Source organism: Camelina sativa, chromosome 11 (genome assembly GCF_030686135.1).
Source record: "Camelina sativa cultivar CO46 ecotype springtype chromosome 11, ASM3068613v1".
NCBI classification, from domain to species: domain Eukaryota; kingdom Viridiplantae; phylum Streptophyta; class Magnoliopsida; order Brassicales; family Brassicaceae; genus Camelina; species Camelina sativa.
Genome location: NC_141890.1, coordinates 45,517,002 through 46,062,340, shown reverse-complemented (window position 1 = coordinate 46,062,340; position 545,339 = coordinate 45,517,002). Strand labels below are relative to the sequence as shown.

The window sequence follows — 545,339 nt, the reverse complement described above, 5'->3', positions numbered from 1 at the left end:
CAGGGTTTAGGCCCATTTTCATGGGTTATTTTGATGGCCCGTCTAATAACACAAGCTATGTTGACATCCAAAAACGGAACATCGTATGATAGATAAGAAAAAGAGCACATTAGGGAGATGAGTAATGTGGTTAAGGCCTGGTATGACGTTCCTAAAACATTCGATAGTGGATTGGACATGACTCAAAAACAGTAATCATCAAGCCCATATGGTGTCACATAATCAAAACTCGAGTGGAGTCCAAAGCAGTCATACTCATACATCGTCCGTATGACCGTATAGTATGTTTTGTTATTGGTCACAAAATTCAATCCTGAAGCAATAATTTTATAGAATTTGTCGTCTAGGAGAGACTTTAAATTTACAAACCCTTGAAAAAGACGAGAATGTATACACTATCTAGGCTTACTAGCCATGTGTTCATTTATTATGTCCTCGAACAGTGTCCATTATTTTGATTTCTACTTGTCGACATTATGAGTTCGTACTTTGTCAATCAGTCCAAATCGCAAACAAAATATACGGACACCAACAACTCAATGAGAGAGTAAATTTTATATCTTATGAGTTTCTGATGAGATATAAAAAGCAAAACATAATGTAAATAAGAACTTCAACAAAATAATGTATTTTGTTTTCAGATAGACCTTGCTGCCATTCACATAATTCGACCCTCCCTCTTTACTCTCATGCTTCAAGCGTTTTCCTAGAGTATGGAGATATTGCAGTTCCAGATTTTCATGTCCAACAACAGTAATTAATAGTATCTTTCCATCACAAAATTGACAAAAGGTTCAGCTTTTCGCCATCTAAGGTTTCACAAAGAAAAAAAATACAGTCCATCATACAAAATGGCGAACTAAATTTTCTACCATATGAGGTTTTCTGAAAGTTGGGTGTAGTTATAAAATAATACGACGCGAAGGTTGAAAGCAATATATACCTTGCCATTTAAGCTAAAAATGTCATATGATATCACTCTTTTGGGAAAGATTCCACAAAGATTATCATGTAATATAATACAATCGAAATTTTGACAACATCATTTGAAATGTATCTTAGTACTATACTCTGAATGAAAAGAATGATTTACGTTTTCGTAAACCAAAAAAAAAAAAAACTATATATATATCTAACAAAGAAATTAAACTTCTGGTTGGTTGTAAAACCTTGGGCCACAGATTATGTTGGCTTGTTAATACTTACAGACTTTTTATGACGAATGCGTCCATAGTATTTTGAGCCATCGATCTTCATGTTTGTATCCCCGAGATTTACGTGCATAGATGCTGATCTAATGGTCATGGTTCATTCGCTTCAAACTCAGGTTACCATCTTCAGCTTTTTAATTTTCTATCTCTCGAGATATCATATGTTTTTTTTTTTGTTTTTTTTTTATATTAAAGACTCTAGAGATATCAAATGTTTCATTTGAACGTTACAAGAAAGAAAAAAAGAACCAACGATTGGGGCGATGAAACCAAAGTAAAAGGTAACACAGAACATTGTCGTCTTCTAGACTTGTTGAGTTGTAGTATCACACTAGAGTCTTTAACGTACGTAATCGTGTTATTACATTTACGAACAAGAGGGTCACGAGACCCATCCTTAGTTATTGACTTTTTTGTTTGCTCTTAAATGTACAATTTTAGCTTACGGTCGATAATTTCCCTTTTGATTTGTACTCAGTATTAAAGGCTTAAAACCTTGAAGCATCTTAATTTGCATCAACACGCACGTGTGATTTATGATCAAATGCAACGATAGTGTATTAATTTTGACACCCATATAAACAAGTCCTGAAACTCATTACATTTCAAGACTCAATTTATATAAAACGAACAGAATTTTTCCGTAACTGTTATATTATATCCCTAAAGTATACATTCAATTAAATCACAAATCACTCAAAAGAAAAAAGATGATTTGGGTAACAAGAATAAACGCATATTCCAGCTAAGTATACTCGAATTATTTAATGTTTTGCTTTGAAAGTAATTGACCAAATCTGACAAATAATTAAGTCAGCAAATACATCATATTTTATATAGTAAAATATACAATACAAGGCTAACCAAAAAAGTTAGTAAAATAATAAAACGGGCAAAAAGCAAAGCCGTTTTTTTCCTCTTTTCCTCTATAAAAGTCTCGTTCATGCACCCCCCAACTATAATCCCATCTTTGCGACTTCAGAAAACAAAAAAACAAAAAAAAAAATCTTCAAATCTTCTCTTCAATATAAGTCTCCTAAGAAGTTTCTCAGAAACAGTGAGCAAAAAAAGAGTTCTCCCGAACAAAGTAAACCCATTACCGAAAACAAAGCAAATTTTTACAAAAACTAAAACTTTCTCCAGAAAATAAAAAGAGAGAGAGAAGAATCAGATCTGAGAGGGATAATCAAAAACAATGTGTCTGGTGTGTTTATGTGACGAGGAAGAGATAGAGTTAGGGCGGCAACAAGCACCTGGATCGTGTCCGTATTGTGGAGGTAAGGTGCAAATGCTTGATGTCGAAAGAAAATGGATGTTCTGTTTCGTTCCTCTTTGTTTCAAGATCAAGAGAAAGTACTTGTGTTCTTCTTGCGATCGTCGTCTCGTTTTGTATCATTAAATTAATTATTAATATTTTTATTTAATATCCCTATCTTGATAATTAAAGTAAATGAATTAGCGTTGTAATTAAGAAAAATAATTTTAGTCGGTGGTTCTTGGCACGGTTAGTATATATCTATGTCGTGTAAACCGACATTGATCCTTTAGAAGTTCAGTAGAACTCTCTTGATCCAAACTTGATGTACTTTTTCTTTTGGCTTCGAGTGTCTTCTTAAGTCGGTCCAAGTTGAATATCTAATGGATATTATATGTAATGGTGTTTTTAAATATGTAATGATGAAATCTCAAGTTTGGTGTTATTGTTGTCGCAATTTCTTCTTTTACATCATTACGATCAAATATTCGAACCAGTAATGTTTATATACTCTCTACGATCGATCTTGCGACTAATTTTTGATTGTCTGTCGTCTGATTTGAAATACTACTTCCTACATGAAAGCAGATAATAATAATTTTGCATGCAAGTACGGGTGTCAATCGGCCTGATCTTCAGTTCTATAGCGATTCTGGACCGGTCCAGTTGGATTTTGTCGCGTGGAAAATATAACAAATATGACGACATGGAGAAATAGAGGCTTAATTCGGGGTTCAAGCTATATTAGATATTGGACCCCGAGTTGGTTTTGAATGGTGGCTATATTAGTTACGTAAACGACATTACAGTCACACATTCAAATGATTAATGCACATTAATAGCATCAACACACTTTTGATATGCATATCAATTTTAACGTTGATAGGTTTCATTAAACGTTATTCCTAAGTTTGAGGATAATTAAGATTATGGGGGAGTCAAAACATGATTTTTCATTCCAAAAAAAAACATGATTGTGTACTTGCATACAGCATATATATATCGTACGAAGTAGTGTCGCATGGCATCACTAGTTGATCTAATAATTGATCGTTACGATTGCGAATCTGTTAATTAAATATGAAAAATAGTTTTAAGGAAAAAGTATGAGATTCAGATTATGAGGTTTTAAGTAGTATTCGCTCGTGACTTATTTATGAGACGCAGATAGAAAAAGATCACAACTGATTCGGTCACATGCACTATGACATCAGTGGTCAGTGATTTATGTTGTTTTTTAGGCAGAAACCGAAACTGAATTGTCTGAGCATTTCAAAAGCAAATAAATACAGGGAAAGGGAAAGAACATCTCTTATTTTTGGGGGTTATAAACAGCTCTTATCTATATATATCTACTGAACAAATATATAACATAAACAGCTCTTATATCTCTATACTATAGCTTGTATCAATTCTTTTATTTCTTTTAATATATATAACCCGAGATCACGAACTAAAACAACACTTCTTATCATTCTATTGTTGCGAAGCTATTTCTTACAGTTACAGAGTAACAGTGTTATTCGTGGGTGAACTGTAAGTGTAATTTAAGAAATAATTCCTTACATGAACTCAAATAGTATAAGATTTCTATAAAAACAAGTTACAATATTGTATCAGATTGATTTTTTTTAGATTTAAAATAATTGAACAATTTATCTTATTTTCCTAGTAAATGATCTAATAGACTAATACGTACATTATCTTTATGAGAAATGTCCTTAACGAATTACATTTTTAAGCGCATATGATAAGATAAGGTTGAAAGAATTTGTATACAGTAGAACCTCTATAAATTAATACTTTTTAAATTAATATTCACTATAAATTAATAAATTCTTTCAAGTTGGTTTGTGTAGAAAATAACACATTTCGATAAAATAATAAGATAATAATTTTTTGGGAAATCCTATGTAAAAATATAGTCTCATCAATATCATAAATTAATAATCATATAAACTGAGATATATATATCTAAAAAAATCTAGTGAAATATAATTCTATTGTTGTTTGCCTATTCTTGAATTTGAATTCTTGTTGGAGTTCATCCCTAATTTTTTCATTGTTTTATTTTCAAATTGCATCCATAAATTGTGAAGAGTCATAGATGCGATAATTGTTTCTTTAGTAATTGGTTTTAAAGGTACCGCAATATCTTTTTCGACTTCATAATTACCATGAAGTATAGTAGTAACAATTTTTTATAAACTCTAAACTTTTAATATTTCTCATTTTTACCTAGATAATCTATTAAAAATTTGACATTTATCCTATTGCGATAACCAAGATTATAAATTAAGAAAATTCTTTAAAAATGTGAATGATAACAAAAGTATTTTATTTGGTAATAGGAAATTTTATAAATTAATATTTTTATTAATTTATCGATAAATTAAAATCTATATAAATTAATAAAATTTCATGGTCCCGACTTTATTAATTTATAGAGGTTTTACTACTGTACATACGTAAGGGTGGGCCAAAGTCTTATTTATTTCCGAAGCGTGTACATTTATATTATTACTTTGTAGCTGCAACAAGAAAATTCAATATCTTAACTTTAGAAAATCAAGTGGCAAAGGAGAGAAAACAAAACTTGTTTTCGACAAGGAATGAACAAACAAGGGCTTGTCACCGGTGTCACATTATTAATGTAACCATCACTGTAACTTCGCGAGTATCGTGTCTGTCTTCGACGAAGAAGAACATGGACATGAACACTAACGTAACTCTCAGTTTTAACAAATTTCACTATCAAAATGTTAAACTTAATGATGAAAAATTATGTACAATATTTATCTGTTTGATTACTATAATAGTACTTACTACTTTTCTTTTCTCCAAACAAAATTATAGTATTCTTCTTCTTTATTTTTTTGAAAAGATAAAGAGAATTATCTAAAATGCTATTACATACATGTATTTTTTGGCCAACAAAGTGTCAAGTTTCAGTTTCTCTGAAAGTATGCTATTTTTTCTATACGCAATGTAAAATGTATAGAAATTTCCATATGTAGTGTTTGAGAAATTTACAAAGAATCTCTGAGGAAAAAGGTGCTCAGATACTTGTCTATTTTTAAAGTGCATACACTTTAAGAAAGAGAGATCTTAGATGTATTGATTAGAGAGACAAAATTATCACTAATAATCTCCCAAGATTTTGTTTTATGCGATTTGCCCATTGGGCTCTTTTACCTTTTGTTATGACCCATTGGGCTCTTTTACCTTTTGTTATGACCCATTGGGCATCAAGTCTAGTAATGATTAAACAAACCGGGTATAGAATCCGGGTCGGGTTTAATTTTGGCACGCTCCCGGAAAAAAAACAAAACCCTAATAATTCCGAACAATTTGTCGAGAGCACAAAATCAAAGTCCAAAACCCTAGCAGCAGCAGCAAAGCCTCCTCTCAACCCATCTCTCTTAGCTTTCTTGCCTCGCCTAAGTATTGATCTCTAGACTAAATATGGGTAGCGAGAGCAAGACCTCGAATTTGGAATCGGACCAGAAGGCTCTTCTTCTTCGTTCGGTTGCTCAGTTCTTAGAGCGATCTGGGCTTTCCAAATGCTTCAAGAAATTGCTTTCGGAAGCTGAAATCGAGGTTTGTACATTCGATTTTCACTTGGGCTACATACAATTTTTCAAATTTTTAAAGAGAAAAGACACTGTTGATTGCAACACTGTAGATACTATGGACTTGATCCTTTTTGTGATATAGCATAGGGGTCTTAGTTGAATTTGCTCTCTTTATGTTACTGTTGCAGAAGAAGGAGTTAAACACTACTAGTTTACCTGATCTAGAGGAAATTTTCAGCGAGTTTTTGAACAAGAAGAAGTAAGTTGTTTCGCTTACTTCATATGTAACATTATGTTCTTGCTGAGTTTTAGTTACATTGCATCATTAGTCATTTTGAGCCTTATCAATTTGGCTTTTATTGTCTTGTGTGTTGCAGAGATCAAGAAGCTGCTGTGAATGGGATTACCGAGGAGAATGCAGTTGAAGGTGTAGAGGATGTAAAGAAGGAGAAAAAGAAGAAGAAGAAGAAGGAAACAAAGGTGGAGGTGGCTGAGGAGGAGAAGGTTAAAGAGACTGTTGCTGAGGTCGAAGAGGGGTTGAAAGAGAAAAAGAAGAAGAAAAAGAAGTCGAAATCTGTGGAGGCTGATGATGATGATGATAAGGAGAAAGTTTCTAAGAAACGGAAAAGATCAGAGCCTGAGGAGACTAAAGAAGAGACTGAGGATGATGATGAAGAATCAAAACGTAGGAAGAAGGAAGAGAAAGTAGTGGAAGAGGACAAGGGTGTTCAAGAAACACCTGTTAAGCAGACTGACATTCAGGAAAACGGGAATGCTGAGAAAAGCGAAGCGAAATCAACAAATCAGAAGTCAGGAAAAGGGCTTTCTAACTCAAAAGAGGTGACCGTGTTTGCACCCAATTTTTTTATTTGGGATTAGAGATCGTGTACTGATGTGTGTTTTGAACTTTTTTACAGCCGAAGAAACCATTTCAGAGAGTGAACGTTGACGAAGTTGTGTTCACTGACGAGAGGCTGAAAGACAACTCGTATAGTGAGAAGGTTCCATATAATCTCCATCGCTCTTTGTATAGCAATCTTTGTTTTATCTATGCCTTTATTGAAGTTTGGTGCTCTGTCTTGTAGTCTCTTTATGGTTATAAAGCTCAAGAGATTCTAGGGCAAGTGAGAGGAAGGTAATGCTCCCCACCCTTTGAACTTATTATTTATCTAGACTTACGCTTTGACAACGAGGGTCTTCGAATGTTTGATTCGGTTATTAGATTTGTTTTGGTTGGGTTAGTTCGGATGAAAATTCATAACCTAAATAAAAAAAACCTAATAGTTTTATCAGCCTTTGTACCTATTCTATATCTAAATATATATAGGAGAAAAATAAAGAAACCGATATAGGTTCATGTCTTGATCTCTTAAGGTTTCGGGTTTTATTTTTTGGTTTAGGGATTTCCGACATGAGAAGACGAAGAAGAAACGAGGAAGCTACAGAGGAGGGGAGATCGATCTTCAGTCACATTCGATTAAGTATCACTACTCAGACGACGAGGTAGCGGAAGAGAAGAATGATTGATAAGCAACAACACTGCTTCTCTTTTTATTTTATCTTATACCCTTTCTTGTCTTTTGCTTTGATCATTTCAATACCCTAAAAAAGGGCTCAAATTTTGTGTCTGTTAATGCTCTCATTTGATACTCATAAGAACATGATTCAGCTTCAGTTTCTTCGTTCACTTAATTGACTTCAAAATTATTGTCTTATTTACTCTTTAGTGTGAGCAAGGAATCGAGTTACTTTCAAAATCAAAACCGGACGGTCATGTTGAACAAGGAATCGTTCTAGACTTCTAGTTGTTGAGTCCGGTTTACTTTTAAATCAAGATTATTTAACACCATGATTTCTAGGTAAACCGTTGAGATTAATCAATATCCGGTCAACTTTTCAAAATCTATTGGTTTGGTTAAAGTCCAAAGTCTCCAAGAGTTGATGGGACTTTTTGTTAATGATAAAATTTATTTTAAGCCGACATAAACAGATATTTGTTGTACTTGGCAAATAGTATACTTTAGGCCGACATATACAGAGTTTTTTTAATTTATTTATGTTGTTGTCTATTTGCTTTTCTAACCAATCTGTACTCTTAATATTTTGTTCAATTCGTCTCCTCGTATTTTGCTATGCACATGTAATTTTGCTAATGACTTGATTTGTGAGTTGTGTGCTTTATTCTATTCTTTCTGATCAAATTTAGTTGAGAGAGCATTGAGATAAGTAAGAACTTAAAGAGACGTATCCTTTATTATGTTGTCTCTTGCGTTTTGATTACGCAAAGTTGTTGTTTTTGCCTTTATAATATAAATAACCTCACTAATTAATCACTGAAAATTTGTTATTCGATTCGTTTTATAATAACCATCGCTATAGAAAATATTATTTTTGTGTCGGTCGGTTCTTTAACCTAACTTAATGCTTATAAGAGAATTTTCGTTCGATGTTGTAATGAACAGAGAAAGCATCCAATGCTTGAAGTTGTGTTTTTCTTTGCTTTTGACAAAATTTAGTTGTTGCAGTTAGTTGTTGATAAGGATATTTACCTCAAATTCCAGTTATTCTTAAAAATTTATATTCTCTTGCAATATTTTCATTAAATGTCATTAGTAGAGATCTAATTAGATTCTCGGACAAATCATTACGTTCTTAGACTTATAACTTATGGTTATAAATATAGTTACAGTTATATTTAAGATTAGCAAAATTTCATCCCCAAATCCCAATGACCCCTAGTTCTAAAATATCGTTTTATTGTTTAGTCGAACTGTAAGGCTTGCAAGAATAAAAAAAATAAAGAATGAACAAAATAAAATAAAATGATCATTTTCTGTTGGAATTTCATCATGTCATTTCGTATTCAAATGGACCTACCTATTTGTTTATTTGATCACGATCAGAAATAAGTAGGTAAGAAAGAATCAGATATTTTCTAAACACACAGATAACAAATGTTTGAAAATATTGTCGACAAGAAAAAAGTTTTTTTTTTAAATATGTTCGGGTTGTGAACTATATTATATATCCTGGTTGATATGTTTTGTTGTATCACATCCTACCAATAATCTCTTCTAGATTACGAAATTAACCCCGCTTTTGTTGTGTTTCAAATTTTTTTAACCAAAGTAGTATGAATGACAACGACGTGATTAAGATTAGACACACGATGAAGAAATGGTGGGAAATAGAAAAACTATCAGGAATAGAGAAACAATAGATGGTGTAGATATCGTATTTTAATTTAAGATACGAATTAACAACTAATAAAACATGATATTTGAGTTTAGACGACTAACTAATTCTTTGATTTGAACAAATCACGCGAATATGTCTTATAACACTAATGCGCTCTGTAAAAATACTTTTATAAAGTTTGTTCATAATAAGAGATATCCTTGTAAGAAGCTTCGTGTAAGAGGGAATATTGATTCTCCTATTGGCCGACGTGAATATAAACCTTTAGTTACTTTATTTCTTTATGACCAATAAGAAAAGATTATGTCGTTGACACGAGGAAAGAAACAAAAGAGAGAAGTAAACAAAATTCATGACATAATAAAGACATTTTATCTTAAGACTATATATCTTTGATCTTTCCTTACTATTATTCTCCTCTTGTGAGTTGTGAACATTAATTATTTCGGATAGATATGGTGTAAACAAAATTCATGACATAATAAAGACATCTAACTTAACTATTCTTGTTAGCATTCTCCTCCTATGAAATAATTACTGTAGTTTGCCCCCAGAAAAAGAAATATTTTTTATAGAATTGGAAACGTTTTTTCTTTTGTTTATTTTAATCTTTATTTTTTTTATCAACAGATTACAAATGCAAAGTCATGGTTAAAAACATTCATGAAAGTTATAAAAAAAATCTAAGCAACATAAAAAATGCATATATAGCCAGTCTCCTTTGCTCTTAGACTTTTCTGTAGGTAAAATGTAAACTGCACTGCATCAGGTGATATACATTTTTCCAATGGTTTAGTGGAGTCAGTGTACTTATGTAGTCGTAGGTTTTCAGATGGGTTATGGATGGCTTAATGATTCAACGAAAAGCAGTCATCTTTGAAGATAACTAGTTCATAACCGAAACTCCAAATTAGATTGCATGAATATTCAATAATCAACGTCCCACATTCACCTCTTTCTATGTAGAACGGTTTGGTGATATTGGTAGACCATAATGAGCATATGTGATGATCCATCTTCCTATGTAGAACGGTTTGGTGATATTGCTTAATGAGCATAAGACTCATTCAGTATCAACCTATGTTCATATGTTGATAATAAATAAACGAGGTGTCAAAGTTGCACTTTAGCGAAACGGCGGATACGAAATGGTCATTGCATCTTTACTTGGTTGATAATTATATCGGTTACATATATGTGCAAATAAATGTATATAACGACTAAAATTGATTTAAATGATGAATTTTGCGTACGTTATACTCAAAATTAAGTATTAATTAATCTACATTTACAACTGTACTTCAAGAGTGAAATGATTGTTAGATGATATTTGATATTTTTACAATCTACTCCCTCTCTTCTACAAAGATTGATGTTATATGATTTCTTTTTGTTCCACAAAAATTGATGTTTTATCATCTTCAAAAAGTTATCACTAAGAAAATTTAACAGTCATTGGTTTATAAATATATAATACTTTTTAGTTAGAAAACAATATTGTATTAATCATTATTTCTTAATTTATGTGAAATCCATCAAATACACGCTAATACCTTTGAGTACCTTTTTGTGCTTGTTTCGACCACTAGAGTGTAGGAGAGAGGCTAATTTAATTAATGATGGACTAGTAATGTCATTTTCAGTAAATTCTTTTCATTTATGTCCCATTCGTTCCATATTTTCAAACACTAATAAAGAAGGAAACAATCAAAAATGGAATGATTATTTTCTTTACATAGTAGAATATGAAAATTCAAATTACAAACAGAGATTTAAACAAAGTGATTAACAAGGTAAAACAGTCCGGAAACAAAAAAAAAAAGTTGTAATTTCAGTCGGTTGATCAACTGACACGTAAACAGTGGTTTCTCTACGTGACAGACACGTCATTAATAAGAACAAAAGAGCTTCACACGTCAGAAAGTATTTAAAAATATTGAAATTATTTACAAAAAAACCTTGCTGTTTGTAGACGTGGCAGCATTACAGTCCCCGACCTTTTTAAAAAAATTTCTTTCCCTGGGCTGTCTAATTCGCTGTTTTGGTTACTTTGCTTACATCTGGAGTATGAAAACAATAATTATGGTCTAGTTCATTTAATACTAATATAATTTACAAACCTATTCTACATAAAATATTCCATCGCAAATCTAATCTACACTTTACAGGTGTTCCTACTTATTAGTGGGTGTTCCTCTAAGGCTAATTTTCTAAAAGGGACGGACCCCTTGAGATCTTTTTCTTCCCATATGTATACAGGTACAATCTCTCAATATCAAAGTAATATTTTTGTTTGTGGGTAACTTATATTCTTAAGTGGATCGTTTTATTCGTTTGGCATCCGTGGAATGAACATAATATGTTGTTGAGTACTTGGATCGCTTCTCATTAACGTCTGCGAAACAAACATTTATTCATCATCACCCCACCCAGACGTAACTTCGTTTTACATACCGTGTTTCCGCGTTAAAAAAAAAAAAAAAAAACACAATTTACCTTTTTCCCCCGATTGAGCAATTTTAATGGTGACTACTGAACTAAGAAGAGTTACGATATTACTTGAATTCTTTGTAATGTTTGTTTAGTATATAGTATATACTGAAGGCGTCGGTGCATTAAGACCGAGAGTTTGTACTTTTTATGAAAGTTGGTTTTCTACTAAGGAGACGAAAATATACTAATCTAATTGTATGCATAATGAATAGGTCAGTAACATAGTTTTCTTTTGTTAAATATAAACAATGCTCAGATTTGAGTAGTCCAAAGTTCAAATCATCCTCTCTCTATATAAAACTCACACCCTATGGATTCGAATTCTGAAAAAGCAGTTATATATCGAAATTTCAAGGATTAAGGCAACCAGAATATGCAAAATTTACACGTTTTGTTTGACTATTTGTTAATAAATGCAAATTTCCAAAATAATTATACAAGAAGAGACCATACAAGTACTCTGCCAAATAACATACTTCCACAGTTTCAATTTTAAAATAAGTTTAATATTCAATTGATTTTTCTTTTACTTAAATTATTAGATGATAAGACACATATTCATAGAATTTAAGATATTTAAAGTTTAGTTATAAAATTTAAATAACACATGTTTAAAACTGGTAACAAAATGATTCGAAAGTTTTTTCGTGTTAACCTTATCTTTTTTTTCTTTACTTTGATTTTTCCTTTTCATAAGATAGAATCCTTTTAGTTAAAGTAATAATCCTTTGATTTTTTTTTACTTAAATTATTAGATGATAATACACATATCTATAAAATTTAAGATAAAAAACTTAAATAACACATGTTTTTAAACTTGTAACAAAATTATTCGAAGGAAAGATTTTTTTTTTCTTGTTAACCTTATATATTGTTTTCTTTACTTTGATTTTTTTCCTTTTCATTAGATAGATTCCTTTTAGTTAAAGTATTAATCCAGATTTTTTTTTTTTTTTAACAAAAAGAAAAAGAAAAAAAGGAAATTAATGTCACCAGCATTAATTTAACGCGTGCCACGTAGCGAAAGTAGCGAAGAAGAGAATTGAAAATTACCCATAACGGCCCAATGACATTCTAATTTAGTTTATAAATGTTTTAGGATTTTGTTTACTACTCACTCCTCTCATATAACCCTAGATCTATATATATGCTCTTTTACTGTTCTATCCCAAAGTTTAGAGACCCCTTTCTCCAACTTTTTTTTGTTCTCCCGGCGGTAAACTTACTTACATTCCCCGGCGCACTTACACCGGAGGTTTCTCTCTCCAGGTAGACCTCGTTTTTTTTTTTCGTTCTCGATGTTCGCTTCTCAACCGACTACGAAACGAGTTTCGGATTTCGATAGCTTAATATATTTTAATTATTTTTTTTAATTTGTTTATTTTTTTTTTTTAATTAAGATTTTGCAGTGTTGGTCGCTTTGTCTCCTTTTGTTCTTCGTCTTCGTCTTCCTTTTTTTAGTCTTACTTGTTTGGAATTTTTGTTGACTAGTAGTACTGAAAGTAACCGTTTCGTAGAGCGACTCGTGTTCTTCGATTTTTTGTTTTCATGATATTGTTGTGAAATCAAGGCTAAGGAATTTTGAAGAAATCTGAGAAAACCTTCCTCTGATTTTGTTTTTTCCCTCAAGTAAACTAGGTTGGATTTGTTCGCTCTTACTGTATTTATTTATTTTTATTTTTTTCTGGGGAAAATAAAGCTTCGCTGTACCAGAGAGAAGATACTTTGTTTGGAAGAGATATTTATCTTTTTCCTCTTTTTTTTTGGTTCCTTCCTGAGAAATTGCTTTTTTTCCTGCTTGATATTTCACGTGGTTGTCGAAAGCTGAAGCAACCTTTAAACAGAAACCTTACTTATCTTTTTTTTTTTTTTTGGGTTTGTTCTCTCGCAGTGGGTTTCGAGATTTAGGGATTTGAGTGGTCTCGCCTGCTACGATGACGAGTCTGTTAAAGTCGTCTCCGGGACGACGCCGTGGAAGCGATTTGGAATCTGGTAAGAGTGAACACCATGACTCTGATAGCGATACGTTCTACATCCCTGGGAAGAATGCTTCAATCGAGCGGCTCCAACAGTGGAGAGTAAGACCTAGTTCTTTTTTTTTTTTTTTTTTTTCTCTCTGCGTCTTTACTTGGTTTACTGGTGATTTTGCAGATGTTTGCTTTTATGAAGCAATTGTTTTACGGGCTAATACTTGCTTAATCTGCAAATCAGTGAATTTCGTTGATGTTGTTGTATGTTATTTCGGAATTGGATTGTGCTTTTATGTTTGGGTTAACAATGTGTGGTGTTTTTTTTTTTTTTTTTTTTGTTGCAGAAAGCTGCGCTGGTTCTCAATGCCTCCAGGAGATTCCGATACACCTTGGACTTGAAGAAGGAGCAAGAAACGATGGAGATGAGAAAGAAGATCAGAAGTCATGCTCATGCTCTTTTGGTAATTTTATTTGGCAGTTGGTAAGTCATGTCTTTGTCATGATATGTTGCATTTTACTAACTAGCTTTTTCTATTTCTCTTTCAGGCTGCAAATCGTTTCATGGATATGGGGCGTGAGCAAGGTAATTTTGGCAAACTTGTGTGTACTTTGGTGTTGTGCATAATCTGGTTCTGAATTTGGTGAAGCGATTCTTTATGTATGAACTTGTTTGATGTGGTCTGTTTTTTTTGTTCTCAGGAGGTGAAAAACCAACAGCGTCTGCCACTCCTGCTGGGGATTTTGGAATTACTCCTGAACAGCTTGTCATAATGTCAAAGGATCACAACAATGGTTCGCTGCAGCAATATGGAGGGGTAAGTTTTCAGTCATGATACGTGCTTGTGTCTGGTTATATTTATTGTTAGTCTCTAGTTAACTTAATGGTATGCATGTTATTGTTGCATCAGCCTCAAGGATTGTCAAGTTTGCTCAAGACTAATCCAGAGAAAGGTATCAGTGGAGATGATGATGACTTGCTAAAGCGCAAGACCGTTTATGGTTCAAATACCTATCCTCGCAAGAAAGGGAAAGGGTTTCTGGTATGACGATGCATATTTGATTTTTGTTAATCTGTTGCTTGAAATTAGTTTTTTCCCTGCCCACTCTCTCATAAGGCTGTTGGTTTTTTGTTTTTCATCACAGAGGTTTCTTTGGGATGCTTCCCATGATCTCACCTTGATCATTTTGATGGTTGCTGCGGTAGCGTCTTTAGCACTTGGGATAAAAACAGAGGTATGCAATGAAATCAATTAGTTCGATCTGGCTCTTCCCACTTTCACAAGTGTAATATCAACTGCAGTTTAACCTGTAACAAACATGGACAGGGTATCAAAGAAGGGTGGTATGATGGAGGAAGCATTGCATTTGCAGTGATTCTTGTGATTGTTGTCACAGGTAATTTAACCTTTTTAATATGAGAATTTTGATAATGACTCTTAGTGTTATTCTGATGCTTTCTTCTCCTCTGCAGCTGTCAGTGACTACAAACAGTCTCTCCAGTTTCAAAACTTGAATGATGAAAAGAGAAACATACATCTGGAGGTATAGATTTGCACCAATGTAGTCTTTCTCTTTCCTCAATACTCTTTTTCTTGTTGTTTACTTAGTTACAATACACTCTCTGTTGATTGCTTACAGGTGGTAAGAGGTGGAAGACGAGTGGAAATTTCGATCTATGACATTGTGGTGGGTGATGTCATACCTCTCAACATTGGAAATCAGGTTGGTCTATCCTCTCCTTTTCATTTTGTTTTTTTTTTCCGTATTACTATGTGTCTAATCGAAATTAAACATAAACATTGTCTTTAGGTTCCTGCGGATGGAGTGCTGATATCTGGCCACTCTCTTGCTCTTGATGAGTCTAGCATGACTGGAGAGAGCAAAATCGTGTGTTTCTTGATTCTTATTATATTGACATTGTTGCCTTTCTCGTCTCGCTTTGGTATAACTTCTAACTGATGACTTTCGTTTTCTGTCTAGGTTAACAAAGACGCTATTAAGGACCCATTCCTAATGTCTGGCTGTAAAGTGGCAGATGGAAATGGTGCTATGCTGGTAGGGTTCCTCACTAATTTCTCTTGTTCCATTGTAGAACTGATGTCTCAGGAGATAGCTGTTATATGTATGCTCTTTTCTTATTGCAAGGTTACTGGTGTTGGAGTCAACACTGAATGGGGATTGCTGATGGCCAGTATTTCTGAAGACAATGGTGAAGAAACTCCCTTGCAGGTTGATTTTTTAGATCATTGCTAACTGAATCTTTCAATTGTAAAATTAAGCTAATCTTTGTCTTGCTTGAACCAGTTGGATTTTTTAGATCATTGCTAGCTGAATCTTTTAATTTTAAAAATAAGCTAATCTTTGACTTGCTTGAACCAGGTGCGCTTAAATGGGGTTGCAACGTTTATTGGTTCCATTGGCTTAGCAGTTGCTGCGGCTGTGCTAGTGATTCTTCTGACTCGGTATGGATGTTTATTGGTTTTTTGGAACTCATCCATATCATCATCAATTTGTGAGAACAACCCTAGCTGACATTATGCACCGATATCTCTGTACGTTGTTTGTCTTTTTAACAGGTATTTCACCGGTCACACTAAAGATGTAGGTGGAGGTCCTCAATTTATTAAAGGCAAGACAAAAATTGGTCATGTAGTTGATGATGTGGTCAAAGTTATTACCGTAGCGGTATGATTCCTAGTTAACCATCTTAGTAGTTAAAATCTTCAATTTTCTCTAGAAATGCTAATATTCGGTTGTTTCTGCAGGTTACAATTGTCGTAGTGGCAGTTCCTGAGGGTCTTCCATTGGCTGTTACTCTAACGTATGTATTTCCTATCTTGGTTAGACCTGACCCTTTCACTACTTTCGTGTGGTAGTTTCATAGTGAAGAGCTTACTTCTCTTTGCTGATAATATTTTGCTTTTCTTCTATTTTGTTTTGTTTCAGCCTTGCCTATTCGATGAGGAAAATGATGGCAGATAAGGCTTTGGTATGATGATTGATTTACATCCTCTTTCAATCTTTCTTCTGTGATGGGAGGGATCGATATTTGATTCTTTTATCTTTTCTACTATATAGCATGACAAAAATTTGATTTGCAGGTGCGAAGGCTATCTGCTTGTGAGACAATGGGTTCTGCTACCACTATTTGCAGCGATAAAACTGGAACACTAACTTTGAATCAGGTGTGTTTTGTGTTTATAAATAAATCTGTTTTCACTCCATGTTTAGAGTAAGACTCAAGTTAACAGTTTAACCACGATGTTACTAAACGTTTATATTTGGTTTTAAAGATGACAGTGGTTGAGTCTTATGCGGGGGGCAAGAAAACAGATACTGCACAATTGCCACCAACTATCACTTCGTTAGTCGTTGAAGGAATATCCCAAAACACAACTGGTAGTATCTTTGTCCCAGAGGTAAGTTTCAAGCTTTTATATCTTGAACGAAAATTAGATTTTCTAGGTAATTCTTTAACATTGCTCATGGGATTTTTTTGGCTGACAGGGCGGTGGTGAGTTAGAGTTGTCTGGTTCACCAACAGAAAAGGCCATTCTTGGCTGGGGAATCAAGGTTTGATTTTTAAGTTTTTATCGTTTAAGTTCCTACACACTTTTACACCTATGAGTGGAAGAGTGATTTCTATGTTTTCTCTCTTTCAGCTGGGAATGAATTTCGAGACAACTAGGTCACAGTCTTCTATCCTTCATGCTTTTCCGTTTAACTCAGAGAAGAAACGTGGTGGTGTTGCTGTCAAAACGGTAACTGTCTGCTTCTAAAGTATAGATACTATGCGTTTATGGGAGATTAAATCAGTTTTCTTGATACATTATAGTCAAAAATAATATCTATGCAGTTCTCTATTAGCACAATTCAGTTTTTCTTTCTTTATTTCAACATTTTATTTTTTCAATATTACTTTTCAGGCTGATGGTGAAGTTCATGTTCACTGGAAAGGAGCTTCTGAAATTGTCCTGGCATCATGCAGAAGCTACATCGATGAGGATGGTAATGTGGCCCCAATGACTGAAGAAAAGGTTTGTGAAAATTCTAATTTAATAACTCTTTGAAAGCGGGTGTACCTGTAATTTACCCCTAGGGCCTAATCCAATTTATTTGTTGTTCCCAGGCATTGTATTTCAGGAATGGAATTGAAGAGATGGCTGGAAGAACCTTACGATGTGTTGCACTGGCCTTTAGAACCTTTGAGGCTGAAAAGGTCCCAACAGGCGAAGAGCTCTCAAAGTGGGTACTCCCAGAGGATGACCTTATTTTACTAGCTATAGTAGGCATAAAGGTAAGGACCAATTTGTTTTTTTTTGCTTTATCCAATGTTTAGTCAAATATACAATTTGTGGTTTTTGTTGCTCCCGTCCTTTGAGATCACTTTTACCATTTCACATTGCATATTACTCTATTTATAGACACATTTGTTTTAGATCAGTGCATGTCATGTCCTGCAATATTCTTGGTAGATTTTCTTATCCAAATGTTTGAAATGCGCAGGATCCATGTAGACCAGGAGTCAAAGATTCAGTTCAGCTGTGTCAAAATGCTGGTGTCAAGGTACTTCTTTTGTTCGATTATATTATATTAAAAAATAAAGCCAGAAAGGCCAATGACGAAAATTATTGGTTAGCTTGTGAATAACACTTCATGATATACTGTATGTTGATTTCAGGTCCGTATGGTGACTGGTGACAATATCCAAACTGCCAGGGCTATTGCTTTAGAGTGTGGAATATTAACTTCAGATGCAGATGCCTCCGAGCCTACTCTCATTGAAGGAAAATCATTCCGTGCGATGACTGATGCAGAAAGGGACAAGATTAGTTCCAAAATCTCGGTACTGTTCACAACACTGCTTTTTCACCCAATACTCTCCCTGAACATCAGATACATCAGTTACTGTAATATGATATAGTAGCAACAGCCTAAACCGAAATTGACTTGGTTACTTCACATGTCTAGGTTATGGGCCGATCATCGCCCAATGACAAACTTTTGCTGGTACAATCTCTGAGAAGACAAGGACATGTTGTTGCTGTCACCGGAGATGGGACCAATGATGCCCCTGCATTACACGAGGTATAGAAAAAACAAAAGTTTCGCTTCCCCAAGTATTTAATCAGACAGCCGAACATTTTCTAATTGGTGTGGAACTTTTTGAGTGGATTTGCAGGCAGATATTGGTCTTGCTATGGGAATAGCAGGAACAGAAGTGGCTAAGGAGAGTTCGGACATCATCATCCTGGATGACAACTTTGCTTCAGTTGTCAAGGTATGCTCAAAATCACCTTTTTCCTCATTATAGATTCCTTCCTGGTCACAAGGTCTGCAAAGCACATAATCTACTTCATTACCCAAATTATTCCAGATATTGGGCATAATATCGAATGTGTTTCTTGCAATTAAATCTGATTATGCGGTATTCCAACCTTAAACTTGGGTGGGCTTTTACTATGTAGGTTGTTCGCTGGGGAAGATCAGTGTATGCCAACATTCAGAAATTCATCCAGTTTCAGCTCACAGTCAACGTTGCTGCTCTCATAATTAATGTCGTAGCTGCTATTTCAAGTGGTGACGTTCCACTTACCGCTGTGCAGGTTTGAGTTTCTGTTGCATTTAGCTCTTTTCTACTCTCTTTCTATGTATATCTAGTTTTGTTCTTACATTTGGCGTTTTCTTTATTATACAGCTTCTCTGGGTTAACCTCATAATGGACACTCTTGGAGCATTGGCTTTGGCTACTGAACCACCCACTGATCACCTCATGGGGAGGCCTCCAGTTGGCAGAAAGTACTGTTTTTGCTGCTTTTAGTTTCACATTCAAACTTGGTAAGACATTTGTTTTTTTTAGATATAGACTTATCGGTGTGCTTTGACTTCTTTATGCAGAGAACCTCTTATTACCAACATCATGTGGAGAAACTTGCTGATTCAGGTAAAATTTCAGTGAATTAACTTTCTGATTATTTGAAAGCACCCCCTAGTATGTATATTAACAGAAAGCTGCAATTTTAATCGTTCAGGCTATCTATCAAGTGAGTGTATTGTTAACACTCAATTTCCGAGGCATAAGCATACTTGGCCTGGAACATGAAGTGCCTGCACACGCCACCAGAGTGAAGAACACAATTATCTTCAACGCCTTTGTTCTCTGCCAAGTGAGTTGATTAAATCAGAGTCTTGTTTACCGTTTATAAAACCAGAATGTCAACCGTTTATGTTAAATCAAAACTATTTTGTTAACAGGCTTTCAATGAGTTTAATGCTCGTAAACCAGACGAGAAGAACATCTTCAAAGGTGTGATCAAGAATCGTCTCTTCATGGGTATAATAGTCATAACTCTCGTCCTCCAGGTAAATAATAATTCTGTCCAGCTTAAAAACATTGTAAATTACATTCCATAAACGCATTTTGTTCATTCCATAAAAACTGCCATGTTTTTTTTTGTCAGGTTATCATTGTTGAGTTCCTCGGTAAATTCGCTTCGACAACGAAACTTAACTGGAAACAATGGCTGATATGCGCTGCGATTGGTGTTATCAGGTCACTTTTATTATATATTCTTTACATATATATATATATGCCTGCTGGATACATATACAAGCAATGCTTGTCGAAAACATTACTAACGTGGTAGTTGAACCTTTGTTATTTTTGACCAGTTGGCCTCTTGCTTTGGTCGGGAAATTCATTCCGGTGCCTGCAGCTCCTTTAAGCAACAAGCTCTCAGCACTAAAATGCTGGGGCAAGAAGAAAAAGTCTAGTGGAGAAGGTAATATTAACTTACACAGCTTGTGATTATTAACTGAAAGTAAACATCATCAGAAAAGGCCGGTTTGGTTTAAAAGTAGGAGTAGGGACCGAAGTATTAATAAGTGTTGCTTTTGTGCCAGGTTCACTCTGATATGGAGGGCGGTCCTTCTATCTCTCTCTCTCAGATACTCGTGAGTTTGTCTTGCTACTCTTAGGACTAACAGAAAAAAAGGCGTTTGGTTTGGTATGGAATTTATTGATGATATTTTACGGAAGGCCCCAAAGTACAGTTTTCGGGTTTTGTTTGGTCGGGCAAATTCGGAATTCTGGTTTTTCTTTTTGGTTCTTTATTTTTGTAATATGATGATGATTGGATTACCACCTTTGGAATCACTACTGCTACTAGTAAAGTTTTTTTAACCAAGGAATCAAAGTCGGAAAGAATGGAAATCTTTATTTCTGTACCCCCTAGTTTTGTTCAAAAGAGCAAAGAACAAAAAATCTAACAATAAGCACACCTCAGAAGAAAGCAGTAAACTTAAAATATTTGTGTTAAAATCTTGTTTATCCATCATATGATATAATGTGCAATTGTTCCAAACCAACTTCAACAGGGCATATATATATACGCAGATTCTTAAAAAGTTACGATTGAAACGCAGTGGAGTGCGGAAATTCAAGTGTTACAGACCAATTTAAAACACACACCTTTTGAAAACCTGATGCAATGGTGTGGTTAATTAAATATAGTCGGTCCCATAGAGGGTGAAGAAGTGTAAACAAAAAAACGTAAAATAGGAGAAGTCCCACGTCTCAGAGAGATGTCGCCACGTCATAGACTGATTATCGGATACGGAAATCACTCAGTGAAAAAGCCAAAAGCTAAAAGTCCCACTCGGTCTTTGTCTTTCTGTCGACTAATTTTATTTTATTCTTATTTTGTTCCTCCGTCGACTATAAAAATAATTAATTTTTAGCTTTATCCATCCATATAAGAAAAAAAAAAAGAAACACGGAGAAAATAAATAAATACGCGTGAAAGAAAGAAAGAAAGAAAGAAAGAAGAAGAGGAGACTGTTGTACTGAGAGCGAGGAGTACAAGAAAAAGAGTGTTGTTGTTTGCCTAGAAAAAGAGTTTATTTATGGTGTCAGAGAGCCACAGAAGAAGACATTGTTGCCTCTGTTCGTTTTAAATGGTCGGTGAAGAACCGTGATTTGCTCAAATCAGGGATATTATTACTCTCTCTCTCTAATCCCCTTCAATCTCCATCTTCCCGTTATCTCCGCCACGTGTTTCTCTCTTTTTTTTGTCTCCTTCAATTCTTCACAAATCTTCTTCTCGCCTAATCTCACAAACGAACAATACTCAACCTACAATCTCTAACTCACACACCCTTCTTCGATTTTCCCCCTTTTTTTTTTTTTTTTTTTTCCTTTTCTGCTATGTGGGTCATTGTTGCTTCTCTTACTCTTGGCTTATGAGTTTTTTCGAATCTGGAAAGCTTTGATAGAAGAAACCAATGTTACTGACACCTAAGATGTTTAGTTCTTGGCTTCGTAAAGATGTTAAGAAGATTCTCAAACGCAAAGACAGTGATGCTGGTGAAAAAGGTTTGGTTCCAAAATGCTTAAAACTTTACACTTCAATTCAATTCCATGACCTTTTGATTTTCGATTACTCTGTCCTTTTGCAAAGATCTGATTTTGATTTTGATTTCATAGTTTAGGGTTCGTTGAAAGACTTGATTTTTGAATTTTGTTTTGGTAACAATGGGGTTTCTGATTCAGGAAAAGCATTGGAGGACTTACGAGCTTCGTTATTTAACAGATTCCGTTCACCGGAAACTCCAAAGAGACAGCAACAACAACAACATCGTATCTGTGGCCCTACTGTTGCTCTCTCTTTCAATTTCATTGTTGCTATTAGCATTATCTTCATCAACAAATGGGTACTTACTTTTTTTGTTAACTAAACCAATCAATCTTCATTTTGTGTTAACTTCTACTTCAAAAAGTAATCAGCTTTTTTTTTTTTTTTTCAGGTGCTTAAAAACATAGGCTTTGAGTTTCCAGTGTTCCTCACATTCATTCACTATATTGTAGCTTATCTTTTAATGGCTCTTCTCAAATCTTTTTCCCTCCTCCCTGCTTCACCTCCTTCCACGAAATCATCATCTCTTCCGCTCTATACTCTTGGCATTGTAATGTCACTCTCTACAGGACTTGCTAATGTTAGCCTTAAGTATAACAGGTTCTTGAATATATCTCTCTTTATCTCCTTTGGTTTTCTTGTATTGCGCAGTCTCTCAAATCGTTACTTACCTCAGTTTTCTTCATTGTTTATGTTCCTAGTGTTGGATTCTACCAGATGGCGAAAATCGCTGTTACGCCTTCTATTGTCTTTGCTGAGTTCTTATGGTATGGAAAGAGAGTTTCTTTCATGAAGGTAAATGAGTCTTTCTTTGTCTCATACAAGTTAGTTCCAAATTAAAATCTGCACTTGTTTGGTACACAATTGGATTTGCAGTGATGCCATTAGGATTTAGGAATAGAGTTTGTAGAATTACTAAAAGGGATTAACTTTGGCATAGTGAGTAACCTTGCGGCTGATGATGTTTTTTTTTCAGGTGGTTTCACTTACAGTTGTATCTGTGGGAGTTGCGGTTGCAACTGTAACAGATTTACAGTTTAGTCTGTTTGGTGCTTGTGTGGCATTCGCATGGATCATACCGAGCGCAACTAACAAAATATTGTGGTCGAATATGCAACAACGAGAAAACTGGACTGCTTTAGCGTATGTGATTCAGATTCATCAGTTTTTAGTATCCCAACTCATTCATTCTTGCTGTATCGACATCTCTCAATACCATCTCTTTTTCTTATCCAGGTTGATGTGGAAAACAACACCAATCACTCTGTTGTTTTTAGTGTCTATGATTCCGTTCTTGGATCCACCAGGCGCTCTATCGTTCAACTGGAGCTTAGCCAACACATCCGCCATTCTTATTTCCGCTCTTCTTGGATTCTTTCTTCAATGGTCAGGAGCCTTAGCTCTCGGGTGAGTAAACATTTCCTATATTATAAGTGTGGTCAGTACATACAAGTTTCTTTTTTTTTGTTTGTTTAGTAATTGGTTACTTAAGTGTCTAGACTATGTCCATTTTTTTGCAGAGCAACTTCTGCAATTACGCATGTGGTTCTGGGACAATTCAAGACCTGTGTCCTCCTCCTTGGAAACTACTACATTTTCGGGTCAAATAGTGGTTATATTAGCGTTTGCGGTGCGTTTGTGGCGATTATGGGGACTTCGTTATATACTTACCTTAACACAAGAGGTCAATCTCTTAAAGCTTCGTCTTCTTCTTCTTCCTCTTCTTCGGCTCCTTTAGACAAGAAGTCAAGATTCAGTGATCTTAAGAATGATGACAAGAATCTTGAACCTTACGGCTCCGAAGCTGTCTAGTCTTAGTCTAACTTTGTAGTATAGTTTTGATTTCCACATTACATAGTTTTGATTCTAATTTTTAAACTTTTTTTTTTTTTTTGTGTTGATTCTTGTTTCATTTTTTTTTTCTAATTTCATCCCAGAAAAAAATAAACAACTTTTTGTATTGGCAACAAGTCTTTCAATTTTTTTTTTTGGTTTTCATTTGTATATATGTGCTGAATATATTTTGAAATTAAAGTGAAACTGTTTTGAAAACATTTTTTTGTTCTATAAACCAAAGTTCCATGAGTATTATAAAAGTCTTTTTGATCTGCCGTTTGATTAAAGAGATTGCATCTAGCGTTTCTATACGAGATACATAGTTCAGGTCATAAAAACATGAATTAAGTTGGATTAGTGTAATCAAGTTAATAGGAAATCAATAATCATCATTAGCATATATTGCATATAGATTATAGAGGTAGAGCTATTGTGGTCTTGTAGTAGTGTGTTCAAGGATAAAAAAGAACAAAGTTTAGAATAAAATTGGGCTTAGAAGAAAAAAAAAAATGTCATGAAATGATTATGGGCTTATGGGCCGACCAAGCAAATGGGTCGGGTTTTGCTGATAATTAAGTTTGTTTTGCTTTCTCCGGATTCGTGGGGTTACGTAATTAGTATTATTAACTATTAAGTAATAAATGTAATTATCTTTGAGTGATTTGGATTAGTGAAGAAATTAAGCATATACATAAAATGGATGAATGGTCGACACTACAGAGTTAAAAATTTCACTTGTACGATCGTTTTCCCCGAGATCCAAAACTCTGTAAATCTCAAATCCACCCCTCCGATTCGCCACCGCATCTCCTCCTTCATCTCCCCCGTCATCTCCGGTTTGTCAATTTCTCTTTCTTTCCTTCTTCTTCCGTTCGCATTATAATTTTTTTTTGAATTTCCGGTTTGTGATCCGAATCTCTGGTGATCGATCCATTCGAATATGTTGTGATGATGATTGTTTGATTACGATTCGCCGATCGGATCTTCAGATCTATTTTGTTTATTTCAGCACCATTGTTTGAATGAAATCGTGAGATGAAATGCATACGATTTTCGGAACTCAATTCTATGGGTTCCTTTGTCTCTTAGATCTGTGCTTCATTTGGTACTTTTGAACTGAGATTAATCCTTTGCTTGACCAAAAAAAAAACAGGAAGAAGAAAAAAAAAATAGAAGGATGGAGAAATCATGTACGCTGCTAATTCACTATGACAAAGCAACTCCTGCAGTAGCCAACGAGATCAAAGAAGCTCTCGAAGGAAACGGCGTAGAAGCCAAAATCGATGCATTGAAGAACGCCATCATGCTTTTGCTTAATGGTGAAACTTTGCCTCAGCTTTTCATCACTATCATCAGATACGTTTTGACCTCTCAGGACCACACCATCCAGAAGCTACTTATTCTTTACCTTGAGACTATTGAGAAAACCGATTCTAGAGGCAAAGTCTTACCTGAGATGATATTGGTATGTCAGGCTCTCATGAACAACCTTGAGCATCCCAACGAGTATATCCGTGGAGTCACCTTGCGGTTGCTTAGCCGGTTGAGAGAGACTGAAGTTGTGGAGCCTTTGATTCCGTCACTTTTGCAAAATCTTGAGCATCGCCATCCCTTTGTCCGTAGGAACGCTATTCTCGCTGTTATGTCCATATATAAGCTCCCACATGGTGATCAGCTCTTGGTAGATGCACCTGAGACCATTGAGAAGCTTCTCTCAACCGAACAGGATCCCTCTGCCAAAAGAAACGCGTTTCTTATGCTCTTCAATTGCGATCAAGACCGGGCGGTTAACTATCTTCTGACTAATGTTGATAAGGTTTCTGAGTGGAATGAATTGCTTCAGATGGTGGTTTTGGAATTAATCAAGAAGGTTTGTAGGACCAAGCCATCTGAGAAGGGGAAGTACATTAAGATTATTATAGCTTTGCTAAATGCACCCTCGTCTGCAGTTACTTATGAATGTGCCGGGACACTTGTTTCTCTGTCATCTGCTCCCACGGCTATCAGAGCAGCTGCCAACACTTACTGTCAGCTTCTTCTTTCTCAGAGTGACAACAATGTGAAGCTTATTGTGCTCGACAGGTTGAATGAGCTCAAAGCCTCCCATAGGGAGATCATGGTTGAGATGATCATGGATGTGCTAAGAGCACTCTCTAGCCCGAGTCTTGACATTCGCAAGAAGACACTTGATATTGTCCTTGAATTGATTACTCATCGGAATGTCAACGAGGTTGTGCAAACGTTGAAGAAAGAAGTTGTGAAGACACAAAGCGGAGAGCTTGAGAAGAATGATGATTATAGACAGATGCTCGTCCAAGCCATTCACGCTTGTGCTGTCAAGTTCCCTGAAGTAGCAAGCGCGGTGGTACATCTTTTGATGGATTTCTTGGGTGACACCAATGTGGCTTCAGCTCTTGATGTGGCTGTCTTTGTCAGAGAGATCATTGAATCAAACCCCAAATTGAGGGTTTCAATCATAACCCGCTTGTTGGACACCTTCTATCAGATTCGAGCTGCGAAGGTTTTCCCATTTGCGCTTTGGATTGTTGGGGAATATTGCCTATCACTCTCTGAAGTTGAGAGTGGCATAGCAACCATCAAGCAATGCCTCGGTGAGATGCCATTTTACTCTGCTTCCGAAGAAGCAGAGTCAACTGATTCCTCAAACAAGACTCCGCAGAACACCGCTGCGATTGTTTCCTCTAGAAGACCTGCCATTCTTTCTGATGGAACTTATGCTACCCAAAGTGCTGCTTCTGAAACCGTATTCTCTCCATCTACAGTTGCTCAGGGATCATTGGCTTCTGGGAATTTGAGATCTCTTATATTAAGTGGTGATTTTTTCCTTGGAGCAGTGGTAGCTTGCACATTGACTAAACTTGTTCTCAGATTGGAGGAAGTGCAGTCATCCAAAACTGAGATTAACAAGGCGAAAACACAAACTTTACTCATCATGGTGTCTATGTTGCAACTAGGGCAATCTCATGTTGTTCCGCATTCAATTGATCCCGACTCTTATGAAAGGATTGTGCTCTGCATAAAATTAATTTGCCACACAAGTGACGAGATGAAGAAGATATGGTTGGAATACTGTCGCCAGAGTTTTGTCAAAATGCTCTCCGAGAAACAGCTACGAGAACTTGAGGAAGTTAAAGCTAAGGCCCAAATATCTAACGCTCAACCTGATGATCTCATTGATTTCTTCCATCTGAAGAGTAGAAAGGTATTTAAATCCCAAAATTGTTATCTTTTCATATATACACCGTGTTAGTATTATCTTATTGTTGGTCTGACTCTGGATGTACTTTTGAAAATTCTCTCTCAGGGTATGAGTCTACTTGAGTTAGAAGACCAAGTACAAGACGACCTAAAACGTGCAACCGGTGAATTCACCAAGGACGAAAATGATGCAAACAAGCTTAACCGCATTCTTCAACTCACAGGATTCAGCGATTCAGTCTATGCAGAAGCATATGTGACAGTCCATCACTATGACATAGTCCTTGATGTCACTGTTATTAACCGTACCAAAGAAACCCTCCAGAATCTGTGTTTGGAATTGGCCACCATGGGAGATCTAAAGCTTGTCGAACGTCCTCAGAATTACACACTTGCACCTGAGTCACAGAAGAAGATAAAAGCCAACATCAAGGTTTCCTCTACTGAAACTGGGGTCATATTCGGGAACATTGTCTACGAAACTTCAAATGTCACGGAACGAAACGTTGTGGTCCTTAATGACATACACATTGATATCATGGATTATATCTCTCCTGCTGTGTGTTCAGATTCTGCATTCAGATCCATGTGGGCAGAATTCGAATGGGAAAATAAGGTATAAGCAAACCGCAATTTTCCTTCTTACTTGAAGCTATGTTTTGATAAATCGAACTGAATCTGGTGTTTTGTTTCCAGGTGGCTGTAAATACCATGATTCAAGACGAGAAAGAGTTTCTTGATCACATTATCAAATCAACAAACATGAAGTGCCTCACTCCAACGTAAGTTCCGCTTCTACTTGGTCTCCGTTATTATTAAGCTTGCGGTTTTCTCACTTGGTTATTCCTTTGTTTATTGCAGATCTGTGTTAGAAGGCGACTGCGGGTTCCTCTCAGCTAACTTATACGCCAAGAGTGTGTTTGGCGAAGATGCTTTGGTGAATGTGAGTATCGAGAAACAAAGCGATGAAAAGCTTAGCGGTTACATAAGGATTCGAAGCAAGACACAAGGGATTGCTCTTAGTCTTGGAGATAAGATTACTCTAAAGCAAAAAGGGAAAAGTAGCTAAATACCATTAATCCCTCTCTTTTAAGTTCAGGTACTCTTTCACATTCATTAATCTTGAAGCTGCCAAATAGTGAAACTGCTTATGTTAGTTTCAGACTCAGTGTCTTGTTCTCAGACAAATGTGTTTATCCAAATCTTTCAGGTTCAGAGCAACAACAATACTTGCGAATTCGAGTTTTCTCTTTTGTTTGTTTGTTTTATGAGCAGCAATTTTATGACAGGAAATTTCGATTATTATAATGAGGAAGAATAAGGTGTATGGACGGATAATGTTTTTAAAATTTGGGATTTGTGTCTTTTCATATTTAGTAAAAGTTTGATCAATTTTGATGCACTAAGGATCAAATAGCATGTTAGTAGATACTGATCATATATATAGCTAATATCTGCTTCAGTAAGCGCAACCTATAGCTGTTGCGTTTTATAAAATTTGGCTCCAATTTTTGTGAACGATCCAAAGCATCAAAATCGAAATTTTATTTATGTAAGTTTGTGATTAACAAAATCTGATAAATTTTAGAAAACTGGACAATTCTAAATTAGAGCTAGACTAATATCCATAGTAGTATACACAAGTTACAGTACTTATAATTTGCCCAGGAAACAATATGCGTCCAAATGAAATAGTTCCTTCACTGTTTCACAATGTGGTGACTATAAAAGTGCTTGTGATCATATCAACGTCAAACAGTATGAACATTAATTTGTGTTATACAAGTTAAGATTCACGAATCCAAAAATATATATATATATATATATATATATATATATATATATATAGCTTTTAAAGACACTAAAATAATAAGTTGCCTAGAGAGACAAGAGCTGTCACTGAGCAAATGTTGTCTCCTACTCAATGCACAAAAACTTCTGTAAACTTCAAAAAACATTATAAATATGTTATTCTCTTACGCATTTAAACAAATAATAGATATTTTTACGTGTGAAAGATATATATAAGATCTATTGTCAGATAAGTCAGAAAGTCATGACAAACTATATAATAGTATAGCGAGAAGAATTGTTATTGAATTTCATGTGTTGTTGTTCGTTCAATGTACGTTCCGACCAGAGAGCGAGTTCCAACGTCTATCTCATCGTTTTGATACCCCACGTGATCGTTTTCACGTTATACAGTCAACTCCTCCAGAGGCAAGCCCATATTTTTTACGCTGTTGTTAGATCAGAGATACATAATCAATTTGTCGAACACTTATCAGCATTTATCTTCCTAGTTCCTTACTCAATCAATCGTCTAGATCAGGTGCTTCCGATTTGAAAGAATGGATAACATGAGCTGTTATGTATTCCGGAGGTTTATGCATCCAAACACACCAATTTTTCTCTGTATCAATCCAACAACCATCCGTGTAATATCTTATTGGTGACACAATTATGTTGTTGGATATACTTTTAGTAGTCACCTCTCTCATACACACATTATATCAGTTTTCACGTATATATCGCCGCATCTAAATTTTATAAATATGTTGTTTTTAATGTTCTATATAGGTGAAATAAAATATATAAAGATTTCCTTGTTCTTTACTCAATCAAAATGCGACTACCTTCAAGGCTTCAAGTGAATATTACGTTCATTTTTTTGGTAAAAGACAACTTCACAATCACAGACATACAAAAATAAAACAAATAAATGAATTTAAAGGTCAAATTTGGAAGGATTAGTGCACTTGATCCAAAACAAAATAAAATTTTTGTCTAGAGATTTAGAAAAGCACAAGATCGAATCTAAACACACTTTGCGCGATCTAGTAATATGATTGAAATATTAGTGTTATTTAATAACATGTTTCACGACCATCTATAAATAGAAAAACAAAAAAAATCAATTAAAATTTTGTATAATTGTACGCGCACATCCCAAAAATTTAATAAATGTAAACGAAACTTACAGAGAGTATCACGTACATGCATGTGCATATAAATTATACAAAGTTATCTAAAATTTCGACTATCATCATATGCTATAATTTAATTAATGCAAACATTGCTTGTCCATCCACCTAAGCCTGACCTGGAATTAGTCTTTTCTTGTTCTTGTGTTTTTTTCTTTTTTGAAAAGAAAAAAAGAAACCTCACCTTTGGTCGTATCGCCTTTGATTTGCTAATACGTTTTTGACTATAACTTAAAGCCCCAAAAGAACGTAGTAGAGTACAGTTACAGGCAAGGCAACTAGCATTCCGAATATAACCCTGCCAAATAAAACAAGCATAAAGTTTAAAATTCAAAATATCAATTTTTTTTGCTTCTAATTCTAAATATGAAAATATATATTTAGAAGTCGTGCAACTTTCAAAAAGAGAAAAACATAAAAATAATAACTTACGCAGTGCTGAGGATATCAGGATGGACGTTATATTCCTTGGCGAAAACAAAAGGAACGATTCCTTGAGGAAGAGCAGCCTTCAATAATACAAAATTTTCTTATCAATAATTGTGTATGTATAATATGTTCTTTAAGAAACGTTCAACATCACTAGTACTAAAGCATCAATTGTAAGTTAAACTGAAATATAATAAGACTAAAAAGTAATTTACCTGAACGATGGCGATATGGAGGAGATCGCCTCGAATACCAATTGCGATTGAGGTGGCTGCGATCACGGCCGGTCCGGTCAAGAACCTTACTGCCATCGCAAACACGGCTACTGATTTTCCGCACGCAATAATCTTTGGTTGCAATGCCATAAATAGACCTATATATATATCACCAATTAAAAAACATAATATAATTAGCAAAAAAAAAAAAAATCAGAGTCTTGGAACTAAAATGTATATTGTAATTTATATGAAGAGGAACTATACCAAGACTAAACATAGCCATTCCAAGACCTGCATCAGATAATATCGAAATCGACCCACTCATTATAGTTGGCATCTTTATATTCCACCTGTCCCATAAAATATGATCAAACATTAAGCAATTGACCAAGAAACATTTTGCTACTTTTATATATGTTATGTGATGTATAATTGTAAACTATTCACTTACTTGTAGGAGACAAGAGACCAAGCAAGGCCAAAGAGACTAGAGTAAGTGTTAGGGTTTCGAATAAGCTTTCTCCAGACCATTATGAGTATAAGTCTTGTCATCACGCTGGCCGGCGGCATCTGCTGTTTCCTCGGACCAGGACCACCGTCTTCAACGTCACTGCCTTTTTTGCCCATGTAAGGTGACGACGTTACCCCTGACTTCCCTTCGTTATTACCGTCTTGGTCCATCTCCACATGCCCTTTTCTTCCCGGTGTCATGTTCTCTATCAGATTCTGCATCGCTGTCACCATCAAATACAATAAATTTTAATATAATAAACTTAATTGACTATATATGATCGTTCCTCGAAAAAAATATTCACCGATTGACTTTAGTATTTTATATTTTTACAAAAAGTACAAAAATATTTTTAGTATGAATTAAAAATTGAAGATTAGTGAACCTTTGGAAGCGAGGTTGTCCTGAGGAGGAGGAGGAAGAGGAGCTTTAGGGTCGGTAGATAAATCGGTGGAGGCACCTCTGGTCATAGCGTTCCTCGCGTTGGCTTCCGACACTGGAGAAGCACTCGAACTCCACACGAACATGTTCATCTCTTTGTTTTGTCCTCCTCCAGTACCAACTCCGCCTCCACCGCTTCCTCCGCCACCACTTTCCTTTTTCTTCACTCCAGCTGCTCCGCTCGTTGACCCCGTGAACATCGGGTTCGGTGGTGGGTACGACGGAACTGACCATAATTACAAAATATTTTTTAAAAAAATTACAATTATAGTGCAACCAAACAATAATGAAATAGTCACAAGTTTATTTTTCTCCTAGCTATAGTAACATAGATATATAAAAGCAAAATAAATAAATAAATGTCATACCACTATTATTGTTGTATAACTCGCCACTCATACTTCTCCCTCCTCTTCCTCCTTTCTTTGCCGTCTTCATAACTTCTTCATCAAAATTTGACGTTCTTGGCGTCACTCCTTTAGAAGACTGAAGTGAGTAAACATCTCCACCGGGACCAGCTCCAGCACCACCGTAGCTATTGGTGTAACCGTGACGAGGGCTCGGAGCTTTGCTTGCGTTAAACATTGCGTAGAAATCTGTCTGGTTAAAGCTCGAAGCTCTAGGCGTCGGCTCTCGTGATGACTGGACAGAGTAAATCTCCACGCCTGTGAGATTTGAAGCTCTCGGCGTTATCATGGAGGAGTTAAGACCTCCGCCGTGAGATTTGTTGAACGATGAGATCATTGATGAGGCGGCGCTTGATCTTCGGACCACCACGTGGAGCTTTCCGTCGTCACCTATCTCCGCATCGGTCTGATTAAAGAGAAAAATCATATTTTCAGGAGATGAAGTAATTTAAACCGGATATAACTAACCGGTATTATAAAAAAGGTCTGTTTCATAGTTATAAGTTCTGCATGATATTTACAAAAACTTGTGACTAAGCTATAAAATTAATATGAAACGGATCGAATATTCAAACCTGGAGGGGTTCACGGCCATTAAGAGAGATAACATCAGAATCAACTCTGAAGGAAGTAATTGAACCGGCCGTTTCCGGGAACTGCTCGGAGATGAGAAGCTTAGCGCCACGGAACTCAAACAAGAAGAGCATTAGAGTATACCATATGATGCTCTGAAGCACCACGATTTGCACCATTAAGTTGCCGGAGAAGTCCCCGTACATAGCACGAAGCAATGGGATTCCCATAACCAACGTGTTCGGTAGTGTTGATAGTGAGAAGAGCGTTATCATCCATTCTAGGCTTCCCCTGCGGCTGAACGCCTGAATTCATATCACAATATACTCATCAGTGATTCAGTATATCTACAAACAGGAGAATATGTGCATGTGTAAGTTTGTTTAGAGAAATATAACTAGCTTTATAACTCTAAGGCTTAGCTAGTTATGTGAGGTTTGAATTATAGACTTAGGCGGGTAGATTCGAACCACGTACTCTCAATTTACAATAATAAGCTCTTCAGACTGTTGGACCACACTATAAATTGATTACTTATGTTTCTGATAAATCATTAATTTTAGATCTAAAGACTAGATATTAAGAATAAGTGTCATCAAAACCTGGTAGCAATTCAGGAAAACTATAAACTAAACATAAAGAACATCAAAAGAGATAAACCATACAAAACTATTCACAAAATAAGTTGACCACACCAAAAACGGTTTAGTTCAAAATATTAGAGAAATTTAATTTTGTGATCCTAAATTCGAATTTGGATACAAGACTTATTTCAAGTACTCGAATACTAGTTTTGCTATTTGATAAATAAAAGATCTAGCTACCCGTGTTAAATCATAAATTACCTAGTAGTATTATACAACACAATTTCTATAACCAAATAATACATCTAGTAAAAAGATGTTTAACACACAAAAATGAAAACAGACTATGTGCTGATAAGTTCCCTTAACTATATATGTAAGATATGATGCATTGAGAGGTTACTATAAGAGACGGGCCTGCCAAAGAAAGAGTGCGGCGAGGATAACGACTTTCTGAAGAGAATCGGCGGCGAGGAAGTGGTAGTTCATGGCATAAGGATCATTGGAGGAGATGAAATGGAAAGAGAGGAGAGGAACCGCAAAAACCGCAACGAACCGGTTTATACCGGAGCACTGGTCCGGAGTGAATATGCCCCACCACCGTACCGAACCGTAGGCTAGTATCATAGCTACGTACAGCGGCACCATGGCCGCTAGTACGTCGTACATATCTTTGCCGGTGATCATTTTGATTTATTTTCCGACAAAAGAGAAGAAAATATTATAGATGGAGAGAGAGAAAGAAAAGTGTTCGTGGTATAACGTATTTATGGAGGAGGAAGTGAAGTGAAGTTCATTTAGACGATATTAATTAATGTTGTTTGTGTTAAAATAATGGGATTCGTGTTCAAACATTGAATTATAGCTAAATGGATTGTTTGACATTTGATTACTAGTATTAAAGAAGATATAAGCCACAACGTATTTTCGATATTTTTTGAATGGACAACAAACCGTAGTAATATGAACTGGATTATAAAATGATTATGACAAATACAAGTGTTACATGATACTTAACATTTTTTTGTTATGACAAATACAAGTGTTACATGATACTTAACATTTTTTTGTTAATATAGATATATGTTGCAAAATGTAAATATTCCACGAGATCATATATAAACAGAACTGCATCAAAAACATTATATAGATTACTCAAATCATATAATATGACATAGTATTTTTTCTACTCTATATACTTTTTTAAAAAATTGTTAAAGAGTAGTATATATTTTGTACCTCAAATGTAATCTCTGTTATTTTTCTTTTAAAACAAGAAAGAAGCCCTTCTTGATTGATTATGGAGAAAGAAAATGAAACAGAGAATCTTGTCTTGGGATGAGGAAGTTTGGTTTACCTTCTGTCCCGAGGTCTTATATATTATTTGATGTGAACTTAAATGCTTCGGAAGATTAGTAATATTTACACACAAATGTTAGATTCAAAATATCTATAGAGTTTAGAGATAATTGGATGGATCCACTTATACGTGTAAACACCACTTTTCAATATTTTCCACACACAAGTTTCTTATAAATATATGGTAAATTTTAGATAGATTTTATTATAATAGAAGAAAGCAAAAACGATTTTTGTGTAAGCTACTGAGACGGCGAAGGTTGATGGAAATGCACATGGTTTTGAGAGCATCTTGTTACATTTTCTGAGCGATCTGCGGTTCCTGTAAAGATCTGATTTTTAATCAGGAAACAAACAATTTGTAATTATTCATTAATTTATTTACAACTTTACCACTCTAACTAATAGTATAACGTGATTTTATTTCATTTGATCTCTTATTAATGATTTCTTATTAGTTACAGTCAAAAGAGGAAAGACATTGGCAATTGGACCGGATGAATAAATAACTAGCCTCCCTTCCATATTTTAGCTGTCGTATGTTCATATTGCGCCTGGGTCTACGTATTCATCACGCCGCATGATTGGGCCCGATGGACCTAGAACAAAGTACCGAATCACATGCATACAATCATAGAAGTTTGCAAATTGCACGTAAGCTTATTATTTAAGGCCAATGTCCTCTGTTTCTTGACTCTGCTTTTTATTTTCAGGACATCTAGTATTTATTTCCCTTTTACTTTTCTTACGAGAAACATGTCAATAAGTTGTTCAGGATATTTCGTGTTTGACAAAACCAATTCTGTCAGATGTGATTATAGATTTGGTTGTTCACCGCATTGTTCACTGGCTTATCACAAGGAAGATAAAGGAAATAACAATTTACTTCATAAGCAGCTTGAGAAATCAGAGAAACAATAACAGAATCATTCATGTATATAACTTGTTCTCGTTTGGTAATATAGCTCTTGTAACACAACTTTTTCCTTTTTACTAATACACTTCACATTTTATCCCAACAAAAGAAAAACAATTTCTCCATGTTAGTTGTCTAAGATTTAGCAATTCGATCATTTCGATTTTCCAATTTGTTTCATCTTGTCATAACTTAAAAGAAACAAAAAAAAAACACAAAAAGTGAGACATACTTGATAAATTGTGAAGTTTGTCATTAAACTCAAGCTTCAAACATGTACTTGAAAACCTTCCCATGTACTCAATCTCATTTATTTTATCTTTTTAAACTTTACTTTGACACATTTTGCCCATTCATGAAAGTATAGAAACATATCCATTAATTTGGTGATTGCATCAAAGATGATTATTCACTTACTACAACGTTTTCGTTGAAAAAAATAGGGCCTATATCTAATACCGTGATAAAATAAAATAACTTAAACGTAGCTCGACGAATCATATCCACGATTAAAAAAAAAAAAACTGAAGATCATTTCTTAAGAGCTAGCATAATAGCTAACGCAGGGAGAATCCCCTAACTCAAAATGGAATAACTAAATTATTTTTAAAATGACTACAAAATGTAAAAATTGTAAAACCAATTTGAAAGAGCATTTACACATTATGTAAATGAAGAAAAGGGAAAAATCACAAGAGGTAGGCTCAACAAAATACAGAGCCCCCACAACTATATTTCTTCGTACCAATGGCCCATACATACATCAATACGTTATGCGTACCAACAATAATATCAACACCAAAGTTATTAACTAACTTTTCTTTTCATACAGACACTCCAAAGTCCAAACTGAAAAATCCAACACACCAAACCAAACCAAACCAAAGCCCCTCAACCGGTTAAACCCAAAAACTAACCAGCCAATTCGAACCAATTACCACTAATAACTATACCGACCCGTAACCAGCCAAACGGAGTCCTTATGTTGTGTCTGCACATTGCTTAAAATCACGACGAATTCGCCAACCAATATAAAAACATCTCGACCATTTGTTTACCAAACTCCCCTTGTAGATGTTGAAGTGTGAGAACTTATGATCTGAATAATGAAAATATTGATTTCTTTACATTCTCTTTTGATTGATAGAAAATCTGTTTACAAGTTTGTTCTAAACAATTTTCTAACCTCTCAAAACTCTCTTAAAGAAACTTCTTGCTCTCTCTAAGTTTTTAGCTCTTTTTTCTTAAAAACTAAAACTTAATAACTAGGTTAACTTTCTCTTGTTTGTGCTCAAACTCAACCTTGCTTTAGCATCCCTATTTATAGATCTAGGTATTAGCTATTTAATTAGCAAACTACCTAATCTAATCCTAATAGGAATTGTACAATTTCCTTTTTCTTTATGTTTTAGGAAATTTCCCACTTTCTTCATGTTTACATTCCAATTGTAAACATGAAGCTCTTCAATCTTCTAGAAGCTTCTCGTGCCTTCTGATTTTGTATGAGTTTTGATAATAGCCGTCATAGATCACTCGATACTCTGTTTTCGTATTAAAGTCATGTCCTTCTGGAGTAGTTCAAACACTTGTACAAATGCCGCTTCTTCAGATGTTTCTTGTAAGAGCATGGGCATTGGTGTCCCTCAGATTTTGGTCCCTCAAATATAATAAGATTATTTTCAGAGTTTTTTTAAGTTTGGTACGCGCATTGGTGTCTCTCACAGTTGGTCCCATGAATAAAATAATAATATTTTTAATTTTATAAATTAATTATTTAAATAAATATGTAAAAAGATATTAAAGTTTTAATTAAAATAAAACATATAACATTAACATTAAAAACATAAGAAATTACAAAGTTAAAAAAAACTTGAAAAAAAAATAAAACATACAATTAAAACATTAAAAATTAAAAACATAAAACATACAAACATCAAAAATAAAAACAAACATTTTATTCAATTCATAGAATTTTTTTAATTAATCTTCATTATATGGAAGATGTCCAAAGTTAGTCCAAATATGCTCAATCAAATCTTCTTTTAACCGTTCATGGACTTTTTTATCCCGAATTTTTGTAAGACAAGTAATCGTAGTGCTCATATTTGAACCCAAACTGGCGGCACCGATGGTATATGTTTGATCCACATCTTCTCCGTGTTGAAATTCAGAAACAATGTTTCGGTAACTGTATGTTCCTCGTTCATCCTCGACAATCATATTATTGAGTATTATGCATGCTCTCATAACATTTGCTACTTTGTATTTATCCCATAAACGAGATGGATTTTTAACAACGACGAATCTAGCTTGCAAGACTACAAATGCATGCTTAACATCTTTCCGCACAGCTTCTTGTTTTCTAGAAAAGAGAGAATTTTTCATACCTTGTGGAAGCCGGATAGATTGTATAAAAGTGGCCCATTTGGGATAAATACCATCGGTGAGATAGTACGCCAAATTGTACTCCCTTCCGTTGACAAAGTAGTTGACCTCCGGAGCTTTACCGTTAAGAATGTCATCAAAAACATTTGATCGATCTAGAATATTAAGATCGTTCATAGTACCTGGAGCTCCAAAAAAAGCATGCCATATCCAGAGGTCGTACGAAGCTACCGTCTTCAACACGATTGTAGGTTTTCCGGTTGATCGTGAATACATCCCTTTCCAAGCTGTTGGACAATTCTTCCACCCCCAATGCATACAGTCAATGCTCCCAACCATCCCGAGAAATCCACGTTTTTCATTTTCATAGAGTAGTCTTTCTAGGTCGTCCGGTCTGGGACATCTTAGGTATTCATCGCCAAACAACGGGATTATTCCGGCGGTAAACTCGTGCAAACATTTCCGAGTTGTTGAACCACCAATTCGTACATACTCGTCAACTGAGTCGGACGCAGTACCATATGCCAATTGGCGAATTGCTGCAGTACATTTTTGTATAGGTGATAGACTAGCCCGTCCGGTTGCATCATGGGATTGATCGAAATACTCGACTTCGGTAGAGAGACGTTGCACAATACGCATGAACAATGGCTTGTGCATGCGAAACCGTCGCCGGAATAAATAGTCCGGGTATGTTGGAGTATCACTGAAATAATCATTCCAAAGATTATTGTGGCCTTCTTCTCGGTTTCTTGGGATAAAAATCCGTTTCTTTGGTTCTATTGGTTCTTGCATGATATTAGAATTTTCGGGAAAATTATCAAAATAAGCATCAAAATCATCATCCATACCATCTCTTTGGTAGTGATAATGGTATGATGAAGATGCCATTTAAAAAAAAAAAGAGAAGTGTAGATCTTGTTTTGTTATTAAGTAAAAAAAAAAGAGAAGTGGAGATCTTGACGTTTGGTTGGTTTTGTGTTACAAAAGAAATATATATATAGCAAATGTTACAAGCTTTGTGTTACTCAATACGTGACTACCACAGCAACGATCCGTGACAAAAGCAATGCACCAGATCCGTGACAAAAGCTTGTGACTATATAGTAACGATTCGTGACAAAAGCTTGTGACTGTATAGTAACGATCTGTGACTACAAGTGTTGATATTTTCGGAAACAACAAGCTTACAAACAGATTCCCATAATCATACAAAGGCCTTAGAAAAAACATGATACAAGGATACCATACCTAGTATTGCTACCACAAAAGCAATTACCAAAACCATCAATTCAAAACCATTTCTAAACCTATTTCTGGTCTTCCCTAGCTCAAACACTTCCTTCTCTAACCGGACTATTTTCTGCGCTGTCTCATAGTTACTCGAGAATGTAAGGTTATCTACCTTCTGAGACAGCACTTCACATTGTCTGCCCATCTCTCTCATCTCCTCCATGACAGGTTCATCCCACCACTTGTGAATATGCATCTCTCCATCATCAACATTTCCACATGTGAAGAACCTGCATTAACATATATAATTAGCAAATCACTTCATAATCAGTTAAAACATAGCAACTCACTTAATAATCTGTTTATGTATTCCCACATACCGTCTGTTGTAACTTGAAGATAAGAGGGGCTGACCACCACAGTAGCATACCTTCGGGAATCCGAACTCAACCTCAGGTTGAGGAGGGTATTGAGTCGCCTGAGCATTCATGAAGCTACTCTCAGCCTTATACATCCGAATCAAAGCATCTATTTCCCTGTCCTCAGTGTCGTCAGAGTATCTATCATATTGATCTGAGGAATCAGGCTGAGAGTAGCTGTAGTCTTGGCCCATCTGATTTATTTGAAACATATAGACACAAAGAACAGATTGACACAATCAGAAACACAAGGACAATTTAACATCGTTCGATAATAGATTAATCATACAAATTTGCATCTTAAGCCGAGTTGATGAAACAAGAACAAACATAATTGAATACATAAAAAACTAAAACAGAAATTCGAACTTAGATACTACGAAAATCATACAAAGTTACAACAATCTCAGAAATACTGAGCCACTATCTTATCCTTGATAACTTGATCAGCTTCACTAAGTGGCTCTGGTTTGGCAAGAAGTGTGTCTAGTATGCCAAGCTTTTGTAGCTTCTCCTTTTCAGCCATATCCACCTTCTTTACTTCCCACATGCTCTTGTACTCAGCAAGAGCCTTCCCATGAGCATTGTTCCTCTTGGCCTTTGCAGCCTTGATACCTTGAGGCCTTTCCTCAAAGTCTTGCTCAATGTGGGTTGACTCGGATTGTGAAGCTGCCTCGGATTGTGAAGCTGCAGCAACTGGTTTCCTCTTTGTTCTGACTGAAGTTGAAGGGTTGTTAACAGCGTTAATGTTCATCCATTTCTGCTCAAACCTTAACAAACACCAGCAATGCTCCATTGTAAACTTCGTCTTATATTCAGAGAAGTAGATGTCGTGAGCCACCTTCAGCACATCGTTCTTAGAGTGTCCACTACTGTTTAGTCTCTCTGCAGCTGCATAAGCCCCGCAGAACTTGTTAGTGAACTCATTGATCCTAAACCACCTCTGCTTACAGTTTATGTTCTTCCCCTCTTCACCATTGGCTATAGCATGAGGAGTCTATGCATAGTATTTGTTAACCCTTTGCCAAAAGCTTCCTCCCTTTTGTTGATTTGCAATAATCGGGTCCTTTGAAATGTTCAGCCACGCACTAATAAGAATTTCATCATCAGCCGGATTCCATTTCTTCCTATCCTTCCTGACAGGTGTCTCTTGAGAAAGAGGTACATCCTGGGATTCTTGAGAGCTCCAAGGAGGTACTTCATAAGCACCATTGTCGCCAGGTGATGGAAAACTCTCATAAGGAGAGTTTTCTTGGTTAAGTGACTCTCCTTGACTGTTGAGAAGCTCTAAATAACTAGAAGACTAACTGAATGGATTGTAAGAACTCATAGGAAGAAGATTTTTAGATGATGAGGAATCGGAAATGTTGTTGGTTTACCAAAGAAGAGGGGTAGAAGATGATGGAGAAAGATTGAAGGCTGGTTTGGTGTTTAAAAGGTGAAAAGGTATCAAGTAATAAGTTACCATTCATAATGACCTATCCTTCAACTACCTAAGTCTAATCACAATTTATGACAACTTACACAACTACAAAGCATTCTAGTATCCCATTAAATTTATAGAGGAGATGGTTTAAGACAAACATCTTATCAATAGACTTGAACTCTGTTTTTTTGAAGACTAGAGTTTTTTGAAGAGTTTTAGATTTTTTTAACTAACTTATAAAATATTTCCGGTTTTATATAAGTTAGATCACCATTAATCTTTGAGTTTTAACAGAGATCATCACCACTAATCAATTAATGAGACCACTACAAAGACCAACTATACAACAACCAAAGCATTTACAAAACTGAGCCCACCAAACAACAACCAATGGACATTTCTGATGTTAATGGAATCAAGTATTTACCTCTGACTCGATGATTGTTGCTACTTCTTCTGTGATTTTCCGTTATGTGTTGCTTTCTTCAGGTGACGCTGAGGAAACTCATAAACAACAAACAATTGCAAGGTTATACTCAGTTTAACATAAAAGAATCCACAAAATCCAAACAAACTGACAACAATCTTAGAGACAAAGCCAGAAACTCAGACACTCAACTAGCTAAACCCATAAACATAATCCAAAAACCTAATTCGAACAAAAACTGAGACACTCAACTATCGAAACCCAAAACATAATCCAAAACCTTAAATCGAAACAAAAATCAGAGACAAAATATACCTAAACCCAGAGAGTTCCCTAGCTCAAACAAAACTCAGAGACAAACCAATCGAATCCCAGAAACAATATCGAAAACCCTAAATCGAGAATACATCAAAAATACTAAATCATCTAAAATTGCAAACGAATTTGGAACACAAACCTCCTTTCAATTGGAACCGGCGAATAATCTTCTAGATGATACAGCAGATCGGTTCGTCTGAGGAAATTAACGGATGAAATCGCCGGCCAAACGAATCGCCGTCAAAAGAGATAGAGTCAAGAGAGAGAGTCAGAGAGAAAACACAAATAAACTGGAAGCTTCGACTTTTGGGTTCCCCCTACCCAAACAACACAAACAATGTAGACGTTGCCACGTGTAACGAAGGACGGAGCAAATTACGTCCCGTTTGGAGGAACGTTTCTTTGAAAATTGTTTTATTTTTATTTAAATTTAAAATTTTAATACTAAAGGATAGACCAAACATATGCTAATGCTCTTACATCCCGTTTGCAGGAACGTTTTTTTGAAAATTATTTTATTTCTATTTAAATTTAAAATTTTAATACTGAAAAACAGACCAAACATGCGCTAATGCACTTGCTCTAATCCTACTTGTGCATGTGCTGGAGCCTTTCAGGTCATGAGATGACGAAAACTACGCCGTATTCGTAATGGGCCTTACACAAAGCCCAGTTACTTTTTTCTATTTACGGAATTAATCTTATCAAGCCTCCACTCGTCTCTAAGCCTGGCGATGAAATTGTCGGCTTTCGTATTCACGTCCGGGCTTGGACAGAACCCCGGCAGCACACCATCACCGCCGCTCACGGCGGGCGTTATTTCAGCTCCGCCGTCAGAATGAGTGAGTTCTAGACCCCAACCAATGTCGAACACTTCCCGTTCAGGGGAGCTACATCTAGAGCTCTGATTACTCCGTATCTTCGCGAAATCACCACTCACCACGAATTTCAACGGCGGAACTCTAAACGGAGGCGGTGGTGGAGGCGGAGGCGTAATTTGGATCAACGGAGATCCTTGTCCGTTGTTCTCTTCGTTAAAACTCGTCGGTTTCGTCGAACGCGGAGGTCTTCCGGATTTGGATCTCCGTGGTGGCGGCGGTGTCTGAGGATCAAATTGGACCTTTCTCGGCGGTGGAGGTGGAGGCGGCGCCGGAACGGAGTGAATCTTTTTGTTGCTTTTAACTCCTTTCTTGAACAATCCGTAGAATACAGACTGCGACGATCGCGGCGGAGGCGGAGGAGGTGGTGGAGGAGGAGGCGGAGACGGCGGCGGAATTAACGATTGGTATTGCGGCGGCTCTTCCATAACATCCACCACAACCACTGGAGAAGATTCGATTCTCTCCTTTCTCTTAGATTTCTGAAGCTTCTTCTTCTTCTTCCCTTGATTATACAGAGAAGCAAAAACCATTTTAATCTCTTTAGCCGCATTGCTCTTTCTCCGCTGAAGAGTCCCCTGTTTCCTCGGCGGCGTAGCGGTTACAAGAGGAGGCGGTGACGGCGGAGGTTGAAACGCTCGTTTGAACTTAGTCTCACTGCGTTTCGCGTTTTCTTGTACATCTCTGTTTCTAACAGAACGATGAGTCCTTCTCGGTTTCTGCAAAACTTCAACCGGTGATTGTCGAGTAAGTGGAGGCGGCGGAGGTGGTGGTGGTGCCGGTGGTTTTTGCGGCGGAGACGATGGTTTTACAACGAATTTATCAATATGAATCTCTTTAGGTTCTTCTTCTTCTTCTTCTTCTTCTTCAATCTCGATTTTAGAACGATTCGGAAACGGTTCGTAAAAACTCGAATCGTTTACTGATCGGTACTTATCAATTTCAAAATCGTCGTAAAACCGGAACCGGCGATCGCCAGTCTCTCTGAAAACGCCTTGTCTCAGATCAGGATACGAAGTACTACTACGCCTCAACGGTACAGTTCCGGTAACCGGTAAACCAGGCGTAATAAAACTCCGGTTACTCACACTCTCATATATCTTAAGCCTATCAGCATCATACACGTCATCAAACCAATGCTCTGATGAAACCGTCGGCGTGGAAGAGATCTTACTAACCTCACCGTCACCGACGGACATTTCACCACTGATCAGAACAGGTCCTCGTCCTTCTGATTGTGACGAAGACGACGACGAAGCTAATCCGTCGTCGTTTCGTCTAGCGAGCACGCCGCATAAAATGGCGAAAACTACTAAAACGACGTTGATCGAATCCCATCCTCGTTTCACGGAAGCTGGCTGAAGAATCTGAGATGTGATGGAGAGAAACGTAGGGACGACGAAGGTTGCAAAGACTAGAAATATAGCCGCTGATGTAACTCCGATCATCGCTGGAACTAATATAGTTGGGATCGGTGATCGTCGACGAGTGTATCCGGTGGCTTCAAACTGCGGCCAGATCAGCGGCGGTTGATCGTCCATTTTTAAAAGTATTGAGAGAAGAGAGAGAGACTTGTGGATTTGATTACAGTAACCATTTAATGGAGTAAACGAGTTTATATAGTGGGATAGAGATTAACAATAATATTAATTTTTGTAAGTACGTTATTTTTTAAAAAAGAGGGTAATTAAAACAATGATTAAGATTTATAATCATACGGACACGGAAAAGGAATTGTTGTCATGGTATTGAACCATGTCGCGCCGAAGATTTTAATTTTAAAATTATTATTTAGACTCAAATTCAAATCATTGAGTTGGAAAATTCGTGGAATTGCTTCACTTTTAGGTTCATAAACTTATTACAGAAGTTTTAATAATATTTAATATCAGACATATGTAAAAAAGGCAATATTTGAAAATGACATGGAAAAAAACAAAAAAGATTGATATGTTATTTTCTCGTAGCCGTCCAACTATATATATTTTTGCAGTGTTATTGTTTGCATATGTTGTATAGAAATAGAACTAATTAATCGGATTTGTTTCAATGATTTTATTAAAAAGCAATTAGTCAAAATGTAGTTTTATTTTGTCTTAATGATTGATAAATTAAAGAATTGTTGAGGATGTTGCCACTAAGGCCCGTCTTGGATAACCCTTGTTTACAAGCAACGTCGGAGCCGTCGACCAAAAGATATAGTTAGTAATAGTATATGTATTTTATTTTTTTTGCTTACCAAACGTTATATTAATCATGCAAAGTAATTTAATGCATATAATCGAACATATGTTGACATATCAAAATACTATATTGTTTTCCCAATGAAACATTTCAACACACGATTTCTCTATTATATATACCACGAGATTTTTACTAGCTACGTAAGAAAATAACTTCATGCTTCAACTTTTGATTACACAGAAAATAATATTAATACCTTGTTTAGGATTAGTCAACAAATAAATATTAAAAAAAAACTTATTGTTGTGAATTTTTTTTTAGAATAACACGGCAACATTCAAAATTAATAATGAGTTTCTTAAGGGACTAAAAGGTTTATGTTTTCTACAAAATAGATCTCTTGGATTTGTACTTGATTCTCGGAAACTAATTCAAAGATTGTGGTACAAAAGTTGCAAATTATTACATTAACTCATGTTTATAAAAACAATTATTGTTACACAAATATCTTATTTTTATGTTTTCCTAAAAAATGTCACGGCACACATCTCTTACCACGGTGACATGAAGACACAATCACACGATCTCAAAGTTGTTTCGATGCTTAAGGCTTAACATTCAAATCTGAAAGAAGAAAAAAAAAACAGAAAAAATTATTGAAAAGTTAGTTAAAAGTGGACATTAATAATTATCTGGGACTATTTAACCATAATTGCAATTGCAAATCCACTAGCTACAGTAATTAAAGTGGAACAATTAGCTCTAGATATAAATTTGGTCGAACTTACGAAATACGCAACACAACACTTTTATTTTTATTTCTGTCACTAAATGCATGATGGGTTAACACTTACTTCGTATGTAAATAAATTTTCTTACATTTTGTAGTAATTAACTCGAGCTATACTTCTGCATCTTTGTTTATTATCTCGCTAAAACACTCTCACGACTACATCATATATTTATCATTGGTCATCGCTATTCGCTACACAAAACATGTTGTCATCGCTCCATGTACTACTACCATGTATACACGCAAAATACGTTATTAACACTTCCATGTAAACACGAATCCTGTATATTACTATTTTAAAAGGAATGTACGATCATATATGCATGTACTTAAAAAGTCCACGTATAGTATTAAATTTTTGTTACATATTCCCTCTATTTCCACGAAGATTGATGTTTTGGGATATTTTTTTATCTCATAAAGATTGATGTTTTGTAAACTTCAAAAAGTAATCATTGAAAATATTTAAAATTTTGAATTGTTATTGGTTTAAAATTAAATAATATATGTTTAATCAAAGAAAAAATATATTTAAATTTAGTAATTATTACTTTTTTAAAATGTATAAAAACTTCAAAACATCCATCTTTGGGTGGGACAGAAGGAGTATAAATTTGGAAAATGACTTTAGAGGGATGCTCATGCTCTGTTTGACAGAAATAATTGGAGCGTGGTGATCATCATTGTAAAGTGTTTACTTACCCTTTTCTCGCTACACCCCAACACAAACCTCCGCACCTTTTGTCGACCTGTCTCTCCTTAAACAATTTTTTTTCTTTCTTTTTACAATTATTCGTTTATTAAAAGAAACAAAAGAAAAGTAAATTTCTATTTACACAACAAATTTACCCTATTTTGCAATATATATGATTATGCTTTTTCCACATGAATCATTTCTAAAGAAGTCAAAGAAATATGATGAATCTTTATTCGTAAAGATTGATTTAGACTTGTAGTCAGTTTGTCAGGACGAGGACTTGAATGTGGTATTGTGCATTCACTTTTTTAGTCGTCGGTGTTTATGCGTATGGGAAACGCTCCGCAGATCTTATCAGTGGTTGTTCCTAAAGTTAACACAACAAAACCATGGCTAAAAAAATTCGCAGTTTAGATAATATACATAAAATTATAATATTTATGCTCAAACTCGGTGTATTAGTTTTCATAAAAGCAATGGTCTCGAAAATTTACGGGTTCGTTTAAAAAAAACAAAAAATTGTGTTTTAAACTTTAAATACATTATTTATAGTTTCTATTGTTTTGGTTGGGTAGAGGAGTGGTTATCATGCTTCTACCTTTATAATAGCGATAGATCAAACGATATTGAAATCAAATGTCGATGGGTAATAGCATTACAGAGCTTGTGTGCTTCAGATACTTTCTTCATTACTTGCCACAATATTGCCACATTCGATAAGTGGAAGGAGCAAAAAAAAGTTGAACAAAAAATATCACTTAATAAAAAAGGTGAAGAAAAAGAAAAGGGGACCAGCATCCAATACCAACCCTTTAAACTCATATTTAATTTATCATAAACCCTTTTAACATTTTTGTAGTTTAGTACACTATCAATATATCAAATTTAAAGTGTTAGTTAAAAACACTTTTCAGCCTAATAATACTTGTAAGCGAATTAATGAATTATATGAATAAACTAAACCCTGTTTTTTGGGTTGTGTAACGTTCCACCTTATCATTAATGTGTTGTACACTCGGCCACCACCATTTCCTAATTTATTTTATTTTTTGGAAACAGACAACTAAAATGCTTAATAAAAGCTGGAATCATACGTTTTGATAACCAGAAAGGGATCAAAACTTGTAAGTATAACTTATACGTAATTGTATTTCCTGTAAATTATTCACGTAACATTTTGACGTTAAGACAACAATCCCAAAAGTGAGAAAAATAAGAATACAAAATATGATGGTAACAAGTTAACAACGCATTTTATGTTCGAAATATATAAAATTTGGTAGTCCTAAAATTATGACCATCGCCACCAGCTTTCTGTCTGTGAAAAAGAAATATTATTAATATTTTGAAATTTTGGCTCTTATCTTTCGTATTCAGTGTCCCACTATTAAACCTAAAGACCAAAGAAAGAAAAGTAAGCATCAACTAAAATCATATACAGTATAAAACTATATATTAACCAAAGAAAAAGAGGATAGTGATTTACGTATAAAGAAAATATAATAAGAGCATATCGATTTCGGGAGAATCACACCAGGTTATAATATCTCATTAAACTAATTAAGAATCAGAATGATTTACGTGGGTAAAAAAGTTAGTGAAAGGAAAAGTGATTAGCAAAAAGTATTTTGTCCAGCCAAAAATTTGCTGAGGCCATCGAATCAAAATAGTTTCCATGTATCAAAATTTATTTATTGAGATCACACATGTGACAAATCCACCAAACGTTAGTCTTTTTGTGACTCAAAACGTATAAAAATGTATCTACATCAAAAGTGAATGTGATCAGCTTTAACCAATAGAATAGTAGTATCTAACTAATAATAGCATGTAACATAAACTTAGCTAGTAGCCTAGTACCATGCGTTTTTTACAAACCCTTGCTTAAAGAAACCACCCACACGAGATTTAAACTCAATTTCCGCATGACCAAAAATGATTAGACCGAAGAGTCAGAATTTCTGGTTTTTTTGTTGTTGATGGTTTGTTGCTAAGTAGAGTTTTAAAAGAATTGTTTTATATATAATAGAACAAACAAAGAATGATGACTGAAATAATTGGGCACAACAGATGGACATGAATCTGGAGTTTAGGTAGAGAGATACCTGTATATTGGTCTGGAAACGAGCCACAATAGCTTAGGAAAATATAATAATTTATCAAGATTACATTTAAAAATAAGTAAGAGAGAAAGAGACAGGCTGGGAAAAGAGAGACGCTAGATGAATCGGAAGTATCGTCTAAGTTTCTTCAAACAGCTATCGTCCAGATTACACAACACAGCCTGTCTCCCGCACGTGCTTATTTATATTACCACATCCAATCGTATTACACATGTCTGTCTTTATTAGTATAGATTAATTTTTACATACTAGAGCTAATCAAAGCTCTTAATGATTCGATTATTACTTGGAAGAGATCCACAAATTTGTCGTGGCATTAACCTATTGGAAGCCTTTTAGCTATTTGAGCATAATCGAATCCCTCGAATCAATCATATACTTCTCTTTGCTGATAAAGTGATAAGTACAAAATATATACGCACCCCCCGCCGTACGTACCTATCACCACTAGGAAACAAACATCACCCGCTTTACATACCGAGAGAAGCACTTCATTGAAGTTCTGATATGCGTACTAAACGGCTTGAAGTTTTAATGTGCGTACTAAAAACGACGGCCAACCAGAAACGAAAAAGGTTCGTCGTTTATATCCACAAAAATCATTAGAGAACGGCCAAGGATATGAAAGTGAAATTAAGGACAATAATAATCCAATTTCGCTGACTTTATTGTACAGTTGAGAATAATAACCACAGCCAAAATAATGTAGCGACAATACAACCATTAACCATATGTTGTTGTTGTTTTCTTTCTGTTCTTTGTTCGTATACAAACTCTCTATGTTGTGAGCAAAAAAATTATACACAACTTGATAAAAATGTGTAAGTAAAATCATTGGTTTATGTGAATGTACATGAGTTCGGTGACTATACCTTGATGAACACTGAAACTTATAGGTATGAATGAAAGCTACATAGTCTTGTAGTATATCTTAAGGATAGTAAAACCACCGGACAGCAAAAATCACGACTAACACAAGAGAGAATCCCATCGCCTACACCAGTTTAACATCCATATTCAGAGTCACTTCAACTTATCTAAGTTAGACTATAGACAAAATCATATATATAATTACTTACAGTGATTGCGGAAGCAGCAAGACCGGCTCTTTCTCTAGGATCTTTACGATAATAGTTCCCGAAATAAAGATATGCAGCATAGTACCACAAAGGTGGGAACATAAATCCTAGGAGAAAGCTGTTTAAGGTAAATGAAGACTCAAATCAGGATTGGCCTTAAGTCCGATAACATGGAATTAACAGGAGAAGCAAAGTACTCACGAGAACCATCCGATTCCACAACCAAAACATGGAAGAGGTTTGTCATATGCTCCTGTTTCCATATCATCTACATCTTTTACAAGTGAATATCTTCTTCTCCCACGAGCAATAGCATCTGCCGAAACAGAGACGATGTCTTTTGCTTAGATCATAACTTAGACGAATGTGTTGACAATGACATGAATTCTTTCGTCTTTCACATTTTAAACATGAAATAGCAGGCCACTTGTACACATGACAAGACTAGGCTCCTAGGCGGTAATGGATTGTAGTACTAACCTTTAAGTGCGGAATAATATCGAGCGGCTTGTTTCATGAGTTTGGTATGCCTATCAGCGATGAATTTTACTAGCTCGGCTCTACCATTTCCAGATACAAATTTAGTATCTGCAATGAAACAGATACAACGTATAATTGCACACATACGGATGAAAAGTTAGCAGTAGATTCCAACACTTGCAAATTCAGTGAAGACAACATCATAAAAATGAAAATGGACGAAGGAGAAAAAACGTGGTCTCGTGATCTAATAATCTAAATCTCGTGGTCCAAAATCACAAAACTGAAATGCCCCCAAGACTATCAAAAACATACCATTCGCAGCCGTATTACTAATCTGTTCCTAGACACAGACATAAACTTAACCTCAAAGCTAATAGTTGAATAGAGAGTTAAGAGAGCTATTTAGAAGAAAAAAAAAAGCAAGAAGATAATTACTTTCGTCCATGGCTATATAAGCTCTTGCTTATGAGCTTTTGGACCCAGATCTTCAAATTTTCCTGTATTCATAATGAAAACCCAAAACTCAGTTTAACAAAAAGATTGAAAATTTAAGCTCAGTTTCTACCAAAAATGCTAGCTTTAGAGTAATCAAACCAATTCGTCGATCTAACGTTCATTTAAAAAATAAGCTCTTAAATTTTTTTTAACAACAAACGATCGAGATTTAGCTCACCGGAGAGAAGACAGTCTTGTGAATCCGAGACGAATCTGAAAATTGAGCGAATCTGAAACTGATAAGTCAGACGAGTAAAATCGTGTGTGGTCTCTTCCTCTTCGTGTCTTATTCAACTTCGTCGGCGCTTTAAATGCGTATGAAAAGCTGAGGAAGAAAAAAAAGTAATTAACACTCTTTAACTAACCCCTTATTTTGTTTTCTTCTTTTTTTTATATTAATTCACTAACCCCTTATTTTATGTGTACTAAGCAATTTTTGACAAATTATTGAATTAAGAACAAATCTTACTTTTGACATTTGAAAAAAAAAAAACAATGATGTGAAACATTACATTACTTGTTCGTTTATTTGTTGATGTGATGAAAAAAAGATGAAACTATTTTGGCCTTTTGGGATAAAAATTGCCTTACACACCACTTTATTACAACTAAAGCTTGGGGTGTAAGTTTGTATTATTTTGTCTCCATCACTTATTAGTAGTTATTACAATCTAAAGAATTCACACGTTTTCTTCTTCTTCTTCTTCTTCTTCTTCTTCTTCTTCTTCTTCTTCTTCTTCTTCTTCTTCTTCTTCTTCTTCTTCTTCTTCTTCTTCTTCTTCTTCTTCTTCTTATTATTATTATTATGTTTCATTTCAAATTATTGTGAATTTTCCCATAATATGATTGGTTGGTTAGTGTTGTTACTGTTCCTTTGGTTTATAAATAAAGAAAGCAGTCGTGACTAATATGAGTTTTGGTAACGTCTACCTCCTACTGCAGCATCTTAACATCTGTGACTTTCTTACCAACCACACACAAATTTAATTTGGAGAAAAAGAGAAGTAATAAACGTCAAACAATAACACTAGATCTTTAACATAGACGAGTGTAGTGTTATTAGTTATTACTTATTACAATTAACCCCAGGATTAAAAAAGGGGATTTTTGTTTGGAAGCTACATCATGTACATTATATATCAAGTTAGCTTTAAAAAAAAAAAAGATTAAATAATGGTGGGAAGAGATAACAAAGTAAATAATAAAAATTAAGCAGGAAATTAATATTACAAAAACAATTAATAATATTATTATTACCTGTTCCATTCTTATTTACCCCACCATCAAAACTTCTTTTTTTTTTTTCTTTTTTCTTTTAAACCTTCTTTCTCAATTCATGGATTTGCTCTTGAACTTCCTTACTCCCTTCAAATCAACCACTACCACACTTATATTGTCTTTGCTCCCTTTTTGCAAAGCCATCTTCGACAAATACTCAGCTGCGGACATTGCCGCCGGATCTTTCCCTTCTCCTCTTTTCTCAGCCGGAAGCAAAGCATCTCCGGCCATAGCATTCTTCTTATGCCATAGCAAAATCCTTTTCCTAGCCAAATCACACACTTCTTCGTTTGTCATTACATCCCAAAGACCATCACTTGCTAAGATGAGACAATCATCTTCTTTGACTCGTCGTACTAAAGTCACTTCCGGATCCGGTATCACTGATGGTTTTAGGTATCTATCACCTGTTATGCAACGATTTTAGACAATGTAAGTGAACTATCAAAAGAACCAATACTTTTGGGACAAAGTAAAAATATTTTTACCTATAGATCTTGACATTGCTAGCACACCAAAAACACGAGCCCCATTCCACCGTATTACTTTCCCTCCGGCTGCTTCAATCCTAGCCGCTTCATCATCTCTATCCGGCTACACATAAATAGCTATAAGAACGTTGACCAATCCATGCATATAGAGTTCCTAAAGAACTATATAATTGAAATCCCTGCATATTACTACTAATCGTTTAGAGTCATTCATAAAAGCTACCTAAAACAGATTAACACACATTTATACTTACTTTGTGATCAGTGGACAACGCTAGTGGAGTCTTGCCGCGGCACAGAACCGCTCTTGAATCGCCGCAATTCGCTACAAAGATATGAGTCGGGAAGACAACGGCTACCACCGAAGTCGATCCCACCGTTTCAGGTGCGTGTGCCACAGGTTCAATCTCCGAGTCAACTCTCATAAAAGAGTTGAACAAAGCCTTCTTCCACTTCTCTTGCCACGTGTCACCATCACAAAACTCCGGTTTCTCCTTCACTATCTCCTCCGTTAAAGCTAGATGCATCCTCTCACGGCAATAATTCGCTACCTACACACACACACATATACAAAACCACATCTTAAAAAAAACCAAACTTTTGCAGTTTCCGATCAAAAGTATTCGATTAAGTTACCTGAGAACCACCATGGCCATCGTAAACACCGAAGAAATGAGCACTCGTGTGAGGGTTAAATCCATTAGTAACTCGACCATCAAGAAACGAACTAGACGAAACTTGAAGGAACCTAGGAATCGTGGAGACAGAATCTTCCATCTCTGGTCGTCTTCCACAAATTGAAGTCACTCCATATAAAGGCACACTCTTGAACTCAAACAGACTTCTACTCTCTGTTCTACTGAGTACTTTCTTCTCACCCGTCGATCTCGGATCAAACTCATCTGAACCGTTCATCTCATCTCCGGCGGAGATATCAACGGTGACGTCTGGTACAACAGATGATGATGACGACGACGTTGATGATGCTAATGAATCTTGTCTTGTATTGATCTCAAAGGATGAACCTTTCATAGCTCCGTCGTCGGAAATCAAAGACCCGGAACCGGAACAGGAATTTTCCGGTAAAGAAACCCTAGATTCGCCGCTGCAGTAGCCTCTAATTCCGGCGTGTGGCTCAGGGAATGTTCTGAATGGAACAGCTACAGCAGGAGAAGCTTCGTCCATTAATGGAATAAAAAAAAACTCAATTTCTTGATCTCTCTCTCTTACAAAGGGAAGACCCAAACTCAATGAAAGGTGCCAAAACTTTTCTTTGTTACTTGTGTTCAAAGCCGACAGGTGTTTGATTGTTAAAACGGTTCGGTGGAAGGAAAAAAAAAAACGAGAAAAGTCGAAAGATTTGAACATAAGAAATTTAAGAGAGTGTTGTTGTTGTTAACTTTATTAGAGAAGATGAAGACAAGAAACTCATGACTCATAAGAGGTAAAGTGAGACAAACCTTAGCTAGCACATGAAACAGATAGAGATTTGCCAAATTAAAAGAACCCTCTAACCCCAAAACAATTACGATAAAAAGCTTAAAAATTTTCCCGGGAAAAATCACCAGAAAGAAATGAAAAAATCAATCAGAGAGTTTCCTGGATTCTGGGTAATTCGTTTGAGCCATTTAGAGATTCTGATCTCTCTTTCTCTCTCTCCCCCACAACTTCAACTCTTTTCACAAACAAAAAGAAAAGAAAAACAAGTTTAAAAGAAAATATCCGTTTTTTAAATCTGCCACATATGATATGAGAAAGGTCTTTATTTATTATTTATTTACACAACACAGCACAAAAGAGAGAAATGTTTTCATGAACTTGCTAAATACTATATGGAAACAAATGAGTAAAATTTATTTTATTACTTGAGTTTTGTTTTGACTTCTTTGTTTCATTGATTTTATTTTGTTTTTTTAATACACAGTTTCTTGGGTGTTCTATAAATAATTTACTCCAGAATCTTTCATCTCCTTCATTATTGCAAAGGGGGAAACAAATAAAATCATGCCTCCATTATTGCGTATCTATATCGAAGTTATACGTATTCATATTACAAAATATCCTGCATTTTTAAAATAAAAGTTTAAGCTTACCCCAACGATTAATTTACTACTTTTTCTTATATAGAAACGAATTTCTTTAAATTTTAATTTCATAATGCCACATGTGACATGTCAAGAGAAGCTTATGGGGTAATGAAAAAAAATGAGTACATAAGTTAAATTTCCATAATTTTGTAGGTAATGATAGAAATTCCTCAACTATTTCTAAGACTTTCGAATTAAAAAGAAAAAGAGTTACATTATTCAATACGATAACCAAAAACAAGTTTTGTTCATCACAAAAGAAACAATCGAAGTAATTATCGATGATTTTTTTTGTTTTTTTACTGATTTGTACATAATAGAATGGTTTATTGAGTTTAATTAACTACTTTACATAACATCAAAAATAATCTTTTCATAGTTATATGATACTTGTAAATTCTACTTTGGTAAAACAGAACAAAGTAAAATAAAAATTACATTTATGGATAGAGATTAAAGAAAAAATAATAATAATGACATTCGGGTGGATGGGATACCAAAAACAGAAAGGAGGAGACGAGAGAAGAGAAGTGGTGTTGTGTTGTCAACAGATGATTCTATCGTTCTTCTTTTTATTTTTCCCCAAACAATTTTTTTTTTTTTTTGGTTTTGAAATAGTAACAATCAAGTAGGTCCCACTCTTGTCGGAAAACAGACCGGATGATCACCACGTAGACAGAGAAAAAATGTCATTATTTTGGTAAACCAAAAAAAAAGAGAGAGAGGAGGATGACGTGTACGGTGAGAGATCTGTTAGTTGGGGTGGCGGGAGAAAAGAAAAAGAAAGAGAAGAGGTTCACTGCACTGACATCGACACGTCTCTCTTTAACTTCCGTAAATATCTTTTGTGTTTCTCTTTGGTTTTTTTTGTAGTTCTGTAATATTTTTAGAAAACAATTAACTATGGCTTTGTCTCCACGTGTTCGGTACTCATTGGACCATGTAATGATATGTAAATGGAAAAAAGTATAGTAGCGTATGTAGCTTTTGAATGGGCAACAAACAAAATACCTACCAAATTCATCATATACGTATCAAGTACACTGCACGGCTGAACCAATCATATAAATATATAAATCGTAGATTTGAAATTTGTATATTCTTTTATTTTCTTAAATGAACATAATTTAATGGATATGAATCATGTGATCTTTATGATTTAATTTATCTTTTTTTTTTCGGGAGATATTATATATATACGTAGAGTAGTAGACAGACTCATGCAAATATTTTTTTTAAAAGAAGTTTAATTTAATAGTATTTATTTTTAAGGCTTACTAGCAGCTGTCAGATAAAGTAAGATATCTTTTGATACATAAAAAAAAGTTTGTATTTTGTAATATGTGTCACAAATTTTGAGATGATCCAGTTGCTACACGGATCTGTTGTTGCAAAGTATAGAGAGTATATACTGTACAGTGGCGGTCACATAACCACATATAAACAATATTTCTTAGTTCTTAAAACATAAAACTAAAACATCTAAACTCATTTTAAAAAGAAAGTGGAGTAGTAACTAGTAACTATAGTTAAACAATATATGTCATTCGATAAAGCTAATTATTAAAAAGGAGCAACCAATTGGATTGGGCCTGGCCCATTGATTCTCTAATGATTGAGATTTTTTGTTTTAATTTATTTTTAGTGTGTTACCTTTGCTCTGTGGCTCAGATTTTTTGTGCTCCTTGAACCTTTGTGGCAGAGAGAAAAAAAACAAACAAAAAAGCCTCTTTACTCGTGTGTTGAGAGCCTTAAAAATCAGACATCAAAGCTTTTTCTCTTCCATGGCGTCTATTGTCAGACCTTCAGTTTCACTTAATCTAAGACCAAAGGTAAAGCTCCTCTACTCACTCACTCATAAATTAGGTTATTCGATTCGATTCTGTTACTTAAGGGTTCTTCTTTACCTTTTGGAGCATCTCGAGCTTTTTTTTTTTTTTTGTTGTTGTTGTTTTCTTTAGTTATCAAGAAACTGACAAGTGAGTTTAGAAATTAGGGTATCATTTTAATAACGAACTCATTATTATTTCTTTGGACTGATGATGGATTTTGTTTTTGGTGTTTGGAAAGGTTACTTGCACGAATCTCTCCACGAAAGAGAGGTTTGAGTTTCAGAAGAAAAGTCTGAGGAAACAAAAGCTCAATCTTAGCTTGAAGCCTAAAGCACAAGGATCATCAGTTGAAGGGATTAGCATTGTACAAGAGAAAGAGCTTAACAACAAAACCGGTGATTAACACGATCCCGCCTTTTTGTTTTTTCAGATTAAAGACACAACTGATAATATAAGACTTTAATTTTTAAATTGCTGATTCTAGATTATGGAGTTGTTGGGGTACACCATGTTGGTCTGCTCTGCGAGAACCTAGAACGGTCACTCGAGTTTTACCAAAACATATTAGGCCTTGAGATAAACGAGGCAAGGCCACACGATAAGCTTCCATATAGAGGAGCTTGGTTATGGGTAGGTTCAGAGATGATTCATCTTATGGAGCTTCCAAATCCAGATCCATTGACTGGTAGACCCGAGCACGGAGGACGGGATCGACACGCTTGTCTCGCAATCCGTAATGTTTCTAATCTGAAAGATGTTTTGGACAAAGCTGGTATATACATTTTTTTGATTCTTTCTTCTTGTTTTTTTTTTTCTACTTAAAAGGATGTTTCTTTTTTTGCTATAAAGAAGTTTTGTTTTTAAACTTTGCAGGGATAGTGTATACAATGAGTAAGTCAGGGAGACCAGCGATATTTACTCGTGATCCAGATGCAAACGCTCTTGAGTTTACTCAAATTTGATTTTTCAGTGAGTATTTTGTATATGATAAATACCTCAAAACATTACTTGATTATATAAGTTGTAGATACTCTTCTTCATGTTCTTATAGTCTTACCACCAAACTGTGTGTGGATCAGTTCCATTTAAGCCTGCACATTCTGAATGGAATTGAGAAAAGCAAACCAAATCGTTGTTGACTTATTGTTATTTCATACCACAATAAACATTAGAGAAAGAAAAAAACTACAGAGTTGATACACCCGATTCAAACAAATTCAGGGTATTATAATTTAGTATATATACAAAATTAGACTCTACTATATTTGGTGTGATCAAAAGGAGCCAAGAGTAGTGGAGAGGTCTAAGCGTGAACGAGATCGCCACTCTTGTATAGCCGATTTGAGGGTGTGGTTTGGTGTGAGATCGGAATTTTTGAGCCTATGCTTAGTCACGGGAGACACATTCTGATGTTTTTGAATCCATGCCTTTATCGCTTTTCCTTCATACGTGAATCCATCTGCTGCTATCTGTGGATCTTCCATTATTTCCTGCAATCAACCAAATCAGATATTGTTAAAAGCTGAACCATCAAAAATTGTTGTCCTTGCTATGGTTGTTTTCTGGTTTACCTTAAGAATTGGACAGTAATAGTGAGTTGGTGGTCGTACATTAGCCTGCTCTGTCTTGAGTTTACTATTTGCGGATTCCAGAATCTGTTTCAGAGCGGGCAAGACTTGTGTGTCAAGATCTGGTCTGTCTCTGCATTTGAGCTGCGAACACCTGATTGCAATACGAGCTAGTTCTTTGGCTTCAGCTATGGGCCAATCTCTTACTGATTTATCTAACATATCTTCAAAACAGCCTCTTTTTACTGCGTCTTCAACGCAGAAAAGAAGACCGTTGGGATGTCGAGCAGTTAAAAGCTGGAGAATTATGATTCCAAATGCGTAAAGATCTGATTTTGGTCTGATAGTGCCGGTTCTTTGGTATTCTGGGTCCATGTAGTAGAGTGTACCCGCAATAATCGAGTTTCTGTAAACCGTGACACTCTCCGGTGCTTCTTCTGACATGAGTTTTGCGAGTCCAACGTCGCCGATTTTGCTAACGAAGTTTCTGTCTAAGAGTATATTACCTGGCTTGAGGTCACGGTGCACGATGGGCTCGGGTTTTGAGTTGTGGAGGAAAGCTAGGCCACAAGCAGTTTCATAGATGATTCTGAACCTGATGAACCATGAGAGAGATGGTTTCCCTTTTTTTGGAGTGATGTGACAGTCCAAGCTCCCATTCTCCATGTACTCATAGACAAGGCAGCCATTTTCAGGACAAGCACCGAGGAGAAGAACGACGTGGGGATGTCGAAGCTGGCTTAAGACTGAGATCTGCAGGTAAAATTGGACAGTTGATTTCAGATATCAGAGAGATAAAAGACTGTATTAGATCATTAGATTAGCTTAGTGATGTTTACCTCTTTTAAGAATTCTTCTTTCTTTTCGACTGAATCGGGTTTGAGAACTTTAAGAGCTACTGGGGTATGATCGAGACTGCATTTGTATACTTTTCCGTATCCTCCTTCGCCGATTATTTTACGGGAAGAGAAGTTATCTGTAGCTGTAGCTATTTCTTCTTTTGTGTACCTTCTGTACCGCCCATCTCTCAAGAAGAGTTGCTCAATGACTTTTTGTTTCTCTATGGACTGTTTCAGGGCATCTAGCTCGGCTAATTGTCTCTCGCAGAACTCTTTGGCTAGCATTGATTTTGCTTCCTCGACTTCTCTTACCGCTTTTAGATGCTTTTCTTTCTCTTCAGCTGCTGCTTTCCTCCGCATTTCTTCTTTTTCTAGAGCAGTGATGACCTTTTCCGTTTCTTTAACACACTCAGAGGAAAGAGACTGGACCTGAGATCACAACGTGGGATTGAGTTTACGAACCCCTCAGAACATTTTATGGAAAAGATTCTGAGAAACAAATGTTTGAAACTAGAACACTGACCTGCGTTTGTTTATGAACTAGCTCTTCACAAGCTTGTTTGTACATGGAAAGAGTGGTTTGTACTTCTTTCCGTAGCTGCTCGACCTCAGCTTTAACATCTGACTGCAAAAACAGGTCTTGATATCAAAATCGTGTGCATTTTGTGTAACAGAGAACCAAACGCAACAGAGAGTGTAAAAATGGTTATATATTAAAATGGCTCACTTTTGGTGTTTTAATGTGAGGTCTAGGATCCAACTGTTTTTTACTAGTAGAAACAGTGCTATGTCTACGGATAGAACGAGCGTGTTCGTCATTGACAAAACCGACATCAGTTGAAGATTGTGCATCAGAAAACACTCGAGAGACTGGATGACTGTGAGGTAAAGAGGCAGGCCTTCCAATTCGCTTCCTGCCTGAGGATGATATGGAAGAAGCAGACAAGCCTGTCTTATCCGAGCGTGTGCGACTAAAAGATTCTGTATAAGCTTCAGCTCCTTCAGGTATACGGAAACTAGTTGATGAATCTGTTGAAAGGTTTTACAGAGAAACAACAACCACAGGGGAATCAATAAAACTGAAAATTTACACTTATGGAAGTGAGAAACTGATTGAGACAAACCTGCGGTAAACTGATTGGTTGATTTGGTTAAGATTCTATCTTTACAAACAACATAGATCTCACATGCCTCTGGAGCTTCTCCTAGTACAGTTAATGGTAATTCTTGTCCTTTTTTCCTACCAAAACCAATCCTCTTAAACGTTTCAGCAAAGTTCTCATGACATATACAAAATCTCAATTTAGAAACAATGAATAAAATACCTGGTGAGGAAATTTGAAGAGCAAGAGCCAATGACTAAACACTCAACCTCAGTACCTGACATATACTTCAAAAGTGCCTTTGCAGTATCATTATGTTCCAGCAACAACGTCTCAACCTAACACAATTTTTTTACCAGTAAAAGTTTTTCATAAGAGCTCCAAATTAAGTTCCAAAAAAAAGAAAAAAAAAAAAAAACTCACTTTGTTGGATTTGCAGATCTTCTTAAACGGCGAAAAAACTTGTTCATACTCATTTCTCAAATCTCGTTTATACATAGACACAACACTTTCTTCTAATTCCTCCACAGGAATCTTCGATCCAGCTTCAACCAAACAACCAACAAATTCAAAATTCCGTACAAAATCATGAAACTGAATTCTCAAGAGTAAAAATTACGAAACCTGGGATTTGACTACTACTTACAAGGAGATGGAATAGTTGTGACGGTAGGGATAACATGAACAAGAACCAATCGATCGATTTTAGGAAGGAAGTTTTCGATGGTCCAACGAAGAGCACGACGGCTAGCTGTTCCTCCTACGGCGTCACCTACAGATCCTTTAACAGCTACGGATACTGAAGAATAAGACGGAGCTCCTCCGATTGATTCGAAGAACTTGTTCGTCATCACCACCATGAGAAAGAAGAAGAAGACGACGACCCCCGCGTTTAAGTTTGTTGACTTAGAAATTAAAAAAAAAAAAAAAGGGTGTTGCTTTGTATTTATTGAACTCATGCTTTATTAGAAAAGTCTTTTAGAGGTTGACATTAGCAATGATGTAATACTAAAAATTTTGAATTAAAAAATGTGCAATTAGCGAAATTTAAAAATTATATTATTGACTAGTAACTGTTTTATAATGAGGGTGAAGAAGAACTTTCATTGGATTGATTCGTTTAACTAAAGAGAAATAATATATGGCTTGTTCTAAGATTCTGTATGTGATGCAAATGCAACGAACATATACACTTTGTTCATACATAATAGAGAAATGATTAAAGACGGCACAGTACTCCCACTTGCAGTATCCAATCAATCCCAATATTCTCAGTTTCCGGACAGAATCAAAATGTATATAGATGATAGATTAATAATGAGAGTATTTGCACTTAATTACACGAAATTTATCATATTAAGCTAAACGGCATCAGTCAAAAATTTCTGCCAAATAATATGGGTTGAAACATGCCTTTGAATATTACACTTGTAGTTTAAGCATTGTAGATGATTAACGATTGAGAGGGAACGACGTCCTGTTTCCCCTTCAGAACTATCATATCGTATCAGATTCATCCAGATCTTTGACCTCGTTCTATATCTCCCATAAACTTAATTACTCCATCAATTTCTACCCAAATCCATAGTTCTAGTGCTATCTCTCTTTCGGAATATCATATATCATCTATTGTCCCATAAATCTCGGTTTATACGGTTTAGTGTTGGTTTTACTATTTGATTAACCAACTAATGAACTTATGTAACCAGATTAAACCGAAATTCAACCCAATTACAAAACTAAACCTAGAAAACTTTAATATAAAAAATTCCTAAATCAATTTATCTTCTTCTTCTCGTTTTTTTTCTTTCATTTTAGAGAAGTGGATTTAAAACCTGCAAACAATCATAAAAGAACAAATAATCAATTACATAAGCTTAGTCAATTACACATAAGCTTAGTTTCACGTGTTATCTTCTTTGTTTTGTTTTGTTTTCAAATCGATCACGAAATCAATGAAACAGAGAAAGTGAAATCTACTTTCCGGAGACGGTTGCATCAAACATGAAGGAGGAGGAGGAGGAGCAGCCGACGTATGGTTTCACCACCGACGACGTCCTCCGCTGCTGCTGCTGTTTCCCATATGAAATGATGAGTCTTAGTGTTAAACCCAGATCAAAAAGACTAGATTTTTAAGTGACTCAAATGATCAATTCTCAGATTTTTTTTTATTTCCAGATGTATCGAGAGATCCAAGGGGTTGTTGTTGTTCTTGAGTGAATAATTTAGGGAGGTGAAAGTGGGTAATGAGATGATGATGATGATGATGGGGTCGGGGTTGGCCAAGCTCCACTCATGAACATAAATCTATGTGATTGTCTTTGATCCGTTTGTAGAGAGATAATGCACTCGATCCAGAAGAAAAAAAATCCAGAAATCGTTTATGTGTTTTCAGATTCAAGAGCTCCTTCATGGAGAATACAATGCATTTTACTCTCTCAAACAATTTTGTTGTTCTTCGCTCAAAATGGTTCAAAATTTGTTCTTGTGGTTTAGCCATTTAGGGTTTTTACAAAATGAATTTGGGAATTTTCGATTTGGAAATGAAGAACATGATGGGTCGGGTTATAAATTGGTTTCATACCGGTTTTCTGTAGGTTTATACCGGGTTTAGCTTTAAAACCGTCTAACCCCAGATTGATGGGGAAATATCAATAGAGCTATGAATTCGGGTAGAAATCGATGAAGCACTTAAATTTGTGGGAGATATAGAAAGAGGTCAAAGATCGGGGTGAATCTGGTATGATATGATAGTTCCGAGGGGAAAATAGGACGTCGTTCTGATTGAGAGAATACATATGTTTGAAAAATCTAAACTCTTAATGAGAAAAAAATGAGTTTTTTCATAAACAATGATCAAGACTCACATTTCACAAAATGTCTTTCTCTCTATCTCAATTCTCAGTCGCTTACCACAAAACATAGACTGATTTTGTTCTTTTCCATTTCCATTTCGATCACTCCTTAGATTCTTCTATACACGATTCTTTCCAACGTCCTAGTAATCCACATACCATTCTTCGATCGATTATTCAGATAAGATAAACCACATATATATATATACACACACACAACAAACCTACGAGTTGATAAGAGAATAGAATCATAGTCTGAGATAGGTACGAATCATGGTTGCTCCAGTTGGATCAGAGATGAGATGATTGATGAGACCTTTTCTCAATTTGTTTGGTGCAATGACGAACATGTACAAAGCAAACAGAACGAGATCTCCTGATGTTAATGTTGATCCTAAAAACCCTCGCCACATCCTGATGTCAGTGAAAAAGGAGAATCAATTCTCTTGCTTCCCAAACATTCTTTTTAGTAAATGGATCAAGAATCAGTGTCTTAAAAAATGGGATGATTTACCATTTTGGAAGGCGGAAGAAAGTTTCGAAGAAGCTTCTAATGCCTTCAATATCGAACTGAACTATGAGCGCAAGGCCAAAGAGAAAGAATGCTCTTTGTCGTTTCCTCTCTGGTGGCCATAAAGTATCCCAAGCTGCCCAAAAACGCACAAGTTAAAATTTGAAAAGGTTTTGTCATTGTCTGAGAGTAACAGTGAACTTTGTGGTGTATATGGAGCTCACCTTGTCTTGAAATATTACCGTTCATGTTTTTGGTTAAGGAAGTAGTAGACTCTTGTTTAAGTATCTCCGCGATGACTGATGCGTAATTAGGAGCTTCGGACAAAGATCTCACAACTGAATAGCCTGTTTCATTGAGAAACAAAAATTAAGTAAGAGATGGTGCAGATTCAAAATGTTTATAACCGCCAACTCGAGTCAAGGCTTGCACTAACTACCTGTTGCGGGATGTACCATGCTAGCAGCAGCACCAAAGGCGAGATTCTTCTGTTCGGTGTCTGGCAAGGAACCACCAACAGGGATATAGGACCATTCCTGTAGTTTTTATACTAAACGAATTAATAAAGCAAACCCAATGGTTTGTATGGTGTTCAACAAGTAAAGTACTATTTCATATGTATAGATTCACCTCTTCGTAAGTTTTTAGAACTCGAATTCCAAGGGTATCTAATCGTAACATGAGCTTCTTTTTTAACAAATCAAAGGGCATAACATCTTTCGAGGCCAAGCATGTCTCCTGCAAGGAGTTCCAGTTGGATAAGCAACAGAATTTTCGCAATAGCTACTAAAATAGAAGGAGAGAAACAACAACCTCAAAGAATACTCTTGTCTTTGTCATAGGCATGGCGTACAGAAACGTTGGGTAGTCAGCTTCTAAGCTCCGAACTTTCTCGTTTGTATAATCTCTGTAATCCATGAAAACCATTTGCTCTGGATCATATGGACTGTTTTCCACCTGAATATATCATATAGAAAGAACAGTCTCAATATTTACTTCATAATGTTATTGCTGTGGGAAAATCATAGCATATTAAAAACTTTACCTCAACTTCCACGCCGTATGCAGTTTGGACACACACTCTAGGTCCCCCAACTTCGTATTGCAAGAGCTTTCCCGAAGCTGCTCCAGAAGCAACAGTGGCAAGCCTGCATTTGCTACAAGTCAGAACCTTCACTTTGCTCCAAAACGTTTCATTTAAAACAGGAATAGTACCATCTCTGGTTCCAATCTTTTACCTGCATGGAATGACGGCATTGCCTTCACAGGCAACAAGTCTAAGACCATTAGAAGCTTCTGTTATGCTGTCAACTTTGGAGCTAAGGTACGAGACACCTGACTCCACACACCTAGGAGAAATTAATTAACACATTATGGATTTAAACAGTTCGAAGTCAGGAGATGCAGGACAACTAAGAGAAACCAAAGGTGCATTCTTTACCTCCTCAAGAGCTCCTCGTGGAGTAAACGACGACTAACTCTTCCATAAGCACGGCCAATGGTAATAGGATTGTCATCGTCCAGATACACAAGAGTATCTCTCCAAACATGCTCAATACATTTTTGCAACCCAAGATCTTAAAAACAGTAAGAAAAACGTTCACCAAGTTAACAACACCATGGAGAAAGTGACTAAAAATGATGGAAGAAGAACAATATCAGGTAGAAACTCTGTACCATTGAATTCATCTTCCCAAACACCGTAATTGTTAGTGAAAGGAAGATCTGGACCAATGAGTCCAACTTTAAGTCCTAGCTTAGCTGATTCCGCAGCCAAGGCTAAACCAGCAGGACCACAACCAATAACCACTAGGTCCAAAGCACCATCACCAACTGATATAGGAGGTAACTGTATACCCAAAATCCAGAGTTAGAATTCAAATCAAACCCTAAAATCAAAGCAAAATCAAAGGAAACGTTCGTTTTCTTCATAAACAAGGCAAAGGCAATCGGACCTTATCAACAAGCTTGGACTGTTGGTCATCCATGTCTTTGTTCTGCTGCATTTGAACGAACAAGATCTCAGAACCACCAGCTTTCACGAAATCTTCCTCGTCTGCGAAATCCTCTCTCACCGCCACGCAACTCTCACTCCCGGAGCTGCTTCCGCCGCCGCCAGCTCTGAGACTACTACAACACAAACCGAAACGAATATTCCTAAAGCTGTAACTCTTATTAACCACCGGGGATTTCCTTGGAGAAGTACTCCACGACGGAAACGTTGAAACCGCCATTGCTGCGAAATTCCTAACCCCAACACACTCCATTTTTTTTTTCCTCCTCCCCGAAAATAAAAATAAATAAATTGATATTAAAAAAAAAAAAATCTTCAGGACGAAGATGAGAATCTCTTCACGCCATTGTTATAGTACCCCCAGTGAGGTGTATGTGTATTGCAGAAAGAGGAATCTAATTATTTCCTTTTGTAATATTTGGAAAAAAATCTCAACCAAAATTTTCTCACAATGACTTGGAAGAGCCTCCAGCGCTCCAGGACGAGAGGCCGATAACAAAGGATAGAACCGGGGCTAGGATGGGACTCTTTTCGCCACGTGTTCTTCTCTCATTGGTGGACATCTGCCTAAAACGTCCTCCTTTATTTTTAATACACGTATTAGTCATTTGATTGGTTCCTGCAATTTTAAAGGTACTGTACTTAATCCAAAGGACGATTCAACATGTTTGACACACCGACGTCGTTTAGTGGAAGCACACAATAATCGACTTTTAACATACTACTACTGTAGCTGGGATATGGATTACACAACATTAAGTAACAAGTAGCATATTTGCAGAAAATTCAAAAATTGCATTCCCAAAAGAATTCAAAACTCAGTTTCTGTAACAGTTCAAATGGAAGAAGACAGCACAAAAAAAAAAAACAAAAACCCAAACTTCAAGTTGGTTGATACCAAACTAATACCCATCAGAGAGCAAAGTTATTGTGCTTACAAGAGCACAAGCCCAAGTTCTGATGGCTTCAACGCACTTTTCAAACGGTAGTTATAGAGATAATAATGGAGCTGTCCATCTCCTGGACCAAACTTGAGCTCTTTCAAGAAGCTCTCGTTGTGCATCACATCCAAAGCGTTGAACACATCGAAACCCTTTTGCTTTGAGACGATTAGCGCATCATTCATCAGCTGAAGAAACGAGGTCTGTGTGGCGACGTTGTAGTAAGAATAAGCAGCTTTCAATGTTGTGTAGTTTGGGTTACCGAGGATGGTCGAAGGTAGAGTGTAGAAGCTGCAGAAGTCAGTGACATCGTGGGTTTCAGGGCTTTCTACTAGGTAACTGTCCACCACATCTTCTCTCGGGAGTAGCCAATGCTCGACATCGTTCTCATCAAAATCAGTCGCAACGCCAAACTGGCTAAGGTAGGTCCTAAGCAATCGTGTAACAGCAGGGACATCGCGTGGTTCCATTTTCCTGAATCCAGGAGTGACTGGTGTGTCTGGCAACTTGTAGAGTTTTATGGTTCTGCTCATTGTCATTCTCGGTCCAAGCCTTGAAAACCCAACATCGATTAGCTTCTTCGGGTTCAATGACCTGTGCCAGTATTGACAGGTGGTGATCGGTGTAGGAAGTATAACTCCTGCAGTATAAGCCGCTTGCCAAATGTTCTCCAAATGAACCCTTCTAGTCACCTCCTTGATCATGACAGGAGCGAGTCTCTTAGACCTGAGCTTCTTGTGAACGCACAAGAAATTGATCTCTGCCATTTTCACAACCTCATCACGCACCCTGATTCTTGCTGGGATACCGCTGATGAAAGCAACGAGTTTCTTCGAAGTCTTGGCACGGACTCCAATATGCCAGCTCTGGTAATAACCAGGTGGACGCAGTGCCCACCTTAGAAACTCCTTGGAGTAATTGAACCTGAACATATTCTCATCATCCTCAACATAGTTGTTCTTGAGAAGGTTGTACACCTCTGAGCACATATCATCAGAGTTCATATCGCATGTGGTCCATTCGTAAACAGAAGGAAGGTTGTACGGCTCTTGCTTAACTTCAGATAACGGAGTTGCAGGCTCAATAGGGCCTTCAGGCAAACTCGTATCCCCAATATCCTTAAACTGCCCAACAGGTTGAGTCTCCCAGAACTTATGCGTCTTTGACTCTGACATTGAATCCTGGAACCTCCTAACTATGGTTTCCAGTGAAGTATCATCCTTAGCCAATGGGTTAGCTTCAACAATTTGATCTGCTTTCTCTTCTACAGAACCAGGTGGTGAATTGTTTTCTGCCATTTCCTACAATTACAAAACTTAACAAGCTAAGTTCAAGAACACTAACGAGTGAAAACAACTACAAACCAAGCATCCTCAAATCAACATTGGGTAAATCGCGAAACACAATCTTTCCGAGATCGAACTCAATACACATAACCACAGGCTAAATCTAGCAAATTTTTCATGTTCTTAGGTTACTCGAGAACTTAAGGGGAGAAATATCCAGTGAATATACTAAGGAACGATCAGATCTTACGAAAATCAAAATCAAAAAGATAAAGCTCAAGATTTAAAGACTCACCGATTTCGCCCCGAACTGAAGACTCCGCAAATTCACAACGATTAGAGAGATCTTTGAAGATAGAACTATCAGATCTCTCGAACGAATTTATCGATTTTCGAGTTTCCAGATTCGAAACCAACGAGATTAGGGTTCTTATGAACAAGCAAACTCTTCTGAGAGGAGAAAGAGTAAGGAAAAGAACAAAGAGCGTGATGTGTGAAGTAATGGCCGGATAGAATCTCATACTTTTATGTATATTGCATTTTGCCCCTCTATATTCCTTTTTATTTTACTTTAACCTCTTTCTTTTCACTGAGTGCAGGATTTTCCTTTTACTTCAAAATCAATTAGGTACTATCCGCAAAAATTTATAATAATTTATTTTTTTATTATATTATTTATAATAGTTTTTAATTAAAAATTTGTTGCTTATATTATAAGTTTTGTATATTAAAAAATTTTATTGAAAACTTGTCAATAAAACATTCGCATGTAATGAATAAAATTATTTAAACCTTTGTGAAATCTTTACTATAACTGTGAAGTAAAGTAAAAAGATATAACTAACATGTAAAAAAAATCTTATCTATTAATTTTTTTAAAGTACAAATTAGTTTTGATTTTAACTTTTTTTTTCTACAATTTATTTTATTTGATGTTTCCCCTATTTTCGTTTTTTTAATAAAAAATATTTATTTAATTAATTATTTAATCTTAATTAAGTTTTTCTAATAGCATTTGAATGTAATTTTTTATATATTTTAAGAATAGTTTTATATTTGTACTCCCAAGTAAGATAATTATATATTGGTAATTAATATATACGATGTTCCAATTCCAAGACACTGAATTTAACTTCTCTTCGTAGTAAAAAAAAAACAAACAGAACAAACCAAACGATTAATGAACTTTAGAAGAAAAAAAAAATCTCGTTTCTCCAATATAATAGAGTCGTAAGCTTTATATATATTATATAAAGAGCTCTGAAGAAAATACAACAACTTTGCTAAGCGGTGGATGGATTCAGATTCAGTGGTGGTGAAACCTTTCGTCAGAGACTTGGAGGGTCTCAATGCCTTTGATGGCAGAATCGTAATGTTTTCTGGTTGAAGCAGATCTCTTTCCTTCCGACTTTGTTATCGCCGGAGAGTTTCTTAATCCGGCCCCGGTACGGCATCTCTGTAGTTCCTCCGACGACGGTACTCTTCTCGATGATCCTGCTGATTGTGCAAACAACGACGAGCTTGGCATCTGTATTGTAAAATAAAACACATCAAATTCTTGAATATTTATTTATGTATAAACTTCATAATGTACCAGTCACACAATAAGGAAGGAATATAAATATATATACGTAGTTTGAGTTTTTTGTGGATCTATTAACTTTGTTTTTGGTTCTCTCTTTTTTTTTTTTTTAAATTCATTTTCCCGTTTCAATGTCGAGACTTGCTCATGCAGAAGTGGAAACTAGTTATGATAGTGTGGAAACTAGTTAAGATAGTTTCTGCATGGAGTATATTGTACACGCAGCTTGAATATACCAAAAAAACTTTTTATTTTTTGTTAAACTAAAATCCCCATTTTCAAGATTCTCAAATTCAACAAGATTTTATTCCTCATGGAGATTGTTAACTTCAGAACCTCTTTCACATTCCAAACGTAATTGATTTCTACCAAAGCTAATGGAAAAGTCTAGAAATTCTTTTGATTTGGTTTTTTACACTTTTAAAATCTAGAGATAAAGAGCTTTTAGATTTGCTAAAACAGTGTTTGTTGTGTAGAGATTTAAAAAAAAAAAAAACAAGAAAACAGAGCAGTATTTCATACCATTGGGCCTCTTGATGAGAAGTTGCCAGAGTTTTCAAGAGCTCCTGACATTCTCCTTCGTGATGAATCCATTGGTGGTCTCCCTACTTCTTCCTCGCCTTCAAACAAACATACAAGTTCTAAGTTTTTGATAAAACATTCGATTGGTTCAAAAGCTCATAATAAGTTTTTTACAATTCTCACCTCCGTATCTATCCATGCTGGTTAGTCCAGGAGGCAAACCCGCACTAGTTCCAACCCCAGGATTTACTAAGCCACGTGATGGAGGAGCTGTTAGTTGTGACTGTTGATATTTCAATATGGTCCAGTCAAATACATAATCGAATTGAAACCCTGACAAACGAGAGAAAGTTAGAAAGCGAAGAGCTGGCGCAAAACATGGGGATTTGAGGGAAAGAAGAAAAAAGTTTCAAAACCTTCGCGGATGAAGAGATCCCTGAATATTCTTTTGAGATAACCGTAATCTGGCTTATCATCAAATCGAAGGGAACGGCAGTAGTGGAAGTAAGATGCGAATTCGGATGGGTAACCACGGCACAAGGACTGGATGAAGATGAGGAAATTGTTAAGGTAAAACGAGTTAAAAGTTTGAAATAAAGTATCAACTGTTGTGATTGAAAGTTCGAAACTTTACCTCAATTGATGTAGAGACTTTCTTTTCACTGATTCTCTCATATTTTTGTTTCTTGGTTCCAGCTTTAAGTCCTTGCCAAGGAAGACTAAAACAAAAACCACCAAATATTACAACAAGGTATGAGGAGAAGAACAAAGTGAAACGAACAGGTAGGTAAGTAGGTAGTTCTACTCACCTTCCTTTTAGGAAATACATGAGAATGTAACCAAGAGATTCTAGGTCATCCCTTCGGCTTTGCTCTAGATGAAAAAACATTACATTAATACAAGGACAGTGTTTGGAGCATTAAAAGCCGGAAAAAAAAACTAAAACAGGTTTTTGTCAAACTTACCAATTCCCAAGTGAGTGTTCATACTAGCATATCTTGCAGTTCCAGTGAGATTCTTATTTTCTCTACAAAACAAGAAATGACAGGTATATTATAAACAGGATAAGGAAGTGTAGACTGGTAACAATTGATTCGATTGTCTTACCTGTAAGCAATGTGCTGATGGGTAGTATTATCCCGGTATTTCTTAGCAAGACCAAAGTCGATAATGTATACCTTCAGAAACGTAAAAAAGGAGTCATTCCCAAGTTTATTACTTCAAAAGTAAAATGAGAACAAAATCGAAGATAAGGGTGAAGGAAACCTGGTTTGCGCGCCTTCCTAAACCCATAAGAAAATTGTCTGGCTTAAGATCTCGGTGTAGGAAAGATTTCGAGTGGAAAAACTCAACACGGTTTATCTGTATGTGAAAAGGAAGGAAACATAGTTGTCAATCAGTAAAACTAATCTAAGGACGAGAAAGAGTCAGATATAAAGACAAGAGTGATTTTTACCATTTGATCTGCGAGCATGAGTACTGACTTCAAAGAAAGTTTCCGGCTACAGAAATTGAACAAGTCTTCAAGACTAGGCCCAAGTAAATCCATCACCAGAACATTGTAGTCACCTTCAACACCAAACCACTTCACATTTGGAACACCAGCTGCCATAATCAAAAGGTTCAAAAGAGATTCAGGACATGTTTATTAAAAGAGAAAAATAGAATGACAGAACAAAGAACCATAAGACTATTTTATCAGAGATGAATATTTACTTCCTCCTTGTAGAATTCTGTATAACTTTGATTCATAGAGCAGCTGTGGATGTTTCGTCTTCACATTTTCCTGCCAAAAAAAAAAAAAAAAAAAAAAAAGAACTCTCAGTATCAATAACAAACCAACCTGGCAATAAAAAAACATACTCAATTGATATTACATTATCCATAAATTTGACAGAGGCTTAGAGGAATAAGAATTGACTTTTGTTATCCTATATATGTTGATCTAACTCAAGTAGCTCATTAAATGTTTTAAAGCTCTAACCAATCTCCAAACCTAACTCCAGAAGTTAATCCATCATTCCTTATTATAGCAAACAAACTACATTGTCTCCATACGCAATAAAAACATCTTCAGATGATGCTTTCAACACACAAACAAAAGAAAAAAAAGAACAAAGTTTTGAAGCAACAAGAACTCACGAGCTTGATTGCAACTTCTTCATTCGTTTGGATATGAGTACCTAGAGAAAGGACATCCCAAGGAAAAAGTTAGCAATCCCAAAACAAACATTGTTAAAAAAAACAGTAAAAACGAATCCAATTGAAGAAAAAGACGAACCAAGATAGATCTCTCCAAACGAACCGCTTCCAATCTTCCGGCCGAGACGGTATTTGTTTCCCACACGAGACTCCATCGACATTCACCAAATTCAGATATCCAAAACCCTAAACTATAATAATCTCTCTCAACCTTCAACGCCGACTCTAAAGGAGAAAACTTTTTAATTCTCTTTCCAAAAAAAAAGAAAAAACAAATTTGTACCCTTTAAAACGAACCCTTTAATCCACCGGAATCAGCAGCTCCAACTCAGAAAAAACAAATTAAGAAAAGATCCAAATTCTGTAGAATTAGGGCTGAAACAGGGAAGAGGAACAGGTACTCATCATCATCTTCATATTCTTTCTTCCCACTTCTTCTTCTTCTTCTTCACGATCTGGAACAACAAAGATTTCGTAATGGAATAATGTTGACTCTCTTCTTTCTTTGTCTCTCTCTCTCTCTTGACGCGAATTGAAAAAAACGAGGATAAAAAGGGAAGCTTTGATGGAGGAGGAGGAGGAGGAAGAGAATGAAGGTGTTTTGTTTGTTTGTTTTCTCAAAGTTTGAGTCTTTTCCTTTTCTTTTCTTCTCTCCTCTCTTCTTTCCTTACAGGTAATTATTATTATTAATGATTCCTCGCTGCTTTGCACGGTTCCTAATTTCCCGGTTTAACTAAACCGTAAAACCAGTTAACAATTCTCCATTATTAATCACCACTTATTCAAATTAACTTTATGAAAAACCAAATTTTTATTACTTTAGTTAAAGGATTAATTAGTGCCTTTTTTGGTTTGATCCATAACGGTTGATTGATTTTCCGGTTTAGTTCGGTATTTGAACGTTATTAACACGCGTAGAGTTAAAAACTGGAGTAATAATTAAAAAATGAATGTAAAAAAATAATGGTAAATTTGGATTGGCTAAGAGTAAGAAATGGGTCACCAAGCGTGAGAGCTACGCGTGCCGTTGGTGAGCGGTAAAGATCGTTTCTCACGTGACTTCTAAATGCTACTTTAAAATGTAAATCGCACGTGACGTATTTTGACTTTTTACTCTCTGGTCTACTAAATTCTTCTAATCATACATTGTACGAGGAGAGGAGAAAGATTTTCAAATATCTGGTAACTGTGGTCGGTCCAAATAAATACTAACTGTTTTCCACGTCGTTTATTATTTGGGAATTTGGTATTATTCTATTACAATTGTTTGGAGAAAAATAATGATGTGAAAGTACAAATGTTACAAAGTAAATAACAAAGGTTACAAACCTCAGAAAAAAGGAAAGAAAAATACATGTAAAATTAAATTATGTGAATTATAAATGAGTACAGGTTGTACTCTAATTAAAGAATCACCCAACATTAGGGCAATGCAAAAAAAAAAGGAAATAATTGGAAAAATTGATTAATTTAGAAAAGAAAATTAATTTCTTGGACTTGGAATACCCATGCAAGATAGTCTAGGAGAGACACGAATCTTTGGACTGGGCCTAGGCGAAGGTATTGGGCCAAATAATCCCGTTATTCCTTTGACTACACGTGGAGAAAGGTTGACTTGTTCAAGCGCTCGCGTCTGCAGATCTATTGGATAGTCCCGCACACACCCGATCCTAGGACCGTTTCCAGTACTCCACTTACACGAAAAACGTTTCTTTTCATCTGAACCGTCCGATTTCGTCACCACCACTTTCGACGGCTTTGTGCTTCCGTCATTTGTGACCAAATGATTATCGTCGTCAATCGCATTCATCTATAACAAAATTAATTAAGAAAAATAAATAAAACCATTTTATAACGAAATTTAATTATTTTACGTAGTTAGAGATTTTAATTAGTTTAAATCACCTTGACATTTGTGAGATCCACGTTGTTTTCTCTCAAGAAACCGATGAATTCTCTAAAATTCTCTTCCGTCGGGAGATAATGACCACTGTACGGCCACACGGCTTTTACAACTCCACCTTGTGAAATAATTCTACCGGCGGCGGTAATGGCTGCGCCGGAGAGAAAACTTGAATGTTGAAACCGACCTTTATGTTTCTGACCAACGTATAGTCTTCTTGTCGTGCTCAACACGAAGATCCATTTAGTTCCTTCGATGGTCTCCACGAGGTTTTTGGTCTGTCTGTTGACTAGTTTCCCATTTTCCAACACCACTTCGTACGCTTGTCTCTCTTTCTGATTAACCAAACCAAAATTAAAATCAGTTGTTGTCCTTCAATAACCGGAATTAACTAACCAAATAACAAAGTATATACGTACCGGACCAAGGTAAGTGATGCATTGGCGCTGAAGAAGGGTTCTCGGACATTTGATGAGATTTACTTCCTTGCCATCTCCAATGTCTAACCTTTAGTATCATTCAAAAGGTTTGGCTACCAAATCAGCTTCGGTTACTAAAGAATAAAATTAGAAATAAATATTGACTAAAGTTTGTGTTATAAATTTACCAGAAGAAGAAAGGCTGAGTACTCTCGCTTGCTGACCAAACATCATAGTACAAGTGTAGATTGTGCCCGTACCTATGTCGTGGATCAATCTGTATCGAAATAAATAAATATTATTATTCACCAAAGTATAATATGTCAATATCAAAGTCTCTAAAAGAAATAAAAGCCGAAACTTACGGCTTCTAACCAATGTCGCAATGCTAATTTTTGTGCTTTGTCATCTTTCAACAATCCTTTCCCCACCTATGAACAAAAAAAAACAAAATAATTAATGATAATGTATGACATTAATTAATAAACTAGTACCTTAATTAATTTTAAATTACCTTTGCTGCTTTAGTTCCAGCTCTTGCCCACCTAGATACAGCCGACTCCGGTTTCTCATTGGTTTTGTTCGGTTCTGACGCTGCCAATTCCAATTCTTTCCACCTAATCAAAAATTCAAAACACACACATAAGTATAATTTCATATCAACATGGGTTAAATGTGTCGAATTAAAAAGTTACGGGGTTGTTTCATAAACTAAAAACTCAACGCACCATAACTCTTCAACAACCACTGCACAGTCAGCAAGGTTTCTACGCGTTCGATAACTCTTGTAAACCTTTTGTAACGTAACGGCGGCGGCGTCTAGCTCCGTCAAAGGTCTAGGAGACCAAAACGGCGTCGGTGCTGGTAAACTCAACGCCGTTAAATTCCCCATTTTGCCTCTGTTCCTTCGTTTCGGAGACGATCCTCTTTCGTCATCATCGTCTTCTCCTCCCACTTGGACTAGGCTCGTGAACGAGAGACTCCTCTCAAGAATCATGTTATCTGGTTTAGGACCTCTCAAGTTTATACCTCTTCTTGTTTTGACCCCGCAGTTATCTTCTTTGTTGTAATTGTTACCCTGGTTAACCAAATCTTTGAACGATAAGGTCTTCTCAAAATACATGTTATTACGGATTCTTGGTGTTTCACACTCTTGTGACTCTTTCTTGAAACTGTTGTCTCTTTGTAAGTATCCCAACGACAAAGCCATTGAAGCTAACCTGTAAAAAAAAAAAAAAAGTAAAGATTCAGACAAGAGTTGGAGAAAATGAAAATTGTTTTAGGATTGTAATCCAAAGATTGAGGAAGATACTTACACTGTTTACAATCTGAAGAAGTTTCGTCGAATGTTTTTTTTTTAAAACAGAGACACTACACCTCTGTTTCTGGTTATGTCTCTTCTTTGCCCATCTGTCGTCTATATTTATATCAATGGATATATAATGTATGATGTAATTATTAGCGTTTTATTTTATTTTGGTGAGAACAAAAATTGAGATTGGACCTTAGGATACGCACGGAAGATTTTTCTTCGAGTCTTGATTCAAAGGTTTTACGTTTTCCTCGGACTTAAAAAAATCCATTAAAAAAATCAAACCACACGAGCTCTTGATTTTCATATTTCATATTTCAGTGTTTTAGATTTATTTGTTAATGGTTTGTATACATACTAGCTTGTAGGGCAACTTTGAATACGTTCTCGTAGACTCGTAGTGATGATGGCACTGTTAGGAGTTGCATATACGTAAATACTCACTTTACTAACATATATGTGAATGTGAATGTGGCCGTGTTTGATATACATACGCACGGCGTTACGCACGGAACGTGTGGGGACGTCTTTGAATGCGTCGTCGGATTTTTTTTTGTTTTTTGTTTTTTGTTATACAATTCCCAACTTTTATGGATTTCAATATTTTTTACGGTCAACGGATTTGTTCTGTTGTCTACTTATTAGGATTAAATATTCTTTGGGTTGTGTGCTTTTTTCTGTTGAAACAAACCAATCTCTCAAATCTATATAAGAACAACACAATAATAGGTAATGTTACAAATGAAAAGTACATAAATTGTGAATCAAATCATTATGTTGAATCATTCAGATACTAGCTGTTTCTATTTGAAGTTTATACTTTTAAAAATTTAACCGATTATGCATATAAGATTTTTATTTCAATTATGTCGTGTTGAAAATTTAAATATACTCTTATGGTTTGAGACATGAAGTTTTTATGACTATTAATATAATATACTAGTATACTATAGGAGGTAATCAGGTACTAAAAATAATAAAGAATGTTATTAAATTTGTGATGGCAGCACCAAAGTATTATATTGATATCATGTCCTATACCAATAATTCGCCTTTGGGTTGGGACTAATATAAGAAAAAGATGGTGAAACCTTTAAATTATAACTAAACATTGTAACTTTTTTTTTCGTCAATTAAACATTGTAACTAGCAAACGAAAACTCGTAAAAGAAATTACGGCTTGGTTAGAGGGTTTTTACACAAGTCAAATCAAATCTATTACATTCGAGTTAGGTGGAGTGTGGGTCACTATAAACTTTAAATAACACTAATGTTTATGATTATGATAGTGTAAAGGCCAAATAAGATTACGAAAAATTGTGATTAATTTGATTTACGGTGGTCCAAACATCTTTATATATAACCATTCATTACTACGTTTATAAAATAAATGTTAGTAGTATGATTTATGACAGTCAAAGAAAGCAACCATATAAGTATGTATCTGATAAAGACACATTAAAGAGCACCAAAACTGGTTCGGAATCGTGATATGTAAATGCAGAGTCAACTAATTGCGGTCAAGTCCTTTTACTTTTGGGTTTTCCCAAAATAGTTTCTTCTTCTTCTTCTTCTAGTTTTCTACTAGATCGTACAGCAGCGTACGCATTAGTTTAAAGTTGTTGGTCTATTATTTATCTCACTTTGGTCGCCTTTTATACGATACAAAATAACACAACTGTGTAGTATATTGTAACTATTACGCATACAACAATCATCCTTGTTTTCTTTGATAGGTGTCATATGACGTTGAAGTGCACCTGCAACCCTAAATATTTAATTGTTATTGGCAGTTCTAAAAAATGCTTTTGAGAGAAGAATATCGAAAAAAGTTAGACCAAGAAAATGATCCTGAATAAACAAAATTTAATCCTTAGGTTGTAGAGCGCTATTCAATAATTCATTTCAAAGACAATAACGATTAGTAAAACTATGGTTATGCTAAGTTTTTCTTATAACCAAGAAGTTTGTATATATGAATTAATTTATAACTATTGGTTTTAGTCCTTCAAGATCCACATCGAAATTTTGATAATATTTGTCAAAGCTTTCTTAAGAGTAAAAGGGAGGGAAAACGTGATTTCGAACTGTAAAAAAGTGGTACTTTTTTCTTTTAACAATCGCAATACTCATTAAACAATGTTACAATATATATATTAGAGACTAATTAAGAGAGTTATAGAAAATTGAATGATCATATTAAAATATATTTGATTTCATTATGGGCAAGACTCTTACTCGAGGCGTAAGAAATGGGTTTGAGTATATATATATATAGTAGATTTTATGCCAACCCTATTTACCAAGTAAAAACACCATCCCCCAAATAATGGATTATATAACTTTTACAACATTGGTCAACAAGTAAGACCACAATTACGTGTATTTCGACTTGAATATTCTTGTTTACTTTTCTTTTTTTCTGTCGTTTATATGTTAAAGTTCTCGCAGTGAAATATAACTGCATAATGCGTCATCATGAAGTCTAAGATATTATAAATATGGAAAATACTATAGTTAGCCACATATTGGATATCGATTTCATATTTGTATGAGCTATTCACTAATATTCATTCTTCTCTTTTGTCGACGAGCTGGTCACATTCCTTAATGTCGATTTCATATTACGAGTAAATATTATATAAAAGGATATCATTCTTCCCTTTTGTCTTGGCTTGACCTAAGACCAATAGGTCAAAGTTTGAAATGGATGTCTAAAATTGCACCGATAAGTCAGATACACGACATGGACTTTACACCTTTAGAGCAAGAGACGTAGAGGTGTAAACTAAATTACATGAGCTAATTAAATGCATGGTCAAGAAACATTTTATTTTACATTTTTTTTTTCACTTCAAATTTTATATACAGTTTTCATTTAGAAATTAGAATTACTTTCTAAAATATAGTTTTCGTATTAAAGAAAAATGGAAGTGAAGTGCGCAAATAACTAATCTCTAGCTTACACTACCTCGCTAGACAAACATTTTTTAATTCACGAAACAAGTTACAAATACATTTTCTTTTTAATGTATAACCTTTTTCTTTTTAATGTATAACCTACAGATTAAAATTTTCAATCACAATTGCTACTTTCAAACAAGTTACATATCATAATAGCTATATATATATATATATATATATATATATATATATATATATATATATATATATATATATATATATATATTTCGCTAGGACATGCATGTCAGATGATTCAATCAAAATAGCTAATTACAGTCTACCTCTGAGAACTAATTAGAATTTTTGTTCTATAGTTCTTAAACAGTTATTTTAAATATATAAGAAATGTCACTCCAAATATTAATCGTTGATAAATTTTAGGAAAATTGACTCTCAAACTCATGTAGTAAAAAAACAAAAAAAACGACAACTACTACATATGAAACGTTATTTTTCCGCGTGAATGAATTATTGAGACGACCAAAAAAATTGGAAGAGAAAAAAATAAAAATTGGACGTGGATATTTGCTTGAAAAGACCCATGATAAAATAGTCACGTGACAGTCTAAACTAAGAAAAGACATAAGATATGATAGGATTAGTGACTTTAATTAATTAGCATGCATAAAACATATAAAGTGGGATCCAATATTATTTTGAGAAATTCTTAACAATCTCTTGTGGGTGTCACATAAGAGACTAAGAGTATATGACACATGCCTCCCTTTCTAAATAATTATTTACTTTATTATACTAAATCAACTCCAAAATAATCTAAAAATCTAATTAAATAGTTTATATGTCATTATTATTTTGTTTTAGAAATCATAAAATAAAATTTTATATCTTATAATTTCCATTATGCATGACTTTAAGTTATAGATTAATATTTTTAATTAATATTAGTTAAAAATATAATAATTATTACAATCATATCTTACAACATATGATTTATACTATGATAATTTATATAAAAAACTATATAAATTAATATTGTAGATTTTATAAACAAATATGACTAATTGATAAAATTGTATATATTGAAAATATAATAAGATATGAAATCTTGTAATTTAAAATAAGTAAAATTAAATTACTACACAAATTAAACAACACAAAATGTAATTATTATATTGATGAGTCTCTCAACAATGAAGATATACAATCATAAAAAAAAACTTATATAAGCAAAATTCTTTAAAAATAACAAGATTATATTAATAAGAGATTACACGTGGTCTTTACATATGTTTTCGAATTGTGCCCTATATGTTATCTTGTGCCTTTTTTAAATCATGCACTTTCTTTTCCCAAATTCGACTTCTGAGATTGTGTATATAAACCTTACAAATGCCTAGATTATATTTCATTGATTTCTCTCATTCTCTCATTCTCTGATTCTCTAATCATTCTCTAAGCAAAAGAAGATGACTGGTGTCAACATAGTTTCTGGTAAAAATTCTTCTTGGAGGTTTTTGTTTTCACTTTGGAATTTTCAAATACAATCAATGTTGTTTTTTTAGTTTATTTGTTTCTAACTTTTGTTTCTTGGTACAAGTCTCAATTTTGTTTCACATGGTTTAACATTGACAGAAGATGGAAAGAAAAAACCGAACACAAAGAGAAAGACGATGGAAAAACTCAAATCTGTATTTGATAAGAAGAAACCTAATCATCATGAAGAAGACTCAAGTCAAACTTCGCCAAATATAACCAAAGCTTTAAACGAGGTTCCCCACTTGTTTAACTGTATTCGCTCTTACTTTTCATGTGAATTTTGTTAAGAACTTTAGCTATATGCTCAATCAAGTAGTGGACATTATAATCCCCAATCAAATGATTCTCCATGAATTTATTTTTACTAGTATCATAGTTTTATGATCAAGTTGATTGTGAGTGGATTTGATCTTAAATTGATTTTGTTATTTCTCCGTATTTATAATCTTCAGGACCTATCATATGAGCTGTTCAAAATCCAGCAGAAGTTGGATCAGAGAAATTTTATCCTTGTAAGTGTGTAGTTTCTGGTCTTTCCTTGTACTCTCTGTTCTAAGTTTTATTCTGTATAATTGCTGATAGATTGACCAAATATAATATGCGTAATTATGTTGTCCTAAAATAATATACTATTATGTCAATGAGCTTTGCTTCTTCTGAAAAATCCTCAAAACAGAAGTTTGTCTTGCGCATATAATGGATATTTTCATGACCCTAAAACTGAACTTTTGTTCTGTATTTACAGCAAAAACAAGATGATATTCGTCAAGGCCAAGAAGAGAAGATGAAAAACCTAATGGAGGAGAGCAAAGATTTGAACAGCACGACATTTCTTTTGCATGTAACATTCTACCACTATATATATATTATAGCAAACATAAATTCCCAGTGTTTATAAATTGATATTCTTATTTTCTCTATCTTAGTCTCTGAGCATAGTTGGTTAGCATGGTAGAAAAGGTAGGACATGAATGAGCTTGAACGTGTTGTCGATATATAAAAGAACTTTTGCATGTTAATGGTTATGTTGGGGGTATTTAAATAGAGGAGGAGGAATATGGACTTAGAAAATGTTTCATTTACTCTTAAATACCTTATCTGAAGAAATTGCATGCCGCAGTAGTATACCTAATGTTTCAATTATTTATTGGTATTTAGTATTTACTGATCTTCATGTGGAGGAACATATTTACTAGTTTTATCATCTGCAATCGCTTGATATTTTTTAAACCAATCATATTGATATAGGTAAACCAAGTTTACTGATGTCATAAGAAACTGATTTGGTGTTTCTTTGTGTGGACAAATGCTTGACAAGGAAACAAAGGGAACAGATTCATGGTGTACACCAATTTGAATACATGTTTATGCTTTGAGATATCAAGTTTATATTGTTATTAATATAATGCTAATTTATAATATAAGATATATTAAGATTAAAAATAATAAAAAATGATTCAAAAGGGTTTCCATTTTTATTATATTTATGACGTTAACACCAAAGTATTTCCCCACTGTTGTTTACAAGCAAGTAAAGTAAAGAAAACATTATATCATCTGAAAAATAATGATGTGAAAGTACAAATGTTACAAGTAAATAAAAAAGGTTACGAACCTCAAAAAAAAAATACATGTAAAATTAAATTATATGAATTATAAATGAGTGAGTACAAGTTGTACTCTAATTAAAGAATCACCCAACATTATGGCAATGCAAAAAAAGAGAGGAAATATTTGAAAAATTGATTAAATTAGGAAAGGAAAAAAAATGGGAAATTAGTTTCTCGGACTTGGAAGACCCATGCAAGAGAGTGTAGGAGAGACACGAATCTTTGGACTGGGCTTTGGCGATGGTATTGGGCCAAATAATCCCTTCGTTCCTTTGACCACACTTGGACAAAGGTTGACTTGTTCAAGCGCTCACGTCTGCAGATCTATTGGGTAATCCCGTACACACCCGATCCTAAGACCTTTTCCAGTACTCCACTTACACGAAAAGCGTTTCTTTTCATCTTAACCGTCCGATTTCGACACCACCACTTTCAACGGCTTTGTGCTTCCATCATTTGTGACCAAATGATTAGCATCGTCAATCGCATTCATCTTTTTTTTTTTAACATCTGCATTCTTTATTAATTTGAAACCGATAATACAAATATATCGATGTGAAGTTCTCCATACCATACAACCAAAATATAAATATAACAAAATATGCGAAAGAGTAAAAAAAATATGTTGTTTTTTGCCGTAGATAAGCCTTACACGCTAACAGATGATTTAATCTGTTATTTTCCTTCATCGTCTTCGTCGTCTGATCTTCTTGTTGGGATATCTTTCTTTTTGTGTAACACCAAAACTTTTTATGAAAATAAAAGAGTTGCGATCCATCAGTTACATCGCTAACCACACATATATGTCCATCTTCCGCGTCAGGCGATGGTGTTAATTTGGTTGTAAATAGCACCAATGATAAATTCATAATCTTGATTCCTTTGTTGATATTCTTCGGTGGCAGTAAATGAATGGTTCTTGTAGTTGACTTCGAACTCCACGACCGCCAAATCGTACTTGAAAGTATGTTCTACAATACATCATGATAAATCACCAACGGACACACCAAGCACATGAGATGGAATAAATTTTCTTGGATTTGAGCAATCCGATGAATCCATCTTTACGAGATGAAAAAACTCAACCACAACAACCAGATTCCATCATAGATTAACTGCAATCGCATTCATCTATAACAAAATTATTTAAAAGAAAATAATTAAAACATTTTATAACGAACTTTAACTATTTACGTAGTTAAAATTTTTAACTAGCTTAATCACCTTGACATTAGTGAGATCCACATTTTTTAATCCCAAGAAACAGATAAATTCTCTAAAATTATATTCCGTCGGGAGATAATGACCACTGTTGGTCACACGGCTTTTATAACTCTGACTTGTCAAACAATTCTACCGGCGGCAGTAATGGCGGCGCCAGAGAGAAAAATCGAGTGTTGAAATCGACCTTTTTGTTTTTGACTGTAAAGATTGAATGAATATTGTGTGTTATTAACATCTGCCTTGCGGCGTTTATATACAGACTCGATGAACCCTAAATGTGGAGTGCCCACGAAGTAAATACACAAGTCGAAACAAAAAGGGAAACCATCGAATATTCCTCAATGGCTGCAAGTGCACAGCTAATCGGTAGTAGTATTTAAGGATCGATCCCACAGAGAGAGAGTTGTTGTTCAACGGAATCCAACGGAAGTAAGTAAGGCTAGGACTCAATAAAAAAGAGGTTTTGAGTGTCACGGTTGTAGCAAGCAAATAAACGTAAATAAAATGCAAATAAAAATAAAAGTTCTCAAGCTAACTTAAAGTTCTCAAGCTAACTTTAAGTTAGCGTTGGGCATCAAGGGGAATCGCAGGGGTTCAATGATCTATCTATCTAGAAAAATTTAGGGTTAGTTTGTTTATCTAAAACTCGGACTACGAAACACTAATGAACCGCTAACTTAAAGTTCTCAAGCTAACTGTCAAAGATCTCTACACTCCGTTACTCAACTGTCGCAGGCAACAACGCATAGATCAAAGCATTTAAAACAGGTTCGATTCTAATCCATGGAATTCCATAGGTAAGGGGTATGTGCTTCCTATGTCTCCCCACACATCTAAGCTAGGTCAAGCACACATGCAAGCTTTTGGGAAAGCACACACACTTTAGATCATAGTTAGTTCATGAGGCTAACTTAAAACATTAAGCAAAGACTTAGAATTAAAGCATAGAATAAACAGGAATTTAAATCTAACAAACCCTAAAAATTGCCACCTAAACTAGGATCATCTCTCCTCTTTGATTATCCCTTTAAACTCAACTAGAAAACTACTCTAGCATGTTTAAGGAAATCATCAAAGCAAGGTTCAAATAATTCATAAACATAAAAGAATAAATAGAGAAAAGGGATTTAGATATTACTTCAATGATTGTCAAACAAAGTTGTAGGATCTTCTTCCCTTAGAAACAAAGAACAAAAGAAATAGAACAGAAAGAGTTGGTGGATCTTCAAAGCTTCAAAAGATGGAACGAGAGAGGGCTCTGTTCGTGGCTTCTTCTCTGGTCGTCGACTCCTAGGGGCTGCTTTGAGGCACTTTCAAGGCACACCCTAAACCCTAGGGCTTAGAAGAGTATTTATAGGGTTTTGTCTAGGTTTAGGGTTTTGTAAAGGTAAAAACGTCTTTTATTCTTAAGTGCTTGGCAAGGGGCGGCGTAGGAAGCTTCTAGAACGTGGTGAAGGCTTGGACTGGGCCGCCGTGGTGGTCGCTGGTCAGGCCTTCAATAAAAATCCCATTGACTTGATGGTTCTCCTTACGTCGGTTTGTAACACGTCTCGGTAAATCGGGCATAACTTTCTGATGAGTGAATGGATTGACTTGATTCCACTTCTAGGAGAAAGATGACTCTTTTAGATTTCCATAGACACCAAGTACGTCGAAATATGAGTTATGGAAGTTCTTCAAACGTTTCCCGTACTATAAAGCTCTGAAACTTTCCTAAAACGTATTTTCCTTGTCTTTTGGTCCTTTTTGCTATAAAACCTGTAACACCTTCTTAAAACCTAAAATACTTGATAATAGACAATAAAGCCTTGAAATCATACTAAACTCTTCTCAAATGCATAATAAAACTATAACTAAAATGGGTAAAATAATGATGTTATCAACTCCCGCAGACTTAGACTTTGCTTGTCCTCAAGCAAATAATCAGAATAAATCATGAAAAAGAGGTTTTGAAAATACTCTTATTTTTGGGGATATTGTCTTTGCACTCTTCTTCGCCTTGACATTAGGAACTTCCATTTGTAATCCACCATGAGAATCTTCAACGCTCCTTTATCCCACAATTTTTTTTTTTTTTTTTTTTAAGCAAAGGTGTAAGCGAATACCGGGGTCATCGGTAATTTACCTACCCCTCGCTTCCAAGCTTTGTGTGATCATTTGACTCAAGAGTAGAATAATGAGGTCACAGGTAATTTACCTACCACTCTAAATTGATCAAAATCATCTCATCTTTTATTCTCTTTTTTTTTTTTGTTTTTTTTTTAGTATTGAAGGGAAGAGAGAGGGGAACATACTCTTGAAGAAGTGAAATGTCTTGTGTGTCTTGAATGTAGAGATCTAGTCCAATATATACCAATTCTCAGGGCTTGAAAATTAAATCCGGTTTAGGTCCTATAAAAGTTAGAGACAACGTTAGATCATCTAAATATCCATCGAATAGGGACTTTGGGGATTGTTGAGTCGGCTCACAGTCTTTCCAAACTTTGGTTATGTTGTCAAGCATAATCAAGAGTCATAAGAGTGTTAATCCAAATCAAATAAACCGTTAGAATAAGATCATAATCCCCTACTAGTTTTGACTCAATAAAAAAAAATGTGACTCGATAAAAACTTCAAAATTATTGATGTAAAAAGTGGAAAAAGGTCTCAAGTCAACAAAATAGAAAGTAGCATTAGTATAGGATGGAACATCCTTCCCCCCAGACTTAAATCACACCGTCCTCGGTGGGAAAAAAGAAAGAGATGAGGATTAAAAATCATAAAGAAAAGTGTAGGGTTTAAGAACAATGTCACCTTGATGAAATGATGTTGTGTCGACTCTTAGACATTTTATGGTTGCCCAAAAATTTGTTTTAGGGTCGGCTGTGGAATGAAAATGTGGTGACTAACCGTTTGTACTTCCTTTGGTTGCTTGACATCGAGTATGAACTAGGCTAAGTCCAATCGAATTATGTTTGATAGATCTCTAAATGCATTCTCCTTGAAACAAAAACCTAAAACCATCAATAATAATAAGAAAATAAAAATAACAAAAACATACCTAAATAAAATAATGGTGATGGTAGGTGGTAGGATGGTGGTGGTTCAGATTTGTCTCGCGGTACACGGATGAACGGTCGCGGACAGCAGCAGCTGGTACGGTGGGCATGGTACATGTTACGCAGGACATGGTACATGGGACGTCGTTCATGGTGCAGGGTACGGAGTACATAGTACATGGTACATGGTACATGGTACGCGGACGCGGTACGTAAGACATGGTACATAAGAAATGGCATTGGCTACGGTTGGTATGGCTGGTGGGGATTCTCGGCATCGATCACATGAGGATTGTAATTGATCTGTCGCCTTCGGCTTGCTTTGGTCACGGTGAACATGGCCGGTCAGTAGGTGGTACTTGCCACTAGGCATGGTATGTTGCCAAGCTATGGTTCTTCTTCTTCCTTCTTTTTTTTTTGGCTTTTCTGTTTTCTATTTTTTTTGTGTTCTTTTTTTTTTATAAACCTGAATCTAAAATGCAAAAATATCAATAGTAAAAGAAAATAAATCCTAAAAATAAAAACTTACTAGACATGGGTTGCCTCCCAAGAAGCGCTCTTATTTAACGTCGTTGGCTCGACGTTAGTTGCTTTCTCAAGCAGGGTGAGGAGAGTCGGTTGTCCTTAGACAAGCTCTCTTGGATCTTCCTCCAATGTAGGCATCAGGTGGCTCTCTTGCATAATCTTCTTCTCTACACCGTCGAGTAGGTGGGTTGAATGGTTTAGCCTCATAGAAAATGTCTCTATTGATGTTGGTGAGAGTCATTCTTCGGTTAGGCCAGTCCATGACGGCTCCGGCTGTGGCTAGGAATGCTCCTCCAAGGATAAGTGGTGTAAACCTTCCTTTCTCAGTATTGATAACTTGAAAATCAGTTGGAACATTGCCGATTCCAACTCTCACATGAATGTCTCGGACCATTCCTTCGGGTATTGTGAATGAGGAGTTGGCGAGTCCTATGCGTATGTCCGAGGGTTGTAAGTGTCTCAAGCTAATCTTCCTTGCAGCATCGGTTGACATGATGTTGATACATGAACCGGAATCACATAATGCATCTTCAAATTTAACTCCATTGATAGAACAAGTGATAAGGAATCGGTCAGGGCTCTCCACTTTTTGCAGTGTGTTGAACGGCCGTGGGTAGTGTAAGGCTTGATCATATAGATTCTTCATCTCTTTCCTTGACTCACAACTCTCAATAAAGAACCGGTCAATATGATAAATAGAACAAGCTTTTTCAAAAGTGGTACCTTGGGGAAGTCTTCCTACAGCTCGATTGAAATCGCCTAGATCTCTTAGACTTATCATGCGTGGGTACCAACGGTTTTTCAAGAGGGTGAGACAACGTGGTTCATATTGGAACTGTGTTCCCTTGAATGGCTCATCTTCTTCTTCATAAATCTCCCCTTCTTCAAGTTCTTGCAAAGGTTGGACTCATTTGAAGGTTGTAATGGTGTTACAAACGACTTGGGGCGTTGATTCTTCTTCTCCTTGACCTTCTAGGGGTGGTAAGGCTTCAAGATTTGTTACAGCAAAACAATCCTTGGTAAGGATCGAAACTTCTTCTTCTCTAGAAATCTCTTGCAAAACGAGTGTAGGGTTCTTGGTCTCCATCGGCACTTTTGGCTTATCTCTCAAAAACTATTTTTTTGGTTCTTCGGTGGCTTGAGCAGCTTCCAAGTCGTGGTCTTGTAGAAGAGGAGTAGGGTTTTCCTTCGGTTTTATAGGGCCAAGAATTTCTTTTCCTAAAAGTAAACATGAATGTTTTCCTTTTAAGAATTTCCTTTTTTCTTACTTCTTCCTCTCCATCGATCGAGATTTCTTCTTTGGTGTGTCCAGAAACACACGAAATTGAGCTCTCTAGATTCTCCTCAAGAGAATTGATTCTCCTTTCAATGGCAACTTGCTTAGCTCCAATGTTAGACTCAAGTAGTGGAACAAGAAGACTAGTGAACTCTTCGGTTAGAGTGTCTCCCAAGGTATTGAATCGGTTACTAAACTCTTTTACTTTGGTTTCGGTTTTCTTAGCTCTATCTTCATACTTCTCCATATGGCTGCACAGGTTGAGGGTCTTGTTAAGAATGGTTTCAGAATTGCTAAGGCAACGGCTCTCCAAGGTATTCATCCTCATGTTGCAATCGCTAATCTCCTTAGCGTTTTCTCTTAGCTCCTTTGATTTTTGAACTTTCTCTTCTTCAAGACAATGGAGCTTCCTCTCCATGGCTTCAGCATCTTTAGATCTTTGCTCTTCTATGCTTCTAACTCTAACAGCAATATCATCCATTTTTCCCAAAAGATTAGATTGGACTTTGTCGAGATTTCCATGTAGCATCTTCACAGTCTCATCTAGAGAGTCTGTCATACGACTTATAAAGTTCAACATCATCTCTTCTTCAACTTTTTGTTGTGTAGACTCATGATAGTTGTTTTGGTATACTTTGTGTGAAAGTCGGAAAGGATCTCGGTATGAATGGTTTATATTGGCTCCGGCTCTCCTTGGATAAGGCCTTTGAAAACGGCTTGGCCGGTGACTTGGGACAGGTTCCCAATATTCATAAACTTCAAATGGTGCTGGAGGTGGTGGAGTTCTAGGGTTACCTCGGTAGAGAGCTTCCTCTTGGTGTTATTATCGTCGATAATTGTTGTTTTCGGCAACTTCTTCATTAGGGAACTGATATGTCATGCAAAAGTAGAAATCTTTGAGCTCTTCTTCTCCATCTTCTTTAGTAGATGATAGATCATAAGGCTCATCATTATCTCTTGGCAAATCTTCATATTCTATAGCTCTCTCCTTGAAATAAGCTTCTTCTTCATCGGTTGGGTAATCTTTTTCTCTAGTCCACTCCTTGGACTCGTTAGGATCAGTTGGGTACTCAAGTGAGGCTCAACATTCTTCTTCAGCTTCTGTAGATTTAAAGACTTGATCATAACTCCAGTTGTTGCGTTCGTCCGGGTTGTTGAATAAGGTTTGTAAGGCCTCAACCTTCCATTCTAGGCGGCTCTCGATGGTGTCAATGGTGTAACCCATATTGATAATCTTCGTCCTGTCATCATCAATATACTCCATGTTGTTTAAGACTTGATTGTTGACATCATTGATTCATCCCTCCAAGCGTGAAACGTCCTTGGTAATAGTCTCGAGTTTAGCTCCAAACTCAATGCTCATCTTATCCAACTTAGCATTTAGAACTTTATCAGCCTCCTCTTGACTTGATATGAGTTCATCCATCATCTTCATGATCTTGTCTTCATTGTAAGATCTCCTTGAAGTGATTGGTTTTCGATTGTCATAGAAAAAGTTTTCATTGACATCGACATTCATGACTTCTTGCGGATCAAGGTGTTGGTCCGTTGCGAAGCATGGCACGTCCGTGTGGTATGGAATGTACGAATGGGCAGCTGGGCAGTAAGCAGGTCCCATAAGTGCTCGGCCTCCAGATGGTCGAGTGAAAGAACTGCGACAAGGTCGCCTAAGTGATGGTACAATGGTTGGTCGAGAGTGACCAATGCTTGTACTTTGCAGCGAGTAGGCTTGCAGACAGGATGAGTCTCCGTCCATGGCTCGGTAGCGTGACATGAGTTCAGCAATTGTGAGATTCTCAAAATCTCCTGGCAGAGCGTCGAGGTTCATCCTCAAGGTCTCCTGAAACAATGAAAAACAAAAAGAAAAATTAAAAGCAAGGTGTCCTAGACGTTACTCTAGTTCCTAGACTCTTGTAAACAAACAATCTCTCCCCAGCAACGGCGCCAAAGAGCTTTGATGTGCGTGGTTTTTCACTTCAATATTTTACCTTAAAAAGACCACACAATGGCTGCAAGTGCACAGCTAATCGGTAGTAGTATTTAAGGATCGATCCTACAGAGAGAGAGAGTTGTTGTTCAACGGAATCCAACCGAAGTAAGTAAGGCTAGGACTCAATAAAAAGGAGGTTTTGGGTGTCACGGTTGTAGCAAACAAATAAACGTAAATAAAATGCAAATAAAAATAATAAAACTAGCGTTGGCATCATGGGGAATCGCAGGGGTTCAATGATCTATCTATGTAGGAAATTTTAGGGTTAGTTTGTTTATCTAAAACTCGGACTGCGAAACACTAATGAACCGCTAACTTAAAGTTCTCAAGCTAACCGTCAAAGATCTCTACACTCCGTTACTCAACAGTCGCATGCAACGACGCATAAATCAAAGCATTTAAAACAGGTTCGATTCTAATCCATGGAATTCCATAGGTAAGGGGTATGTGCTTCCTATGTCTCCCCACACATCTAAGCTAGGTCAAGCACACATGCAAGCTTTTGGCAAAGCACACACACTTTAGATCATAGTTAGTTCATGAGGCTAACTTAAAGCATTAAGCAAAGACTTAGAATTAAAGCATAGAATAAACAGGTATTTAAATCTAACAAACCCTAAAAATTGCCACCTAAACTAAGATCATCTCCCCCCTTTGATTATCCCTTTAAACCCAACTAGAAAACTACTCGAGCATGTTTAAGGGAATCATCAAAGCAAGCTTTAAATAATTCATAAACATAAAAGAATAAATAGAGAAAAGGGATTTAGATATTACTTCAATGATTGTCAAACAAGGTTGTAGGATCTTCTTCCCTTAGAAACAAAGAACAAAAGAAATAGAATAGGAAGAGTTGGTGGATCTTCAAAGCTTCAAAAGATGGAACAAGAGAGGGCTCTGTTCGTGGCTTCTTCTCTGGTCGTCGGCTCCTAGGGGCTGCTTTGAGGCACTTTCAAGGCACACCCTAAACCCTAAGGCTTAGAAGAGTATTTATAGGGTTTTGTCAGGGTAGAAACGTCTTTTCTTCTTAAATGCATGGCAAGGGGTGGTGTAGGAAGCTTTTAGAACGTGGTGAAGGCTTGGACTGGGCCGCCATGGTGGTCGCTGGTCAGGCCTTCAATAAAAATCCCATTGGCTTGATGGTTCTCCTTACGTTGGTTTGTAATACGTCTCGTTAAATCGGGTATAACTTTCTGATCAGTGCATAGATTGACTTGATTCCACTTCGAGGAGAAAGATGACTCTTTTAGCGTTCCATAGACACCAAGTACGTCGAAATTTGAGTTCTGGAAGTGCTTCAAACGTTGCCCGTACTGTAAAGCTCTGAAACTTTCCTAAAACGTATTTTTCTTGTCTTTTGGTCCTTTTTGCTATAAAACCTGTAAAACCTTCTTGAAACCTAAAATACTTGATAATAGACAATAAAGCCTTGAAATCATACTAAACTCTTCCTAAATGCATACTAAAACAATAGCTAAAATGGGTAAAATAATGATGTTATCAGTTGACTTTTGGTTTGTTTGTCTTCTCGATTTCCTATCCCTTTTATCTCGATCTCCAATCTCATATTGAAATTATTATCAGATCATGTGTTTCTAATAGCTGATAATCTGAATTCATTGGATGGTGGAACAGAACATTCATAATTGGTACTTGTTGCAAATAGTGTATATGATTATAACGAGATGAGGCAAAATAAACATTCATTTTTGGTTCTTGTTAAACTTTTCTTAAATTGGCAAGTAAGAAAAATTTGCAGGTCTGCTAAAGCTTTGTAGTTTAGCTGTGCTTGTTTGTTTTTAGCTGCTAAAGTTGAAGAGATATCTGTTTCTCTCTCAGTAAACACGGGAAGAGTCTAAGCCTCTCTCACATGCGTTAAGAGAAGACAAAACATCCCAAGTACGTTTATGAGCAGCTCCACTGTCCTAAAAGCTGAAATCAATCACAAAGTTATTAACTTTCTAGTCTGTTATTTGTAATGTCCATTTCCTCTTCTAAACACACCACTTTAAATTTCATTCGAACAATGAGTTTTATGAATGATGTAACCTAAACAAAATAACGATATTGCTCCCCCATGTAAGTGTTTTCTACGACTCTCTACTCTTTCCATGTATATATATTTTTGCTGTTGTTTCACCATCTATGTTGTTTAACTCTGTTCTGACAAATATTTTTGGGTGTAGGAAGTTGCTACTTTTGGGACTGTAAGTCGTCCTGTATTATGGTGAGACTGAGTTTCTCGATAAACTGGAGATGGTGAGTATTGATGGCTGCAAGAAAGGTAACTAACTTCTCTCAATGCGGTCTGATGTTCTTGATGTTTACTTGTTTAAATATTGGTCAAATTTCTAGTGATATTGTTCTTATACTAGAGGCTAAAATTTTGAAAATTTCTGCATGTCAAGTTCAGTTTATTTCAGTTTCCAGTGGGTGGTATTCACAGGCAACTCAAGTGGTAGAGTTGGTGCCACCGCTGCCGTTTGCTGCTTCAATCCTTAAGCACTTGACTGCAGAGGTTCTTGAGTTAGTTGGAAACGCAAACAAATATCTGAAAGTGAAGAGTATAACTCCATGGCATTTGCAGTTGGTCATGAGAGGATGTGGGAATGATAAGTTTAGGACATGATTTTGTGTTTTGTTTATGCCTTGGTTTGCTGGTTACATGTTCTCTTCTAGAGTTCATGTTTGTAGTTCACTTTGTATGTTTTTCTTTAATGGAAAAGAATTTGTAATTTATGATTTTTTTGTTGGCTTTAGATCTTTAGAAATCTATCAATTGATTATTGTTATAATAGGTGTACAATTTGTAACGTTTTGTAACCATTTGCTACTAATACGTTTGACGGCAATTGTCTCAAACCGGCGTAGATAAATGTATCAATTAGTGGCAAATGGCGATAATTTCGGCTGTCTATAATCTGTAACAAGTTGCGACAAATTGCGATAAAGGGGTCAGTTTGTGGCGAGCAAATAATTACAAATTTTTTTTTTAACAATTCTGTAACAATTTATTTTTGGCTACGAAAAACAAGTTATTCCTACAAAATTTTTGTAATTATACAACAAAATTTTACTACTGAAAACAACTTGATGACTTTTTGTTTCATCTTCTCCGATTGAACACCTCGAGTCCATGACGCTTCCGATAACACCAACGCTTCCAACTCTGAAACGTGTGATTCCATCGCGCTTCCAAACACCATAATTTAGGAATCACGTTTCCGAGAAGCTTCCGGGCGATTCTCAGCGCTTCCGATTTCAGAGCGAGAAACACATCTCCTTCCACGCTTTCGTGCTTCCTAGGTTTCAACGCTGTCTTCTATTCCCTATAGAGGCTTTGTAACATTTACCTTTTTATGCTTTTTAATCAATATTAACATAAGAAATGAAAAAACCTAAAATAAAGTGACGTGTAACTGAGGATTATTACTGGAGAAAAATGATGAGTTGTATTAATTTTTATAATTTGATTGGTTACCTATTTTAACTGAATGAATTGTTGAGACGACCAAAAAAAATTGGTGGAAAAAAAAAAAATTGGACGTAATACTTGCTTGAAAAGACCCATGAGAAAATAATCACGTGGCGGTCTAAATTAAAAAAAGAGCACATAAGATAGGATAGGATTAGTGACTTTAATTAATTAGCATGCATAAAACATATAAAGTGGGATCCAATATTATTTTGAGAAATTCTTACCAATCTCTTGTGGGTGTCACATAAGAGACTAAGAGTATATGACACATGCCTCCCTTTCTAAATAATTATTTACTTTATTATACTAAATCAACTCCAAAATAATTTAAAAATCTAATTAAATAGTTTATATGTCATTATTATTTTGTTTTAGAAATCATAAAATAAAATTTTATATCTTATAATTTCCATTATGCATGACTTTAAGTTATAGATTAATATTTTTAATTAATATTAGTTAAAAATATAATAATTATTACAATCATATCTTACAACATATGATTTATACTATTATAATTTATATAAACAACTATATAAATTAATATTGTAGATTTTATAAACAAATATGACTAATTGATAAAATTGTATATATTGAAAATGTAATAAGATATGAAATCTTGTAATTTAAAATAAGTAAAATTAAATTACTACACAAATTAAACAACACAAAATGTAATTATTATATTGATGAGTCTCTCAACAATGAAGATAGACAATCATAAAAAAAAACTTATATAAGCAAAATTCTTTAAAAATAACAAGATTATATTAATAAGAGATTACATGTGGTCTTTACATATGTTTTCAAATTGTGCCCTATATGTTATCTTGTGCCTTTTTTAAATCATGCACTTTCTTTTCCCAAATTCGACTTCTGAGATTGTGTATATAAACCTTACAAATGCCTAGATTATATTTCATTGATTTCTCTCATTCTCTCATTCTCTGATTCTCTCATCATTGTCTAAGCAAAAGAAGATGATTGGTGTCAACATAGTTTCTGGTAAAAATTCTTCTTGGAGGTTTTTGTTTTCACTTTGGAATTTTCAAATACAATCAATGTTGTTTTTTTAGTTTCTTTGTTTCTAACTTTTGTTTCTTGGTACAAGTCTCAATTTTGTTTCACATGGTTTAACATTGACAGAAGATGGAAAGAAAAAACCGAACACAAAGAGAAAGACGATGGAAAAACTCAAATCTGTATTTGATAAGAAGAAACCTAATCATCATGAAGAAGACTCAAGTCAAACTTCGCCAAATATAACCAAAGCTTTAAACGAGGTTCCCCACTTGTTTAACTGTATTCGCTCTTACTTTTCATGTGAATTTTGTTAAGAACTTTAGCTATATGCTCAATCAAGTAGTGGACATTCTAATCCCCAATCAAATGATTCTCCATGAATTTATTTTTACTAGTATCATAGTTTTATGATCAAGTTGATTGTGAGTGGATTTGATCTTAAATTGATTTTGTTATTTCTCCGTATTTATAATCTTCAGGACCTATCATATGAGCTGTTCAAAATCCAGCAGAAGTTGGATCAGAGAAATTTTATCCTTGTAAGTATGTAGTTTCTGGTCTTTCCTTGTACTCTCTGTTCTAAGTTTTATTCTGTATAATTGCTGATAGATTGACCAAATATAATATGCGTAATTATGTTGTCCTAAAATAATATACTATTATGTTAATGAGCTTTGCTTCTTCTGAAAAATCCTCAAAACAGAAGTTTGTCTTGCGCATATAATGGATATTTTCATGACCCTAAAACTGAACTTTTGTTCTGTATTTACAGCAAAAACAAGATGATATTCGTCAAGGCCAAGAAGAGAAGATGAAAAACCTAATGGAGGAGAGCAAAGATTTGAACAGCACGACATTTCTTTTGCATGTAACATTCTACCACTATATATATATTATAGCAAACATAAATTCCCAGTGTTTATAAATTGATATTCTTATTTTCTCTATCTTAGTCTCTGAGCATAGTTGGTTAGCATGGTAGAAAAGGTAGGACATGAATGAGCTTGAACGTGTTGTCGATATATAAAAGAACTTTTGCATGTTAATGGTTATGTTGGGGGTATTTAAATAGAGGAGGAGGAATATGGACTTAGAAAATGTTTCATTTGCTCTTAAATACCTTATCTGAAGAAATTGCATGCCGCAGTAGTATACCTAATGTTTCAATTATTTATTGGTATTTAGTATTTACTGATCTTCATGTGGAGGAACATATTTACTAGTTTTATCATCTGCAATCGCTTGATATTTTTTGAACCAATCATATTGATATAGGTAAACCAAGTTTACTGATGTCATAAGAAACTGATTTGGTGTTTCTTTGTGTGGACAAATGCTTGACAAGGAAACAAAGGGAACAGATTCATGGTGTACACCAATTTGAATACATGTTTATGCTTTTAGATATCAAGTTTATATTGTTATTAATATAATGCTAATTTATAATATAAGATACATTAAGATTAAAAATAATAAAAAATAATTCAAAAGGGTTTCCATTTTTATTACGTTTATGACGTTAACACCAAAGTATTTCCCCATTGTTGTTTACAATCAAGTAAAGTAAAGAAAACCATTAAATTGTACACATTAACATTATATCATCTGAAAAATAATGATGTGAAAGTACAAATGTTACAAGTAAATAAAAAAGGTTACGAACCTCAAAAAAAAAATATACATGTAAAATTAAATTATACGAATTATAAATGAGTGAGTACAAGTTGTACTCTAATTAAAGAATCACCCAACATTATGGCAATGCAAAAAAAGAGAGGAAATATTTGAAAAATTGATTAAATTAGGAAAGGAAAAAAAATGGGAAATTAGTTTCTCGCACTTGGAAGACCCATGCAAGAGAGTGTAGGAGAGACACGAATCTTTGGACTGGGCTTTGGCGATGGTATTGGGCCAAATAATCCCTTCGTTCCTTTGACCACACTTGGACAAAGGTTGACTTGTTCAAGCGCTCACGTCTGCAGATCTATTGGGTAATCCCGTACACACCCGATCCTAAGACCTTTTCCAGTACTCCACTTACACGAAAAGCGTTTCTTTTCATCTTAACCGTCCGATTTCGACACCACCACTTTCAACGGCTTTGTGCTTCCATCATTTGTGACCAAATGATTAGCATCGTCAATCGCATTCATCTTTTTTTTTTTTTAACATCTGCATTCTTTATTAATTTGAAACCGATAATACAAATATATCGATGTGAAGCTCTCCATACCATACAACCAAAATATAAGTATAACAAAATATGCGAAAGAGTAAAAAAAATATGTTGTTTTTTGCCGTAGATAAGCCTTACACGCTAACAGATTATTCAATCTGTTATTTTCCTTTATCGTCTTCGTCGTCTGATCTTCTTGTTGGGATATCTTTCTTTTTGTGTAACACCAAAACTTTTTATGAAAATAAAAGAGTTGCGATCCATCAGTTACATCGCTAACCACACATATATGTCCATCTTCCGCGTCAGGCGATGGTGTTAATTTGGTTGTAAATAGCACCAATGATAAATTCATAATCTTGATTCCTTTGTTGATATTCTTCGATGGCAGTAAATGAATGGTTCTTGTAGTTGACTTCGAACTCCATGACCGCCAAATCGTACTTGAAAGTATGTTCTACAATACATCATGAAAAATCACCAACGGACACACCAAGCACATGAGATGGAATAAATTTTCTTGGATTTGAGCAATCCGATGAATCCATCTTTACGAGATGAAAAAATTCAACCACAACAACCAGATTCCATCATAGATTAGTTGCAATCGCATTCATCTATAACAAAATTATTTAAAAGAAAATAATTAAAACATTTTATAACGAACTTTAACTATTTACGTAGTTAAAATTTTTAACTAGCTTAACCACCTTGACATTAGTGAGATCCACATTTTTTAATCTCAAGAAACCGATAAATTCTCTAAAATTATATTCCGTCGGGAGATAATGACCACTGTTGGTCACACGGCTTTTATAACTCTGACTTGTCAAACAATTCTACCGGCGGCAGTAATGGCGGCGCCAGAGAGAAAAATCGAGTGTTGAAATCGACCTTTTTGTTTCTGACTGTAAAGATTGAATGAATATTGTGTGTTATTAACATCTGCCTTACGGCGTTTATATACAGACTCGATGAAACCTAAACGTGGAGTACCCACCAAGTAAATACACAAGTCGAAACAAAAAGGGAAACCATCGAATATTCCTATGGTTGCTAATTTGAATAGAGACAACAAACTTAGGTTTATTTTTGTCTTTCTGTTTTAAGATTCTGTGTTTTGATATTTTTGAGAGGTTGATGATGTGCGTGGTTTTTCACTTCAATCTTTTACCTTAAAAAGACCACACAATGGCTGCAAGTGCACAGCTAATCGGTAGTAGTATTTAAGGATCGATCCCACAGAGAGAGAGTTGTTGTTCAACGGAATCCAACGGAAGTAAGTAAGGCTAGGACTCAATAAAAAGGAGGTTTTGGGTGTCACGGTTGTAGCAAGCAAATAAACGTAAATAAAATGCAAATAAAAATAATAAAACTAGCGTTGGGCATCAAGGGGAATCGCAGGGGTTCAATGATCTATCTATCTAGGAAAATTTAGGGTTAGTTTGTTTATCTAAAACTCGGACTACGAAACACTAATGAACCGCTAACATAAAGTTCTCAAGCTAACCGTCAAAGATCTCTACACTCCGTTACTCAACTGTCGTAGGCAACAACGCATAGAGCAAAGCATTTAAAACAGGTACGATTCTAATCCATGGAATTCCATAGGTAAGGGGTATGTGCTTCCTATGTCTCCCCACACATCTAAGCTAGGTCAAGCACACATGCAAGCTTTTGGCAAAGCACACACACTTTAGATCATAGTTAGTTCATGAGGCTAACTTAAAATATTAAGCAAAGACTTAGAATTAAAGCATAGAATAAACAGGAATTTAAATCTAACAAACCCTAAAAATTGCCACCTAAACTAGGATCATCTCTCCTCTTTGATTATCCCTTTAAACTCAACTAGAAAACTACTCTAGCATGTTTAAGGGAATCATCAAAGCAAGTTTTAAATAATTCATAAACATAAAAAAATAAATAGAGAAAAGAAATTTAGATATTACTTCAATGATTGTCAAACAAAGTTGTAGGATCTTCTTCCCTTAGAAACAAAGAACCAAAGAAATAGAATAGAAAGAGTTGGTGGATCTTCAAAGCTTCAAAAGATGGAACGAGAGAGGGCTCTGTTCGTGGCTTCTTCTCTGGTCGTCGACTCCTAGGGGCTGCTTTGAGGCACTTTCAAGGCACACCCTAAACCCCAGGGCTTAGAAGAGTATTTATAGGGTTTTGTCTAGGTTTAGGATTTTGTAAAGGTAGAAACGTCTTTTATTCTTAAGTGCTTGGCAAGGGGCGGCGTAGGAAGCTTCTAGAACGTGGTGAAGGCTTGGACTGGGCCGCCGTGGTGGTCGCTGGTCAGGCCTTCAATAAAAATCCCATTGACTTGATGGTTCTCCTTACGTCGGTTTGTAATACGTCTCGGTAAATCGGGCATAACTTTCTGATGAATGAATGGATTGACTTGATTCCACTTTTAGGAGAAATATGACTCTTTTAGCTTTCTATAGACACCAAGTACGTCGAAATATGAGTTCTGGAAGTTCTTCAAACGTTGCCCGTACTGTAAAGCTCTGAAACTTTCCTAAAACGTATTTTCCTTGTCTTTTGGTCCTTTTTACTATAAAACCTGTAACACCTTCTTAAAACCTAAAATACTTGATAATAGACAATAAAGCCTTGAAATCATACTAAACTCTTCTCAAATGCATACTAAAACTATAGCTAAAATGGGTAAAATAATGATGTTATCAACTCCCGCAGACTTAGACTTTGCTTGTCCTCAAGCAAATAATCAGAATAAATCATGAAAAGAGGTTTTGAAAATACTCTTATTTTTGGGGATATTGTCTTTGCACTGTTCTTCGCCTCGACATTAGGAACTTCCATTTGTAATCCACCATGAGAATCATCAACGCTCCTTTATCCCACAATTTTTTTCTTTTCTTTTTTTTTTAAGCAAAGGTGTAAGCGAATACCGGGGTCATCGGTAATTGATCAAAATCATCTCAATCTTTTATTCTTTTTTTTTTTCTTTTGTTTTATTTATTTATTTTTTATTTTTAGTATTGAAGGGAAGAGAGAGGGGAACATACTCTTGAAGAAGTGCAATGTCTTGTGTGGCTTGAATGTAGAGATCTAGTCCAATATATACCAATTCTCAGGGCTTGAAAATTAAATCCGGTTTAGGTCCTATAAAAGTTAGAGACAACGTTAGATCATCTAAATATCCATCGAATAGGGACTTTGAGGATTGTTGAGTCGGCTCACAGTCTTTCCAAACTTTGGTTCTGTTGTCAAGCATAATCAAGAGTCATAAGAGTGTTAATCCAAATCAAATGAACCGTTAGAATAAGATCATAATCCCCTACTAGTTTTGACTCAATAAAAAAAAATGTGACTCGATAAAAACTTCAAAATTATTGATGTAAAAAGTGGAAAAAGGTCTCAAGTCAACAAAATAGAAAGTAGCATTAGTATAGGATGGAACATCCTTCCCCCCAGACTTAAATCACACCGTCCTCGGTGGGAAAAAAGAAAGAGATGAGGATTAAAAATCATAAGGAAAAGTGTAGGGTTTAAGAACAATGTCACCTTGATGAAATGATGTTGTGTCGACTCTTAGACATTTTATGGTTGCCCAAAAATTTGTTTTAGGGTCGGCTGTGGAATGAAAATGTGGTGACTAACCGTTTGTACTTCCTTTGGTTGCTTGACATCGAGTATGAACTAGGCTAAGTCCAATCGAATTATGTTTGATAGATCTCTAAATGCATTCTCCTTGAAACAAAAACCTAAAACCATCAATAATAATAAGAAAATAAAAATAACAAAAACATACCTAAATAAAATAATGGTGATGGTAGGTGGTAGGATGGTGGTGGTTCAGATTTGTCTCGCGGTACACGGATGAACGGTCGCGGACAGCAGCAGCTGGTACGGTGGGCATGGTACATGTTACGCAGGACATGGTACATGGGACGTCGTTCATGGTGCAGGGTACGGAGTACATAGTACATGGTACATGGTACATGGTACGCGGACGCGGTACGTAAGACATGGTACATAAGACATGGCATTGGCTACGGTTGGTATGGCTGGTGGGGATTCTCGGCATCGATCACATGAGGATTGTAATTGATCCATCGCCTTCGGCTTGCTTTGGTCACGGTGAACATGGCCGGTCAGTAGGTGGTACTTGCCACTAGGCATGGTATGTTGCCAAGCTATGGTTCTTCTTCTTCCTTCTTTTTTTTTGGCTTTTCTGTTTTCTATTTTTTTTGTGTTCTTTTTTTTTTATATAAACCTGAAACTAAAATGCAAAAATATCAATAGTAAAAGAAAATAAATCCTAAAATAAAAACTTACTAGACATGGGTTGCCTCCCAAGAAGCGCTCTTGTTTAACGTCGTTGGCTCGACGTTAGTTGCTTTCTCAAGCAGGGTGAGGAGAGTCGGTTGTCCTTAGACAAGCTCTCTTGGATCTTCCTCCAATGTAGGCATCAGGTGGCTCTCTTGCATAATCTTCTTCTCTACACCGTCGAGTAGGTGGGTTGAATGGTTTAGCCTCATAGAAAATGTCTCTATTGATGTTGGTGAGAGTCATTCTTCGGTTAGGCCAGTCCATGACGGCTCCGGCTGTGGCTAGGAATGCTCCTCCAAGGATAAGTGGTGTAAACCTTCCTTTCTCAGCATTGATAACTTGAAAATCAGTTGGAACATTGCCGATTCCAACTCTCACATGAATGTCTCGGACCATTCCTTCGGGTATTGTGAATGAGGAGTTGGCGAGTCCTATGCGTATGTCCGAGGGTTGTAAGTGTCTCAAGCTAATCTTCCTTGCAGCATCGGTTGACATGATGTTGATACATGAACCGGAATCACATAATGCATCTTCAAATTTAACTCCATTGATAGAACAAGTGATAAGGAATCGGTCAGGGCTCTCCACTTTTTGCAGTGTGTTGAACGGCCGTGGGTAGTGTAAGGCTTGATCATATAGCTTCTTCATCTCTTTCCTTGACTCACAACTCTCAATAAAGAACCGGTCAATATGATAAATAGAACAAGCTTTTTCAAAAGTGGTACCTTGGGGAAGTCTTCCTACAGCTCGATTGAAATCGCCTAGATCTCTTAGGCTTATCATGCGTGGGTACCAACGGTTTTTCAAGAGGGTGAGACAACGTGGTTCATATTGGAACTGTGTTCCCTTGAATGGCTCATCTTCTTCTTCATAAATCTCCCCTTCTTCAAGTTCTTGCAAAGGTTGGACTCCTTTGAAGGTTGTAATGGTGTTACAAACGACTTGGGGCGTTGATTCTTCTTCTCCTTGACCTTCTAGGGGTGGTAAGGCATCAAGATTTGTTACAGCAAAACAATCCTTGGTAAGGATCGAAACTTCTTCTTCTCTAGAAATCTCTTGCAAATCGAGTGTAGGGTTCTTGGTCTCCATCGGCACTTTTGGCTTATCTCTCAAAAACTATTTTTTGGTTCTTCGGTGGCTTGAGCAGCTTCCAAGTCGTGGTCTTGTAGAGGAGGAGTAGGGTTTTCCTTCGGTTTTATAGGGCCAAGAATTTCTTTTCCTAAAAGGAAACATGAATGTTTTCCTTTTAAGAATTTCCTTTTTTCTTACTTCTTCCTCTCCATCGATCGAGATTTCTTCTTTGGTGTGTCCAGAAACACACGAAATTGAGCTCTCTAGATTCTCCTCAAGAGAATTGATTCTCCTTTCAATGGCAACTTGCTTAGCTCCAAGGTTAGACTCAAGTAGTGGAACAAGAAGACTAGTGAACTCTTCGGTTAGAGTGTCTCCCAAGGTATTGAATCGGTTACTAAACTCTTCTACTTTGGTTTCGGTTTTCTTAGCTCTATCTTCATACTTCTCCATATGGCTGCACAGGTTGAGGGTCTTGTTAAGAATGGTTTCAGAATTGCTAAGGCAACGACTCTCCAAGGTATTCATCCTCATGTTTCAATCGCTAATCTCCTTAGCGTTTTCTCTTAGCTCCTTTGATTTTTGAACTTTCTCTTCTTCAAGACAATGGAGCTTCCTCTCCATGGCTTCAGCATCTTTAGATCTTTGCTCTTCTATGCTTCTAACTCTAACAGCAATATCATCGATTTTTCCCAAAAGATTAGATTGGACTTTGTCGAGATTTCCATGTAGCATCTTCACAGTCTCATCTAGAGAGTCTGTCATACGACTTATAAAGTTCAACATCATCTCTTCTTCAGCTTTTTGTTGTGTAGACTCATGATAGTTGTCTTGGTATACTTTGTGTGAAAGTCGGAAAGGATCTCGGTATGAATGGTTTATATTGGCTCCGGCTCTCCTTGGATAAGGTCTTTGAAAACGGCTTGGCCGGTGACTTGGGACAGGTTCCCAATATTCATAAACTTCAAATGGTGCTGGAGGTGGTGGAGTTCTAGGGTTACCTCGGTAGAGAGCTTCCTCTTGGTGTTATTATCGTCGATAATTGTTGTTTTCGGCAACTTCTTCATTAGGGAACTGATATGTCATGCAAAAGTAGAAATCTTTGAGCTCTTCTTCTCCATCTTCTTTAGTAGATGATAGATCATAAGGCTCATCATTCTCTCTTGGCAAATCTTCATATTCTATAGCTCTCTCCTTGAAATAAGCTTCTTCTTCATCGGTTGGGTAATCTTTTTCTCTAGTCCACTCCTTGGACTCGTTAGGATCAGTTGGGTACTCAAGTGAGGCTCCATATTCTTCTTCCGCTTATGTATATTTAAAGACTTGATCATAACTCCAGTTGTTGCGTTCGTCCGAGTTGTTGAATAAGGTTTGTAAGGCCTCAACCTTCCATTCTAGGCGGCTCTCGATGGTGTCAATGGTGTAACCCATATTGATAATCTTCGTCCTGTCATCATCAATATACTCCATGTTGTTTAAGACTTGATTGTTGACATCATTGATTCGTCCCTCCAAGCGTGTAACGTCCTTGGTAATAGTCTCGAGTTTAGCTCCAAACTCAATGCTCATCTTATCCAACTTAGCATTTAGAACTTTATCAGCCTCCTCTTGACTTGATATGAGTTCATCCATCATCTTCATGATCTTGTCTTCATTGTAAGATCTCCTTGAAGTGATTGGTTTTCGATTGTCATAGAAAAAGTTTTCATTGACATCGACATTCATGACTTCTTGCGGATCAAGGTGTTGGTCCGTTGCGAAGCATGGCACGTCCGTGTGGTATGGAATGTACGAATGGGCAGCTGGGCAGTAAGCAGGTCCCATAAGTGCTCGGCCTCCAGATGGTCGAGTGAAAGAACTGCGACAAGGTCGCCTAAGTGATGGTACAATGGTTGGTCGAGAGTGACCAATGCTTGTACTTTGCAGCGAGTAGGCTTGCAGACAGGATGAGTCTCCGTCCATGGCTCGGTAGCGTGACATGAGTTCAGCAATTGTGAGATTCTCAAAATCTCCTGGCAGAGCGTCGAGGTTCATCCTCAAGGTCTCCTGAAACAATGAAAAACAAAAAGAAAAATTAAAAGCAAGGTGTCCTAGACGTTACTCTAGTTCCTAGACTCTTGTAAACAAACAATCTCTCCCCAGCAACGGCGCCAAAGAGCTTTGATGTGCGTGGTTTTTCACTTCAATATTTTACCTTAAAAAGACCACACAATGGCTGCAAGTGCACAGCTAATCGGTAGTAGTATTTAAGGATCGATCCTACAGAGAGAGAGAGTTGTTGTTCAACGGAATCCAACCGAAGTAAGTAAGGCTATGACTCAATAAAAAGGAGGTTTTGGGTGTCACGGTTGTAGCAAACAAATAAACGTAAATAAAATGCAAATAAAAATAATAAAACTAGCGTTGGCATCATGGGGAATCGCAGGGGTTCAATGATCTATCTATGTAGGAAATTTTAGGGTTAGTTTGTTTATCTAAAACTCGGACTGCGAAACACTAATGAAACGCTAACTTAAAGTTCTCAAGCTAACCGTCAAAGATCTCTACACTCCGTTACTCAACAGTCGCATGCAACGACGCATAAATCAAAGCATTTAAAACAGGTTCGATTCTAATCCATGGAATTCCATAGGTAAGGGGTATGTGCTTCATATGTCTCCCCACACATCTAAGCTAGGTCAAGCACACATGCAAGCTTTTGGCAAAGCACACACACTTTAGATCATAGTTAGTTCATGAGGCTAACTTAAAGCATTAAGCAAAGACTTAGAATTAAAGCATAGAATAAACAGGAATTTAAATCTAACAAACCCTAAAAATTGCCACCTAAACTAAGATCATCTCCCCCCTTTGATTATCCCTTTAAACCCAACTAGAAAACTACTCGAGCATGTTTAAGGGAATCATCAAAGCAAGCTTTAAATAATTCATAAACATAAAAGAATAAATAGAGAAAAAGGATTTAGATATTACTTCAATGATTGTCAAACAAGGTTGTAGGATCTTCTTCCCTTAGAAACAAAGAACAAAAGAAATAGAATAGAAAGAGTTGGTGGATCTTCAAAGCTTCAAAAGATGGAACGAGAGAGGGCTCTGTTCGTGGCTTCTTCTCTGGTCGTCGGCTCCTAGGGGCTGCTTTGAGGCACTTTCAAGGCACACCCTAAACCCTAGGGCTTAGGAGAGTATTTATAGGGTTTTGTCAGGGTAGAAACGTCTTTTCTTCTTAAATGCATGGCAAGGGGCGGTGTAGGAAGCTTCTAGAACGTGGTGAAGGCTTGGACTGGGCCGCCATGGTGGTCGCTGGTCAGGCCTTCAATAAAAAGCCCATTGGCTTGATGGTTCTCCTTACGTTGGTTTGTAATACGTCTCGTTAAATCGGGTATAACTTTCTGATCAGTACATAGATTGACATGATGATACTTCGAGGAGAAAGATGACTCTTTTAGCGTTCAATAGACACCAAGTACGTCGAAATTTGAGTTCTGGAAGTGCTTCAAACATTGCCCGTACTGTAAAGCTCTGAAACTTTCCTAAAACGTATTTTCCTTGTCTTTTGGTCCTTTTTGCTATAAAACCTGTAACACCTTCTTGAAACCTAAAATACTTGATAATAGACAATAAAGCCTTGAAATCTTACTAAACTCTTCCTAAATGCATACTAAAACTATAGCTAAAATGGGTAAAATAATGATGTTATCAGTTGACTTTTGGTTTGTTTGTCTAAAATTGGTATTTGTTGCAAATAGTGTATATGATTATAACGAGAAGAGGCAAAATAAACATTCATTTTTGGTTCTTGTTAAACTTTTCTTAAATTGGCAAGTAAGAAAAATTTGCAGGTCTGCTAAAGCTTTGTAGTTTAGCTGTGCTTGTTTGTTTTTAGCTGCTAAAGTTGAAGAGATATCTGTTTCTCTCTCAGTAAACACGGGAAGAGTCTAAGCCTCTCTCACATGCGTTAAGAGAAGACAAAGCATCCCAAGTACGTTTATGAGCAGCTCCACTGTCCTAAAAGCTGAAATCAATCACAAAGTTATTAACTTTCTAGTCTGTTATTTGTAATGTCCATTTCCTCTTCTAAACACACCTCTTTAAATTTCATTCGAACTATGAGTTTTATGAATGATGTAACCTAAACAAAATAACGATATTGCTCCCCCATGTAAGTGTTTTCTACGACTCTCTACTCTTTCCATGTATATATATTTTTGCTGTTGTTTCACCATCTATGTTGTTTAACTCTGTTCTTACAAATATTTTTGGGTGTAGGAAGTTGCTACTTTTGGGACTGTAAGTCGTCCTGTATTATGGTGAGACTGAGTTTCTCGATAAACTGGAGATGGTGAGTATTGATGGCTGCAAGAAAGGTAACTAACTTCTCTTAATGCGGTCTGATGTTCTTGATGTTTACTTGTTTAAATATTGGTCAAATTTCTAGTGATATTGTTCTTATACTAGAGGCTAAAATTTTGAAAATTTCTGCATGTCAAGTTCAGTTTATTTCAGTTTCCAGTGGGTGGTATTCACAGGCAACTCAAGTGGTAGAGTTGGTGCCACCGCTGCCGTTTGCTGCTTCAATCCTTAAGTACTTGACTGCAGAGGTTCTTGAGTTAGTTGGAAACGCAAACAAATATCTGAAAGTGAAGAGTATAACTCCATGGCATTTGCAGTTGGTCATGAGAGGATGTGGGAATGATAAGTTTAGGACATGATTTTGTGTTTTGTTTATGCCTTGGTTTGCTGGTTACATGTTCTCTTCTAGAGTTCATGTTTGTAGTTCACTTTGTATGTTTTTCTTTAATGGAAAAGAATTTGTAATTTATGATTTTTTTGTTGGCTTTAGATCTTTAGAAATCTATCAATTGATTATTGTTATAATAGGTGTACAATTTGTAACGTTTTGTAACCATTTGCTACTAATACGTTTGACGACAATTGTCTCAAACCGGCGTAGATAACTGTATCAATTAGTGGCAAATGGCGATAATTTCGGCTGTCTATAATCTGTAACAAGTTGCGACAAATTGCGATAAAGGGGTCAGTTTGTGGCGAGCAAATAATTACAAATTTTTTTTGTAACAATTCTGTAACAATTTATTTTTGGCTACGAAAAACAAGTTATTCCTACAAAATTTTTGTAATTATACAACAAAATTTTACTAGTGAAAACAACTTGATGACTTTTTGTTTCATCTTCTCCGATTGAACACCTCGAGTCCATGACGCTTTCGATAACACCAACGCTTCCAACTCTGAAACGTGTGATTCCATCGCGCTTCAAAAAACCATAATTTAGGAATCACGTTTCCGAGAAGCTTCCGAGCGATTCTCAGCGCTTCCGATTTCAGAGCGAGAAACACATCTCCTTCCACGCTTTCGTGCTTCCTAGGTTTCAACGCTGTCTTCTATTCCCTATAGAGGCTTTGTAACATTTACCTTTTTATGCTTTTTAATCAATATTAACATAAGAAATGAAAAAACCTAAAATAAAGTGACGTGTAACTGAGGATTATTACTGGAGAAAAATGATGAGTTGTATTAATTTTTATAATTTGATTGGTTACCTATTTTAACTGAATGAATTGTTGAGACGACCAAAAAAAATTGGTGGAGAAAAAAAAAATTGGACGTAATACTTGCTTGAAAAGACCCATGAGAAAATAATCACGTGGCGGTCTAAATTAAAAAAAGAGCACATAAGATAGGATAGGATTAGTGACTTTAATTAATTAGCATGCATAAAACATATAAAGTGGGATCCAATATTATTTTGAGAAATTCTTACCAATCTCTTGTGGGTGTCACATAAGAGACTAAGAGTATATGACACATGCCTCCCTTTCTAAATAATTATTTACTTTATTATACTAAATCAACTCCAAAATAATTTAAAAATCTAATTAAATAGTTTATATGTCATTATTATTTTGTTTTAGAAATCATAAAATAAAATTTTATATCTTATAATTTCCATTATGCATGACTTTAAGTTATAGATTAATATTTTTAATTAATATTAGTTAAAAATATAATAATTATTACAATCATATCTTACAACATATGATTTATACTATTATAATTTATATAAACAACTATATAAATTAATATTGTAGATTTTATAAACAAATATGACTAATTGATAAAATTGTATATATTGAAAATGTAATAAGATATGAAATCTTGTAATTTAAAATAAGTAAAATTAAATTACTACACAAATTAAACAACACAAAATGTAATTATTATATTGATGAGTCTCTCAACAATGAAGATATACAATCATAAAAAAAAACTTATATAAGCAAAATTCTTTAAAAATAACAAGATTATATTAATAAGAGATTACATGTGGTCTTTACATATGCTTTCAAATTGTGCCCTATATGTTATCTTGTGCCTTTTTTAAATCATGCACTTTCTTTTCCCAAATTCGACTTCTGAGATTGTGTATATAAACCTTACAAATGCCTAGATTATATTTCATTGATTTCTCTCATTTTCTCATTCTCAGATTCTCTCATCATTGTCTAAACAAAAGAAGATGACTGGTGTCAACATAGTTTCTGGTAAAAATTCTTCTTGGAGGTTTTTGTTTTCACTTTGGAATTTTCAAATACAATCAATGTTGTTTTTTTAGTTTATTTGTTTCTAACTTTTGTTTCTTGGTACAAGTCTCAATTTTGTTTCACATGGTTTAACATTGACAGAAGATGGAAAGAAAAAACCGAACACGAAGAGAAAGATGATGGAAAAACTCAAATCTGTATTTGATAAGAAGAAACCTAATCATCATGAAGAAGACTCAAGTCAAACTTCGCCATATATAACCAAAGCTTTAAACGAGGTTCCCCACTTGTTTAACTGTATTCGCTCTTACTTTTCATGTGAATTTTGTTAAGAACTTTAGCTATATGCTCAATCAAGTAGTGGACATTATAATCCTCAATCAAATGATTCTCCATGAATTAATTTTTACTAGTATCATAGTTTTATGATCAAGTTGATTGTGAGTGGATTTGATCTTAAATTGATTTTGTTATTTCTCCGTGTTTATATTCTTCAGGACCTATCATATGAGCTGTTCAAAATCCAGCAGAAGTTGGATCAGAGAAATTTTATCCTTGTAAGTGTGTAGTTTCTGGTCTTTCCTTGTACTCTCTGTTCTAAGTTTTATTCTGTATAATTGTTGATAGATTGACCAAATATAATATGCGTAATTATGTTGTCCTAAAATAATATACTATTATGTCAATGAGCTTTGCTTCTTCTGAAAAATCCTCAAAACAGAAGTTTGTCTTGCGCATATAATGGATGTTTTCATGACCCTAAAACTGAAATTTTGTTCTGTATTTACAGCAAAAACAAGATGATATTCGTCAAGGCCAAGAAGAGAAGATGAAAAACCTAATGGAGGAGAGCAAAGATTTGAACAGCAAGGCATTTCTTTTGCATGTAACATTCTACCACTATATATATATTATAGCAAACATAAATTTCCAGTGTTTATAAATTGATATTCTTATTTTCCCTATCTTAGTCTCTGAGCATAGTTGGTTAGTATGGTAGAAAAGGTAGGACATAAATGAGCTTGAACGTGTTGTCGATATATAAAAGAACTTTTGCATGTTAATAGTTATGTTGGGGGTATTTAAATAGAGGAGGAGGAATATGGACTTAGAAAATGTTTCATTTGCTCTTAAATACCTTATCTGAAGAAATTGCATGCCGCAGTAGTATACCTAATGTTTCAATTATTTATTGGTATTTAGTATTTACTGATCTTCATGTGGAGGAACATATTTACTAGTTTTATCATCTGCAATCGCTTGATATTTTTTGAACCAATCATATTGATATAGGTAAACCAAGTTTACTGATGTCATAAGAAACTGATTTGGTGTTTCTTTGTGTGGACAAATGCTTGACAAGGAAACAAAGGGAACAGATTCATGGTGTACACCAATTTGAATACATGTTTATGCTTTGAGATATCAAGGTTATATTGTTATTAATATAATGCTAATTTATAATATAAGATATATTAAGATTAAAAATAATAAAAAATGATTCAAAAGGGTTTCCATTTTTATTATATTTATGACGTTAACACCAAAGTATTTCCCCACTGTTGTTTACAAGCAAGTAAAGTAAAGAAAACATTATATCATCTGAAAAATAATGATGTGAAAGTACAAATGTTACAAGTAAATAAAAAAGGTTACAAACCTCAAAAAAAAAATACATGTAAAATTAAATTATATGAATTATAAATGAGTGAGTACAAGTTGTACTCTAATTAAAGAATCACCCAACATTATGGCAATGCAAAAAAAGAGAGGAAATATTTGAAAAATTGATTAAATTAGGAAAGGAAAAAAAATGGGAAATTAGTTTCTCGGACTTGGAAGACCCATGCAAGAGAGTGTAGGAGAGACACGAATCTTTGGACTGGGCTTTGGCGATGGTATTGGGCCAAATAATCCCTTCGTTCCTTTGACCACACTTGGACAAAGGTTGACTTGTTCAAGCGCTCACGTCTGCAGATCTATTGGGTAATCCCGTACACACCCGATCCTAAGACCTTTTCCAGTACTCCACTTACACGAAAAGCGTTTCTTTTCATCTTAACCGTCCGATTTCGACACCACCACTTTCAACGGCTTTGTGCTTCCATCATTTGTGACCAAATGATTAGCATCGTCAATCGCATTCATCTTTTTTTTTTTAACATCTCCATTCTTTATTAATTTGAAACCGATAATACAAATATATCGATGTGAAGTTCTCCATACCATACAACCAAAATATAAATATAACAAAATATGCGAAAGAGTAAAAAAAATATGTTGTTTTTTGCCGTAGATAAGCCTTACACGCTAACAGATTATTCAATTTGTTATTTTCCTTCATCGTCTTCGTCGTCTGATCTTCTTGTTGGGATATCTTTCTTTTTGTGTAACACCAAAACTTTTTATGAAAATAAAAGAGTTGCGATCCATCAGTTACATCGCTAACCACACATATATGTCTATCTTCCGCGTCAGGCGATGGTGTTAATTTGGTTGTAAATAGCACCAATGATAAATTCATAATCTTGATTCCTTTGTTGATATTCTTCGGTGGCAGTAAATGAATGGTTCTTGTAGTTGACTTCGAACTCCACGACCGCCAAATCGTACTTGAAAGTATGTTCTACAATACATCATGATAAATCACCAACGGACACACCAAGCACATGAGATGGAATAAATTTTCTTGGATTTGAGCAATCCGATGAATCCATCTTTACGAGATGAAAAAATTCAACCACAACAACCAGATTCCATCATAGATTAGCTGCAATCGCATTCATCTATAACAAAATTATTTAAAAGAAAATAATTAAAACATTTTATAACGAACTTTAACTATTTACGTAGTTAAAATTTTTAACTAGCTTAACCACCTTGACATTAGTGAGATCGACATTTTTTAATCTCAAGAAACCGATAAATTCTCTAAAATTATATTCCGTCGAGAGATAATGACCACTGTTGGTCACACGGCTTTTATAACTCTGACTTGTCAAACAATTCTACCGGCGGCAGTAATGGCGGCGCCAGAGAGAAAAATCGAGTGTTGAAATCGACCTTTTTGTTTCTGACTGTAAAGATTGAATGAATATTGTGTGTTATTAACATCTGCCTTACGGCGTTTATATACAGACTCGATGAAACCTAAACGTGGAGTACCCACCAAGTAAATACACAAGTCGAAACAAAAAGGGAAACCATCGAATATTCCTATGGTTGCTAATTTGAATAGAGACAGCAAACTTAGGTTTATTTTTGTCGTTCTGTTTTAAGATTCTGTGTTTTGATATTTTTGAGAGGTTGACTTTTGGTTTGTTTGTCTTCTCGATTTCCTATCCCTTTTATCTCTATCTCCAATCTCATATTGAAACTATTATCAAATCATGTGTTTCTAATAGCTGATAATCTGAATTCATTGGATGTTGGAACAGAACATTCATAATTGGTCCTTGTTGCAAATAGTGTATATGATTATAACGAGAAGAGGCAAAATAAACATTCATTTTTGGTTCTTGTTAAACTTTTCTTAAATTGGCAAGTAAGAAAAAATTGCAGGTTTGCTAAAGCTTTGTAGTTTAGCTGTGCTTGTTTGTTTTTAGCTGCTAAAGTTGAAGAGATATTTGTTTCTCTCTCAGTAAACACGGGAAGAGTCTAACCCTCACTCACATGCGTTAAGAGAAGACAGAACATCCCAGGTGCATTTATGAGCAGCTCCACTGTCCTAAAAGCTGAAATCGATCACAAAATTATTAACTTTCTTGTAACATCCGCGAACCGAAATCCCGGTTTGAGGATTGTATTGGTCGATGCAAGGTTGTTTTCTGCGGACGAGTTTAAGTTAAATACTGCGTTTTGGGCAAAGGAAAGGGGGAAAAACCCTTAAGTCGTTTCTTTTGTCTCATTAGTTGTTTTGGCCGCTTTTGAGAGAGAAGAGTGTTTTTGGTGTTCTTGGAGATTTTCTGGAGATTTGAGGCTGTTCCTATAGAGATCTGTAGCTGGGATTGTTGTAGGAGCTTCCTAGGAGCGTTGTTTTGCTTGTTTGAGGTTCAGATTCGTCTTGGCAAAGGTAAGTGCAGGACCATGGCTTATCTAAGCTAGAGATCTCTCTAATTTGCGTGTTATGTGTTGTTAGACTTGTTAGATTGGTATTTGGGACGATTGGAAGCTTTCTTGTGGCTTGGGATTGTGTTTTGTGTTTACAGGAACAAAAATTCGGCGAGAAGCTTTGGGGGAAATCAATGCTCGGCATTGCATCGGTCGATGCACTCTGTGCGTCGGTCGATGCAAATGCGAGGACGACGCGTTAAATCTAGGGTTTTCGTGCTTTGTCGAGCATGCGTCGGTCGATGCAATGGGAGCATTGGTCGATGCAAGTTAGCCTTTCATCGGTCGATGAAGATCTTGCGTCGGTCGACGCAACCTCCAACTGGTGTCGGTCGATGCATGTTGGTATCGGTCGATGCTGAGTCCTGGTTTGTTATTGTTGATTGTTGATTGTTTATTGATGGTTAGAGATGTCTCTATTGCTTGTGTGTATAGCCCAATAGATGGGAGGATTGCCTTACTGAGTGTTCATAAAATACTCATGCATTGCAATTTGTGTTTGTGATGCAGGTAAAGGCAAAGTGTAATCGTGGAATCAAGGCAATGAAGAGGAGGATGTTCTAGTGGTTCACTTGGTTGTCTGGCTTCTGTTAGATTGCTAGATTTGAGTCCTAGAATGTTGTTTAGGATTGCTGGTTCTCTATTTTATGATGTATAAATCATTAGTTTATGATTTGGAATTAATATTGGTTATTGGATTATGATTGGTTTATTTATTGGTTATTGGTATATGTTTTCCGCTGTTGGTTGTGTTTGTGGTTAGATGGCTAGTGGATATGGGACCACTAGCTGTAGTTATTATTTATTATTTGTTTTTTTTTAAAACGGATCAGGTCGTTTCATTTCTAGTCTGTTATTTGTAATCTCCATTTCCTCTTCTAAACACACCACTTTAAATTTCATTCGAACTATGAGTTTTATGAATGATGTAACCTAAACAAAATAACGATATTGCTCCCCCATGTAAGTGTTTTCTACGACTCCCTACTCTTTCCATGTATATATATTTTTGCTGTTGTTTCACCATCTATGTTGTTTAACTCTGTTCTTACAAATGTTTTTGGGTGTAGGAAGTTGCTACTTTTGGGACTGTAAGTCGTCCTGTATTATGGTGAGACTGAGTTTCTCGATAAACTGGAGATGGTGAGTATTGATGGCTGCAAGAAAGGTAACTAACTTCTCTCAATGCGGTCTGATGTTCTTGATGTTTACTTGTTTACATATTGGTCAAATTTCTAGTGATATTGTTCTTATACTAGAGGCTAAAGTTTTGAAAATTTCTGCATGTCAAGTTCAGTTTATTTCAGTTTCCAGTGGGTGGTATTCACAGGCAACTCAAGTGGTAGAGTTGGTGCCACCGCTGCCGTTTGCTGCTTCAATCCTTAAGTACTTGACTGCAGAGGTTCTTGAGTTAGTTGGAAACTCAAACAAATATCTGAAAGTGAAGAGTATAACTCCATGGCATTTGCAGTTGGTCATGAGAGGATGTGGGAATGATAAGTTTAGGACATGATTTTGTGTTTTGTTTATGCCTTGGTTTGCTGGTTACATGTTCTCTTCTAGAGTTCATGTTTGTAGTTCACTTTGTATGTTTTTCTTTAATGGAAAAGAATTTGTAATTGATGATTTTTTTGTTGGCTTTAGATCTTTAGAAATCTATCAATTGATTATTGTTATAATAGGTGTACAATTTGTAACGTTTTGTAACCATTTGCTACTAATACGTTTGACGGCAATTGTCTCAAACCGGCGTAGATAACTGTATCAATTAGTGGCAAATGGCGATAATTTCGGCTGTCTCTAATCTGTAACAAGTTGCGACAAATTGCGATAAAGGGGTCAGTTTGTGGCGAGTAAATAATTACTAATTTTTTTTGTAACAATTCTGTAACAATTTATTTTTGGCTACGAAAAACAAGTTATTCCTACACAATTTTTTGTAACTATACCACAAAATTTTACTAGTGAAAACAACTTGACGACTTTTTGTTTAGTTGGTGTTATCGGAAGCGTCATAGACTAAATCAACTCCAAAATAATCTTTACTTTATTATACTAAATCAACTCCAAAATAATTTTAAAAGTTAATTGAATAGTTTATATGTCATTATTATTTTTGTTTTAGAAATCATAAAATAAAATTTTATATCTTATAATTTCCATTATGCATGACTATAAATTATAGATTAATATTTTTTAATTAATATTAGTTAAAAATATAATAATTATTACAATCATATCTTATAATAGATGATTTATACTATTATAATTTATATAAACAACTATATAAATTAATATTGTAGATTGTATTAACAAATATGACTAATTGATAAAATTGTATATATTGAAAATGTAATCAGATATGAAATCTTGTAATTTAAAATAAGTAACAATTAAATTACTACACAAATTAAACAACACAAAAAGTAATTATTATATTGATGAGTCTCTCACCAATGAAGATATATACAACCATAAAAAAAAGTTATATAAGTAAAATGCATTAAAAAGAATAATATTATATTAATAAGAGATTACACGTGGTCTTTACATATGTTTTCAAATTATGCACTATATGTTGTCTTGTGCCTTGTTTAAATCATGCACTTTCTTTTCCCAAATTCGACTTCTGAGATTGTGTATATAAACCTTACAAATGCCTAGATTATATTTCATCGATTTCTCTCATTCTCTCATCATTGTCCAAGCAAAAGAAGATGACTGGTGTCAACAAAGTTTCTGGTAAAAATTCTTCTTGGAGGTTTTAGTTTTCACTGTGTAATTTCCAAATACAATCAATGTTTTTTTTAGTTTATTTGTTTCTAACTTTTGTTTCTTGGTACAGGTCTCAATTTTGTTTAACATGGTTTAACATTGACAGAAGATGGAAAGAAAAAACCGAACATGATGAGAGAGACGATGGAAAAACTCAAATCTGTATTCGATAAGAAGAAACCTAATCATCATGAAGAAGACTCAAGTCAGACTTCGTCATATTTAATCAAAGCTTTAAACGAGGTCCCCCACTTGTTCAACTGTATTCGCTCTTACTTTTCATGTGAATTTTGTTAAGAACTGTAGCTATATGCTCAATCAAATAGTGGACATTATAATCCCCAATCAAATGATTCTCCATGAATTAATTTTTACTAGTATCATAGTTTTATGATCAAGTTGATTGTGAGTGGATTTGATCTTAAATTGATTTTGTTATTTCTCTGTAATTATATTCTTCAGGACCTATCATATAGTCTGTTCAAAATCCAGCAGAAGTTGTTTTTGAAAAAGGAAATTCAGCAGAAGTTGGATGAGAGAAAATTTATCCTTGTAAGTGTGTAGTCTCTGGTCTTTCCTTGTACTCTCTGTTATAAGTTATTCTGTATAATTGTTGATAGATTGACCAAATATAATATGCATAATTATGTTGTTCTAAAATAATATACTATTATGTCAATGAGCTTTGCTTCTTCTGAAAAAACCCTCAAAACAGAAGATTGTCTTGCACATATTGGATGTTTTCATCTCCCTAAAACTGAACTTTTGTTCTGTATTTGCAGCGGAAAAAAATGAATAATCTTCAAAGCCAAGAAAAGCGGATGAAGAACCTAATGGAGAAGAACAAGATGTGAACAGCAAGGCATTTCTTTTGCATGTAACATTCTAGCACTATATACTATAGCAAACATAAATTCCCAGTGTTATAAATCGATATTCTTATTTTCCATGTCTTAGTCTCTGAGTATAGTTGGTTAGCATGGTAGAAAAGGTAGGACATGAATGAGCTTGAACGTGTTGTCGATATATTAAAAATACTTTTGCGTGTTAATGTTATGTTGGGAGTATTTAAATAAAGGAGGAGGAATGTGGACTTAGAAAACATTTCATTTGCTTTTGAATACCTTATCTGAGGAAACTGTTTGTTTCAGGCGCAGTAGTATACCAAACCTAATGTTTCAATTATTAATTGGTATTTAGTATTTACTGATCTTCATGTGAAGGAACATATTTACTAGTTATATCATCCGCAATCGCTTGATATTTTTTGAACCAATCATATTGATATAGGTAAACCAAGTTTACTGATGTCATAAGAAACTGATTTGGTGTTTCTTTGTGTGGACAGATGCTTGACAATGAAACAAAGGGAACGAACTCATGGTGTACACCAATTTGAATACATGTTTATGCTTTGAGATATCAAGTTTATATTGTTATTAATATAATGCTAATTTATAATATAAGATATATTAAGATTAAAAATAATAAAGAATGATTGAGAAGGGTTATTTCCATTTTTATTACATTTATGACGTTAACACCAAATTATTTCTCCACTGTTGTTACAAGCAAGTAAAGGAAACAATTAAATTGTACACATTAACATTATAAGTTATAACTAGTAAACTAAAACTTGTAAAAGAAATCACGGCTTGGTTACTGGTTGAATGGTTTTATAAGTCAAATCAAATCAATAACATTCGAGGTTGGTGAGTTTGGGTCAATAATTCGTAGGAAAACGATTATGATAATATAAAATTTAAATTGGTTAAGAAAAATGTGATTAAATTGATTATCTCTAAATTATTAAGAAAAGTTGTGATTAAATTGATAATCTTTTATACTATACCTCGCTAGACCACCATTTTTTTTTTAATTCACGAAACAAGTCGCAAATGCAATTAAAAAAAATGTATAACCTACAAATTAGAATTTTCAACCACAATGGCTACTTTCAAATATATATATATATATATATATATAATACAGAAATTAGGGAATGTCACTCAAAAGATTAATATTTAGTCAACTTTATGAAAAATTGACTATCTTTTGAGTTTAACAAAATTAGACATGGATCAAAACGTACATTGGGCCATAAAATTTTCTCCATGAGAAAACAGTGACATGACGGTCTAAACAAAGAAAAGAGCACAGGATTAGTGACTTTAAATTAGCCTAAACACATAAAAAAGTGTGTGGGACCCAATATTATGATGGTAATCCAGTCTGGCTGATTACAGATTGTTTTCTCAAATTAAGACCAATTCCTCCCTCCTCCTATATGTTTTTGTTGCCTTTGTCTTTGTGTGTGTGAAAAGGAATCCTGCTCTCTTCCCAAATTCGACTCCTGAGATTAAACCCTACCAATCCCTAGATTTCATCGAGATTTCTCTATACTCATCCAAAGCAAAGAAAGAAGATGACTAATGTCAACAAATTAGTTCCTGGTATAAAAATTTCTTCCCCCCCCCCCCCCCCCCCCCCGACCCGAGTTTTTTTTTTTTTTTTATACAGTGATTCCAAATTTTCGATCAATCTTGTTCTTTAGTTCTTGCTCTTTATCTGGGCTTTAATTGTGATTTATATCGGTCTATCATTTTACGATGAAATCAAAATTATTGGTTTTGGGGATTCTTGATTTCCTGAATTTTTTTTTTTTTTCCTGGAGATTATTAGAAGCCCAATTTGTATATATTCTGGGGTTTAGTGGTGATTTTATTGAGCTTAATTAACGAGGTTTATGTTTATGTTGTGGGAAATTTTTTGGATGTGTTCTTCTGTATAACGTTGAACAACACTGTGGATTTGTTTGTCTGTCCATCATCGTTATATGATTTTGTGTGTGTTTTGGTGATGAAGATCGTTCGGACAAGAAGAGTCATGCTGATAATGATGAGAACAAAGTGAAAGCGCCAAACATGTTCGAACGAGCAAAAGAGGAGTTTGATGCTGTTATTGGAGCTATTCATCAACGCAAGACTTCCAAGTTTGTTTCTTTCTTCTGATACACTTCTTATATAAAAGCTTCTCTGTGTTATGTTAAGAGTGTTTAAGAGTTTGCTAATGCTTTGTACATTCTGTTTCAGGGATGGATCTGACAAAATGGAGTTCAAATCAGAGAAACCAGGTTCAGTTTTTTTTTTGCCTCTCATCATGTTGAGTTTGTTTCGGATAGCAAAACTCTTTGCTTGTTTAGTCTCGAGATTTACAGGGTTTTTTTGGTTTCTGATTGGGTAACAGAACATGATAACAACAAAAGTTTTGTCTAATTTGTTACTTTGAACGTCGATACAGATGTGTGATCATTCTGTTGTGTTTGTTCTTGATTTTTGCACAAGGCTCACTTTTTTTTTTTTTTTCACATGGTTTAACATTGACAGAAGATGGAAAGAAAAAAACAAACATGATGAGAAAGGCGAAGGATGAACTCAAATCTTTATTCCAGAAGGAGAAACCTCATCACCATCATCACAAAGAAACTCATGGAAGGAGGGATGATATCAATGAGAACACTCCGGTGGATGAAGTGAAGGCTCCTAATGTTATCGAGAGAGCCAAGGAAGAGATCCAGGCCGTCATTGACAGCATCCAACCCAAGATGAAGAATGAGGCAGAGGGTTCTGATTCACCTAAGTCTCCTCGTTCTGTCTCACCGGAGAAGGAGAGAGCTGGACTCGGTTGCTCTATTGGAAAGGGGCTTGAAAAGATTTGCTCTCCTTGGAGTGATGATAAAAAAGATTGAATTATATTCATATGATTGATTGATATGTTCATGAACTCTTGTTTTCTAATTTTCGTAGTAAAACTTGGTTTTAAGTTTCAATGAGTTTGTTGGTTATTAGGTACTCTGACAATTGTTGTTACCTTAACAGACTCTGCTTGTTCTTTTCATATTCCAAAACTTTCAGTGTCCTCTCTATGTATATAATTCTGAAATCGGTTAGCTTGTTACATTGATTCTATGGGTACTAGTTACTACTATTACTAAATCTTAGACACAATTTCATATTTCAAAATCGACATAAAAACATCTTGAGGTGGAGATTAGGCAACATCATGATTTCGGTCTGAAACTTCATCAAACGAATGGTTCTTAGATGTGCCAATGGACCTGTTAAAGGCTCTTGAGCTATAAAAAGATGTGTTATTAGTTAAGTTTAGATACTCTATAGCCTAAATCGAGTCTAATTAGTATTTTGAATTGAAACTTTAGTGCAATTGTGCAAATCATGATTTTTGTAACAAAAACATGTAAATTACTCTCTAGATGTAAATAAAATGCGACATCACAGATTAATTTGTTTGTGAACAGAGTAACGTCTTATACAAGCAAGAAAAGAGTGCAATTTAATTGCATCATTGTTAATTTTTTTAAAAAATATTGTATATTTTACTATATTTCATACCACAAAATTAAATAAATATACGATTAATATGAGACCCCTAAATCATGGCCGGCGAATCTGTCTTGACGAAGAAGCCAAGGTTAGACAAATCCTCTGGCGAGTCGAGTTCCGCCTCCACACGCCGAGAACTCCGGAAGTACGACCCGTACGACGATGAATACATACGACAGTACCTCTTATACTACTATCAGTTCCATAAGAGCGAGGTACCGTATATCGTATATATCTTCATTAATCTCCCTGAATTTAGGTTTAAACTTTGAAATCTGTACTGCATGGTACGTTTACGTAATCTCAAATTGTAATCTCAAATTTTTGAATTGTATGTGATATAGGGTTTCGTCATTGATTGGGATAACTTGGACTACCGGTTCGAGACTAGGCCTATAATGGACCCATATCGTGTTGCTGCTTACAGTACCAATGATGAAGTTATCCGTGGCGTGGCTTGCCGTGCCATTTTCCAACACAATGCTGATACGGTCAGTAGTGTCGTCTTTGGTTTTGTTGATATATAATGTATGTTTGTGTTCCTTATTCTTACTTAGTTTGCTCACATATTTTTTATGTATTCAGGGGAGTCGGATTGAGTTCGTGGATCACGTTTCGGCAAGTTACAGGTGCTGTGCAGGTATCCTTTATTGGGTTACGTTTTGGGCTAAGGATTTGGCATCATCCAATCCTGAGCCTAGACTTTATCAAACTAATGTTCGCCTCTGCGGACCAACCTTCTGTGAGATGTTAATCTTCAGGCTCAAACCTACTGATGAAGGTATCTTCTTGATACCAATCTCTCTTTTTGCTATCAACATTCATAGACCAGTTGCAGTTTCTTGGGAATTACTGTTGCTTTACTCTTCTGATTTGGCTGAGGCTTAGGTTCATAGTTTTATGGTTAACAACAACTTGGGGGTATTGGATATTTGACTTTATTAGATGATGGACTCTAGGAAATAGGAATACTTCTTTGGCGTATGGTTTTGTTGGCATACTGCTTTTGGCTGAGGCTTATGTCCATACTTTGATGGTTAAACAACTTGGGAGTATTGGATAGTTGCCTTTAGTTGATGATGGACTCTAGCTAGGAATACTTCTTTGGCGTACGGTTTAGTTGGCATATTGTTGTGCCTCATGTGAAAATGCTCAAGTGATTGTGTTTGAATGTAAACTAGTGTGTGTGTGGTTATACATGATACAGAGATTGCTGCTATTCAAGTGGATCCACCTCCTCCATTGTTTGATGGTAACCCAGGTGAATATTTTGTTCTTCTCTCTGCTATTGATATGCCTTTCTAGCGAAGTGGGTGACTTTGACTCTTTTCTTAACTGGATTATTTGGTGCTTGCAGAGTTACCAACAATATTGTTCACCGTAACGGGTCCAGGATCTGGTTCCATGTCCATACCCGAAGTTTCCTTCACTCGGATTCCTGCTGAAGTTGAGCCGACCGTGTGGTCACCATACGTGTAAACCAAAACTCCGAAGGTCTAAATAGCTTATAAATATCTAAATAGCTTTGTTCCTACTTATGTTCTTATTTATATGTTTTACTAACCACATAATCGGTATAGTTCACAATAATAAATTGAAATGCATTTTGTCTTTGTCTATATTGTCTTTATTATTGATCCCCAATATGTGATAACATTGTCAGTACCCAAAATCATTGTCACTCAGAATTTCACAGTCATTGTCAATTATTTAAACATTTTTCTCTCTAAGGTTTATTAGGTTTCAATTTTCAGTTTTTGTTTTGTCCGTCGTCGCAATTCTCAGATTGTGTTTTGTCCGTTGCAATTCTTACTTAGATAATATGTTATAACTAGAAGCAAAAGTCTTAGTCAAACTACAAGAACGATCCTAACAAAGATTAAAAAGAAAATCAAAATAAAAGAGAAATGAAAAAAACAAATCTTTATCGAACTTGAAAACTCTAATGTGTGGTCTAAAACATCACCGATTATCTCACTAAAGCATTAGTTTCTCTTTCGCACCTGCAACAATATTATAAAGCCAATGTCAGTTCCATTCCCTCAATGTCACCTTTCATTGATAATCAAGCTTCATCTTTGCTTCATTGATGATCAATCAAGCTTCATCTTTACTTCTAGGGTAGCCTCGTATTATGGGATAAGCTACTGCAAAAAACTCTGATCCTTGCCCGGATCTAATCCGACGATGAACATGACCGAAGCCACCAACTCCCCATCCATCACCATGGGAGTTTTGGATTATCCAATAGGGTTCATTGTTGGAATCAAATCCATACCCAATGATAAGGACTTGGTGGAAAGCTCGATCCACAGAATCAAGTGGTGATCGGTAAATTCGCTGTAAATTTTGGAAACAGTTACTCATCTACCAAAAAGATATTAAATAAATTTTCGTAGACTTTCAAGTTAACGAAACTTACGGATCCGATACGACTGAACTCAAAACCAGGATTGCGTAATATCCCGATCACTGGTTGTCGTCTCACGAATGCTCGAAACTCATCATCGTCAGGGTCCGTGAGATATGCAAAATCATCTACCCTAAGAGTATGAATCTATATGTACATATATAATTATATATATGAATAAGATTTATCATGTGAAAATTTATAATTGAAAATAAATTAACGAGATAAATACTTACGTTTTTTGGATGTCTGCAGTCAAATTTTTTAGCCACGTTGTTATCACGAGTTCTCGATGGACATTGGCGAAGAACAAAGACCGTAGTCCTTTGCAAAAGAGAAAGTCCTCTTTACGTTTTTGATACCATCCGATGGGTTGTAGTTTACGTTATTAACTACATGTTGTATAGATAGTTCGTTCACTTGATTTCCTTGTGGCAAATTTATGTTTAGGAGAGCCGTAACAGCTCTCACTAAAGCAATTGCCCAGCAGATGACTTTTGTAAAACAAGAAAACAATAAAAGTTAATTAATCTTCTTATAGTTAAAACACCACGTGCGGATCATTACTCTTGTACCTCAAAAGTTTGGTAATTACTCTCTAAATATGCAATTGTATAAAATACGACACAAACTATGAATCTGTTTGTGAATATGTTACATCCTACGCAAGCAAGCAAGACAAAGACAAATAAATATAAAACTTTTAAGTAATGGTGACCAATCTAATTAATTGTATATCCATGCTCACTGAAATATGTTTTAAACTATATTTTCATAACGAGGAAAAAATGGATTAACAACTAAGGACACATGATAATGAAATTTGTTTTTATTATAAATTTAATAACATATGAGAAAAGAAGGAAAATAAAGCTGATGCTTAATAATTAAAAAAAATAATATTTTAACAAATATAGATAGAGAGAGTAATACGTACCCATACACTTTTTGTCTAACACATCACCGATTACTCCTGGATAATCTCTCCAATCCCAATAAAGAAGCTGTAGATAATAAACATAAGTGAAATTAATTTGGTCACCATAAGTATATAACTAAATTACTTTTTTATATAAAAAATATGTTTCTTAATTCATTTGATTCGTCGTTGGAGGGTTTAGAAGGCATAATGCCTTTTCCCTTTTCTTTAGCCTGTTCAAGATTAAACAATGCAAAATCATTATTATCTTCGTTTCTCCATTATATAGCCACAACAAGCTTAACGAAACAAAAACTATAGACTTTTTAGTTTAAGTTATATCCACTTATTTGCTGAAGAATGTAAGTTTTAAAACCTTTTAAGGTACAAATGTATTTATATTCCATGGGATTTTAGTGTAAATATAAGACTAAAATTGCAAAACACTGAAATAAAGCCTTACATACCGTAAACCTCCTCTTATTTTCATCATTTCCTCCCCCACTTCTTCTATTGCTTCTGGATGACATTGACATAACTTGTACAAGCAAATCACGCCGTTAGGAGAGACTGAGAGTATACTTTGTGACTGTGTGATAGAAAGAGGGGAAGTGAGTGAGAGAGAGAGAGAGAGCGGGAGAATATTTCTCTGTAATCGGAGTTCAGTAATTTTGAGTGAGAAGAAAAGAGAGAGTGAGTTCTTATAGAGTTATTAAGAAGAGAAATATTGTCTGTTTTATAAATAAAGAATATGTATTTTTAATATAGGTATTTTTTTTTTCTTTAATGAAATGACGAGACACACAGAAAAAAAAAACTAGGGCTAGACACAATGTAGATATCAAAATATACATATATGCTTTAAGCCTTTATGACTTGATCGAAAGAAAAAGACACGTTGATTTACTCCATTTTATTTTTTTTCGTTTGTCGCTGATGACTCATAAGATAGTACTAACTTTTTTGAAAACATTTTGTTGATATATCCTAATGATACTGTTAATTGGGTTTGACTAAACACACACATTATGGGCTTTAATGGGCCTACGAAAATGACATGAAGAAGAACAATGTGATCCATATGCTACACTAAAAATATCTACAAAGATATGAGAAGTGGAGGTAGGTGAGACAAGATATACAAAAAGGAGCTTTCTAGAAAAAGTGAGATACGAGAGAAACGAGACAGTTTTTCTTATTCTTCAAGCTTTCTTCTTCCTCCTTGTTGTATTGGTGATCCTTGTTCTTCTTGTGCAAAATCTGTAAACCAAAGACCAACCTCACAAGTAGTTGGTGTGTGTAATCTCTCTTTCATATAGTGAAGCTTGGGAGCAAGAGTTCTCCCCCGAGACGTAGCGGTTATCCGTGAACTCGGTGATCAATTCTTGTGTGTTGTTTCTTTTACAAGCAACCATTTTTACTCTTAACTCAACAAGTGGTATCAGAGCGCCAGGCTTGGTGTAAGGTTGCTAAAGAGATTCAAGTCTAGGGTTTCTGGGAGACTTACAAGATGAGTAACACTAGGGTGGAAGTGGACAGGTTTGATGGAACAGGTGACTTCTCCTTGTGGAAGGTCAGAATGTTGGCTCACTTTGGTGTCCTAGGGCTGAAAGAGATCTTGAATGATGAGCAGCTACTAAAAGATCCACCTACTGTAGAAGCGGAAGCTACAATAGCTCAACGAGACTCTCAAACGGGCACAAGTGGAGGTTCTGGGTTGTCTCCAAGTATTGATCCTGTAAAGTTTGAAAAATCAGAGAAGGCCAAAGATCTTATAGTACTAAACGTTGGAAATCAAGTACTAAGGAAGATCACACATTGTGAAACAGCAGCAGCTATGTGGTCTACTCTAAACAGGTTATACATGGAGACTTCTTTACCTAACCGCATCTACTTACAGCTTAAGTTCTATACTTTTAAGATGACTGATTCTAAAAGTATAGATGAGAATGTGGATGATTTCCTTAAGCTAGTTGCGGACCTGAATAACATAGGAGTGGAAGTTACTGAAGAGGTTCAAGCAATCCTGTTGTTGAGCTCACTATCTGAGAGGTATGATCAACTCAAGGAGACTCTAAAGTATGGTAGAGATACTTTGAAGTTGAATGAAGTCATAGGCGCTGCAAAATCAAAAGAAAGAGAGTTAATAGAAAGTGGAAAGCTTTCAAAATCACAAAATGAAGGTTTGTACGTTGAATCAAGGGGAAGATCTGAGAAGAGATCTGAAAGAGGAAAAGGCAAACAAGGGAGAGGACGATCTAAGAGCAGAGGTAGATCAAAGTCAAGGCCGAAGTACAATAAAAACAACAAGGGCTGCTTCATTTGTGGAAAAGAAGGACATTGGAAGAGAGAATGTCCAGAAAGGTCATCAAATAAAGCTTCTAGTTCAGCTAACATTGCAACAGAACCCAAACAGCCACTAGTGCTAACAGTTAGCACTCAATATACAAAGGGAGAATGGGTTATGGATTCTGGTTGTAGTTTTCACATTACACCAGACAGGGATTCTCTATTTGACCTACAAGAATTTGATGGTGGCAAGGTTTTGATGGGTAATATGACTCACAGTGAAGTAAAGGGGATTGGTAAGATTAAGATTATAAATCCAGATGACTCTGTAGTCATATTAACGGATGTGAGGTACATGCCTACAATGGGAAGGAATCTCATTTCATATGGTCAATTAGAGTTGAGCGGATGCAAGTATGAAGGAGAAGATTTTGTAGTCACCTTCTACAAAAATGGGCAAAAGGTCATCTCTGGAAGATACAAAGATGGGTTGTACTACCTACAAGGAAAGGTAGTAAAAGGAGAAGTTTCAGTGGCAAAGCCTGTAGCTAACATGACTAGCATATGGCATTCAAGGCTAGGTCATATGAGCATGAAGAACATGAATGTTCTAGTGAAGGAAGGTTACTTACCAGAGAGAGAAGTTGGTAAGCTGGATTTTTGTGAGAGTTGTGTACTTGGAAAATCTCACAAGCAAAGGTTCCCAACTGCAAAGCACACCACTAGAGGTATATTAGATTATATACACTCTGATCTCTGGGGATCTCCTTCTACTCCAGAAAGTCTTGGCGGTTGCAAGTATTTTGTAAGCTTCATCGATGATTTCTCAAAGAAAGTATGGGTGTATTTTCTGAAGACTAAAGATGAAGCATTTCACAAGTTCAGAGAATGGAAAGAAGCAGCTGAGAATCAAACGGGGAAGAAGATTAAGTTCCTAAGGACTGATAATGGTCTAGAGTTCTGTAATACACAGTTTGATAACTTGTGTAAAGAAGCGGGAATTACAAGGCACAGAACATGTACCTATACACCACAGCAAAATGGTGTATCGGAGAGGATGAACAAGACCATTATGGATAAAGTTAGAAGTATGCTTTCTGAGACAGGATTGGGTCAAGAGTTTTGGGCAGAGGCTACTTCAACAGCAGTCTACTTGATAAACAGAACACCAAATTCATCTATTGGTTTCAAGCTACCTGAGGAGGTGTGGACAGGTACAAAACCAGATTTGAGTCACTTAAAAAGGTTTGGATGTTCAGCGTTTGTTCATGTTACTCAAGACAAAATAAGTCCAAGAGCAGTGAAAGGAGTTTTCATGGGATATCCTTTTGGTATTAAAGGATATAGGGTCTGGTTACCTAAGGAACAGAAATGCACAACAAGTAGAAACGTGATGTTCAATGAAAATGAGTTGTTCAAAGACACCTTGACATATACAAGTGAAAAGAAAGAAGAAGCTGATAAAGCTTTAAGAAAACTGAAGAAAGCTGAAAAAAGAGTGTCTTTCAGCAACAATCTTGTCAGAGGTCCTTCTACCAGTTATTCTGATTTGGATGAAACATCTTCTCAAGGTGGAGAAACATCTTCATCAGAAAGTTCAGAAAGCTCAGAAAGTTCAGAAGAATCAGAAGTGAATGAGGAAGCTGATGGAGCTGAAAATGAACAATCCTTGGATGATTACGTGTTAGCCAGAGACAGGATAAGAAGAAGCAACATCCGACCTCCTTCCAGATTTGAAGATGCAGATTTTGTAGCTTATGCTTTGGCAGTAGCAGAAGACTTGGAAACAGAAGAGCCTAAGTCTTATGAAGAAGCTATGAAAAGCAGTAAGAGAAAGCAATGGGAAAATGCAATGAAAGAGGAGATGGATTCTCATAGAAGGAGTCATACTTGGGATCTAATTGAGAAACCAGAAAAACAGAAGCTGATTGGTTGCAAATGGGTCTTTAAATTAAAGTCAGGCATACCAGGAGTGGAGAAACAAAAATATAAGGCCAGGCTAGTCGCTAAGGGTTTTGCAGAACAAGAAGGCATTGATTATAATGAAGTGTTTTCTCCAGTGGTTAAACATGTTTCCATCAGATTAATGTTGTCGATTGTGGTTAACATGGACTATGAATTAGAGCAAATGGATGTCAAAACAGCTTTTTTGCATGGAAATCTAGAAGAAAGGATTCTAATGAGTCAACCAGAAGGATTTGTGCAACAGGGAAGTGAAGACAAAGTCTGTCTGTTGAGGAAGTCTTTATATGGTCTAAAACAGTCTCCTAGATGCTGGAATCAAAGGTTTGATAAATTCATGAAAGATCAACAGTTTGAAAGGACTAGTAGAGACCCATGTGTCTACATGAAAGACACCCAGACGGATCAAGCTGTTTATTTGTTGCTCTATGTGGATGACATCTTGATAGCTTCAGGAAGCATGGTTGTGATTCAAAATCTCAAGGACAAGCTGAAAAGTGAGTTTGAGATGAAAGATTTGGGAAAGGCTTCAAGAATTCTGGGTATGGACATCATCAGAGACAGAGAGAAGGGAGAATTGATTCTGTCTCAGGGAAAGTACTTAGAAAAGGTGTTGAAAACTTTTGGGATGTTTGAAGCAAGGCCAGTGATTTCACCAACTGATTCTCAGTTTAAACTCAGAAGTTTGACAGAAGTAGAAAAGAAAGCTGAAGCTGTACGTATGGAGAGAGTTCCATATGCAAGTGCAGTGGGGAGTTTAATGTATGCTATGGTGGGTTCAAGACCAGATTTGGGGTTTGCAGTTGGTCTTATCAGCAGGTTTATGGCAAATCCAGGGAGAGTACATTGGTCAGCAGTGAAATGGGTATTAAGATACTTAAAGGGCTCATACACTCAAAATCTGACGTTCAAGAAGAGTTCTAAGTTTTGCATTGAAGGTTTTTCAGATTCAGATTATGCAACAGACTTAGACAAAAGAAGGTCAGTCACAGGGTATGTATTTAAAGTTGGTGGAAATACAGTTTCATGGAAATCATGTTTGCAATCAGTTGTGGCTCTTTCAACCACTGAGGCAGAGTACATGGCTCTGAGCGAAGCAGTAAAAGAGGCCCTTTGGTTGAAAGGTATGTGTTCAGAATTGGGGTTTAAGCAAGACAGTGTTCATGTTCATTGTGATTCACAAAGTGCTCTAGCCCTAGCAAAGAATTCAGTTTATCATGAAAGAACAAAGCATATAGACACTAGATTCCATTTCATCAGGGATATAGTGGCACAAGGTGATGTTGTTCTACACAAGATTCACACAACAGCAAACCCAGCAGATTTCCTAACTAAGACGGTACCTGGTCAGAAGTTCCAGCTTTGCTGTGAGCTTCTCAACATCCGGTGAACAGGAGCAGCGGCCACAGGTAACTCCAACAGTCTCACAAAACAGGTTAAAATAAGATGAGTTAGTTTTGTGAGAAGTACTCAAGTGTCAGGATTGAGTAAGGAATTAAACTGGAGTTGGTGTTACCTGTTAAGTACTGGAACTGTGTCGGTGTTACAAGTTCCAGGTGGAGTTCCTGACAAACAGTTTTAAGAAAAAAAAAAAAAAAAAAAACTGGGTTAGAGATCAAGTGTCGTGAGATTGAAGAACTCACTCAAGCAGATAATGACCTGAAGTTGCTGGAATTTTATGTTGGAAGGGACTCTAGTTTCAGGTGGAGTCACGAAGAAAAAAAAAGGGGAGCTGGTGAGAAGATTGCTTACCAAAGGTTGAACATGATCTCAAGAGAGAAGCAATGAATTTTGCTGGTGATGACAAGGTGGAGCTCATCATCTAAAATGGTTTCAAAATTGAAACTTTTAAGTTTCAAAATTTTTTGCAAATCTCCAAAGATCCTAGTCTCTAACTATCAGAGTGAAGAGATAAGAGATAGAGATTAGGATGTACCTGGGAGTTGCAGAGGAAGCAATGATGAGATTCACCAGAGAAGCCTCATCGAAGGAGCTGCGTTTATTTCATTCAAGAAGATGAAGTTGATGTCTCAAATTCAAGGAGGAGCTAGAACGCCGAGAATGATTGAGCAGAAACGCAGCTGGAGTTGATTGCCGGCGAGAACATTGGTGTTAGCCGGAGAAGGGAGAGTTCACTGGAGTAATTCGCTGGAGGAGGCAATGATCCGGTGACATTGAGAAGCTTCACAAAAGGACAAAGGGAAGAGATTGGTTTTGCCGTTTCGGAAATGTCGATGTCGTTGGTGTGTGGTGTTTGTCAAAAGGTGGAGATTTGTTAATTGGGTTTGACTAAACACACACATTATGGGCTTTAATGGGCCTACGAAAATGACATGAAGAAGAACAATGTGATCCATATGCTACACTAAAAATATCTACAAAGATATGAGAAGTGGAGGTAGGTGAGACAAGATATACAAAAAGGAGCTTTCTAGAAAAAGTGAGATACGAGAGAAACGAGACAGTTTTTCTTATTCTTCAAGCTTTCTTCTTCCTCCTTGTTGTATTGGTGATCCTTGTTCTTCTTGTGCAAAATCTGTAAACCAAAGACCAACCTCACAAGTAGTTGGTGTGTGTAATCTCTCTTTCATATAGTGAAGCTTGGGAGCAAGAGTTCTCCCCCGAGACGTAGCGGTTATCCGTGAACTCGGTGATCAATTCTTGTGTGTTGTTTCTTTTACAAGCAACCATTTTTACTCTTAACTCAACAGATACATGTAAATATATTGCCGTTATAAAATCAGACAATTAAGGTTTTTTTGTTCTTTTGTCAAAGGACAATGAAGGAATATTATAAGAAAATATGATTGAATTTTATAGATCATATTATTAACCTCTCCATATATTAATTTGTGAACATATATATACACAACAATTGAAGATCATAATTGACTACTGCAGATGAACTGGGGTTGTGTGTTTAAAAGTTTAAAATGAGAAAACCGACTTTCAGACAAATTTATTGGATAAATTCTTATTCAAATATGTTGTCTATGATCAAAATTGACAAATCTATATAAATAACTTTTTCATTTCACGTCTTAACTGGAGAATATGTTTAATAAACATTGGGACTGGATTGGAGCGTCGACCGTGGTTTTTGAAACAACTTAGGTCTTGAATGACAGTAATAAGCCTCAGTCACCTTACGAAACACTTTCTCGCTAGAACCATCATGGCTTAACCAATGCTAAAGAAAACAAGCAAACAAAGAGACAACCGAAATTTGGTATAAAAAAAATTCAATTAACAAGGTATATGTAATAACTTAGATAGCAACTAAGAATTTAGTTTTTAATAATTTCATATATATACATATATCAATTATGTAATAGATAAAATAACTTGGACATCTTATGCTGTAGTTCTTTATTTTACGTATCATATACGAATAAGTTATATCTAATAAAAAATTTATATAAAGTAAATATTGTCTAGTATATATATTTGTCTAATCTGTTTATTTACAAGATTTCAAAACTAATAATCGATTGATACGTGAACCAACCGCATACTTATGAGATATGATATGCCAGTTTGTTTTTACCTCTTAGGTTAGATAATTTAAATGTTCTAATTGTACGAAACAAGAAATTTTATTACTGTCTGCACATCTTAAAACAAAGAAACTCTAGCTAGTCTGCGCATTTACGATTTAGTTCTTTCATGTCAAAGAAGAAATTAAACTTATGGGAAAAAAAACTTAAAATTCACTTTAGTTGTTTGGTTCCAAGAATAACTTTCTATAACTAGATTAACCAAAGAAAGCTTCAAAGCTCATACTTCAAAAATATAACCAAAACAGAAAGTTTTTAAATTTGGTTCAAAACCTGCAGACCCTGAAGTTTCTGACACGGTTGTGGATCGTATATACCACGATTTAAAACATAATCTAACTACCAAAACCTTTCTGTATGATGCTACGTATACGTTTGACTGTACGATTATAGGAAGCGATCGATTGATGAGACAAGATATATCATGGAAGAGATTAATTATTTGTATATTTCCTCTTTCTCACCAATTTATATTTTGGTTTCTTATTAACTTTGATTTACGACGTATAAGTCAGAAGTGTCCATACTGCATAAATCCCAGAACCAGTTTCACGACAAAAATTATTTGGGCTTTTAGGATATTACGAAACAAAACCGTAATTATTATTTTATCAGATTTGATAATACAACTAAAATTAACTGTTTATATATATATATATATATAAACTGTATAAATTAATCGTTTTAAAACCAACACCGAGGGGGTTAGTATTTCGAGTTACGTACTAAGCTTTTGTATAAATTACGCTTTTGTGTAAATAAAAATATACACTATATCACACAACAGATCAATCTTACAAAAGAACCAAAATCTCCATAATACGGCCGCCCGGTTGTACTAAACAGAATGCTTTTTCTTATAATCGAAACTCCAGAAGAACATATATTCCCAACTCCAACAAATATCAATGATTCGTGGAATACAAAAAAAAAAAAAAATAGAAATTAGGTTTTTATTGGTCTGTAACTCTGTATAACTATAACACCATGCATCAGTATGAATTTCAAATTCGTATCTCTGAAGGAACTAAAGACGTCATGAAATTATAAAATAATGTCAGAAGAATATAGACAGTATTGCATGTCCCCTGTTGGCTAGACCTATCATTTTATAGTTGTTATGATTTAAAGAAGAAAAAAAATTGAATCCTGATATATATGTACAGCTGTTGTGAGATCTCATAACTCCATTGCGTTTAATGGGGAACTACTCTCATAGACCATTTTCCGGGTACGAAAACAAGACTCATCAAGAGAACTCTACTATATCTCGCCATAAGGTAGTGATTGTTGTAATAAACAAATGCTCCAAGATAGCTGAATCATGCAGCAGTAAAGAGGATATTTTGGCATTAATTATCTCATATCAGCTTTTGCAAAAATGACATTATGATCTTTTATGATGAGAGATTTTCTCAAAAGTAGTCCGTTTCTTAAAAGAACACTATGTGTTAAAAAAAAAAAAAGAACTCTATATATCATTTCTGTTCTGAGATTGAAAAATAACAAAAAAATCAACATTAATGTTTTGATGAACAAAAAAAACACCACTTACTCAAACACTATATTAAATAGGGTTAAAAATTAAAACACAATTTCCACACCTCACGGCGTGAGATATATAACTTTTTGTGTGTGCAAACGAATATAATAGTAACTAGATAATCATCCACCCCGGTAACACGGGAAGTATGTTTATTTTGTTATTTGTTAAGATTATGATTATGTTGTATCATTCATTTACTTGTTATATAATCTCCTATATAATAAAACGGAAGTACACAACCTTTTTTGTAGACTATATAATTTTTATAAATTAGTTACAAAATAGGTTATACATTAGGTGGTGTTCTAGATGGCCCAACTGAATGGACAGTCAAAAAATAGGTGATCCCGACTCTCATCAGCAGAGTTGTATAGCAGACAAGTGGGATTGGTTTGTAGACCCCATGATCGGAGCCTATCACGCGTTGGACATCTATTCAACACGACAAGCCAGGTGAGGAAGCTGTGCTTAGGGATTCCTCTAGAATACCAAACAATCTTATGCCACGGGACCTTAGATATGTTTACTTTTAGAGCCGAATAGATCTTTCCAGTTGATCTACTATCTTTTAATTGATCATTGATCCACCAGACATATTTATCCTCCGCATCTGTTAGTTGTAATGCTGATAACTTGATGAGATAACTAACCTGGTTTTCTGACCTTGCAGGGGGTACCCTCCATGAGCCGTGTCTCCATAGTTCAGCTAAGGTTGATCGCATCGGGATTCCCAGAGGCCTTTCATCATTGAGATGGGTCAACATTCGTCCAAGTCTACACCAATGATCACTCCAAAATCGACAATTTCTTCCATTTCCCACCTCCAGTTTAATCCAGAGGTAAACCTCTTCTCGTAACTTCAAAAGCTTATTCGCTAACCAAGAAAACTTAGCATTTCTCTTCCGGGTCCAGAAGTTGCTAAGGTTGCCCGAGAGAACTGCTGCTTTAAACCAAGCGACCCCACTAATCCTGACCGGAAAAAAGCTTTATCATACATGTTTTGTTATTGTTAAAATTTAAAAACACAAATCCAAACTTTCACACCTCCCTCACTTTACGTTACTTTAAAGTTTAAACTAAACCAAACCCTAAAACATTTAGGGAACATAGTGTAGAACATGTAAATCAAGTATCTGTTTTTCCCGGAACAAATGAATAATACTATCACAAATAATAGCTTTTAAGATTTTCACATAGATTAAGAAAACAATTAATATTTATTCATAAATATATTTTTATTTATAATAACATATTTCTTATTATTATTGAATATTAACTAATAATAGTCCCTTCATCAAAATTTTATATTTTCAATTAATAATTTTAAAATCTACAATTTCATACTATTAATTAACAAAAATTTAATCTTTGTAATACAAATTTTTTTTTGTAAACGTCATCTATTCTAAAAGGGAAAAATATGTTTACTTATGGGTCTATGTATATATATATATATATATATATATATATTGTTTTTTACTTATAAAGACGGTTCCAGAATAGTTGGAAAAAAACAAAAAAAGGTTCCAGAATATGTTTTCTTTTAATATTTTTTTTTTGTCTTAAATGACTTTGGATGTCTGGTGTGTTCCTTCCACAGGCGATTGCACCCGTTTCTTTTATATTTTAAAATTGTTAATTAATTCAGCATTATTTTCCCCCAAAATAAAAAGGGAAAAACAAAAAATCCCTTGTCTTGTTCGTCGCCGAGAAACTGAATTTAGGGTTCCGATCATGGCCGATTCTGTGTTGACGGAGTATTCACACATTCCGAAGAAACCGAGGTTGGACGGAAAATCGAAATCCGTCCACAGACGCCGAGAGCTCCTGCTTTACGATCCCTACAACGATGAATACATAAGACAGTACATCTTGTACTACTACCAGTTCAATAAGAGCGAGGTAAAATTGTATATCTTGATCTCGTTCTGGGCTAATTGATTTTGGAAAAAAAGATTTTTTTTTTTTTTTTTTTTTTTGAAATCATTACGATTTATTATGCTCTGTTTGTTGTGGTGTGGGTGGGTTTAGGGTTTCGTGATTGATTGGGAGAACTTGGACTATGAGTTCGAGACTAGGCCTATCACGGACCCATTTCGTATTGCTGCTTACAGTACTAATGATGAAGTTATCCATGAAGTCGCTTGCTGTGCTATTACTCAACACAATGCTGATACGGTCAGTAGTGTTTGTCGTCTTTGGTTTGTTGATGTACAATTGTATGCTTGTGTTCCTTTTTCTTACTTTGTTTGCTCACAAATGGGTTTGTTCAGGGGGGGTCGGATTGAGTTCGTGGATCACGTTTCCGCAAGTTACAGGTGGTGTGCAGGTATCCTTTATTGGGTTACGTTTTGGGCCAAGGATTTGGCATCATCCAATCCTGAGCCTAGACTTTATCAAACTAATGTTCGCCTCTGCGGACCAACCTTTTGTGAGCTTTATATCTTCAGGCTCAAACCTACTGATGAAGGTATCTTCTTGATACCAATCTCTCTTTTTTGCTCTCAACCCATCCCCATATACCAGTTGCAGTTTCTCGGGAATTTTACTGTTGCTTTGCTCTTCTTATTATTTGGCTGAGGCTTAGGTTCATAGTTTAATTTGATGGTTAACAAGTGGGGGATTCTGGATACTTTGCCTTTTAGTTGATTATGGACTCTAGGTATAGCGTATGGTTTTGTTGGCATATTTGGTGTGCTTCATGTGTATGGAACATTCTCAAAAATGCCTTTATATTATAATGGAAGTGATTGTGTTTGGATGTAAACTAGTGTGTGTGTGTGTGGTTATGATACAGAGATTGCTGCTGTTCAAGTGGATCCTCCTCCTCCATTGTTTGGTGATGACCCAGGTGAGTCTTTACTCTTCTCTCTGCTATTGATATGCCTTTCTTGCCAAGTCGGTGACTTTGATGACTCTTTTCTTAACTGGATTATATGGTGCTTGCAGAGTTACCAACCATATTGTTCACGGTAACGGGTCCAGGATCTGGTTACATGTCCATACCTGAAGTTTCCTTCACTCGGATTCCTGCTGAAGTTGAGCCGACCGTGTGGTCACCATAATCCTCACTATGTTATCCAAAACCCCTCTGTTTGTATTCCACCTTTCTTATAACTCTCTTCCTAATTAATCCTTATTAGAGCTTTAGTAACTTAGTAAGTTGTTGTTGGCATTAACTTATATTTATCATGATGAGGCCTAAATAGCTTTGTTACCTACTTGTTTTTCTATTTGTAGTGGAATCCATATTTTTTTCAATCTAATCATATTTTCAAATTTTGAGAAACGCAATCAATATTTAATAAACTCATACGTATACACATATTCATTATCTTGAGGTAATATGTGTGTTAATTAGTAGTATGTACTGTCGTTGTCTTCCAAATTACAAGCATTTTAAGAGTATACAAATTTTAACTTACAATATGCTAACTGTATTAATTAAAATCACAAACATCACCTCTCATATTGTTTAGTTTTGTAATTTATATAACAAAGATATAAAATTACTAGTCTGTCTCTGTTCCCTAACATACGTTGAGGCGATGGGCCGTTCTTATCGTGTCTGTCCGGCCTTGTTATGGACTTAAGTCCTATAGTCAAAACACTTCTAACATAAAAGTAAAATTTTGACCAAAGAAATAAATGAACATGTCGAAGTAGGTAGTAAGTATTATTACACATTTATGTAATAGATTTTGGAGTTATCGGACTAGAGAGACCAGTAACCAATAATCTTAAACAATGTTTATCTTTTATTTTGGTGAATTATCCCTTTATGTCATTTTCCGTGTGTGCTTTGTAAGTTTGCATGTGCTGTAACTTTTGCAACTTCACAAGGGTCAATATTACATGTATATAGAAAACATACGTGACATACAATTTGCTATATGTAAAAATGTAATATTCAAATATTATTGTCTAACAAAATGCGACAAATGACAATTAAAGAAGGTTAATTATAATTAAGATACTCCAAAAATTAAATATTGGTATAGGATGGGACGAAGTAGTCAGTCCAATCGAGACTGCGTACCTTACCTAAATGTTGATGTTGACGGTACCATACAATCCACGTTTGGACTCTAAACTATAAATTATTATCATTTTTAGAATATTTCGTAAGGTTACATATTAGATGATATCATGATGTACTTATCTATATATAACTAAACTTTTATTTAACGGATGATTCTAGTAGACTTAGTAGTAGCCAAGTCACTGTCAATGGAAATATAAAATCCAATGATACATGCATTCGAACCGATCTCAATAGAGACACCGAAATCGAATTAGTTCACCTAAAATGAAAATTAATTTTGCCTAAATCGAAAACACTCGATTGGACTGAAAAGGATATAAATCCACCTCTACGATATAACCCATTTCGTCCTCCACGATATAACTCAAGCCGGACCATCAGTCCATCCTCATAATGCATCAAAGGAAAAGTCATAATCCATGAAAATGAAACTTTCTGGTTGAATCATAAAGTCCATCTTTGTTCGTTATCCATCGTTATAGTAAATGCTGAAATGGCTACCCATGTGGGTGTATACAGCCAGATACATGCAAGTATGCGATAATTACTTAAAATAATATTAAATATATAAAGATAAAATTTTGAGAGACGTGTATGAGTGGACCAAATTTTAATAATAATGTATGTTTCAAATTATTTTCTAAGAAATCAAAGTCAACCGTAAAAGGTCGGCGTTGCAGCTAGCACCCACGCGATATCGTCGAGTCCACAATTTGAGTAAATGTTGTCTTCTTTAATTTATTAATTTGAAAGACAAAGACATATATAGATTTAGAAATTGAAAATTAATAAATTAGAAATGAGTCATTGCATTTTCAAGTTACCACTATACATCCATACCGAGTATCTCACACTTCTTCATTAATAAATCTTCAACGGTAAACAAACTTCCTTTTTAAAAGAAAATGTTCAACTTGGATAGTCTTATAAATTTCATCAATACTTTAGCACTAGCTAAACTAAGCTAAAATGGTTGAGATTGCTTTGCAAAATATTCGAAAAATTGTTTTTACTATTTGATACCCACTTAATTCGAATAAAATATATACAATAAGTGGTGTGTTCCACGTAAGGTTACACACAATATGCAATCGCATCGTCTATCTTGATATAACTTCACTTCGCGACCCCTAGATCATTTATTATGAAATCAAGAAAGAATTTGCGCAAATATTGTGAAGTTGAGAAGGAAAATTCACCAATTTCATAAGATAATTACATGCTCTTCAGTATGCATTAGTTAAACCATACTCGCTCAACTCAGCTCAAGAATCACTCAATCATTTAATTTGAGACCAGACCAGGAAAACCCTAAAGTCAAGCTAGACAAATTATACACGTAAAACATGTGTGAATAATAGAGTTAGTTGTCATTCGTAAGGTTTAGATTAGAAAAAAACGTGTTGAAATGGGTGGTCTAATCTAAACACTCAAATATATTTAAACAGAAATGAAAACAAAAAAAGTTGATGTTAATAAGATGGGGTCTCTCCTGTCACAATAATTTTGGAACTTTATATGATTTCTCAATTCACACTAAAGGATGAGCCCTACACATAACTTTCTCCTGTCAAAAGAACTAGAGCATCTCCTTCTTACTTGTTTCCAGCTCTTTTCCTTTACTTTCTACCGTAGCTTTTTCATTATTTATTTCACCGCATTTAAAGATGTTTTACACTATCAAGTAGTATCAACTATCAACTGCGTAAAATAAAATTTCTTATATATGCGTGACAAATTACATTAATGATATACTGACAATAAAATTTAATAGTAATGTCAATACAACTTGTTCCCACCTCCCGACTTCCGGAAAAGATAAAATCTAACCGTGTACGTATTTTTAAGTGCGGTGGAAACTTTACATTAACGTGTAGTGATTTTCACGAAGTCATCATTATCAATAACTGGTGTATTAATAAAAATTAGTCTGATTAATAATGAGCTGTTCTTGTAAAATTATACCCAAAGTCTAAAAATTGTATCACTTTTTTAGAAATATCAATAGAAGTAAAAAAGAGAAAATAAAATTTTCACGTGCGTCTGATGTGAACACATTAACTCTAAATATTTCCGACGTTTCCATAATCAAAAACAAAAACCATTAAAAAAGACCAAAATAATAACAGTCAAGACTCAAAAAAGTTTGCAAAATAAAGAAAATAAAAATAAACGAAAACCTCAAAGAAAACAAAAAAAAAACAAAAGCCAAATATAAATAGACTCCTTTTGCTCTGTTCTCATTCCGACAACACCAACATAAACACACAAACCCCAACAACAGAAAAATGGAGTTACTATCGACCGTCGCGACTTGGTTCACTCCGACGACTCTTTTCCTCCTTCTCAATCTCATGATCGGCACGATCGTCGTAACCTCTCGACTCGGTTCAGGTTCAAGAAAACATCACCAGCAGCAACATCACGATGGATTCGGGTCGGGTCATGCTCCTGCTCCGTTAGCTAGAGCTCCGTCTATCATCGACAGAGTTAAGTCTATCAATTTCCATCTCTACAAGTTCCCTCATCCGGAAACAGAGATTTTCTCGATGGCGGCTCACCACGACGTAATCGGATCGGATCTTCATGTATACCCGGATCCGAATCCGGCTTCTCCTTTACAACGCGCTCCTTCTCTTTTGGAGCGGGTTAAATCCATCAACATGTCTTCTTATTTCAAGTACCCACACGACGTAACCGGGTCGGATCTTCACTCTCATTCTTATTCCCACCCGGATCGACACCTGGATCCGGCTCCGTTACAACGCGCTCCGTCTCTTCTGGATCGGGTCAAATCGATGAACATGTCGTACTTCAAATTCCAACAGTATAACCCGGAGGAGGAGAATGATAACGCTCATCATCATCATCATCACACGGAACCGACCCGGTTCGAAAATATCCCGACACGGATGGGTCGGGTCGACCCGATTGATATCTCAAAATTCAGAATCCCGGAGGAAGATCAACCAACCGGATCCGGATACAATAACCCAATCAACCCGCCCGGTTTAACTCGGGCTCCTTCGATCTTAGAACGGGTTAAATCCATCAAGCTATCGTCCTTCTACAGATCCGACCCGGAATTAGATCAAAATCCGGATCCGGTTCTCCACGAAGAAGAGCACAACAAGCACGTAAGGAGCAAATCGGAATCGAAAAAACCGGTGAAGAAGAAGAAGAAAGCTTCGACGACGTCGAAGATGACGAAATCGGCGAGCGAGAAATCGGGTTTCGGATTCGCCGGGAGCCACGAGGAAGCGGCGGCGGAGACGGTGGAATCCGTAGAACGAAGAAGACCAGATACGACGAGAGTCGAAAGATCAACATCGTTCGGCGACGGAGAAGATGGCGTCGACGCGAAAGCTTCAGATTTCATCAACAAATTCAAACAGCAGCTAAAACTACAGAGACTCGACTCGATTCTGAGGTACAAGGAGATGCTCAAGGCCAACTGAGAGATGAATAAGAATAATAACTGAAACTGCCTCTCGGTGGAGATTTGTATTCCTCAAGTCACCGCCACCGTCTCCGTCGCGGTTTTTTTTGTTTGCCGCCGTTTTTTCCACAGAGGAGAGTGGAGAATGTCGGAATTACCGATAATGCCCTTGCATGTTGAGGGTATTTAAGTAAATTGTTAATTAGTTTGTTTATGTGGGATTTATTATTATTTTAGTCATTTCATAAAAGACAAAGGGAACAAAAAGAAACGTAGTTTGCTTGGGCGAAGAGTGATATTTGATGTGGTGTGGGCGTTAATATTGGATCTGGGACGTTGTTTTTGCGTCTTAATTCCCACTAATGTTCATCATTACATTATCCAACTTGGCAATATGTTCGACACGTTTCTATTGAACTTTTCAATCGTACTAAAAGAATTTTGTGATCGTGCCATGATGTTTTTCGGGTAAACTCGTTTTCGTAATGTCTTCTCCAACATGCCATTAGAGTTCTACTATCTTAAATGTTTTTTTTTGTACTTACTTACTCCTATTTTATAACAGATTTTTAAGATTATTCGTGGAATGTTATTAACAAAAAAGATTATGAATGAAGTGGCCGATGATATAATTCATATGTTGTCAGATTTATTATGCCTATCAGCCTATATCACATGTGATTGAAATTCTTTTTAGCCTTTTATATTGTTCGGATCATTAATTGGCTAATGGCTAATAGCTATTTATATATACAAAGTCAACAACTAAATATTTTTGAAGACAAATAAAATGAAACTGTTTATTTGACAAAAGAATAAAAATAATAATGAAACTATTTTGATAATTTCTTCTCTGATAAATGATGTTAGGGGAGCTATAATTACTTATATACTTGCTACCCGTCCCCGCACAGTAACAACTTAACAAGTATCTCTTGTAGTAATGTTTAAATTTGATAAGGTTAAGCTTAGAAAAAACATTTATACATTTAATGATTCGCTTAGTACATAAGCATATCCAATTACCGTACTTAAAAGGTTCATTAAATAGATAGTTCAAACCGAACTGATATGATGCTGTTTCAAAACTTCATTTATGTACAACTCAAGAAACTACCCAAAACAAAAACAAAAAACCAACGTATGTGTTAGAAATTGAAACCAAACAGTAAACATTTGAGAATATACGCTGAGGTCACGACTCGTAATCACATTGTAACGGTGTGGTGGAAGCGACGCAATAAAAGAGATTACGTGTCCATAAATTTTTAGTAGATGGATATTTTCAAGAAAATCTCATAGCAGTCACCTACAAGTTGTTTCTTTGCTATACGTTATCGTATTTTCATTGACAATTAAATGGGATAGACTTTGAATTGATTCAACAAATCAAAAACTTGTAAGATAAGGGTGTATACGTCGTAATAATGAGGGTTTTTGAAATCAAGTGATCCGAATCAAAACCCATCCACCCATTCTTGGCCACGAAATTAATATTTGGAATCTTTTATGTTTTTTTCACTCGTGGCTCGAAAAAGACTTTGGGTCATTCCTGATTTTATTTTAATCTTCATCTTAATCATCACACATCATCCATTCATCCCTATCTCTTTAGCTTACTATTCTTTTGCTTAACAAAACAATTTCAAACTTCAAATTCAGTTTCGATTTCTTCTACCATTAGCTTAAGATATTTTATATCTCCTCTCTAACCGAATAGTTCATTTGTTTTGCAGCTCCGTGGTGCTTTCAAATACACTTTACTCTCTTAAATATAAAGGCCGCTCGTATAAAGTTTCAGAAAGAAAAACATTCAACAAAGTTTAGTTTAGAAATATTTTAACAACAAAATTCAATATATTCATCCGGTGTTATATATTTAACATTCATGGCAAAAAGAAAAGAAATAATAAAACAAAATCGAATTCAATTCAAATTAGGTATTAAGGCTGTTTTAAACGAACAAAAGTGTCTGGGTGGTGTAGTCGGTTATCACGCTAGTCTCACACACTAGAGGTCCCCGGTTCGAACCCGGGCTCAGACATCACAATTTCTTTTTTTTTTTTATTTCCACTATATTTTTCGAATTGCCCATTCATAAAACTTTCAGATGCTGCTATTAAAGGTAATCCGGCCGTCAGTAAAAGGCCGAACTAATTACATAGACAGTTAGAGAAAGCTAGGCCTAGCCCATTACGTACACACTTCATAGCTTCTAGTGAGTGATTTCATATTCATGAATTTGAAGTTTTTCCAACTTTCAATTTATAACTAAGTGTGGCAATCATCTTTACTTTGGTTAAGTTGTACAAGGATTCCTATTTCCCAACATCGTTGAATTCTAGAAAATATATTTTATGATTTTTTTTTCTTTTCTTAAAAGTTCCATTTTAATTTCTTTTGATATTGTATAAATATAACTAACTTAGCTAAGATAAAACTTCATTTTAGTGGATCAAAATTGGTTTCTGATTAAACTGCATTAGTACATTTGGGTAGTTATAGTAAAAAAACAATGAAAGATACATATATGGAAAAACACTACAAGAAAACACGTCTATTGCGATGGAAGAATTCATAGCAAATCCCTCGCAAATAGGCAAAAACGAGGAAATTGCGAGGAACACACTTCCCTCGCAAATCATTTCTCGCAAATTGGTCAACGTCGCAAATCTCTCACAACTTTTGCGAGAAAAAAATGCCCTCGCAAAAACAACACAAATTGCGAGGGACAATATCAATAGCAGATTCCTTGCAACTTAATTCAAGCAATTCCCTCGCAAACTTTGCGATGGCTTTGCGAGTTTTATTTTCGTCGCAACAGCTGAGGTTTGAATGATGAATTATACATTTTGTAATTATGATTATATTCAAATTATGCAAATTAATTATGATTATTTTCTAATTATGCAAACTAAAATTCATAATTAGCCAAAAAAACTTTTAATTAAAACTGAAAATAAACTTGTAAATTACAAAATGTTGTTAGAATTACATAAACATAAGTTCAAAACATAAATTGAAACACAACTAAAAGTTCAAATTCAAGTTCAAGAACAAGAGACCATCAAACAGAAGTAAAGTTCAAGAACAAGAGACCCTGCGCTGGTCTCGTGGTATCTCCTGCTCCGGTATCAATGATGGCATCAGTCTCACGTCGGGGAAATCTTGCTGCAAATTCAGGGTCCTTCTCAGATAGATAATCGAAGTAGGCATCGTAGCAATGCATCTTCTGAGTATTTTGTTGCAACTTTAATGCATAATCTTCTAACTGAGTAGACTGACTTGCAAGAACAGCTTCGGCCTGAGAAAGCTTCTCAGCTAGAATGATTGGATCTTCAGTCGGAGTAGGCGTGAGAACAACATGAGCTGAAGATGCTTCAGTTTGCATATTACCGACTCCATATATCCTGTTTTTCTTCTTCGGAGCAACTTGCAAACAAAAAAAAAACAGAGACACAATGTAAAGTTCAAAGATATGAAACAAGTGAAAACCAAAACACAATGTAAAGTTCAAGAATTTACCTCAGCAAAAATTCGGTTCTTCATACTAACTGACAATCCGCCAGAAGCACTACTCTCTATATTGTCGCCTAAGCATAGACCAGTTTCAGCCTCAGTTATCCTCGATGACACTTCATTGTATACCTTCTCAGATACTCCATCCACAAACGACCCATCAGGTTTCCTATGAGTATCTTCTAGGACTTTCAAGAAATCAGGAAGTGCCTCACCAGTCATCTCCGACTAAACAAAGATACGAAACAACAAAGTATTAGACTAAAGCAAGAATTTATAAGTAATTGTACTAAATAACTAACTTAACGTACTTACATGTTTTTGTTCATGGGCTTTAAAGGAGGTCTGACCAGACCACTGTTTATGCATTAAAGTGCTATCAGGATCACTGTATCGAGCATTTCGACTGTTGATACTCTTTTCCTCATATTTTGGTTCACACCAAAACTTGACCAAGCCTTCTCATACTTTAGGATCAAGCCACCGCGGCATTGCATCATCACCTTTTACTCTCCACTTAGACTTCCACCGAGACACTTGATCAGTCATTCGGGTCTTCAACTTGCTTTCAAACTCTTCTCGAACTCTCCCATTGATGGACTGGTCCGAGTTATATGTTTGCTTGTAAAAACATAACATGAATCAGAATCAAGTAAGTAAAAACAAAATCTGTAATTTAAACAAATCAACAAACATTTAACTTAGCGCAAACGTTTCAAACCACCAGTTTACAACCGCACCTGGTGTTTGGGTCCAATTGGCATGAACTTCTTTGAAATCTCTTTCAAAGATGGCCCGAACAGTAGCAGCAACCGAAGGATCCTGGTCAAACCTACAAAATACAAGAGAAAAGGGAATGAGGATCAATGAAAAATAGATCTAAAAAATTAGACAACCCTAACTACATTCTTACCATAGAGTACCCGGAGGGCGTTTAGGGTCCAGTTTCTTTAAGCAAGCACGACCGGGACTTGCAAGTACCTCTTCCAAAGTAAAAAAAGAGGTCTGAGGAGACACAACGTTGGCACGCGAAGCCGAATGCTGTGGTGGAAGATGATCTTCCACCGCCGGTGAGGTTCCTTGACGATTATCTTGGATCACCAATGAGGTACCTTGCTAGGAGGGGGGAGAAGCTACCCTTGGAGCAGAGGCAGAAGAAGGTAACCTTCGAGAAGGGATGGGAGGAGATAGCCCTTGAGAAGATATAAATCTTATGTAAATGTTTTGGCCCGCAGAATGATTTTGGTTCTCTTGAGAAGACATCTAAAAAACAATTCCAAAAACCTAAATTAAAACCCTCAAATTCGATATAATTAGAACCCTAAAACCAAATTAGATTAAAACCCTAAATTCGAATTAGGTAAAAACCCTAAAATTGATATAATTAGAACCCTTAAACCAAATTAGATTAAAATCCTAAATTCGAATTAGGTAAAAACCCTAAAATTGTAATTCGAAACCCTAAAATTGAATTACATAAAAACCCTAAATCGAATAAAAACCCTAAATCGAATAAAAACCCTAAATCGAAAAACCCTAAATCGAAATCCTAAATCAAAAAACCCTAAATCAAAACCCTACACATATCGATCTAATAAGAACCCTAACAACAGAAGAAGAGAGAGGAGGAGGAGATTAGTCGGAGAAGGGATGAGAGGAGGAGTATACTAACCAGAGAAGGGATGGGAGGAGGAGTAGACAACCGGAGAAGGGATGAGAGGAGGAGTAGACAACCGGAGAATGGTTGGGAGGAGGAGTAGACAACCGGAGAAGGGATGAGGGGAGGAGTAGACAACCGGAGAAGGGTTGAGAGGAGGAGTAGACAACCGGAGAAGAATGAAATCGGAAGAAGAAGAAACCAAAGAAGAAGAAGACTGTTTAGGGTTTGTCGGCTGCGAGTGTTGGGTTTGAGCTGCGCTCAAACTAGGTTTTTTAGTTATATAGGAAATTAACGGCGTCGCAACTCCAACGCAAAATTTGCTAGGGGTTTACTAGAGTCCCTCGCAAAAGCATCGCAAACATTAATTAATATAAATTTTCATATTTAGAGTTTTTGCGAGTAAATTGCGAGGGAACGTAGCAAATCCCTCGCAAAGGCTTTAGGGTTTAGGATTTGCTATTGTCATTAGTGCCCTATCTTTGATTATAAATCTTGAATGATATCATTTTAATCATTAATAGTAATGTAATTAGTCTTAAGGGTTTAGGTTCAAGGGTTTAAAGTTTTTATTTGCGAGGGAATTGCTATGTTTTGAGTATTTTGCGATGGATTTGCGATTTATTTGCTATGTGTCTAGCAAATCAGTCGCAAATTTGTCGTAAACCTTGAATATCTAATTTGTAAAAACCATCAAAATAATTTATAAAAATTAGTTAAATAAACTTTCAAGTATATTATAAGGTCTAATGGTGCCATCATACTCTTTTCTATCATCAAAATTTCCAAAATTGTCCAATTTTGCATCTTACTCCAAACATGATGATCTTCTACACTATATCATATATATGTTCATTACATTGAGACAAATATTTGCCAAATTGTCCAATTCTCCAACAATTTTGTGTTGCACTGCTATCTTTGATTATAAGTCTTGGATTCATCTTTAATCATTAATAGTAATGTAATTAGTCTTTAGGGTTTAGGGTTAAGGATTAAGGGTTTAGGGTTGTTATTTGCGAGGGAATTGCTATGTATTGAGTAGTTTGCGATAGATTTGTGACGAATTTGCTATGGGTCTAGCAAATCAGTCGCAAATTTGTCGCAAACCTTGAATATCTAATTTGTAAAAACCATCAAAATAATTTTTAAAAATTAGTCAAATTAATTTTCAAGTATATTATAAGGTCCAATGGTGTCATCATACTCTTTTCTATCATCAAACTTTCCAAAATTGTCCAATTTTGCATCTTACTCTAAACATGATGATCTTCTACACTATATCACATATATGTTCATTACATTGAGACAAGTATTTGCCAAATTGTCCAATTCTCCAACAATTTTGTGTTGCACTGCTATCTTTAATTGTAAGTCTGGGATTCATCATTTTAATCATTAATAATAATGTAATTAATCTTTAGGGTTTAGGGTTAAGGGTTAAGGGTTTATTTGCAAGGGAATTGCTATGTTTTGAGTAATTTGGGATGGATTTGCGATGAATTTGCTATGGGTCTAGCAAATCAGTCGCCAATATGTCGCAAACCTTGAATATCTAATTTATAAAAACCATCAAAATAATGTTAAAATTTAGTAAATTCACCTTATGAACACATTCAAATGTATTTCAGAATAATTATATTAAGTTTTGTAATATTTATAAAAAATTATTTTCCTAACTTTGCAATGGATTTACTATGGCTTTCGCAATTCACTCGCAATTCTATAGCAAATTCGCTATGGACTATGTTTTCGCAAAATCGTCGCAATATTGCGATGGATTTGTGAGGAAGGGGACCTTCCCAACGAATTTGTCGTAAATGCCTCACAATTGAGCAGCGGATTTTCGACGACTGTATTCTTCACAATTTTGCGAGGGATATGCTAGGAGTTTTTTTATTTCTTGTAAATCTCTCGCAAATCTACCGCAAACTTGCGAAAGCTATACTCCATCGCAACGTGTCCTCGCAAAAAACTTGTTTTTTTGTAGTGAAAACTGTACCAGAATAAACCAAAACCGGTTAATAGTATAATAAGGTACACACTATCGGGACGTCCGGTTACGTCATATTCCCGGTTCTTTATGCTTGTTAGATATTGTGGGGCTACACATTGGAAAGCTGAGAAGATATTCGTAGATTCGATCAAACGTTCATAGGCCAGATTACGTACACTTCTCCCACTTGAGAGACTCGACTTAGACCCAACTAAAAGTTTACATCCCAAAAAGGTTTATACATCACCCGTATCATAACATCTATATATCCATTCTCATGAAATTTCTTGTTTGACTAAACAAACCAAATCACAGAAACATCAATGTCCGAATATATTTCGAAGTATCAAAACTCAAAATTAAAGCATCTTTATCGATCCATTCCAAGACGTTTAATAAAGAAGTTGGCACCAAAAGAAAAGAAAAAAGTATTCCACTCCTCACAATCTTTTATTATTATCTATCAACAAATAATCATTATTATTTTTTTTGTTACAAAACAAACATAATTATGGAACAAAATTTTCAACTATATATAATTGATAATACGGAAAAAGTAAAATCTAACCATTAGATTTGTTGTATTCGGACTCGTTGATCGTGTAGTTAGGTTTATGCATGTTTTCTATAAGGTTCCATGATTTTAATTTATAATCGTTGTTTTCGTTTCTTATTATATACGAGCTACAAAGAGAGAGAGGGAGAGAAAAGATTAAACAAATTTCGCGATCCTAATAAAATCGTGATGAAAATATACACTTATCACATCAAGTTGCACACGGCTAACAAGACTATAATTAGTTAATTACTACTGTCAAAAAAAAAAAAAAAAAGACTAATTTTTACTCTCTTTAATTTTCCTTTTTGGACAAACAACTATTTTTACTCTTGAAAGTTGAAACTTAAACCTTATGTTGATTGATGGCATATGTCTCACATTTGGCGATATAACCATATCTTTTTCACACAGATTTTCAAAAGTTAGAACAGCATTATTTTTCACAAGTTTCAAGATAGGACTTTCATTGTTTCTTACGAAAGAAGTTTGTGAGAAAGTTTATCGTACCAAATCAATCACGTCCGTCAAATGTGAGGAAAAACAAAACAAGAGAGATCGAAAAGACATGAATAATGGCAGAGAATCCAAGTAATTTTTTCTTTGTTTCATAGAAAAGAGCTGTAAGGAAATTTCCAAGATCTTGGACCCACGTCCAAGATTCCCTCATAACCATTTTCTTCAAAATCTTACCTGTTTTATCTCTAAGACACTTTGATTTGGTCGAAGATCGAGTTGATCTTGTCGTAGGATCCTGCCAGTGTCTAATTAATGTCACATTCTCTCTTCCGACACATTTCACAATCGTATAAAGCATGTCCTACGTGTCTCGTTTTTATCATGTCCAAGACTGTTTAGTTGTATCTGTTCAAAGACATATGTGTCTTTTGTAGTATGTGTAATGTGTAATGTGTAATGTGTAATGTGTGTATTTTTCGTGTAAGTACGTGATATACAGCAGACACCATGTTATATACAATATACTATATAATCGTAAGTTCGTATAACTATTTGTTTATTAGTTGACTAAGTAGTAAACAATACTTTTCCGTGAGAATTAGAGTCAGAATCAATAGTTTGGACCGGTATTTTGTTTCTTGTTAATATAATTGAGAGATAAATTTCTTCTTCACGTAATGATTTAGAATCGAATGGTTGAAAGCCTTTTTTAAAGCTAACCATACTTTTTTAAAGCCTTCGAAATCAATTAAACAGTAGCAATAGTTTGCTTAACGTATTGAGATATTATATCCATGCGAACCAGTTTTGTTACCAAGGAAATTTCAGTTAAGTTTGACTTACAAAAACTTTGTTTTATTTATATATGTAAGGGGAAAACATTAGCTTTTATCTTGTATTATCAGTATAATCGTAATCATTTTGTCATAATAAAGAAAACCGGACAATATATTTTCTGACTTTAAATATAGTACATTCGAATATCTATCCGACAAATGTAAAACAACCATATTTTACTCTTGTAGGTTCCTTATTTCTAACGATCATATTTTGATTGTAATATAATCTTGTTTCTTAGCTTCCTCACATTTATCATATTTCTTTAGAAAAGATTTGAGGATGATTTTATTTGACTTTTTGTTTTATTGTGTTTTCTCTCTAACATTCTTTCTCTTCTAACTTGTGTTGATCTAATCGTGAATAGTATAGTCAAGATTTTTGATTCATAGATAAATTATGATTACGATGTGAGACCAATTTATAAATGATATATATATATATATATATGAAGATACTGTATAGAAATAAATCAAAATAAGTTAGAAATATGTAGATATAAATACAACAAATAATACCGATTGGTAACTAAAAATGAACAAGTATATCATAATTTTGTAATAAACCTATATATAATCGATTATCTCATATATATGTTGGAAGATAACAGTTACACGATAATTTACAGAAAATAAAAGAACATGAAATAAAGAAAAACTCTTATATAAACCCCACATTCTGTTATTCGTAATTGTTATAGTTAAATTTCGTTTTAGAACTATTTATGGAGAAGAAATGGGAAAAAAGTTTTGGTCCTTATTATAAACAAAACCTTATTTCAGTTGGTGTAAAGTTTACAGAAAACAAAAGAACATGAAATAAAAGTACAGCTAGTGATGGGTGTGATGGAACTATCGAGGGATCTAGTCAAAGATTACGATATCAATTGTGGAATTCTAATGTAATTTGGATATGAGAATTGTAACACGAGCATATACACATCAAACGATTTGACGATCAAAATAATGTACCATACAAAGTTATTATTTTAAAAGAGCATATCAGTGAACAAGATTTACCAAAAAAAAAAAAAACGTTGTGCAATTTCATTTTTCAATATATGTTGGTGGTTGTATAAACGGTATTAGTACTTATTTTAAAAAAAAAATTATACATCAGAAGATATCACTTCATCGCATTATCATATATATCCTCTTCCTCTACTGAAATCATCCAAAACCCTGTAGAACATAACAGTATGTTCGAACAACCAATTCAGTTAGTGTGGAAATATGAATATTATATGTTGCTTTATATAACAATATCAAGTTAACAGATATCTCGACTTTTAAATGGATATTTTTCTATAAACCATTTCAATGAAAAATATGTACAACGAAGAGAAGTGGTCCACTACACTTAGAATCCCTACGAAGATCTGCATGAATCTATATTAGTCCCCACTTTCACTTTCCTTTTTCCTTTTATTACCAAACCTAATTATTATAAATCGTATGGACTAAATTACCACATCCACATAACATTTTAATTATGTTCACTACTAACTCAGTTTGTTTTTGTTTCTCGAAACTCGTAAAATTTTAAAACTATGGTAAGGGTAAGGGTAAGGGTACTTACTATCACCAGTTAAGAAAATTCAAATCAGTTAATGACTTTCACCGATACGTCGATCACATGCTCGGTCTATCATAAAACTCATATATTTTCATTTTTGTATCTCGATCAAAATATGTCTACATTAATGAAACTACAGATATTACTAAAATAATTTCTGATTTGTTTGACAAACAAACATCCAAGATTATAAAATTTTATAAAACTCATATGTTTTTAGCTGTTTGCTTTTACTGTTTTATTTACAGCCATACCAAATCTATTTTACAGTCTTCACATGTTTAAAGAAATTATGTTCAAACCAACATCTTAAAAAAGGGTTTTGATAATTAAAAACAAAAAAACTTATTATAAAACATAAATTGAAATGTAGATGCTACCAAACTTCCCAATAACTTCTGAATTTTGAACTCTCCATCTATTAATTACATTTCTCCATCAAAAAACGAAAATGTATATGCGTATGCCTTTATTTTCTGACATACGTATAACGTTTTGGTACGTGTATAATGCAATAATGCTTTTTTTTGTACGTATTAATCGTCAAGTTTTGGCCGACTGTGATGATCTGTTGTTGTACTTGATGTTGAAAACGTGGGTGTCAGACTGACTTGATTAATCCGCACTTTAAACGCATTTGAAATGAACTAATCCGCACTTTTTTGTTTGTTAAAATAAAACACCTAACAGTCACTATTTATTCACGTGACAAGTTTAAAGAGCTTTGATCGTGGTTTTACTATCTTTATGATGTTTCTGATCCCATCTACACCAATATATATTCATCCATCATTGCTTAATTCCACTCCCCCTTAAACTCTAATCTCAAAATATATACTAATCAAAGTATATGCATGAATGATGTTCTGATATTTCTCAAAGGAATTAATGATTGATCTATACAATTCCACTCTCATGGGACCATGCATTGTGTCTATATGTGTGTTTCTGTATGGTATGTATCTATAGATGCACACGAATATAAATGTGAAATCTATGTGGTTTAATTTTTAGGTAAAACCCTTAACCAAAAACAAGATTAAGGTGAATTGTTTTTTTTTTTTTTTGTTTAATGTTAAAATTTATACCAAATAAAGAAATTTTTTATATTTTACAATGGAAACCCAAAAACACACCAAACTCTAAAACAGAGAAAACAATGGAACCAAAATAAAAATCAAGGAGAGATATATCTTGATATATATCTTGAGCTTATGCCACACTTAAAGTGGGCCAGAGATACAACCAAAATAAAAATCAAAGAGAGAGTAGCGAAGAGAAGGATCGTCGGGCGAGAAGAAGATGAGTCGGTTACTCATGGTGCGATCGATAAGAATGACTTGTTATTTTGCTCAAATTGAACTTCAACTAATTTTTAGGTCCAAACGTTTCGCAAGGTAAATAGTTAGAATGAAAGTTTTGCACACGCCCGAGAGGAATTAAACTGTACAAGATAAGCTCTACATCTACTTAGATGGCAATAACACTAGCCAATTATGAGAATCCAAAAAAAAAAAAAACCAATTATCAGAATCCATTTTTTTCGCCAAACTCGTTTATCATAATTTATAAAAGTACAATACTTATTGGTGCGCCGCACATGCGTTTAGAATCTTATAATGATGAATGGATAATATAAATGAAGGGAACATATAAGGAGCATGATGATGCATGGCCAAAAAAAGGTTTAAGACAACTCAAAATACTATTTACTTTATTTAAATTAAAAGGGATACGAATATAACAAAATGTGCCCACGAGTTGAAATCATTACCCTTAAATCCTTCAAAAAAAAATCTCGCCAATCCAGTTCCATTATTATTACAACTTATGCAGCTCATGGAATTTTATTGATTTTCTCGGTAATTTTTATTAAATTCTTTTTAGCACAAACTTTAATCACTTGTCGTTTTGGTCGTCGCTCATAGATTATTTTCTTAAAATCACCATTAATAAATTCACGACACGAAGTTGGAAAGGAAGAAAATGACAACCACACGTGCGTCTGGCACAGTTTTGCTGTCCGGCTGTAATGCTGTATGTCTTTTTTACTTTTCTTACATACTAGTATAAAATTTCAATCGAGAATCCTAAAAAATTAGCCATGTGCTCAGAAGAACGATTATGGTTAAAACAAATCATCCTAGAAAATAATAATAATATGAAAAATAATAATATTGTGAGAACTGAGAAGTGAGAACCTAATAAAAAAAATTGAACGAGGGTGTCAATGAAAATGACATATAGGAATATGTGTGATCAAATTGAACTAAACGATTCAGTATATTTCAATTCCCACTGAGCAAGTGAGCATAACTATTTTGTATCCCTCCTAACTATACTCGTTCTTATCTTGTTATATAATTGCTTAAAATATTTCAGTTCACTTAATAAATAACAGTAAAACATTCATAAAAGTAATACAAATGTGTTTTTGCAGCGACAACAAGTTAACATGTGGCAAAAGAAGCAAACATAACGAAATCTTGAGGATATTCCATGTCTTGCTTTTTATTGTTTATTTAACGCGGCACAATGATTAATCACGAATCTACGAAGTTTGGCCTACGATTGTTTTTAATTGAAATTGACAAAATAGTTTATTACATCCCTTTTTAATATTTTATCAGCACTTTTCGATAGCCGTAAGGAAGAAGATCTCATAGATTCTTTTGATGATGACCTAATTGTGACAAGGAAACATCATCTAGTAGGGATATTCATGAGAAATATTCTCCAACAAAAGAACATTAATTTATGCAAAGTGTTATAGATCCGACTGGTTTCTACAGTTTTAACAAAATGATAATAAATATTTATATTTTTGTACACTTATAAAAGAAGAATATAAAATTAGCCATCAAAGAAAATGCGGATTGTATTTGTTAACATGGATGATTAGCGGTTTGATCAACATAATCGAATAAGAAAACATTTTTCTATATATATAGAAGAAAAAAACCATGTTCGCTTGGTGAATTTTAAAAGACAATTGTAAATCATACATTTTTCAATATTTAAATGATGTGCTGCAGCTACTTCTTACATCTGTTTGTTTTGATTAGTAACAGAATAAATAGTTCATGCACAAACCATCTCCAAAAGATACTACAAGTTTAAGTCGATTTATAAACCCATCTATACTAAATAAAACTCCATATTTGAAACTTGCTTGGTTGTTTGCAGTAGTGTTTTCATTTTCAGCCATAAGAAAATAAAACATTATTGAGCTGATACGGAATTCTCACAGGTTTCTTGATCTAAAGTTCAAATATCTTCTTGTTATTTTTCTAAACATCATCAAAAAACAAAATTTGTATAGACTGAAAGTTCGAGGCAATTTGAACTCCCATTAATTAAATAAAAAACCTTAATTAGCCAAGTTCTAATATAAAAGTCTGATCAATCCGAAGGTTGGGATAACGACATGTCCCCGGGGAAAATATATATGGTACATGGTGATCTAAGGCCAATCTCCAATCCCCATGATGATTATGGTACATGCTCATATACTTCTTTTTGCTATTTACAACTAATCACTGTTATAATGGGGATTATATATGATGGTGGTGGTGGTGATGATGGCACATTATATTACAATATTATGTTAGTTCTATTATCAGTTAATCAATTTATTAGTTTAATCTACGATATTAGGCCATTAAGTGTTTATTTGAAATATAGTGATTAATTCTTTATAGACATGCATATACATTTAGTTACATCTAATTTGGATTTTTATTCATGGCATCCAAACTGCATTTCCCGATTATGAAAACCATATTATACATTCAAGGTTTGAGATGTGAATTGCTAATTTTTTTTTCTTGACACAGTGTATCAATATACTACAGAATCTATCAATGTAATAATAATGTACAAAATGGACCGTGGAATATTTTTCCAAAACCATTTGACCAGCGAGCGACATCGTGCGTGTTTAAACAGTTACAGGCTTACAGCTAATCTTGTTGTCTATTGAAAGTTGAAACCAGTGGTTTGTAAATTTAGAGTCTCACGTGACTCTGTGTGATAATATTACAGAACTTATATGATGTATTAATATTAATTTAATACATAATAATTTAATAATGTTACTCGGCTAACTATTTTGATGGCTCAAATTCGTTTAATTAGTATAGGAATATGCATGTAATAAGTTATTACATTAAAAGATATTAGTAGTAAAATAGTAATAAATATTAGCTGATACTCCAGTACACAAGAATAAATTTTGTTTCAAATAATTTAAAACGGGGTTAATTAAACTCGTTAGTTATTACTACACAGAAGAGACTCGCACAAAGTAACTTACACAAAGAAAAGAAAAAAAAAAACAAGAACCCGTCCAATACATGTGTCTACATGCGTGGCTATAAATATACAGCTACTACTACTCTTCATTGGCACAAATCAAGCTTAAGTGTCGATTAAAACAAAGCAAAAAAAGTTCTCAGAAGAAAAAAAAATATATGGCGAGTAATAGTTTTCGTTCACAAATTCATCTTGGAGTAATAATAATTTTAATCATCATTACTCTTTTAACTCCGATCACAACCTACAACACATCACCACAACCATGGAATATTCTTTCCCACAACGACTTTGCCGGAAAACTCACCACCGCCTCCTCCTCCATCGAATCAGCCGCCACAGATTTTGGCCACGTCACCAAAATCTTCCCATCCGCCGTCTTAAACCCTTCCTCCGTCGAAGACATCACTGATCTCGTAAAACTCTCTTATGACTCTCAACCCTCTTTCACTCTAGCTGCTCGTGGCCACGGACACAGCCACCGCGGCCAAGCCTCGGCTAAAGACGGAGTTGTGGTTAACATGCGGTCAATGGTAAACCGAGATCGAGGCATCAAGGTGTCTAGGACCGGTTTATATGCTGACGTGGACGCTGCTTGGCTATGGATTGAGGTGTTGAACAAAACGTTGGAGTTAGGGTTAACGCCTGTTTCGTGGACGGATTATTTGTATTTAACGGTCGGTGGAACGTTATCTAACGCCGGAATTAGTGGACAGACGTTTCGGTACGGTCCACAGATCACTAATGTTCAAGAGATGGATGTTATTACAGGTACGTACCATGATTATCTTCACATAAAAATACAATAATAGTGATTTTTTTTTTTACTTCGTACGTTTCTGATTTAAAAAAAAATCGTACGTTTTTTTCGTCTTTTCATTTAGATCTTGTTTATGCTCTTTTGGTTATGCTCTTGTTTTGTTTGTATTGTTTGTCTCTTTTTACTTGTTTCTCGAACTTGGTTGATTGCTTTTCTTCTTTTCACACATCAATCTAATCACATATCTTTTTTTGGTCTAAGGTTATAAAAAAAACTACAGACTAGGTAAAAAATAGGTGGTTGTAATAAGGCTATTTCGTCTCTTAATGGTATGAATTTTCCTTAATAATATAAACATGCACATGTTAATGCAAAGGTCGATTTATCAGTAGACGAATTTTTTAGAGAATTAGTTTACTCTTTTTTTTGATAAAATCTTACATATTATGAAAATTTCGTTGAAACTAATTCTGATTTCTGCGAAATTTACATGGTCATATATTATGTAACGGTTCATAAAAACCCGATGAACAACAAAACAAAACTAAATCAACCAAATGGTCCCACGCGCATAATTTTACACGAGGTTTCTTGTGGCATAAGGACAAAACTCAAAAGTTCATAACGTTTGGTCCTAACCAGGTGTAATGGATTTTTAAGTAACAGTCAGTTTTCTTACTATAGCTGTACCCATTATGTCCACATATGAAACCATATACTACACTGTTGGTCTCAAGTGTAGTTAGCTTACGAAGACTTTCTAGTTCCATTGGTGGTTAGGAGATAACATAATTTAATGAGACCGACTTTAGCACTTTAGGCTCTATATGATGATGATACTTTTTATTTATATAACTCGTCGCATTGTTCTATATTATTCTTTGTAAACTCATATATAACGGTCCACATTTGTTTATTTTTTTTGCTAAAATTTCCTAATTTGGGTCAATATATTTTTGTTTGATAGGGAAAGGAGAGATTGCAACTTGTTCCAAAGATATGAACTCGGATCTTTTCTTCGCCGCGTTAGGAGGTTTTGGTCAATTTGGAATAATCACAAGAGCCAGAATTAAACTCGAAGTAGCTCCGAAAAGGGTATGCTAAAATTGTAAATTATGCAATAAATAAAGAAATTTTTATTAAGCTTATAACTGAACATACAGTATATGCATTTTTCTGTTTTTTTGCAGGCCAAGTGGTTTAGGTTTCTATACATAGATTTCTCCGAATTCACAAGAGATCAAGAACGGTTGATATCAGAAACGGACGGTGTAGATTTCTTGGAAGGTTCCGTTATGCTGGACCATGGCCCACCGGATAACTGGAGATCCACGTATTATCCACCGTCCGATCACTTGAGAATCGTCTCAATGGTCAAACGACATCGTGTCATATACTGCCTCGAAGTCGTCAAGTATTACGACGAAACTTCTCAATACGCAGTCAACGAGGTCCGTACATAATAATACAAGCATGAATCACATACATGTATAATTGGGAGATCTTTTATACGCAATAATTATAAGTAACTATTCATATAATTATATCTAATTATTTAAACCATGCAGGAAATGGAGGACTTAGGCGAGAGTCTAAACTTTGTAAAAGGGTTTATGTACGAGAAAGATGTGACGTATATGGATTTCTTAAACCGGGTTCGAACCGGAGAGCTAAGCCTGAAATCCAAAGGCCAATGGGATGTTCCACATCCATGGCTCAATCTTTTCGTACCAAAATCTCAAATTTCGAAATTCGATAATAGTGTTTTTAAGGGTATTATCCTAAGAAATAACATCACTAGCGGCCCCGTTCTTGTTTATCCAATGAATCGCAACAAGTAAGTTTTGATATGAAGATTTTGATACATCCACATTTATAAATCCGAAAGTATATTTAGTAACTAATTTGGGGGTCTTTTTTCAGATGGAATGAACGGATGTCAGCCGCTATACCTGAAGAAGATGTGTTTTATGCGGTCGGGTTTTTGCGATCGGCGGATTTTGACGATTGGGAGGCTTACGATAAAGAAAATATGGAAATATTGAAGTTTTGTGAGGATGCTAATATGAGAATTATACAATATCTTCCTTATCATTCATCACAAGAAGGATGGGTTAGACATTTTGGTCCGAGGTGGAATATTTTCTTAGAGAGAAAGTACAAATATGATCCCAAGATGATATTATCCCCGGGACAAAACATATTTCAATAAATAAACTTGTTTAGACGATAATGAATTCTATTGTTAGTTTAGTCTTTCTCGTCACTTTGTAAACATTTCTATTTAGTTCAAGCTTTTCTTTTTTTGTATCAATATTTGATAGAAATATATGAATAGTGTGCAGTGTTTTATTCACACTTTCCACGTGAACAAATTTAGAAAATTCAACCTATATTTCGGTGGAAGATTTTAGCTATAAATAACAACATGAAATAAAAGTAGAATGTTAGTAAGAAAATGGAAATTGATAGGAAAAAAGTGGAAATTGATAGGAAAGTAAAGGTCTAAAGGACATGATAATGAGATACGAAAGTAAGTCTCTAAATGTGAAAACTATCTTTTTTTTTTGTAAAGAAAAATTTGACATATACATATACAGTATTATGAACAGTATATGATATACTACATTTGATTAAAGGAAATACAAATAATTATTATGTCTGAGAATTGTCCCCAAATCTTTTTGTTACAGTCTGCGGGAAAGAAGGAGACATCTACACTTCTTGCCACCTTTCTATTTTTTATTATTCGGCTTAATTTTAAAATTACTTCCTTTTTGTACTTTGAAGATCTTGGTCGAACAAAGTCCACGTATATATATAATATGTTTTTCATTTTCCTTTAAGCGTCGGATGTTTATTTTGGTCTCAAATGTTTTCTATTTATTTATAAAAAGGTCTTAACTGTGTCGTGTTAGAATAATCATCTATATTTATAATAATATTTATTTATTTTGGTCTTAAAACAATAGTACTCTCTAGATTCAAAATGGACCATGACTTTGTTTTGGTAGGTTTTTTATTAAAAATGATTAGAGAATCGCTTAATTTAATTTAATTAACCTATAGTTTCGATTTTGACAAATGACCATTATACCCTTGGTCGATCACTAAAAATTAAGTGGGTCGGGACGCGGATCCTAAATTACCCGAGAACAGAAGAAAAAAAATCCGTAGATCTGTTTGTACTCCAGATTAATCATTTTTGGATATTGTATATTATTTGATTCAAGAATAGTTATTCATGTTGTCAAACAGAGGTGTAATCCCTATAAATAAGAAAACTGGTATCTGAATATTTAATGGCTTCAGTAATATCAAATATTAACTACTACCATACTTAATCCCTATAATTATTACGAATATTAATTATAATGAGAAATCTTTAATACTTATTGATTGTGATTTTGTTGTTTTCTAAATAATCAATAGATTAAATACGAAATTGTATATATATGTAAACTTATTTGATTTGCTTTTATATTGTGAGATATTTACGGAAACAACAAATCAATTTAATACAATTAAATAAAAACAAATAATCATTTAGTTTAATTTTCAATATTTCCTTAATGAAATTATAGTAATTAATTATGATTAGTATAGATGGAAAGAATAAAAAACGCAGAAATTATATATATGTAAAGTTGTGAACTAATTTACAGAAAATGTGTATTGTATATCCCACATCGACTAAATATTGAGGAATATGGTTCATAATCACTATAAATATATGACTAATATGTTTTGAGTACAAATGAGCAGGAAAATTGATTTAACATATATCCAGATTTAAAAATTTAATTTAGTTATATATTTGAGCATATTTAAACTTTTAAAAAGTAAACATATTATAATATATTTACGTTTTTTAAATAAGTTTAAGATATTATAAATATTTAAATTTTTATAGAATGTTTAAATTATTATAAATATTTGAATTTCGTCGAAAGTTTAAAATATTATAATATATTTAAAGTCTATAAAAAATATTTAAGTAATATTAATATTTTTACTCTTAAAAATTTTAAAATATATAAAAGTTTGAGTTCAACCCGTTAAACAGGTATTTTTATCAAATTATAAGTTAAATTGTTTTTTTACAATTTTACTGAGATTTGATATATCAAATATTAACTTCTAAATGATAACTTAAATATACCTAATCTCACTATAAATACAATGGTTTCCTAACCATTGAAATATCTCACACTAAAATTTAACAAGCAACTTCTCCTCTTTTGACGACAAACCAAAAGAAAGCAAAATTAATTCTCTTACAAAACTATTATACAATATTGTAGTTTGTCTATCCTTTTACAAAACTACTATCCGATATTGCAGAGTGTCTATTCTCTTACAAAACTACTATCCAATATTGCGGTGTGTCTATTTCCGTGAAAAGCTACATTCTACAAATTACTTACTCTATTATGATTTCCAATTTACTGTATAACCCCAAATATACAAATAAACACTATATAAACAAAGAAAGTAAATCAAAATAAAAAACTACATTACAAAAATACAAATTACAAAAAAAAGTAACTAACAAAATATATAATCTCGTGTTGTAGCACAGGGTACTACCTAGTATATTTATATAACTTGTAGTATGTAATAATTTCCATCGATACATCTCTTTGCTTGATTAATCAAAATTTAAATCCTTTTGCTTTTCAGAAAAAACGACATATACCATAATGATATTCTTCTGTTCACCTTCTTCTATTATAGTTTTAGATAATTTATAATGTGATTAAATCAATTATAGTATACGTACATTTGAAAATATAATTTGTTATAAACTATTTCAATATATCAATTGTAAATAAAGGAAAACGACAAAAACGTCGTGAAAAGTGGATATCATATGATGAAAGTTGCAGCCGTTTGCTTTCTGATCCGTAGGAATCTCCAACCTAATTTTTAATATAATAAAATGTATATCAATTTATATACACACCTATACAAATGAAAAAGTTGAAGCATTTGCTACCTACCATTATTTTATAGTGCAAAATCTCTTCTTCTTTTTTTTTGTTTTCTTACAAAATCTCATTGCATCATTACTAAAAATATGATCATGAGATTCCCTTGTATATCTTATCCTTTTTCGTGTAATTACCATCCCAAAATTTCTAGTATAATTTTTAGTTATCAATTAAAATAAAAGCAATAGGCGCGACTTGGGAAGTTTATCATGGGCCTCGTATATTCAGCCTAAATATCAAACGTAGAGCTCTGGGCCTCGGAGTACACTACGTGCTGGTTTTCTCAATATTAACGACATGTTGTTCGAAAACGAAAGAAAACGAAAGAAAAAGCAAAGCAAGTGGCAAATTGTCAATGTCATAGACTCGCATAGTTGTGGTGAATGTTTTATATATTTCGTAATAATTTTATAACTTAAGAGCTTATATATTATGGTGAATGTTTTTTTTCTTTTTCAAAAGGGGTTATATATATTTTTAATTATTATTATTATGGTGAATGTTCCAAATTCGACTAAGATAAATTGTAAGGAAACAATATCATTCTAGATATGTCAAGTATATATTTGTAATTAACTTGTACTGATCTCCTCTCCAAGGTCTCTAACCCCTTCTCCAAGGTCTCTAAGTGTATAAGTATCTTGACGATTGTTCATAATAAGATATCACATTCTCTATACATTTTATATATAAATAACTCCCACCGTCGAATGTGTAATGTCATTTTTCTGTTTATCTACAGTGTAGTATTTAATTAGTTAATTGATCCCTAAAACCAGTTATTAATTTACGAAACTACATGCAGGTCGTGAATAATGCAAAATTTATTAAGAAATTTTTTTTTATCAAGCTATTGGTTCATGTCGGTGTGTCAAAGTCCAAGTGCATGAGATTAACGGATCTTGTCGATGTGAACTTCTCGACATTGTGAATAACGAAACTTGGATTTTAATTTACTCGTTAAGAAGAACGAAACGTGCATTTAATTTACTCGGTAAGAAAGGTTCTCTACATTTTAGTTTTAGGAAATTGATTGATACAACTTGGCCAAACCATTTTTTGTGGTGGTACACAAACTAAATGTGTACTATAGAATTATTTGTCTAACCAAATGTGGTTCTGATAACGTTCCATAAGTTTTGTTTTTTTTCCTTGTGTACACATGATTAGTCTATAAATTGCAAATGATATGAACCACAATATAAGTCCAATTACTTGCTCATGACTCGTCTATGGTCCCAACATACGAATCAAATCATTATTTATTTTTCCACGTTTTATTTGACAGATAAATAACTTTCTCAAGTAATAATAGAAAACAAAATCAGATCTGTCTTGTTATTTTCCTAGATTGCATGGAAACGTAAACGGATACGCGGAAACGAAACGTTTCGAAAACGGGAAACGGTTTTTTTCAAAAATTAGGAAATAGAAACGTTTTGGAAACGTATGTATATATACATATACATATATATATATATAGATTTATATATTATATCTATATATATAATAAAACACCAAACATAAAAACCATATAAAAAAGCTTCAAACAATAAAACTTTAGATATAAATATTAATTAGTTGAATTAAAACACTAATAATATTATATATTTATATCTATAATGAAGTTTTATATTTTAAAAATATTTATTTATTAAGTTTCAAATTAAAAAAGAAGTTTTCGTCGTGTTTCCAAAACGAAAATGGAGTTTCCATCGTGTTTCCAAACAAAAATTTCTAGGAATCGTGTTTTTGTGCCTTGTTTCCGAGTTTCCACGAGTTTCTATTTCCGAAACATTTCAAAAACGGAAAACGGACCTCGAAAAGAGTTTCAATGCAACATAGTTATTTTCTATCGGATTCGATATTGAGAGAAGCCTAACCTGTGAAAAAGTGATTTATTTTCTAATTTTAAATTTATTATAATAAAATAATAAATATAATAGTTTAGTAGTCATCGTCTTTTTATTCGAAAACAATATCTGATTTTTGCTGGATACATTAGAATTAAAAATGCATACCTTACCTTATAAACAGTTAACATATAGTTGAGACTTGAGAAAAACAACAGTTGGTTATATAGTTCTTGTGACAAAAAAAAAAAAAAAAAAGAGGTTATATAGTTCTGGAAGCTTGTGATTTCTGCTATATATATTATATTAGGTAGGATTGAATACTCTGTGAAGGACACATAATAATATAATATTATATATACTAGTACTAATTCAGAAAGATAGTTCTAGAGGCGATGTAACTAGGAATATTGGAACAATTATTATATATATATAAGCAGAAAAAGATGAGAATGGCAAAGGAACTACATAAAAATCACATGATTATACCTTTTTCAGTAATAGTAAAGATTCTTCAAAAATAGACAATTAGTTATAGAACTCTTTTCTTTTTTCTTTTTTCTTTGTTCTTTCTTTCAATGGTTTGATAAATTATCAGTACTTATAAAGAATTAAAGAAACTCACGACGTCGTTTTTGGCCACTCTCATTAATTGATTAACTAAGAGACAAATAGAAACAAAACTTTTCTTGAAATTTTCACAAAGCTACTATAGCAACAAATGAATTATCAAAGCTAATAACCTTATCTATTATCTGTATAGTTAAACAGATTGAATATCCTGTAAATTCAAAACATCCGATCCGAGTTTCTAATATATATTACTATCCATATATCCGTTATTTTCAAATATTCTTTATAAATTATTATTACACACACACTTAACTCTCTCAATCCATAAAATTTAAGTAATTATAATATTTATAAATTTAAAGGTAGCATATTAGGTAAATATTATTCAAAAAATCATATATGAAGAAATTATATTTATTTTTTGATGGGTTGGTATCCAGTATTGCCGTATCAAAGATATCATTATTCGGATTCGATTTTTAAATCTATTAACTATCTAAATTTTTGAAGTGCATAAAACAAAAATTTGATAATTATTTTACCACTAACCTTACATAATGATATAATGTACTAGTTTTTAATTTTTGATGATTATTTTTAATTTTTGAATTTCAAATTTACTAGTTTTGGTAACTAAATAAATTATTATTTTCTTTTGTCTTTATTAAGTTAAAACCACATATACATAAATAATAAATTTATGAGAAGGGTTTGTAATATAATAAGATCAAAATAAAATAATTGAATTTGCCATCCTCTCTTGACCGTGTTTCAAAACTTCGATACATTTGACTTGGACTCTCTCTTTGTAAGACATCTCTCTCTATCTCTCTCTTTTGGCTGCTTCTTCTCTCTACTTTTCTCCACTTTAATATTTTCTTTCTTTTGTTTGAATAGAAAATTAATAATGAAACGAATAATTTTCCCTCCCTCCCTCTCTCTCATTATCACAGAACTAAGCAATGAAGCTCTAATTATCTCTTCTTCTTCTTCAATTCTCAAAATCTTCAATTTGTGTGATATGGACGCATTCTTCTTAATGGATGATTCGAATACACGAAAACAGTTAATCTCGTCGCTAGCTCATGCTTTCGGATGCGTTTATGTTTGTCTCTGGTCTTATTATTTTCCTCGGCCTTCTAAGTAATAATCATATCTTCTATTCTTCTTCATTCTCAATCTTTACATATATTACACTATTTACACATTTATGTTCATTATACATAATGTATAGATGTTTTTATTTATTTATTAAACATGATGCATTTGATTTTGAGCTGCAGCTATTTGATATCAATGGATGCATTTTACAATGAAGCTTCTCAAGAACCACCTTCTTCTTCTTCTCGAAGTTTAGCTAGAAGCTTGCTCCTTGAGTATCGCCAATCTCTTATCCCTCTCCATAATGGGTATAAAATTGTCATCAATTCAAGTCATTAATGTATATGTATATATATGCACATGAAGTGTTTACGTTCGTGAATATACGTAGATGATTAATTATAATAATTTTAAAAATGAAATATGTAAATAATGTCAGGCATGTACCAAGCATGGCGTTCATGAACAATCTTCCATACGTAGAGATTCGACAACAAGAAATTCAAAGGCTTGCTTATAACGACGCACAACGTCTCTTCTATCAGGTCATTATTATTGCAATGATCAGTTAGGATTATTGTAATTATGAATTCACACATAACCAATTCTTCATCTCGTTTCATATAATTTGGTCGCTAGCAGGAAGCCAAGATTAAGGTACACTATTTCATTTTCATAATGTATCAACAAAACGTAAGTAATATATATATATATATATGTAAATTTAATGTTGTAAAAATTTGTATTATGATCAGACGGTGATATTCATGGGTTGCCGGAGCGGCGAGATCGAACTCGGAATGACGTATGATGCTGCAAATGTATGAATCTTTTTTTTTCTAATAACACCATAAGCATTTATTAATTACTTGAACTAATATTTTTAATGTCTCTCACTAATCGATCTCTATATAATAATGTTGCATTGACTCGACTCAACGACAGATGAAAATAGAAGAAAGTCTTCGAGAATGGTTCCCTGAAGATTTCAATAGAAACTCTTCTCCGGTAAACTCCGACTATCTCCGGCCACCGCGTCATCTGTCTACATCTTCTTCTTCTCTTAGTCCCAACCACGTCTCCGAATATTCCTCTCTTTTATTCCCACTCATCCCTAAACCTTCAACGACGACTGACGCGGTTAACGCTCCGGGACATCCACTGCTAGCTCCGATCAATATGATCCACCACCAACAACAACAACAAGAGCCTTTGTTCCGTAACCGTGAACTTGAGGAAGAAGCAATGACGCAAGCTATCTTAGCGGTTTTAAGGGGGTCGTCAAGTCCTCCGTCTACTTCTTCCTCCCCGCTACGTAAAGGAAGAGCCACCGCTTTTAAAAGATATTACTGCATGATTAGTGGCGGAGATAGAGCGCGGCCACAGCCTAGTGTGCGGAAGCAAAGCATGATGAAAAGAGCGATTACGTTTTACAATAGGCTTAACATTCAACGGAGAGAGCGTTTTGTTAGGGAAAACGCTACTATGGCAGGAGATGGAAGCGGTGGTAGTGGCGGGGGTGGACGTTCGCCATCCACAACGCAATTACATCATATGATATCGGAGAGGAAACGGCGAGAGAAGCTTAATGAGAGCTTTCAAGCATTGAGATCTCTCCTTCCTCCGGGAACTAAGGTATGTGACATGTCATTTTTTTCATAAATTTTATATGTTTTTTTTAATTCTATAAATACTTTGTCCATGATTAATTATTGTTTCTGTTCAATTTATAATTATCATTAATATCTTTAAAAATTGTTTTTTAAGTATATTACATATGCTAATATAAGAATTGACCATGATATAGTGGAGCTAATGTTAAGAGTAAATATATGTGAACAGAAAGATAAAGCATCGGTCCTCACCATTGCAAGAGAGCAACTATCTTCTTTGCAAGGCGAGATTTCAAAACTCCTAAAGAGAAATCGGGAGCTAGAGGCGAAGCTAGCCGGAGAAAGAGAGATTGGAAATGATTTACAACCCGATGAGAGGTTTAACGTTTGTATAAGACATATACCGGAATCAACATCTAGAGAGAGGATGTTGGATCTAAGAGTTGTTCTAAGAGAAGACATCATTAGGGTTGACGATTTGATGATAAGGCTTCTCGAATTCTTGAAGCAAATCAACAATGTGAGCTTAGTATCAATCGAAGCTCGAAGTCGAGCTAGAGATAGTTCGGTTGTTCTTGTGAGCTTAAGGCTCAAGATTGAGGTAAAGTAACATCTTAATTCATTTTATCAATTTGGTTTCCGTTAAGGTAATACATTATTTGAGATTTTACTCTTTGTATATTTCCCACATGAGCTGATTTGATAAAGTATAGATTAATTTATTTGATACGATTAGTAGATGATCACTGGTTTGGTCTTGACTAAAAAAAAGTTTTAGTCATCGGAATAAAAGAACCTCAAATTTTTTGAAATTATTTATTATATTGTAGGGTGAATGGGACGAATCAGCCTTCCAAGAAGCAGTCAGAAGGGTTGTTGCTGACTTGGCTCACTGACAACAAGTTTGATTATTTCCTAATACTCTATAATTATATATTTTATAGTCTTTTTTTACACTTACAAATTAGATTTTAATTTATTTTCTAAAAATTATTTCGATCTTTCTGTCGATTTTTTCAGCGTTCGTCGCTATTTCGTGAATAAAGTCATTACCATAAATTTGTAACAGGTAATAATTAGTATCTTCATTTGTAATAGGTAGTAATTAGTATTTTGGGACATCATCTCTGTTGTATACGATTGATGTTTTTTTTTTTGTTTTTTTTTAATTAAAAATTCGTGTATTAGTTTAAATTCTTTAACTTTTTAAGATTAATGGGTCGAGTCCAAAATTGTACTTCTCCATGACTCCATACTACTTCAAGTTGTAGTTGATATTAATGTACTAATCTCTCGACCCAAGTCATCCTTCTAAAATATAAAAATATGAAAAGTTTGTGTCACGATCTATATAATCATTCCTAAGTTCTTGTGGCTGATATTAAATTTCTTTTGTCGCCCAAATTGACTGAACTTTTCTTGCTAAATGGAAAAAACAAACGACAAGGACATCTATATATATGGAGATTAAAAGAAAATGAAGACATACCGATATCGATGGGGGTTTTCGCTAAACAATGTTTTGATGATAGTTACATACTAAGACCAAAGTTTACAAAAGGAAAACATAGTTTCTTTATACAATAATAGTTAGATAACGGACGTTATTAGATAGTAGATACTATCTGATCTATGATTTGGTTAGTACGTATGAATAGGAAACATCATTCGTCAAAGCTATATATAATTGTCAAAAAAGAAACGAGTGTGGGTCTAAGAGTCACAAAACAAAAAGTTGGGGCATTCTGCAGAATATTCAGAACTTAAGATTTTGGAGGACGGCAGTTTTGACCCAATTAAGATTAAGATTGAGATTGAGGTTGAGAAAGAACCTTCTAGGCAAAAAAACCTTTCCCCGTACTACATATCTCGTAAAGCTACTTTTTATATTAAACATTTTATGACATTAACATAGTAATTACTGTTTTTTTAACTTAGCTACTTTATAATTACACTATTACACTAAACACGTGAAACTTTGAAGATTACGCTTCTAGATACTTAATGATGAAAAGAATATTGACTACTTGTTATGGAAAAAAAGTGAGCTCAAAAAGCTTAGTTTAAGGGAAAAAGGGTTTTTCATACCCTCACTTTGATCATATGTTCAATTCATACATGATCTATGATACTGTGCCAAATCATACTTTTATTATACAAAACTTCAAATTTACTACATTAACTTATAATTTTGTGTGAAACCATACTTGAGACATAACAGTTTTAAATCACCGTTAAAACTTGATTATGTGGCTGACATGTGTTGTTTTAGGCCAAAAATGACATTTTTTATATATGCTACTATTAGACGACGTAGTCTTGGCCAACGCATCTTGAGTTCTCTACTTCAACCTCTCAACGAGAAAACACGATTTGAGACTTACAAAACTGTTAAATGTTAATTAAATGGCATTAAATTGAACATTAGGAATTGAGAATGAAAACAGCAAACAGGTTTATAATTTATCTCCCGACGATTATTTTCTTTCCAGCGAACTTCAGCTAGTCGATCTAAGCTCGTCGGCGGAATTTGGATCAAATTCGTCGATTGACAAATTTGAAACGAATCCGACATCAACATGGCAACATTTCCGTCGACGCTTCGATCCCGGTACACTGTCCGTGGACACGATGGAGGCAAAATCTTGAGATGCAGACATGATAGGAGGAGATGTTGCGACCGTCGCGACGGAGGTTATGTCGGTTTGAATAACTTATGTGACATTTGCGGAGGAGATGGGTAAACGAAGAGATAGATAAAAGAAGAATCTGAGAAATGATTGAATAAGAAATTTTTTGAGATCGAGATTTTAAATTGTTGAACTTGAGATCAAGAAAAAATCAATTTTAGAGATTTAAAATTTTGCTTGATTTGTTGTAAAATTAATCAAATGACATGTGAGGAATTAATGAATCAGACGTGGATGTGGTGGTGAAGAAATTGATGTGAGAGTGAAGGGATGATTTTGATGAAATGTTTAAAGAACATACAAATTTAATTAGTAATCACCTATAATAGATTATGAAGACATTGAGATAACAAATCTGTTGTATCATTGCTAATAGCTTGGATTTCACTAAACCCAAATAGTTGTGTTCTTCGGCGAGAGGTTGAAGAAGAAGAATCAAACAGTGCAACGTGGCAACCATGTCATCACAATTTAACGGTGATTTAACACTGTTATGTCTCAGGTATGGTTTCGCACAAAATTATAAGTTAATGTAGTAAATTTGAAGTTTTGTATAATAAAAGTATGATTTGGCACAGTATCATAGATCATGTATGAATTGAACATATGATCATAGTGGGGGTATGAAAAAACCTTTTTTCCCTTAGTTTAAATGTTATTTTTTTGTTAAAGAAAGAAGTTAAAATGTCTTGAAACATTGTATTAACTATATCGCTTTCATCGTTATGAATCCACTCACTAGTCACTAATATAGTGTATAACTCTATCTACGTAGGTTTTTTTTACATCGCAATCGCTCAAAACCCAAAGTCCCAACCCAACCCCATATACATTTGCTATTTAATTTTTAAATGCAAAGTAGTTTGAACTTTGAACTTTCAATTGTTTCAGTCATTTTTCGGTAGGTTGTGTCTTCTGAGGGAACATAACTTTATAGACTAGTATTATTAGATGAAACCTTACCTGCCTTATTTTTTTGGTTAATTCGTGCTATTAAAACAGTAATCATATAAATTTACAAGCCATCATATTTAAAGATCCCCCTTTGATTTTTACGTCTACTATAAAAATTACTAAATCACCCAATTAGTTGATTTATAAACGAGTAGAAACGACACTCACTAATGCTAAGAGTCACGTTGTGTAATTAATTTGACTCTTGACCATAGTGAAACTGTCAATTGACCCATTGAAAAAAAAAAATATAAATGGTGTAATAAACTTTTCTTCCTGTTTTTGGTTTATACATTTAAGCATCCAGAAAATACTTAATGTGCTCAAAATATGTCATGAAAAATCAATAATATTAACGCTTCAACTGAAAGAAAGGTTTTGAAACCAAAAGAGGCTTAATTCAAGTGGTAAAAAGATATAATTGTCGAACACACCAAGGTTTAACTTAGTGATTTCCAAAAAAAACACAAAAAAGACACCAAAAATAGTATGATCACATCTCCTCATGAGAGCTCACTCTTTGCCTACAGTGAAACTCCTACGAGCGGTCCTCAAAAACATTTTGCCTTACATGGTTGCATAAATCCAAAAAACTAAGCCATGAAACTTCTTCACTCAACCCAAAACATTTTTCCTTTTTTTTTTTCCAATCTTCGTTTCAACTTATCGATGTTGTTTACTGTTGCTTGCATTCAGGAGGCCTCTCTCCTTGTTGCCCATCGTTAAGTTGAGGTCTTCCTCCTTTCTGATATTTATTTTGTAGAGATTATATGAATTTATCTCATTTTCAAAAAACATAACACACTGATTTACAGTTACCAGATTTAGTATAAAGCTTATACATATGCATGAGAATAATTCTGTCTACTTATAGTTCAGCTTTAGTCATACAAGTGTTCAAGTTTCTATGATAAACAGATTCCTGCACAATGAGCTATCTCCTATAGTCCTATTTCACTCGAGCCTAAAAATGTCAATAATTTATGTCTGTTCTATGATTCATTGGTGTCAGATTACTTAACAGGAACTATATATATCTATTTAACTCACACAAATACTATAACAAGGGAGGAAAGTGGTTGTGTACCTTGTGTAAGACTGATGGCTGCATAAACATTTAACATAATTTCAAAAAATTAGTAACCAACCTCAAAAAAGTAATTCCATGACAAGAAGATAAATACAAAAGAGGAATTCAGTACACTACCTTCTTTTTGGTCTTGCTTACTTCTTCCTCCTCATCTTCGTCATCGTCTTCTTCATCATCCTCATCATCTTCTTCATCCTCATCTTCGTCTTCATCAATATCATCTTCATCGTCATTGTCTATTTCAAACTCCTCTCCCTCAATAGCCTCACCAGTGAACCATGAGACAGCATGAGGTATAATCTTCTCCCGGATCGTAGAACTGCAGTAAGCAAGGAATACTTTAATCAGATATTAAGAAATGTATAACTTCACAATAAAAGATGCTAGCTCACGCTTTTATGCAGTTGGGTAAAAAGATAAACGGAAACGTATTAGTTTGACAGAGTTTATTATATTCAAGAATACGAACCCAATGTCATAGTCTTGTTCCATCAGATTCTGAAGTTCCTCAGCCTGCACCAAGAACATTAAGCTTTAGAACAAATTTTGATCAAACATATTTAAAACAAGGCATGTTTTGGAACCAAATGATATCATACTCTGTCCTCGTCAATGTCTTCGTCATCATCAGGAACTTGGGGAGGATTGAAGAAATTGAAGAAGCTTTCACAATCTTCAGTCTTGGTAATTGGCTTGGCATTCTTCGCACCTTTCTTAGGCTTCTTCTTAAGAATCTTCTGAGTTAAGCATTTTCCAGGATACCAATCAATCTCTGTCCTGAGAGAGAGAACAAAGAAACAGAACCCAAGTTGGAGCATAGGTCAGCACAAGATTACGCAGTTCCTTGGAAGCATCTCAAAACAAAACATGCTATGGAGCAATACAAGAAAGTATCAACAATTACCCAATAGCCTTCTCAAGCAGAGGCTCATCTTCATCGATCATATGATATGCCTTTGTTAATAGGGTGTTTTTGAAGTAAGGGTTCTGGTCGAAGAAAAACTCAAGTTTGAATCCCTTTGGTTCTTCAATCTTGCACCACTTAATATCTTTAAGATATATAAGGGCCCCTTCATCACGCTCTGTGATCTGATATCAAAGGAAATTAAAACTATTGGTCATTTTCCATGGATATGATTAGGTAACTCTAAAATGAACAACCATAGCTGCAACACCAACCTCCTCAGATATAACATCATTATTTTTCAGGGCGGTCAACCAGAAACTAGGGACTCCTTTCTCTGCAAACCAACACAGTGAAATAAGCAAAATGTTTTTGAAGAGTGACTACAATTCACAAAGGCAAAGAGAGAGAGAGAGAGAGAGAGAGAGAGAGAGAGAGAGAGAGAGAACATACCTTCCGCGGTTTTGTCGTCTCCTTGGTCCATCTTAGTATCCTCTGGAGCCCCTTCAACGTCAGTAGCTCCATTCACAATATCATAACGCTGCACATTCCAGGTGTCAAAGCAAGATTCAAGAGAAAACCAAAAGTAAACATTGCCAAAACAGATAAAGAAACTTGTCATTTGTAACAAATGGTTTCTAATTTAGATAAAGTAACCACATTCTAAAGATAAACGTTTGATCCTCTCACAACCAAATTACCTTGGTATACAAAGGTTGATATAACTTTTGATACTTGGCTTCAAGAGCAGCTCTTTCCTCACGAAACTTTGACTCAATTTCATCATGTTTGCCCTAAAACGCAAAAGAATTCTCATCAGATAAATCATCAAAAGGATGATTCATCACTCTTGACTACACAAGATTTCTCATATAATCCAAAGCATACAACTATGAACTACCACATTCACAAGATACCATATCAATCCACATTCCTAAACATAAGAATGGAGATTTGCCGAACCTGAATCTCCCGCAAGACCTCAACACGTCTTCTGATTTTAGGAGTCAGATTCTCTAGAACATCAGAATGCTGTCCAGCTAGATTCTGCAGCTTGTTCTGTGAAAAAAATCAACACACATAACAAAACAAATCATCACAGAAACTTTAGAGCACTAAGCTAATTCTCTCCTAAACATTCAAACACAAAAAAATCCCAAAAATCGAATATTCCTCTTCAATATCAGATAAAGAGATAGAGAAACTCACCTTGAGAGCGTTAACAAGACCTGCTCGATCCTCATCTTTAAGAGCTGCAAAAACAAAAAACAGCAGATAGATAAAGAAAGCTTCTAAAACTTTTGAAGCAAAAAGAAAAACAAAATCTGGAGAAATGAAAATTACCAGCAGTGAGATCGCTGACATTGAAATTGTCCTTATCGTTGCTCATTCTTTAGAGATCAAAAATTGAAAAGAGTTGAGAAGAAAGACGATTTGATCGAGACAAACGGTGGTGGTGGTGGAGAGATTGAGGAAGACTTGTTGAGGGTTTTTGTGAAGAAGAGTGGTGGCGACTATACGCTAAACGTGGCTCCCTCCTTTATACCATCAAAAACCTAACAACTGCCATTTTTTTTCTTTTCTTTTTTAATTTCCCTCGCTGGCAATTTTTTTTATTTATTTTAACTTTTCTTATTTCTTTCATATTTATTGAATATAGATATTTTAATATTCATCGAATATCCTGACCCAAAAAATTTATAATAGAATATGGGGGCGATGTTTCAGTAAAATATGAAATTTAACGATCAAAACAAGTAAAATGACCAAAACCATAGGGTAAAATTCAATAAATCCCAAATGCAAAATATGTGCCGGTTTTAGTTAAAAAGGCTTTCTAAACACTTTGCCGTTTACTGCCAAAACAAAAGAACAAGCTTTTTAGTAAAGTGCATGACACAAGATATGATCGGCCGGCAACAAAGTGAGAACTTAAAAGCTACAACGATGAAAGGCTAATGAAATCATGCGCTCTTCTCTTCCTCTTCCTTAGGCTGGTTATCATTAGCTGTTTTGTTATTCTCTGTATCCACATAGCGACCAGTCATTGGGTCAACAGGGCGAGTGTCTCTTGGTCCACCTTTACGTCCCATAGCCACCATTGGAGGAGGAGGAAGTAAACCTGATCTGAAAAGGAGACGCTGAACCGGGTCTGATGGCTGAGCACCAACAGATAACCAGTACCTGTACACAAAAATGTCTCCATTAATCAAAAACTAACATGCATCATTTGCTGAAACTACACACTCAGAACAGGAAATTTGATTGTAAGCGCAGGTTCTAAGTTAATCTTGGCATGTGTTCTGCTACTATCCGGACATCATAGACTTAAATCTTTTAGATGATTCTAAAACTACCCTAAGTATAGACTTATGCAAAAGAGGTTGTTCAGGAATGTATACGAATAGAAAATCAACAGATTCTTCAACTTACAGTAATAGTAAACAATTGCAGAACTCAGAAGAAGAAGGTATACACTAAAATGTTTTGATAAATTGCCACAAAAGATTTGAATTTTTTTTCTTCTTCTTCAAATTAGTGAGTGACTGGAATTCAATAAAAGTACAAAATTGCTTCAACTAGCGGTTGAGAAAGTGATCCACAGCAACCATGGGAAACATGTACATATTCATTCACCTTTAGACAACTAAAAAATAACAGTCAAGACTGAACTCAACTTAGTACTAATAGATGGAAAGACAGGTAACGATAGCATAACGTTGACTATATATAACAATGCACTAAGATTTCTAGAGGCAGCTAAGCTAACTATGATATAACGTTAATCATATAACAATGTACTAATCTTTCTAAAGGCAGGTAGGGTAAGGTAACCCTTGACTGATAATATCTAGAGCTAACTTTAGCAATTGACCAAAACACTTCAACTGCAAAAAGAAACCTAAAAGTAGCTTAAATCATCTACTGAAGCATTCATAAACCTCTTTCTGGGTAAACTCAACCACAAAAGCTACTTAATTTCATCGAAAAAAGCATAAGAAACTGGAGAAGGAAACGTACTTAATTCGATCGAACTTCAGACCCATTCTCTTACCACCGTCCTGACCTGAACACACAAACCCAGAGATGCTTAGAGATAGTTAAAAAAATCAACTTTACACTAAAAAAGAATACATTGTTGATTTTGTTAATCACCTGGCAAAGGATTGAAGTAACCCAAGACCTCAAGATGCTTCCCGTCTCTCGGAGATCTGCTATCTGCGGCCATAACCCGAAAAAATGGCCGATTTTTGCATCCGAACCTCGATAATCTGATCCTTACAACCATGTTTCTCCTCCCTTTTTTAAGCTAGAGAAAGACCGCAAATGATCAAATCAAAGCTGACCAAAAGAGAGAGTGTGAGATTTCAATTTCTTGATTCGAAAAAACTCCTGAATCGATAAATCTTTTAGGGTTTGGGTACCCAATACGACACCGTTTTTTGAGCAGAGTTGTGTTGGGCTTAAATGAAATCACGAAGCTACTGGGCCTTAAGGGTCCGTCGCATGACGCCGTTTAAAGACGTTTTCCCTTTTACGAATCAAAAAGTCAAAATTTTCACGGCGCTGTTAAATATTCCGAGACGGTGTTTGTTTCCATCGTAAAAGATTTATGAATCGTCCACCGCCACAAAACGGCCTTTTCCACCGGCGAATGGCGAGTCGAAAGTGACCGTAACGTCACCGTTTTTAAATTATTCTCCGGCGGAGAAAATGGAATCTTCCTTCGCTACGTTTCCTAACCGACGCAAGCATCTGCCGAATCGGACTTATCGCTCTTTGATTCATCATCTCTGCTCCAGTTTCGATCGGGAGCCTCGAGTTTCTCTTGCCACACCGGCCGTTCTTCAGGAGCTTTTCTTAAGAACAGGTGAGTGTTTGATTTTTCTTAGGAATGGTTACTTCATCTTCTAGTAGCCAAAAATTCGAAAGTTCTTCAGTTGCTTGATTTCGCCAGAAACTATCAATATAAATCTCAGTGTAGTGTAGTTTGAATACTATGATCCTATTTCCTGATGCTATTTTTGTGTGTTTTATTTACTAAGAAACTGCTCAAGCGTCTCCTGGAGAAACTTGTGAACCGCCGGAGAATTCATCAGTGGTGGAACCAAGATCTAATGTGGAAACAATTTCACAGGGAGAACATTTGTTGCTCGGAGATGTTTTCGATGGAATTGACTTGCAAGATGCAACTGTTGGTAGTAGACACAAAGATTTTTTCGATGACTTTGAGCTTATGATAAATGTAAGCCAAGAGGACTTTGTTCCAGAAAGTTGTGTGAATCTCTTTGAGGCATTGGATGTGAATGACTATAATGGTGATGGTATAGTTGCGTCACTTGATGATATCGCGAAAGAACCACTTGATATTGTTGAAAATGTGGTGGAGAAGCCTGATATTGCCACTGAAGTTCAAGTAGATCCAGTTGAAAGTGATAAAAAGACAGAGGAGGTTCCTAAACCAGCTGAAGTTATAAGTTCTGGTGTTTTGGAAGCTTGTAATGAAACAGTTCAAAGAGAGATGGGATTGGAGAAACCTGTTGATGACAGTACTCAGGTTTTGGTAGATTCCGTGTCTCGGTTAGTTGAAGATGATGATGTAGAAGAAGGAGAGATATCTGGGGATGATAATGATGATATGCTTGTAGGAGATGATGAACCAGTCGAAAGGCTTGAAGAGTCTCATGTCTCACAAGAAGGGATTGGTATTAGCCATCTCACAAGTTATGAGAGTTTTGGAAAAAAGCTTGGTGTTGAGGTATCGAATGTAGATAATCGAGCCAAGAAGTGTGATCAAAGTTTCAGTGACGAAGCAAAGGTATCCAAATATAAAAGAACGGAGTGTTATTAAGCTTAGGTATTTATAAAATCTGATCTGTATTTAACTTCTTATCTGCAGAACAATCCTGGAACCTCCATTAAAAAAAGGTCTGCGCCTTCTAAAGACGCAAAAGCTAGAAAGAGGGTAATGTAGTCTATGCTTTTCTTTGACATTTCGTGGGCATATCTTGCAATCAGTTTTTTTTTGTGTGGATTAAGATGTTTATTTACTGATAAGCTATTTCATGCAGGCAAAAGATAGGAAGAAAAGAGCTCAAGAGCGTATAGCCCTTGGCGTGAAAAAGCTGAAACTTAAACCCGTAGCTCCAAAACCTAAGCCTATAAAATATTGTCGACACTATATCAAGGGACGGTGCCATGAGGTATGCACAATGGTTTTGGTTTCTGCATGTCTTTGGAATCTAAAATATTGTTTTGTGTGTCGCTGATGGCAATTGTTTTTCTTCTTTTGCAGGGAGATAAATGCAAATTTTCACATGATATAATCCCGGAAACCAAATCTTCGGTAAGATTACTGTTTTCAAGACATATACTTATATTTTGAACTGTATACAGCAGCAATCATTTCCACAAAAAAGTGGAATCTCATACGTCACGTCTTCTTGTTGTTTCAGCCGTGCTGTTACTTTGCAACCCAGTCATGCATGAAAGGAGATGATTGTCCGTACGATCATGATCTCTCCAAATACCCTTGCAATAATATTATTACCAAAGGTTTCTGCCACAGGGGTGATAGTTGTTTATTTTCGCACAAGGTATAAACTAATCTCGATCTTCTCATGCAGGACACTTCTTTTGAGTCTGATTATCTATTGATCGTTTGATCCTAAATTACGAATTTTCACTTAACAGGGTACCCCACAATCTGCTTCAGACACATCAAATGTCAATGTAACAGCGTCATCAACTAACATCGCTGCAGCGTCTTTCTCGCCTCAGAAAACAAATAAACAATCTGTAAGAGAAGCCATAGCCAGAATACCGGCGATCCAAGCAAGAGTTTCAAGCTCTGTTGCGTTTTTGAAGCCTTTGGGTCAATCTAACCAACGAAACTCATCTGATGCATCATCTTCTAAGATCAACGAACATGCAAAACCTCCACAGGTTCCTCCTTTGAGAAAACCATCCGTTGCTCCAAAGGGTATGAGTTTTCTCTCTTCAGACAGTACGGTGAAACCGTCTCCTGCGTCCAAGCCAAACACAGACAACTCTGGTAATCAGACATTGAAGCAGTCACAACAGGGAAGCTTTCTTCCTGTGGTGCCTCCAAAAGGAATCAGTTTTTTATTTGTGAATCGAGAGCGTCAAGAACCAGCAACTAGTAGAAATCTCAAGACAACGCCCAACTCACACATTCAAAGTTCTCTACACTCAGCCATGAAACTCGCTGCAGAATTTGAATCCGCCAAAGTTGAAAGACGCAGCAATGATCCTGTAGAAGCTATAAATAAGGGTGATGGTAAAGTTAACACGTCTGTAACCAGAAACTCAGGGAACGTATCTTCTCAGATTCTTGAGTTCTTGTCGAGCTTCAGTCACGGCAAAAACTGATCTTTTATTTTGGTTTTTGAGATAACAGATATACTTCATGTAGATGTGAAATAGAGCATCAATATATAAAGCTTTGATCTAACAAATATAAATATAAAAAAAAGGATTGTTTGACTTTTGGTAGATTATTTGGTTAGATGAATCCGTGAATGTGGTTTTGAGAAGTTTGCATGTTGTTATCTATTCTCCTGTCATTTAAAAAACATACAATATAGAAGAATACTATCAATGAGAATATATTATAAGAAAAGACAGAAATAAATAAATTACAACTAGGTAATATCCCGTGCTACAGCACGGGATTATATATTTTATAAACTTCTTGATATGATCCTTTCTTACAGTAGCTCCTATTTTGTCACCCTATATAAACAAAAAAAAAACACAGTTAGAATAAATTGATATTAATCGATTAGTAAAGGAATATTAAATTGATATTTAAAATACATACTTTTTCGTCAGCCATTATCAGTTCGATTGATTCACCAAGTTTAGCGGTATTCATTCTCCAAATGTGGAGAATTTTAACTTGAATACGCCAAACATTTTTATATGGTTTCAGATCTTTCAAGGGAGTGTATGAAAGGGGAAGAGACATCATTTTGTTTAAGGAATGTAAATGTATTCTTTTAGTATAATATTTCAATAGGAAGCTCTGAATATATTTATAGTCAAATTAGGTAGATTTATGTTATCACTTAGAAGTTAAGATTTGATATTTCTAATATAGGCAAAATATATTTACTTCCTTGATTCGTTACAACTGAAAGATGAATAGTCCTTTTAAAACTTTATCGTAAAATATTAGAGAATAATTCTAATCTCGGAAATCAAGCAATTTAGTAAGATTTGGTAAGATGAATATTCGTTTTCAAAGATTTTAACTGAATCAAAAAATATTCCTTTTAAAAGACTATACTGAAAGATTATTTGTTAAGATCAATCTCGGTAATTAAGCAGTTATCATAATTTTTGGTAATTAAAATATATGGTTTTAATTTATATACCTTAAAGGATAATGAAATTCGAGTGTTTGCCTCTAACGAATAACTCTGTTTAGTAACGGAAATAACTATTCTTGAACCAAATCAAAAACAGGATCCGAATATTAAAAACATGGAGTACAAACAGATTCACGAATTTTATTTTTTCTGTATCCGGGTCATACAGGATCCGTGTCCCGACCCGGTGGATATTTAATGGTCAACTGAAGGGTATATTGGTCATTAGACAAAATCGAAACTATAAGTTAATTAGATTAAATTAAGTGATTCTCTAATCATTTTTAATGAAAAACCTACCAAAACAAAGTCATGATCCAATTTGACTCTAATGAATACTTCAGCTTTAATAGAATAGATATTAGTGGAATAGAATTAGTAGTAGTACGAAAAGACAAGGCAAATTATGATCAGCGACCTGTTATATATAATAAATAACGTATCATCCCTATGAATAATGTTGTACGTTCAAATCGAAATAATCTTAAAACAATCAAGTAGAGGGTTTTAGTATTCAATCTAATATTCTAAGTTATTTTAGTTGTCATCAAATTTTAAATAATTTTGATAATTTTAGGAAAATTGATATGATTTAATGTAAAAAAATTTCAAAACCCACTTAAAATCATGATATTTGGAATTCTATAATTTTAACTAAATAAATAATCTTAAATCCTCCTGAATTCCAAAAAATTATTAAAATCGAAATCCACAAACGGTTTTGAATAATAATATATTTTAAGATAAATTTTAAATGATTAATTCAATAAATTTCAGTAAAAGTTTTAGAATACATGATTAGTTAACATAGAATTTGTAAAATTTTACAAAAATCAACTAAAATGTCAATTTCAATACACCCTTTAACATAAACTTAAATAAATCTAATTCCCAACGTGATATTTATTGACCTTGATAATAGGTCAATTTATTAAAATATGAAATAATGATTTGACAACTCTATTTAGGCATTATGAAAGTGAATTTGGTGGCCGCAGATAAGAGGTTGATTTCCAATAATCCAATGGTTAAAATTTGGGCATTATGGATTCTTAATTCCTTTTTTTTTATCAATGTAAAAGAGACAAAATATGAAAAAAAAAAAAAAAAAAAAAAAACATGGCTATAGAACTAGGTTCCTTCCTCTCTTTTATTTGTTTGTCCTACTAATGTTAACCCACAGTAATTTCTTTCTAATTTAATTATATCTTCCCTCCCCTTTTATTTGTTTGTCATTCACTAATAATCAAACGTTAACTCCCTATAACTTCTTTCGAATCTAATTATAATTTCAAAAGATTGAATGGAGACATTTTCCTTATCATTCATCAGAAGAAGGATGGGTTAGACATTTTGGCCCGAGGTGGAATATTTTCATAGAGAGAAAGTACAAATATGATCCCAAGATGATATTATCCCCGGGACAAAATATATTTCAATAAATAAACTTGAGTTAGACGATAATGAAGTCTATTGTTAGTTAGTCTTTCTCGTCACTTTGTAAATATCTTAGTCCAAGCTTTTCTTTTTTACATCAATATTTGATAGAAATATGAATAGTGTGCAGTGTTTATACACAATTTCCACATGAACAAATTTAGAAAATTCAACCTATATTTCGGTGGAAGATTTTGGCTATAATTAACAACATGAAATAAAAGTAGAATGTTAGTAAGAAAATGGAAATTGATAGGAAAGTAAAGGTCTAAAGGACATGATCATGAGATGCGAAAGTAAGTCCCTAAATGTGAAAACTATCTTTTATTTGTAAAGAAAAATTTGACATATACATATACAGTATTATGAACAGTATATGATATACTACATTTGATTAAAGGAAATACAAATAATTATTATTTCTGAGAAATGTCCCCAAACCTTTTTGTTACAGTCTGCGGGAAAGGAGACATCTACACTTCAACAGGGAAGCTTTCTTCCTGTGGTGCCTCCAAAAGGAATCAGTTTCTTATCTGCATCAGAAGAACAAAAAACTGTGAATCGAGAGGCTCAAGAACCAGCAAGTAGTAGAATTTTCAAGACAACGCCTAACTCACACATTCATAGTTCTCTACATTCAGCCATGAAACTCGCCACAGAGTTCGAATCAGCTAAAGTTGAAAGACGCAGCAATGATCCTGTAGAAGCTTTAAACAAGGGTGACGTTAAAGTTAACACGAGTGTAACCAGAAACTCAGGGAAGATATCTTCTCAGGTTCTCGAGTTCTTGTCGAGCTTCAGCCACGGGAAAAACTGATCTTTAGTTGGTTTTTGATATACTTATACGTCATGTAGATGTAAAATAAAGCATCAATATTTTAAAGCTTTGACAAATTTGAATGTATATAATTGCTGCAATGATTTATGAATTTCAGTTTAGTCCGCTTAAGAATCTCAAAAGTCGAAAGAGATCCTGGTTTTGCTCAATTTGTCTTTATTTAGAAAAGTTTGAAGTTTTTATGAACAACATAAAATTTGGTCACTCCAAAGTATAATTAGATTCAGAAGAAATACAATACCCCAAAAATTCCTAGTGTAACCAGTTTCTTCTTGGCTTAATATAGCTACTGGATTTCCAAAAACAAGTCGTACCCTGATATACATACACATTATTAAGGGGAGGGAGAGTTAAGTTCTTGTGGACATGAATCATTTGATACATAAACTTCAAAATATTTAAGTTAACCCACAAAGAGAATAAGAAAAAAACAATCGTATGAACTCAATTATATTCCTCTGCATCATAACAGAAGATTCGGTTCAACACCATCGAAACCAAATAGTAGAGTCCTCATAACCGAAATTAGAGACTTTAATGATCCCCCTCACCACCCTGGTTTAATATTGAGCCCTGGTGAAAAAACCAAATCAAATCAACAAACTACTAGAATTGAAGGAGAGTTAAGAATTGAAAAGATGAACATAGATCACTTATAGTATTACCTTGGTTTCTTCAGAAAAATCTTGAAAATTCATCACCCATTACTGCCAAATACAAGTTGTATACACGTAAGGACCTTGTTTCCCCAGAACAACTAAAACAAATTGAAAATCAAACCTTTACATGGTTGAGTGATATCCAAGAAATAACACCTTCAAGAAGGGGTTTTGGCTTGCAAAAGCTGTGAGCAATCTCATCTCTCTACATAAAACATTACGGACCTTAGCCTGAAAGATCTTAGTCTAGTTATCATCATCATCACAAGGATCATTATAATAAGTGTATCCGCTACCGGCTACCCAAGTGAATGTTAACTTTATCAACCTCAACAAATTCAAAACTCGTCCCCTGTATTTCAATAACACACATAAACCAACAACCAAAAAATCTACATATTCTAACAAAAAAATAAAGTGTGAATGACTGATTCATAGGAGTTAGTCGATTAGTGGTTTTGGATTGATTTATTTCATGATCCAAGGTTAAACTAGGGTGAAGGGTTTATCGACGTAAAAAGAAAAAACTAAGTAACATCTTATGAACTAATGCAATATATCCGCATACATTTTTTGATAGTTTCGAGAATTTAGAAGGATAGTAAATATTTGTTTTAAAAAAAAAAAAAAAAAAACACTATGATTTTTTGATGTAGCTGTGTATGAATCAACAATCATCTCTAACTGTTAAAGCTTGTGCGCCACGTCAGCCATGTCGTAACATCAACCAGCGGTCCAATCCATAAAAAATAAATTAGAATTTGAACTCAAACAAATAAAATTGTCAGTTATGATAAATAATTCAAATTTTGTTGTATTTCACAACAAATCATTTTTAACAAATCAAAATATTTGTTTTTAAGGCTTGAGTTTAGTATCAAGAAAAAAAGTAAATCAATCGGCAGAATACTTAATAATGTTTATAAAACTTGTGTTTGGCAGTATAATGTGATGAAGATTTTTAAAGTGGTGTGAAGAAAAGGAGGTATATATGTAGTCATCTATGTTCAACGTTTTCTTTTCAAGGTATAAAACTCTCCTTTCATGGTACACATTCTTCTAGTTTCTTGAATTTTGATTTGGTTTCAATTGAAAAGATAAAAGCTTTGATGTCTTTGAGAAGAAGATGGACCAAGAGGCATATGCCGAGAGGGTATTTATAAGCAACCTAGCTATACATATCAATGCATTTGTCTCTTTGTGATTGTAAATTCCACATCATACTTTGTGTACTACCGCTAATCTCAGGGTTCAAGAAGAGGGTCATTAAGAAGGGAATCATTAATAAGATCTCTTGTCTTAATGAAGAGGATGCTGCTAGTCTACTATATATCGTCTCAATTGTGTTGAGCACCGTTGTTTTTCTTTTGTTATGACGATGCATGCAGATGACTAGTTTATGTAATGATAATTATTTCATGTATTTTGGCGGTTAAACGCAAATGTTTGAGGTCTATGTAATGATATTCTCATATTGATGTTATCATATAACGTTATACGTACTTTTTGTGGACTGCTAGAAAAATAAGTAGCAATATGTGTATCAGATTATATTCTCATATTTGATGTTTTCATAACTCTATACTTTTTGTGGACATTAGACAACTAGCAAAATATTTGTGAATACCCTCCTCTTAGTGTAGTGGTTTTTATTTTTCATTTTTAGTCTCATGTAAAAGGGTTCAAACGAATATTAAAACCACTACACTAAGAGGAGGGTATTCACAAATATTTTTAAGAGGAGGGTATTTAAAGCCTTTTACATGAGACTAAAAATGAAAAATAAAAACCACTACACTAAGAGGAGGGTATTTATAGCAAAATCTTGTGAAAGGATAAGGTACATTTAAGCTTGGAGAGATGACTCAATCTAATGACTATGTAAAAGTCATCACGGAAGCCGATTACGAACTAGATGAAAGAGTGGATCTTCCGGTAAATGTAATATTATTGTTTATAAAATCTTCAATTACAATTAATATTGACTTTTTAAATGTTCCAAACGTATTATATGTTGTTTATTTATATAAACTTGAAGGCTTGGAGCTGGAGAGGACCTTCTGGGATTGGAGAGACACACATGGTATCACCGGACCAACACTTGATCAAGGAGATCAAGGTATCCCCTCCTTAGTATTTGGAAAGTACATGACTTATTTTTGGTAGACCATATAATAGTTATATGGGTCATTAGTTGGTTATAAAATTGACATATTAATAATTTAAGTATAATATTTGATAATCTTTCGATATTTACGGGTTTACTGTTAGATCCTATATCGCTTATTTATTCAATTATTCATAATTAATTATTAATTATTAATTATTAATAATAGCAATAGCAATGAATCCACTTTAAGCATAATCGGGAATAATAATAGCGTTTGAAGGAATAAAAAATGATATACACAAATGAAACAAAATATTTTAACTCGAGAAATCTTTCGAGTTCGGTTACTCTAAACATAAAAACTATGATTTTTGTTAAACTAAACAATATTTCGATCTTACCTAACAATATATACCCTACTTCTATATACTGTTTAAGGAAATTTAACAAATTTAAATATCTCCCGATTTAAATAGTATTAACTCTAGAGACCCCGCCGACGGCCAAAAATATTTAAAATTAAAAATATAAATAATATTAACTCTGGAGACCCCTTCGACGGCCAAAAATATTTAAAATTAAAAATACTGCTTACACATAGTCTACATAATTTTTTATAATAGATATATGAGTCCAGTCAGTACATAAATTTTTTTAGACTATATAATAGATATATGAGTCATTAATTGGTTATAAAATTAAAACATTAATCATTTTAGTTGTATTTAAGTGTATCATTTGTATAATTTACCTTTACGGGTTTGCTTGATAATCGAGATTCGAGATCGAGATTGATAGGATTCGCTTGATAATCGAGATTTATAGGGTTCACTTGGTAATCAAGATTTATAGGGTTTACATAATAAACCCTTGCCATTTTAATAAATATCATATCTAAAAGTTATTATTTGTAATATGTACAATTTAAATATCATATCACAATTTAAAGTTATATGTACTTCTTTCCTCATAAACAGATGCATATCTTATTTACATATTCTATTATTATTTACTAATTAAAATATAGTTAGTTTTATAATAAAATAAGTTATAAACTTATAATTCGGTTTAAATGTAAAATATCAAGGTTATATGATGATATTGTTTAATGCTAAAAAATATATCAAATAAAAATATTTAAATTTGTTGTATAAAATAAAATTGAACCCGTGCTATAGCACGAGTACTAATCTAGTTATTTTATAAATTGTAGTCTTACAACTTAAATCTATAACCGGTCTTTTTCTAAATATCAATTTACTTAATCGAGAACATGTTAAAAAAATACACTAATTGCAAAAGTTATAATTAAAACCGTGTATAAAAACGTATAAACTAAACTAGCTAGATTAGTATAATGGTTTTTCTTCCTTAGTATCATATTTTTTGATACTAAATTTTTACTTTTATTTCATGTTATATGAAATAAAAAACCAGCTACGGGTTGGGCTTGTGCGCTGATGCGGTCAGTGGAGGCTCTTTACAACATTGCTCTTGGTCATGTGTGAAACCAACGTGAGCTTTCAGTTAAACACATTGTAAACGATGTCAACTTTGACCCAAGAGACGGAATAGGCAACACTAGAAAAGCGTTTGTTTATCTTAAGTCATTGATGTCTATTATTTTTGTAGGTGCACTATTACGACATTGATGGCTATGAAACCATCACAGATGTCGATGATGTTGGGCTCATGGACATGGTTTAAAGACAGCCCGTAGTTGGTTTACTTCCACTAAGACTACTTACAATGGTCATTTTTTAAACTGTTGAATAGTTTACCAACTGTTGAATAAATAAAATAGGATGTTAAAAAAAAAAAAGATAATGTGGAGATAACAACATTGAAAAGATTCAACATAGTTGAAACACAAAAATGTGGGTCTTGGTCGCCATGTGGCAAGATAATATGTGGATGATTTTTAATTATATGATAATATTTAGATAAAATATGTGTTTTATTTCTATTGGATGCAAAAATTTTATATATTTTTTACACAACCCAATTATTGAGATCTATTATTTCATAGAATATGAAATTTTATTTAAATATTTTTATACCAAAATTCATTATTTTTCATCCTCTATAAATAGATAATTGTTTCACTTAATTTGGATACACAAAAAAAACCATTTTTTATTTATGTTATAAAGTTATTTAATATTTATTTATTTTCATTTCATTTGTTTTTTTAAATTAAATGTAAAATTAATTCAAACTAAAAAAAAGCTGTTTTACAATGACTGTGGACTTTTATTTGATATTAACTGTGACTAATAATATGTAATCGCAAAAAACATAAGCAAAAATAAAATGAAAATATGAAATAATAACAGTACGATGTTGTAATTTTATTATATAAACTATTATAAAAAATAATTATCGATGGAGTTGGAGTAAATATTAAATAACAATGGAGTTGGAATGTTATGGCACAAATACCAATGTAAGTGTCTATGCACAGTGGTATTTTATATCTTCGTAATATCTATTAAAGGTTGTCAAATTATAGTTTAATCTTTATAATGCCATTTTCCAGAGAATCTATGACTCAGCTAAACCCACAACTATCTAGTCGAGGTTTACACGCCGTTCTTATCATTGGATACGGAGATCATCATGGTCGTCCTACTGGATCATACAAAATAGCACAAAACTCCTGGAGTACAAATTGGGGAGTCGAAGGGGGTTCGGTACATATACCGTCAGACCAAGAGTAACAGAAGCTCACTCTTTAAAAAAGTTTACTACCCGAGCAAGAGACGTGACGGAGCTTGACGTCAACGTGTGATTTTAGTCTTTAAATGTCTTGACTTTTCTGTTTTGGATTTTGGTATGTTTTAAGGAGCTCGATATTGCTAATGTTTATGACACTATGTTTTAAAAAGAATCAGATGACATTTAGTGTTTGACTTGACTACTCTAGTTTTTGATTGGAGCGATGGATAGCAGCCTGAAGTTTAATCTACGTACTTGAGGTTTTCAAAACCATTAGTATGTCAGCGTATATCAATTACTATTTTCATGTTACTGTAAAATGAAATCTTTTGAGATGTACAGTAGGAAAATGAAATCTAATCAAGGGTGCACACACAAAGGTGAGGAAGAGATACATAAACCCACATACGATAATTGCAATAGATATCACAAGAGTCTAACCACTTAATTCTAAATAAACCCAACATCCCTCTTATGAAAGAACAACTTATAAGTTATTTTCTTGATAAAACCGTTGTTCTTAATATCTGCAGCAACTATTTCATTGATATTCCTCTGGTGACCCACCCAATATCATCTTCACTGCCATACCGAGTGAAAACAAAGGGGGTTCCAGGCGCAGGATCCTCGCCAGGATTAGCTGGAGAGGATAGTACAAATTTATACTCTGTATAATCAATTTAATGTATTGTTTCCCCCTAGTTCACTATATATTGATTACAAAAGGTTTAAAATCTTCCATTAAATTTCTATGTAACAAAGATAAAAAGAAACAAGCAGCACCTATTTCATAATTCATAATTGGAAAGGGAGGTTTTACGTGGACAGTAGCTGCCATCATCTCTGCATCATATAACACATAAGATGAAACTTATTAGCATCATTCCCAATACACGAATAAATTCTCTTTGAGAACTAATTACTATGATATGCCTATAAACCAAAGCTTAAGCAAGTATGGAAAGAGATCAGTCTATTGCTGCATAGTTCATCAGTTACTTGAAATTGGCCGAGACGTGCTCAACAAACACAAGGTTTGTTCCCTGAACAATATCAACACGTAAGAATCAACACACACACACATAGGCAGTAATAATGTTTATATAACAAAACACTTCCTTAATCAGTTCCTCGTTGTTCTTTTTGTACTCAACGGTGGTGCTCCATCGTAAGGTTCACAAAGATTGAAACAGTAATCAAATTTATCCCACTCAATTCCGAAATCCTAGTCCAACAACAGCAATTCCAACAAAACAGAGAGTTTTAATAAACAATTAGGATAGTACCCGCGCTATGCCGCGGGTTGTTTTTTGTATTTTTGTGTTATATATAATTTTATATTTATTTTTTTTGTATGTTTGTAATTTAAGATCGGTTAGCTTTCTCATTAGAGCTCATACAATCTATAGGCTATAATTATAAATTCAAAAAAAATTCAAATTGACCAACATGTATAGGTAAATATTTCAGCAGCCTCTCCTCATAAAGCTTGTTAAAAATAGCAACTCACACTTGCTAATGCCCTTATAAGACAATACTTATAATACAATATTCAGTGAAAAATTAAATCAATATCCATCATTACACGAATTCAAATAATAAACTTAATATATTAAACCACTTTCAATAAAGAGAGTTCAAAAGCATAGTCTCATATAATAAAATTTTGAAGATTTCATCAAAAGATCCAAATTAAGTTCTGCAAATCTCTAATTCAGATAATTCAAACGCATCACAGAAAGTTTGACAACATAGACAATTGTCGAGCATATACTTAACAACTGTTGAAGAGTAAATAAAAAAAAAGATTCTTGCATATCTGCAAATGCCAACCGCACCTTAGCCTTAACTTGTTCGAGACTTACAGCTTGGTTTTCCATAAACAAAAACATATATTCATGCATCACAATTCTCCTACCGAGTTTCAGCTCAATCCAACCTCGTTTGTCAAACCAAACAATGCAACTTGTTACAATTTATTTTACTCTACCAAATCAGTTTATGAAACATACAAATAAATGAAGAACTAACCGTTGGAAAAGCAATCCCACCATTCATTATCTATTCAGTAGTACCTTAAATCTCTCCACCAAATTTCGTCCCAATCGGAATACTCTCGGACCTCTAAATGTGTTCCTGAGATTTCTGCAGTAGAACTGTTTTTTTATTTTTATTTTATGGATTCCTGCAATTACTTTACCAAGAAGAAACATGCATGACTTCGTGAATATGATCCCGATTGAATCTCCGGCTGTAGATTCTTGACAGCAAGACCTTTCCAAAGACACTTTATTTGCAATATGAGACCTTCTGGCTCGATGAAAATATGTCTCATAAAACAGGAACTCGGATCTGTCTCCTTTTGCTTATTTCTCTTCTTTATTCTTTCTTTTGCTTTTGTGAGTTTGTTATCCACTTCTAATACCAGTAAGAAAATGGAAGCCAAATTCATTAGTTAACACCATTAAAAAATTTCAAAATTATAAGACAACAAAAATCAAGTCATAGATAGAGGTCACACTTCTACAGCTTCTGCATCTCTAGTCATTCTCTGATTCGCTGCGGGCTCAGGTTACCGTAGAGGGACGAGCTGCAATAGAGGTAATCGTACTTCTTCTTGGCTGTGGTGGTGGAGTTGTAGAGATCAAAATCGACGGAGTTTGGGGATTCGGTTAGGACTGGGATTAAATCGGTGAGGTTGAGTTCTGGATCTCCGGTGGTGGCGTGGAGGATGAGATTACCGCCGGAGTTTTGTGGATTCACGGCGGAGAGTGGCGAGAATTTGCAGTTAACGACGACTGTTGTCTAGATCCGTCTAGTCGGTTAGTATTTTAGACCCGGTGGTTGAAATCGGATCTTGAGTCGGATCGGACGAGACCCGTTCGCATATGTAGGAAGGGTGACTGTACACATGTAAATGTTTCGATGATAATCCGATGACAGGCTACTGTTATTTTTTTTGCTTACGCTGTATTAATGTTTTAATTTGATAGGTTACTATTTTTTTTCTGATGTGTCAACACCATGTTTAATGTTCAGGCTGTGTCAACACCAGAAGAGAAACGTTGTACTTTTATTGTAATGATACTAAAAAAAACTCAAGATTCAGGTAATGATGTCGACACGAATCCATGTATTAATAATTTGGGTTTTATGGAATTGATAATGAAACAACAAGTACTGTCGTACATAACTACATATTCATCAGTTTCTGGCTCCCAAGTCCGGAGCCTGGCGTATGTCGAAGACGGTTTCGGTTCAGCGATGATGGCTTTATCATCTAACTTCTGTGTCTTTAGAGGTCAAGAACCACCACCTCCCTCCTCCGTAGATACAGCTGCAGAATCGTCCTTTATCGGAACCCTAACCATTTTCTTGGCGTAGACGGAAACAGAGGAGAAAGACAATGTAACCCTAGTTCATCAGTTATCTGAGCCATGAGATGTAATCTTGGTGACGGCGATGATGGCTTATATATTTAACCTAATGGTGGGGCACAACTAAATTCAGGTAAAAGCGTATTTGTTACATATCATTCGTATGTCATGTAATACATATTAATTAAGTATATGATCCGAGCTTTCGGAAAAGAAAAAAATATACAAAATTGATAAACTAATCGATTAAAACAAGATTTTTTTTGGAACAGTTGACACTAATCAACAATCTATCCAGGACTCGATTATATTAAACAAGATTTAAGGACAAAGTTTCTCAACTGACGACTTATGTAGGAAATACTATAGTCAAAGCCAAAGGGATCAAGACCAGCTTGGAATTATCGTGTTCTTAATGATATGCAGCGCTGTTTTCACCCACTCCCCCCCCCCCCCCCAAATTATTTGTTTTCATGCGATTGTCCTCGTTACTTATAATTTTATTCTACAGCCCCACTCATGATTGTGTGATTTCAATGGCACGGAGCGGCACTTCCTTTGTTTTCCACTCCATCGTAAGGGTCAAAAATAAAAAGTAATCAAATTTCTCCCACTCATTTCTCATTCGTCTCGTCTCGTTCATTAGGAACCATCAGAAGATGAGCAGAATAGTGAATAAAAGATACAACTTTCAAGCACAAAAAGCAAGAAATTCTATATACAATTTACCAAAATAGAAATATCTCTTGAGACTCCGTATAATTTACTAGAGAAGGGTTTTATTAGACAACACTAGAGGGTGTTAAACAGTGTGTCATCGTCACCAAGGGAATGGTATACCTATCCCTTCCAGACCAGACCAGACCTAGGTATCGAGAGAACAAAAGTAGAAAGCTCTAGTACGATCGAAGACAAAAGGGACACCAGCTTCAGGACCAGCTCGAAGAAAGACAACAGGTGGTTTATCTACACATGAAAATACAACACATTAATTAGCAAATTGTCATTGATGAAGAAAAGCAGAGCCTATAGGTGGTTTATGTTCAACTAAATGCCTTGTCCTTCCCTAGTCTATATATCGTCCAGATATAACCATTGGTTGTTTGGTTTGATCAGATACAGCAAAACTCCTACATTGACAAAATAAAAAAGGTAAAGGAAGAGCAAGAAGCAGTACCTTCGTCATCACAAGGCATGGGAGTGGGAGGTTCCACAACAATAGAATCCATCTCTGTATTGCACAATAAACATGTACACACGAGTTAACAACGCTAGAATAAGAATAAGGTAAGCATGCCAAAGATTCTAATCAAAGCAGAAACCAATATAGAGAGAGAGAGAGATAAAAGAAAATCACCTTGTTGCTTGGGCTTGAGCCTGAAGATGGGAATATCATACCGTGTCTGTAGACGCCACACTCTTGCTTGATAGATTTGCGATTCAGGAGTGGATGAGGCCATATCTGTAGCCCAGAATGTTAAAAAGCAGAGAAGACCACCAGAAAATCTGAAATTTGCTGAGACATGCTTGTCGAACACGAGCTTCTTCGTTCGATGAGCTTTATTGTATTTCTCAATGGCAAAGAGGGTATATTCACGGATGATTTCAGCATTGCTTCGTGTTAGGGAGATAGGTGGTGAAGTATCGAACGACCTAGTGTGGAACACGTAATCATACTTCTCCCAATCAATCGTGAAACCCTAAATTAAGCAAACGGATTCCAAAAAATAATATTCTCATCAGGTTACCGAACATGCAACCCTAACTTTTGAAGGAAACAAGGGATCTAAGTCTGAATTTTACCTCGGATTTATGGAATTCGTAGTGAAACAACATATACTGTCGAAGATATTCATCATCTTCCACGTTTGAGCTGTTTTGATGAGGAAGGTTTCGATCCTTCGCAAGCATTGTTCAACTTCGGAATCTTAAGAGGGCGACAGTTAACCTCCATCGAAACAGAGTCTTCCATGATCGGAACCCTAACGCGCGCACCTTAGCTAGGTCTATATATATTGCAAACGAATGAGGAGGAGAGAAGTATCGTGTAACTTGAAATATAAGTATACTGTATTTATTTAGTTTTCGGAAATAAGCAATGATCGATTTTCAAGACACGACGCCGTAAAAGTCTATATACAACACGACACCGTGAAAGGCTATCTACAATACGACGGCGTGAAGTCTTTATTTTAAGAACCAGTTTTCACCGAAGCTTATTTGTTGTTATGCGTTACTTTAATTTTAGGTATAAACTCGATCTTTATGTACAATTACAAATGTGAAAATTTGATCTTTCTCCTTATTAATTAAGTCAATGGAAAATGAAAAATCCATATAAAATCTACATAAATTTCTGGATAAATACATTCAGTTAGGTATTTTTCTAAATTTAAACCATGATCTTATAAATACTTTACATACAAAATCTTTAGTTGCAAGTTTAAGGCATTTTACAAAACACTGACATGGCAATGGCACGGAGCAACACTTCCTTAATCAGTTCCTCATTACTCTGTTTTGCACTGATTGGTGGTGCTCCGCTCCATCTTAAGGGTGACAAAGAAAAAGTCATCAAATTTTTCCTACTCAATCCCAAAACCCTAAACCACAAAAATTTATAAAGTCAAGATGCTACAGATAATTTTACAAACCCATGTGCATCCATTTTTGTCAATCAAACAACACCCCATACGCCTTCACGATCGTAACGTACTAGCTGTATTTAATGCATGAAATTGATAGTGAACAAAAAGTATCGTACATATTCATGCTCCCAAATTCCAAGTCTTGTCCAAAACAACATATACCAGCTAGAAGAAGACTAGTTTGAGTGGAAAATACAGTTCATTGGGAACCATCAGAGGATGAGTAGAATAGTGAATAAAGATAGAACTTTCAAGTACAGAAAGCAAGAACTGATGACATTTTAGATGGATTAGAACAGTAAAGAATCAACAAATTAACTACGTACCCAAACATAAATATGTCTTGAGACTCTCTATACAATTTACTAGACAAAGACAGCACTTAGCCGGTGTTAAACAGTGTGTCACCAAGGGAGTGATATACTTTTCCCTTACTGACCATACCTATAACGATCAAGAAGAGCTCCAGTTCGATCGAAGACAAGAGGGCAGGAGTCAGGACCAGCAACAAAGACAACCGGTCGTTTATCTACATAACAACAAAACACAATACATTAATAATGAGTACGAACTTAATCAGTCTAAATGAGTCCATAAATTCATATTGGTAAGCAGAGACTGTAGGTAGTTTATGTTCAACTAAATGCCTTGTCATTCCCTAGTCTATTGTCCAGTTTTTATGTTTGATTAGAAAAGCAAAGCTAACTTCATGTTTTCTTTATCTGGGAATTTAGTTAATTATATTTGAGAGAATTTAATAATAAATCTAGTCAAATCAATGATTATGAAATTATTATTGAAATAAAATTCTCAAAATCTCCTTAAAACATGAAAAAGTTCTGATCTTTTCTGAAAATTTATCACTTTAATTTCCTTCATTTTTTTGTTGGTTTACTTATGTTCTTCACAAAAAATAATTGCTACCTACATCAAGTAAAGGTTACCACATGTAACATGTTGACTAAAAGACATGTTTGGGCATGGTCAAAAATATTTGAAGAGAGAAAATAATTAGTTGTTTAATCTTCTCTGCTCTCTCCTTCTCAGATTTTTTTTTCTTTTTCCTACACTCAGTGAAAATATACTAAATACCATATATAAATATTGTCCGTATATTGAAGCTAAATAAATTAGAACTTTGGGATATAGTAAATGCTTTTAAAAAAAAAAAAATCGATGCGAATTAAGGAAGTAGTCCCTTCTTAAATGAACGAGGTTGTACGTAAATAAGCTTGTTAAATTAATTTATTTACATGCATGTTGTGTGGTTTCATATATTTTTGCTAGCCCAACGGCTTAATATGCTTCAAAATCTAGACACTGATTCGTGTGTAAGCTTCTTAATCTCTATATAGTCATTAATTTAAATTGACACTTGTTGCTGACTTACTGTTCTTCCACTAGTCCCTGCCCAAGGACACATGATAGGTTCATTTTTAAGATAATGCGTGAATGAGCCTAATTGAAACATAGGATTGTTTTTTGGTTAATTATATTGATATCGAACAATGAGTCCATTGTAAAATAGGTATGGGACATCACAGTTATTGTTATCAGTGGCCAGCTGGTGTATATTGTTATCGAATAATATTTTTTTTTTCTTTTACTTTTTTGTCAAACAAAGAAAACGTTTGGATAGGCAAAAAGAACATCCTTCGCATGCATGTTATTTAAAACACAATATATTGCATATTGATATGGGACCCTGTAAATCGGACAGGTTTGAGTGAGGGATAAATAGTTAAGTGGGAATTAATTTTGGGGCCGAGGGAATATTGAAGATTTGAAGCACAAAAACTTACTTTTGAATAATGTACTTCTATATTATTAATTAGCTAGCTATTGTTAAAATAAAAATATATCTAAAACATACCATTCTGAGAACAAATAATTTTAGGTGAAAAATTATTTATTAAATTTTACCTCCACTCCATAGTTTGCCCCCCCCCCCCCCCCCCCCCCAAGAAAAAAAGAACGTCTTAACTCCATTGTAACAAACCAAAAATGTTAAATTTGAAAAACCAAAAAAATGATGCTATGCATTATTGAAAATGAACTGGTGTACAATACCATATGTAGATGCCGTATACTGATTTTAGAATTTTATTACTGTTTTATACAAAAAACAATATAGCTAAAAGGTAGAATTTTTGTTTTGTCAACCATCGAAAAGGTAGAATATATAATACTTAAATAAGCAGTTTTCATTTCAATTATTTATTTGACATATATACATATTGTATGGTTTAATTAAAAAGTTAAAAAGTTTATTAAAAAGTTAGTTAATATAGTAATCAATGTGAATTCTAGATTTAATTACACGTAAGTTATGACATTGTGCTTATATGATTCCTACAGTTTCCGATGAGAACATTTAGTCTTGCGTTGTTACTCATTGTATGTGGCTAAAGATGGATTATTTCATATAAAATGTGTGAATGAGAGCATCAATATGATAAGGAACAAATAAAGACCAATTGTGAAATTTGACAACAAAAAATTAAGGGAATTGTCTTCAAATGAGTAATATGCACACTAGTTATCTATTAATTATATGATGAGAAACACTTTTACAAGGCACTATACGACAAGAGAAATGGAATAAACACACCCACTTCACTATATTAGTTAATAACATTTTTTTAATTCTATCACTAGTCAATCACATTTCTATAGCTGATAGAAAAATGTGTAATGTTCAAACATCTATAGAAATGTGATTGACTATTGACAGAATTAAAAAAATGTTATTAACTAATATAGCAAAGTGTGTCTGTTCTTTCCTTTCCTTTCACATTTCTAGCCATTGGATTTCTTATGTTTTCTTGTGATAGTGTCTTTTGTTTTTGTATTTTTTTTGAGGAAAAAGCAATGGATTAAGAAAAAGGAAAGCTAACCGAGGAAGAGGCACCATCAAGAAAGGTAAACCAAAACATTCTTTATTTCTTTCTTTAATAGATAAAATTATCTAACTCAAATATATTTTCTTTAATAGATCAGTCGAGGGGAAGCTACTTCATCTACACATACAGAAGAACTCGAAGATTCACAGGTATATTATACAGTACCATTGTTCATTACAGTCTCTCTTTTGGTTTTAAATGGGCTTCAGTGTGACCCAACTAATGGGCTTCAGTGTGACCCAACTAAAGGTTTTTACTTGTTTATGGTTGATAAATTACTCTAAACTGTATATTGATATATTGTAAATTTGTTTTTTCTACTTGACTAGGTTCCAAAACCATCAGAGAGACTTAATATGAAAGACTAATTACACAAGCGGATTACGAAGATGAGGTAACATAAAAATATATTTTATGATACAATTGTCGGATTATACATTTATTGTAAGAGTTTGAATGATAATCAATACTAATATTTTATTTGCTTGCTTATATATTTGAGTAATTATTAAATATATGTAGGAGGATTCTTGGGACTGGAGGCGTGTCTCCGGTGTACTCGAGATTTGAAGGTAAATTATGCTTCTAACTAAGACAAATAGATATATAGAAATTTTTTTTTGGTCAGCAACATACAAGATCAGCTCAAAAGAGCTAATTAAAAAAAAAATAGAATTTTAAAACGTAATTAAATCATTTTCACATGTCAATAGAGTGAAAAGTGGCACTGTATCTAAATAAAAAGTGACTAATTTGGTTGTATATTTTTTTATTGCTTTTAATATTTTGCTTAGCCATCACTAATTTTTATCCTCTTTTGTTTTTGGTTGAATTTTTTTATTTGATCCCCACAATTTTTCTTCATGTGTTTTTTAAGCAGCAACTTGTTGGGTTGTCTCTTTGGTAAAAGCCGTACAAGCTCTATACAACATTGGTGTTTCCATTCAGTTACAAGAACAGTTGTCTATCCAACACATTGTCAACAACTTGAAGTACAATTCAGATAAGAGCATCCAGAAAATCAAGACGGCTCTCAATTACATGATATTATCCGGGGTTTGCATACGTCTACTGCCATACTGTATGCGGACGATCTTTATCTCAGTTTGTTGTTGTCTTCATTCCAAACAAAAAAGGGTATCCACGATGTCCACAACCAGGAGTCGGAGATAAATAAATATGCACACTAAATTATATAATTATATAAATTAATACGAACAAACTCAATTATAAAACTAACAACCATAACATGAATTTTTTTATATGCAATTAATAAAAGTCTGAGTGAAAGAACTAGTTCCATTTGAATGCAATAATTTTTTTGTGTATATGTGCATTGGCATAGTGATATGGAAATGATATTATTAAAAGGTATGTTCTCTACTGAAACTCCAACAACTAAACATTCCATCCTCCACCCTAATTTCCTGCCAACCACATTGGCTTATATCTTGGTTTAAACAAGAATTGATCTTTTGGATATGCACAAGAAACCGCTTAAAAGAATCTACAGTCGTTTCATTGACTAGTCCTACAGCTCAAGTTAAACGCGAAGAAATAAGACATAAAATCAATTCATGAGACGTATGTAGACCTTGTTGGACACTTTCCCATCTTCCTCCTCCCCAACCCATGGAATAGACAAACTTCACACCCGGCTTAATTTACATAATTTCTCAAAAGGTAAACTATTCTTTGGGTTTGAAGAAACTACCAAAATCCTAATGCAAAATAATTAGGAAAGGATACAGAACCACCGGTTTTATATGGAAACCAAAATTATTAACAAATTTGAATAGTTCAAGTTATGTCGTTTTAAAAAAAATATATATATTTTTTGCAGTTATGTTTTGTATGCATGTGTTCGATGGTTGCGCTTATTTGTTTCTCTCGGCTGCCCTTTTCTCGATGTCTTTGTATTTGTTTTCTATCATCTCCTTACATCCTTAGTTGATACTCTGTTTTTTTGTAGTCTCCATATTTTTTCATGGTTTTATTATCAAATTCTGAATGTAATTCTTGTTCTGACTTATCTTTGTGTTTCTGGTTTATAAACGTTTCTGTATGTCCTTTTTGCCAGCCAACGTTCTTTTCTCTTCTCTCGATGGCATTGTAATTTTCCTCTCCCCAACATAACTCTGATTAACTTTCGAGACTAGTAAATCTTTGTTCTTAAACCAACGATATTTAATAATTTTTGTGTATGTCACAATTTAGAAATACAAAATTTATTTCATAACCTTAAAGTAAAAAGTTTAAAAGAAATCAAGTCGCGGATAGTCGAACTGGATTGGACCCAATGATCCGAAAAAACTGACAACATTGTGTTCATTATCAACCACCAAAAAGATAATCATAATTGTTTAGAACATTTTAGGGCACAAGGAAGCAAGATATATTTAGATTGTCTGATGAGACTCGAGATTATATTACACAAGGACAGAGTTTCTCTCAACTGACGACTTACACAGGAAACAAATACTAGTTTATGTCAAAGGTATTGGCAGACATTTCCTCATCTGGACAGAACCAATAACGGGATCAAGACCAGTCACCAGCCCGGGATGAACCTCCTATTAGGATCAAGACCAGCTCCAGTTCGATTGAAGACAAAAGGGACTCCAGGCAATGGGTCATCTTCAGGACCTAGAGTAAAGACAATAGGTGGTTTATCCAATTCATAGCGCATGGGAGGGGAGGTTGCACTTCAACAGCATCAGTCTCTGCAGCACAGCAAAACATATATTAGATTAACATCAATATAACTCAAAAATAAAAAACCAAAGTGTTTACGTGATAAAGAAGACATATCACCTTCGTCCGTTGGCTTGAGCCTGAATATAAAAGTATGAAACCGTTTTCCGCGACGCTACACTTTTGCTTGATAGATTTTAGATTCAGGAGTGGATGAGGAGGCCATATCTACAGTCCAAAACGTAAGCCAGCATTACAGGCCACTGGTAAATTGGTAATTTGCCTCGACATGCTCGACAAACACAAGTTTTGTTCCTTGAGCTTCGTTGTGTTTCTCGATTGCGGTGAGTGTCAACTCACGGATCAATTCGGCGTTGCTTCTTTTTGACTCGCTTATAGATTCAGAATCATCCAACGATCTACTACGGAATAGGTAATCAAATTGCTCCCATTTAATCGAGAACCCCTAATTCAAGCAAACAGATATCAAATAAACCCTAACCTTCCGCAAGTACAGAGGAACCTAGAGATTGTTTTTTTCTTTTTTCTCTTCGTACCTGAGTTTTCTCGAATTGATAGTGATACAACAAATATTGTCGTTAAGTATTCGTCAACTTCTCCTTTTCCCCACTTGAGCACGCGTTACTTTGTCGAAGATTTGGATCCTTCGCCCAACTTCGGATTCTTATTAGGGCGACCACAGTTAATCTCCATTGAAACAGAGTCCGTCATGATCGCAACCCTTTCTTAATGATATTAAATAGTTTTCGAAAATGATCGATGGAGGAAAACGATGTTGTTAGAGCCTGTTTTCACCCACTCCCCCCAAATTATTGTGTGATTGCAATGGCACGGAGCGGCACTTCCTGTTCCTCATTGCTCTGTTTTGCACTCCATCGCAAGGGTCACAAAGAAAAAGTAATCAAACTTCTCCTACTCAATCCCAAAACCCTAAACCACAAAAACCTAAATAGTGGACAAGACCAGCTAGAAGAAGACTAGTTTGAGTGAAAATACAGTTCATTGGGAACCATCAGAAGATGAGCAGAATAGTGATTAAAGATATAACTTCCAAGCACAAAAATCAAGAATTGATGAAGGTTTAGATGGTTTGAGACTATATATACAATTTACCCAAACATAAATATTTCCTGAGACTCCATACAATAATTTACTATACTGAGAGGACTTTAACACTAGAGGGTGTTTTAAACAGTGTGTCATCACCAAGGGAATGGTATACTTTCCCCTTACAGACCAGACCAGACCTAGGTATCGAGAGAACAAAAGTAGAAAGCTCCAGTACGATCAAAGACAAAAGGGACACCAGCTTCAGGAGGAGCTCGAAGAAAGACAACAGGTGGTTTATCTACACATGAAAACACAACATATTAGTAAGTACTAACTTATTGAATTAATGAATTGTTATATTGGCATTGATAAAGAAAAGCATTGTTATATTGGCATTGATAAAGAAAAGCAGAACCTATAGGTGGTTTATGCTCAACTAAAATGCCTAGTCTATCATCCAGAATTGTCATATGATATGACCATTGATTGTTTGGTTTGATCAGAAAAAGCAAAACTCCTACATTGACAAAATAAAAAAGGTAAAGGAAGAGCAAGAAGCAGTACCCTCGTCATCAGAATACGTGGGAACGGGAGGTTGCACATCAATAGAATCCATCTCTGTATTGCACAATAAAACATAAACGAGTTAACAACATCCGAATAAGGTAAGCAAGCTAGCCAAAGAATCTAATCAAAGCAGAAACCAATATAGAGAGAGTGAGAGAGATAAAAGAAAATCACCTTGTTGCTTGGGCTTGAGCCTGAAGATGGGAATATCATACCGTGTCTGTAGACGCCACACTCTTGCTTGATAGATTTGCGATTCAGGAGTGGATGAGGCCATATCTGTAGCCCAGAATGTTAAAAAGCAGAGAAGACCACCAGAAAATCTGAAATTTGCTGAGACATGCTTGTCGAACACGAGCTTCTTCGTTCGATGAGCTTTATTGTATTTCTCAATGGCAAAGAGGGTATGTATATTCACGGATAAATTCAGCATTGCTTCGTCTTAGGCCAATAGACGGTGAAGTATCCAACGACCTAGTAGGGAACACGTAATCAATCGTGAAACCCTAAGACGATTGTGCAACTTCGGAATCTTATGAGGACGATTGTTAACCTCCATCAAAACAGTGTCCGCCATGATCGCAACCCTAACAAACGCACCTTCGCGAGGAAGAAGAAGAGAAGAGAATATTCGTTTCTGGTTGACAGATTCGGGAAAAAACTTGTCTACAAATATCTTCTTCCGAATTCTGAACCACACAGAATTATAAATAGATATAAAAAAAGAACAACCGCCAATAATTCTAACTAAAAATACAAAGCCCACTACTGTCTAATGGGCCACACTAAGCCCGTTAGCTTCGTCGTACCATGCTGAATATGAGAGACAAGTAGATCGGAGACATATTAGCACTAGCCGCCGTTTTGACATAGACAGCTTAATTGGGCTTATGATAAACCCATTAAGTAGTGAAAGAAAGGCCCAAACAGCCTAAATCTCCTCTCCTCTCCGTCGTTGTCGTTGCCTCCTCCTCCTCCTCCTCCTCCTCCTCCGTGTCAGTGTCATGGCGCCTAGAATTTTGCTTAGCGGAGATCCTCTTGGACGTCTCAATCAGCTCTTCAAACGTGTTCAATCGGTATCTCTCTCTTTCTCTTTCCCTATCACTTTCTTTCTCCTTCTGCTCTCCGATCTCACGTGATTCTGTTATCTCTTAGGGTTTTTAATTGAAGAAGTTCCAATCTTTGCAGGTTAGCAAATCCGCTGGTCCGTTTGATGCTCTGATTTGCGTCGGCCAGTTTTTCCCTGACTCCCCGGAACTTCTAGATGAGTTTCTGGATTACGTCGAAGGTCGAGCTCAAGTTCCGATTCCTACTTACTTCACCGGAGATTATGGCGTCGTCGCCCCTAAAATCCTATCGACGACTTCGAAGAAAGCTGAGAATCAAGGGTTTAAGATGGATGGGCTTGAGGTTTGCCACAACTTGTTTTGGTTAAGAGGAAGTGGGAAGTTCACTCTTCATGGTAAGGGTTTCAGAAAGAATCGGTTTTTATCAGTTTTTTTGTTTGATTGGTGAGTTTGGTCAATGATATAGTGCTTTTGTTTGTTTTGTTTAGGTTTGTCTGTTGTTTACTTATCTGGTAGACAATCATCTGATAGTCAATTTGGGAAATATAGTGAAGATGATGTTGGTGCTCTTCGTGCACTTGCTGAGGAACCTGGAGTGGTTGATTTGTTCTTGACATATCCTTTTTTCTTTGGTATTAGTTGATGAATTTGGAACTATTTGATACATTCTCTATTGTTCGAGCCTTCCTTTATTTTACAACTTGTCGTCCTTAATTACTTTACACTAATGAATGGCCTGCTGGAGTCACAAACAGAGCTAAGGTCTCTGATGTTCCTGAAGGAGTGTCTGATTCCTCTTGTAGTGATTTCACTGTTTCTGAATTGGTAATGGAAGTTAAACCGCGGTAAGTACTTTTTTCGATTCTTGTATTGTTGTTACTGGGAAATTTTGATTAGTGGGGAACTTAATTTACCGTTTCTGTTGCCTTTCGTGGCAGCTATCACATTGCAGGTTCTATGGGGGTATTTTATTCCCGTGAACCTTACCTCAATGCTGACTCTACTCATGTAACTCGCTTTATTGGTCTTGCTCAAGTTGGAAATAAAAACAAACAGGTGTGTTCTATATATTTCCTTTCACTCATCTTGTTACCTCATTGTTTTTGTCTGTTGATTTTGGTACCTTTCTCTTTGATCACATGCCTCTGAGTGGTACTCTTAACTCTATGCATGGCTCCTTTTAATATGGACAAACTGCAGAATCTGTGCAAGCTCATCACATCAAATGGAAATTTTTGTTTGTGTTTTCTGCTGATTTGTTTCTGATCATCTTGCAAATTTCACTAACTCTTCAATGTTACTTCTTTTCTCCTCTTTGCAGAAATTTCTTCATGCGCTTTCTCCTACACCAACATCTACCATGTCACCATCAGAACTTAGTGCAAGGCCTCCAAACACTACAATACGTCCTTATACTTTACCAAAGGGAGCTGCTGAGTCGAAGAAGAGACCAAATGATAGTGACTCTGATTCACAGTATTGGAGGTATGATGTCTCAAAGCGGCAAAAGAATGGATCTGAAGGGGAAAAGCTCTGTTTCAAATTTGTATGCTCAGGTTCCTGTCATCGTGGGGAAGATTGCCATTTCCAACACAACGCTGAAGCAAGAGAACAGTGTCGTAGGGGTGTTTGTCTTGATCTTATCATCAAAGGTAAGTGTGAAAAAGGTCCAGAGTGCAGCTACAAGCATGAGTTTCAAGATGAAAGCATACAAAGGAAGCCCAGGTCTGAAAATGCTAACAGGTATTTCGGATTTTGCTTCTGACCACTATTCTTGCAAAGTGGGTGCCATTTTTGCTAGGGGCTGAGACAGTAATTGTTGTTTGAAACTTGCTTTCTCAGGTCAAAAGAATGCTGGTTTTGTCTATCAAGCCCGAGTGTGGAGTCACATTTGATCGTCAGTGTAGGGGAAAGTTTCTATTGTGCTCTACCCAAAGGTTCACTAGTCGAAGACCACATACTGATAATCCCAATCGAACATTTGCCCAATACTCTGGTTTTATCCCCTGAGGGTGAATCAGAGCTCAGTAGATACCAAAATGGTCTGAGAAATTGTTATAAGAGCCAAGGAAATGATGCAGTTTTCTTCGAGTTGGTCTCTAAACGTGTTTCTCATGCTAACCTCCAGGTAAGAAAAGTTCCCATTGCAAATCTGGTAGGTCTTTTGAATTAAAGAAGGTGCTTACATTTGTCTGGTTTAATCTACTTCTGTAGGTTGTTCCTGTTCCATCATCCAGAGCTCGTCTTCTTCCAAATATCTTTAGTCTGGCGGCTGAAAAACTGGGCTTTAAGCTTGTGACGAAAAAGTGTAAGCTGAATTTTCTGTATTTCCTTCTCTATCTTATCGAATCCATGGAGGCATGGACCCTAGATTATATATACCGATGTTCGTCCCTAGCTTTCTGAATTACTTTTTTGATTAAATTATGTTGTCTTTATTGCAGTTAGTGATAGTTCTGATGGCAGAAAATATCTGCAGAAGGAATACGATGCAGCTTTGGGGCTCTTCTATGTGGAACTTCCTGATGGAACGGTTTTATCACACACCCTGGAAGAGAACGAAGTTTTCCCTGCACAATTTGGACGGGAGGTAAGACATTTCATGCATGGGTGACTTTGCTTAATACTACTAAAGAAAGATGCCATCGATAGTTCATATGCATGAAGATTTAAACAGTGTGTTCTATCTAATACGGAATATGGAGTTGAACATTCACCATAGTCCTTTCATGCTTAGACCATAATATTTGAAGTTTTTGATTCTATTAGATAGATAACATCTGATCCACCCTAACATTTTTAAGATCCGAAAGACATTTTGTTGCTTATGAAATGATATTGGATTTTACAGGTTCTAGCAGGGCTGCTAAAGATCCCAGATAGGGCCGATTGGAGAAACTGCAAAATTAGCCAAGAAGAGGAGGCAAAGCTAGCTGAAGATTTCAAGAAACAATTTCAAGAATTTGACCCTTGCCAATAACGTTGCTGGACAAAAGATACGATCAGATACTATCTTGTGGGCATCAATAATGTAAACTCAATTCTTCAGTGCACTCAGGTATTGTGTTTCTGCTCTAAGTTTAATGCCAAAATTTCTACTATCTTTTGACGATTATGTTTTCATCTAACCGCCAGACTTAAAAATTTTCTCTAGGTCGGAAGCTGAATCATGGGATGCACCATCATAGATAGCTTTGTTTGTCTCTCTCCATCTCTAGAATCAGGTTCATCAACAGTGTTCTTTATTTTGCTCAGTTAAAAGCTAACAGTCTTCTTCCATCTCTTTTCTTACTGTTTTGCTTGTAACTTCTTCTTTTTGCATCTTGTAAAACAGTTTCTTTGATAAATTATAGTTTGTTGAGATGTAAGAGAGTGACCATCGCAGAAACACACAACAGTCATGTCTAGCATTTGCTTCACCTGTGTTCACCTAAACTACTGACTTCTTGTTGGTTGGTAAAAAAATAATTTTTCTCATCTAGTAATTAATCTCAATCATTTCTAGCCTAAATCTAGAATGATTACTGTAGTAAACCAAAACCTACGGAGCATCAATCTTTAACAACTTGATGAAAACCACATTCGTGTTAAAACAATGAGAGTGAAGCTGGTTTTAGTGAATCAGAATCAAACTCTCAGAAGCATTTGAAAGATGGTACCTTGAGAATGAGGTTAAACACATGGTAAAAGAAGAGAGAAACATCATCTCTTCATCTTTAAGGTTATAAATCAAGCTTTTTCTTTTGTTGTTGTTGGTTGTTGCAGCTTTAGCAAAAGAGTAAAGGAAACAAAAACCAAACCCTCCTATAAAGGGTTTATAGATTCTTGTCTATGCCTGTGCACATGGCTCTGTAGTCTTGTTACCTTCTCAATCCTTTAAATTTGTATGGTCCCATATAGTAGGTCTCTCTATATATATCTCTCTATTTAAATGCATCAACAACCCTCTAATCTTGTAGTAATTTAGGCTAATTTGCATATTTTTGTAAGATTAATTTCCCCATTTATTGTTGTTTTCCTTGTTTTGGAAAAATGAATAATGAATAAATTTTGTCACTGGTGGTAGTACAGTCCCACCTGGACTTAGTCGGATCCAGTTCAGACTTCAGACATCAGAGAGGAATATTTATTAATATCGGTGGGTATATTAGTAATCAATTTGTCACGAGGCTCGACCATCATACGAAATATCTCATTATATATAGGGAGGCTGGCTAATAATTTAGTACTACTAGTAGTTAGAATTATTAGGTAATAGGTAGTACATATTTTTGACCACTTTAGATTTCGACAATTTATAACCTTTAATCAAACTCAGTTTCTGTTCTTTAATCTTTGTTTATGGTCTTCCACCTAATTATATTGGACTTTATAAATACTAGATATTCAAAGAATATAAAGTAGTATATAATAAGATCTGTTTGAACAGTAAAGAAGAAACAAAGAGAGAGCTAAAGGTCGTTGTCCGTGATCACTTCTTACAGTTTAAACGACAAGAAGCCAAACTCAAATCTGGTCGTATTGAATCGTTTTGCTGATGTCCCCACACATACGACACCAAATTACGATCTGCAATACTCGCCACTCCTCCTCGTTTTCTTCTGAATCTCTATGATTCGTTTTTTTTTTGTCGGTGCTTGCATTTGCATTGAAACGAAATAAGATTTTTAATTTTGTTTTATTTAGAGTTTTTTTTTATAAGTTCAAAACCTAAAAGTCATTAATTAGTGACAACGGAACTGATTCCTACACCACGTGTTTTGTAACGATTTTTTTTTTATTATTCTTATAGGTGGATTAATTCTTACTAAAGAAGAGCTCTGGTGTTTGCTTGGCTTTACTCTACTTTATGAACAAAAAAATATATCATAATCTACACATATCACCATTTTGCTTATGTAATAATTCAAGATTTGAGATATGCAAACTTAAGTTCGTTTTTTCAAAGGGGGTAATAAGCTTAAAATACAATATAAATTATAAAGATGTCATTTTCTATTTAAAGGTTGAATTTCATTATATATCAAAATCATTCATACAGTGATTCTGTTTGGAACTAGCGTGTGATTATGGACTCACTATTTACTTAAAACGAATAATACTATAATTTTGAACAAAATCTATGTTTTCTTTTGTCCACGTTAATGAAATGACGTTTCCGAACGTTAATTTTGCATGGTTGTTATTCTTTTATTTCCTCACCAAATGCTACACCGAGAGCGAGCAAAATCTTGGGAAATACGAGAAAAACGATGAAAGTCAAGTTTTGGTGTTTTAAAACTACTACAACATTTTAACAATTTGTTTATGCTTCATCACTTTCCTGCAAAGTTGGTTAATTCGATTTTTCTTATTGGAGCCTTGGAAAATGTATAGATACACATCCTATACCTATAAAAGTCCATCTCTTTTTCTTTCTTTTTTTTGGTATTAGGCAAGTTTAAATATTAATCCGTGATGGGGCGCCTCTGTAATCAGTATATATTTTAAAATTTTCCCGGGAGGTCTTCATCCACTTGAGAGAATGATCAGTACACTTTTCTTCTTGGTCAACATGTTATCAGTCAACTTGTGGACCTAATCTTTGACATATGAAATCTTAAAATTCGGCTTGTGATCAATTTCAAAAATTTTATAGACTTCCAATTTAATTTGATGGAAGTATATAGAAGATGTTACGTCGGTGCTTTTGTTGTTCCCATCAATTAAAGTGAATTGTTGCTATCAATTTTATAACCACAGTTTTTTTTATCTATCTATCTATCTTCTTTTTTTTTCTTTCATAAAGCAAACAAAGTAAGATATGAAAACAACGTTGTGATTCTTGTAATCTTGTGAAAAGAATGAGAAAAATAAAAAAGAATATACGAAACTTGTATTCTAAAACCAAGAAGGTTTGATTGTTATTTTGAATATGAAGGAAGCGAAACATACGTATTATTATATGATGTTACGTTATGGAGTTATGGTAATATGATAAACAACAAAATCGGTTTGGAAAGCTAATCCACACTAACTTTGTTGGTTTTTTTTTTTTTTTTTTTTTTTTTTTTTTCTTTTTTTCTGTTGGTGAAGATTGGAAGGGGATATAGGATCGGGTTAATTAATTTGTCTCCTCATTGGATTCCTTTTTCTTTGAATTCAACAAGTTTTACAATACAAAACAAATTTCAATCCATTCCACCACTTATTATCTTTGACTGTGGAGATTAATCATTATGAAAACTTAGACTTCATATGGATGATCGTACAATTCACTAGTAGATATAGACAAACACAATTCACTAGTAGATATAGACAAACTTTGAGTTGAGGAGATATTGAAAAATATAAAAGCTTAGTCATGCGTAATTAAGGGTATTTTCAACAATATAAATCAGTATAATATTTGTTCCCAATAATCTTTTCTTTAAATATATATTTTGTATCATTATTATTGCGTTGTAACCAAACGGGACATGTTCAAATAAGATATGCTTCCAAGTGTTTGGTTATAATTTCAATCGGAGACAACAACTACTGTTTATAACCATGTCCTACATATATAAAAGAATGATTTACACGACAAAAATTTGTTAATTTACAAGAATCATGCCAACATATATCTCCATATGTAGTATATATAAACATATAGTATGTTGTTAAAATGTTTCAAAAAGTGTCAAATAAGTATCTTAAAAGTGGGTTTAGCCTTTTACTAATCTTATCTAAATTGACATGATATAACCTTTACCCTTTTACTTATCAATAAATCCAAAAAATAAATTAAAAACGGTGGTTGGTTAATCATTCGTAAAGATTCAATTATATATAGATCTTTGTCTCACTACAACTAATTTGAACGTAATAGTAATTCTGAAGTTTTATGTTTCGGGAAACGCTTTTTTCACATATTCTCAAAAACCAATGAGTTAAAACATACATGTGTATGAAATCTATTTGACTGATAAACACTTCACAGAGAACAAAAGAATTTTAAATTAAATTCACTTACTTCTTCAACCCAAAGAGAGCAAAAAAAGAAAAAAAGAGAGGTCAATAATAAACAAATGGGTTACTAAAACCCCACTAGGCTCTTCTCAGACAATACACACACTAGTTTCCTCCATTGACACTATCCCACTACCTTCTTCTTCAAAAAAAAAAAATCCCACCTTTTCTGTTAAATCAAATCTCTCTCTCTCTCTCTCTCTCTCTTGATCTCTTGTGACCCAATTGAGAGAAGAAAGAAACGTTTTTTTTGTTTGTTCAAACATGAGAGATTAATTGCACAATACCTCTTTTGATTACTACCGTTCTCTTCCACCAAACTCAGTTCCTGTCTTTAATTTAATCTCTCTTTTTTTTTTGTTGGTGTGAAGTGAACATTAAAAGAGAGGAAAAAAAATAAAAATCATTCCTTTGCTTCTTTATCACTGTTCCTTTGCTGCAGAGCTTCTTCTTCATTCTTTCTTCTTGCGTTTGAAGTCATTTCATCTCCTTGTGCCACCACCACTTCGATTGCTTTAAACTTTGGAGAGCTTTAAAGATAAAAAAAAAACCCATCAATCAATTCTTTTTTCAGTCTTCCTCGTGATCATCGAGGAAGCTTGATCTCTTCTATGGTGGAATGGAGATTTTGTTTCTCCTTCTTAGGATCTCTCTTGTTTCATCGCTTTTAGTTGCTGCTGCTTCTTCCTCAGGTCTGTTCTTTTTTAATTTCATTTAACCTAACAAAAAAAGGCAATTATTTGTTTTCACTTTTTTTTTTTTTTTTTAATAAATTGGGATTATTAGATCAATTTGGTAAATTTGAAACCTTTTTTTAGTTTGGTTTTTGCTAAACATAATGCGATTTTATAATGTGAAGTTTTATGGTTTCGTGTTAGAATCCAACTACTAGTTTTGTTGACGCAATTGAGAAAAAATGTGTTTTTTTTTTTTTTTTTTTTTATAAAGATCTCAAATTTTTTGGTTTAATTGTTTTTAACTTTCAGGATTGGATTTTTTATCTCCGTTATCATCATCGCCACCGTCTCCATTACCGGAAATTTCAAAAGGGTTTGGTCAAGCACCGCCGAGTAATTCACCCGAATCTCATAAATCCGGCAATGTGCCACCGTTTCAACCTTCTCAACCGTCTCTTCCTCCTTTAGCTGACGTGGCAGCTCCACCACCGTCAGATTCCGTCGGGAGTGAAGCGCCGACCGGTGTGCCTATCGTCTCGGTTCCTGTTGCTCCAGGTGAAGTGCTGATCTCTTCTTACAGACAATTAATCGAACACTTGGAAGGCACTTTTGAAACACAATGAACTTGAATTGTGTATTAAAATTCTATTTTTTGGGGTTTTGATTCTTATTCAGCTCCAGCTACATTACCTGTAAAGGATTTACCGGGAAATTCGCCTCTGGTTCAACCCATTGCACCGACTGCTTCACCACCTCAGTTCATTCCAAGAGATGCACCAAAGGAGCCTCCTTTCTCAGGAAGAGTTACTCCAGGTATGTGAAGTGATTAGAATCTTGAATCTTGAAACTTTAGCATAATCTTGAATCTTTAGCTTGCAATGTTCTCTAGTCTTTAACTTGAATTTTGAAACTTTTAAACTTTAGCATAAATCTTGAAGCTTTAGCTTGCAATGTTGTCTAATCCGCAGGCCCGGTTTCATCACCTGTTTCGGATATACCTCCATTCCCATCAGTGGCTCTGCCTCCGCCTACACCGAGCAGTGTACCTCCTAGAAATTCTTCTGACGATCACAAGCATCCAGTTGAAAAGCCTATTGCTCCTGGTATAGTAACATGTTTTGCTCTCCCCGTAACTCTACTTATGTTTCAGTTTTATCCGATTTGTTTTATGGCATAAACTCATTTGTGGTCTCTGAATCAGTTGCATCTCCACCAACAATACCAGTTGACATTTCCCCGCCAGTTCATCCCGTCTTACCAAAGTTAACACCCTCTAGCTCACCTGGTATGCTTTTGCAGAATTACTTACTCAGTCTGTATATAGTTTCCTCATATTGTTACAAAAATGTCTCTGTTTATTATCTTGAGATATCTCTCTAACTGTGCAGTGCCCACCTCGACTCCAACAAGAAGAAATCCGCCAACAACGCACCCGGTGTTCCCCATAGAATCCCCTGCTGTCTCACCAGGTTTGCTCAAATTTTGAATGTGTTTTGTCCGTGAAAAAACTGTGTCCTGAACATCAACATTGCCTCTTCTTTTCTATAGATCATGCTGTGAATCCAGTAAAACATCCACCGCCCAGCGATAATGGAGATGATAATAAAAGTCCTGGTGCTGCACCGTCAAATGAAATTGCTAAACCCTTGCCTGTCATCCCACATAAAGGTTAGATTTTTTCCAAGGCATCAATCATATAAGTTACTGTTATTTTCGGTATCAAGAAGACTAAATTCATTTTATTATTACATTACAGCTTCTCCTCCTTTGATAGCTCCCTCAGCCCCCATGTTCAACGGACACTCTCATCATACATCTCCATCTACTACTACTCCACCGCCAGATTCTACACCAAGTAATGATCACCGCCATTTTTCTTCATCACCATCTCCTCCTCTACCTTCAAACCATCGACATCATCAAGAACGAAAGAATATCACAAATAGTCCAGCTCCTTCTCCACCATTACCGCATCACATATCTCCAAAGAAGTCAAACCATCGTAAAGGTTTCCACTTTGAGATACTTAGATTGGTCAGTCATCACACTTCTCGTGATCTTAATTCTCTGTTTTTTCTTATGTTGTGTTGTTATAGGTTTAATGGCCCCTCCTCCATCAGCACACCATGCTCCTTCTTCTCACATTCCTACTTCTTTGATTTCTCCTGCTTACGCTCCAATCTCTTCCTCTATGCAACGCATCTCCCCTGCTCCAGCACCTTCTCCAACCCAAGGTTTGACTCTGCTCATAATTTTCTGACAACAAATTTTAAAATCTGTTTATATTTAACCCTCTTTGCTTGATGTGAAATCCTAAATTCTGTTTGCTTGTCCTAAAGTTTTTCCTCTCAGGTCCTCTTCAAGACCTTCAAAATCTCGGAAATTCCCACTCGGTCCACCGCTTCAAGCATTTCCTCCTCCTCCCCCTAATTCAGGTTCTTAAAGTTTTTTTTTTCATATATTTTGGGAACAAAGCTGTCTTTTTTGGGGGTCTTGTTTCGGTGTGAAACTAATTGCTGTTGTTGTGTTCTGTAGATTGTTCTTCAACTGTTTGCTTGGAACCGTACACAAACACACCTCCAGGATCTCCATGTGGTTGTGTCTGGCCAATTCAGGTTGAGCTGCGCCTTAGCATGGCCCTCTACGACTTCTTCCCTATGGTTTCAGAATTCGCTCGGGAAATCAGTGCTGGAGTTTTCATGAAACAGAGCCAAGTCCGTATAATGGGAGCTAACGCCGCTAGTGAACAACCCGAGAAATCCATTGTTCTTATCGATTTAGTTCCGCTCGGAGATAAATTCGAGAACATGACTGCAATGCTGACTTACCAGAGATTCTGGAGTAAAAAAGTCTATATAGATGAACCAATCTTTGGCAGATACGACGTGATTTATGTTCGTTATCCTGGTTTACCTGCTTCTCCGCCAACTTCTGGTATGACCATTATAGATCAAGGACCATACTCCGGTACTAATAATGGAAGGGCAGTCAAACCGATCGGAGTTGATGTTCCAAAGAAGCCCCACAAGAAAGATCTCAATGCCGGAAGTATTGCTGTGATTGTTTTATCCGCAGCTGCTTTTATCGGTTTATGTTTCGTTATCGTTTGGTTCTTGGTTTTCCGACGACAAAGAGATCAGCGACGTCTTTCTAAAAGAGCACCAGTTGCTCGCTCTTCGCTGCCTTCCCTCTCGAAACCATCAGGTAAAAAACGGTTACTGATAAGGCACCATTGTTAGTTACTACTACTGTTGCTGTAGGAAGAAACAGGAAATATAACAAAGTTGAATGTGCAGGCTCGGCGAGATCTTTAACCGGAAGCCGGTTTAGCTCAACGTCATTGTCATTTGAATCAAGCATTGCTCCGTTTACTCTCTCTGCAAAGACGTTCACAGCAAGCGAAATAGTGAAAGCTACTAATAACTTTGATGAATCGAGGGTTCTTGGTGAAGGTGGATTCGGACGGGTTTACGAAGGTGTTTTCGATGATGGAACTAAAGTAGCAGTTAAAGTGTTGAAGAGAGATGACCATCAAGGTAGCCGAGAGTTCTTGGCTGAAGTTGAAATGCTTAGTCGTCTTCATCACAGAAACCTTGTGAATTTAATCGGTATATGTATCGAAGATCGTAACCGTTCCCTGGTTTATGAACTCATACCAAATGGCAGCGTTGAATCTCACCTCCACGGTATGTTTTCTTTCCAGACCTCATATAAACCTATGGTTTTGGTTCCGTTTGGTTTTCTTATTTTTGAAGCTAATCTCTTGTTTTCTTTCTGTTTCTTGTTCAGGAATCGATAAAGAATCTTCGCCATTAGATTGGGATGCTCGGTTGAAGATAGCTCTTGGTGCTGCCCGTGGTTTAGCGTATTTACACGAAGACTCTAGCCCCCGAGTTATACACAGAGACTTCAAGTCCAGCAACATCCTTCTTGAACATGATTTCACACCTAAAGTCTCTGACTTTGGATTGGCTCGAAATGCCCTTGACGATGAAGATAACAGACATATATCGACGCGCGTTATGGGAACATTTGGGTAAGATAAACAAAAAACCAGAATTGGTACAAACTGCTGCAAACTTTTTTTGTTCCTGTTCAGATTTGAACTAATAAATGTTGCTTTTTGATAGGTATGTGGCACCGGAATACGCAATGACTGGGCATCTTTTGGTGAAGAGTGATGTGTATAGCTACGGAGTTGTGCTTCTCGAGCTACTTACAGGGCGGAAACCGGTGGATATGTCTCAACCAGCAGGACAGGAGAACTTAGTTGCATGGACTCGGTCTTTTCTCACAAGCACAGAAGGGCTTGCAGCTATTATAGATCGGTCTTTAGGACCCGAGATCTCATTTGATAGCATAGCTAAAGTCGCGGCGATAGCTTCGATGTGTGTTCAACCGGAAGTATCGCACCGTCCTTTCATGGGAGAAGTAGTGCAAGCTTTGAAACTTGTCAGCAACGAATGCGATGAAGCTAAAGAACTTAACTCTGTAACTTCAATCACTCAGGACGATCTGAGAGATGACACTCGAGCTGAGAGCTCTTGTGGTGGAGGCTCAGGGAGGATGGCCCGGTATCCGTTGCTACCTAATTACGACTCTGAGCCTGACACAGAGAGAGGACTTTCAGTGTCGGATATGTACACAGGGTCAGGGAGGTTCGAGAGACAGTCTAACTCAGGTCCCTTGGCCTCGGGTCGAGGCAAGAGGTTCTGGCAAAAGATGAGGAGATTATCAACCGGAAGCTTGAGCGAACACGGGACACCAACTGTCATGTTACGATCCGGTTCACGTTGAACGATCTTTTGCCAGTTACAGAACATTGGAGTTCTTGATTGCCCTTGTAAGCTAAGTAGACGGAAAGGAAGCTGGTGGCTTGTCTTACAAGCAACTCTTTGCCTCCTAGAAGTGGAAACCGGTTAATCGAAAAAACCAAGACAGATAGATCATCATTCTCAGGGTCAACAAATTAGTTAAAAGAGATGTTTGTATGTTAGAAGAGAAACAAGAGATTCTGTTTAATTTGAATGTAGATATCACGTTTTATGAGCTAGCATGATCTTCCTTTACAACTCCGGTACAGACCACCGGTTCGAATAGTAAAATTGGATTTTACACATATAAAGCCATTTCATATTCTAATTGGTTGTTGCGTTTGGACTTTGGACCAATGGAATCATAAAAATCGTGTGTTTGTATCGATGAATATAAAAGATATATGTCAGCGTCGCATCGCTGCAAGGGAAAACAAAAAAGTGTACAGTTCTCACTTATCTCTCTCCCCTCTACACACAGTGACCAAACAGATGGCACGTCCCTGTAAGTTTCGAAATCAATTCGAGACCCATTAACGTCTTTTCACATCACTAATTCTGTCTTTTCATTTTTTCATTTTTCTTTGGTAATATATGAGAAAGAGAGAACATTAAAGAAAAAGAAAAGTATCCACCCACTTTTGGTTTTATCCAGTGTTTTCAAAACCGGACCAGACCGGCGGTCGAACCACGTTAACCCACGAACTGGCAGCATACCCGGATTAGGTTAATATCAAAATCCAAAGAAAATTGAACCGGTAAAAAAACTATATCAACCCGTCAAAAACTCAAAAACCGGTGAACCATTGAACCGGATAAAACCGGGTTTTAACTTTTTTTTGTAAAAACGAGTGCAATTAATTACCTTTCTAGTTTTATTCTTAGCAGTAGTAGGGTTTCTTAAAATAAAAATTCCCGTAATTGAACTTTTTACTTTTCATACTAGTTTTTTTTTTCTTCTAGTTTGAATTCTCTACAACTCACACCACAAATCTTTAAAATCAAGGTAACTTTATTGAAACCAATTATTTTTATAATAAAAGATGTTTGATCAGTGCATGTTTTGGTAATTAATTTGGTGTTCATTTTTTTCCTAGTGTACGTAATGGAAAAACATATTTTATTGGTAATGGTTAGTTTGTTACACTTTGAGTTTATTACTTTAAAAAAAAACATTATGATTATTGAAATATTTTATTTGGTGTAATCAATTATATCATAGTTGTAATCATTGAAAAAAAATAGAAAACATATTCTTATCTATTATTTATAAAAATATCATCAAAATCAATTGAATCCGGTTGACCCCGATCAAACCATATTGACTCATGACCTAGAAGATTTCCGGTTCAGTTACCGGTCCAGTTTTAAAAACATTGGTTTTATCAGAGAAAAGTCCAACTAGTTAGTGTATTGAAACCGACCAGCTTCCTAATTTTAGTAACTCCTCATCAATTTTTCCATAGCTTTTCCTGGATTCCTTTTTTTTTTTTCTTTACATAAAAGTATTAGTATGATACTAAGAATTTTGAGAGTAACTATCAACATTACTATATCATCACGAGTTTAAAGATCCTTGTTCCTTTGTCTTTATATTTTCTTGGTGGACTTTTAACGAAAGAAAATGCTTAAATTATATTATTAGAACGTGTAACATATTTTCAATAACAAAAAAAAGACAGGACAGCTTATAATTTATTTGATTTAGACTTCTATCATTCATTCTGACCCACTTACAGGACTCAGTTCACTGTATTTTATTGATATTATCACAAAAAAAATGTATATTTTCCATGTATATATATGTCTACACTTTATGTATATATATAAAGTGTGCAAGAAACAAATATCACAACAGTAGTGGTACGGTCTTATTCTTTATAATTTACTCCTCTCTTTTGAGTTCTGAGAGAGAGAGAATGGAAGAAGAACTGAGGAAGAGAGAAGACGAGACGGCGGAGAAGGAAGTGACGACGACGACGACGACGACGAATACGCTAGTCGGAGAAGGCGACGAGTATACGCCTGATGAAATCATGAGTCTCGTTGAGTCATCATCATCATCTTCACCGACGACGACAATGACGATGACGGAGATCGAAGGTACTAACTTTTCCGGCGAGGGGGGTTTCAGAGTTAGGTTTATCGACGATCCGTACGCGGTTCCGTTGGTTGTTCAGTCTTCTTCCGGTTACATCACGATCAACGTCAACGAAGAGAGCTGCGGGCCTTCGTTCTCGGACAGCGACGCTTCGGCAATGGCAAGCGTCGACGCCAGTGGTCTGTACTGTTTCGAGTACGGAGGCGAGAAAGACGGTGGCGCGTGGAGTATAAACGAGGTGAGTGCGAGTGAGTCGTGTGAGTGGAACGACGATTTGCTTGCGAGGTTTCTAGGCGAGGACGAAGAAGACTGTGTTTGACCGTCTTTGGGGTAGTTTGGTCATTTTCTTGAAGGGTAATTATGGGAGAAAAAGTGAAAATGATTTACACGTTGTTGGTAATAATAGGTAGGAAGAAAAATGGAAAAAAAAACAAAAATCAGTAAATGGATGGTCGTAGTCTCGTAGAAGATAGGGCTAGTTGGTTTTAATGTGACCATTTTGGTAATTTCGGCACATTGCAGTACTAATGCTTCTAGGGCTTAGGGGCTACTTTGTAAATACGGAAACTATTAATCTCGTGAAAAGTAAGAATGCTTTATTTAACAAATGAATCCCTATAGTTTTGCATGTTATCATCATTTAACGTACGTTTTTAAATTATTAACCTAATGGATACTTAATTAGGCCTAGTTGAAGGCCCATAAATCATAAGACTGGGAGATCAATGTAAAAAGGTTCTTGGCAAATTAAAACACTCATTTGTATTATTTCTGTGAATTTTATTTAGTCACTGATAACCAGTAAGTAGTAAAAATATACATATACAGGTTGTATAATTCTTGTAAAAACTGCACAAGTTCATATTTTTTTCCAGCTCTGTCTCTACCTTCAAAGCAAAGCGAGAGAGGTGGACAAACAAATCAAACCGGCTTCATTCTGTCTTGAAAACTCGGAATCAGAAGAAGCTGTTTTCATGTTCTTTTCACCAATGAGATTCCATTAGGATCACCACCCCACTCTTCAAACACAACTATAACGTTCTGAGACCTTAGCCATGAACGAGGTACATGGTACCATCTTTGTGAAGCTTCACCACAGTTACTTAGACATTTCTTTGCGTCGTAAGTTCCAGCGTAGTTACAACGTCCGCAAGATCCTTGAGCTTTATAACCAGGCCAGTGACGTCCAATGTTTCTACCATTTATCCAAACTTGACCTTTACCCATTGTGTTCATGTCTAAAGCCAATGGTTCATTTCCTGCTGGTGTGGCAAAAGTAGACTGCAACCCAAACAAATATATTGGTTTCTCAAATTTTCATTGTTTCAAATATAGACATGATATTAGTCCTTGTGTTTTGTCTTACCTTGTACCAAGTCAATGGTTGCCTCTTTACCACAAATGATCCTTGAGTCCATCTTACAGAGGAACTCTCTGTGTTTGTATGAAGACTCAAAGCTTCACCCTTTACACCAACCTGTTCAAATCAAATTTTGAAAACATTGTTATGAGTTTAAGTTTGTTACTAGGAAACTCAAACTTAAATTTGGTTTTAAATTTTAGGGAGAACCTTATAGGACCATTTCCATTTCGACATGTCCCATGTTCCGGAGTTAACTCCCTTTAGTGTAACCGGACCAAGAACTCCTTTATTCCACTGTTCAAAATGCGTACCAACGTTCTGCAAGCAAATTAAGCACCACAAAAAGCTCAGAACCTAATTATCTTCTTGGCACCAAAACTGGTTTAAAAGAGAGAGAGCTAGAGTATCTCATCAGGAACTAACCGGGAGACCAACTGCAACACTCAACAAAGCAAGCTTGTTGACACCTGCATGTAGTTTAATCTTCTGGCTAAATGTAACTTTTGTGTGCGCTAGTGCTCCATAAGCACTTCCTAAAAGCAGAGAAATACCAACAATGTTGTCAACTTACGAAAACTAAACAACACCGAGACAAGAGAAGCTTCTGTTGTTGCTATTGTATTACCTGAAAGCTGCCCATTGACAAACACATGAACAACATGTCCAGCTGACATAGCTGTAAGAAGCGGGTAGTCACCAGTCTTCAAAAACCTCTCACCAGCACCAATTGTAACGCTGAGTAAAAATACCCGTAAACAAAAACAAACTGTGATTTTTCTTTTCGAAGATTAAGACAAAAACATAGAGAGTTCTGATGTTGGGATACTTACTCAGTTAGATACCAGAAATAGTCAGATTTGTCCCAAGTCATGCTTAATTGTTCCACAAGCCCGTTTCTTGCAAACGTACCAGCTTCATTCGCAGAAGGAGCCGCTTCGTTGTATGATCCCCAAGAGAATCCGGTACCAGTAGGAACCATATTCCTGTGTATGCCTGGTGCATTAACCTGATTATTCAAAAACACAAGAGTGTCAATTCAGTCTAAAGATTAAGAAAGGTAATTTTCTTTTAGCAAAATAAAGTTTTCTTTGTTCTGTTTTTACCTTTGCAGTGTTGTAAACCTCTGTTTTGCAGTCAGGTAAAATACTAACTGACCAAGGAGGCAAATCATACGGGAATCCACGGAACATAACTCTCGCTGCAGATTTCTCATCTTTGTTTGATAAAAACGCAGCACAAGAGGATTTAGACCAGAACACATGAGCCTGAAAGCAACATTCAAAATCATTATTAAGGTTCCTTTCTCAGTTGAAATATTTAACATAACTACAAGTTTGAATAAGGTTTGATCTTTACTTCTTGTTTAGCTCCAAGCCATGTGACAATAGCATCAGCAGAAACCAAAGCTGGCTCACTGAGTTTGATGGCTTTATGCAATGCTTTCAAATGACTATACTTTGGTTCTCTTGTTAAGCCTTTTCGAAGTAAACAGAATCAGATTAGTTAATCATTCAAACATATTTATTGTGTGTTTTGAGTTTTGGTTAGTACCGTATTCATCAAGAGGAGCGTCGTAGTCATAGCTTGAAGCCATGAACTCACCGGCTGTTCTGTCGAAATTTGTTCCTCCATGATACTATTAAAAAGGTATAACAAACAAAGAAACATTAAGCCAAGTCGATGTGTATTCATATGTAACTCTGTTTTTATATTATTTACCATATAATAGTTGACGAAGGAACCTCCTTTTGCTATGAATCGTACAACAGAGTATGCAATATCTTCGACTGGTCTGTATGGTACAGCACCTCCAAACTCTGTGTACCAACCAGTCCAATTCTCTGTCCACATCTTCGGCTTGTTGCTTGAGTTTGGTTTAAAATCCTCACAGTAATAACCATTGCATGTGTCTATCTGTAATTTGCATTTTTATACACATTAGTGGAAATAATAAAATATGAAGTAACATACATATACAATTGTAAAAAATCTAGCCAAAAAAAAAAGAAGAAAAGAAATAGGTTGGTAATATATTTGGTAGTTAAAATATAACCTATCAAACCCTAGCAAGAAATCATACCAACTTAATACTTTAAAGATCAAAAAGCCAAAAAAATTAACTTTTTCGGTAGCAAAACAAAAAAACTTGTTTAATGTAGTTTAGCCAAATATATTAACATGATTAGAAAGAAAGAAAAATGAAAGAACGTACGATAGGAGAAGGAGCATCTTCTTGCTTGCACATAATCCATGGAACACCTGTCGAGAGTCCTAATGCCATTTGAGCTACCCATTTTGTATAAGCTTTTCCTGGTGCACCAATCTCCCATTCCACTGGTCCATATTCATTCTCAATCTGTCCAATATATTCATATTTATTATGTAGAATATAAGAACTTTTAATTTGAGCCATATATGTCTTGAAATCATTGGCTAGTGATATTTAATGAAACAAACCTGTGCAAGAATGATTGGTCCTCCTTGAGTTTGAAACAACTTTTCTGCTTTCATCAGCCATACAATCTTTTCAGTAAATTTCTTCATTGCAGCCTTTACAAAATCATCATTTATAATTAATATCAAATCATCCAATCAGAGGATGACCAAAAAAATACGATGAGAGGGGGGAAAAAGTGAGTTTTGTTTAGCGTTTCAAACCTTGAAAGGTTCATTATCCGTTCTAAAAGCTATACCGGGAACAAATTTGAGCCAAACCGGAAATCCCCTAGACATTAAAATATTAAAAAAAATGAAATTCGATAACCGATCATTAAAAAGGAGGGAAATAGAGTTTATTATTATATTCGTACCCAAAGTTCCATTCAGCACAAACAAAAGGGCCAATTCTGAGATTAACATAGAGACCAGCTTGGTGCGCCAACTTGATGAACTTAACCAAATCATACCTGTCTCCAAAATAATACTGGAAAGAATAATAATAACAATAAAGAAAAATTTAGAAGAGATGTGACTTGTGATTGAAGAAACTCAAATAAAAAAAGGATATTTTTGGTAGATTACTTACTTGTCCAGGAGAAGGTTCATGGCCATTCCAAAAAACATAAGTCTCAATAACATCCAAGCCTCCTTCTTTGGCTTTCTGTATAAGACCAGGCCACATCTACACAAAAACAGAGCATTCAATGAATCATTTAATTCCTCTGAATTTAAAACACTTCTTCTGGAAATAATTTTTTTTTTTTTTGAATATATTATGTAGATAATAAGCAAAACCCATGTGAAGGAGAAAAGCTTGGGAATGAAACACATTACAGAAAATCAAATTAAGCAAATTAACTTCAGAAAAACAGAGAAATATGAAAACTTAAAACATAAAACTCCAAAATATCAAAAATTTATAAACATTGAATTGTAAAAATGTGAATAAAAGATGATTGATGGATTACCTCAGGGGTGCTTCGTGGATAGTGAATGGAACCAGAGAGAAGGATTCTTCTTTGTCCATTGATGATCACAGCTTTACGATCATAAGAGACTGTTGCTTTTACTATACATATCAATGATGAACAACAAAGAATCGCCACAAGAAGAAAATAGGATTTAGCTCTAAAACTCAATCCCATTTTCACTGAAAGAAAAAAAAAAAAATCTGTTAAAAGGATAATTTTGGGTTTGGATTAAATGATTGTTTTGGAGTTATATATATATAAGGAGAGAAAGAGAGAGAGAGAGATATTTATGTAAGGTCTGATCTGTATGTATAGTTTTAATGGAGTGTATATCTTTTCTCTATTCTGGGAAGGGATTTTAAAGATAGAAGATATAAGTATAATCCTCCTTGCTTTGTTCGGGTGACTTTGAAACGTCACAAACCTTTTTTTTTTTTTTTTTTTTTCATTTTCCTTGACTTTTTTTCTGTTATTGACTATAAATAAAAATATTCAGAAATAGTTCATTTGATGATAAAATTTGCAAAAATTTTAAAGGTAAAGAAAAAAATTAGTAAGTATGTGATTACACACCAAATTTATGAAAAATAATAATCAATATATATTCTTATTTTTGAAAATTAAATATTACCTAGATGAAGGTTGATAATTTTTGTTTTTCAATAGTATTTGAAAGCTTGCACAAAACATTCCATCAATTATACTAGTATATAATTAGTCTAATATGATCAACACACATATAATATATTCCGTTTAAATTTTTGTTGTTGTGTCACTATCCTATATCATATTCGGTAAATATTATTGTTGACAAAAAAAAATGAATATGATACAACTTGTATGTATAAACTTCTTTGCAAGCCAAAGAGGCTTATTAATATTGTGAAGGAATGCAGTTTTTGTGGTGAAGCACAAGAATCAATTGCTCATCTTCTTTTTCGCTACAGAAATATGGGAATTGTCACCTATCCGTTTTCAACCAGGTCAGTTTGATCAAGAGCAATCTCTTGTTAAAATCATCCAAGTCTTGCTATATGATAAAAATACAGATTCTTCAAAGGATTATTTATTTCGATACATTGGTTGGTGGTTTTAGAAAGCACGTAATGATCTTGTTTTTAATAACAAGAGATGGGCAATTCCAACCATTATAAGTCAAGTTATGATGGATCATAGGATATGGAAAGAGGTTAATAATGCCAAAATGCCTTGGCATGTAGCCCATCTGGATAAAAGGAGTTTAGAAAAATCTGCAACAGAAACAATCCACAATCAGCCTCATTCGTTTTATTGTTGCACAGATGGATCCTGGGTTGATGCTGCAAGCAAAGCTGGATTTGGATGGTCTCTTCATAATGCACAGGGCAAATGCATCCTCAAAGGTTCTTCAGCCATAGAACCTACAGGCTCACCGCTTGAAACGGAGGCTATTGCGTTAAGGGAGGCTCTCATTCAGGTTAAACGTTTAAACTATCAACCAGTAACTTTCTGTGGGGATTCAAAAGTACTTTACAAGTATCTGGAGCAATATAAAAGAGAAAACCGGAAGCCAGTAGACATTGCCGAGATTCAAACATACTTGGAGGATATATTGGCTTTCACTAATGCATGTCATCGTTTTCTTTTCATTAATAGGAAAGATATTGATATAGCTGATAGATTAACTAAGACTGCTAGAATAGTGAGTTCTCCTCTCACTATCTTTTGGGAATATTAACGTTTGCTGAAAACTCTTGTACAAAGTTTTTTTTTTTTTACTTAATGTTATGGCCGACAAAAAAAAAACGTCTTGCCAAAAAAAAAAAAAAATTGTAAACTTTCTGATTCAGTTTTGGAGGAGTATAAAGCGGAGCTTCATTTTCTTTGTAAACAAAAAGCCATTGTGTATGGGATGATACAACTTTTCTTGTGTTGAAATATTCTTCATAATGTAAGATTGTAGTAAGGTGATGAGTTTTATTAGTTCACATCTTTAGTTTCCGTCTTGACTTTTGGGAACGGAGGTCAAGTTGCCGCATGCATTCATGACCCAATTAAAACCTCCACCTTCCCACCGGACTTGGCCTACAGAAATTGGAAAGACTCAGAAACATGCGCCTGTAGTAGATATTATCTAGAACCTCTAATAAACAGTATAAAATGTCAGAATCCAGTTTAAATTTGATTAGCTAATTAAATTAGCTTAGATACAGTTTTAAATTATTGTTCTAGTTTATATAGAGCTTAAGTCTAGCTAGTTCATATAAGGTATATGTTTTTTTTTAAAGTATATACCTTATATACAGTTTTAAACATATTCTCTTCGTTTTTATAGACACGTTTGAACATGTCTTTTTATAATTTCAGTATCTTAAACCAAACTTTGGAATAATTCAAAAGAAAAATGAAAAAAACAAATGTCGTATTTGTTAACAAACGGTAGCTTGAAAACTAAGTTATATCTTGCTTTTTCAATTAAAATAAGGCTAATAATGTAAGTCATGCATCTCAGATTTTCCATGCATCTATCGCTAAATAAAATTAATAATCAGAATCGGTTGACTCTTTTTATTGCTTTCTGATAATTGAGATGGCTCTCTGAATTCTTGTTAACCAAGTGGCCAGTGGATTAATATTGCATTCCTCAGACTTTTTCATTCTACTGTACGTCTGTACATGCCGATCAAATATACTGAAAGAATTATATATCCCATACAAAAGAAAAAAAACTTACATTATTTTTTGGGTATATACAATAACTAATGATAAGACCAATGAGAGTTTTTGACAAAATAACACGTTGTTGTTGTATGTAATTTATTCATTGATATATGATTTATTTTATCCGAAAACATTCATTCATACGATGATTCCACATCAGATTTAAAACGGAACCCACAATAACTAGAGTTTCACTTGAGACAAAAAAAAGCCTCCATGCGTGTTATGTGTGTGGAAGCCTTTAATTTACTAAATTTAATTATGAACCGATCAAGTCTTTCTGATGATTCGATCCTCATACCCGTTATCCAGATGGGATAAGGGCTTGTCTTTCTTTCCGCCAAGTAGATTAGTTAGCCACGTCAGACAATGTTTCGTCCTAGTGGGTCACAAGTAGGCTCTTCTTACTCTCTTTTTTCTTTCCTATTATATATTTGGGTGACTAATCTTTCGTTACCTAAAAAGAAATATAAATATGTATGAATGGATGACCCCAAGTGTCGAGATCTATATATCAATTCAATGATAAAAAGAAGTATATATTATCAATTTTAATTTGCGGTATGGAATATTCAATCTTTGATGTCATAATCAACTACCAAATCTTAATATTCAAATAACGATGTGAATTACGATGTTTATCTACAAAACTCAAAAAGAAGTTTAATTTTTCGTTTTTTATAAAATGATAGTTACGTAACTAACTCGACCACGAAACCAATACACTTATCCAATCCACGGTTTTTGTGAAAGGACATCGAAGTTTCAATTTTTAGCTTCCATTTTCCGATACTTACGCTACACTTATACGTCAAATGTCTTAATCGCATATTTACTTTTCTTTGGTATTACACAATATTTCTGTGAAAGAATAATCACAATTTATAAACACATTAATTATTATTTTCTGAGCATTAGAATTTTTAATTTTATTTTAGTGTGTTGACGTTAAATTTAAGGTCAAACTTTGTTTGAAAATAGATTATTTTATAAAATTAGATCACTTTTTTAAGATATTGGTCGTAAACTATAAAGGTTACAGAAGATTGTGTAGGATAATGATAATTGGTTCATTATCATTTCACGTAAAGCATATATGATATATATCGTAGTATAATTTTTTTTTAAACAGCATCTATCGTATGCGTGTGTGCTGAAATTATGTGAGATTTCATGTAATCCGTTTTCGAATGGATATTCAGAGGATCTCCTTTATATTGAAGGTTACTATGTGAGACAAGACATGCTGATGAATGTAATATAAAATTATCATATAAATTGTTGTTTTAATGAGTTGAGTTTGATTGGTAATGCTTCACCACAATGATAGTATATTATAATCCTAAAAAGAAAAAGAAAAAGAAAAAAAAGCGACTATATATCATTTATCTCTTTACTGTTTTTTTTTGACAGCATTTACTGTTATAGTTTTTTTTTTTTTTTTTTTTTTTTTTTTTTTTTTTTTTTTAAGTGTTATAGTTTATCTTTTAAAACTATTTTGCTATTGTTTATGTCTCTTTCTTTGATGCTTTAATTTATATCACTAATTCAAGCTTACGTAAATGTTTATGATAGCGATTAAAATGTCGTTGTTCCAAAATAATATAAAAAGATGAATAAGTCAAATCTTGAGTCGCATATTGCATGGTGTCTCTTTCAGGCGGCTATGGTCCGTGGATAACCTTGTTATATTATTCAGTTAATTATACTGCTGAGAACTAGTTAAAATGGTTTTATCTTTAATTAATTGAGTGGTTTCATAATTAATTAGTTAAGTAGTGGCATAAGTCTTTTAACGTATAGATAATGTTCAACAATCATTGATTGTTGTCAACTTATTAATATGTAAGTTTCAACTAATGCGTTTCTTAAATCGGTCACTAAAACTTGTCTGAATAGTTTATCAAATATATAATTATGAAAGTGATATTCTGTTATCACACACACATCAACGCATGGTGATGTGTCCTGTTAATGGAAAGTGCAAGTATACACCGTTCATAGTTATATCAACATAATCAGGTTTTGCTAGCTAATTTTTTAACCAACCAAGCTAATTTATAGACAAATAATTATACTCAAATAATAATCGTGCATTTCTATATTTCACCTTGTAAACTTTAAAATTCGAAGCACATAAATTCTTGTGATGTAAGGAAGATATATGGGGCTCAAAAAGTGTTGTACACTTTAGTTTGTTGGATTGGTTAATTGCGCCAAACACGTATATATCACAGAGCCAATGGTGGTTCATGACCACATCCACCGTCCAACTATGGCTCAACAACATGGCTCATTTTTTGCTTTGACCACACCACACCACGCGCACCTAAAGTTACCTAACCCATTAGGCATTTCCATCTCTCATTTTTAGTTTTTTACGTTTGTTTCATTTCATTTCTATTTTTAGATATCTTTTTTTTCTTGCTTGTAATTTAAACAATGTTCACATTTGGTTGATTTTTAAAACTTTATTAATATTTTTAGATTTTAGATTTTTGTTTGTTTTTTATTTAATTTGTTCACTTGTAATGCATACAATGTTCACATTTAGTTAAATAGTTGTTGGGGAGGAAAAAGTCTTAAAGTATTAGTTGAACGTCGAGTTCGACCTCCAAACCATGTGTTGAAAACCCTATTTTCAAGTTCAACTAACAAGAATATCATCCAAATTAACTAAGTAGCTGTAAGCTAGTTTATTAGTTAATGATCAAGCGGTTGCAGGATCAAATGATTTAATTAAATTAGTCGGAGTCAGATATTAAATCTGATTAGGTGAAGACTTATAGGTCCTGTCAAATTGCTTAGAGTTGAATCCTATGGTATTAATCTGATTTATTCAGTTTAGTTTGATTCGTTTACACTAAAATGGGTATTGGGGACAGTTTTGGCTTTTCAGGTTTCATCTAATTCAACATTTTAAGGTGTTTTAGCTTTAATATTTTGGTTGGTTTGGTTAAGTATCCGGGTTGGAAATAATTTGTTAGATAGTTATTAATTAATCTCTAATTTTCATTTTCTAAAATACCAAACAAATAAGCACGATATCGATGAAAGTTAAACCACGACTGAGAACTTGCATCATCTGGACTTGGAGTTTTTGAACCGACTCTATAGAGTCGCAAATTAGATAGAGCAGCAGCATCCATTATTAATTGATCAAATATGAAACTAATGCACTTCATTCCTTGAAAGAATCTTTCTATTACTACAAATTTCTTTCGTGATGGATATAATATTGCAAGCATATTTAAACCAAGTTCACACTGAGGAGTCAATACCCTCTTGAACAATAATTTGCACCGATCATATTTTCAACTTAGGATTTTTCGAATATTTAAGATCGCATGAACGCAATTGATCATGTCTTCATGACGGACGAAAACAACGCGTTTTTGTTTGCTACCGTAGATGTGATGTGATTGTGAATGAGTGAGTCATATATGCTAGTTGGGCGTGTGTTATTATTGAAATCCACGTATATCTTTATCATCATCTAATTGCTTTGTTTTAAGGATTAGAAAGACGTGACATGACACATCTCTTTAATTTTCTTTTTGATAATCATAACATATATTATATAAACTATATATCATACACTATATATCATACACTATATACATATTATCCACGAAATAATTTCAAATAAATCTTACGAACTCTGACTCTTCAATTATTTTATTTTTCTGGACAGTCGTGGCGGATAAACTAATCTTCAATCTTGTTTCACATAAGAAACATTAACTAGAAGCTATTTTGGTTCTCGTCTTTTGACCACTAACAGATGATTGGGCTTACAACTTTAGAACTAATTGGGCTGCAAATTCTACTTCGGTCTTCTGGGCCTGAAAACGTTGTTTTCAATTTCGAGTTTTTTTTTTTTTTTTTTTTTTGTTATATTACATTTTTACTACTAACTAAAAACGAAATCATGGGTACAAATATCTCTAAATTTTATCCAATCAAAATCAACACAAAATGAATATAACTTTCCAAACAAACTCATCTACATTACATCATATATGGTATCCTATCCAATATAAAAGTAGGTGTTGCCAACAAGAATATATAATCTTAATACTGCTACTTTGTAAAACATTTTTAACGTTTCAGTAGTTTAAGCTTTTCAAAACCATTTCCAAACCAATTTTTTGTTTACCATCAATAGTTATTACAATGTTTGCCGTTTTTTTCAACTGCTTACTCTTACTGCATAAACGGTTGATTAAACAACCGAAGTTAAAAATGTTGCCAAAATCAACTCCATTATATATGTATCCATCCCTAAGGCTCATCCAAGCCAAAATTACACATGTAGATATTTTGTTTTCTACTACTCCATCCAGACGCATATGATTTGATCGAAATTGAATGAAGTGTTAATAATCTGTGGACTGTGATATTAAATAAACGAATCATTTCATGTAGGGAGAGAGAGAGAGAGAGAGTTTCACATCACAAAAATCAATGTGTCACAAGACAGAGGATACGGCGATGAAGATTAGTGAGAGAGATGAGATCAATGGTCCCTTTGGGGAAATTTTATTGGGAAGAAACAAAAAAAGACAAGTCATGAAAAGTACCAAAATGTTGGACATAACTCCATTTGTACTGACACTTAAAATTGACATAATTCATCATAATACACACATATACATACATATCTCTGTCTTGTTGCTTCCAAAAGTGTTTACTTCCTTGGAGATTGTGATCTATAAGCCGCATACGTAGCCCATCTCTCTATCGTTTATTTTCTTCGGGATCTCAATCTTTTTTTTTTTCATATGTATGTACGTATGTATATGTATATACTTCTAATTTATTGCAATAATCTTATAATCTATCCAAATTGACTATTTTTCCCTTATTTATGTTACAGTGCGTGCAATTAAATGGGCTTACCTGATGTGCACCAAATGATACCGACCCGTAATCCTGTTAGTTATCAATCTTTCTAGTTTAGACGGTCAGCTTTAACCGCTGATCAGCGATTAGTTGGTCAACCTAAGAACCGGTATATTAACCGATGTCACAAATCAACATACACACATCTCTCTCTTTTTTTCTTTCTGAATACCATTTAGACCTCCACAGTTTATAACTAAAAACTATATAATTTTAACAGAAACACTTTCAAATAGCCCAAAAATAACACAATTATCATAAAAATGATCATAATTTTTTAGGTGTCAGAAATATAATATTTAAGTACTGTTTTTGTTAAAAATTTGTTGGTAATATTTAATAAATTTTGGTAGTAATCTTGGGAGAAAAAACATAAAATCTAGTTTTCAGGAATTACCTTTCAAAATTTTAATCCAATAAATACTTTAACTTGGCATCATAATTTGAATAGAAATCACTTTTAAAACCTTATCTAACATATTTTGTATTTAGTGGTATATTCTAAAATTAACAAAACAAGCATAATTAGATTTGTTATCTAGTTAATCATTACTTTGGCGGTTTGATTTTAAAGTTCGAGCTAGCCGATCGGGTTAATGACTGTCGGTAAAGAGAAGTGTGTGACCACTTTCCAAATATGAGATCATGTTTATGTTTATTTGGGAAAAGAGACAAGACCAAATTGTTAGAAGAGTTGGATTCGAATGCTCCATATTGCCCCCCTTGCTTGTAATTCAGATTAAATAATCAAAATCTCTTCATTTACAACTTGTCATGTGTGATCTTCTTGGACACTTCGTGTGGATATTTTCTTTAAAGTAATAATATTTTGTAAATTATAACTTATTATCTGTCCATTTTACAAAATCGGAGATCTATACGAAGGAAGGAACAAAAAACTGTCTCGGCAATTCATCATTGTATGTGAACCTTATATGACTATATATGGCGGCCGTCCACTGTCTCCTTCTCTTCTTTTTTTTTTTTTTTTTTTTTTTTTTTTTTTTTTTTTAATTTCAGTCCCTATTTTGTAATCTTATACTAAAAATTTAAAATAAATACTTTATAATTTCTTTGCCCAATAAATATATAGATTTTATAATTTTTATTGGTCCACTTTGATCTCTAGCTTCTTCTTTTTATTTCATTTTAAATTTCCGATTCATATGTAGCTTTTTATATATTATTTTATTAAAAATTATTATTCTAGGTTAAATTGATATTTTGGTGCGTGTGCTTTGTTTTTTTTTTCTTGTGTTCAAAAATATCACGTCCTTCTTATTGTAAGATTTAGAATAGTTTAATTTAGATTCGGGTTTTTGATGTAAATATCTACAGGTATAGGAATAGGTGTTAAAATCTCGAAGGAGATATAGATTAGATTGATCGCATGCTGCTCTTTTTTTTAGAACCTGAAAGAACAAAAACCTTTAAGAGCTCAGAGAGCTAGCCTAGCTAAAGATCTCTCTCTCTTTCCTCTATGGCTCTATCTCTGCTCACATCGATCCCCGTTTCCATGATCCAACGGCTCCGATTAGCTCGCTTTTCAAGAAGACAAGAACACTGAACAAAGAAAACTTGTCAAACATTATAATATCATCCAATATTGAGAGAGAACTGGTCAAACTACCTTTCATTTGCTGTTAATTTTTTATTATTTTTTTAACTTTTAATTTCGTTAGTATAGTGGTTCGGAACAATAACACATCAACACGATAATGGTAATAGGGCTAATGCTAATAAGCATATACAGTATTGTAACACTGTAACTGTTATTGACATCAAAAATTCTAATGCTAGTAACGTTACCCACGTTAATCTATATAAAAATACACGTTAAAACCATGCATTTCAAAAGTAATATATATTGATGTCAAGTATATTTGTTCATTTCCATATTATTCTACGCATGCATATTGATTTGCTGTGTTAGAATATCTATATAACTTGTTATAATTGATGGACTGACCCAATTTGGTAAAGTTGGCTAAAACTTTTTTGAGCCTGAAAAGCAAAACCCCTAGAGGCCAAGACTGATGAGAAGTGATGTAAAAATGAAGAGTACAATTCATTTTTTGTACCGTTTTTTCTCTCTGGATACTTACCGTTAAACTAACCAATAGTAATATTCATTTTTTCCTGACACCTATGCATTTTACCAGTTTCTTACTCAAAAGAAAACAAATGACTTTTTTTTTTGGCATGTGATGGTCCAGGATCTAAGAACCCACCATTAATTTATCTATACGAGTAAAGGAAGTTGGAGTAAGGAAAACTATTAACTGTGAAAGTACTTCTTTTCATCTTTCTTATCCCGTTTGCATATTATCTTTTTGCCCCTAGTACTATATGCGAGAACGAGACCTGTGAGACTAATCCTAACATCCATGATCCATATAATTATTGTGCTCTTTTGGATACATTATTTTGTTTGTTTTGGATTGTTGTACTTATAGTAAACGAGGTATAACTAATGAAAAACACATATATCATTTGGTCACAAATCAATGGTTTTCTTTGTTAAATATGAAATTTAGATCCTCTATATACTTATGATCTCTTTATGTTCGATCGAGAGAGTAGATAATTTATGAAATTGCGTAAATCATTTTGCTCATGCAGAATATCTCATTTGACCTTGTACACTGTGATATTGAGCAAATATTTATGTTTAACTAATAGTGTTAAGTTCGGATCTCAAGATGATGCACTGGCCAAATCTTTAAGTTTTTGTTTAAAAATAGGGAGTGATAGATCATATTCAGATTGATATAAAAAGCTACTAAGTATAGTAGATCAGATTTTTTCGATCATTTAGTCTGAGAAACTGATATATAACAAATATAAATTGATCATGGGCAAAAAATTTAAATTTTGAAATTAAAGATGGATTGTCTCTTTGTGTGTGGGGGTCCTCAGTGATCTGTAAAATCTGATGAGAAGGAATTGAATAAGTTTGGCAATACTAAGGTGGGGATGTTTTCTTCCTTTACCATTCTAAACCTATCTCTTCATCACTCTGTTCATCTCCTCTCTCTAAATCTCTCTCTCTCTCCCTCTGACTCACTTCCTATCTCTCAATCATGGATCCTCTCTTTCTCTCTCATCTGGGAGAGATTATTGATGAATCACATGCATAGTTGAAAGGATCACGAGTTACATTTTAGTATACTAGGGTTTCAAGAGATCTTGAATTTGTTTTGTCGATTGAGTCAACTTAGATTATTAGGAAATAAAACCAACGAATCAGTGTTGGACTTAGAATTATTTGATCGTTTGCAAATTCATACTACAAAAGCTGATCCACTGCCATTTATTTGGAAAAAAACACTAATTCCTTTTGTCATGATCTATTTGAAATTATTTGTTTCTTTTGACGTTTTTCTCTTCTATATATATTTTTAAAGCTAATTGACTTTTTTTTTTGTCAGTTTTTTTTTGTCAATAGAAAAATTATATAACGCTAATTAGCTTTTCAATAAGAGAATGTTGTATAACTTCTTAAGTTTATTGTATCAATATATATTCCAAACTGTTTTCTACTGATTAATTTAATAGAATCATAAAATGATAACATTACTAAGTTGAAAGATCATCTAACTTTTTTCATAAGTGATTCTTTGATACAATATGGTTTTAGTTTAGGGGGTATGAAAAGAACATGAGAAATCCAAATTTTAACTTTTTTTCTTCTATAGTAAAGCCTTGATGAGATATAGGAAACCCTAGATTTGAAAAGACTACAAGTAAAAGGATCTTATTTGTTCAACAATGATCATGATTTGTGTGGCTCTCACTCTCGAAAATATTTATATAAATTAGGGTTTTATTTTTAATTTTCTGTGTTTCTCTAGTGGGGTAAGGAAATTGCAGATAGGGTTCGTTCTGAATGGGGCCGTCCAGTACCATTCCACATACACACAGTTTGTCTCATGTGTTTGGTTTCGTATGGGTGCCATGGACTCACGTGAACCTCTAAATTAATCAATTATACATTTACATATTTTTTTAACTTTCTCTAAATTTTAATAACGACAATAGTATTATCAACTTTTTTTAATTGCAGATCAACTTCAGCCACGCAGCTTCTCATTTGGATAGATAAACAATTATGTCCGTTATAGCATATATATGCAGAGAAACTTATAGATTCAATCTCATAGTATATGGTCAAATTGATTTGATCAAAAAAAAAAAAGTATATGGTCAAATTGTAAGAAAAAAAAAGAAGAGAAGTTTGGGGTAATTTTTTGACATTTAGAAAATAAAAAACATAAAACGGACATGATTATCAATACTATTACTTTAAAATATTTGGTAAGGTATTGTCCGAACGTAGGATTTTAGAACAGTATTTTTTTATCCATATCGTCTAAAAATCACTGTACAAGTTGATGTATACATAAGACATAAGTACCCTGACTCTAGACTCACGTAAACCATATATATAAAATACAAGTATATAATAGCAACCATGTGTGTTTGGCTCGTGTCTCATCACATTGCCTTTAAAAAGGATCAAACATAGTATTGCTTGGACTCTTTTTGCCGTCTATGATCTCTCTCAATCTCGAATCTTAGCTCTATCTTTTTCTTTGTGTTTTTATCTCTCTTTCTCAGCAATGGGTTCGAATTTTCATTACTCTATAGATCTTAACGAAGATCAGAACCATCACGAACAACCCTTTTTCTATCCTCTTGGATCCTCTTCGTCTCTTCTTCATCATCATCATCAAGTCCCTTCTAATTCTTCATCTTCTTCCTCGTCCATTTCGTCACTCTCCTCTTACCTCCCTTTCTTGATTAACTCTCAAGAAGATCAACATGTTGCCTACAACAACACTTACCATGCTGATCATCTCCATCTTTCTCAACCCCTCAAGGTATAGTTATAATTATATATCAACTTTAATTGTGTGTATAAATATTATCCTTGCACGATCTTTTTTTTTTAGCTGCAAAACTTATGCTTAATCATGTAAATTTCTCAAAACAAATATTAATCTGAATTTGTTTGCAGAAAATTTTAACATAAGAAAATTAATTTATTAAATAAAAAGGGAGAATCGTAAGATAACTGTACGTATGTCGGATTTCTATTTCTTGCTTGGTCATAAACCTTGATCGTTGATATATATCAGGCCAAAATGTTTGTGCCTAACGGTGGATCATCATCATCATACGATCACATGGTGCCAAAGAAGGAGACAAGACTGAAACTAACGATAAGGAAAAAAGATCACGAAGACCAAACCAATACTCTTCGTCAAAACCCGACAAACCCCGATTCAGACTCCGACAAGTGGTTGATATCCCCAAAGATGCGGTTGATCAAGAAAACAATCACCAACAATAACCAGCCCACTGATCAGACTAATAATAATAATCATAAAGGAAATGATCACTGCCCTCTAAATCATGAGACTAATTTCGAAGAAGATCAGGATAAAGATCTCAATCTCAAGAAAGTTTCCACCAGGACAACCACAGCTGCGACCACGGAAAATCCCTACAATACGATCAACGAGATTGGTTATGGTAATAACAATGGCGTGATTAGGGTTTGCTCGGATTGTAACACGACCAAGACTCCTCTTTGGCGAAGTGGACCTCGAGGTCCCAAGGTAATTAATCACACTATATGTCATACTATATATATATATATGTACCTAAGTTTAATGTTAATTCATACTTTTAATTTAAAATAAATAGCCTTTGATCAAAAAAAAAAATAATAATAAAATAAATAATCACACTATATGTTAAGAACGCATAGATTTAGATTTATTTGAATCTACTACATCCTTTAGAGTTTAGACATTAAAGCATTAATCGTTTTTTTTTTGTCATCTACGCATACTAATTTTAATTTATTATCGCAGTCTCTTTGTAACGCATGTGGCATAAGGCAAAGAAAGGCAAGGCGAGCCGCTATGGCCGCGGCCGCAGCTGCCGGTGATCAAGAGGTGGCAGTACCGGCCCGAGTGCAACAATTACCGCTGAAAAAGAAGTTGCAAAACAAGAAAAAGAGATCAAACGGAGGGGATCAAAAATACAATCTTTCTCCTCCAGTGGTGGCCAAGGCAAAAAAGTGCAAGATCCAAGTGGAAGAGGAGGAGGAAATGGAAGTGGAAACGGTTCCCGGAGATTCCGAGATCAGCAAATCAACAACTTCTTCTAATTCTTCGATTTCGTCGAACAAATTTTGCTTCGATGATTTGACGATAATGTTAAGCAAAAGCTCAGCTTATCAACGAGTGTTCCCACAAGATGAGAAGGAGGCTGCTATTTTGCTCATGGCTCTGTCGTATGGAATGGTTCACGGTTGATCAGATAATCACGATATCCTGATTACAAAAAGGTTTATTTTTATAGCTATATAGACTATAGTGATATAATAATAATGATTAATTGTTAAATCTCGGAGTGAGTAATTTAGTAGTTTTTGCAGTTGGTCTAATATCAGGAGTCAGAAGATTTTATAATAAGTGTGTGAGAGTTTATTACGATAGCTATAATAGCTCTATATGTTTATGGAGATTTTGGTTTAGAGTTTGTGTCGTTGTTTTGTTTTTTCCGATGGAGCATTAATCACCCGATAATGTGGGTTGTGCATTTACATCTTTATATTGTGTAACGAGATTTGATAAATAATATAATCAGTTAAGAGTAAATTTACTTATCTATTTATCTTTATACATATATCATCACAATTGAGATCAATCGTAATGGATGACCGGCTTTTAAATGTACGTATATTAGTAGGTATAACATTCACAATTTCATTTTAATTTTCAAAGTTTATACTAACTACGTTGCTTAAGACAAGACTTGGATATCTATTGGATAAATAGGTTGTGGAAATATAATAAACACAAGATATATAAAAGGATGAAGGCAAAGATGATGATTTGGGATAATATGAATGTGTATATAAGACAAGAGATCATGTGTAAAGAAGATAATACGTTTGTGTTGCAATTTAAGGCGACGACATCAAATATTAAAGAAGAGATCTTCAAAATTTTGCAAGCCCACATATTTTCTCTTCTAGTTTTTCATAAAATTATCTTACTAATTTATTTCCTACTTTTATAAAAACATATATGGGGTTGACCTGTGTCTCATGTCTGAATCGACCACATGAAGAAATGCTTTTCCTTTTGTTTAGGGTCACTATGTATATAGTACACAGTACTTGCCACGCCAATCATGGATGGATGATGATACACAAAACAAATTAAAGGCTAAAAAAAAAAGTTAAAAAATATCAGAATTGTTTTTTTTTTCTTTCCATAATATGTTCAGGATTACGTAACTTGACCAATATTTTTAGTTTTAAATGTCACTACGTAACAAATATTTTACTGCACAATAATGACCTGTTTACATACTTTTGTCAACACACACATTATTTTACATTTGAAAATAAAAATTAATCCAATTGATGACAATAATCTTTTAACGAAATCATGCACTAATATACTTAATTATTGTAAACTATTCTAATCATGGAACGTAAGATAATTAAGAAAACCCTAAACGATTAAACTATGTTGTATGCATTGTCTCATCATCATGGAATGAGGCAAAAAGCATTAATTTTTTTGGCATATAGAGAAATTAATTAAACACTCATCAAGAGAACACACACAGTAATAATAATGGGTCCCCTCTCAATTCCCTCAACATTCAAAAATCTAATTCCAACCACAAACATATATTTCTATCTAATCCTCTGTTTTTTCTTTTTTCTTTTTCCTCTTCTTCCATAACCATCAATTTCGTTTTTTTTTTTGCTTCAATCCTGCGTGTGTTTGTGTATACCTCTGAAAAATGCCAGGTACTATCCAAGTTTCAGGTAATAACAGAAGTAAAAAAAAAAGGAAGACACTTTCAATTTCGGGCAAAACACCCTTTTTTTTTTAACAAATGTTGTCTTTGTTCAATTCCTCAGTTTTGGGTCTTATTGATGATGTTCAGACATCTTCTCATCAAGGTTCTTCAAACACTTCCATTAAAGGTCTTAACTTGACTCTGTTCCCTTAAAAAAAAACTCTTTAACATTTACTTGATGGACGAACATTACAAAAAAATTATAATCTTGTCTTCTTGTATCAGTTGCTATGGGGAAGCTTGAGTATCGAACTTCGGATTCAGGAGACTACATTTTGTAAATTTCTCTACTGATCCTTTTGAATTTTCAAGTTTGGAAATTTTTGAGATTTTTTTTTGAAAGTGTGACACTTTCTTGTTTCTTTGATTCAATGTGGTAACCAGTCCAGTAACGAGGCTCCGAGAAAATCTGATTGTTAGTCTGTTAGATGTCAATGGGAACAGGATACTACACAGAGGTATCTTTGTTTAGAACTGTAGAGAATCATATTGGTAGGTTCTATAATATTATTAGACATATTTGAGTTTCTGAATTTGGGGAGTTTTTGGAGGTTATAGAGATAGAGACCAGAATAATAATAGAGAATGGTTTCTTGGAAGAGAAACTTTCCTTCAATGGCTATGGAAATGTCCAATTGAAAATGCAGTTTGTTCTAACCGAAGAAGATCGAAATCGCATTCGTTTCTTGGTAAAAAACAAATTCATTGTCTTTTTTTCTTTTCTTCATATGTTCTGTTTCATTAAGCTCTGCAAAATTCCAATCTTGATTAAGTCCATTGGTTTTGATTGCTTTGAAAGAGACAATCAGCATTGCGAAAGAAGCACGAGGAGCTTGTCAATGGCACTTCTTTTACCAAATCTAAAAGCATTGCTTCAGGTTTAATCCAATGAAAAGAAATAAGAACTTGCTTCTTCTCTGTTTTTTTGTTGACATGGTTAAGTTGTGTTTCTAAATGTTTGTTTTGTTTTCCGGCTTTTCTTGCTCTTGATGTGATGAGAGATTTGTCTACTTTAAGTCCAATGCAAACCCGAGACATCGTGGCTGTTGCTAATCCTAAGAAAATTCTTGGTCTGTCTCGAGAAACCGAGCTTGAAGTATGATTTAATCGTCACTTTGATAATGCTATCACTTATACAAATTTCAAAAGATTTTGTCTTAGGCTACTGATTTTCCCACCTGATGTAGATTAATGCAGATAGAGAACAGGTTTCGTCAAATTTGATAATGTGGAAGCCTGAAGTAAATGAAACTGTTCAACCAAAGAAAGAAGAGAAGCCCAAAATTCAACTATCTTCTTCATATGTTTCCTCAAGTAAGAAGCTTCCGGAGATTAAAAAAGTGGAGAGTGTCTTGTTAGTGAAGCAAGAAGATAAGGGTTTGAGCATACCGGAAAGAAACCTTAAACGGGAGTCAATGAGGCGGAGTATGTCAGAGACAAATTTGACCAATGTGCGGAAAATGATTAGCAACTTTGAGGTAAAAGTTACTTCTCAGGTACCTTTTTGGACTGGTTTTGAGTTATGAGTGTCTGTGATCAAGATGTTTTAAAACATTTTTGATTAAGATTCTCTAGATCTTTTGACAGGATACAAAAATTCGGAAAACAAAGATTCAAACTGGTTCTTGTAAAGATGTGGAGGAGAAAACTAAGGCGCAGTCACAACAGGAAAGCGCTGTGACTCTAGAGAAACCGGAAGAAAGGAAGATAAGCTTTAAAGATATGGAGAAGCCAATTTGTATAGAGGACACAGAGAGATGTGATGATTTAGTAATAGTTTCAAGAAATGAAAGGACAATAGTTATAGAGGAGAAGAGTGACTCTTTAAGTAAGCTGAGGCGAAAAAGAAGCTCTGTGGTAGAAGTAAGAGATGATGAGAAGAAACCAAACAAATCTGTGCGCTTTAAGGATTCTCAACAAGAGAATGCACGAGGATCCCGTCTCTGGATATTTCCAGATGAGGCAAAAGATTTATCTTGCGAAAAAACAGATTTTGGAGAAAGGGTACATTTGGATTTGGCAGAAGCAGATTTGTTACAAAAGAACAGAGAAGAATCCACTAGGGAAAACATCGGTGAGGTACAAAATCAATGGCCTTTACTGGTTTTTACAGTCTTTGTATATGATGTCTCAGATTTTGTGTTTACCCGAAATATTTTCAGAGAGGAATCCGCTGCAGAAGTATCGTGAAAGTGAGTAGCCACAACAAGTGGGAGAACATTGAGAGATCAAAGAAACATAAGACTGAGAATTCTGCAGATTCAGAAAGTTCACATGGACCTGTTGGGCAGGTGACTTTATCAATCGATATATTTCATTCATGGCTTATTTGATAAACCAAAATCTTATCATCATAATCATAGTAATTTTTCAGGTAATGCGTGCGTTGATCGTGGCGGGGTTTGCAGGATTAGTGTTTTTGACACGGCAAAGAACTTAAAACAAGGTTAGTGTTCTGCATAAAAATATGAAGACCATTTAGGTTTTGTTTTGTTTCTTGTTGTGGAAGAAATTCAAAGTAAATTTCTTGTGTCATAAGCTTTCCTTAATTATTTTCTTGCTTTTTTTGCAGACGAGCTGCCTTTGAGATGGTAATATTGGATTCAATTCTTTTTAAAACCAGAGTACCAGACTGTTATACATGTATTATTGCACATAATAAAAATTTTAGTTATCCTTATAGGCGATCAAAAAAAAAAAAAAAAATCAAGCTTTAAGCCTAGGTGATTGATTGCACGCATTGTTAAAACAAGATTTCATTGTTACAGTTAAAACCAGGCAGTAGAATTAGCAGAGGTTCCCTGTTATTCGAACCAAACTTTTACAATATTGGAGTAACACTCTTAAACCCAAACTTTAATATAGATGTAATGGACACAGTAGTTTCAATAATATGCATATAACTTGATGATTGGATTACACATAACTGAAAAAAAAAAAGTTTATAGTTAGGGTTAATGATGTTTGTCCTTTGACCAAAATTCTTCTGAATACCGATTGATAAAACAGAAAACAAATTGGTTAAATTTTGAGAAACATGCATATAAGGGTTGTTTTAAAATTACTACAATGAATTAAGGATCATAGAAAAAAAAAATAATTAACTTTGGTCAACAAAGAGGCCCATTAAAACTTTGTCATAAACGGGTTAGCTGAATATTAAAAGTACAGCCCAAATAAATTTTCATAAGTGGAAAACAATTTTTCTTTTCGAGATAATTTGTATAATAAAATTGCATCTTATCATTTACAGTATTTTTATTTTATAAGATATGTTGTTTAACTTTTGCAATGAAACTTCTTAATAATATCACTTTTGTTTCCAGCTGATTAATTTGAAAGAATGTAGAAAACAAATAGTGTATATGGTAGGGAAGATAACATTTTTTTATATAAAGTTTACTTTTATTCTAATATGTACTATTTTTTTATGTATATGAAAAGAACATTTATAGTCACATCTGGAGGTTGTTAGAGCTAAAATTCAATGCTATAATTAGTTTTTAAAGAAAAGGCTAACGAAATTGTATTTTGAAATTGAATTCAACAACTATGTTCTCCTAAGAGACAGGAACCATAATTATCCTTCTCTCTCTCGATCGACGTCACATGTTACTATGTTAGAGTCTCCTTCCATGATTTTTTTTTTTATAAAAAAAACAACAAAATTATTACTCGCCAATCCTACCATATATAATTTGATGACAAAAAATAAACATTTTTTTTTGTTTTCTTTTCGTTTATTAACATTTCTTATAATTTACAAAAAAATCTAGCTCTTCAAGTTATTTAAATTTTCCCAATTTGTGTGCAAAGAAACATAGTATGTGTAGAGTTTTATTCCCTACGAAACTAAGATATCTAGGAAATGGCTTATATTTTTTTGGACAAACAGAAATGGCTTATATATAAACAAAATGATCCATTAGATATAACTCTTGTATAATAGAAACCAAATATATGTGAAACAAAATGATCTAGATAGGATATTTTCTTTCTTGGCATTAATTTTCTCGACCACATGATTTGGATCTTTGAAAAGATATATAGGCTTTTGGACTCTTTTTTTTTTTTTTTTTTTTTTTTTTTTTTTTTTTTTTTTTGGACTTACAATGAAATAATTTGAAGCCTCATATGTGTATAGTCCATTGATAAGCATAGGACCCGCCAAAAGGAGTTGGGTGAAATGTCTTTGTAACCTAAAAGTGATTATTGGTATCTTGACATGATAACCAGGGACCACTCACACCCATAGTAATTATTTTTACTACCTCATGGAGTGTATCAACTATCAACCAATGGTTCCCCATATAGAAACAAATATACCTATTTTTAATAAATATATACGAAATGTTTGTATATATATTCACCTAAGGTAATTTGATTCGAGTTTTTTAATTTCAATGTCTGATAAATCAAGATTTCTGCGCATTCGTATTCATAATCATTTTGGTATCTTTTTTATTAATATGACTTTGAATCTTTGCCTAGTTTTGTTAGGTGATATAGGGCATTTTGTATATTTTTTTTATTCATCAGTTGAGCAATATATGTCTGTTTAAAAAATTTTTAATTATATCATATGCAGAAAAAATCATAAATTTTATTAACTAAATATATTAGATAAAAAATTAAAATAATTAAAATATAAAATAAAATAAATGTGAAAGAAGAATCATATATTTTTGTTTTAATTAGGTTGAGAGATTTTCTTATCTTTTAAATATTACATATAATTGATTTATATGTTACAATACTTAACTAAATCCATACTATACTTATTTACCAAAAATCAGACTAACTCGTATATTATGATACATCTATGTCACAAGTTTATAACCAAAAAATCATAAATATATCTATTATATAGTCTACAAAAAAATGTCGTGTACTTCCATTTTATTATATAGGGGATATAGTTTGTGATAAGGATTTTTTTTTTTTTGTCAATCAATAAAGTTTTATTTTAAAACCCTAGTTTTAGAAAGAAAAAAAACAACCAACTAGCAATAAACCATATTTAGGCCACCTGACTTAGGTTCACCTAAACTCTAATGCCGTATGAGGAACCACGAGCTTCCAATTTAGAAAACAATTGATAATGAGTCAACTCATATACGGATATACGTACCTTGTTTGTTTACTTAAAGAGTTAAAGTTATATTGCAATTCCGACTAAATATATTCCTAACAATATAATAATTTCTTGATTCAAATTGGGATTCCAATATCAGAAATCCCAAGCAAGAAAGAAAAGCTATTCCTATAAGAGTATTTGCACCCAATCGTAAAAAGTTTTATAGCAATTAAGAAATAGTAATGCAAACAAAATATGATTGTGTGAATACTTTTTGGACTTGTTTGGACGATTATTCTCTTCATCTTTTGTAATGTAAATATTTTTGTTTACAAACATATTTTGTTGATATGTGTACGTAAAACCATGTTAATATGAAAAACATTTGTTTCAAAGATAAATCCCAATTTTCTTAGATGAGGATCTATATCAAAATAATTATTCATTGTCTTATTGCCATTAACTTAAAATGTTTGGGCCAACGTACCTAATAATAGAATATTTTGTCCTCCAGTCACTATGGTTCCTTTCCAATAGTAGTGTCACTATTAACACAGCTTGCAGTCTTGCACTAAATATAGAAATGTTTTTAGTGTGACCTATATTTTTTTTTGCCAACAACAAAACTATTGCAATTCTGAAAAAGACCCTTTTTTGTTTTGGTAAAGTGGATTTAACGTTAAAGATTATGTGCGCTATGTTTGAAACTCGTTTTTATAGTTTTCTTAACAACTAATTACTCTGTTACATGAAATAACTTTATAGAAAAAAAAAGTATGGATCCAAGACATAAAGTCTTACAATGCAGAAACCATAAAATATTCACCAAATTATCAAAGTAACTATGATGGATCAAAATCAAATTAGACAGGATCAATGATTATATTTGCAAACCTTTGAATTATACTAGTTATATTTATACTTTTCACGTAACACTAATTGGTCTAATATTAGATTCAGGAGATTGAATGGATGCAAGCTTCAGCTCAAGATCGAGTCCACCGGAGTTACCCGACCCCGATACTTTCGGATCTGCATATCCAACACAAGGATTACTAAATCCTTGGTTCCAAACAATCTTTGAGGTCGACCCAGTATGATCATTACATATACTCTTCTGAAGAGTACTATTTTCTTCAACCTTGCCGGCTGAAACCTGTTGAATTAATAAATAAAATTGACAATAACAGAATTATTTTCTTCTTCTAATTCATCAAGAAATTGTACTTATTATGTCTATAAAAGCTTTAAAATTAAACTAATGAAACCTTAACTGTTTGACACAAAAAAAAAACGAAAACCTTGACTTTTTGGTTTATACAAACTCCGACATTTTTAAGTGGTAAAAGAATTTTGGGAAAATAACTTTCTAAAACAGCATAAAAATTCTTTTCTAACTTTTGAAGATGTGACTTTTGTTGGATACGAATTTTACCTTAAAAAGACACCGATGATTCTTTGATTTTTTTTTTCATATATATATAGAGTTTAAATTCTTTTTGTTATGTATATAGAAAAGACTGGAACTTGCCATATCGAAGAGGCTGGTGCGGCGTCTCTTGTGATGGAGAGTGGTTGTTTGACGGAGAAAGTACTTCTGAGCATGACTTGCCACTTGTGTCGGCGATTTCGTGACGACGAAGTTTCTAGAGATTCCTCTCCAATCTCCCTTTCCAAGCTTCTCTAACCCAATTAGAAACGTCCGGTGCTCTTCCTCCGTCCATGGAACCCCTACACACAAAAATAAATCATTATTCTTTTGGAAAACTTGAACCAAAGCCGAAGAAGAATATCGAGTTATAGATTCTTGATTTTTCTTGACCACTCTAAATTTTACATGTCTTTTAGCGGTTGCATGCTTTAGACAATAGTCCAACTTTTACCTTTATGTCAAGAAACCAATCGACCATCGGTGATAAGAAGAGGACTAATTTAACATGTTTTGATCATCCAAGTCGATTATATAATAGTAATAGTATAGAAAAAGAGATATGCAGATTGGATTTAGATGTCAAAGTTGCAACCTTTTTTGCGGTCGGGTGTTTTGTGAGTGAGACCGTCGGAGAGGTAACCGGCGAAGGAAGAGGAAGAGGAGGAGCATGCTGGCAAGCAATCCATGCTGAAGCTTTTCTTCATTGCGGCGGCCAAAATTGATGGAGGAGAAGGAGGTGGTGGAGAAGAGTTTGTGGTGTCTAGATGAACACCAAAGAGCCTAATTACTCTTGTATGGTATGAAGAACATGTTCTTGAGTTATGTCCTACGTTTCCACAGTGTGAGCATCTTCTGCCCATTGCAATGAATGAGAAAGAGAATGAGGGAGAGAGAGAGAGAAAGAAAGAGGGATGATGTTGATGATGAAGAGGGATTTTGGGGTTTATGTAAAATGGTGGAGAGCATAAAGAGAGAATATGATTGGATAAACCAAGTTTATTTATTGGAGGATTTTATAATTTAAATTATGTTGTCCAAGTTGGTGTTTTCTACTTTTAGCCAATAAGAAGACGAGCTTGCGTATAAAAAGACAAAAGAAGGAAGGTATGTCTTTATCAGTGGAAAATTTATCATTACTATGGACTAAAATGTAGATTCTAATTTCTAATCTAATTGATTTGTGCTAACAAAAATGAAATATTGATTTATCTTTGACATAGTCTTATTATTATTACTTCAAAATTTCCATGTTTATCCTTGATATAATCTGTGATATGAAGTAAGAACGAGGTAGCTATATCAAGAATGGATGGAACCTATATATGTATTTGTAAATGATAAAGGCTAGCTATATCCTTTTGCAAAGGAAAATATGGATATATGGTTGAGAGAGAGAGGACTTGGATCCTCCAATAGTTTTGGGGAGGTGGGTAGTTGGATGACCTAATAAAATGTGGAAAAGAAAAATAACAAAAAATGATTTACAATTTTGTAAGATAGAGAAACAAACAACAAAGGTGTCTTGTTTACATAAACAAAGACAAGTCTTATGTATGATGTCAAAAAAAGAACGAAAGACAAGTCTCACTTATTTATTGTTATCGTTTGATAGAAAATAATTTGGATCTTACAATACTTTCATGAATATATATTAGTTGGACGGAAGAGTCATATGTACATATTTCTATTACTATTAGGATTGCCTGATTTGCTTAAATATTGTAATTAAAAGTAGTAGACAAAGCACTACCCAACATGCATTTAACTATATTTATTGTTTATGGTTAGAATGGGTAAATAGCAATATGGAGATTCTTTTGCTAAGTTCGGAATGTATAGCAAAGTATTGGAGAACAATGATGAGGATTCATATTGATCATATAATAATCTATTAATGTTGATTCTGTATACAATATGAATATTTAATGGGGATTCATGTTGATCCTATATTAATCTATTCAAGTTGATTCTATCCTCCCACCACATACATATAATATGATATGATGGATATTCATGTTGATATACTATATAATAAGCGATTAATGTTTGATTCTATCTTCTTTTACAAACATAATTAAAGAGAGTATGACTGGGAGTCATTTTTATCATACAACTAATTAATAAACTATTTATGTTGATTCATATGTGAGCCTATGAGGACAACGATGGGGATTCACATATCATCATATGAATACGGCTACTTAATTCTAGTCCAATGATATTTGGTTTTAGTGAGGTATGTAATTTCTTTTATTATTTTTTATCTAGTAAAAGTAAATCTAAAGAGGTGCCTTCCAATATTATACATCGTATTAACTCTAAGAAGAAAAATCACAATAGAAACCAAATTAGAAAACATCTTGCGGATGCTCTTCTCTTCATCCACATTCCACAATATCAACACACATCACACTCCTTCGATCTCAAAATAAACAAATTCTTACGTAATTCTTAAACTGGAATTATTCAAGTGTTCAAGGATTCTTGCTAGCTAGTTTTTTTTCCGTGTGATAAACAACGATAAAACAGCTTTGTTCTGTTTTGTGACTGTTCTTCCTACAAAACTTGCACCATTTTTTTTTCATTTTCGCCACATCTATCAAGTCCTATAATAATATCCCATAGGTCACGCAACATCTATTAAGTTCTCATTTTTATACTCTAAAGCTCATAGTCTTCTCTATTAAACACCGGAAAAGAACTGTGTTGCATCTTCATTTGAGCGACCATAGGCCATACTCCGTAGCTATGATTCTTTCTTGTTCTGGTTGTTTCTGAATTAGTCTTAAATTAGAAGAGACACAAATGAAGACGAAGACTCATAAGCAACACACACCTTCTCATACCAAAAACAAAAATAAACTACTAAAAACCCTAGACCCTAAAAGCCATATTCCTATATTTCATGAAAATATTCAAAAAGTGATCAAATTAATTTCAACAAAATAGGAAGAGACCCAGCCCCAAAAAAAACAAAACAAAATTTGCTTCTTCTTTTTTTTTCCGTTTTAGCAAGCAAACTAGAGATTTCTAGTAAACGAGGACTATAACTTGAGAATGTCAAGAACTTTTAAGATCTGGAGTTTGTAAAATAATATTACATGAAAGCTCATTGCTTCAGCAATAACGGGAGTCCGGAGATACTACAATCTTGAGTTTGTGTCGGTGCAAAATCGATCCTACTCTGTTTTCCTCTGTTCTAAGAGGAGACAAAAATATAAGTCCACAATTAATGCAGGGAAGAAATTATAGATCAATAATAAATCACTTTCAGAAAACCAAGCAAAGTAAATACCAAAACTAAAACCAAAACCAAAACAAAACAAAAGCAAGTCATCTTCTCATTACAACTACTTTTTCTTCAAGTTATGCTTCTTCAAAGATTCGATCACTCTTGTCATCTCCTCATCCTGATTATTATAAGGTTCGGAGTGCAATAACAGCTGCTCTTTCTCCTTCAGTAACATCATCATCTGTTTCTGCATCTGCATTATCATCTTTTGATTCTGTTGCACCAACGACAACACTTCTTTTGTCTCTCCATCGATCCCACTTGGTTTTGATTAATCTCATCCAACGAGTATAATATCTCAGCTTCTGCTTGAAAACCTTCTTCCACGTTAACATTCTGAATGACCGATTCTTCCAAAGACTCTTGATCAGGTCTCATATTGTATTCATGGACAAGCAAGCAATCGATAAGGACACCAACAAAAAGTGTTTCTGCAACATCCACCAAGACTCTATCGAATTTGGGAGGCAAAGAGGAAAGAATCTTCTTCACCACTTCTTTATCTTCGACCTCCCACCCACAAGACTTCATACGGAACACAAGCTTCATTAGTTTCTCAGTGAATACAAGAATTGTTTCCGCATCGCTCATTGTCATATTCTTGTACTCATTCTTGAGATCAAGAAGCTTTCTAGCTTGAAATATAGGACCACCTACTGATCTCACCATCAAAAGATCCCATGCTTCTTTTGATGATTTAGCATAAGCTATCGATGGGAAAATCTCAATGCTTACTCCAGTCTGGATCATAGAAAGTGCGTTCGCATCTTTCCGTTCCATCCATTGTTTCCACCAGATTGAATAGTTCTCAGCCGCCGCATCATATGCAAACGAATCATAACTCACTCCTTCGAATTCATGAGATGTCGATGGAGTTACCTACACGGGTTCTTGCTGATGAATTCCCATCTCCACCACATCCCATAAATCAAAAACTTTGAGAAACGTTTTCATAGCGCACTCCAGTACTCGTAGTTGTTTCCATCGAATACAGGAAGATAAACAGACGATCCCATTATAATCCTTAATACTTGATTCGACTAGAACAATGATCTCTCAGATAAAACCTTGAACTAGAGGTTTAGTTATGTATATAAGGATAATCGATTATACAAATTGTTAATGGCACAATTAGATACAAGATAAGTCTAAATATAAGTGAGGATTTATCCTAATCAAACCTGATAATATCTCTACACAAAAATAAAATTTTGATTAGTGCTAATAATTAAGAAGAGTATTAAATTAATAACAAATCCTCTTCTCTCTTTTTCGTATGCTAGATAATAGTATATTATCGTCAAATCCTCTTCTCTCTTTTTCGTTCAAAAGATTTGCAAACGAAACAAATCTGACCGAATTTTTATTTTTCTTACTAATGGCATGATTAATCACAGAAAATTATTTTTAAAAAGCCTCGAAATCTTAGAAGAAAAATATCAAATTTTGTTTATTAAGCTAAATACATTCCTGAATTCAAAATAAAATAAAATGACTCTTTGTTTCTTTGAGTAGACTTAACTAACGAAACTTGGTAAACAAGGTACGTCGTGTACTATTACAAACATCTATCACAGTTAACTTCTCTGTTTTTGAGATTCCTCTGTTTAAGTCGCATGCTCTGTTTCAGATACAGAGTTAAACAAAGTTCAAAAGGCTTATATACGAACAGTTTTTAGCCTAATAATGATTCAAATTCATGTAACACTATTTTAGTTCAAAAAAAAAAAAAAAAAAAAAAAAAAAATTCATGTAACACTATCATTGGAACTATAAAATTCACATCAATAAGTTTAAAATCTTGAGAGTTGAAACTTGAAACAAACATTCTACGGATTATGCTGGCGCTGAATTACAAGTTGACATGAAGGTGACGCCTTATATATATATTTTAACTCCTTCACGATCCTCCGGTCCTTCTTCAGGCCGTTACGATGGCGATAGTGATCAGAGGGGAAAAACCGAGAGATCATAGCCATGTTTAGACAACGAGCGTTTTCCAAAATGTATTCAGCTATTTCTTTATCTTCCGATCTTCCTACATATCCTCGCCACTCAAGAGTTTCAAGATGGAAGGTCAAGCACTCAGGAACAGTATCCGGTTTACTAACAGGTGTCTGTTGATCATTGAGAGATTTTGAAGGTTTCTGTGGAAACAATTAAGACAATCTAAGTTAGGTAAAGAACAAACAAATGAGAGCTGTTTTAATATGAAACCGCAACATTTTAATTTACCTTGTTGTTGACTTTGAGAGCTTTTAGATTAGGAGAATGTTTGAGCAAACTCAGAATTAGATTCCCATGAAGTCCGTTGTCCAAATACAGCTCGAGATGAAGAAGGCGGTGGAAGATACTGTCGGTAAGATCCAGAACCTGCATGCCGTAAAGTACAATACCATCTTCAAAAAACTAAGTGATTGCGTGAAGAATGATCAATAATAATGATAAATAAATAAAGGTAATGAGTTTACCATTGAAGAGAAAAAGTGTATTGAAAGACGTTCAACAGAGGTAAGAAATCTCAGGATGTTCTTATTCTTATTTTCATAATCATTATCAACATGTGACTCAGCTAACATGGGCATATCCTCAACAAACTTAGAGCTAGAGAGAAAACCACCCGCAACTTTTAAGTAGTTCAAAGAAGGAGTATTTATCGCATACATGGTGCGGGAGAATGTCTCTTCACATATAGTCAATCTCTGTAAGGAAGGGACAGATATGGTAAACGAGTCAAGACGGTTACAGCGGTTTGTTTCGATTAAGAGATATAGATCTTCAAGAACAGGACAAGCTGATAAAAGAGTGGGAAAATATTCTTTGCGTGAGTATATCACGTCGGTGAGATGCAAACATTTCAAGGCCCGGAAACAAACCGGGGTTAAAACATCCACAACTTCAATGTCAACTTCAATGTATTGGAGTTTCATCACGACAAGTGTTTGGCAGAAATTAAGATACCATGAGAATCTGATAGAAATGAACATTGGAAAAATAGAAGTGATTGTGATCTCCAGAATAGTGGACTGAATTTTTGATAACAGACGATCTATAATATTTCTGCTAGAACTCCTAACTGTGAGATTCAAACTCGTAAGAACCGGAGCTTCAAGTGATTGCAAGTACATGCCCCAAAAAATTTCAATTCGAAGGGAGTCAATTTCGGGAATATAGTTTTCATGAAGATCAAATGTTGGCATCATCTTCCACACAAACTTCCATCGTTTAGACAATAAGCTCGTGGAGATGGCATGTCTTGCCGGAATAAACGAAAGTATTCGGAAAAGCAAATCGTTAGGTAAGTGACTAATCCTATCCGAACATAAAACCTCTTCACTTCCTAATCTTGGAGCTTTCATCGCACAATCGTCAGATATGAAAGATGGAAAAAACACTAATTTTGTAGCTGACGAGTTGAAAAAGAGTTCTTCACAGAAGTAAAACCCTAAGCTTTTGTTTTTTTTCCGTTTTATATATTAAACTAGATTAGGACCCGCCCGATGTGCGGCAGGTTTATAATTTATCAAAGAATATAAAGTAAATTTTTTTAGTAAGTAAATAGATACACTGAGGTGTCTAATGTGATATTTGATGTAAAAGCTGCGACTCTACGGTTGAAACTATTAATCACGTTTTTATTTTGAATGTCCTCGTTTGTGTGAAGTTTGGGATTTATCTCTGACTCCGGTCTTGTCAGAGGGTTTACCATATGAGTCGGTGTACTCGAATTTGGATTTTGTTTTCTGGAGGGACGCCTCTCAACAGGGTGATCCTGATCAACTTATTCAATTACCATGAATTTTATGGGCAATCTGGAAGGCCATAAAAAAAATCAAGGTTAAGAGATAGAGGCGAATGATATAATTACTCTAACTTTGGGCGATAATTTAGCTTGGGAATAGGCGCTCTCTTTTATGGCAGTCATGCCAGCTCCATCTTCGTATTCATATGTCTAGGTTTCTTCACCTCGTTCTCAGATTGATGGTTCTTAGAAAGCAACCAATGTGCATTCATGACTGGGCTGGTGGTGTTGCGTTGGTGAGGAGCGAACCTTGTTGTTGAGGGCCAAGTGTCTAAAACAGAGCCCCTCCCCCTGCATTCAGAGTTAAAAATGTGTTGTGGGCCATTGAGCGGATACGTACTGAAGGGATCGCTTGTCAACGTTTTGAGACTGATTGTGCTGAATTACTCACTATGGTGCAGTCTTCTGAATATTGGTCGTCCTTCTCCAACTTGCTCGATGAGTTTAACTCGCTGGAGTCTTTCCCACTATTCTCCATCTCTTGGATCCCGCGTGCGTCAAATACGAAGGCGGATTGTCTTGCCCGTGCTTCGTGTTCTCTTATCTCTGAAGTTTCTTTTGTAATTCTTTCCCTCCGGGTTGGGCAGCTAAACAAGAAAGTTCCTTTTAATTGTTTGATTGAAAAATAAACAGTAAATAAGTACACTTTTAGTTAAAGAAAATAGATGTAGATGAGTTCAAAGTTATTAAAATAAAATTAAATTTAACAAAGAATATATATTTAGTTCTTTTCGTAAGAAAAACAATATATAAAAGTAAAGAAATAAACTTTTCATTATAGAAAATAGTTTTTTTTTTGGCTATAATACACTAATGTATATCCATTTACAAATCTACTATCTACATCACCACTAAAAGTGTATTTGTACACATAAATATATTTTACTGTTAAAATATACTATTTAGTCTTTACTACTACCAACAAATTGTCTTTATGAACACATTAAAGAATATATTATATGTCTCTTTACTTTAACATTTTTGTGGTTACAAAAATGCATATGTTAATCTTACATACTCCTATCTAATATATTACAACAGCAGTCTTTTTGAATAAATTATTTGATTGGTGAAAAAAATATGAGACAATCTATTATTTTTTATGTTTTTTTTTCAACAATATTTTTTTTCCTATAAAGGTGAGTATTTACATTTTTTTTAGAAACAGTAATTAATTGTATAATTTTCACATTCATTTTTTCTTATATAAAAAGTAATATTTTTTCTTGTAAAATTAGCAACTTAAAATTAAAATAAGTAAACAATATTATAATTTTGAATTTTATGATAAATATATATATATAATTTCCTTATAATGATTTTTTCTAAATTTTAAAACTGTTTAAATATTTTAAATAAAATTAGGTTTTCTTTTCTCTATTTTACTTTTATATAAAAAAAAATTATGGTAAGTTTTGAATTTTTACATTTTTATTTTTTATAATTTTAATAAATTTAAAATTGACATGTGTCAACATTTGAATGATACAATTGACACATGTCATGATCTTGTTAATGAGTAATTTTTACATCAAACTTTATATAATAAGATTTTCGACTCTTGATATATATGTAATTATATGCACATATGCGAGTTTGACCCAAATTGTCAAATTATATGCACGCGGTGTACCACTGGTCAAACTATTAACTGCTCAACATCTGAATGATACATGTTTTCCTCTGAAACATGAACCATATGCCTTACACGAACCTACAAGACATGAATGAAGATATTAGCGCTGATAATAACTTTAAATTGATACAAATTATAACATGTTGAAAGTATTTTTTAAAAAAAATTATCACAAACTACTAACCTGTCCGTGCAACTCCTTCTCTTTTTTGATGAAGTTTGTGAAGTTGATACGTTTTCGAGATGATTGTCAATCAAGAAGTGGAACACCAGTCGTTTCTGTCCTTCTAAACCCATAACTTTCTCCTATTCCAGTAACACTCTCATACAGCCAAATCAACATAGCATGAACACACCCGTGTATGGTGTATGAATCTCTATCATAGTCAACAATCTTAACAGAATTCACTAGACTACTAAAAGCGACTCGACCCCATGGATGTTTTTCAAAAGCAACTCTCTTAGCGGTCGCCAACGGGATTCTAGATGTATGATGAATTTCATGTACGCATACTGACGATAGACATAACCTACCAACCATCATCCTCTTATCAAGATGACATGTTTTGCTAAAATCAATCACCTTTAGCAACTCACTCCACATAGGATCATCAAGGGTTGTTGGTATTTTCATTTCTTTCCAGAAATCATGGTGATCAACATCGAAGTTGTCTAAAGGGTCAAATGCATCACAATTTAAGCTTGTAATCTCCGCAAACTCATTTAAAGAAAATCTAATTGGCCTATCATCGATCAAAGACCAAACCTCATGAATGTTGTTGATTCTCAGCTGATGTGTTAGTAAAAAATGAACTCTCTGCGCCGCCCATGTGTATTCCAGTTCAACAAACTTTATAAAAACTCCAAGAGATGATTCCTTCAGTTTATCCCACACATCCACCCCTAATCATTCTTTCAAAATACCAATTTTCGATACAAAATAGTTGTGGTTCATACTCCTATGTTGGAGAGGCCATTTTCCTTTTTCATAAAGTAGAGGAGGATATTTGATGTTATTGCTTGAAGATGCCATTCCTAAACATACAAAAAAAAAGAATCAAATGATAGGAAAAGGTAGCAAACAAGATGATAAATACTTGATTGAATAGCTGTAGCAAACATGTGAGATAACACAAAATTGTTATTGAAACAAATACTTCAAAGCATCCATGAAACAAATCACTCATTTAGGTAACAAAAAATTGACAGATACTTCTAATCCAAAAAAAATCAAATCAAGAAGGTAATAGGTGTGAAAGAGAATCCAATAAACAATATATCAAAAATCAACAAATCGACACAAAAATACATAAAATTCGAGACCAAATTCTTCAATAACTAAAGACCCAAAATAAAAACAGAGATAATTGGAGACAAAATGTAATCATAAAGCCTAACCGGATTTATGAAGCTATTGAGGATCAAGATACAAAACAAGAAGCCTAATCCTTTCCACCGATGCTTTTGAGGATCCACCAAAGCTATTGAAGAGCAAAATCCAAAACAAAAACAGGGTTAATCGATAATTGCAAGTAACAATCCAATTAACTCACCGTCGGAGGAAATCAACCACCACTGAAGCCCTTTATGATGTATAGTTCGCCCCTGGAATAAACGACCCAACTCACCGGCAGCGTCTGTATCTGGATGGAGCAGAGAACACTGGTGATTACTGTTCTAAATCGTCGGCGAGATGACGACAAATCGATTTTGTTTTTTGGACTGTAAAATCTCTCTTTGCTGGCGGAAGAAACAAAGGTTTAGTTCGTTTAAAAAAAATAAACGATTATCGGGTTCCTAAAGTTTTAATTGAAGAGATTTTATTTTTATTTTATTATTTAATTTTTATTTCCGATTTTATTTTGATTGAGCTTTTGGTAATTTAGACACAATATTATGTCATTCTAGTTTTTCTCTAAGAGACGATATCAATCAAGAAATATTTTTTCAAATTTGTGTCATTCTGATCTATTTTCACTATATTTTATAGCAAACATTTTCTTGATATATGTATATGTACATATGTCATTTAACATTTTCTAATAACAAATGTTCCTTTCTTTTTCTTTTTACACAATTTGGTTCGACAAGATTCTACACATAGCCAACACTATTACTTGGAATCAACTCCGGTAGGTAAGAAGTAAGAACCATAAGTCGCACTTTTAACCATTGATTAAATAAACTTTCCAATAATTATCATATTTGATTTTTTAAAAATTATCAAAAAAAAACATTATCATATTGATGAAGAAATTTTAGTGTTTCTCCATCATCATCTCAAAATCAAAGCCACGTATGTGCATGTGTACGCGTGTGTATCATTGTATGTGACAAAATAATCTTAATGAAGTTTCAAAATTTTGACAAAAAGTAAATGTAAAATATGCATTATGTATCTTTAATATTATGCTACTCACATACAGTAATACAGAACTCCTCTGTTCCATCTACTCTGTTTCTCTGAATAAACCCATAAAAGATATGACTTAAATCATATAAAATCACGGTATTATATATATCTACACAATATATATATATATGTATTGTTACAGAATATGATGTATTATATAACCTAAATAATTTTTTCACTGAAAAGGTAAACAATTTGTTTTTAGAATATGTCACAGAGTTAAAAACAAATTTAAAAGCTAATAATACTTTTGATTACCAACGGATAAATTTTTATAACATTGTATACCTGCAATCAGAATCATTATAAAACCATTTGAAAGGCTAAGACATAGTGTTTTTGAATTTACTGTTGGTGTTACCACCTCCTAGAAAATACCATGTTTGGTAGGTTTAGCTATTATATACCCACAATGACACCATATGTCCATATGCAATTTACGACATAATTCTATCATATCAATTAGACAATTACTAAGCTTAAATCATGTTATTCGATTTTGTTATTTGCAAGGGATTTGATGACCATTTATTAGATGCACTCTCACGAGATCCAAAATTGCATAATTTTATGATTCGAGAGAGAATGAAATAAGTAAAGTAGAGATTAACCTCTGACTAAAATGATTTTTAAAAATTTAATTATGGATATACAGACCACAAACAGTTCAAATTAAATCAGACTTCACAATTGTTGCAGACATTAATACTCCTAAAATCAAGGGCTCGTTATACCTCTCAGACTCACACTCAACTAGTATAAATTAACCCTCTTTGAGATCATTGTAAACACAAGTTCACAAACAGTGCCGGCCCAACCAATTTTGGTGCTTAAAGCAAATTTTTTTTTTTCCCATTAACAAACATTAGAAAAAAAAAAAGTTACAAAAACTGCTACACAAAAGTTCGAAGTCTTAACACTGAAAAAGAATAAAGGTATACCCAACCATTGTACCACCACAAGTTTATAAAAATTGATGCCCCTTAAATTGTTAATATAATCTGCCACCTAAAGCCCTTGCTTTACGGGCTTTAGGTCAGGGCCGGCACTATTCACAAAGAAGAGTCATTCTAAACACACTCAAAACATATATACATTTTTTTTCTATTCTTTTCTTTTCTCAGAAATGGCTAAAAAAAAATCAATTCTTTTTGCCACTATCTTCTTTGGTTTGATAGTCATGTCTTCATTGGCTAGTGAAATATCAGATTCAAACAACGAAGAAAACAAGGTGATGGTGTTGACGAAAGAAGTAGAAGTCGATCCAAAAGGGCTACATCCCATAGAATGTATCGGGGCGATCAAGAGCGTGGAAGGCTGTTTTGAAGCAATTGGTGGGATGTTCAAAGGAAAGTTTCATGGCATGAGACATGCTTGTTGCAAAACGCTTAACGGGATTAATGATAACTGCTGGCCCTCGTTGTTTCCCGGAAAACTCTACCTACGTAGCACGCTCAAACTAGTCTGTCTCTTTAGTGAGATGCATGAAGACTTTATCCATAATAAGTACTAGCAAGCTAGTATTATATTTCTGCTATTTTTTTTTTGGAAAAATAAGATGTGGTCAATCACGTCAACTTTGTAATCGTCCAATGTTTATTTACATATATAAAGGATAAAACCATTTTTTTTTAGTTTCTAATCTTCCTATGCAGCAATATAATTACTATTAGATGAGTACAGAGTACTTGATGATAATTTACATATAATCCAATGATGATTTACATACTTGAAAACTAATAAACAAATACGTAAGGGGTTATAGGAATAGGTTGAGTTAATTGGGATTCATTATTGTTCAAGTTATAAGATCAATGAAGAATCATAAGGAACGGATGAGGTTTAGCAAAAAAAGGAACGGATGAGACTCGTGATTGAAAAACAGGAAGACGAGAAGATAATAATATATTGAGTTGGGGGCTTGCTGGATTGGTTATGAACCAACAAAAAAAGGTGTTCTAGATGGGTTTAGCTGCATCTCAATCGTAGAAGTATGTTGGTAGAACTAAGTTAGCTAAGATTAGTTAAGATGAATAAGTTGTTGGAGTGGTTACTGGTTAGAGAAATAGTAGTCTTTTGCTTGTAATCTTAGCCTAAAACTAGTGTTAGTGATCATCATTCATACCTAGTATGAGGAGTATACGTATGTGTGTGTTTTGAAGATGTTGTAAGAACCATCCTTGTGATCAATATTAAAAATGTAGACACTCAAAGTGTTATCTCTCTAAGCTTCTTGTTTTTACTTAAACAAAACAGAGAGTAAAACAGAGTGAGAGAAGTAGAGAGATATAGTGGGAACGGACCTGCAACTTGTAGAAGTGATACAAGAAGGTCCTAACCAAAGTGAGAATGAGTTGGTGGTGAACCTCTCTGAAGGTGAACAGAGGAAGAACCAGAAAATGCAACAAGTATAAAGTATCGTAAAACTATTAGAATCGTAACAAGCTTCTCTGTTTACAAGAAAAGAAACTCCCTTTGTTCCATAGTTTTCATACAATCAAAACGCTAATAAAAAGGGGGAAAAGTTTAATAATTCTTATGCAAATTCAGATTCGAATAATAAAATTATCTCTTTCTAAAAGTTCAAATCCAAGCAATGACCCAAATCTATGAGCAAAATCTAAAATTTAACTAAAAGCTGACACATGGTTGAAGCCTTAGACATAGATTCCAACTCCTTAATCATCAACTGATCATTCTCCATGCCTCTTGAATACAGAGATATTGTAGCATTCTTCAAACAACGAGCGTTTTTCAAAACGTAAACCGCAGCTTCTATCTCTTCATATGTTCCTGCGTAGCCTATCCACTCAAAAGTCTCGAGATGGAAGCTCAAGCATTTAGGAACCGAGCTCGGTTTAGAGACTGAACACGGTTGATCATCGACAGTATAGTTGGGATGTTGCTGAGTAGCATAAAGACATTGTATTAGATCAATTCAAAGCTCTCAAAATACAATACTAAAAAAATTATAGACTGTGACTTTTACTTACGTGGTTGAGCTTTAGTGCTCGTAAAGACGGTAAATCTTTCAGCAAACTCATAAGTAGATTCGACCTAAAGTTGTCGTAAATGTCTAATTCCAGATGAAGAAGCTGCTTGGAGATGAATCTATCTGTAAGATGAAAAACCTGCACGAGAAAACATGGTTATAGTGTTACCTTTAAAGAAAACACAATCAAGCTTGCGGGAGAAGAAAGAAGTTACCATTGAAGGATATAAATCTAGGGAAAGATGTTCAACCGAAGTAAGAACTTTAGGAAGCTTCTCATTCTTTGACAGATTAACTTTAACATCTGCCTCCACCAACTTAGACATATCCACAACAAAACTGTAACAACCTACGCGATCGAAGATCTTCAAGTACTTCAACGAAGGAGCAGTAATCTCGACGATGGCCTTGTCGTCAGCATAATAGCTTTGTTCTTTAGTGAAAGATAATCTCTGTAGAGAAGGAACTGATATGGTGAACACAAAACTGCCTACACTGCAGGTTCTTTGGATGAAGAGATCTTCAAGAACAGGACAAGCCGATAAAAGAGTGGAGAAAGAGTCTTCCGACTCGAACTTAACACACTTGAGGTACAAACTTTTCAGGGATTGGAAGCAAACGGGAGACTCAACAACATCAACAAGAATATGGCCTTGTAGTTTCAAGACAGCTAGTGTTTGGAATACATTGAGGTTTGGGAAACTGATAGTACTGTAATAACAAGGATAAGTAGTAGAAGTGATTGACATCTCAACGAGAGTGGAATACTGAATATTATTTGGGGTTGAAAACAGAGAATCTAAGGAATCAGAGTGTTTCCTAAGTTTGAGATTTAGGGTTTTGAGAAGTGGAGCATCATGTAATTGCAAGGACCTGCCACAGAATTGGACAAAACCTCCAACGGAACCAACGTTGGGACAAGAGTTTTCATCATACACAAGAGTTGACAACATCTTCCATACAGGTTTCCATCGTTTAGACAATTGACTTGTGGACATCGCATTGCTTACCGGGATTAGTGAGAGTATTCGGAAAAGCAAATCGTTAGGTAATTCACTGATCCTATCTGCGTACGTAACGTCTTCGATTCCAGATCTTGCATCATCCATCGCCATATCGTTAGATCTGATGGAAGAATAGAAAAAAAACCCTAGTTTTTGCCTCACGCGTAGAGGAGCAGGCGCAGAGGATTAGAATGACAGATATGAAGCTCTGTTTTTATGTTAATCTTTTTCTAAGTCTTTTGGTTTTTTTTTTTTTTAATCACATAAGATAAGTTAAAATTTATTATGTACTGTACATTTGGGGAAAATGTTAAATTAAAAGAAAAAAAAATGTGGAAAGATCTCACCTTAATAATTTCTCTTTGATTATGTGTCAAAAATTAAATTAAAGTTCTATATATTTATCACTACAGATCTGTTTGACTAACTAGAATAAGAAGAAACCAGACAAATGACAAAAATCATCTTAAAAGGTCAAAAATGTTACATTCAGATTTTCACATTATTATGTAGATTTGAGGGAGAGGTTAAAACCATGTGTTATTAACTCCAACTACAAGCTGACACGAGTTCGAAGCCAAAGAGATAGATTTCAACTCCTTGATCAGCATCAGATCATTCTTTCCACCTGGAGGACCTTCTGAATATATAAGGATTGAAGCGGTTTTTAAGTGACAAGCGTTTTGCAGAATGTAAACGACGACTTCTTTCACTTTCTTTCTTCCTAAAAAGCCTCTCAATTCAAGAGTTTCAAGATGTAATGATACGCATTCAGGAACCGAGCTCGGTGCAGAGACTGGAGGAAGTTGATCCTCGGTCCCTCGGGTCGTATAACTAAAATAATTCTGTGAAACATATATAAATGCAATTTAAGCTCTCTTGAAACAGAGATCTTTAAGTAACAAGGGAAATTAAGTGAAACATATTTTTCAATACCTCGTGAAGCTTGAGAACTTGTAGTTTAGGGGAATGTTTGAGCAAATGCAGAAGCATATTAAGCGGAAGTTTGTGGTAAATATGTAGTTTCAGACGAAGAAGCCGATGAGAAATTCCATTGGCAAGAGGTAGAACCTGCACTCCACAACATTATTTAGTTATTACCAAACTCCAAAAGCATATACAACAAATGCCATCTTTCAAATAAAACAAGACCGAGAAGGGTTATCTAGTTACCAATATGGTAGTAACTTACCATTGAAGGATGTAGATGTTTTATTGAAAGAAACTCTACCGAGGTAAGCAATCTGATCAACTTCTCAGCTTGGAATTCTGAAAGTATAACTTTTGCACCCACCAACTTAGGCATATCTTCAACGAATTTAATACAACCACTCCATTCTATCATCTTTAAGTACTTCAAAGAAGGAGCATTAATCTCGAATTTTAGGTCACCGTAATTAAAATAATGGACACGGTCAGTGATGTGTAATCTCTGTTGAGAAGGTACTGTATATGGTGAAAGGGTGGATGTGATCATTGATATTTGTTTCGAAGAAGAGATCTTCAAGGACAAGACAAGCCAATAAAAGTATCCCCAAAGACTTTTTGGACCAAAACATCACACTTATGACATGCAAACTTTTCAGGGACTGGAAACAAACAGGAGAAGCAACAGCAACATTCAGAGTAATAGTGCCTTGGAGTTTCAAGACGACTAGTGTTTGGAAAATTTAAAGTTTTTTGGGAAACCTATATAATTCTTAGATAAAGAAGTGATTGAGATCTCAAGGAGAGTGGAAGGAAGGTTTGTGAATAACAGAGAATCTATGACCATGGAAGCAGCTTTCTTGTCAAGTTTGAGGATTAAGGTTCTACGAAACGGCGCTTTAGGTAAAGACATGCTACAAAATTGGGCAAAGCCAAGGGAACCAATAACGGTGGGACAAGTTCCTGTTCATCATACACAAGTGTTGGCATCATCTTCCATACAGGTTTCCATCGTTTAGACAACAAGCTTGTGCTCATTGCAACTCTTACCGGAACTAAGGAGAGTATCTTGATGAGCAAATCGTCAGACAAGTTACTGATTCCATCAGAATTTGTAACCTCTTTGATTTTTAATCCCGCAGATTCCATCGCCAACCAGAGATTAGAAAAGTGCTAGATCGCTTCGTTAGATCTCAAGGAAGAATAAAACCCTTTTTTTTTGTGACAACGAATAAAACCCTTTTTTTTTTTTGTGACAACCAATAAAACCCTAATTTTTGGCTTAAGATCAAAGGAATACACAGATACAGTACAATAAAACTAGGAAATTTTGGTCGGTCTTTCTAATCGTCTTCTGGGCCTTGGCTGTTTGGAGATCCATTAAATATATATATAAAAATACTACTATGTGAGATTTATATAAACATTATATTTTAAACTCACATGCACTTGAACCACTTCATGGCTTCATGCAGTTCCCATTTCCTCAAACGTCTTTTCTTCCAACCTGATTTTGCCCATACAAACACACAAACACCTTTAAGGGTAATGATAAACTGGTAAATAAGGAAAGTTATGTATAACATGGGAGACTTAAAACCCAAGGCATTCCGTCCAATATCCTCAAAAAGACTAATTAGTGCCACATATAGAGCCGGTTATTTACTTCCTTGCACCAGAACTAAGCAGATGGAATTATCAGAATCAGTACGAACAAATCTTGGTAAGAAAACCCAAAAACTTACTATGTAGTCAAATACTTCCTCCGTTTCAAAATATAAGATATTTTAGAGAAGTTTTTTGTTTTATAATATAGGATGTTTTCAATTTTCTATGCAACTTTTAGATTAGTTTAGTATTTTATATTATGCATTATTGTTTCTGATTGGTTGAACTTGTTAAAAGTAAAGACTTCTTAATCTGCGTGTTTTAGTTAAAACATCCTATATTTTGAAACGGAGGGAATAATTGTTTCAGAAATATCTTGTTACAAAAAGTGGTAAAAAATCCGATTGAACACAAGCTGACATGCTTCTGAACCTCTGGCCACATTCTCTAACTCGTTGAAAATCCGATTCCTCTCTGAAGAGAACATCGCCATCTTTAGATTACTCGCATTTGTTAATATGTATTCCGCCACTTTTTTCTCTTGCTTTGTTCCTTTGTAATGTCCCCACTCGAAGATCTCTAGATGAGACGATAAACATATGGGAACGGAGCACGGCTCGTTCCAGCTGTGATCCATCGATTCAGTACTACATTGAACACAATGTTTCTGTGACAATAGAAGAAAACATTATAACAGATGTGTTAGAAGTTTTTTAGAAGCGTTCAAAAGCTGGAAAAACAAAATTATGGGAACTGCATAAATAAATTACATACCAATTTGAGCTTGAGAACCTGAAGTCTTGGAGCGTCTTTGAGAATAAGGTTTAATAGATTCGACCACTCTTGAGAACATGTACATAGCTCAAGATGTTCAAGATAGAAGAAGGAAGTGCCGCCGCCACTAGGATATGTGATCTGCAATAAAAGCAAAACACACAAAAGAGGTTAAATATTTATTTGATTACATCTTTGACATTAATTCAGATTATTAAAGATGGGTTTTTTACCTTTGAAGTTTTAGAACACAAAGAGAGATGTTGGATTGAGGTAATAGATCTAATAAACTTCTCAGGTTGATCACAGTCAACCACTACATTGGCCTTGACCAGCTTAGGCATATTTTCAAACTGTAACAAGTTACTGACGTGATCTTTAATGCTCAAGTACCTCAAAGAAGGAGTATTTATCACAAATCCGTGTACATCCACGGGTCGAGATAGCGCATACGTATAATCGATAGATAAACTCATCAAAGTAGGCACATTGATAGTGTATATCTTGACATTGACATATGTTGTTCGTCTCACAACCCAATTCTTCAAGTTTCGGACAAACGTTTAAAAGCCTTTGAACAGATTTGTCGGCTGAGAACCTCACGGACAGCAGATGCAGAGTTTTGAGGGATCTAAACCGCATATAATCATATGATCCATCGTTATCCACGAAAATTAGTCTTGTAAGTATCAATGTTTTGAGATTCCAGTAATCCCAACTACGGAAGGTACTCGGGAATGTTTGAGGTAAATAGTATGACTCGATACTCACCTCAGAGAGATCAACAGAGGAGTTAGCCAATGCTCTGAAAAAAAAATTCAGTTGATCACTTAGGTGAACCTTGAGATGGAAGCTCTTTATAATCACTCCAGCATTATTATTATTACTAAACCGTAACGAATTAGAAACAAATTGACCAAAGTCAAAACTATTGCATCTTAAGCAATTATCACAATTGAGTATTGTCACTCGTTTCCAGAGACCACGCCATCGGTTCGACAAGACGCTCGTGAATACCAAAGTTTTATAACAAAGTGATGACAATATCTTCAAGAGCAAGTCATCTGGTAATGAACTTATCATGTCTATTTTCTCATTATTCAGATTTTTCTTCTGAATTTTACTGTCCCTTTCCATGAAACTCATGGCCAAGAGATGATATAGAGAGAAAAAACAAAAATTTGAGATAATTTGTTGTGTTTATATGAATGTGACTTTGGGGTTAACATAAAGAACTCTATTCTATTTCTTCTACCCACAAGTCTCAATGCTAATAGGAATTTGCCAAAACATAATTTATATTCTACCCAATCATATATCCTAATCCTACTAATAAAATCTTTTCTTTTTTTTTACGATAATATCATACATGACTTTCTTTTTTTTTTTTTGCCTAATAATGGAAATTAAAATCCAGATGTTACATTATCTTTGTCCCACATAGTAAAACCTTTTTTGATTTTAAATGTTTTCTGGAATTGAAATTTCCTATTTTTTTAAGAAAGATAATGATGACGAATTTGAATATACAGTATTGGCAGAACAATACAAAGCTCTGTTTGAAACTTTGAAGTTTGAACAAGATATTCATCGAGTAGCTTCTGATAAAAATCCACATTCTATCAGCTTTTAAATCTTTGGTAAAGAGATAAATACATTGTAAGCTCACATGCTCTTGAACCCCTTGAAGCAATTTCCAATACTTCAAACATCTTGTGCTTGTGCACCAACTCATCTGTTTCAGGATAGATAGTTGCAGTCTCTAGTCTCTTCGCATTCTTCAAAATATAAACCGCCACTTCTTTATCTACTTCCGTTCCTGCATAGTCCCTCCACTCAAAGGTTTTGAGATGATACAAACATTCAGGAACAATACTCGGCTGAATCGAGCAAACCGTACGACCCTCACACATCAAATGGTTCTGCAACCAATGGTAAAAGTGCATTAGTCTTGCAATGTATTCCTAATGGAGAAACTCACAAGGGATGGCACATTAATAGTGAAAGTCGCCACATTGTCATCATGACAAGTTTCTACAACCAAATCTTCAAGAACAGGGGAATTTGATATAAGCCTAACGAAAGATTCCTCATCTACATATTTGACAAATAAAAGGCGCAACGTCTTGAGGGATTGAAAGCTAATCTGAGAAGGAACTTCCAAAAAAATCACCTTTTTGAGTTCCAAAGTCTCAAGTGTTTCACATCTAAATAGCATACTCGGCAACCTTATAACCCCATATTCATAACAAAAACCTATCGTCAGATCACGCACGAAACGTTCAACTGCAATTCTGACCCATAAATCAATCTCCGAAGGGCAACATCCCGAAGCACGGTTGAGATGGAAACAATCAAGAACCGGCGCCTTATGCAGTAGCAAAGTCCCATAAACTAACCGTGACATATTTATGCAATGACTCTCATCATTAGTCTTTGGAACCTCATCCTCATCTTCCCTATCCAAAGAGTCTTCCATCGTTTAGACAAAATGCTCATGGCTACGACATCTTTTGTTTGGAGTAATGACAGTATCTTGATGAGTACATCATCGGACAATTGACTAATTTTGTCCATATTTTTGTAATTACAAGCACAAAGAACTCCCAAAGCTTATGTTTTCCCCCAAAATATCGTAATCTCGAACTCAAAAGAAGAAAAAGGTGAAGACTAATTCACAATCTGATTTTAACCTGGAAACGACATGAAATACGAAAGAATCGTGAAATCTCAAAAGGGACTCAAGCAAAATCAAGTCTTTCACAGATTGAGGGAGAAAAAAAAAACAGTAGCAATTGAAACATAGACCTACCCGTGTAAATGTAACTTCTCCTCTCACCGCTTCATCATTTGAGAACTGAGATTATTGTAACGTATCTGTTTTTTATAGCTAAATATTGTGGGCTGGTATTATATAAACCCGTTATAATCTCTTTGTGTTCTGGTTTAGGTGTATTAAGTAAATCAGGTTAGAGTCTGTATATAAGGCACTTTATGTACATTTTATCTGTTTAATGAGAATGAGACTAATTAGTTCATTTAGTAAAATGGTATCAGAGCAAAATCACAATCGTAACTAACTTTCTCATCTCGATTCCTAGAAAAAAAAATTTTTCGAAAAAATTCTCATTTACTTCTTCCGCAAAATTCATCTCAGATTTTGTTCTTTCAAGCTTCGATCATCAATCTCTTCTTCGTTTGATCCGATTTCTCACAGTCAACAATGGGGAAGCGAAATTGCAAATCGAAGTACAGATCTATCTCACCGGATCCACCGCAAACCACATCGCCGAGATCTCGCGAGCTACCGTATGGTTCCGTTCAAGCTCGTCGCGACTCCGATGTTCAGGAAATCAATCAAACTCGAGCGATGTTTCCTAAAGGTTCTCCACATCACTTCGAGGTATCAGATTCACCAGATAATGTTCATAGTCCCTAACATCTTCATAGCGCAGATCATCCAGGATTAGTTTTGACTGCTAATCTGTTAGATGGAACTAATTATGGAACGTGGGTGGTTGCTATGACCACTAGTATAGAGGCTAAGAACAAACTTGGTTTTCTAGACGGCTCTATTGTTAAACCTGATGAAGATGATCCGTACTGCAAGATCTGGTCTAGGTGCAATAGCATGGTCAAATCGTGGTTGTTGAATAGTGTTACTCCAGAGATCTATACAAGCATCCTCTACATTAAGAAGTCATCGGATATTTGGAAGGATCTCCACACATGATTTCACAAGTCCAATTTGCCAAGACTTTACAAGATTCGCCAGCGGATTCACTCTCTACGTCAGGGCTTATCACACACACACTCAGTCTTTATGGGCAGAATTAAGCAGTCTTCAAGCTACAACTCACTCTGTTGAAGCTTTAATCACAGAAAGAGAAACCAATCGTGTCATAGACTTCCTTATGAGACTTAATGATAACTATGATACGGTTAGGAGTCAGATTCTGATGAAGAAAACTTTGCCTACTATGTCTGAGGTTTATAATCTTCTTGATCAAAAGGACAGTCAGAAGTCAGCTCGTCTTCCCTCTCACACTAGTGTTGATCCTGCTGTTTTTCAAGTGTCCAATACTCAGGTTCAGACTAATGTTGTTACTTCAGGACAAGGGCAACAGTATGGTGGTGATTCAGCTTATCAGAGGAAAGACAAGCCTATTTGCACATTCTGTGGACGAGCTGGACACATTGGTGAGCGATGCTACAAAAGAGTTGGTTATCCAGCTCATTTCAAGTCAAAACATAAAGGATCAGTTCCTACGCCTGCTTTGGCCAATGTAGCAATCGGTGAAAGTTCAGAAACTCTCAGTGCTTCGTCTGATGATCTTACCCCAACACAGATCCAACAGCTTATGTCATACCTCAGCACCAAGCTTCAGTCTTCAAGCACCATCACCAACCCTGAAGTTCACTCTGTCTCAATTTCCAAACCTTCTTCTTCAACAGTTTGCCTCATTTCCGGTAAGTTTTACCCCTCTATCCTATGTTCTTTTTCCGGAAATGTTAGGCCTTATGTCTGTTCTGTTAATAGCAATGCTATTGCTATTAATGCTTGGGTTGTGGATTCTGGAGCTTCACATCATATTTGTCATGATAAAGGTTCTTTTTCTAATCTCACTATTCTCTCAAATACTACTGTTTCCTTGCCTAATGGCGGCCTCGTGAGCATTGTCGGTCTAGGAACTGTTACATTGGGTAGTACTTTAACCTTAGAAAAAGTTGTTTTCATCCCTCAATTCAAATTTAACCTTCTTAGTGTCAGCTCTCTTGCTAAACAACTAGGTTATGGAGTCTGTTTTGATGATTACTGTTGTGAAATTCAGGATCGTACTCGGGGCCTAATGATTGGGAAGGGTAGAGAAGTGGCAAACCTCTATTTTCTGGATATAGACTCTCTTTCTTTATCAGGTATCCCTCTTAATAATGTTCCTATCTTGGCTAATGTTGTTCCTAGTCCTGAATTGTGGCATAAAAGGTTAGGACATCCCTCTATGTCTAAGTTGTTACCTATGTATAACATCTTAGCTTTTCCTAAACAAAAAGATGTTTCAGATTCTCATTGTAAAGTCTGTCATCTTTCAAAACAAAAACATATCCCTTTTATTTCTCATAATAATATCAGTGATAAACCTTTTGATCTAATCCATATGGATACATGAGGACCTTTTTCAGTTCCTACTCATGATGGTTTTAAATACTTCTTAACTATTGTTGATGATTGTTCTAGAGCCATTTGGGTTTATCTTCTTAAACAAAAGTCTGATGTCTTACAAATTTTTCCCACTTTTTTTAAGATGATAGAAACTCAATATGAAACTAAACTTAAGGGGGTTAGATCCGACAATGCTCCAGAACTTTCTTTTAAAGACCTATTCCACTCTAAAGGTATCCAATCTTTCCATTCTTGTCCTGAAACTCCACAACAAAATTCAGTTGTTGAAAGAAAACATCAACATATCCTCAATGTTGCTAGAGCTTTATTTTTTCAATCTCACATTCCTCTTCCTTACTGGGGTGATTGTATTCTCACTGCAGTTCATCTTATTAATCGCCTAACTGCTCCTATTCTTGATGATAAAAGTCCATTTGAGGTTCTCACAAAGAAACAGCCAGATTATAGTCAATTAAAAAGCTTTGGTTGTCTTTGTTATGCTTCTACCTCACCCAAGAACAGACATAAATTTGACCCTAGAGCTAAGGCTTGTGTTTTTCTTGGTTATCCTTCTGGATACAAAGGATATAAGCTTCTTGATCTTGAGAGTAACAATATCTTTATCTCAAGACATGTGGTGTTCCACGAACAGCTCTTTCCGTTTGTCAAATCAGATTTGTCTCCAGCTAATATTGACTTTTTTCCTGATTTGATTAACAATTCTCCTGTGTCATCTGATTCATCTGGCGAAGATACTTCTCTATCTTCTCCTTCTGTAGAGGTTCAGCCTTCTGCTAACCCTATAATTGATGTTCCTGAGTCTTCTACTCAAACATCTCACAGGAGAACAAAAACACCAGCTTATCTTCAGGATTACTACTGTCATTCAGTAGGGTCCTCAACCATACACGAAATCTCTCAATATCTTTCTTATGGAAACCTCTCTCCAATCTATTACTCTTTTTTAGTTTCCATTGATAAAGAACTTGAACCCAAAACCTACACTGAGGCAAAGAAACATAAGGTTTGGTGTGGTGCTATGGGGACTGAAATTGATGCTTTGGAAGTGACTGGTACTTGGGAGATCTGCTCACTACCTCCAAACAAAGTTCCTATTGGTTGTAAGTGGATATTTAAGATCAAATTCAATGCCGATGGTAGTGTTGAAAGGTATAAGGCAAGGTTGGTTGCTAAAGGTTATACTCAAGAGGAAGATGTTGATTTTCATGAAACTTTCTCTCCTGTTGCCAAGCTTACATCAGTTAAATTGCTTCTTGCTCTCTCAGCTATTCATGGTTTTTCTCTAACCCAGCTTGACATCTCTAATGCCTTTTTGAATGGTGATCTTGATGAAGAGATATATATGAAGTTGCCACCTGGATATGCATCTAGTAAGGGGGACTCCTTCCCTCCCAATGTTGTCTGCAAGTTAAAGAAGTCCTTGTATGGTCTTAAGCAAGCCTCTCGGCAATGGTTCCTTAAGTTTTCCACTACTCTTTTGACTTTGGGGTTTACTACATCTTATTGTGATCATACTTGCTTCTTTAAAATCACAGAATTTGTCTTCATGTGTGTGTTGGTCTATGTCGATGATATACTCATCGCCAGTAACAATGATGCAGCGGTGGATGTTCTAAAACAACAGCTTCATTCTTATTTCAAGCTAAGAGATTTGGGGCCGTTGAAATATTTCTTAGGGCTTCTGGAATCACAATCTGTCAACGCAAATATGCTCTGGATCTGTTGGATGATACTGGCATGTTGGGCTGCAAGCCATCTCATGTTCCTCTTGATCCTGCTATCAAGCTTTCGAAAGATACATGAGGTGACTTTGTTGATGCTAAGCCTTATCGGCGTCTCATTGGTCGCTTAATGTATCTGCAGATCACGCGACCTGATCTAACATTTGCTGTCAACAAGTTGAGTCCATATTCAGAGGCTCCTCGTAAAGATCATTGGCAAGCTCTGCACACTATTCTGACGTATATCAAAGGAACAGTGGGTCAAGGCTTGTTTTATTCCTCCAAGTCTGAATTACAACTCATTGGTTATGCGGATGCTGATTATGGTTCGTGTGTGGATTCCAGAAGGTCTACTAATGGATATTGTTTCTTCTTGGGTTCTTCCCTTATCTCTTGGAAATCTAAGAAGCAACAGGTTGTTGCAAAATCATCTGCTGAAGCTGAATACCGAAGCATGTCCTTTGCTTCTGATGAACTTATGTGGCTCACATTTTTCCTCAAAGAATTTCAGGTTCGTCTAGTAAAGCCTACTCTCTTTTACTGTGACAATGAAGCATGCGATTCACATCGCAATCCAGTATTTCATGAGTGTACAAAGCACATGGAAAAGGACTGTCACAGCGTTCGAGAGAGGTTACTTGCAGGTTGGTTTCAGTTGATTCATGTTTGTTCTGAGGAACAACTTGCAGATCCATTCACAAAAGCTCTTCATCCTGCTCCATTCCGCTATTTAATAGACAAGATGGGTCTGATCAATCTCTTTGTCCCATCTTGAGGGGGACTATTGTAATGTATCTGTTTTTGATAGCTAAATATTGTGCACTCGTATTGTATAAACCCGTTATAATTTTTTTGTGTTCTGGTTTAGGTGTATTAAGTAAACCATGTTAGAGTCTATATATAAGGCAATCTATGTACATTTTATCTGTTTAATGAGAATGAGATTAATTAGTTCTATTAGTAAAAGAGATAAACCCTAAAATCTTAATTTGTTTGTTCCAATGTCTTAAGCTAAAACAGAGGAAGGGAACTGAAAAGCCTGTCAGTGAATTTTAGATATTTTTTACTTGATTTCTTTATGCTAAAAATCCATAAACATATATGTTACGATAATGGATTTTTCTTTTTTTTTTCGTCACTTGTTCAATCAAACCTTAGATAATGATAGATTTGTTAATACAGACGAAGCATTCTAGGCTTTGTAACCATGAACAAGACAATAAACAAATCAGTTTCCAAGAAAGTAATAGCTTTAAATCCTTTTCAACAATGTAAATTTTTTCTTCTGCAGTCAACACACTGTAAGCTCACATGCTCTTGAGCCTCTCCTTGCAAATACCAATTCATCGATCACTTTAAGTCTGCACGCCAAAGTGACTAATTCAAGATCGATAGTTGCTGTCACTAATCGCTTTGCGTTCTTCAAAATATACATAACAATTTCTTTCTCTTCTTCTCTTCCTTCATAGTGTCTCCACTCGAAGGATTTGAGATTGAACAACAAACATTCAGGAACACAACTCGGTTGAATCCAGCCAACTTTACGATCCACAGCCATCCAATGATTCTACAATCAAATGTTGTCGAAAATAGGGTTGCATTAGACATTAGATATATACCTTGAAACCAGAAAACTAGTCCTAAGCTAGGAATTTACATTCTTTGGGTAGAGATGAAAGTTACCATCGCAAGCTTGAGAATTTGAAGTTTAGGGGAATGTAGGAGCACAGACACAAACATATTCGACCAGTTCTCTGAGCACACACATAGCACCAAACGCACGAGTTGAAGTAACATGCTACCAGTAGGATACTGCGCCTGCAGAGGGCAAGACATATAGCAAAAGAGCAAAGCAAAAGATTCAATATTTACAGGTTGCAAGTGTTAGAAACCCATATAGAAGCATCAAGTGAGAACAACATTACCTCCTCATCCAAACATAGAGAAAGGCGTTTGATAGAGGTAAGAGATTTCAGAACATGCTCATGGCGGTTCAAGGTTTGAAGATTTGCCTCGACAAGCTCTGGTGTATTACCGATCATAGTAACTTCACCAAAGTAATCTAAAATGCTCAAGAGCTTCAAAGAATGGGAATGTATCACAAACAAATGATTATCAGGTCCGAACTCTAGTGATGAACTCCTAATGCTCAAACTCCTAAGGGATGATGGCGCATCGACAGTGAAACTTGCAACATTATCATTTCTACAAGTTTCTACATGCAAATCTTCTAGAACAGGACAACTGGAAATAATCCTACAAAAAGATTCCTCATCTGAGTACTTCACAGATAGAAGGCGCAATGTCTTGATGGATCCAAAGCTAGACCTAGAAGGAATTTCCAAAAGAACCACCCTGTGGAGTTCCAAGGTCTCAAGTGTTTCACATCTAAAGAAGCTACTCGGCAATCTAATAAGCCCATGATCAAAGTTAAAACTTATCTTCATATCACGCACGAAACGTTCCACTGCAATTCTAACCCATAAGTCAACCTCCAAAGCAAGACGATCTGAAGCAACGTTGAGATGAAAAGTTACCAGTACAGGTGCCTTATGAAATAGCAAAGTGCTGTAAACAAAATGTGACAAATCTCTCCAGTGTCTCTCTTTAGTCTCAGCATCTTCATCTTCATCTGAGTAATCTTCAAAGATGAGTCTTGGCACCAGTGTCCAAAGAGACTTCCATCGTTTAGACAAAATGCTCATGGCGATTGCATCTTTTGTTTCGACTAATGACAGTATCTTGATGAGCAAATCATTCGACAACTGACTTATCTTGTCCATTCCAAAGCTTAATTCCCAAAACCCCAAAATCAAAGACGAAAAGACGAAGACTTTCAACCTGGAAAAACAACAAAAGATTTCTCATTTGAGGATTTCTCAAAAGCAAATTCGAAACCAAATCAAGTAAAATTGAAGCCGACAATCGAAACATGCCTTAGTGACGATCCTTTTCATATAGCGAAGAAACAGGATTTTTCCACTCACACCAGTTCGTCATTTGAGAAATGCGATAAACCCTAAAAGTCCTTCATTTTAAACGAAACTGGAATACAAAGAGGCAAAAACTGGATCTTTTGGATCGAACCCATCACCTTGTGTGGGCCAGTAAAAATATTACACTTTGAACCGCAACTCTTTATTTATGTGTTGGTGTTAAAAAGTTTCTATCTTTCACACTTAAATAGCGAAAGATTTGTTAAGAACAGACTGAATTGTTAGCCTTTGCATCAAGAACCAGACAAAGTTGTGAGAAAATTATCATATAAATCCACATTTAAAGTACAAAGATAGTTGGAAAATTTTCGAAACTTGGGTGAGATTAATTTCTATATCCCATTGTAAAGCTCACATGCTCTTGAACTCCTGGTTGCAATTTCCAGTTTCTCAAACATCTTATGTTTGCGAGCCAACTTGACTGAGTCAGGGTAGATAGTTGCAGTCACTAATCGGCTCGCGTTCTTCAAAATATACATGGCCACTTCTTTCTCTACTTGTGTTCCTCCATAGTTTCTCCATTCAAATGTTTTGAGTTGGTACAAAAAACATTCAGGAACACGCTCGGGCTGGATCCAACAAACATTACGAACCATAGCTAGACAATGTCCTGGTTCTGCGATCAATGCATTACACTGTCAAAACCGGAAACCAAAACATGACTGATAAATTTTCACTCATTGGACAGGGAAAAAAAAAACTACCAGCTCAAGCTTGAGAACTTGTAGTTTAGGGGCATGCTGGAGCACACTCACAAGCATATTAGTCCAATTATCTTCACAGGTACATAGCTCCAACCATACAAGGTGGGATAGAACGATACCAGTAAGAAACTGAGCCTGCATATACATATAACATGATATCAGCAAGGGAAACAATGTACTTTTTTTTTTTCAGATCATCAAGCTCATAAGTCATAACTTCCCATCGTGAATAAGATGTCGGATATGTCCGTTGAATTTTCTATAGGCACAATTAATCAAAAATATGTTGAGATTAACAAATTACCTCTCCAAATAAGCAGAGATAAAGACGCTTGACAGAGGTAAAAGGTTCCAGAACCTTGGCATAGAGGCACTCGTATTGAAGATTTGCCTCTACAAGTTTGAGCATATTACCTATCAGATTAAGTTCACCAAAGTAGTCCACAACTTTCAACTGCTTCAAACCATGGGAATGTATCACAAACACTTCATCAGAATTTGGTATATCTCGTAATGTATGAGAAATGGATAAACTCTGTAGGGACGCCACATTAACAGTGAATGTCACCACATTGTCCTCTTCACAAGTTTCCACAACCAAATCTTCAAGAACAGGACAATTTGATATAAACCGAGAGAAAGATTCCTCATCTGAGTACCTCACAGAGAGAAGGCGTAACTTCTTGAGAGATCGAAAGCTAAAACGACAAGGAACATCCAAAGCAATCACCCTGCAGAGTTCCAAAGTCTCAATTGTCTCACATCTAAAAAGCCTACTTGGCAACCTAACAGGGCCATGATCATTATAAAAACTTATCTTGAGATCACGAACAAAACGATCAAGTGCGATTCTAACCCATAAACCAACCTCGGAACCGCTACACTCTGAAGCAATGTTGAGATGAAAGCTTTCAAGAACCGCTGCCTTATGTAACAGCAACGTCCCGGATACAAACTGCGCCAGGTTTCTGGATTGATTCTCTTCTTCATCTTCATCCTCTGAGTCTGAGTTAACATCAAAGACAAGTCTTGGCACCAATGTCCAAAGAGACATCCATCGTTTAGACAAAGTGCTCATGGCGATGGCATCTTTTGTTGGAACTAGTGATAATATCTTGATGAGTAAATCATCGGACAATTGACTAATTTTGTCCATCACTCCAAAGTTTCACAACTCAGAACCGGAATCATGAACTCAAAAGACGGAAAGATAAAGACTTTTCCACTTGAATTGAACCTGGAAACATCAGGAATACTAAAGAACCGTGAAATTTCAAAAGGGTATCGGTGAGGGATCAATCAAGGTCAAGGCTTGTCGCAATAGATAGAGAGAGTAACATATACAGACTAAATCGGACCCTTTCGTAACTTCTTCTCGTCACATTCGAAGGAGCAGAGAGAGTTCACAACAGTCACACATACACACTCACAAGTTCGTCGTCACTTGAGATTAATTTGAAACCTAAATTCCCAAATTGATTTTTATCCAATGTTTTAATAACCGAACGAGCGAACCGGATATTAAACTAATTGACTATGATCAGCTAGCCTTATTATTACATCAAGAACCATAACCGGATATGACTAATTGACATTTATTTTATTTTTGCTTAGGAAATCAAATGTATAAAATAAAATAAATAAATAAAAAACAATATCAAGAAACGCAAAGTAATGACAATTTCATATTCTTTTGAAGACAAATTTAAAGGCTTTTAAAACAAACAAAAAAAAACAAAAGATAAAAGATAAAAGTACAAACTGGATTTTTAACTACATAGGTAGGCATTTGTTTCTTGGTTCTTGAAGGTTTCATATCAAAGGACTTGATGAGCATTCCCGTAGTATCGGTTAATGAGCGACGACTGCAAAACGTTAAAAAAAAAAAGCAAACAAAGGATTCACATTTTCAGAACAAATAGGGAGAAGGTGGTGGGTTAAATAATGTTATTTCTTTTGTGCTTACCGTCTGGAATCTAGGAACGTCTGGTGAAGGCTGAGGGTAGAATTTGTAGAACTTCATGTTTTGGAAGGCTTCCTTAGTTTCTTCGCTCATTTCTTCTATCGCTTTCAGTCGAGCTTCTCTTGCCTGCGAGAAATGAATCACACCATATTTAGCAAACAGTCTCACATAAAATGTACAGCTTACATATCTTATCTCAGTCTGGTTACATTTTTTAATACCTCTCGTTTAACTTTCATTGCTTCTCCAACACGCGCTGTGACAAATTCCTGAGGAAAAGAACGATGGTAATTAAAGATACACTCAGGCGTCATGAATTGAGAATTGTGTGACAGCCTCACACTTACTTTGAATTCATTCTTTTGTTCTGCAGATAATTCTCCATCTTGAATCAGTCCATCAACAAATTCCTGATATAAGATATGAGACAAAAAAAGATTCATCTCAACATCAATCATCATACCATGAATGCAATTTGCACTCTCTTAAAACCAAATGAGGAAGTAATTAAACTTAAACCAAACGCAAACCTCAAGCTTTTGAAGCTCCCAGTTAAAAATACATACAACCTGTAAAAAACAGAACAATGTTCTCTTATCAAACCATTTCATGTAATACTAGTAGACCTGTAACTTCCAACACAACAGTCATTGCATAGTCAGAAATTTTTACCGGCGGATTAGAGGGAAACAATATATCGACTACAGCATCATGTTCAATTTCAGATTCCTCAAATGGTTGATAGAAATCTGCAAAGCCAAAATGAAACACAAGAGATCTTAGATTTTTTTTATTGCGTAGTATCACATTAGCAACAATGAACATACATTTATGGTATAGTAATAAAACTCACAAGCACGGCAATAGGAGGACTTCTTCGCATCATCTTCATTCATATCTCTGAGAGCATCTCTGCAGGTAAATGTACAAAGCTAAATTAAGTACATGCCAGAACTGGTAGGTTCAAACTATACTCTTGTATAAAATCACCTTCATTACATGCACCTTAAAAGAAAAAATCCCTTCATCTGATACATGTTTCTTACCTAGTCAGAGTACAGCGCATGCTGAAAATTTGAGAGTTCATCCTATCAACTTGTCCATCTCTGCAACAAGAACAACGCAAGAGTAATTAGCAACTGCATGTAAACATCAAAAGTAAGACCGTTAGCATATATAACCTCTGTCTCTCGTTTCAATGATTTAGGCCATACCAAACGTAAGCAAATGTGCAGCATATAAAAGTTGGAACTCATGCATGGTACCTATTTTCAGAAGGAACGTAAGGAACCCATTCCATCCCCATCTGCTTCATTGGAATTATTTCCATTCCACGCTGAATCGATCCGATATCTAGCTTGTCAGAAGGCGGAACGGGTGATTCAATCTGCAAAATATAAAATAATATATTATGATATCAGTGGATGGTATTGATAGCAGCAAGCAGACCTTTTGATATATAGAGAGATTTCAAAACAGTTATTACTTACAACAATAACTGTTGGGACATTGATAATCTTGTGTGCATCTTCGTCAAGCTGAACTGTTAACATATATAAAATGTAAAAAAATTAAACAAGAACTAGAAGCAAAAAAAATGTTAAAGGAAAAGGAAGAGAGAAACATCATCTTACGTTCTGCACCTCCAAAAACATAGACTGTCTTCCCATAGAGCATTCCTCCTTCTTCAAATGCTTCCTGAAACATATTAAAGAACCTCTCAGGCGACATCAACAATATAAAATTAACCTGGAGAATGTAGTAATAATCCAAAACAACTTACTTCAAGAGTTTTGAAATTCCAATTGAAACCATCGTAAACTGTATCTAACTGATCCACCTGCAATCACAATTTTAAAACAACCAACCTTAAGCAAAGAATTATAATATTCATGGTGGAGACAGTAACTCCGATCAATTTCTCAAAACAATATAATATTACCTCAGTTCCCACTGGAAATGCAGCTTTCCACAAATCTTTCTGAAAAACACATACCAAAAACAAGCGCACATGTAAATTTTCCATTCATACTACACACTTGCATCGATAAGAAAAGAAAAGAACACAATCCCTCAGGTGCTCATGCTATATAAAACCCTAAACCCCTGATCAAGAAACGCTACCATGTTTTCGGATAATGCGAGAGGAGAGGAGAGCGATGTGTTTGCTACTCTTATGAGGTGTATGTGTAAACAAAGAGAAGAGATGAGAAGAGATGAGATGAGAGGGGATGAGAGGGAGATTTGGGGTTTTAAAACAGAGAAATGGGAAGCTTCAGTTTCACGCTGATAACTTATCACCGTTAGATTCTTTCTGTCTGCAATTTTCACGCAGCTTTCTCCACCGTTGGATCTTATTTAGCTTACTGTAGACGCTAGCGTTTTTATTACAGTTTCTTTCCTTTTATTACCACGCGATGGATTTTGTACTTTAAACCAGACAAAAACCGGTTCTATACCAACCTAACCGCAATTTCTTAACTGATCAAGAAAAGGAAGAGAACGATGTTGACGAGATTACCTGCGATTCTCAAACAGAACATGAGGAGAAAAGAAGAGAACGATGTTGTCGTCGTCGCCGCCCCCGAGACTGTTTAGTGAAAGTGTTGTAGGGTTTATTTTGGGAGTTTTGAAATTAAAAGGTTTCAAGTTTGATCTGTCACCCCAATCGGTTTAACCAACAATCCCAATTTGCGGAGTGTTAAACCGAACTATTTAACCTTTAACCGGCCATGAGTCCATCACACATATGATCAGTGTAAAAATCTCAACAAACTTTACTTGAATCTTTTGTCTCAGTGATTCACAAGCTTTTACATATACAAAAGCAAAAAAAAACTCACTGAAGCTGTGAAATACCCTAAATAGTGTACAAACTCCATAAGAAAACTTTTTCCATTGGTGTAGCTTCTTCTACTACATTGGATTCATGACAACGTCTCCTTCTAACATCCGCAACACCTTCATTTGATGAGAGAACACCGATTCCATTAACGTCCGAAAAATTCCATCAAAAATCAATGTAGAGGTAAGTGTTTTTTTGAGATGAGTTATGGGGTAGCAAACCTGAGACATTCGTGGCCTCGAGTTAGGGTCACGGCGAATGCAGAGGTAAGCACATAGTGCCATACAGTAAACTTCTTGCTCACAGTAGCAATTCATTAGACGCGGATCAAGAAGTTCGTTAATGGCTTGTTTCTGCAACAACGGTCTTGCCTGCAAACAAAAGAGTATAAAAATGTAAGCATCTGAGCTTTAAAGACTTAATACTTTGATGTTTTTTGGTGTTTTTACCCATTCGGTAAGACATTGTTGACCTTTAGGACGTTTAATGTCCATAGCTTTTCTTCCTGTGATAAGCTCAACTAAGACAACCCCAAAAGAGTAAACATCTGCTTTCTCTGTAATCTGTCCGCTTTGTGCATATTCAGGTGCTAAGTACCTGAAGAATAACAGAAAAGTTCATGTTGGCTACTGTGTTAAACAAGTATAAATCAAGAAGAAGGATATCTCAAGACCATGCCATAAGATTGATTACCCGAAAGTTCCAATCACTCGAGTTTCAACTCCTTTATCTCCTTCTGGTTGCCATCTCGCTAGCCCAAAATCTCCAACCTAGGATGTTAAAAAGTTTCAAGCTTTGCACAAAACAGAAAGACAGAAAAGGCTTTAAGCATGTTTTAGTCATTCTTTTTACCAAAGGCTCAAAATCATGAGTGAGGAGAATATTGTTAGGACGCATATCCCTATGAACAATGCAACCGACTCTGCATTCTTCATGAAGGTATCTCAAACCACGAGCTGCTCCAACCGCAATCTTTTGTCTCGCTGACCATCCCAACGGCTCTCTCCCCAAACCTACAAAACTTTTCATTAATAACAACGTTTCGGAAAGAAAAAAACACGAGAATGTTCTTCTTTGTATACCAAAGAGTAGAAACTTTACCATAAAGATGAGAATGCAAGGATCCATTGCAAATATACTCATAAACAAGCAACCTTTTCCCATCCTCCACGCATAGTCCAATGAGCATTACAACATTCCGATGTTGTGCACAGCTCAAGACCTCAACTTCAGAGCAGAATTCTCTGTCACCTTGTGTACTAGCAATCTTATACTGTTTGACAGCAATGATTTGACCATCTGGTAAAGTTCCTAAGTGCACTGAACCAAACCCACCTTCAGCCAAGAAACTTCCTTTAGAAAAACCCTTTGTTGCGGTCTCCAACTCGCCAAAGGTGAACCATCTTGGTGGGTTTCCGAATTTAGGTGCCTTGTGTTGACATATGGTACATAGTGGAGGAGGTCCAGGAGCTGGCTTTCTTGATAAAGAAACCACTTCTCTCACGCTTTTGTTTAAGCATGTATCAGATTTACGTATTTCCTTTACTACTGGTTCAGGTTCTTTCTTCGATAAAGTGAGCCTAAGAACTGAGAATCTTGATTTCCTAAGAGTTTCGGTTTGAGCTTTCGATAAATCCCCACTAGGACTCAGAACATCAGCTGAAGTCACAGGGTGAGAAGATGAAGAGGCCATTGATAAAGGACTCCACTTTTCACCATCCGAGTCAGAATCAGATTCAAAGAAACTCTTGTTTCCATCACTGATCCACGAATTCTCGTTCTTGAGTCCCTCAAAGACTCGAGAAGCTAAAAACGGCGAGGCTCCAGCATCAGAGCTAGATATTGATGAAGTGCCAATGTCAGTATGTGAAGAACCTTCTTGGTCTGGACTGCTAGCTGGAGTCACAAACGGTTCCCTCAGCTTTTTTCCGGGTCTTGAGCTTCTCCGAGACTCAACAGACTTTGAGGTTAGCCTCGATATAGCTTCTGGATGCTCTGTATCTGCATTTTTCACCAAATTGAGACGAAGAACCTTTGGCTGTGACTTCTTGATTACCACAAGATTGCACTCCAATTGCTCAATACAGCATTTCTTCTCATACTTCAGTCCCCTGTTCAATAATTCTCAAAAATATCACCAAAGCTGTTTCCAAAACTATGCATTTGCAACACACACACACTAACACTTAAAACATATTAGTGTTACCTGTCCAAAATCACCCAATTTGAGTTGGATTTCTTGGCTTCAGCAGCAATAACTCCATCAGGTGAAGCAAAAACAATTTTGATTCTGACATTTATCTGCATTATAAAAGCAAAAGAAACTCTCTATGATCCCATTAACCAAAAAAAAAAGCTGTTACTTTTATAACCTACATGAATAAAAAGTTTGTTTTTCCTACCTTCTCTGCATCATAAACATTGTGTAACTGAAACATCATCTGAGAACAGGACTCATGAATATCATCTTTCCGATCTGAATTCGTTCCAGCAAGAAACCTTCCATAACCTGAGGCACAGTCACTGGTAAACCTCGAAAACCCCCAAATCTTTTTACCTGAAAAAGCCAAGAAACAAAAAGACTTAACTCTTTACACATTAAATTCACATTCTTCTCCTCAATAATTAATATAACCAGACACAAAACCAATGCAAATTCTGACTAAATAATTAAGAACAACAGTCCAAGATCTCAAGTTGTTCCCATAGTAACTCTGCCTTGCTAATTAGAGACAAGAGAAGGGAAGAGAAAAGGATGAATTACTTGTATAATTAGAAGGAACAACGACAAGAAGCCTAATACGATCTCCAGTTTGAACAACGTGAGTTAAAGTCCATAAAAGAGCTGCCTTTGGGATCTCCTTTGAAGCTCTAACAGCAACCATCACTTTCTTCCCCACTACAACGCCTCTCTCTTTACAACTCTTCTGCTTCATTCTCTAGATTTAGAAAATCACAACCCCAGAAATTGAAAGAAGCCCTAAACTAAACCACCCAAACTTCTTCTTCTTCAACCCTAGTTTACAAACACTTTTAACACTTCTCTCAATCTAAACCCACTTTTGTTCTGAAATGAGAAAGTGGAAGTATCACGCAATCCAAGATGCTTTAAAGAAATATTAAAAAAAGCTGAGAAATTTACGCGTGTGTGAGTGTGTGTAAGTAAATGTGTGAGATTCAATGTCTCTAAGAAACACAAAGAACAGATGCACAAAACACAACAGCACAAGAACCCATAGTACACTGTACTCTCTCTCTCTCTCTCTCTCTCTCTTTCTTTTTCTTAATAGCCAATCCCTAGATCTCTCCCACACACACACATACTCTCTTTCTTGCTGAGAAATTTCAAAGCTTTTGGTTTGGGTTTAGAAGACTTTAAGCTCCACGAAAATGGTGTGAGCATTGCTTTGCTGTAGAAAACAAGAAAATTTTGCTCATACTTTTGTAAAGTGGGGCCAAAAAAAAGCTGATGTTGTAAGTCAGATTTTGGATTTTTTTTTCAAAATACTAAATTTCTTCGACAAAATCAGAGGAATTTGGTAGAAGAGTAAACAAATATCTTAAAAGGAAGAAAGATATATAAACTGAGGAGAAAGAGGACAAATAAGAAGTATATTGGATTTGTAAGCTCTGTTTCAAGGAAGAGACAAGAAAGACAATGGTGTTATTATTATTATATGATTAGAGAGTTTCTTTCTTTCTTTCTTCTCTATTTGTTGTCTGTCTCTGCATTTTTAAAAATTTATTCCAAGAATAATAAAAAGGAATAAAGAAATATTCACAAAGTACTCTGCTTTATTCTAAAGAGAGCCAAAAAAGAAGCCAAGGATGATGATACATTGATACTTAATTGAATTCCTTATAACACCTTTTTTTTTTTGGCTCAATTTTGTTGATTTGATTTTTTTTTTTAATTTAGTTGTGAACAAATTAAGACCGTTTCTTTCTTCATGGACAAGTTATGGCCAACTTTTCCAAAAAAAAAGAACATTATAGAATCGGTTCTCATAATTTCATTCACTCGAAAAAAGAAGAGTACAAAATGAGAATGATATATATAATTAAGGAGTTGAACGTTGCACTTGTGCATGCTTTTCATGTATGCTTTTATTTCTTTCAGTGGAGAAAGTGAAAAACAAAAGTTGAGTAAAGTTGGTTTGCACTTTTATTAAAGCATGAAAGGTGCTTCAATAAATCAAAGTCTAGTGATGCGATCGAATATATCATATGTTATCTTGGAATTTAATCAAATATTTTAAGATCTTACGATTTTTCTTTTAAAATATGTATATATACTGTTGTTAAAGTAAAAAAAAAAGGATGAAAACAACAGTTTGGATTTAATAGCAGCATGAGCCACTTGTCGACCTTCCATATAATCACATGGCTCCTCATAGCTTCAACGCGGTTAGCATCATTTAGTTACGACAAGCCATCAAAACAAGTACTAAACATGATGATGAGTCAAAAATAATGATACGACACTTTAACTGTCTTGGGCGTGTGATGTGTGCATATACAATGATTAATGATATACCTTCGAACTTCCAAAGTGAGAAGGTCGATCACCAAAAGGTCTCTATTGTGCGTTCGACGTATCCCTATGCCACACACGACCCGGTTGATAAAATATCATCCGATGAATGAGATTAACCTTCAACAACATAATTTTTATTTGCTCATAAAACAATTATACAATGGCAAATGTTAATTTGATAAATACTGTCTCTAATCATAAATAATAATATATTTTTTGAAAAATCATTTAAGCCATATTTTGTAAATATTGATTTTATTCCGAAAACCTAACAAATAAATAAAATTGGTGAAAATGAATTATAGGTTTTCAATAGATTTTTTTTTTTTTTTTTTGGCTGAGAGAATAGAACTATTGAAATCTGTTATTTCTTTAAAAGTCAAATAAATGGGTACTAAAAATCCTAAAAATAGAAGATAATCTTAAAAGTCTTCATTAAGAATGTTTATATTCCCTTATGCTAATTACGTTCTCAACATTTGACTAATGTAGATAAAATATCAACTATTCCAACGGTAACTAATATATAAACCGTACAGAAGAAGCTTCACAGTTCCAACGGTCACTTAACACTTTTTTCTCGTGGGACTCGGACACAATAAAACAAAACACATCCACTTTTGGTTCGATACTTATCGGTTGTGTCTTTAATCTCTATCGGTTGTGTCTTTAATCTTTTGACCATATAAAAAGTATCATTGGTATCATCGGAATGGAATTTGGGGACGGCGTTTCCTTCGCCGTCGTCCCCACTGTCTTCAAGAGAGAAGACTACAAGCGCACTAAACACGACTCTGTTTTCTCCAAATGGCAGGTCCTCTCTCTCTCTGTCTCTCTCTCCGTTGAGATCGGTTTCTGTGTTTGGTTCTTTGCTCGATCTTGTGTTTTCTCTATAACTCATTTTGGGATTTCTCAGATTTCAACTGAAACGAGAAATCTGATCTTTAATTTTCGTGGAATTTGGTGTAAAGATCCCATTTTTAATGCCTAGTGTGTCTTCTTTGATCCCCAAATGCTTAAAATCTATACAATAAGAAGTTTGATCTTGTATTTGCATTTGCGTTGTCTATGGAGGTTTGCGGAAATGGGCTAAAAAAAAAGTCTTCATTTTCTCTGGATTAGATTTGGTAAGAGGTTACATTGCATTGCTACTTGAAGGGGGTTTGTTTGATGTTAGTTTTATCTCTTATTCGCATACACAGGTTCTGATAGGATCCAATGATTGGGAGGACTTCAATAACGGAAAAGACGGTGTAGGTAGATACAGAGTCCAGAATTTGCCCCGTAAATCTTTCCCGGGTCTGTATGAGATCGGAGTAGCGGTCATCAGTCAAGACCAAGGTCGAAAGCTTGAACCTGATGATGTTCTTGCTGCATATCTAGGACAAGCTGAAAGTGTTAGGACTAGACTCCAGCGTTATGGAAGATCCGGTGCTCATTTGCGCAATGTTTACAACCTTGTCGACTGTGAAACCGTTGAATCATCTCCAGTTAAGAAGGCTGTTACCGGGGGTTTATTTGAGGACATTTTCTCCAAAGGTGGCTCGATACTATACAGATGGGCTCCGGTAAGTATATGTCTTTTTATCTTCTCTATTTGTCTGTTAAGTATACAATTTTGATCTAACTCATGTGATTGTCTCATTGCTTTAATGTGACCTTATTAGATGGGATCTAAGAGGGTAGCTGAGGCAACAGAAGGGATGCTTTTGAGCACATTTGACTATGCTTGGAACAAAGGAAGTAACGGGGAACGACGCCAGCTTGATTTACTCAAGAAGCTCGGTGATCGCGAGTTTATGAGCAAGAGAAAGTCCGGTATATCACGAGTGTTTTTTCCTTTTCTTCGGAACCAAGTTGGTATCAGAATCAAAGGAGAGAAGCATGTGCTTAAAGAAGAGAGAAAGCTAAGCTCTGATGTTGATGAAGAAGAGAAGAGTAGTAATTTCCTCACTTCACTACTCAAACTCACCCGGTCTAGACCTCAACCGGTTTCAGACAGATTTGATGAGGTTGATGGTTCTTCTACTGATCCTGTCTGTAGAGTTGTACTTGAAAATGGAAGTTTTTGCAGTAGAAGTCCAGTTAAAGGAAGAAAGAGATGCGTAGAGCATAAAGGGCAGAGAGTTTGCCGTGTTTCACCCGTAAAACAGTCACCGCCGCCAAATCCTGAGATGTTCACCCGGCAAGATCATCACAATCATAATGATTCAGATGTTACCTGTGGAGTGATCTTACCTGACATGGAACCTTGTAATAAGAGACCTGTTCCAGGAAGAAAACGATGTGAGGACCACAAAGGCATGAGGATCAATGCTTTTCTCTTTCTTCTTAACCAGACAGATCGTGAGAAAACAGTCAAAGACGAGAGATCTGATCCTGAATCGCATAAAGAGTTAAGCGACGAAGAAGGTTCGCCTAGCTTCTGTGAAGCTACAACAAAGAATGGTTTACCGTGCACAAGAAGTTCTTCTAAAGGAAGCAAAAGGTGTTGGCAACATAAGGAGAAAATTTCCCCGGTATGTTTTCAACCAAAAGCCGCAAAAATCGTAGCTTGTGGAGTTAAACAATGCAATGGATTGATCTGTGAGAGATCTCCCGTCAAAGGACGTAAGAGATGTGAAGAGCATAAGGGAATGAGAATCACCTAATTAACCTCTTTATCACTTATTTAACCGGAATTGTTTGTACCAAACCGTTTTGGTTTCGGTATTGGTCTGCTGAAAGAATAATCTGTACCGGATGACTCAAAATCTCATTTTTGTTAATTTAAAATCAATTTTGATTTGTTCAGTGAACTTGAAATGAATAAAGGATAAACTGTTACGGTTATAGTTGCATATTTGCATCTTTGCTTGTATCTTTAGATGTTTTTAGATTGAAAAATACAGAAACCCGCCATTTCTCCACTCTGTTACTTTGGACGTCCACGATGCAAGGAACTGTAAACTCACCCACCTTTTTTCAACTTCCCCACACTACTTCCATAACTTTCTATCATCTCCTTATAATAATCACACATGTAACGAGAGTTCTGTGAAACTGTGGAAGAAAACATAGGCGAAGAAGAAATTCACAATCAGAAGCAGAGCCGTTTGTTCAGTATTGTTTTGTTTGACAATGTCGTTTGTTCTAATATCGAAGATGGCGAAGTTGAAGATTAACCATATACGACACACATTTAGTACCATGCAAAGAAGCACAACCGTTATGCCGGTGCTAAGTCAATTCTTGAATAATAGGTATATCGTCTCATCTCATCTATTCACAATGTTGTTAAATTTGTATCCTTTGTTTTTATTTCACTTAATGTATCAACAGGTTGATCGGAGACGAATTCAGTTCTGACGCCATCGACCACACTAGGTTGAAGAGAGAAGACTACAAGCTGACTATACACGACACCGTTTTCTCCCGGTGGCAGGCAATGTCTCTCTAAGTTCTCTAGTCTTGTTACATTGTTATGGTAGCTTTGGTCTTACTCTGTTTTCATATGCGCATTATGATAGCTGAGCATAAACTTAAACTGCATACACAGCCTCTCATAGGACTCAATGATTGGAAAGATTTCAATAATGGAAAAGAAGGTGTCCGTAAATACAGACATGAGGACTTACCCCCTAAACATTGTGCGGGTCTGTATGAGCTCGGTGTAGCTCTCATCAGTGATCAAAACCTAGACCAAAAGTTTGATCCTGATAAAGTTGCAGCTACATATCTAGGACAAAGTGTAGACGTTAGATCAAGACTCCAGGATTATGGAAGAAGCGGTGGTCATTTGCCCCTCGTTTTATTTGAAGACGCATTCTCGCAACAAGGCTCGATTTTATTTAGATATGCTCTGGTAATTATGTCAATTGTCATCTTATATTATCTCGTTACTTCTGCTAAGTGTATATATATAAATTTGATCCTAACTCTCATATGATTGGTAATGATCTGCTTTACTGTTGTGATTCATCAGATGAGATCTAAGTGGGAAGCTGCTGCAACAGAAGAGATGCTTTTGAGCAGATATAATTATCTATGGAATACATGCAGTAACGGGGAACGACGCCAGCTTGATTTACTTATGAGCAAGAGAAAGTCACAAGTGTTGGTTCCTTCTCTTCCAGACCAAGTTGTTACCAGAATCAAAGAAGAAACGAGTAATAGTAATATCCTCGGTTCAATACTCAAACAGATGAAACCATTTGGTTAACCGGAGCAAACTACTCTGTCTCTGTATTTAAAGCACGTATTAACCAAGATTGTTTTGGTTTTGATTGGTTTACCGAAGCAATCTTTTGTATCGGTTTAATTTACTAATCTAAAGAACCAGTGACGTGTTTCTTCTATTCAACAGTGAACAAAGTTTGGTAAGAAGAACTGTCGGCAGAATCACCACCGTCGATTATGAGAAATATGAATCTAATCTAACGGTCATCTATAAGATATAAAATCAACGGCTCCGATTTGTTTCTAGAAAGCACGTTTAAAACACGCCACGTGGACAATCATTATCTTTTAATCTATGGATTTAATTATTTAAAAAAATTTCGGCTACCATATTGGAAACATTAACAGGTGAGGGAGATAGAAATCGGAATCGTTAAGATGCCACCGGCCGGAGAACTCAGAGATCAATCTCCATCGAAGAATAACAATACACAATCTTCCGATACTCAGTCCGCAGATGCAGCGGCGGCGGCGGCAGCAGCGATATCTGCAGCAGCTGCAGATGCGGAGGCTGCTGGGTTATGGACACAGATCAAAGCGGAAGCTCGCCGTGACGCTGAGGCGGAGCCGGCTTTAGCCAGCTATCTCTACTCGACGATTCTTTCCCACTCTTCTCTCGAACGATCTATCTCGTTTCATCTAGGAAACAAGCTTTGCTCCTCGACGCTTTTATCAACGCTTTTGTACGATCTCTTCTTAAACACTTTCACCTCCGATCCTTCTCTACGTAACGCCACCGTCGCCGATCTGCGCGCCGCTCGTGTTCGTGATCCCGCTTGTATCTCGTTCTCTCATTGCCTCCTCAATTACAAAGGCTTCTTAGCGATTCAGGTGAAATCCCTAATTCGCGATTTGGTTTTTGTGAAATTAGTTGATCCTTCAATTAGGTACAATCTGCATCGTTTGATTTATGAATGGTGTTTTTTTAGTTAGATTGGTTTTGTTGAATTTGAATTCAGGCGCATCGTGTTTCACATAAGCTATGGACACAGACTCGGAAGCCATTAGCATTAGCACTACACTCAAGAATCTCTGATGTGTTCGCTGTTGATATACATCCAGCAGCGAAGATCGGAAAAGGGATACTTCTGGACCACGCAACGGGAGTTGTAATCGGAGAAACAGCTGTGATTGGGAACAATGTTTCGATCCTCCACCATGTGACACTCGGTGGAACTGGTAAAGCTTGTGGAGATAGACATCCTAAGATAGGTGACGGTTGTTTGATTGGAGCTGGAGCAACTATTCTTGGAAATGTGAAGATTGGTGCAGGAGCTAAAGTTGGTGCTGGTTCTGTAGTCTTGATCGACGTGCCGCCTCGTGGTACAGCGGTTGGGAATCCAGCTAGACTCGTTGGTGGAAAAGAGAAGCCGACGAGTCTTGATGAGGAATGTCCCGGAGAATCGATGGATCATACTTCATTCATCTCGGAATGGTCAGATTACATCATTTAAAAGATATTATTATGATTGTTTCTGTGTTCTTGAAAGGGCAAACCTTTCGACTATTCGCTTGTAGAGAGATGTAAGTGGTTCTATGAACTGTGAGTGAGCTTTGATGTATTTGTAATTTTACAAAACGTCTTAGGATGTCGATACAATAAATGGCCTTCTTCTACTTTGGATTCGGGTTTGGCTCCGATTTACAGTTATCTGCATCCATTTTAAGGGCTCTAGAAAGATCAAGGAGCACTGGACTTGTTCAGACTAAGCGAACTTCGCCTTGATGCCGGTTCACGAGGAGTTAGGTTTTGCTCAACCGTTAATAACCTTATGCATATCTCTGCTGTCAAAAGTTGAAGGACGATCAAATATCAAACTAATAGGTTTTGATCTGGTTATCCAAATAGTTCAGGATCAAGACTGCAAACCCCATTGAATCTCGATATACAGGAAGATTCATATTCTAAATAGTGAATCTAAGCATAAAGATCTCTCAAGTCTTGAAGGAACCAAAGAAGGTGCAAAATGAATTTATTACTTGAATCTGCAGAGTCCATCACAAAACAATTGTTACAATGTCACAACAACAGAACATTTTACATATGTATAAAAAATGAAATAATAAACAACATTTTGTGGCTTCTTAACAAGAGAACTGTCGTGTCTGCTGACTACAAAAGAATGTGTTATATATATAAGGATGGCTTGAATTGTTCCTCTTCCGTCTTCTTCTCGAATCTCCCTAGTGATTTGTTCTATATCTACAAAAGCCCTAAGATTTTCTCCTCAGCAATTAGAACCAATGAATAAGTAGCACACAAACTTAAGCCGCTGAGAGTCGGGTTTTGATAGGCTTAAGCTTTAATCCCATGCTTTCAGGAGAGAGAAGCTCAGGTGCAATACAAGAAGGGCTAAGAGGACTTCTAGGGCTCTCTGTGAAAAGACATGGTCTATATAATCCATAACCCATCAAGAAATATTCCATTGGGATCAACATTGCATGCGGTTGCTCCTCTGTTACCATTGAACCACAAGCCTGAACCTAAAATTTTTTCAAGAAAACATCGATAAGTAGCCAGAAAACCAAACATGTTTTGATATGTAGAGTAGGATTTGTTTTCTCAAACCTCAACCAAAGCACAGTATCCTCTATCCAAAGTTGCTGCCATGTGAACTGCTTCTGAGTAGAAGGGAGATTGATCTCCAATGAAGATAAGTGTCCTGCATTTTAGTTTCTTCAATCCACTTGAGATGTCAGGTCTCCTGCAAGAGTAAATGTTTTGGTTTGCATAAAGTTAAGAAAGGCAAGATTTGACACCATGAATGAATGCTGCTTAGGTAAAGGTTTTGAAGTGGTTGTTATGTTACCGATCAATGGCGTCAAGAAACCGCATAACGTTTACGCTTTGTCTCTCATCAAGCAGCTAAGAAAATTACCAAAAGTGAAAGGTATCAAATCACTGATATAGAGAGATCTATCTATTGACTAATCAGTAAAAACGAGAGTTAAACACTGACTCTTCTGCAAGCCTGTGCTATATCTGACTCTGGAATCTCGACGTTACCACGAACTTCCTGTAGCAAGTAGTTGCAACCGGTTTCAATAAGAGAAATGCAACAAGTGTAGTAGAGAGCAATGGTCACTGCAGTGAACATACCTTACTAAAATATCTCTGAAGCAAAAATTCCTTTACCACTCCACACATCCCGTAGTAATATAACAACTTTAAGATAACCTTGTTGTAAAACCATTCAGACCAAGACGGGGCCTTGCATAATGGTGAGACAAGAATCAAACCGAGAACACGTTCTCTATGTTTCATCTGAAATTTTTTAAAACATAGAACAGATTTATAAACACAAATGTTTGTCTGAAGCAACAGACTATGAGAAGAGAAAAACGAAAAGGAACATACCGCGAATAAGGTGAGGATGTAAGCACCTGCAGTCACACCCATACACATCACAACTCCAAGGCTGAACAAAAGCTTATACATTGTTAGTTCCAACATTTTCATTAACAGAAAAAAAGTTGAGAGAGTCAATCATTACCCGAAAAAGTTAAGAACTTCAAGAATCTGATCTGCCAAGTCATCAGCAGAAGGAGCTGAATCATTAGGACAAATCGGAGCAGCTCCTAACTGCAAGAACTCTTCGTGAAAATGCAAGAAAACAATGACAATCATGTGAGTAATCACGCCAAGCAAAGTAATAACCAAACTAACTTAAAAAAACGAACTAAAATATGGACCTCATGCCCAGGTGGACTGATATGATAAATGCAGAAGTTATGTAGCAGCAAAGAAGCTGCTTCAGGGCAGAAGAATAATCCTTGGAAGCATGACATATCTGAAGAATGAAGCAACAAAAACATTCATAAGTTTAGCAAAAGAGACCAAGGATCCTGTAATTTAGCCTCTAAAGATTCCTTAGACTTACGGTTAAGGGCCAAATCAGGATAAGTAATCAATGCTGGCTTTTCTCGGTCTCCATACACAATGACAGATACAACACCACTTGCAGTTTTGACACGATGCTCCTGAACACAAGAAACCAGCAAATTTTTTAACAAAAAGTAACATGAACACCAACAGAAAACTAAGCTTTATAAGTGGTAACCATACTGTCCATACACTATCTCATACCATTGTCTTCTCCATATTGTTAAAACATGTGTCTGTTTATCTCCAGTAAACAGTTAATCTATTTACTAAAGATAGGAATATGACAACTGACTTTAGGTGGAAAAGACATATTTATATGTAATACACAAAATGAAACAATCTCTGTTAAAGCTTTTTCCATGTGCAGCTTTTACTACTTTAAGGGCAAAAAAAACAAAATCAAAACTTCATCATCAACAACCAAAGAGGATGGCCTAATTCTAATCATTGTGATATTTTATAAAAAAAGGGAATGACAGTGTAAATAAAGATGAGCTAATATGAGTGTTAATGAGATAATAAAGAAGCATTAGTCTTATTAAACAATGGATTAAAGGTAGACAAAAACAGCTGGAGTTTTCTTTATTCTCATAATTTTATAAATAAAAAAGGCAATAAGACAAGAATATGGAATACAAAAGAAGAAGAAGATATCTTTGAATAGAGAAGAAGATCCCAAGAATAATCCCATCTGGAAAGAATCATAAAACAAAAAAAAAGAAGTTTCACAAATCCACAAGCAAAGAATTTTTCAAGAACCAATTTTTTCTTTTTGTTTTTCTCAAATGTGTGAAACATAATTGAAATCTTAATCAGAAAATGTATGTTCTTCTCCAAATCTACATAAAGATTAGATTTTAAGCAAGTTTAAGATAAACCCATAAACGAAAGTTTCGAACTTTGATTCGGATCCGATTTCAAGAAACCAAAAAAAAAAAACAACCGAGAAAGATTTGGAAATTGGAGAGTTAAAAAGAAGGGAATGAAAATGAAACCTTGCCACCAAGATAGATCGTTTCAACGTCGACGGAAACGGCGCCGTATGAGTCAGCCATTGGCAACAAAAGCTCCTCAGCTTCCGACGTCGCCGTCACCGTCGTCGTTTTATTAACAGCTGGGATAACAAAAAGCTTCTTCTTCTTCTTCTTCTCCCAACCTCTAGATTGTTTTTTGGCTTTTCTGTAGCTTATATACAAAGCGAATCCTTTTTTCTCTTTCTCTCTCCTCTCTCTCTCTCTCTCTCTTAAGACCTCTCTGGAAAAAGAAACGAATTTTTTTTTTTGTTTTTTTTTTCCTTCTTCGTTTAGTCTCTCTCTCTCTCTTAAATTTTGCCGTGATTTCTCCATAGACGCCGGTAGTCGTAACATGACACGCGAACGGTAAAAAAAAATTAATTTGGCTTTTATAAAAATGTAAAAAGATTTTTTTTTTCTTTTTTAAATATGAGGACAAGTTGAGGAAGGTGGGAAAAATTGGTTGCAAATTAATAACCGAAATTAAAAACTAAAACTGAATATAACTTTTTTATTATTTTCTAAAAATTGAAACAGAACGGATATACTGCATACAAAATAATTTTTCATTGATGCAATTTTAAATATTATTATGTCATATTTGTAAATTTTATTTAAATTAAAAACATACGTACATATAAAACCAGAAATTTCATCAAAATAAACCATACTAAATTTAATATACAAATGTTTTCAATATATTCCAAACTTTAATATAACTAATCACAATCAAATTCTTGTATTAACACATAACATTTTTTATGATAATTATTACTTTTATCAGTTACCAAGTAACTGGATTCACGAAAATAACTAATGTATAAATGAATTTGAATATAGTTAGAACATCCGGAAAAAAAAAACAAAATATTGGTTTTCAATGACGACGCACAAATTTTGGTTTCAAATTCAAAATGGTGTTAGTAAGGCCTTATTTAGTTGGATTCATACCTACAACTTCATCAAAATCTTTATTTTTTATAATCTATTTTAGTCAGTAAACTTCTTGTCTTTATTTAATCATCTTTCTTCTTCGTAATAAAAAGTTTCATTTTAGATTATATAAACATATTTTTGGAGTCCCTAAATAAGTTATTAAGTTATTGACATGATCAATAGGCCTACCATAATTGGATACAAAAAACCAATCATTGGCGAGGTCAGTTTCAGGAAGATCAGTTTCGTTAGATAACAAAAACAACGATTTGATACCCTTGCTAAAACCCCAATTATAAATAATTTGTTTTTTTTTTCAAAATCAATTTGTTCCTTTATTTATTATTAACTCTTTGCATTGTAATCATATAAAACCATTAATCTAATAAATGCAGAAGTTAAAACATACTTTTGGAATTTAAATTCATGGTTTGAAAAAAAATTAACAAAAAAGTTCAAATTTATCATAATTAAAAACACAAAAATATCAAATTTAGGATAATTATAATCAGTACTTATAAATAGGCCTGGACAAATTTAACCGAATCCGAAACCCGAACCCGACCCGAAATAAGCAGTTCGGTTTGGATTCGGGTGGTATTAAATACCCGATCAGATTTAGTTTCTTTAAAATTCGGATACCCGATCGGGTTAGGGTATTACCCGATATCCGAAGTAGATCCGAATCAACCCGAAATAAATACAAAATTGCATCTAAGTGGATTTGAACCTAGTACTTTAGACATTAATTGATGCATCATAAACCATTTTGCTATCTTGATTATTCTGTCATAGTATAAAAACATGAAGTATTTATATCTATTCATATATTCTAAAATTGACTTTTTTTTTTCTTTCTCAATCAACAGAATCGATAATTGTTTTATTTTTTTCCATACCCAGATCAATTTTACTAGAAACATGACAATTAAATCTAAAAAAAAAGAGTGATACTTTGTGGGGTTTGAGGAGTGAGTGAGGTTGGAAGATAAATATGAATCATAACATATAATTTGCTATAAATATTGTTAGTGTTGGTAGAGAATGTAAATGATTTGATTATTGAAGTGGTGGTAATGGATAAACAAAATTAGGAGTTTTGGCTGAAAAAAAGAAAGATGAAGAAAAAGGAGACAAGAAGAGGGATGTAGAAAGTTTTTTTTTTTTTTTTAATGAATTCGGGTAAATCCGAAATTACCCGAACCCAAAGCCAAATTACCCGAACCCGACCCGATATCATAAAATACCCGATCGGGTTTTATATCCGAAAATCTGAACCCGATCGAATACCCGAATGCCCAAGGATACTTGTAAAGAATTTTTGAAAACTTTTGAATATATTTTCTTATTCCTGGAAAAAGAATTATTTTTATCAAACAATTTAGCTTAGAATGTGATAAAAAAAAGACTTCAAAACTTTGAATATATTTTCTTTTTACAGACGAAGAAAATATGTTTATCAAAAAATTTAGCTAAGAGAATGTGATATAAAAACTTGAAAAACATATGGGGCGTTCCGAAAATCAAAGTCGGGACCTTTCACACCCAAAGGGAGAATCATACCACTAGACCAAACACCCTCATTTGAACATGTTTTAAATATAAAAAATATATTCGACAAGAGAAAGCTGAATTAGGTCTTTCATTTTGGGCCTTTAACGGGCCTTGCTAAAAAGTCACGTGCGGATCATGTGGTGTGTATTTCTCCATCTGCAATGCTCTCATAACATTTACATAAAAAGAGCCCTAAAAGCTGACTAACTGTGTATCATCATCGCTCTCTCCGCATTTTCCCCATTAACCCTCCAATTTTCCCGCCTTAGTCTCACTCTCTTCCCGCCTTAGTCTCGCCGGAGAATCCATGGTTCAGAAGAAGCAAGCCGCCGCCGGTCCATGTACCGAGCCTAAGAAGCGTCTTCGTGTCGGTTTTTCTCCCGCCGGTAAGTCATTTTTGTTCTTGTGTTTTTTTTTTTTTTTCCTGTTCTCGCGATTACCCCACTTGCGTAGCTCTGATTTCGTATTTTTTTCTTCAATCCGTTTCTTATGTGCAGATACTGGTGTGGAGGCTAACGAGTGCATCGAAATTTATCTCGGTGCGTATTTTGATTTTGGATCATTTGAGTTTGATTTTTGGGGATATAGCTTCGTACGGAAATTAGGGTTTCGTTTCCTGCTTTCGAATTCTGTGTTTGGTTTTTGCGACGAAGTTTGTTGCAATTCGTATATGAAATGGGTGTAATATTCGTTATTAGAACATCATGAGACGAATTGTTGTGATTTAGTCACTTGCTCTGTGTCATATCAAAGTACTCAAATTGGTATCAATTGGTAGTTCTCTGATGTTGAACATGTAGAGCAGATCTATATACTGAGGTTTTTTGTTTTTTTTTTTTTTTTAATTTATGTGTGAAGCTTCTTTAAGATTTGTTTGTTGTTACATAAGTTTTGATGTTTGTTTTTGTGATGGGTGATTTTCTAGTTTCTAGCAAAGAGGAAGTTGATTCCCCTGATATTTCGTGCGTGAAGCCAGTTGACTTGAATGATTTCATTGATGGAGATGGCAAGATATATGGTTACCAAGGTTTGAAGGTAATGTGGATCTACCATGAAAATTATTTTGCTCTTTCTTGTATTTCTGGTTTCGATTGTTGTAATTCTGTTCTGACATAATCTGGCTGACGATTTCATTTTGATTCAGATAAATGTGTGGATCAATAGCATCTCATTACATTCATATGCTGATATTACATACCAGAGCACAACCAACGTAAGTCTTGATTCTATATGTTGGATTGTTTTTTATATGGCTTTCTTAGAATGAAACTAATCTTGGAGCATCATTATCATGTTATCTTTTGATATGTGTTTCAAGGGAGACAAAGGCATCACGGACCTGAAATCTGCTTTACAGGTACCAATCAACTTTGATGTCTCATCTCATCTGAGAATACCTGCTTTTTTTTTTATGCTTTCCTTTTACTAACTCTGATTGTCTGCTTCTTTCAACCCAGAACATATTTGCTGAGACCATTGTTGATAACAAGGAAGAATTTCTGCAAACCTTTTCAACACAGAGAGATTTTATCAGGTGCATACTTGCTGGATACTTTTATACTAGCTTGAACTTGTTCCCAAATTATTTAAGATAGGTTTCTCTTTATAGTCTCTGTATAATGTTGGAAATTTTCATTGATTGTTCTAGAAATATGGTCTCGGATGGCGTGGTAATGCAATCTGGAGCGACAGATGGAAGCAGCAACAATGCTGAAGTGGTTTCTGCAGATCTCCAGGTAGGTTTTGCTTGATATTTTTCATCTATCGTATAATCAATAACTTTGAGCAGATTAGTTTGAGATGCTTCATCAGCTGTGAGCTGCAAAATTTTAATGAAAGAAATTATGGTTGATTATCCTCAGGTTATACGGATGCAAATTGGTTCTCCAAATGCTGGACTCCTCTATAGCCGATTGGTACCTCTTGTTCTTCTTTTTGTTGATGGTATACACCCATCCACCCTTGCTCTTTCAAATTATCTTGAAACTTTTTTTTCCCTCTAGTTGGTTCTAACAATACATTGGTCCATTCTTTTTGATCAGGCAGCAACCCGATTGATGTCACTGATCCTGACTGGCATTTATATCTCTTAATTGAAAAGAAAGAGGACAAGGAAGATCCTTTGTATCGAATTGTGGGCTTTACTGCTATCTATAAATTCTTTCGTTATCCCGACAGGTTACGGATGCGACTCAGCCAGGTATAATAATATATAAAGCTCTATTTATCTCAATCCTTCTTGCAGTCATATTGATTTGACTGTTTGTACCTTTTCTTTGGATTTCAGATCCTGGTCTTACCGTCCTTCCAAGGAAAAGGACTCGGAACCTATCTCATGGAGGTAGTTAACAATGTGGCTGTAGCAGAAAATGTTTACGATTTGACAGTGGAAGAGCCATCTGAAAAGTTCCAACACATTCGCACTTGCGTCGACATTAACCGCTTGCTCACTTTCGATCCAATCAAACCAGCAATTGATTCAGCTGTTCAGACTCTCACAAAAGGAAAACTCTCGAAGCGAGCTCAGATACCTCGATTCACCCCACCTTTGAACGCCATCGAGAAAGTCCGAGAATCTCTGAAGATCAACAAGAAACATTTTCTCAATTGCTGGGAGATTTTGATTTATCTTGCACTTGATCCTATCGACAAGTACATGGAAGATTACACATCTGTCATCACGAACCATGTGAGAAGCGACATCCTGGGAAAAGATATAGAAACTCCAAAGAAACAGGTCGTTGATGTTCCAAGCGAGTACGAGCCTGAAACATCGTTTGTGGTTTTCAAATCTCTCAATGGAGAAGAAGGTAATACCAATGTTCAAGTTGATGAAAACAAACCAGATCAAGAGCAGCAGCTGAAGCAACTGGTTGATGAAAGGATTCGTGAGATCAAGTTGGTTGCTGAGAAAGTCTCTAAGGTTTGTCCAAAGGCGTGAGATCAATCAGAACACTTTGTGAGAGTGTTTTCTTATCAGAAGCTTTTTGTTGAATGATCAAAACTATATGTGATCTTCAGAAAGACAAACCTGTTTGTATTCGTTTTGTAGTGGAGGAGTGTTGAGTAAACGAATGTACTTCCGGTTTAGTGGTTTCGTCCGGTTATATTATTATTGGTACAATTTACATCGTTACCACGTAAATTGCGGTTCAATTAAGACTGTCGACGATAATTGGAATATTCCGATCGAATTTTAGCAAAAACTGGAATTCTGGTTTAGGAAACCAATGCTGGTCGTATTAAAATTACCGGGCGAACCGGTTGTGAAGACCAAAAAATAAACATAAGAAGAACAAATCTCGAAGGTGGGACTAATTGTGCCGTCTCCAAAGGGAGAAGAATTTGTTTTGTGTTCTGTTTTGATAAACAAATTTGATTTTGACAGAGTGAGGCAGGCAGAGAGAGAGAGAGATGGATTTGATTGCGGGAGAGAGCTCGAAGAAGGTCTTGAGGAAACATGGATTCAGGTCGCTGAAACTGATGAGTGTGGACATGGAACAAGAACTCGGTAACGAGCCTGAGCCTTTTGGTGCTGATTATGGAAGACTCGATAATGGTCTTGTCTACTATGTTCGTCGAAACTCAAAACCAAGGATGAGAGCTGCTCTAGCTCTCGCCGTTAAAGTCGGGTAGCTCTTCTTCTTCTTCTTCTTCTTCGATTTTGACGACATTTGAATTTGATTTGTTTCTTCGTTGATGAATTGAATTTACTGTTTATTGAGTTTTTCTCGCTGAGTTTTAGGGTTCTCTCTTTGGTTCTGAGTCGAATTGTTGATTTATTTGGTCACTGTGCAGTGTTGATCTAACTTTGATTTGATTTGTGACTTTTTTTTATGAACAGATTTGTGACATGCATTCATATATTCGTAGTGTATGAGCATAAGAGAGAACTGGGATGAAGTTTAGTTGAATGATGCAATGTTTTGATTACGCGTTAAATGATGCTGACACAGTTTTTGGTTTATTGGCAGTTCAGTTTTGGAAGAGGAGGATCAGCGTGGTGTTGCTCATATTGTAGAGCATCTTGCATTTAGTGCGACAACGAGATATACAAACCATGATATTGTCAAGTTCTTAGAGAGCGTCGGAGCAGAGTTTGGGCCCTGTCAAAACGCAATGACCACAGCGGATGAGACTATCTATGAATTGTTTGTCCCCGTTGATAAGCCTGAATTGTTATCACAGGCTATTTCCATTTTAGCAGAGTTCAGCTCCGAGGTAATGTCTCTGTGACTCTGTCTCATCCATTTCTTTTTGTTTCATTGTTTTTTTGTCTGTCTGAAATCTGTACTCGGTTTGTTTAGATTCGAGTCTCGAAGGAAGATTTGGACAAAGAAAGAGGTGCTGTTATGGAAGAATACCGAGGGAATCGGAATGCTACCGGAAGGATGCAAGATTCACATTGGCAGCTGATGATGGAAGGTTCAAAGGTATGTGATGTCTATTGTTAGTCATTTTTGCAGTTTAAGAGAGACTTCAATGTGTTCTTAAATAAGACTTTCATTTGACTGCAGTATGCTGAACGTTTACCTATTGGGTTGGAGAAAGTGATTCGATCTGTTCCTGCTGCAACTGTGAAGCAATTTTACCAGAAGTGGTATCATTTATGCAATATGGCAGTTGTGGCTGTTGGAGATTTTCCAGATACAAAGGTATTACTATTTTCATTTATGACTGTGATATCACTTTTGTTCCTTGGCTATTCAAGCATTTATGATTATGTTGTAAGGTCGGAATTTGTTGACAATCCTTGTTTCTAGACTGTAGTTGATTTGATAAAGACGCATTTTGAGGATAAGAGATCAAGTAGCGAGCCTCCACATATACCAGTGTTTCCTGTTCCTTCTCATGAAGAGACAAGATTTTCGTGCTTTGTCGAGTCAGAGGCAGCTGGGGTTAGTCAAATTTAACTCTCTGAACGTCTTCCATATTAGCATGATGTCAATTTTCTAACTGCTAAGCTTCTTTTGTGGTCTTTGGCTTGTAGTCTGCAGTAATGATTAGCTATAAGATGCCTATAAGTGATCTGAAGACAGTGAAAGATTATAGGGATATGCTTGCAGAGTCAATGTTTCTACATGCTCTTAACCAGAGACTATTCAAAATATCTCGTAGAAAGGACCCTCCATTTTTTGCGTGTTCTGTGGCTGCTGATGTCCTGGTGAGCCCATTGAAGGCTTATATAATGAGTTCTTCTTGTAAAGAGAAAGGAACTCTTGCATCTCTAGAGTCTATGCTTCTCGAGGTCTTTTCTCCTTTCCCTCTTTTCCAATTTTTTTTTTCACTTTCTTCTTCCACCCCTTCATTGGTTCTCTTGTGTGTTTAGGTTGCTAGGGTACGCCTTCATGGGTTCTCGGAGCGTGAAATATCTGTTGTTCGGGCTCTCATGATGTCGGAGATTGAATCTGCTTATCTGGAACGTGATCAGGTCCAATCAACGAGCTTGAGGGATGAATATATACAGGTACAATCAATGATGAACTTTGATACTCAGCATTCTGTCTTTCCCCTCTACAAAAATCTTGTTTAAACATGTTTTTCATCTTGCAGCATTTCCTTCACAAGGAACCTGTTATTGGGATTGAATACGAGGCACAACTTCAGAAGACTCTTCTACCCCGTGAGAACATGCATACTCTGCTCATAGAGTGTAGTCAGTATAGTTTTGTTATATAAGTCGTGTAAATTATATTGGTTCCTCTTTGATGCAGAAATATCAGCGTCAGATGTAGCCAGATACTCCGAAAAGTTAAGAACATCATGTGGTTGTGTGATCAAGACAATGGAACCTAGATCTGCTGCTACGATTGATGATTTGAGAAATGTTGTCTCAAAGGTTAATAGTCTTGAAGAAGAAAAGATGATTGCTCCATGGGATGAGGAAAAGATTCCAGAAGAAGTTGTCAATGAGAAGCCAACTCCAGGGTAAGCTCTGAATTATATAACTTCTTTACTTTTGGATATTGGTTGACAAGAAATGACCAAGGTCACCCGCACGTTATAGCTTCTTTACTTTTGGATATTGGTTCTATTGACTGTAGTTTTCAGAGATTGTCTTGGTCGTGAACAGAGATCCTAAAAAGTTAAAATCTTTGTGCTTCCTCGAGAGCTGACTTGTTATGAGGATTTTTTGAAGAAACATAATAAGATCCTATAAGTCTTTTTAGTAAACTAAATGACTCTTTGTTAAACTAAAAGTAGGCAGAGCTTAACTGACATGCATATATTATTTTTCATTTCTTATTTTCTCATCTGTCACTAATATTTAATGAAGGGAGGTTACTCACCAGCTTGAATATCCAGAAGTTGGGGTTACAGAATTGACATTATCAAATGGAATGCAAGTTTGCTACAAGTCTACAGACTTCTTGGACGATCAGGTGCAAATATTAACTGACATTACAGTAGTTTGGAATCAGCATGTGTGTGTATATGCTTATGCATAGATGGCAATGGATTAAGCTCTGAGCTTCTTCTTTTGCTTATTGTTCCATAACTTCATTATTGGCCCTTTTCCCCTTGCAGGTTCTTTTTACCGGGTTCTCATATGGAGGACTATCTGAACTCCCTGAGAGTGATTACATTTCATGTTCAATGGGATCAACAATTGCTGGTGAAATTGGTATGTTTGGTTATAAGCCATCAATGCTTATGGATATGCTTGCTGGTAAGAGAGTTGAAGTTAGCGCAAGACTCGGACCGTATATGAGAACCTTTTCGTGTGATTGTTCACCCACAGACCTTGAAACTGCTTTGCAGGTTTGCCTTCTTTCTCCAGATGAACGTGTTATTTCTAAGTTCTTCCAAGTTGATCTCAGACTTGTTACTAACATATTTAGCTGAAACCTCGACAGTAGACATCATTAAGACATTAACTATGACCTCTTCGATTTATACTTCATTAACCATAACATATTTGGCTGAAACCTACTGAACTCTATGAAACCTACAGTAGATTTCATTAACATATTTGCTAACATCGAAATGATATAACTTGAAAATATTGTGCATCCTAACATGTTTTGCATTCTTCTTTTTCCTCTACTAATATTTCGACTCTCATTGGATTGTATTTGCATTATCTTGGCCGTAGAGTTGAACTTGATTATACATCTTTGCAGCTTGTTTATCAACTTTTTACTACAAACGTGATGCCACAAGAAGAAGAGGTTGGAATAGTAATGCAAATGGCAGAAGAAGCAGTCCGTGCTCGGGAAAGAGACCCATACACTGTCTTTGCCAATAGAGTAAAGGAACTCAATTATGGAAATTCTTATTTCTTTAGGGTAACGATATCTTCCTTCTTTTTTTTTCAAAATGACTAATTATTTCTTGGTTAACGCACAACTTGATTCTAACCCCTAGTCTCTGATGTGTAGCCGATTCGGATTAGTGAACTCAGGAAGGTTGACCCTTTAAAGGCTTGCGAATACTTCAACAGTTGCTTTAGGGATCCATCAACTTTCACAGTCGTGATTGTAGGGAACCTTGATCCCACTATCGCGCTTCCTCTAATTCTTCAGTATTTGGTAAGTTAGATCACATCACTGGTCATACATAAAGTAAGCTCGGAATAATTGACTACTTTCTTGCACTCACTTTATGCAGGGTGGAATACCTAAGCCTCCTCAACCAGTTCTCAATTTCAACCGTGATGACCTCAAGGGCTTACCATTCACTTTCCCTACGAAGATAACAAGGTAAGATTTATATTAATTTAATCATACATTGACCAAACAGAGACAATGATACTCTGTGTATTTCCACTGATAATTACACATTTAACTTTAACCTTGGAAATATTACAGAGAATTTGTACGAAGTCCAATGGTTGAAGCCCAGTGTTCAGTCCAGTTGTGCTTTCCTGTGCAGTTAACAAATGGAACAATGGTAAGGGACTCTGCTTTATCATCTGAACCTAGCCTGCGTTGGTTACACTAATGACAATTTTCTTCTTGTCTTTACGAAGACGATTTCAAAATACAATTGCTTCATACCGTTAATATTTATGATAGATCGAAGAAATCCACTGTATCGGCTTTTTAGGCAAACTTCTAGAGACCAAGATAATCCAGTTTCTCAGGTTCACGCATGGCCAGGTATAGTCTGCTCTTTGCGTTAGTTTTGTATGATGATCACACCAAACCTTTAGTGACCTAAGCTACCTATTAAGCAGATATATTCTGCTGAAGTCTCAGTCTTTCTTGGCGGGAATAAACCTTCTAGAACTGCAGATTTGCGGGGTGACATCAGCGTAAACTTTTCCTGTGATCCAGAAATCTCCTCTAAACTGGTATGTCCATTTTTCTCACACGATTGACAATGGTTTCTCTATATCTTTGGCTGCCTTTTGGTCACGAAAGCCACCTCTTTGTCTTTCAGGTTGATTTAGCCTTGGAAGAAATTGTACGGCTTCAAGAGGAAGGCCCTTCGCAGGAAGACATTTCAGCTATCCTTGAAATCGAACAAAGAGCTCACGAAAACGGCCTGCAGGTTTGTTAGTTTTTGCCAAATCCATCACAGACAAAAACCATATTTTGCTGCTGAAACAAAACGGATTTTCTTTTCTGTTCAGGAAAACTATTACTGGTTAGACAGGATTCTACGTGGATACCAATCAAGGGTCTACGCTGGCGATTTGGGCGCCTCTTGCAAGGTCAGTTACTTTCAATGCTCAATAGCTGTTGTCGTTCTTAATATACAGTCTTATACATAACGGGAAGAAACTTCTCTATGGTTTTCAGATTTTAGAAGAAGGGCGTTTGCGAATGAGAGAGTCACTTGCACCACAAACAGCGCAAGCTGCATTACAGCGAATCCTTCCTCACCCTTGCAAGAAACAGTACACTGCTGTTATTCTCATGCCGCAGAGATCTCGTTTTGGATTTCTTTCATCTATCTTTGCTTCACGGTCCGAGACTCCTTACATCCGTGACACCAAGGTCAGTGTTTAGTTGTTCTTTCTTTTGTCTCCAATCCATAGATGTAATTTTGCAATCATTATAATATAAATCGTGTCTCTTTGGTTACCAGATTTTGGCGGGCATTGCGAGTTTGGCTGTTCTTGTTTTTGGCATCTGGAGATACTCTCGCAAGTAAAAGTCTGTTCTCTCCTTCTGTTTTGTTTTTGTATTGTTTATTTTTTCGATTTGCTGATTTTTTGAACCTCAAGATTTCAGAGCTTTAGATGTATCAATGAACCTCACCGTTTATTATGTATGTTTACATTATTTTTACAAGGAATATAGAAAGACATATTTATTTATTTTGCTACATTTGTGCCATGACTCCCATAGTTTTCCGACTTTTTGGTCTATGCATTAAGACAGGAATAGGCTAAATCCTTCTCTTCAGCTAGCTCTCGTGCAGAGTCATCCATTTTCTCCCTTGAAAACTCGTCTATACTGAGTCCTTGTACGATCTTCCAACTCCCTTTCTCACAGATAACCGGGAACGAGTAAACCAAACCAGGTGGTATACCGTATGAGCCATCAGAACAAACACCCATAGAAACCCAAGTTCCTTTAGGGGTTCCAAGGAACCAATCACGAATATGGTCACAAGCTGCGCTAGCAGCGGATAAAGCACTTGATTGTCTCCGTGCTCTTAAAACGGCTGCACCGCGTTGCTGAACTTCCGCAATAAACTCGTTCTTCAGCCAGTTTTGATCTGTGACAAGTTCTTTTATCGGTCTATCTCCAGCTTGTGTAGAGACCGTTACGTGATTGCTGTCGGGATATTGAGTTGAAGAATGGTTTCCCCAAACGATCACGTTCTTCACACTGCTCACAGGAACACTTAGCTTATCTGCAAGCTGAGCTAGAGCTCGATTATGGTCGAGACGTGTAAGGCAAGTGATATTTTCTTCCGGGATCGATGGTGCAAACTCTTTTAAAATCAGAGCGTTTGTGTTTGCAGGGTTTGCTACAACAAGAACCTTGCAATCCTCTGATGCATAATTCTCTAAAGCCGAAGCTTGAGCTTTATATATCACTACATTTTTCGACATCACATCTTTTCTCTCCATGCCTGCCATCCTTGGGTATCCGCCGATCATTATGGCGATATTCACATCTTTACAAGCTTCAACAACATTAGTTGTCGCGATAACGCCTTTGAGAAGAGGGAAGGCTGAATCTTGAAGCTCCATTTTCAGAGCTTCCAGTGATCTTGAAGTTGGTTCTATATCGAGTAAATGCAGAATCATGGGTTGATCTGGACCTAGCATCATACCTCTTGCAATCATTGGAGCAATTGCATATCCTATGTTTCCTGTTCAATAGAAAGTTTGCAATTACAATTATGAACAAACTACATATAACCGAACCAAACCAAAGAACTTGGTTGTGGAGACATTATTTACCTGCTGCACCGGTAATCAAAACCCTAATGGGATCTTGCTCAATGTTTAACAAATTACACATGTAAATTATCATTTTCCATGACAAAGCAACACAAGATAATAGAACCAAAGCTTTCTGAATCACAGAAGTATAATCAATTCCTTCTATAACGAAATCCATTTTTATATTTTTTTCCAGTTGTAAAATATAATCAAGCAAACGAATGGGTGTTCATGTTTCTCCAAAGTTCAATTTATAAAGCTAGAAGAAAAAAACCAAGAAGACATAAGGAATCTATGAAAAGCTTCTAAGAGGACATAACCTGATACTTACAAAACTTCATCGTACAAACTCTCAAGTCTTAAGTCATACAACAACAACAACAAGGAATCTCAATCTATGAAGAGATCCTCAAAACTTCTTTTGTTACTCGTACGGATGTTTACGGTTTCGGATCAATTTTTTTCGGTTTTTGGTTTTACCGGTTAGTCCAAACCAACCAGTTTATAAATTCGATTAAACTATATTTTGGGCCTTTAATGGGGTACTAAAAACTACGAAAGCGCAAGAAATAGGCCCATAAAAGCCCAATAAATGATTTTTTTAGGGTTAACACAAAGTGCCGCATATATATGCTTAGAACTCCTCCCTCGTCGCCTTTCTGTTTCCTCGACGTTCTTCAACCCAAAGGTAAATCTCTTTCTCTCTCTCTCAATCAATCTTAGCTCAATTCTAATCACTTGAGATAGCAGATCACAGATCTGTTTTAGCCTTTCCGATTTAAAAAGTATCGATTTTGAAGTGGTTTTTTTGTAAATGGGAAAATTCGCAGGTAAAGAAGAGTTAAGTCGCAGACGAAAGAGAAGATGTCTGAGAAAAAGGGAAGGAAAGAGGAAGTGGTTACCAGAGAGTACACCATTAACCTCCACAGACGCCTTCACAAATGGTGAGCTTTTCTCTAAACCCTAGTCTTTTCTTTGCTTGTTGTTAGATTTCACTCTTTGTGTTCACGTTTTGAGCTTCTTGATTGGTTGATTTGGTTGGATTGCTGTGAAAATTATGTTAGTTTCTGTCATATCATAGTTGCTTTGGTATGATCCTTTATTGGCTTATCTTTTTCGAAATGTAATCAGAGGTTTAGTCCATAAAAAAAAAGAGATCTTTTTAGTACCTTTCATGGGCAAATGATATCGTATGTTGTGAAAGAACGTCTCAACTGTGTTCAGATCTTATACTAATTGTTTGGTTTTGATCCAGTTTGTTGAAATGTAATGTTGAAATGAAAGGATGTAGTTCATTTTGTTGTAATCTTGTTCACAGAATTAGGATTTAGAGTTTTGTTTGTGGAATGTGTTTTTGTCTTTTGTGGGTTTGGTTTTAATGTGATTAAGAATCATTACTTATGTATTAGTTGATTTTGTAAACAGCACCTTTAAGAAGAAGGCACCAAATGCCATCAAGGAGATCAGGAAGTTCGCAGAGAAAGCTATGGGGACTAAGGACGTTAGGGTAGACGTGAAATTGAACAAGCAAATCTGGAGCAAAGGTATCAGAGGACCACCAAGGAGGATCAGGGTTCGTGTTGCACGTAAGAGAAACGATGATGAAGACGCAAAGGAAGAGTTCTTCTCCCTTGTCACAGTTGCTGAAATCCCTGCAGAAGGTCTCAGTGGACTTGGCACTAAGGTCATTGAAGAAGAGGATTGAGAGAAGTCTTTAGAACAAGTTTTGTTGGTTTTTGTTGCTGTGTTTCAATTTAAAAAAAAGTCTTGACCTTTCACTTTCTTCTTTGTAGTGAACCAACTTGAATTTGCTTATGCAGTTTATTGAAGAGACCCATTTTCTTCTTGATGATTGAATCTTGCTATACTCTTTTCTTGAGTTTTTCGATTTTAACCTTACTTGATGATCTTCCTTCTTCTCTTCACAGCTCTTTCGATTTGGTTTGGCTCGTTCGTTTATCTCCAAACGTCATCGCATGACATCGGACTAAAATCTAATATACCATTGCAATCAAACTTCTATTCTCATATCCCCTTCGATAATAACAAACATATATATATATATTTTTTAATCAAAAATGTGGTTAAAGACAAAAAACCCTAATATCTTTTTGTTATTTACAAATCCAATCACCTTATACCCACTCAAACCCACAAAATTCGGACAATCTACTTAAAATCGGATCTCCTCTTTAACAACCAACTTTTCGAATTCCTTCATTCACGAAATCCCCTCTCCCTCGATCAAATCCCGCTTAATTATTCTTCTCCCTCAAGTGCAACTAAGGATAACTCGATTCTGGGTAAGTTGAAATCGGTTGGTGTTTCTCGAATTTGGGTTATTTGTTTTTCAAAATCGGTAATATGGGTTTCGATTTTCGGTAATTTGGTTTTCAATTTTGGGGTTTCGTCGATTTCTTTCATGAATTAGAGTGAAGTGGAAGTTGAAATCGGTTGTTTTTTTTGTGTGCAAGAGTCGTAATGGTTCGTACAAAGAACCCAAGCTATGTGGAAAAATCGAATCCCCCAGCAGATCTCGAAGAAGAAGGAAATCGTGGGGATGAATCTGAACGTGATTCCGATAAGACGAACTCAATTGAGAAGTCAAATGATAAGGATTCATCGGTATGTATCTTCTCTATATTGTATAACCGTTCAAATAAGAATTCGTTCTAAAAAGTATAACTGTATAACTTAGGAAAACTTAGAAAAGTATAACTTAGAAAAACTTGGTATAACTAGATATGTGTCTTGCAGGGATCTAAGGATGAATGCGACGTAATGCAACCTCTGAATATGTAATTCGATTACTCCCAGTATACGAAGCCTTTCAAGATGTCTGGAAAGTGTTTTATTTCAGAGACGGTAAACTTATTAGGCGGTCATCTTAAAGAAGAGGAGTTAGATTGGTTTTTAGGGCACCCACAGTTCAAGCATTTCTTCCATATGCTTAAGGATTCGAATCATAAGTTGATGGGTATGTGGATGTTGTTGCTTCGCACGGTGTAAGAAGGGGACGGGACCTTCCGTTGTCGTAAGGACTCCTATTATAACAAGGCAGAAAAACTCGAAAAAGTAAGGAGCATGTGAACCTTTATGAGTCAGTATGTGAACTTTTATGAGTCAGTATGTGAACTCTTTGGTTGTTTTTATGGTTTTTGTTAAGTACTCGGAATGTTTAACTAGGTACAACTCTCTTTTTTTAAGTACAATTCTCTTTTTTAAGTACAACTCTATGTTTTTAGGTACAACTTGGTTGGAATGTTAAAGTAAGTACAACTATGTTTTTAAGTACAACACTCAGTTTGCATCAAAATTTATGTTGTGTGTTTAAGCAGACAAAATAACACACAAGAACAAGACAAATTACCGGCAATCGGCAAATGGAACCACACAAACGATCCTTAGTTGTACCATTACAAAGAACAAGTTTTACTTAGTTGTACTATTACAAAGTACTACGTAGTTGTACCATCTACCAAGAACAAGTTCTACTTAGTCGTACCATCTTCCGAGACATACCACAAGAAAACATCCAAAAAAAACAAGAAAACATATTTTCTTAATTTTCTTCATATCTCTGCTCCTATCCATCTTCAGCTGTCTATATTAGATTTCAAGATTTGAGATGACCCAGAAATCGCAAAAACCCAGAGAGAGGAATCGAAAACCCAGAAATCGAAAACCCAAAAAACCCAGAGAGAGGAAATTTTGTTTTTGTTTTTGGACCCAGAAATCGCAAGAGAGAGGGAGAGGGGAGAGGAATTAATTTTTTTTGGACCCCCAAAATCGCAAATCGATTGGAAGCCCTAGATAATTCGCTCCAATTTAATTTTTCAAAAATTAAAATTTTGTTTGACACATTAGAAACACGTGTAGTCGCCAATTTAAACACGTGTAGCCGCCAATTTACACATGTGTAGCCGCCAAAATGCACTAGTTTTTCCAAGTTTTCAGATTGTACCGATCTTGACAAGTTGTACAATTCCGAATTTTTTATTGTAATTAGTTATACCATGTCAAAACCCAATAATTTTAGTTGCACACATGGTTTATGGTTAATTGAGATACATTTACACATGTTCATGCGATCATATGTTTGAAAACATAATTTTCTAAACATTTGTAATTATATGTGGTTTACAACGACAAAGTAACCCTTAAAGTATAAGGTGTTTCATGATAAACCTTGAATATGATGAAAATTGTTATGACAATTCTTTCTTTCAATTAGTAATGTATATTTAATATTTTTGTTGTTAATTATTTATACAATTGTCATATTTATTTTTATTTGAATATTTATAAATAATAATATAGTTATTTTGTTTTTTTTAATTATCAATTTTTAATTATAAAAGTTTAATTACAATTTTTAATTTTAAATAATAATATAATTATTTTTGGCAACTAACCTAAGGAAGATAATCACAATTTAACTGAAATAAGTTTTCCCTTAAAGATAAGCAAACATGTCTATCAAGATAATCCACAAAAAACAAACACACACAAATGACAATAGTTGTACCGAGGGAAAAATAAGTTTTACTAAGTTCTCCAAATAAGAAACTAAGTCCGAGAACCCTCACTATCAAACCAGCTCTATGTTCTCCGGCTGATGGAATCCTTTTTGTTGGTTTTCTTCCTCTTTTTGTGACATAAAAATTAGGAAGAACAATCTTAGCACGTACATCGTCACGGACCGTCCTCGAATACCCCAATGCCCACTGCTCCATCCCCCTGATTTATTTCAACATCATTCACGACTTCCACATGCAAAACTTGGAATTGATCTAGATTCATTTCCAAATAACACATCAGATCATCATCATCACGTATGTGTATCGGTCTCTTGGGATGCACTGATTCGGGAACGTAACTCAATTTTAGCTCAGTCATAGTTTCATCAACCTTTGCCTTTCTGCATATTTTCTGAACCAATGCAGAATAACTGACCTCTTCAATAGATGTCTCCATTCTAAGAGATTGATGAACTTTTTCTCTTGAAATCCATCTTAGTTCATTTTCCCTTGTTGCATAATATCCCCCGTAATCAAAAACGATGATTATCCGACGATTATTATTCATTGTGCCTGAAATAAAATAAAAAACTCACATTGGAACCTCTGTCGTGTAAATAGTATTACCAAGTTGTACCAAACTTGTGCTAGTTGTACCCGTCTAAGTTGTACCAAACTATTACGAGTTGTACCAAATACTAGCTAGCGATTGTACCCGTATCAGTTATACCTAGTCTACCAGTTGTACTACATCGACTCCACAAAATCACTATATATTTCGGAATATTTTTACGATTCAGTTTGAATGAAGTGTTAGAATCCACTTAGTATGCGACCCATTTCGACACTAATACAAATGAGAATAAATTGAATGAGCATTCAAGGTATATACCCTAATTGCTTTAGGATGAACCTCAACAACACAAAAACCCTAATTGCATTGGTAAATAAATGTAAGAATATCACCTGAATCTTTTGCTTTGCTTTGTTGTTTGCTTCAATCCCAATCTTTTGCTTTGCTTTGTTGTTTGCTTCAATCCCAATTTTTTGCTTTCGTTTGGAATCAAATCGATTTCTATGGACTCGATTTGTATCGATTAGAAGGGGGAGAGGAGCAACAGTGGGGGGAGCGAGGACGAAATCGGGAGAGAGAGAGGAGAGAGAGGGGAGAGAGAAGGAACCCGATTGGTGGAGAAAAATTGATGGGATCCACATGTTTTTATTTTTAAAATTTTTTGATTTATTAAATAAAAATGGGTTAGGGTTAAGGGTAAAAATGAGATATGTTGGTCAACTCTTTGTCAAAGGGTATTTAGACCACAAAAGGATATTGATGAATAAACTTTTGATTGCAAGGGTATTCTAGAGTTTGGTCCCATGACATCTTAATTTCGAAATGGCCCCCAAACATGGCCCAATTTATAACTGTTTAGCTAGCTTAGCTTAGCCCAACAAAACAGACAATTTGCCCAGCATTTTCACACAGAAAGAGAGAAACGAATCAGAGAAATTGCGGAAGCAATATACGGCAAAAAAGGAGACGAATAAGTTCCAAAGTAGCCGTTAACCGCCGAACCCAATTCAAATTCAAATTCAAATTAAGAAAGAGAAAGCATAAAAATCCCATCTGATTAGTTTAGGGGTTTAGTTAGTTGCTTCTCTCTCTCTCTCTCTCTCTCTCTCTTTCATCAATCAATCCTGATCCAACAACCAACAACAACCCAAAGAAGAAGAAGAACAAAAAAAAAAAAAAAAAAAAAAAAAGAGAATGAAATCTTCAGGTAGAAGAAAGGCTCTACTGCCTCTACAGCCCAGAAACATCTTCCTAGCCCCAAAAGAGGAGGAGGATACTTTTGTTAAACCCAAAGCAGACACAGAGGTGAAGAAGAAGAAGGAGAATCTGAAACTGAATCTTGACACAGTAATCGATGCTTCTCTTGCGGAGGAGCTGAGCGCTTTCAAGAAGAAACTCGAGAGGCTGAGAGAAGATCGTGAGCGGACTGAGAAGGTTCTCAAGGAGAAGGATGTAGCCATGGATCTTCAGATGAGCCATCTTTTACAGAGAGGAGATACACAGAAAAGCCTTGAAATCCAAGTCGATCGTCTCTTCCGATTGAAGGAGCTCCACGCCTATTCCTCCGTAACCAAAAAACACACACAACTCTTTCTCCTCCTCAATTTCTTTTGATTTTGATTTAATTGTTTTTAATTTATATCTCAGCAGAAGATATCTCCGATCCGATCTTTGAGAGCAAAGGAGCAAGAGAAGAATAAGATGAGACGATTCAGCTCTGTAATAAAATTGCACACACTCTCTCAATTAATCTCAATCTATTATCATATGATTCATTCGTTTCTTCTTCCTTTTAACTTGTTTTCGACCTACTGGGGATTTCAGGAACCGGAAGAACCAATGGTAGAAGAAGAAGAAGAAGAAGAAGAAGAAGAAGAAGAAGAAGAAGAAGAAGAAGAAGAAGAAAGCTCCGTGATGAAGAATCTCGAGACTGATATCATCATCGCAAATGAATGAAATGCAAAAACAGAAGCAAGCAAATCTGTGGAGCAAAGGACCACCGAGGAGGATCAGGCTTCCGCGTTGCACGACGACGAAGATTGCAAAGGAAGAGTTTTTTTTTTTTTCCCCCTTGTCACTGTTGTTGAAATCATCTCCCTGCAGAAGGATTCAGTGGACTTGGAACTAAGGAGGTCATTCAAGAGAAGAGGATTTAGAGAGAGAGAGTTCTTTACCTTTTTTACTTTTGTTGCTGTGTTTCACTTTTTTTTTAACAAAAAAAAAGTCTTGAACCTTTTCACTTTCTTCTTCATGATTGAATCTTGTTATGCTCTTCTCTGATCTTGAAGTTTCTTGGATGCTGCTTAATTGTTGAACCCTCACATTTACACACGAGTATATATCTCTTAGAGATGATCAAACAGAATCTGAGTATCAAATGAGCATGTAATGATCAGAAATTTGAGCAAGTAACAACTAAGGCACAGACATACAACAAAATGGTAGGCTATATGACATAACCAGACCATAGAAGCCTTTCAGTATCATTCTCAGTATCTCTCATGAGAGTGATATCTGCCTTTTCAAGCTCTGGCATATGCTCAATAAAATAGGGGCTTGGACTTCTTTCATCCACAACATTGAAATACTTCAAAGAAGGGGTAACTACCACATACCCATCAGAAGAACAATCTTCATTTATACATAAAGTTAAACGCTGCAAGGATGGGACAATGATAACAAACTTTCTCAGATTGTCATAGTCTTCTCGGTCAATACTCAGATCTTCAAGAGCAGGGCAACAGGACAGAAGCAGTCGAAGAGAATCTTCGTTTGAGTATGTAACACTACCAAGTTCCAAAGTTTTCAAGGAAGGGAGACAAACCGTTGGAGGAACATCCACAAGAATACACTCCTCGCAAAGTTTCAGTGTAACGAGTGAGTTGCAGGAATACAAAAACCTGGGCAATAATAAATTGTCATCGCCATCTCGGTTCATACTCAGATCTTCAAGAACAGGGCAATAGGATAGAAGCAGTGGAAGAGAATCTTCGTTTGAGTATGTCACATTTCGAAGTTGCTACGTTTTCAAGGAAGGGAGACTAACCGTTGGAGGAACATCCACAATAATCTTACCGCCTTGGAGTTCCAAAGTCACGAGCGACGTCAAGGAATACAAACTACACGGCAATAATACATTGTCATAGTGTCCGTACTCTAATGGGTAAAATAAACTCAGATGTTCCAGAACAGAGCAACAGGATAGAAGCAGTAAAAGAGATTCGTCGTTTGAGTATGTCACACGTTGAAGTTTCAAAGTCTTTAAGGAAGGGAGACAAACCGTTGGAGGAACATCCACAAGAATCTGAAGGCCGCCAAGTTTCAGTGTCACGAGCGAGTTGCAGCTATACAAACTACAGGGCAATGAATTCTGATACAAAAAGGTTGCATTTCGGAACAAGATAAATGGATACTTAGCTCACGCAGACCGCGAGAAACTGCAGTTCCAACCCACGAATTCAAATCCTCAGGTCGAAGCAATAATAATCTATAATCCGAGTGATAATCTATAATCCTCAGGCTTTCGATGACAGGAGCTTTGTGTAATGGCAGATTCTTGGCAATAAAATCTCTCAGGCATGCATACTTCGAACGACTAGTAGGAAAGTTGAACTCGAGTTCAGGCAGCCACATCCAAAGAAACTCCCACTGTTTCGACAAAACGCTGGTTGATACAGCAGCTTTTGTTGGAAGAAACGTTAATATCTTCACCAGCAAATCATCAGGCAACTCACTGATTTTGGCCATATCGTTATACAAACCCTCACACAGAACTTGGGGTGGGTTTTTAGTCGTCTGACACTAAAAAAAAAATCACAAGAAGAACACCATAAGACAACAACAACAAAAACAAAAAGTCGGAAGGTAACCAAACAAATTAGTGAAGAAATCAAAAACAAAGCCACAACAACAGAGGAACAGAACCAAAAAAAAAACCCTAGAAATTTCAGGTGATTGACTTAGTGGGAGCGCCCAAAGAACTCTATACCCATTTCAACTCCGAATACACAAGAGTGTTTTGAGAGCTAATAACCGAGAAAGGGTAAGAATCTATAAGACGAATCTACAAAAAGAGGAAGAAGGAAGAACAAGTAGTAGGTTGTTTACCAGAATCGCAGAACTTTGTCGTCGATAACTCAGTCACTCTCGTCTCATCAGACTGTTTGGCTTCCTCACACCAGTAGTCGTCACTCTCGTCTCATCAGACTGTTTGGCTTCCCTAATGGTTTTATACTTAAAAAAACCTATAATGACATAATTAACTGATGGGCCTGTTACTGGGCCTGTCTTCTTCTTGTGAAACTCTTTCTGAGGGCATTCGTGTATATATATATTTAAGGTCCAAATAAATTTTGATCTACAACTTTACTCGTAAATTTTTTGTAAACTTATTCTAATCATTCGAACTTTTTGATCATTTCCTATAAATTCCATTTCTCTGCCATGCATGTAACAGCTCTGTAACTTATCATCAAAATTTTAAAACAAACGAGACGAACCAGAGAATGTGGCAAGTTCATCTTCATTTTAAAGACGTTGTTGGCATTTGCACAACATATATAGTAGATCGTAGTGATTATTATAGTGGAATCTGTGTATCAAAATCTGAAGCCCAAATAAATTTAACTAGGGGTTAACATTGAATTAAGAGCTGTTGATAAGATGTCATCAGCCTGTGAAATACAGCTCTTCAACTTCTCTACGCTCATACTCCGATCTGTTTACATGATGAATGTATTGAATCTATAAATAAATAAAAAAACTCAATCCTAGAAGGATTTGGGTTGGGTCAATCCGTCATTGGACACCCTAATAAAGGTAAAAGACAACAATAAACTTTTCGATTTAAGTCATAGCTTCATAAACAAGCATGGGACTTCCGAACCTCTTAGTTTACAATAATGTTTTAGCACATAAGGAGACGTAGACCACATATAACCAGACTATAGAGACTCATATCTACTATAAAAAAAGGAGAACCAGACGATAATAAGTTAACTAAATGTTAAGTGGGCACAAGTTTTGTTCCAAAGAAAGTTACATATTCAAAGAACAAATACACAAACTACAATATGATGACTATTAGATCATTTTCAAGTTTCTATAGTCGAACATAACTCCCATGATGTGGTTCTGGTCCGCGCAAGATTTTTAAAGATTTCAAGTGACAAGCATGCTTGAAGATAAAACTCAAGAAATCCCTTTCTTCTCGTGTTCCCATGTACCCTGCAAACTCGAAAGTTTCAAGACTCTTCGACAAACATTTAGGAACGGAGCTCTGATTATTGCTCCAGCTAACCGGTTCATAATACCCACCAAAATCTGTCGAAACCTAAGATTAAAAAGAAAAGCAAAGGGTTAAAAACTACACTAGCTAGCTATAGTGTGATTTTAGACTGCAAAAATAGTGGGCGAAGAAACTTACACTATCAACGATGAGACTGAGGACTCGCAGGTTAGGAGAAACTTTGAGCAACTGGAAAAGTGACTTTGACCAATCATCGCAGCATCTATACACCTTCAAATTTTCAAGCCGATTGAACACAATACCATCACGATACACCTTCTGCACACAATAATAGCAAAGGGTTAAAGCTCAAGATAAAAGCCGATTTTTGTTTGTTCTAAGTGAAATAATGCATGAGGTAGAAAACATGAAGTTGACATATGGAAACAGATTACCTCTATTGCACGGTTGAATATTACGCGTAATGAAAGGCGTTTGGTAAATGTAATTGATTCGAGAAGCTCTTCAGGATCCTGCACAACCATGATAACTGCCTCTTCCAGCTCTAGCATCTGCTCAATCAAATAGGAGCTACTTACTCTATAATCCTTGACTTCGAGATTCTTCAGTGAAGGGGTACCTATTACATATCTACCAGGAGAACATAGACGGGGTATCTCTAAGGATAAACGCTGCAAGGATGGGACAATGATAACCAACTTTCTCACGTTGTCATGGTCTCTTCGGTAAATAGTCAGATCTTCCAAAACAAGGCAATTGGACAGAAGCAGTCGAATAGAATCGTCGTTTGGGTATGTCACACGTCGAAGTTCCAAAATTTTCAAGGAAGGGAGACAAACCGTTCCAGGAACATCCACAAGAGTCTTCTGGCCGCAAAGTTTCAGTGTCAGGAGCGAGTTGCAGGAATACAAACTACAGGGCAATGGTACAGCACGTTCCATTCCGAAAGAATATATAGGGATACATAGCTCACGCACACAACGAGAGACTGCAATTCCAACCCACGATTTCAAATCCTCAGGTTGAATTGAACAATAGGAAGAGGAAAGGTGCAGGCTTTCGATGATAGGAGCTTTGTGTAATGGTAGATTCTTGGCAATAAAATCCCTCAGGCATGCATACTTTGGAGGAGTAGTAAATTTGAACTCGAGTTTAGGCAACCACATCCAAAGAAACTCCCACTGTTTCGACAAAACGCTGGTTGATACAGCAGCTTTTGTTGGAAGAAACGTTAATATCTTCACCAGCAAATCATCAGACAAGTCACTGAGTTTAGCCATATCTTTCACAAACCCACAAGATACACTGTGACACACTCTACAGAAGTTCTGTAACAGAACTGATCCTAAAAACAGAAATCACAAGAAACGACCATAAGACAAAAGAGATTTGTCGGAAGGCAACCAAACCGTGAACAGAACCAAAATAAACCAACCTAGAAATTTCAGGTGATTGAATTAGAGTGGAGGCGCCCGAAGAACTGTAAACTCAATTCAACTCCAAATAGACCGAGTGTTTGTGAGATAGGAACCGAGTGTTTGGTCGGACCTAAACAAAGCTGATAACGTAAATCAGAAAAGCTCGAACCTATAAAGTGAAGGGAGAATGAAGAAGGAGGAGTTGTTGGTTTCTCAGAAGTTATCGGAGTCGCAGACCTTCGTTTTTGCCGTCGATAACTCTCATACCAATCCAATCACCACCACCACCATCATCTGCTTTTGACAAAACAAAAAAAACAATTAAACATCCGATGTAGTTCAAAATCCAGTCTTATTCATTTATTACAGATTTTTTTAATTGGATTTTAATTTTTTTCTTTTTAAAGTGTTGGATTTTTAGTTTTTTACTAATCTAAAGATAAATTATTTATAAAAAATATAAATTAATTATATAATTCATAAACTAGTAATGGTCTCTTTAGAGTAAAAAACTAGTAACTCAAAATAAAACCAACGACGAGAGTAAGTGAACATAAAGGAGACGAATGTTCCACAACCTGAATTGGTTCTGTTCTCTGCAAAGAGCTAGACTTGAGCCGCAAGGCATACACATTGAAATCGTAGAAATTCTTATTAGTCATATAATGATAGCAAAAATATATATAAAAATTTAACAACAGACGATAGAACTACAATGCACATCTAGTTAAACACACGTTTTGTTCGAAAAGTAATTTCCACGTATAGTTAAACACCCAACAAGACAAAACCTATAAAACAAAAACCCACAACCTTTGATCATTTTCAAGTATCTGCTGTTGATACTAGACTCGGTGGTGAGACCCGTATGGGGATAGATATGGCGGCTTTATAAGTTGGCGGTCGCTTCTCTCTTGTGAAGAAATGATGGTCGAAGATGGAGATCTAACACGCTGGCGGTCGCTTTTCTCTTGTGAGATCAAATGAGGGGTGTGATGGCGGAATGAAGTGCACCACAGAGTTGTGATAAGACTCTAATATAGCACAAGCTCTATGCCTTGATGAATCGCTCAAAAAGACATAAAAACAAATGTTTACTAAGTAAAGGAATCCACCTAACTTAGATAAACAAAAACAAAGCCTAAGCTTCAAAGTGAGAAAACTCTCTCTTTTATTTTCTAAAAATCTTCTATCTCTTTACAATGAAACAAATGAACCTTTTTATAGCTCTTACATGGTATAATCTACATTAATTACAAATATGCCTAAATTAATTACAAATCAATTACCATAATGGAGAAATCATAATCAATGGTGATGATGAGGAATAAATGGTGGATCTAGGATTTCTAGCAAGATATTTGCATTAGCAATCAATATTTCCTTGTTTGGCTCGTCAGAGAGTAGTTCAGGAAGTCCATCAGAAAATCCGTCTTGAAGTAGTTCAGCTACTCGTTCAGCATATGTGATGACCGCATCATACTCTCCTTCTTGAAAAAGTTTTGTCCTTAAAACTAGATCCAGGATTTGCATTTTTTTTTTTTGTATTTTATTTGATCACAAACAGGAAACAAAAATAGTTTTTTTAAAATAGATTTAAAACAAATATCTTTAAATAAGAATACTTTTTTTATTATTTTATTAACTCAAAGAAAAGAAAACCTTTTTTTAAACGAATTTCAACAAAACCAAGAGCAGATTTTTAAAATTTTTTTTTTTTAAAATTCAAATAAAAGAAAGCATTTTTTTTTAATTTTAATTTTTGTTACAAAAGCAATTTTTTTTTATTTTTTTTTAAACCCAAATAAAACAAAACTTTTTTTTGATTTTTGTTCTATAAAAAGTAATTAAACAAAACAAAAAGCAAGTTTTTTTTTTTATATATATAAAACTGAAATCAAACGATAAAAGGTAGAAGCTTTTAGCTCTGATACCAAATGATACAAGACTCGGTGGTGAGAGTCATATGGGGATAGATATGGCGGCTTCACAAGATGGCGGTCGCTTCTCTCTTGTGAAGAAATGATGGTCGAAGATGGAGATCTGACACGCTGGCGGTCGCTTCTCTCGTGTGGGATCAAATGAGGGGTGTGATGACGGAATAAAGTGCACCACAGAGTTGTGATAAGACTCTGATACAGCACAAGCTCTATGCCTTGATGACTCGCTCAAAAAGACATAAAAACAAACATTTACTAAGTAAAGGAATCCACCTAACTTAGATAAACAAAAACAAAGCCTAAGCTTCAAAGTGAGAAAACTCTCTCTTTTATTTTCCAAACATCTTCTATTCTTTACAATGAAACAAATGAACCTTTTTATAGCTCTTACATGGTATAATCTACATTAATTACAAATATGTCTAAATTAATTACAAATCAATCACCATAATGGAGAAATCATAATCAATGGTGATGATGAGGAATAAATGGTGGATCTAGGATTTCTAGCAAGATATCTGCATTAGTAATCAATATTTCCTTGTTTGGCTCGTCAGAGAGTAGTTCAGGAAGTCCATCAGGAAATCCGTCTTGAAGTAGTTCAGCTACTCGTTCAGCATATGTGATGACCGCATCATATAAAAAATTTACCCCGATTTTGATTTGGAATATTCATGGGTCTCTTCATCTCCGATAAATTGCCATATGTTCATGGGTCTTCACATCACAGATGTCTGCATCTTCAAGCTCTGACATATGCTCAACCAAGTGGAGAAATCGTCTGAGGAGTCCACTATGCTGTGGCAAAAATCTCTTATCTCCCTATTTAATCTACATATTCCTTATCCATTCAGAGTATTGTGAACGGACAGACTTACTCTTCTTTCTTATTTTTTCATTTTTGTTTTTTAATAATTAAATTTGAATAATAATAAATAAAAAATGAGCTTGAGCTCTCTCCACGGCCGTCTATTTGTCTCAAAATGAACAAAAAACTATGAGAACATATATATTTTCGAAGAAAATTAGCTAAAGCGTTACAAAAGCAAATAGCCGACGATAAATAATGAGAATACTTATCTGAGATGTCCTTGAGTTTCGAAGACGATAAATGATGAGGATAGAATCTGAATTTTTGAGAGCAACAATATCGGAATTTTAGAGAGAGAAATTGTGGAGAGAGAGAAAGCACATACAAACTAGGGTTGACTTACAGAAAGAATATTTATATGGTTACTGAATCCGGTTAGGTTAAAATCAAGGAATCGGTACGCATTCGGTTAGGTTCAACTATCGGTTTGGTTAAATTGTCGGTGAAACTAAAATAATATAATATTAATAGTTGATGGCATTACAAAGTCAACCACCAATATTCTACAGAGAAGTCTACTTAAGCAAACCTTAAATCAAATAATTTTAACCTAATCAGTCTTTCCTCCCTTAATTTGACTAGTTTATATGTAAATTTATTTTATTTCAATGCAGGAAGTCTATGTGGTTATTATTTGGTCAATAGGTTTACCAAATTATTTTTTATAATTTTTAAAATTAAAATTTAAACTATAATTAACGAGTAGACATATCTTTATGTCTACTCGTTGACGTCAATTGGAGTCTCTCTTAAATGTATCTATTGCAGACTTCTTCCGGGTTACATATGTCATTTCGGCTTCTGTTTTTTGTTTGGTCGTAAGGGAGTGAACTGTAATTTCAGCACCCTTAGTGGTTATGTTTCTCGAAAATCAAATATGGGGTCTACGATTTCGTTCAAATGCAAATAAAGATACAAAAAATGCAATTGTCCCTTAAAAAAATCATTTAATCTCATTTTATTTACCTCTTTAACATAAAAATACCATTAAACAAAATGCATTTAACAACTAATAAAACATCAAGTAAAATATGATTGGTATAAAAATAAACACATTTAATTTTTGCATAGAATGTGGAAAACATCACTTAAAATGAAACAATTTTTTTTTGCTAAAACATCACTTAAATTGAAACGGAATGAGTAATTTCTTTTGTTTGCATGATTCCTCTGTGGTTTTAGGTAATCGTTGGTTGCGTTTGTTTGATCTGTATGGAAAGTTGAAAGGAGTATGAGACGATCCTAAAGAAGACATTACAGAGTATTTGTTTGCTCGGTATTGAGTAAGAAACAAACTGCTAAATTTCTTCTATAGTGGATGTGTAAGCTCAAAAACTAGCCATGTTTTGAATCAAGCTCTTGGTGTTGTTGTTTGTTACTATGTTGGTCTCTGTTTTGACTGTTGAGCTAAAGCTCAAAAATTGAGCTTATTATATGACATAACCAGACTATGGAATAAATTAAAAGAAAATTATCAAAATTTCTTATATACCATGTAATATATTATTAACATCGACATAATCGCCTTTGCCCTCCCCTACCTCTTGTAGCACGTAATTTTTTTCATTAATATAATTATAAACCAACACAGGCGCATAACATTTATAATATGCATAAATTTAAATCAATACAATATGGTAACAAGGGCTTCAAGTTTTTTTTTTTGGTTATAACTTATAATGTGAAGGGCTTCAAGTTAAGCAAAAGCTAACTTTAGATTTCAAAGGTATAGACGATGTCAAACCAAAAAAGATGAATACAAACTTTAGTAGTCAGAAGAGATTACTGATCTTACTGGTTTGATCTTACACTTAGATGTGTCATGAGCTTGCTCTTTCTTGGGTGAGCTTCCGCTTTGGTGAAAGGGACCGTCTACAACACTTGCATCTAAAAACATTGTAATTGTGTAGATGGGATCTTGTATAAAAACATTGTAATTACCTTTTTTTCCAAAGTTTGAAGAACACTTGCGACGACCTCCTTATAAACAAATTGGATGGTAAACCACGGTGGCGCAGCGCCCACAGAAGAATTTCATGCAACAGTGTATATTTATTTGCTGACATCGTATTACCAAATCAATCAAGACGTAAGAGGGAAGAGAAAAAAGTGTAAAAAGCAGAAACATCCTGTGACAAGAAGGCACAATTTTTGTTTGGAAGCAATTTCCACATCTATAGAGTTAAACAAGCAGAAACATCCTTAAACGAATACAATGATGACTCTTTTAAGGGAGCATATAACATGGATCATGCGTGCAAGATTGATGTAGATTTCAAGCAACGAGCATGTTTGGAGATAAAACTCAAGAAATCCCTCTCTTCTTGTCTTCCCTTGTACCCTTCAAACTTGAAAGTTTCAAGACTCTTCAAAAACCATTCCGGAACGGAGCTGTCCCAGCTAACCGGTTTATAACCCCAAAAACGTGACTTACTCTGAGACTAAACATTAAAAAAAAAAAAAAAAAAGAGTTAATTAAAACCACGTAAACCACATTGTGCTTTTAGAACTACAGAACAAATCAACGAAGAAACTTACATCATCAACAATGAGACTGAGGATTTGCAGATTAGGAGAATCTTTGAGCAACTGGACAAGTAACTTTGACCAATCATCATTGCATATAAACAGCTCTAACTTTTCAAGCTGACTAAAGACAATACCTTCACGATACACAGTCTGCACACATCACACACACATAATAAACAAAGGATTTAAACTCAAGAGCATGGACGGAGCTAGGGTAGACGCATGTGGGTCAATTGACTCTAGTGAAATTTTAAATTTAGTTGAATTTTTAGGAAAAAAATCAAATTGACTCTGATAAAATAACAGAATTGACCCCTATAAAAAAAATTAATAACACAATTGACCTCTTAAATTATATTTTGACCCTGATGAATTGAATTCCTACCTCCGCCACTGCTCAAGAGAATATAATAATGTGAGATTGAAACAAAGACTTACCTTTTCCGTAGAGTTGAATGCTACGCGTAATGAGAGACGTTTGGAAGATGTAACTGATTCGAGAAGATCTTGAGGATTTCTCAGAACAACGATATTTGCCTCTTCAAGCTCTGGCATATGGTCAATAGAATAGGAGAATCCTTTACAATAAAAATCTTCAACTTTGGAATCCTCAAAGTTGAAATACTTCAAAGAAGGTGTGACTATGATACTCGCACCAATAGAACATGTCGAGTCTATATGTACAGATAAACGCTTCAAGGAAGGGTCATGAACAACTAACCCTAGCAATGTGTCGCATCCAACTCGATGAATAAACAAATCTTCAAGAACAGGACAACTTTGTAAAAGCAGACGAAGACAATCTTGATTTAAGAATCTCACATGTCGAAGATCCAAGGTTTTTAAGGAAGGGAGACAAACCGTCCGGGGAGCATCCACAAGAATCTTGAAGCCTTCGAGTTTCAAAGTGACTAGCGATTTGCAGGTAAACAAACTACTTGGGAATAACACTTCATGTTCTTTATAGAAAGGAAGATAGCTGATACTTAGCTCACGCGCACAACGAGAAATTGCGAGTCCAACCCACGATTCGAAATCCTTACTTTGAAGTGTTCTAAGACGTACCCTGACGCGCAAGCTTTCTATGATGGGAGCTCCGTAGAATGGCAGAATCTTGTAGATAAAATACTGACAGAGGTATGAAGATTTTGAAAGATTAAAATCACCAATGGTGTTAGGGTAATCATCGAACTCGAGTTTAGGCGACCACTTCCAAAGAAACTTCCACCGTTTGGACAAAACGCTAGTTGATACAGCAACTTTTGTTGGAAGATACGATAATATCTTAATCAGCAATTCATCAGACCAGTTACTGATGTTGGCCATATTTTTGTTAGAAACAGACTAAAAGGATTTGTCAGAAACCAAACCAAAACAAGCGAAAACAAAGCCACAACAGAGGAACTGAACAAAAACCTAGAAGGAAGTCGCTAATAATTTTTTTTTTTTTTTGACAATCGAAGTCGCTAATAAAAGTATAAACCTTTGGTGGGCTTAGGCAGGTGAAGCTCTATCAATTAGTACTACCTCATTATCGAAAGGATCCGACCCGGAAGATCAAGGTTTATTTACATTATTACGAAGGACTTACTAAGATACCAATGTATTTTTAATTTTATTCTTAAATATGTTAAGAACCTCACTTACTAGATATTTGGTATTTAATCATGACTGAATTTGTCTCTTTTGTTAGCTTGATCAGTCTTCTTTGGCCATATGTGATTACTGATTACTGGTTTCGTTAGACTAATTATTTTGACTTTTGTTTGATTTTAGGAAAATATGAGAGAGGAGTATGAGATTGAGATGAAACAACAAAAGACATGTACATTTGTGTTTTGACGGTTAATTCAAATACAACAACATCAATGAGTAGTTTTATTAACTTAAGCAGTGTTGTGTATGTTATGTGACAACTAAGAATCTCAAATTTTTATCGAATTGAGTTGAATCTGATATTTTTAGTTCTTCGGCTTTGTAGTGTAGCGTGTGCAAACATCAAATTTTGAGAATTTTATCAATACTACCATGAACAGTATCAAACATTGTGGCCAATGCCATTTTCTTCTATTCCTTTTCCCGCTTGCCACAACTCCATGCTCAAAAGACTATTATATCTTTTTTTTTTGAAACATAAAACTAATTACTTTTTTATCTTTTTGGAATTGACATAAAACATAATACAATAAGATAATAAATGCAAAATTCTCTTTTTGGAATTGACTATTATATCTTTCTTTATCTCTTTCAATCATCAATTATTTCTCCAGAAAGACAAATCTCTAACTCCTCCTTCTAACCCTTTCCGTTTCTTCCATCTCAGGCTTTCTCAACTTTTAATCTTCCTCCATCTCAGGCTCTCTCAGTCCATCGCCGGCACTGCAATACAAACTGAATCTCTTTCTCCCAAACTCTATTTGTTTCAGTCCGTCGGTCGCATATAATGGAGAAATTCTTTATATGCAGATATGGTGGACCATATCCAACAACCAAGGTTTTTCTCCACCATTATTATGTCATTCGTTCTGTTTATGGATCATATATGTTTGGTCTAACCATTTGTGTTCATGTATAACAAAAGAAATTGTACTCACTGCAGGTCTGCAGTTCAGGTGGACCAGATCCAGCAGGCAAGGTTTCTGTCCACCACTATATATTATGTCATTCGTTGTCTTAAGTGGACCAAACAGATTTATTCTGATATTTTTGTGTCTATTGCTAACAAAAAAATTGTCCACACTGTAGGTCTGCAGTTTTGGTGGACCAAATCCAACAAGAAAATTTTTGTCCACCACTATTATATCATTTATTTTCTTAAGTAGACCATATATGTTTGGTCTTACCCATTGTGACCATTGCTAATATTAAAAAAGTTTCCACACTCCTGGTCAATATTTCCTGTGGACTAGATTTAATAACCAAGTTTTATGTCCACCACTATTATGTCCTTCGTTCTCTTAAGTGGACCATATATGTTTGGTCTGACCTTTTTGTGTCTATTGCTAACAAATCTTATTGGCTACACTACTTTTCTGCAGTTTCGGTGAACGAGATTTAACATGCAAGGTTTTTGTCCACCACTATCATATCTTTCATTCTATTAAGTGGACCATATCCATTTGGTTTGACCCTTTTTGTACACATTGCAGGTCTGCTGACAGCGCATGCACTGATCATGTTGTCCTTCCAGTGGACATGTTTATCTGTTGTCCATCCTTGCATTTTTGTCTAACTATCTTCAGAATTTTATTATGTAAACCCTACTATTTTGTTCCCCTAAATGTACTCTATTTTGGTCCATCACTATAATTTGAGCAGTAAAAAAGGTTTGTGCAAAAAGATTAGTTTGATAGACAACAATGTCAACAGTTACGATTATTGTTCAAGTATGAATAAAAAATCATTGTCCAAGGTTTTTATATTGTATTACAATAACCGGATAGACAGAAAATAATTGTTCACAATGCAACTCACATTACCATTGTCTACCACTTTATGGATGGACAATAATTTTTCGTAGTTATAATATCCTAAACATTGTCTACACAGACACAACCTAAGGGCATCTCCAACCTCACTCTATTTTAGAGTCAAAACTCTATTATAGAGCAACATTTGTTCCAACCCTACTCTATATTTTCTTCTAAAATAGAGAAAATGACTATATGTAGAGCAACTCTATTTTCACCTATATTTTTTTACACTAACTCTATTTTCACCTCTAAAATAGAGTAATACATTGGAGGAAAACAATGCTCTATTTTAGAGTTGCTCTATTTTAGAGGAAAAAATAGAGTAACACATTGGAGATGATCTAATGAAAGAGAAATGTGTCATTAATGCTCTTTTGGAAGTCGCACATAATATTCGCCCATTTCTCTCATCTTTCTTGCTTTTTTTTTAATTTGAGGGTAGTTTGGTCTTTTGTTTATATGACACATAATTAAAAAGTGGCAGTTTAGAAAAATAAACACAAAACTGGCATTTCCCAAAAAAATTTGTTTTGAAAATGGTATTTCTGGTGAAATTCTCTCAAATTTTTATAAGATGTCATGAGTAGGAAAATACACACATATACACATATGCCTGCTCAGATCGGTTTACATAATTATGGAACCTAGACGGATTTGGGTTGGGTCAAGTTACCTATTTGACTCCTTATGATAAGACAACATCAAATTATCGTTTTAGTTGTAACTTTTTTAACAAGCATAAGAGTCATGACTGTGCGATTTGAGTCTCGAGATGAGGTGACCTTATAAGCTTCCAAACTTGAATTTTACGACAATATTTGAGCATAAGGAGACGGGTGTTCCAAAAACCTGATTTGGTTCTCTTCTTTGAAAAGAGACTTGTGTCGCAACTTGCAAGGCATACACATACAAATTGTAGGTTAAACAAGACGATATAATTTATCAACCAAATGATAAGAAGGCAATAGTTTTTTTTGAAAGCAAGTCCCAAATCTACAGTTGAATATCTAATTCTTGGACAACAAAATCAAACTTTTAAAATCCATAATCGAAAGTTTAAGCAACGAGCATAATTTAAGATAATACTCAAGAAATTTCTCTCTTCTTGTCTTCCTTTGTACCCTACAAAGTCGAAAGTTTCAAGACTCTTCAACAAACAATTAGGAACAGAGCTCCCTTCAAGACTAGGCAACTCGTGGAAATTAATGTTCCGTTGAACGTTGCCAAATTGTATATAAGTCTGAGACAACAATAGGATATAGATAAGATTAGTAAACTATACGCTTTCATACTGATAAAAATAAATTTTATATCAATAAAAACTTACAGAAGCGTCAAGATTGAGGACTCGGAGTTTAGATGAATCTTTGAGCAACCGGACAAGTAACTTGGACCAATAATCGTTGATTATACATAGCTTCAGATGTTCAAGCTGATTGAAGACAATACCAGCATCATACCCGGGCTGTACACGTGACAACGCTTACAGATTTAGTGTTAAGTAAAATACAATGCAATTGATGAAAACTTGGAATTTCATAGATGGAAAACAGCTTACATCTTCCTTACTGTTGAAGTCTACTCGTAATGAAAGACGTTTGACAGATGTGATTGATACGAGAAGCTTCTCGGGGTTTTGCTTAACAAAGATATTTGCCTCTTCAAGATCAGGCATAGGCTCAACCAAATAGGAGCATTTACTTGTAGTATCAACAACATAGAAAGACTTCAAAGAAGGGGTAACTATTACACACCCATCATCAGAAGAACATTCACTGTTTATATTTAAAGATAAACACCGCAAGGAGGGTACATCAACAACTAAAACTCTCATATTGTCATAATAGCCTCGGTCAATACTCAAAGCTTCAAGAACAGGGCAGTAGGATAAAAGCAGCGAAAGAGAATCTTCATTCGAGTATGTCACACGGAGAAGTTGCAAAGTTTTCAAGGAAGGGAGACAAACAGTTGGAGGAACATCCACAAGAATGTTTTTGCCTTCAAGTTTCAAAGTCACGAGCGATGTGCATGAATACAAACTACACGGCAGTAATACCTGAGAATTAACATCCCATACATACAAATAGCTGATACTTAGCTCGCGCACTCGGCGAGAAACTGCAATTCCAACCCACTGTTTAATATTCTCGGATTTAAAACGAAACTTGAGGACCAAGCTTTCTAGGATCGGCGCTCTGTGTAATGCCAGATTCTCATAACGATACATCAGAAGTGAAGACTTTTTTGTATGATTAATATCTCTGTAATCATCGAAATCAAGTTTAGGCGACCACATCCAAAGAAACTTCCATTGTTTCGACAAAACACTGGTTGAGACAGCAACTTTTGTTGGAAGGAACAATAATATCTTAACGAGCAAATCATCAGACAACTCACTTATTTGCGACATATTGTTCACGGGTTTTGTTGGATAAAAATCCCTAATCTAGGATCTCACCAAGAGAAAAGGCAAATACAGCCTTAGGATCTCACTAATCTAAGAAAAGGCACTGAGGTAGAAGGATCGCTTCGATCGAAGGACTGGATTTGATGGTTTTAAGTGAAGATGATATGATGATGAGACAGAGAAGAGAGATTGAAGCAGATTGTTTATGTTGATTTTGCTGATTGATTTCATCGTAACTAGCCAAAGGCATACAAATAGAAGCCCTAATCTGAGTTAACCGTTTAGCGAACCAAACCGGTTTAACAATCCTGTCACAACATATCACAAACCCAAGATAGTAGATAGAGTATTTACAATCGTCGATACTTTGGTCTTTCCGAACCTGAAAAAAAAAATATTAAAGAAGGAAAAAAAGAATACCGTGAGATACAAACAATGCCACACCGACACCGAGCAACAAGAGACAAAACCCTAGAAGATCATGTGATTATAAATATCGACGCCTCTAGCAGAACCTTAGCTTGAGCAGGACTTCCATTACTTAGACCCATGGGCGGAGCTAGGGTAGAAGCATGTTGGTCAATTGATCCTGGTGAAATTTTAAATTTAGTTGAATTTTTAGGAAAAAAATCAAATAGACCCTGATAAAATAGCAGAATTGACCCCTATAAAAAAAATTAATAACACAATTGACCTCTTAAATTATATTTTGACCCTGATGAATTGAATTCCTAGCTCTGCCACTGTTTAGACTTATGATTGAATTAAACTGACCCGTTAATATTAACCAGACCCGTATCAGGGTTTAAGAGAGGAGCTAGAGAGTAATTAATTTGCTGCAATGGAGATGGACAGAAGATGGAGGAACTCCATGTACAATTTTTTTGTCAATCTCCATGTTTCAGGGGATTTTCAACTGGGTAATTGCATTTTGTTTTCAGGGGATACAAAATTTGTAGCTGCAGTTTATGGACCTAAAGCAGGAACAAAGAAGTGTCCCCTAAACCCAGCATGTGAAACACTTATGTAGATGCAGGATTGGAATCCCTTAAAAAAGAATCTTGCCGGTAGAATACTAGAATCTATATTTTCAAAGTTTACTACTCTTTTAATGCAATTGCTCATCAATCGATATCTTTTTCTTTGTTCGTTACTCTGTTGATCTCGCTTTTGACTTTTTGAGGTAAAAATGAACATATAAAAGAAGGACGTCAACAGCAGGATTCGAACCTGCGGAGGCAAAGCCCAACAGATTTCGAGTCTGTCTCCTTAACCACTCGGACATCTTGACTTCTGTTCTCTTTCTTATTATCTAATTCTAAAACTTCAAATTGAAAAAATTTCGGTTTCCAATTGTTATCAGCATAGTTTTGTCCAATTATTAATAGAGAGTTTGTGGTATTAACTGAATTCGGTGAATCGGGATAATCGAACAAAACCAGTAAAATCAAAAGTCAAAAAACCATACAATTTTCATTTAACCAACTTAAAGTATAAACTAAACCGTGTCGGTTTTCAAAACCAGACCAGTTAATAAAAAACGAAATTGTGTTTGTAGAGATGTCTAGAGAAGAATCAGAGATCAGCTTTTCCAGGATACCTAGGGAAAGGAATAACGTCTCTGATGTTATCAATTCCTGTAGCGAACAGAATCATGCGTTCGAAGCCAAGTCCAAATCCACAATGCTTCACTGTTCCATAACGGCGCAAGTCAATGTACCACTGATATGGTTCAATTGGTAGACCCATCTCCTTGATCCTGTAAAAAACAAAAACAAAAAACAGATTTTGCTTCATAAACGATCACAGAAGAAACCAAAAATAGAGGAGCCAAATATTTGAATTATTGGTTTCACTTTCACACACCTCTGTGTGATGACATCATATCGTTCTTCCCTTTGGCTTCCACCAATGAGTTCTCCAACCTAATTCATACAAAGAAAACAGATAACCAAAATAGCCAGTTGATGTGTGTTTTCCTCAATGATTGAATGGCACTATAAGAAGACGGTGAGTTTTATTATTACCTTTGGAACGAGGACATCCATAGCAGCAACTGTCTTTCCATCATCGTTAAGTCTCATGTAAAAAGCTTTGATTCCTTTCGGGTAGTTATAGACAATAATTGGCTTTTGAAACACAACCTCTGTCAAGTATCTGTAAGTGCGAAGACATGTTTGGTTAGCAACCATTTCTTGCAAGTGTTTAAAAAGTTGAGGAATGGTTTTTATTAAGGATTATACAAACCTTTCATGCTCTGAGGCCAAGTCGACTCCCCAATCCACTTTGTTATCAAATTTCCTTCCTTCAGCTACAGCTCTCTCAAGTAACTCTATTGCTTCCGTGTATGTTATACGCCCAAACGGGGTTGAGGCTACCAATTGTAGCCTCTCAATGCATCCCTGGTCGAAGTTCTTAGCCATAAGTTCCATGTCATCGTAACACTTCTCGAGCAACCACTTGCACATGTATCTCACATAAGCTTCTGCGCAGTTCATGTCGTCCTACACAAATTTCAAAGAAGGTTTCTAAGATACTGCAACTATATTGTGATCAAGAAGTGACAAAAGAATACCATATGTATAATACCTGTAGATCTGCAAAAGCAATTTCAGGCTCAACCATCCAGAACTCAGCTAGATGCCTTGTAGTGTGAGAGTTCTCTGCCCGGAAAGTAGGGCCAAACGTATACACACTGCTCAGAGCGCAAGCATAGGTCTCCACTTGTAATTGACCAGAAACTGTCAAGAAAGCTTGACGGCTAAAGAAATCATTGGAGTAATCAACTTTTCCATCTTTTTTAGGTAGTCCAGGCTTAAGCTTTGACCTTTCTTCAACTTGAGCTAAATTCGCCTTTGCTATAGTAAGTTCATCAACAGAAGCTTTAATTTCTTGCTTGCTTGCATCGGCAGCTTTCAGTTGCGCTACAGCTGCACCTTTCTCCTTAACGATAAGCCTCGCCGCTTCAACATCAGCCTCGGTGGGTGGAGGGTTAACAATGAGATCCTTCTCAACCTGCTCAGTGTGGTTGATCAAGGTTGTTACTTGGAACATTTCACCAGCACCTTCACAGTCACTTGTTGTGATGATAGGAGTGTGGACGTAAAGGAAGCTATGTTCTTGGAAGAAACTGTGTGTGGCGAAAGCAAGCGCATTACGGATTCTTGCAATTGCTGAGATCTGAAATCACAACAAATACCACCATAAGCACACAATATAAACTCACAAGTCTAACTTATTCAGTGATACAATCAAACATAGAGAGCATTAAAAACAAGTTTGAATCAATCTCAGTGAAAGAAGTAAGAAGTATTTACCGAGTTAGTCCTGGGACGAAGATGAAGCATATCTCTGAGAAACTCAAGAGTCAACTTAGTCTTAGGAAGCGGATACTTAGCCTCCACCGTTCCCACATCAATCACCTTCTCAACGCTAAGCTCAATCATCTGCTTATCCTTACCTTCCGGAGGTAACTTCAAAACTCCCTCAACAGTCACACAAGTTCCCGTCGCAACCAACTTAGAGAGATCATAAAGAGACGAACCAACCATAACCTGAAGATTCGCTGGACAAGATCCATCGTTCACCGCAAGGAAAGCAAAAGCCCCTTTCCCTTGCTCCCTTCCGGTTTTAACCCAACCGCCGATTCGAACCTTTTGACCGGCGAGATCAGCTCCGCCGTCTGGTCGACCCAGAATCGATTTAATCAGAACACGGTTAGAAAATTCCGCGTTCTTCACCGTGGGTCCATCGTTACCCAATGCAACGGCGGCTAACTCGTTCGCCGGTGGCACAATCTCATCAGCCATTGTTTTTGATCTTCGGAATCTGAAGCACAGAATTTTGGGAGGCGTCGCGATTTGAGATAATAAAACCCTAAAAGAGAAGAGGGAGGGAGGTTTCAGAGTCTTCGTTATTGAGATGTGAGAATCACCGTTGGATCTTTCGATTATATATCGTTGGATTTTGAGGATTCTGCAGGGTTAAAATTGAATAAATTTAATAATACCAAAAGATTCCAACGAATAAGATTGACTCTTTTTGTTTCGTATCTAAATTATTGCCTTTTTCATTCGAGGTGAAATTACAGTTATTACAAAAACATAATGGAAAGTTTTTAAATGTATTTTCCAAAAAATTTGGGTGATTTTGTTTATACTTTTTAATAACAATTTTCATGGATTGTCGAACTTGTGTTGTTAATGGGCTTAATAGGCCCACTATATATCGGCTTAATAAAAGGCCCAATAGATCAACGTCAAAGGAATATATAAATTACACATTCGTTATCTAAAAGAAACCCTAATTTCTGAGCTTACGCACTCACTCGTTTCAGCTTCTTGCAGCCGTCGGTAACGGAAGAACAAAGAGAAGAAAAGCAAATTAATCATGGGTAAGATCCTTCGCAAGCTTATTCATTTTTTTTTCTTCTTCTTCTGCGGGATCTGTTTGACGGTGAGTGTTTTTTTGTTAATGATTTACAGGAAAGGTTCACGGTTCTTTGGCTCGTGCCGGTAAGGTTAGAGGACAAACACCCAAGGTTGCCAAGCAAGATAAGAAGAAGAAGCCCAGAGGTCGTGCTCACAAGCGTATGCAGCACAACCGCCGTTTCGTCACCGCCGGTAATTTTCCCGATCTCGATACTTTACTCTTTTATTGGATTAAGACTCTTGCATTGTTGCGTAATTTAGCTGATAATTGCTTTGCGGAATTGGTAATTTCTTTAGAAATGCTTTGTTTGAACCAATGAAGCTATCATTTTGTAAAACAAATCATTTACACTTTGTTAATTGATTTGTGCAGTTGTTGGTTTCGGAAAGAAGAGAGGACCTAACTCTTCTGAGAAATAGATTGGTAGAGAAGCTTGAAAAATTTGAAAGAGATGCTTTCGTGAATCTTTTGTCTCTCACTGAACTTGTATGTTTTAGTAGAGAACCTGGAAAAGTCTATTTTGTAACTTTGGGAATCTTTGTTCTTCTTCGTTTAATTTCTTTTGGTACTGAACTGTTATGTTTTGATTCTATGCTATGAAATACAGTTTTTTTAGTTATTGTTTTGGTCATCTTTGGATTTCATATGCCTCTGCTATGACTTCTTATAATTGAAATCGAATTATGCGACAAATAGTCTGACAAGAATTTTGCAAATAACATTCATTTCCGTGGAGTGTGCTATTACTTAGAAATATGAAACACCCAATAACTGAGGAGTAAACAAGTCTAGAACAAGCTATAGACAAATTCAGAGTTCGTCATGGAAGCCTGTGACAGAACCTTTCGAAGCTTTCTCTTTGAGGTACTGTACAGCCATCGATGCATGGATTGCAGCACCATACGGAAGCACATCCTCGTTAATTCTATAGAGTGGTGAATGAGATGACGCATACCCTTTGGTCTCATCTTGCATTCCCAGGAAGGAGAAATGGCCAGGGATTACTTCTGCAAACTTTGAGAAGTCCTCTGATCCCATCAACGGTTGTGCTTCCTGAACAGCTTCTTGACCCAACAAGTCTCCGACTACCTTCTTGAATTGCTTGTATAAGTCCATGTCGTTCACTGTTGGTGGTAACGGTTCTTTGCCATTTGGTATTAGATTCACAGATGCATTGCACAGATGGACTGTTGCTTGCTTGGTAATCACCTAGAATCAAAAGTTGAAACCGGGGATTGGTTCTATGGTAAAGCACAATACCGCGAAAATCTTAAAAGGCACAATCATGGATCCACCTCTTTGATTCTCTGTTGAAGCTGACTAAACCCGGTAAAGGCTCGAAGAGTTCCTCCTATGGTAATTGAATCAGGGATGACATTGAACGCATTGCCACCATGAACCTTAGACACTGTGACCACCTGAAGAGGAACACACAAATGAGTTCTAGAAAACCAAGACCAGGTATGAGATCAAAGAGTAAGAAAATGAAACCTTTGAATCCCAAGGATCAGTTTCACGTGAAACCAGGTGTTGAAGACTGAGGACAATGCTTGAAGCTGCAACAACAGGATCTATCGTATGCTGAGGGATGGCAGCATGACCTCCTTTCCCACTGATTACAGCCTCAAAGAATCCAGCTCCAGCCAGCAAGGGACCTGCACGTAAAGCGGCTTTGCCAAAGGGAACTCGGTTGGTAAGATGTATCCCAAAAATAGCTTCGACGTTCTTCAACGCTCCTTCTTCTATCATCTTTTTAGCTCCTCGCAAACCTTCCTCAGCTGGCTGAAAGATAAGCACCACAGTTCCCTAACCCAAAAAAACAAAGAAATTAATTTATTAGGCCAATGTTACTCATGAAAGTATCTTAAAAGGGTGCAAATGCAGGAAATGCATAGAGACCTGCAAATCGCGGCGATGTTCTTGAAGAATCTTAGCAGCACCAAGAAGCATAGCAACATGACCATCGTGTCCACAAGCGTGCATTTTCCCAGGATTTTTGCTCTTATGCTCCCACTCAACAGCTTCCTAAGTCCAAGAATCAAATCAAACAATGTTATAACCTTTCATTACCTAAGAAAGTGGTATTGGTGTATGTGTAATCAAACCTATGATCAAGCAACCAGTTTAATCTAATTCCATAAAGTTTCTAACTAAAAGAGTAAAAATCAAAGACCTAAATGTATCGAATCGATGTAAGTTCTATGAGATTTCTGGGAATTTGGTAACTACACCTGAATAGGCAAAGCATCCATATCAGCTCTCAGAGCAACGAACGGTGGTTCTCCAGAACCGATATAACCAATAACACCGGTGATAGCTACGGGATACCGATACTTAACTCCGATAAGGTCAAGCTCCGACCTAATGAGTTTACTGGTTTCGAATTCCTTGTAACCAAGCTCAGGATTCTCGTGAATTTTCCTTCTGATACTCACCATCCGATCGAAGAACTCCGGACTCTTGGCTAATTCGAGGTACTTCTTCGGGACTTGAGTTACATCTCCGGCGGTGATCCATGGTGATTCCGATGAAACACCAAGTAAAAGGAAGAGGAGTTGTAAAGTCAAACTGAAGAAGAGCACAACAAAATTATTCAGAGCCATGGATGAAAAAGGAAGATGACAACAAACACTCCAGAATTAACTGATGCGCACTGAAGTGAGTTCATTAATGGGCTACAAAGCCCATTTTGATGATGGAAAGGGCCTAAGTTTACCATCACAAGGTCCTTCTTCTTTGATTTATTTTTTCTTTTTTTTTCTTCTCGTAGGTCCGATTTTGTAATCTTCTTGTGACACATATCCAAAACTAGGTGAAGTTCGGTGTGTTGCACGGATTTATTTTGTTTTATTTTAACATTAATATTTTAAATAATTAATAATTAATAACCCATTACAATAATTAATAAATTATATTATTATTCATCTTTGTTTTATTGAATTTAAAAATATATAAAGCATATACTATCTCTATTATACAATTAGGACATATTGTTTTGTGATGTAAAACCATGTTACAATAGATTCATGGTGAAATTTGTGATTGCAAGATAGTTTAATATTTTCATGTCTTTTTACCACTTTACATCAAGTTTCCTTGTAGTATTTGGATTGTGATCTTCGATTTCGAAAAAAAGTTAGGTAGTTGGAGGTTGTCCACTCCAAATGAGAAAATATATGTTTTTATCAATCTGTTAAATTATTGATTAAACAAACCTGAGATCTCCGGCGGTCGATATCACAAAAAATTTGGATCGAAACCAAAACTTAAATTTTCGTATTAATGTGTATCATTTGGTTGTAGTATGTGGCCTTTCGAAAAAGGGATTGTATAGTTCATGTTGCTTTCTTGTCGATATTATCGTTTGATTTTGAGTAGGAGTTGTTGTGTGGTTGTCTTTATGTAATCCATTTGAGTTTTATTGCTGAAATAAGATTTAATTTCTGAGTAATTTGTTATCTTTTTGTCATGCATTTGGTATACTTATTTATAGAAGAATGTGATTATTTGTTACTGTAATTATTTCCCAATTTAATTGTCAGTATTCTTTGTATTAAATTTTAATTTTACCGTTGATTTCTTTTGTGTTGTTAATAATATTTATATATTTAAGTGTTATTATTTTGTAATCAATTTGACACTTCAAAACCTAGTGTCTAATTTAAGCATTCAGTTTTGATTACAGAGCAAAAAACAAACATGTTACTATTCTATTATTAAATTTGGTTTTGCTCTTATTCTACTAGTGCAATTGAATATATTTTGTAATCAATTTGACCCTTCAAAACCTAGTGTGTTTTGTTTTTTGTTTATAAAATTTGTTTGTGTTATGGTTTTTAATATTGACTGTAATTATTATTTTTGTTTATCTTACTTGATAATGGAATTATTAGTTGTTATATATTTTTAGTATTTTATGTGTTGTATATTGTTTTGGCAAATATTATAATTTTTTTTAATGCATCTAGTTTAATTGTATCAGTTTGTAGCTGTTGTCGGTAGATGGTACATATGAAAAAATTTCCTGGCATGATTGTGAATTCAATTTTGTCCTCGTAATCCCAAGGGCTATTGTAGACATACATATATGTGAAACACATCAACTTTTTATTAAGTCAAACTAATTTAGAGTTTAAGGAAAATAATCTTCTATTAAAGCAAACCAAATTATGTATATTTTTTATTTACAACAGTCAAAGGAATGAAAGAAATTCTAATATAACTTTAGAATTCTTTTTTTTTTTAATTTGTGCTCGTTTGACAAAAAAAAACATGTGTTAATGTTTCATTTTCTTTTTAAATAAATACACCCGATAAAAGCTTTAACAAAATTATCTCTTCTAATATAATTAGTTTTAGTTTTTTTGTTTAGAAATTGGTGGATTAAGAGAAAAATTGTTTTTGCAAAAAAGAGAAGTAATTTTTTTTTTCAGGACAGGTGTGAGCTCCATATGTGCCACGTGTTAAGCTCAGAAAATAAAGTGTTAGAAGCTAAGTCTACTTGTTTGTGTTTGTTGAACAAAAACAAAAATAAGATTTTGGTAATGATTTATTCTCTTTTTGCATAAATACACTTGGGTACAAGCTTTAACTAAATTATCTATTCTAATATAATTAATTTTAGTTTTTATTTAGAAATTGGTGGATTGAGAAAAAAATTGTTTTTGCAAAAATGAGAAGTAAAAAAAAATTCCAGGACAGGTGTAAGCTCTAGATGTGTCACGTGTTAAGCTTAGAAAATAAAGTATTAGAAGATAATTCTATTTGTTTGTGTTCGTTGAACCAAAAAAAAGATTGTGTTAATGTGTTATTTTCATTTTGTATAAATACACTTGGGTAAAAGTTTTAACTAAATTATTTATTCTCATATAATCAATTTTGGTTTTTATTTAGAAATTGGTGGATTATAAAAAAATTTGCAAAATGAAAAGTAAAGTTTTTTTCCAATACAGGTGTCAGCTCCAGATGTGCCATATGTTAAACTCAGAAACAAAGTTTTAGAAGGTAATCCTACTTTATTATATACATAATATTTTAGATTCTAAGAATATAATAATTAAATACCTAAAGTCTAAATTGAAAAAAAAAAACTAAAAATAAATCAGTTATAATAAAACTGAAAATCCAAGTATAAATCAGTTATAATAAAACTGAAAAGTGTAATTAAAACTAACACTTGTAAATAGATTAGATGTTAGTAAATCTATATAGCTGGACGTGACACATATCCTGGTTCTAAAAGGGAAACTAAAAGGTAAGAAGTTGACCAATTTTAAAATTTCGTTAAGAAAGTTAATCTAGTATACAGTACTTGTTAACAAATAATAGTAGTCAGATTTGATTTTAATTATGGATTCTGTTTGTTTAGAGGGGTGTGGATAAATATAATTGGTTTGCTAATTAAAGGTCAAAGATAATTGGGTAGATTTGTCTCCAATTATAGAGGTAAGAAATCGTCTCTTATCTTTTTTCTTAAAGCCATATCATCCATCTCTCACTACAAATACCCCCCTTTTGAGTCTCTAGCTCCCCATCAAATTACATATCTTCATAGACATTCTCTCTTCGATCTTTTTGTTTTCACGATTAATTCATCTTCTTTTTTTCTTTTTTTACAATTTGAAGATGACTATCTCTGTCCAAAACCCTGTTTTTGGTAATCATATATCGATCTTCTTATGATCATTCTTCAGTTTCTTTGATTCTTGTTTATTTTTATTTTTGTTTAATCGTAAATATAACAATTTTACGTTCTTTTTTTTGATAAAGAATACGAGGACTCTACGACGAATAAAAAGATCGGAGAGTTACAATTGGACAGCGGAATTCCAATGTCGAAGATATCATCCGATGATGAAGTGTTTTTGGCTCCTGAGATGAATGCATTTGGTCGTCAGTTCAGGTTTAAAAAAAAAAAAAAAAAAAAGACGATAAGTTACGATTTTCAAAAATATAATATCTAAAAGATTTGGATTTGATTTGATGTGAATTGTTTACAGAGACTACGCTGATGCAAAAAGCGAGAGGCAGAAGGGAGTCGAACATTTCTATAAAACACAACACACTAATCAAACTGTAGATTTTGTAAGAGATCTCTTATATATTATAATTTCCGGTTTATTTGTTCTTGCATCGTTATATATATAATCAACATGAAAGTTGAGTCCGATATATATATGTTTGCATGGACGTGATTTATGAACTACTAATGCAACTAATATCTTTCCTATAGCTTTTAAGCCAAAATATATACGATACAGATTTGAGTTTTAAAACAGCGAGAGGCATTATTGATCTTACAGTTTTTAACATATATCTAACACTAATGTTAATTAATTTATTATACTTTTGCAGGTGAAGAAAATGAGAAGCGAGTATGGCAAATTGGACAAGATGGTGATGAACATTTGGGAATGTTGTGAACTCCTTAACGAAGTGGTGGACGAGAGTGATCCTGACCTTGACGAACCACAAATTCAACATTTGCTTCAATCTGCGGAAGCAATCCGTAAAGATTACCCTAACGAAGATTGGCTCCATCTCACTGCTCTTATCCATGGTAACTAATTGTTATTTATGACAAGAAAACGATATCCTTATTATGGCTATAATTTAAAAAATATATGAAAACACTACTAAAATGGATTCAATCTCCAGATCTTGGGAAGGTTCTGACTCTTCCACAGTTTGGAGAGCTTCCTCAATGGGCAGTTGTTGGTAAGTCTAATTTGTGATTTCTTAATTAGTAAACTTATAATTTTTTTGAGTAACTTATGGATTCTCGATTATCCAAAACCTGCAGGTGACACATTCCCTGTTGGATGTGCATTCGATGAATCTAACGTACACCACAAGGTACATATTCGTAGTTAAATTCTAAGTTTCTAAACAATTGATCTAGAGTTTCATATTAGATTCTTATTCATTTAATGCAGTACTTTATGGAAAACCTTGATATTAACAACCCAAAGTACAACACCAAAGCTGGGATCTATTCAGAGGGATGTGGACTAGAAAATGTTAATATGTCATGGGGACATGATGACTACATGTATATGGTAATTACACTATTTGATTCATAATTCATTACGATAATTTTTATAAAAATATTAAATATTAATTATGATATACAATGATTAATTTATAATTCGTTAATTATATGTTAAACAGGTAGCCAAGGAGAATGGAAGCACCTTGCCATCTGCGGGACTGTTCATTATTCGATACCATTCCTTTTATCGTAAGCTTACTAATCTAATAAAATGAGTATTAACGATCTTATATAATTTGAATGATTGATTAGCATTTAATTATATGTGATTAATATGTGTAGCATTGCACACGGCTGGAGCTTACACTCACCTTATGAATGAAGAAGATAAGGAAAACCTCAAATGGCTCCATGTTTTCAAGTAATTTATCTATTTTAAATTAAAATCTTAACTTAACTCCATGATAATTTTTTCTCCAATGATCCAGTCTTTATCCTTAAATTTGTGTTTATTATATAGCAAGTACGATTTATACAGCAAGAGCAAAGTACACGTCGATGTTGAGAAGGTTAAGCCGTATTATATGTCTCTTATCAAGAAAGTAAGAATTTTAAATTTATATTTTGACAGCATTGTGAACATTGTGAACAATCTAAAAAACTTTTGTTTGGGATTTTTTTTTCCAGTATTTCCCGGAAAATCTGAGGTGGTGATGATGCACCATCAATGGCGCTTGATTGATTAATAGTCGATTAAGCAGGACCTGGAAAGCATTATTTGCCCAGCTGATAAAGTTATATTATTACATTAGCATTAGCTAATGTTGAAATCAACTATATTGTATTATGTCTGTCCTATTATTAATATATAAAAAAAAAAGTATTTTATCACCTTATCTTATGTTTTAAAACTTCCGAGGTGTATCGTTTCTTCAATAAAACCAGCAAAAGAATGAATTACATTAGATCCAAAACGCCTTTACAGCACCAAATCATTAAGATTTAACTTTAAACCAAATTTCCTATTAAGTATTTTACTTATATTATTATACATTCTCTCTTCTAATTTTCTTGGTATTATAAGTTATGTGTAAATGAAAAGTACAATAACAAAGATGATTAAACGTTACGAAGATTACTTTATTCATTCATTCAGATGTTAAAACTTGAAAGTGCAAAAAAGATTACAAAACTAATACATCATCTAAGAAGAAAACTAAAATTTGTGTTGTGTATGCCAACAAAAGGGCAAAATCGTCAGGGTAACAATTATTCCACTTTCGCCTAAAACGGCATCGTTTTCAGAAACCTCTGAGCAAAATACTGTATGAATATGTGCCATCATGCCCTGAAACTTCACTTAGTGACCTCTTTAGTCACAGGAGGGATATCGACAGCTCCGTCGTCAAGAAGCGGCGTCTCTGGCATCTCTTTCTTCTCTTCAGATATATCCTTAGGCCCCAAGAAACTTGGCTGGTTCGTAGAAGACAATAGCCTCGCCCACATTCTATCCGTAATCACTACATTGTTCTGTTTCTCTGTTATCCTCTGCATCAGAAAGGACAAACAAACAAAAAAGCAATGACATGAGTCAGAACTTCTCACAAGTATAGGATCAAAAGATCGGAGTTAGACAGGTATCAGTAACTTACGTAGTAAGGGATGTATGTTTGTCTTCCATTGACAAGACCACTGGTGTAGCCAGTGTAACCAGCCATTGCACCATGAACCGCACTCTGAGCAAGAAGTGTACAGTAAACATTGTCTGATGCATTGCTTGGAACAGCCCGGATCATGTATGTAGGATCAATGTATTTGAGATTCATCACCATCTTAATCTTCTTAAAATAATCCTACAACAAGAGAGAGGGAAAAAAAAACATCAAACACTATGATAAATTTTCTGTAATGGCATAGGAATCTCATGATCATGAAAGTAGTCTTACCTTGATGCTTTGTGCTAACCACAAACCGACATCTTTAAGAAGTTTGTTCCCAGAAGCATCCTTAAGAGTAGATTCCATACTTTTGGACATCAAATCTTGTCCTGCACCTTCAGCTAGAACAATCACCATGTGACCATGCTCCTTGAGCCGTTTTTCTATGAACTCCAAGAGTCCACCTTCTCCTTCGAGGTAAAATGGTGACTCGGGAATCAAGCAACAATCAACATCTCTGCTGGCTAACGTAGCATACATCGCTATGAATCCTGTAGTAACAATCATCACCTAGCCTTAATCAGTAACAGCTCAAAAAGGTTTTTAAGTTGTAATGCTTTTAAAGCAAGAACTTACCGCTGTAACGACCCATAAGCTTGACAAAACCAATACCATTCTCATTACTCTCGGCTTCAACATGTGCTGCGTTAATCGCACGTTGAGCTTCCTCCACAGCAGTGTCAAACCCAAAAGATTTATCTATTACCGGAATATCGTTATCGATCGTTTTTGGAATTCCAACCACAGCAACTTTAAGTCCACGCCTTCTAATTTCCTACAAGGTTTTATACAATTTAGGTTCAGTTGTTGATTGTTAAAACTTTTTAACTATTATCATTCTAACAGTATATCATCACAATGGCATTACCTCAAATATTACAGAAGCACCTCGCTGGGTTCCATCTCCTCCAATAATATAAACCTAAATGATGACAAAAACTACATCAAGAACAGGTGGACTAACTTTTCTTCATAGAAAATAAAAACAGTGACTGTGTTTCTTCTCGAACCTGATTGATTCCTCGATCTTGAATGCTATCAACTATCTTTGTGGTATCGTGTCCACCTCTTGAAGTCCCGAGGATTGTTCCTCCTCGCTTATGAATATCATTCACGACTTTAGAGTTTAAGGGGATAGTATTCTTGGCGTAGAATCCTCTGTATCCACCCTGTAAGAGTTTCACAAATGAGAATCATAAGGACAATAGTTGTGAAAAAACCAAACCCGTAAATGAAGAGATTAATTATGATTCACAAAAACTCACATCAATTCCAAGAATTTTCTTTACTCCATACATGTACGATAAGCTGCTAACGATTTCTCTGATGACGGTATTGAGACCGGGACAGAGACCTCCACAAGTAACTATGCAAGCATGCACTTCATCAGACTCAAAGTAAACCTTCTGACGTGGACCAGCGCGTCTAAAATGTATTCCTCTTGGACCATCCTTGTGAACAACAACCTGAATAACAAAAGAGGAAAGAAACGAGAGCAAGTCTAGTGTTAAAACCTCGCTTTTGAGAAAGACATATAATCAACTCACATCACTTGATCTCTTGATGAAATTACCTTCTCGGGAACACTATCGTCTGCATCAACAAAGTATTGCCTGACAAAATTGAAGAAAAAAACAAAATACATAAATGTGAAACAAAAAAACTAAGCAATCAAAACGTCTAAAAATAGGTTAAGAGACTTACTTAACCACTGAGTAAGCTGGATTGTCTTGCAATGGATTCGTATAAGTCTGCAAAAACATGGGAAAAGAATCAAACCACTACACATAACTCAAAAAAAAAGTCAAAACTATGAAAGAGATCAAAAGCTAAAGGTTCCTCCTTTAATTAACTAGAGCGATCACAGATTCGATTCTCTATTGTGCAGATCGAGAAAATATTAATCAAAAATCAAAATTTAGCAATACAATCAAGTGAACACATACAGGAAGATCAGGAAGGTAATCGATGAGATGAGGAACGTCTTGTAAAACATAACCACCAGGACCGTTGACGATCTTAGGCTTGTTACTTGTCGGACTAGTCATAACGGAAGGAAGGAGACAATCAAATCAAATCAGATCAGATCAAAAAAAACTTCTTCAATGGGTGACGAAAAAAAATCCAATCTTTTGAAATGATCCAATACAAGGCAACCCGCTTTTGTAGGAATGTAAGTCAGATTAAACAAATTAGAAGAGGTAAGAGAAAGAGAGTAAGAGAGAAGAAGAAAGTTGAAGCTTTTTTTTTTGGTTTAGATGAGGAATTTAATCGAACAGGTGGTGGGCATTTGAAGAAAGCTTAAGATATAAAAAAAAAAAAAAGATAATATAAAATTTTATATATACATATACACACATTTACATGTATGTATATGTTAAAGGTGATGATCAGATCACAGAGAAACGAACGTTGAAACTTGGAGAAGATGATTCACATTCTTCTAGAACAAGACTTTTTTTTTATTATTATTCATTAAATTTCAAGTTTCCTTTTATTGACATCGATTACTTTTTTGGACCTTGGAAAACAAGTTCAGAATTTAAAATTAAAATAATATATATATATCTTATTTTTGTGTGAAGTTACTGTTTCAGATCTTTTGGAATATTTCTATAGTTCTTAAAGAAGAATCTTTTTAAAGAGAGAAAGACAAATCAAATTTGTGTATATTATATTTGTGTAATAGTTTATAGTTTAATAGTGTTTCGTCGATTTGGAGATTGTTTTTTGTTGTCATGCAACTATTTGCTGGTTACAACAAAGATATAATTTTATGATATTTTTCATGAGTTGACAAAAAGTTTAGTAGTTCATTATGTTAACGGATGACATACTTGCTTACTGCTTAGTCGTTTTACATACTTGCTTACTGCTTAGTCGTTTTACATTAGAAAACAATATATATGTGTGATGACAAATATGTAATACTTTAGAAAACAGCTTGCGTAATGTTAATTATGTAATGGTTAATGATTCTTGGTAATGTCATGTGTGTATCGAGGTGGACAGAAACTAATGTGTATTTTATTTGCAGCCTTGCAGGTCGCTTTCGAATCAGAGTATCACAAGTAGTAGTAGTAGTGAAGTTGTATTTAATATGGCCGTTATTTCCATTTCTTTCATATGATTCGCTAATCTCCCGCAAATTACAATTGGAAAATATATATCTATTAAACGTTACACAGTATTTTGAGATCGATCTCCTGCATACATCACCGTGAGGTGAGGTCCATGACCGTGAGAGTCCCCCACACATATAGCGTAGGCATACCTATTGGGCCGGATATCGAAAAAGAAATAACCTAAATTTGTCGACTGTGTCAGCCCAATATAAGTTACATACTTACATGTTAATAAAAGATTCACCCACTTGGTTTTTGAATTTTGAGTGCGCAACACCACCATAATAGTGTAGTGTGTGATCATATAATGTTGGAAAGACACTTAAAAAATATCTAGGCTTTTTGATCATCAACTAGAATATAAATATTTGCAAGACAGCCTATATATTAATCCAAATACCATGGTTTATTTATTTTATTTACTGCACACTATGAATTGTGACATCTATAGAAATCCGTAGTAAATAATTAACAGAAAAAGAAGAAAAAAAAAACTGATTTATCTGTCAGCATTCGTTGAATCATGGTATAGCAGTTTAAGCACAACTCTTACCGATTTTTTAAAATAGTATCCAAAATAATAATGTGCATATATACAGCTAATATAGTATATGTTTATTCTAGTATAACATACATTGTGTAGCCTTGCTCACCGAATTTTTTAATTTGTTTTCTTTTCCCTTTACAAAGAAAAAGAGAAGAAAGAAAAAAAAAATGAGAAACCTAATAGCTAGTAATCATTAGATCAAAGTAAATGATGACCGTTTGATCTGTTGTTCAAACAAATCTGCGGCTAGGCCCCATCCTCCCGACACCATCATTGGACCTACAACAGTGTGTAGAAACCATTGTGTTCAAACGTCCAAAGAATATTACTGCATATATACTTATATTTACTTATATATTGCATATTTCAAATAATGTGAAAGAAAGTAAAAAAGAACAAGATTCTTAAAAGTTAAAAACATGTGTTTGTCCTATAATCCAAAGAGATTATCCTTAACTGCTTTTGTTTCCTATGTTCTTTTCCTATGTTCCTTCTTTATTTTAAATTAACAAATATGCTTCTCATAAATTTACCCGTAACTATATATGTTCAAAAAGTTTCGTGACCACAAAGGTTAAAGAAGGTTTACTAATTTTATACTCAATAATGGATGTAAGAAGAATAGTGCTATCAAATTTTACAATGAGAGGAAAGCCTCAACAAAGTTGGGGAGAATTTGTATAATTACGAATGGATCCTCTATTGATTAATTTCTAATTTCCTTTTTTCAATAGATATATAAATTTATACATCAATCAAAAATCCCTTCCCAATATTGTAGGAATCATGAACTCTCTTATTGTCACAAATTTACAAAGTTTAAGATAGAATTTAGAAAGCAGAACACTGTCAAATATGATTCAGTATTATTCACCTATACAATATTTCGTTTTCAGTATAACTCCATTGTTTATTTTAAAACACAAGAAATTCAACAGTTAAGAAAATCATACGAATTTATATAAATATAAAGAAGTTTGATTTCATCTCTAAAAATTATCATAATAGATCATAGAAGGCCTTAATTACATCTTTAGTACTACAACTAAAACTTAAATCAATGTTAATTACGAATATTATATTATTCATAATATATATGTCTTCACATTGCTTGGAAAAAAAGTGGTTGACATGGTCTGATATGAGTAAAATGTGTCATACAAATATTGTTTGCACAAAGAGCAACATATGTATGCATACATATTTTTGTACAAACAACTCTACTTGGGCTTGACAAAACAAAAGGAAAAGGCTACTGTATTATACAGACCGCCTTAAATGTGAATACAATAATACAGAATACACTACGTCTACACTTTACTTAACTAAGACAGAAATAAATAAATAAAACACAAAGAAAAATAAAAAAAAGTTTGGTCAAGAGACTGTTGAGTCGCACAAAGACAAGAGAGAGAGAGAGAGAGTAAAACTAGGGTTTTAACCTTTTCAGTCTCAACTCCTTTTATTTCCTTTACTCTTCTTCTTCCTCATATCTTCTTCATTTCTTTATCTACTTGACATAGATTTTTTCTGTACTTAAAGTCGTATCTACATGTGTTTCTGTGTCTCTTCTGGAACCAAAGAGAGATAATAACAATAATTATAATTGAAAAAGCACAAATATACTTATCTTAATATAAATCTCTCTTTGCTATATATATTGAGATCACTCCCGTCTTTATCAAATTCTTCTTCCTCTCCCCTTTTCTAATCCAGTCGATCTCATGTAGATCTGGTAATCTTTATACTATTTGTTTTCATTTCTTCTTTTCTTGTTTTTTTCTTTCTTTCAATTGTACCTATGTGATCATTACTCTCTAGCTCTATATGCATGTTAATGACATCAACTCATCTTTCAGTTTCTTTCTTTTAGCTTTTAATTTCGGTAGATCTCGTACTGACGCAAAAATCTGATGATCTTTATATTCATTTACTATTTTTGTCTTCTTTTGGTTACGCTAGGAGTTGTGTATCGGGCGATATCTTTGAAAACTTTTTTTTTGGTTATAAAACTGCAGATCATTTTCTCATGCAATCGAGATAAATCATTTAGCTATTGATCTAAAGGAAATGAAGAATAGTAAATGTAACCTCATAGATTCAAAGCTCGAAGAACATCATCATCTTTGCGGATCAAAACATTGTCCTGGATGTGGTCGCATGATTCAAGCTGCTACTAAACCAGTAATATTCCATTCCCACCTATATATATATTCCCAAGGATAAAAATAAAGATATCATCCGTCACTTTTTTTCTCTTGTTCTTTCTTTAAACTTGGTCAGCCTTCTTTTGTTTGTTAGAATTGGGTTGGATTGCCGGCAGGAGTGAAGTTCGATCCGACAGATCAAGAACTCATAGAACATCTAGAAGCAAAAGTGAAGGGAAAAGACAAAAATGAGAAATGTTCATCGTCTCATCCACTAATAGATGAGTTTATTCCCACCATTGATGGAGAAGATGGGATATGTTATACTCATCCTCAGAAGCTTCCAGGTTCATATTAATTCTTTAGATATAACAAACTCTTGAAGTTAACTCGATATCTATATGATTTGCATGGAACGATTCTTTGAAGTTAAGGAGATTAAAATATTTCGTGCTTTGTATACAAGCAATTTAATTAGTAATCACCACTCCATTAAATTTATTTATTTTCTTTTCTTTTTATCCTAATATTTATTAATTAGTTAAAATTTAACGTAGTAGTGATTACCAAATTTTATGTATTATACTACTAAATCAATAATAAGTTTTATTAGTAATAATCAATTAAATGGAGAAGTGATTTCTTTTGAAACATCCTATTCCTATATTGTATCGATATGATTTGGTGAAAAAAAAGAAACACAACTTTTCAACGAAACTTCTTACGAAAACAAAAGAACTGATGCGATGCATCTTAGTTTCTTTTGTTTGAAGTCTTCTTACTATCTTTTTATAATTGGATAACTTCTTAGTTCATACGTATTATATATAAATATGTAACAAAGTATGTGCATGCAACTTGAAGTAGTACTAGTATCGGGATCTTGGATAATGTTTGGTGACCCAACTTTGGAAACCAAGTTTCCTCATAAATAATAGTATAACTTGCTCATCATACACCAATTTTAGAAATTCAATACAAAATTATTTTTATTAATTTCTTGCAATTAGGAGTGACAAGAGATGGCTTGAGCAAACACTTCTTCCACAAGCCATCGAGAGCTTACACAACAGGAACAAGAAAACGACGCAAAATCATCCAAACAGATCACGACTCGAAGTTAACCGGATCATCAGAAACCAGGTGGCACAAAACGGGAAAGACAAGACCGGTTATGACCAACGGTCAACAAAGAGGATGCAAGAAGATATTAGTACTCTACACAAACTTCGGCAAGAACCGACGACCGGAGAAAACAAATTGGGTAATGCATCAATATCATTTGGGGATTAATGAAGAAGAGAGAGAAGGGGAGCTTGTAGTATCTAAGATCTTTTATCAGACACAACCTAGGCAATGTGTAAGTAATATCCATTGGTCTGATCATCATGGTTCCAAGGAGGTGACTGGAATTGGTGTCGGTGATGAGATCTCCGGCGTAGCTGCAGCGTTGCAGAGTCTTGGCTCCGGTGATGTCGTTTCTAGGGTTAGGACGAATCCCTATACAAGAGGCTTTGATGAGGTATATATACAGTATATACCATACTAAAAATAGATATATATATAGTATGACATATATTACATTTTTCTCTCATTTTCCGATACATTTCTTCTCTAGCTAATGCTCAACTTTTACGTGAAAGAAATCGAATTATATATTGTGGGAGTCTTAATGCAACAAAGGAGAGTTTAATTAAACAAACATTTTCTTGTTGTTGGCAATTAACATGTATGTAATCAAGGGGACAGCCGAAGCTTCAAAGGGAAGAGAAAACCAGCGTGTGTCTGGCACGTGCGAGGAAGTACATGATGGGATCATAAGACCATCAACAACATCATCAGTGTCATCTCATCATATGATTCATGATCATAATCAACATCATCAAATCGGAGATAGAAGAGAATTTCACATATCATCATATCCGATGACCCTTACTATCACATCGCAACATGAGTCAATCTTCAATGTCACAAGTACTATGCCCTTTCAGGTAAATTAATTTTCCTTTAATAATCAAACCCGAAAATTTCATTCCTCCAAATAAGCATATCTAGTAAAGTCAATGCACGCGAACGTGCATGAGATTATATGTAGTAGTAGTGTTTCTTGTGTCATCTTGGACATTTAATCATAACTACTCATTTAAATAAAGACTAATGATTTTGTATCTACAGGCTCATGCAAAAAAAGTAATTCATGCAATATATCACAAGATCAATTCTTGTTCATATTTGTTATATAACTTATAACTTATGTCGCATATATAAAAAGTAAATTAGTTTGCAAAGTCGCAAAAGTGGAAAAGCATAAATGACTTGCGTCAATGAACTGTTTATTTTTGTTAGAATGGTTACTAGTACTATTAATTAGTATTGGTGCTTTTATTTTATGACATAAGAAAAGTGAGTATTCGTATATATAAAATGACAGCAGCAGCAATTAAGAGGTCGGTCGTCTGGTTCGGGATTAGAAGACCTAATAATGGGTTGTACCACAGCTACTTCCACAGAAGACGTAAGTTTCTAACCAACATGTGTATTTAATTAATTTGATACGTGATTGTTCTAACAAATAAGTTATGTGGTTACTGCATGGTGAATATTGATTAAATTCGCAGGAGCATTCAGAAGCAAACCCACAGCAAAATGCAGAGTGGTTAACGTTTCCACCCTACTGGTAAGACCAAAATCAAATTATATATAACACTACAAAATTGTACTATGAACAATTGTTGTTAATCAATAATATTCAATAATTAATCAGCTGGACCGGCCACAATTTTGCAGGAACCAAGCCGGATCAGAGGGTCAAAACCATAAATTTTAACAGAACCAAAAAGGAAGCAGAGAAGTCTTTGCAAAAAAAACTCCTGACTAGCTTTTGATCGATGCTGGAACTGCTGATTCACTCAAAAGGAGATTGTAGTCTGTTGTTATATTCCTCAACAACCTAATTACACATGAAAATCACAATCATTTAGAAACAAAATCATAGACTCTGTATTAAAGAATCACACACACACACACAAAAAGAAGATCATGTTTTGCAGCTTCATTATATGACTGTTTCATAGATGAGGCGTGTGTATCGATACAGCTGACAAGATTTACCTTCCTCTGCGAAGGATGCAGTAAAACACGTGGTCTTATCGCCCGGACGTGTTCAAAAGCTGCAGCTACGGTCATACCCTTATGCTCAATCTGATAAAAAAAAAAGAGAAGAACATGTTAGTGAGAAGGTATTCATTAATGGACCAACGCAGGTTAATCTATGGACTTGCCAGATAGCAGAGAACAACGGTTGTACTTCTTCCTCGGCCAGCTTTGCAATGGACATAAGTTGTTTTACCAAGCAAAGCATTCTCTGTTACATAAAAAGGGAATACACATAGTAAACAACATGACTAAACTAAATGCAAATAAGGGTAAAAGGGAGCACGGCATCACATCACACTCACTGTGAATGAAGTTGACAGCTTGAGTTATGTCAGCAATCAAAGGAGCAAACAGGTAATCACGTGTTGGTATCACTAGATGCTCCATTTCATAAGCCTTTAAAAAACAATTGTGAAATCATCAAAATACTCCACAATACAGATTTTACAAGACTTGGGGGCATTAAAAAAAAACCTACATTGTACAAAGAGGATGGTACCAAAGTCTCAAAAGGTTCATTAAGAGTGATTACGCCACCAATACCTAGATGTTTTAACCTCGGAACATCCTTACGAAATGGAACAGCTCCCATCAGAAGATACTGAACACACACACAAAACAAAACAAAAAGCTTTATGTATCAGATAAACGTCACATAGACTCAATTGATACACAAAAGATTTGAAGAAAGAGCTCTAATTTCAACAGTCTACTACATAACTACACAGGCAGAAACAATCCTGACTTTTAGATCGTCTGAAAAATCTGACCTTTAACATCAAAATTGCTTCCTATTTCGGATTCCTATTTCCTAATGCTATAAAGTTATGTCCTTTGAATCTCATTAGCAACAAAGTTTAGTGGAATATAGTGATCAGAAACTAAATATAGGAACTTGCTCACTTTCTCAGGAAATCAAATTAACAAAAAAAACTAAAAGACCTCATCGATTTGATCCCACCATCGGAACTGAGACTGGAGTTTGAAGCGGACGAGGTTGTAAACAAGAGTTGGGTAAAACAGGATCCGACCACCAGCTCCGATTAGAGCTCTCTTTGTTTTATCTCCTTTAGAACCCATATTCTTCTTCCTCGAAACGAGAAGATCGCCGATGCGTCTCGTCGTCATCTTTCTCCGTTTCATCGGTCGTCGCCGGGGAGAAAACTATTTCAACGAGTTTATATGGTCAACGTTTTTATTTCATCATTAATGTTCTTCAACGATATTAGACATATTTACAAAATCACCCCTCCATTACAAAATAAAAACGTATTAAGGCCCCATTAAGACGAGTTAAGGCCTACTAAATTAATTATAATCAAAAAGGACAAAAGGGGAAAAAAACTTGTTAAGAAAAAGAGATGTACTGGCACGTGTCAAGCATGTATAAATTCTCTATATTTGCGTAAATGCCACTGCCACACACACTCGTAGTTTCGACGCTATCTCTCTAGACTCTAGAACATTCCGATTCCTATAAACCACAAAGAAGAAGAAGAAGCAAAGAAAGAAGAAAGAAGAAGATGTCGTGGCAGACTTACGTCGACGATCACTTGATGTGCGATGTTGAAGGCAACCGCCTCATTGCCGCTGCAGTTCTCGGTCAAGACGGTAGTGTCTGGGCTCAGAGCACCAGTTTCCCTCAGGTTAGGTCTTTTACCAAAGTGCTGATTCTTACTTGCTACACGCGTTTTACCTTTTTGTTGGTTAGATCTGTGTTGAAATTTACAACCTTTATTTGTTTAAGATTGAATTAGTATCACTATGTGATCAATATTAGCTCATGCGTTTGATTTTTTTTCTAGCTTTAGCTACAGAATCACCAAAATTGAGCATTTTTGTTCTGGTTTGGTTTTGGTTTTATGATTCATATGTTCTTGTGGTTATAAAATTGCAAAAAGATGCAGTAGAAAAAGTTCGATTCACTAGTTTTTAAAGCTCGCTTCAATTGAGAGAAGTTGTGACTTTTGAAATGGAGAACCTTTTTGTGTTGTTGAGTTTGGTTTCCTGATTTATATGTTCATGGGTTTTGTAGTTCTTCAAGATACTAGTTGTTTAAGTAATGCTGGTTATGTAGCTCGTTCTGATCTTTCTGTATTTGTTGTTGTTGTTGTTTTAGTTGAAGCCAGAAGAAATCGAAGGCATCAACAAAGATTTTGCTGAACCTGGAACACTTGCTCCAACAGGATTGTTCCTTGGTGGCAACAAGTACATGGTAATCCAAGGAGAGCCAAATGCCGTCATTCGAGGAAAGAAGGTAACTAGAAATTTTTGATTTTTGTCTTGAGTTTGATGGATCTTTTGTTTCACTCTGCTAACTTGTTTTTTTTAATGAGTTGATGTTGCTTTTGCTTCCATTGTAGGGAACTGGTGGTGTTACCATCAAGAAGACCACCCAAGCAATGGTCTTTGGTATCTATGATGAACCAATGACTCCTGGACAATGCAATATGGTTGTGGAGAGGCTCGGTGACTACCTCATCGAATCAGGGCTCTGAACCTAGCTTATGCTATATTCATGTTGCTGATGTAATATTCTAGTTGTGTCGTGAGAGAAAACTATATATATATATATATATATATTGAAGGTGATCGATCATTCGACTGTGTATTACCTACCATGTGATGGATCTTGGAGTTGTATGATTTCTATAACAATATGATATTGTCTCCATTTGTGGCTGAGTTGAAAATTTTAATGAATGGGCAGTGAGTGTGGTTCTTAAGCTTTAGAGTTCATGAATGGTTTATGCAGATGGTGATTTTTGTGAATTTCAGTGTCAGAATCTCAGATAACAAGACTATGGATACAATTGGCTGATTTCAGACAAGATTTCAGATAGAATGTCTGTACAACGATTTCACTGCAGAAAGAACGACAATCATAAACGCTCACAATTTCTAGACCAAACTAAACTATTCAGGAACAGATTTTGCATTTTTTTTTCTCGCTACTGCTACATTCCTGCAAAAACACTGACTCAAAATTCTTTCAGATTCTGGGGTTACAGTTCTTGTGAATTCATAGTTTGCAAACTCAAGGACAACGAGATCATGAGACAGAGTTTAAAAATCCATCTGAGTAGTTGGTTTCCGCGTGAAGTTGAAGCAGAGGAGGTCAATGCAGTTGCATTCGTCGCCTTGGTTTTGTTCCTGCAGAAAGGTTTTAACAAATTAGTAAGAATGAGAATGTATTGTTCTTCACTTTGCAAATCTGAAACGACTATCTTTTATGACATACCCTCCTGCAGTTATGTATATGCATTTGTCATAACCTGCAACAACATTGAATCAGATTAAGACTGTTGATTTGTGATTTTGAACAAGTGAAAGCTGGTGATTTTGTTTACTTACTAGGGTCCTTGTTGACCTTAACACCAGCTCCTCCAAAGCTACAAGCGACGTCTGTTGCTCTATTCTGCTGGAAATAGCTATTGAACACGAAAGAAGCATGAGAAACCAAATTATCTGGTTGGAAACAAGGCTGGCTCGGTTGAATAGCGGTGCAATCAACATTTCCAGGACCACAGGCCCAATCCAAAGCACCTTTCAGATCTCTCTCTGAAGCTTTAGAAGAAGCGATGCACCAACTATTACTATTCCCACTAGAGTTTGTACCACTCGAATTCGAGTGAAACCCGTTGCTCTTTCCCGTGAAATCCAACTGATAAACACTTGTCTGGTCAGGGTAGAACAATCCCCAGTTTCTCTCTGAATCTAAACCCGTTTTCCTATTCTCGTTAAACAACGAGAATATATAAACGTTCATCGCCTCTCCTGGCTTTGCAGGTGTGCCTTGGTTAGTAACCACATGGCGGATTATGTTTGAATTGTAAGTCTCAGCGTTGTCAGGAGACGCAGCAGCTTTCTCCTTTGGTGAACCTTTGGTTGGCCATCCAGTCTCAGTAACCATAATCTTGATTGTCCTGAAGTTTAAAGCCGTGAGAGCGTAATAGAGAGCATCAACTTGAGCATCAAACATGTTCTTGTAAAGCAAACCAGTGTTTGGGTCAATCACTTCAGAGGAAGACTCAAACAAGACATAATCCAAAGACACATTGTTTGGAGAATCTCTGTAAGCGTAGTAGGGATAAAGATCGATCATGAAAGGTGACTTATTCTCTGCAAGGAACTCAAGCATTGGTCTCAAGAAATAAGCGTAGCTGCTGTTGAACGCTCCAGCAGAAGGAGGGAAAGATCTAGAGAGAACACCGAGGGAAAGAGTCGTCGAAACTTTGATTCTCTTACTCAAACCGACTTTTCGAAGACCGGTTAACACATTCTGCATAGCGGGGACAACGAAAGATGAAGCATTGATGTGTGGATCGTCAGTAGATTCAGCTCCAACGGTAATGTAAGTGATCTTGGTCGTTGGATAGTATGGTAAGACGCTGTTCTTGAGCCACGTGTCTACATTTGCTTGGGATTGTGAGAAAGCGTTGAGATCGGAGTTTGGAACACCAATCATAAGCTCAATGCTTGTGTTTCCAAATGCTTTGAGGACTTGTGAATTGTAATCATAGATTCTGACGTATTTGATGTTGTGCTGTTGAATCAATTGAACAACTTTTGCCGGTGTTGGAAGGTCGTCGGCGCTTCTTCCGTAACAAACTCCGACCTTGCCACCGTAGCAACAGTCTGCCAAAATTAGGGGCAAAGGGAAAAAGACAGAATCAAATGTCTAGAAGATGTCTAAAAAGCTCAAAATTGGAATGAGGGTTTCAAATTATGCAATTATTATAGCTCCATGTACTTGTAAGTCTACAGTAGACAGAATCTATTTAAGCAAGAATCGAAATTGGAAACCATTGAGTGATACTTTTGCTGCTCAAATTCAGAACAAAGTCTCAGACCGCTCTTGAAGTGAATAATACTACAAGAGAGAAAGATATGAGTGAGAGAGAGAGAGAGAGACAAACCCAGAAGTAGAAGCAGAAGCAGAAGAGAAATGGAGAAGATGAGCTTGAAGTCTCTCGTCGTCATTGCTTTGGTTTGCTTCCTTTCCTCGAAAGAAGGAAGCTTTATCTTCTGGCAGCTCCTTCTTCTTCGATTTTCTGAAATAAAGTTCGAAGCTTTTTTCTCTCTCTACCAAAAAAAGCTTCGTTAAAAGCTCTCTCTTTCTCTCTCTACAGCGAGAGTGGGAAACTAGTTTAGTTATTTTATTTTTTCTTGTCAGAAGTTGGAACACTGGTCGGGAACGAAGCGGGCCTCAGACAGTACAATTAATTAGATTTGATAGAATTGTCTGGATTCCGCTAAGCTCTTTGAGAGATTCCATTATTATTCCAACTTTTTTTCTTTTACTTTAGTCGCCCGTTATTTATGCGTTATTCTCAAAACTACCCTATTATAAATTAAAAAAATTGGTCCCATGGAATTTAATTTTTTGTTGAGCTTTTGACCTTTTGTATATACTCTAAATAAAATAATCAATTTGATCACAAAATACATATTTTGCTTAACAATTCATAAAGTGTGGGAGAAACATAATTTCAAACCGACAAAACAAAAAGTAATGAAAATTTGGTTTTTAATTTTATCAACACTCAAATAATTATATAATTCGGATCTCCAAAACCAAAAAACAAAACAAAAGCAATTAAGATTGTTATTATCGCCAGCTGTCAAACATACCAGAGATAACCGGTGGTGGAATGGTTCTGTTGTGGTGCAATTAATGGGCCGCATCTATAAATCAAAGCCCATTTAATTCTTGATTTTAACTATGATTTTGTTATTTTATTACTTTTCCCGGTCTCACGCGTTCAAAATCAATAAGTCCGTTACGATTGAAGAATCGTCGTCTTCTTCTCTCCACACTATCTTGAAATTGCTTATTTTTTACAAAACCCTAGAAAGAAATAAAGAGAGAGTTAGAGAGCGATAATCCCAAGAAAATTGAAAAAATGGTGAAGATCAAATCGAATTTGAAGCAGCTTAAGCTCCTCTCCGTTCCAGCTCAAGAAACCCCAATCTCTTCCTTCTTGTAAGTTTTTTTCGCGATTTCTCCTATCTTTTTTTTTTTGTACTTCGATCTGTTTCATTTCACGGGATTGCAAAACCCAAATCGATCGATTCGAATCATTAATTTTTCTGGGTTTGAATCTGTTCTGTGAATTTGATTTTAAAAAAACGAAAACAGGACTGCGAGTGGAACGTTTCATGATGGAGATTTTCTTCTGAATCAAAAGGGGCTTAGGTTGACGTCAGATGAGAAGCAATCAAGGGTAATAATTTTCAACCCTAATCTTGTTTTATTGAGAGATCTCATAAGGATTCAAGAGAATTAAGTAACTAAAGGGGGGGTTTCTTGTGTGTTTCGTTATAGCCATCTGATAGCAAAGAGCTTGATTTCGAAATCACTGCTGAAGACTTAGAGACTGTGAAAGTCATCGGAAAAGGCAGTGGTGGAGTTGTTCAACTAGTTCGACATAAATGGGTTGGCAAATTCTTTGCTATGAAGGTAAAGTTTTTTTGACTGGTCTCTTATAATCTTTGAGTTTTTGAAAAAGATGGATTCATAAGATGGGAAGTAGGAAAGTTTAGTTCTTTTGATGATATGATCACTTGGTTAGGACTAATGATTCACATATGGTGAACGAGGCCCTTTGAGTATACAAGTACATTTGGGGTTTGAGTTTGTTTGCTTTATGAATCACAGGTCATACAGATGAATATACAAGAAGAAATCCGGAAGCAAATTGTCCAGGAGCTCAAAATTAACCAAGCATCATCACAATGTCCACATGTAGTTGTTTGCTACCACTCTTTCTATCACAATGGGGCCTTTTCACTTGTCCTCGAATATATGGATCGGGGATCTCTTGCGGATGTGATACGACAAGTGAAGACTATTCTTGAACCTTACCTTGCTGTTGTCTGTAAACAGGTACAATGGAACTTTCTATACTCTTACCAAATGATTTCAAAAGTATTCTCATGGTTTATCATCACTCTTACTTATTTGACCCTTGTTAACAGGTTTTGCAAGGCCTTGTGTACCTCCACAACGAAAGACATGTCATACACAGAGACATTAAACCATCAAACCTTCTTGTCAACCATAAAGGGGAAGTGAAAATCTCAGATTTTGGTGTAAGTGCAAGTCTTGCTAGCTCCATGGGACAGAGGGACACATTTGTTGGAACCTACAACTATATGTCGGTAAGAAATCGTTTCCAACAATCATCTACATTACAACTTTCTTGATGCTGCAACATACATAACCATGCCTCGTCTCTTTTTCACTTCTTCACTTCACAGCCTGAGAGGATCAGTGGAAGCACATATGACTACAGCAGTGACATTTGGAGTTTGGGCATGTCAGTGTTAGAATGCGCAATAGGAAGATTCCCTTACTTAGAATCTGAAGATCAGCAAAACCCGCCAAGCTTTTATGAGCTCTTGGCAGCAATCGTAGAGAATCCACCACCAACTGCTCCTTCTGATCAATTCTCACCTGAATTCTGCTCCTTTGTATCAGCCTGGTAAATAGCAATTCATTATTGCATCTTCATATACTCTGCATTGAAACACACAAAGAATTATTATTAATGGTTAATATGATTCTTCTTTACATTAATAACAGCATACAAAAAGATCCTCCAGCAAGAGCATCATCTTTGGACCTCTTGGTAAGTAATATTAACCGCACACAAAAAGATACTCACCCCTCCCTCCCTCCCTCTCTCTTTCTCTCTTCTCAGTTTTTGTAACTAGTATCTGTGATGAAACATTCTAATATTTTTCTTCATGTTCTCAGAGTCATCCATTCATAAAAAAGTTTGAGGACAAGGATATTGATCTCGGGATACTTGTTGGTAGTCTGGAACCACCTGTTAACTATCTTAGATAAGTAATTCCTCTTTTTTTCTGCATTTGCATTTGGTATATGATATGCTATGATAAGATACATGATATTGTGTAATGTGTCTCTAAAAGATTATTACTTGAGGATGAAAGTTGAATGAGATTTTATTATTCATTGTGTTCTTTCTTTAATATGTATTATACAAGGTTTTGGTTTGTGATTTGATAGACTCAGTCAATTTAAAAAGTCACTTTTCTCCCAAATTATGACATCTCATTCAGGCTAAATCAAAGGATAAGAATATACTATAGTCTTGACTTGAGAGATCCTATGATCCTATATAAGCAGAATAGCATGTGGTGGAGATGAGTCATGGACACTCATTGGGTCCATACTCCAAAGACTCATTCATGTATGTATCTTTTAGAATATATCATTTACCAGACTATGAATCCCATCTGTTTCATATTTATTTGTAGTTTTGAGGAAAGTCCCTTCTAATTCTATGTAAGGGAATCTTAGATGTAGAGTAAAAAAAATTAATTATGTAAACAAAAACGGATCTGTTTTCACAGATTAAAGTAGATCCGGAGATTAGAAATCAAAACCCCACAAACACCAAAAGTAAAGTCAGGGAAAAATAGGGAAGAAGAAAGCTAAGACCCTCTGTTGTGTCTTCTAGAGACACACACAATCACATGAAGAGTTTTTTAGTCAAACACAAACTGACATTTCTCTGAAACTATGTGCATATACGTTATCTCGCTGAGCCTGGTATCACATTGGTTTCTACATTTTGTAGAGAAAGTCGCCTTCTTTAGACAAGGAGCGTTTGCTAGTATGTACCTAACCACATTCCTCTCATGCTTGGTGCCTGTATATCCTCTCCATTTCGAGATCTTAAAATGCGTCGATAAACATTCAGGAACAATTGTTGGGTTTTTCCAAAGGTTTTTCCCATAGTCCTTATTGACTTGATGTTTCTGACACGAAAAATAAATACAAGTAAACATTACGTGTGTTAGTGCTATAGATCGTCAAAACAAAAAAAAAAGTAATATTTTATCATTATTCAAAACATTGATAAAGTTTTAATGTTCATCTAACATACTACTATACTAGTAAAACATAAACATAAGTATATAAAAAAGTTGCATTCAACATACCAACTTAAGAGTAAGAGATCGAAGTTTGGGAGCGTCACTGAGCATACAATCAAGTAGATTCTGCCATCCAGCAGAACATGTACATAACTGTAGATGTCGAAGAGAGGAGAGTTTTGTGCCAATAGGATATGGAGTCTGCAATTATATAAAGTTTTATTCTAATTTCAGTACTGAGAATAAAAAAACATAAAAGGGGAAATATTGACATTATTGGAGTAAGAAAGTTTTGTTACCTTTGAAGTTAGAGAACAAAGAGAAAGATGTTTGATTGAGGTAAGACACCCTATGAACTTCTCAGACTGGTCACATGTAACCACCATATTCGCTTTGGTCACCTCAGGCATAGGTTCAAACATTATAAAGTTGCTGAATGCATCCTTAATGTTCAAATACGTCAAAGAAGGAGTATTTATCAAAAAGCCACGACTCTGTCCAGCGTTGGTGCGCTTTGTCCTTTCCCTGTTTATGATAGACAAGCTCCTCAAAGTAGGCACGTTGATAGTGTATATCATCACATTGTCATCTTCTTTCTTGTTTACAACCAAATTTTCAAGAACAGGGCAAATCTTTAAAAGACTTGGAACAGATTTACCCACTGCCGGAACAGATAAAAGTTTCAGAGTTTTGAGTGATGGCAAACGAAACCAATGAGGGACAACCTTGATAATCAAATTATGGAGTACCAATTCTTTTAGGGTTCTGCAAGTAGTCAAGCAACACGGAAAATATAGGGTTTTGCCAGACAAGTCGATCCTCAGCTTTTCACAGACCGATTAACAGCGACTTGAACACAGAAGTTGATTTCTTTAGCCGAATAGTTTTGTCTAAGCTTTCCAAGCTTGATATGCAAGCTCTCTAGAGTTGGAGCATCGTTAGACGACATCAAAGATCCATATACAAAACTCATGGAAGTCCTAAAAATACTGGTCGATTCATCACTAAACATGACATTCGGCTCCTGTTTTCTAGGACCCTCCCAGTATTTTGATATGAAACGTGTTGCTAAAGTCTCGTTAAACAACGGAAGCATCGAGAATATTTTCAAGATCAATTCATCTGGCAAATCACTGAGTCCATGTTTCTCCACTTCTTTTTCCTTATTCTTCTGGCAGAGTCTTCTCCTTTTCTTCTTCTGGCAGTTCTCCATTGTTCTGGTGAATTTTTCTCTCAATTCTGGGACGTGCGTGCGAAGGAAGAAGAAAACTAGGAAAGAACCCTAGTCAAATTGGGTTTGATGCACGATTTTTTTTAAATAATTAATTTACTATGTATGTTTAAGGATATATCCCCTATTTAATATTTTGGAAGTACATAGACTTTTTTGTATACTATATAATAGATATATATATATATATATATATGATTTTTTGTTATAAACTTATGATATTTATAATTTAGGTGTATCACATAATATACACAAGTTAGTTTGATTTTTGGTAATTAGGGATAATATGCATTTAGTTAATTATGGTAACATATAAAATCAATTATAGGTAACATTTAAAAGATAAGGGACATGTATTGCTCAATTGATGAATAAAAAATGTATATAATGTCTCAACCACATAGCCTAAGAAAACTATGCAAAGATTCAAAGTCATACTATAAAAAATGACCAAAATGATTCTGAATACGAATGGGCATGAACTTTGATTTATCAGGCATTGAAATCATACTATAAAGTCATACTATTAAAGCCAATATAAATTGTTCAATCTAAAAAATATTCAATCTTTAATAATATTATTCTTTTAAAAAATATCCATTCAACTAAAATTTTGACTAAATAACGAGTAAAAATTTGAATATTTAAATTTAATTTCATATATTTCTTTTGTTGAATTGTATAATTTTATATACTATAATAAAAAATTTAAATAATTTAATTTGAAGTATTTAAAAATAGTTTAATTTGATATTTTTAAGAATATCATAAATATATGATAGATCAAAAAATTTAAATTATAAACACTCTAATTTGATTTGTTATAGCACGGGTCAATAATATGTCACTATAAAATGAAAAAAATGGGTTGAAATTTTTAAAAATATGATTTCTCAGATTAAATTAAAGTTTGGAATAATGTTATTTGGTAGAGGCTTTCTCGGTCAAGATGATTTTGACAAATATATGTTACATATTTGGTCCTAAATTTAATATGCGGTATATTATAGGTTAAGTCATAGAATTAACAATTAAAATACAATATATAATTTTAAAAACTAAACAAATCAAATTCAATTAACAAACAAAAATTATTTTTTATAACAAATAACTTAACCCGCAGTGTACCGCGGGTCAAAATTTAAATCTTCTAGACTAGATCTTACAAAATATATATTATTTCATAAGTCATATTTAGAACATGATTTCATAACATAGTGTTTCATCCCAAAAGAAAAAGACTTTTAAAACAAATAAAACAATCACATATATTGATTTAAATAAAAATTACAAAATAAACAGAAGAAATTTAAACCCGTGCTATAGCACGGATCCAATTCTAGTCCTACTATATTAATTGAGAAATACATTTATAAAAATAACATTAAAAGTGTAAAAAATAGTTAGGATCCTTACATATAATAAAGACAATTTAACTAGGATAAAAAAAAATTAGTGTGTTAAAAATAAGATATTTAGAATTTTCTATTCAGTTAAACAGATAAGATTTCTACTGATTTTATACAGATTTTTTTTTGGCAATAATTTTTGCAGCAATAATCTGATTGTATGTTGGCTAGATGAATTACTAATAATAAATAACAAAATAACAAAAAAATATTTCAAATTTAATTCAAATAAAATGTTCGGCCCACGGTTTAAGGTGGGTTAATACCTAGTTATTATATTATATATAGAGTGGAAACTATTAAAAATTAGTTTATTACCTTTTATGTGATTGGATAATAATAATTCATGCTATTTATTATCAAAGTTTTGAAATAAAATACGATTATCAATAAAAAAAGATAATCAATAAAAGTTAGTTTTCTAATTTTGATTTGACGTGGGGAAAAAGTCTTTTTTTTTTGTCAACAGTCTTATTTTAACTTTGTTACTGAATTGTAAATTCCTTTTTTCAATTTTATTTATCCATGTCCTAATTATTATTATTATTTATATATAAAGGCGAATTCAACTACATTTCCATTTTTATTCTATTTTTACTGGGACTGGAGAGCCCGACCTGAAATATTCTGAATCCATACTAATTTTTTCTTTGTCAAACAATCAATACTAATTAAAATGGTTTTTTTTCACAGTAAAATTAAGATACTTTAAAATTTTATGAAGACAATATACTCATACTGTAAATCACAATATCCTTTTTGTCCTCAGATACTAAGTCATCTTCTTCTATATTTGCATTTCGTATATGTTATGATTTGATAATTAAGATACATTTCGTATCTGGAAAGGAATGCTAGGCTTCACTCAACTAACTTCCGAACAGAGGATTCCATTGGCAAGCAAATTCAACTAATCCTAAGAAGACGTCTTCTGGGACTTGACGAGAAAAGGGTCATTTCATATCCGTACACCTCCGAAAAGTATGAATTGCTACATGTACAAATTAAGAGTGTTAATTTAGATATGTACCCTAGTAAAATTCAAATTTCATATTTGTACTTATAAAATTGAGCCAATGTCAAAGTTCATGTTAACGGATTTAAGTCAACCGTTAGAGATGCTGACTCATAATCCACATGTGTATTGACGTGCCATCGACGCCATGTGGATTTTTCACAATTTTTTGCGTAGAAAACATAACAAAACGATGTCGTTTACGTTTCGATGGCACGTCAATTTTATTAATGGCTAACTTCTAAAATCTAACTTTATTATATGATGAATGATATTTTAGTATTATCCACTCTACGTTATTCTTTTAATTTGTAATATACAAGAGGTGTTGGTTATATATGTGATTCAATAGATTTAGTCAATTTCAAAACTGATTATTATTTTTCCGAAATTATGACATGTCGTGAAGGCCAAATCAAAGGATAAGAATAAACTATAGTATTGACATGAGAGTTCATACCTAAGGAGAATAACATGTGGCGGAGACGAGTCACGGACACTCATGGATCCATACTTGATACTCCAAAGGACCATTCATTTTATTCGAATAAAAGTCAAATAAATATTTATTTACCAATAAAATTATGATCATTGTCTCATTGATCAACAACAGTGACAATTCTTACATTTAGTTTTGAACAAGTCCCCCATCCACAATGTTTTAAGTTTTAGTTATACGAAACTCTTTGTTCTGATTCTCTTGTTTAAAATCCATGAAAAGTATTGAATCCTAAATGTAGTGTAATTTATTCAAAAAGAAAAAACTCACAAATTAAAAAAGAATCCGGAGATAAATTAGAAAGAAGAAAAAACCATACACACCAAAAATAAAATCAAAGAAAAGGAAAAAGAAAGCTAAAATCTTTTGTGTCTTATAGATTGAGACACATTTCACATGCATTAACAGTTTAGTCAAACACAAGTTGGTTTTGGTATCAATGTTAAGTTGTCAAATTTAAGACCTTCTTTATTGGCAGTATCATATAGGGGTTCTTAGTCTTTTTGACTCAAAAAAATAAATAAGAACAAAAGAAAAAATTCAAGGGCGCCTCTAATATAGTATACCCGATTATAGTTTAAGAGACGATACATGTCGGGTTGTTGTTGGTCATAAAAATAATACAAAGGAAAAAAAATGAGAAGCTCGATTTTTTTTTGTTTTCCTCTCTCTCTCGCGATCGAAAAAGGGAAAGGCCGTGTGATATGTAATCGATGGATTTGGAATCTGGAGGTTTGGAATCGAAGGATTGGGAGATGAGTAGCTAGGCGATTGCACAAGGCGGAGGCCAATCGCGATAGACAGAATCGAATCCGCGATTTGGAGATGGATCCGAAACGAAGTTGGGGTCGATTAAATAGGAAGAGATTGAATCAATTGGTATCCGAAGGTAAGTTTCTCAGTACAATAGTATGAAATCACATATTGTTTTATGATTAGGGTGCTTTTAATTTGGGCAAAAATTGGGTAATTTGATGTTAGACATAAAATTAGGGTTCTTGGTGTGATTTTGTGTTCCGATATGATCCCTTTTTACTCTTGTTAGAGGCGAATCCTTAACTGTTTGACCGATATTGTTAGAGGCGAATAATAGTTGAGTTTTGTGTATACATACATATATAAACACTTCAGACTTTTGATTTCTCTGTGTTTTGTTTTGAGAAAGTCATCAGCTTTTACTTTGTTAATCTCTTATTTGTATTTGGAAACAGGTTAAATGATTGTTGAGATGCTTGGATGGGGATTCGAAGAAGGGAAAACCCTTTTTAGTTTTGGTTATGATTTCCGGCAAAGCAACAGGTTTTAAAAAAGCATATCTCTTTTGAGTTTGATTGAGGCTTTGATGAAACTGTGAGTGATCGGTATATTGACTTTTCTTATGTGTGTTGCAATGGGTTTAGACTGCAGGAAACGTTGGACCAATTTGCTAAAAAGTTGGAAACAGTTTACAAAGCTTCAGGAGATATCTTATATATTTTTTGAATGGAGCATGCATCAGTTGATTTGGTTGAGAATATTTTGGCAAAATTTGGAGCAAATAAATATTAAAATTAATCCTTTTATCTATTTATGAATTGCACTTCTATTGTAATATGTATTGATGTTTTTATTATATTTTGTATGTTTGAAAATTAAATAAATGCAATATTTTCTATTTGTAATATGATACGACTTATATTCTATTTACAATTTTTTAATTTAAAAAAACAATATTTTCAAAAATAAGAGACCCAAAATTAGAACCTACCATTGGATGATTAAATTTTTCCTAAGAGCTCAAAGGTTCTTATATTCAAAACCATTCACAATTAATTCATTAAATACTCAAACAGTGTTTAACAACCCCAAATTAAGAGACCACCAATAATCTTACCCTAAGTTGACATGTCTCTGAAACTCTGTCCATAGACTCTAACTTCCCCAACATGCGAATGCGTTGATATTCGCTTTTACTTCCTGTTGAAAATATTGTCGCCGTCTTTAGACAAGTAGCGTGTGCTAGTATGTATCCAGCCACATTCCTCTCTTGCTCTGTTCCTTCGTATTGACTCCATTCCAAGGTCTTGAGATGCTCCGATAAACATTCAGGAACAACTGCTGGTTCTTCCCAGAGGGTCATCGGATCATTGTAATTATAATTATGTTCCTGAGACGAAAAGATGAAACGGGCATGCACCCTAGTTTTAAACGGGACTATATGTTCATCTGATCATTGTAAAAGGCAATAGTTTTATAAAACTGTTCATCTAAACATACCGACTTAAGCTTGAGAGACCGAAGATTTGGAGCGTCATTGAGCATACAAGCAAGCAGATCCGCCCATCCTGCAGAGCATGTACATAGCTCTAGATGTTTAAGAGAGGAGAAGGAAGTATCTTTAGGATATGGAGTCTGCAATTAAAGTATCTATATATTAGTTAATTACTATAATGAGAATAACAAAACACAAAAAGGAGATATTTTGACATTATTGGAGAGAATTTTTTTTTTTTTTTTTTTTACCTTTGAAGTTAGAGAACAAAGAGTAAGATGTTGGATTGAGGGTAGAGATCCTATGAAGTTCTCAGATTGGTCACAGATAACCTCGATGTCAGCTTTGATCACCTCAGGCATAGACTCAAACTTTAGAGAGTTACTACATGTATCCTTAAAGCTCAAATATTTCAAAGAAGGAGCTTTTATCACAAACCCATGACTTTTGTCAACATATGTATATTTCCCACGTTTCCCTTTCGAGTTCTTGTTAGATAAGCTCTTGATAGATACGCTCTTGATAGATAAGCTCCTCAAAGTAGGCACATCGATATTGGATATCATCACATTCTCACTGGTTTCGCTTACAATCAAACATTCAAGAACAGGACACCCTGTTAAAAGACTTGCAACAGTTACGCCGCCCAAGAGCCTAACCGAGAAAAGGTGCAGAGTATTGAGTGATGGCAAATAGAAACTTTGCGGATCAACCTGGATACCTAGTCCACGGAGTATCAATGTTTTTAGGGTTCCGCAAGCAATCAAAGTAGGCACATTCATATTGAAGACTTCTCTGCTGGTTTGGTCTACAACCAAATGTTCAAGAACAGGGCAAATTTGTAAGGGACTTACAAGATATTTGTCGGCCGAGAACTTGACTGATATAAAGTGCAGAGTTTTGAGTGATGCCATATAGAACCGATACGGAAATAACTCCATACGTAGGTCACGGAGTATCAGTGATTTTAGGGTCACCCAAGTACTCAACTTAAGCACTTCAACGTTGAAGACTTTGGTTTGGTGTACAACCAAATCTTCGAGAACTGGACAAATTTCTAAGAGACTTGCAACATGTATGTCGGCAGAGAACTTAACCGATAAAAGGTGTAGAGTTTTGAGTGATGGGAAACAAAACCGACGGGGAACAACATCGATACATAATTCACTAAGTATCAATGTTTTTAGGGTTCCACAAGCACTCAAAGTAAGCACATTTTTATTGAAGACTTTGGTTTGGTGTACAACCAAATCTTCAAGAACCGGACAGATTTGTAAAAGACTTGCAACAGATTGGCCCCCCGAGAACTTAACCGATAAAAGGTGTAGAGTTTTGGGTGATGGCAAACAAAACGATTGGTGGACACCCTCGATACTTGGTTCACAAAGTATCATTGTTTCTAGGGTTTTGCAAGTACTCAAGCAACTTGGTAATTTTAGGGTTTTGCCAGCAAGTCGAATCTCACCACTCTCACAGATCGATCAACGACGGCTTGAACCAAATAATTGATGATTGAAGCCAAATAGTTTCGGCTAAGCTTGAGATCAGTCTCTCTAGAGTTTGATTCTCTAACACCAAAGATGTATGAACAAAACTGAGAAAAGTCTCACCAGTACTCTCAAACGATGTATAATCAAACTTGAGATCCGACACCAGTTTCCAAAGATCCCGCCAACGTTTTGATATGAGAGTTGTTGCTACAGTCTCTTTAAATGTAGGAAGCGATGCCAATATCTTCACGAGCAGTTCATCTGGCAACTCATCGATGCTCTCCATGTTTTGAGACGCACAATGAGAAAACTAAAAACCCTAGGCAACAAAGGCTTATTAGCCTAATTCCCTAATTATCCAATTTATTCAATACCTTTTTTATAATGGTAATTCAGTCATATTACTTATCAATACAATAAAACTAGAATGTGTTGCTCTCCTCATATGACAACTCAGCAATTTAGGCTCTTCTGAGCTTGACATCTCATTAAAATTGTTAGCCAATAAAAATATTTCAAATAATACAACTCAACATGTCTCAACCTATAATAAGTCTCTTGTTTCCATGTCACTTTTTCTCTTAAACTTGATCTTATTTTGTTGGGCTTAGTTTTAAAATAATTGGGCGTAAAGTTATCTATTGTAAACAATGACAATGACGCAAGATTATATATATATATATTTGTTTTCTATTTCTTGTGTAATCGATTCGGATCGTGATGACTTTTATATGAAAAGGTGTCATGTAACCTTGAGGAGAAGTGAGAAGCTAATCGATCTCGAGAACTAAGGTCGCCGTGTCAAAATCTGTTCATCTTTCACTCAATGTTGATCTCCGACAAAAACATTTCACGGACCTTGGAGGAGAGACGAATCAAGAACAGAAAAATTATTGGGGTAGCAAAAATCTGAGATACTTAGGAAGAAACGAACAAAATGCAGGCGATTCTCTAGATTTACCGGGGAGATCTAAAAAAAGATAAGGAACCCACGAAGAAACTAAATGATTATAGAAAGAACTTGAGAGAGAGAGAGAGAGAGAGAGAAAGAGAGAGGAGAAGAGCGATAAGGAACCCACGAAGAAACTAAATGATTATAGAAAGAACTTGAGAGAGAGAGGAGAAGAGCGAACCAGAGGAGGAAGACGACGGAGAAAAGAGGAAGGAGGAGGCTTTTGGGTGGGTTTATTTGCAAGTTGCGGAGGAGGGATCAATGAAAAGGTTGTGAGTATATTGCATCAAGCTTCGGAGTTCGGAGCATCACTGAACCGAGTTGATTGATCTGGTCGGAAACTGATTGCTCCTTGAAGCATTTGCAAAAATTGTAGGTCTCCTTTTCCCAAATCTCTATAACAAAGAACTTGAGGTCCGTTCTAAAATAAAATAAAATAAACTGTGACATCTGATCAAGTCTGTTATTGTCATAATATTTTATGTGTGAAAGATGTAAACTTTTGCTTTTGATCTGTAATTTTACGTATTTTTTTTTTACTTTTGCATCTGTTCTTTAGCTTTTGGATCGGTTCTTGTCAAAATATAAACTTTATCTGGATTTTGAATATTAATTAAGTAATATATTTTGATCAGTTTTTATGCTGATGTCTAGATTGAGATATATTTTAAAGTGTATATTGTTATGTCTTGTTAACGCCTAAAACCTGCAACAAGAATAAAGGACGACAAAGAGAGAAGGAGACGACATATTGATGACCAATTAAAAAAAAACAATATATGTGTACAATACTACAATCAATACTAAAAAGCTTGAGTATAGATTTTAAAATTTTGATTTGTTTGTCAATTTTTAATAAATTAATAGATTTTTTTTAAAAATGAAGCACATGGCATGTTGTTTTGCGACGTGAGATAAACAACATCGTCTAAATGAAATTAAACCAAACTTGATCGTAATATATAAACCAAATTGGTTCAAACTTTGTTTCAACGATAACTTTCCTCAGCAGACACCAATAGTATTTATGAACGACGGCTAATTTCAGTATATATAACCAAAATGGATTTTACTTTTACATCACGTGAACCAAACCCCACCATCATATCAAAAGCTCAATCATATAAACCCCAAAAAGGAGATGTTAATGACAAAAAAAATGTTTTGATGGATTTCTTTTGTGACTAAAAACATTCTATGAAGTTTCATATCCCAACAAAAGGATAGTTGGACAATTTTGAACACAACTTCTACTCATATGAGTTAATTTTTCCGAAGCGAGAAAAAACATATTTTCATTCTATGTTTAATAATTAATTAACTAATCTCATAAACATGTAAGGAAGTAGAGTTGATATAACACAATCAAACAATTTTTTAAAAACAAAAAATTCTTTAAAATCTATATAGTGTTGATAAAAACATTAAATAGCAAACACCAAAATTGATTAAATAAATCAAAACAACTAACAGTAATAATGATCCTCCAATACATCGTAATATAAGAAAAAAATGATTTTAATCTACAATTTCATTACAATAATAAAACAGGCAACACATAATAACAAAAACCTAAAACAAATAATATTACCAATGAACATTGTCAAAAAGTATATTAATAATGATTTTTTAATTACAAACACATATTAAATTATCCAAAAATAATAAAAATAAAAATAAAATATAAAACAATCTCGCGGCGTAGTGCGGGTGCTATCCTAGTCTGATTAATTTATGAATTAAATATCCCCAGCGAGGCAGCGAATAATATGAAAGTCCACTGTAGCTATCAAATAAATCTAAGTCCGAATGAGCCAGAAGCTTCACTTAATAAGAATCCAAATTTAAAATTTATATATGATTAGTTTGGTTTGTAAAGTTGATTTTGTTTTAATTCTACCCTACTAGAATTTTAAATTAATATATCTAAACTTAATAGAATTTCTAAAATTATGAATATTTAAACATATTAAAAGTTTAAAATAACACAGACGGGTTATATTGCATGATGGGACGGGTTTGAATCGATATTACTGTAAATTAAAGTATCATTAATCTAATACTTAAACACCAGTTAAATCCTTATTTTACTATTTTTAACAATATCAATACAAGATATGTCGAATAAACTGATTTAACTAGGATTAGTTAATGCAATCTTAAAAATTATTAAATAAACTCCAATAAAAATAAGTAAATTCCAAAAATAAATCTAAATTTGAAAATAAATAAATATAAATTAAACACATTTAGTTTGGAAATACAACTAAGAAACAGGTTATATAATTTTAAAAAAATATAAATCATGATAATCAAACAATTTCTTATCACAAATAAGAATTATTTAAAATTTTTAAAATTAGATAAATGAAAATTTAAATCAAAATATAATATATAAAATTTTAAAATTAGATAAATGAAAATTTAAATCAATATATAAAAATTTGTTCCGCAGCAGTGTACCGAGGTTATGATCTAGTTATATATATGATGTCAGCAATTTTATTCATAGATTTTTGTTCAACTAAACTTTCGTAGTTTCTTATCGATTAAACCATTACCAATATTTACGAATCCTAAAAGTTCCTCATCGTTGGTTAGTAGTATATTTTTTCGAGAGGCTATCTACATGTGAAAAACTTGAATATTTCCAAAACCATGAAAACTTGAATATTTCACAAAGGCCAAATCAAAGGATAAGAATATATTAAAAATTTACTATTGACTTGAGAGAGAGAGAGAGACCCAATCTAAGGAGAATAACATGTGGTGGAGATGAGTCATGGACACTCTTGGTCTCTTGGGTTCATACTCCATAGATTCATATGTATTTATTATTTTATCAGAATAAAAGTCAGATTAGTTAATTACCAATATAATTATTAGATCATAGCCCTTCATAGTAACAAGTCTTGCATAGTAATTAAATTAATTGAACAAAAAAAAAACTGCTCTGTTTTCACAAATCAACGGAGATCCGGAAGTAAGAAACAAAACCAACGTCAAACAAAATTAAAATCCAAGGACAAAAAAAAAAGCTAAGAAGCTCTGTGTTTTCTAAAGACCAAAACCATCACATAAGAGTTTAGTCAATCACAAGCTGACATCTCTTTGAAACTCTGTACGTAGACTTTAACTTCAATAAAACGCCGCCATTTTTGTTTTTAATTCTTGTTGAGAATGTCGCCTTCTTTAGACAAGTAGCGTTTTTTAGTATGTACCTGGCCACATTCATCTTTGGCTTTGTGCCTTTAAATGTTCTCCATTCCAAGATGTCGAGGTGCGTCAGTGAGCATTTGGGAACAACTTTAGAGAGAGTTATTTTACCAATGTCACAACTACTTGTATGTTTCTGAGATAAAAAGAAAAAGTCGTGTGTTAGCATTATTACCGATCGTTCAAACGTGAGAGCGTTATTATATATATATATGGTTCATCTACGTACAACTTACCGACTTATCTAGCTTGAGAGATTGAAGTCTTGGAGCGTCTTCAAGTATATTGTAAAGTAGATACCACCATCCCGCATAACTTGTACATAGCTCTAGATGTTCAAGATAGAAGAAGAAACTACCTCTAAGATATGGAATCTGCAAATTGAAGTATATATTTATTATTTACTGTCATAAGGAAAACAAAACACTGAAACTATTGGAGTAAGAATTTTTTTTACCTTTGAAGTTCGAGAACAGAGAGTAAGATGTTGAATTGAGGTAAGAGATCCTATGAACTTCTCAGATTGGTCACAAACAACCTTGATATTAGCTTTGATCACCTCAGGCATATATTCAAACATTAAGAAGTTACTGAATGTATCCTTAATGTTCAAATACATCAAAGGAGGAGCTTTGATCACAAACCCGTGAATCTCCGCATTGTTGGTGCGTACCCCCTTCAGAATTATCGATCGATAAACTCCTCAAAGTAGGCACACTAATATTGAATATCATCACATTGTCATCTTCTTTCTTGTTTACGACCAAATTTTCAAGAACAGGGCATCTGCTTAGAAGGCTTTGAACAGATTCGTCACTCGGGAATTTAACCGCTAGAAGGTGAAGATTTTTGACTGATGGCAAACGAAAAAACTGCGGTAAAAACTTGATTATCAAGTCTCGGAGTTTTAATGTTTCTAAGGTTCTACAAAGACCCAAGCAACTCGGCAGTATTACGTTGTTGCCACACATGTTGAGTTGCAGCTCTTTAAGAGATCGAGTAACTCCGGTTTTAACCCAATCATTGATGGTTGAAGCATTGTAACAGGGAAATAGAAGCTTGAGACACAATCTCTCTAGAACTTGAGCTTTGCTAAACAAGAAACACCTATAAACAAAACTCTTAAAACTCTCATCATCATCATCATCATCATCATCATCATAATCATAATCATAATCATAATCAACAAACAAATCATCATTAAGATTGAACACCGGCACCAGTTTCCAAAGATCCTGCCAACGTTTTGATATGAAAGCTGTTCGTATAGTCTCTCCAAACGTAGGAAGAGATGACAATATCTTCACGAGAAGCTCATCTGGCAAGTCATTGATGCTCTCCATGTTTTGAGATGCACAAGAAGAAAAGAACCCTAGCTAGTCAAATCAAGTTCCGTGATTAAAATTTCAGTTTATTTATTATATATACCAAGAAAAATTAATTTCCTAATCCTACTCCTAATTTAACTTATTAATTCTAATATTCTTTATTTGAAATTATGGAAAGCATTTGAATGATTTAATTTTCGATTTTTATATAAGTTAATATATTGAATTTTGCCAACAATATGTAATAGTTTAAAAAGTGTTAGCAGAAACTTCTAACTGCCGTCGTTTCTATGCCATGCAAATTCTGCTCTTGCTAGATTGAGCAATTTTAGATGGGCTATAAAGCCCACAGATTCAATTAACACGCGCTTGATATATCTGAGATCTGCGCGTTTTACCAGCTTGAATCGCACTATAACGCTTTTTTTCTTTTTTGCACTTTTGTTTTGTAATTTCATGCAATAATGGAACTTCGAAAGAAAGATTTATTTTTAAAATAAAAAGTGAGTATTTTTTCTATTCATATTATATTAGAAGAAAAAATCAAAGAAGACTTATAATTTGTAGTATGTTTGTATTCATTAAAAAAGAAAAGAAATTGGGAAGAAATATGTGTGAATAGGAGAAATAAATATACCCTAACTGTTATATTGAATGTTTCATCAATTTTTAAGTTGAATTGTTTGAAATTTAATAACTGATAATTTGATATTATCCTCTATATATGAAGAAGAAGAAAAAAAGAAAAAGCGGTTTTTTTTTAATGTGTCGGGAAAAAGTTGTTTCAAAGACGGACAAGATTCTTGTTTTTAAGGATATATATAAGAATAATTATTTGTTTAACTATGCATAAAAATGTGAAAAGTCGATATTATTAGTGATGGGAACTTAAAAAAGTTCGGTCCAATTAACAAAATTAAGAAATTAAATAAAAAGGGTAAGTAAAAGGATAGAGAGGGGTGACGAGGACATGATACGGATATGTTTTAAAAGAATGAGTCTTATCCTCTTTTGCCTACTAGTACCTAGTCACTCTTATAGGGAATTGAAAACTCTCCTAAGCAAATCTAATCCATATAATATAATACTACTCGAGTACTATTATTTTTTAATTAGAACTAAACTAACCGACCTTTACTCTATTTTTTTAAGGAAATGCTCTGTGTGCAAATCTTTACACCTAATCACTTCGTTTATCTTTTCTTTTAATTGGTAAAAAAATCCCTTTATTTTTTTTTTATTTTTTTTTTAAATCCCTTTATTTTCTCACTGGAACATCTGTATATGTAAAGAAATATGTATGTTTTTATCTTTTATCAAACTACAAAACTACTAACGATAGTCGTTTAGAAGTTTTATGGTGTATATTATTTGTAATGTTATAGAAAAGGTATAATAATATCTAATAAATTAACAAATTAAAGGGCAAAAGTGTGTTCAGAAAAACAAAAAACATAAAGCAAAAAGCTGTGATATGATGCTGACTGCCCATAGAATGAGAACCGCATACCACACAAAAAAAAAACACAATAATAGCAATTAACATATGCGATGAGATAATAATAACAAAAAAAACAATTTGGAGATAAAACTTGAAAAGTGAGAAATTTATTATTTTAAAAGGGTCAACGTTATCCACGGCTTGCACGTAAGTAATACCCACACATATATTTTATCCTCTTTTTATATATTTGAAAATAAAGAAATAAATCAAAAACCTCTTCACATATCCAATTGTATATATTTTGTAGATGATGTCTATCTTCAAAACAGAACTCATGTTTCTGTGTTTCCAATTCTAGAACAACACAACACGCAACTCTCCCATCCCTTTTTTGCCAAAACTACTCTTCTTTCTTTGTGTTTTTTTTTCTCTTCTGTTCTGTTTAAAAAAAGAAGATGAATATTCATATGAATCTGAATCTGAAGCAAATGGCGGGCAACATGATCTATCAAGATCCAATCCAAGAAGAAGAAGAAGACATTGTTCAAGGAGTTTCAAGAACATTCTCAGAAGAAGAAGATTCATCTTCTTGTTCATTATCTTCCATGTGTTCTTCATCTGATTTAACAGAAGAGGTTGATGATGATGATGATGATGCTTCTTCATCTTCTTCTAATGGACCTCTTGAAGATCTCTCTGACCTCATGTCACATCTCCCTATCAAGTAAGAATACAATCTTCTTTATAAAGCTTTTCGATCTTGCGGTTTAGTAACCTAATGGATCTAAAACATTTTGCTTATGTCACATCTCTGTTTTCATGTAATAACAAAAGTTTTGATTTATTATCTCAGGAGGGGATTATCAAAGTTCTATGAAGGAAGGTCACAATCATTTACATCACTAGCAAATGTTAAAAGCCTTGAAGATCTTATGAAGAGAGGGTTTAAAAACAGAAACTATGGAGCAAGAAGAAAGACATGTAGGAGTACTGGTGGGATTATAGATCAAAGCTACAAAAGGGTTTATAGTCCTAAAGCTACCATCTCCAAGAAACACAACAACAAAACACCTTCCTCTACTCTCTCTTGTCTTTCCAGAAGAAAACATTAGAAATCTCAGAGAAACATTAGTCTTTTTTTCCCCCACAAGTTTTTAACCATTTTTACGGTTTCACCAAAATCGGTTTCAGTAACATAACAAAATTCCAATGTTGTTTTAATTGTGTAGACTAGACTTGTTTATACCTTTTTGTTTTTTTTTGGGGGGCCTTTGGGGTCGTTTGGTTGTATGTATCAAAAGCTTGTAAACAGGAGTGATTCCGAGAAGGTGGAAGCAGTTCCACATAACTATGATGTTGCTTCACATAGTAATAAGAGACGGCTTGTCTCTTGTTCCGATCCATTAACCTGACAAAGTTTTATAATGGACCATTTGTTTCAGTTATGATTCAGACCATCATAGTTTGATTATGCATAAAGAATCAATATCCTTAGTAATAGAATGTTTGAAAATATACCTGCAAAATCATTCACATCATTGATCTAATCGTAGATGTATATGAACTTTTTCATTAAAAAAAAACAAAACAGGGCTATTGACTGAATCAATATTAATGCCTAACCTACCTCAGCAAATTGTAGCAAGTGAAGTCCTAGTGCTCTTTCATCTGCATGATCCAGCACAAGGTGACAAACTGAATTCAAGAAACGCAAAGAATCTATATAAGCCAAGTAAATCTGAGATTATGCAGCCAAGAAAATACACCTTAATGTCTTTGCCAGACTTTGTTATGATTGAACAGATCCAAGCATGGGTGTAAAGAAGGTAAACAGCTGTGTTTCCCTGCTCATGACATCTTATCAGTAAGCGCATTTCTTTATATGTAAAGAACTAGATGGTTTCAGTTACCTTAGCATTGAGCATATGAACAACCATAAGAATATAAAAAAATCTAACTATCTGAACCATCTTAAAGAACATCCAACCCATTGGTACTTCCTTCATTATCATTACAAACACTTTTCAGAAAAAAATAGTGCTTTCATCAAGGATGCATCATTTGCATAGTATAAGCACTTACTTCACAGCACCATCTCCAACTACCTGGGCTGTTTGGTCAAGCTAGCTCTTGAGGAATCATCTCTTCGTCCTTACCTGGACAGAGTAAATATCAAGGTTGGATGATTTCACACTAATAACGGAACAAGTGAATGAGTCAAGAATACAAAAATGTAAACAATAACAAAAGGCATCGTGCCGTGCTCAATAAGAACATCTTTACTGCGAGTCTTGGCCTCATCTAGCACATTATTTTAAGTTACCACTTCTGGAATCGTAAGAACATCTTAATGATTTGACTGATAAAATCATGCGTGAGGACGTACCTCAGCAAATCGTAGCAAGTGAAGCCATAGTGCTCTGTTTTCTTAAGCACATCTATATATGTCTTTGCCAGACTTTGTCTTTGTGATGACTGATGAACAATTCCTTTAGCACACCTTTACTTGCGAACCGTTAACCGCAAAGTCACTAAAATGTGAAGCAAAAACGATGCTCATGTGGTCAAGAGAAGGAAGTCATATCAAACAGGGAAAAGAAAACCAAATAGTCCTCTTATTAGTCCAATTTCCCATATCTTTAATTACGCAAATAAAGGAGAGTTATTTTTTCATTATTCTTTAATTACGCAAATAAAGGAGAATTAGTCCTCTTATTAGTCCAATTTCCCATATCTTCTATGTTGTCCTTCGTATCTGTTGGACCTTTGTATTGCTTAAGGCCTTACCCAAATGTTTTGGGAGGCCCAGTAATGAATTTATTTGATATTTTTCGGAAATAAAAACCAATGCAATTAGTTTATACTTGTAGGGCCAGAATTAACTTATTTATCAAAGGCCAATTAATTTCTCTTGATATTTTCACCGAACCAATACGAAAAAAAATCATCAAAAAAAAAGGTTTCGTATTGTGTATCGAATCAAAGGAAAACGACTATGTTGGTAGAAGGTTAAACATGCGTCAATATACCAAACAAATTAGAAACTCTCTATTTCGGGATAAAATAAGTTAAAAGAGTTGCATTTTGCTTCAAAAATATATCCCATGTGAAAGCTTAAAAGGTATTTGCTTTTTGTCCGCTCTCACTCCGCAAAAGAAAAGCATATTAGCAGCTTTCAATTGCTTTTAGATTTAAGATTCCGATTAATATTATCTAGTTTTTTTTTTTTGGTATAATAGATTATTATTACACATCCAGATAGATCCAGCTTAACGGTACATGCAAATTTCTCGGTTTCTGTTTGCATCATATCTACATTTAAGATTTTTAAGTTGAAATTAAAATACAAAGAAAGAAAATATAATATAAAAAAATAATAAAAAATAATGATAAATGATTATTGATATTCGAATGATGTCAAATCCAACAACGATACATAATAGAGAGATACACAGAGATCAAACATGACCAACATAACAATCAACTACAAGATGTCAAGAACTGAAAGAGACACAACAAACAAGAACCGGACTTAAACATCAATTAGTTGATTTTACTTAAAATTCAATTAAACATAAAATAACAAATTTAAGAAGAAACTTCTTAAAAGAAGAACCCAAAGGCCATCACCGCTACGGAGGCCAAGAAAGTAGGGATAACTGAGGAAGCATCGGAGGTAGGGCTAGGAGCCGGAGCGTCAACCGCTGCAACCGTCTGTTGAACCGTGGAGAACGCTATCATAGCAACCAAAACCGCCACGAAAAGCTTCATCTTCATTGCCTCCATTGTTATAGTATTTTTTTTTTTGGATTTGAAACTGAGAGAGAGCAATGAAGAGAGTTGAAAACGTTCTTGGTGCTTATTGTTGTTTTTGATGTGAGGCTTGTGAATTACATTTGTTAGTGGTTTATATGCACGAGTACGCATGTAAGGCCAAGTGTGTACATGTCACTTTACACCAACGCATGTGAATAATTTAATTTTAATGTTGTTAATAATTTATTATATATCCCACTAAGAAATGTAATTTAATCGTTAGAAAGTTTTTTAAGAAATGTGTTATGTTGTACTATTGCATTGATTTAAGACACGTAAAGGTTTTAGTTCATCAACTATGTAAATAAATAGTTGGAAAAAGGAGGAAAAAATAGTTGGAAAGAGCAGTGCGCACTATTTTGGACGGTAATATTTATTGTTTATCAATTACGGCGAATTATTATTTTCATTTATTTGTTAATACATTCATCAAACTTTGGTGAGTTACTTGTTGAAGAGTTAGGTTTCAAATTGTCAAGTGTGCTCATTCAATGAATGTTAATTTCTTTCCCCGAATGATCTTCTTTCCTCTCTTGGGTACACTCATCTCTATGAGGTTTGTCCATAATACAATGTTTAATAAAAAAAATTAATTTTGTGTTTTGTGAAATGAGTAGAGAGATACGAGAGAAGCAATGAGCTGTTTTAGTTGTTTCTTATAGAATATAGGTAAACAAGATGGAAACTAGATGATGGTTCCATGTGCTCCAAGTAACATGATTTGGCCTAACCCCATATTATTGTGTTCTCTTTTACTCTCTTATTTCCAATTTTTAATTTTGTTATTAATCGAATTTGATACTTGATTTGGCGTATCATTTTTTCCGGCGTATCAATATTTAACTCGAACATTATTTAGTAATTAGCAAAAAAAATTAATTATGAATACTATCATAAGTATTCATCGTAACCTTTTGTCAAAAAGAAAAAAACACAATTATCGGGGAAATTCATCCAATCAAATAATTCTTTGTTTTAAATTTGTATGATTTTTTTTAATGATTCATCATACCTTTACAAATCACATTAATTTTACAGAAATTTATTTACATTCAAATAGACAAATCTTAACATGCATCATATTTAGCATTTAGTCATTTAAGAAGATTAAATGTTAATAATAATATTGAAAAATACTTAGGTTCACCAGGTTCACCTCCTCCTCTCTAACCAATCAGAATCTTTTATACATTATTTCATTTTTAAAATAAATCAAAATTAAATTAAAAAGCAAAGCAAATTAAAGAAACAAATTTTGTATACTTTTAATTAAAAAGTTAAATATTGGCTAAGTTTAGTTTTTACAATTAAAACGAAATTATGTGTCGGTTTGTGCTTAAAAATAAGGTGAGTAAGGTTTAGATTTTACAATTAAAACGAAATTATATGTCGGTTTGAGTTTACAAATTAAGTGGTTAGGGTTTTAGATTTTATAATTAAAACGAAATTATATGTCGGTTTGGATTTACAAATGAAGTGATTAAGGTTTAGATTTTACAATTAAAACGAATTATATGTCGGTTTGGGTTTACAAATGAGATGGTTAGATTTTACAATTAGATCGAAAGTCGGTTTGAGTTTACAAATGAGATGGTTAGGGTTTAGATTTTATAATTAGAATGAAATTATATATCGGTTTGGTTTTACAAATGAGATGGTTAGGATTTAGATTTTACAATTATAATGAAATTATATGTCGGTTTGGATTTACAAATGAGATGGTTAGAGTTTAAATTTTAGAATTAGAATGAAATTATATATCGGTTTGGATTTCTAAATAAGCGGTTTGAATTTTTAATTTTATAATAATATATAGAGATTTTGTTTCTTTATTTTATAAGAAAGTGAATGAATAAAATTCTTTGATGTATTATGAAATGTCATTGATTAAAATAAGAAAATATAAACAAAGAGGTTTACTTTAGGGATGAACCCAGAAATTGTTCAATAATATTTGTTTTTCATTCTAAATTTATTTACGTCTATAGTTGGCATATAATTTTCGGTCATGTTAGTCACTTAATTGATTGATTTTGGAAGGAGCACATCTATCCCTTCATAAGCTGGTGCATTTGGAAGGCTAGAAATGATCTATTATTCAATAGCAAAAAATGGGGTATACCTGACATCATACATCAAGCTCTGATAGATTTCAGAATGTGGAAGGAATCACAGAGAGACTCTAACCAACACACAAAATGATGAACAGAATCAACATGAAGGACTCCGCACCGAAAAGTTTCGAAGAAGTGCTTTCGCTTAATCCTAACCTTTGTTGTTGTACAGATGCCTCATGGACCAATCCAGATAGCAAAGCAGGTATAGGCTGGGCACTACATGACTCAGGGAAACTGTATTCTCAAAGGATCATCATAGATTGCACCTACTGCCACAGCACTAGAAGCTGAAGCTATAGCCTTAAAAGAAGCAACCCTCCAAATGAAGCAGCTTAACTACAAACATGTTACATTTTGTGGTGATTCTCAAATACTTTATAAGTATTTAAAGGATGTTTCTGAGGAAAAAGACATTCCAAAACCAGGCTATAGTGACATCCAAGGGCATCTTGAAGACAGACTCACTATTGCAGCAGACTCTTGCGGGATTTTCATATATTGCAAGAACTGCAAATTTACTAGCAGATGCATTAGCCAAAAGTGCTAGGCTGAGAGAATCCTCCTATGTTATTTATTGGATTCCTTAATGTATGTCATGTTAACTCTTATAAACTTTGTACTTATATTATGCAATGGAAAGTTGGCCGACAAAAAAAAAAGAAATTGATTGATTTTGGAATTTTAACAACTTAATTGTTAATCATTATCATTTGGTTAAAAGGGGTTTCTTTTGATTAACCACTTAAAGTTGAAATGACATTTTCATTGATTAACAGAATAATTAGTTGGTGCACTGAATCAGACCTCCATCATAACTCATAAGCAAACGCACTCAAGGAAACACTCATAGACAACGTAAAGGTCCGTAACGTTCTTTAACTTATATAAGGTTACTCCTACGCTACAAGAGAGGGACACTATCAAATTCTCTCTTTAACACACTTACAAACTACAGACAAACCTGTTATCTTCGAAACCAAGTAACAAATAAAAACCCCAATACCAAAACTATTACCTAATCAAAACCTAGAAACCAAAAACGCAAAATAATGTCCAGAACCAAAACACAGTGAAGTGTAAGAAAAAATCAACAAAAACGATATTTCCACACTTATCATAAACACTAGGAAAATTCCAAGTACAGGTGTTCCTCTACAGCTTCATCTTCAATCATATTCTTTCTTTTGTTCATCCTCTACTGACATTTAGGATTTCTTCCTGGACCTCCATAGTAAAAGTAATGTCCCCAGTCATCATTCTTACCAATCTCAACATCATAGCAATTCGATTTCTCAGTGAAAGTGTTGAGCCCTTTTGGTTCTTTCAGATTATTAGAGCTATCAACGACTTGAATGTTCCTGAAGTAACTTGCTTTCGTGAACCCTCCATCCGGGAACTGACCGCTTCCCATTTGCGTGGTTGTGTGGTGACCATCTTCTTCCATGTTCACTACTTCTCCTCCCCATTCTACTATTGATGCACTCTCCGCTAAGTATGAGAATAGAAAGTTTGGCCAGTATCCCAACACATAACCGTCCCCAAACTGCATCCACCAGTGCCCTTCTTTTGGATCCTACAAGAAAAATGTTCTTGATTTATTAGTTTGACACTCATAGATCCATAAAAGGTGATATGTTTAAGATTTTCATGAAAAGAAATGGTTCTTAAGAAGTTCCACAGGTTTGGTTCATCAGACACAATATCAGATCTATAAAGTTAGCAGTTATGAAGCTTAAAGCTGAGATTTTTAAGAATGCCCTGAAAAGAAAATGGTACTCTCAGAGAAGCTTTAACAAATAAACGTGTTCTTACCTTCCAAATGGTAATACTTATATCGTATTGCGGGTTATGGAAGCCAGATACCGGAGAAATACTCGCTCCCATTGCTATTTGACTGTTGATTTGTATAAACCCCGAACAGAGGAGATTGTAGCAGCCAGTAGCTTGATACGCATCACTCTGTATAGTTCCAAGAAGACATATCCATAAAAATTACAATTGTTAGCCAAAAGGTCTATTATATACTTTCAAGTCATTACATACTGAAGAGAAGTTTACAACTTTCTCGAGCTTACCGTCCAGTATGTGAACAGCCTTGTGTTGTTATCGCCATATAAATCTGGACTAACCTGATTTTGTATTATACATGTCAATATAGTTAAATTCACAAGTGTCTTTGAGATAAGTTAAAATGGTATGACTTTATATATAGGTGGTTTACCTGCCAACCAGCTTCAATACTATTGAGATCTTGACCAAATGAACCTCCAAGAATCCATAACTGAGACAAGCTGAACTCATTAGTGTTTTGCACTTTGGGTTCCCATACATTTATTGTTGCCTTTGCCCCGTAAAACTTGCCTCCTTCCACATAAGCTATAGCGTGCTATAACCAGATCAAAAACACATACAAAAGAGAACTTTCAGATCAAGATTTCACACACAAACATAGGTTCATAGGTAGCTATCACTAAAGTCTACCTGATGACCACTTTGGTTGATGAGATCAGGATCAGCAGATCGGGGAAGAGGAACAGTACGGAGCTTCTTCTTACCATACCGTTTAACAGAACTCGCCCTCAAAACATCCTCTTTCTTTGTCCTCCTCACTGGTATTGTCCCTTCAGAACAAACTCCGTTCTGGTGCCATAACTGAGTTATTGGATTGACTCTGTCTTTTGGCTTCTCAGATACTTTGTTCTCATCAAACATCCCTTGTGGAGTGTAACTAGGCTTCATCTGTTTTAAAACCCCATAACATATTAACAACGTAAACAAAAATGGAAAGCAGAAAGAGAGTGACTTTGAGGCAAATGCTGAAACAAATTACCTGAATCTTGTGGTCTTTGAGGAAAGGATGATCAAAAGCTGGTTGCTTAGATATGTGAACACAGTCTATTATGTCCCCATCTGGACTCTGTTTCAAACACACACAAGAGAAAATTGTAAATCAGTCAAAATCTGTCACATAGTAATCACAAGTTTCCAAATTTTCCTACATTTCTCTCACTAACAACAACTAAGCGATTTAGTAGTCATCTAATACTCATAAACTGTTACAAAGCTATATTACTGAATCAATTAGGTTGGTAACAAGCAAACAAACAAACAGACAAAAACAAAAATTGGAAATGGAGGTTAAAAAAAAAAAAAAACCTGAAAGCTCTTAACGGCTGGTTTATTCAATCGATTCAAGTGCTTGTGTACTTCAAAATTCTGCCTTGAAACACTGAGTCTCCCAGCGCATGTTAGGGAGAGCAGTCCCCAAACACAGAACCAAACAAGAAACCCTCTGAGAACCGTCTCTTTGCTAAAATGCTCAGCACTGCCCATCTTCTTAACTCACTCTTTAAGCCTAAAAAGCCAACAAGAAGAGACACAGAGAGTGAAAGAAAGAGAGAAAGGGAGAAGCTTTTTTTGTGGGTAAGTGCTTCTCACTTGATCTCTAAACGAAAGGCTTTATTTGGTGTGAAGTGTTGAAGAAAAAGCTAACACCTTTTACCTTCTGCTTACTAGTAGTAGTAGTAGAGAGAGCTCTTTACTCTGTAACCCACCACCACTAACACCAGTGATTCTGCAGCGACATTGTTGAAGTGGGTCTCTCTCTCCTTTGATGATGAAAAAAAAGACCACTTTTTGTCACTCTCTCTCTCTCTTTCTCTCTCTCTTTCTTGTCATATTCTCTCTCTCTACTTTTTTAATTATCACTAAATAAAACATTTTTCTTGGTAATTAAAAAGACAATTAAAGAGTAAAGACCGGATTTTTTACATAAACCCCCCTTAATTAAAAGACAATTGAATTCGTAATTACAGCCCCCAAAAAAACATATACTACTAATTATGAAAACGAAACCGTCTATAAAATGATTCTAAAAACCTCCCAACTTTTTCATAAAAAAAGTGTCAGCCTTGGTTTGATTAACAATAATGCTTTTTTGAGGTAATGGGTATTCAAATGATTATTTCATAATAATACTAATAAGTAATAATTCACTACAAGAATCAAACGATAAAATGAATCAACAAGGAAAAAAAATATTTTACTTATTAACTAATGACTTTTATAAAATGTGAATTTACAAAATAGTTGAAATGTCATAATCTAACCAAAGAAACATAAATCTAAAATAAGATTGCGAGTGGAGCCCCATCAGTCATGGCGAGGTAGTCGATGCAACTTCTCGTGAAAAGTATTCAGTATTCACGAGCTCCGCTCCAAAAGATCGACTACTTACTTAACCACAAAAATACATAAGTTTTCAATTTGTACTCGTTTCATAGTTTCATATGAATTAATAATGGTCGTTGCATTAAATGTTGCATCTAATCTAACTAATCTATTAGTAGTACTTAATATGGTAATTTAGTGGACCTAATTACTAACGAAGGAGAAACACATAAATTTTTCAAAAAAATAAATATTTTGTGTACTTTTTAAGCATATATTCCTCTTTATGTTTTTTTTATGTGGTAAAAATATTCCTCTTTACGTTAGTGTTTTTCTTTTGTGTTAAACTATAATTTTGAAACGAATAAATTCTGAAACATCGTATCGAACGATATCATGAAATTAAAGATAAGATAAAGAAACGAGAACAAAGTTCTCTGCAAAAAGTATCAACTTTATCAGTAGTCTTCTTCCTTTTTCTTAATATATAGTTTTTGAGTTTTGACCCATCATACTACTGGTCGAATAGCTTATTGCTTTGTGTTAGCTATACAGAATTACAGATTAAACAACTAACTAGTAATGCTTAGCTTTTGCTTATCACTTTATAGGCTATATATAGTTAAGATGTGTACTCTAAAAGACCAAGTTTTTTCGTAGATATGAAGAAATAAGCAAATATAAATAGTAGCTCATAAACTTATAAAAAGACACTTCTAAACTAATCAACGGTATTTCAATGATCATCGTTTTTAATTAGTTTTTACATAGTCTATGTTAAGAATCAATTCTCTTTGAACCCATTTTTTTTTTATTACCACTTCAGATTCGCAAAACCATAGAATAGAATCGTCCATGTAATGCAATGGTGTAATATTTGATTGATTAAAATAGATAGTTGCGAATTGATACTAGTTGCATCGTAATAATAATGTTTGTCTTTATAGTTTGCATTCAAATATACTAGTTTCAGTCAATGGAGTAAGTAAGTTTAGTAGTACTTATAATATGATGGGGAAGCAGACACAAGATTCTGTCTCCCGATGGAGCTGTTTTGGTCCTTTCTTCTTCTTCTTCTTCTGTTTCGGTTTGCTCGCCGTTAACCAAGGACAATGAATATCGCCGTTGGTAGTTTGACGACGTTATCTCATCACGGTCGATGACACGTGTACGGTTAGTAGAAAGGATCTAACGAACGGTGAGGAATCCAATGAGGTCAAAATGTGTAGCAGTGAGCATCATTATGAGATTCCACAAAAAGAGTTTTTTTCTTTCTTACTTGGCAACTGGAGTAGTAGTATAAATTAAAAGGCTTTATTCATACTATTAAGCAAAATACGGAGTAATCAAATTAATTAAATCTGAATGCTAAAACTCTAGTTGACAAAATAAAAGATGTTAGAACTCTAGTATATTGTATTTTCTTATAAAAGTCAACAGTAATTAAAAAAAGTATGAAGAAAGAAATCTATAACTCTAGTATAAGCATAAGGTGTAGTTAAAATCTTAACTCTTTTATTGTTATTTTTTTCCTTTTTCTGTTTAGATAGCTTTGAGTAGGTAAAGTAGTAGAAAAGATGAGCATTCTCATGTTTCTTGCTGATTGTTTTTTAGAAAAATATACAAGTAATAATAATCTTTAACTAATTGGGCCATCATCCTCGTTAATCACCACCCTTGTCTCTTCTACTTTTTAATCTATACGCTTAATAATACTAAAAGTTTATAACGTGCGTGCACTAAACAAACAAGTGATTATTACAGTATTAAACCACAATAATTACTATCAACCGTTCATTCTATTAAGATAAAAATCCATAAATGCTAATCGAACCGTTGGATGCATCTATAGACTTACCGTTTTTTTTGTTTTTGTCCTTTTAAAAAAAGATTACATATATCGCAATTTGGAAAATGTCTGCATAGCATATTCTTTTCATAACTCAATTTTTTTTGTCCTTGACCATTTTGGACACATGTCCAAGTGGATCCTGACTCCTGAGAGTGAGAACAGTAAATATAATAATAATATTACAAAGGAAAGTGAAAAAAACCAGTCAGTCCAATCTGTCTAGTATGACTGCCATATCTATAAAATGCAGTGTTCTTACATCAGAGATAGATTTTGTGGATCTTTGAGAATTTTATGAAAATTTCGTGATTCTTCATTGTGGAATCTTATAGATGTATTGTGTTTTCATCATTGCATGAGTCCTGTTTTCGTAAGCACGAGAGCTTCCTGAAGAATGCACAAAGCCAAGTTTAGATTATATTTTTGGTCATTTGTGTACTGTAGGGATTGGACCCCATTCGTAGAGACCTGGCCTGCTTGGCCCAAATTTGATTTGTTTTTGGTAATCACTTTGGGGTTATTCCAATCTTTATCCAGCTGGCCCAAGTTTTATCTGTTTTCCCTTACCACTTTTTTTAGCTATGAATGAAACTCCCAACAAAAAAAAAGCTTTCCCTGCTTAGAAAATTGAAAACATCTACTAATGTGAAACAAGAACAAATTGTGTAACTACAGAAAATGAAGTATTATTACATGCTAGTAAGAGTCAAATTTGATTCCCAATTTAAATATCTCGGAAACCTTATAAACTTTTACATACTAGTAGTACAAAGACCTCCAAAGAAAAAATGACAACAAAATCTTGACATGGATTCCAGAAAACTTCTCCAACCTTGCAGGAAAAAGTCCAGCAAGAACTAATCAGTAGGAGATCTCAAACTTTGATGTCTCATCTTTGACAAAAAACACATCATCATCATCCTTCATAGTTCATACACAGCCAAAAAACAAGGTCAGGACTTTATTAGACAATCATCAGAAACATATTGCAATTCAAAATAACACACTAAAGACAGTTCAGAGATTTGATAAATGTACCTTGCTTTACCCCCCCCCCCCCCCCCCCCCCCAAGATGACTCGTCATTTTTGGTAGAGCAATATGTAACAGACAGAGCAAACTATCCACACAATTGCAACAAATGATCTAGTAGAATCCCACAAGAAGAAGGTAATACTCGAACTTAAATCATCCAAACCAGTTTTTAATAACATAAGAATATGCATACCATATATCACATCTAACTATTATGCCCTGTAACCTTATATGTCCTTCACAAATACAATAGATCGAAAAAAGGCCGAGATTCTAGCTAAAATCCATCATGATAAGCTCCAAATCCTTAAATCTTCACCCTCCTAATTCCACTAAATAAACATTCCTAAATCAAGAAATTATCCCATATTTCCTAAAAACAGAATAAACTCGAATTGTGCTTAGATAATCTCCATCAATCTAGAGCTAGATTTGAACAAGTATTAAATCAAAGCAAGCTCCTTTGACTTCCCTTTGAGATGATGAAAGGCTAAAACTATATATGCATCACCAAAATGCTCTCTGATTCTATAAACATGGATTAAAAGAACAGACTCGGATTATATCCAACAATCCCAAGAACTTCAAACCCCAATAATCAAAACATGAACTTTTCTCTATACAATAAGGGTAAGAAATATAAAAAAATGAAAACTTTACAATCAAACAAAATCAGAAAAAAAATCGAAACTTTCGTCACTCCAAATGAAGATGATAGTAATTGTGATGATGAGTAGCGATCGAAGACGGAGAAGATGATCCATAACCATCATCATCGTTGCCATCACGACCACCATCAAAATACAAAACCTCAGGAGGTGGAACACAGATATAGTTCCAGAACCAAAACACGAACCGACCCAATTGCTGAAGCGGGAAACAACAAACGAGCTGTAACATCTCGCCGCTGCTGATTCGATCCGACGGCCGAATCAAACGTAGCCGCTGAAATATCTCCGCCGATATATGAGCTACGGACATCACTGTGTCGCCACGGAACACCATGTCTCTCTGGCTCTGCTATGCACAATCTTCTTATCTCAACAAAGTTTGGATTTTTATTTACTTTTTCACAATCGTCTCCTCTTTGATTTGTCTCTGTGTGTGTGTGTTTTGTATAAATTGTAAACAAAACAAAAAAGGTGGGATTTTTTTTGTTTTTGTTTTCCCATTTGAGATGATGATTCGGTCCTAAAAGATCAGATTTTTAAACCGATTCGATTTTCATTAGAAACAAAAGTACAAAACCATAAAAACCGAACTATTTAGGACCGAACCGAACCAGGACAGAAGTGAAGCCTTTGACTCTTTCTTCATCCTCTGTGATTAGACACTTGTCGTAGTCATCATCATCGCCCACAAGATGTGGGGGTTTCAATAGTTTATAAACACTTAATTATATTCTAGACACAATCAATTCATCTTGTTGTTGTTAGACACGATCATCGTTACACTTTATTTTATTCATGTAATTGAAAAGTACTTACTGAATTATAACGGTCCAACACGTATGAGAAGCCAACACTTAACTTTTGAATCTTGACCATACATTTCTTTATTCAATAGCTCTTTTTTTTAATACCCATTTACTTCTCGTACAAGAAAACCATACCACGAACAAGATATGAATCTTTTTATGTATAAGAAACATTTTGATATGGTTTATCAAATTGTACAAAGGAAAGAGTGGAAATAGAGCGTAGATATATATATATATATATATATATATTAAGATTTAAAGTCATTCTATGGATTTTGTTGTCTCTTTTTGAATCCTTCAAACAAAAACAACCTGCGAATTATTCTCTTATTATATTACATTTACAAGGTAACTTTACCAACAACAAACAGCAACATTTGCTACAGACCTGCAATTTTCAAGAAGGAAACAAATTAAACCATAAGAGAAAAGAGAAAAGAATGAATAAAAGATTTAGAAAAAGTTTTGAGTTCTTTTTTTACCTGCTGATTTACTTCTTGGAGCTAAGTGCAGAGAGGACTTTTTTACCGTATGGATTGGTACGAAGAGATGGGATGTGAAGCTTAATGGCATCAACCAAAAGACTATGCACATTCCCCTGCAACAATATGTGTTTTTTAGGGACTGAATTTTGAAAAACAATATATCTGAATCATTGAACTGTTTGTGTATTGGTTTTTGTTTACCTTGGATAGTTTAAGAGCTGCTTGAATGACGTAATTTCCATAAGGGTCAAGCATCACTTGATCAAGATGACCATAGTTTACTAGTTCTCTGATGATGCGAGCTCGGTGTTTGTCATCAGCTAGTTTCAGACACCTTTCAACTACATTGCTGCTACATTTCTGCATCGATAACTCCGTGTAGTTTCCTTCTAATTGCTCGAGGATTTCGAAGGTTGCCCATTGAAGTTGAAGCTCAAAGACATATTGAAGAACGTAGTTCCTACGAAAAAGTTTGCATCCTTTCTCCATTATTACAAGAACTAGATTTAAAAATGCTCAAAAGAGAGAGATTGAAAAGTATACCCGAATGGGTCTTGGGAGAGGTATAGAGCATTGGACGTGATTTCAGAGACTAAGTGTTTCTGTTGTTCTCCTTCAGATTGGGCAAGACATTTTTGAAGAATACAGCATCCATGTTTATCAGTGGCAAGGTCAACACAATGAGTAATTGCAGCTTCGAAAAGAAACTGAAGAGGATATAGAAACTGGATTAAAGACTTATAACAAATACACATTTTGAATACAGTGATCTCTTATGTAAACTGTAAAGAAAAGTTGTTACCTTTCTACATTGAGGTAATAGATACTGCAAGCATCGTTGAACAACGTGATTACCGTTTACATTCTTTATCAATGTCACAATGTCATACTTCAAAGCAGAAATGATTAACGAAATCTCCTCTTGTCGCTTAGCCGTTTCAACGATCTTTTGGACAGCTCTAGTCCTGTTTAAAAATGGTAATATAGGTCAGGTAAAGAGCATTAACAGAGACATTCATATCGAACAGAAAAGTTTTACCCGTGCATATCACAAGAGATTCTGATAAGCAGTCCTGGCTTTCTAGTAATGGAATGAACAATCTTTATTCTTTGATCTTCGTTACATACTTCGAGCAGCTTTTGGACCAGATAATTTCCAAAGGGGTCAATCATAAGCTCACTGATATAGTCAATGATCTCATTAAAGATGATCTCTATATCATTCCCATCTTTCTCAGCAAATATTTTCTGCAAGAAGCGACAACCAAGCTGATCCTTTGCCAAGTAATATATCCTCCCTCTTGCCTCTGCAAGAGATTTATACTTCTGAGGCTGCAGTGTCAGATTGTTGAGGCTCATTGTGAGATCTTCATTGAGTTGATTCTGCAAGCAAACTCTTCCATCTTGTGAATCATCGTCTCCAGCACCATACTTGATGACTTTAGCTGTGTTCAAACCGACCTGTGGTTTCATTAAAATTTTCTCTGGATAGTACATTTTCCTTACCCCATCATCCATACTCCTCCTTACTCTTTCATGACCATCTTCTCCATCCCAAAATAAGTTCCTGTTAGACTGTTCAGCTTGGCGATAATCGAAATGGTCCTGTCTTGGAGAAGTATGAATGCTCTGATTGTTATTGTAAAGATGGAGGAAATGAGGGTTCATGGAAAAATACTGTTCTTCTTGGAGTTTAAGCCTCTGAATATGTTCTTCTTCGATGTTCCTCCAATTCATGTGAGGCTGATCGAACTGCGGATAGTGAGACAGAGGCTGCGAGGGTGGCAGGTAATGCTGAGGCTGAGCAGGTGAGTACCCGGAGGAGAGATTAGGAAAGTATCCAACTTGTTGCAGCTTCCTAAACATCAGCTGGTGGTCGAGTTTTCTTGAATCAAACTTGTCATATACACAAGGTGAGCTACTTGGAGAGTGGTAAGAAGGATTGTTAATGAACATAGGATGGGGAGACTCTAGAGTTTGAGTCGGGAACCCAAAGTTTAAGTTCGACTCGGCAAAAGAAGTGGTGAATGAGCGGTCTTCAGGAACATATTGATCCAACTTCTTGATGGGTTGTTGTGATGATCTGCTTGAGCTCAAACATATAGGGAAATGGTTACTATAGTCATTCCCTGAAGTAACTTTTGGGATCTCACCAAGAAGCTTCTCAAATTCGTCATACTCTGGCTCATGTCTGCTTCGATCCATCTCTTGACTAAAATATACACACACTCACCCAGTAGGAAAAAATGCAAACTTTGATGATCAAATGATTTACTCTTGACAACTGCAACAAAAAGAAAAAACAAGCGAAACTTATAACAGACAAAAAGATCTTATTAGTGTGTCATCAAGCTTGTTGTTCTTTATTCACGAAGACCTTTTCTTAAAATATAATTAAAAAATCGTTACAAAAAAAACAAGACATCATCATCGGGATAAGAGAATCCACCACTAGCTAGCTAATCAGCAGCAACAAAACACTAATCTTTTTTTTTTTTTTTTTCTAAGTACATTTTGTCTCTTACTTCAAATCAAGAAAAACCAAAAAAAAAAAAAAATCAGTACTTTTGACAAAACATAAGAACAGATATGATTTTTTAGTGTCACAAAGCTGAATCACTCAAAACCGTATAACATATATGAATCAAAACACAGAGCGATCAAACAAATCATTAGATCAAAACTGTACGGACGATTAAAAAAGAAAAAAAAGAGAGCCAGAATCGAGTATTAAATCTCTATGATCGAGATCGTAGAGAGAAGAAATAGACAAGAAAAAGACATGAGTTTTGAGAAAAGACCCAGATGATAATGTATGAAAAATCCGATCTTTAATTATATATCTCCGATCAAAAACTTAAAGCTTTTATTTAGACGAAACCCAGTACTAGAGAGATCAGTGACGACGAGACAATGAGAGGTATAAAGAGAGAGAGAGAGAGAGAGAGATAACAATACCAGTGAGGTTGAAGAAGAAGAAGAAGAAGAAGAAGAGGCATTAAACATATAAAATCACTAATCTGAAAAAAAGGTGACGATGAAATAGGAGAAAAATATCTCACACACGCAAAGAGAAGAAGAAGAAGAAGAGAGATTTAAAAACAAGAAAAAAAAAATAAAAAGAAAAACACTTTTTTTTTTTACCCAAAAAGATTATTGAGAGAAAAAAAATGAAAAAAATTTCCAAGGAAAATGCAAAGAGAGTGCGAGAGATTAGAGAGAGATATGTAGAGAGAGTGTGTTTATATATTTGGTAGGCGGCGTGAAGAAGAAGGAGAACTATATAGTGAACAACAACAAAAATATTGAAGTCTAAAGTTCTTTTTTTTTAGTAACAAAATTAAGTTGGTTTGTGTAAAGTAAAAACATATTAAAAAAAAAAAGGATCTTTGAATTTTTTTTTTGTTATGAGAAGTGGAGAATTGTAATAAATAAGATTGGATGAAAGAAAAAAGAAATAGGTATGCATGAAAATGGAAAGGTCTTTTATGAATTTTGGTTACAAACTTATGAGTCTCTCTCTACCTTCTTTTGGTACGTTTCTGACCCTTTTCTTTTTTTTTTCTTCTTTCGTTTGATTAATGGTTCTGTTTGTTTTTTTTTTCTTCTTCTTCTTCTTCTTCTCTCTCTATATATTTATATTACGCGTAATAGATTTACGTATGTATACAAGTGTTATAAGTAAGTAACGTATGTGTTTCTATTAATTTAATTGGGTTTTGTGGATTACAAGCTAGAAAAAAGTGATGTCATGAATGAGTTGAGTCTTTGTGGTTTGCTTAGCTAGTATCATAATCACATTCACACACCAATACTTTTTAACGTAACGATTATGGAGGTGTAAACGAAGTATGATGTGTATTGTATATACACGTCGGTTGAAGATTAAACACCTTTAATTTTTTTAAGAGTGAACACTGAAATTAAACGATTTGCAAGATGCAAAGGAGATACGTACATGACCATACTATAAATATATTTTACAAAAAAAACTTTTTCTATGTATTTATTGTGAAATCTAATTGACGTGAAAAGATTTGATTTACTGAGTGATGTGATAATAACTGGCTAAGAACAGTGTTATCACATCACTCAATCACTTTTTTTTCAACCAAACATTAATTAAAAATACTCGACAAAATCACTTTTTTATATACTTAAACTATAATTTTTTTTGTCAGCAATATACATTTAAACGAAGTATGTAGAAAATTAACTATTATGGAGGGACTTGATATATTTTTTCCAATAACATAATTAATTATATTTGTAATAGAAAAGTAAAAATATTACTTAGTGATTAGTGATGAGAGTTATGTATATTTTTCCTTACAAAAATAAATAATTAGAAAAGAACATATCATTTATAATATATGACAATTAATATATTTATATATAACATGTCATTTGTAACTAATTTTAGTATAATTAGTTATTTATTTGAGAACTATAATGTTATTCAGACAATAAATTAAAACATCTTATAGACTTAGTTGAAATGAAGGAATTTTGGTAATTGTTAATACTAGTTTCGATCTCCATTAAACAAATATTATCTCCGGCTCCGCTTTTGTATTGCCACCATTTAAACTAATTTGTTTGGTTTTACTTTTGATTTTCGAACGTCTTGATTTCTATAAAAATGACTCATATACAAATTGCTACGCACTAATAAATCAAACGTTGAAAAGAAGTTTCTAGGAAGACTACTAAATTGTTGTCTTTTACCTTAAATTCATGATCAACTTGGAGCATCTTTACTTGTAGTGTTTCACTCTTTTGGGTAACAATAAAGAATATAGTTTACTACGAACTTGTAAGTTGGGAGAAATAAAATAAAATCGTAAACGTCTCTAAAATAGTACAGTAAAACTCTTGAGAAAGTCTTTTATTTTGTTAATTTCTTGGGAAAATAACTTGAATTTACCCTGCTAATTTGTTTTTTTCAAATAAATCGGAAACAATATCTCAGTAGTATGAGTACAACAATCGAACAAAGATTCCTTTAAAGTTGAGAAATTAGATACTATTATACTTTTCAAACTAAAATAAAATAGTAAAATCAATCAAATCATTCAGCCGTCAAAAGACTTTTTTAACAAGAACAAAATAATTTTATTTATCCTCTTGAAAACGAAAAAAAAAAAAAGATAGCGAATGGGTGACAAGCACAACTGGAACCCTAATGTACATAGCTCACAGTGACACAGTCTATATCGATTTATTGCAATCTAACATCTTCTCCATTGTCACGTGATCTACAAGCTAAAAAAATGAATAATGCAATTCTTCAGTTCAAAAGATCACTTCCTGTTTTGATCTGGAAACACGACCAAACTATATGTTTGTGGAGCCAAATCAGATTCTAACTCTCATCAAGTCACCAGAATTAAAAAATATATATAATTGTACATTAAGAAATATAGGTGTTTTTAGATCGGACATTGAAGACTTTTAGTGGTGGCTTTTGCCTCTTCAGATTATATTCTCATTGCTAATTTAGAAGCTGTATATAGTAACAGTATGATCTATAACTAACCAAGAGAACTCGAAATGGATTTGCTCCTGCAGGATCTACAATAGATAAATCTTATAAATCACAACTAAAGACGTAAAGTCATTTAATTAGAAGAAAAATAAGTGGCTAAGAGATGTTTGCAAAAAATAGTATATAAATTTACTTGCAGTTTTCAAAGTGTGCTTAACCTTTACAGAACGTTCTTTAAATTGTAGAATTTTGTTGTAATCAAATAAACCAAAATAAATTTCAGGGAAGATTTACTAAAGTAGTTCTCACTTCCGCTAATTCATTATCAACTTTAAATATATGAACAAACCCAAAAAAAACAAAAGGTTATGAAAGAGAGAGTCAAGAGTTATTGTGGAACCCCACTCACAGCTTTAAAAGTATGATTGACTTTGAAAATGATCTTAGAAAATTTTCAATCGTCGATTAGATACTTTGTATAGATTAAAGGATAAACCAAAAAAGTTAATAGGAAATTACTAGGAAGATCACTTACTATTTTTTCATTTGTTCACTTTGCTATTAACTTAAAAACTCCACAAATGTGGCTTTATTAAAATAAAAAAGTTGATGAACAAACCAAAGTAAATAATATGAGTTTTAGAAGTTGCTAAAGTTTATTTCTAAAAACTCTCATTAATAGTTTAGAGTATATTTGTTAAACTTAAGTATAAAACGAAATAAAAAGGAAAAAAAAAAAAGAGTTAGGAAAACCAGTCAGCGTTACAAATGTTGTAGGTTACAGTCATTTTAGTTTCTGAGGAACTCGTTTAAGACTATTTAAGACTATATACATTGGATATTTTTATCAATATATTTTTTTTTTACTTTTCAACATTCCACCTCATTTTCATCTTCATCCACCTAATAATTCAACGTCTATTCAATTTTTATCATCTATAATGGTTTTATTTAATAAAATTCAACTCATTATTTCATTCATTTTATTATTTATTTTTATATGTTCAAACAAGTCTCTATTTATAAAGTATGAAAAATAAAAATTTTTGATATAAAACAAAATAAAATAAAATTTTGATTATTTAGTATGAAATAAATGATGTCAAATAGTTACGATGAAACTAAAAATATAAAAAACTTTAACAACCAATAATAATGTATTATATGTCCTAGTGGTCCAAGCTTACCTTCGGTTTATTCAACATGTTGAATTTTCAACCTATTTTAATCCACATAGATTTTTTCCATTTTTTAACATTCTCGTTGTATAGATTCAAGAGTTGAATTAGTAATTCAACACTTCCATTGTTGAACTAACCAAATAGGTTACAATTTTATCATGGCCAAATTACAGTTTTAAAAATTATAAGGTATAAGTTGAATATCTCACATTACTAAACCGTGTTTGTTATGGATTAAGAAAGGGTTTGTTAGCAAATTAGTACATTTTGGAAATTTAATTGGGAAACTAATACATTCACTATTTAAAATTGGAAAATAGGGTGTTGTGTAATAGAGAGTTTGTGAGATAGGGAGAAGTGGTGGGCATAAGTTTGGTGAGAAAATTACAAAAATGGGTATGCGTGTGGGTAATAAATAAAGCTTTTTTTCCTGTAATCATAATTATTCAAATAATTGTTAATATAATCTATTTTTAGAAAACTTCCTAGATACAAAAATAGATTTTTTTTCTTTATAATATGAAATGAATTTTATTTAATAATTTTTAAATATATTATATAAATCTTTTGTATCCGTACACCTTAGTATGTTTACAGATTTCTATACACATTATTATGTGTACAAATGTCTGTACACATTATTAACTTTACAAATGTAATTTGTATAAAAACATTGCAGTACAAGCATATGTACAGATATTTAAAACCCTAAGAATTAAACAACTTTCATCTGTACACATAATAGTGTGTACAGACATCTGTACACACAATATACACATTATTGTGTGTACAACCATCTGTACACATAATTAGGTGTACGAATCTAAAATTTGTAATTTGTTTAATTCTTAGGTTTTCAGATGTGTGTCCCCCAATGGTTTTGTAAAAATTACATCTGTACACATAATTAATGTGTACAGATATCTGTACACTTAATAAGGTGTATAGACATCTGTACACTTAAAAATATGTACGGATACAAAATATTTATATAATTTATTTAAAAATTATTAATTAAAATTCATACCAAATTGTAAAGAAAAAAAACATAGATTTTTTGTATTTAAAAAATTTTCTAAAAAAAATTATATTAACAATTATTTTAAAAAAAAAAATGGGAAACAATAGCATAAAGTGTAATTAAGTAGAATCTTTAATGACAAAAATGGGTGTGGAAATAGAACAGTGATAAATGTGTTTTTTCCCAATTATAAATAGTGAATGTATGTGTTTGAAAAATGTATCATTTTGCCAAATATCTCAATAAACAATAATCAAGATACATTGGCTATGGAGGCCACTTAAACAGTCCCACAGTTCATTCGTTTTGATTTGAAATGAAGAGATAAAAGAAAATGATGCCAACCAAATCAAATATATTGACCATTGCAAAGTGCAAACCATATATAACTCAGTGAAGTTATCATATTGAAAGACTTGATCTTAAAACAGGGAACACAAAGCCAAATTATATGTTCTTCAGGTCACTCGAAAAACATATAATTTACATTGGATAAAAGATGTTTCAGATTATGAAATAAAGAACTAATAAGTCGTGGCTTTTGCTTCCTCAGACACTACTCTGTTCTCATTGCTAACTTAGAAGCCGTAACCTGAAATCAAGAGAGGGTTGTTTTTTTTAGAAAAAAAAAGTTGCAGAATTCGCGACGATTCAGAGGGATTCAAGAAGAAGAACTAAAAGACAAACCTGAATTGCCCATAGGGTTTCCAGCAGGAGCTGCTGATTCAGGCTCTTTGATGTCCACAACAACACAATCAGACATCAAGAATGTCTTCGCCACAGATGAAGCATGCTCTAAGCAACATCTCACAACCTTAAAAATAAGAAAATCTCAGTTAGTGTCTAAAACAGCAGATTATGTGATAAAAAGGTAAGGAACTTTGCTCACTTTTGTTGGATCAATGATTCCTGCAGCCATTAGATCTTCGTATTTGCCAGTTGCAGCGTTGTAACCGTGTTTAGGGTTTTCATTAGAGAGAACCTGACAAAGGAAAAAAGCCATTCACTTAGTTTCCATATCAAAAGACTCAAACTTGCAATCTTTATAAGGAGATTGATTTACCTTCTCACTGACGACACTACCATTGACACCAGCGTTCTTGGCGATTAACTTCAGTGGGTAACTTAGTGCTTTCTTCACAATGTCAGCTCCAACCTGGAGGTTAAGATGATTTGTTGAATGGCGTTATATAACCCACAAACTATATTCATGTTCTTATTTCTATTGTGCAACTCTATTGGACTAACCTTTTCTTCATCGTTTGCTAGAGTCTCTTTAATGGCATCCACTTTCGATGCAAGTCTTAGTAGAGTGCATCCTCCTCCAACAACGATACCTTCTTCCACAGCCGCCTAATTAAAAGGTTCAACAGATTAGTATCTATCTACCATATAATGAAACATTTCAAGACTCTTTGCTTAGAGATGATGTTACCTTTGTAGCATTAAGAGCATCTTCAACTCTCAATTTCTTCTCCTTAAGCTCTGTCTCAGTTTGTGCTCCAACCTAAAGATTAAAAAAAAGTTCAGATTATTAAAAGTTTAGACTAATGACAATATTTTGCATCATGTGATTTGTTTCTTATTATCTCACCTGAATTACAGCAACACCGCCGGATAATTTAGCGATTCTCTCATTGAGCTTTTCCTTCTCATAGTCTTGTTCAGCAGCCTACACAAACCCAAAGACTTAATAGCTGCAAAATAAAACCAATTATTGGGAAATTTCATTGATTGAGAGATGTTACGGTTACCTCGATAAGATTCTTGATCTGTTGAACTCTCTTCTTCACAACTTCTTCAGTACTTCCATCACCAACGATCGTTGTAGTGTCTTTTGTGAGAACCACTTTACCAGCATTACCCAAAACTTCTGGTCCAACTTTCTCCAACTGAAGTCCAACTTCTTCCCTAATCACAGTAGCTACAAAAATAAAAACAAACACCACAACATTAGACACTAACACATGGCTTTTTTCATGTAGAAACAGAGATAAAACAAACATTTAGTATTTTGGTCTCACCTCCTGTAAGAGCAGCAATGTCATCGAGGTACTGGCTTTTCCTCTCTCCAAATCCAGGAGCTTTCAAAGCAGCAACTTTAATAGTACCACGAAGCTTGTTAACAACAAGAGTCGCTAATGGCTCTTGCTCAATATCTTCAGCAATGATCAAAAGCGGGTATCCACCTTTAATCGCATCTTCCAGAATGGTCATGATATCTCTAACATGTGTTATCTTCTTGTCAACAATAAACAACTGTAAAAAAAAAAAAAAAGAAGAGACAAATACTTTAAAGCTCCTGCGGTTTTTGATCAGCAGATAGGATTTTTACTAATAAGCAATGATTAAGACCTTGCAGTTCTCGTATTCTGCAGACATTTTCTCACTGTCAGTGACAAAGTAAGGAGAAATATAGCCACGATCAAATTGCATTCCTTCAACTACATAAAGACTGTTCTCAGCGCTTTTTCCTTCCTCGAGTGTGACAACACCTTTACGACCAACTTTTTCCATTGCTTCCGCAATCATATTGCCTACTTCGTAATTGTTTCCTGCACTAACCGCTGCAACATCTGCAAGTTCACTGTCTTCGACCTGCAATTCAAAACAGAGCTAGGATCAAGAAATCTCTAAAAGGATCTACGAACCAGAATCTGGTTAAGTCAAAGTTACCTCCTTAGACATTTTCTTCAACTCGGCGACAAGAGCCTTGGTAGTTTTCTCTATTCCTCTGGTAATCAAAACCGGATTTGCACCAGCAGCCACCACCTGCATATTTCAATTTACATCACATCACAGCAACCAAAACACTGATTTGTTTCAATTCACAAAGAAAGACCATAAATTACAAACCTTTACACCTTCAGCGATAAGACCTTGAGCCAGAACAACAGAAGTCGTTGTTCCATCACCAGCTAAGTCATTAGTCTTGGAAGCAGCTTGTCTCACTAGCTTAGCACCAATGTTCTCAACTGGATCCTCAAGCTCGACCTAACAAAAAAGCAAAAGCTTTACAAATCTACAAAGCAATTGCGCACCAGATTACACATTAGATACAACAGGAAACACCAAAAGCTTACCTCTCTAGCAACTGTTACACCGTCATTTACGATTCTAGGAGAACCATACTTGCTCTCTAAAACAATATTCCTGCCTTTAGGACCTAGAGTAACACCAACTAAATCCGCAAGTTTATTCACACCAGCCTACACAATGAGATGATAATACGTTATTCAGTAGTGAACCTATAAAGCACAAAATCGAATAAGAAGAAACAATCATTTGACTAACTTGAAGCTTCCTAATCGCAGTGCCGTCCTTATTGAAATGTAATTCCTTAGCCGCATAGATTTTGGGAAACCTTGCTTTCCTCTGAGCAATACTCTGACTCTTCCCAAAAGAACTTGAAGAGATCGAAACAAAAGATGACAATCTATTCGAAGGAGGAGCCAACAAAGATGATCCCATTGAAGACGTTGCGCTAAAGGTTGCCATAGTTCTCACTCTCTGCAATAAAACAAGAACAAAACACACACATAAAAATCATAACTTTATTGTTTTCATTGGGACTCTAAACAAAACCTAAAGACACAAACCAAATCAGAAAAACTTCGTAATCATCGACACAAATCGAAACAAGGGTAAACTGAAAGCAACCAACTTTACACCTATACTTGATTGAAATGAAAAAAAAAATGATCAAACTTGAACACTTACAGTCGAGAGAAGCGATCAAAGAGACGGATGAAGAGGGTTTTAGCGACTTTGAGAGGTTTCTTGTGAAGAACAAGTAGTTCGATTTATGCGACTGTAAAGTTATGATTTTTATTTAATACTAAAGTGTATTTGGTTGCATAGTGCAAAACGGACTGGTGAAGTTCGTGAGGATCGCGTCTTCAAAAGCTTTAGGTTAAATCTGAGCCGTTGGATCGATTGAAATTTGGAAGAGTCTAGAATCTTTAAACCCTAAACCCACCTACTCTGCTCCTCTCTCTCTACACGTGCGAGTGAGCGTGCGTGTTTCTTATAATAATTTGATCATCTAATCAATAGTCGAAACGTGTCGATGATACACATAACATCCAATACGACTTCGTTTCGTTAATGAACAAAGACTGCTCTGTTCTCATATTTGCTCTGTATACGAAATAGCAGAACAAAGAGAAGAAAGAGTCTTTGATTACAATCATAAGGACCAAAAACATCAGTTACGCACTTACACGAGTACATACTCTAGCCTCTCTATAGACTTTACCTGGTCGACACAAATAACCTTTGTTAGGAGCACAATGAGAATCCTCTGAACAAATACACAACCCCTCCAACGCACATCCTTGTTTCAAGATCGTCACGTTTCCTTTTAAACCTAGAATCTGATCGGTCCATTCCGTCGAAAACAATCCTAAAGAATCGAGTCTTTCTTTTACTTTCAAAAACTCTTTTGCATTCTTGTATTTTCCGATAGCTCCATCAAACGCTAGGTTCCTATTCTTACCCCAGTGTGGTAACGCATTGTATTTAAATATCGCCATTTGCTCGATCTCTTCAATGTAATCCTCGTATAGACGTGGTGCCAAGGGATCTTTTTTGCTTCTGTAGTAAGTTAGGTCAAAGTCTAAAGCTTTTTCCTCTTTCCCAAGGAAAGCGGTAGAGGATGTGACATAGCGGATGAGAATACCGTTGCTGCCTTCAAGAACGCATAGAGATTTCGGGTTGATCTTAACTAGTGCTTTGACGTCGTCGATGAAACTTTTGACACGTGTGAGAGGAACACTGAATGCTGTTTGGTGAAAGAACTGGCCTTTGATCCGCGGATCCCACGGACAGGCAGTGATCAGTCTGTCATGACGACTGTCTAGACATGAACCGGAAGACATCATACGGTTTTGCAATCCGACAACCGGATAGCCTGTGAATTGTAGGCCTGCACGTGGAAATTTACAAGTGATTATGTGTAAGTGTAATATAAAGTTTTGTCACAATCAACAATGTATAAGCAAGTGAGAACAAATTACCGTTGTTAGTCAAACCGTATGAGATTGAAAACAAAAACGACGTTACTAGCTTTGCTCTCTCACACTTCATGTTTGCATCTTCGTTTGCCTCGTCACTCTCCTCTTCATAACATGAAGCAAAGGTATATAAGAAAATATTATAACTATGCAAATCATAAATATTTGTATTAATTATCTTGAGAAATAAAGAATTCACCTATGGATCTATCAATGGCTAACGCTTCCGAGGATTGTGGACGGAATGGGAAAAAATTGAACAAACCACCTCCTGAAGTGTTAAGCGGAACTCGGTCATCAGTTCGATACACCACTTTGCCTTGACTCGGTAACCATATGAAATCCGCGAACTCGTGCTTCTCGCCAAAAGTCTCCGCTTGATCTCCGAAACCCGAATCGTTTATCATAACGTACGTTAACGATCTCTTGAACATCGGTTGCAACTCGAAAGTGACTTGAGAGATAACACCAAGAACGCCTAGAGAAACTTTAGCTGCGCGAAATTCTTCGGGATAGGTAGTCTCGTTAAGAACTCGAACCTTCACATACCCATCAGAAGCCAAACCGGGACTCACCAATCTTATCTCGGTCACGTGATCATGAACCGCACTTCCTTTACCCCACAGTGAACTTCCGTGAGCACCTGTCCCCATCATTCCTCCAACTGTAAGTCCCCACCAATACGGTGCGTATGGCAAAGCCAGCTCTAGTTTAGCCGCTTCTTCGATCAGCTGCCTCAGCGTCACGCCGCTCTCAACGGTCATGGTCTTGGCTTCCCGGTCGGTTCGCACCACGTTGTTCAAAAACTTGGTGCTTATGAGAACCCCGTCTTTGCCGTCAGTGCAAACCAGCTTCGGGAGACTGTGAGAGTACCGAGTCTCGACCCTCATTTTTTGGCCGGCTCTAGTAGCGGCAGCAACCACAGACACCAGCTCATCCTCGGATCTTGGGTACTCCACCTTTGCTGCTTTGCATATAGAACGGTCGGGAAAAGCCCCGTACGAGTTCGTCACCGTGCACATTGTGCTACCGGACTCACACTTGACAGGATCATCCGGTGGAGATGAGAAAGCAAATGTGAAAAAGCAAAAGATCAAACTTAGCCAAAACGCCATTTTGTAATGGAAGTGTTTGAGCATCTTTCTAATATATCTATTTATTATAAGTTTGTAATGTATCCTCACAACATGTGATACATATGGTTTATCAAATGGATATTTATAGCCACCTGAAATTTCACAAAAAAAAAAAACAAAAAAAGAAGGAAGGAAAATTCAAATCATTAAATGGAAGGTTCAGGGAACTATGTGGACATGGGGACATAGCAATATTATTGATGCATGTAGCTAGGGGGTAAAGTACATCGTGTAGTTCTCACTTACTCTTTTGAAATGATATGAGATTTGACTCACTTTAATTACTCTTTAGGAAAAATATATGAGATTTGACTCACTAATTATAAATCAACATCTCATCCAAGTCTTTTAAAAATACGATTTTCTTTTTAGTTTCCTATACTCTTAATTATAAATCGTAGACCTTAGCAGCGATACTTACATTATTAGGTAAGTTGAATAAGATGGTTCTTTAATTTGTTTGGGTACAATATTGTTACCATAAACTTCCCAGCTCACCACCCAGTTCACATTATTATACGATTGCGTGGACGAGGGACAGTATGTGGGACTGTGGGTCTACAGTGATACATTATTATACCGGTTGCTGTTAATATCGGGTTGGTCGAATATAAGTACTTGCTCGGACTCGGATAATTAAACACAAGTTACTACCCTCAACAACCACATATCAAATTATCATTAACAATAACAAACAAAATTCCAGAAACAAAAGTACAAAAGAAAGTTTAACTTGATCTTAAACAATGTTGTGTACAAATCAACAAAAGCTAAGCAACCATTGTTTTATCTTTTTCTTCCCCTTCTAATTTTGAAGTTGTACAATTAGATTTTTGTTTTTAATCTAATACTTTCTTGGCACCTGGTGCAAAATCTACCTCTTTTGACAGTTTCTCAACACGGCAACAAGGTAACAATTTGCAAAAATATATACAAGGAACGCAAAGATTATACTTTACTACTAATGAAGTGAAGAGATGGAAGTATTCCATGGTTCTTACTTTTCATCATGTTCGTAAAATGTTTGTGATTTACATGACCCCTAGTCATTAACGGTTACATTTTTTTTTTTTTGGTCGACTGCCTCAGAATGGTAAATATAACTATATGTAGTATTTTTCACCCGTACTAGGTGCGGGATATATAAATTGATTAACATAATATAAAATTTAATATGTAACATAATATAAAATTTAATATGTAACATAATTTTAACAACCAATATTTCGGATAACAAATATTGAAACATCATAAAATATTTTCTTTTTTGAGCAATTTCAAAGATGAATCTAATAATGAAGACAATAACCAAAACAATATAGGAAAAATTAGTGAACTTGTGGATTTCCCTAATTTAACTTAAAAGCACACACAAACAAATCAAAAAAAGATTTGGAATGAAAAATTCAAAATCAACCAAAATAATGAAGGATTGCTAAAATTCACTTGTACCTTTCTGGATTAGAACAATCTTTGTTGCAAAGTTATATACAAATCGTCATTTCTTATGACGTTATGACATGATTTGTATTTGATAAATCAAATATGCAGTTACAACATGATTAATATATTTGAATTGATCATAAAATCAATTTTTGGCTACTGTCGGACTTGACTTTGTTGTATCCGTAAAACTCAAAAGACAGTACTTAGTCTGTAAACCTACAACAAAGAAATAAAATTCACAATTAGTAGAAAAGTTAGTAAATTTGAGAATCAAAGAGACGTAAGTAGCAGTACAAACTAATGTACGTGTTGTGGTAGGCTGTCTCATATAGGAGCAGGACTGTATGGGAGTCAAAAAGGTTTCCTCCGGAAATATTAAATAATCTTCGTGATTTCAAACAGACAAAATAACATACACACCCACTTTTTCAAACTTTAATAATACATATACCTATTTTTTGTTATTTCTATATTTTGATCATGTAACATTACATGTTGCCCCCTAACATAGCTAAACTCAATTCTAACTCTATCTTTTTCGATTCTAACATTTATTTTTATGTTTCTATTAGATTTTCACCCGCGGTACAGTGCGAAGCAATTTTTTCTTAAACTTAAACTTTTAAAATTTAAGTTATAATTGTTTGTTGATTTTGTTTAATGTTTGAAATCATATAATTGTATTTAGACTGTTAATTTTAGGATTTAATCTCTGGTATATTGCATGATATTTTTGTTTACATAAGCGTAATTTAATTAAAATTTTAATATTATAATATTGATGGTGTTAATAAAATAATAATAAGATAAAAACTAAATTAATAGTATTTTATTTATATATATCAACCCAAATCTGTCCTGCTATATAACCCTGTCACGTGATATTCAAAACTAAAAATTTTCTAAAACAATTTTTTGGCAGAAACATTTAATTTAGTATTTACTTAAATTACTGTAGTAACCTACAAGATAATTTTTACTTTTACATGTTACATTTATATTTATTCTTAAAGTTATTTAATTTATTGTTTTTTTAAGATTTAATACATAAGTTGATATATAAGTAATTTCTAACCTATTATTTTTATATTTTGCAAATGATTTAAACGCCAAAATAAATTTTAATTAGCAAATAGAAAGCATCATTGTAATGAAGAAGTCATATTTCTGGATTGTTTAAGTAATACTATGACGGTTATGTTATGTCAGTAAAAAAAAATATTAGAAGAAGAGTTGTTAGTTTTGGTAAAGTAACAGATTTGTGGGGTATGTTTTTATGTTGTGGTAAATCAAATGAAGTTATACACTATGTGATGTGGTAAATCAAATGAACCATCTAAATGTCTTTATGTAGGTGTACATTACTTGATGTAGTCTTACTTTACTGAGTTTACTCTAAATGAGTTTTGTTAACTTAAAGTATGTAAGAGCCTTTAGGTTATTTCAAAAAATACTGAACTCAGAAATTCCAGTTTTCAAACAATTTCCCTTGTACTTGACTGTAATCATTTATATAATAATAAACTTTTATGAGCTGATTCAATTTACAGTCGTTCTATTATATTGAAGTAAAAGATGGAATAATTTGAAACAGGAGAGCAACCATCATCTCAACAGGTTAGATTATTGTAATTGTATACTATTAAGCTTATGTGGTTCATATTAGCTAGGCATAAGTAGGATGAAAAAAAAGATGGTGAAACTTTATTGAATAACTAAGGAAAAAAGTAGGCATAATTCTCATTTGCTTATTCATAACATTGTATAGTGAAATAAAATTCAACCAAGATAACAAAGAATAGTTTCTAACAGGAAAAGAAAAAAATAACAGAGAATGGTCTTAGAAATGAAATTCAAACCCTCCAAGCTGTTTGGTAGGGTGAAACATATTTGAGGAATGCAAAAGTAGCTTGCAAGAGTTGTGTAATTGTGATTGTTGATGTATAATCTAGGTTTAGTTGTAGTATATATTTATAGGGACGATAAGGTCGACTTAACAAACCTTTACACACAGAATAAGAAAAACCGATTAAGCAAGTAATCAGGAAGAAAATAAATATAATATGTTTATTTTTGGAATATGCTTGGAATATGATCGAGAATCAATGCGTTGACATCACAAATCTTGGTTATGATCTTCCTCCAAGGTAAATCAAAACGTTTAATGCGCAGGCCTATTTTTTTGGAAACTGGATTATGGGAAAAATGTTGTTGTTAATAGGTAAATGAGATTAGTAAATTAATTATAATAGGTTGTTTAGGAAATGTGAGTAGTGGAAAATTTTTGTTTGGGAATGTATATATAGATTTAATTAATTAGGAATCAAATATTTAATGAAAATGGTAGTGATTCTAATTGTTTAGGAAAGTTGCGATTAGGGGGGGATTAATTGTATAAAAAAATCGGGAAGCTTATATCATATGGAATTTGCCAAAAAACATAAAAGAAAGTAATCTAATCAAACCATATTTATAAATTAAAATTAAAAATATTTAATACAATGGCAGTCTTGTAAATAGGTGGCAAGTTCAGGATTTATTTGCTAAATGTACTTGGAAATTGTATATATAGATTTTTCTTTTTCATTTCTCTCTGTTTTCTCTTTCTCTTTTAATCTTTTTTTCTTAACATTTATTTTTATTTTATTTTAATTACTATGTTTTAAGTTTAACTTGTATCATCTTTTAATATTTTTTTCTTTTCACAAAAAAAAAAATTATGAGTCTAATCTAAATCAAATACAATTGAATTGGTGTTCATAGTCAAATCAACAATTTCCAAGTCCAAACTAAATTAATAAATAATTTAGAAATTAATAATTTTAGTTAACTGAATTTTCAACATGAAAAAGACTGTTTGTCCACATACTTTAATTAAGCTTAAATTAGATGCATAATGGATTAACAAAATATTTCATTCTTATATAATTATCCATTTTTGGATAAGTTTTAAAATTTTTTGATCTGTTGCCAATACCCACAAATTCTATTGGTATCCAATAATGATGATGTTGTCCTAAACCCTAAATCTTTTGAACCTACAAATTTGATTGGTATTCACATGACTAAGAGTATATGGATTTGATGTGTTACTATTACCCACATTTATGGCCATGTGTTATGGATTTGATAACAAACTTTGATGTGTTACTAATACCCACATGTATTGTCATGTATTACTAGTACCCACAAATTCTATTGCACTATAAGAAAACATGCTATTCCCGACTGCGGTAGGAGTCGTTAAGTAGTCGCTAATTTGCTGTTTACGACTCAGTTACGACTAAAACATGTAGTTGTAAATCCTTAGTCGGTAAAAGAATTAGTCGTAAAAATAGTCGTTATTTAACGACTACGCTACGACAAAATACCGTAGTCGTAAAAATAGTGGTAACAGAGTCGTAAACTATTACGACTACAATACGAGAGGGTTACAATTAACCAGCAGTTATATAGGTAGTTGTAAAGGAGTCGTTGTGTAGTCGTAACATTTGGAGACTTCGTTACGACGGATTTACGACTAACCATGATGTACAATATTTTTGCTTGTAGTCGTAAAATAGTCGTAACATACTTGCTACTGATTTACGACTATTTGACTACTATTCTATTATTCCCCATATTACATCTGTTTAGCGACTAATGTGTTGTGGAAAACAAATTTGTGAATGTTTTAAATTGAAATTGGTACCTGTTTCTCAAAATATTATGAACCAATATTGTAAATACAACAAAAACAAGATTAAGACAATAAAGTCATATTAACCGATGATTCATAATACAAACCAAAAGAGACAAATGCATACCAAGTTTCTCACAAGTCATATTTAAGCTGAGAGAAACAACAAAAAAATATATTGGTATACATGTGGCTCAACAAAAGAGACAAGTTCATGAATTATGCCAGTTGAAATTGGAGTGAGAAGTTAACCTAAGAAGCATCCATGTTTGAAGTTGGAGAAGGATCCGGATTTGAAGGTGGAGCTGTTGCAGGAAGTATGGTTGAGAGTGGCTATGTGGTTGCTTCAGCTGATTGAGTCTTCAAAAAGTCCATAAAGGCCGGGTCAGTTTTGCCGAGGTACTTCTCCACTAAGGACAAGTGCTCTAGTTTGTCCTTCTGCTTAGCCACAGCTTGGAAATGTAGTCTTCACAGGCAGCAAGCTCTGTATCACGAGCAGCAACCTCAACATCACGACGAGAATTATAAGCAGCCTGCTCTTCGATTTTACGTTGAGTTTCCTTCATTTGCTCTTGCAATGACTGAAACATTGCAGACTCTTGTCGTTGGTAGTCCTTGCCATTGAGAAAAGGTTGAAGAGTATGCTTAAGACTTCCAACTCCATACATATTTCCTCGTTAATCTTTCTGAGTAGACTACGAAAACAAAGAGAAAAACACTACATAAAGAGGTTGTAGAAATCGAAAGATAATTCAATGTGGGTTGTGTAAAGTGATACTTTACCTGAATAGATATGCTTGTGTAATCATCTGTTGTGAGCTCTGGAGGCTGTGAAGTATGTTCCCCAAGGTCGGACAACTTTTGCTGCAAGTTCTTCTCATAATTGAGAGAGATTTTCTCCGCCTTCCGGTCAACATAAGTACCATCTGGCTTGGTATGTGTCTTAATAAAAACCTCAACAAGACTCATCGGTCTTCCCAATTTCGTTTCCTGTAATGTTACAAGAGAAGCAAGGGTTATGACATCATTTAAAGCTCCAAATGTAAAGAAAAACAAAATTTATGGGTATATAAAAGTTACTAACCATTTCGGTATGGATTTGTTGATAAGACTTTGGCCTGATAAGTGGATGTGAGGACCAAGACCACCACGATCAGATAAACGAGCTTTAGAGTAGGTGAGACTCCTTTGTTGTGCTTATTCAGTTTCCCAATACTCAACCATTGTTCGCCAAATAGTATCTCCGATCCATGTAGGTCGCTCTCCACTCGTCTTGATATTGCTAATCCTGTCTTTCATCCGGCGTTGGCAGATGAGCTCGAAAAACTGTTGAACTGTCCTGGTAATCAAAGGATCTCATGTGTGTGTTTTCTACAAAGCAAAGAGAATATAATGATGTTAGTGGAAACTCAACAAGTAAACCTATATGTGAAAAGGTTAAGAGAGAAAAAAACTGTACAACAAGATCAATGAAATATCTCTTTTGTCTGTCCCGAGACACAAATGACCAACTGTAGTATGGACCATCAAATTTATTTGTAAATTTTTTAGTATTCTTCCTTACGAGTCGCGATTTTTCATCGCGAGTAAACCTGCAAACACATGAAATAGATGTCAAAGATTGAGTATGAATCAACAATACTTTTTTTTTTGTCAAACGAATCAACAATACTTATACATATATATAAGACCAACACAAAACAGAACCTATTAAGAACAATCAAAACAAACATCAATGTTCTAAAACTAACCTTCATAGAGCATCACAGACCATCACACAACAGCAAAAAAAAAATTTTCTTAACAATCAATTAAAAGACAGTATTAATACCAGGTTGTATTTGGCTTCGGTGTGGGGGAGAGGACGGTGGTAAACTTCTCACGGTTTGGCACTCTAAGCAGGGAATTTAGAGTGATAATCGTGTCCTCCTGGAGCTTCGAATTTGAAGCCTTAGAACCTTCATGGTAGTTGTGACCGTGAGATGATGGACGGCTCTTAGCTTGAAAGTTATTAGCTGGAGACGGTGGAGCGTCCTGTAGTGGAGGATCAGCACCACACTGCCACGGATTGTTGTGGACCTCCTCTGATGGAAGAGGCTGTTGAGTCTGACGTTGTTGGTTCACCGAGGTCTGGAAAAGCGTTTGTGGCGGTGGATAGTTGCGGATCTGTGGTGCTGCTGACGGTGAGTGTCTAGGGAAAACGTGGTCTTGCTCTTGGGTGATTGAGGATGGGGTAAATCTGCTGCTGGTGTAAAGTTGTATTGACTCGGTAGAGGGTTTGGTCTTCTCGCTTCCTTGATGGGGGTCGACCCTTCGGTTCTTTTGAATACATTAGGAACCATCTTCCTCTTTCTTCCTCACTCAACTGGAGCTTTGGTTGGAGCCTTAGTTGCAGATTGTGTTGGAGCCATCGTGAAGAAGAGAATCGGGAAAGAAGAGATCGGAGATAGAGTAGATAAATTGAAGAGGATTCAGAGTGAAGTATTCGGGAAAGAAAAGATTAGAGATAGAGGAGAGTATCAGGGTTTAGAAAATTAGGGTAATGAGATAGAAAATTAGGGATTTGATAAAAGGGGCAAAAAAATTAGGGATTTTGGTTTCCCGGGTAAACCAAATTAATTTTGGTTTTGGAGGTAAATCGAAAATTTAAAGAATTAAAATTGGTTTCCCGGGTTAATTTGGTTAAACCATAGGGATTAATTGGTTTCCCAGGTAAAATTAATTCATATTTTCTAATTTTAATCGCTAATTAGTTGCTAATTAGTCGCTAATCAGTGATAATAGTAATTAAACTAAAAGTTTAATTTTTAGTCACTAAATAACAGCTAAACAGTCACAATATATATTTTTATATATAGTCATATATATCACCAATTTGATATAAACATATTTACTAGAAGCATAATTTACAATTTAATATACATAATTATCTATTTTAATACAAACATAATTATCCAAAATATTTGATACAAGCATAATTATCCAAATTGATACAAATTTTACACAAGCGCAAATAAAATTTTTAGTTAGGAGGATTTCCGTCTTCATCTAGTTCATCGTCTGAAGATGATAAATTACATTGAAATTCATCTTCTTGTTCTGCATCTCCGACATCATAATCAAGATTTATTGGTTTAATTCTTTCTTCTAAATTATCGAAAACCAGATCTTCAATAGTAGTCACCAATACAGCATCATCATTTTCTGTTTGCAAAAGATTCGGTTCTTTGTTCTTATATTCTCCTGCAATGTTTCCCCTCAGATTAACTTTTAAAACATTGAGCCATTCCTTCCTCGGTTTCTTTGTGTATGGGTAGGGAATATAGCAAACTTGATGCGCCTGGGAGGCTGTTTGGAATATCAACACAAATATGAGTTACAGATATATATATATATATATATATATATATATATATTATCAACATTAAAAAATAATATATATATACATACCTAGAATAAATGGTTCGTATTTATTATATTTTCTAGATGAAAGAACGTCTACGACGCCACCATTGCTCATCCAAGTGCCTCTACCCATAACAGGGTCATACCACTTACACATAAAAAGTGTGATTCTCAAACTGATCATCCTCTCATACTCGACTTCTATGATATCAGTTAAGGTCCCGTAAGAATCCGCTGCATCGGATGCATCAGTGTAATTTTCACCTTTAACACAAACTCCATAGTTACAAGTCTTTCTTCCAACACCATGATCACATGTATGAAACAAGTAGCCTCTTGTAAAATACATTGGCCATGTTTTGACCTTGTTCAAAGGTCTATGCACTATCTCTTGAACCAAGGGAGGAAATGGATTTGTGGCGTTCCAGTAAAAAACCTACATATATGTAACAATGAATATATATATATATATATTAGAATTATTTATAATATATAATAAAAATATTTTTAATAAGGATTATATAAATACATACATATTCTTTAACCCATAAATGATATTCGTCAGCTCTTTTGGTGGAGATTTCTTTTTCCGAAAGTCCTGGATATTTTGCACCAATAAAATCCTCGAACATACTATATATACAAGACCAACACAAATATATGAGAAATTTTGTGTGGATTATATATATAATAAAGTTTATTTTACTTAATCGATATAAAATTAGTTATATACCTCTCCATTGGCTGAAAATAGTCATAATTCTGTAAAACATATGCATGTGTGCATTGATAGTCTCTTTCAGACAGCCATATTTCATTTATTTCTCCATTTGGACGGCCGATGTGAGTAAATAAAGGAGGTACTCCAGGGACATGATATACATGGGCTTCACTTTGATCAAATCGTGTTAACCTGACCAAATGAGAAAAGTAAATGACTTTTAAATAAATGATAGCAGTTTTATCTACCTTGATTGATTTTAGAATTTACCTTGATTTTGTTTGTATATTTGCGGCGAAGTAGTGCTCTGAGAAATAAGCAATCTCGTCATTGATATAAGATTCAACAATTGATCCTGCTGCATATCTTTTGTTCTTTGCTTTTCCTTTCAATTTTTAAAAAACTTTTCAATAGGATACATCCACCTATATTGGACAGGGCCTCCTAATTCAGCTTCGTAGGGGAGACGTATCATATGCTCAATCACGTCAAAAAATGAAAAGATCTTTTCCAAATTGCATAGAATTATAATTATGTTCTGTTTTAGAATTTGAATGCGACTTTTATGCAAAGTTCTCGCACATAAGTCCCGGAAAATTGCTCCAAGCCCTACAATATACAATGCAAAATATTGGGGTTAATTACTTTAAAATTACTATTAAATGACTTCGTAAATATAGGTATATATGAAATTAATTAATAACTGATAATACAAGGTGGACGTTCCAGTCTAGGAGTTCTGCAAAGATAAATGGAAGTAGTCATTCCATAAAAACATGGCAGTCATGACACTTCATGCCTGAAAACTTTTCATTTTCCATAGCAACACAACTAGCTAGGTCTGACGAATAACCATCAGGAAATTTCACCGAATGTTTGACACTTTCTAGTAAACTTGTTCTCGCTTCTTCTGTCAAAGTGAAGGGTGGGAAATGAGCTTTACCATCACTATCAATATGTAACTGTGGCCGAGAACAGAATTTTTGTATATCCAATCTTGACATGATGTTGTCTTTTGATTTACCCTTCACACTCATAAGAGTATACATGATGTTATCCAAAAAGTTCTTCTCTGTATGCATCACATCAATATTGTGTCAAAGATTGAGGTCCCTCCAGTAAGGCAGCTCCCATAATATGCTTAACTTATGCCAGTTGTGTTGATTCCCATAGCTAGCAGTCTTCTTTTCATGACCATTTCCACCAACGTCCTTGGTTTTTGGTGGTTTTACTTCAGCCAAACGCTCGTAATAAACTTGCTCACCGGTCAACGACTGAGGTGGATACTCTCTCGAAGCATCTTTTCCCTTGAGGAAGTCTTTCTTATTCCTCTTTAATGGATGACCGTGAGGAATAAATCTTTGATGACAATCAAACCAACACGTCTTCCTTCCATTAGGGAGATAAAACGACTTTGTATCTTCCATGCAAACTGGACAAGACAATTTACCATGGGTTGTCCATCCTAATAACATGCCATACGCCGGAAAGTCACTTATCTTCCATATTAGTGCTGCTTTTAGATTAAAATTTCATTCAAGGACACATCGTATGCATCGATTCCAGTAGACCACAACTCTTTTAACTCCTCAATCAAAGGTTGGAGGAAGATATCCAGACTAGCTTGCGGAGAGGTTTAAAAGAATTGATTTCGCCACCTATGTCATCAAAGTGCACTTATCTTTTCGGTCAAGGGTCTTGAGAGAACTCCAAAGTTAACGTGCTTGAGCTGGAGTAGTCTCAGGATGGGTGACCTTCTGGGAAGTGACTGTCGAAATTATGCGAGTGAGGACAAAACACAGGAAAATAGCATGTGGTGATTTGTAGGGACAGTAACAAGTCTTTAAAACCTCCTGGACGTAGCAAACCGACCATCAGATATGGATAGGCTCACGAGCCTAGTGAGAGGACGTGAGGCCCATTAAGGAAGGTGAGCCCATAGACTGGGATTGGACATAGGGCCCACTAAGAGGTGGCGGTCGGGGCGTTACAATTTGGCCCAGAATTCAAAATTGTAAGAAACAAGAACTCTTCATTCATGCACATACAAGGGGGTAGATTATATGGAGTCAAAATCAAAGGCCACAATGAATGATTAAGAGACATGCCAAATGGATTGAACCCATCAGTGCATAATTCAAGATAAACGTTACGGGGTTCTTTTGCAAATTGAGGATTTTGTTCTTGGAAATATTTCCAGTCTGCCGCATCTGACGGATGACACATTTGTCACTTGTGCTTAGCATGCCATCTCATCCTCCGCAGTCTTGTGGCTCTGGTACATCCTCTTCAATCTATCTGCAATAGGTAGATACCACATACGACTGTATGGTACTTTGGTTCTACGTCGGGGATCCTTAGGCTTCCATCTTTGAGCACCACAAAACAGACAAGTCTTTTCCTTTTCGTCATCTTTCCAGAAGATTATACAATTGTTAATGCAAACATCAATTGTATAATATGGGAGACCTAAATTGCACATTAATTTTTCCGTCCCGTAATGTGAACCGGTTCCCTGGTTTCCTTCTGGTAAATACTCATTCATCATTTCGCACACCGAATCCACTAACTTTTCACTCATATTATACTCCGACTTATTTTGCATGACTCGAGCAGCTAACGATAATTGTGAGTGGCCTTCACGGCAATCATCGTATAATGGATTTTTTGCGCCTTCTAACAAGTCGTAGAATTTCTTTGAATGATTACGTATTGGTTCTTCAACATTTTAAGAACTACCCTCATGATAGTTATCATCTAAACCCACATTATAACGAAATGCATCATTCACCATATCCACATATGGATTTTCTACTACATTACCCACATCTACATTATCCACTTCTTGATCACTACCAACATAACTTGTTCCTATATCCATATTGATTTCTTTCCCATGTTTATACCAAATATAATAATCAGGCATAAATCCATTGCTAAAAAGATGATTCCAAATTCTTTTTCCCAACATAAATTTTTCGTTCTTACAGCGACTACAAGGAAAGTGGAACATACCCCCATTATTCTGTGCTAGAGATTGACTATTTGCAAATGCCATGAATTCCTTTATCCCCGTTATAAACTCCGCCGAAAAATTACCTGTCACTTCATCGAACCTCTTATACATCCACTCTCGAGAATTACTATAATTGTAATTCCCAGACATTATATAAGAATAATCAAAAAAAAAATTTCCCTTTGCACAAATGTGTTTGTTTTGAACGAGTGAGGAGAGAAAAAGTGGTGAAGCTGGTATATATAGAGCCAATTTTGGCGACTACCAATCGACTAATCAAAATCAGTCGCATAATACAAGTATACCAACCCCCACACCAACCCCCAAAGGAAATAAACATGATTTTTAATACCGGCATTTTACGACTACTATACAACTACGTTACAACCCGCCCAAAGTGTCGCGTAGTAGTCGCCAAATGACGACTACTATATGACAACCTGTACGACCCGCCGTAATTGTCGCCTAATTGGTGACTTGAATGCGTGTACCGAATTAGTCGTAAATGAGGGACTATATAACGACAAGACTACGACTGCATTTATAATTCTATATATGAGTCGTAAGGTAGTCGTTAAATTGCGACTATTTTGACGACTACCGGATGTTGTCGCAATTTAGCGACTACGTTACGATCATTTTTATTTAGTCGTAACATTGTCGTAACGGAGTGACTAAATAGTCGCTAAATTTAGCGACTGAATAATAGTCGTAAAATGTATCCACATGACCACGAATATATAGATTTGATATTGTCAATTGTATCCTAAACTCTAAAACTCTAGAACCCACAAATTCTATTGGTATCCACATGACCACAAATATATAGATTTGATGTTGTCGTTGTATCATAAACCCTAAATCTCTAGAACTCACAAATTCTATTGGTATCCACATGACCATGAATATATGAATTTGATGTTGTCGTTGTATCCTGAACCATAAATTTAAATCCATATAGAATTGTAAATAATGGAAATCCATATAGAATTGTAAATCATATAACCAATAACACATAATTTAAATTTAGGGTTCAGGATACAACACCAACATCAAATTCATATAGAATTGAGTCAAAAGGTTTCCTCTGGAAGTATTAAATTTAGGGTTCAGGATACAATGACAACATCAAATTCATGACCGTGAATAATGTGATTTCTAAATCCATATAGAATTATAAATAATGGAAATCAAAGCATATAGATTTTGAAATAACATGTTTTATCCTTGGATTTGAATAATCTATTTTACACTTTCAAATCCATTCAAATCCATTTAAAACATAATGTGGATTTTAAAACCCAAAATCAAATCATTAAATGAATAACATGAGATTTTAACAAGTATTTGCAAATCATATAACCAATAACACATAATTTTGATAAGTTTTTTTAAATCTATAATTGAATAACACATGATTTTTGTTTGGATTTCCAAATCCATTAAAATCATAGAACCAATAACACCCCTAAGCCTTAAATTCTAACTCCTAAACCATAAACCCAAAATATTGATACTGAATCCACATAACTCCTAAAACCTAAATCCTAAATTATAAAACGCTAAACACTATTTTTTTTTTTGTCAACTAAACATTAAAAATTAAAAAGTAATTCCACGGTTGGTTGCCCAAACCGGAGGGTAAGAGTTTACAAATGAAAATTATGAAACTAAAGATCTTGAAGAACGAGCAAGACAATATGCTCTCTCGTTTGACGAACGCGGAATCATGAAAGAGTGAAGGATGTGAAGGAATATCTGAGAAGGCTGAAATCGTCCAACAGACTTTTTATTGATTAGATTTTTATATGTTTTTAAAATGTTCAAGTATCCATAAACTAGACCACAATTTATCATCCACTTATCAATGACTAGATGTTCAGATAAAAATAGATAACATATAACTTATTCATCGAAAATATGGCAAAATGCATATTAAAATATAGAAAAAATGTAATCATAATCCATTATATATATATATATATATATAAAATTTATTGGTAATAAATAGAGAAATGGCAATAAAGATTTTTAAAAAGAGAGTTTGTAAAAAATAAAAGAAAAAAAAAAGAGAGAAAGAGAGAGAGAGGGCAAAATAGTTTTTCTTCTTACTTTTCCATCATAGTTGGAAGGCAAAATAGTACTAAAAAAGTGGACACCTAAGCAAAAGAACTTGAAAAAGTATTGAAAATATGTGTTTTTGTAAGAGATTTCTCATAACATAGGTGTGGGTGCTATTATCTCTTTTACATATCATAGTTGGTGTTGTTACGGTTGCTTCCACTGAAAGAATCCTCTCTCGCATGATATCTTTGGACAGTGGATATTTGAGACCTAAAAGAATGCGTAGACATGAACAACAAAGTTAAAGACAAATGATACCTTCTATAAACAATAGACTTTTTTTATGTTCTTATTTACTTGCGTTTGTGTGGCCTGTAAGCCTTCTTCTTGACTTGATGGGGTCTCCTTGATGGGGTTTTTAGTCATCTTCTTTGTTGTGTTCTCTGCAACATTTCCGAGATGACAAACCAAAATATGCATAGTTAAAAAAGAGATGAATCTGTAAGGAGTATCACAAAAATCACTGAAAACTCAGTCCAACAACAAAAACAAACAAATTTGGGCCTTGAAAAAATGATCAAGCCCACTACAGTTTGCTTACTCACCTTGGTCTCCAACCGTAACAAGGAAAATGTGTTCACTCCATGTGTTCTGCAATGTACGGACTCGACACCAACTACAGCTCACACTATGGTCCAAACAAGGAACCGATTCTCTGCTCTTGCTTCACCAATCTTGTGCAACTGATGGAGACACTTGTCAGAAATCTACCTACCTTTGTAATCATTAGGTTATCATGTCTTCTCCTATAAAAAGACAAATGATGTAATCTGAAAATAATTAATGAAGAAATATCTTTCAACCGCTCTTTCTCTGTTTTTAACCTAGAACTTCAGCTCTTGCTTTCAAGTTATATATCATACCATGACTTCAGCTAGATCGTGAAGGTGTGCTAGTGTAAGCAAATTTAGGGACATAGTTGTTTGACAGTTCTGTCAATGCTTACCAATTGGGCTGTGAATTGTTTTTTTTTTTTTTTTTTTGCCACAATACTGTATTCTTGTTTCCTTCTCATGTTTTTCTCTTTTGCACACTATCTCACATTATTTTACAATTATTTTATGAAAATTAAATTAAATTATGAACCATAATCTTTGTGGCACATTTCTGTTGGTCATGTGATTTGTGCTTTAATTATATGAATAAAATTATTATCTGAAATCCAAGATCTGTAATAGTTTAATACTTATAATTTATCTAATTCAAAATTTTATATCATTTTTTCTGTATTTTGATGGTTTCCTAAATATTTATAGTGTTAGGAAAAAGGCAATATAAATTGTGAATAATGAGAAATAGGATTTATAAGTATTTAACAAAATTTAACTAATAGTTGGTATAAATTAATAGATTAGTAAAAACATGCAAAATAGATTAGTAAAAAACAATCAAAGAAGAGCTTGAACTTCATCATATTCACATTTTAGTTAAATCGTTAAAGAATTTGTCAAATTGCTCAAAATATTAATTCCCTACTAACACTATGCTCAAAATATTAATTCCCTACTAACACTAGCAAACATGCAAAATAACACAAGTTTAGCAAAAAAAAAATAACACTATCATTATGACACATGTTTTGTAGAAATATATTTTCCAATTAAAGGTTTGTATAGTTAGGAGTTTTCTATTTTAATTTTGTAAATTAATTAAGAAGTTATAATTTTGTTATTTAATTTTCTTTATTTCCAATTTTCCTTTATTTCTATTAAGTTGTTGACCAAAAAAAGAGTAAGTAGCTAATTGGGGGTTATTGGTTTGAGATTTGAATAAAATTTTAAAGATTTTAAATATAATGTAGAATATGTTGGTATTAAATCAAGATTTTGTTAAACTATGTTAAAGTTTAGTATTATTAGTTCGTGATTTGTAAAAAGTCATTTAAAATCTTAACAAATCTGTGTTATTGGATTCAGACTTTTATAAAGTCATTAAAAGTTTTGTGTTATTCAATTAAAACAAAAAAATCTTGGATTGTTAATAAATTTAATTATTATATTATTGGTTCATGTTCCACCAAAAAAAATGTTATTAGTTCATGATTTTAGACACTTTCTTTACAAAATAAAGTCATTGTAAGTATTACCAAAATACATGGATTGTTTGGATCACTTTACAAGACTTTAGAAAACCAATCAACAAAACTCTCTAGCAATCTTTAAAAATCTTTCACTTATTCACTTTTAATGATTTTGTTGAACTTTTCAAATAATCTTTATAAATTAGAATCTAATAACTCCCCCCTAGTTTTCATAGATATCTCTTTAGTTGATGATATTGTTACCATATTCTTTAAGTCAAATGATTCCCTAATTAATAGATATAAATTTCGTATCTCTATAGATTGATCTACTGCCAAAATAAGCAAAATGTGATTAATTCATATTCTCATTTCTGTATTTATATATTTTGTTTTACATAGATGTGTTAGAGAGACAAAAAGAATTTGAGAAAAAAAAATGAAAGAACATATCTTTTGTCAGTTTCTAGTCGTAATGATGTTGTTGTCAGCATCTCAAATTCAGGGAGAGCGATGTCATGATGCAGGCATAGAAGGTCTGAGGGCATGTGCATATTCTATCTACAAGAGGCTGCCAACTCCGCCAAGACCATCTGAAGCTTGTTGCACTCAAGTCCGCCTCGCCGGAATGAATGCGTTTGCGAAGCTATCAGTACTAAAGTAATCGAAGACGCCATTGATATAAAAAAGTTCGTCAATGTCGCTGCTGCTTGTGGCAGTCCTCTTGCTCCTGGTTCACAATGCGGAAGTAAGTCCCAGCTTAGCCTACTTGTTTTTTTTTTGCCGGTCTATCTAACTTACTATACCATGCCTTTGATTTACTTGTGTTTTTTTTCTCCGCAGGATTCCAAGTTCCCGCCCCGGTGGCATGATGAGACATCATGACTGAGTTATATTGAGAATCTACTACAGTTTGTTGTAACTTATTGGAAAAATAAAGTGTATTAAATGCACGAATAATTTGAGACCGCTCCTGTTTTTCTTAAAAAAATCATATTGTTAATAATCAATATTCATAAACACGTATGGGTCAATCAAATTAAATTTTAAAATAATACTTGTACAGTAAAATTACAAATTAGGTATACAATTTATTAGCCGGCTACTAACAAATCCGAGAAAAACACGAGTAAGGTTGTGAGGATATGATGAGCCAAATTTGGTGGTTCTAATTAGAAGGATGAACCAAATTTGGTGGTTCAAAATAGCTCAATCCTAATTAGAGCCAAGCTGGTTTGGGCCGGATTACTAACACTAACCCACATTATTCCAATTCTCTATGGGCCAAGCCAGTTTATCTCTAGTTGGGAATAAATTTTGTTATTATTTTTTTCACATTTGTTTTTTTTAAATCTAATGTTAAATTATATTCAAATGAAAATAGACATTTTACATCAGCTGTACAACCTGTTTGTCTCACATTTTGTGTACTTTCTATAAAAAAGAAAAGACCATAACATTAGTGTGACCTAGTTGCAAACCAAACCTGAATGAGGGAGCCATCCTTATCAAGCATGGTACCGACCCTATTATGAACATTTTTATCAATGAATTTCACCAGCTTTTCCACTGATGATTGTGGTTCCCCATGGCGCCTATCGTTCCACACTTGTTGTTACATGTTACGTTGTTAGCTAGTACCGTTTGAGATTATAGCTAGTGTATTTTACATTTTACCTTTACTGGGATCGGGTGTCAGATGTTCCCGCCACATGCCATATCTCCAGAGAAGGTGTGAATGTGATGGCGAAAATTGTATCATAGCTGGCATGCCTTGTTATGATTCGACCAACTAAGGTAATGATGATTTTCGCGTATGAATACTTATGACACGCGTAGACTTGCGATAACTGCACTCATGATATATAGTTTCAATTCTTTTTAGCTATGATTTTTTTTTCATTAATAGCTTAGAAATATCACTCTTAAGCGTTTACAAGAGTACAAACCCTAGCTTCTCTATAAACCTTACCTGGTCGGCACAGATAACTTTTGTTCGGAGCACAATGAGAATCTTCTGAACAAATACACAGCCCTTCCAATGCACAACCTGGCTTCACAATCGTCACGTTTCCTTTTAACCCAAAAATCTGATCAGTCCATTCTGTAGAAAACAACCCTGACGGATCCAATCTCTCCTTTATTTTCAAAAACGCATTTGCGTTTTTGTATTTTCTAATGGCACCATCAAAAGCTACGTTCCTGTTCTTCCCCCAATGAGGCAAGGCGTTGTATTTCAATATGGCTATTTGCTCGATCTCTTCCATGTAATCCTCATAGAGACGTGGTGTCAAAGGATCATCTTTGCTTCTGTAGTAAGTTAGGTCAAAGTCTAAAGCTTTTTCTTCTTTCCCTAGATAAGCAGTAGAGGATGTGACATAGCGGACTAGAACACCATTGTTGAGTTCTAGGCCGCAGAGAGATTTTGGCTCAATCTTCACAAGTGCTTTGATGTCGTTGATGAAATCTTTGACATGTGTGAGAGAAACACTTAATGCTGTTTGGTAAAAAAAATCGCCTTTAATGCGTGGATCCCACGGACAAGCCGTAATCAGTCCGTTATGATAACTATCTAGACACGCACCGGAAGACATCATACGGTCTTGGCGTCCGATGACCGGATAGCCTGTAAATAGAAAGCCTGCCATGGAAATAAAGTGAATATATAATAGATGTGTAAAATAGTTAGAAAAAATCTGATATACAAGATCATTCGATCAAGAGAGAGTACCATTGTTAGTTAACCCGTATGAGATTTTAAACAAAAAAGACGTTAATGTCTTTGCTCTCGCACACTTGTTGTTTGCCTCACCCGAAGACTCGTCGCTCTCCTCTTCATTTCATATCATGAACCAAAAGCATATAAAATAAAGAAATATATTATAACTATATACAAATTATATATATGAGTGAAGTGATAAATGAAAAAAAAAGAAACCTAACGATCTGGTGAAGGCTAAAATCAGAGAGAGTTGTGAACGGAATGGGAAAAAATTGAACAAGCCATTGCCTGAAACACAAACATTGGCCGGAATCCGATCATCAATTCGGTACAGCACTTTGCCTTGGCTTGGTAACCATATGAAATCCGCAAACTCATGTTTTTCCCCAAATGTCACGGCTTGATCTCCAAAATCAGTGTCATTTATCATCACATATGTCAACGATCTCTTGAACATCGGTTGCAACTTGAAAGTTACCTTCCCAAAAACATACGATTGACAAGCAAACGTTATAAATTTTTTAGAATTTTCGAGTTTCGTTACTATATAATAGAAAACAAAAGTTTAAAACGGGTCAGGTTTTAAACCAGGTCTGTCCAGCCATAAATTTATTATATTCGAACGAGTGCACTGACTTTGGCGATAGGACTTTTACATGTGACTAATCCATTTCGATTAATCAAAATTTGAAAATTACTGAAAATAAAAATATGCATAATATCACCTACAATGTCGCAATATACTTCAAACGCTCACACTAATTGTGGCGTTAAGGATGTGCCGTAACCTTAGTAGATCGGTGATATGTAGACAGTAGACTTTTATATTTATTTTTGGATCCTTGACAATATAGATACGCTTTAATTATAAACGATTAAAGCAGCTAATAAGTGATCTATATATACCTGAGAGATAACTCCAAGAACGCCTAAAGAAACTTTGGCTGCGTTAAACTCTTCAGGATTCATAGCCTCACTAAGAACCCAAACTTTTGCATACCCTTCAGAAACAGAACCGGGGCTCACCATTCTTATCTCGGTCACGTAATCATGAACCGCACTTCCTTTACCCCACAGTGAACTTCCGTGAGCACCGGTCCCCATCATTCCTCCAACTGTAAGTCCCCACCAATACGGTGCGTATGGCAAAGCTAACTCCAACTTAGCCGCTTCTTTGATCAGTTGCCTTAACGTCACGCCGCTCTCAACCGTCAAAGTCTTGGCATCAGGGTTGGTTCGCACCACGTTGTTTAGAAACTTGGTGCTTATGAGAATCCCGTCCTTGCCGTCAGTACAAACCAGCTTGGGGATGCTGTGAGAGTACCGAGTCACGACCCGCATTTTCTGGCCACCTCTAGTTGCTGCAGCAACCGCAGAGACCAGTTCAGCTTCGGTTCTTGGGTACTCCACCTTTGCCGCTTCACATATAGAACGGTCAGGAAAGGCTCCGTACGAGTTCGTCACTGTGCATATCGTGTTTCCGGACTCACAGTTGACAGGATCATGCGGTGGAGTTGAGAAAACAAATGTGAAAAAGCAAAATATCAAACTTAGCCAAAAAGCCATGTTGTAAGAAACTTTTCAAGACTAATTGGAAGGGATTGGGAAGCCTCTCATGATCTCGTCTCTATATTACTCTTAGTGTCAACCATTCAGTATATCACCACATGGTATTATTAAATAGATATTAAGAGCCGACATGTGGCTATATGAGCTTTTGTGCTATGGTACGTAACAGTTTTAAGTTTCAACATATCATCACATGGTATTATTAAATAGATATTAAGAGCTGACATGGAATCGGCTATATGGCGAGCTTTTGTGGTATGTTTACATAACAGTTTTTTTCATGGCTCTAATGGTGACAGCTTATTTGATAGTGTGAAATAAACAATTTAACAGTACAGGTTAACTGTGGTTCATGCAGAAAATATATATTATTGGAACAATTGCGATTTATAATGAATAAACAGTACAAAATCATATTTAATTGATGAAAAAATAGATATTAAAAGCTGACCTGTAATTTGAGCTTTTGTGGTATATGGTAGATAACATCATCACATTCTCAAAATAATTTTTCCATAGACAAAAGAGATAAAATCATTAAATGAAATTCAGAGAAGAACTTAATTATTTAGACATTGGACCTAGCTAGCTATATTATTAGGCTTTTAATTACATAACATATATAGTACTCTTTAGAACATGATATGTAATTGACTTTAAACCGGATTTACATCCATAGAATACATAGACCTCTATTAATTATTTGAGTTTTTATGGGTAAAAGAAATGACAAAAATTTCTCGTTAAGCTACTACACCTGATGAAATTGAACTTTACCACAAAACACCTCATCTAACTTTAAGCCTTAAAAAATACGATTGTATAAAAATTAAAAAAAATAGGAGCTAGCCTTTTGTAGACTCTCTATTAACTATGCATATTTTTATGGCTAAAATAAATTAAACGGGTTTCACATTCTTGATTGTCTACAATTTTGAATTTTACTAATAATCTTCTAAGCACATCACCAGTTCACATTAGAGAATGATAAATAAATCAAATTATGAAGCGGATGTGGATCCATATCTAATATTAACGAGAATGTAAGAAACCATCATATATATCTTTTGTTTTTTTTTTTTTTTTGGTATGAACCAAACGATGCTGTTTAGAGATGACTCAATTAGAATGTGACAAAGGTTCAAAAGCTCTGTATTTCACTAGAAGAAGAAAATTCACAAACCTCTGTATCTCTCTCTTAATCTGTATTTAGTCAAAATACACATAACACAATCTAGTTTTCACTTTTCAAATTGTATATATTAAAGGGAAGAAAAAAACCAAGTGATCAATTACAATGTGAATTAACATCATGCTTCAATAACCTTCTACACCTCTTCAACCTTCTTCAGTTCTTCAACTTTCTTCAATCCATTCTTAGGCATTTCGTCAATAATAGTAATTACTGCTTTCTGAACAGTAGGGACAAGTAAGGCCTCTTCTTCTGTTGCCTGAAGAGGCTCTAAGGAATCTACAATGTCCCTCATTAAAGGCCGAGCCTTCGGGTTTCGGTTCAAGCAATGGTAAGCTAGCATTGCAGCCTTTTGAACCGCTTTTACCGGGTATTCACAGTTCATTCTTGGGTCTACAATGTTCAAGACTTTCTTCTTCTCCTTCAATAATGGAAGAGCCCAATCTATGAGGTTTTGCTCACGCGTAGGCCGTGACTTATCTAATGATTTTCTTCCTGTTAGAAGCTCTAACAGAACCACACCGAAGCTATATACATCACTCCCCGGTGTCAAATGACCTGTCACCAAGACATCATCAGAAAGAATCCAAATACCACAAAGTCATTGTGTTGTCCTTTTAAGTTTTAAATAGCTATAGTAGAAGCTGTGACAAGATGCAGAGTACATTCTAGAAACGTGTGATTTGCAAGTTTGGCAGACTGTATTACTCACCTGTCATGATGTATTCAGGAGCTGCATAGCCATAAGTTCCCATTATACGAGTGGAAACATGCGATTTATCTCCTACAGGACCGTCTTTGGCAAGTCCAAAATCAGATAGTTTGGCATTGTATTCCTGGTACAACAACAATATGAAACCTCCACGTACAATTATGTCAACAGACAACTAGACAAGAGAAGGGCTTTGATCTAATACTACTACTAACCATATCTAGAAGAATGTTGGAGGTTTTGAAATCGCGATAAATGACTGGTTTCTTTGCTTCGTGTAGAAAGGCAAGTCCTTTCGCTGCTCCGAAAGCAATCTTCATTCTAATTCCCCATGGAAGAGGAAGCAAAACTCCTACCAAGAAGAGATACACATAACTTAGACTTCCTTATCAATTCAAGAAGACAAATGAGTTTAAGAACTCTAAAAACTCACTTGAGAAAAGATTGTTCTCCACGCTACCACGAGCCATGTACTCATAGATTAGCACCCTGTGACTATCCTCACAGCAATAACCAATCAATTTCACTAAGTTTGGATGTGAAAGCTGCCCCAAGAATATCACCTCTGCCTAAACACAACATGGATAGATAAGAATTTCAGAGACCTCTGCTGCAAACTAAGGACCCATTTTGACCTCAAACTGTTATAGAGCTATGAATAAAGCTTAACCAAGAACTCTAACCAGTTGAGAACCTTGGAAGACAAGCAAAAAGACAGAGAGAGAGACTAACCAGCCATTCTCTGTGACCCTGAAAGCTATTATCGCCGTCGTGAACTTTGACGGCAACAGGTAGTGGTTGAGGAACATCTTGATCATCCAAATCCTCTTTTATAAAACCTTTATAAACACTTCCGAATCCACCACCACCAAGAACTCTGTCTTGTCTGAAATTATCTGTGATGTTTTTAAGCTCATCGTATGTGAAAGCTATCAAAGGATTCGCTGCTGAGTCACGTCTTAGATCCTCAACTTCTTTTGGGTTTGATGGCAGCTTATGAACTTCCTTAATATGCTTATCTTCTACTGCTGGACTCTGTTCTTTTGGTGACTCTACATATAGTTTCACACAAAAAGAGACAACAAAGAAACCAATGTTTGTTAAGTTTTACTTTGATTCTTCTAGGGGTCCAAAAATCCAAGAACGTAGAATAATATAATTTAAAATGAGACTTTGACCAATTTAGAAGAAAACAAAAAGAGAGAGATAAAATGGAAGGAGACTAAAGAAGAAAGAATCAGTAAGTCAAAATTCTCAACAAATGAGTCCAAACTTATAGAATAGAGAGAAAACGAATCTTAGCTTACCAATAAACACCCAAACTTACCTAATTGAAAAAGTTTCGAACCCAAAAAAAACAAAAAAAAGTCTCAAAAGGGGAATATAAACAGAGCATAATCAGGCGTTATAACCGATAGATTTTTCTGAGTTTGCTCAAGATTTTTTTCGGATAAAAACCCTTAAGTAAATCTTGTAATTTTCAGCCATAACAGTAACATAAAAGAGAAAAAAAAAAACAAAATAAGAAGGAGAAGAGGGTACAAAGGAAACCTGATTTAGCGTTTGCAGAGACTCTGTGGTTTAAGGGCTCAAAGCTACACCAACAGTTTCCCATTTATTCCCCAAACAACACACACAGAGTGACAAATATATATATATATATATATATATATAGATAGATAGATTACTAAATTTATCAAGAAATGAAAAAAAGGAAAAAACCCAGCTATAATATGGAAGTTACAAATTCATGCCCAAAAAGAAAACATAAGCTCTCAATTTCTCTTCTTGGAATTTTTTGTTCTGTTTTTTTTCTTCTTTTTCTTGGTTTCTTTCTTTGTTTCTCTCTTAACTCTTTTTCCAAGAACCAAAACAAAAGGTAAAGACTAAAAGAGATGATGAAAGAGAGAGACACACACACTAAGGAAATGTTTTGTTTCTCCTTTTAGAGAGAGAGAGAGAAGGGAGATTCGTCGGGGGCAATGATGGGAAGAGACTAGAGGTGGGAGAGAAAGAGGTCTTTGGCTATGGCGGAGATGGGCCCTCAACTTCTCTCTCTCTCTCTTTTTCCACTGACAAATCAAAACAGAAACTCTCATTCAGAGAAAAAAAAAAAAAAAAAAAAACGATAAAGACATCAGTCTACTCTGGTCTGTTTTTTCTTTTGGCCCGGTCCGGTTCGGTTATCATTCCTATTTCTGGTTTAGATTTCGTTTCCGATAAACCAAATCCTAATCTCTTTCGATTCACTGTTATTATACTAGGGCTTCAAGATTGATAATCAAACAATTCGATTTTGTAAAATCAACAGATTTTGGTTGACGTCAATATTGATTGAACCAAAAAAAATAAAAACCAAATTGATTGGGTTTAATAGTGCGCATGAATGAAGCTCTTTTTGAAAACCACAACTCTCTTTTATTTGGTTCCTTCTTTTTATTTTTATTTTTGTTTGTTTTATCAGATCGCTTTCTTTTTGTCTAAGCGTGCGCCTTTGCCTTTTTCCAATTCTTTTTTTTTCCTTTTTCCAATTCTTTCTTATTGTTCTTTTCATTAGTATTATATTTTTTTTGGTTTATTGATTTGTGTTCACATTTCAGTTTAATCGAATACAATGTGTTTAGTGCATAATCTCACAAAGTGGCTCAACATGTTTAATATCCGCTAATTTCTTCAAAAACAGATGTGCTCATTGGTCATTTACCCATTAGTGACTCACAAAGTAGAGCTGTCGACAAACTTATATTTTCCTTAAACAAATAATAAGAAAACCCCAATCCATTATTATATCAAAACTTTTTACTATGCATTAGGGCCTTTTTAAAAAACAAAATTCTCGCTTTCAAATACTGTATGTAATAAGTTTGGAAAAGTAGTTATTTGTGTAAATATTAAATGTAAACAGAAAAAGATACAGTATTGTCTAAAATTTTTAACTGTTTGTATACTTGAATGGTGTATCCCCTATTTAACGATTTATACTGTTACTTAGAGATTATACATTTTTCCTTGTCAAACAATGTTTATCTACAAAATATATTACCTCGTAGAATTGGAACAAGAGGATTAGTGGATCAATTAGCATCAAGCCATCAACTAGCATATAATTAGATGAAATATCTTGTAGACACCTTACCTAATATTTACTAATTAGGTTTTACCCGGTGCTACACCACGGATCTATTATTTTGTTGATATATATACTGTTAACGGTTGTAGGTAGAGTTTTGTATAAACTCTTGATTCGCAAGTTGAGAATATACATTTTACGATTTGTTAGTTATGATTTAGGAATGAATGTTTATGATATGACATATTCTTATTATGATTCTCAATTGATATTATTGGATTAATAATGTACATTTAAAGCTAATAAGATCTTACCAAATATGTAATCGTTTGTTAAACGCAAATTAGATATTTCCTAAGATGTATTCATCTTGAATTAGTTGCTATATTATAGGGATGTGATTGAGGATGAGATTACATAATTTGGGTTATCAATTCTTTTTGTCAAACTCGGTCCTAAAAATTTGGCATACAAATTAGATATTTCCTAAGATAGAATGAGCATTAATTGGATGTAAATAATTATGCTATGGATTAAAAACCGGCCCAAAATATTCGGAAATCTTAAGGAGGATCCAGATAATTGAATCGGTTATAATTTTAATTAAAAACCCGACCGAAGTTGGCAAAAAGTGATGACACCTATTGTACTCCAAAAATGTATTTCGAGCTCTATATATGGATATACTTGTTTGGTTATCAATATCAATTTTTAATATATATCCGTTTATAAATCACATTATATGCTAAAAAAATCTAAAATTTTATTAACTTCATCTATTAAATAGTAATTAAAATAATTAAATATAAGATTTAATAGGAATGAAAGAAGAATTATATTTTAATCTAACATATTGATTTAAATTAGATAGATATATTTTAGGAAATTAATATTATCAAATAAGGAAATGATTGTGTTGGTTGTAAAGATTGTAGAAAATTTAGTTGAGACTTGTTTGGATACAAAAATAAGAGAGGATGTTAAAAAAATGTACTTAAAAAATGTTAAGATAGATATAAAATATAAACACTTATTAACTATTAAAATATACAAACGCACAACGGCACAAGAATCTACAAGATTAACGTTCCACTCATCAACCTTATATATGTCATCACGCACGGTACTCAATTTACTCTTGAGTATTTATTACTGTATTCATGTATATTTTTTTCCTTAATACATGAATCCGTTCCATATATGTTTATCACAGATCATGTTGTAAACGTTGATATGATTTAATGATTATAATGTTTTGAACAAGTAAAGCTGAAGTTATGAGGTTCTTTTTATTCAAGTAGTTAAAGTTTAGTCATTGAAATGCATGAAATTTAAAATGTGTGTGAAAATAACAAATCAAACGTGTGCGGGTGATAAATAAGTGGTAGAAAAGTTGCTTCAACAAAGAGGATATAATTCAACACCCACTACTAGTTTGTTTCTTGGATACCTTTTTATCTCCTTGATCTCCAGGTGTTAGCTATCTTGGAATTTCTTTTTCCATAATTTTTTTTGTTTACTTAGATAAGCCTGAAATATTATGTTTTGTTTATATTCTTCCCAACTAATCGCAAAATTTCTAAATTCTTAAGGATACAGAAGTAAAAAAAAGGTTCTCTGATTCGTTGATGTAAAGTTGCTATTAGATCATTCTACACCCACTTGTTCTTTTATCCTTTCTTTCTCCGTCACTAATAAGTAGTCTCCTTAACATATTCTTTTAGTAAAAGAAACTATTTCTTCCGTTTTAAAATATATGATGTTTTAACTAAAGCACGCAAATTAAGAAGTTTTTACTTTTAACAAATTCAACTAATCAAAAACAATACTGTATAATATAAAATATTAAAATTGTATAGAAACTTAAAAGCATCCTATATTATGAAACAAAAAAACTTCTCTAAAGCATCTAATATTTTGAAATGGAGAACGCCACTTAGGGCCGTGTAAAACTGATTGAGCATAAAAAGAAATCAAACTACTATATAGATTTTATATATTAAAAGACCATACAAAACAAAAAAAAAAAGAATAGTAAATTATAAGGGAGTTACTTTAAAAAAATTAAATCATATAAATAATTAGATTTCTTGATCAACCAACGATTTTCTTGTCGGGTAAGAAACAGTAGCATAACTTGCATCTTACGGTTAATGTTTCTCGTATATTAAGGATTGAAATGATGAACATTTCCCGTGAATTTTGCATAATAACACCAGTCAAAGATATATATATATATATCAAGAAAGATATTTCAATTGCAACCCAAAATATAAACAAAATGTCTTTTGTTTATCCCGTTAGCCGGTGAGGCGGTGACTCTCTCTTAGCCTGTATAGTCTCTACGAAAACTAGCAATATATGAACATATACAGATATTGACGTCATGTTGACTTGTTGAGTGCATTAGAGAATGTTGGGTTTGGTGGCGGCAAACAAGAAAGTGATCAGATAAGTCCGAATCTGAACTGGAACTATCAGATTAATGAACGATTTTGAAATTGAGAGAAACATCCAAAATTTGAAGTCTTTGACCTTAAATAAAATTTTTGAAAATCAATCTTGTTTCTTTCCCCTTGCTTGTAAAAGTAATTCAAGAAAAAGCAGGTAATAATACGTTTGGGCCTTAAATATTAAATTTGGGCCATAAACGTTGAAGCCCAATTTCTCTTAATGACATCGCTCACTCTCTCTCTCTCTCTTCAAACCTCCAAATTCTTCCCTAATCGTTTCCTTTCAATCTCATGTTAAAGTATCTCTATCTGTTTGATTCTGCTTCATGCGCTAGCTTTTGGGTTTTCTTCTCTTCCCCTCACTCGTCATGATTTGTTAGGGTTTTGTTTGTTTCGATGGGTATTTGTTTAATTTCCTTAGAGAACTTTGTACTTTTTGAGTTTGAATCCCGTAATCGTTGTGGTGTTCTTGTTGCTGTTTTTGGTAATGTGATCAGATACATCTTCGATTGAATCTGAAAGGTCTTTGCTTTGAGTTGAAAAAGGGGTTTAGTCAGGTACAAAACCAAAGAATCCCACCGCAAGCTTTTATCGGGTTGTCCTGTTCTTGAGGAGTTCGGTGTTGGACAAAACTAAAAACAGCAACTATTTGCGGTCGTTCTATGTTGAAATACCTACCTTACAGATGTATTGTCTATACTTGATAGATCTGAGTCAATGAACTCCGGTGAAAATGGGCTCTATAAGATTGTGATCAATGTCCCGTCTGTGAAGAACTTTGTAGACTTCTATGGTGACTTGTATTTGTGTGAGAGAGTATGCCTGAAGTGATTGAGGCAATTGTTAAAGTGGTTTATGAAAGTCCCAAGAAGCTACTTGAATCACTTCCATCAGTCAAGAATCTCTATTTATGTTTAACTGCTTCAATGGTATTTAAACCCAAATCTCTCTGTTATCTTGTGATTCATTTCATCTACACTGTTGCTTATGGTTTTGGACATTTTTTTACAGCTTCAGCACCGTATTGGGCTTTATCATCTTGTTAATTTGGAGTTATGTCAAGACACTTCAGGGTGGTGGGATCTACTTACTTGGATGCTTGATAACTCTCCTAAACTACAATATCTCAAGTTAAACAAGGTATACATACATTCGCCTCAACTGATGCATTCATTTATCACACTTGTTTCATTGTCTTACGTTATAGTTGCAAGGTCTAATACACTATAATTGGTGTTCTATTAGTGCAATGAGCGTCCTTGCTTCGTAACGCCCATTGAAGGTCATTGGGGAGGACCAAGTTCAATTCCTGAATGTTTGCGGTTACATCTCTCTACTTTTGAGTGGAAATATTACAATGGAAGAGAACAAGTTTTACTTTTGATTTCTTCAACTTTTAACTAAACAATACACGATTACAATCCCATTGAAAGATATTTTTTTTTCAAAATTATTCATGTGGCTATTCAGTGAAAACTGTATCTCATTTTGTCCACATGTGATTAAAAACATGCACATAGGCTATTCTATGAAAATTACCCTAAAGCGTAAATATGTTAAAAGTTAAAACAAGTACATATAATGTTAACGTCGGTTGTTGTATTGCGGATTTTTAAACCGTGTAGTCTACTAATGAGTTTTAAACCGTGTGTTTTTATATTTTATATTTCTTTTGTCGAGAATAAGAAAGTTTTAGGTTTAGGATTTTGATAATCTCTCTTTTGCTTGACTCTAGGGTTTTGTATGAGAACTTGGATTTTGTAATAAAGAGCTGTTTAGCCCTAAAAATAAGATTCTCGAAACCTATTGTTTATAGACGTCACGTTTCGACGCTCAAAGCAAGATCACATAACTTGTATTCTAGTTCTCCTCGAGATCTTGAGTTCTCTCTGTTTGTTCATTTAGATTCCGCTCTCCATCACATCTTCGGGTAGATCTGAGTGGTCGTCTTTGAGTTGAAAGATTTTAATTTAGGGTTCCATATGGACAGGATTAGTAACCTGTCCGATGATTTGCTCTTGAAGATTTTGTCATCACTTCCTGCCAGAGATATGGTCGGAACAATGCTTTTGTCGAAGCGATGGAAGTTTCTGTGGACTATGGTTCCAAAACTTCATTTTGATGATAGTTTTAAAGAGTACTACTATGGTGAGGATGAGGATTATGTCACCGACGGTGAGAATCATCTTCCATACAGGAGTTTTCGGCAATATGTTGACAAGTTTTTATTTCTTTTTTACTCCCTAACTATAAATGTTTAATATTTAATTTAGAAAACTATTTGGAAAACTTAATATATTGAAAATTAATTATTTATGCTTTATACCCATATCCATATATATATGAAATCTAATTATCCATTGTTATAACTTATAACCAATTATAAAAAGAGTTAATCATTTATTTCTTTAATAATTGTTACCATTGTTTTAGGAAGTTTATTTTTTTAATTATATAGGCAAGTGGATCTGTTTGGCAAGAATATATGTTATGTTTTTCATTTTTTTTTTAATCTCTAAGTGTCTCTCCATTTAATAGTATAGATATAGACATGAGAATACCAACGGTGGCTAGTCATGAGTAGAAACTAAAAACTTAATTTTATTGATATGATAAACAAAATAATATACAACAGGATGAAAACATACACATTGAAAGGTTAGTGATGAGTAGAACTCATATCTTAATGCAGAGTGACTAATTTACAACTAAAAATAAACATCAAAAGTAGGGAACAAATAAAGAAAATATAAAATAGTTTCCATCGATTTACATAAAGTTTCTTTGCTGGTTGTAAGTATGTTCGGTGCACTCATTTAACTAGTAAGGGGTTATTTATAGTGTTTTGAAGTTGATAGAATTAAGTGTGATATGGAATTGAGAATAAATTTGGTGAGCAACAAAAAATCTCTAAAAATATGATTTAGATAAGGAATATTCCAATAATCTTGTATTTATGGTTATTTAGTTTCCATTAGATATACTATCTCGATTTCATTTATATTTATTAGTAGAGATTAGTAAAAATATTTATATAGATTATTTACTAAATTATTTATTTAGTTGGACTATAAATTACAAACTACTAAAAAATTGGCCCATCCGTGTAGCCCAAATCTATTCATATATCACTCTCACTCTGTATCATCATTCCAACTTCCAAGTTTTCCAAGTTCCAAATCATGGCTCATTCGAGTAAAAGAAGCATGTATAGATCCTTTTGATTCTGTTTCCAGGTTTCTTCTTTTCTCACTCTCTTCCTTTATTTTGATTTTGAGCTTTTTAGGGTATCATCCATCGGTATTTCTATGTTACATGCTTTGAAAACCTAAGTGACCTTTGGTATTCTTGTTGAATCTGAAAGATTTTGGGGTTTAACTAAGGCTTCAGTATGGACATCATAAGTACGCTGTCAGATGATTTGCTCTTGAAGATTTGTTCACTACTTCCTACCAAAGATGTATTCGCCACCACGGTTTTGTCAAAACGATGGAAGTTTCTTTGGGAAATAATTCATAAACTTGATTTTGATGACAATTTCGAGCGTTGCATCAATGAGGATTCTGTTAATGGTATCCCTTCCAGTTACAAAAGATTTCTTCAGTTTGTTGATAGGGTTATGGTGTTGCATAAGGCTCCGGTTGTAGATACCTTGAAGTTCAAAGTTGGTCCCTGGTGCAACTCAGAAGATATAGCACATGGGATCAGAATTGGAATAGTTCGCCGCGTACGTCAACTTGAACTTGATATTTCTCATTCTCTTGATTATTATTACGAGTATCATGAATCGATCGTACTTCCGAGGAGTCTCTATGTGTATGCGAAGCTCGAGGTCTTGAAACTCACTAATACGGTTGTTCTAGATGTTATCACTAAAGATGTTTGTCTTCCGTCCCTGAAATCGTTACACCTTATTTGTGTAAAGTACAAAACCTATGCATGTCATTGTAGGCTTTTGTAAGGTTGTCCTGTGCTTGAAGAGTTGGTTATGGATAAAAGTGAAAACAGCTCTCTGTCATGTGTCTGTGTTCTGGTGCCTTCCTTGGAGAGATTATCTATCCTCGATACGTCGGATGACGATTGTGATTCAAAACTTGTGATAGATGCTCCGTATTTGAACATTGTACATATATCTGGTAAAGTTGTCGTGTATTGCCCGTATATGATTGAATTGGCTGAGGCAAATGTTAATGTTGTTGGTGAATGTCCTGAGGTGTTAATGGAATCTATTGTACCTGTCAAGCGACTCTCTTCGTGTTTATCCATATCCGCTTCAATGGTATTAAGAAACAGTTTCTCTGTTTTTTCTTTATGATTGGTAGGCCATCCAGTCTGCTTGCATCCTCAAACAGAGAAGCTCATCAACATTGAAGTTGCAAAAGTTTATACCGTCATCGATCCCAGGAAACCTCTGCCTGAGGCAGTAAATGCAAGATTCGAATCCGGTCAGATAAAAAGGATTCGGGTTTCCAGCCCTTGGTTACCATCATTATGCAGTCACTGCAACAAGATTGGTCACAAAGTTGCTCGCTGCACCAAAGACCCTCCAAAGTGTAAAGACTGCGGTTCGGTGAAGCATTCTACCGAGGCTTGTCCTCGTTCAGGCACGAAGAAGCGGACAGTCAAAGAACCTATTCTAAGTCAACTCCCCTTAGCTCATCAGAAAGCACAGAACCCACCTGTTTCCTCCACCCGCAAAGAGGCGTCTTGGAAACCGGTTCGATCAGGAAAACAGTCTGTGCAGGGAGCTATAGAGACCGGTGAAGCAAGTAACTCTGCACATCACATTACCTCTCCACCTTTGCACACAAAGACAGTCTCCAAAGGTGCTTACACGGTTGCCCTTGACGAAGGAAAGTTGTGTGTAGACCTAGCACAGAACCTCTTCGCCCACTTGTCCCCAAAAGATGCTACTCATGCTCCGGAAATTGAGTTTGAGCCAGACAGCCTATCAGGAGAAGATGACAATGCAGAAGCGGAATCAGACCGTTTTCTAAGGGTCGTTTCCAAGAGACTTCTCAAGAAGAAAGCTGGGAGAGACAGGGCTAGAGGCCCTCAAAACCTCTAATCTCATATCCGTCTGATGGATATTTTTTGTCGTAATGTTAGAGGATTTAACGATCCAGTAAAGCGGAGAAGTTTTAGGAAATGGATAAAGGCGCATAAGCCTCTTTTTGGTGGGATCGTAGAGACTCACATCAGTCCTGATAAGGTGCAGCATATAGTATCGCGTGTCCTTCCAGGATGGTTTTCTACTTATAATTACGAATACTCGGATTTAGGGAAAATATGGGTCGTATGGCACCCAACAGTGAAAGTCACCATCATCTCGAAGTCCCTTCAGATGATAATTTGTCTGGTCACGCTTCCTTTTGTGCACTCTGATATTATCGTCTCAATAGTCTATGCCTCTTCCGTTGGTTGTGAGGAGAGGAGAGAGCTTTGGTCAGAGATTCAGAACTTCTCAAGGTCTCCTATAGTAGCGGACAAGCCCTGGGTTTTAGTTGGAGATTTCAACCAAACCTTAACTCCCCAGGAACACTCAAACCCTTCCTCGCTCACGCAATCAAGGGGAATGAGAGACATCAACCGTTGTCTATCCACTTCGCATCTCCTTGATCTTCCCTACTGCGAAAACACTTTCACCTGGTCCAACAACCATTCCTCTGATCCTATTGCGAAGAAACTGGACAGGATTTTAGTGAATGATGAATGGCTGACAACCTTCCCCAACTCTCTTGCCGTGTTTGGTGAACCTGGTTTCTCGGATCATAGTCCATGCTGTGTATTTCTGGAGGCTGTCAAGCCTAAGATACGCCAACCGTTTAAGTTTTTGTCTCTACTGAACAAGAACCCAGATTTTGCCCCTCTGATCAGAAGTTGGTGGTGTGCTCTATCTTTTGAATTCTCCAAAATGCTGAAGATTTCAAAAAAGCTCAAGGCGCTGAAAAGAGTAATTAAAGATTTCAGTAAGGAGAATTACTCTAATCTGGAGAAACGAGCTCAAGAAGCTTTTGAGGACCTGCAAAGTTGTCAGCAAAGCCTGCTTGCATCTCCATCTCACCAAACTTCGCTTATGGAGAGAGACGCTCATCTGAGGTGGTGTACGCTAGCAAACGCTGAAGAATCCTTCCTGAGACAAAAATCACGTATCTGCTGGCTTGAAGAGGGTGACAAGTGCTCAAAGTTCTTCCATAGGGTGGTTCTCTCTCGTCAAAGCATAAACCAAATTCTGTTTCTTATCAATGACAATGATCAGATCATTGATACCAAGCAAGGGGTTCAGCAACATGCAGTTGATTATTTCCAGAATCTATTTGGTAGCAACATTCAAAGCCAGACTCCCTCTATTGAAGATCTAGCTGCCTTAGTTCCACAAAGATGTTCCCAAGCCTCTATACAGGTGCTCTATAGCCCTTTTACCCCCGAAGAAATCAAAGAGGCTCTGTTCTCTTTGCCAAAGAATAAAGCGCCGGGGCCAGATGGTTATAGTGCGGAGTTCTTCACTGTTGGACCAGACTTGATTGAGGCGGTTATGGAATTTTATCACTCTGGTCAGATTCTGAAGCAATGGAATTCAACGCTTTTGACTCTTATCCCAAAGACACCCAATGCTTCACGGATGTCTGAATTCCGCCCAATTGCGTGCTGTAACACTATCTACAAAGTTGTATCGAAACTCCTCGCAAACCGTCTTAAGACTGTTTTACCGGAGCTCATTGCTAATACACAGTCAGCGTTCATTCCCGGTAGACTGCTGGTAGAAAACGTTCTGTTGGCAACAGAGTTAGTTCAAGGCTTTAACCTCAAAAACATCTCTACTCGAGGCATGCTGAAGGTTGATCTTAAAAAAGCTTTTGATTCAGTTCACTGGGCTTTCATCACAAACACACTCAAGGCTCTCAATTTTCCACCTCATTTCGTCAAGCTAATCACTGAATGCATCTCAACGCCAACATTCTCTGTCTCAGTAAATGGTGAGTCTTGCGGTTTTTTCAAGGGAGCAAAGGGCTTAAGACAAGAGGATTCAATTTCACCTTATCTGTTCACACTAGCGATGGAAGTGTTCACTCAGATGTTAAACAAAAAATTCAACAACAATCTTATAGGACACCATCCCTCAGCTTCCAACCCTCAGGTAACTCATCTCGCTTTCGCTGATGACATCACGGTTTTCTTCGACGGCCAAGAGAGATCCCTGCAAAACATCACAAATGTCCTTAAAGAGTTTGAAGCAATATCTGGTTTGGCGATGAACAAGGACAAGACAGATCTATTTCTGGCAGGAGTGAACCAGGATGAAGCCACCGGGAACGTCTCCCGGGGCTTCAGACTAGGTTCACTCCCAATCCGGTATCTTGGTCTGCCTCTGATGTACAGGAAATTAAGGATTTGTGATTACAGGCCTTTGCTTAACAAAATCTCTTCCAGATTCACAAGCTGGTCAGCTCGCGCCTTATCTTATGCCGGACGTAGAGAATTGATCGCTACTGTAATCTACGGAACAGTCAACTTTTGGGCCTCTGCTTTCATTCTTCCAAAAGGGTGTGTGAAAAAGATTGAAAGTATGTGTTCTCGGTTTCTTTGGTGTGGGGACATCACTAAGAAACCAAATGCGAAAGTTGCCTGGAAAGCGCTGTGTTTGCCAAAGGAGGAAGGAGGACTCGGTTTCAGATGCATTGCGCAATGGAACAGAACACTTTGCTTAAAACTCATTTGGAGGTTGTACACCGCTACAGACTCTCTCTGGGCTGACTGGATTAGAAACAATAAGATAAAAGATGGTATCTTCTGGCAAATTGATGAGAAAAAGCAAATGTCGTGGACCTGGAAAACACTTCTTCACCTTCGACCCCTAGCAAGGAGATTTCTTCGTGCCGAGGTAGGGAATGGCCAAAGGTTATCTTTCTGGTTCGACTGGTGGACTCCGTTTGGTCCATTGATTGATTTCCTACGGCCTACGGCCTACGGGTCCCTCCCAGACAGGTGTCTCGCTAGTGAGCACGATATCACAAGTGTGTACTACTCCCGGGTGGCAACTCAGACCTGCACGCTCTCCTCAAGCAGAACTGCTGCTCATTCATCTCACTACACAGCAGGTTCCCTCTTTATGCAATGAGTCGGATCAGTTCTTCTGGAAAGTCGAAGAAGAGGAACTGGTTCACTTCAACACTAAGAAGACCTGGGAAGTTATCAAACCGTGTCAACCACCACCCAGGTGGACAAATCAGGTATGGTTCAAAGGCGCAATTCCGAGGCATGCTTTCATGTTATGGATCACACACCTAGACCGGCTTCCAACAAGATCGAGATTGGCCAGCTGGGGAATGCATGTCGAAGACAGCTGTTGTATCTGCAATCTTCATCCTGAAACTCGAGATCATCTCTTTCTGCACTGTCAACTAAGTGAGGATCTTTGGCTTCTAATTACTAAGTGACTTGGGTACAGGCCATTTGTTTTTCACATGTGGAATGCTTTCTCAAGTTGGTTGGACATACCAGACGGAACTTGCACTCAGACACTTCGAAGACTTGTGGCTCAGGCAACTATATACACCATCTGGACTGAGCGGAATGCTCGACTGCACAACAACACGGCAACTCCCCCTCACATCCTCTTCAAGCTTCTGGATAGACAGATTCGAGATGCCATTCTTGCCAAAAGCCATCGCAAAAATTATAAATGGCTCCTGCAAGACTGGCTCAAAAATGCTTACTTAGATCAGAGGAAGTCAACGTTTCTTGGAGTTACTCTTCGGACTTAATACCCTTTGTCTTTTTTTTTTTTTTTTTTTTTTTTTTCTGGCAAAGGCTATTCCTAGTACTAAAGCTATTGTAATCACTACAATTGAATTTCTTTAAATGAAAATTCACAGTTTTACAAAAAAAAAAAAAAAGGCAATTAGGGAGGAGTTGGTTTCTCTGCCTAGGGGTTCAAGTTCATGTAAACTTGTGTTGGATTGAGAAGAGATTGTAATACAATCTGTTCCATGAGGACTAAGTTCAACTATTAGGATATGGTCTGGAATTTTTAGAGACGTTGGATAATCTTATCTTTATTTGCTATCACATTTTGTTTTCAAGAAGAAGATCTTAAAGGAAAATGTAACAAAGTAATGAACTGCTTAATAAAAGGAAAAAATGTCATTTAAAGCAAGTTCATGGTTTATATGACATAAATTTGAAAATTTATGGTTTAGATGACATATATTTACAAGTTCATATTTTAAATGGTCTATATTTAAAAGTTCATGGTTTAAATGACGTTTTTTCGAATTAAAACTTCCATTAAAACGACGTCGTTTTGTGAGTAACAGAGTGATTAACGGCATAGTAACATCTGTTAGTAGGTCAATTATCGGATTTAACGTAATGTCTTTTTTGGCTTGGTTAACGAAACTTGATGTTTAAAAAAGCTAATCAACAAAAGTTGATGTTTTAAATGACCTACAACAAAATTCATGGTTTAAATGGCCAAAATTTGAAAGTTCATGATTTAAATGATATTTTTCTCCTTAATAAAATGGGGTTTGTACGATTTTTTTTTCTTTTTCTTTTCTCTTTTTTATGTGTTACGAAGATCCGGTTGCATCCTCACTGCACCTCTCCTATGGTAACTCATCTCCTCTTTGCTGATGACCTCCTCGTGTTCTCTGACGAAGCCCGACATTCCTTATCTGGAGTGGCAGAGGTTATGACGGAGTTCAAACTTATTAGTGGTCTTGATATGAATCCAGCAAAGTCCGAAATTTTCTTTGGAGGCTACAATGATATTGAGGTTGGGGTTCTCAGTGCACTTTCTGGCTTTAAGGTTGGCTCTTTTCCAACGAGATACCTGGGATTACCGCTAAATCCAGCTAGGATCTCCTTTGCCACTCTCCAGCCTTTCATCGAAAAGATCACCACGAAGTTGCATTCTTGGACAACTCGATCCTTGTCTTTTGCAGGAAAGATTCGGCTTGTTTCGTCTATCATCTATGGCATGGTGAACTTCTGGAGTGCTGTATTTAACCTGCCAAAAAGATTCTATGCGGATGTGGACTCTTTATGTGCTGCTTTTCTCTGGAAGAACAAACTGGACTCAGCAGTGGGGGCACAGGTTGCGTGGCAGGATGTTTGTAGACCGAAGGAGGAAGGGGGTCTGCGCATACGCCGTCTTGAAGACTTCCAAACAGTTTTTCAGCTGAAATTACTTTGGAATCTGTTTGCTAGCTCGGGTTCCTTGTGGGTGGCGTGGTTGAAAGGTAACGTTTTTCACAGGAAAAGCTACTGGGTACTAGAGGAGTCTCAAAGGCACTCGTCTACTGTGAAAAGCATGTTACGGCTTAAACCTCTCTTAAAAGATTTTATGCATTGTGAGATTGGAAATGGCAAGAAAGCTTCTTTTTGGTTTGATCATTGGAGCGATCTCGGGCCATTGATTGACTTGCTTGGGAACACTGGTCCTAGGCAAATGCGGATGAGACTTAGTGCAACTGTCTCAGATGCAGTTCAGGAAGGAGGCTGGCATATGCCTGCCGCCCGTTCAGAAGTGCAGGAAAACTTTATGGTGAAGCTCACCTCCATCTTTCCGCCAAATGATTCTCAGGGTGCTGATACTTTTCTCTGGCGACGGGTCTCGGGCTTGTTTGCTCAGTCTTTCTCTTCCAAGGAAACTTGGGAGCAGCTGCGTTCTCCCTCTCCTTTGGTGCCTTGGTGCAAAGTTGTGTGGTTCAAGGAAGCAGTTCCGCGCTATTCCTTTATAACATGGCTTGCTTTTCAAGGTCGGCTTCCAACAAAAGACAGATTAAGAGGATGGGGGATCAATGTTACAGCAGATTGTGTTCTATGCTCTGCTGCCCCTGAAACTCACGACCACCTCTTCTTCGATTGTTCTTATTCTTCTGCGGTATGGGAAGCTTTTGCACGCCGAATGTGGCCATCCCCTCCATTGGATCTTTGCTCTATCTCCCCATGGAAGCTAGGCAACAACCCCAAACTCAAGCTGCGGTCACTATCAAGTTGATTCTCCAGGCGGCCTGCTATCTCATTTGGCGAGAACGAAATGCAAGAATATTCAACAACATTTCTTCTCCTGCTCCTACCACCCAAGCTGCTCTAGATCGTTCTATCAGGGATCGACTACTCTCTATACCAGGCTCTTCTCCTCGCTCTCCTTCTCTTCTTGCTTTTTACTTTGGCTGTATCAATTTCCCTTTCTAGCTTTTATTTCCTTTCAATAAATTGTTTCAACAATGTAAAGTAAAAAACAGAAAACTTAATATAAAATTTAACTTTTTACCAAAAAAAAAAAAAAAAAAGTGAGTATTTTTTTCCCAACCTCATCATTGTAAATAATGATTTAAAATCTTTCGATTTATGCTTATTCTCTTCCAAGTTTTTATTTTATAAAAAAAATATAAATTTTGCGACGAATATATACTTTTACTGATTTTTTTATTTCGCTTTCAATTTTGATTAAATTAGTTATTATATTTTTGGGCTATAAACGTTAAGCCCAAGCACAAGCCCAATACTGCCCAATACTTGATGTATTAGAATTCTCTAGTCTCCTAAGTTTCTATCTTTCGCAGCATCTCTTGAAAGCTTTCACCTTTATCTTGTTTTGTCTCTCTCTCTCTCTGATCTGTTGTTGTTCTTCTACAGACTCCAGAGGCCAGAGCATCTCTCTCACTCTCATTTTCACACTCTTCACTCATTGTTTCCTTTCTCAATGTGTTTCAAAGCACGGAGAAACAGAATCAACCTCAAGGAGAAGTATCGGTTCTTTTGATTCTGCTTCATCATCGTCTACGTTTTCGGGTTTCTTCTCTTCTCATCGATTTGAGCTTGTTAGGGTTTGTTTTAGTTCTATGGAAGATACAGACTTTGAATCCCGTAAATAGTTCTGGTGTATTTGTTGCTGTTTTGGTACTGTAATCAGATATATCTTCGATTGAATCTAAAAGGTTGAAAATTTAGGTTTTGATTAGGGTTTTAGAAATGGACAGGATTAGTAATCTCTCGGATGATTTGCTCTTGAAGATTTTGTCACAACTCCCTACCAAAATTGTTGTGGAAACAATGTTTTTGTCGATACGTTGGAAGTTTCTTTGGACAATGGTTCGTAAACTTGATTTTGACGATGGGTTCGACTATAATTATGATGGTAGATACTTTGATGATGGTTTCAAGAGATTTCGGCAATACGTCGACAGGTTTATGGTATTGCATAAGTCTCCGCGTCTCGAGACTTTGAAGTTCAATCTTGGTACTTTGTCTAGTACTGATGATATGGAAACATGGATCAGAATTGCCATTGTTCGCCAAGTGCGTGAACTTGAGATTAACCGTTTTCACCTGGATGATGATAAGTCATTCATATTGCCATTGTGTCTGTATACGTTTGAGAACCTTGTGGTTTTGAAACTCTATAAAACGATTATTCTGGATGTTCCTTGGGATCTTGAGGTTACGCTTTCGTCTCTGAAAACATTACACCTTCTGAGTTTGCAGTACATAGACGAAGAATCCCATCGCAATCTTTTAGCGGGTTGTCCTGTTCTCAAGGAGTTGGTTGTGGACAAAACTGAACATTGGTCTTTCAAATCCTTCTCTGTTATAATGCCTTCGTTAGAGAGATTCTCTATAATTGATGTGTATACAGAAGAAGAATACCGTACTGTAGGAATACCATTCTTTTCCAACGATAGTTTTGTGATTAATGTCCCGTCTTTGAAGTACTTGAACTATGTAGAAATACCTATGACTTAGGTCATTTGTGTTCGAGTGAGAATATGCCTGAGGTGGTTGTGGCGAATGTGAAGCTTGTTTGCAAAAGTCCTGAAAAGCTGATGAGATCTCTTACATCAGTCAAGCACCTCTCTTTATGTTTACATGGTTCAATGGTAAACAAAAACACAACATATTTTCTGTGATGTGAATATTTTTTTCATTGCGCTATTACTAATGTGTGTATGTTTCTGTCTTTCTCTATGCAGCTTCAGCATCGTATTGAATTCTATCAGCTTGTTCACCTAGAGCTATGTGGATGCAGCCCAAAGTGGTGGGATCTACTTACTTGGATGCTTGAAAGTTCTCCTAAACTGCAAGTTCTCAAACTGAATAAAGTACATATACCCTGCCCTGATACATACGGTTTCTATACTCGTTTTATTGTCTTAAAGTTCTAGTTTCATGGTCTAATACACTATAATTTGTTTTAGTGTAAGGAGCGCTATGATATAACGAAGTCCATTGGGGACAACCGAGTTCTGTTCCTGAGTGTTTGCTGAGCCATCTTAATAATTTTGAGTGGGAAAATTACAATGGAAGACGGAAAGAGAAGAAAGTGGTGGCGTACATCCTCAAGAACGCAAGAATGTTAAAGACTGCCGCCATCTTTTCTTGGGAGAAAATTCCAACTCGGAAACGCAAGGAGTTGATTTCTCTGCCTAGGGCTTCAAGCTCATGTCAGCTTCTTCTGGATTAAAAAAAAATATTTAGGGGGTGTTATTCAACAAAGGTGTTTAATGGATTTAAAATATTAGTAAATTTCAGAGTCCAATGGTTTTGTAAATGCTTTGACTGTGGATTTGGATGTCATTAGGATTTGAAAAGCTTTACTCATGGTTTTGAAAGTCATTTACTAGTAGACTTTTTATTTTATTTTTGAAAGTAAATAAAAAAAAAATATAACTTATCCATAAATTATGTTGTGAATTAAAACCAAATAATTAAACTTTGTATAATTACGTTGCGTTACCTTAGTTAGTAATGCAACTGTTAAATTATGTTACGCCCACCTACCGTAGTCCATTGCAATTCTTAGACTCTTTGAGTAGGCTTGATTGCCCTTCCTCCCTGGATCCTTTGAGAGGATTTATCATCCATCTCGTGACCATATACTCCCATGTCGAAGGCAACAAATTGATTGCTTACTAAAGCTTCAATGACGGGACAATTATCAATGACGGGACAATTATCGTGGCTGGAGAAGAGGACAACGACGACGATGACGACAACGACGACAACGAGGATGAGGACGAGGACGATGATGAGGACGATGATGATGAGGATAATGACGATGACGATTTTACAATACGTTATTGATGACGATGACGATGATGAGGACGATGACGATGACGATGACGATGATGTAAAATATGTTAAAATCTAAAGTGAAACAAAATTTACTGGAAATAGAATAACAACGATTTTACAAGTGCTTTAAAATCATCTAACAAATGTTAAATCCAATAACAGCATATTTTATTGTACTTTTTAAAATACCTAATTGAATAACGCTGAATTTTGAAATACACCCAACACCATTAAAATCCAAGGTTGAATAACACCCCCTTAGTTGTTCAAGCTATTAAGATGTTTAATAGAGAGAAAACTGCATATCAGTCAGTTGTATGAATTCCCCCTCTACTGGTTTTATTCTCAAAATGAAGTAACTGTTGATTAAATTAGTTATTATCAAAATTCTCCGGTCTCTGTTTCTATGTTTCGTCGCACTTGCAGCATCTCTTGAAAGCTTACGGCCTTTTTCATCTCCCTTTTATCTAGTTGTGGCTTGAGTTCGAATTCACGCGAGGAACCAAACCATCTCTGTCTTTCCTTTTCTTTTGTTGTGATTCAATTATTTAGCATTTGCACTACTACTCATGGTTCTGACATTCTCTATGCAGCTTCAGCATAATATTGACTTCTATCAGCTCGTCCACCTGGAGCTATGTGGATGTTGCCCAAAATGGTGGGAACTACTTACTTTGATGCTCCTAAGTTCTCAAGCTCAATAAGGTAAATCTGCAGTTCTCTAAGGGAATTAAAAAGGAGTTGGTTTCTCTGCCTAGGGGTTCAAGTTCATGTAAACTTATATTGGATTAAGAAGAAATTGAAATAGTCTCTTGAAGATTTGCTCTTACATTTTGTTTTCAAGAAAACGATCAAGGAAAATATAACAGAGTGATGACAAACTTCTTTTCTCCTGATTTTTAAGGCTGTTTAACTATCATATATTGGGCTATGAACGTTAAGCCCAAGCCCAATTTTTGATGTATCAGAATTCTCAAGTCTTAAGTTCTTCTCTATCTCTCGCAGCATCTCTTGAAAGCTTTATCTCGTTGTGGCTTGAGTTCGAATCCACGCAAGGTACCAAACCATCTCCATCAATCGAATACAAAGAAATCTCTGTCTTTCTTTTTTTTTTTTTTTTCTTGTGATTCTAAATCGTCGCTTGAGGTTTTGGTTTTCTCTTTATGAGAATTTCTAGGGTTTTCTTGATTTCCCCTGTTTTTTTGGAATCCACGAGTTGTGTTGCTTACGAGTAATCGTTTCGTCCTCAATATAATGCCGGATTGAGTAATTCGAATCGAACCCATTTTCAAATTTGGTGTCTTCCGTTCAAAGATCGAGACTTTTGTGCCTTGTTGACTGCATTTTTCGAAGATGCGCATTTCAAGAGAAGACGAAGAAGACCCATCAAGAAGAAATCGAAGGAATCAACCACCATTGTCGCTTCCTCAAACTCTCAAACATTTCCAAAAAGATTTGCTTGCTGGTGCTGTAATGGGGGGCGTTGTTCACACGATCGTGGCTCCAATCGAAAGAGCGAAGCTTTTATTACAAACACAAGAGAGCAACATAGCAATCGTTGGAGACGCAGGGAAGAGAAGGTTCAAAGGAATGTTCGATTTTATCTTCCGTACGGTTAGAGAAGAAGGTGTTATATCTTTATGGAGAGGCAATGGGAGCAGTGTGCTTCGTTATTACCCTTCGGTTGCTCTCAATTTCTCTCTCAAGGATCTATATAGAAGCATTCTTAGAAACAGTAGCTCTCAAGAGAATCATATCTTCTCTGGTGCATTAGCTAATTTCATGGCTGGTTCTGCAGCTGGTTGTACTGCTTTGATTGTTGTTTACCCTCTTGATATCGCACACACTCGTTTAGCTGCTGACATTGGGAAGCCTGAAGCTCGTCAGTTCAGAGGAATCCATCATTTCTTGTCGACGATTCACAAGAAAGATGGGGTTAGAGGAATTTATAGAGGCTTACCTGCGTCTCTACACGGTGTGATTATTCACCGTGGCTTATACTTTGGAGGGTTTGATACGGTTAAGGAGGTTTTCTCAGAGGATTCAAAACCGGAGTTGGCATTGTGGAAGAGATGGGGTTTGGCTCAAGCTGTGACTACTTCTGCTGGATTGGCTTCTTACCCGTTGGATACAGTTCGTAGACGGATAATGATGCAATCCGGGATGGAGCATCCGATGTACCGTAACACATTGGATTGTTGGAAGAAGATATATAGGAGTGAGGGGTTGGCTTCTTTTTACCGTGGAGCACTCTCTAATATGTTTAGAAGCACAGGTTCGGCTGCTATCTTGGTTTTTTATGATGAAGTGAAGAAGTTCTTGAATTGGGGAGGGATCTAAGGAGTAAGATTAACAAGCTGAGAGGTAAGCCTTGTCAATCCATATTAGAGACAGAAGAAGAAGGATTATTCATTTTGTTACTACACCTTAACAAGGAGACATATGTAGAGAGAAAGCTTTAGGTGATAATATTCGTTTTTGAGGATTTGGCTATGCATCTTGATTCTTTTCTTCTTGTTATAGACTTCTGTGTGTATTGAGGAAAGAAAAAGAAGGAAACTATTTTGTAAATAAAAGACATGGATTGGTCTAATCCCAAGTATTGCATTCGTTTTTGATATAATTTGTCATCAATTTGAGTTTTCATTATTGATAAGATTACAAAGGCTCGAACTTTGATCTACTCTTGTTCTATGGAAGTGGGTCTCTCCAAGACATTGTACGATGGTTTCTCCTTATACGTGGTTGCTGCAACCTTTCTGCTGTTCTTGCGAGTCAGAAACTAGCAAGACAACTCTTAACAATCTTTCTGATATTCAAAGGATGCATCATTAAAACAGTAGTAGGTTCTCCTTTGTTTTTGATGCAATAAGTTTATGAGGTCTCTTAGTGATACTGCTTGAAATGTTTTGCTGTGCTGAAGCGCTTGGAAGTTGCCTTACTGAATGTGTTTTTCCTCTTCGACTCTCTCTTCCTCATTTTTTTTGTGATCTCTCTGTTTCATTTTTTTAAGTTGGGATGATAGGTGTTTGTATATGTAAAAGACATGCCTTAAACGAATGCTGAACAGAAGAAATCAAGCTTCATGATTTATTCATTGGCGATGATGAATCAGTGGCACCAAGTTAAATACTCTACCAATAAGGCCACAAAGATTATATATTTTCTCTACTCTGGCAAATATCTTCCGAGTATTTGAAACGAAGCACTTCAAGATTTACTCATTTTATGCAGTATCGAAATATTTGGGCAGATCGATTCTTTCAGAACAGTGTTTTTTAGTTCTATGTTACTTCTCTATCTATTGGTTTGCTTGGGGAGAAAAAGTAAAGGAGGTTGAATTGAAAGCACTTGATCAGGTCAAAGAGTGCGAAATTAGAGTTCGTTGGCTGAAACAGAGTAAGTGAGTAACTAACTTTAGGCTCTAGTAAAATTTGGGGGATTTTTTTAGTGATGATTATAAATTATTAAACAAAAAAAATATATAATGCATGATTATATCACTCATGAGGAAACTAAACTAATAATGCATTACAACAACCAGTTTAGGTTATTTCAGTCACCATTTCGTTCATTTTTCAGATGTTATAATGAAGTTTTCATAAAAAAATAACAAATAACATCTTTTACTCAATATAACATCTTTTACTCAATATACTGTATATAATTATAAAAAGTTTATAAAGTGTTGCGATCGGTTTAACTAATATATAATGGATGGAATCATGAGTCAATGTAATTGTTACCAAAATTTTCAGGATTTTATTAAATTTACAATTTTTGGATTTTAACATAGGATTCAGACCTGATTGGATACGAAAATATTGAAATCTTTTTTTTTTTTTGGTATATTTTGGAGAAGTAAAAAGTAACAATAAGAAAAAGAAAAAGAAAAATAATCTGTTTTCGTGTATTTTACTTAAACTTTTGTGGAAAAAAAATGTAATATACTTAAACTAGGAAACGAATAAGCCTTTTTTCAGTTTCTTTTCTTTTCCTGATGTAAATATGAAAGAACTTTCTTCGCTAAGAAAATGCAATTAGGATTTTAGGGTTTCTCCCTGAGGCGACGAACGAGACTAAAGGTTAAACCTTTCTCTGATCTTTTCTTTTTTTGCTATCAATTCTATTTTCGTATGCTGAGTTAATTTGATTTGCTAGGGTTTGCGAAATTGCTACTGGCTTGAGAAAGCAAGATGTATTAATAGTATCGGGAACAAATTCATCAGAGGGACAGCAGAGACTGAAGCTTTTGAGAAACTTTAAAGGGTTAGGTTGCAATGGATAGGATAAGTCTCTTGTCAGATGACTTGCTCTTGAAGATACTGTCTTCGCTTACATCTAAAGATGCCGTGACCACAAGCCTTTTGTCAAAACGTTGGTGTTCACTTTGGAAGTTTACTCCCAGGCTTGTTTATTTGGATCTAATGTATAAGGATCCAAACACTGTGTATTGGAAAGCTTCACGTTTTGTTGACAAGTTTTTGCTACTACACAAGGCTCCTGTCCTAGAATCTGTGTTACTCATAGTTGATCGAAATTGCTGTCCTACGGATATTGAAACATGGATTAGTGTTGCAAGTTCTCGTGTGTTGCGCAACCTTTACTGTTGCCGATATAGACCTGGTTCAGAGCCCATACGGTTGCCTAGGGACTTGTATACATGTGCAACCCTTGTGAGTTTAAACCTACAAGCAGAGTTCATTCTGGATTATGTTCCTTTGACAACTTGTTTCCCATCACTCAAGGTTTTGATCCTTTATCTTGTGAAATTCTCAAGCGAAGAGATTGCCGGTAGATTTTTTTCTGGTTGCCCTGTCCTTGAAGATCTGAGACTGGTTCGAGGCACCAATGACAACTTGAAAACTTTCACTATCGCAGTTCCTTCATTGCGGAGATTATCTATCATAGACTTGAACTGTGGTTCTCATTTTCCGGGAGATGATGTTGGTTTTGTTATCAACGCTCCTTCTTTAAAGTCGTTAACGATTGCTAACCAGTTTACTTGGTGCTATTCATTAGTGAAAATGCCTTACCTCGTAAAGGCCGATATCAAGCTTCGACAAGGTGATTCTAAGATGTTTGAGGGATGGCTTATCTCAGCCAAACACGTTTCCTTGTGTTTACATCCACCGACGGTAATATCTCTATATGTGTTTTTGTTGGTTAACATATTCTCTTTGTGATTACAAAATAGTTCAATTCAGTTATGATGTCACTTGCAGGATTCATGTCCTCTAGGCGTTTTCAGTCAGCTAGTATCTCTAAATCTTTGTACATGCTCTTTAGATTGGTTTCGTCTTATACTCAACCATACACCTAAACTCCGAGTTCTCAGATTCGAATTAAAACAAGTTAGATTGCATTCAAAGGTAAAACCTCTCCAGAAATGTTACAGCAGTTCTGTAGATGTCCAAACTCAATGGGAGCAGCCGAGTTCTGTTCCTCAATGTTTGGCTTCGAGTCTTGAAACTGTTGAGTGGATTGATTACAAAGGAACACAAGCAGAGAAAAAAGTGGCGATGTATTTGCTAGAGAACTCTGGACAGCTAAAGAAAATGCGTATTAGACCCTCGAAATCGACCAATGATAGCGAGAAGCTCAAGATGCTGCAAGAGCTATCGTCTACGCCGAGGAGTTCTAGCAAATGTCGGCTTTCGTTCATCTGAAGCATGGTAATTCAAATAGTCGTTTTCGTTTTCATTCTTGGAGCATCTTTACTAGTTTTTGAAAAATTTACAAGTTTTGACTTGTGTGATTCTCGTTACACGTACTGTCTTTTCTTCTCAAGTTATTGGTGTTTTCTTCTCAATTGGTGTCATTATGACCATGAGAAACCAACCATACTCTCTGTTTTTCTTTTTAGATTTACGATGGATAGTTTTTTCCCTTAATATTTAGAGTTATATACCCAAACAGAAATATTGTTTCACTATATAATCAGACTTTGCTCTTAGGTGAACTTGCCTACAACTGTGGACTCCTTCTCAGGCACAGAGAGGCTACCAACCAGAGATAGAAGACTTTGAGGGGGTTTATGGTTCCATTATTTTGCACTCACTGTTCTTCGAGTACAGAATCACATCACCATCTCTTCTATTGACTGCGAGTTTTCTACAAGAGTCTGGCACCAAACATATTTAACAGCGACAGACGAAAAAGAGAGATGGATTTAGGCTTGTGTTGTCAACTCTAATCTTAATCGAACGGAGCGGAGCAGATATCTTCTTATGGCTGTAAACCTTGGCTGCAACTTTGGACTACTTGTCCTCAGGTTCCATAGGTTCTCATTAAGGCTGCATGTGATATTTGTTTCCTTGTAAGGCAAGACACTCAGCTTTTGTGTGTGGCTGTGTGACCTTTACCAAAAGTTTTTGTCTACAAAAACTTTAATGGGGTTAGAAAATAACATATATAAATGGGCCAAATGAAGAAACTTAATAGGCTAACTCAAATACGAATATATCTCTATTCTCTCCTTTAGTGGGGTTATTGGTTAGAAATTTGAATTGAATTTTAAAGATTTAAATTTTATGTAAAATCTGTTGTTATTAGATTAAACTCTGCTAAAGTCTAGTGTTATTAGTTTGTGATTTGCAAAAAGTATTTAAAATCTTAACAAATTTGGGTTATTGGATTAAGAATTTTACAAAATCATTAAAAGTTTTATAAAACAAAAGAATCTTGGATTGTTAATGAATTCGGATTGTTTGGAATATTATACAACATTTTAGAAAACTAATCAACAAAACTATAAATACTCTCAAACAATTCTTAAAAATCGTGCACTTATTCCCTGTTGATAATTTTATTGAAGGGTTCAAAAATTTTTATAAATTAAAATCCAATAATAACTTTTACAGAATAAATTCTTTTACTCTTATTCCCTGATTCTTCTTTTTCAGCTTTCAAGCGGTGATACTCTTCGAGTTAAATAATTTGTCGGATTCGGCAATCTATATCGACTCCTTATGTTTACATCTTAAATCATCAGATTGGGTATTGCAAAACGTGGCTTAAGTAAAGAACTTTGGTCTGTAGAATCACAAAAGACTATGGTGCTGTGATTCCTTTGCACCAGGTTTATCTCGTGCTGTTCTGTAAACTTTTGTGGTAAGCCCCGTACTTAACCTTTCGATTTGATTTTTTTTTTTTTTTAAATAAATTTCGTCGTATTAATTATAATTAGAATTTAGGGTTTCAATGGGGGGGGGGGGGGGTGACGAAGCTACTTAGGTCAAAACCTTTCTCTTTCACTTTCAACTCTCTCCGTATGCTAGGGTTTTGCGAGATTGCTACTGGCTTGAGAAAGCAAGATGATCTAACCCTTTTTTTTTCTTACTGTCTTCCAGCATGGGCAACAAAATCAACAGAGACACGTACTGGAACTTTTGAGTTGCAATGGATAGGATAAGTCTGTTGTCTGATGATTTGCTCTTGAAGATACTGTCTTTGGTTACAAGTAAAGATGCCGTGACCACAAGCCTTTTGTCAAAACGTTGGTGTTCACTTTGGAAACATGTCCCGACGCTTACTTATTGGGAACAAAATTATAGAGATCCAAATACTGAGTTCTGGAGACCATCACTTTTTATTGACAAGTTTTTGCTATTACACAAGGCTCCTGTCCTAGAAACTATGAAACTCATACTTGGACGGAATTGCCGTTCTACACATGTTCAAACGTGGATAAGTCTTGCGATTTCTCGTCGTGTGCAGAATCTTTATGTTTTCCGATATAGACCTGCTTCAGATTCAGATACGCTCATACGGTTGCCTAGTATACATGTGGAACCCTTGTGACTTTACACCTACAAGCAGAGTTCATTGTTGATTTTGTTCCTTTGACAGTTTGTTTGCGGTCACTCAAGGTTTTGACCCTGTATCTTGTGAAATTCTCAAGCGATGAAAGCGTTGATAGCTTTCTTTCCGGTTGCCCTGTCCTTGAAGATCTGAGACTGGTTCGAGGCAGCAATGACAACGTGAAAACTTTCACAATCGCAGTTCCTTCATTGCGGAAATTAAGCATCATAGACTTCAACTGTGGTTCTCATTTTCCAGGAGATGATGTTGGTTTTGTTATCAATGCTCCTTCTTTAAAGTCGTTAACGATTGCTAACCAGTTTACTTGGTGCTATTCATTAGTGAAAATGCCTTGCCTCGTGAAGGCTCAAATCAAGCTTAGACATGGTGAATGTAAGAACTTTAAGGGCTGGCTTATATCAGCTAAATACCTTTCTTTATGTTTACAACCACCGATGGTAATATACTAATACTATGTGCTTTAATTTGTTGATTAACATATTCTGCTTGTCATTACAAAATAGTTCCACTCACTTATGATGCCACTTGCAGGATTCATGTCCTATAGGCGTTTTCAATCAGCTAGTGTCTCTAAATCTTTGTACATGCTCTTTAGATTGGTTTCGTCTTATACTCAACCATACACCTAATCTCCGAGTTCTTAGATTCGCTCTAGTAGAAGTACGGTGGGCTCGAGAAAATCCTCCTATCCAGAGATGTTGTGGAAATTCAGTAGATTTTCAAACTGAATGGGAGCAGCCGAGTTCTGTTCCTAACTGTTTGATTTCGACTCTTGAAACTGTTGAGTGGACTGCTTACAAAGGAACAGAAGCAGAGAAAAAAGTGGTGATATATTTATTAGAGAACTCTCGACAGCTAAAGACAATGGTTATTAGATCCCTGAAATCGACCAGTGATAGTGAGAAATTCAAGATGCTTCAAGAGCTGTCATCTATGCCGAGGAGTTCTAGCAAATGCAGGCTTTCCTTCACCTGAAGTTCTCCCGGATCTGACAGATATAATGATATTGTCGTTTTCATTCTAGCAGTTATATTGTTTTGAAAATTTTTCAAGTTTTGACTTCTCAAGACTTGTACTGTCTTTTCTTCCCAAACTCTGTTTTATGATGAATAGTTTTCTTAAATATATTTAGAGTTTTACCCAAACTAAAATATTGTTTACAGACTTTGCTCTTATAGATGAACTTGTCTACAACTGCGGACTCCCTTCTCTCAGGTTCTATGTGCACATAGAGGCTACCAATTACCATCTCTTTTTTTTTGAATGCAAGTTTGCAAGAAGTGTCTGGCACCAACCAAACTGCTGTTTCAAAGATTAGGAAAAAACCTCCTCGCAAGCCTGCTGCTGCTGCTGTTACTTCTTTGATTTTTCAAACCCAAGGAGACCTCAGATGTCATAAATTCATAATTAAGTCCATTTTTTTGAAGCTCCTCTTGTAAGTTACAGTCTACACTACACACCCCTTTAATTTGAAGGATTTTCAATACTATCTCGATAGCTACAAAAGGATATATATTTTTCTTCGTAGAGACGATTTAGGGTTTCACTTTGTAGGCGACAAGCTATTAGGTCAAACCTCTCTTTCCCTCTATAAGTTTCTTCGTATGCTGTTAATTATAATTAAATTGGCTAGGGTTTGTGAAATTGATACTGGCTTGAGAAAGATGCTTTGACCTATTTTTTTCTTACTATTCTCCAGCATCGGCAATAAAATTAACAGAGACACATAACTGAAACTTTTGAGGGTTTTTAAGGGTTCGGTTGCAATGGATTGGATAAATATGTTGTCAGATGACTTGCTCTTGAAGATACTGTCTTTCGTTACAACTAAAGATGCCGTGGCCACAAGCCTATTGTCAAAACGTTGGTGTTCACTTTGGAAACATGTCCCCAAGCTTACTTATAGGAACCAAATTATAGAGATCCAAACACTGAGTTCTGGAGACCTTCACTTTTTGTTGACAAGTTTTTGCTACTACACAAGGCCCCTGTCCTAGAAACTATATGGCTCATACTTAGGAATTGCCGTTCTACACATGTTCAAACATGGATAAGTCTTGCAATTTCTCGTGGCGTGCGCAATCTTTCTATTTTCCGATATAGACCTGGTTCAGAGTGCATACGGTTGCCAAGGAGTCCGATATAGACCTGGTTCAGAGACCTTCACTTTTTGTTGACAAGTTTTTTTTTCGGCTGCTTAATGCTTATATATCATGTAGGTTCCTGTGGTAATTTTGAAAGACGAAACAACTAAAAGACCTAGTTTTATCTTTGTTGTAGATTCAAGTTTCTGGTGCTAACAGAGAAATCTGTGGAAACTGAAAGCTTAGGATTTGAAAAAGGAATGGCTCATATGGATAGGATAAGTCATTTGCCTGAGGAGCTTCTTTTGAGAATATTGTCGCTACTACCTTCAAAAAATGTCGTAGTCACAATGGTTTTGTCAAAACGATGGAAGTTTCTTTGGATGTTGGTGCCAAGACTTGAGTATGAACATAAGATTTATCGAGATGCTGAAGACAAGAGTTTCTCTCGGTTTGTTTACAGTTTTTTGTTGTTACACGAGGCTCCAGTTCTAGAAAGTTTGCGTTTGCGTTTCAATCATGGTTGGAAGTCAAGTGCTATAGATATTGCAGTATGGGTTAGAACTGCTGTTAAACGTTTTGTCCGTGAGTTGGATATCGAGATTAATAGTCATGCCATGAAATATCCGGTCATACTCCCATGGAGCTTGTATACCGGGGGATGTAGAATGCTTGTGACATTGAAACTAAATGACACGACTCTTGTGGATGATTCTTCCTTGCCAGCTTCTACTTTCCCATCTCTAAAAATATTGAACCTTGTAAACATGAAGTACCCGAGTGAAGAATTTGTCAACAAGTTGCTATCTAACTGTCCTGTTCTTGAGGACTTGGTTGTGGAACAATGTCCTGGTGACAATCTGACGTCCGTTCTAACTGTCAAAATACCTTCTCTGAAGATATTATGCTTTCGGTGTAAGCAGCTTATTACTGACCTCGACTCCTACATAGATGAAGAAGACAAAGATTGTGGAATTGTGATAGATGCTCCTTTGTTAGAAAGCTTTAGCATTTTTGATGATACTGATGGATTTAACGATTATGTTAATTCTGACGGTGGATATTGTTGCATCATGAATAATATGCCTAAGATTGTGCATGCAAATCTCAACATTAGTTATCGTATTCGGAACATTATGGGTTCTATTACTTCGGTCAAGCGTCTCTATTTACGTTTATCAACCGCAGAGGTAATATCTTCTTAACAATACATGATGTTCCTTATAACGTTTTACCACTCTGCATTCTTGATGTTCCTTTTTCTAACCAACATGACCAAAACTATTGGCACTACATTGCTACAAAGTGTGGGTTCTGTCTTTGATATAATCTGTTGGCATTATATTGCTTGTGTACTTGTTATGCAGACTGCTTATCCTGTCGGTAGTGTCTTCCACCGTCTTGTACATCTAACGCTATGCATATGTACGACAGACTGGTTGAAACCACTTATGTGTCTGCTCAGAGATTCTCCTAAATTACAAGTTCTCAAATTTGAACAGGTACTGTCTGTTATAAATCCAAATTATATTTAGTTATCTTCGATCAGGTTATTTTGCCAGTAATGATGACACTATGCACCGTACTTCTATATCTCAGTGCCGGGGCTTTCAAAACCTGCACTTCTGCTGGAATGAACCAAGCTCATCAGTTCCTGAATGTGTGTCAACTAGTCTTGAGACTCTGGAATGGGTTAAATATGAAGGATCAGAAGAAGAGAAACAAGTAGTAGCATTTATTTTAAGAAACGTAAGCTGTTTAAAGAAAGCAACTATCTCCTCTAGATCTAGGGATCCTGTTAAGAAACTTGATATGCTTAGGGAGTTGTCATTTTTGTCAAGGTGTTCCAGTACCTGTCATCTTACATTCGACTGAAGCTACTGTCATCCTTGAAAGGGCAGGACACGTTAGTCAAGTCAAATCTGTTTGGTTGTTTTGTGATCTGAATCTTACATATATAACCTCAATTGTAGAAAATAAAATCTAAAAAGCATTCCTCGAAAAAAAAAACAGAGTTTAAGAAGATCCTTAATAAAACGACGACGTCTTTATTTTTTCTTAAACGATGCTCTTCTCTTGTTATTAAAAAGGAACCAACGTTGCGTTTCAGACACGAAAGCGAAAAACAAAACAATATATATGTAATTCAATCGGTTATTGTGTTTCAATTCCGTTCCTCGCATCTTTTTATATTTCTTCTTCTTCGTTTTGTTTTCTGAATAAACTCTATATGATGGTTCCCGATAATTTAGTGCGTAATCTTCAATCCCTGAGAAAACTATACGGTCTACTCGATTCAAATTCAAGGACTGAATATAATCCCGAGGCATATCTGGTGACATTTTAATTACCCCATCTTCAGCCTCCAGAATCATAATTTTTTCTCTAATCAGAGTATTTTTAACATTAATTAGGGAACCTTCAAATTGCAGTTGGATGAGGACATTTAGTTACTATTGAAGAGATTGCTAGATGTTGTTTCCTATGAAATTTTCCTTAGACAATCAGAGGTAAGTTAAAAAAAAATTCTGTATTCACATTTTTGTTTATACATCTTCTGATCTTCATGATCGTTGTCAGTATTCTTGTGTTCTGAATTTTGGTTACTGTTAATTTTAAATTTTGTTATACAGATACTTGCATCACAGTTAGGTCTAAAACCGTCGAATGTGGTGGATTCCTCTGCAATGAGAGTCAACGGATCTCAAATCTCAGAAAGTGGTAAACTGTTTGAGGCAAAAGGAACCTTAAAGCGCTATCCTAGTAAGGATGGTTTGACAGAAGAAGTCACTGATGCAATGGAACTAATTGATACACAGCTTTCTGCTTTAAGATTTGTTTCTAATCGTGTGAAAAATGAAGCAGAGAAATCAGTTCCGAGCCATGATGATCCAGTTTTTCCTCTTCATGATCAGTTTGTTCGGAACAAGTCATCACAACCTCTTCCTGTCGAAGCCCTTGATTTCAAGAAGCCAGGTCAGAGTAATATGAAACCAACTTTGGTGGATCAAAAAGCTGAAAGTTGGGATGAATATTCATATGAAACCGAGAGTGAACGGACACGGTCTGGGACAGTTTCTATTGAGCAATCATCAGAAGAAACCTCTGAGTCAGACTCTGGCTCAAACTGGGAAACTCAGACAGAAAGTGTCACCGAGTCCGGGTCTGATTCAGACTCACCATATACACCACAGAGTGATGATGATGACTCTGAAGACAGTGCTCCACATAAAAAGAGAGACATGTCACACGATCCTGCAAAACAGAGGAAAAAGGCGATGGGGCGGTTTAAAAGATTGAAAAAGAAACTAGGAAAAGTTTTTCACCACCATCACTATTACCACCATAAAAAGGAGCAAGGCCGTAAGGCATCACCTTGGAAGAAATTTCAGAAGACACTTCACAAAAACAAAGAAAAATTAGTTGAGAGACAGTGGAAATCAGAAACCAAAAGTCTTATTACACGTAAGAAGCAGCACCGAGGTGGGCAATTCCATGCGCTTGTGGAAGGTCTGATGAGACATAGAAGGCATTCAAAGAAACAAAAACACAAGTCTCAGGGACATGGCAAGAAATCACACTGGTTGAAAACCTTGAAGAAGCGTCAAGGTGGTTTAAAGTTTCCTAATAGAGGACGTGTGATGTTGGAAAAGAAACATTATTTGTCTAAAAATGCTCAAGAACAAGACGATAACTAGTCTCTTACACGAATGTAAATAAATGTATTTTACAATGATTTAAGTTGCAATTTCGAATGTCTTCTAAATGTTTTTTGTTGTGTCTTAAACCTAGTTAAGAGACAAATCACTTACCTCGTTCACATGAGAGGAACATCTCACGCTCCTTCTTGAGTCAAGTTACTGTTATGTCATTCTGTTCTGTGTTACATTTTAGTCTAATTCAACTGTAACTACTGATTTCCGGTTTAGCTTCTTTGGCTCTGATATTGGTTTGGGATAATTGGATAGTCTTGGTTCAGAAGTTAGAAAGGAACCTAAACATTTTGTTGCATTGCCATTAGGAAATAAACTATCGAATTACCTTTAGTTGATTTAGTGGAGATGTGATCGTGTTTAAGGGAAATAATACGCTCTGTTCTTGTTTTAGTTGGTTTGAAATTTCTGGTACGGCCAGTATGGTTCAATCTTCAGTGCAAAATCAAACCCAAATGTATAAAACTGAATATTTTTCAATTGATTAAGTAAGATTAATGTCAAACATGTGCTATTATTTGTTATTTTATACAAGTTATCTTCACCAACAAAACATATACTGTATTTAGTTCAGATTTTTTTTATGTATCAGATAATGGCTTTAATATTAATTAGGTTTAAATTTGTAATTTAAATATATTAGCTAAGAAATGTCTTATTTTAGATTAACTTCCCAATTTCTATTTATAATTAATAATTAATTTATGAATTACACGAGAGATTTCTAAAGTATTTGCTTATTCTACGATTTTAGTGGAGTTAGTTTGGATTTTGTTTGTTGCTATTTCTATATATCTCGCTAGGGTTTTGCTTTACTGTGCGTCCTTGCTTATGAATTCTATTGATTTGTTTGGCTCTTGAGAATCTTATAAATCCCTTTGTTCGTCTTTTTTGATGTTTTCAGGCTTTTAGATTTCTCCGGATGCTGAAAGCTCTTAACTATGGACAGGTTAAGTCATTTACATGATGAGCTTCTTTTGGATATATTGTCGTTACTGCCTACCGCTAAAGATGTTGTGGCCACAATGGTTTTGTCAAAACGTTGGCGATTTCTTTGGAGGATGGTGCCAACGCTTGTGTACGATGATAGCTATCAGAACACTGATAAGGAAATATTTTCTACCTTCGTAGACAGGTCTATGGTGTTGCACAAGGCTCCAGTTCTAGATACTTTGCATTTCAAACTCGGTAAAATCTTTGGTACTGGATATACTCTGGCTAGAGCTGCAGATTATAAATCTTGTGTGCGTAAACTGGTTATCGAGATCGATACTTCTCCTAGTAGTAGTCAACCTCCAGTCATGGTTCCTTGGAACTTATACAGTGGGGTTTGTACAATGCTTGCGACCTTGATACTACAAAACGTGATTCTGATGGAATTTGCTGCTACCCCAGTTTCTTTCCCATCCCTAAAAAAAGTTAAAGCTTAAATTCGTGAAGTTCGCAGGTAGTAAAGCTGTCAGCAAGCTTTTATCCAGTTGTCCTGTTCTTGAAGACTTGGGTGTGAAGGAATGTTCAGGTGCCACCACTTGGAGCGTTAGAGTGCCATCACTAAAGCGTTTATCCTTATTAGAAAAAGTAAACAATGTTCTTCATGAGTTTGTAATAGATGCTCTTTCTTTGGAAAGCTTGAAGATTGTTGACTATTCGCTTGGGTCTCGTATCGCTGAGAGTAATATGAGTAGGATCATCACCGCAAGTATCGACTTGTTAACTCCACAAACAGAGCAGCTTATGGGCTCTCTAACTTCAGCCAAGAGTCTTTTTCTCTGCCTACCAAACTCAAAGGTAACATGTTGTTTACTACACATTAACTACATTTGATATGGTCACTAATTGACTTCTCTTATGATCAAAACTATTGACACTACGCTTCTCATGCACTGAAATTATGCAGGATGCGTATCCGTTGGTAGAGTATTCCGCTCTCTTTTACATTTAACTATATGCACATGTGAGACAGACTGGTTGAATGTACTTATACGTGTGCTGAGAGATTCCCCTAATTTAAAAACTCTCAAAATTCAACAGGTATGTACATATATCTCACCTCAATTCATTCCGTGTCATTGAGATAAGGTTACTATATTAGTACAATCTATTGATATGTTGAGATGTACTTGTATCTGATCAGTACCATGTCTTTCGTGATGGTGAGCCCCGCCCATGCTGGAAAGAAACGAGCTTGGTGCCTGAATATCTGTTACCTAGTCTTGAAACCTTTGAATGGGTAAAATATCTAGGAACAGAAACAGAGAAAGAAGTAGTAGCATTCATCTTACGAATCGCAAGCTGTTTAAAGCAGGCCACTATTAAGTCCTCTAAACCTGTTGACCACGACAAGAAACTTGAGATGCTCAAGGATTTTCCAGTATCGTCTAGGCGTTCACCAGATTGTCTGCTTGCTTTCAGCTGGAGTGTTATATCTTAATCTTAGATAAGCAACTAGAAATTTGTTATGTTTATCTTTTTCTTAATTTTAGCTCATTGAATGTTTTTATGTTAGGAAAAGGTTCTTGGAACTCTTGGATATATCTCTATCTTCCTCAAACAGGGGTTGCTCTCTTTGTTGGTGATTAATTACACCTCTAGTTGGAGGAGTGGGGTGGTTCCATTTATGCTTTTAGATGAGTTATGTATTGTTTGATCAAAATATTTGGCCGCTTTTTTCATTTTTTTTTTGAGACAAAAATTTGGTCGTTTGAAATTTCTTAAAGAGTTATTTAAGTTGATAGATAACAAGATTTAGAAAGATATTAAGGAAATGAACAATTTATAACTTTGCTATTAATAACAATCTATGAATACAATATGAGCCAAAAAAAAGAGATTATTTTTGCATATAGTATAGGAGGAAGGTCTTGTAAATCAGGTAATCAGCTATGTATCTCATGTTTGACAATCAGTGAACTTCTACATATATAATGCTATGCGCTCAATATACAGAGACAGCGAAGCCAGTCGAAGTCAGTCGACTGAACATCAACATAATGCAATGCGCTAGCTTGACTGAAGCTATAGAAGGCACAAGCTGCTCAGTATGAGAAAGCAGCTTTGTATGTTTTTTCTTTATAATATATAGAGATCATTGAGGCTGCTTTGTACTCTTTGCTTTCTCTCAGAGAAAGAATTTTTTAGGTGTCTTCATTAGTTTGTGGTTTAATTTATGGTATTTGCTCCATTTCAGTCTATTGAGAAGGTTAGATTTCATTGCTTGTTGTGTGCTTGTCTTTATCACCTTTAAACATTCATTTTTAGTTTACTTTAAAAAAAAAAAAAACTACTCATTTCCGTTTTCTTTTGTTCCCAATGGTCGACTGCTTTGAGAAACGCAGCGACTATTATTCTAATAAAGACATTAGCCCTTTACCCTTAGGGGTTAGAAAAATAGTCATAAATTCTTAGAACCTGAAGCGTCGAAGAATTTTGAAAGTTGCACCGCTTTCGAATCAATTAATATTCTTATATTAAGAGAAGTTGGTATCACCGTATCAGTAGAGAAAAAAAACTGTTTTTCTGATTATACAGAGCCGTTTCAGGTAATTTACCTATACTGTGAATTTCTTCTGATTCTCTCAGTCGTGCTTATTTGATTTTCTAACTTGTAAGTTTAGTTCATAAAAATAATTCCTGGATTAACTTTAAGCACTAAGTGAGTTTGGATTTTGTTTGCTTCACTTTCTATTTGTGGGTTATGTACCTCGCTAAGGTTTGCCTTTGACCTTGCGTTGTTGCTTATGATTGTTTGCATGGTTCATGAGAAAAACACATACTTAGAATTTGATATCCTTTGTTGCTTTCAAAATCTGATTTGTTCGTATATTTTTTGATGTTTTCAGGTTTTGACTTAGAAAGTGTAAATCTTTTGAAACGCTTAAAGCTTGATTTAAAAGTGGATATGGAGATTGATATGATTAGTGAGCTGCCTGATGAGCTATTCTGGAGAATATTGTCGTTCCTGCCGGCCACAGATGTGGTAACCACAATGGTTTTTTTCTAAACGATGGCAACATGTTTGGATGACGGTGCCAAAACTTGTATACGATGATAGCTTGAACTCCAGCTATGAAAGATTTTCGCGTAGAGAATAAACCCTGCTTCACCTCTTATAGCTTGTTACTTTGAAACTTAAGAGTGTCATTCTTGTGGATTTTTCATCACCGACGACTTTTCCGTCTCTCAAAACTTTGAGCCTTCATTCTGTTGAGTATCCTGGTGAAATTTTTTTCGACTCGTTTTTTTTCAATTGTCCTGCTCTTGAGGATTTGGTTGTGGAGCAATGTCCTTATGACAATGTGGAAATCTTCTTCATTACTGTTCCTTCTCTCAAAAGATTAGTACTGCGGTTTTACCATATAGATGAATCTCATTTATTTGTGATAAGTGCCCCTTTAGAGTTTTTGGACATTGTTGACCGTAGCTGTGGTTCTATTAGTGTCGATCTCAATATGCCTAAGATTGTCAAAGCAACTATTGACGTCACTAGTGTTTATTATCCTTCGGAAGTTCTTGCTTCTATTACTTCAGTCTGAAGGTTTTTGTAGGTTTAGCCACTCTTTAGCTTAAACTATCATACTTCCTTATCTTGTTAATACCACAATCTTACATATTTATACTAGATGTTATCTTACCCTAATTGTTATCTCTTAACACAAAATAACCCATTGAAATATATGGGCCTTTAAATAAAACAGCATGGCCCATAGGCATTTTTCCTTTTTCTTCTTCTTCTTCCTCTACGACACAACATACTTCTTCTCTTCTCTTCTCTCACGATGCTCTCATCTTCTTCACCACACCACTTCTCTTCATCACCTTCTATCTCTGATATCATTAGTACCATGTTAGGCAAAGGATCAATTTCCAACACAGTCAAGCATCTTGATTTATTATCTTCAAAGGTATTTTTTTCGTAACTTCAGGCTTGTTTTTCTATCATTCTTCCATGAATACGTGCCATATTTGTTGATGCTACATTGCTCCTGTACTTCTGGTGTTTCTTTTGCAGTATCCATATCCAGTTGGTAGTATCTTCGGCTGCCTTGTACGTCTAAAGTTATGCACATGTGAGGGAAAGTGGTTGAATCTACTACTTATGTGTCTTCTCAGAGATTCCCCTAAATTACAATCTCTCAAACTTGGAAAGGTAAGTACATATTCTAAACCCAGTTTCTTCAGTTTCCTTGATCAGTACATATTTTGATCTAATGCAGTGTACATTTATTCCTTTTCTGGGTTTGTGATAGATGCTCCTTCTTTAGAGTGCTTTTGGACATTGTTGATCATTCTCATGGTTTTCGCATCATTGAGAATAATATGTGCAAGATTGGGAAAGCAAATGTCGACATTTCTCATCCCCATACTGAGCAGCTTTTGGGTTCCCTAACTTCAGTCAAGCGTCTTTTCCTCTGCTTACCAACCTCTAAGGTAATATGTTGTTTACTGCATGCTGTTATTTATATCCTCTTGTGACCAAATTTGTTGGCACTACAATGCTCATGTACTAACTGCCGTATTTTATGCAGGATGCATATCCTGTTGGTAGTCTCCTCAGTTCTCTTGCATACTTAAAGTTATGCACTTGTGAGACAGAGTGGTTGAATATACTTATATGTGTGCTCAGAGATTCCCCAAATTTACGAGCTCTTGAACTCAGCCAGGTAAAATATGTACAAATTATTACGTTTTTATTTCTATCAGGTTATTTTCATCAATATATCATCAGTATGATTTATCTAATCAACCATAACTCTATCCCATTTATTTTAGTACCATCCCCTCCGGATTGAAGAACGGCCGTGCTGGAATGAACAAAGCTCAGTGCCTGAATGTATTTTTATACAGTCTTGAGAGCTTTAAATGGGTAAACTATCAAGAAACAAAAGAAAAAAAAAACTAGTGGGATTTATCTTCAGAAACGGTCAGCTGTTTGAAAAAGGCAACTATTATCTCCCCTAACTCTATGGACGGTGACAAGAAACTTGAGATGCTCACGGAGTTTTCTTTGTCATCCCGGCGTTCACCCATCTGTCAGCTTGAGTTCAGCTGAAGTCATGGTCAATTATGATTAACATTTTTTTTCTTTGGTGTTTTTTGGTTTTTGGATTTGAATCTTAACAAGATAATATAGAACTTGGGGTGTTCTTTCTTTCCAATATTTTGGCTCTTTAAATTTCATATGTTTAAAGGTGAGTTTTAACCAATCCACCTCTATTCTCACATCTAAAATAGAGATTGCTATTTTTTCCTCTATTCTTTTTTTACAAAGGTTACTCTATAAATAGAGGAAAAAATAGCAATCTCTATTTTAAAGTTGAGAATAGAGGTGGGTTGGAGTAAAACTCCTAGCGGAAAAAAGAATGTTAAGAAGAAGATTGTTAAGGGTACAAAGAGTTAAAAGAGTAAGTAGTCGCATGCGTTCTAACTCTTCAAGTGTAATTCCCAAAGTTTTCGTAGACAACTAAATGATATGAAAACCAAGTCTGTTATTGAGCCATTAGGCTAACTCTTGTTGATCACTTTTTATTGGTTATGTAATAACTTTAGTTATTGACTTTATCTATTGGTTATGTAATGATATTATCTATTGGTTAGGCTATGATAGCTCTTCTTCTAATGTTATAAAAGGGATTTTTCAGCCATTGTTTAGGCTATGCTTTATTTTATTCCAGGTTTTTGAGAGAGGTTGTTGGAGAGACAAATCCCGGATTCTGTCTGCTTTCAGAGAAGATTTCAAACTCCTACAACTGGGTTTGGTGAAAACAACCAGTATGTAAAGTTACATGAAAACAAACAGGGTAACTGGGTTTGGTGAAAAACAAAATGGTGAAAACAACTGGGTTTGGAGATGGTGGTGCTCGAATAAGAGAAAAGGAGATAAGATTTCAGATTGGAAATTGAAAATGAGAGGCAAACAAAATAAAGCCCTAAAAATATTACTTGCATATGTCATTCAATTTTTTGCACAGGAATGGTTTCAAACTGACTGCAGAGTATACAGGGGAGAAAAAAAGAGAAAAAAATGACTGTAGAGAAATGGTTTCAAACTTGTTTAAGAAATATGGTTAAAAATGACTGCTGGGGAATTTTATTGATCAGGATTATTGAAGAGTATTAATCAGGCTACAAGACTTCAGAATATGGCTGCAGGACTTCATAAATTCTGCAGCCAGACTTCATAAATTGGTCAACAGAGTGCCAAGTTGCACATACAAACTCAAACATAGTCGTTTCCACCATGTCCATTAAATGATTACAAATTCCAAAGAGACTTAGAAGGCCGAAACATTGCTTAGCAGGTTATGAGATTAAGTTTTCCATTTTCTTTCCGTGTGCCTATCTGTCTTCTGTTTTGTTCAAATTCGTATTCAAACATTTCTTAAATATTTGAAACTTTAGATTGAAAGAGGAAGAGAATTGCTTATGGGAAAAAACTTTAGATTGAAGTCTGCTGCATAATTTATGAAGTCTTGGAGCCATATTCACGTAAGCTTCCACATAACATTTATAGCCATGACATCACGACAGTTTCAAACTCTGGTGCGTATCATACGAAGTGATAATGGATCAGAATTTCTTTGTTTGAGTGAGTACTTTAAGCAGCAAGCAGCAAGGGATCGTTCACGAGACATCTTGTGTCGGGACACCTCAACAGAATGGGAGGGTCGAAAGAAAAACAGACATATACTGAATATAGCCAGGGCGCTTCGTTTTCAAGCTGCTATACCCATTGAATTTTGGGGTGAATGTGTATTAACCTCAGCCTATTTAATCAATCGAACACCGAGTATGATTCTGAACGTAATATCTCCGTATGAACGGTTATACGGCATCATGGATCAGTTACCTTTTGCTCTTGAGAATACTATCGTTTTTGCCTACAATGAAAGATGTTGTTGCCACAATGGTTTTGTCAAAACAATGGAAGTCTCTTTGGATGTTTGTGACTATACTCGTATACGATGATAGCTATCAAAACATTGATTATGAAAGATTTTCCTGCTTTGTAGACAAGTGTTTGTTTCTGCACGAGGGTCCATTTATAGAAACTTTGCATTTCATACTTGGTCAAACATGTGGTGCTGAAGATATTAGAGTCTGGATTAGAGCTGCAGATAAGTGTTCTGTGCGTGAACTGCATATCCAGTTCATCAGCCCTTCTAGTGCATCTTTAACCATACTTCCAAGGAGCTTGTACACACGGTGGAAATTGCTTGTTACCTTGAAACTAGTTGACGCGGTTCTTGTGGACGATGTTAGCTGTCTAATTTCTTTCCCTTCCCACAAAATACTGAATCTTGGATTCTTGAAGTATCCAGGTGGTGATGAATTTGTCAACAAGCTTTTATCAAGTTGTCCTGTGCTTGAAGAATTGGTTGTGGTGCAGTGTCCTGATGATAATGTGAATATTTTCACCATTAGAGTGCCTTCTCTAAAGCGTCTAGGCATGTGTAAATCATAAGAAAAAGATACTGATAATGCACATGGTTTTGTGATAGATGTTCCTTCTTTGGAGACGTTGGAAATGCTATGGGTTTTGTGCCATTGAGAATGAAATGCCTAATATTGTAAGGGCAACTATTGACGTTAATCAGACTCATCCTGGGAGGAATATTCTGAGTTCTTTGATTATGTCAGTCAAGTGTCTCTCTTTATGTTTTATCTTTTTTTTTTTTTTTTGAATTTGTCTCTCTTTATGTTTATCAACCTCAAAGGTATTTTCTTCTTAATTGCAAGTTGTGGTTTCTTTCATTCTGCCATCTGCACGATTGGAAATAGTTGGTATTCTTGTGATCAGGTCTCTAGCCACTAACCTTTCTTGTACTTAATTTGTCTTGTATGCATGCAGGATGCATATCATGTTGGTAGTATCTTCCACCATCTTGTAGAGTTAACGCTATGCAGATGTGATGAGCAGTGGTTGAACCTACTTCTTCGTTTGCTTGGAGATTCCCCTAAATTACGATCTCTCAATCTTATTCAGGTACATATGTAAATCTCAACCCAACTCATTCAGTGTCTTTGACCAGGTTGTTTTCCAATTCATTGTCTAATGTACTATCAGTACCATGCCAATCAGGCTGACGAACCGAGCCCCTGCTGGATTAAACCGAGTTCAGTTCCTAAATGTTTGTTATCGAGAATGGATAGCCTATGAAGGAAAAGAAGAAGAGAAAGAACTGCTAGGATATATCTTAAGAAACGGAATCTGTTTAAAAAAGGTAACTGTCTCCTCCAAAATCCACTGACAGCGAGAAGAAACTTGAGATGATCAAGGAGTTGAATTGTCCATTAGGTGTTCACCTACCTGTCAGCTTGTATTTAAGAGAAGCTACAGTAAATCATGTCAAACATTACAACGTTGGGTTATGTTTGGTCTGAATGTTAGATATACTTTTGATGTTTTTTCTTTTTCACACACACCACACACAACATATAAAGTTAACTATATAAGAAAGTAAATATTATAACATAGATTCTCATCCATATCTGGCTTCACCAACAAATATTATATTCATATTACATTAGTGTCTCATGTCTTTTCACTCACCGTTTGATATGTTGACTGTCAAAATTTGAAGGTCAACTATTAGAAGTTAACAATGCAGTCAAAACACAATGATTTTTTGTTTGTCAATGGTCAACTATCCCCTATATAGAGAAGCATTCGCTGATGTGTCGTACGTAAATACTCCAATTCGATTTTGCACTATCTCTTGGTTTTAGGTGGTTATGATTGCACTCATCTCATGTTTTCAGGTGGTTAATTCATTTTGCATTCAACTTAGTTTTGTTGATTATTTACACAATAATAGAGACATGTATTTTTTGTTTTTAATATTAAACTACATTAGGACCCGTGCTAGAGCACAAGTTGAAATTTCTTTTATTTATATTGTAATTTTTATAAAAAAATATAATTTATGTGATTATTTTAAAAAATTGTTGTGAATAAAATATTATGCAATAAAATTATATATAAAATAGGAAGACTTGAATTTTTTTTGAGATTTTGTTGCTAGTATAATCAAAATCACTCTTAATTTGTGGAAGAGTGATTAATTTTTGAGATTTTGTTGTCTATATATGGTTAATTAAATATTTTGTGTAGATTTTATTTTATTTTTTGGAATATTTTTTAACGAGATTTAACTAATGTTTACAATCCATATAACTTATAACCTATCAAATAATCAAATAACTAATCTTATAACTCATATTATATAGTTTACACAAAAATGTTACGTACTTTCGTTTTATTATATAGAGGATATGCAAAGAGAATCTTGGAGTGTACTTTAAATTAATGTTGCTAATGTGTAATATTGTATATAAGGGTATGTATTGTTCGGCTCTTCAGTTAAGCAAATAGCAAGAGAGAAAATTCATCGTTTTGCTTGATCAATGTATATGATGTCTCTGTGTGTTTTTTTTTTTGGGCTTTAATTAGGACTAATATGTATCTGAGATCATGTACTTTTTATTTGGACAAAATAAGAGGTCATATTCATGCAGTCAATTTGGCTAATGATTTGCATCTTATTAATGTTTTTAAACAGAATCTTTGTTTTTTTGGAAAGTTTGATAATAGTCAAACGTTCAACTTTAATAATATTCATTTGTGACGTGACTATGATTCCTAATATTGGTGGCTAATTTCTATAAAAAATGACATTTAGTACTCGATTTAAAGTTTAATAGTTTTACACATTTCAGATTATATATTTTAGTCTAATAGATAAGGAAATAGGTAAATGTTTCAGATCCGTGTATGTGTAGGTTTTATTTGTAGATGTATTTGTGAATAACATCTATAACATAAAATTATAGTGGTTTGCTTTAAAAGTTTGAATTAAGGGATCAGATAAGTGAAATGTAGAAAAACAATCCTTGCACAACTGCTAAAACTAGGACATTGACCTAAGACAAAAGAAAACTTCCACAACAGTACCTTTCATAATGAACTACGTGCTAATTAAAGCCATGGAGACAACACCATGAAGCAAACAATCAACTCCAACAACAACCACCAAATATAGCTCTTGTCAAATCACCTTTGTCTTGACATTGATTCCCTTGCAGCTACAAACAAAAACCCATTGTAACATATTAACAACTCTTCCAGTAAGTTCAAATTCTTGGTAACAGGGTCTGAAAACCAGCTCTACATCTGTTAAAAATCACAATGGGTACTTTCATGAATCAACAATCACAAAACAAATGCGAATATAAAATACTAACTAACCGTCAGTTCTTCTTCTTCCTAGTGAAGTGATGAGTAAGCAGGACTCCGTTTCGTGGAGACGTAAGCTGAAGCTCGCACCTCCCACCTCCCAAGCAGTGTAAACGAGTAGTGTAAGGATCCCAATGTTGCTCTGACTCTGAAGGTGGCTAGAATTTGGAATTCCAGCTTGTTGTTCTGCAGCTGTTTCTGGAGCTCCATTTTGTGTTCAAGGAAGGCTTTTGAAGTCTGAGACGAATCTTAAGGACCCAAATTTTGTATCGTGGGTTGTCAAGTTGAAGGGATAGATCAATTGATGAGCAACTACATTGTTGTTGAAGTATAGTTGTGTCATAGAGCTATCAGCTTTTACTTTGATCATCTTGTTCCGGTTTTCAAAACTGGAAATCGCGATCAAGTCTTCAAGGTTGGAAGAGTTGGCGCTTTGGATGTTGAATAATATTGGCAATTTGGGTCTGATCACAAGCATAGCGAGCGACACAAAGATTAGGACGATAGCAAAGAGAGATGATACCTACTACACACCATATTCACAATGGCAAAGATAAAAATGATACATGCGACACACCAAACCTAGAACTATACATACGGACTGAGTAGTTTTTTTTATATACGACTAACTCTCAAGAAGTAGGTCACGTTTTGAATGGGGATTCGAGTTACAAAATTAAAAATGGAGTCGAGTGTTTCGAACAAGAAAAGAAAAATAAGAAGCAAATCTGAAAATATTACTAAGTGTAAAAAATTGCAAAAGTTTTGCTTAAGAATTGCTAAACATTTTTGTCTCTATATTATTAATAAGTTTCAGTATGAAATAAATAATAACTATCTTTATTTGGCTATAAAATTTGAAAATACATAAAATTTAAGGGACTAATTTGTAATTTATGATTTTATGAAAATTGAATTAAAAGTCTCTTAACATGGACACAAAAATGGAGATCTCTATTTTAGGATAGGTTGGAAAGGGTTTTTTTTTTCTCTAAAATGGAGTATACATATAGAAATGGTTAATAGGTGGCAAAAGTTTTTTTTTTTTCTCTAAAATGGAGTTTACAAATAGAAATGGTTATAGGTTGGTGCTGAGCTAGTGAATAAGGAGGGGGATCAACTGACCCCATAACATTTATGAAATTTTTAATTTAGGCTTGTAAATGTATTATACAATTGCAAATTTGGTTTTTTTTTTAGTGAGTTGACCCCCAAGTCTCAACAGTAACAAAAGAACAGGAAATATCAAGTAAAGATTCTAGAAGAAGATTAACAGGAAAAAGGAAAAGGAAAAAAGGAAATAGCAAATAAATCTAAAAAAACTAATAGGAGAAAGGAAATAACACAGACTAATTAGGAAAAAGAGGAAAACATAAAAATTACTTAGAAAGGAAATAATAGCAAAGACAATAGAAAAAGGAAATAATAGCAAAGACAATAGAAAAAGGAAAAAATAAAAAATATTTAGAAAGGAAATAGGATTGAAGAATCTAACGGTTCAAAAAGAAGATAGGAAATAGCTAACATCAAATCTTGACTGTCATAAACCTTACAGCAAGACATGTCAATTCATACAGTGTTGGTTACTATATAACTTCTCATGCTTTTCCTTTTCCAAATTTTAGCTCGTTAAATTTCTCATTTTCTTTTGTCCAAGTCTCTGCACTCTGCGTGAGGATTCGCTGTTGAATCTTGCTTTCAGTTGGTTTAATAGATGGTGTAAACACAAGTCTTTGCTTTTTCAGGTTATGTATTGTGGTGCCATCTTTAATTAACTATCAAACTTTCTTGGACCTACTACTATATTCAAAGAATTATAAAAGGGATTTTGGCCAATAATGCCATTTTTGCTTAAAAACTTGTCAAAAATGCCAATTTCGGTTGAGTTCGTGAGAATTGCCATTTTTTGGGTTTGGGAGAGATGATTAAAGATGAATTTGCTCTCGGCTTAATAGAGGGGAAACGTTGGCGGGCAATTCAAACAAAAGACTCACATTAATGACGATTGGACATGAATTAATGGGAGCAAAACTATGGTCCATAGGGTGTTTCATAGATTTAAGAAAGAGATAATGGTAGTTAAGAAAGAGATAATGTTCAGGCATTTAATCTGGGCACCTGCAAATTCCCTTGTCTGTTGTCAAAGAAGGTTTTTTGGTCCAGGAACATTGTATGTTGGAGATGGCTTTTTGATTGTCTATCAGAATTATAATGTCTATCGACATTAGATTTTCAATCGGAATTCAAATGTCTATCGACATTAGAATGTATATGGACAAGTCTCATTTTAGAGATGACAATGCAGTAGACCAAAAAATACTGCATTAGTAGTACATTTATATTAAAGATAGACGAAAACAACAAGAATACATGTCCATTGACTAGGATAGAGATAGAAGAAAAGAAAGGGTAGACAAAAACTTCTGAGTAACAATTTCCACCGCATGGGACAGAGATACGCGGGAAGGTAGACAAAAACAACATAAAGACATGTCCAACAGCATTAGAATGTCTATCGCCAATAGATTGTGTATGGACAAGTTTCATTAAATTGGCTATGGTCATATTGTAATAGAGAGATGACAATAAGGTAGACCAAAAAACACTGCATTAGTTGTACAGCCATATTAAAGGTAGACACAAACAACAAGAATACATGTCCATCGACTAGGATAGTGGTAGAAGGAACGGTAGACATAAACAACAAATATACAATTTCCACCGCATAGGACAAACATTAAGTGTTGTTTGTACAAAAATGGACTAATAATTCCTGTGTGACTTGCGAATGGTCCATCAGCGAGTGGACATCTACCTTGTTTGCCTGATCTGGTCCACCATGGCCACATCATTGTCAGTGAGTACCCCAACAACATTACTACAGTAATGAGAAATGAATATGTTAGTTAATCGATAGACAAACGAGTTTTGAGTAACAATTTTCACAATCAACAATGGATGACCAAACATATATGGTTGTGATGGACATGAATCATGCCTATTTAGTCTAGTCCACCTAAAACGAAGACATAAATAGGCATAAATGGGGGTGGACATACCGTGGCTGTTCTAACTGGTCTACGTGATGTATTATAGGTCATGCGCTTTCGTGGTCAGCAGACATGCATTACAGACAAACATGTAAACAGTGGACACCTACTGCGTTTGTTGAATGTTCAAACTGAGGAAACTACTGGTCCTACGGAGGGAGAACATACCCAGTTCCTGCATGGTCATCAGACCTGCATTGGAGACATAATAATGGGGAAAATAAACATTTCCTGCATTGAATTTGGTCTACTAAGACATAACACTGAGCAACATAAATAAATTTGGTGGACAAGTATGTGGGGTTAATATTGTGGTCCATTTGCTGAGATAACCTATACAGTTGACAAGTATATATGTTAGACATGGAAAATTAGATATAATCGAATTTCTTCAAAGAAAATTAACAATACACAAGAACCTCTCCTGGTGGATGTCGTCAACCTCCTGCATAGTAGGTAACTTGTAAGTTACCAAAGACGGAGTGACCAAAAAAGTAACGGTAGACCAAAACCTTTCCTGAAGGATGTCTATCAGATAGTAAGTGTTCTATCGTCATATAAAAAACATTGGGTGGACAAAATTTTCAGATCCTGTAACTGGTCTATCGAGAAAAAATAGTCTATCAGATAACATTTGGTCTATCTTCATATAAAAAAAACTGGATGGACAAAGATCTTGGATCTATTAACTGGTCTATCAAATCGAATTCCCTGTTTCATTTAACAACTATTTTTGTTAGAAACAGACAAAAATTCTTAACACGGAAGACGATTTAAGCGGCTTTGAAGCTAGTTCGAAACAAATAAAACGAGAAAGACGAAAGGATAGGGTTTTTGGATTTCTTCAAAAAATATAAAAGAACGCAATACTTCTCTTACATACCAAGGGTCGGGTTCGGAACTAGGTCCCCTTATCTCGCCGACCGGGGCCGGTGGAGGCGGAAAAAGCGGAGGATTTCGCCGTAGAAGTGACTATAGGAAGAAATTCATCATTACATCCAAAGACGTCGGACTGTTCAGGCGGATGTGCGGTGAAGAAGAAGAAACAAAGAAGAAGGTGATAAGACAAGATAGAGAAGAAGAAACGAAGATTTATGAGGAGAAAAGAAAAAACAAAGAAGAAGATGATAAGACAAGAGAGAAGAAGAAACAAATATTTTTTTCTGTTTAATTGTTTAAGTGTCGTGAACGATGGGAGAAGGGCAAAAGGGTACTTTTTAGAATTTTTCCCATTTTTGCCATATTTTTTGTAATTCTTATCAAATGTGTCATATTGTTAAAAACTTTTCTAATTTGCCATAATCATTAAACATGGCAGTATAGGCTTTTACTACATTGCCCTCCTAATAACGTTAGTTCGATGGCGGCACAAGGAGAGGGGACGAGCGCATGATGAGTTAGTGTGACACGGTTAGAGATAAGCGCGTGATTTTACGCGGTTCCTGGGCCACATGGTAGAGAATTTCGTGGACAATTTATAAATTATAGTATCGTTATTGTGGACGATAATAATTATGGAAGACCACAAATAGGTGGACTTTACGAAATTGGTTAGCTGTTGTTGAGCGGACTTATTATCGACTAACAAGACGTGTAGTTAATGCTAGAGGGTTGGATAATGGGGAGTTTGCTGGATAATTTGCAGAGCATCCAGGTCTAAAAAAATCTACGTAATTGGAGAATTTTTTTTTTTTTGTTTTTTGGAAACGAGGCGGAGGAGATTTTTAAGGAGACGACCGACGTGAGTATTTGTATGGTTGTGGTGGACAAAAATTCTGTGGAGAAGTTATAGGTGTTGTCCTCCAAAGCAGCCATAGAAGGTATAGTCGTCCGCCATTAATGCTGGTGGTTGGGGATCTAAAGAAGTTTTTGTCATTAAATATCGTGGGTATTTAAGTGTGTAGTTTTAATTTTTTTATTTTGGTTTGGCAGGACATAGGGTTTGAGAAAGAAATGGAAGAAACCTTGTGTGTCCTTCGCGGCGAATGGGTATGTTGTGAAAACGGATAATGGAAATTATTCCTGCCCATGGAGAAATGGGAAGATGTGTGTCATATGGAATTGACACATGTTTCCGAGAGTTTGAAACAACAATCAAAAACCGTTTTTCGTTTAACCAAGGAGTGTAGCGTGGTTATGACCTTTTGTGATTCAGGTGAGACGGCGCCTTTAAGTAATGGGAAAATGCCCCTTGTTTTAGTCAGCAACGATGTGGAGTTGGCGCTGTTGAAAAGGAGAATAATTCAGTTTCTTAGGATGAGGTTGTATGTTACAGTTAAGGAAGTTTCGGAGGCTGTTGGATGCGGGGTGGAAGAAGAACCCCTCTGCGATGATGTCCTCTTGGCGTATGCGGAGGGACTAGAAGCACATGACAAAGTACAAGACAAAGGTGAAAGAGTTGATGGTGTTGTTAATGGACAAGAAGGGTAGAACTCGCAACATAAAGAACAACAAAGTGAGTCTTCTATGATGGACGACTATATGTCTACATTGTTGTCTTCTATGCCGACTATAATGGAGAAAGATGGCGGACAAATCAGGGATTGTCCAAACAGGCCAACGAGTGATAGGAATGTATGTTATTTGGGGTCAGTGGACAACCGTTCCACTCTGAGTAATACTGTCATAGATTTAAGCGTTGACAGGACTGCTGGGCCACATGCATCAAAAGCCGAGTTGTCAACGGAAGACAGCCTGGTTGAAGTGGCAGTTTGGTCGTCGAATACATTTAACACTGATGAAGATATTAGGGATGCAGAGGGTTCTATTTCCGTTTATGAGGATGAGCCTGATTACAATTTCGACGAGTGGAGTGAGAGAATTAACAACGATTATCCTATTAACTGGGATCCTTACTTAATAATAGATACAGTTGAGGGTGTTGTGCGTCACCAAGGAGAGTCGACAATGAGACTGGGTGATGAATTAGATGTGTTTGGGCAGGGTGTGAGCAATGACCCCGACGAGGAAGAACAACCAAGAATAGTTAGCCAGGTCAGCATTAGGGATGAGGAGTGTAAGAGAGCTAGATCTGCAATCCTTGACGTTCATGACCCCTTGCTGTTGGAAGATGCACCACCTTTTCATGATAATGTCAAAGGCGCGCCAAGACAGGAGAGAAACATGGACCTAAAAAAAGCTGAAGATTCAACTTATATAAGTCGGATATTTGAGAGCAAGGCAACTCTACGACAAGCGCTGTGTGTATATGCCATGTAAAGGTTATTCAAATTCAGAATTGGGAAGTTTGACAAAGGCAGAGTTATTGCAACATGCGTGGACAAGAACTGCGGTTGGCGAGTATATGCAACCAACCACCCAAATTCTCAGAATGTGGAAATCAAAGCTGTAACTTTGAAACACACCTGTGATGTTTTGTCCAGGTCTAAATATGAGGATAAGGCGACAGCCAAGATTTTGTCTGAACTCTTGGAAGCAAAATTTGAAAATGGGAAGAGAGGTCCACGAGCTTGTGAGCTACCTGAGATGGTGCTGTCAGAGCTGAACGTAACAATTTCCTATATGAAAGCATGGAACGCAAAGGAGTTGGCCATGAATGCTGCCCGTGGCAATGAAGAAAAAGGTTATCGTTTTTTTGCAACCTATCTGCATTTGGTTGAGTCGACGAATCCAGGGACGATCTAAGATATTCAGACATGCGTGGATAAAAAAGGGAATACTAAGTTTAAATACTTATTTTTTGTGTTTTGTGCCTCCATCAGTGGGTTTAAGTATTTGAGAAAAGTTATTGTAATCGATGGGACAGCCATGAAAGGTAAATACAAAGGATGTCTTGTGGCGGCCAGTGGCCAAGATGGGAATATGCAGATCTTCTCACTCGCTTTTGGAGCAGTCGGAGTCGAGAATGACAGTGGTTGGGTATGGTTTTTTAAACATTTACAACAGTTTGTCCGCGATGAGGAAGATTTGGTTTTTTTTGTCAAACAGGCATGCATCCATTTATTCTGCAATGGGCAAGGTATATCCACTGGCGCACCATGTAGCATGTGCAGTCCACCTATTTAGGAATGTAAAGCATCAGTTCCACTATGGTGGTCTTGCTAACATGGTTTCAAAAGCTGCGAGGGCTACATAATCGGTGATTTCGAGTACTGGTGGAAAGAAATTAAGAATTGCAAGCCAGCTTGTGCGGCCTATCTTAGAGACATTGGTCTATCCCATTGGACACTATCACACTTCTCTGGTAATCGGTACAATGTAATGAGTAGCAACATCTCTGAGTCCCTAAATGTAGCAATGGTTAGGGCGGTGGATTATCCTATCGTGTCGATGGTAGAATTCATTATGGCTATATGTTGATGTGGTGGTTTTGGTGTAGGAGGACAAAAGCTGGTAAAACGAAAACAAGATGTACACCAAAAATAGAGGACATGTTGATAGACCACTTAGAAGATTCGGTGGATTTTGCTGTTTTATCTGCCAGTGATTGGATATACCAAGTTAACGATGGAATTAGGTGTGTGTTCATTGTCGATTTGGAGAATAAAACCTATATGTGCAGGATGTTTGACGTCCTGAAGATCCCCTGTTGTCACGCTTTGGCAGCCTCACAAGTGCGGGGAGTCGATAAGTACTCACTGGTCAATGCTAGTTACTTTGTTGCTCCTTGGTTGAGTAAGTACAAGGGTATAATTATGTCAGTCCCTAATGAGAAAGATATCAATGTCCCTGAAACATGTACGGAGGTTGATGTGAACCCACCAAACACAAAGCAAGGTGGTGGGAAACCACGTAAAAGAAGGATTCCATCTCAGGGGGAACTACACCACGTAAGATGCTAGTATTTACATGTTGGTGTAACGTTTATATTTTCAATATAGGCAGTTGACATTTTAGTTTCCCATGGCAGGGAAAGTAGAAAGGGAAGTAAAAGAAAATCCGCAAGTGTGGACGTTGTTTCAAAGTCGGGCACAACAGGAAGACATGCTCCACTCTAATTTGATAGGGTTAAGTTGATGGTTGACTCTAATTTGATAGGGTTAGGTACGTGGTTCGATGTGAGTTTGGAAATTACAATGTATTTTTGGGAGTTTTTGCTATTATCTACACCGTTGTGTGTTTTTTCGTTGTGGGAGTCAGCAAAATATTTACATGTATGAGTCAATATTTTCTTGTGATACTGTTGACCTATTCGAATTATGTTTTTTTTGCTTTGGTGTTTAATTCTAATCAAACTATTCCAGTTAAATATGTTTTCGTATTAAAATAATAATAAATGTATGATAGACAATTTACTGGCAATTTCAATAGACTATCACTAGAGTGGTGGACAAATTATTGATATCTTCGGACGGACAACTTATCGGTATAGTAAATAGTCTACCTCTCAACTTATAGACACGTTAATATGATGGACAACCCAAAATAATTAGATGGACCACGTATATAGCATGTCGAATAAGGAATAGATGGACAATACGAACTGATGATTGAATAAGGAATATACTGTCCACTATAAACAAAATGTTTTTTCAAAATAAAATAATAATAGTTACAGTTAGATGGACAAGTTAATGGTATATTCATTTGTCTACACTCGTGTGATTGACTATTTATTGGTATATTAAGAAGTCTACCCCTATATTGAGTTAAGGTTTTCAGATTAAGATAATTATCTTATGACGGACAACTTCTCGATATAGTAAATAGTCTACCACGCAACTGATAGAAGAGTTAGATGATTCGGACAACCGACAATAATAAGATGGAAAACCCATAATAATGAGATAGACAACATTCATAATGGATAACATATATACGATAAGAAGTTTGTTATGATGGACAAACACGTAGAAATAGTTTAAAGAAGCACCAACTTAGAGAAGACCTGTCGAACGTGGACAACCGCTACAAAACAAACGATGGACTACTTGAACGCATAATAAAGGCTGGCAACCAAGAGAAAGAGGAGAAACCTAATGGCAACCCGATGAGAACATGAAACGTACTTTTTCTTCCTAAGGCTAACCCAGAATAGTTAGACCCTTGGTTTTCGATGGACCCCCTCACTTCGTCCAGTAGCTTCGTGTAGCCATCAACCGTGGGACGGATTTGATGCCTCAATTCCCTCATTTCTTGACCAGGAATTTGACTTTAGCCCACATCATCAATTGTTCGATGGTGTCGCCATCAGGTCCTAGAGTGAGGTACGATATTCGGTCCTCTTGTTGAAGAATCTTCATGTGGAGGTCGTGAATTTTGTCTAACACGACTTTTTCCCAGGACTTGATGAGATGAAGCCCACCGTCCTATCCAACATAGAAAACATTATTTTAGCACAGGTTATTAGATCTACTTTTTAGAAAATAATGTTTGGGGCTTACGTAGTTATTTTCACACTTGTAGAATAAGCGGCTGTTGCCATGATTGGTGTCTAGTTCCAGAACCATGGAACCACCACTGTTACGCTTCTTATGGATCCCAAATTTTCCGCTGCGTTTGTCGCGGGAATTGATTGACAAGGAAGATGAGGCAGATGAGGATGAGGATTGGCTGTAACTATAACTCCCCATTCTTGGGAGAACTTGTTTGTTGTTGATTTTCTTCGTTTTCGGCGAGAAGAGGATTAGGTTAAAAATGTAGGTGATATCGGTTTTAACCAACAATATAAATAAATAAATGATAGATCAATATTAGCCAGTTCTGACAACACACAAGGGTTTTGACATTTGATTTAAGCAACAGTGCAAACAAGTGGGATGATGGAGCCCATATTACATTATTAAAAATGTAGATAATATAAATGTTTAAACGGTGGACTTGTGACAATGTCATTTGAGTTTAAGTAGACAATGTAACAGACAAAAAAACGAACTTAAAGGACAACATTAAACAAATTTAACTTAGCTAATCGAGACCCATTGACTATGGGATTAGGAACAACTATTTAAACCTTTGACATCGCCACCAAGTGTAGCAAGGGGGGGCACCTGTTGGACAGTGAGAAACTATCGCAAACGTCAGATACGGATGATATTTTCCTCTCCAACTTTAGCAGTGCTCTAGGTCGACTCTGCTCACTTTGTCCACCAACCGCGATCATATCATAAAAAACCATTTGGGCGACGACATCTAAGGCAAGCTCATCAGAGAATGAACTCCTAAACTTTGTCATGAGGGTAATACCCTCATTGGTCTCGTCGAGACATAACATCAAAAACGTTAGTGTAAAGGTCATGGAGGACGATGGATAGACTTTGCCGAAGAGAAATCTCCACTTGTAAGAAAGCAAGGCAATGGCTTCTCGGTAGTCCCCAAATCTTACTATAAATCTAATACCCTCAAAGAAAGGGCGAAAAAGAGATCCCAGGTTTATTACCATAGGGTTCTCGACTATAAGGAGTATTGATGATTCCCTCAAAACGTAATCGTGAAACGCTAGGTGCATGCTGTCGGGTCCTGAAGCAGTAAGTGGACCTAGGTGCTGGAAACCTGCCTTTCCTAGGAGGCTAACAATGTATATAACTAGATGTTGTGGGAGGGATTGAAGGTTTATCATGGTTGAAGTGTACAATCCGAAAACATGGTAAGTAGTTAATATAACATACATGGAAAAGGTTCAAAAACTTTCAGCACTATAAATGACAAGTTGGTTGGGAGGTGGTCTGTTAGTGTGGGGCATGTTTAATAACTTCAAACCTAACCAAGTACTAAGAACATGAAGGTTTTTCTTTATTATTTTTAAAACTTCATTGGAAAGAAATCCATGGAGTTCGAGCATAAAAATGTTCATGATGTCATTACTATTTCTTGTAAGAATCTTTTTTTCATTGCAATTAACATAAGAGGCGAATAAAGTAACAAAAGGGAAATTAAGACTAAGGTTTTCAAATTAAAAGTTAGATGAAATACATTTAAGGGCCACGAAGGCTAAGCACGAAGACAACAAAAGGGAAATTTAGACTAAGGTTTTCAAATCAAAGTTACATAAAAATACATTGATGGCTACCAGCCACGAATGCTAAGCACAAATTCATCGTACACATCTACGGCAAATCGCATCCACAATGTCCTCTGTCATTCCATCTAAACCCAATCCTTGGGCGTGTAACTCTATAAACTTCACCGTTAGAGGTCCACAGTCTCTAGTGCGGTCGTTTTGGTAAACGTCAACAAGCCTGTCAAAGGTAAATGCCTTAGGTATGGCAAAGGTAATTAACTCCTCCTTCACAAAGCTCCTAATAGCGAGAGGGAGCATATCGAATATCGGTTTTATGTGGCGAGGAACCTTTATCGAATCATTCTTCACAATTAGGGGGTCAAGGATAGAGACATGACCCAACCTCAAATCTATGGCGGCAGCAACCCAGTGTCCCTTTCCCAAATTCAAGGGGACGTAAACGGTGTCGAGATCTCTCAACCAAGCCAATCTCACCGACCGACTGGGAACTACTCCTCTAACATAGTTCTTGATAACGCTGTTCCATACAAAAGCGTTCTTGTTTTTAGTCTTTTGGTAACGAACGTAATCATTAGCCAATGTTTGTGAAAACCAGGTATCCAGCACGACAACTCTTGACTGCAGGAAAGACTCACCCAAACTTCTCCACAATATGGTTAGCATGGCTTCAAGATGCTGAAAGAAAATATTTATACATATGTGCATATCGACGAAGATGACATGTTATAACATAAATGACGAAGGAAATATTTACCGGACTATCAACCCAGTTTTGCGGTCTATATATGCATTCAAAAAAATTGTTCTTCACCCTATGCCCATCTATGATGTATTCCCTGAAACATAACATCCATTTTAAAAAATAAGAATAAATATGAGTACCAACAAATATGGTTGGAGAGTAAACTAACGTAAACTTACTTTTTTCGATAAGATGCTAGCTTTTTGCTAGGAATTTCTTCTTAATATCATCCCTTATGGTCCGGAAGGGATTGTAGACTTGAGCTTCCGATTCGGGTTCAAGTGCCTTCTCATTTTTGGATCCTGAAGAAAAACCAAACCTTCTAGGCTTTGTCCTAGCTTTTTTGGCGGGAAAAGGGGTAACATCTTGAGATGAAGGAGAAGGGTTTCTTTTCTGTAGCTGTGTAAGCAATATCAAACATGACGACGTCAGATACGGCCAATAAATGTATAAAATATGCCCTCTAAAATTGTTAATACCTCGCGAGTCAGGATGGTGTCTACTGCGGTGGTGTCGTCGGAGGAGTTTACCGTGGGAACTCCATCACCTTTAGTGTGTTCCGTACCTTCTCCATAATCCTCAATACGTTCCTTTCCTACTTCATCATCCCCTTCTCCTTCTTTATATTCTCCATCATCCCCTTCTCCTTCTTCATCTTCTCCATCATCCCCTTCTCCTTCTTCATCTTCTCCATCATCCCCTTGTCCTTCTTCATCTTCTCCATCATCCCCTTCTCCTTCTTCATCTTCTCTATCATCCCCTCCTCCATTTTCATCTTCTCCATCAACTCCTTCTCCATCGTCATCTTCACCATCAGCACCTCCTCCATCCTCATCTTCAACAACTTCACCTTCTCCATGACTTTGTCCCTTAGCTTCGACATTACCTTCTCCAGAACCTACGACATCCTCAGGTTGTTCAGATTGGACAGATTTGGCAGACAAGTTAGGTTGTACATCCTCGTAACCATGATCAAGTGCCACTTGTGAACCTTTAACTCTCAGGTGGCCATAAACGCGCATTGAATCAAGCTTATCATTTCCTGAGTTATCCTCCACACTAACATTATCCTGATGCACCTCTATGACACGTTTAACAAGACCCCCAACTTGGTCGCCACCAATGGTATACATCAGTTCGTTTAACACAAAAAAAAAGATGAAAGTTACAATAAACTATTTATCACATTAGGCGGCAATGTCAACCATTTAATACTAACATACCTGTTGTTCATTGCTTTTGTCTGATCCATCTCACCGTAATGACCGTGAGGATTTTTTGATATGATTACGCAATTCATATTGTGTAATAGGGCCACACTGATCAAATACACCTTTCTCCCTGAGTGTTTTCAAAACATCGTCTACTATCTCACTCTAAGTGCATCCTGTTCGACCGATAGCTTTAACTCTACCTTCGCAATAGCCACATTATTTCTACGGTCAACCTCTTTCAAAAATTTCACAGTAGTGACACCATCGACAACGACATTAGTTGAATCTCCATCCAGACTTTGGGGGATTGTCCTGTTTTTTTGGTTTTTGAGACCAAGTTGATGGTTTTCATAGGTAACTCTGCAAAACCACTATGCCATTCCTCTTTCTTAAATATGTGACCATCTTGAAGCTTCTCTAGAATGTATTCCACTCGCATATCTTCAACTTCATCACCCCAAGAGTAATCTTCAAGGGCAAAGTCATCGTCTGTGGTGTCTAATATGCTTTAAACTTGAAGCTGCGTTTAGATGAAAAATATATTAGCTTCAAAAGTTTAGAGAGAAAACGAAATAAAGAAATCTAATAGATTATAAAACTTACAGTTGGATCATTCTCCGTTTCTATAAGTGTGGAATTGTGGAAGGTCTTAAGCATTGTCAGTTGGAGGACCGAACGATCAGTAAACATCAACTCATCCACTGTTTCAGGAAGGTATTTTCCCAATAGCGGAATGGCATAAAGACACATCAGTTGGAAAGAAAGAGTAAACCGTGAGTTGCTATGTGCGACTGGTTAAACTTGTCAACTAGTTTTTGCAAGGTATCCACTTTATCTCCAACTTTAACCATTTCTATGGTCTTGGCAAATGCTACACACCTCCACGGATATTTAGCAAATGCATCAACATCTTTGACCATCTCCACAATTTTTTTGGACGCTCTAACAGTTGATGAGTCACAAAGCAATAAACCCTCAACTATTACAATTAGCGCCATCCATTTTTTTTACTTTGGCATCCTCTTGTCTAGTTTCAACATATTGACAATCTCTTGTATAGTGTATGAGTTCTTGGGTCCTAACAAACTCTTCCAGTAAGGATCATCACCTTCCGCCGGATTCTGCATTTTGGCAATGGCGTTTTTACTTGGCAATTGGCCACAGTTCAGCCCAGTGACAATAGCAAAATCTCTGAGGGAAAAGCGTATGGGATGACCGCCATAAACAAACCACATCTCATGTTTCTTCTTAGTAACAAGTGATCGACAGAGGATTTGATGGACCAGTTTGCATGACAGCGAGCTCTTCCTTACTGTTAGGCGGAACAGGCAACCTATTGGTGAAGACTTAAGCCACAAAAACTCTTTCGTCCCATCCATGACTTCAACAATGTTGAGGAGATACTCTGGTTTCGAGTAAGAGTTGATACATCCTTTCTAAGGATAATGATCGGTGGCGAATAGCCTAGGAGGCAGTAGTTGCGCATTAGCCCCTAAGACTGTGGGTTCGGGGGTGAGGTTCCTGTAAGATAACAAGATTTGACGGTAGACATTATTATAACGAACGCTACACAACATTATAATCTGAGACGAAGTGATAACAACTTTTGATGGCAGACATTAAAACAATGGACAATTTTTTAATACAGAATCGAGTAGACAACTTATAAATTAGGCAGACAAATTGTAACCATTGTCATAGACATGAATACTGTGAACGAAACCGTAGAACAAACAAATTTGGTCTACTAGGTTTAAGGTAGACAAAAATGGTAGAGAAAAATACAGTGGACAATTTTAAAAAACATAATCGAGTAGACAACTTATAAATTAGGCAGACACATTGTAACCATCGTCGTAGACATGAATACTGTGGACGAATCCATAGAACAAACAAATTTTCTCTACTAGGTTTAAGGTAGCCAAAAATGGCAGCAAAAAATAAAGTGGACAATTTTAAAAAAAAAACATAATCGAGTAGACAATTTATAAATTAGGCAGACACATTGTAACCATCGTCGTAGACATGAATACTGTGGACGAATCCGTAGAACAAATAAATTTGGTCTACTAGGTTTAAGGTAGACAAAAATTGTAGACATAAATGCTGTAGTCGTAGTCGCAAGGAAAAAAAGCAAACATTTGGTCTACTAACGAAAAATGATGTAGACGAAAAAACACAAACAAATTTTAGATCTGGTCCAAAAGGAGACACTATCGAAGTTTAGAGATCTGGTCCACAATGGAACCTACGGTGATGTCGTCCACAAAAAGTTTAAATAAGTTTCAGAAAAACTAACCCTGACGTTCGGGCAGTCGGGTTATCCCCTTGGGTTTTGTCGTTGACGGAATCAGAGGGATTTCTTGGACCACTCTCAGAAACACTGTCTGAGAATTGAATGGGATGGATAGTTAAATTAAATTACATAAACAAATTTACAAATAGTAGGAGCTAAATCGGAAAATTTACCCTCCGACGGCGGCCAACAATGTCGAGAAATTCATTGGCGTTTAACGGGAATGAAGGAGGTCCACTTCCCGATAGAGAAATTACAGTTAGAGGCAGTGGAATTTAGTATTTTGTAGGAATGATTCGAGCAAAAGACAGAGAGCCGCGAAAGAGAGAGCAGAGTAGAAGAAGAAGACGACGATTCAGTTTCGGGCTTAGAGTAAGAAAGTAAAAATTTTAATTTTTTATGAATATTTACTACAGTTTAGAAAAAGGAGAAGATGGTAATTTTAAACAGAGACAATGCCATCGATTTTACAGATTTCGAAAGGGTAAAACGATTATGGCATATTTGGTAAGATTTTTCACTCTACATAGCACATTTGATAGTTTTTCTCTTTCTGGATTCTTTATGGCAAGCAGAAAAAGGATTTAAAAAAAATGACATTAGAAAAAATAATTGGTATTGTTCATGGCATAATCTATACTTTTCTCTAAAAATCGGTCAAACGTCTAATTACATTTCTATGTTAGTATAAATAATATTTTAAGCGTCCTGAATTCACATCTTTCTAGAAAATGGGGAAGGCCACTAGCGATTGCCGGACTAAATCAAATTTAAATATACATGCATATGATACATCCCACCATCGTCTTTATCTTTTGACGAAATGGTGTCTCTCTAATATATTTAAATATGATTATTCGTTTTTATTGTCTTTGATTGATCTGAGAGGAAGCTGTTCATCCGGTGTATCAGGTGAGTTTTGATTTCTTTGTTTGGATCCGGTGTTATTTGCGAATATCTCTGTTTCTTATGAAAGTTTTCACTTTTCAGTGAGCTTTGAAAGCAAGAACGGCTTAACATTTCAGAGTCATCAGTAAAGGACATCGAAATTAATCAGGTGTTTGATTATCAATCATTTTTCTATGGATAGTATAAGTCAGTTGCCTGAAGCGCTGCTCTTAAGAATATTGTCTTTACTGCCTGCCAAGGATGTTGTAGCCACAATGGTTTTGTCAAAACGGTGGCAGTTGCTTTGGAAACTAGTGCCAAAACTCATATATGATGATAGTTATCAAAATATTGAGTATGGAAAATTTTCTCGGTTTGTAGACAGGTCTTTGCTTTTGCACGAGGCGCCTGTTATTGAAACTTTGCATTTCAAGCTTGGTAGAAAGTGCGATGTTGTAGATATCAGTGTATGGACCGGAACTGCAGTTAAACGCTGTGTACGTTACCTTATTGTCGAAATTGATTGTTCTTCAAGTACAACTCCGGTCATACTTCCAGTGAGTTTATATACAGGCTGTACAATGCTTGTGACCTTGAAACTAAACAGCGTGGTTATCCTGGATATTTCTTCCTTGGTTTCTTTTCCATCCCTCAAAACTTTGAGCCTTTTGTTTGTGGTACCCAAATGACGGATTTGTCAAGAGGTTTTTATCCAATTGCCCTGTTCTTGAAGCCCTGTTTGTGGAACGAGACACCGATGACAATGTGACCATTTTCACTATTATAGTGCCTTCTTTAAAGAGTTTATTGTTGCGAGAATCAAACTGCGGTGGTAAAGATGATGCTCGTGGGTTTGTGATAGATACTCCTTCTTTGGAGTGCTTAAACATCCTTGATCATAAGGGTGGGTTTTGTATCGTTGAGAATGATATGCCTAAGATTGCAATGGCAAATGTTGACGTCACTTACATTCTTCCTGGGAAGATTTTGGGGTCTACTACTTCAGCCAAGAGTCTATATTTGTGTTTATCAACTTCAAAGGTATTTCTTTGACTTTCTTTTTTGAATCACTTATTAAACCGGAATGGAAACTATATGTAGTCTCGTGCCAAAACCTGTTGCCACCATAGTTTTTGTGTACTTATTCTTATTATATCTCATATGCAGAATGCATATCCTGTTGGTAGTGTCTTCCCCTGTCTTGTAAACTTAAGGCTATGCACATGTGAGACAGAGTGGTTGAATCTACTCATGTGTCTGCTCAGAGATTCCCCTAAGTTACGGGCTCTCAAACTTGAACAGGTACATATATACATATATATTTCAGCCTAAATGATTCAGTTTCCTTGGAAATATGTTTATCTAATGCACTGTACTACTATCCCATCAATTTAAACTAGTACCATGCCCATCAGCCTGATATAGCTCGCCCGTGCTGGAGTGAACCGAGTTCAATCCCTGAATGTGTGATATCGAGTCTTGAAACTCTCGAGTGGGTAAAATATGAAGGAACAGAGGAAGAGAAAGACGTATCGGCATTTATCTTAAGAAATGCAAAAATTTTAAAGAAGGCAACTATCTCATCTAACTCCACTGATCCCAACAAGAAACTTAAGATGCTCAAGGAGTTATCATCGTCGCCTAGACGCTCACCTACTTGTCAGCTGATATTTGACTGAAGTTATTAAGTTAATATGAGAAGCCCCGAAGGAAAAAAACATGTTCCATAAGTCGAGTAACATCAGGTTGTCATGTCAATGTTTGATCATGTATCTTAGATATGTTGAAAGGTTATATTTGAGCTATTTGAATTTCTTATGTTTTTGGCTTTTTGCTCTAACCTTAGAAGAATGAAACGATTGTCTTATGTTTTTGGCTTTTTGCAATACACTTCGTACTGATGAATCACGACCTTTCACAAACTTTTCTTGTTATGTTAGTATTCTATTTCTTGGTTTGAAATATAACTGTTACTAAATTGAAACCGAAAGCTAAGTAAGCTTAGTGTGGCTCTGTTCGGTTCTGTTGTGAGTGTAGCATAAACCAGTATGATATATGAAGAGGAGATTATCCACCAAGAGTGGCTTGTTCAAGAGTGGCTCAGTTGGACGATGTATACACATGTCATCAAATGATTGTGTTTTCTTGGTGATGTTTTTGATGGATCCGTAGAGACGACCAAAGGAGATCCCACTAAGATTTGTATGGATGGATTCATGCAATCAGTGGAAGGCGACAAGACAAAGGTGAGAAATACCTACCAGGTGTATGGCTGGACATCCGTTCCCCTGCTCATCACATGTATGAAGGCTACTACTATTAAGTCTAAAGTTTTTAAATTTCAGTGTAAAAAAAAAAATCCAACTGAATATATACATTTTTTCATTTGCTTTTCTTTAGTTAAAATTTATTCTGTAATTTTTAATTTTTGTTACAAATTAAAGAGAAAAAAAGAAAAAAAATAGAAAGAGAAACAGAGGACGTTAGGGTTTGGTTATTAGCTTATGGCTAAAGAAACAACAAGGTAGCCCTAAATTAATTAATTAAGAGAGGATAGCACTTTGGAGGAGAAATAGAGAAATATTGAGAGAGAGATTAGAAAAGAGCCGCCGAGAGTTAAAAGGAGCAAAGAGAGTTAGAGTTTTACCTTTGTGTTCTTTGTGTGAGATTGTACTCTCCTTCTAGCTTCTTCGTCTTTGGGAGACAGTTCCCATTTCTCACCCAAGACGTGGTTAGAGGCAAATAACTATGTTATCAAATTCCTGTAAGTTCCAGCTAAATCAATCAATCGATCATAAATACCTATACAGTGAAGGAGAATAGCACAAGGGTTTAGGTATTTCTATTTCCTTTATTATTTTTTTTGTTTTATTCTTTTGGCACATAATTCATCAATCTCTGTATCTTCAAAAACGAGTTAACTCTCAGTGATGGATAGATTAAGTGAATTTCCCGACGCACTGCTCTTGAGTATATTGTCTTTTCTGCCTGCGAAAGATGTTGTGGCCACAATGCTTTTATCCAAACGATGGCAACAGCTTTGGAAGATCGTGCCAAGACTCATATATGATGATGACAGCGATGAAAGTTTTCCTCGGTTTGTGGACAGGTCTTTGTTGGGGGTGGATCCTCACTCCCACACAAGGCCCGGCCCAAGAAAAGCCCAGGAAAATCTACAAGTCGAAGAGGGGTATCTTGGTCTTTTCGGGGGACGAACCGACAAGATTATCTGTAAATACGGATGTACGACACTTGAGAAAGAGGTACGACACGAAAGAGGAAAGAATACGAATAAGAAGTCATTCAAAGTTTAGAATCGACAAGCTCATAGCTCGTCTTTTGTTTTACATTTCGTTATTTTTGCTCGTCTAATTCATATTGTAGCCCGTCATTTTGTGCCTCGGCACCGATTTATAAAGAGAGTTTCGATCTCTTTTTTACTGAACTAAACATTTTAATTGTGACCGATCTGGACATCAACAGTCTTTGCTTTTGCATGAGAATGAAATGCCTAATATTCTAGAGGCACATGTTGATGTCGCTTATCATCTGGGAATATTCTGAAATCTATTACTTCTGTTAAGCGTCTCTCCTTATGTAGTATAACATCCACAAAGGTAATATCTTTTTAACTACAACATGCCGCTGTTTGTATTGTTTTATCATCTGAGGAACCGACTCAAACAATTTGTATCGCATCATTTGAAAGATTGGGTGCTCTTGTGACCAAACATGTTGCCACTAACATTTCTTGTGTATTTCTGTATTGCAGGAGCTGTCGTCGTTTCCCAGGCGTTCACCTACTTGTCAGCTTACATATTCGATTTAAAAGGAGCTTATTTTATAGTCGGTGTTGTAAGTTAGGCGTTTTACGTGGGTGCCCACTAAGATTTGTATGGATGCATTCATGCAACCAGGGGAAGGCGATACGACCAAGGTGAGAAATACCTACCACACATGCTCGACATCCGTTCGCAGCTCATCACATGTAGTTCAGTTGCGGACAAGGAAGGAAGCATAAGAAAGTAGTTCGGTTATTTAAAATAAAAACCCAAATGAATTTATTTTTATTTTTATTTATTTAATTTATTTTCTAGTTGAATTTTTATTTATTAACTAACCCGAAGGTCGATATGACAACCCGAAAATATGGAAATAAGAATTTTAGGAGAAACTAAAATATTATTGATAAATGTATTTAAGTTTAGGACGTTTAGTACTCCAAAAAAAAAAACTTATGGCTTAAAAAAAAGGGCGTTAGGGTTTGGTTATAAAAAGAAGCTTATGGCTAAAAAACAAGAGAAAAGTTAGGAGAGAGGTTAAAAATAACAGCCGAGAATTAAACTTCTGTGTACGAATCGGCTGTTGCTAGTGTTCTTTCGCATAGATATCTTTTTTGGATAGAGGGTTGGAATTTTACAAAGAGGCTAGATTAGCTCTCATCAATAATGGATCGTATAAGTGGGTTGCCCGATAAACTGCTCTTGAATATATTGTCTTGCGAGAGACATTGTGGCCACGATGGTTTTGTCCAAACGATCTCATATTCAGTATATGATTTCATGTCATAGTATTCCTTCTTTTTTACAGTACTTCGAAAGCATATATGTATACGTTTACCTGTAACTAGTCCAGTACTTTTCTCGTTCAACGGAGAAGGTATTCTTAATTTATACCCTCACTACTTAATTCATGTTCTTTTTTTATAGACCTTGTCATGTAATTCTAAACCAAGATGGTCCAATTTAACCGAACCAATCAGACCAAAAGAAGCTTAACCGGAAATCGGTAGTGTGATTAGTCTAACACTCTATAAACTAAACAAACATGTAATTCCAACAGTTAGAAGCACCAACAGAAAACAAGCCCCGATGGAGAAAATAGAGTAACAAGTATAACCACAAATCTTGTTTTGTTTCTTTAACCACAATTTTCAATTAATCAGTCGACACACTAAACAGAATTAATGGAGCAAAAACCATAAAATGATATGCTGTAGCTAAGCCAAGGACACAATATGTTTATGATTCTTTCTCCGACAGACGACAGTGCAAAGAGGCAGAGCAAGAGCGAAAACATAACAAACTCAAAGATCTAAATATATGGAAAAGAAAAAATATTCAAAGTTCTTTAGAGCTTAATTCTAACAGATCTAAGGTTTAGATCACAAACCGATCAAAGAGATTTACCTGGCTATATATTGAATATGTCTTATACCCTCTCAAGGATGACAGAAATGAGTCCTTAAGAGGAAACCAGTTATGCAAATTACAACATATTACCTTTTAGGTCGGTAAACAGAGATAGAGGCGCTTGACTAAAGCTATAGAAGCCACAAGCTGCTCAGTATGGGTAAAAGAAATGGCTAGTCCGCTCTAGTTTTGCATTCATATATCGTTATTAATAGCAAAGTTATATATACATTGTTATTGTCTTAAAACATTTTCCTAAATCTTGTTATATATCTATCTACTTAATTAACTCTTAAAAAAATCTTCATAGCTAAGCCCGCAAATGGAACCAACCCACTCCTTCAACAAGAGGTGCATATATTGTTTGAGATAAAATAAATATCCAAAAGCATTTTCCTAGTATAATAGAGTAACAAAAAGAACATATCTTATCTAATCCAGTATGAGCAAAGAAGTTAAAAAAAACCAATGAGCTAAACATATAAAGAGATACACATCACAAGTTCTAAAATCTTATATGAGATTAAAGTTTAAGAGTCCAGAAGAATGCAAGCAGACATGCTGGTGAACGCCTCGATGATACAGGAAAATGCTTGAGCGTCTCAAGTTTCTTGTTATGGTCAATGGATCTAGAGGACTCAATAGTGGCCTGCTTTAAACAGCTTGCAATTCGTAAGATAAATGCTACTACTTCTTTCTCTGTTTCTGTTCCTTTATAATATCTCCATTTAAAGGTTTCAAGACTAGGTAACAAATATTCAGGAACCAAACTCGTTTCTTTCCAGCACGGGCGCGGCTCACTATCCCGAATGTAATAGTACTGAGATACAAGTATAGCGCATCATATCAACCTTACTGATATCGTAAATAATAACCTTATCAACCAAAATGACTGAATATTGAGGTGAAATATATGTATATACAACAATACCTCTTGAATTTTGAGAGTTTTAAGATTAGGGGAATCTCTGAGCACACGTATCAGTACATTCAACCACTCCGTCTCACATATGCATATAGTTAAATGTACAAGAGAATGGAATATACTACCAATAAGGTACGCATCCTGCATATACCGAGATGTTGTGTCAATAGTTTTGATCATAAGAGTGAAGATATATTTGTGTTGTTACTGGTTATACAACACAAGAGAGATGATCAAGAAGCAATGAGTAAACCTGATACAACCAAGAGTACATACATAGATTCATTGAACGTTGCAGTGAACAAGTCTAATACAAACACATGTTCAGACATAGAAGCAGTGAACAAGATGGAGCATGTGTAACCAGCTACAAACACAGACGCAATGATTCCTCATGAAGAGAATCAGAGAATACTAGCTCAGCCAAGACAGCTCAATGTGAAGTCACATGGAATGAAGTGACATGCTGAACCTTGGTGTCTTATCGAGAAGATCCAAGAAGTGAGAGCTCAACCATTCATGCTTTAAGCTCATGAGAACAAGTCTTCCATTAGCAGCTGCGTAAACCTGAAAGCACAACAGAGCAGAAATATGTTTTAGCAGTTGAGTATACTTGAAGTGCAACAGAGATGAAAACAGAGCATACAACCTGTAGTGGCTGTGTAGTGCAATAGAGCTGGAAACAAGGTAAACCTCGTGAAGAGGTTGTGTAGCGCAACAGAGCGGAAAAGCGTCAAGTTGCAGCAAACAGTGGAACGGCTGTGTCAGAGAAGCATGCTTATGTTAGGTACGACAGGAACAAAAGTATGGGTCAAGTTGACAAAAAGAGAACAAGCTTTTACCCAGAAGACAAGAGGAAGAAGCTTGTGGAACCTAGGGGTTGTGGAGAACTCTAAGAGGTATAAAAGGAAGAGGTGGTAACAAGAAGAAGCTTACGCACCCTAGACCTAAAATTGAGAGAAGCACACATGTTGTGTGTAGTGTTGTCCCACCAACAAGATAGAGAATCTGTTGGTGGTTTTTGTAGAGGTTCACACTCGTCGGAAAAGACAAAGAGTGGTAGTTCCTTTAGTTCATGTAGATTAGAGTGGTAGGCACAAGTGTGTGCTAGATACCATTGGCAAATGTGACTTTTGCGTTCTAATTCTATTGAATGATTCTGGACTTGTTTCCGGGGATGTAGGTTATCCGAACCCCGTTAACAAATCTCTTGTGTCGTCTCTTCACTATCCTTTAATCTATCTGTTAAGCATCGCACACACAGATCTGTCATACAAGTCTGTAGATCTAGCACGCATCTCATTATTTCAAAGAGAACTCGACTAAAGATGAAAACATCAGTCACAGTTCATTTACTTTTGAGTTTGTTAAGCAGAGAAAAAGACGCTTGGCTGAAGTTAGAGAGCCCAAAAGCTGCTTAGTTCCGGGGGAGTAAAGGTCGATACTTGCTCTGGCAATCTGACACATATTATTCTCAACGATGCAAAACCCACATGAATAATCAGAAAAGTCCAAACGCTCCAAACAAGGAGCGTCTATCACAAACCCATGAGATTCATTCATTTTAACTTTCCTTGTTTTTTGCAAGACTAAATTCTTAAGACAAGGTACTCTAACGGTGAAAATGGCCACACTGTCATCTGGACATCGCTCCACTACCAAATCTTCAAGAACAGGACAACTTGATAAAAGCCTCTTGACAAAATTATCACCACCTGGGTACTTCATAAATATAAGACTCAAGTTTTAAAGGGATGGGAAAGAAATTGGGGAAGAAACATCCAAGAGAACTGCATTACTAAGTTTCAAGGTCACAAATCTTGTACATCCCCCACTATACAAGCTCCTAGGAAGTGTGACTGGAGTATTACTAGTAGAAGAAGTATCAATCTCGATAATCAGGTTACGCACACAACAGTTATCTGCAGCTCTATTAAGAGTATCTCCGGTACTACCACATGTTTTACCAAGTTTGAAATGTAAAGTTTCGATCACCGGAGCCTTGTGCAAAACCAATGACCTGTCTACAAAGGTAGAAAATTTTCCATAGTCAATGTTCTGATAGCTATCATCGTACACAAGCCTTGGCACCATCACCCAAAGAGATTGCCAACGTTTTGACAAAACCATTGTGGCCACCACATCTTTAGCAGTAGGCAGTAACGACAATATTCCCAAGAGAAGCTCATCATGCAACTGACTTATCCTGTCCATAATTAAGAGGTTTCAGCATCCGCAATTTTCTGAAAATATTAAAAAGGACGAATAAGGGATTATGAGATTCATGGAACAAACAAATAGTCACAAGAAAAGACGCAGAGTAAAATCAAAACCCTAACGAGGTATATAGAAAAAGAAGCAAAAAGACCTAGAAGCTATTTCTTAAAGGCGTCAAGAGGTTTTCGTTTCCCTTCTTTAGTTAACCGAACCAATGTCAGACCAAAAGAAGCTAAACCGGAAATCAGTAGTTTAGTTTCAATTTAACTAAACCAACATAATGACTCTAACAAAAAGAAAAAGTATGTAAAGTTGTAAACCAAAAAACACTGTTTAAAGGAAACTAAAATCACAAGCAAACACCATTGACCATACATCAACAAAAACAAACATAATCTCTTTTTGTCTGGCTCTAGATTTGTATCCATAGATTGTTTATTTTTTCTTTGTCAACAGATTGTTTATTAATTGCAAAGTTATAAATTGTGTTTTTTCCTAAATATCAAATCTTCCGAAATCTTGTTATCTATCTCTAAGAAACTTCAAACGACCAAAATTATTGATCAAACAATAACGCATAAATGGAACCAACCCTCTCCTCCAACCAAAGTGGGTTGGATCACCAACAAAGAGAGCAACCCCGAAGAAAGAGGTCCAAAGAGATCCAAGAACCTTTTCCTAATATAAAGAGATAAAGTGAGTATTTTTTTTTTCCTATTATTTCAGCACACAGAGACGCTTAAAACATTCATTGAGCTAGCTCTAAAGAAGTTAAACATAACAAGTTCTAGTTGCTTATCTAACATTAAGATATAACACTCCAGCTGAAAGCAAGCAGATAAGTGGTGAACGCCTCGATGATACAGGAAAATCCTTGAGCATCTCAAGTTCTTGTCGTGGTCAATGGATCTAGAGGACTTAATAGTGGCCTGCTTTAAACAGTTTGCAATTCTTAAGATGAATGCTACTACTTCGTTCTCTGTTTCTATTCCTTCATAATATACTCATTCAAAGGTTTCAAGACTAGGTAGCAGATATTCAGGCACCAAGCTCGTTTCATTCCAGCAGGGGCGCGCCACGCCGGAGTGTGATGGTACCGATAGCCACCACTTTGAAGAAGAAATCTCGGATGCTCAAAGAGTTGGCAGTTTTGTTTAGAGGTTCAACATGTCAGCTTGTCTGTGGCTGAAAAAGTCTGATACCCGTCTTAGATGATTCTTCTTAACTAGTTTTGTTGCAACTCTTTTTAAAAACCATTTGCTCTGTTTCCATTCTTAAAACCATTTGCTCTGTTTCTCTTCTTTAAAAACCATTTGCTCTGTTTCCATTCTTAAAACCATTTGCTCTGTTTCCATTCCTAAAACCATTTGCTATGTTTTTTGATTTTTCCTTAATAAAAAATGGAGATTAAAATAAATAGAGAGTAACAGCAACAGGTTAAGCACCAAACTTTGATTTAGATTCAACCTCTCTTTAGTGGAATTGTTTCGATTGTTGATTTAGAATGCACCAAACTTTTAATTTCATATGCCATTTGTCTTCTTTCGATTGTTGATTGAAAGCTAAAGTATCTGATTTGGGATTTGTTTCTCTTTGTGTTGACAGCAAAAGCTTTAGAGAACCAAAGCTTTTATATTTCATATGAAAATCATTCGGCACAAATTACTTATTATTAATAATTTTAAATTTACATAATAAAAATATTAAATAAATATGATTTCCTATTTTCAATATCTTTTAAAAACTTTCATTTAGTTTTAAAATATATTTAATTGCACATTACAAATATTTAAAATAAAATATATATCTAAACGTATATTATTTTAGCAAGAAACAAAAAAAACTGAAAGAACAGAGTGTTGAACATCTCACCATAGATGAGCATGAGGACCTCAATACCAAATTGGCTATGAGAATAAACTGAACAGATCATTTTTAATAAGTAGCATGGGGCACGTGCCCCACTCCATCATCACGTGGATCCACTCCTGTTATGAAACCAAAGGAGTAGTTAGGAACTTTGTGCATTATTATGACTTTTGATTTTTCTCAATAAGGATTTTCTTTTTATATTATCCAAAAAAAAAAATACTAATGTTCCTAGTACTACTGTATATTGTTTAAGTAATTGAAAAACATAAGACACAGAAAATATGTAACACAATTAAAAAATTATAATTATATAATTAGTTTAGCTACATCTACCTTAATTTATAAATTTATGAATTTAGTATATTATTAGGACCATATATTTACATAAGAATTTGAAAAAATATTATTGTTTATCTAATTGAATTGCGATAATTTAGACATGTGTTACACTCCTTCATTTGAGTCTTGCTCAAACTATAAAATTAATATAATTAATATTTAAACATAACACAAAAGAGTTGGACTTAACTCCCTCTATCTCACATTCTAGCTATCAATTTTTAGGGACAAAATGAAAAATTCCTTAAAAAAAAAAAGAGCCCTAGGTAACCCAAACTCTCCTATAAATAGAAAAATCACATTTACAAAGAAGCAGATCCGCAGTCAACCAGCTCAGAAATTTAGCTACCTCGGCATTACCAAAAAGGAGATCCGCAGTCAACTAGCTCGGAAACTTAGCTAACTCGCCTTTTCAGTTCCGATCTCAAATCGGCATTGTTATAAGAGTTATTTTGTAACTGTGGTTGCAATTAATACAAAAAAAATATTTATTTTCCATTAGAAGTTTAAATTTTGTGTTGGATATATCTAGCATCAAATGATGGTTACCAAATAAATGAGGGCATAGTACTGGTTAGTGTTCCAAGTTAGCCATTTCTTACTCTCTTCTCAATGATGATTTTTTTTTTGGTATTTTCAATCTCTGTTTAATGGGTTTTGTTTGGATTTGATTAGAGTACTTTGTTTTCTATAAACTGTTGTTACTTATGATAATACATACTTGGAAAAGAAAAAAAATAGATCCTGATCTTCTCATTTTTTTGTTTAGGGTTGTCACAAAAATCACTGGGTTAATTAAAAAGCTAGGAAAGTCCTATGGACAGGATCAGTTTGTTGCCCAATGAGTGTCTGTTGCAGATACTTTCATCGCTTACCACAAGAGATGTCTTGAAGACAAGTTTATTGTCGAAGCGATGGCGGAATCTTTGGAAGTTGGTGCCTAAACTCGAGTACATCTATTATGATGAGGATGCTGAACTGTGGAAGTTTTTTCTATTTGTGGAAAGGTCTTTGCTATTAAACATGGCTCCAGTCTTAGAGAGTTTGCATTTCAAGTTTGTTCGGAAATGCAGGGACGTAGATATTGGGTTTTGGGTTAGGATTGCAGTGGAACGAGGTTTGCGTGAGCTGGATTTTGATTATAGTCTTATGATTGATGAGCCTATCAGAAGATTGCCACGGAGCTTGTTCACATGTGGAACACTTGTGGTATTGAAGTTAAAACATGTATCTCTTGTGGATGTTCGATTCCTGGTAGGTTTTCAGCTGCTCAAAACGCTGCATCTGGAATATGTGATTTTCCTTGACGATGAATCTCCTAAGAAGCTTTTATCAAGCTGTCCTGTTCTTGAAGTTTTGGTCTTGGATCGAGAGGACGACGGCGTTGGCAATGTGGGGAGTTTCTCTGTTATGGTGCCTTCGTTACAAATATTTGTCTATTATGGAGGATCTGGTTCTGAGCTTGAGTTGAGTTCGACTGCTTTGAAGTACTTAAAGCTGTTAGATCGTGGTTTCCAGTGTATGATTAAGTATTTGCCTGAGATTGTGGAAGCACATATCGAGGTTACATATTGCAACGCTGATGATATCCTCAGATCTATAGCATCAGTCAAACGCCTCTTTTTATGTTTACCCATAGAGGTAAGATATAGTAGAATCTGTTGTGATTAGATCAAACTTTTTGTCTTTACACGCTCATTTGTTTTATGTACTCTGCAGCCTGAGTTCCGTACTGGTATTATCTTCCACCAGCTTGAACACTTGGAGTTTTGCACTTGTGATACTTTGTGGGATATACTTATGTCTATGCTCCAACAATCCCCGAAACTTTGATCTCTCAAGCTTAACGAGGTAAATATAACCTTTTCAAACTATGAAAAAATTTGCGGGTTATATTGACTAAAATGTTCCTTTATGGTCTAATATGCACTCAGATCCATGGATACATTGTTTCTGGAGACCCTATGTTTGATTGGGATGAACCAAGCACTGTTCCTGAAACGCTGACGTCTGTTCTTGAAACTTTTGAGTGGAGAAACTACAGGGGATGGAAGATAGAGAGAGAGCTCGCAACTTTTATATTGAAACATTCAAAACGTCTAAAGATTGCAACTTTTTCGCCAGCAGATTACGCACACGTGAGACCGGAGCTCCGCACCACAGTTGGGATGAAATATCGTATGCTCACAACGCGTTTGCCAAGGGGTTCAACAGAGTGTGAGCTTGTCTTTGGTTAAGTTGTCTTTGGTTTTTTTTTTTTTTTTTGACAAGCTATTGTCTTTGGTTAAGTTAAGCTTTGTCTTTGTAGTTGTAAAAGTTTAGACAAACAGTAATTGATAATGTGGATTTTATGAAAAGATAATTCTACATTTTATTGAAGATTTACTCATGTTAAAAAAAATCAGTGAATAAACTCCTAAATAAGAAGTAAAACTGAAGATAGCTTTTTCTGAAAAAAAATATATAAAAGATAATTACTGCAATATATCTACAATAATATTGTTTTGTTCGTGGGATATTTGAAGCGTGGATATACCTACATGAAAATACCGATTAGGGTTCTTCAGTGACGACAACTCGACAAGGTCCTTCCAATCTTACTTCGTTTAATTTTCTGAATCTGAGAAATAGCATCGCATAATTTTCTAGGGTTGATTCTAATCTCTCTGAAATAAAATTTGTTTTCTTGTAGACTACTACTTTTTATGGTTTTCGGAAAAACAAAACCATGTGTTCATAGTTCCTGTTTCTATACAAATTGAAGAAAAGGAAAGCTAAAACCAGGTTTCGTGGTTTTCGTTGGTACGGTAAAGATACCCCCCTCCGATGCGAATACATACAATGCTCTGCAGCTCCAATCCGATGAGTTACCATTTACAGCTGTAGTAGGATAAGGTTGCTTTAGGAACTCTAGATTGTTCCATAGCTGTATATAAAAGAGAGATGTAACAACCCTAATGTAATTAAGCAATATACAAAGTCTTTTTTCCAAAACCCTCGTTATCCTCTTTGTCCGTTCATGGTATCAGAGCCACTATAAACCTTCACAGGTAAAACAATGGCAACAACTTATCCTTTCCCGGATAATGTTCACGTCACCAGCGCTGCCACGCTCAAGCTCAATGATAACAACTATCTCTTGTGGAAGACGCAGTTCGAGTCTCTCCTGTCTAGTCAGAAACTCATTGGATTCGTCAATGGAGCTGTTATGGTTCCTCCTCAGAGTCGTCTCGTCACCAATGGTGCAAACACCACCGAAGTCCCGAACCCTCAGTATGAGGCCTGGTTCTGCACTGATCAACTTGTCAAGTCATGGTTGTTCGGTACACTGTCTGAGGAAGTCCTTGGACACGTTCACAGTCTAGCCACTTCTCGTCAGATCTGGCTCTCTCTTGCAGAAAACTTCAACAAAAGTAGTGTCGCTAGGGAGTTTTCTCTCCGTCGGAGTCTTCAGCTCTTGTCAAAAAGAGATAAGTCCCTCTCTGCTTACTCTCGTGAGTTTAAAGCCATCTGTGCCTCCCTCAGCTCCATTGGGAAACCTATTGATGAGTCCATGAAGATCTTTGGCTTTCTTAATGGTCTCGGCAGAGAGTATGATCCCATTACAACGGTGATTTCAAAGCTCCTTGAGCAAGATTCCAGCTCCCACCTTCACTGATGTTGCCTCTGAAGTTCTGGGCTTTGATAGCAAGATGCAATCTTACGAACACAATGCTTCTGTCACACCACATCTCGCCTTTAATACTGATAAGACAAACCCTTGTGATCCGCAGTACACACCGAATCAGAGAGGGAGAGGTCACTTTGGTCAAAACAGAGGAAAAGGAGGCTATTCAACAAGAGGAAGGGGATTCTCACAGCATCAATCTTCTTCTCAATCTTCAGGGCAAAGACCGATATGTCAGATCTGTGGTCATGTTGGACACACAGCGGTCAAGTGTTACAACAGGTTTGACAACAACTATCAAACTGAAGTTCCCCAAGCTTTCTCTTCTCTACATGTTTCAGATGATACGGGTAGAGAATGGCATCCGGACTCTGGTGCTACGGCTCACATCACCTCCTCTACCAATGCACTTCACTCTGCAGCAGCTTACACTGGTACTGATATGGTTCAGGTTGGTGATGGAACTTTCCTCCCCATAACTCATACTGGATCCACTACTATCACTTCGACGAAAGGTACAATCCCTCTAAATGATGTTATAGTCTGTCCAGATATAAAGAAATCACTCTTGTTTATGTCCAAGATATGTGATGGTTATCCATGTGGAGTTTATTTTGATTCTAATAAGGTCTGTGTTATTGATATAAACACTCAGAAAGTGGTGTCCAAGGGTCAGCGCAGTAGTGGGCTCAATGTGTTGGAGAATCAAGGACTTATGGCTTTTTATTCTAATCGACAATGTGCAACCAGTGAGGAGGTCTGGCATCATCGATTGGGACACTCAAACTCCAAGGTTCTCCAACAACTTCAAAGCAGCAAGGACATTCAGGTTAATAAGAGCAGCACAACCTCCATTTGTGAGCCTTGCCAGATGGGGAAGAATTCTAGATTAAGTTTTGTAGCTTCTGATTCTCGTGTTATGAACCCTTTAGATCGAATACATTGTGATCTTTGAGGGCCTTCGCCAGTTGTATCCAACCAAGGGTTTAAATATTATGTGGTTTTTCGTTGATGAGTTTTCAAGATTCTCTTGGTTTTATCCCCTACGAACAAAGTCTGAATTCACTGCAGTTTTTATTGTGTTTCAAAAACTGGTTGAGAATCAGCTAAATACAAGAATAAAAGAGTTTCAAAGTGATGGAGGGGGAGAATTTACAAGTCATAAGTTAAAAACACACTTCAGTGAGCAAGGCATACACCACAGGATATCATGTACCTAATCTCCACAACAAAATGGCATTCCTGAGAGGAAACATAGACACCTGGTTGAGCTTGGTCTATCAATGATGTTCCATAGTCACATACCTCAAAAATATTGGGTTGAAGCCTTCTACACAGCAAACCACATAGTCAACATGCTTCCCTCATCTATCTTAAATAATGTGAGTCCTCTTGAAACCTTGTTGCATCAGAAAACCAGACTATTCGTCTCTGCGTGTGTTCGGATCTGCCTGCTACCCTTGTCTGCGTCCGCTTGCAGAGAACAAGTTTGATCCGAGATCCCTTCAATGTATCTTTCTTGGATATCATGCTCAATACAAAGGAGACCGGTGTCTATATCCTCCAATAGGCAAGGTGTATATCTCGAGACATGTTATTTTTGATGAAGAAGTGTTGCCGTTTAAGGATCAGTACAAGCACTTAATACCAAACTACAAGACTCCACTCCTTCAAGCTTGGCAGTGCACTGATCCTCCATCAGAGAATCTGACATCTACTTCAACTCAGATCCTACCATGTCTCATGTCTACTATTGCTCAACCTGTTCATGAACAACATATCCAAGAACAAAACGAAGATAATTCAGACCACGGCGAATCAGACAATACAAATGTTCTTGAATCAGAAACAGAGGAGTCCGAACATAGTGCTTCTGATCAAGAACAATAGCCAGTTGCAGAACAAGTCCAGGAAGTCAACAATTCTCACCCCATGACAACTAGATCCAAAGCTGGCATTCACAAACCAAACCATAGGTATGCTCTCATTACTGCAAAAACTACTATTAAGGAGCCTCAAGGTATTGCTTCAGCCATGAAACATCCAGGTTGGACTGAAGCTATCATGGAAGAATTGAGAAGAATCTACATGCTAAACACCTGGTCTCTAACTCCTCCAACAGAAGGTATGAATATTTTGGATTCAAAGTGGGTTTTCAAAACAAAATTGAAACCGAATGGAGAAGTGGATAAACTAAAGGCACGCCTTGTGGCAAAGGGGTCTGATCAAGAAGAGGGAGTAGACTATTTAGAGACGTTCAGCCCTATGGTTAGGACAGCCACAATTCGGCTGGTACTCGACACTGCAGTCGCACGTGGCTGGTCCCTAAAGAAACTTGACGTCTCCAATGCTTTTCTACATGGGGAACTTCAGGAACCAGTGTTCATGTATCAACCAACTGGATTCATTGATCCAGAAAAACCAAATCATGTGTGTCGTCTTACAAAAGCACTCTATGGCTTGAAGCAGGCCCCAAGGGCGTGGTTTGATACCTTCAGCACATTCCTCCTTGAATTTGGTTTTAATTGCAGTACTGCAGATCCATCTCTGTTTGTGTTACACCAAGGCGACAAGATCATTGTCCTGTTACTATATGTTGATGATATACTCCTAACTGACAACAATCAATCACTCCTAGATCAGCTTCTACAGTCTCTCAACACACGGTTCTCCATGAAAGATCTTGGTCCACCTCGTTATTTTCTTGGAGTGCAAATTGAATCAACTGATGATGGTTTGTTTCTGCATCAGACAACATATGCCTCAGACATTTTGTATCAAGCAGGGATGTTAGACTGCAATCCAATGCCAATGCCTCTACCTCAACAAGTTGACAAACCTAACACGACTCCATTTGAGGAACCAACGTATTATCGAAGCTTGGCAGGTAAGTTACAGTACCTGACTATCACTCGTCCTGACCTTCAGTATGCTGTAAACTTTGTTTGTCAAAAGATGCACGCTCCAACAAACTCGGACTTCAGCCTCCTCAAGCGAATTCTCCGTTATGTGAAAGGTACATTAAACATGGGTCTTCCAATCAGAAAACATGGAAATCCTGTTCTGTCGGCCTTTTATGATACTGACTATGCGGGTTGCAAGGATACAAGACGATCAACAGGTGGTTTCTGCATTCTGTTAGGCTCAACTTTAATATCTCGGTCCGCTAAGCGTCAACCGACAGTGTCTAGCTCCTCGACTGAAGCAGAATACAGAGCTCTCTCTGTTGTTGCTCTTGAACTGACTTGGATCTCCTCCCTTCTTTGAGACATTGGCATCCCTCAATATCAACCAACTAAGGTATTTTGTGATAATATCTTTGCGGTTTATCTCTCCGCAAAGCCTGCTCTGCACAATCGGACCAAGCATTTTGACACAGATTTTCATTACATCCGAGAACGGGTGGCTCTTGGCTTCATTGAAACATATCACATACCGGCACTCCTCCAACTTGCTGACATATTCACCAAGCCTTTACACAAACCAATGTTCGAAGGTCTACGTCGCAAACTCGGTGTTTCTGTTTCTCCGACAACAGCCACGCCAAGTTTAAGGGAGAGTCTAGAGAACAACCCAATCAATAGAGTGGGTCTTGACAAAACAAACTTGACTGAAGCCCAAGTCCATAAACAGTCAACACAAGAAGACAAAGACCAAGGTTTCAAAACAGAGTAATGTTGGTACGGTAAAGATACCCTCCTCCGATGCGAATACATACAATGCTCTGCAGCTCCAATCTGATGAGTCATCATTTACAGCTGTAGTAGGATAAGGTTGCTTTAGGAACTTTAGATTGTTCCATAGCTATATATAAAAGAGAGATTGTAACAACCCTAATGTAATTAAGCAATATACAAAGTCTTTTTTCCAAAACCCTCGTTGTCCTCTTTGTCCATTCAGTTTTGTCTCTGATTTTAGGGTTTCGTGGCTTGGAGAGCACTCGATATGGACCGTATCAGTTTGTTCCCCGATGATTTCCTGTTGCATATACTTTCATTGCTTCCTACAAAAGATGTTTTGAAGACTAATGTTTTGTCAAAACGATGGCGGGATCTTTGGAAGCTGGTGCCTAAACTCGTGTACATCGATAACAATAAAAAGACTGAACATTGGAAATTTTTGCAGTTTGTTGACAGGTCTTTGCTATTAAACAAGGCTCAAGTCTTAAAGAGTTTGCATTTCAAGTTAGATCGACAATGCAGGGACGTAGATATTGGGTTTTGGATTAGAATCGCAGTGGAACGAGGTTTGAATGAGCTGAACTTTGATTATTGCTACACTATTGATACGCCTAGCAGATTGCCTCAGAGCTTGTTCCTACATTTCATTGGGATGAGCCAAGCACTGTTCCAGAAACGTTGATGTTTGTTCTTGAAACTTTGGAGTGGAGAAACTACAGAGGAGGGAAGAGAGAGAGAGAACTCGCAACGTACATCTTGAAACATTCAAGGCGTTTAAAGATTGCTACTTTTTCCCCACATGTCAGTAGACCCCCCACACTGAAAGTAAAATATGATATGATCACGGAATTGGCGCGTACGTCGAGGGGTTCCACAGAATGTGAGCTTGTGTTTGGTTAAATGATGGTGTGGTCCTTAAGTCACTAGGAGCTTGGAGATTGGATTTATAGAGAGATTGGCCAATTCTGTTATTTCTTATTACTTTGTTACTGACTCTAGCTTATAGACCTGAGAGTGGCTACGACCTTTGGTATTGGCTGATAAGCCTATCTCTGTACACCTCTATTTTTAGTTATTAGAATTTTATGGAATTGAGTCAACAAAATAATCAAGGAGAACAATAGCCATATTGATGTTGTTATATGAATATTAAATTATTTATTGAGGACCTATATAGCTCACTAGGAAGTAGGAACACACACATCGTTAAATTTTTGTGAAAATGAGATAGTTTCAGTTACAAATACATGTCTCGAAATCTATGTTGCAAACACCTTTCTTCGGACGACAAAATTGTTTGCAATCACCGTCAGACAAACATAGTGGTCCGACGTCTTTCCCTGACTTATTCATAGCTGTTGGCGGTGTCGGTGTCGGTGGTGGTGGGGTGCAAGCACACGGGCTTGATGACTCGCAAAAGCATTGGTGATGCAGACTCTCACGAGCCGCCGTGACAAGTAGACCTGTGCCACCACATTCTTATATGAACATAGACAACAAGTAGTATATGATGGAAAGACAATGCAATCAATTGGTACGTTTGTTCAAAACTTAGAGAGTAGTAGGATGCACATAACAATCAAGAAAAAAAACAACAAAAGAATAACTTGATCACACAGAAATTTATCATGCAAAGATAAACAGTGGAAAATAAGCATATCAGATGCATGTGGAAAATAAAAACAGACCATGTGATACTATGATGTAGATTGTTGCAACAGTCATAACTAAGGAGAAACTGATCTTTGTCATGTTTACTGTTTGTTGTTTCTTATTTTCTGGGGAGTATTGTTGGAATGTGTTTTTTGGGTTTCTTTGACTCTGCCATATATACTTTGTTGTCAGTTTGGTGAACTTATTTATAGGCTAAGGTGTTTATACTTTATCACAAGATATCTAGAAAAAGAAATGAATCCCAGGAGATATATTCAATCAAAACATATATGACTTAAGCAGGGGCTTGGGGGTATGAATCTAGCATTTTAATTGATTTATGTAAAAAATACAATTATATGTTATTCAATCATGAATTTCAGATGTCTAATGAAATCTACTGTTATAGAACTAATGATTTAAAAATCTACTTCATGACATTGTTATTGGCAACATTTTGAGGATTTGATTTTTTAACGATTTGGAAAGATTTAGGTGGATTTGAAAGAATTTATTTAGTTAAAAATACATAAATCTACAAAATCATCAAAACCACATCAACTTCTCTAAAATCATCAAAATAATCTAAAAACTCATTAAAACTCAAGTCTTATAAAATATTAAATTAAATCTCATGATTTTTATGTAGGATTTAAGAGGATTTTACAATAAATTATAACAACTTCTCTAAATTCACCCAAAAATAATCAAAACCATTTAAAAACTCATTTTAAAATAAATAGAAAGAAATAACAAGTATATATAATAATTATCACATAGGGATTATATTCTCCACCCTAGATATGGATTTTCATACTTTCATAAACTTTTTCTTCAAGTCAAATTAAGGTGGTTGTAATTTTGTGAAAGATGGCCATATGCACAAGCCAAATGGAAATGAGCCAATGATAATAACATAAAATTAAGGAAACCGCAAATTGGGAAGTTGATAGTAAAAAATAGCAAAGAGTACGTAAAAAAAAATTTGGTTGAGAAATAAATTTGGTTTGGGGAGAAGAATAGACTAGATTGTGAACAAACTAGTCGTGGAATGGATCAGAAACACTTACGTTATTACGCCAACGTGAAACACTTATTTATATATTTAACCTTGAGGCATAAAATAGTCCATTACAAAGCAATTACATTACATCTATTCAATTCATCGAAGACCAACAAAAAATTCATAATATATCATTTGCAATTACATTGTCCAATTTCATAGTTACAAAAACCACCATTTCCACCGCACGTACTTAAACACATTTCGTCCGACCAGCATGGCGGTCCGCTATTAATCACAGCGTTTGGCGACCAACAAACACATTTACCGTTTTTGCTGCAAATACCACCGTGTGAACAAATGTTTGTGCAACTCATGCCTTGTACACATTCTCGATTCTCAAGCGCCACCGTACCCAATAATGCTTCTCTCGCATTTGCCAAAAAAATAAAACAAATTAAAACCAAAAAATGCATGACGACGATTTTAACTATGAATTGCGTTTAATAACAATATGACATAGAAACCTTAAGTGTTATACGATTCATGTGTTTGGGATTATATGAGAATCAACAATGTCAACAACAACAAAAAGATGACATAAAACAAAAAATTTGTATCTGCATTCTACAATGTCAACAAAGAATTCATCGTCAGACGTCATATAAAGATCTATAAATCAAATTAAAATGGCGAGGTTTTTAAATCAATCTCACATACATGAGCATATGCAAAACAAAATATTTGAAGGAAGAAGAAAGAGATCGAACCATGTCCAAGAAGATAAGTGAGAGCAAAGAGAGCAATATAAGAAGTGGCCTTCGGCATTGGAAGTATCTAGTTGTCGAAATTACAAATCCTATGGGTGGATGTATTGAATCTAGCATTTTAAATAATTTGTGTAATAATTACAAATCTTATCTTATTTAATCAAAAAGTTTTTAAAGTATAATGAAATCTAGTGTTATTGAATTAATGATTTAAAATATACTTTAAATAATATATTTAAAAATCTACTTTTTAAAAAATCCATTGTTATTGAAAACATTTAACGAATTTTATTTTTAATGATTTGAAAAGATTTGAGAGGATTTCTTTAGTTAAAAATACAAAAATCCAAATTTTATGGTTTAATGTTGCATTTGAAATGGTTTCACGATAAATCATATCAATTTCTCCTAAAATCATCAAAATCGTATAAAACTTCATTAAAAATCAAATCCAATGAAATCCTAGATTCAATACACCTCCTAAATCTCATGGTTTTATGTACGATCTGAAATAATTTTACAATAAATTCTATTCTAGAACAACTTCTCCAAATTAACCAATAATCATGTAAAAACTCTTTTTAAAAATTAGAAAGAAAGAAGAGAATAACTAGAGTATTGATGTGATCATAAGACCATCCAAGACGACCCTTGAGTCTTGCTCAATACGAACAAAGTCAAAGATCAACTCTTCCAGCCAAACTACTATGTGGGATACATTCTTACTTCATCTAGAGCATATATCGAAGTGGAATCAGTCCAATCAGAGTTCGGATGAAGGAGTTATTCAATTTACAAATCAGGTGAACTCATGGCTACGCGATTTGAACCTACGAGCATTCAACGAAGGATTCCAACCAAGTAAGAAGGACTCAAGCTATGAACCAAACTGTTATAGAATCTTGATCCATTCCAGAACCAGGGAGATTTGGAGTCACATTAAGATCCGTTCATATGTGAAAGATATGGATATTTCAAGTCAGTGGATATATCCCAGTTCCAATTTCGCGTCTGAGCCAAAGATCGTGTTACACAGACCAATTCAGCAACAATTTCGACACGAAATCAGTTGGAGGATGTCAATGGATCTCGTATGTTTCCAACAAGATCAAGAAAACAAGATTTGGCCAACAAACCACAAAGTTACGCTTCATTTGCCAAAGGAGGTCAATCTAGTTCTTCATCTAAAGAGCTTTAGGTCCAATTGGTTTAGGAGCTTCCAGAATTATGTTTGGCAACCAGAAGTTGTTTCTACTAAGCCAAAAGTGAAGAAATGGTAAGTCCATGTTGTTTTTCATCAGCAAAATTGGACCAAGGAGTGAAAGAGAGAGAAGTTCAAGGATGCACTTATTGGGCTAATTCAAGAGATTATGGGCAAGGAGAGCATAGGAAATTCTATTGGGGATGTTGTTTACCAAGTCCAGTCCATTTTGAGCCTAATTCAAGTCCAAGAAAGGCCAAAATAATCACTTTATTTTGTGGTCAAAGGGGGGGTGACGAAAATGGAATTCAACTCACCTTGTGAAGGACACCTTGGAAAGGCAAACTTCAAGTCTTGGGTCTTCATTCAACTATCTATATTTAATGTCTTTTAGTTTCAAGAATAATCAATACTTGGCTTTGTTACCAAAGTTTTTTATCCCTATATAAACACATGTAATCTCATTTGAGAATAATCAATCAATTTTCCTTTTCATTTTAAGAGTCTATCTCTTTGTTCTTTGTCTAAAACATTTCTTTGTTTCTTGGTGTGTAATATCCAAGTAACAGCCTCCTCTTGCTGGACTAGTGTGTCATATCTAGCAGCGATTGGAGTTGGGAATATCAGCAGCCTTCCGTAACTGTTGTGCGACCCCTCAATCCATCAAATCTCCCTTGTTGCACCTTGCACCTTGGCGAGTTTCTATCCTTTCTAATCCGGCTGAGTGATCCTCGAATTTAGGCGTATCAAGTATTTATTACATATGGATTATATATTTTGCACTACATATGGATTTTCATCATTTCTTTAAACTTTTTTTTCAAGTCAAATCAAGGTGATTTTAATTTTGAAAGATGGCCATATGGATATAGACATGGCAATGAGCCAATGACAATAAATTAAAATTAGGGAAACGACAAACCAGTAAGTTCATATTAGGATTTGAATGGTAACCGCGGTTGGGGCGGACAAATCTGTTTGCGGACCAAACCGTCCTGTTTTAAGTGTGGACAGCAAATCGCTGCGGTCCAACTGTATTTGTAAGCAAAAGCGGTTTGCAGTTGGTCCACTGCGGTTTTATCTCTGTTTCTTTTGGACCGCACTACTGCGAACTAAAGTTAATGAATGATAAATAAAAAGCAGTTTAATCTGCAAGCAGGTTAATCCGCAGATAGATTTGTCTGCTCTGACCGCTGCAATTATTCACACCCTTAGGAACTAGCAAAAGAGTATGTAACAAAAAAAAAATTGGCTGCTAAATATATTTGGTTTTGGGCAGAAGAATACGCTAGTTTGTGAGCAACTAAATTATTCGGCATTGGAAGTGGGTCTAGTCGTCGAAAAATGGATAATTGAATCAAATAGTTCTTTGCGGGTGTTATATAGCATTTGGTTTAGCTAGATAAATCGTGGGAACTAAAATTCCCTAATCGAATTTTCAGAATTGACCAAGTATATAAACTCTCTCAGGTATATATCCTTCCACATATTCTCAAATTTTGTCAATAGCTATTAAAAAAAATGTCATTTTTATATGACGATAGTTATAAAAAATATTCCAGAGTTATCGACTCCGGAAACTCTTTATATAATTTTGACATTTGTACTAAACTTATCTGCGTGCCTCGGCGGTGCCTGGCTTGAAATTAAAGTTAATGCATTATCGGTTGTCATATATCAATTCCACGGGTAAATGATGCGTGACGTATCTATTAATCCAATGATTTCACTAGGATGATGACAATAATTAACCATTGGCTTATATTTAATCCAATTCGCATCAAGTACTTCATTAACACTACAAGCAATTATATTTTGATACTGGACATTATATATATCATCTTGCGACAAATTTTCTCAATTAGTACAGACGCCAAAGCTGAATTTGAGAGTTCGAGATATTTATCGTTGACAATGCGATTAATTTGATCTTATGGTTCGTTTATGAATATCATCAATCATGCTCTTGGTTTCCCTACAGTTTACGATGCAAATTTAGATTCAAAATAATTTGAGTTTAAAACAAAAACATGGATTAAAACGGGCCAATGATTGTAAAAAACATAAAAAAAAATTAGATAAGGCCTCAGAGATCTTGGTGGTAAGAATCATCAATTGAAGAATTACTTCATCAAGAGTAGCAAATATTTTTAATCACATCACCGGCCAAAATTCAAAATATCAAAAACAAAAATAAAGTACAATGAAATTGGATGAGATGAGTCAAAAGTAGCTGGTTTATAATAATCACATATTTCAGTGGGAATCCGATTTTATTTCATCACTCTCACCATCCATCCATCAAAAAGAATAATAACCCAAACAAATTCGATATAAGAGATTGATAGATGTATCTGCCTCTAATAACATAAGCTCCTTTGGTTAAAAAAACTAGGTTCTTAAGAGGCAGAGCAAGCTTACGGAGGTAATTTACGTAAGCTTACCGGACATAATTACATATATCCATCATCTCTTTCGCCTAACGATAGATTTCTTAATCTATTGCAATAATAGACTTAAGAAATTTGCAAACTAGGCTGACGAGAAATCGAAAATAAACGAAACATATTGACCATCAAAAATTTGACTCGATGAACAAAAACATGCGGCGGACAGAACAATAAAAAGCTTTGACTTGAATAGTTTGAAGGACAGAGCAGAGAAGCTGAGTGTATATATGCTTTTGACTCCGCAAAACCCTAGTTTATTATCACCGTCCTATTTTTGGTTTCGGGCTAACTATTGGCCCATTCTAATAAGCCCAGTGTAACAATTAAAAGGAAGATAAGGAAATAAATGCGAAAAAAATGGCCCATGCAGGTTTCGAACCTGCGACCTTCGCGTTATTAGCACGACGCTCTAACCAACTGAGCTAATGGGCCTTTCGATTTATGTAACTCTTACAAATTTTAAGTTTACAAACGTATGCTAAAAAATCAGTTAATAATCGAAACTGTGTCGTTTCATCGAATCTGTGTCGAACTTCTTCTCTCTTTCTCAGACACTGAGGCACTTGATTTTCTCGTGGCCAAATCTGTTTTCTCCGTTCATTCTCTCCGGTTCCGATCTCGAAGAAGATGAGAGTAGTTGTATTGTCTTCCTCTGTCTCCTTCTCTTTGCAGCTATCGTTTCTTCTTATTCTCCTTGTTTCTGTTATTAGATCGAACTCGTCTCCATCAAACGATCCGTTTCTCGGCATTTCTCCTCAAGGTTTGGTGGTTTCCTGCTCATTGAGAGATCTGCTTCGTTTTTTCTCAAGATCGTTCACTGTAATTACTCCGATTTGATCTTTTGTTTTCTCTTGTTGATGTTGTGTAGATGAGAAGTATTACAAGTCATCTTCGGAGATAAAGTGTAAGGATGGATCAAAGAAATTCACAAAAGCTCAACTTAATGACGATTTCTGTGATTGTTCTGATGGAACTGACGAGCCAGGTTCGTTTCGTTTTCTCAATTTCTCTTCTCTCGTTGATGTTGGTACTTTTCGATTGTAAAGTTCTTATTGTGTAGCTTTTTTTTTTTTTTCTTTTCTTTTGGTACGATTGTGATTAGTTGATTAACCATTACAGTTTCGTTGGGAATTCAAACTAGTGATTAAAGTTCTGGTTTTTGTTTAGTGGAGTGGAATATAGTTTTTTGCTTTTTTGGGGGGGTTATATGTGTGATGGATCATTTTGTTTACGTTGCTTTATGTGTTGATAAAAAATCCAGGTACCTCAGCTTGCCCAAGTGGGAAATTCTATTGTAGAAACGCAGGCCACTCTCCAACTGTTTTGTTTTCTTCCAGAGTCAATGATGGTATTTGTGGTACGTTACTGGGATTCTATAATTCATTTACATTGAATTAAGCTATGTCCTTTCAACCATATGGAGGAAGAAATTGTTGAAGAATTAGCTTATCAGTACTTATGGTTTGTTTTCCCCTATGAGAGCAGATTGTTGTGATGGTAGTGATGAATATGATGGTCAAGTGACATGCCCAAATACATGCTGGGAAGCTGGAAAAGCTGCTCGAGAAAATCTTAAGAAAAAGATCGAGACATATAACCAAGGGCTTGTTATTAGGAGACAGGAGATAGAAAAAGCGAAAGTGGGTCTAGAGAAAGATGCAGCCGAATTGAAGAAGCTGAAAAGTGAAGAGAAGATTCTCAAAGGCCTTGTTGAACAGCTGAAAGGTTTGCCTTTCTTTCTTTGGATGCGTAATTTAATCTTTCTGTTGGCTGATTTTGCAAGTGGAATGAGAGGGGAGGTTTAGTTTTCATCTTAGAGAACTTAAACGGACATATGTGTAGTTGGATGCTTGATATGCCTCGGATCAGTTAAAGTTTCACTAACCACCAAAAGGAAAAGAAGAAAGTGAGAAAATACATGACTTGTAGTTTATGTAGTGGAATCTGATTAACTTCTTTCTGTGATGACTACAGATGAAAAAGACAGAATTTTTTTTACTGTTAACTATGAGTTAAGTAAACAAAATTCAATTTCTTTCTATGCTTGACATGTTTACATTTCTTCTTTAGATCGTAAAGAACAAATTGAGAAGGTAGAGGAGAAGGAGCGTCTACAGAAAGAAAAGGAGGAGAAGGAAAAGAAAGAGGCCGAGTCAGCTGCCCATGAAGGAAAGGGGGATACTGAGGAGAAGACAGATGACAGTGAAAAAGTTGAAGAAAGCACCAATGATGAAGGGGTGCCTGGAGTTTCACAGCACGATGAAAATCCCCATGATACAACACATCATGATGAGATTGGTAATTACAAGGATTATCCTTCAGATGAGGTTAGTTCTTTTCTTGAACTAAAATAGATTTGCACGCTTTCATCTTTGTCGTCTTTTTAATTGTACTTATTCAACAAGTTAAGGAGTCAAACCATGGACGATAAGCTTATCAGACCATTTGTTAATATTTTGGTCCCTTTTGGACCTCCTGCTCGTTCATGAATCATGAGGTCATGAAATAAAATATTCAAGTTTCAATATGTGAGACGCTTGATACTCTTTCTCATTCTCATTGACATGATGACATCTAAACCTTGGCTATCTTGAACTCATTCACATGACTATGAACCCTCGTCAATACCTTCAGTGGTTTCTATTTTTCTTGAGTTCTCTTCTTTTGCTTTCGGGCTGTGTAACTCAAGCGGGTCCTGAATTAAAATTTAATTTCAGGAGCCAGCAGCTGAAGCTGAAGCTGAACCAACAAGTATATTGGAAGAAGCTACTCACACTAATCCAGCAGACGAGGTATGGAAATTTATTTTGATTCATATGCTTTTCGAAAAGTGGTGCAATCTGTTACTTGGAAGTTAGATGATGATATAAGGTTGTCTACTATACAGCATGTTGTGGATACAAAGGAGGAAACTCCCTCATCTGAGGATTCCGTCACAGAGGGATTGCAAAATGATGATGATACCAAAAAGGAGGAATCAGACGAGGTTAAGAAAATGGTAATTTTCTTTCAATTTCTGGCCTAGTTCATACAGTTGTCATACATCTGAGTATAGTTCTCTGAACTTCCGTGATGAGAATACTCTGTCTTTTTGAGACTTGTCTATTGCATTATTTCAGTAACTCTTCCCATTCTGAGTTATATCTTGGAAATTACTAATTTCCTGATTTTTCCCTTGACGTCAAAAGTACTCTACTTTCTATTTTGATAGGACGATCTTGTAACCGAAAAGAAGGAAGAGTTGTCAAAGGAAGAGTTGGGGCGTCTTGTTGCCTCTCGTTGGACAGGAGAGAAATCTGATAATCCAACTGAGGCAGACGATAGCCCCAAAGTTGATATTCAGGAAAACCATGAGCACACACCCATCACTCCACATGAAGTAGAAGAAGATGATGGATTTGTTTCGGATAGTGACGATACCAGCGATGATGGGAAATACAGTGACCATGAACCCGAAGATGATTCCTACGAAGAGGAGTATCGCCATGATTCTAGTTCTTCATACAAATCTGATGCAGATGATGATGTCGATTTATCAGGTCTGCACTATTTCCACAGATATTTATATTCTTGAACGATGTTAATCATCTATCATATTTAGTTGACATGATTGAATTTCGTTACGGATAGAGACAACCTCAAATCCTACTTGGTTGGAGAAGATACAAAAGACTGTCAAGAACATTTTGCTGTCTGTGAATTTATTCCAAACCACCCCAGTGGACAAATCGGGTAAAATAATAGTTTAGCATTTCCATTATTGGTACTAGTGCTACTCTTATTCTTTAGTGATTCATTTATATCATTTTGGAATGTGCAGAGGCTGATCGGGTACGCAAAGAATACGATGAGTCGAACTCCAAACTGAATAAAATACAGTCAAGGATATCGAGCTTAGAAAAGAAACTAAAACAAGACTTTGGTGTGTATGATAAGACATCCTAAGCACTTACATTTGCCTTTCTTTGAGTTAGTCCTTACATATTGTTATCACAGGACCGGAGAAAGAGTTCTATTCATTCCATGGTCGTTGTTTTGAAAGCAAACAGGGCAAGTAAGGATAATCTTATCAGTTTAATGTCTCATCCATTCTTTATTAGCATTATCAGGAATTATAATTATGGTTATCTTATGCATTTACTGTTATTACCTACATAATGGCGTAGGTATACTTACAAAGTCTGCTCATATAAAGAAGCAACACAAGAGGAGGGCTATTCAAAAACTCGGTTAGGGTAAGTATCATGCCACTGTATATTTTCTGTGCATGTTGATCTCTTTCATGATACATACACTAATAACGAGGAATGGTTTCGAAGCTGATCTCTATGCTTCTTTACTTTGTTTTATGGAATTTACCAAAATAGGGATTGGGACAAATTTGAGAACTCTTACCAATTCATGTCATATACCAACGGAGATAAATGCTGGAATGGTCCGGATAGAAGCCTTAAGGTAAGCGTTTGATATTGTTAAAAGTCCAAAAAATATTGTCCAATTAACATTGAGTCCAACTATCGAAAGAAATTAATGTGAGACTTGTCCTTGCAAAGATCACAGACGTTAAGAATACAAAGCTTGACTAGTTCAGTAAATGCAGGTGAAACTAAGATGCGGGTTGAAAAATGAGCTTACGGATGTCGATGAACCAAGCCGTTGCGAGTAAGTTCTTGTCTTGGATACATATCACGCACGGGTCATCATCCCCTTTTGTCTCCAGTTTTTCATTTTGCTATCCTTTATTATTACTCTCTTGTTACACAGATATGCGGCGATCTTATCTACTCCAGCTCGGTGTTTGGAAGACAAACTTAAAGTAAGTTGTTTTTGTGTCATCTCAAATCTCAAAGAAGACTACACTAGCTAACACTTCCTTAATCTGGTGTTTCGTCTTTTTTATAGGAACTACAGCAGAAGCTCGAGAAGTTGATGAACCAAGACAAACCTCAGAATCACGACGAACTCTGATCATTTTCACCTGAAATAATTCTTACCAGATGCGCACACTGCGGTTAGATTTATGTCAGTTAGACTAGTAATCTTGCTAAGTCTCAAACGTCAAGAAAGGAGGAACTAAAAAAAAAGTGAACGGAGAAGTTTTGGGTCGGAAGAGAATGATAGGGTCAAGTTTACCTCATTTGTGTTCAACAGAGACTCTCTATATATCAAAAGTATCTAGACAATGTTCAGCTTTGGTTAAGCGCAAAGAACGATTCTTCTATAAAAAAGACGTGAAGGAGGCCTAAAATCTTATAAAGCTTTTAGTGTCTTAAAGTTATTCGGGATAACATCTCGAAGTTTAATCACTGTTTAGGTCGGAAAGTGTTTTTACATACGTCCTAAACAAGTGGTAGGTTTTGGTTCGGTTTAAAAAATAAATTCTGATGCTTTGTTTTACAGATTCCATTACCAATAGAGACAAAACTCAATAATGAACTAAACTATTGCAGTTCAACACTTAACACCCTAACCGGGATTGAATAATTTATTATTTTCAAGATTATGAATAACTTAATTCCGGAATTAAACAAAGATCAAAATCATCAAATCTATAAATTATTTACAAAATTAATATATTCTCATCTTAACTACTGGTTAACAAGAAATTAACTGAAAACTATCCATGTGTAAACAAACAAATGTTAATCAACTTTGAAATAATGACAAATAACGTGCATTAGAAAGACTTAAAATATCATTAAGTAGATATTTTATACAGAGAAAAAAATAAACCATGTGGCCCGACAATAGTTCGAGAAGGCATAAAAAGGTAAACGAAAACGGAATAGTATTCAGAAGTCATAACAATGTGCGTCACACGGTAGAATATTAAACCGGTGGGAAAGAATCAAAAAACGTATCGGTCTTTTCTTGACCAAATCTAAACCAACGACTCCAATTTACCATTTTTATTTTCATTTTTTCACCTCAAAAGTCAATAAAAGAAGAAGAGAGAGAGAGAGAGAGAGAGAGAGAGACTCTTCTTCATTTCTTCATAAATCTCTCTCTTTCTTTCTCAGATTCTCTCTGTATTTTCCTTGTTCGGCAAGCCAGATCTCACTCCATAAATCTCTCTTTCTCATCTCTCTCTCTTCTTCCTCTACACCAACAATCCCCAATCCTTGCTTCTTTTTACTTTACTTACTACGATGGCGACGGCGATGATAGAGCAAAGGCCGAAGACGAAGATCGTATGTACTCTAGGTCCAGCTTCCAGATCCGTTCCTATGGTGGAGAAGCTTCTCAGGGCTGGTATGAACGTTGCTCGCTTCAATTTCTCTCATGGATCTCATGAGTACCACCAAGAGACTCTCGATAACCTCCGTCAAGCTATGCTTAACACTGGTATCCTCTGCGCTGTTATGCTCGACACCAAGGTTCGCCGATTAAGTTCGCTGTTTATTATAGTTAGCTGTGTGAACTTTTGCGATTTCAATCGTCAATCATTCCTTTTGACTCCGATTCGACTGTGATCTGGAAATTCTAGGGTTTTTTCTCTAGATTTTTTTTTTTGTGTGGTCTCTGATTGGTTTATTTCTACATCTTGATCTGTAACACTGACGGTCTATTTTATTTTTTGATTGATTTTTGTGTTTAAATGTTTTTTCGTTCATGCCTCTTTTGTACTCATCTATGTTTGGTAAATGGTTTCTGTTTTTGTCTATTTATGTCATTTGATTTTTTTTTTTTTTTTTTTCTTATATTTCAACTCTTGCTAATATAGAACTCTAAGAAACCTTACTCTCATGAATGGTGCTTTTATAACTTCTGGGAATTGCCTAATTTGTTATTAAATTATGAATCTAGATCTGTGTCTGTGAGACTCTTGTTCTTGTGGTTACGTAATTTGTCTCTTCTTTGAACGAGTTAGACCAAAGTTGAGAAGAGTAAAAGCTAGTGAAGGTAATAAATACAGTATTTAATAGATGATGAATTAGAGTCAAGTATGTGGAGAGTGGTGATATAAGATGTTCTTGAACTGTTCTCTCTGGTTTTGTGGCCGAGTTTATTATTAGTGTGTGAAGAAGAAGTTATACTCGAAATTAAACTCAGTGTGAATTTTAAATTTGATTTGTTTCCATAACTTGTTTCTTGTATATACGCTTAGCTTGAGGCAGCCATATTGACAGTATAAGAGACAGGAGACTTCTAATTGTAGAGTAAGAAGAAATTAGTGTTGATAGACAATTATGTTTTTTTTAGCCGGAGAATGGCATTAGTGTGTGAAGTAAAAGTTCTAACCACATTTCAGTTGATACTCTTAACCTGTTTGCTTTTTCAGTTGAAGATTTGTTCTGTCAACTTATGTCTTGTGTATGTAAAGTGTGACAGATTTATATGGTTTTTTGATTATGTTAATAGAGGGTTGTTGTTGTTTTTTTCTCTTATAAAGGGTCCAGAAATCCGAACCGGGTTCTTGAAAGATGGGAAACCAATTCAACTGACACAAGGCCAGGAGATCACAATTTCGACTGACTACGACTTGAAGGGTGACGAGAACACTATTTGCATGAGCTACAAAAAGCTGGCTGTAGATGTGAACCCAGGAATGGTCATACTTTGTGCTGATGGTACAATCTCCTTACTGGTCCTCTCTTGTGACAGAGAGAACGGAACAGTCCGTTGCCGGTGTGAGAACAGTGCCATGCTCGGTGAGAGAAAGAATGTTAATCTCCCAGGTGTTGTTGTGGATCTCCCAACACTAACTGAGAAAGACAAAGAAGACATCATGCAATGGGGAGTCCCAAATCAAATCGACATGATTGCTCTGTCCTTTGTCAGAAAAGGTTCAGACTTAGTCCAGGTCCGGAAACTACTAGGAAAGCACGCGAAAACTATTCTTCTCATGTCTAAGGTATGCTAAACCAAAGCTCTCTTTCTAGTTCCGGAAACTACAGGATCAAATCTTTAGGTTGTGAAGGTTTTGTGCTATCTTTTTGTGATGGTTTAGGTTGAGAACCAAGAAGGTGTGGCAAATTTCGATGACATTTTGGTGAATTCGGATGCTTTCATGATTGCCAGAGGAGATCTAGGTATGGAAATCCCGATTGAGAAGATCTTCTTAGCTCAGAAGGTGATGATCTACAAATGCAACATCCAGGGGAAACCTGTGGTCACAGCGACTCAGATGCTCGAGTCCATGATCAAGTCTCCTCGACCCACAAGAGCCGAAGCCACAGATGTTGCAAACGCGGTCCTCGACGGTACAGACTGTGTCATGCTCAGTGGTGAAACCGCAGCTGGAGCATACCCTGAACTAGCTGTCCGTACAATGGCTAAGATCTGTGTGGAAGCTGAGAGCACCCTCGACTACGGTGATGTCTTCAAGAGGATCATGCTGTACTCTCCAGTTCCAATGAGCCCACTCGAGTCACTCGCATCCTCAGCTGTCAGAACCGCTAACTCAGCTAGAGCCACTCTCATCATGGTCCTAACCAGAGGAGGAAGCACAGCGAGACTTGTGGCTAAGTACAGACCAGGAATGCCTATTCTATCTGTCGTTGTTCCAGAGATCAAAACCGACTTCTTCGACTGGTCTTGCAGCGACGAGTCCCCCGCGAGACACAGCCTTATCTTCCGTGGTCTGATCCCAGTGCTCTACGCTGGATCCGCAAGAGCTTCACACGATGAATCAACAGAAGAAGCTATTGAGTTTGCGACTCAGTACGGGAAAGAGAAAGAGCTGTGCAAGACTGGTGACTCCGTTGTTGCTCTACTCCGAGTTGGTAATGCTTCTGTGATCAAGATCTTGACCGTCAAGTGATGATTCCAATCAAAAACCCCGTTTTTGGCGTTTGGAGAACGCTCCTATTATAAACGTTTTATTCATGAAAGTATTCAAGATTGTGATTTAAATCTTGAGATAGAAAACTCGAGTTCTATTTTTTTGCATATTACCACTACTATTGTGACCGGTGAATCCACTTAACAGCTCCTTCTGGGATTTTTTTTGGGTTGTATGGAAACTACTGGATCATTCATACACGTATCCATTATCATGATTTTCTTATTGTTTTTTGAAGTATATTTCTTACGTATAAGCCAAATATAATGGTGAAATATGTTTCTTATTCTTAAAATTGACAGGGCATGAAGACAAAAAGAAGACAGCGCATGAATCATCGCCCCATACAAAAATCATTCCGACAATGACTAATCATTATCTCCATTTTTGTAAAAAAATTCATCATTATTTGTGCTTCAACTGAAAAATATAATTTTCATATTTCTGAAACACTCCATTTTAAAAAACACAAAGATAATGGAAACACACATAATTTGATCATCTCTGTACAAAGACTGAATCATCATCGCCCATACAAAGCTCATTCCGACAAAAGATTGAATCATTTCCTCTATTATGTAGCATTACCATCATTTATTTGGACATCAGCTGACAGATATTTCATAGTATTAAGAAGACTCAATTTGTTGAAAACAAAGAACAATGGAAACACATAAACTGAATTTGATCATCTCTGTACAACAACAATGGATTTGTTTTGGTTCAACAGTCTGAGTGAAAGAACATCATTTTTTTATGTACATAATAAAAGCAGAGAATGAAATGCAGAGTACATAACAAATTTAAGAGCTAGAAATTGACATATTTGATAGAGCAACAAAAGATGAAAGAACAAGAACAGTAACAAATCAGCGAGAAGAACCAGAAGATCTTGAGTAGAAATTGTTCTCACCAGATTGAGTTCCAGAGGATGATGAAGACGACGACGACGAAGAAGAAGAAGAAGAAGACGAGAACAATCCACTGAACGGCCATGGAAACGAGAACCGTCTTCCATTTCCACTCCTCGCATCATCCTCTCTTCCTCTCTCCGCACTACCAACACTCTCAACAACGTTTCTGTTATTAGTTTCCCGAACATTTCTTGTTCTTGGCGGTCTCTCAGTGGAATCAGTCTTTGTCTCATCATCATCATCAGCACTAGAAGGAAGCTCAAATCGACAAACGGGACAAGAACTATGAAGCTCAAGCCAAGGGACAATACAACGGATATGAAACTTATGCTTACAAGGCATCTCTTTAGCTTCAGTTCCTTTCTCAAAATCATCCAAACAAACAGAACATTGCAAAGGTTCCATTATCTTAACAGTTGGTAAAGCTTCAACAGCTTCTTTACGAGCAGGTGGAGTCCCTTGTCTATTAGGATCATTCTCAGCTAAATGCTGAAGTAAAAGATCTAATCCAGGTCCAATGAAGTAATCACCAAGTGAAGTCAATGAAGGATGATGATGATGATGATTTTGATCAGAAGAACCTTGAACAACAAGAGATTGGTTATAAGGATTGATCATTATAACTCTATTGTTGTTGTTACTATCCCTCTCTCGAGGATTCTCATCAGAGCTTTCATACTCAGAAGCAATCCCAGCACGAATCCCTTGAAGCAACTGCAATATATTCCCTGAGCTTCTTCGTCTTCTCCTCAAGATAGATTCAAACTCTCTATCCAAATCAATCTCTCCACCATGTCGCCTAGCTCGATGATGACGATACACATTACTGTTATCATTCCCATCAAGATTGTTCAACTCATCATCAACATTATCATCGTTATTGTCTTCACCAAACTCTGATCTCCTAAACCTTCTTCGTCTCCTAGGACTACTCATCATCCCAAGCAAGATTGGTGCCCATAGAGACAACGCACGGTCTGTTCCAAAATCGGTTTCTGAATCTTGAACATCTCTTGGTATGCCTCTGCCTCCACCTCCATTGCCATTACCGCTCATTTCTTCTATGAACCCGCTTTGACAAAAGGGACATTTGATCTCAGATTCCATTATTGGATTCACCATTTGTGAACACATGTGACACCAATACCTAGCTGCCATTGTTTCATCCATGTCTCTCTCTCAATCCTTCACCTCCCCCAAATCTCTTGATTCTGCAAAACCAGAAGAAGAAGAAGAAGAAGAACACACGATGAAAAATATATATAAATTCAGATCTAAGACCCTATAAAGTTTATAACTTTCTCAAAATGAGTAGATTTTTGTCATTAATTTCCCCAGAATTTTATTGATTTTGACCAATCAAATTCGGATAAGAACATCTTTGAGAAAAAAAGGAGAAGAAAAGTTAAAATCTTTTCTTAACAAATTTGGATAAAATCCAAAACCCATATGGAAAAAAATTGAAAGAAAACCCAGAATCTTTGTAAAATAAACAAAACCCTTCAAAAAAAAAGGAATCAAATTTCTTGCTTTTTCTGTCATATAATTTCTCAAAAAAAAAGAAAAAAACCCAGAAATTTTTACAAACCCACAACACAAAAATCATACCTTTAATAAATGTCTCTGCTTTTACTTGTTGAAAACCCCAAGAAATAAACTTTCAAATCTTGTTCTTCCTTCTTTCTCGATTCCTCTAGAGAAAATTAGAAAAAAAGCCCCCCAAAAAAATAAAGATTTAATTTTTTTGTAGAAAGGGTTCGAGAAAAAATGGAGAAAGAAAGAAAGAGGAAATGAAGAAGAAAGAGAGGAAGGAAACGAAACAAAGCAACCCAACCACGTCCTCCTTCCTCTCCTCCTCTTCGGTCTAAACAACACCCCAACTCGTTCCCCCTTGTCTCCTCTTTACTTTATGTCATTTTCTTAATTAGCATTTATTATCCTTAGTTTAATTCTTAATCAAGTTTAAGACTTTTTTTTTTTGTTAATTATAGTCTTTTTTGCTTCCTTTACAAATTTTATCAGTAGCCTGATTGATTCAACGCCTGTGTGAGTGTGTGGTCTTCGTTTATTTGAGTTAGATTACTATTTGTTTGGTTATATTATAATGACTAGTTGTATATTCTAGTTGAAATGGAAATACGAAGGTATCTTCTCTTCTATGTAAAAAAAATGTATGTAAAATATATTCGTTTTGATGTAGACATTTTTAAATTGATAATGAAATTTTTATGTTTTCTCCAACTTTATAATAATAGACGCTTGAACTTTATTTCTTAGAATCGGGCCCGAGTAATGTATCTATCCATTACATTCTTCAATAATGTGTTTACCAATATAAAGCTTATTTAAGAAATCAAAATCAAACACCAACCAAACAAATATAGCTTCAATCAAAACGAAGCTGGCAAGTACGTGAACACATAGGCGATGATGATGACAACAACTCTTTAAGCATCTCAGATTTCTCGTGATCGTTGGAATCATCAGAGGAGAAAATTGCCTTCTTCAAACGGTTTGCGTTTCTTAAGATGAATGCTGCTACTTGTTTCTCTTCTTTGTACCCTTCATAATTTACCCATTTGAGAGTTTCAAGACTCGTTACCAAACACTTAGGAATTGAACTCGGTTCACTCCAGCACGGACGTGGATAATCCTGACTATGGTACTGATACAACATGTAAAATGGATTAATAATATATACTGGTCGAGAGGAAAATGAAATAATTCAGGTTTAGATTTACGTACAGAACAAAGTTTGAGAGCTCGTAAATTAGGAGAGGCTCTGAGCATACACAAAAGTATATCCAACCACTTTGTTTTACATGTGCATAACGTTAAACGTACAAGACTTCGGAAGACACTACCAATAGGATATGCATCCTGCAATACAAATCAGACTCAAGTACACAATCAACATAAATAGAGAGCTTCAAAAATAAAATAAACAAAACGTATGTTTACCTTTGCGGTTGGTAAACATAAATAGAGACGCTGGACTGAATTAACAAAACTTAGAATATCCCCATTATGATTTTGGGTAACGACAACGCCTGCCTTAACAATATTAGGCATTTCATTCTCAATGACACAAACCCCACAAGAGCTATACTCAGAAATGACCAAGTGTTCCAACAAAGGAGTATTTATCACAAACCCATCTTTGTCATCTTTAACTCTGTCTTGTGATTTATACAATGATGCGTACTTGAGAGAAGGCACCCTAACGGTGAAAACAGTCACATTATCATCAGGACACTGCTCCACATATAAGTCCTCAAGAACAGGACAGCTTAATAAAAGCTTCTTGAAAAATTCATCACCACCTGGTGGGTACTTCATGGATTCAAGACTCAGTTTCTTGAGGGATGGGAAAAAAATTGAGGCAAATGCATCATCCAAAAGAACCGTGTTACTTAGTTTCAAGATCACAAGCATTTTACAACATGTATACAAGCTCCTCGGAAGTGTGACAGCTGGAGTAGTTTGACTAGAAGAAGTAACAATCTCGATAACAAGCTTACGCACAACATGTCTAGCAATAACTCTAAACCATACTCCAATATCAATAGCATTACAAGACTTTTGATCAAGTTTGAAACGCAACGTTTTTATAACTGGCGCCTCATGCAAAACCAAAGATCTTAAAACAAATATCGAAAATTTACCAAACTCATTACTCTGATAGCTATCATCGTATACGAGTTTTGGCACCATCCTCCAAAGAAATCGCCACCGTTTTGACAAAACCATTGTGGCCACAACATCTCTAGTAGGTTGTTGAGACAATATTCCCACGAGCACTGCATCGGGTAACCCACTTATCCTATCCATTGAGAATTCTTACGCAGATCAAAAACCCTATCCAACCCACAAAACCAAACAATGGTTGAACGAGAATGAGAAGATTTTCACAGAAAAAGAAAAAAAAAAAAAAAAAAAAAAAAAAAAAAAAAGCATGTCCTGACACCAATTACGTCTTTTGAATAGAAACCCTAATTAATTGGAGCTGTGCGACTTTCGCAATTAGTAAAAAAATATATATATTATTAATTTCCATAATTTTCTTTCTCTGATTTTTTATTTATTTTTAATACAATTAAAAGAGAGTAAATATTCATCATATGTAAACTAAACTTATCTTATTGATTAATCCAGTACGTGCATAAAAAGATATCATTCTTATAATTAGAGGGAGCAAAGACCATAAGTTGATTGATGATATCTTGTAAGCTAAACTAAAACAGAGAAGTTTTAGGATCATTCCTTCTATAGACCATGCCCACAAAAACAAGTTCCAGTGTACTCTCTGCCATTGTAATTTCCTTGTTTGTATATCACCCATTTTAATTACAATGTATGCTTGAACCCCATATGGCCGACGTTTTTACTACTAAGTACTACTGTCAATATTGTAGGAACTCTGTAAACGGTATACAATGCCTTGCTCAGTCTGTATACAAGGGTTGATTCCCCAAGATGGAGGTGGTTATTGCATTCTCTATCATTGGCTAACATTGATTTCTCAATTCTCAGTCATATCAATTTACAAGGAGACTTATTTGCTCTGTTATCTGATGGATGGACTACGGAAAATTCACGGAGAGGGATACTATAAAGCTTAGATCAGAGGTTAGTCTGATCTTTTCAGTAAAATTCTGACCCCCCCGAAACGTCAACTCCTCTTTAACATAAAAAAAACCATTTTATAACACGAGTGGGTGATGACTATATTTAAATATAAAAAACGAAGTCATCAGTTTCTTCCTAAAACATCATTTTGGTGTACATAATATAAAGAATTAAAGATTAGTAATAAGTTATATTACTGTTTTTCTTCATTAACTTAGCTTTTGGTATGTATAAGTGCACCACACGCTTATTGATTGGTTGAAGCGGCCTCGCATTTGAATTTGAAGCCTGTAAGAAATTATGTTAATGATGCTAATAAGCTGCATGCATAATATTGATCCGCAAAGAAAGAAAAACACTTAGCTTACATCGTGTACAGCCACACGGAGAAGTTTCACTTGTTTACTTGTCACAGTGCGAATCTGAAAGTTCGTTAAAACATGTAAGACATTACTATTAATAAGGTAATTAGGATACAATAACAATAATAAAGTGAAATAAAAAAAACTATGTATATATATATATAATATCTTAGTACTATATACCTCTTTGGCAACGGACCAAATAACATTGTCAGAACAGGGAGGAGCTGTAAGTGATCCGATATATCTATAATAAAGTTTTGATTCAAAACTTAGTTTTTTGGGATCAATGATTCCGACATGTTCCTCGGACTCATGGGCATCAGTTATCTTCTTCAATTGTTTGTCCAACTAAACAATAAAACATATATTGAATAACTATTTTTTCTTCGATTAGTAATATCAGTGATATGATTAAACCATAGTATATATTACTATTAGTATAGGAAGGTTAATTAAGATTGCAATACCGAAAGGAGAAAAGGGTCAGATGCTCCCAGTTTGTATAAGAAAGCGACAACAGCGTAGCGTTCATCTTCGCTCTCGTGAACCAAGTGTTTCTCAAGCGCATACCTATTTATGTTGTTTTATTTGTTCAAAATTTGCATGCAATTCAAATCTCAAATAATAAGTATAACTAAATTAGACTCCTCACCTATTAAGCCACTATGATCACATATACGAATTAGTATTACTTCTTATAGTTAGGTTCTTATATATATTATATATTTAGATGTTGGACTTGAAAGATATGACAAAATGCCAAATATGATCCTTATTTAATATCCAAAACATGCCAAATAAAATGTGATCCAAAAGGAAATATCACAAGCATAACCTGCCTAGATGGTCTATGATCAGGCCGAAAGACATAATCGATGGATAGAAGAGATTTCTTTTAACAGCGAGATAATGAGTCTACATTATCAATTAATATTTAAGACACGGTATAGAATATAACCTTTTGCCATTAATTGTATGTTCGGAAGGAGAGTGCCAATGAAGTTGTTGAAGTTGATATTTAGTACCGTTGACAGTGATACCTATACCTTTGTTTCCTCCTTTAAATTTTAACTGCCACGGTAAAGAAAACAAAAAAAAAAAGTATGACGAAAACTAAAATATTTACTAGTGCAGATTCGGATGATTAAATCTATGTGGATCTTGACATAGACAATATTAAATGAAAACGTTATTCAGGTTTCTTAAAACTTTGAGAATTAGTATGAATTTTGGTCCATGACATATATATCCTGATTATTTAAAGGAAAAAAAAATGAAATATATTGGAAAAGGTGATATAGTTGATTTTTACCATGATGCCATGACCTCTGTTCTTGATGGTGGTATTAGAAGGTAGATACTGGCTACGAAGAGATCCAAGTTTATTAGTAACTACGACATTTTTGTCCCTAAGATCAATCGGAGATTGCATTTTGCCTGTTCCACACATTTTCCACTCTTCCTTTATTGTTCCCCATTTAGCTGGCCCCTTCTTTCCTTTCTTCTCGTAGCTAAATTCTGTTTCGTCCTCTATTCAAATCAAACAAAACAGACACTAAACTAATTTTAAAATAGATAAGTCCTTGAAGGTGAACATATTAAAGGTTCATTTGATTTTTAGTCTTAACACTAAAGATTCCAACTTAAATACCTAAAGATTACTAAAAACAATTAAATAGCTTGCTTACCAACTTCTCCACCTGGTGCTCGTGCTGGTGCAGGTTTAGGTGTAGGTGCCGGTTTAGGTTTAGGTGCTGGTTCTGGTGCAGGTTTAGGTGCAGGTGCCGGTTTAGGTGCAGGTGCTGGATTTGGTGCAGGTTCAGGTTTAGGTCCTGGTGTTGGTGCTGGTGCTGGTGTTGGTGCTGGTGCTGGTGCTGGCTTAGGTTTAGGTGCCGGTTTAGGTGCAGGTGCTGGTTCGGGTGCACTCGAAACAATGGTAACATAGATTAAGGTAAGGACAAAGATCCATCCTACTGATGATATCTTCATTTTCTTCTGCTATGCCTTGAGGAGAGAGTTGAAAAGAAGACTCGATGTTATTATCTTTTGGGTTAATAAGTGATCTAGATGATGAACGTGGAGTTGTATACACAAACAAACACAATGCAAATGATGTGATTTTCTTTTGTTAACTTGTGGAAATCTAATTTAAATCGCGTGACTCATTTTAAGTGGTTCATAATGTGAAAGTATCATATATCCTTCTTATGAATAGACATCCAAAAGCAGTTCAAGTGTTTAACCACAAAATCTTACCAAAGAAAAACAAAACGGTTGAGACATGAAGCAAAGACCCCAAAAGATGATAAACCAAATTAAGAAACTAATTAATACTTCTTCTTCCGTAAACTTCCTTCTTTTCTTTGGCAGAGACTAAGAACAAAACAATAAGAAATCAAAGATGCTAAATTTGGAAGATAGAAATAATAACGTCCTAATAGCGTATGTAAGATTTGAAATCACACACCAACCAAATTAAGAAGATGTTACTTGACCATTTGACCATAACTTCAAACATATGGAAGCTGGCAAGTACGTGAAATTAAGCTTTGGCGAAAATACAATAACAAATCTTTAAGCTTCTCAAATTTCTTTTCTATTCTTTAAGCTGTCCAACTTATTTTATTTTCTTAAATGATAAATATTTTATGTTAAGTTTGATTAAAAAATAGTTGATATATAATTGAAAATAATCTATTTAATTTGCTAAATTTTTTAAGATTTCCCGGGGGTTTGAGTTAGTGTAAACAATATTAATAATTTCAATAAAAGAACCCATAATATCATATTAACTTCTTGCCTTGTACTAGTCACAGATCTAGGAAAACAGAGAAAAGAAGACATAACTAAATTAGTAGTAAGGATTCTAGCATAATCTAAATAAGAGCTTGTAAACATAATCTAATTAAGAAAGATTCCGAAGACCAAACTTAATTGGCGACTGAACATGTCTTCTCCTAAGAGCTGACCTGTAACTTCAATCAAAAGCAAGTCGACAAGCAGACGAACATCTGGGCAAAAGAAACAACTCCTTCATCATCTCAAGTTTCTTGCTGCCGTCGGCATCATCAGTGCAGTTAGGGTCTATAGTTACTTTCTTTAGAAAGTTTCCGTTTCTTAAGATGAATCCCACTACTTGTTTCTCTTCTTCTGTTCCTTCATATTGTTCCCATTCAATAGTTTCAAGACTGGTTAACAGACATTCAGGAACTGAATTCGGTTCACTCCAGCTCGGGCGTTGTTGGTTATTCCGAAGTTCATGGTCCTGAAAAAAATTAAAAGAGATGAAAATTACATTGAATTATTTTAATCATAGCTGTAATTAGGACCGGAAAACCCCTGGTCATAGACAATGAATGAATTGGTTGACTATATAATATAATATATATACCTGTATAAGTTTGAGAGCTCGTAAGTTAGGTGAATCTCTAAGAAGACGCATAAGTAGATTCAACCATTCAGTCTCACATCTGCATAGCGTTAGATGTACAAGACGGTGGAAGACACTACCAACAGGATAAGCATTCTGCATAAGAGACGGAAATTTTTCAGTACACAAAGCAATAATGTTTGATTATAAGAGATGTTGCAATTCAAAGTGGATGCTACAGAGATTTGAAGATTCTGTGAAGAAAGATATTTCTTATTTTCTAATATGTTCTTTCTCAAAGGTTTACAATGATTCACCCTTATCTATTTATACAAGACTTGTGACATTACTTAACCTAGTTTTCATTGACACATGTCTTTATCACAGAGGAGGTTGAGAGCATTGAAGACGTTCTTTGTCTCTATCTACAGAACCTTGGGACCGCTCACATCTTCTGCTCTTGTGACAGCTTGGATGTACGGAGATTCCTTCTGCTCTGTTATGTCCTTCTTGTCTGCAGTCGACCGTTGAACCATATTCGTTTTGTTGGGCTTTTGAATGGTGTTGGGCTTAAGCTTTGTTTGATCCAATTTCTTGGTTCTGAAATTCTCTGTTTCAAAAGAAGCGTTTTGTTTCTCCTTTATACTCCCCCGCAAACTTAGTGTGGGAGGTGTATCCACACCAAGTTTGTATCGCAACGAAGCAAACGGAGCAGGTGGAAGAGGCTTTGTAAATATGTCAGCCAACTGTTTGTTTGCAGGCACATGCTTGACAACCAAAGCTCCTAAAGCGACTCTCTCCCGGACATAGTGGTAGTGCGTTTCAAAGTGCTTTGTCCGACTGTGAAAAACAGGGTTAGCCGCAAGATATATGGAGGAGAGGTTGTCACCGTAGAGTTCCGGAGGATCAGGTTGGGAAATGCGTAAGTCTTTGAGCATGTTATTTATCCAGACAAGTTCAGAAGTCGTGTCAGATAAAGCTCTGTATTCAGCTTCAGTGGAGCTTTTGGAAACAGTCGGCTGTCGTTTTGATGACCAAGAGATGATGTTCTTGCCAAGGAAGGTACAAAAACCAGCAATAGAACGCCGTGTATCTTGGCAGTTAGCATGACTGCTGTCACTGTAAGCCCGCAATGTGAAGTCTGTATCTTTGTGGAAATTGATCCCCATAGTAGCTGTCCCTTTTATGTACCGGAGGATCCTCTTGAGTAATTGAAAGTCAGACATAGTGGGAGCATGCATCTTTTGGAAGACAAAGTTCACAGCGAATTGAATGTCAGGTCTTGTCAAGGTAAGGTACTGCAACTTACCAGCCAAACTTCTGAAATATGTAGGATTGGAGAAAGGTTTCTTCTGATGAGGTACTTGATGAAGCTGTTCAGGCAGTGGAGTAGGCATTGGGGCACAATCAAACATGCCAGCAACTTGGAGGAGATCCTCTGCATATTTTTGTTGAGATAAGAACAGTCCTTTGTCATGGAAAGTGGCCTGTATGCCCAGAAAGTAATGGAGTTTACCTAAATCCTTCATTTTGAATTCTCTGTTCATGTTGTCTAGTAGTTTGTTGAGGAGTGTTGAATTGTTCCCAGTGATCACCATATCATCCACATAGAGCAGCAATAGGATCATATCTGAACCTTTTTCATAGACAAACAGAGATGGATCTGGTATGCTGCAGTAGAAACCGAACTCCAATAGGAAAGTACTAAACTTGTCATACCAAGCTCTTGGTGATTGTTTTAGGCCATAGAGTGATTTGTGAAGTTTCCAAACATGGTTCGGTTTTGTCTTGTCTACAAAACCTGTTGGTTGTAACATGTAGACATCCTCAGATAGATCCCCATGTAAGAAGGCGTTTCTAACATCAAGCTGTTTCAAATCCCACTGCAACACCGTAGCTGCATGAAGAACGAGTCGTACAGTAGCGGTTCGAACAACAGGACTGTAGGTTTCAAAGTAATCCACTCCTTCTTCTTGATGAAATCCTTTAGCAACTAGTCTGGCTCTTAGTCTGTCTAGTGATCCATCAGCGTGAAGTTTTGTTCTGAATACCCATTTGCAACCAATAACATTCATATGTGGTTCACGCTCCACTAAAGAGAACGTATTTGTTTCTTTGCAATTGTCAATTTCTTCACCCATTGCATCAGTCCAGCCTTCGTCTTTTAAAGCTTCTGTTACTGTCCTTGGTTCTGGATATGAAGCTTTTTGTGTAAGTAAAGCATAGCGTGGGTTTGGCTTCCGCACTCCAACTTGAGATCTAGTGACCATATGATGTTTTATTCCCCCAGTTTGAGATATTGTTTGAGCTGCAGGGTCTGAACACTCGGTTTCTGAAGGGAGGATGTTGTCGTTAACAGAAACGATATCAGAACCCTCATGTGCGACTTCAGAGGTATCACTGGAATTAGTGGTAGAAGCTGGCAGTCTCGGGTGAACTGCAGACTGAGAAACGGAATGTAGAGGTGGAAAATCATCTTCAGTGAATAGGTTCTGACTTTGTTCAGATTGAGCCTGAGGTGCTGATGAATCATGTGGAGATGGAGAACATTGAAAACTTTGTTGCCAAGCCTGTAATAGAGTGGTCGTTCCAGAAGTATGGAGGTGTTGATACACATCAGAGAATGGAAACGAGTTTTCATCAAAGAGGACATGTCTGCTTATATAAATTCTTCCTGTTGGTGGGTACAAGCATCGATAACCTTTGTATTTGATGTTGTATCCCAAAAAGACACACCTAAGTGATCTTGGATCAAACTTGTTTGCAGTATAATCACGAAGTGTAGGAAAGCATGAGCAGCCAAACAGCCTGAGTGCTGCGTATTCTGGTTGAGTTTTGTGAAGTTTCTCATGTGGACTTTGATTTCCAGACAGAGCAGTGGTTGGGAGAATGTTACTCAGGAAATTTGCTGTAAAGAATGCTTCTACCCAGAATTTTTGAGGGATTTTGCTGCTGAACATCATTGCTAACCCAAGCTCTGTGATGTGCCTATGTTTTCTCTCAGCAAGGCCGTTTTGCTGAGGGGTATAAGGACATGAGATTAGCTGTTGTATCCCGCATTGACTTAGATGAGTGAGGAACCGTTTACTTGTGAATTCTCCACCACCATCACACTGAAACTTTGATATTTTGCAGGCAAACTGGTTTTCAACAAGCTTCTGAAAATTGCAGAAAGTTGAATAAAAGTCTGATTTATTTTTCAAAGGATAGAACCAACAAAATCTAGACCAATTGTCAATGAAGATTACATAGTATCTGAAACCCTAACCAGAAGGGACTGGAGAAGGACCCCAAAGATCACAGTGTATCCTTTCTAATGGCATAGTTGCAACAAACTGAGAATCTGAAAAAGGAAGATGACTACTTTTCCCAAGGTTACATCCCTCACATATTTCCTTGGTACTCTTATTGATGATAATAGCTTTACTGTTAACTAACTGCTCCAGAATTTTGTTGTTAGGATGTCCAAGGCGTCTATGCCACACCTCATTTGAAGCTGCTTGCTGCCTAGACGAGTAGAAAGCTTGAACAGGTGGATTCTTGAGAGTGTATAACCCCTTGCGTTCAGGACCGGTTGTGAGGAGCTTCTTTGTTGCCTTGTCCTTAACAAGAACCTCAACATCATCAAATTCAATAGAGCAGGGATAATCTTTTGTAAGCTTAGAAACAGATAACAAAGATTTGGCAATACCAGGCACCACTATAACATCTTTAAGAGGCAGGTTACCTGATGTTGTTGGTAGAGAAGTTGCGCCAGTATGAGTGATGGGTAAGAAATTCCCATCCCCAAGCATAATGGTATCATTACCTTCATATTGACGAGAGTTCTGCAAATGACTCTGAGACCCGGTTACATGTGTCGTAGCTCCACTGTCAGCAACCCATTCATGACCTGCTTGATCTGTCACATCGGTGATGCGTAAGGCAGCTAAGGCTGCAGGAAGATCAGGTTGATAAGTATTATCAAACCGATGCCAGCACGTGGATGCTGCATGCCCTGCTTTGCCGCATATTTGACAGATGGCTCTGTTATCTGCAGACTGACCAGAAGACCTAGAGGAGGCTGATATTTGTTGATGAAATCCTCTACCCCTAGTGGAGTATCCTCCTCTGACTCTGGATCTGTTTCCTCTACCTCTGTTGCTGTAGTGAGAGCTGACAAACTGTTGCGTGTTAAACGCCAGGTGTGGAGAAATGCTTGTTTCTTCAGTGTAGCTAAGCAATCGATCATTAAAGGCAGTGAGGCGTGGTATCACATCGTCTAGAGTTGGTGATGGGGTACCATCTAGCATTCCTTCGATGGAGGTCTTGATAGGTTCGTACTCTCTACTCAAGCCATTCAAAGCAGCAAAAATTTTCATTCTCTCACTAACAGGACTACCGACAGAAGCTAGCTGATCACACACACTCTTAAGCTCTTTTAAATAATCGACCATAGGCATATCTTTCTTTTCAGTGTTTTGCAGCTTCCTTTGTAAACCAAACAGCCTAGCCGAGGATACTTTATTGAAGTGAGCAGCGAGATAGTTACATACCTCTTGAGATGTCGATGTGGAGATGACTTTGGAGAGAATGTCTTCTGATAACGATCCTAAAAGCCATGCTCTGACGACTTGATCTGAACGAATCCAAGCTTGATAGGTCTGGTTTGGAGTGTTGTCAGCGTTTGTAGCAGCAACTGGTCTCGGAGTAGAACCATTGATAAACCCCAGGAGTCCTTGACCGCAAAGGAACGACTCGAACTGAGTCTTCCAAAGTAAATAGGTTCTTTCGGAGAGTTTTACAGTCACACAATTTGCAATGTTTAGAGCAGGTTGGGAATAGATCTCAGTGGACAAAGCCATGGCTCTGATACCATATAGAGATTTGAAGATTCTGTGAAGAAAGATATTTCTTATTTTCTAATATGTTCTTTCTCAAAGGTTTACAATGATTCACCCTTATCTATTTATACAAGACTTGTGACATTACTTAACCTAGTTTTCATTGACACATGTCTTTATCACAGAGGAGGTTGAGAGCATTGAAGACGTTCTTTGTCTCTATCTGCAGAACCTTGAGACCGCTCACATCTTCTGCTCTTGCGACAGCTTGGATGTATGGAGATTCCTTCTGCTCTGTTATGTCCTTCTTGTCTGCAGTCGACCGTTGAACCATATTCGTTTTGTTGGGCTTTTGAATGGTGTTGGGCTTAAGCTTTGTTTGATCCAATTTCTTGGTTCTGAAATTCTCTGTTTCAAAAGGAGCGTTTTGTTTCTCCTTTATAGATGCATGATTAGAGAAACATATGGCTGTCCGGTAATAACATATTACCTTTGAGGTTGGTAAGCAAAGATTAAGGCGCTTAGCTGAAGTTATAGATTTCAAAATCAAAATCTGTGGAACACGATAGCAGACAACTGCATTTAAAATCTTAGGCATATTGTTCTCGACGACACAAAACCCTCCACTGTAATCATCAATCTTCAAGCACTCCAAGTCAGGAGTATCTATCACAAACCCATAAACATCTTCTAATTTTCTTTCGTCTAATATATTCACGACTAAAGTCTTTAGAGAAGGCACTCTAACGCTTAAAATGACCACATTGTCATATGGACATAGCGTCACATCCAAGTCTTCAAGAACAGGACAACTGGATAAAAGCTTGACTACAAAATCATCATCTGGATACTCCATTGCCTTAAGACTCAGCTTTTTGAGAGATGGGAAAGAGATGTCGGAAGAAAGATCATTCACTAGAACCGCATAACTTAGTTTCAATGTCACGAGCATTCTGAAGCATTTATATAAGCTCCTAAAGAGTGTGACAGGAGTATCATTTTCAGAATAATTATCAATCTCGATGATCAGCTCACGCGGGCAAAGTTTATGTGCATCTCTAATCCACACTCGAATATCTTGAACACCACATGTTTTACCAAGTTTAAAATGCAAAGCTTCTAGAACTGGGGCCTCGTGCAGCAACAAAGACCTGTCTACAAACCGGATAAATCTTTCACGCTTAAGGCTATTATATCCATCATCGTAGACGATCTTTGGCACCAACACCAAAAGAAATTGCCACCGCTTTGACAAAACCATTGTGGCCATGACATTATTAGTAAAAGGAAGGTTCGACAATATTTTCAAGAGAAGATCATCAGGTAACTGACTTATCCTATCCATAATTAAGAGCTAGGTTACGGCCGCTTTGAAACTCCAAACCCTAGGGAGGTACGTACAGAGACAAGAACCCAAAACCCACTCCTTTGAAATCAAACAAGCTAGACGACGAGAATCCAAACTCAATCCTTAGAAATCAAACAAGAACGATGACGAGAAGAGAATCAAAAGAAAATCAAAAATTAAGCAAAGACCTAAAAGTACCTAACATAATGCGTGGACTATATATATAAAGAAACATAATAGGACTGTTGTATATATAATTGATGCACAGTCGGTTAAATAAAAGCCGATGCCCAAGGATCCCTAATAAGCTAATTCAACCGAACCAAAAAAAGAAAAACTAAACCGAAAAATCAAATCGAATTTATAATTAGACATTTAGACTAAGTCTACGTATAACAAATATCTGGGATAATATTAAACCTTATACACGTGCCTTTTAATACTTAGGATAAATTTTGTTTTCGTAACATGGAGTTTTTTTTTTTTTTTTTTTTTTGCAGAAATTCTATTTTCCCGTACCAACTCAATCGTAAGATAATCGAACATAGCTTGGTTTACACTGTAGTCATGATTTTACTTATTCAAGCTAAACCGGGACCGGAAATGGTTGATGCATGATAACAAAATACTGTATTTTTTTTTTTGGTAGGAACAAAATACTGTAGTCTTTTAATTGTCGAAACAAAAAAACAGATTAGTCTAAATAGTAAATACCAAAATATTTTAACGAAGTAATCTGATGAGTAATGGTAGACAATTTTCTCTTTTAAGAAAAATAAACAGAGAACTTTGAATAATCTTACATAATCCAGAGAGACGTGTAACGTAAGATAAACAACATTTATATATAAAAAAAAGTAGAAGAGCTTTAAGAACTTTGAAATCATCAATACTTTGATCTAGCCCTTGGCATTTTAACCGAATCTGAAACCCGAATCCGAACCCAACCTGAAATAGGCAGTTTGGTTTGGATTTGGGTGGTACAAAATACTCGATCGGATTTTTAGTTTCTTTGAAATTCGGATACCCGATCGGGTTTGGATATTACCCGATATCCGAAGTAGATCCGAATCAACCCGAAATAAATACAAAAATACATCTAAGTGGGTTTGAACAAATGTTTTAAAACCCGGACCGGACCGGCCGGTTGAACCAATTTAACCGCGAACCGGAAGGTATGCCGGTCCGGGTTATACTTAAAAACCGGACACTTAAAAGCCTGGATAGAACCGGAAAAACCTGATTAAAACCCGCTAACCCGTGGTTGAACCGGCAGTCCGGATTAAACCCAACATCTAATTATCAAATTTGAAGGAGTAAGTAAAGAGTAATTAATGTAGAGACCAGCTATATAAAGAAGGAATCGAGTACTTCTTCCTCTAACTTTTCCGATGTGGGACAATATATTATTTCTAAAAGTGTGGTTTCCTTCATTTTGTTCGGTCACGTCTATTTTTTTTTTAATTTTGTTCGCGTGAAAATCTCTTTACCAGTTCTACTATATTTTTATATGGATATTCGTAAAACCAATGTAACATATATATGTATGATATTTCTATATTGTGAAATTCAGTAAACTGTTGATCCACGGTTGGACCGGGTCAACCCATTGACCCGGTGACCCGGAAGGTTGTCCGGTTTGCTTTCCGGGTCGGGTTTCAAAACATTGGTTTGAACCCAAAACCTTAGACAATAATTGATGCATCAGAAACCATTTTGCCACCTTGATTATTCTGTCATAATATAAAAACATTAAGTATTTATATATGTATGTATTCTAAGATTGACTTATTATTTTTCTTTCTCAATCAACAGAATCCATAATTGTTTTATTTTTTCCAATATTCATATCAATTTTATTATAAACATCACAAGCAAATCTACAAAAAAAAAAGTGATACTTTGTGGGGTTTGAAGAGTGAGTGAGGTTGGAAGATAAATATGACTCATATCATATAACTTGCTATAGATATTGTTACATTTGGTAGAGAATTTGAAAGATTTGATTCTTGAAGTGGTGGCCATGGATAAACAAAATTAGGGTTTTTGGCTGAAAAAAAAGAGAGTGGAAGAAGAAGGAGACAAGAAGAGGGAGGTAAAAAAATAATTTTTTATTTTTTTTTCACGATAAAAGAAAAAAGTTTTTTTTTTTTAATGAATTCGGGTATACCCAAAATTACCCGAACCCGAAGCCAAATTACCCGAACCCGATCCAATATTATAAAATACCCGATCGGGTTTTATATCTCTACATCCGAAAATCCGAAAACCCGAACATCCGAACCTGAATCCGATCGGATACCCGAATGCCCAGGGCTACTTTGATCAAACAAAAACATTTTTCATCTAGCTTTGTGACAATTGAAACCCTCTCCTCAAGAGGTGTTTAAATGTAAAGCAAGAAATTCAAATTTTCAAAGAACTAATTACAGAAAAGATAAAGCCAATTAACTAATAAGTTGTAATATAGCTGATCTAAAATAGACCATAACCTTAGGCTCAGCTGAATGCAAGCTGACAAATTGGTGAATACCTTGGCAGTAATGACAAGTACTCCTTGTGCATCTCAAGCTTCTTGTCGTCTAAAACAAACTCATTAGCTTTCCCTTTTTTCTGTTTTTGGTGCAAGACTAATCTCTTTAGAGAAGGCACTCTAACGCTCAACATGACCACATTGTCATCAAGGATTTGTTCAATAACCAAGTCTTCAAGAACTAGACAACTTGATATAAGCCTGTTAACAAATTCATCACCGGGGTACTTCATGGATAAAAGCCACAAATTTTTGAGGGATGGGGAATAAACATCATCCACAAAAATGGCGTCCGTTAGTTTCAATGTCACAAGCATAAAGCATTATAATTTGCAGCATGTAAACAAGCTCATGCACAGAGTGTTAAACCGAACCAAAAAATTGTTAAACCGAAAATTCAATATCGAATCTAAAATTAGATTATAATAAGTAATGAATGTACTGTATGTGCTAAGTAATACTTAGGATTATTTCTATCTTCTTAAGATGGATTTCATCCATCCTACCAAAAAAAAAGATGGATTTCATTCATATATCTAGCTTCCCGTACCTATTCGTAAGATGGTATAACTAAAATAGTTTGGTTTAGCTGTAGCCATGACTTTACCCTTTCGAGCTAGACCGGGATCGGAAACAGAGTGGGGCATGGGTAAAAAAGCAAACAACAATAATCATTATACGGTATATACAAAAAATAGTTTGATTGATACCATACAATTAGAAGAGTAAAAAGGACATCAAAACAAAAAATGAACCCCAAACCGTACCTAAATACTGTAGAAGATAAAAATTACAGAAATTGAACAAAAGATCAAAGAAAACATAAGTGTTTAAGATTCAGACCAAACCACTAGAAAAATTGAACATTTCTTCTCCATCGTAGCTGAAAATGTAATTTCAGTCAAACGAAAGCCGACAAGAAGGCGAACTTCTAGGCGAAAACGATAACTCTTTGATCATTTCAAGTTTCTTGCGGTGGCTGGTGGATTTAGGTTTTATAGTTACTTTCTACAAACAGCTTCCGTTTCTTAAGATATATGTCGCAACTTCTTTCTCTTCTTTTATTCCTTCATATTCTAACCATTCGAGGGTTTCAAGATTCGTTAACACACATTCAGGAACAGAACTCGGTTCACTCCAGTAAGAGCGTGTTTGGTTGGCTAGACGGTCATGGGACTGATATAATAAATCGGCGAAATATAAGTCCATGCAGTGCATTAGATCAACATATATACTGATATTAGTACTAAAAACACACCCACTAGTCAAAAGATCCATTCAGTGAACTGATTTGAAAATGTATATACCTGTCCAAGTTTGAGAGCTCGTAATTTAGGTGAATCTTTAAGCACACGCATAAGTAGATTCAACCATTCTGTCTCACATGTGCATATCTTTAAACATACAAGAGATGGGAAGATACTACCAACAGGATAAGCATCCTGCAAAAGATAAGTATATACACTAACTGATTCTCACAATAATAATAAAAAAAAGAATGATTAAAATTACAACTTGAAAATAACAAGAAAAATACCTGTGAGGTTAGTAAACATAAGTCGAGATGCTGGACTGAAGTAATACAACTCAGAATATTCCGAAGAAGACTATAAGTGACATCAATATATGCCTCTACAATCTTTGGCATATTACTCTCAATGATACAAAACCCACCCATATAATCAACAAGATCCAACCATTCCAGAGAAGGAGCATCTATCACAAACCCTTGTGCATCGTCTTCAACTCTATCACCTGATGAATGCATTGAGAGATGGAACTTTAACGGTGAAAATGTTCACATTGTCATCTGCGCATTGTTCCACACACAAGTCTTCAAGAACATGACAATTGGACAAAAGACTGTTGACAAATTCGTTGCTTGGATACTTGACGGCTAAAAGGCCTAAAGTTTTGAGTGATGGGAACGAATCTGAGGAATAAAGATCCAAAAGAATCACATCTTTTAGGCTCAGTGAGACAAGCATGCTACTCTCTGTGTACAAACTCCTTGGAAGAATAGCTGGTGATGCACTAAAAGAAGTGTCGATTTCGATAATCAGCTCACGCACAGAGCATTTGTTTGCAGCTCTAATCCATACATGAACATCTTCGCCATCACAGAGTTGACCAAGTTTGAAATGCAAAGTTTCTAGCACTGGATCCTTGTGCAATATCATAGACCTGTCCACAAACCGTGAAAATCTTCCGTAATCGATATCTTGATAGCTATCATCGTACACAAGTTTTGGTACAAACATCCAAAGAAATTGCCAACGTTTTGACAAAACCATTGTGACCACAACATCTTTCGCAGGTAGTAACGACAATATTCTCAAGAGAAGTTCATCAGGCAATTGACTTAACCTATCCATAATTGCAAATTAATCCTAACAACAAAAGCATAAGAGACATATGAATGATATAGCGTAAATATTCACAAGACCCAAACAATGAAATTAAGAAATAGTTGTAAGAAATGCATGTTTAAAACAAACCTTAGCTATAGCTAGCGAGAATCAAAAACAATGAAAGAAATGTAATAAGAAATTGACGGAACATGGAGAGAGACTCGTGAAAGAACAAGACCTAAAGGCTTAAACCCTTACCGGTAATTTTATTTGATGAATATTATCCAAGAAAACCGGCCAAACCGGACCTAGGAAACCCAATTTAACCAAAACCAAAAAAGGCCGTAACCGAATTTATCGATCCAATTTTTCTTTTGGTCAATTACAATAAAGAGATGGACCAAACTGTAACTAAGTAGAAGAGATAAAAATTACAGAAATTGAACAAAAGATTATTAAAAACTAAGAAAGATAATATATCTTATTATATAAAGCTTGGTTATCAAAGTTAGTAATTCACCAGATTGTGATACGTATCAAATTTAATTATCAAAAATCACATATCAAAGTTAGTAACTTATCAGATCGTGACACGTATCAATTTTAACGATTGGAAATCACAGTTTTCAAGGTTGATAAAACGATGAATAAGATAATTGTAATCTTATTATATTAAAAAAAACCTTTGTTAATTCTAAAAGGAATCAGATTGTAAATATACCCATCTTTATAAACAAATAAATGATGAAATATTTTTCATCAAACAAAATAATTTCGACTAGCTTTGTTTTTCTTGGTAAATTTTCTTCTTTGTTTTTTTTCAACATTTTGTTTGACACATCATCGTTTTTCAGCAAGTCTCGAAGGTAATTTGTTTGTTGTCTAATCGAAGCAACTAGATAAAAAGATTCTTAGATATTACCACGTGTTTTCGTCGTCGTTTCTTTGAATTTTGTTTTGTTTCTCAATTTCATAATGCATACTATGCAATCTTTGACTTTGAAGTGTTAACAAAGTTTCTTATGCATAATAACTAAGACTTTTGGGATTAACAAATTTCTCACAGTATTATTATTATTTCTATTAATTTGCAGGACAGATAGCATAAAAAAAAGATGAATACACAAATGCAAGATAACAACAGAGATTATATAACACTAAATCAACTAAAAAGTAAACGTTCTTATCGTCGATAGTACGTCTTACAAGAAAGTGGAAAGCAAGAAATTTAAAAAAAAACAATGAGCTCATTGGAACAAATTTTTTCATAAACTAGAAAAGGGATTAAGGAAAATATGCAGAAAAATTATTAATTCTAAAAAATGTAAATATTCACTTCTATATAAACATAGATCGTCTCATATTATTCATCTAACAAACTAATTTATTCAAAAATATTGCTTTCAACTTTGTTCTATTGGTCAAACTTTTTTAATGGTAAGACAAATTTTCCTTTTTTTTTAAACCAAAATATACTCTTACTTTCTATTTTTTTCAGTTTGGAATATGTATGATTAATATGTTGACCCGAAAAAAATGGAAGATTAATATATGCATCATCTTTTTCTAATACTGTATTTTAAAATTTATTGTAGTAGTTTTAGATTGTTTTTTTAATTTATATTTTCATCTTTGAATTATTTGAGATTTATATATTACCGTGCTTATATTATTTAATTAATTAAGTCAAATTAAATTTCTTCTAATTTCTCAACCTTGATTGGTTGGTCATAGACCTTTTTTTTGTGCAAACATAATTGTTACCATTCGTTCAGTCTCAAAAAGAGATAAAGACGAGAAGGTCATCAACCTAATGGTTAGATAAAATAGGCTAATCAAACAAGCCTACAACAAATATAGATAGATTGGAAAAACATAAATCGTTGTTGATAGATCTATAGGAGCTTAGAGACAGAGGTTATATCATGGTGTGTCAAATAAACTTTCCTGAAATACATTGAGAAATTTAACATTAGTTACTATCAAAAAATTTTGTAATGTTAGAAAAGGGTTTTTAGTTCCATTGGTTGCTGGAGCAAGCCACTTTGAGATAGCTAAAATACGTGAACATGTTCTTTTCACACAGGAGGAGCGCAGAGCCGATATTCTCTCTATGGTGGAAGAGGTTGGACACAAGGTTATCTCTCCAAGGGAGAAAAGTGGTGGAGGTTGGACGCAAGGTTATCTCCCTAAGAGAGGAAAGTGGAGCGAAGATTATCTCTATTGTGGAGAAGGTTGGACGCAAAGTTATCTCCGTAAGGGAGGAAGGTGGAGTGAAGGTTCTCTCTATTGTGGAGAAGGTTTAACTCAAGGTTTTCTCCATAAGGGATGAAGACAGAACCGAGGTTCTCTCCATGATTAGTCATACACTATTGTGATGTAATTTATTTTTTACTCAAAAAAAATTTTGAGCCAACAATTTTAGTGATTAAAGAAACTATGCAAATGTAAAAGTAAAGAGACATATAATAATTGACCTAATTTGTTTATATAAACATTTTCTCGGTGGTGGTAAATAATATATTTGTAACATACAATATACCTTGGTGTAAAACATACATTTTTAATGGTAAAATACATATATAAATATAGCAGAAAAATATATAAATAATATAAAATAAATTTTAATATAGTTTTATTAAATTTAATTTTATTTATAAACTTTTAAGCCTGCACGATGGGGTATTTATCTAGTATATATATATATATATATATATATATATATATATGTAGTTGTTTCTTATGCTTCTTTCTTCGTACCAACGCAAAGACGCAGAGCAAAAAAAAACTTAAGGAATTTGTTTGGTAAAGAAGACATAATAAAGTGCTTAAGACGACTCAGAATCTAAGATTCAGACCAAACCACTAGAATATTAAACACATTTCCTCTCTCTCTCGGAGCTGAACCTGTAACTTCAGTCAAACGAAAGGCTGCAAGTAGACGAACTTCTTGGCAAAAGCGACAACTCCTTTATCATTTCAAGTTTCTCGCGGTGGCAGGTGGATTTTGGTTTGATTGTTACTTTATCTAAGAATCTTCCCCTTCTTAAGATGAAAGCCGCCACTTCTTTCTCTTCTTTCGTTCCTTCATACTTAACCCATTCGAGAGTTTTAAGACTCGATAGCATTGGAACCCGATTCGGTTCACTCCAGCAAGGGCGTGGTTCGTCAGCTCGAAGGGGATGGTACTGGTATAAAAATTGACAAGAAAGAAGTGTATGTAAACATATATACTGAGATAAGTAGTTGGATACACCACTAGTCAAAAGACTCTCAAATGAAATGGTTTGAAATATATAGACCTGTTCCAGTTTGAGAGCTCGTAATTTAGGTGAATCATTAAGCACACGCATAAGTAGATTCAACCATTCTGTGTCACATGTGCATATCTTTAAATGTATAAGACATCGGAAGATACTACCAAGTGGATATGCATCCTGCAAAAGAAAGGCTATTAATAACACTTACTGATTTACTGATTCCCATTAAAAAAAAAAGAAACAAGAATGATATAAACAACAAACTCGCAGGTAACCAAGAAAATACCTTTGACGTTAGTAAACATAAGTCGAGATGCTGGACTGAAACTATAGAAGTCAGAATCTTACGAGGAAGATGATACTCGACGTCAATATATGCCTCTTCAATATTAGGCATATTATTTTCAATGACACAAAACCCACCCGTATAATCAACAAGTTTCAACCATTCCAGAGAAGGAGCATCTATCACAAACCCTTGTGCATCGTCTTCAACTTTATTCACTGTACGCAAGGATAAAGTCTTGAGAGATGGAACTTTCACAGTGAAAATGGTCACATTGTCATCTGGACATTGTACCACATCCAAGTCTTCAAGAACAGGACAACCGGATAAAAGCCTCTTGACAAAATCGTCGCCTGGGTACTCCACCGCTAAAAGGCTCAATGTCTTGAGGGATGGGAAAGAAACAGAGGAAAAGATGACATCCACAAGAACCGCGTTATCTAGTTTCAATTTGACAAGCATGCTACACCCTGTATACAAACTCCTTGGAAGTGGGGCCTGAGTTACACTAGAAGAAGTGTGGATTTCAATAATCAGCTCACGCACAGAGCATTTATCAGCAGCTCTAATCCATACATGAATATCTCCAGCACCACAGATTTTACCAAGTTTGAAATGCAAAGTTTCTAGCACTGGAGCCTTGTGGAATATCAAAGACCTGTCTACAAACCGCGAGAATCTTCCGTAATCTATAATACCCTGATAGCTATCATCATCGTACACAAGCCTTGGCACAAACATCCAAAGAAATTGCCAGCGTTTAGACAAAACCATTGTGGCAACAACATCTTTAGCACTAGGCAGTAAAGACAATATTCTCAAGAGAAGTTCATCAGGCAATTGACTTATCCTATCCATTCAGCTTAGGAAAAGATGAAAACTTTTTCACTGAATAATCCTGGTAAAAAAAACACAACCAATGCAAGTTTAAAGGAAACCATAGCGTGGTAAGAAGAAAAAAAAAATGAGAAATCCAAAATCACCTGGAAAGATTAGATTTTTATTGAACTCGCTCCTAACTTCCAAGTTCCAACAACAAAATTCACTAATATGAATCGACCAAAGAGATTCCACAAGACGAGTGCTCTCTCTCTCTCTCTCTCTCTCTCTCTCTCTAAATCCGCCTCGGATGAAGAACCCTAATTCGAGAACTAAGATTAAAAGTATCAAAGAAGAAGAACCCAGAAACAACGCTCTCTCAAACTCTCATGCCGTTACAAAATGAACCTGTAACAATGCAGCGAGAGACCCATTATTAAATCAATGAAGCTTAATTACAGAGAGACTGAAGACTTACTCTTTAGTAGGAGCTCAGGAGGAATCGCTTTTTGGAGAAGACGAGCAGACTCTTTAGTAGTTTAGTGTGTGACCAAGGTTAGGCAACTCCAAAGACTCTTACTCAGCTAGGATCTTTCCTTTTCCCTTTGATTATGTGAACCCTCTACCTGAGGTAGAGTATTCCAGACACAACGCTTAAATCGGCTCTACTTATAGAACAAAAGACAAAAGATACCAAAGAGCGAGGCAACATAAAAGCCCATTATAAGCCTTTTAAAGAACAGATAATTTAATTTTCCTTTTGCCCAATTTCAATATTAGTTAAGATAAATTATCCGAAACTTTTCCAATAGGTAAATAACATTAGTGTGAGATTATTACAGTCATACTATTATTTAAATTATTACAGGTTTTTGTGTGGAATTTACATAAATTTCAATTTCCAAAAAAAAAACCTCCAAGACATGATGATATCTATGTTGTATATTTGTTAATTCAAAGGAAAACATGAACAAGATTGGGGAATTGAGTAAAAGGGAGTTTCTAATTTCGGTTTGACAAGCACTCTTGGATTGTTTGAACTAATTTTATTACGATGAATGTTGGGTTCTAATTTGCGTTAGATGTTTTGGTCATGTAGCATGATTGATGGATCTATACCGAGTTGGAGAGAATAAAGGAATCGTAAAATTACATCAAACGTGGATTATATTACACATAATCGACTACAACAAGGAGGAAAAAGCTGAAGGTGAAAAGTTTTATGGCAAAACTTGAACTGAAAATATTACAAGACGAGAGAGAAGAAGCTGCACCGGAGCTGTGTTCAAGAGGATCGTAGCTGTCAAAGATGAAAAAAAAAAATTAAACATTAATCATCAGAGCAAGAAGACTAAACTTTTGGAAAAAAAAAAAAATTAGGAAATAAAAGTTTAGGAAAACATTTGTATTGGCATTACTTTGTAATTGTAAATTAATTGTAGGAAAAATATCGATATTAGGGTTTGTCTTTGAATCGATTAAAACCGACAAGTATATCAAAATGAATTTCTCAAAATATTTGTGTCACAACCAAAATCAGAAACATAAAAAACCGAAGAGGCAAAAGCATTAAAAATTATAAATAACTTGATTTTATTATTATTTCAGTAGACCATTGAACATCTCTTAAAAGAAAAACAAAATACAAAGAAGAAGAAAAGAAAACTCAATTACTCAGGCGGCGGGTGAAAACACAAAGCTTTTTTTCTTTCTTTCTGTTCACCACAGTCTCACCGGCGAATTACAAAAGCTACCGGTGAAAAAAAAAAAACTTCCGCCATTCAGAAATTGGTTATTTTTGATTAGGGTTAATCAGATAAAACTTTTTTCTCAACCTATGCAAACTCTAGAAATTTCCAATATCAGTAATAAGTAAAAACTTTTTTTTTTTTTTGTCCTCCATATAGTCCACGTCATCACCTCGGAGCCCGGAACTGTCTTCCGGTGTAAGTCTGTCCGAAGCTCCAGTTACGTGGAGTAGCATTGTTAGATACAACTGTACGGCCATCACTAGTTGTTACTTTGAACGAGAGAGCTTGACCATCAAGATTTGCATTGCTTTGCCAGTTCTGTCCCCAGTTTCTAGACATGCTTTGCCATCCTGTTTTGGTTCCTTTAACGGAGACAGAGATAACATCTCCGGCGCCGGCTACGTTAGTTACGAGTACGAGGTTGAAGTATGAGTGACCGTTGATGGTGAATCGTATTCCTCCTTTCCTTCGGCAAGCCACTCTGTTTCCGAAACAGAGCACAAGAAGATTAATATAAATGATTAATCTTGAATCAATAAAACCGAACCGAGCTAAACCGAGATCGGGGAAACGTACCTCCGGTATTGAACGGGGACGACGCCGGCTTTGTATTGAGCGATACGGAGGAAGATGGGCTGAGCCAAATCGAAGTGATGTTGGGGAGGGTTACACCAACCTCCGGCGTCGTTGGCCTGAGAAAGTTTGGTGGACAAAAGTTTGTTCCGGTGACGGTGATTGTTCCCCCTAGACACCATTTTGGGTCGTTTACACATTTTATCTGAAAACAAGCGCCGCAGGTTTGGCCACCGTTGAATAGAGCCGTGCTTAGAGCTGCCGTGTTTGTGCCGTATCCTTGACTGTATAAGTTCCCGTATCCACACGCGCCTCCTGATCCCAACAAAAACACCAACAACACAAAAAATAAGACTTGTGTACAAACTTACGTAAGTGCATTACTAAAAAGTGTTTGTAAGATTATTATTGGTACATATTACATAACTTTTGGTCATATAAAGTAGCATATTATTTATGGTCAAAAAGAATGATACAATTAGTAGGTGTGAGAGAGAAGAGTAAGAAAATTACCCATGGTACCGGAAGCATCAGCACCTCCATAGAATGTGGCTCGAGCATTGACCCAACCACCGTAACCATCCACACTCTTCCACATCAGCATCATCATAAGACTCAATGACATCATCACTGATCCAGCATTCTCCATTTTCTCTGCCTTTTTTTTTTCCTACGCAAGAGAACTGTAATGATAAGCAAAATGGTAACGGAGATATACTATGTATTAATGTAATATGACTTGATGATCTTATTCATTTACAGACAAGTAGTATATATACACATGAAGAATATACACTTTACATAAGTAGAGATTCTAGTCAAGGGATTGTAATCAAATCATATCCCATGGATTACTCCTTAATACTATGTGTGTGTATGTATGGAAGACGAGGAAGAAGAGATAAAAGAGTGTGAAAGATTGAAACTTACCAGTTACAATGGCTTGGAGAAAGAAAAAATGGACCCCACAAAACAAAAAAAAGGCTGAAGTGAGGTTAGCGGAGAGGAAAGGTGTTGCAATGTTGTTGTGAGTTGTGCGGAGATAGGATGATTATATATAGAAATTTCTGCAAGGGAAAAATAATTATATTTATATGCTATGATTTTTAATATTTTAATGTAGCACTTGCGAGTGATTTTTATCAGCTAACTGTCTAAACTCTAAAGTCTAAACTAAACTATACGTATTTAAAAAAAAAAATTAGATTAGTACAGTACAATTGTAAAAACTATACTTTAATTAGCGCGAATTTGGTGACGAGCAAGCAGCATCGAGAGTGCCAACTTCTTCACGGAAATTTAGTGCGAGTATTAAAAAAGGGTTTACTTTCAAAACGAACCTCAGATTATGTGCCTAAGTTGACCAATTGACCTCCCATATTTATAATTTCCAAAATTCACATGTAGATTGATACATTGAAAATAGTACAATTTTTTTTTGTAACTGCGAGTTTAGATCGAAATCAAAGTTTCCAATAGCTAATGGGCAAACTCCTAAACTCTTTACATTTTGTTTTATGGTTCATGAAGCGAAGCCTAAAAGAAGTATTAATGCTCAAATAACATGATCACACTATATGTTGCGAGATTCCTCTTCGTTATCACGTTTGCATCTAACCAAATTGTTCAGGGAGT

General features: G+C 35.2%; 83 protein-coding genes, 7 long non-coding RNA genes, 6 other non-coding genes and 29 pseudogenes across 154 annotated transcripts; 55 read left to right on the top strand and 70 right to left on the bottom strand.

Annotated features, from left to right (window-relative positions):
- The first annotated feature begins 2,130 nt into the window (after window positions 1–2,130).
- LOC104726263 (uncharacterized) lies at window positions 2,131–2,911 on the top strand. The gene has a single exon (XM_010445084.3). It carries the CDS (start codon window positions 2,407–2,409, stop codon window positions 2,608–2,610), a length of 204 nt encoding a protein of 67 aa, XP_010443386.1. The 5' UTR covers window positions 2,131–2,406; the 3' UTR covers window positions 2,611–2,911.
- A 2,868-nt stretch (window positions 2,912–5,779) lies between these two features.
- Window positions 5,780–7,745, top strand: LOC104726262 (uncharacterized). The gene is made up of 6 exons (XM_010445082.2): window positions 5,780–6,066; window positions 6,230–6,300; window positions 6,419–6,881; window positions 6,959–7,042; window positions 7,127–7,176; window positions 7,442–7,745. Exons 1-6 carry the CDS (start codon window positions 5,932–5,934, stop codon window positions 7,566–7,568), a joined length of 930 nt encoding a protein of 309 aa, XP_010443384.1. The 5' UTR covers window positions 5,780–5,931; the 3' UTR covers window positions 7,569–7,745.
- Window positions 7,746–13,154: 5,409 nt separating this feature from the next.
- LOC104726261 (calcium-transporting ATPase 8, plasma membrane-type) lies at window positions 13,155–20,536 on the top strand. The gene is given in 35 exon segments (XM_087474244.1): window positions 13,155–13,370; window positions 13,624–13,810; window positions 14,047–14,163; window positions 14,249–14,285; window positions 14,402–14,517; window positions 14,611–14,742; window positions 14,846–14,935; window positions 15,028–15,097; window positions 15,174–15,244; window positions 15,341–15,424; window positions 15,512–15,589; window positions 15,683–15,757; window positions 15,848–15,931; window positions 16,082–16,164; window positions 16,279–16,387; window positions 16,468–16,523; window positions 16,649–16,691; window positions 16,804–16,887; window positions 16,996–17,121; window positions 17,210–17,275; window positions 17,365–17,463; window positions 17,629–17,739; window positions 17,832–17,999; window positions 18,209–18,268; window positions 18,384–18,548; window positions 18,674–18,790; window positions 18,885–18,983; window positions 19,171–19,308; window positions 19,401–19,501; window positions 19,601–19,646; window positions 19,735–19,869; window positions 19,958–20,065; window positions 20,164–20,255; window positions 20,375–20,498; window positions 20,501–20,536. Coding segments are annotated over 34 exon segments (3,249 nt in total). The 5' UTR covers window positions 13,155–13,370; window positions 13,624–13,666; the 3' UTR covers window positions 20,522–20,536.
- Window positions 20,537–21,450: 914 nt separating this feature from the next.
- LOC104726259 (nucleotide-sugar uncharacterized transporter 1) lies at window positions 21,451–24,168 on the top strand. The gene is made up of 7 exons (XM_010445080.3): window positions 21,451–22,076; window positions 22,254–22,414; window positions 22,508–22,716; window positions 22,818–22,911; window positions 23,093–23,259; window positions 23,353–23,523; window positions 23,637–24,168. The coding sequence occupies exons 1-7, from the start codon at window positions 21,986–21,988 to the stop codon at window positions 23,926–23,928; spliced, it is 1,185 nt and encodes a 394-aa protein (XP_010443382.1). The 5' UTR covers window positions 21,451–21,985; the 3' UTR covers window positions 23,929–24,168.
- A 287-nt stretch (window positions 24,169–24,455) lies between these two features.
- LOC104726258 (coatomer subunit beta-1) lies at window positions 24,456–28,577 on the top strand. The gene is made up of 6 exons (XM_010445078.3): window positions 24,456–24,788; window positions 25,106–27,175; window positions 27,278–27,787; window positions 27,868–27,953; window positions 28,033–28,270; window positions 28,382–28,577. The coding sequence occupies exons 2-5, from the start codon at window positions 25,130–25,132 to the stop codon at window positions 28,238–28,240; spliced, it is 2,850 nt and encodes a 949-aa protein (XP_010443380.2). The 5' UTR covers window positions 24,456–24,788; window positions 25,106–25,129; the 3' UTR covers window positions 28,241–28,270; window positions 28,382–28,577.
- Window positions 28,578–30,105: 1,528 nt separating this feature from the next.
- On the bottom strand, window positions 30,106–34,825 carry LOC104726257 (auxin efflux carrier component 2). The gene is made up of 9 exons (XM_010445077.3): window positions 33,736–34,825; window positions 32,737–33,039; window positions 32,123–32,567; window positions 31,699–31,980; window positions 31,254–31,536; window positions 31,067–31,152; window positions 30,800–30,957; window positions 30,588–30,664; window positions 30,106–30,453 (listed from the first exon to the last, which is right to left on the bottom strand). The coding sequence occupies exons 1-9, from the start codon at window positions 34,003–34,005 to the stop codon at window positions 30,387–30,389; spliced, it is 1,971 nt and encodes a 656-aa protein (XP_010443379.2). The 5' UTR covers window positions 34,006–34,825; the 3' UTR covers window positions 30,106–30,386.
- Window positions 34,826–37,573: 2,748 nt separating this feature from the next.
- LOC147935494 (uncharacterized) lies at window positions 37,574–39,055 on the bottom strand. Its single transcript, XM_087473031.1, has one exon. The coding sequence runs from the start codon at window positions 38,867–38,869 to the stop codon at window positions 37,574–37,576; it is 1,296 nt and encodes a 431-aa protein (XP_087329157.1). The 5' UTR covers window positions 38,870–39,055.
- A 36-nt stretch (window positions 39,056–39,091) lies between these two features.
- LOC104728953 (uncharacterized) lies at window positions 39,092–42,068 on the bottom strand. The gene is made up of 3 exons (XM_087474242.1): window positions 41,484–42,068; window positions 39,592–39,824; window positions 39,092–39,501 (listed from the first exon to the last, which is right to left on the bottom strand). The coding sequence occupies exons 2-3, from the start codon at window positions 39,822–39,824 to the stop codon at window positions 39,186–39,188; spliced, it is 549 nt and encodes a 182-aa protein (XP_087330368.1). The 5' UTR covers window positions 41,484–42,068; the 3' UTR covers window positions 39,092–39,185.
- LOC147935493 (uncharacterized) lies at window positions 39,837–41,470 on the bottom strand. Its single transcript, XM_087474243.1, has one exon. It carries the CDS (start codon window positions 40,424–40,426, stop codon window positions 40,037–40,039), a length of 390 nt encoding a protein of 129 aa, XP_087330369.1. The 5' UTR covers window positions 40,427–41,470; the 3' UTR covers window positions 39,837–40,036.
- A 130-nt stretch (window positions 42,069–42,198) lies between the features above and the next one.
- LOC104726256 (uncharacterized) lies at window positions 42,199–44,497 on the bottom strand. The gene has a single exon (XM_010445074.3). It carries the CDS (start codon window positions 44,218–44,220, stop codon window positions 42,475–42,477), a length of 1,746 nt encoding a protein of 581 aa, XP_010443376.1. The 5' UTR covers window positions 44,221–44,497; the 3' UTR covers window positions 42,199–42,474.
- Window positions 44,498–49,122: 4,625 nt separating this feature from the next.
- LOC104726255 (uncharacterized) lies at window positions 49,123–50,957 on the bottom strand. 2 transcript variants are annotated; one of them, XM_010445073.3, is made up of 6 exons: window positions 50,712–50,957; window positions 50,474–50,535; window positions 50,036–50,143; window positions 49,757–49,871; window positions 49,556–49,673; window positions 49,123–49,470 (listed from the first exon to the last, which is right to left on the bottom strand). In XM_010445073.3, exons 2-6 carry the CDS (start codon window positions 50,481–50,483, stop codon window positions 49,408–49,410), a joined length of 414 nt encoding a protein of 137 aa, XP_010443375.1. In that variant the 5' UTR covers window positions 50,484–50,535; window positions 50,712–50,957; the 3' UTR covers window positions 49,123–49,407. The 2 variants fall into 2 exon arrangements, with proteins under 2 accessions (XP_010443375.1, XP_019088472.1); XM_019232927.2 differs by lacking the exons at window positions 50,474–50,535; window positions 50,712–50,957 and having other exon boundaries at window positions 50,036–50,305.
- A 610-nt stretch (window positions 50,958–51,567) lies between these two features.
- LOC104726254 (protein phosphatase 2C 77-like) lies at window positions 51,568–54,276 on the bottom strand. 3 transcript variants are annotated; one of them, XR_015571928.1, is made up of 4 exons: window positions 52,939–54,276; window positions 52,557–52,853; window positions 52,300–52,481; window positions 51,568–52,218 (listed from the first exon to the last, which is right to left on the bottom strand). XR_015571928.1 is itself a non-coding variant. In XM_010445072.3 (4 exons), the coding sequence occupies exons 1-4, from the start codon at window positions 53,668–53,670 to the stop codon at window positions 51,863–51,865; spliced, it is 1,491 nt and encodes a 496-aa protein (XP_010443374.1). In that variant the 5' UTR covers window positions 53,671–54,167; the 3' UTR covers window positions 51,568–51,862. The 3 variants fall into 3 exon arrangements, 1 of the variants encoding a protein (XP_010443374.1); XR_015571927.1 differs by having other exon boundaries at window positions 52,300–52,491; window positions 52,939–54,095; XM_010445072.3 differs by having other exon boundaries at window positions 52,300–52,405; window positions 52,939–54,167.
- Window positions 54,277–56,037: 1,761 nt separating this feature from the next.
- On the top strand, window positions 56,038–57,350 carry LOC104726252 (uncharacterized). Its single transcript, XM_010445069.3, has 4 exons — window positions 56,038–56,221; window positions 56,460–56,616; window positions 56,706–56,993; window positions 57,095–57,350. Exons 1-4 carry the CDS (start codon window positions 56,174–56,176, stop codon window positions 57,181–57,183), a joined length of 582 nt encoding a protein of 193 aa, XP_010443371.1. The 5' UTR covers window positions 56,038–56,173; the 3' UTR covers window positions 57,184–57,350.
- Window positions 57,332–60,896, bottom strand: LOC104726253 (U-box domain-containing protein 34). Its single transcript, XM_010445070.3, has 9 exons — window positions 60,378–60,896; window positions 60,155–60,276; window positions 59,954–60,069; window positions 59,753–59,868; window positions 59,356–59,657; window positions 59,152–59,253; window positions 58,629–59,057; window positions 57,793–58,542; window positions 57,332–57,711 (listed from the first exon to the last, which is right to left on the bottom strand). Exons 1-9 carry the CDS (start codon window positions 60,688–60,690, stop codon window positions 57,496–57,498), a joined length of 2,466 nt encoding a protein of 821 aa, XP_010443372.2. The 5' UTR covers window positions 60,691–60,896; the 3' UTR covers window positions 57,332–57,495.
- Window positions 60,897–62,554: 1,658 nt separating this feature from the next.
- On the bottom strand, window positions 62,555–65,754 carry LOC104761775 (lycopene epsilon cyclase, chloroplastic). 2 transcript variants are annotated; one of them, XM_010445067.3, is made up of 12 exons: window positions 65,053–65,754; window positions 64,775–64,946; window positions 64,539–64,674; window positions 64,336–64,446; window positions 64,143–64,245; window positions 63,911–64,054; window positions 63,728–63,835; window positions 63,537–63,633; window positions 63,322–63,444; window positions 63,101–63,233; window positions 62,811–63,000; window positions 62,555–62,729 (listed from the first exon to the last, which is right to left on the bottom strand). In XM_010445067.3, exons 1-11 carry the CDS (start codon window positions 65,362–65,364, stop codon window positions 62,835–62,837), a joined length of 1,605 nt encoding a protein of 534 aa, XP_010443369.1. In that variant the 5' UTR covers window positions 65,365–65,754; the 3' UTR covers window positions 62,555–62,729; window positions 62,811–62,834. The 2 variants fall into 2 exon arrangements, with proteins under 2 accessions (XP_010443369.1, XP_010443370.1); XM_010445068.3 differs by having other exon boundaries at window positions 62,815–63,000.
- A 131-nt stretch (window positions 65,755–65,885) lies between these two features.
- LOC104726249 (glycylpeptide N-tetradecanoyltransferase 1) lies at window positions 65,886–67,841 on the bottom strand. The gene is made up of 2 exons (XM_010445065.3): window positions 67,634–67,841; window positions 65,886–67,353 (listed from the first exon to the last, which is right to left on the bottom strand). Exon 2 carries the CDS (start codon window positions 67,348–67,350, stop codon window positions 66,046–66,048), a length of 1,305 nt encoding a protein of 434 aa, XP_010443367.1. The 5' UTR covers window positions 67,351–67,353; window positions 67,634–67,841; the 3' UTR covers window positions 65,886–66,045.
- Window positions 67,842–68,504: 663 nt separating this feature from the next.
- Window positions 68,505–72,306, bottom strand: LOC104726248 (casein kinase 1-like protein 12). Of its 2 annotated transcripts, none has more exons than XM_010445064.2 (14): window positions 71,942–72,306; window positions 71,724–71,869; window positions 71,585–71,625; window positions 71,159–71,228; window positions 70,899–71,047; window positions 70,709–70,804; window positions 70,550–70,620; window positions 70,408–70,469; window positions 70,252–70,315; window positions 70,077–70,161; window positions 69,859–69,985; window positions 69,626–69,775; window positions 69,443–69,540; window positions 68,505–68,866 (listed from the first exon to the last, which is right to left on the bottom strand). In XM_010445064.2, exons 2-14 carry the CDS (start codon window positions 71,803–71,805, stop codon window positions 68,645–68,647), a joined length of 1,317 nt encoding a protein of 438 aa, XP_010443366.1. In that variant the 5' UTR covers window positions 71,806–71,869; window positions 71,942–72,306; the 3' UTR covers window positions 68,505–68,644. The 2 variants fall into 2 exon arrangements, with proteins under 2 accessions (XP_010443366.1, XP_087330206.1); XM_087474080.1 differs by having other exon boundaries at window positions 71,724–71,830; window positions 71,928–72,303.
- A 565-nt stretch (window positions 72,307–72,871) lies between these two features.
- On the bottom strand, window positions 72,872–75,600 carry LOC104726247 (IQ domain-containing protein IQM5). The gene is made up of 8 exons (XM_010445062.2): window positions 75,283–75,600; window positions 74,695–75,186; window positions 74,481–74,583; window positions 74,332–74,397; window positions 74,155–74,243; window positions 73,967–74,054; window positions 73,550–73,882; window positions 72,872–73,454 (listed from the first exon to the last, which is right to left on the bottom strand). Exons 2-8 carry the CDS (start codon window positions 75,174–75,176, stop codon window positions 73,128–73,130), a joined length of 1,488 nt encoding a protein of 495 aa, XP_010443364.1. The 5' UTR covers window positions 75,177–75,186; window positions 75,283–75,600; the 3' UTR covers window positions 72,872–73,127.
- A 3,970-nt stretch (window positions 75,601–79,570) lies between these two features.
- LOC147935492 (uncharacterized) lies at window positions 79,571–81,202 on the top strand. The gene is made up of 5 exons (XM_087471024.1): window positions 79,571–79,694; window positions 79,836–79,972; window positions 80,192–80,251; window positions 80,485–80,580; window positions 80,988–81,202. Exons 1-5 carry the CDS (start codon window positions 79,670–79,672, stop codon window positions 81,003–81,005), a joined length of 336 nt encoding a protein of 111 aa, XP_087327150.1. The 5' UTR covers window positions 79,571–79,669; the 3' UTR covers window positions 81,006–81,202.
- Window positions 81,203–93,747: 12,545 nt separating this feature from the next.
- On the top strand, window positions 93,748–95,404 carry LOC104726246 (uncharacterized). The gene is made up of 5 exons (XM_087475901.1): window positions 93,748–93,885; window positions 94,027–94,163; window positions 94,383–94,442; window positions 94,676–94,771; window positions 95,179–95,404. Exons 1-5 carry the CDS (start codon window positions 93,861–93,863, stop codon window positions 95,194–95,196), a joined length of 336 nt encoding a protein of 111 aa, XP_087332027.1. The 5' UTR covers window positions 93,748–93,860; the 3' UTR covers window positions 95,197–95,404.
- A 12,230-nt stretch (window positions 95,405–107,634) lies between these two features.
- On the top strand, window positions 107,635–109,526 carry LOC147935491 (uncharacterized). 2 transcript variants are annotated; one of them, XM_087475639.1, is made up of 5 exons: window positions 107,635–108,018; window positions 108,160–108,296; window positions 108,516–108,575; window positions 108,809–108,904; window positions 109,312–109,526. In XM_087475639.1, the coding sequence occupies exons 1-5, from the start codon at window positions 107,994–107,996 to the stop codon at window positions 109,327–109,329; spliced, it is 336 nt and encodes a 111-aa protein (XP_087331765.1). In that variant the 5' UTR covers window positions 107,635–107,993; the 3' UTR covers window positions 109,330–109,526. The 2 variants fall into 2 exon arrangements, with proteins under 2 accessions (XP_087331765.1, XP_087331766.1); XM_087475640.1 differs by having other exon boundaries at window positions 107,941–108,018; window positions 108,163–108,296.
- A 5,276-nt stretch (window positions 109,527–114,802) lies between these two features.
- On the top strand, window positions 114,803–116,451 carry LOC147935490 (uncharacterized). The gene is made up of 5 exons (XR_015572620.1): window positions 114,803–114,870; window positions 114,974–115,146; window positions 115,366–115,455; window positions 115,686–115,780; window positions 116,252–116,451. It is a non-coding gene; the product is annotated as an uncharacterized LOC147935490 (long non-coding RNA).
- A 651-nt stretch (window positions 116,452–117,102) lies between these two features.
- LOC104726245 (uncharacterized) lies at window positions 117,103–118,821 on the top strand. 2 transcript variants are annotated; one of them, XM_010445057.3, is made up of 4 exons: window positions 117,103–117,356; window positions 117,769–117,895; window positions 117,996–118,036; window positions 118,290–118,821. In XM_010445057.3, exons 1-4 carry the CDS (start codon window positions 117,329–117,331, stop codon window positions 118,649–118,651), a joined length of 558 nt encoding a protein of 185 aa, XP_010443359.1. In that variant the 5' UTR covers window positions 117,103–117,328; the 3' UTR covers window positions 118,652–118,821. The 2 variants fall into 2 exon arrangements, with proteins under 2 accessions (XP_010443359.1, XP_010443360.1); XM_010445058.3 differs by having other exon boundaries at window positions 117,105–117,356; window positions 118,293–118,821.
- A 538-nt stretch (window positions 118,822–119,359) lies between these two features.
- LOC104728951 (uncharacterized) lies at window positions 119,360–120,785 on the top strand. The gene is made up of 5 exons (XM_087473030.1): window positions 119,360–119,521; window positions 119,651–119,797; window positions 119,892–120,087; window positions 120,514–120,567; window positions 120,664–120,785. The coding sequence occupies exons 1-5, from the start codon at window positions 119,360–119,362 to the stop codon at window positions 120,783–120,785; spliced, it is 681 nt and encodes a 226-aa protein (XP_087329156.1).
- Window positions 120,786–121,317: 532 nt separating this feature from the next.
- On the bottom strand, window positions 121,318–123,165 carry LOC104728950 (ervatamin-B-like). The gene is made up of 5 exons (XM_087473029.1): window positions 123,103–123,165; window positions 122,654–122,720; window positions 122,068–122,210; window positions 121,729–121,863; window positions 121,318–121,646 (listed from the first exon to the last, which is right to left on the bottom strand). The coding sequence occupies exons 1-5, from the start codon at window positions 123,163–123,165 to the stop codon at window positions 121,404–121,406; spliced, it is 651 nt and encodes a 216-aa protein (XP_087329155.1). The 3' UTR covers window positions 121,318–121,403.
- Window positions 123,166–133,563: 10,398 nt separating this feature from the next.
- Window positions 133,564–135,268, top strand: LOC104726244 (uncharacterized). Of its 2 annotated transcripts, none has more exons than XM_010445056.2 (5): window positions 133,564–133,891; window positions 134,021–134,167; window positions 134,263–134,459; window positions 134,787–134,840; window positions 134,939–135,268. In XM_010445056.2, exons 2-5 carry the CDS (start codon window positions 134,052–134,054, stop codon window positions 135,052–135,054), a joined length of 483 nt encoding a protein of 160 aa, XP_010443358.1. In that variant the 5' UTR covers window positions 133,564–133,891; window positions 134,021–134,051; the 3' UTR covers window positions 135,055–135,268. The 2 variants fall into 2 exon arrangements, with proteins under 2 accessions (XP_010443358.1, XP_087327925.1); XM_087471799.1 differs by having other exon boundaries at window positions 133,604–133,891; window positions 134,021–134,190; window positions 134,939–135,255.
- Window positions 135,269–138,099: 2,831 nt separating this feature from the next.
- Window positions 138,100–139,858, top strand: LOC104726242 (pathogen-associated molecular patterns-induced protein A70). Its single transcript, XR_015571839.1, has one exon. It is a non-coding gene; the product is annotated as a pathogen-associated molecular patterns-induced protein A70 (transcript).
- Window positions 139,859–141,443: 1,585 nt separating this feature from the next.
- TRNAV-CAC (transfer RNA valine (anticodon CAC)) lies at window positions 141,444–141,517 on the top strand. Its single transcript has one exon. It is a non-coding gene; the product is annotated as a tRNA-Val (tRNA).
- Window positions 141,518–154,380: 12,863 nt separating this feature from the next.
- LOC104726241 (cytokinin dehydrogenase 3) lies at window positions 154,381–157,504 on the top strand. Its single transcript, XM_010445054.3, has 5 exons — window positions 154,381–155,157; window positions 156,114–156,241; window positions 156,337–156,597; window positions 156,715–156,983; window positions 157,070–157,504. The coding sequence occupies exons 1-5, from the start codon at window positions 154,545–154,547 to the stop codon at window positions 157,356–157,358; spliced, it is 1,560 nt and encodes a 519-aa protein (XP_010443356.1). The 5' UTR covers window positions 154,381–154,544; the 3' UTR covers window positions 157,359–157,504.
- Window positions 157,505–163,459: 5,955 nt separating this feature from the next.
- On the top strand, window positions 163,460–166,512 carry LOC104726240 (putative transcription factor bHLH041). 2 transcript variants are annotated; one of them, XM_087474071.1, is made up of 7 exons: window positions 163,460–163,709; window positions 163,850–163,975; window positions 164,107–164,224; window positions 164,423–164,488; window positions 164,613–165,302; window positions 165,510–165,881; window positions 166,111–166,512. In XM_087474071.1, the coding sequence occupies exons 1-7, from the start codon at window positions 163,474–163,476 to the stop codon at window positions 166,174–166,176; spliced, it is 1,674 nt and encodes a 557-aa protein (XP_087330197.1). In that variant the 5' UTR covers window positions 163,460–163,473; the 3' UTR covers window positions 166,177–166,512. The 2 variants fall into 2 exon arrangements, with proteins under 2 accessions (XP_087330197.1, XP_019088479.1); XM_019232934.2 differs by lacking the exons at window positions 163,460–163,709; window positions 164,423–164,488 and having other exon boundaries at window positions 163,824–163,975; window positions 164,107–164,212.
- A 2,745-nt stretch (window positions 166,513–169,257) lies between these two features.
- LOC104726239 (nucleosome assembly protein 1;3) lies at window positions 169,258–172,552 on the bottom strand. The gene is made up of 12 exons (XM_010445050.3): window positions 172,263–172,552; window positions 172,128–172,171; window positions 171,882–171,977; window positions 171,620–171,712; window positions 171,372–171,459; window positions 171,194–171,255; window positions 170,919–171,103; window positions 170,614–170,791; window positions 170,484–170,527; window positions 170,132–170,333; window positions 170,012–170,029; window positions 169,258–169,669 (listed from the first exon to the last, which is right to left on the bottom strand). The coding sequence occupies exons 1-12, from the start codon at window positions 172,306–172,308 to the stop codon at window positions 169,601–169,603; spliced, it is 1,125 nt and encodes a 374-aa protein (XP_010443352.2). The 5' UTR covers window positions 172,309–172,552; the 3' UTR covers window positions 169,258–169,600.
- Window positions 172,553–172,681: 129 nt separating this feature from the next.
- On the bottom strand, window positions 172,682–174,337 carry LOC104726238 (small ribosomal subunit protein bS16m/bS16c). The gene is made up of 3 exons (XM_010445049.3): window positions 174,075–174,337; window positions 173,940–173,985; window positions 172,682–173,102 (listed from the first exon to the last, which is right to left on the bottom strand). Exons 1-3 carry the CDS (start codon window positions 174,205–174,207, stop codon window positions 172,883–172,885), a joined length of 399 nt encoding a protein of 132 aa, XP_010443351.1. The 5' UTR covers window positions 174,208–174,337; the 3' UTR covers window positions 172,682–172,882.
- A 125-nt stretch (window positions 174,338–174,462) lies between these two features.
- On the top strand, window positions 174,463–177,427 carry LOC104726237 (zinc finger CCCH domain-containing protein 65). The gene is made up of 7 exons (XM_010445048.3): window positions 174,463–174,789; window positions 174,965–175,737; window positions 175,819–175,884; window positions 175,991–176,122; window positions 176,215–176,265; window positions 176,375–176,515; window positions 176,613–177,427. Exons 1-7 carry the CDS (start codon window positions 174,633–174,635, stop codon window positions 177,309–177,311), a joined length of 2,019 nt encoding a protein of 672 aa, XP_010443350.1. The 5' UTR covers window positions 174,463–174,632; the 3' UTR covers window positions 177,312–177,427.
- A 12,880-nt stretch (window positions 177,428–190,307) lies between these two features.
- LOC104728948 (uncharacterized) lies at window positions 190,308–191,423 on the bottom strand (annotated as a pseudogene). The gene is made up of 4 exons (XR_015570358.1): window positions 191,255–191,423; window positions 190,809–191,151; window positions 190,629–190,682; window positions 190,308–190,417 (listed from the first exon to the last, which is right to left on the bottom strand). The product of XR_015570358.1 is annotated as an uncharacterized LOC104728948 (transcript).
- Window positions 191,424–197,333: 5,910 nt separating this feature from the next.
- LOC104726235 (uncharacterized) lies at window positions 197,334–198,560 on the bottom strand (annotated as a pseudogene). The gene is made up of 3 exons (XR_015572804.1): window positions 198,254–198,560; window positions 197,817–198,162; window positions 197,334–197,725 (listed from the first exon to the last, which is right to left on the bottom strand). The product of XR_015572804.1 is annotated as an uncharacterized LOC104726235 (transcript).
- Window positions 198,561–198,737: 177 nt separating this feature from the next.
- LOC104728947 (uncharacterized) lies at window positions 198,738–199,911 on the bottom strand (annotated as a pseudogene). Its single transcript, XR_015571415.1, has 4 exons — window positions 199,888–199,911; window positions 199,509–199,840; window positions 199,332–199,385; window positions 198,738–199,065 (listed from the first exon to the last, which is right to left on the bottom strand). The product of XR_015571415.1 is annotated as an uncharacterized LOC104728947 (transcript).
- A 298-nt stretch (window positions 199,912–200,209) lies between these two features.
- LOC104726234 (zinc finger CCCH domain-containing protein 64) lies at window positions 200,210–203,769 on the top strand. 2 transcript variants are annotated; one of them, XM_010445047.2, is made up of 11 exons: window positions 200,210–200,410; window positions 200,523–200,796; window positions 200,890–201,016; window positions 201,127–201,246; window positions 201,340–201,457; window positions 201,723–202,144; window positions 202,244–202,529; window positions 202,616–202,709; window positions 202,846–202,991; window positions 203,253–203,459; window positions 203,556–203,769. In XM_010445047.2, the coding sequence occupies exons 1-10, from the start codon at window positions 200,339–200,341 to the stop codon at window positions 203,379–203,381; spliced, it is 1,788 nt and encodes a 595-aa protein (XP_010443349.1). In that variant the 5' UTR covers window positions 200,210–200,338; the 3' UTR covers window positions 203,382–203,459; window positions 203,556–203,769. The 2 variants fall into 2 exon arrangements, with proteins under 2 accessions (XP_010443349.1, XP_087330195.1); XM_087474069.1 differs by having other exon boundaries at window positions 200,311–200,410; window positions 201,354–201,457.
- Window positions 203,770–207,240: 3,471 nt separating this feature from the next.
- LOC104726233 (receptor-like serine/threonine-protein kinase ALE2) lies at window positions 207,241–213,121 on the top strand. 3 transcript variants are annotated; one of them, XM_010445045.3, is made up of 14 exons: window positions 207,241–208,083; window positions 208,378–208,623; window positions 208,744–208,881; window positions 209,037–209,171; window positions 209,270–209,353; window positions 209,457–209,537; window positions 209,617–209,736; window positions 209,825–210,076; window positions 210,165–210,302; window positions 210,408–210,503; window positions 210,604–211,272; window positions 211,365–211,754; window positions 211,858–212,104; window positions 212,199–213,121. In XM_010445045.3, the coding sequence occupies exons 1-14, from the start codon at window positions 208,011–208,013 to the stop codon at window positions 212,863–212,865; spliced, it is 3,336 nt and encodes a 1,111-aa protein (XP_010443347.2). In that variant the 5' UTR covers window positions 207,241–208,010; the 3' UTR covers window positions 212,866–213,121. The 3 variants fall into 3 exon arrangements, with proteins under 3 accessions (XP_010443347.2, XP_010443348.2, XP_087330194.1); XM_010445046.3 differs by having other exon boundaries at window positions 207,354–208,083; window positions 209,825–210,070; XM_087474068.1 differs by lacking the exons at window positions 207,241–208,083; window positions 208,378–208,623 and having other exon boundaries at window positions 208,846–208,881; window positions 210,421–210,503.
- A 1,608-nt stretch (window positions 213,122–214,729) lies between these two features.
- On the top strand, window positions 214,730–215,591 carry LOC104726232 (uncharacterized). The gene has a single exon (XM_010445044.3). The coding sequence runs from the start codon at window positions 214,802–214,804 to the stop codon at window positions 215,300–215,302; it is 501 nt and encodes a 166-aa protein (XP_010443346.1). The 5' UTR covers window positions 214,730–214,801; the 3' UTR covers window positions 215,303–215,591.
- A 131-nt stretch (window positions 215,592–215,722) lies between these two features.
- On the bottom strand, window positions 215,723–220,236 carry LOC104726231 (beta-galactosidase 4). Its single transcript, XM_010445043.3, has 16 exons — window positions 219,754–220,236; window positions 219,372–219,467; window positions 219,157–219,269; window positions 219,005–219,071; window positions 218,804–218,896; window positions 218,559–218,702; window positions 218,066–218,260; window positions 217,898–217,982; window positions 217,703–217,821; window positions 217,450–217,611; window positions 217,177–217,352; window positions 216,972–217,081; window positions 216,770–216,879; window positions 216,554–216,664; window positions 216,350–216,460; window positions 215,723–216,264 (listed from the first exon to the last, which is right to left on the bottom strand). The coding sequence occupies exons 1-16, from the start codon at window positions 219,928–219,930 to the stop codon at window positions 215,956–215,958; spliced, it is 2,178 nt and encodes a 725-aa protein (XP_010443345.1). The 5' UTR covers window positions 219,931–220,236; the 3' UTR covers window positions 215,723–215,955.
- Window positions 220,237–220,495: 259 nt separating this feature from the next.
- Window positions 220,496–221,632, top strand: LOC147935489 (uncharacterized). The gene is made up of 2 exons (XR_015571838.1): window positions 220,496–220,739; window positions 221,058–221,632. It is a non-coding gene; the product is annotated as an uncharacterized LOC147935489 (long non-coding RNA).
- An 8,687-nt stretch (window positions 221,633–230,319) lies between these two features.
- Window positions 230,320–234,035, top strand: LOC104726230 (GATA transcription factor 21). Its single transcript, XM_010445042.3, has 3 exons — window positions 230,320–232,244; window positions 232,503–232,985; window positions 233,244–234,035. The coding sequence occupies exons 1-3, from the start codon at window positions 231,984–231,986 to the stop codon at window positions 233,688–233,690; spliced, it is 1,191 nt and encodes a 396-aa protein (XP_010443344.1). The 5' UTR covers window positions 230,320–231,983; the 3' UTR covers window positions 233,691–234,035.
- Window positions 234,036–235,048: 1,013 nt separating this feature from the next.
- LOC104726229 (uncharacterized) lies at window positions 235,049–237,935 on the top strand. 18 transcript variants are annotated; one of them, XR_015571831.1, is made up of 12 exons: window positions 235,049–235,222; window positions 235,319–235,384; window positions 235,483–235,534; window positions 235,642–235,715; window positions 235,816–235,946; window positions 236,057–236,135; window positions 236,259–236,353; window positions 236,445–236,735; window positions 236,845–237,331; window positions 237,420–237,548; window positions 237,632–237,703; window positions 237,830–237,935. XR_015571831.1 is itself a non-coding variant. In XM_019231676.2 (12 exons), the coding sequence occupies exons 1-11, from the start codon at window positions 235,198–235,200 to the stop codon at window positions 237,695–237,697; spliced, it is 1,500 nt and encodes a 499-aa protein (XP_019087221.1). In that variant the 5' UTR covers window positions 235,049–235,197; the 3' UTR covers window positions 237,698–237,703; window positions 237,830–237,935. The 18 variants fall into 18 exon arrangements, 10 of the variants coding, with proteins under 10 accessions (XP_019087221.1, XP_019087220.1, XP_087330188.1 ...); XR_015571837.1 differs by having other exon boundaries at window positions 236,833–237,331; XR_015571836.1 differs by having other exon boundaries at window positions 236,833–237,336.
- Window positions 237,936–241,074: 3,139 nt separating this feature from the next.
- Window positions 241,075–242,802, bottom strand: LOC104726228 (transcription factor MYBS3). Its single transcript, XM_010445038.3, has 3 exons — window positions 242,359–242,802; window positions 241,866–242,065; window positions 241,075–241,490 (listed from the first exon to the last, which is right to left on the bottom strand). The coding sequence occupies exons 1-3, from the start codon at window positions 242,624–242,626 to the stop codon at window positions 241,260–241,262; spliced, it is 699 nt and encodes a 232-aa protein (XP_010443340.1). The 5' UTR covers window positions 242,627–242,802; the 3' UTR covers window positions 241,075–241,259.
- A 2,314-nt stretch (window positions 242,803–245,116) lies between these two features.
- On the bottom strand, window positions 245,117–246,074 carry LOC147935488 (uncharacterized; annotated as a pseudogene).
- An 813-nt stretch (window positions 246,075–246,887) lies between these two features.
- On the bottom strand, window positions 246,888–248,417 carry LOC104728945 (putative FBD-associated F-box protein At5g56820). Its single transcript, XM_010447855.1, has 3 exons — window positions 247,530–248,417; window positions 247,294–247,431; window positions 246,888–247,205 (listed from the first exon to the last, which is right to left on the bottom strand). Exons 1-3 carry the CDS (start codon window positions 248,415–248,417, stop codon window positions 246,888–246,890), a joined length of 1,344 nt encoding a protein of 447 aa, XP_010446157.1.
- A 1,999-nt stretch (window positions 248,418–250,416) lies between these two features.
- On the bottom strand, window positions 250,417–252,244 carry LOC147935487 (uncharacterized). The gene is made up of 3 exons (XR_015570404.1): window positions 251,895–252,244; window positions 250,681–251,531; window positions 250,417–250,574 (listed from the first exon to the last, which is right to left on the bottom strand). It is a non-coding gene; the product is annotated as an uncharacterized LOC147935487 (long non-coding RNA).
- Window positions 252,245–255,323: 3,079 nt separating this feature from the next.
- LOC104726227 (putative F-box/FBD/LRR-repeat protein At5g56810) lies at window positions 255,324–257,149 on the bottom strand. Its single transcript, XM_010445037.3, has 3 exons — window positions 256,117–257,149; window positions 255,903–256,040; window positions 255,324–255,814 (listed from the first exon to the last, which is right to left on the bottom strand). The coding sequence occupies exons 1-3, from the start codon at window positions 257,014–257,016 to the stop codon at window positions 255,530–255,532; spliced, it is 1,323 nt and encodes a 440-aa protein (XP_010443339.1). The 5' UTR covers window positions 257,017–257,149; the 3' UTR covers window positions 255,324–255,529.
- A 283-nt stretch (window positions 257,150–257,432) lies between these two features.
- Window positions 257,433–258,981, bottom strand: LOC109127443 (putative F-box/FBD/LRR-repeat protein At5g56810). Its single transcript, XM_087473028.1, has 4 exons — window positions 258,883–258,981; window positions 258,098–258,406; window positions 257,842–257,976; window positions 257,433–257,750 (listed from the first exon to the last, which is right to left on the bottom strand). Exons 1-4 carry the CDS (start codon window positions 258,979–258,981, stop codon window positions 257,433–257,435), a joined length of 861 nt encoding a protein of 286 aa, XP_087329154.1.
- Window positions 258,982–259,819: 838 nt separating this feature from the next.
- Window positions 259,820–261,360, bottom strand: LOC109127442 (putative FBD-associated F-box protein At5g56560 pseudogene; annotated as a pseudogene).
- A 539-nt stretch (window positions 261,361–261,899) lies between these two features.
- Window positions 261,900–262,964, bottom strand: LOC147935486 (F-box/FBD/LRR-repeat protein At5g56420 pseudogene; annotated as a pseudogene).
- A 450-nt stretch (window positions 262,965–263,414) lies between these two features.
- Window positions 263,415–265,081, top strand: LOC147935485 (uncharacterized; annotated as a pseudogene).
- Window positions 265,082–268,234: 3,153 nt separating this feature from the next.
- LOC104726225 (F-box/FBD/LRR-repeat protein At5g56420-like) lies at window positions 268,235–270,301 on the bottom strand. Of its 2 annotated transcripts, XM_087474059.1 has the most exons (5): window positions 270,054–270,223; window positions 269,655–269,958; window positions 269,043–269,195; window positions 268,801–268,935; window positions 268,235–268,684 (listed from the first exon to the last, which is right to left on the bottom strand). In XM_087474059.1, the coding sequence occupies exons 2-5, from the start codon at window positions 269,898–269,900 to the stop codon at window positions 268,409–268,411; spliced, it is 810 nt and encodes a 269-aa protein (XP_087330185.1). In that variant the 5' UTR covers window positions 269,901–269,958; window positions 270,054–270,223; the 3' UTR covers window positions 268,235–268,408. The 2 variants fall into 2 exon arrangements, with proteins under 2 accessions (XP_087330185.1, XP_010443337.2); XM_010445035.3 differs by having other exon boundaries at window positions 269,043–269,958; window positions 270,054–270,301.
- Window positions 270,302–270,311: 10 nt separating this feature from the next.
- LOC147935484 (F-box/FBD/LRR-repeat protein At5g56420-like) lies at window positions 270,312–272,281 on the bottom strand. Of its 2 annotated transcripts, none has more exons than XM_087474060.1 (3): window positions 271,122–272,281; window positions 270,818–270,952; window positions 270,312–270,729 (listed from the first exon to the last, which is right to left on the bottom strand). In XM_087474060.1, exons 1-3 carry the CDS (start codon window positions 271,971–271,973, stop codon window positions 270,712–270,714), a joined length of 1,005 nt encoding a protein of 334 aa, XP_087330186.1. In that variant the 5' UTR covers window positions 271,974–272,281; the 3' UTR covers window positions 270,312–270,711. The 2 variants fall into 2 exon arrangements, with proteins under 2 accessions (XP_087330186.1, XP_087330187.1); XM_087474061.1 differs by having other exon boundaries at window positions 270,364–270,748; window positions 271,122–272,269.
- A 159-nt stretch (window positions 272,282–272,440) lies between these two features.
- LOC104726224 (protein HEAT INTOLERANT 4-like) lies at window positions 272,441–275,009 on the bottom strand. The gene is made up of 14 exons (XM_010445033.3): window positions 274,905–275,009; window positions 274,723–274,761; window positions 274,564–274,620; window positions 274,415–274,478; window positions 274,271–274,323; window positions 274,046–274,167; window positions 273,827–273,886; window positions 273,634–273,692; window positions 273,453–273,529; window positions 273,311–273,349; window positions 273,128–273,190; window positions 273,002–273,049; window positions 272,784–272,906; window positions 272,441–272,682 (listed from the first exon to the last, which is right to left on the bottom strand). Exons 1-14 carry the CDS (start codon window positions 274,905–274,907, stop codon window positions 272,635–272,637), a joined length of 855 nt encoding a protein of 284 aa, XP_010443335.1. The 5' UTR covers window positions 274,908–275,009; the 3' UTR covers window positions 272,441–272,634.
- A 526-nt stretch (window positions 275,010–275,535) lies between these two features.
- LOC104726223 (inactive protein kinase SELMODRAFT_444075) lies at window positions 275,536–279,648 on the bottom strand. Of its 2 annotated transcripts, none has more exons than XR_015571830.1 (9): window positions 278,390–279,357; window positions 278,028–278,182; window positions 277,832–277,926; window positions 276,727–277,736; window positions 276,478–276,638; window positions 276,319–276,395; window positions 276,098–276,222; window positions 275,847–275,996; window positions 275,536–275,741 (listed from the first exon to the last, which is right to left on the bottom strand). XR_015571830.1 is itself a non-coding variant. In XM_010445032.3 (9 exons), exons 1-9 carry the CDS (start codon window positions 278,559–278,561, stop codon window positions 275,697–275,699), a joined length of 2,013 nt encoding a protein of 670 aa, XP_010443334.1. In that variant the 5' UTR covers window positions 278,562–279,648; the 3' UTR covers window positions 275,536–275,696. The 2 variants fall into 2 exon arrangements, 1 of the variants encoding a protein (XP_010443334.1); XM_010445032.3 differs by having other exon boundaries at window positions 276,075–276,222; window positions 278,390–279,648.
- A 1,071-nt stretch (window positions 279,649–280,719) lies between these two features.
- LOC104726222 (protein EFFECTOR OF TRANSCRIPTION 2-like) lies at window positions 280,720–282,994 on the top strand. 2 transcript variants are annotated; one of them, XM_087474056.1, is made up of 3 exons: window positions 280,720–280,976; window positions 281,365–281,730; window positions 281,830–282,994. In XM_087474056.1, exons 1-3 carry the CDS (start codon window positions 280,875–280,877, stop codon window positions 282,811–282,813), a joined length of 1,452 nt encoding a protein of 483 aa, XP_087330182.1. In that variant the 5' UTR covers window positions 280,720–280,874; the 3' UTR covers window positions 282,814–282,994. The 2 variants fall into 2 exon arrangements, with proteins under 2 accessions (XP_087330182.1, XP_087330183.1); XM_087474057.1 differs by having other exon boundaries at window positions 280,793–280,972.
- Window positions 282,995–283,282: 288 nt separating this feature from the next.
- On the top strand, window positions 283,283–284,493 carry LOC104726221 (protein EFFECTOR OF TRANSCRIPTION 3-like). Its single transcript, XM_010445026.2, has 4 exons — window positions 283,283–283,404; window positions 283,484–283,586; window positions 283,701–284,006; window positions 284,139–284,493. Exons 1-4 carry the CDS (start codon window positions 283,283–283,285, stop codon window positions 284,361–284,363), a joined length of 756 nt encoding a protein of 251 aa, XP_010443328.1. The 3' UTR covers window positions 284,364–284,493.
- A 134-nt stretch (window positions 284,494–284,627) lies between these two features.
- On the top strand, window positions 284,628–285,999 carry LOC104726220 (serine acetyltransferase 5). The gene is made up of 2 exons (XM_010445025.3): window positions 284,628–285,211; window positions 285,340–285,999. The coding sequence occupies exons 1-2, from the start codon at window positions 284,759–284,761 to the stop codon at window positions 285,832–285,834; spliced, it is 948 nt and encodes a 315-aa protein (XP_010443327.1). The 5' UTR covers window positions 284,628–284,758; the 3' UTR covers window positions 285,835–285,999.
- Window positions 286,000–286,339: 340 nt separating this feature from the next.
- Window positions 286,340–289,721, bottom strand: LOC104726218 (protein NDL1). 2 transcript variants are annotated; one of them, XM_087474058.1, is made up of 11 exons: window positions 289,262–289,379; window positions 288,468–288,557; window positions 288,262–288,361; window positions 288,074–288,171; window positions 287,875–287,963; window positions 287,739–287,799; window positions 287,481–287,645; window positions 287,341–287,397; window positions 287,191–287,246; window positions 286,950–287,085; window positions 286,340–286,864 (listed from the first exon to the last, which is right to left on the bottom strand). In XM_087474058.1, the coding sequence occupies exons 2-11, from the start codon at window positions 288,480–288,482 to the stop codon at window positions 286,646–286,648; spliced, it is 996 nt and encodes a 331-aa protein (XP_087330184.1). In that variant the 5' UTR covers window positions 288,483–288,557; window positions 289,262–289,379; the 3' UTR covers window positions 286,340–286,645. The 2 variants fall into 2 exon arrangements, with proteins under 2 accessions (XP_087330184.1, XP_010443325.2); XM_010445023.3 differs by lacking the exon at window positions 288,468–288,557 and having other exon boundaries at window positions 289,262–289,721.
- Window positions 289,722–291,932: 2,211 nt separating this feature from the next.
- Window positions 291,933–294,914, top strand: LOC104761736 (histone acetyltransferase type B catalytic subunit). The gene is made up of 10 exons (XM_087474055.1): window positions 291,933–292,155; window positions 292,267–292,308; window positions 292,695–292,804; window positions 292,914–292,982; window positions 293,088–293,126; window positions 293,227–293,303; window positions 293,418–293,505; window positions 293,632–293,713; window positions 293,812–293,969; window positions 294,057–294,914. The coding sequence occupies exons 1-10, from the start codon at window positions 292,077–292,079 to the stop codon at window positions 294,708–294,710; spliced, it is 1,398 nt and encodes a 465-aa protein (XP_087330181.1). The 5' UTR covers window positions 291,933–292,076; the 3' UTR covers window positions 294,711–294,914.
- An 84-nt stretch (window positions 294,915–294,998) lies between these two features.
- LOC104726216 (zinc protease PQQL-like) lies at window positions 294,999–301,037 on the top strand. Of its 6 annotated transcripts, none has more exons than XM_010445020.2 (21): window positions 294,999–295,401; window positions 295,744–295,990; window positions 296,077–296,202; window positions 296,287–296,424; window positions 296,533–296,667; window positions 296,760–297,017; window positions 297,099–297,236; window positions 297,323–297,392; window positions 297,484–297,697; window positions 298,047–298,152; window positions 298,298–298,531; window positions 298,894–299,058; window positions 299,152–299,301; window positions 299,381–299,472; window positions 299,581–299,662; window positions 299,788–299,871; window positions 299,949–300,065; window positions 300,155–300,265; window positions 300,348–300,428; window positions 300,517–300,714; window positions 300,806–301,037. In XM_010445020.2, the coding sequence occupies exons 1-21, from the start codon at window positions 295,184–295,186 to the stop codon at window positions 300,869–300,871; spliced, it is 3,030 nt and encodes a 1,009-aa protein (XP_010443322.1). In that variant the 5' UTR covers window positions 294,999–295,183; the 3' UTR covers window positions 300,872–301,037. The 6 variants fall into 6 exon arrangements, 4 of the variants coding, with proteins under 4 accessions (XP_010443322.1, XP_010443323.1, XP_087330179.1 ...); XR_015571828.1 differs by having other exon boundaries at window positions 295,041–295,401; window positions 299,742–299,871; XM_010445021.2 differs by having other exon boundaries at window positions 295,080–295,401; window positions 295,749–295,990.
- LOC104726217 (malate dehydrogenase 3, cytoplasmic) lies at window positions 300,963–302,456 on the bottom strand. Its single transcript, XM_010445022.3, has 2 exons — window positions 302,136–302,456; window positions 300,963–302,044 (listed from the first exon to the last, which is right to left on the bottom strand). The coding sequence occupies exons 1-2, from the start codon at window positions 302,293–302,295 to the stop codon at window positions 301,086–301,088; spliced, it is 1,119 nt and encodes a 372-aa protein (XP_010443324.1). The 5' UTR covers window positions 302,296–302,456; the 3' UTR covers window positions 300,963–301,085.
- A 266-nt stretch (window positions 302,457–302,722) lies between these two features.
- Window positions 302,723–303,964, top strand: LOC104726215 (large ribosomal subunit protein eL31x). Its single transcript, XM_010445019.3, has 3 exons — window positions 302,723–302,805; window positions 302,948–303,061; window positions 303,543–303,964. The coding sequence occupies exons 2-3, from the start codon at window positions 302,982–302,984 to the stop codon at window positions 303,820–303,822; spliced, it is 360 nt and encodes a 119-aa protein (XP_010443321.1). The 5' UTR covers window positions 302,723–302,805; window positions 302,948–302,981; the 3' UTR covers window positions 303,823–303,964.
- Window positions 303,965–308,214: 4,250 nt separating this feature from the next.
- On the top strand, window positions 308,215–309,491 carry LOC104726214 (uncharacterized). 2 transcript variants are annotated; one of them, XM_087474052.1, is made up of 3 exons: window positions 308,215–308,777; window positions 308,862–308,930; window positions 309,036–309,491. In XM_087474052.1, the coding sequence occupies exons 1-3, from the start codon at window positions 308,406–308,408 to the stop codon at window positions 309,165–309,167; spliced, it is 573 nt and encodes a 190-aa protein (XP_087330178.1). In that variant the 5' UTR covers window positions 308,215–308,405; the 3' UTR covers window positions 309,168–309,491. The 2 variants fall into 2 exon arrangements, with proteins under 2 accessions (XP_087330178.1, XP_010443319.2); XM_010445017.3 differs by having other exon boundaries at window positions 308,222–308,777; window positions 308,859–308,930.
- A 166-nt stretch (window positions 309,492–309,657) lies between these two features.
- Window positions 309,658–310,149, bottom strand: LOC104728943 (putative FBD-associated F-box protein At5g56700 pseudogene; annotated as a pseudogene).
- On the bottom strand, window positions 310,094–311,398 carry LOC147935483 (putative FBD-associated F-box protein At5g56700 pseudogene; annotated as a pseudogene). The gene is made up of 2 exons (XR_015571827.1): window positions 311,319–311,398; window positions 310,094–311,012 (listed from the first exon to the last, which is right to left on the bottom strand). The product of XR_015571827.1 is annotated as a putative FBD-associated F-box protein At5g56700 pseudogene (transcript).
- Window positions 311,399–312,183: 785 nt separating this feature from the next.
- On the bottom strand, window positions 312,184–314,216 carry LOC104728942 (putative FBD-associated F-box protein At5g56700). Of its 2 annotated transcripts, XM_087476080.1 has the most exons (5): window positions 314,115–314,216; window positions 313,895–314,007; window positions 312,894–313,804; window positions 312,637–312,777; window positions 312,184–312,543 (listed from the first exon to the last, which is right to left on the bottom strand). In XM_087476080.1, exons 3-5 carry the CDS (start codon window positions 313,737–313,739, stop codon window positions 312,313–312,315), a joined length of 1,218 nt encoding a protein of 405 aa, XP_087332206.1. In that variant the 5' UTR covers window positions 313,740–313,804; window positions 313,895–314,007; window positions 314,115–314,216; the 3' UTR covers window positions 312,184–312,312. The 2 variants fall into 2 exon arrangements, with proteins under 2 accessions (XP_087332206.1, XP_087332205.1); XM_087476079.1 differs by having other exon boundaries at window positions 313,895–314,188.
- Window positions 314,217–318,937: 4,721 nt separating this feature from the next.
- Window positions 318,938–320,543, bottom strand: LOC109127441 (putative FBD-associated F-box protein At5g56700 pseudogene; annotated as a pseudogene).
- A 3,085-nt stretch (window positions 320,544–323,628) lies between these two features.
- Window positions 323,629–325,320, bottom strand: LOC104728941 (putative FBD-associated F-box protein At5g56700). Its single transcript, XM_019232539.2, has 3 exons — window positions 324,249–325,320; window positions 324,018–324,155; window positions 323,629–323,930 (listed from the first exon to the last, which is right to left on the bottom strand). Exons 1-3 carry the CDS (start codon window positions 325,098–325,100, stop codon window positions 323,718–323,720), a joined length of 1,203 nt encoding a protein of 400 aa, XP_019088084.2. The 5' UTR covers window positions 325,101–325,320; the 3' UTR covers window positions 323,629–323,717.
- Window positions 325,321–326,306: 986 nt separating this feature from the next.
- On the bottom strand, window positions 326,307–326,388 carry TRNAS-CGA (transfer RNA serine (anticodon CGA)). The gene has a single exon. It is a non-coding gene; the product is annotated as a tRNA-Ser (tRNA).
- A 134-nt stretch (window positions 326,389–326,522) lies between these two features.
- Window positions 326,523–329,185, bottom strand: LOC104726208 (asparagine--tRNA ligase, cytoplasmic 1). The gene is made up of 6 exons (XM_010445012.3): window positions 328,415–329,185; window positions 327,687–328,277; window positions 327,345–327,601; window positions 327,125–327,254; window positions 326,964–327,022; window positions 326,523–326,856 (listed from the first exon to the last, which is right to left on the bottom strand). The coding sequence occupies exons 1-6, from the start codon at window positions 328,904–328,906 to the stop codon at window positions 326,673–326,675; spliced, it is 1,713 nt and encodes a 570-aa protein (XP_010443314.1). The 5' UTR covers window positions 328,907–329,185; the 3' UTR covers window positions 326,523–326,672.
- Window positions 329,186–329,351: 166 nt separating this feature from the next.
- On the top strand, window positions 329,352–330,147 carry LOC104726209 (small ribosomal subunit protein eS30z/eS30y/eS30x). Its single transcript, XR_758019.3, has 3 exons — window positions 329,352–329,490; window positions 329,582–329,719; window positions 329,901–330,147. It is a non-coding gene; the product is annotated as a small ribosomal subunit protein eS30z/eS30y/eS30x (long non-coding RNA).
- An 88-nt stretch (window positions 330,148–330,235) lies between these two features.
- On the bottom strand, window positions 330,236–332,192 carry LOC104726211 (IAA-amino acid hydrolase ILR1-like 1). The gene is made up of 5 exons (XM_010445013.3): window positions 331,760–332,192; window positions 331,428–331,553; window positions 331,020–331,334; window positions 330,824–330,946; window positions 330,236–330,737 (listed from the first exon to the last, which is right to left on the bottom strand). Exons 1-5 carry the CDS (start codon window positions 332,129–332,131, stop codon window positions 330,339–330,341), a joined length of 1,335 nt encoding a protein of 444 aa, XP_010443315.1. The 5' UTR covers window positions 332,132–332,192; the 3' UTR covers window positions 330,236–330,338.
- Window positions 332,193–334,975: 2,783 nt separating this feature from the next.
- LOC104726212 (inositol oxygenase 5) lies at window positions 334,976–337,413 on the top strand. The gene is made up of 11 exons (XM_010445014.3): window positions 334,976–335,184; window positions 335,298–335,430; window positions 335,528–335,612; window positions 335,883–336,087; window positions 336,186–336,245; window positions 336,331–336,383; window positions 336,464–336,586; window positions 336,699–336,768; window positions 336,862–336,940; window positions 337,040–337,121; window positions 337,207–337,413. The coding sequence occupies exons 1-11, from the start codon at window positions 335,154–335,156 to the stop codon at window positions 337,231–337,233; spliced, it is 948 nt and encodes a 315-aa protein (XP_010443316.1). The 5' UTR covers window positions 334,976–335,153; the 3' UTR covers window positions 337,234–337,413.
- A 225-nt stretch (window positions 337,414–337,638) lies between these two features.
- On the bottom strand, window positions 337,639–340,908 carry LOC104726213 (ATP-dependent 6-phosphofructokinase 7). Its single transcript, XM_010445015.3, has 10 exons — window positions 340,184–340,908; window positions 339,942–339,988; window positions 339,811–339,850; window positions 339,503–339,703; window positions 339,248–339,406; window positions 339,106–339,159; window positions 338,814–339,012; window positions 338,466–338,728; window positions 338,172–338,372; window positions 337,639–338,067 (listed from the first exon to the last, which is right to left on the bottom strand). The coding sequence occupies exons 1-10, from the start codon at window positions 340,283–340,285 to the stop codon at window positions 337,876–337,878; spliced, it is 1,458 nt and encodes a 485-aa protein (XP_010443317.1). The 5' UTR covers window positions 340,286–340,908; the 3' UTR covers window positions 337,639–337,875.
- Window positions 340,909–343,340: 2,432 nt separating this feature from the next.
- On the top strand, window positions 343,341–347,129 carry LOC104726206 (NAC domain-containing protein 75-like). Of its 2 annotated transcripts, none has more exons than XM_010445009.3 (8): window positions 343,341–343,644; window positions 343,928–344,093; window positions 344,211–344,403; window positions 345,067–345,578; window positions 345,799–346,047; window positions 346,488–346,571; window positions 346,675–346,733; window positions 346,844–347,129. In XM_010445009.3, exons 2-8 carry the CDS (start codon window positions 343,980–343,982, stop codon window positions 346,881–346,883), a joined length of 1,251 nt encoding a protein of 416 aa, XP_010443311.1. In that variant the 5' UTR covers window positions 343,341–343,644; window positions 343,928–343,979; the 3' UTR covers window positions 346,884–347,129. The 2 variants fall into 2 exon arrangements, with proteins under 2 accessions (XP_010443311.1, XP_010443312.1); XM_010445010.3 differs by having other exon boundaries at window positions 343,349–343,644; window positions 346,491–346,571.
- On the bottom strand, window positions 346,735–348,451 carry LOC104726207 (phosphatidylglycerophosphate phosphatase PTPMT2). Of its 2 annotated transcripts, none has more exons than XM_010445011.2 (6): window positions 348,155–348,451; window positions 347,691–347,813; window positions 347,515–347,608; window positions 347,338–347,420; window positions 347,168–347,257; window positions 346,735–347,006 (listed from the first exon to the last, which is right to left on the bottom strand). In XM_010445011.2, the coding sequence occupies exons 1-6, from the start codon at window positions 348,353–348,355 to the stop codon at window positions 346,962–346,964; spliced, it is 636 nt and encodes a 211-aa protein (XP_010443313.1). In that variant the 5' UTR covers window positions 348,356–348,451; the 3' UTR covers window positions 346,735–346,961. The 2 variants fall into 2 exon arrangements, with proteins under 2 accessions (XP_010443313.1, XP_087330177.1); XM_087474051.1 differs by having other exon boundaries at window positions 348,174–348,400.
- A 147-nt stretch (window positions 348,452–348,598) lies between these two features.
- LOC104726205 (profilin-3) lies at window positions 348,599–349,938 on the top strand. Its single transcript, XM_019233213.2, has 3 exons — window positions 348,599–348,858; window positions 349,332–349,469; window positions 349,576–349,938. Exons 1-3 carry the CDS (start codon window positions 348,736–348,738, stop codon window positions 349,708–349,710), a joined length of 396 nt encoding a protein of 131 aa, XP_019088758.1. The 5' UTR covers window positions 348,599–348,735; the 3' UTR covers window positions 349,711–349,938.
- An 80-nt stretch (window positions 349,939–350,018) lies between these two features.
- Window positions 350,019–352,505, bottom strand: LOC104728940 (glucan endo-1,3-beta-glucosidase 13). The gene is made up of 4 exons (XM_010447849.3): window positions 352,132–352,505; window positions 350,567–351,850; window positions 350,454–350,487; window positions 350,019–350,365 (listed from the first exon to the last, which is right to left on the bottom strand). The coding sequence occupies exons 1-4, from the start codon at window positions 352,193–352,195 to the stop codon at window positions 350,218–350,220; spliced, it is 1,530 nt and encodes a 509-aa protein (XP_010446151.2). The 5' UTR covers window positions 352,196–352,505; the 3' UTR covers window positions 350,019–350,217.
- A 428-nt stretch (window positions 352,506–352,933) lies between these two features.
- On the top strand, window positions 352,934–355,196 carry LOC104726204 (mitogen-activated protein kinase kinase 6). Its single transcript, XM_010445008.3, has 8 exons — window positions 352,934–353,198; window positions 353,355–353,439; window positions 353,541–353,675; window positions 353,874–354,101; window positions 354,194–354,376; window positions 354,476–354,699; window positions 354,801–354,846; window positions 354,975–355,196. The coding sequence occupies exons 1-8, from the start codon at window positions 353,119–353,121 to the stop codon at window positions 355,065–355,067; spliced, it is 1,074 nt and encodes a 357-aa protein (XP_010443310.1). The 5' UTR covers window positions 352,934–353,118; the 3' UTR covers window positions 355,068–355,196.
- A 536-nt stretch (window positions 355,197–355,732) lies between these two features.
- On the bottom strand, window positions 355,733–357,853 carry LOC104728939 (putative FBD-associated F-box protein At5g56560; annotated as a pseudogene).
- A 4,272-nt stretch (window positions 357,854–362,125) lies between these two features.
- On the bottom strand, window positions 362,126–364,303 carry LOC104728938 (putative FBD-associated F-box protein At5g56560; annotated as a pseudogene).
- A 3,751-nt stretch (window positions 364,304–368,054) lies between these two features.
- LOC104726202 (putative FBD-associated F-box protein At5g56560 pseudogene) lies at window positions 368,055–369,528 on the bottom strand (annotated as a pseudogene).
- Window positions 369,529–371,284: 1,756 nt separating this feature from the next.
- Window positions 371,285–372,402, top strand: LOC104726200 (protein OXIDATIVE STRESS 3). The gene is made up of 2 exons (XM_010445006.3): window positions 371,285–371,681; window positions 371,811–372,402. The coding sequence occupies exons 1-2, from the start codon at window positions 371,413–371,415 to the stop codon at window positions 372,067–372,069; spliced, it is 528 nt and encodes a 175-aa protein (XP_010443308.1). The 5' UTR covers window positions 371,285–371,412; the 3' UTR covers window positions 372,070–372,402.
- On the bottom strand, window positions 371,285–373,516 carry LOC104726201 (uncharacterized). 2 transcript variants are annotated; one of them, XR_015573026.1, is made up of 4 exons: window positions 373,040–373,129; window positions 372,724–372,801; window positions 372,585–372,625; window positions 371,285–372,365 (listed from the first exon to the last, which is right to left on the bottom strand). It is a non-coding gene; the product is annotated as an uncharacterized LOC104726201 (long non-coding RNA). The 2 variants fall into 2 exon arrangements; XR_758017.2 differs by having other exon boundaries at window positions 372,724–373,516.
- An 825-nt stretch (window positions 373,517–374,341) lies between these two features.
- Window positions 374,342–374,879, bottom strand: LOC109127493 (arabinogalactan protein 14). The gene has a single exon (XM_019232349.2). It carries the CDS (start codon window positions 374,741–374,743, stop codon window positions 374,561–374,563), a length of 183 nt encoding a protein of 60 aa, XP_019087894.1. The 5' UTR covers window positions 374,744–374,879; the 3' UTR covers window positions 374,342–374,560.
- Window positions 374,880–377,739: 2,860 nt separating this feature from the next.
- On the bottom strand, window positions 377,740–381,160 carry LOC104726199 (protein neprosin). Of its 2 annotated transcripts, XM_010445005.3 has the most exons (8): window positions 380,393–380,991; window positions 380,047–380,245; window positions 379,721–379,807; window positions 379,372–379,629; window positions 379,112–379,276; window positions 378,966–379,019; window positions 378,703–378,849; window positions 377,740–378,463 (listed from the first exon to the last, which is right to left on the bottom strand). In XM_010445005.3, the coding sequence occupies exons 2-8, from the start codon at window positions 380,221–380,223 to the stop codon at window positions 378,086–378,088; spliced, it is 1,266 nt and encodes a 421-aa protein (XP_010443307.2). In that variant the 5' UTR covers window positions 380,224–380,245; window positions 380,393–380,991; the 3' UTR covers window positions 377,740–378,085. The 2 variants fall into 2 exon arrangements, with proteins under 2 accessions (XP_010443307.2, XP_010443306.2); XM_010445004.3 differs by having other exon boundaries at window positions 380,047–381,160.
- Window positions 381,161–384,452: 3,292 nt separating this feature from the next.
- On the bottom strand, window positions 384,453–385,090 carry LOC104726198 (uncharacterized). The gene has a single exon (XM_010445003.3). The coding sequence runs from the start codon at window positions 384,949–384,951 to the stop codon at window positions 384,643–384,645; it is 309 nt and encodes a 102-aa protein (XP_010443305.1). The 5' UTR covers window positions 384,952–385,090; the 3' UTR covers window positions 384,453–384,642.
- Window positions 385,091–385,719: 629 nt separating this feature from the next.
- Window positions 385,720–389,222, bottom strand: LOC104726197 (pumilio homolog 12-like). Its single transcript, XM_010445002.3, has 7 exons — window positions 388,870–389,222; window positions 386,951–388,195; window positions 386,714–386,876; window positions 386,455–386,618; window positions 386,113–386,371; window positions 385,909–386,024; window positions 385,720–385,814 (listed from the first exon to the last, which is right to left on the bottom strand). The coding sequence occupies exons 2-6, from the start codon at window positions 388,114–388,116 to the stop codon at window positions 385,917–385,919; spliced, it is 1,860 nt and encodes a 619-aa protein (XP_010443304.2). The 5' UTR covers window positions 388,117–388,195; window positions 388,870–389,222; the 3' UTR covers window positions 385,720–385,814; window positions 385,909–385,916.
- Window positions 389,223–393,936: 4,714 nt separating this feature from the next.
- LOC104726196 (chaperonin 60 subunit beta 3, chloroplastic) lies at window positions 393,937–397,603 on the bottom strand. Its single transcript, XM_010444999.3, has 15 exons — window positions 397,322–397,603; window positions 396,896–397,111; window positions 396,685–396,810; window positions 396,458–396,595; window positions 396,278–396,373; window positions 395,957–396,199; window positions 395,626–395,860; window positions 395,356–395,525; window positions 395,196–395,273; window positions 395,037–395,108; window positions 394,850–394,954; window positions 394,665–394,757; window positions 394,491–394,583; window positions 394,289–394,415; window positions 393,937–394,193 (listed from the first exon to the last, which is right to left on the bottom strand). Exons 2-15 carry the CDS (start codon window positions 397,097–397,099, stop codon window positions 394,180–394,182), a joined length of 1,794 nt encoding a protein of 597 aa, XP_010443301.2. The 5' UTR covers window positions 397,100–397,111; window positions 397,322–397,603; the 3' UTR covers window positions 393,937–394,179.
- Window positions 397,604–397,624: 21 nt separating this feature from the next.
- On the bottom strand, window positions 397,625–399,802 carry LOC104726195 (putative L-gulonolactone oxidase 4). Its single transcript, XM_010444998.3, has 3 exons — window positions 398,816–399,802; window positions 398,620–398,721; window positions 397,625–398,528 (listed from the first exon to the last, which is right to left on the bottom strand). The coding sequence occupies exons 1-3, from the start codon at window positions 399,753–399,755 to the stop codon at window positions 397,813–397,815; spliced, it is 1,758 nt and encodes a 585-aa protein (XP_010443300.2). The 5' UTR covers window positions 399,756–399,802; the 3' UTR covers window positions 397,625–397,812.
- A 14,330-nt stretch (window positions 399,803–414,132) lies between these two features.
- Window positions 414,133–415,302, bottom strand: LOC147935482 (uncharacterized). The gene is made up of 3 exons (XR_015571108.1): window positions 414,689–415,302; window positions 414,441–414,526; window positions 414,133–414,353 (listed from the first exon to the last, which is right to left on the bottom strand). It is a non-coding gene; the product is annotated as an uncharacterized LOC147935482 (long non-coding RNA).
- A 1,163-nt stretch (window positions 415,303–416,465) lies between these two features.
- On the top strand, window positions 416,466–417,035 carry LOC104726194 (uncharacterized; annotated as a pseudogene). Its single transcript, XR_015571414.1, has 2 exons — window positions 416,466–416,911; window positions 417,007–417,035. The product of XR_015571414.1 is annotated as an uncharacterized LOC104726194 (transcript).
- A 969-nt stretch (window positions 417,036–418,004) lies between these two features.
- LOC104726193 (putative L-gulonolactone oxidase 4) lies at window positions 418,005–420,574 on the bottom strand. The gene is made up of 4 exons (XM_087475952.1): window positions 419,792–420,574; window positions 419,102–419,363; window positions 418,895–418,996; window positions 418,005–418,804 (listed from the first exon to the last, which is right to left on the bottom strand). The coding sequence occupies exons 1-4, from the start codon at window positions 420,449–420,451 to the stop codon at window positions 418,089–418,091; spliced, it is 1,740 nt and encodes a 579-aa protein (XP_087332078.1). The 5' UTR covers window positions 420,452–420,574; the 3' UTR covers window positions 418,005–418,088.
- A 1,018-nt stretch (window positions 420,575–421,592) lies between these two features.
- On the bottom strand, window positions 421,593–424,345 carry LOC104726192 (putative serine/threonine-protein kinase PBL16). The gene is given in 7 exon segments (XM_010444997.3): window positions 421,593–421,785; window positions 421,787–422,204; window positions 422,359–422,482; window positions 422,574–422,710; window positions 422,792–422,927; window positions 423,091–423,410; window positions 423,910–424,345. Coding segments are annotated over 7 exon segments (1,242 nt in total). The 5' UTR covers window positions 423,974–424,345; the 3' UTR covers window positions 421,593–421,742.
- A 3,787-nt stretch (window positions 424,346–428,132) lies between these two features.
- Window positions 428,133–430,208, top strand: LOC104726191 (uncharacterized). 2 transcript variants are annotated; one of them, XR_015571152.1, is made up of 3 exons: window positions 428,133–428,810; window positions 428,893–429,021; window positions 429,872–430,208. It is a non-coding gene; the product is annotated as an uncharacterized LOC104726191 (long non-coding RNA). The 2 variants fall into 2 exon arrangements; XR_015571151.1 differs by lacking the exon at window positions 429,872–430,208 and adding an exon at window positions 429,127–429,525.
- Window positions 430,209–431,259: 1,051 nt separating this feature from the next.
- On the top strand, window positions 431,260–432,949 carry LOC147935481 (putative FBD-associated F-box protein At3g50710; annotated as a pseudogene).
- Window positions 432,950–439,456: 6,507 nt separating this feature from the next.
- LOC109127191 (putative FBD-associated F-box protein At3g50710) lies at window positions 439,457–441,504 on the top strand (annotated as a pseudogene). Its single transcript, XR_015570448.1, has 3 exons — window positions 439,457–440,768; window positions 440,862–440,990; window positions 441,087–441,504. The product of XR_015570448.1 is annotated as a putative FBD-associated F-box protein At3g50710 (transcript).
- A 1,232-nt stretch (window positions 441,505–442,736) lies between these two features.
- LOC104726189 (ADP/ATP translocase At5g56450 pseudogene) lies at window positions 442,737–444,583 on the top strand (annotated as a pseudogene). Its single transcript, XR_015570480.1, has one exon. The product of XR_015570480.1 is annotated as an ADP/ATP translocase At5g56450 pseudogene (transcript).
- Window positions 443,409–448,504, top strand: LOC104726190 (putative FBD-associated F-box protein At5g56440). The gene is made up of 4 exons (XM_019232519.2): window positions 443,409–446,048; window positions 446,125–447,101; window positions 447,189–447,638; window positions 447,921–448,504. The coding sequence occupies exons 2-3, from the start codon at window positions 446,244–446,246 to the stop codon at window positions 447,630–447,632; spliced, it is 1,302 nt and encodes a 433-aa protein (XP_019088064.1). The 5' UTR covers window positions 443,409–446,048; window positions 446,125–446,243; the 3' UTR covers window positions 447,633–447,638; window positions 447,921–448,504.
- Window positions 448,505–448,871: 367 nt separating this feature from the next.
- On the top strand, window positions 448,872–450,866 carry LOC104728937 (putative FBD-associated F-box protein At5g56440; annotated as a pseudogene). Its single transcript, XR_015570286.1, has 3 exons — window positions 448,872–449,076; window positions 449,316–450,224; window positions 450,319–450,866. The product of XR_015570286.1 is annotated as a putative FBD-associated F-box protein At5g56440 (transcript).
- Window positions 450,867–452,131: 1,265 nt separating this feature from the next.
- Window positions 452,132–453,746, top strand: LOC147935480 (putative FBD-associated F-box protein At1g32375). Its single transcript, XM_087471681.1, has 3 exons — window positions 452,132–453,061; window positions 453,239–453,382; window positions 453,471–453,746. The coding sequence occupies exons 1-3, from the start codon at window positions 452,132–452,134 to the stop codon at window positions 453,744–453,746; spliced, it is 1,350 nt and encodes a 449-aa protein (XP_087327807.1).
- Window positions 453,747–454,101: 355 nt separating this feature from the next.
- LOC147935479 (protein KOKOPELLI pseudogene) lies at window positions 454,102–455,569 on the top strand (annotated as a pseudogene).
- Window positions 455,570–456,514: 945 nt separating this feature from the next.
- Window positions 456,515–460,116, top strand: LOC109127440 (putative FBD-associated F-box protein At5g56390; annotated as a pseudogene).
- A 309-nt stretch (window positions 460,117–460,425) lies between these two features.
- Window positions 460,426–462,360, top strand: LOC147935478 (putative FBD-associated F-box protein At1g32375). Its single transcript, XM_087473026.1, has 6 exons — window positions 460,426–460,485; window positions 460,593–460,608; window positions 460,694–460,730; window positions 460,831–461,011; window positions 461,110–461,244; window positions 462,256–462,360. The coding sequence occupies exons 1-6, from the start codon at window positions 460,426–460,428 to the stop codon at window positions 462,358–462,360; spliced, it is 534 nt and encodes a 177-aa protein (XP_087329152.1).
- Window positions 462,361–463,397: 1,037 nt separating this feature from the next.
- Window positions 463,398–471,877, top strand: LOC104728933 (putative FBD-associated F-box protein At5g50270; annotated as a pseudogene).
- A 2,205-nt stretch (window positions 471,878–474,082) lies between these two features.
- LOC147935477 (uncharacterized) lies at window positions 474,083–474,825 on the top strand (annotated as a pseudogene).
- A 5,427-nt stretch (window positions 474,826–480,252) lies between these two features.
- On the bottom strand, window positions 480,253–481,123 carry LOC147935476 (uncharacterized; annotated as a pseudogene).
- A 1,698-nt stretch (window positions 481,124–482,821) lies between these two features.
- On the top strand, window positions 482,822–484,733 carry LOC147935475 (putative FBD-associated F-box protein At1g32375; annotated as a pseudogene). Its single transcript, XR_015571195.1, has 4 exons — window positions 482,822–482,952; window positions 483,031–483,969; window positions 484,096–484,230; window positions 484,329–484,733. The product of XR_015571195.1 is annotated as a putative FBD-associated F-box protein At1g32375 (transcript).
- Window positions 484,734–488,643: 3,910 nt separating this feature from the next.
- Window positions 488,644–491,710, bottom strand: LOC147935474 (putative FBD-associated F-box protein At5g56390 pseudogene; annotated as a pseudogene).
- Window positions 491,711–491,914: 204 nt separating this feature from the next.
- On the bottom strand, window positions 491,915–522,153 carry LOC104728928 (putative FBD-associated F-box protein At1g32375; annotated as a pseudogene).
- Window positions 494,196–495,710, top strand: LOC147935473 (FBD-associated F-box protein At5g56370-like; annotated as a pseudogene).
- LOC109127606 (putative defensin-like protein 283) lies at window positions 501,954–502,636 on the bottom strand. The gene is made up of 2 exons (XM_019232580.2): window positions 502,509–502,636; window positions 501,954–502,283 (listed from the first exon to the last, which is right to left on the bottom strand). Exons 1-2 carry the CDS (start codon window positions 502,570–502,572, stop codon window positions 502,054–502,056), a joined length of 294 nt encoding a protein of 97 aa, XP_019088125.1. The 5' UTR covers window positions 502,573–502,636; the 3' UTR covers window positions 501,954–502,053.
- LOC147935472 (small nucleolar RNA SNORD24) lies at window positions 507,530–507,615 on the bottom strand. The gene has a single exon (XR_015573254.1). It is a non-coding gene; the product is annotated as a small nucleolar RNA SNORD24 (small nucleolar RNA).
- LOC147935471 (small nucleolar RNA R12) lies at window positions 507,666–507,738 on the bottom strand. Its single transcript, XR_015573301.1, has one exon. It is a non-coding gene; the product is annotated as a small nucleolar RNA R12 (small nucleolar RNA).
- On the bottom strand, window positions 508,256–508,329 carry TRNAI-AAU (transfer RNA isoleucine (anticodon AAU)). The gene has a single exon. It is a non-coding gene; the product is annotated as a tRNA-Ile (tRNA).
- On the top strand, window positions 508,373–513,154 carry LOC104726188 (glucosidase 2 subunit beta). Its single transcript, XM_010444991.3, has 16 exons — window positions 508,373–508,657; window positions 508,766–508,882; window positions 509,159–509,254; window positions 509,383–509,622; window positions 509,968–510,224; window positions 510,615–510,689; window positions 510,785–510,895; window positions 511,109–511,436; window positions 511,528–511,629; window positions 511,718–511,819; window positions 511,894–511,951; window positions 512,064–512,132; window positions 512,265–512,352; window positions 512,498–512,559; window positions 512,662–512,713; window positions 512,800–513,154. The coding sequence occupies exons 1-16, from the start codon at window positions 508,525–508,527 to the stop codon at window positions 512,863–512,865; spliced, it is 1,956 nt and encodes a 651-aa protein (XP_010443293.1). The 5' UTR covers window positions 508,373–508,524; the 3' UTR covers window positions 512,866–513,154.
- On the top strand, window positions 513,697–516,907 carry LOC104726187 (putative pyruvate kinase, cytosolic isozyme). The gene is made up of 3 exons (XM_010444990.3): window positions 513,697–514,274; window positions 515,291–515,752; window positions 515,849–516,907. Exons 1-3 carry the CDS (start codon window positions 514,047–514,049, stop codon window positions 516,659–516,661), a joined length of 1,503 nt encoding a protein of 500 aa, XP_010443292.1. The 5' UTR covers window positions 513,697–514,046; the 3' UTR covers window positions 516,662–516,907.
- LOC104726186 (E3 ubiquitin-protein ligase SIRP1) lies at window positions 517,326–519,835 on the bottom strand. The gene is made up of 2 exons (XM_010444989.3): window positions 519,205–519,835; window positions 517,326–518,807 (listed from the first exon to the last, which is right to left on the bottom strand). The coding sequence occupies exon 2, from the start codon at window positions 518,764–518,766 to the stop codon at window positions 517,552–517,554; it is 1,215 nt and encodes a 404-aa protein (XP_010443291.2). The 5' UTR covers window positions 518,767–518,807; window positions 519,205–519,835; the 3' UTR covers window positions 517,326–517,551.
- A 125-nt stretch (window positions 522,154–522,278) lies between the features above and the next one.
- Window positions 522,279–525,691, bottom strand: LOC104726184 (alpha carbonic anhydrase 5-like). Of its 2 annotated transcripts, XM_010444984.3 has the most exons (8): window positions 525,560–525,691; window positions 524,279–524,594; window positions 523,903–524,120; window positions 523,549–523,661; window positions 523,058–523,160; window positions 522,771–522,938; window positions 522,594–522,647; window positions 522,279–522,513 (listed from the first exon to the last, which is right to left on the bottom strand). In XM_010444984.3, exons 2-8 carry the CDS (start codon window positions 524,577–524,579, stop codon window positions 522,403–522,405), a joined length of 1,068 nt encoding a protein of 355 aa, XP_010443286.1. In that variant the 5' UTR covers window positions 524,580–524,594; window positions 525,560–525,691; the 3' UTR covers window positions 522,279–522,402. The 2 variants fall into 2 exon arrangements, with proteins under 2 accessions (XP_010443286.1, XP_019088118.1); XM_019232573.2 differs by lacking the exon at window positions 525,560–525,691 and having other exon boundaries at window positions 524,279–525,392.
- On the bottom strand, window positions 525,351–532,128 carry LOC104728927 (putative FBD-associated F-box protein At1g32375). Its single transcript, XM_087474049.1, has 3 exons — window positions 531,274–532,128; window positions 525,982–526,116; window positions 525,351–525,855 (listed from the first exon to the last, which is right to left on the bottom strand). Exons 1-3 carry the CDS (start codon window positions 532,126–532,128, stop codon window positions 525,568–525,570), a joined length of 1,278 nt encoding a protein of 425 aa, XP_087330175.1. The 3' UTR covers window positions 525,351–525,567.
- Window positions 532,129–535,561: 3,433 nt separating this feature from the next.
- On the bottom strand, window positions 535,562–537,039 carry LOC104728926 (putative FBD-associated F-box protein At1g32375; annotated as a pseudogene).
- A 2,751-nt stretch (window positions 537,040–539,790) lies between these two features.
- Window positions 539,791–542,025, bottom strand: LOC104726183 (putative FBD-associated F-box protein At1g32375). Of its 2 annotated transcripts, XM_010444983.3 has the most exons (5): window positions 541,859–542,025; window positions 541,545–541,788; window positions 540,562–541,459; window positions 540,318–540,452; window positions 539,791–540,203 (listed from the first exon to the last, which is right to left on the bottom strand). In XM_010444983.3, the coding sequence occupies exons 3-5, from the start codon at window positions 541,417–541,419 to the stop codon at window positions 539,931–539,933; spliced, it is 1,266 nt and encodes a 421-aa protein (XP_010443285.1). In that variant the 5' UTR covers window positions 541,420–541,459; window positions 541,545–541,788; window positions 541,859–542,025; the 3' UTR covers window positions 539,791–539,930. The 2 variants fall into 2 exon arrangements, with proteins under 2 accessions (XP_010443285.1, XP_019087726.1); XM_019232181.2 differs by having other exon boundaries at window positions 541,545–541,962.
- A 924-nt stretch (window positions 542,026–542,949) lies between these two features.
- LOC104726182 (expansin-A14-like) lies at window positions 542,950–544,743 on the bottom strand (annotated as a pseudogene). The gene is made up of 4 exons (XR_015572347.1): window positions 544,635–544,743; window positions 544,218–544,374; window positions 543,708–544,019; window positions 542,950–543,612 (listed from the first exon to the last, which is right to left on the bottom strand). The product of XR_015572347.1 is annotated as an expansin-A14-like (transcript).
- Window positions 544,744–545,339: the final 596 nt, after the last annotated feature.

Coding starts and splice junctions, on each gene's coding strand:
- LOC104726231 (XM_010445043.3), bottom strand. CDS start 219,930: ATGGGATTGAGTTTTAGAGCTAAATCCTATTTTCTTCTTGTGGCGATT. Junction 219,270..219,371: donor ATGAACCTTCTCCTGGACAA/GTAAGTAATCTA, acceptor TATTCTTTCCAG/TATTATTTTGGAGACAGGTA. Junction 217,983..218,065: donor CCTTCGTCAACTATTATATG/GTAAATAATATA, acceptor CCTTTTTAATAG/TATCATGGAGGAACAAATTT.
- LOC104726234 (XM_010445047.2), top strand. CDS start 200,339: ATGGCGCCTAGAATTTTGCTTAGCGGAGATCCTCTTGGACGTCTCAAT. Junction 202,145..202,243: donor AGGTCTGAAAATGCTAACAG/GTATTTCGGATT, acceptor TTGCTTTCTCAG/GTCAAAAGAATGCTGGTTTT. Junction 202,992..203,252: donor CTGCACAATTTGGACGGGAG/GTAAGACATTTC, acceptor TGGATTTTACAG/GTTCTAGCAGGGCTGCTAAA.
- LOC104726238 (XM_010445049.3), bottom strand. CDS start 174,207: ATGGTTGTAAGGATCAGATTATCGAGGTTCGGATGCAAAAATCGGCCA. Junction 173,986..174,074: donor TTACTTCAATCCTTTGCCAG/GTGATTAACAAA, acceptor TTGTGTGTTCAG/GTCAGGACGGTGGTAAGAGA. Junction 173,103..173,939: donor CTGAAGTTCGATCGAATTAA/GTACGTTTCCTT, acceptor TTTTGTGTACAG/GTACTGGTTATCTGTTGGTG.
- LOC109127606 (XM_019232580.2), bottom strand. CDS start 502,572: ATGACAAAGATCAGTTTCTCCTTAGTTATGACTGTTGCAACAATCTAC. Junction 502,284..502,508: donor CTACATCATAGTATCACATG/GTCTGTTTTTAT, acceptor GTGGTGGCACAG/GTCTACTTGTCACGGCGGCT.
- LOC104726212 (XM_010445014.3), top strand. CDS start 335,154: ATGACTATCTCTGTCCAAAACCCTGTTTTTG. Junction 335,613..335,882: donor CTAATCAAACTGTAGATTTT/GTAAGAGATCTC, acceptor ATACTTTTGCAG/GTGAAGAAAATGAGAAGCGA. Junction 336,088..336,185: donor TCTCACTGCTCTTATCCATG/GTAACTAATTGT, acceptor TTCAATCTCCAG/ATCTTGGGAAGGTTCTGACT.
- LOC104726228 (XM_010445038.3), bottom strand. CDS start 242,626: ATGGGCAGAAGATGCTCACACTGTGGAAACGTAGGACATAACTCAAGA. Junction 242,066..242,358: donor AACACCCGACCGCAAAAAAG/GTTGCAACTTTG, acceptor TTTTGTGTGTAG/GGGTTCCATGGACGGAGGAA. Junction 241,491..241,865: donor GCACCAGCCTCTTCGATATG/GCAAGTTCCAGT, acceptor TTAATTCAACAG/GTTTCAGCCGGCAAGGTTGA.
- LOC104726200 (XM_010445006.3), top strand. CDS start 371,413: ATGAATATTCATATGAATCTGAATCTGAAGCAAATGGCGGGCAACATG. Junction 371,682..371,810: donor ATGTCACATCTCCCTATCAA/GTAAGAATACAA, acceptor TTATTATCTCAG/GAGGGGATTATCAAAGTTCT.
- LOC147935494 (XM_087473031.1), bottom strand. CDS start 38,869: ATGGCATCTTCATCATACCATTATCACTACCAAAGAGATGGTATGGAT.
- LOC104726193 (XM_087475952.1), bottom strand. CDS start 420,451: ATGGCTTTTTGGCTAAGTTTGATATTTTGCTTTTTCACATTTGTTTTC. Junction 419,364..419,791: donor TTCTTGGAGTTATCTCTCAG/GTATATATAGAT, acceptor GTTTTTGGGAAG/GTAACTTTCAAGTTGCAACC. Junction 418,805..418,894: donor ATACGGGTTAACTAACAATG/GTACTCTCTCTT, acceptor TTTCCATGGCAG/GCTTTCTATTTACAGGCTAT.
- LOC104726262 (XM_010445082.2), top strand. CDS start 5,932: ATGGGTAGCGAGAGCAAGACCTCGAATTTGGAATCGGACCAGAAGGCT. Junction 6,882..6,958: donor GGCTTTCTAACTCAAAAGAG/GTGACCGTGTTT, acceptor ACTTTTTTACAG/CCGAAGAAACCATTTCAGAG. Junction 7,043..7,126: donor ACAACTCGTATAGTGAGAAG/GTTCCATATAAT, acceptor TCTGTCTTGTAG/TCTCTTTATGGTTATAAAGC.
- LOC104726225 (XM_010445035.3), bottom strand. CDS start 269,900: ATGGACAAGATAAGTCAGTTGTCGAATGATTTGCTCATCAAGATACTG. Junction 268,936..269,042: donor CTCTATGTTTGGATGAGGAG/GTAATGTTGTTC, acceptor TGCCCTCTGCAG/GCGCAGTATCCTACTGGTAG. Junction 268,685..268,800: donor AAATTCTCAAGCTTGCGATG/GTAACTTTCATC, acceptor ATTTGATTGTAG/AATCATTGGATGGCTGTGGA.
- LOC147935491 (XM_087475639.1), top strand. CDS start 107,994: ATGACTGGTGTCAACATAGTTTCTG. Junction 108,297..108,515: donor TAACCAAAGCTTTAAACGAG/GTTCCCCACTTG, acceptor TATATTCTTCAG/GACCTATCATATGAGCTGTT. Junction 108,576..108,808: donor ATCAGAGAAATTTTATCCTT/GTAAGTGTGTAG, acceptor CTGTATTTACAG/CAAAAACAAGATGATATTCG.
- LOC104726183 (XM_010444983.3), bottom strand. CDS start 541,419: ATGGATAGGATAAGTCAATTGCCTGATGAACTTCTCTTGAGAATATTG. Junction 540,453..540,561: donor TATGTTTACTAACGTCAAAG/GTATTTTCTTGG, acceptor TTTCTTTTGCAG/GATGCATATCCACTTGGTAG. Junction 540,204..540,317: donor GAGCTCTCAAACTGGAACAG/GTCTATATATTT, acceptor TTTTTATACCAG/TACCATCCCCTTCGAGCTGA.
- LOC104726205 (XM_019233213.2), top strand. CDS start 348,736: ATGTCGTGGCAGACTTACGTCGACGATCACTTGATGTGCGATGTTGAA. Junction 348,859..349,331: donor AGAGCACCAGTTTCCCTCAG/GTTAGGTCTTTT, acceptor TTGTTGTTTTAG/TTGAAGCCAGAAGAAATCGA. Junction 349,470..349,575: donor CCGTCATTCGAGGAAAGAAG/GTAACTAGAAAT, acceptor CTTCCATTGTAG/GGAACTGGTGGTGTTACCAT.
- LOC104726263 (XM_010445084.3), top strand. CDS start 2,407: ATGTGTCTGGTGTGTTTATGTGACGAGGAAGAGATAGAGTTAGGGCGG.
- LOC104728941 (XM_019232539.2), bottom strand. CDS start 325,100: ATGTCGCAAATAAGTGAGTTGTCTGATGATTTGCTCGTTAAGATATTA. Junction 324,156..324,248: donor ACTTCAACAGTAAGGAAGAT/GTAAGCTGTTTT, acceptor TCACGTGTACAG/CCCGGGTATGATGCTGGTAT. Junction 323,931..324,017: donor TCCTCAATCTTGACGCTTCT/GTAAGTTTTTAT, acceptor TTGTTGTCTCAG/ACTTATATACAATTTGGCAA.
- LOC104726249 (XM_010445065.3), bottom strand. CDS start 67,350: ATGGCAGAAAACAATTCACCACCTGGTTCTGTAGAAGAGAAAGCAGAT.
- LOC147935480 (XM_087471681.1), top strand. CDS start 452,132: ATGGCTCATATGGATAGGATAAGTCATTTGCCTGAGGAGCTTCTTTTG. Junction 453,062..453,238: donor TACGTTTATCAACCGCAGAG/GTAATATCTTCT, acceptor CTTGTTATGCAG/ACTGCTTATCCTGTCGGTAG. Junction 453,383..453,470: donor AATTTGAACAGGTACTGTCT/GTTATAAATCCA, acceptor TCTATATCTCAG/TGCCGGGGCTTTCAAAACCT.
- LOC104728953 (XM_087474242.1), bottom strand. CDS start 39,824: ATGGGCCAAGACTACAGCTACTCTCAGCCTGATTCCTCAGATCAATAT. Junction 39,502..39,591: donor TCTTCAAGTTACAACAGACG/GTATGTGGGAAT, acceptor ATGTTAATGCAG/GTTCTTCACATGTGGAAATG.
- LOC104728945 (XM_010447855.1), bottom strand. CDS start 248,417: ATGAAAGCTCCAAGATTAGGAAGTGAAGAGGTTTTATGTTCGGATAGG. Junction 247,432..247,529: donor TACACTTTTTCTCTTCAATG/GTAAACTCATTA, acceptor TACGGCATGCAG/GTTCTGGATCTTACCGACAG. Junction 247,206..247,293: donor CTCTCAAAGTCAACAACAAG/GTAAATTAAAAT, acceptor TTGTTTCCACAG/AAACCTTCAAAATCTCTCAA.
- LOC104728940 (XM_010447849.3), bottom strand. CDS start 352,195: ATGACGACGAGAGACTTCAAGCTCATCTTCTCCATTTCTCTTCTGCTT. Junction 351,851..352,131: donor GCTTCTGCTTCTACTTCTGG/GTTTGTCTCTCT, acceptor TAATTTTGGCAG/ACTGTTGCTACGGTGGCAAG. Junction 350,366..350,453: donor ATATACATAACTGCAGGAGG/GTATGTCATAAA, acceptor ACCTTTCTGCAG/GAACAAAACCAAGGCGACGA.
- LOC109127493 (XM_019232349.2), bottom strand. CDS start 374,743: ATGGAGGCAATGAAGATGAAGCTTTTCGTGGCGGTTTTGGTTGCTATG.
- LOC147935493 (XM_087474243.1), bottom strand. CDS start 40,426: ATGGAGCATTGCTGGTGTTTGTTAAGGTTTGAGCAGAAATGGATGAAC.
- LOC104726214 (XM_010445017.3), top strand. CDS start 308,406: ATGAAATCTTCAGGTAGAAGAAAGGCTCTACTGCCTCTACAGCCCAGA. Junction 308,778..308,858: donor AGCTCCACGCCTATTCCTCC/GTAACCAAAAAA, acceptor TTTATATCTCAG/CAGAAGATATCTCCGATCCG. Junction 308,931..309,035: donor AGATGAGACGATTCAGCTCT/GTAATAAAATTG, acceptor TGGGGATTTCAG/GAACCGGAAGAACCAATGGT.
- LOC104761736 (XM_087474055.1), top strand. CDS start 292,077: ATGGTTCAGAAGAAGCAAGCCGCCGCCGGTCCATGTACCGAGCCTAAG. Junction 292,805..292,913: donor ATGGTTACCAAGGTTTGAAG/GTAATGTGGATC, acceptor ATTTTGATTCAG/ATAAATGTGTGGATCAATAG. Junction 293,714..293,811: donor TGTTCTTCTTTTTGTTGATG/GTATACACCCAT, acceptor CTTTTTGATCAG/GCAGCAACCCGATTGATGTC.
- LOC104726199 (XM_010445004.3), bottom strand. CDS start 380,223: ATGGGCAGTGCTGAGCATTTTAGCAAAGAGACGGTTCTCAGAGGGTTT. Junction 379,020..379,111: donor GTATTGAAGCTGGTTGGCAG/GTAAACCACCTA, acceptor ATACAAAATCAG/GTTAGTCCAGATTTATATGG. Junction 378,850..378,965: donor GGCTGTTCACATACTGGACG/GTAAGCTCGAGA, acceptor GGAACTATACAG/AGTGATGCGTATCAAGCTAC.
- LOC104726254 (XM_010445072.3), bottom strand. CDS start 53,670: ATGTTCAAATCTTTCGACTTTTCTCGTTTTTTTTTTTCCTTCCACCGA. Junction 52,854..52,938: donor ATGGCCATGGTGGTTCTCAG/GTAACTTAATCG, acceptor GTGTGTGTGTAG/GTAGCGAATTATTGCCGTGA. Junction 52,219..52,299: donor AGCAATGTCAAGATCTATAG/GTAAAAATATTT, acceptor GTTGCATAACAG/GTGATAGATACCTAAAACCA.
- LOC104726220 (XM_010445025.3), top strand. CDS start 284,759: ATGCCACCGGCCGGAGAACTCAGAGATCAATCTCCATCGAAGAATAAC. Junction 285,212..285,339: donor AAGGCTTCTTAGCGATTCAG/GTGAAATCCCTA, acceptor ATTTGAATTCAG/GCGCATCGTGTTTCACATAA.
- LOC104726213 (XM_010445015.3), bottom strand. CDS start 340,285: ATGACTAGTCCGACAAGTAACAAGCCTAAGATCGTCAACGGTCCTGGT. Junction 339,989..340,183: donor ATTACCTTCCTGATCTTCCT/GTATGTGTTCAC, acceptor ATGTTTTTGCAG/ACTTATACGAATCCATTGCA. Junction 339,704..339,810: donor ACGATAGTGTTCCCGAGAAG/GTAATTTCATCA, acceptor TTTGTTATTCAG/GTTGTTGTTCACAAGGATGG.
- LOC104726188 (XM_010444991.3), top strand. CDS start 508,525: ATGAGAGTAGTTGTATTGTCTTCCTCTGTCTCCTTCTCTTTGCAGCTA. Junction 511,820..511,893: donor GAAACTAAAACAAGACTTTG/GTGTGTATGATA, acceptor TTGTTATCACAG/GACCGGAGAAAGAGTTCTAT. Junction 512,133..512,264: donor TATTCAAAAACTCGGTTAGG/GTAAGTATCATG, acceptor TTACCAAAATAG/GGATTGGGACAAATTTGAGA.
- LOC104726208 (XM_010445012.3), bottom strand. CDS start 328,906: ATGGCTGATGAGATTGTGCCACCGGCGAACGAGTTAGCCGCCGTTGCA. Junction 328,278..328,414: donor TTCGTCCCAGGACTAACTCG/GTAAATACTTCT, acceptor TTGTGATTTCAG/ATCTCAGCAATTGCAAGAAT. Junction 327,255..327,344: donor TTGGCCTCAGAGCATGAAAG/GTTTGTATAATC, acceptor TCGCACTTACAG/ATACTTGACAGAGGTTGTGT.
- LOC104726257 (XM_010445077.3), bottom strand. CDS start 34,005: ATGATCACCGGCAAAGATATGTACGACGTACTAGCGGCCATGGTGCCG. Junction 33,040..33,735: donor CCGCACTCTTTCTTTGGCAG/GCCCGTCTCTTA, acceptor ATATGAATTCAG/GCGTTCAGCCGCAGGGGAAG. Junction 31,981..32,122: donor GTTATACAACAATAATAGTG/GTATGACATTTA, acceptor AATTATGGTCAG/TTCCGTCGTACCCACCACCG.
- LOC104726241 (XM_010445054.3), top strand. CDS start 154,545: ATGGCGAGTAATAGTTTTCGTTCACAAATTCATCTTGGAGTAATAATA. Junction 156,598..156,714: donor CTCAATACGCAGTCAACGAG/GTCCGTACATAA, acceptor TAAACCATGCAG/GAAATGGAGGACTTAGGCGA. Junction 156,984..157,069: donor TATCCAATGAATCGCAACAA/GTAAGTTTTGAT, acceptor GTCTTTTTTCAG/ATGGAATGAACGGATGTCAG.
- LOC104726244 (XM_087471799.1), top strand. CDS start 133,724: ATGGCCGATTCTGTGTTGACGGAGTATTCACACATTCCGAAGAAACCG. Junction 133,892..134,020: donor ACCAGTTCAATAAGAGCGAG/GTAAAATTGTAT, acceptor GGGTGGGTTTAG/GGTTTCGTGATTGATTGGGA. Junction 134,191..134,262: donor AGTAGTGTTTGTCGTCTTTG/GTTTGTTGATGT, acceptor GGGTTTGTTCAG/GGGGGGTCGGATTGAGTTCG.
- LOC104726197 (XM_010445002.3), bottom strand. CDS start 388,116: ATGGATCGAAGCAGACATGAGCCAGAGTATGACGAATTTGAGAAGCTT. Junction 386,877..386,950: donor ATCTCTTGTGATATGCACGG/GTAAAACTTTTC, acceptor ATTTTTAAACAG/GACTAGAGCTGTCCAAAAGA. Junction 386,025..386,112: donor CAGCTCTTAAACTATCCAAG/GTAAACAAAAAC, acceptor ATATTGTTGCAG/GGGAATGTGCATAGTCTTTT.
- LOC104726252 (XM_010445069.3), top strand. CDS start 56,174: ATGGCGTCTATTGTCAGACCTTCAGTTTCACTTAATCTAAGACCAAAG. Junction 56,617..56,705: donor AGAGCTTAACAACAAAACCG/GTGATTAACACG, acceptor TGCTGATTCTAG/ATTATGGAGTTGTTGGGGTA. Junction 56,994..57,094: donor AGATGTTTTGGACAAAGCTG/GTATATACATTT, acceptor TAAACTTTGCAG/GGATAGTGTATACAATGAGT.
- LOC104726204 (XM_010445008.3), top strand. CDS start 353,119: ATGGTGAAGATCAAATCGAATTTGAAGCAGCTTAAGCTCCTCTCCGTT. Junction 354,102..354,193: donor TTGCTGTTGTCTGTAAACAG/GTACAATGGAAC, acceptor CCTTGTTAACAG/GTTTTGCAAGGCCTTGTGTA. Junction 354,700..354,800: donor TGCTCCTTTGTATCAGCCTG/GTAAATAGCAAT, acceptor CATTAATAACAG/CATACAAAAAGATCCTCCAG.
- LOC104728942 (XM_087476080.1), bottom strand. CDS start 313,739: ATGGCTAAACTCAGTGACTTGTCTGATGATTTGCTGGTGAAGATATTA. Junction 312,778..312,893: donor TATTCAACCGTGCAATAGAG/GTAATCTGTTTC, acceptor TATTGTGTGCAG/AAGGTGTATCGTGATGGTAT. Junction 312,544..312,636: donor TCAGTCTCATCGTTGATAGT/GTAAGTTTCTTC, acceptor TTTTAATCTTAG/GTTTCGACAGATTTTGGTGG.
- LOC104726217 (XM_010445022.3), bottom strand. CDS start 302,295: ATGGATTTCGTTATAGAAGGAATTGATTATACTTCTGTGATTCAGAAA. Junction 302,045..302,135: donor TTTGATTACCGGTGCAGCAG/GTAAATAATGTC, acceptor TCTATTGAACAG/GAAACATAGGATATGCAATT.
- LOC104726196 (XM_010444999.3), bottom strand. CDS start 397,099: ATGGCAACCTTTAGCGCAACGTCTTCAATGGGATCATCTTTGTTGGCT. Junction 396,596..396,684: donor GTGTAACAGTTGCTAGAGAG/GTAAGCTTTTGG, acceptor CTTTTTTGTTAG/GTCGAGCTTGAGGATCCAGT. Junction 394,758..394,849: donor TAGCAAACGATGAAGAAAAG/GTTAGTCCAATA, acceptor CTTAACCTCCAG/GTTGGAGCTGACATTGTGAA.
- LOC104726190 (XM_019232519.2), top strand. CDS start 446,244: ATGGATAGGATAAGTCTCTTGTCAGATGACTTGCTCTTGAAGATACTG. Junction 447,102..447,188: donor TGTGTTTACATCCACCGACG/GTAATATCTCTA, acceptor TGTCACTTGCAG/GATTCATGTCCTCTAGGCGT.
- LOC104728927 (XM_087474049.1), bottom strand. CDS start 532,128: ATGGATAGGATAAGTCAGTTACCTGATGATCTTCTCTTGAAAATATTG. Junction 526,117..531,273: donor TTTGCTTACCAACCTCAAAG/GTAATATGTTAT, acceptor TCTCTTATGCAG/AATGCTTATCCTGTTGGTAG. Junction 525,856..525,981: donor GAGCTCTCAAACTTATACAG/GTATATATATTA, acceptor AATTTTTTTCAG/GACCATGAACTTCGGAATAA.
- LOC147935492 (XM_087471024.1), top strand. CDS start 79,670: ATGACTGGTGTCAACATAGTTTCTG. Junction 79,973..80,191: donor TAACCAAAGCTTTAAACGAG/GTTCCCCACTTG, acceptor TATAATCTTCAG/GACCTATCATATGAGCTGTT. Junction 80,252..80,484: donor ATCAGAGAAATTTTATCCTT/GTAAGTGTGTAG, acceptor CTGTATTTACAG/CAAAAACAAGATGATATTCG.
- LOC104726259 (XM_010445080.3), top strand. CDS start 21,986: ATGTTACTGACACCTAAGATGTTTAGTTCTTGGCTTCGTAAAGATGTT. Junction 22,077..22,253: donor CAGTGATGCTGGTGAAAAAG/GTTTGGTTCCAA, acceptor TTTCTGATTCAG/GAAAAGCATTGGAGGACTTA. Junction 23,524..23,636: donor TCAGGAGCCTTAGCTCTCGG/GTGAGTAAACAT, acceptor ATTTTTTTGCAG/AGCAACTTCTGCAATTACGC.
- LOC104726247 (XM_010445062.2), bottom strand. CDS start 75,176: ATGGCTTTGTCGTTGGGATACTTACAAAGAGACAACAGTTTCAAGAAA. Junction 74,055..74,154: donor ACTCAGCCTTTCTTCTTCTG/GTAAATTTATAA, acceptor ATGATACTAAAG/GTTAGACATTGGAGATGGCA. Junction 73,455..73,549: donor TGGATCTCACAAATGTCAAG/GTGATTTAAACT, acceptor ATTTTGTTATAG/ATGAATGCGATTGACGACGA.
- LOC104726223 (XM_010445032.3), bottom strand. CDS start 278,561: ATGAAGCAGAAGAGTTGTAAAGAGAGAGGCGTTGTAGTGGGGAAGAAA. Junction 277,927..278,027: donor ATGTTTATGATGCAGAGAAG/GTAGGAAAAACA, acceptor TTTATAATGCAG/ATAAATGTCAGAATCAAAAT. Junction 277,737..277,831: donor AATTGGGTGATTTTGGACAG/GTAACACTAATA, acceptor ATTATTGAACAG/GGGACTGAAGTATGAGAAGA.
- LOC104728950 (XM_087473029.1), bottom strand. CDS start 123,165: ATGTCATCCAGAAGCAATAGAAGAAGTGGGGGAGGAAATGATGAAAAT. Junction 122,211..122,653: donor GTTAGACAAAAAGTGTATGG/GTACGTATTACT, acceptor GTTTTACAAAAG/TCATCTGCTGGGCAATTGCT. Junction 121,647..121,728: donor AGTTCAGTCGTATCGGATCC/GTAAGTTTCGTT, acceptor CAAAATTTACAG/CGAATTTACCGATCACCACT.
- LOC104726221 (XM_010445026.2), top strand. CDS start 283,283: ATGTCGTTTGTTCTAATATCGAAGATGGCGAAGTTGAAGATTAACCAT. Junction 283,405..283,483: donor AGTCAATTCTTGAATAATAG/GTATATCGTCTC, acceptor ATGTATCAACAG/GTTGATCGGAGACGAATTCA. Junction 284,007..284,138: donor TTTTATTTAGATATGCTCTG/GTAATTATGTCA, acceptor ATGAGATCTAAG/TGGGAAGCTGCTGCAACAGA.
- LOC104726184 (XM_010444984.3), bottom strand. CDS start 524,579: ATGAAGATATCATCAGTAGGATGGATCTTTGTCCTTACCTTAATCTAT. Junction 524,121..524,278: donor AGCACCAGGTGGAGAAGTTG/GTAAGCAAGCTA, acceptor TGATTTGAATAG/AGGACGAAACAGAATTTAGC. Junction 523,161..523,548: donor CATACAATTAATGGCAAAAG/GTTATATTCTAT, acceptor CAACATAAATAG/GTATGCGCTTGAGAAACACT.
- LOC104726256 (XM_010445074.3), bottom strand. CDS start 44,220: ATGGACGATCAACCGCCGCTGATCTGGCCGCAGTTTGAAGCCACCGGA.
- LOC104728951 (XM_087473030.1), top strand. CDS start 119,360: ATGGCCGGCGAATCTGTCTTGACGAAGAAGCCAAGGTTAGACAAATCC. Junction 119,798..119,891: donor TCCAACACAATGCTGATACG/GTCAGTAGTGTC, acceptor TTATGTATTCAG/GGGAGTCGGATTGAGTTCGT. Junction 120,568..120,663: donor ATTGTTTGATGGTAACCCAG/GTGAATATTTTG, acceptor TGGTGCTTGCAG/AGTTACCAACAATATTGTTC.
- LOC104726248 (XM_010445064.2), bottom strand. CDS start 71,805: ATGTCGATGGAGTCTCGTGTGGGAAACAAATACCGTCTCGGCCGGAAG. Junction 70,316..70,407: donor GAACACTCACTTGGGAATTG/GTAAGTTTGACA, acceptor TTTTTCATCTAG/AGCAAAGCCGAAGGGATGAC. Junction 69,541..69,625: donor CAGCATGGATAGATACGGAG/GTGAGAATTGTA, acceptor GTTTGTTTGAAG/GCGAGGAAGAAGTAGGGAGA.
- LOC104726216 (XM_010445020.2), top strand. CDS start 295,184: ATGGATTTGATTGCGGGAGAGAGCTCGAAGAAGGTCTTGAGGAAACAT. Junction 295,402..295,743: donor GCTCTCGCCGTTAAAGTCGG/GTAGCTCTTCTT, acceptor GTTTATTGGCAG/TTCAGTTTTGGAAGAGGAGG. Junction 300,266..300,347: donor CTCACGAAAACGGCCTGCAG/GTTTGTTAGTTT, acceptor TTTTCTGTTCAG/GAAAACTATTACTGGTTAGA.
- LOC104726211 (XM_010445013.3), bottom strand. CDS start 332,131: ATGGCTCTGAATAATTTTGTTGTGCTCTTCTTCAGTTTGACTTTACAA. Junction 331,335..331,427: donor AACATCGCCGCGATTTGCAG/GTCTCTATGCAT, acceptor TTTTTGGGTTAG/GGAACTGTGGTGCTTATCTT. Junction 330,947..331,019: donor CTGATCCTTGGGATTCAAAG/GTTTCATTTTCT, acceptor GTTCCTCTTCAG/GTGGTCACAGTGTCTAAGGT.
- LOC104726239 (XM_010445050.3), bottom strand. CDS start 172,308: ATGAGCAACGATAAGGACAATTTCAATGTCAGCGATCTCACTGCTG. Junction 172,172..172,262: donor TGTCAGCGATCTCACTGCTG/GTAATTTTCATT, acceptor TTGTTTTTGCAG/CTCTTAAAGATGAGGATCGA. Junction 171,104..171,193: donor ATGATGTTATATCTGAGGAG/GTTGGTGTTGCA, acceptor CTTTGATATCAG/ATCACAGAGCGTGATGAAGG.
- LOC104726224 (XM_010445033.3), bottom strand. Junction 273,530..273,633: donor GTCCTCCTATTGCCGTGCTT/GTGAGTTTTATT, acceptor TTGGCTTTGCAG/ATTTCTATCAACCATTTGAG. Junction 273,350..273,452: donor TGTTTCCCTCTAATCCGCCG/GTAAAAATTTCT, acceptor TGTTTTTTACAG/GTTGTATGTATTTTTAACTG.
- LOC104726222 (XM_087474056.1), top strand. CDS start 280,875: ATGGAATTTGGGGACGGCGTTTCCTTCGCCGTCGTCCCCACTGTCTTC. Junction 280,977..281,364: donor CTGTTTTCTCCAAATGGCAG/GTCCTCTCTCTC, acceptor TCGCATACACAG/GTTCTGATAGGATCCAATGA. Junction 281,731..281,829: donor TACTATACAGATGGGCTCCG/GTAAGTATATGT, acceptor TGACCTTATTAG/ATGGGATCTAAGAGGGTAGC.
- LOC104726218 (XM_010445023.3), bottom strand. CDS start 289,633: ATGTTACGACTACCGGCGTCTATGGAGAAATCACGGCAAAATTTAAGA. Junction 287,398..287,480: donor TTCAGAGATATTTTAGTAAG/GTATGTTCACTG, acceptor TACTTGCTACAG/GAAGTTCGTGGTAACGTCGA. Junction 286,865..286,949: donor GATACTGTGCTTTGGTTGAG/GTTTGAGAAAAC, acceptor AAAAAATTTTAG/GTTCAGGCTTGTGGTTCAAT.
- LOC104726227 (XM_010445037.3), bottom strand. CDS start 257,016: ATGGCGATGGATGATGCAAGATCTGGAATCGAAGACGTTACGTACGCA. Junction 256,041..256,116: donor TAGATTTATATCCTTCAATG/GTAACTTCTTTC, acceptor TTTCTCGTGCAG/GTTTTTCATCTTACAGATAG. Junction 255,815..255,902: donor GAGCACTAAAGCTCAACCAC/GTAAGTAAAAGT, acceptor TATGCTACTCAG/CAACATCCCAACTATACTGT.
- LOC104726233 (XM_010445045.3), top strand. CDS start 208,011: ATGGAGATTTTGTTTCTCCTTCTTAGGATCTCTCTTGTTTCATCGCTT. Junction 208,624..208,743: donor CTCGGTTCCTGTTGCTCCAG/GTGAAGTGCTGA, acceptor ATTCTTATTCAG/CTCCAGCTACATTACCTGTA. Junction 209,354..209,456: donor AACACCCTCTAGCTCACCTG/GTATGCTTTTGC, acceptor CTAACTGTGCAG/TGCCCACCTCGACTCCAACA.
- LOC104726232 (XM_010445044.3), top strand. CDS start 214,802: ATGGAAGAAGAACTGAGGAAGAGAGAAGACGAGACGGCGGAGAAGGAA.
- LOC104726195 (XM_010444998.3), bottom strand. CDS start 399,755: ATGCTCAAACACTTCCATTACAAAATGGCGTTTTGGCTAAGTTTGATC. Junction 398,722..398,815: donor AGCCATTGATAGATCCATAG/GTGAATTCTTTA, acceptor CATGTTATGAAG/AGGAGAGTGACGAGGCAAAC. Junction 398,529..398,619: donor ATACGGTTTGACTAACAACG/GTAATTTGTTCT, acceptor TTCCACGTGCAG/GCCTACAATTCACAGGCTAT.
- LOC104726207 (XM_010445011.2), bottom strand. CDS start 348,355: ATGAAACGGAGAAAGATGACGACGAGACGCATCGGCGATCTTCTCGTT. Junction 347,814..348,154: donor GGTGGGATCAAATCGATGAG/GTCTTTTAGTTT, acceptor GTGTGTGTTCAG/TATCTTCTGATGGGAGCTGT. Junction 347,609..347,690: donor TACCATCCTCTTTGTACAAT/GTAGGTTTTTTT, acceptor TGTTTTTTAAAG/GCTTATGAAATGGAGCATCT.
- LOC104726246 (XM_087475901.1), top strand. CDS start 93,861: ATGATTGGTGTCAACATAGTTTCTG. Junction 93,886..94,026: donor TGGTGTCAACATAGTTTCTG/GTAAAAATTCTT, acceptor TAACATTGACAG/AAGATGGAAAGAAAAAACCG. Junction 94,443..94,675: donor ATCAGAGAAATTTTATCCTT/GTAAGTATGTAG, acceptor CTGTATTTACAG/CAAAAACAAGATGATATTCG.
- LOC104726237 (XM_010445048.3), top strand. CDS start 174,633: ATGGAATCTTCCTTCGCTACGTTTCCTAACCGACGCAAGCATCTGCCG. Junction 174,790..174,964: donor GGAGCTTTTCTTAAGAACAG/GTGAGTGTTTGA, acceptor TTATTTACTAAG/AAACTGCTCAAGCGTCTCCT. Junction 175,738..175,818: donor GTTTCAGTGACGAAGCAAAG/GTATCCAAATAT, acceptor TCTTATCTGCAG/AACAATCCTGGAACCTCCAT.
- LOC104726215 (XM_010445019.3), top strand. CDS start 302,982: ATGTCTGAGAAAAAGGGAAGGAAAGAGGAAGTGGTTACCAGAGAGTAC. Junction 303,062..303,542: donor CACAGACGCCTTCACAAATG/GTGAGCTTTTCT, acceptor TTTTGTAAACAG/CACCTTTAAGAAGAAGGCAC.
- LOC104761775 (XM_010445067.3), bottom strand. CDS start 65,364: ATGGAGTGTGTTGGGGTTAGGAATTTCGCAGCAATGGCGGTTTCAACG. Junction 64,947..65,052: donor AGTCCAAGCTTGTTGATAAG/GTCCGATTGCCT, acceptor TTGGGTATACAG/TTACCTCCTATATCAGTTGG. Junction 63,234..63,321: donor CGGTAATATTTCAAGACAAG/GTGAGCTCCATA, acceptor GTTTTTGGGCAG/CTTGGGATACTTTATGGCCA.
- LOC147935484 (XM_087474061.1), bottom strand. CDS start 271,973: ATGGACAAAATTAGTCAATTGTCCGATGATTTACTCATCAAGATATTA. Junction 270,953..271,121: donor ATCTCTGCTTATTTGGAGAG/GTAATTTGTTAA, acceptor ATGTATATGCAG/GCTCAGTTTCTTACTGGTAT. Junction 270,749..270,817: donor AAGTTCTCAAGCTTGAGCTG/GTAGTTTTTTTT, acceptor CGGTTTTGACAG/TGTAATGCATTGATCGCAGA.
- LOC104726198 (XM_010445003.3), bottom strand. CDS start 384,951: ATGGTGTTCCGTGGCGACACAGTGATGTCCGTAGCTCATATATCGGCG.
- LOC104726230 (XM_010445042.3), top strand. CDS start 231,984: ATGGGTTCGAATTTTCATTACTCTATAGATCTTAACGAAGATCAGAAC. Junction 232,245..232,502: donor ATCTTTCTCAACCCCTCAAG/GTATAGTTATAA, acceptor GATATATATCAG/GCCAAAATGTTTGTGCCTAA. Junction 232,986..233,243: donor GTGGACCTCGAGGTCCCAAG/GTAATTAATCAC, acceptor TTATTATCGCAG/TCTCTTTGTAACGCATGTGG.
- LOC104726206 (XM_010445009.3), top strand. CDS start 343,980: ATGAAGAATAGTAAATGTAACCTCATAGATTCAAAGCTCGAAGAACAT. Junction 344,094..344,210: donor TTCAAGCTGCTACTAAACCA/GTAATATTCCAT, acceptor TTTGTTTGTTAG/AATTGGGTTGGATTGCCGGC. Junction 346,572..346,674: donor CAGCTACTTCCACAGAAGAC/GTAAGTTTCTAA, acceptor TTAAATTCGCAG/GAGCATTCAGAAGCAAACCC.
- LOC104726186 (XM_010444989.3), bottom strand. CDS start 518,766: ATGGATGAAACAATGGCAGCTAGGTATTGGTGTCACATGTGTTCACAA.
- LOC109127443 (XM_087473028.1), bottom strand. CDS start 258,981: ATGGAATCTGCGGGATTAAAAATCAAAGAGGTTACAAATTCTGATGGA. Junction 258,407..258,882: donor AGATACTCTCCTTAGTTCCG/GTAAGAGTTGCA, acceptor TTGTCCTTGAAG/ATCTCTTCTTCGAAACAAAT. Junction 257,751..257,841: donor AAGTTCTCAAGCTTCACGAG/GTATTGAAAAAT, acceptor TATGTTTCACAG/AATTATTTTAGTTATACGAC.
- LOC104726187 (XM_010444990.3), top strand. CDS start 514,047: ATGGCGACGGCGATGATAGAGCAAAGGCCGAAGACGAAGATCGTATGT. Junction 514,275..515,290: donor CTGTTATGCTCGACACCAAG/GTTCGCCGATTA, acceptor TCTCTTATAAAG/GGTCCAGAAATCCGAACCGG. Junction 515,753..515,848: donor CTATTCTTCTCATGTCTAAG/GTATGCTAAACC, acceptor GTGATGGTTTAG/GTTGAGAACCAAGAAGGTGT.
- LOC104726258 (XM_010445078.3), top strand. CDS start 25,130: ATGGAGAAATCATGTACGCTGCTAATTCACTATGACAAAGCAACTCCT. Junction 27,176..27,277: donor TCCATCTGAAGAGTAGAAAG/GTATTTAAATCC, acceptor ATTCTCTCTCAG/GGTATGAGTCTACTTGAGTT. Junction 27,788..27,867: donor AATTCGAATGGGAAAATAAG/GTATAAGCAAAC, acceptor TTTTGTTTCCAG/GTGGCTGTAAATACCATGAT.
- LOC147935478 (XM_087473026.1), top strand. CDS start 460,426: ATGTTAGGCAAAGGATCAATTTCCAACACAGTCAAGCATCTTGATTTA. Junction 460,731..460,830: donor AATCTCTCAAACTTGGAAAG/GTAAGTACATAT, acceptor GGTTTGTGATAG/ATGCTCCTTCTTTAGAGTGC. Junction 461,245..462,255: donor GAGCTCTTGAACTCAGCCAG/GTAAAATATGTA, acceptor ATTTTATTCCAG/GTTTTTGAGAGAGGTTGTTG.
- LOC104726245 (XM_010445057.3), top strand. CDS start 117,329: ATGACTAATGTCAACAAATTAGTTCCTG. Junction 117,357..117,768: donor TGTCAACAAATTAGTTCCTG/GTATAAAAATTT, acceptor TTGGTGATGAAG/ATCGTTCGGACAAGAAGAGT. Junction 117,896..117,995: donor CATCAACGCAAGACTTCCAA/GTTTGTTTCTTT, acceptor ATTCTGTTTCAG/GGATGGATCTGACAAAATGG.
- LOC104726240 (XM_087474071.1), top strand. CDS start 163,474: ATGAAACGAATAATTTTCCCTCCCTCCCTCTCTCTCATTATCACAGAA. Junction 163,710..163,849: donor TATTTTCCTCGGCCTTCTAA/GTAATAATCATA, acceptor TTTGAGCTGCAG/CTATTTGATATCAATGGATG. Junction 163,976..164,106: donor CTTATCCCTCTCCATAATGG/GTATAAAATTGT, acceptor AAATAATGTCAG/GCATGTACCAAGCATGGCGT.
- LOC104726255 (XM_019232927.2), bottom strand. CDS start 50,180: ATGTGTGCAATTATACGTTGTATCTGTTTCATTGCAGATACTAAATTT. Junction 49,674..49,756: donor TGTGGAATCGGATGGTTCTC/GTGAGTACTTTG, acceptor TACCTTAAACAG/CTTTCTCCTAGGATTTATGT. Junction 49,471..49,555: donor TTGCTGCTTCCGCAATCACT/GTAAGTAATTAT, acceptor AAACTGGTGTAG/GCGATGGGATTCTCTCTTGT.
- LOC104726253 (XM_010445070.3), bottom strand. CDS start 60,690: ATGAGTTCAATAAATACAAAGCAACACCCTTTTTTTTTTTTTTTAATT. Junction 59,254..59,355: donor CTCACATTAAAACACCAAAA/GTGAGCCATTTT, acceptor CTGTTTTTGCAG/TCAGATGTTAAAGCTGAGGT. Junction 59,058..59,151: donor TAGTTCATAAACAAACGCAG/GTCAGTGTTCTA, acceptor TTGTGATCTCAG/GTCCAGTCTCTTTCCTCTGA.
- LOC104726229 (XM_019231675.2), top strand. CDS start 235,198: ATGCCAGGTACTATCCAAGTTTCAG. Junction 235,947..236,056: donor GAAATCGCATTCGTTTCTTG/GTAAAAAACAAA, acceptor TTGCTTTGAAAG/AGACAATCAGCATTGCGAAA. Junction 236,136..236,258: donor ATCTAAAAGCATTGCTTCAG/GTTTAATCCAAT, acceptor ATGTGATGAGAG/ATTTGTCTACTTTAAGTCCA.